The 444,750-nt window shown below is 44.0% G+C and overlaps 6 protein-coding genes across 10 annotated transcripts; 3 read left to right on the top strand and 3 right to left on the bottom strand.

Moving 5' to 3' along the window:
- The first annotated feature begins 2,340 nt into the window (after nucleotides 1–2,340).
- LOC132586318 (NADH-cytochrome b5 reductase 3) lies at nucleotides 2,341–43,621 on the top strand. The gene is made up of 9 exons (XM_060258343.1): nucleotides 2,341–2,437; nucleotides 13,463–13,594; nucleotides 16,163–16,235; nucleotides 22,646–22,752; nucleotides 24,498–24,627; nucleotides 25,914–25,997; nucleotides 26,092–26,177; nucleotides 34,077–34,176; nucleotides 41,249–43,621. The coding sequence occupies exons 1-9, from the start codon at nucleotides 2,417–2,419 to the stop codon at nucleotides 41,419–41,421; spliced, it is 906 nt and encodes a 301-aa protein (XP_060114326.1). The 5' UTR covers nucleotides 2,341–2,416; the 3' UTR covers nucleotides 41,422–43,621.
- Nucleotides 43,622–48,010: 4,389 nt separating this feature from the next.
- PPFIBP1 (PPFIA binding protein 1) lies at nucleotides 48,011–260,631 on the bottom strand. Its single transcript, XM_060258534.1, has 32 exons — nucleotides 260,459–260,631; nucleotides 211,946–212,043; nucleotides 209,365–209,570; nucleotides 185,004–185,090; nucleotides 171,892–172,005; nucleotides 169,087–169,218; nucleotides 165,750–165,842; nucleotides 154,777–154,869; nucleotides 153,076–153,190; nucleotides 128,561–128,622; nucleotides 124,407–124,491; nucleotides 120,863–121,014; nucleotides 115,114–115,244; nucleotides 111,252–111,456; nucleotides 110,321–110,457; nucleotides 107,126–107,145; nucleotides 106,949–107,011; nucleotides 102,551–102,787; nucleotides 101,132–101,154; nucleotides 89,140–89,296; nucleotides 87,505–87,537; nucleotides 81,537–81,669; nucleotides 79,738–79,866; nucleotides 73,645–73,795; nucleotides 71,353–71,464; nucleotides 67,969–68,057; nucleotides 62,401–62,523; nucleotides 59,416–59,541; nucleotides 56,237–56,425; nucleotides 54,703–54,882; nucleotides 53,610–53,675; nucleotides 48,011–50,787 (listed from the first exon to the last, which is right to left on the bottom strand). The coding sequence occupies exons 2-32, from the start codon at nucleotides 212,007–212,009 to the stop codon at nucleotides 50,701–50,703; spliced, it is 3,594 nt and encodes a 1,197-aa protein (XP_060114517.1). The 5' UTR covers nucleotides 212,010–212,043; nucleotides 260,459–260,631; the 3' UTR covers nucleotides 48,011–50,700.
- Nucleotides 260,632–274,846: 14,215 nt separating this feature from the next.
- MED21 (mediator complex subunit 21) lies at nucleotides 274,847–286,294 on the bottom strand. The gene is made up of 4 exons (XM_060257478.1): nucleotides 286,093–286,294; nucleotides 283,576–283,690; nucleotides 280,545–280,645; nucleotides 274,847–275,194 (listed from the first exon to the last, which is right to left on the bottom strand). Exons 1-4 carry the CDS (start codon nucleotides 286,132–286,134, stop codon nucleotides 275,021–275,023), a joined length of 432 nt encoding a protein of 143 aa, XP_060113461.1. The 5' UTR covers nucleotides 286,135–286,294; the 3' UTR covers nucleotides 274,847–275,020.
- A 7,006-nt stretch (nucleotides 286,295–293,300) lies between these two features.
- On the top strand, nucleotides 293,301–344,222 carry TM7SF3 (transmembrane 7 superfamily member 3). The gene is made up of 12 exons (XM_060258130.1): nucleotides 293,301–293,429; nucleotides 309,222–309,382; nucleotides 311,543–311,693; nucleotides 321,216–321,336; nucleotides 322,570–322,741; nucleotides 323,868–324,045; nucleotides 326,512–326,598; nucleotides 327,729–327,809; nucleotides 334,820–334,972; nucleotides 335,857–335,954; nucleotides 339,526–339,688; nucleotides 342,116–344,222. The coding sequence occupies exons 1-12, from the start codon at nucleotides 293,357–293,359 to the stop codon at nucleotides 342,376–342,378; spliced, it is 1,701 nt and encodes a 566-aa protein (XP_060114113.1). The 5' UTR covers nucleotides 293,301–293,356; the 3' UTR covers nucleotides 342,379–344,222.
- A 16,942-nt stretch (nucleotides 344,223–361,164) lies between these two features.
- Nucleotides 361,165–387,209, bottom strand: FGFR1OP2 (FGFR1 oncogene partner 2). Of its 3 annotated transcripts, none has more exons than XM_060258127.1 (6): nucleotides 386,938–387,209; nucleotides 374,237–374,373; nucleotides 368,845–368,962; nucleotides 367,714–367,856; nucleotides 362,812–362,925; nucleotides 361,165–361,469 (listed from the first exon to the last, which is right to left on the bottom strand). In XM_060258127.1, the coding sequence occupies exons 2-6, from the start codon at nucleotides 374,369–374,371 to the stop codon at nucleotides 361,332–361,334; spliced, it is 648 nt and encodes a 215-aa protein (XP_060114110.1). In that variant the 5' UTR covers nucleotides 374,372–374,373; nucleotides 386,938–387,209; the 3' UTR covers nucleotides 361,165–361,331. The 3 variants fall into 3 exon arrangements, with proteins under 3 accessions (XP_060114110.1, XP_060114109.1, XP_060114111.1); XM_060258126.1 differs by lacking the exon at nucleotides 386,938–387,209 and adding an exon at nucleotides 386,615–386,640; XM_060258128.1 differs by lacking the exon at nucleotides 386,938–387,209 and adding an exon at nucleotides 386,619–386,623.
- INTS13 (integrator complex subunit 13) lies at nucleotides 386,648–443,938 on the top strand. 3 transcript variants are annotated; one of them, XM_060258123.1, is made up of 16 exons: nucleotides 386,648–386,765; nucleotides 393,655–393,886; nucleotides 395,798–395,872; nucleotides 401,927–402,129; nucleotides 402,632–402,712; nucleotides 404,960–405,050; nucleotides 405,613–405,741; nucleotides 407,432–407,516; nucleotides 419,610–419,699; nucleotides 420,807–420,896; nucleotides 423,851–424,029; nucleotides 425,142–425,312; nucleotides 426,665–426,819; nucleotides 434,531–434,761; nucleotides 442,870–443,009; nucleotides 443,708–443,938. In XM_060258123.1, the coding sequence occupies exons 1-16, from the start codon at nucleotides 386,656–386,658 to the stop codon at nucleotides 443,872–443,874; spliced, it is 2,229 nt and encodes a 742-aa protein (XP_060114106.1). In that variant the 5' UTR covers nucleotides 386,648–386,655; the 3' UTR covers nucleotides 443,875–443,938. The 3 variants fall into 3 exon arrangements, with proteins under 3 accessions (XP_060114106.1, XP_060114107.1, XP_060114108.1); XM_060258124.1 differs by lacking the exon at nucleotides 386,648–386,765 and adding an exon at nucleotides 387,200–387,215; XM_060258125.1 differs by lacking the exon at nucleotides 386,648–386,765 and having other exon boundaries at nucleotides 393,688–393,858; nucleotides 443,708–443,935.
- Nucleotides 443,939–444,750: the final 812 nt, after the last annotated feature.

The raw sequence follows: 444,750 nt of genomic DNA, 5'->3' as shown, positions 1-444,750 counted from the left end.
GAAGAGAATCCAACACAGGAGGAGGGTTCCTGGAAAAATGTAACCCGAAGGAGAAAGAAAATCAGGTTTTGTGCCAGGGTTTTGGTCCATGGTGCTGTCACGAAGCCATGGATGCATGATTTCTGTGGTGCAAACTCTGCCCATGGAGATGATGGTGAGCTTAGATGGTGAGCTTAGGGGGATCCAAAGCAAAAATCATGAGGATCCATGAGGATCTGTGGTCCAAAACCAAGTTTTTGGTCCATGGTGCTGCCACGAAGCCGTGGATCTATGTTTTCCTTGGTGCAAGCTCTGCCCATTGTCATGATATGTGATTGGATGGTGATCTTGGGGTGGCCCAAAGCAAATATCTCGAGGATCCAAGAGGATCCGTGGTTCAAAACTACGTTTTTGGTCAATGGTCCTGCACGAAGCCTAGGATCCACGATTTCTGGGGTGCAAACTCTGCCCATGGACATGATATTTGATTGGATTGTGATTTTGGGGGGGGGGGGATGCAAAGCAAAGATCATGAGGATCCATTGTTCAAAACCAAGTTTTTGGTCCATGGTGCTGCCACGAAGCTGTGGCTCTATGATTTCTGGGGTGCAACCTCTGCTGATGGACACGATATGTGATTGGATGGTGGGCTTGGGGGGATCCAAAGCAAAAATCATGAGGATCCATGAGGATCCGTGGTTCAAAACCAGGTTTTTGGTCCATGGCACTGCCACGAAGCAGTTGATCCATGATTTCTGTGGTGCAAACTCTGCCCATGGACATGATATAAGAATTGATGGTGAGCTTGGGGGGGGGGATTCTAAGTAAATATCATGGGGATCCATGAGGATCTGTGGTTTGGAAACGTTTTTTTCCACTGTTGCGGTGCCACAGATTCACGGAGAATGGTTTTTTTCTGGTGCTGCCTATCGTCTAAGACAGGATCTACACCATGACGGTTGTTTGATTTCATTTCACCATTAAAAAATCATATGAATTCATGAGGAGCCATGCTTTGGAACTAGGGTTGCCAAGTCCAATTCAAGAAATATCTGGGGACTTTCGGGGTGGAGCCAGGAGACTTTGGGGGTGGAGCCAGGAGACATTAGGGGTGGAGCCAAGATCAAGGCTGTGACAAGCATAATTGAACTCCAAAGGGAGTTCTGGCCCTCACATTTAAAGGGACGGCACACCTTTTCAATTCCTTCCTTCCATAGGAAATAATGAAGGATAGGGGCACCTTCTTTTGAGGCTCATAGAATTGCACCCCCTGGTCCAATCGTTTTGAAACTTGGGGGGTATTTTGGGGAGAGGCACTAGATGCTGTACTGAAAATTTGGTGCCTCTACCCCAAAAAACAGCCCCCCAGAGCCCCAGATACCCAAGGATCAATTCTCCATGGTTTTCTGTGGGAATAAATCTCCATAGGGAATACTAGAGTTCCCAGAAGACATCCCCCCCCTCCCGCTTTCTGACGACCCCAAAGCGGAGGGAGGGACTCCAAACCGGGGGATCCCCTGCCCCCACCTAGGGTTGCCAATCCCGAGGTGGGGGCAGGGGATCCCCCGGTTTGGAGACCCTCCCCCCACTTCAGGGTTGTCAGAAAGCGGGGGGAGGGGAGGGAAATGTCTGCTGGGAACTCTGTTATTCCCTATGGAGATTTATTCCCATAGAAAATCATGGAGAATTGATCCATGGGTATCTGGGGCTCTGGAGGGGCTGTTATTTGGGGCAGAGGCACCAAATTTTCAGTATGGCATCTCGCGCCTCTCCCCAAAATACCCCCCAAGTTTCAAAAAGATTGGACCAGGGAGTCCAATTCTATGAGCCCCAAAAGAAGGTGCCCCTATCCTTCATTATTTGCTATGGAAGGAAGGCATTGAAAAGGTGTGCCGTCCCTTTCAATGTGATGGCCAGAACTCCCTTCGGAGTTCAATGATGCTCGTCACAGCCTTGATCTTGGCTCCACCCCCAATGTCTCCTGGCTCCACCCCCAAAGTCCCCATATATTTCTTGAATTGGACTTGGCAACCCTACCCCCACCTGGGGACTGGCAACCCCCTTTGGAAGCCTGTTTTTGCATTGGCGAGGCGCCACAAATGCGCGGAGGCGTTCTTGTTTGCGCTCCTGCCTGTAGTCTTAAGACAGGATCTACAGAATAGCATGACTCATGTAAAACTCCTATACATTCTTGCAGATCCGCGCAGATCCGCCTTTTCCCTTGCCGCCCTCGGAAACAAAGGCTCGCCGTCCTTTGGCAGCCAGGCGCCGAGACAGTCTCGCGCTTGGCCACCAGGGCGCACCAGCCGGTCGAGCCGTGCCAGAGACCCCGCCGGGGACTTCCCCGTTGGAGGCGGCGCTCGGGGCGAGGGCCAGGGGAGGAGGCGGGGAGGCGCCGCGCGGGTCGCCGCCTGGGGCTGGGGAACTCGAGCGAGCCATGGGGGCGCAGCTGAGCACCGTAAGTCCTGCCGGGGCGAGCGGGCGGGCGGGCGGCGGCGCAAAGAGGCTCGGCACGGCGGAGGGCTTGTTCCTGCGCTCGCAGCGACGCGGCCGCGCTCGGCATAACTTGGCCAAGGCCGCCCCGCAGGGCTGCGCTCGAGCCGCGAGCTGGAGAGGGCGTCTTCGGTTCGCCCAGGCTTGCAGGCGGGAAGCGGGGGAGGAGACGGCGGCGGGGGGGGGGGGGCGTTTGGGGCCGCGGCGCCCGGAGGGCTTCTGGCTAGGGGGGGTGCTGCGCCCGGCCCAGGCTGCCGTCTGCTCCGGGCAGGGAGGAGGGGAGCGGGGCGAGGCCTTCTCCAGGGCCGCGGGAAGGGGACCCGCCCTTGCAGGCGCCGCGCTGAGCTCGCCGGGCGCTTCTGAGCCGCTGCAGGCCTGAGCACAGGCAACGCCCCCCCCCCCCCCCGCCCACTGACATAAGGCAAAGCTCAGGTTGCCAAATCCCAGGTGGAGGCTGCAGTTCTTCTGAAATGGCATCTGCTCTCCAGCGAGAGAGATCAGTGTCGCTGGAGGAAATGGCTGCTTCGGCTGGCCGGCTCTGGTATTACGACCTACTGGGGTCTCTTCCTTCCCCAAACCCTTCGCTTTCTAAGGCTCCACTCCGCCTCAGTCTTCAGGAATGTCCCAACCCAGGTTTTTGGTCCGTGGCGCTGCCAAGCAGGGGATCCACGGTTTCTGTGGCGCAAACTCTGCCCATGGACATGATATAAAGATTGATGGTGAGCTTTGGGGTGCAGACTTGCCTTCGGCGTACTCCTAGAGAACTTTGGAATGTCGCTTCTTGTAACAAACGCCCGTGTTTCTCTAGAAATGCACTTTTGCCAGCGGAAGGCAGGATTCCTAATTGCCTTAAACACACACAGCATGTAAGGAGACGTAAATGTCCTTGGGAGGTCTGCGATGGCTCCTTGGCAACCCTAGTAAAGCTCGCTGCCATGGGTGGTGACGTAAAGTCCAGGGGCATTCATGTGCCTCCTTGCCAGCAGCCTTGAGCCAAGGATGACAGAGTGTCAGAGCTCCGCCTTGTGTCAGAGCTCCGCCTTGCTGCCCTGGACACTGTGGAGCCTGTGAATAAAGGTATAGGTTTGCCCTGCCCCTTCTTACTATGGGTATTGAGTCTGGGGATGGTAGAATGTAAAGGTAGTTCCTTGCTCGTTATATCACATCCTGGCTGGCAAGGCTAAGCCAGGCATTGCTGGGCTCGTCTTCTCTGGCTGCATGGTGAGAGGGCACCGTGAGTGAAGCAAATGGCCAGTCTGCAGGCAGATGCAACCTGAGAGACTTCTGTGTGGTACTTTCCCGGTCAGAGCCCATAGAGGCCTGCAGCAGGTGCCATTGTGGGCTTCCCTCTCAGAGACCTCTCAGCTGAACGTTACTACCGATGGTTCAGGAATAGTCCCACAACCACAGGGCCCTGTCATATTTTCCTTTGTGTATGAACGAGGCCTGAACATTTCAGCATTTGGGGTGCAAACTTGCCTTTGGCATACTCCTAGAGAACTTTGAAATTTTGCTTCTTGTAACAAACATCCATGTTTCCTCTAGAAATGCACTTTTGCCAGAGGGAGGCAGGATTCCTAATTGCCTTAAACACACACAGCATATAAGGAGACATAAATGTCCTTGGGAGGTCTGTAATGGCTCCTTGGCATCATGTAATGCTGCAGCCTGTAAGTGAGGAACAAGTACATGCAAACCTGTCTTAAGAGAGCTTAACAGGCAAGAGGCGGGGCTGAACTGCACAAACTCCAGGCATAACTATAGCATGTTATAGATAACCAAAACTGAACAGTTGTCAGATAAATAAGATAAACTTTATTTCCTGATATAGCAACAAGCTAAGTCAAAAAATATGATAAAAATGTTATATTGCATTTTTTTTTTAAAAGCTCTTTAAGCTTTTCCACCTCTCCTTGGTTGCAAGTCCTGATACATTCCTGCTTCTGGCCTTTGCATCTTCAAGCCTACCACCCTGTTTATCCACATGAATATGCTTTTAAATTAGTGTATGAAAGACTATGATAGGATAAACAAATGCAGGAAATAGAACAGAGCCTTCATCTATTTGCGTGTAGCAAAAGATACGGGACTGGTTCACAGGTCACTGGTGTGGGAATAAGGATATCCTATTGTAGTACCTGTTTTCATTTGTGAACCATTGGAAGATGTAGAAATCCGTACCCCAGTGCCAGCTGTGGGGACCATAACTTCTCAGGTTTCATGGCAGGCTTTGCCTTTCCCTGCATTTGAAATAATCCCTTGAGTGTACCTAATGGTGATGGAACATTTGTGCTCTAAGACTATGCTAAGTCCATAACTTTTCAGAAACCACTGTAATCCTCTAGGGAGGTTTATAACATCCACAGCCCTTGGGAATCGGTAAAAGCTGTCAGTTTCTACTGTGAGCCTGTACTGTAACATATTTGACATTGTAAGCTAAGTATCATTCTGGTGTAGCATTTATATGAACATATGAAGCTGCCTTATACTGAATCAGACCCTTGGTCCATCGAAGTCAGTATTGTCTTAAAATGAACGTTGTTGTCTGTACAGCATAGTCAGGAAAGAAAAACCACAGGGAAGAAGAACCGTTAAACAATTATTCACATATTCAAAATGTGTATACAAGCATTCATATATGTCTTTGTTATATTATTCACAAAGGCTTGCAGTGAGAGCCAGGCACAACATATACTAAAGCACAATGGCTTATTTAAAGGTGCATTACGTGCAAAACAACAAGAATCCCACGCTATCCAATTTTCAATAAGCCCCTGGAAGAAATTCACAAGCTGCACAAATCTCAACAAGCAGTTCACAAAACCGTTTTCCAAGTTAGCCAAAGGCACCAAACGGCAAAAATCCTTCTAATCATGCTGTAGGTCTTTCTGGTTGTCAAGTGCCCCCAGAAAAAGAGACGTGTGTCTGGATTTTAAATGCATTTTGCTTCCTTTATCAATCACTTCTTATGATTGGAACTGCAAAATAGAAATACAAACCAAAATACAGACATTCCAGTAGTCAAGATGTACAGAATCATGATTTGTATATACATAGACAGCCAGTCTTACCCTCAATTTTTTGAATTTTTCTGGGGACACTTGACAATCAGAAAACCTACTAGAAGGATTTTTGCATAGTTTGGCGTAGGTTTTGACTTACGTTTAGGAATGTTGACAGATCTCTCTCATCCAGAAAAGCCATTTTGAGAAGAATGAGTAATCGCCTCATATCCCTCATGCTGTTTTTAGATTTTGGCAAAGGTCTGTGTCTTTTGTTTTTGTTTCGCAGGATTTCCCTTCGTATTTTAGAGCAGCGTCCCCTCTTTTTGAGTTGTTTAGTCAGAATATTGGTTAGCACTTTCTACCTGGTTTTGCCCTTCTCCCTGCTTTTCCCTCATTCCAGAAGTTACCATACTTGGAATTCTCTAAACTGTGGTGGGTTACATTACCAAAACCACATTTTTGTGTGTGCAGAAACTGCAGTGATATTTCCCCCCAAGCAGGCCAATATTCTGACAAAACGACATGCAGGAAGCCCATGCCCCATCTCTGCTGCATGGCAGTGGTGCTCGCAATGCACTGGTTCTGTGCAGCAGTCCTTGCAGAGAGCCACCACCCCAATTTTGGAAAACAGAGATTCTCTAGTTTGATCTAATGTACTGTTTGTGCCAATGGCAGTAATAATAATAATAATAAATTTATTTTTGTATCCCGCCCTCCCCCGCCGAAGGCAGGCTCAGGGCGGCTAACACGACAGGGTATATACCATGATAGTAAAATACAATATTACAACAAACAATTAAACAATTAAAACAAATAAAATTACATTCATAAGTTAAGTTAAAATTAAATAGACAGTTAAACCATTGTGAATTATACATTTCAGTGCTACAGTTCAACTATATCTAGGAAGGCTAGATGTCATTTCCCGGGTTTCATCTTAATGCAAGCTGAAAGAGGGCAGTTTTACAGGCCCTGCGAAACTGATTTAGGTCTCGCAGAGCTCGCACCTCTTCTGGTAGTTGATTCCACCATTGGGGAGCCATTGTTGAGAAGGCTTGCTCCCTTGTTGATTTCAATCTAACCTCTCTTGGTCCAGGGACTTTTAAAAGGTTTTGAGAACTAGATCTCAGTGCTCTCTGAGAGGCATATGGGGAGAGGCGGTCCCTAAGGTAGGCAGGTCCTCGACCATATAGTGTGGTGGCATTGGTTCTGCTTGGGGACATGGCACTGCCTGTGGGGGAGAGGCCCACATGAAGACCTTACTGTTTCTTTTTTAATTCAGTGACTTCAATCTGTAATTGCAGAACAAGTAATTGTTATAGATTTCTAAATCTTTTGGCTCAAAGCAATAGGTGTCCTATTTACAGCACTTAAGAAGTTGGATGCAAATGTTATGTTGACTATGAAATCATTTGTCGGCCTTCTCTCTTTCTCTATTCCTGTTAGCAATATGACCATAATAGTACTGTTCTATCTTTATGGGATCATCGGCAGGAATTCTGAGAGAAAGTACGCGGAGAATTTTAATAGCCCAAGTATTTCTATCCCATTCTTGTCCTCTCCTTATAATAATATCTGATCTATAATTGCATAAAATGAGTATCTTTATATTTGAATCTGTTAATGATTAAATTAACAGAAGGTGAACCGCAACAAATACAGTTGGTGGGCAACAATGTGGTAAATGAAGTTCAGTATTGGTAAGTGTAAGTTGATGCACACGGGTACAAAAATTCCAGATATTCTAATGAGACAGAAAACTTGTTGAGACAGAGAGCTTCTGGGCCACCTCCTGCCCTGTCCTGGAATCTCCACTTCCTCCTTCTTCTGCTTCTGGGTAGAGGCTTGATTCAGTCTGTGTTCATTGAAGAGATGTTGCCTGTTGTACTTTGAACTGAAGCCTCACCAAGGAACATTTCATACGCTGAGTGAAGAGATAAAATTCAGTGTGTGACCATGGAAGAGCTGATGCCAGATTTATTATGAACTGAAGTTTCATTAGCATATATGGTTTACTTGGAGCGAAATCGAGTCGTGTGAAGTCGAGTGGAATTATCCTTGGTGAAGCAGAATATTGTTGTGGAACACGTCTGATACTGGGATAACTTAATGGTCAGGGCTTTTTTCTCCACCTTAGCATATTTCTCCTCCATCAGCTGTAGCTTGTCGCTAATGAAGAAGATGAATCATAGAATCATAGCGTTGGAAGGGCCCTTCAGGGTCATCTTGTCCAACCCCCTACACAACGCAGGAAATTTACAAATGCCTCTCCACACACCCCCATTAACACCTGCTCCACACCTTGAAGATGGCAAAAGAAAAGAAAAGAAAAAAGACCCTCCAGGATCCCTGGAAACTGGCCTGTAGAAAAATTGCTACTTGACTTCAAAGTGGTGAGCAGCATTTCCCTGGGCATGTAAGAACGGTCCATGAGAACTAAATACTTATGCAGCCCTTCCTGCCCTCCTTCTCATAATTTGCCTAAATCCACGGAATCAGTATTGTTGTCTCATGGCCACCTAGCCTCTCTTTAAAGACCTCCAAAGAAGGAGAGCCCAGCACCTCTTGAGAAAGCTTGTTCCACTGGGGAACCACTCTGTCATTTGAATCTGTTAATGATTTACAGAAGATGATCTCTGGCTATCCTCGACAAGAGCCAGAAACTTTTCAGTCCTGACCCCGATCTGGCGGAACTCTTCCAGAGAACATCAGGGCCCTGCAAGATCTTCTTCCATCCCCTGTTAAATGTGGATTATAAAATTTTTGCTGCAGTATTGACACAACATTTGAAGAGAGTTCTACAGTCTATAATACATTATGATCAAGCAGGGTTCCTTCCTAGAAGATATTATCTTTCAATGTCAGTACAGTTTGTAATATCTTGGATATTATGAAACTCATCCAGAGGAACAATTGGCTTTAATTTGTTTAGATGCTGAGAAGGCCTTTGATAATATTCATTGGCACTTTATGCTACAGCAACTGAAAGGCATGGAAATGTGGTGAAACTTCTTGAGAGCAGTAGAAGCAATACGCTCTTCACAAAATGCAAGGGTGACAGTGAACGGCGAACTAACAGATGTAATCAACATTCCAAAAAAGGTACAAGACAAGGCTGTCCATTGTCACCTCTACTTTTTATCTTATCTCTAGAGGTACTGAACAATCAAATAAGGGAAGATGCAAGTATAAAGGGAGCTGTGATAAAAGATGAACAATATAAACTCAGAGCCTTTGCAGATGATCTAGTTTTTATACTAGAACAACCGATGGATTCAATAGACTGTCTCATAAATAAGATTAAACAATTTGGTTACTGGGCAGGATTAAAGATTAATTACCATAAAACAAAATTTTTGACAAAGAATATGACGATGGAACCAATTCAATCCTTCCATCAAAAATCAGGGTTTTTGTATGAAAAAAGAATCAAATATCTAAGTGTTGTTATTTCAAATAAGTGTAGCAACTTAAAAACAGATAATTATGACAAACTACTTAAAGAAATTAAAAAAGATTTGGAAAAACGGCACAACTTGAATTTATCCTTAATAGGAAGAATAGGCTTAATAAAGATGAATATCCTCCCAAGGTTACTATTCCAATATTTTTAAATAGTGGATTCTTTCAAGAACTGAACAAGATGGTCTCCAAATATGTTTGGCAAGGCAAAAAACCTAGAATTGAATTAAAGACATTGCAAGATTCTAAATTAAGAACTGGTATGGGCCTTCCAGACTGGCAATTGTATTATAAAGCTTCTGTGCTTTTATGGGTAAGAGTTTGGATACTACTGAATGATAAGAGACAATTGTTGTTAGAAAGACATGATCTTACTATGGGGTGGCATGCATATTTATGGTATCAAAGACTTGAAGGCTACTCCTACTTTAAGAATCATTGGTTTCAAAAATCCTTGTATCATACGTGGTCATGGCTAAAGACCAGAATTTATCAAAAAATTCCAAGTTGGGTTTCTCCAGTAGAAGCATTTACTCATCCAAATCTCCTAAAATCAAATCAGAATTATAGGTATGATGAGCTGTTGGGAAAAGATAATCAATTGAAAACCAGAGAAGAGCTAGAAAATATGGATAGCAAAATGAACTGGTGGTTGAGAATGCAAGTTGAATCCAGATATGTCAAAGATAAGGCGACAGGTTTCAATACAGAACAATACTCATTTGACAAAAATTTTTTGGGTCCACAGGAAAAGCTAATCTCCAAATTATATGCACATCTACTTCAGATGAAGACACAAGACGAAGTTGTAAAAGATTGTTTGGTACAGTGGGCAAAAAAATTTGGTCATAATGTTACATTAGAAGAACGGGAGAGACTGTGGAAGCTCAACGTTAAATTAACTAGGTCAGCAACTTTTAAAGAAAATTTGTATAAGATGTTTTATAGATGGTACTTGACCCCACAGAAATTGTGTAAGATTTATACTAATATGTCTAACAAATGTTGGAAATGCACTAAACAGGTTGGTTCTTTTTATCATATGTGGTAGACATGTGAGACAGTGAAAGGTTATTGGAAAATGGTGCATGAAATATTACAGAAGATTATGAAGACACAGATCCAATTCAAACCAGAACTATTTTTATTGAATATATTTCCTGAGGACTATTCCAAAGAAATGAGACATTTGTTGGCACATTTTAACACAGCAGCCAGGATTCTCTTGGCGCAGAGGAGGAAATCTCAGGAAATTCCCGCGAAAATGGACTTGGTGGGAAAAATTCTGGAAACAGCAGAGCTGGACTTTCTATCCCAGCTGTTGTCTGGGAGATCTGAAGAAGAAGCAAGAAAATACTGGATGAAACTTTATGCCTGGTTAGACACTCAAGACTCTCTGGTGTGAATTTATTTCTCTTCCCCCCCCCCCCCCCGTATTTTATATTACAAAGTTGCTTTTACTGGAATTGTCAAAACTAATAGATAACTTTAACAAAAGATTTATACTATAAAATTTTAAAATGTTGATGATGTTTAGTATAGACATAATAATATGGGACAATTTATGTATAGAAAGTATTGTAGATGGAAGCTTGTATTTTTCAAAAGTATTTTTATGTAGAATAAGGCCAAATGTATTGTGCTTTCTGTTCCCCCTATCCCCTACCCTTATTCTTTTTGAAACCAATAAAACTCTTTAAAATTGGAAGAAGGGGGCTCAAGAATGGTGGGAGTTTCTTAAAAGCGAAATACTGAAAGCGCAATCACAGACGATTCCTATGAGAAGAAAGAAGCCTAAAGAAGCCAAGGTGGCTCCATAAACAGCTCTCCAAAGACTTCAGAAATAAAAAAGACCCTTTTAGGAATTGGAAAGAGGGCCTTATAACCAAGGATGAATATAAACAAAGTGACCAAAATAAAGACTCCAAAAGTCCATAGGAATCCTGTTGTAGGGGACTTAAATAACTAACATGGGGAGAGTGGAGCACAGGGGCCGGGCGCCCTAATATCCTCTTGACAGATCTTGCAGGTCTTACAAAACTCTTGTACATCCTGGACCACGATCGGCCAGAAGATCCATGCCAGTATCTGGAGTAGGGTATTCCATACCTCCCTGATGTTCTGCCCAAGGGTGTTCATGGGTGGCCATTAAAACTTCCTGTCAGTATTTTGTGGGCACTAGGAGTTGAAGCTGGATCCCCACCCTTTCCTGGGCCATCTGGAGCTATTCTCCCACCTCCTACACTACCCGGGGGAGCCATTGGCTTCCCTAGTCATCTATCACTAGTACTATCCCCTTCACTCATTGCCAGGCCTTTCAAAGGACCATTCTTTTTCTGTGGCTCTTGGAAGAGGGGGTCTTGCTTCCACAATTCTGTTGGGTCTGCCTCATCTGGCTCTGGTCTGGATCGGGTCTCAGGGCCCTTGCCAGCATTGTGTTTGAGTGAGGCAGTCTCCTAGGCCAGGGATCTCAGGTTATGTAAGGCCATTGCTAGGTTGGGGGCATCCTACCCCAAGAGCATTGGCTAGGGGAACCTCCTTCACTCACATCAGATTGACTGCCTGGACCAGCCTGATAAGTGGTAAACCTGGGCCCTTCTCATTGGGCATCATTCCATGTACCTGTGTGAGCTTGCAATGGCAGCTTCCCTGACCATGGGGAGGTTGGATAGGAGCAAATGAGACCAAATCATGGAAATAGAACTCCCACTATCTAGCATCACTGCCAGGTCTTTTCTCTGCCTGGGCTCCTGATCCAGACACAGCCAATATTATAATGCCCCTGTATAAATCTATGGTATGGCATTGTTTTGAACACTGTGTACAGTTTTGGTCACCATATCTCAAAAAGGACATCACAGAGCAGGAAAAGTACAGGAAAAGGCAATGAAGATGATTAGGGGGGGTGAAGTACAATCCTTATGTGGAAAGGCTGAAAAGTCTGGGATTTTTCAGTTTGGAAAAGAGATGGCTAAGATGGGATGTGGGATGTGGCAGAGATTTATAAAATTAGGGTTTGTAGAATCTTTCGGGCTCAAGTGCCGTGTTCTACTGGAGAAAGTTTTTCTTCCAGACGTTTCGTTCTCAGCTGTGGAGAACATCCTCAGAACCAGTTTGGTGTAGTGGTTAAGTGTCTGTTGTGGGGGAGGAAGGTAAAGGAGATTGTGAGCCGCTCTGAGACTCTTCGGAGTGGAGGGCGGGACATAAATCCAGTATCTTCATCTACCTCACAGGGTGTCTGTTGTGGGGGAGGAAGGTTAAGGAGATTGTGAGCCACTCTGAGACTCTTCGGAGTGGAGGGCGGGATATAAATCCAGTATCTTCTTCTTCTTCTGTGACGTTGCAGCTGGAGCAGGCACTCTGACCTTCTTGATTGCTGTGCATTGAGTCTCAATGCACAGCAGCCAAGAAGGTCAGAGCGCCTGCTCCGGCTGCAATGTCACTGAGGATGTTCTCCGCAGCTGAGAACGAAACGTCTGGAAGAAAAACTTTCTCCAGTAGAACAAGGCACTTGAGCCCGAAAGATTCTACAAACCCTAATGATGATGCCAGCCGTGAAAACCTGAAATCTTTGATTTATAAAATTACGCATGAGATAGAATTGACAAAAGGGAACTATTTCTCTTTCTCTCAGAATATTAGAACTTGAGGGAATCCAAGGAAACTGATGGGCAGTAGATTTGGGAGGGACAAAAGGAAATACTTTGTGCAGTGAGTGATTAACATGTGGAATTTGCTGACAGTAGATGTATTGATGGCCACAGCCATAGACAGCTTTAAAAGGGGATTAGGGCAGGTTCATCAATGATAGGTCTCTCAGTAGCTATTAGTTATGGTGACCCTCTAAATTCCAGCCTAGAAGTGATCAGGGGAAGGTCTCAGCCTGTTGTTGGACCACAAGGTAATTGGCCACTGTGTGAGACAGGATGCTGGACTAGATAGACCACTGGACTAGATAGACCACAATACAAGAACTCGTGGGCATTCGATGAAATTGCTGAGCAGACAGGTTAAGACGGATAAAAGGAAGTACTTCTTCACCCAAAGGGTGATTAACATGTGGAATTCACTGCCACAGGAGGTGGTGGCGGCCACAAGTATAGCCACCTTCAAGAGGGGTTTAGATAAAAATATGGAGCACAGGTCCATCAGTGGCTATTAGCCACAGTGTATGGAGCACAGGTCCATCAGTGGCTATTAGCCACAGTGTATGGAGCACAGGTCCATCAGTGGCTATTAGCCACAGTGTATGTGTGTATATAACATTTTTTGCCACTGTGTGACACAGAGTGTTGGACTTGATGGGCCGTTGGCCTGATCCAACATGGCTTCTCTTATGTTCTTATGTTCTTATGTCTGATACAGCAGGGCTCTTCTAACGTCCTTAAATATTTTAATGAGATGTTTGTTTCTGTTTGGAAATGTAATTTTTTTTTTTTTTTTGCTCATAGCTGTTCATTGCAGTTGGCTGCTTTGTGCTTATTGTACGAGTGATTGTTTAAATTTCTCTTTGTATGTTACAGTTAGGAAGAATTGTGGTCTATCCGGTATGGTTTGTATACAGTTTGATTGTCAGACTTTTCCGGAAGTCTCAGCCAGCCATTACCCTGGAGAATCCAGATGTGAAATACCCATTAAGGCTGATTGACAAGGAGGTAATAAAATTTATGTTTGTTTGATTTCTCCCATCCAATGGGAAGTAACTGCAAGAGTGTAGCAAACACAGAATGTCTCTCTCCTTCATGGAGTGGGCTATATTACTGAAGAGGTGGTCCAAAACGCTTGTGTCTCTTGAACCAATCTGTTTATTTAGAAACAGTGCATGGTATGTGCTTCAAGATGCAGGTGGTACAGTGGGCAAGGTTTGCTTATCTGAATTCTTTTCCTACTCCCCTTTAAACGAAACCTCTTTCCTATAAAAAAAACTGGTCACTTCTTCATGCCCATTATGACTGCATGCCAAGTGATATCTTGCATTAACCATACATGTGGATGGATTTGCATCCTCTTTGAATTCTGAATCACAATTTGAGAATTGTTTATAGTCATCGCCGGTGTAGATTCTTATTGCAAAATGAAAACTGATTTAGTTAGCCCCTTGCACCCTAAAGAATGCAAGTGGAAGCAGAAGAAAACTTCAGTAGAGATTACCATTTGCTGTATGGAATCATGGAGGATGCCATCTTTTTGAACAGCTACCTTTACACTGGCTCTACATGCATCTTCCCTTCAGGGTAACCTAGAAACATAACTCTGGTTGTTTCTGCTACCTCCTTTAGCAGATAGTGAAGCTGCATTGACTAAAAGTTAGATAGTTTCACCATCTGTATATGAATGGGGATACTAAAGAAGAAGATATTGGATTTATATCCCGCCCTCCACTCCAAAGAGTCTCAGAGCGGCTCACAATCTCCTTTACCTTCCTCCCCCACAACAAACACCCTGTGAGGTGGGTGGGGCTGGAGAGGGCTCTCACAGCTGCTGCCCTTTCAAGGACAACCTCTGCCAGAGCTATGGCTGACCCAAGGCCATTCCAGCAGGTGCAAGTGGAGGAGTGGGGAATCAAACCCGGTTCTCCCAGATAAGAGTCTGCACACTTAACCACTACACCAAACTGGCTCTAAACTGGCTAAAGAAGCACATAGAGGAGGCTGTCCTGCTGCATAATGGGTAACTGCTTCATAAGATCCTATGCTGGCTAAGTTGGTGAATATTTGCTATTGCTGGAACTTCAGGATACCTTGGTAGCCACTCAGGTACACCCAGTGTGGTCAGTGGTTCCTTTATCAGAACTCTTCTACCATCTCTTGGTAGTCTGCTTCAGCTTCGTATCTTTTTTAGTTATTTTATTATTAACTTCATTTGTATTTTGCCTTTCTTCTCAATGGAGACCACACTGAATAGTCAGTTAGGTTGTCTGATAATGGACAAGGTCTGCTGAAAATTTATGGTAGCATATTGTTTTTGGAGCAGACACATCTTTTCAGGGTGAAGGATGGTCCATAGGTAGCTAATGTTGTCTTAGCCTGAAAACATGGGTGGGAGGTCCTGCAGTGAAATCATCTCTATAACATGAAGCCCAAATATGCAACACTTAGTCCATGTGTCCTCAACTCGGCGGCCATTCTGGTGCTTCCTAAGACATAGAAGTTGTGGGGCATTGAACGTTTCCCACCTGTGGGGTTATGTCAGTAATTAGAATGGGTGGTTCGTTTTTATCTTTGTAATTATGTAGAACAGCCCCATATCACTTAAGATGGGCGGGGCTACCTGATTCAGACTAGGCCAAAAGAGAACCATTAGGAAAGACCATCAAAGCATAAACAATACTAGTAAACCAAAATTAATTCTAAAAGGTTTCCAATTTTGTTGTTGTTGTAGTAGAATAATTTCAAAATATAATCGATGGTCAAATGATCAAAACATGTAAAGCCTTTCAAGTCATTACGTTCCCCTTTTTCCTTGTCTATATTGTTTGGGAATATGATTCAGACTTGAGCAACCATTTTGGAGGTTTTAAGGACTGTATCAACTACCTGACTGGTTCTGGGACAAAGAGCAAGAATCCAGCAAGCTTCGCCTGTTACCTGGATAATAGAGCATGGCATTCTTCCTATGTTGGAAACTTCATGTTTGCTTCGACAGATGAAATCAGTAGGCTTTGACTGGAGTAACTCTGAATTCAATTGCACTGCCATTTTTGTTGAGATCATTTCCAGTGGCCCTGTTAGCCTCAGAAACCTAAAGTTAGGCACGTGGATCAAATTTCCAAGTGACCCAGAAGAGGACATAACCACTAAGATGGCATCCTGGCTTCTGTACAGCAAATGGTTTGTCTACCCAAGTATTTTTGTTGTTCTTTTTATGTTCTTTCTTCCTGGTCAAGTGGTTAATTAAATCGGTTGTTAATTTGCTTTAGGGGACAAGACTGGGAAAGACTAGACTGCTGTCCTAAGTATAGTTACCAGGGAGTGAACCCGTTGAACTCAGTGGAACTTAATTCTGAGTGAACAGACCTAAGGTTACACTGTTAATTTATCAGAATGTGGACCATATCTGGTTGGAACCCCATTTTTAGTGTTTTTTTCCCTCTAAGCTTTCCTGCTTATTTCCATGTGCACAGTGGGGGGGGGGGGGGAATCTAAGTTTAGAAAGAATACATGTAAAAACTTTGATTGCAGTTTTCAAAGACATTAACGAAAAGTTCATTCTCTGCTTTTCAGGAAATTAGCCATGATACAAGAAGATTTCGTTTTGCCCTTCCAAGTCCAGAGCACATTCTAGGCCTTCCGGTTGGTATGTTTTCCATGAAGAAAGGGAACACTTTCTCTTGTGCGTGCAGTTTGTGGAAGAGGTGAACAGATGCCAAGGTTGTGGGGGATGAATTAACCATAAGGGCGGGGACATCTGGGAGGATGAAGTCACAGCTGTGTCCGTATGTCTTATTATAGTGTCTCTGTCCACAGGAGGATGAGGTAGAGGACAGAAAAAAGGAAAGTTCTCCCAGTAGCCTTTTTATCATTGGTCTTCTTGGGTTACCTCAGCCAGAGGGAGAGTTGTCTCTGGCCACAGCACAGTGAAGAAAACGCAACAATAAAAAGTTGTAGGGGCCTGTTGATAAACTGGTTTCAAATCTGAATTATTCCTAGTAGGATTCATAGACCGTATTTAAAATGTCTTCCAACCAAGGTCAGACTTGTGTTGTTCTCTGTTACGGCTGCAATTGCCCGTGCAGTGCAGCAGCAACAGACCTTCCACATGCAGGGCCAGCCCATCTATTAGGCAGCCCTAGGCCCTACATCATTGGCGAGGAAATAGGCAAGCACTACTTCTGTGCCTCAGAGCGTGTGCGCCGCCCAGTTGCCGTCACTCAGCTCAGCTGCTGTTGCTTCTGGAGGCTTCTGGAAGCAATGGCAGCTGGGTTGAGCGACTGTGATCAGGTGGCACACTCTGAGGTGCAGGAGCTGTGCTGCCGCTGTGGCACCTGCCCTCGCTGGGGGTGAGGGTGCAGGAAGGAAGGCAGCGGGTGGGGGTCCTCGCCACGGGTACCCCGAAGCTAGCCCAGTCCACATGGTAGGTTATCCTGTAGTTTCCCCTCTCTCATTCCTTGACAGTGGCCATCCCACCTCCCTGCACTATTTGGACTTTTCCAGTGGGTTTTAAAAATTTGGTAAATGCATTATATCCTTATGACAATCCATGTATTGGCTTTTCTGACTTACAGGTTTCATTTTTTAAAAAGGCCTTTGTGTCTCCACAAAGAAAAAGGCTGGAGACTTTTAAAATAGAAGCTGGGAGTTCAGAGAACCTGGTACTGATGGTTGTATCATTATAGCAATACCCATTGCTGATAAAAAAAAAAAAAGATGTCGCCATGGCAGGAAAAGGAAATGGGCAAAGACAGGCAAAATGGCTGCTACGTGAGCAGGGTCAGGAAAGTCCAAAGTTCCTCACATGGACCGCTGCCACCCAGGCTTTGTCTTTCCGTGAGAGCCAAGTCATAGTGTGGTGAGATTTATCCTTGCAAAATATGAAGCTTAGATAAAACATACAACAAAATGAGATTGGGACTGCTCATTAGCTGCTGTCTGGAACCGAGATGAATTTGTAAAAGGTTGGTGTAATTCCAGCATTGGAACTGAAGGTAAAAGTGATTGGTTCACATCTTGAAAGATTTACCTGTTGAACTGTGCACGTTTGGATTACCTGCTCCAGGCTGGATTTGTTCCATGTATTTCAGAAAGACATTTGTCATTAATTGTATAGTCTGTACTTTGAAACTATTATAGTATTTTGATATAAGATTTTTCTTATATACAGTTTTTTCTTATATACAGTTTGATGTAGTGGTTAAGTGTGTGGCCTCTTATCTGGGAGAGCCAGGTTTGATTCCCCACTCCTCCACTCGCAGCTGCTAGAATGGCCTTGGGTCAGCCAGAGCTCTCTTATCTGGGAGAACCGGGTTTGATTCCCCCCTCCTCCACTTGCACCTGCTGGAATAGCCTTGGGTCAGCCATAGCTCTCTTATCTGGGAGAGCCAGGTTTGATTCCCCACTCCTCCACTCGCAGCTGCTGGAATGGCCTTGGGTCAGCCAGAGCTCTCTTATCTGGGAGAACCGGGTTTGATTCCCCCCTCCTCCACTTGCACCTGTTGGAATAGCCTTGGGTCAGCCATAGCTCTCTTATCTGGGAGAGCCAGGTTTGATTCCCCACTCCTCCACTCGCAGCTGCTGGAATGGCCTTGGGTCAGCCAGAGCTCTCTTATCTGGGAGAACCGGGTTTGATTCCCCCCTCCTCCACTTGCACCTGCTGGAATAGCCTTGGGTCAGCCAGAGCTCTCTTATCTGGGAGAGCCAGGTTTGATTCCCCACTCCTCCACTCGCAGCTGCTGGAATGGCCTTGGGTCAGCCATAGCTCTCTTATCTGGGAGAACCGGGTTTGATTCCCCCTCCTCCACTTGCAGCTGCTGGAATAGCCTTGGGTCAGCCATAGCTCTCTTATCTGGGAGATCTGGATTTGATTCCCCACTCCTCCACTTACAGCTGCTGGAATGGCCTTGGGTCAGCCAGAGCTCTCTTATCTGGGAGAACCGGGTTTGATTCCCCCTCCTCCACTTGCACCTGCTGAAATGGCCTTGGGTCTGCCATAGCTCTGGCAGAGGTTGTCCTTGAAAGGACAGCTGTTGTGAGAGTCTTCTCAGCTCCACCCACCTCACATGGTGTCTGTTGCGGGGGAGGAAGATAAAGGAGATTGTGAGCCTCTCTGAGACTCTGAGGCCCTTTCTGCTTTTGTGTTTACCACGGCTCTCACCTCTCACTTCTGTTGCTTTAAAAACCTGCTTCCATTTCCACTTGCGCACTCACCTCACCCTCCCATCGGATTTTAAAATTCCTTCCACATCCTTTTCCCAGCATTCTGCTGTCACTCCTCTGTATCTCCCTGGTTTTTTAGAGCAGTATTTCCCCCTCCCCCTTAATTCGCTTCCAGGCTTTTAAAAGCAGAAACATTTCGTCTGATTTTCTCCCTCCCCTTTCCTGGCAGGCTAATTGGTCTGTTCTTACTGGTCAGTTCACACTATGCATGTCTTTTGAAATAGGAGATTAGGAAAGTAAGTTAGCTTCGTTGGTTAAGATGCTGGGCTATTTTGTATTTGGGAAAAAAGTTTCCTTTTCATAGAATCATAGTGTTGGAAGAGACCTCCAGGGTCATGTAGTCATCTAGTTTTAAATTGACTCTGACCACAAACATTTCAAACATGAGAATGATGCTGTGGAAGCAGCCTTTTTTAGAAAAAAACCCTCTGGTCCATCGTTTTCCCCTTTTGTAATTTCTAAATAACAAGGGGGAGGGGAACCTCAGGCTGCAAAGCACTGACATCTCCACTTCCACCATCTCCAGCCAAGTGGTCAGCATTGACTCTCAACAAATTTTTTGAGCAGTGCCTAGCAGTGGTTTTTTTTTCCCTCCTCAAACTCCTTGACTACTGATAAGGGGGGGGGGAGACACTAATAGTGACCACACAGTAAATTCAGCTGGAAGAATCTCCTATTTCAAAAAGTGAAACTAACCAATCAGGAGAAACCAATCCCAGAACACTACCCAGGTTTTCTCATTGGTATGTAGAATATACACACTGCAATTCTCAATACAAATCAGAAAGAGAGAGAAAAAGATGTAGAATGCAGGCACCGCATTTGAAGTAAACCCCAACCAGCTCAACTTCAGTGAAAATCAGAAGTAATCTGTGTATGCAGAATGGACCTGAGATTCGGAGTGGAAGTCGGGATATTAATCCAATATCATTGCCGCCACCGCTGCCACCTCCTCCTTATATTGTTGAGACCACTTTGTACACAGAGGCTTGTGCCTGTTTACTCATTTGTGGCAGTGGCAGCTTCTCTACTCTGCACAGGGTGGGGGCAGCTGACTCACTTGTGGCAAGAGAGCCATCTTTTGCTCCTCCCTCCATTGCCCCCCCCCCCCTCACTACAGCACAGCTCTTGGCTGAGGAAGCTGTTCCAGCTCTTGAAAGGTATGGGATATTGCTGATTTACAGGCTGATTTACAGGCTTCTGGAAGTCCAATAGAATGGTATGATAAGTATTCCATGTATGTTTAATATGACATTGCTAGGCTCGGGGTGTGTGTGTGTAGTAACTGCAGTGAAGTAAGCACTGCCCACCAGCTATATGCCACACTGCACACTGTGCCTCCATTCCATCATCTGTCAAAGTGTGCATGCACACAAAAGCTTATATTCTGAATAAAACTTCGTTGGTCTTAAAGGTGCTACTGGACTCCAACTTTGTTCAGACCAACACAGCCGCCCACCTGGATCTATCTACAGTAGAAATATGTTACTGGTCGTACAAGAAAGAGACTGATGCATCATTTCTGATGCATCATTCCTGAGGAGGTGCGGGCCCTGCGGAACCTTGATCAGTTCCGCAGGGCCTGCAAGACTACCCTCTTTAAACAAGCATATATCGACTGCTGAATTGTTGTTAATCAAGGATCCGCCAACACGGTCCTGCCCAAGGACCTATGTCAACATGGAACTAATCAAATTGGCAGAAACTAGCGTCAGAATGCCACCATTGCTGCCAGATTAATTTAAACTATGAATTTTAAATACATTAACTGGTTTTTAAATGATGTTAAATTTAAGTTTTATTGTTAAATTTAAAGCTTTTATATTTATTATTGTATATGTATGAGATGTTGTTAGCCGCCCTGAGCCTGCTTAGGCGGGGAGGGCAGGATACAAATAAAATTTTACTTACATACTTTACTTACTTACTTACTTACTTACACTGTGATCGATTCCCCACTAGGCTTGTTCAGGCGTTGGAGCTCCCCCCTCCCCCCCGATGCTTTTGTCCAATTTTGCACAAGCTGTCCCGGGGCTGCAATTCGCCTCGCTTCTTTCCTGGGCAAGCAGAAACTGGTTTTCAGAGGATCTTGCTTGCCACGGGAAAGGGACAGAGTGAGTCGCAGCCCGGGAGCAGCTTGTGCGAAATTGGGTGGAAGTGTTGGGAGAGAAAAGAGCTCCAATGCCGGAACAAGCCTAGTGGGGAATAAGTCGGTGGCTCCGTCATTCCTCATCCTCTACAGTGCAAAGTGTTTGGAAGCTTTTTTGCTTCACAGTTGTTTCAGTCCCTCAGTATTTTAATCTATGATTTGAAAAACAAAAACTCCCAAGAGGAGGGCAGGGAGCTATTCCCGTTGGCAGCAGAAGAGAGAACTTGGAACAATGGGTTTAACTTAAGGGTGGGAAGGTATCAACTGGATATTAGAAAAAACTTTTTTACTGGAAGAGTTGTTGTGACAGTGGAATCAGCTACTGAGGGAAGAAGGAATAGCTCCCTGCCCTCTAAGTGACTTAAGCTCTTAAATCAGCCCATTTCACAGTTTAAACAGGCTTTGTAGGCAGAGGAAAGAGTTGCAGTTAATTGGAATAAAAGGAAATGCTTTTCCTCCAGTCCTAAATAATCCCCCTGCCAGGACAGTTTCAAAGTCAAGTCAAGTCAAGTTAAGTTAGCCTTTATTGGCATAAAATATATAGATGCATATATCAGAGCAAATTGGTTTTTAAAAAAAAGATAAAATGGAATGATTGCATACATATACATCAGGAAAAGCATAAACATAAACTATTTCTATGAGATCCTCTGACGTGCCTTTAAAACAGAATAAAGAAACTTAGCCACTTTCTCAGTGACACTAGATGAAGTATCGTTCAAAAGACTGTAGACCTTAAGTGCATCAGAACAATCAACCATGCTAACTAAAAGGGGATGTAAATACTTGTGATGAAGATCTGTATACAAATTTGTGACGAAGATCTGTATACAGTTTCAAAGTGGCCAAAGGTCTTAAAAGTCAGGCATCCTAGATTCGTGGCAAGAGGAGGATAATAATTTCCCACTTTCATTTTTCATTAATTGTTCAGTGGCTCGCAGCATTTGGTAGATGGCTGTGAACTGTCAGCTTGTATGCCTTGAAGTTTGCTTTATTGAAGTGTTTATTTACTTGCTTTATTGAAGTGTTTGTTTACTGTGAACTAACCCTGCAGATCCCTGCTTTACTAACCCCAATGTTACAGAAGAATGTGAAGGGTGGAAGGGAGGGGTGAAGAAGGTGCCAAGAGGGCTTTGAAATAAATAACATCTAGTCAGTTCCCAGGCATCTGGCTGGGACGAGCAAGGCCATAGTAGGGGAGGAGAGACAGGCTGTGTCTTTGGAGAGATAACAGATACGGGTCCCAGCAAAGGCCCCAGTTTTATTGTGGGAAATGATTTAAAGCCCCTTGCTTTGATGTGTACCAATAAATGCCTATGCTTGTACCCACCTCGCTATTAGTTTCAATAAACCTGCATAGTGAGTAGTATTGCTGTATTCAATAAATAGAAACTTTGTTTCAAAACAAAGCTAAGTCTATTCATCCTTGAAACTTCAATGCCTCGATGCTGACACAGTAGTCATCAGACTTCCATGTGGGTTTCCCCCCCCCCGCCTTTCTTGCTTGAGGAATTCCTCAGATTTGAAGAAGCTCTTCCTTCTGTGGGTACTTCCATTTAAGTGCCTTACTGATGGGCATGGGGCAATAACGTTTGTCCATAGGAGGAATTCTGGAAAGATTGTGGGCTCCTTTTGCCTTCTTCAAAGCATAAAAACATATTTTACCTGTTTTCTTTTACCTGCAGGGCAGCATATTTACCTTTCTGCAAGGATTGATGGGAATCTGGTAATCAGACCCTACACACCAGTCTCCAGTGATGATGACAAAGGTTATGTGGATCTTGTCGTAAAGGTAAAAGAACTCAGCTTTGGCAGCTGAGGATGGTCCTTCTAGGGTTCTGCCAGTTGAGCCTTACAGTGATCACTGTATAATACTCTGCACTCAGTATTTGGCAGTTCTTGAAGATGGTGATCATATCACCTTTCAGTCATCTCATCTCCAGGCTAAACATACCCGGCTCCTTCAACCTTTCCCCATAGGACTTGGTCTCCAGACCCCTCACCATCTTCATTGACCTCCTCTGGACACATTCCAGCTTGTCTATATCCTTTTAAAATTGTGGTGCCCAAAATTGAACACAATACTCCAGGTGAGGTCTAACCAGAGCAGAGTAAGTGATACCATCACTTCACGTGATCTGGACACTATGCTTCTGTTGATATAGCCCAAAATCACATTTGCCTTCATAGCTACTGCATCACACTGCTAACTCATGTTCAGTGTACAGTTCACTAAGACCCCTAGATCCTTTTTGTACATACTACTGCTAAGACAAGTCTCCCCTATTTTATAATTATACATTGGATTTTTCCAACCTAAATATGTCCTTCCAAACCTACTGAAATCTAATCTAGTTCGTAAGTATGGATCAAAAACTGGCTCTTGTGGATCAAAAACTGGCTGAGTAATAGGAAGCAGAGAGTGAGTATAAATGGGCAGTCTTCGCAGTGGAGGATGGTAAGCAGTGGGGTGCCGCAGGGCTCGGTACTGGGTCCCATGCTCTTTAACTTGTTCATAAATGATTTAGAGTTGGGAGTGAGCAGTGAAGTGGCCAAGTTTGCGGATGACACTAAATTGTTCAGGGTGGTGAGAACCAGAGAGGATTGTGAGGAACTCCAAAGGGATCTGTTGAGGCTGGGTGAGTGGGCGTCAACGTGGCAGATGCGGTTCAATGTGGCCAAGTGCAAAGTAATGCACATTGGGGCCAAGAATCCCAGCTACAAATACAAGTTGATGGGGTGTGAACTGGCAGAGACTGACCAAGAGAGAGATCTTGGGGTCGTGGTAGATAACTCACTGAAAATGTCAAGACAATGTGTGTTTGCAATAAAAAAGGCCAACGCCATGCTGGGAATTATTAGGAAGGGAATTGAAAACAAATCAGCCAGTATCATAATGCCCCTGTATAAATTGATGGTGCGGTCTCATTTGGAGTACTGTGTGCAGTTCTGGTCGCCGCACCTCAAAAAGGATATTATAGCATTGGAGAAAGTCCAGAAAAGGGCAACTAGAATGATTAAAGGGCTGGAACCCTTTCCCTATGAAGAAAGGTTGAAACACTTAGGGCTCTTTAGCTTGGAGAAACGTCGACTGCGGGGTGACATGATAGAGGTTTACAAGATAATGCATGGGATGGAGAAAGTAGAGAAAGAAGTACTTTTCTCCCTTTCTCACAATACAAGAACTCGTGGGCATTCAATGAAATTGCTGAGCAGCCGGGTTAAAACGGATAAAAGGAAGTACTTCTTCACCCAAAGGGTGATTAACATGTGGAATTCACTGCCACAGGAGGTGGTGGCGGCCACAAGCATAGCCACCTTCAAGAGGGGTTTAGATAAAAATATGGAGCAGAGGTCCATCAGTGGCTATTAGCCACAGTGTGTGTGTATGTATAAAATTTTTTGCCACTGTGTGACACAGAGTGTTGGACTGGATGGGCCATTGGCCTGATCCAACATGGCTTCTCTTATGTTCTTATGTTCTTAAGTATGAATCTAAAGCTATCATTTGTCTTGTCGTCTTTTTTTTAAAAACAGATTTATTTCAAAGGTGTTAACCCAAAATTCCCTGAAGGAGGGAAAATGTCCCAGTACTTGGAACACTTAAAGATGCAGGACACAATTGATTTCCGTGGGCCCAGTGGACTACTAAAGTACAAAGGAAAAGGCAAGCATAATTTTCATACAAATGATGGGTTATTTTTATGGACGGAAGAAGTGAGCTTCCCAACAAGAACAAGACTGCAGTCTAGGGGATGGAAAAAAGACTTTGTGTTCATAGCAGAATCATGTTAGATATCAAGGTTACTGTAGATAAGGTAGCCAGAGGCAGAGGAAGATATAAAAACAGAATCATAGAGTTCGAAGGGGTCATACAGGTCATCTAGTCCAACCCCCTGCTCAATGCAGGGTCAACATAGAGCATCCCTGACCAGAGTTCGTCCAGCTGCTGCTTAAAGATTGCCAAAGAGAGGGAGCTTGAAAGGGCAGCTGCTGTGAGAGCCCTCTCAGCCCCACCCACCTCACAGAGTGTTTGTTGTGGGGGAGGAAGGTAAAGGAGATTGTGAGCCGCTCTGAGACTCTTCAGAGTGGAGGGCAGGATATAAATCCACTATCTTCATCTACCTCACAGGGTGTCTGTGATGGGGGAGGAAGGGAAAGGAGATTGTGAGCCGCTCTGAGACTCTTCAGAGTGGAGGGCAGGATATAAATCCAATATCTTCATCTACCTCACAGGGTGTCTGTGGTGGGGGAGGAAGGGAAAGGAGATTGTGAGCCGCTCTGAGACTCTTCGGAGTGGAGGGTGGGATATAAATCCAATATCTTATTCATCTTCTTCTTATCTGGGAGAACCGGGTTTGATTCCCCACTCCTCCACTTGCACCTGCTAGCATGGCCTTGGGTCAGCCATAGCTCTGGCAGAAGTTGTCCTTGAAAGGGCAGCTGCTGTGAGAGCCCTCTCAGCCCCACCCACCTCACAGAGTGTTTGTTGTGGGGGAGGAAGGTAAAGGAGATTGTGAGCCGCTCTGAGACTCTTCGGAGTGGAGGGCAGGATATAAATCCACTATCTTCATCTACCTCACAGGGTGTCTGTGGTGGGGGAGGAAGGGAAAGGAGATTGTGAGCCGCTCTGAGACTCTTCGGAGTGGAGGGTGGGATATAAATCCAATATCTTATTCATCTTCTTCTTATCTGGGAGAACCGGGTTTGATTCCCCACTCCTCCACTTGCACCTGCTAGCATGGCCTTGGGTCAGCCATAGCTCTGGCAGAGGTTGTCCTTGAAAGGGCAGCTGCTGTGAGAGCCCTCTCCAGCCCCACCCACCTCACAGGGTGTCTGTTGTTGGGGAGGAAGGGAAAGGAGATTGTGAGCCGCTCTGAGACTCTTCGGAGTGGAGGGCAGGATATAAATCCAATATCTCACACACATTTCTGTTCCCTGTTACTTCTGCAGGAGTATTTGCCATTCAGCCAGACAAGAAGTCTGAACCAGTAATTAAATATGCAAAGCGTGTTGGGATGATTGCAGGTGGAACAGGTAGGTGAGACCTTTGGCTGTTTCTTCCTTTGTCACTTTTGCTTATGGTGTTGATGGTTCTTCTTTAACTTGGTCTGTTTTTGCCTTCATAAAGGAATTACACCAATGCTGCAATTCATTAGAGCTGTTGTGAAAGACAAAGATGATCCCACCATCTGTTACTTACTGTTTGCCAACCAGGTAAATGGCACTTAATTTCATTCCTAGTGGGGATGTTAAACCTGATGGATAAATATCTTTAAAAACAGGGAGTTTTAAAAGGTTGAAATGCATGTTGATTTATGTTTTTAATTGGATTGCATTTCCTTCTTTGATCTAAAAGCTCAGAGTTAGGTACTGACTGATCCAAGCTTAAAAGTGAACTGAAGCTATTGAAGCACCATTTGTAAAATGGCTGTTTTTGCATACTGCACTTCTGTTTGCTAGACCAGCCACCCATCTCCAGCACCTTCTTCTGAAGAGTAGTTGCCATTTGGTCCTCTGTGGGCAGGATTCAGGGAGAATCCCTCAGCAGTAGAAGTGTGCTGGATGCCTTCACACCCTGCTCTGGGGTCTGTACACTTTTTGAATGCTGCCTAACCACATCCTGTAATCTAGTCTTTGCTAGGATTCACTTGTACTGTTTGTACATACTGTGACGTTCTGCTAAGGCTAGTTTTTGGAAATTACTCATCAAGGATCTACAAGGATAATTAGCCTGATTTATGCAGATGTGTGAAAAGTCTTTTAGAAATAGTGAAACAACCTAAGGCAGGGGTGGCCAACGGTATCTCTCCAGATGTTTTTTTTGCCTACAACTCCCATCAGCCCCAACCATTGGCCATGCTGGCTGGGGCTGATGGGAATTGTAGGCAAAAAACATCTGGAGAGCTACCAAGGACATCTGACATTTAACAAACCTAAGCAGTCCTTCATGAGGAAGGGGCCTCCCGAAATTTTCCTTCAAATTGCTCATACCAGAACCAAAAAGAGCGTTCAAAATAACAAAGACTGGCCCCTAATAAAAGTTGCGGTTCCTTGTTTATTAATTCTTTGCTGATTTTTCTTAACGTGCTCCTTCAGAACTCCTGAGCTCACTTAATGATGTCCTCCTCATATGTGGTGTGCCTCAAGGGGTGGTTCTCTCCCTGATGTTGTTTAACATCTATATGCGCCCCATTGCCCAGGTTGTCTGGAGATATGGGCTAGGGTGCCATCAGTATGCAGATGACACCCAGCTCTATCTGTTGATGGTTAACCAGTCTGGCTGCGCCCTGGAAAATCTTGACCTGGCTCTGCAGGCCGCAGTGAAATGGCTCAGGCAGAATAGTCTGAAATTGAATCCAGCAAAGACAGAGGTCTGGGAGTCGTGATAGTCTGAGAGGAGACATACCCCTACCAGCCTTTGATGGGGCTCTTTTGGTGCAAGTGTCTAGGGGTCATTTTGTAGAAAAATAGGTGGTGGAGCTCATCCAGGGATTGTTATGCAGCTGCACCTACTATTCAATGGACAAGGTAGGTAGGTGGGGAGGAGGAGGGGGAACCGTCGGAAAGGTTCAGGAGCTCTGCTCCTGTGAGCTCCTGCTGAATTCAAGGCCTGCCAGCGTCTTAAGGTTAAGTTTCTAGGGGTCCTCCTGGAGCCTTCTCTGACAATGGAGGCCCAGATGATGGCTATCGCCAGATCAGTCTTTTATCACCAGAAGGCAGTAGGCTCCCTTCCTAGAGCGCAGCAAATTGGCGACTGTGATCCACCTCAAGGATAGACTACTGTAACACCCTCTACATGGGACTGCCCTTGTCTCAAATCCGGAAGCTGCAACTGGTGCAAAATGCAGCGGCCAGGTTGTCATTAGAACTACGTATATGGAAGCATATTTAACCTGCGCTGAAAACGCTGCGCTGGCTGCCTGTGGCATTCTGGATTCATTTCAAGGTGTTGGTGTCAACCTTTAAAGCCCCATATGGCCTGGGAGCTCTCTACCTTTGGGACCGCCTTTCCCAACATGTGCCCCAAAGAGCGCTGCATTCAAGATCTCAAAATCTTACAATCCCCAGGCCAAAGAAAGCCCGGCTGACTATCGCCAGGGCTTTCTCTGTGGCAGCTCCCACATAGTGGAATGCGCTACCACAAAACATCAGCCCTGCGGGATCTTTTACTGTTCCACAGGGCTTGTAAGATAGAACTATTCTGCCTTGCATTTAATGACTAATGGGAGGTAGCTGTCAAGTCACCACATTACTGACAGTCTTGGCCAACGTTACTATAACATCGTGACTGGAGAGCCAGTTTGGTGTAGTGGTTAAGTGTGCGGACTCTTATCTAGGAGAACCGGGTTTGATTCCCCACTCCTCCACTTGCACCTGCTAGCATGGCCTTGGGTCAGCCATAGCTCCGGCAGAGGTTGTCCTTGAAAGGGCAGCTGCTGTGAGAGCCCTCTCCAGCCCCACCCACCTCACAGGGTGTCTGTTGTGGGGGAGGAAGGTAAAGGAGATTGTGAGCCGCTCTGAGACTCTTTGGAGTGGAGGGCGGGATATAAATCCAATATCTTCATCTACCTCACAGGGTGTCTGTTGTGGGGGAGGAAGGTAAAGGAGATTGTGAGCCGCTCTGAGACTCTTTGGAGTGGAGGGCGGGATATAAATCCAGTATCTTCATCTACCTCACAGGGTGTCTGTTGTGGGGGGGAAGGTAAAGGAGATTGTGAGCCGCTCTGAGACTCTTCAGAGTGGAGGGCGGGATATAAATCCAATCTCTTCATCTACCTCACAGGGTGCCTGTTGTGGGGGAGGAAGATAAAGGAGATTGTGAGCCACTCTGAGATTCTTCGGAGTGGAGGGCAGGATATAAATCCAATATCTTCATCTACCTCACAGGGTGTCTGTTGTGGGGGAGGAAGGTAAAGGAGATTGTGAGCCGCTCTGAGACTCTTCGGAGTGGAGGGTGGATATAAATCCAATATCTTCAATATCTTCATCTTCTTCTATAAGATCCTTGTGTAATTTTAATTGCTTAATTTAATGATGCAGTGATTTCTTGATTGTTATATGTTTTATATCTTATGTTGTGTTCTTATGGATTGTTAGCTGCCCTGAGCCCATTATGGGGAGGGCAGGATATTAATCTAAATAAATAAACTTGCATAGCCTTCCATTGTACCCCACCTGCTTTGGGATAATCCCACCTAAAAATAGCTCTTTTGCAGCAGAGGCAGCTGCAGAAATTGGTGTCTTCTGGCAGCCGGATGCAGCAAATCCTGCTGCGAGCCTAAAAATAACCCTTTGTTTTGTGCCAGATTTCTTTGGGTAGGTCAGTGTTGCCTTCGTGTACATAGCCGTCAGTGTGGACTACACTTACTGGAATAATTTTGGTTGATGGACAAAAAAAATGCTTTCCTTGCATAGTTTTGCTCTTGTGTGCTTTGCCAGTACTCTACCAGCAAGTAGCTCTTGCACAAAAATGAAACTTCACAGCATAGCATAGCACAGCCTAACTCTGATCTGGTGTATGCAGAACCACTCTGTTGATCTGTGTGTGTAAAACAGAGAAAGCAAGCGTGAATGCTCAGGATCTCTTAAATGTAGCACAATTAATGTGCGTAGAGTCATGTGCGTAGAGTCATTGGAAGAAAATCTTCTTGCTTAATGATTTCGGTGCCTTACATTCTTAGTAAGGGTCCTAGCAGGTGCTACAGCGTCTACCAGAAATTGCCCTGGCTGCGTTGGTGAAAGGGACTTCACAGTGCCATGTTTTAGCTCTCTATAACGCCACAAAATTATTCAAACAGGTAAACTTCCCATGGTCTACTCTCCCTAAGACCCTTTAAAATAATCCGTTTCCTGCTGTCTATAAACATGTCCATCGGTTTACCAAATGAATTGATATTTTCTTTTTATCCTAAAAAGATCTATAAGGTTGGTTAAAACAACTTGTTTCCCCCATTAATATTCCTGGAGACACAAAGTGAAATACTTCTAGGGCAGTGCACTAAAATCACCTGCGAAGATAAAAGATGTCACAGGGTGAGGGTGTTGAACTCATTAGTTATGAGGGCCAGATCTGAGATACATGAGACTGAGCCATGTGTATCATAAAATATAATGCCAAGTAGCAGTGATATAAACTTTGTAAAGGACACAAACACAATTAAAAGATGTTTTTTTAAAACTGAGGGCTATTTGACACATTTTCCGGTCATTGGCTGGCATGGATTTGTTGGAAAGAATCATTACAAAATCTAGCTTGTCCAGTTGCAGGATTAGGTTTTTTTTAACAATTATTTTAAGCTCAAGTAGAATAGAAGGATTCTGTTTAGCACCAAAAAAGGCCACATCATCCATCCCAGAACCCTCAGATCCAGATAGAACATTTGTCGTAGCTTGACAACTCCGCATTTGCCTTCTTACCCACCACATCACACTGCTGACTCATTTCATTCTACAATAAACCCAAGCATGATCAGTCAAAATGCTTGGCACTAAACCCACGGAAATCAAGCTGTCCAATGAAGATATAGACATGAAAACATAATCAAAATGTGTGTAAATCTTATGAAGGGCCTAATAATATGAAAAATCCCTAGCTGTGGGATATAAATACTGCCAAGTATCAAAAAGGTCAAACTTAGATAACAAGTGTGCTAACTCAGTCAGTATCTTCCCTCGTCTTTATTTAAGTTCTGTCCAATTTATTATTAACTATATAGTTGAAGTCTCCTGCTATTATTAAATGACCTGTTTTAAACATAAAAAGATCATCCAAAGTCTTTTTAAAGAAAGTTGCCTGGGAAGAATTAGGAGCGTATATATTAGTCCATGTAACCTCCTGGTGGTTTATAGAGCCTTTTATAAAAATATATCTTCCCTTTTGTTGCTTGAATCATTAATCAGATATTTCATGAAACAGCTGTTCTGACTCCATGGGATTTAGAATTCCCAGACTCTACGAATAATTGTTGGCCATACACTTGCAGCTTAAATAACTTCTGAGTATTATTCTTAACATGTGTCTCCTGAACAAATAGAATCTCAAGGCTTTATTTCTTTGTTATAGCTGCAAAGTGAGTTTTTAAAATGTTATTATTCAGTCCCTTTATGTTAACTGATATCTGTAATTTGTCAGTCATATTCAAGTTATTATTCAAACTTTTCTTAAAAGTTTCCATACACTTATTTTTAAGAAGATTTTGATTAAGTCCGTAAACAAAGAGTTGTAGTAGTTATACTCGAGGAACAAAGACTATATGCTAATATATGCCAGTGAATTCCTATATTTTGAAACGCTTGGGGCTCTTTAGCTTGGAGAAACGTCGACTGCGGGGTGACATGATAGAGGTTTACAAGATAATGCATGGGATGGAGAAAGTAGAGAAAGAAGTACTTTTCTCCCTTTCTCACAATACAAGAACTCGTGGGCATTCGATGAAATTGCTGAGCAGACAGGTTAAAACGGATAAAAGGAAGTACTTCTTCACCCAAAGGGTGATTAACATGTGGAATTCACTGCCACAGGAGGTGGTGGCGGCCACAAGTATAGCCACCTTCAAGAAGGGTTTAGATAAAAATATGGAGCACAAGTCCATCAGTGGCTATTAGCCACAGTGTATGTGTGTATATAAAATTTTTTGCCACTGTGTGACACAGAGTGTTGGACTTGATGGGCCGTTGGCCTGATCCAACATGGCTTCTCTTATGTTCTTATGTTCTTATAAAGCAACTTCATAGAATCATAGAGTTGGAAGGGACCTCCAGGGTCATCTAGTCCAACCCCCTGCACAATGCAGGAAACTCACAAATACTTCCCCCTACAAATACTGCCCATCTATATTTTATTTCCATGTTCCAGAGAGCAGATACTCTCTTTGAGAAGCCTCTTTCGTTACAATGCCTCTGCTGAAGTATCAGAGAACATCAAAACCTTACAACTCTGCAAACTTAGTATTTTTTCCTTTTTTAGCCAAAGATAAGATTTGTCTCCTAAAGCTTTTATTGTTGAACCAGACTATTATGTTGCATGGCTCTCTCTGCTGCTGACTACCTTTTACTCCTTTTACTGCATCAGTGAACACAGGAGAATCTTCATCCAGCTAGAGCAAATCAGTGAACCATCTCAACAAAATTTGTGCTAGCTCTTCAGGGTGACAAATTTCTTCTGACACCCCAAGCAGTTTCAATCTATCTTGTTGTAGGTGGGTTTCCTTTTGAATAATCTTCTTGGTGATATTGGATGATATCTTGGTGCTGTGAGATAGTCTCTTGCAAAACAGCTATCTCCTCAGAGTTATGCTGTGGAAGTTCTTTCGCTTTCTTAGCGTTGTCTGCAGTTGTTTCCAGTTTAATGTTAATTTCTTGCAGTTGTGCAGTAATTGGAGCAATCATAGTAGCCACTTTTTCAGTCAGGCATTTCAAAGCATCTGTTATTAGAGTCTCAAACGTTGTTGAAAGCTCGTCTGGTTGTTTTGAATCAGGAGCAGACGCCATAACTCCTCCTACTCTTCTCTCTGCCTCAGCTGTCAATAAATTACTTTGTTGCTGGAAATACCAGTTCACAGTTTCTTGTGACTTTATATCCAGCTTAGAGGCTTTTCCTTTCTGAGGTTTTTTTAGCTTTCTGCATGCTGTAGTTAGCTGAAAATTTCAGGGTGGAGTTTTGGAGCTAATTACTCACGGCACTGCCATCTTCCAACATCCTCAGATTACTCATAGAGGACTCTTATGTTTCCCACTGGGATAAACTCTTTGAGCAACAACTTTAGTTCCTCAAACTTTCCTTGGGCTTTCTTTGTTCAGTTACCAGACAGAAAATCATAAGAATGATTAAGAAATATCTATGCAAGCATAATTATAACAGTAGAATCTGTAGAGCATGGAGTGTTTGTTCTACTCAATTTGTCGGTATTGTTCCACCTGGTGAACTCCGCAATAACTGTTCATATTTGACTGATCCTCTCTTATAGGTGTGGATTTGTGTTAGCATGGCTTAATGCCCTACCGTCTGGAGTTTTGCAAGGGAGTATCTTAAGATGATACCATACTCTGATAGAGTATGCGACTGTGGTGCAGGTTATGTAGACACTTTATATCACATAACCTTTGAATGCAATTATTTTTCTGAGCCTAGAAATCTTTATTTTGTTGCTCCAAAATTTAGATCCTATGAAGATATTGTCTCTTTTATTAGAAGATAATAGCAGACCTATTGTTCTTTTAGCTGCAAAAATTTGTGCAGCTGTTCAAATGGGGTCTGGGTTTTTCTATATTTTTTCTATATTCTATATATATTCTATATTTCTATATGTTCTATATTTGCTTAAAACTAGTTTGATGTTAAGAAGCAGTATGGGGGAGAGAGAGAGAGAGAGAGTTTTAGATCTCTTGAAATGGTATGATTTTTCTCGTCTTGTGCATCCTCCATGTGTTCTTGGATGGGAGCATTTGTCTCCCTGAAGAGGAAGCATGGTTTTTTCTTGACTTCCTGAGATCCCACTATATGTTTGACTCAGAAACTGGACTCTCCCTTTGCACAGTGGCATCAGCCATATGCTTGCAAGTCTTCTGACTTCTGTATGATGCCATGTCAAAAGTGGCATCACAGATGGCTGTGTGAACCGTTTCTGGCAGACACCTGGCGCTTGGACAAACCAGATAGCTTAACTGGATCCATTGCTAACAAGGGTTCCACAACACCAGGTTTAGCCAAATGGTCATGAACAGGGCTTTTTTTGTAGGAAAAGCCCAGCAGGAACTCATGTTCCTATTAGGCCACACACCCTGACATCACCATTGTTTTGCACAGGGCTTGGTTTGTTGAAACCTCCCAGTTTGTTGAAACTCATTTGTATATTAGGTCACACCCCCTGACACAAAGCCAGCTGGAATTTCGTTCCTGTGCGTTCATGCTCAAAAAAAAGTCCTGGTCATGAATAATAAGGAAAATGGATGGTTTTAAAAAAATGGGTGTTCAAACGGATGGTTTATATCAGAGTTTCTGGCATATTTTCTTCTATAGTGTGGGAAATTGCTAGGTAGTAGCTTAATACTTCCTCCTTAAGAGTTTAGACAAGAGGCCAATGAAAAGGACCACTGTTTTCTTTTTTTGCACAGACTGAGCAAGATATCTTGTTACGCCCAGAATTAGAAGAAATACAGGCTCAGAATTCAAGCCGCTTTAAGCTGTGGTACACTCTGGATAGAGCATCTGAAGGTAAGAATTTTCTTTGAGGACTATGTCTCATCATAACTTTTCGCTTCTTTGGAACACTGCCTATTTCTCCCCCCCCCACCTTTAGGTTAATGTTTCAAAACTTGTGGAATTGATTTGCTGGTGAAAGGAAATCTTAAGGTGATTTACTGTATGAAAGACGAGACCTATATGTGTTTGAAAATGTGATGTGCTGGAGAAGATTGTGGTACCTACCCCTACCCCTACCCTGAATGGATGAATTTTTCTATGAAGGGTTCTGTTAAGAGTTTGGGAGTCCTGCTGGAACTAGACAAGCAAAGTGGTCGCCCAAACCCTTTTCTTCTTCCCAGTTCTGCTTAGATTGGATGTTACGCCATGTGTAGGATCAGCCAGATCATTCCCATTTGTTTTCATTAACCAAACGAACAAAGGCTTTGGGGAGGTTCGTTTTTTTTCATTTCACCCCTAAGAGAAATGAACTGCCTTCCAGGCCACAGCAGGCGAGTAGATGGGAGGGAAAGCATCCTACTATAGGACAGCTTAAAATCTGAAGCAGAGAAGAATTTACAGACACCAATTCCTGATCATGATATAAACCAGAGGAGTCGAACCCATTTGTTATTAGGGCTGGATCTGACATAAATGTTGGGCGTGCATGCCATAAAATGTAACACAAGGTACTGGTGATATAAACTTTATAAAGGTGCTTTTAGGGGAGGGACAGTGGCTCAAGGGTAGAGCATCTGCTTGGGAAGCAGAAGGTCCCAGGTTCAATCCCCGGCATCTCCAAAAAAGGGTCCAGGCAAATAGGTGTGAAAAACCTCAGCTTGAGACCCTGGAGAGCCGCTGCCAGTCTGAGGAGACAATACTGACTTTGATGGACCAAGGGTCTGATTCAGTATAAGGCAGCTTCATATGTAGGAGGGATGGTGGCTCAGTGGCAGAGCATCTGCTTGGGAAGCAGAAGGTCCCAGGTTCAATCCCTGGCATCTCCAAAAAAGGGTCCAGGCAAACAGGTGTGAAAAACCTCAGCTTGAGACCCTGGAGAGCCGCTGCCAGTCTGAGTAGACAATACTGACTTTGATGGACCCAGGGTCTGATTCGGTATAAGGCAGCTTCATATGTTCATATGTAGATGTCAAATGGAAGTAGCAGGTGAATGACAATAGGCTTGATTGGACTAGGTGTGTTATGCATGGGGGTAGTACACATGGAGTTACCAGCGTTGGTAATGAGACAGGAAACCTAAATCTCAATTCGATCCAGAAGGATTCCGTCCAGGAAGATGTAAAGAATAAATGGACACAAGATTGACATTAGAAACCACAACATAGCGTCACCACAGAATGGTGGATGCACATTAAGTGAGCCCCCTTTCCTCTCTCTTATCACCTTTGACTCATTGCAGACTTCATAAAAAGAACTGGCGGAAAATGGGTAAATCTTTGGGACCAAAGAATAAACCAGCTCTGAAAACTTCAAATTCAGTCAAAGCCCTTTTCACACCTGCAGAAAGGCCCTAACTCTCAGACTCCAAAAGATCACAGTCGACACAGATATAAATGATGACAATGCTCTTCTTTTTAAAAAAAGGCTTAATAGAGCTGCATAAAGACATACATTGCTACTTTAAATCTTCAGTTGAGGAACTGCTACAACCTATTTGTGATCAAATGAATGAAATGGAATCGTCTAAATAGTGCACATGGTTTGGACCAAATGGTCTTCCAGTTTGTTTATTGCACTATTTTGTCATTTGATCCTGGTTTTGTATCACTTTACGCTCTTAACCTACCAGTTATGTGTATTTCTGCTCGCTGTGCCCCATTCCCTCATCTGAAGAAGTTTGCATGCACACAAAAGCTTGCATTCTGAATAAAACTGCTGGTCTTAGAGGCGCTACTTGACTCCTACTTTGTTCTACTGCTTCAGACCAACACGGCTGCCCGCCTGGATCCCTCTAAGCTGAGTTAGTGTGAGCCAGCTCAGAGTTTTTTAGCCTCCAGCTTACACATTTTTGTCTTAGCTCAGGAAGGATGGCCCCAGCACAGGCTTATTTATGCAGTGAGCCGAATCGCTCACTCACAACTTTAACGTCAGTCGCTCATGAAATAGAATTTTTGCTCACAAGACTCCACAGCTTAGACTACGTTGGCCACAACATAGTTTAAGCAGCTCAAGCCTAGTAACTGTTTAAAAATAGTCCAGTAGCGAGTTCCATAACGGCGTTAGTTTTATTTGACAGCAATTCACATAAAAATATTTCTTGTTCTTTAATGATACATTCTTATTTTTTTCCCCTTTGGTCCCTGTAAAATTACTAAGATCAATTCATATGCTCCTACTAATTAATTTCTATTCATAAGGTTTTAAAGTCATTCTGTTCTAATCCATTTCTTATAATCTATTTCCAATTAATTCTACAGAACTTTGTCTGGGCTAACAGATTCATATCCCAGATCCTAAGTCACATGTTGGACATGGACATATGAAGCTGCCTTATACTGAATCAGACCCTCGGTCCATCAAAGTCAGTATTGTCCTCTCAGACTGGCAGCGGCTCTCCAGGGTCTCAAGCTGAGGTTTTTCACACCTATATGTTCCTTCTGGCAGGCATGCTACATGTTGTTGCTTTGGCTGACTGCTGTAGGGCATCCAGCAAGGCATTCACCGTGTAAGCCGTCACCAGTTCCGTTTTTCTGAGAGTGTCCTTGACCTCTTTAGGCAGACCTCTGGTAGATGCCTCCAGGTCTGAAGCCCAGATGCAAGCTGCTCTGGAGAACATTGAAGTTCCTGTGGATTCTTATACAGAGCAGGCTGAGAAGTCGCTACAGAGGGCCTGCTCTATCCTTTCACGGCGGCATGCCCTGAGCATGCCATCCACCTCCATCAGAATCACCGATGTGGAAACCAGGCCGGTCACTGGGTTGTCTACCATGGGCAACTTGATCTTTTTTTGTGGTCTTTGACACAAATGAATAAAGTTTGGGAAACACATGATGATGTTTTTTGGACTGGTTGGGTGTTCCCACTCTGCCTTCATCAGGCTATAAAAAGCTATGGGGAGCAACAACTCCAAGCATCTAGTTTCCGGCTTAAGCATACGTCTTCCTGGTGCCACTGGAAACTCTGTCAGTCTCTTCTGTCTCCTTTGGCTTATAGGAGATCTCCAGAACCTGTGACACCTTCGGTAACAGCCTGGCAAAGACCTCTAGGGGAGAAAGCCTGGTCTGCATGGGTGGCACCACCTCCTCCTCCTCTTCCTCTGAAAGTTCCTTGTTTACCCTTTCAGAGGATGACCCCTCTGTGTCTGAGTCCCCTCCGTGGTCACTGAGGAATGGACTGTGCTCCCTCTGGTCTTTCTTCTCTCTGCCATTCTTTGGCCTTGTGGGGGATGTGGATGAACTTGGGGATGAGTCCCAAGTTTCCTTTGGTCTCTTGTGGGGTCTCCCCAGTGGTGGGAACAGGAGACCCATGCCAGACCCTTGGCATGACTCCTGCACCATTTCTCTGAGCTCTCTTCAGTTGTGTTTTAAGCCAGGACAAGAGGTTTTTCCATGAAGTCCCCCCTAACATTTCTAAGTCCTGGCCTTCTGGGGTGGAACCTTGGGTAGAAAGAGGATGTGGGAGCTCCAGACAGGGTCCCATCTCTGCCTGTGCTGGGTGAGTCCTGGGCAATGGCTAGGCCTGCTTTGGCTGCCATTTCCTTTCTCTGGTTTTGGTGAGATGGAGGGGGCTAAGGAAGAGGACCAGGGAGGTATATGGGCACCTTGATGGGAAAAAGCTCACGGCCTCCCTTTCCAGCTCTACCTTCTATTCTCCAATGGGGCCCTAATGTGCCAAGCTGCCCCGTTGGTCCCTTCCCCAGGGACGGTGGCTCAGTGGTAGAGCCTCTGCTTGGTAAGCAGAAGGTCCCAGGTTCAATCCCTGGCACCTCCAAAAAAGGGTCCAGGCAAAGAGGTGTGAAAAACCTCAGCTGGAGACCCTGGAGAGCCGCTGCCAGTCTGAGTAGACAGTACTGACTTTGATGGACCGAGGGTCTGATTCAGTATAAGGCAGCTTTGTATGTTCATAAGTTTGGGGAGGGATGGTGGCTCAGTGGTAGAGCATCTGCTTGGGAAGCAGAATGTCCCAGGTTCAATCCCCGGCATCTCCAACTAAAAGGGTCCAGGCAAATAGGTGTGAAAAGCCTCAGCTTGAGACCCTGGAGAGCCGCTGACAGTCTGAGTAGACAATACTGACTTTGATGGACCGAGGGTCTGATTCAGTATAAGGCAGCTTTATATGTTCATATGTTTGGGGAGGGACGGTGGCTCATTGGTAGAGCATCTGCTTGGTAAGCAGAAGGTCCCAGGTTCAATCCCCGGCATCTCCAACTAAAAGGGTCCAGGCAAATACGTGTGAAAAGCCTCAGCTTGAGACCCTGGAGAGCCGCTGCTAGTCTGAGTAGACAATACTGACTTTGATGGACCGAGGGTCTGATTCAGTATAAGGCAGCTACATATGTTCATATGTTCAGGATGAGTGCAGCAACGTAAGGCAAAGGAGTCCATCAGGGCCTCTAGCCAGTGCCCCCCCCTCTATGTTTTGCCCACCTTCCTGGCCTGGGGTATGGCTCCATCACAGGCCTCAGCCCTAGACCCCAACTGCCCTCCCCTGTCTCCTCTCACCAAGGGGCTTTTCCCAACTGAGATTCAAGTGGGAAGCCTCTGACAATCCCCATCCGGGAGGTTTCCGGTTCTTCAGCACCACCCTGAGCTTCATACAGCCTCTCCCGTGCTCCCTAAGACCCTCTGAGGGTAGGGCCCTTCTGCCAATGCAAGAGGGCCAGGCGGGAATCCATGGGTCTGCCTCAGTTGCTGGGGATCCTTCTCCGCCACGACTGCTGCTCAAATCCTGGCCCAGGTGGGCTGACTGCCTGGCTGGGGCCTGCCATTGCATAGATGGGTCCACTGCCTCTGTGCTGGCCAGGGGCCTTCTAGTGCCTGCCACGTCATGTGGGTTCCTCTTCGTGGCTTCAGCCTGCACCACCAGCTGCGGCTCTGCTAAAGCGCCATCACCAGCTTCTCCCTGCCAGCCAAATGCACTGCTGGCTTGCTCTCTGCCACTGGGTCTGCTGGCCTCTTTCTTTGCCAGCTGCATGTGCTGCTGAGCTTGTCCTCCACTGGGTCACTCTCTGTGCTGTGGCTGTCCAGACAAGAGAGGGTGGCAGAAGGGCCTGCAAGCAGACCTTCACCTCTGCCCTCCCTCCCTTTCCGTATCACTGTGCTTATACAGAGCACTGATGAGGTCGTCCTCCCTCTTCAGCAGGGCCAGTTAGACTGGGGAAGTCCACCAGGGACAGGCCTCTCCCTAGCTCGATTGATCAACAGACCAACCCCTGAGGAAGAGGAGGGCCATATCAGTTTTGGGAGTTTGGGATGTTAGCTATGGATAAGCTACCATCACAATTAGTACAAATAGAATGTTCACAATTAAGCAGTAATTTTGTTGAGAAGTGGTTCTGTTTTTTTTGACTATGTCAATAATCATTCCCCTGATCCCAACTCACTGCCAAGCAATAGTCCCTCTAAGCTGTGGAGTCTTGTGAGCAAAAATTCTATTTCATGAGCTCCTGGCATTAAAGTTGTGAGCGAGTAATTTGGCTACTGCATAAACTAATGTGCTCTGGGGCCGTCCTTCCTGAGCGAAGACAAAAATGTGTGAGCGGGAGGCTAAAAAACTGTGAGCTAGCTCACACTAACTCAGCTTAGATGGAACACTGCTGCCAAGTAAATATTCAGATTTTGTGTTCAATATACAAAAAATAATTGTATTATTGTATTTGAAGAATCACTTTTCCTTTAGTGTTGGCTTTATACTGAGTAATATGTTGTTGAAGGCTTCTTTTTTTTTAACTCAGAGAGAACTCCAGTTTTCTGGGTTACACCTCTGAGGATGCCAGTCACAGTTGCTGGCGAAACTGCAGGTCTCACAATGCCAAGACCCATGGGCACATAGCCTGGAAAATCTACAGCAACCAATTTATACTGAGTATTATCCTTTTTATGTGAAAAAAAAAATAAACCGTATTTTAAAAGAGAAAGCACAGCTTTCTATTGCAGACCTAAGAGTAGCAGTGCTCTTACAAAGGAATTTGGAATGGAGATTAGAAAGAGAGACTGCTGAATTGCAATTGATAATGAAGCTCAAGACAATGCATCCTCCCGGACAGAATTGAGACCTAGGTTTCCTGTCTCATTTCCAATGTGTGTTGTTATCATTTGGCATCTGAAATCACTCCACTCTTAAAGATATAAGGTCCAATCCAAGTGTTCTAATTCCGAATCAGGGTCTTTTTTGAAAGAAAATAATTCCAGAGGAACAGAGAAATCCTTTAAAAAACCCAAAAACCACACCAATGTTTCAGAATAAGCCAAAATAATTTCCTCAGAATACATTGTCATAAGAATCCATCCACCCACCCAAGATGAAGAAGTGTGCTTGCACACCAAAGACTATACCTGGAATAAAACATTGTTGGTCTTAAGCTACCATGATGGGACTCTAGTTTTGTTTTTTCTCTAACCCTTTCCTCCCCATAAGTGGAGGAGCAGCCCTGGAGAAGGAAGCATTGTATGTGAGTGAGAGAAAGAGACTTGTTTTTGTATCCAGCACAAAGCAGGAAGCAACCATGAAGCTGTGTGGGTGGTGGTGGGGGAAGTGGGGGGGGGAAGTGGGGGGAGGGAAGCAGGAAGCAAAGAGCCACTGAAGGGGCTGAGAGAAAGCAAGCTACAGTGTGGCTGCAGCAGCTGCCCTGAAAAAGGAAGCAGAAGAAGTAAGTTACTTGGGGGCCAGATTTGAGCCCTGCATGGGCTGTGTGTTTGACACCGTATTGTGAACAGAGGAACTGCAGACTAAGGAACATCGCTGAGTAAATGAGCCAACCCATTACTCAGCTTTGTAGACATCTAGAGAGGAGTATGCATATGTGAATCATTTCTGGTTTTCCCTCCCAAATCTAGTGAGTGTTCAGGAAAACTGCATTTATTTCTGTGATGTGTGTGGGTACCACAGAATACTGTTTTTCACAGATGACTTTTTCTGTTCTCAGATTGGAATTACAGCCAAGGGTTTGTGAACCACGAGATGATCAAGGACCACATGCCTCCTCCAGAAGACGACGTTCTCATCCTGATGTGTGGCCCTCCTCCAATGATCCAATACGCTTGTATGCCTAACCTAGAAAAACTGGGATATGCCAAGAAAGCAATATTTGCTTACTAAAATGGATTGTCGATAAGGTGAAGAGAAATGTGTTAAGTAGGAGAAAGGGGAAGGAAAAGCTTCGGATAATGGGGAGCAAAATTGGGCTGAGTATTAGTGCAAAGCTACCTTCAGAGGGCTTCTCAGTTATCTATGAGAGTTAAGTGTTTTATTCAGGTCATACCAAAAATCCTGTAGATGACTGTCTATGGTAGTTTGCTTTGCTTCATTTAACCAGTTTTTATAAAGACCACTGAATTACGTCCAACTCTTTCCTCATGGGGTTCAACTCAACGTAGCCAGGCTGCTGTATCACCAGAGAGTTTTTCTTAAGAGCACTTGTGTCTGATATCCAGGTGGAAAGCACATCTGTGCAGAAAGCATTTTGTTTGTTGTTGCTGTCTGATTGCTACAGTGGGGAAGTTGGAAAGAGCTATACTAAACACACGTGTCAGTCATGCAGCATTTTTGTATTGCCTTTTTTGCAATGACTGCAAACTACCTGATAGAATTTGTTAATGCATACAAAATACGCACAGGTTTTATATGTATTTGCTTTACATTAATATTTTCTGAGCATGCAGAGATGATTATTGCCTTGTTAGATATTTGTGTTTGAAGTTTGTTGTTTCGCAGATTCTTCCTTTACTACTTCATTCCCACTGCAAAGCACAGAGAGCATTTGGAAATGCTGGGCTTTGTACATGTGTATTCCTTGGGTGGGTGGGGGGATTGCTTTCAGTTGTATTTGGGTTCAGCATCACGTTCTACCCAAGATTCCTAATGTTAATGACGATGCCAAAAAACTTCATTGGTAAGAACTTCAGATATCATGTATGCTTTAAATTAGTCCTTCCCTATAGTAATAATTAACGGTGGGGTTCAACTTGTAAAGAAAACTTGCTTTGGCACACTTTTCCAAAATGATCTGTAATGATCCTATGAAAATGAACAGATATATGTTAGGGTCTTCCCAGGCTTCCTTATCTTTGTAATCAGGTTAGGACTACGTGAGCTGTGAAGGGCTCTGGGTCAGTCTGTATTGGAGAAAGGCTGGTCCAGATACTGGCAGGGCACTAGTGGAATTTCCCTTCATTCCAGTGTGGGTTGCACAGATGTTCTTGGTCAGAGTGAGCCAATTAATTATCGTTGGCATTTAGAGTGTATACTCTCTCTATTCAAATTAGTAATTAATAACAATAGCATGTGTACATGTATATTGTGCATGTATAAATGTGCTTAAATGGCTTTAATATGCTAAAATCCTTATATTAAAATCCTTTAATAAAAACTTTAATATAAGTTAAAATCCTTATATTAAAATCCTTTAATAAAAAGCTTTAATATAAGTTAAAATCCTTTTTTGTATTTGATCAGGCTGAATGCAGTTTCAACACACAGAAGTTCAGTTAACTCCCCCCTTCCCAAACCAGATTTCAAAATAACTTGTTTAAAAGAAATTTCAGGGGACCTCAGGTACTTCCCACAAGATCTTAGATAAACTTTTAGTTAAATTAAGAATCAGCAATTATTAATAGATGTCCAGCCCAAATCAGCACTGTTTTCCTTTCAGAGTTCCTCCTTAGCACTCATAAGTTTCTGGTAAGCCCCAAGTAAACCTCCCTCCTCCTCCCCAACCTCACAACATCCATCAGCTAAAGAATATATGAAAATCTATATTATATATACATTTACCCTCAAAATCCAGGCCACTCCTGCTAATAGGCAAAGCCATGTGATCTTTGCCAATGCCCTTTGACACTAATAACGCTCAGACAGTAATAAAACTTGTTTTTGACTTTCCATGAATTGGATACCAATCAGTCACCAATTTTATATCTTCAGCATTCTGTTAGATTTCTCCAAGGTCCCGTATCTGAAAATAAACTGATCTTATGACCAGCAGATGTTATGTTAGGCCTGCAGGTGGAAAGGGCCCACGGAGAGACAGCTGCGATCTGGTCTCCCTGAGCAATGCCGATATAGACCAACTGAAAAGGGATGAGTACTTGGAATGTGACCTTGATGGGAAGTCACACTGAGGCCTGAGAATGGACTTTATATTAATTCAAAAGACTTCTGGCGGATGCGGGAGAAAGGGGAACTGTTAATTTGCCTGATAACGTTTGATTCATTTAAGTCTAGCAAGACCTGGTCTTGCCAATGCATGCCATTAATGTCTGCTTCAAGCCCTCATCATTAAAAGCTTATTTTGAACCAACCTAAGGAGCGTCATGATTGAACTTGGGCAAAACAATCCTATAAGAAAATCAATGTCCTCCTTCTTCACCTTAGACATGTAGGAGAGTTCAAGGGTCTTCAAGATTTATAAAAACTGATTGTAAAGTTTCTGTGGGAACAACCTATTATGAGAGGCAAGGATCTTCTTCTGAGAGTTCGCCCTCTTCTGATTCCTCCTCTTGGTCACAAAAGAGGGAACTATGCCCCTCATGGGACGCGTGAACCTCCTTCCTCTTTTTATTTGAGGGGAGGGGGGTGCAAAGGGAATCTCCTATTGGTCTCTTCCATATCACACTTTGAATCTTTTCTTGGAGAGATTCAGAGCCTGTGGGATAGAGCTTTCACTCTGCGTGGCTCTAAGCTCCTTTCTCACCACCTATTGGATCCATGAAAACCAGTTTGCCTTGGCCTCCTCTCCAGAAAGCTCCACCAATTGGCTCTCAGAATGTGCAGCTTCTGCCGGGAGGGGGGGGCGGGGTGGGGGATGAATCAGACAATTCCAGATCGCAGGTTGCACTATGACCTTGGAATCAGGGAAGTCCAGATTCCAAGGTCAAAATGGCAAAAGGGGCTGCCATTTTTGAGCACCCAACTGAAAGCAGTGAAAAAAATGGGTAAAATGGCTGCCTTTCCCGCCCTGCAAGGAAGAACTGGTTCCAAATAAAAGGGAAAGCCTATGCCGTCCTCTGATCACTCTACCAGCCCTATCCGAGGCCCCAGTCCTAGATCACAAGGAAAAAAGGAGGCAAAGGTGGGGCAGAAATTTTCCTCTCCTCTGGCAGTGCACATCTCTTTCCCCAGGATAAAGCAACACCCTGCTGCACGCAGCCACCTTACCGTGGTTCAAAGAAGTGGCCATGACATCCAGGAGATGAGATGCTTCTGCTGCCACTTGCGCATGGAGGTGAGGTCCAGGGAGATTCAGGAGACTGCCACAATGATAAGAATGTCTCTCCTGGGTTGTTGCCAACTCGACCATTTCCCTCCTGGCTCCCTGCAAGGAATGCCTAGGATGAGGGTGCAGGAGTTGGTGTTGGGAGCCACGGCTACCTAAGGAGCACCTGGCGGCTGCACAGTGCATACATAGCCTGCTGCTTTAAACAGCTGCCGTTCTCTCACGTACCTTCCTCCCTGAATCTTTCTTGTATCTTCATTCTTCTTCATCTTCTGGGATCATTGAGTTGAACACATCCTGCTTTGGAGGTAGGGCTGGACAGAATGGGAATCCAGGGGACTATCCCTCTCCCCTCTGGGATCCAAGTTTCTGCCGGTCCTGCCTTCAGAGAGGAGAAGCTGTGTACCCAGGAGTCAAGGATTGACCCAGTTCTGGGCCCACTGCAGAAAGACAGGTTGCTTACCTGTAACTGTAGATCTTCGAGTGGTCCTCTGTGCATTCACACTCATGGGATATAGCGCCTGTGCCGATCCCCCGAATCAGTACCTAAAAAGCCCGGGATTTTTTCACGCTCGGCACCAGTGAGCATGCGCAGGCGTCCCAGTACGCATGCTCACTGGAGCCAGCGCAAGGATCCCACCAGTTCCGTCTTGACCGCTGGAAGCCCCTAACAAAGGAAGACCGTCAGCAGTGGGAAAGGAGGGCGGGTAGTGTGAATGCACAGAGGACCACTTGAAGATCTACAGTTACAGGTAAGCAACCTGTCTATCTTCTTCGTGGTCTCTGTGCTTCACACTCATGGGAGATTAGCAAGCAAGACATACCTGGAGGCGGGAAGACGGTCAACCAGAAGAGACAGCTTGCAGCACCGCAGCTCCCAGACGAGTCCTCTGCTGAGCATGCACGTCCAGAGCGTAGTGCTTCATGAAAGCATGCGGAGAGGACCAGGTGGTGGCCTTGCACACGTCCAACAGGGAAACGCCTTTCAGGAACGCCACCGACGTCGCCATCGCTCTAGTAGAGTGTCCACGAATGGGCCCAGGCAACGGCTTCTTTGCCAACAAGTAGCACAGTTTAATGAGCCACTTCGAAAGCTGCTGAGATGAAATTCTGGAGCCCAACTTAGGAGCAGCATAAGAAAGAAAAAGATGCTGGTCCTGACGAAAACTCTTAGAACGACTCAAATAAAACAATAACACACGCTTAATGTCCAAAGTGTGCCACCAACGTTCCTCATCTGAGGAAGGCGTGGGATAAAATGTGGGTAACCAAATGTCCAACTTAAGGTGAAACTGGGAAACCACCTTGGGAAGAAAAGAAACATCAGGAGCCAATGACACTCCAGACTCCTGAAAAACTAGATATGGGTAGTCGCAACGCATAGCCATGAGCTACACGGCGTGCCGATGTGATTGCTACCAAAAAAGCAGTCTTCCAGGACAGAAGCTGTCGAGAACATGTTGCCATTGGCTCAAAGGGACGTCGAGTCAACCTGTCCAGTACTAAAGTCAAGTCCCACAACTGTGGAGGTGATCTTGAGGGGGGATGCAATCTGAGCAGACCTTGGGGAAAATAAAGCTCCGAGGGGCAAAGTCCGACAACGACAGTCTTTTTCCCCCCCAAAACAACAACTACTAACTATAACTATTTAACTATTTACTACTAAGAAAACAACGAACAGGCTATATAACAACAAGAAAAATCCAAAGTTTTACAGTACTGACCGGAGCAATCGAAAGGAAATCCTCTCAGTGCGGCGGTCAAAAAGGAACTGGCGGGATCCTCATGCTGGCTCCGGTGAGCATGCGTACTGGGACGCCTGCACATGATCACTGGTGCCAAGCGTGAAAAAATCCCGGGCTTTTTAGGTACCGATTCAGGGGATCAGTGCAGGTGCTATGTCCCATGAGTGTGAATGCACAGATGACCACCTGAAGATCTACAGTTACAGGTAAGCAACCTGTCTTTCTCCAGTGGGCCCCGAACCACGAAGAAGATCAGGGTCCACAAGTTTCTTTTTGTACACTAGCTCCAGAACCATGTTCAGGGGTCAACTTCCTTTATACAGAAACAGAAATCTTACCATTCTCAAGGTAAGAAAAGCAGGTTTAAGGTGCGTGAGAGACCAGAAGGCCAAGGTGTCTAACAGTGGAGACCTATAACCTTACACAGTGATCAAGCCACATATTTTGGCTTCAACAGCAAAAAAATGAGGCCTCAAGATGCAGACTGAGTAACCCACTTTGTATATTTTGTACCACGCCATTCTACATTTTTGAAAGTGTAAGCACAGACACAAAGGATCAAAAGATCTGGCTCAGTAGCTTTTGCTCCTTCCTTTTCTCACAATGTGGGACTGTTGTGTATATGCCCAACAAAGCAACCATGCAGAGATTGTATAGCAGTACCACAGGACTGCCAGCTGCCACAGGATCTGGTTTAAGGGCAAGGTATTCAGAGGCTCATAGTGGCCTGCTAAATTGGTTGTCTTCAGGGGTTATCACTGATTTCCCACTGCTTCTCATCAAGGTGGTTTAGAACATTGGTAAATCATTGAAAGTGACCCCTAGATATTTTTTACCTTTTTTATTGAGGCTCCTATATGGGCACAACACAAGATAACCTCTGTGCTATCTGCTACTCCACAATATTTTAAGCCATCGCATAGCATTTGGTTTCTATTGCTTTTACTTTATAGACCTTTCTGTTAATACCTTGATCAGCAGATCTTTCTGTTAATACCTTGATCAGCAGATCTGGAGAGCCAGTTTGGTGTAGTGGTGAAGTGTGCAGACTCGTATCAGGGAGAACTGGGTTTGATTCCCCACTCCTCCACTTGCAGCTGCCAGAATGGCCTTGGGTCAGCCATAGCTCTTGCAGAGGTCGTCCTTGAAAGGGTGGTTGAAAGAGCCAGTTTGGTGTAGTGGTGAAGTGCGCAGACTCTTATCTGGGAGAACCGGGTTTGATTCCCCACTCCTCCACCTGCAGCTGCTGGAATGGCCTTGGGTCAGCCATAGCTCTCGCAGAGGTTGTCCTTGAAAGGGCAGTTTCTGTCAGAGCTCTCTCAGCCCCACCTACCTCACAGGGTGTCTGTTGTGGGGGGAGAAGATATAGGAGATTGTAAGCCGCTCTGAGTCTCTGATTCAGAGAGAAGGGTGGGGTATAAATCTGCAATTCTTCTTCTTCTTCTTTCATGGGTGCAGAACCTCTAAATGCAAGTATAACTAATTCCCTAGCAAAATATCCTCCACATATTTCATTTGAGATGACAGCTCCATGTGAGCATTTTGTTGAACAACTGCCAGACCAGTTGATACCCCTGAGCTTCCCATAAGCTCTGGACTGGAGAAAGCCTTCTAGAAAGTTATGCTGCGTAAAAGTCTAAAGGCTGATTATCACTCAAAAGGAAGAAAGGTTCTTTAAAAAAAAAAAAAACCTGCATCTTTTGCAAACAGGAAAAAACATCCAGAAGCATTTTACATTTCTGAGTAGGCATTTATTTATTTAACTTGGCAATACATATAAGTTCTCTGCAGACGTCTTTGTACGCACCGAACCAAATAAAATACCATGAAAATATTTCATGCATATGCATTCAAGTTAACTGTTTGGCTTAATTACGAGTGTTTTATATTAGTCTTCCCTTCCCCAGCCCCACAGAAACAATAAAAGACCAACTGAAAAGAAAGACTGGTATAACCAGAAAAATGATCACCCAAGTCTGAACTAACTTCCACTAATATCAGTTTTCAGAAACAATGAGAAGTCTGGTTGGTCATATGTGCAACATTATAACTACATGAAAAACATTCCTATCGATGTTTCCGCCTATGAATTTGTGTGCATTAGACCTCACACCTTTGATTCTCAACTTAAAATGTGTACCTCTTCTTTTACACGACCAGTGTTTGCAGTCCAACAAGGTTGACTTCCAAGAGTATGACATGTCTCGCTATGTGCAGTATTTTTTTAAAAAAATAAAATGATGCTGAATAGCCTTATGTGGCTGTTGGTAGACCCCAGGATGTATTCAGAGAAGCTGACCTTCATTCGTACACACATATTTAGTGCCAGCATAAGGCCTGCCCACTACTCACTGGCACTCCCTGCATTCTTTTAAAATAGTCCACAGAATGAGGTGCTCACCTAAATTCTGTGGGGACCTCTTTGAACAGCTGACCCTGAATACAGTTTTATTGGCAGGGCCCTCTGGAAAAAAAAAATGAAAGATACAGATGCTGGTGGCAGTCTTTGAGAGAACAGAGGATAAATTCATTTCAAGACAATTTATGACAAATGTAAAGCAATATGGGAAGCAGCAGATTTAAGGGCCAGTTTCAGCTTAGAAAGTCAGACGGAGGGCCAATCTAGGCATTTTGAACAGAGTTCCACTTCAGACTGGAAAAGATCACGTTTGCATGCTCATCGTGTAAAACGTCTTGCAAGCAGAAACCTAGCTTTTCTATGAGAAGGCTAGGCTCATTACTTCTCTTTGACGAACCAGATTTTTATGGGTAGAGTAATTTTTATGTGGGGAATAATTCCAACATTGAATCTTTGTCTACAGTTTGAAATGGTTTAGCTCCAGGAATTCTGTGCTCCAGGAATTCTGTGCCAATTCTGTGAATTCTGGGCTTGACGGGGGCAAGAATTACAAGCAGTATCCAAAGCACATGTCAAAAAAATTCTGACAAACGTTGAAAAATTCTTTCAATTTCCTTTCCAAGCACTGTTCAAACACCACTGTTCCGAAAGTTTGAACAGTTCCTGTCAAGCAGTATATTCCCACCATCTGCAACATCAGCATTTTAAGCAAGCAGCAAAACAGAACCGGTTTTCAGAGGGAGGAACGATGGAGTTTGCAGACGAAGAGGGCCTGGCAAACACCATTTTCACTAGCTAAACTGAATTTTACAAGTCTGGTCACTTAAAAAGCCAGAAAATGATGCACTTTTATTAAAAACAAGCACAAAAATCTGGCAGCGTGTTTCAGTATGGTTTATTTGAACCCCATGTTTGAATTTAATACTGGAAAAAAAAAAGCAGCTTGATCAATTATTCCTCTTGGCATAGATTTAAAAAACCTTACACTGCAGGATGTTTGGTGGCACTCTTTCACAAAGACCAAGGTATTTCCTCAGTCTGTTCTGTTTTAAATGGCAAAACTTTAAAATGTTATTAAAATCTAATTGTAATGCTAGAAAAAAAACCTTTTTGATTCTGCAAAAAGGAACCATCCTTTCTAACAACTTCATTCCTAATGTAAGAATGCACACATCACTGTGGGGAGGGGGGGAGGACTAATAGTTTCAAGGGCAGTCTGACCTCTTATTAATCAGCTGGTTTGCAAATTAGATATATTGTCTTTTTTTTTAAAAAAGTCATCCTAATTACCTTGCTTCACAATATAAAACTTTGTACGGTTGTATGTCCTCGATACATTTTTAATATTTTTAATAAAAATTGTATAAAAACAGGAATTTAGATTTCAGGGATTATGTACTTGATGGTAAAGCAACACTGAATACCAAATGCATAAATTGGCTATTTAACATTTGATCAATTCATACAAACCAGGAAAGCTACACATAGCAAGTTTGGTTTCTTATTGATAGACATTTGATGGATAATGGTTCCAGAGATCTATAGCTGATTATTTTTGTTTTGTACAACTTTTCAGAAAAAAAGAGATATCCAGATATATCTTATGGCAGGGGTGGCCAATGGTAGCTCTCCAGGTGTTTTTTGCCTACAACTCGCATCAGCTCCAGCCAGCATGGCCAATGGCTGGGGCTGATGGGAGTTGTAGGCAAAAAAACATCTGGAGAGCTACCGTTGGCCACCCCTGTCTTATGGCACAACTTTGTGTAGGGGCATTGTGACAACAGTGTAATTAAATACAGAGCTTTGAGATACGTCACAAATTTCTACACTAGAGAAAAATATGCATTTCACCCACTTGTAGAGGTCTAGGTTTATTGTTTTCGCTTATGGCAACTTCAGAACAAATAGGCACCTCTTTTCCTGTCACCCACCTGAAATATGTCACTTCTAAGAAACAGAAGCAAAAATGACTTTTAAGTTACATAACCTTCTGTCCTTGCCACAGATGAGAATTGTCAGCAGAGTGAGAATTATTATTCTGGTGTCCAACAATGCCACGATCACACATTAGAATCCTCATCTGTTATGCTGGCGCTAGGGGAACGAGTAGCGAAGTCTTTGAACATCTCATCTTCTTTCAACATGTGCTGTAAACAGAAAAAAGGGGAAAATCTGAAACACTTGCCAAGGAACAGGGATGAACCACCACACCTTTTGGGAGGCACAAGACAATGCCATTCTCCAAAGAGGGAGAACAGAGTCACAACTGGCCGTTGCCCAATTGCTTTTCTAGGTCGGATCAACCCCTTTATATTTTACCTACTAAAGCCAGAGCCAGTTTGGTGTAGTGGTTAAGTGTGCGGACTCTTATCTGGAAGAATCGGGTTTGATTCCCCACTCCTCCACTTGCACCTGCTAGCATGGCCTTGGGTCAGCCATAGCTCTGGCAGAGGTTGTCCTTGAAAGGGCAGCTGCTGTGAGAGCCCTCTCCAGCCCCACCCACCTCACAGGGTGTCTGTTGTGGGGGAGGAAGGTAAAGGAGATTGTGAGCCGCTTTGAGACTCTTCAGAGTGGAGGGCGGGATATAAATCCAATATCATCTTCTTCTTCTTCTAAAGACCAACAGAGCAACCTCACTGAAGCTAAAAACAGGTCTGCTCATGGTCTGGATCTAAGACCTCCAGGGAACCCTATGGAAGCCACCTCAAGTTTCAGGACATAAGAAATGCATGATGTAAATACTATACACACAGCCTGCATATATAAGTAAATAATAATAATATATAAGTAAATAAATAATATATATATATATATATATATATATATATATAGGGGTGACGGGGGGAGCAGGCACAAGGTACCTCAAGCACACTCAACAAAATGGACAGTATTGAACTTCTGATACACACGGGCACTTCTATATCACAAAACTAAACTTGTAAAGTTGTTTCCTATGGAATTCTGGGAAGTGTATTTGGAAGGAGAAAATGGAAGACAAAACATAGCTCCAGTTTATTCACAGCAAAAGCCAGCAAAAACAATACAGATAAAACCAATGTCGGTTACAATAACCCGTATAAATTGTGCCGAGAGGTAAAATTGCTACAGTCAATTATAAAACATACATACAGTTTATAATGGGATTAAACGTTTTAAAAACTACCAACTAAGAGGAAGAAAATGCCTAGCTATTTCCCTTCGGAGCTATGAGTGACTTTCTAGTTCTTGTGGCAAGGCAGCCAAATTTAGCTAATTTGAGTATAACCCTAGGGTTCCTATCATTCCAAAGATCCTTCAGTTGTTGCATTTTTTTATGAGCAATGAAGGAATGGTAAGTGAATGAGTGGTAGGCAAGATTGCAAGAAAAGGAAGGATTTCACGGTGAATGCTGTACACCTTGCAGTCATACAGGACATGCACTAAAGATTCTATCCCTTCATTACAGCAGGGGCATATACGATCTTCAAAAGGTATTTTGTTATATCTGCCCTCCAAGACTGCAGAAGGGAGGGTGTCTCACCTCTTGAGGGTAAAAATTCTCCTGTACTCATAATTTTCCAGCTGGTATAAGTTGGCATGGGTGCTATTCTATTAACTGGTTCTACAAGGGCATGTCATTTTTAAGTACTATTAAGATCATTCTGTCTGGCAATATCTGATATTCTCTATTTCACCAGCTCTCTGGCTTTATTGTATGTAAGAGAACTAAGATATTGTTTTGTAAGGCCCAAATAGGGACGTTTTTCCTCTGTGACCCTAAGCCGTGGTGGAACTGAGATATCTTGGAAGATTAAGCTTGTCGGCCTCTTAGGGGAAAATATTAATTTCAGCCAATACTGTATGGTCATGATCCAAAGCCTCGCCTCCACTAAGATCATACCAGTTTCTATCCAAATCAAGGCGTTCGGAGTGCCCTGAGGTATCTGAAGAATTGAATGCAAAAATTTAGATTGAACAATTTCCAAACTTTTGTGTTTTGCGGTGATATTAATTGGGGCACCATATATAAGTTGGTTAAGTACTTTGGTTTTAAATATCCTGTGGGCTGCTATTACACTTCTTGTAATATTACACACCCTTGTGGCAAAAAAAGTTTTGGATTGCTCCCATGCCCCTGTTAGCCTTTAAAATAGTTGCATCCATATTACATGATCTTGCACCATTTGCCTGGAAGTATACCCCCAAATATCTAAAACTTGAAATTTGCTCTATAGGCTTATCAGCTAATCAATGGTATACTCCGGGGGACCTTTTTGCAAAAACCATTACTTTAGTCTTAGAGTGGTTTACTTCTAAGTTGTTATTCTGGCAAAACTGAGTAAATCCTTTCAGTGCTTTCTTTAGGCCTATAGGTGTCCTTGAAAGATACTGTTGCATTGGAAGCGTATTTAGCGATTAATGGTCTAAAGGCATGCTATGGTCTATTACTGATCTGCCTTCTCTGGAACCTGCCTGTTCCTCGGCCAGACCAAAATCATTTTCTAGCCAGTTTCTAAATTTCCATAGTAGATGTCTTGAATAAAGTTTGCTCACTAAACTAAGCAAACTAATTGGTCTGTAATTATTGGGATCCTCCTTGTTACCCTTTTTATACAGAGGGATAATGACGGCTGTCCCCCAGTCCTTGGGTATCTTCCCAGATTGGTCAAGAAAACATAGTTTGTGGCACACCCCATGCTTTGAATGCAGCTGTTATCTCTGACATCTCCGGGTTGGTTGGTTTGTTTTTAAGATTATTACTACTACTGCTATTATTAATTGAATTTATAAATTGCCCAATCCCTGGTATTGCAATGTCCTAGGTGATATAAAACATAAGATATCTTAGAGAGAAGGAGAGGGAACTGGAGAGCTGATGTCAGTCAGAGCAGACCCTTATGGGCCAGATGGAGCCGTGGCATGCTTTGTGCGAATCAGCATTGTCAGCCTCAAACCGTGTCATCTATGACATGCATTCTTAAGGGCTTACAGTCAAGTTGTTGATGCCTTCAGAAAACGCTCCTATTTGTCTCACAGTTCCTTCAGAATCCTCCATCTGAAAGAAAAACATGTCAAGAAACAACTAATTCATACGGATATATGACGTAAATGAATACATAGATCCAATACACTGAGAGCGATTCTTAGGTTATAGACACTGAGGCATGAAATAATGAGCTCAAATGTTCATCGTAGAGTAAGAAAGTGAGGCTTTCAGGGAGTTGCAGAGGAGTGGAGGTAACCTGACTCTGCTTGGTTGCCTGACCCTACTCCACATGCCTGAATTTGAGCATCCAAAGATGTCAAAAACTTCCGGGCCTGATCTCATGACCTTTTCTCACTGGTGCTTCTCCATTGCTTCTCCATTGCAAGGAGAAGCACAAGTATGAACGATGACGATGATCACAGCCAGCTTAAAGAGTTGACCAAGCATTTCAACAACTCCATACAATAAATCCTTCACAAAATGCCTTTGAAAGTATGGACAGGCCAAGCAATGTGAGAGAAGCTCATAGTGATGGAAGGCTGAGTGTGGGGATATTTAGAGTTTGTAACTGGGGAGAGGAGAGGCCAAGATGGGCAATGAAGGAATGGTAAGTGAGTGAGTAGAGGAGACTGTTGGTGTGGTACAGTAAACTGTCAGACTTGGATTGGGGATGCTCAGGCTACACAGAGGCATCACTGGAGGGGAGCTCACTTTGTGGGTCACTCTCCCCTCAACCAACTCACTGCATTGTTTTGAAAAATAAAATGAAACAACTGCTTTAGAGGAAAGGTAGGCTGCAAAGAAGAGAGAGAAAGAACTTTCCAGTTATACCAACAATACTGAAATCATCTAGTTATTTGAAATTCCAGTTTCTCCTATGCAAATCTAGGTGCACAGCAATACCCTAGAGACATTAATCAAGATTCAGGTTTTATAACAGTGTATGTTACATGTCTGAAAATAAATTATAAACTAAGGCAGCCCTGAAAAATATTAGAGGGAGTGTGTGCATGTGCGTACACACACCCATGTGCACACTCAAGTGTTATTGTTCCAACTTAACATGAAACAACACCTGAATTGCAATGACTTTTACCTGCTCTAGTCTGTCCAGATCATCATCTTCATATGGCCTGATGTCTACACCTGGCCGAAACACTTTCTTTGATCCACTTCCTGGGGCTTGTCCTAAATCCATTGGGCACACATACTCTTCCCCATCATCCTGCTTCTTTTTCCGCAAATTTCCAAAACTACCAAAACCAAGTTTCTTTGGCTGAAAAGGAGAAAGACAAAAAGAGCTCATCAAGAAGTTAGCAGCCAGGCAATTTATGCACCCTTCTCCCACACTTCTGAACATTTAAAGTCTTGTATGTTTTCCACTAGGTAGATGAAGGCACCACAATAAGCAAAGGTAAAAAAAAAAAAAATCCCTATTTTCTGAAACATGCTGAAACAAAGGTAATAAAAATGTATCAAGATTTGCAGATTTTAAAAGAGGAGGTTAATTTTATGTCACTGATTACAGCTATCCATGTGCATTAATGCAGACATGCAAATCACCAGTCATTTAATTGCCTTGCGGCACATAAACCTGCCTCCGGGCTACTGCACAGGGAAGCTTTTTAAAATCTGGAAAATCTTTTACACTTTTGATATGCCACAAATGATTAATATTTTTGGAAAGCTGGCCACTAAAAAAATATTTTGCCGACTATTAACTTTTGTAGACTTATTTGTAAGGCTGTGTCAACTACGGTAGGTCTTGATCATTTCTTAATTGCTGAGTCTTAAGATGTAAATGCCACCTTGGCAGACATTTTAAAAATCTATTGTAAGGCAGCTTAGAATATAGGAGGTCTTCATTCAAGTACCATACATTTTCCCTTAAGAGATTCTATGCACAAATTGCTAGCTAGGTAAGCACAGTAAGGAAGAAAAGTGTAAAACAAACAAGATATGCAGAACTGACTTGGAAAATTTGCACAAGGTTTAGGGGAGGGATGGTGGCTCAATGGTAGAGCATCTGCTTGGTAAGCAGAAGGTCCCAGGTTCAATCCCTGGCATCTCCAAAAAAGGGTCCAGGCAAAATGGTGTGAAAAACCTCAGCTTGAGACCCTGGAGAGCCACTGCCAGTCTGAGAAGACAATACTGATTTTGATGGACCCAGAGTCTGATTCAGTATAAGGCAGCTTCATATGTTAAGGTTATGCAACAATGACACTGATAAGATACACTGATTGCTTTTTACTACTGATTACCAGGAAAACTGTAAATCCTGTTACTACTATTTTATCATTCAGTTAATGTTCTATTATCAAAGATTTCAGGTTTTCACGGCTGGCATCATCATTAGGGTTAGTAGAATCTTTCGGGCTCAAGTGCCGTGTTCTATTGGAGAAAGTTTTTCTTCCAGACGCTGAGAACGAAACGTTTGGAAGAAAAACTTTCTCCAGTAGAACACGGCACTTGAGCCCGAAAGATTCTACCAAACCCTAATGTTCTATTAGCCTTCTAGAAGAGTTAACAAAACAGCACCCTAAACCCCTGTAAGAGACACATTCAAGCCTAATAACAGAGGCAGTTAAATCAGGGACTGAGTAGTATCACTTCAAACACTCTTCACTTGCCTTCACTTTGGCTGTAGTTGTCAAGAGGATATAGTCTGGAGATTCCATAGCTTCACACTTTTGCTGCTTGGCCTCTTGACCAATTAGCAAATTGAAATGGGTTGCCAAGTGTCGCCTCAGTAGCGTCTTGTTGGGTGGGATGTTCAGCAGCTGTGCCATGGTCTCAACGTTGAAGCGAGGTTCCAGCACCTGTACTACCAAACAGAGCAGACCTCAGAATTGCTGGTAGCACATCTATTTTACCACACTGCTATCCGTGTGTGACCCGTAACCGAGAAACAAAGGAAGGGAAGCATCTGTGATGTTTATTAAAACAAATGCCTATAATGTAATTCCTTTGAGTCAGACAGATGCCTATATAGGAATAAATAAACAAATTGCTTACATGTAACATGACTGCTGAGTGGTCATCTGTGCAGTCACACCCTCTGCTGACCCCGATCAGTACATACCAAGCCTAAACCCCATGAGAAGCCCCATGGGGAGAAGCCCTGCCATGCACACTCACCAGTTCCTTCTGACTTTTGTATGATCCCCAAAAAGCATAGGACCGACAGCAGTGGGGAAGGAGGTGTGACTGCACAGATGACCACTCAAAGACCATCAGTTCCAGGGAAACAACCTGTTTATCTTCTTTGTGGTCTCTGTGCATCACACCCATGAAAGATTAGCAACCTTAGGCCTACCTGGAGGAGAGTGCTGGTGATCAGTCAGAAGTAACAGCCTGCAGGATTAGACACCCCATTCTCAACCTCTGGTGAAGATGTACATCCAGGGCATAGTGCTTCATAAAGTGAAGCCCAGGTAGCCGTATGCAGTGAAGCACCTTTAAGAAAGGCAGTCGATGTGGCCAAGGCTCTAGTAGAGTGACCACGTAAAGGTCCAGGTAAGGGCCTCTTAGCCAAGAGGTAACACAACTTGATAGCCTCAGTTAACTACTTAGACAGACTTTGGGAAGAAATCTTCATACCCAGTCTGGGAGAAGCATAAGAAATAAAGAAGTTAGAGTCTTTCCTATAAGCCGTAGTCCATTGCAAGAAAAAGAGAAGGGCCCTTTTAACATCAAAGGAATGCAAACATCTCTTCCACAGTCTTAGGTGATGGGAAGAAATCCAGTAGAGAAATGGCTGAGCATATATGAAACTTCAAGACAACCTTTGGGAGGAAGCTGATGCCTGGGGCCAGAGGGACACCATCCTCATGGAAGCACAAATAAGGAGGATCACAGCACAGAGCCATAAGCTCTCACACTCAGGGCTTTGTTTGTAGAAAAAGCCCAGCAGGAACTCATTTGCATATTAGGCCACACACCCCTGACGCCAAGGCAGCCAGAACTCTGTTCCTGCTGAAAAAAAGCCCTGCTCCCACCAATCAAGCAGACATAACAGCAACAAGGAATGCTGTCGTCTATGAGAAAAGGCAAAGTGAACAGGTGCCCATTGGTTCAAATGGGCATTCTGTCAGTTTATTCAGGACTAGAGGGAGATCCCAGGGAGGAGTGGGTTGTCTCATTGGAGGATGGAGATGCACCAGGCCCTTTAAGAAACGTTTGTTGTGGCTTCCAGGTCACGTTGGCTTCAGGGTTAGAAGCAGCTTGCCGAGTGCCTCCCGGCAGCTCTTCTGAACTGCGTGAACGGAGGGGCCCCTTCAAGGGGGGCTTCTACCGGAGACCCAGTAAGGATCTCTGGCACCAAGAGGCGTGATGGTGGCGCAGAATTCCAACAGGTGTGGGATTCATAGCACCTTCTTTGCCTCCGGCTCCATCACACAGTCGCCATTTTCACAATGGCACTAGAAGTAAACCGCTCGTTAGTCCAAGAGCAATGAAGATTAAATAGCAATATTCTACACTGAATCTACAAGTAAGTCACTGGAGTATTTCTCTTTTTGCAAGAAAGGAAACTCCATTAGCTGTTTTGAACCAGGAAAAAAAGTCAAGAAAAGGAGGGGAGGAGTGATGTCATTAATCCCCCTCAAACCTCCCCCTCCTTCTCAGTGTTAAAAGACTTAAAAATCTAAAACAGGGCTTGAGAGTGAAGAAAAATAAAAATCCTTTTTGGTGACTGGAGGAAAAATAAAGTGGAACATTGGATTTTGATTGGAGAATATAAAGTGGACTGATTTAAAGACTTAAACTGAAATAAAAGTGAAAAGTGGAAATATTGCAAAAGAGAATAATTGGCAGAAGGTTCTTGGATTGGTACAAACTTTCACAGCTCCTTTTCTTTATTGAATGGACATGAAGGGGTCGAAGGCAGAATTGGATTGGGATATAAATGTGGCTCTGGAAATTCTTCGAGACAATTTCATGAATGGGATGCAAGCTCTGCAAAAGTCTTTGCATGAATGCCTCAATCTGATACGTGACCCGACAGCTAGCGATACTACTGAGAGTATAAACGAGCCACAGGATGTCACAAACCAGATAATATCAGAAGACCAGGAGACGATGGGGGGGAAAGAAGAAGCCCATCCTCTTGCTAGTCTAAACTGCCCTGTGTTCCAGGAGAAATGAGATCTTTATTACGTTGCTAGGTGACCCAGGGCATTTAGTCACGCCTGGAATGTAGTTTCGATTCTGTTGCTAAGTCAAACCTCTAGAGAAAACCACTTTTAAAATGCACTATTTGTCTAAGCATTATACTCTATCTAGCGTCCTATCTATGTTCTTTCTGTTCCATTCACATGCATTGCTACCTATGATTTCATTTATACTGGCATCAGAGTGTCATAGCTGATTCACAGGTAGTGTCAGGGAATATCAAAATGTGCTGGATCTGTATCTCACTTTCCCTCCCGTCAAAGGTTGGTTCCCATAGCCTCTTCACAGGTGCATACATAATCAGTAGAAGACAAGGCTGTTGGCCTTGATTGTCTGAGACTAGGCTTAAGTGTGCTTCATTCTGTTACAGAAGAGATAGCAGTGCAGTGCAAAGCGAGGAAAAGGTAACTACAGGCCAAACAGCTAAACTTCAATCATGGCAAGAGACACTCTTGACACCTATCCCATGGGTGTGATGTGCAGAGACCACAAAGAAGATCAGCAAGTTACTAAAAAAATGCAGATGCACTCTTCCCTTTACATTCGAAATATATTTGTTTACTTTGCCCAGCACTGTTGTCTCAAAATACTGCATTTATATTATATGATAAAGAAATTTGAAATATCAAACGCTTACCATTAGACCACCATGAACGCCACTTCCCCTTAAATTAGGAGCATATTCTGCAAGATCAACGGACCGCAGCCACTCCATCACCCGGTGATTAGTCCACTGGGCAACCTCTGATGCCGTGATGTTATTCTGTAATAACCACATTTAATAAAAGGTAATATGCTAGTCTGCAACCACGAACCTTTTTCTGCAGCTGTTCCGCCCCCGTATTTCTAATGTGAGCAGCCCTCTTACCACCCTGACTCACTAAAGAGACAAGGTGCTCTTTTCAGTCCAACCTACCCAGCAGCCACTAAAGAACACTTCCAGAACTCATTCTGATCTTAAATAGAAGGAGATCAGATCAAGAAGCAAAATGCACCCTTTAAAAAAATCCTTTGGATGCAGAATGAGAAAAAAAAAAATCATGGCTTCATTTTCTCTCTACCGTGCACAATTACGTATATACAGGGAGCGGGATTTTTCAGTTATGAGGATGCATTCAGTCACTGCTTGCCTTCCATTGCCTACCAGGAATTTCAAAGTCCGGCAACAGATGCATCATATGACTGGACTAGGAGTAAGGCCCGTTGTGAAGAAAAATACAACGGACTCTAGAAGGAGGCTCTGGGAGAGTGCCCCACCCACCCTTGCTGTCTTCCCACCCACCCAAGTGAAGGCATTCACCCCCCCCACACACACACACACCACAGCCTAGAATCGGCACAGGAGTAGTACATAAACACCTAGTTTCTTTGAATGAAATGAAGTCCTCGGGGCCAGATAAACTGCATCCAAGGGTACTAAAATAACTTGAGGAGATAATTTCTGATCCTCTGTCCATTAATTTTGAGAATTTTAATTCTAAAATTGGAATTCAACTACTGTATGGGGTACCACTCTGGATTGATGCAATTGACAATTCAGTTGAACGTGTCCACTCTAACTTCTTGTGAAAGATCATGGGGGTACCTAGGTGTGTTCCATATGCTGCTTTATATTTGGAATGCAGTCAGAATTTGCTGACTACTTAAGGCATGGATTCACACCATTAAATTTTGGTTATGACTCCACTTCAACTCTGACCCTCTTAGCTAAATATATCAGCTACTATCTGAATCTGTCAATTCTAGCTGGTTATCTTATTTCTCCTTCGTGGCCCACTAAAATCCGGGGGTGGAGCCAGGAGACTTTGGGGGTGGAGCCGGGGGGGACAGGAATTATGTCATTTCCTGTGGTGTCACTTCCAGGTCAAGGGCCAAGTGATGTCACTTCTGGGGCACACCGAATCAAAACTCCACCTCTCCCTGTGATGTCACTTCCAGGGCACTCCCCCAAACCTGCCTCTTCATCGGAAATAACTTCATTTTCAGTAAAATCTCTCTGAAACTCATGCTGAGCCAAAAGGGGGGTGGAAAGTGGGCAGTCTGCGACTTTTTCATACATCCCCAAGGTCCTCTCTTTCCACCCCCGCACCTGATTGCATCTACCTGTTTGTGTGTTCCACTGCTAGAAAACACTGCTAGAAACTGGAAAACTTATTTGAATGCTCCCCACATAAAAAACAGCCTCCATGCACAGAGAAGATTAGCACATCGTGAAAATTTCTGAAGCAGGGGAGTCATCAAATATACCATGTCACACTTCACACTTGTGTGATCATACCAGGAAGAGCTGTACAATGTGGCTGCTTTAACACTGCATCAAAATGTTCATTAAATATTAGCAAACACATAGTTAGTAGGAGGCAGGGGCTGTGATATATTGACTGCAATGATAGATCACTGGCTTAGACATGGTGGATAAACTGATGAAGGTAGTGGGTACTTTGAAGTGACCCTGTTCTGCTAGAATTCCATTTGCTGTGGAGGCCAAGGAAGTTCATAGTCACACACGTATGTTACATTTCAGTAGGACAGATTGTATGCCCCCAAAAGTGTTCAAAGAACTTTCTAGAGACCTTGCAGACCTTTTGTCTATCATCTTCCAGGCCTCCTGAAGGATGGTAGACATACCACAAGAATTTCCTTGAGCGATGACCTTACTGAATTGAGGGAATGCTGTTGATGTTGTTTACCACGATTTCAGTAAAACTTCTTACATGGATTCCCCATGACATTCTGATGGGTAAACTAGAGCAGTGGTCCCCAACCTTTTGGCACCAGGGACTGCTGGGCCTGCCCACCACAGCACCAGGGCCGGCAGGGTGGGGGAACTGAATTTGGCCTCCTCCGCCCCGCGCAGTCTCGCCACCCCCCCGGGCGCCTCTTTCTCCCTCTGTTTTTACGATATTAAACCACGGAAAGTGCCTTCTGGTCTCTTTAAAAGCTCACCCCCCCACCGATCAGCTAATCCGTGGGGGAAACCACGGCAGCGAGTGACCCGCTGAACAAGCAGTGCTGCCCTTGCCTCCAGAGACAAGGGTAGCGCCGCTTGTTCAGCGGTTGCTCGCCGCTGCTGCTGTGGGGGTGTGAGCTTTTAAAGAGCCCAGAGGGCACTTTCGCCAGCTTAACATGGTAAAAATGGAGGGAGGAGGAGGCACCATAAGGGTGGCGGGGAGGCTGCAGGTCACCCGGGAGGGGCAAAGAGGCTGGTGGCCCAGTTGATGACGGGCCATGGACCGGTACCAGTCTGGGGCTCGGTGGTTGGAGACCCCTGAACTAGAGAGAGCATTGTGGACTGGACTCTATGATACTTAGGTGGATAAGGAACTAACTGGGGAACCACACTCAAAGAGTAGTTGGGAATGGCATTTCATCTGAATGCAGGGAGGTGTCCAGTGCAGTGTCTTCGTGACTTAGTCCAGATGCTATGACTTAGTTGCAGAGATATAAATTTAATAGGGAAATGTATCCATATTACTACATTGACAATAATTGAAAAGTGTAAGGTACCGTAACCAAAGGAATCTATCAAGATTTACAAGAATACTAAAGAGAACAAAGGCAAGCAAACCATAACTTTCATTTCAAAGAATCACTGTAATGTGTTGGTATTAAAAGTGGTTACCTCATCTGAAGGCCTCCTGCGCAGACAATTGGGTTCGAAGTTATTTATCCTGAGGACTTGAATGGCACGTTTGATACTGAGATGGTGGAGGACACTCACAACTTTCAAAGACAGTAAGTCATCCTGCAGGGAGTTAAGTATATGAATTAGAAAAATAACCAAGAGTGATAGGAATAGTTAGAGTGGAGGAGATTATGTTCCCACATGAAATTTAGCACAGGGACGCAAATAGAAGAAGAAGACTGCAGATGTATACCCCGCCCTTCTCTCTGAATCAGAGACTAAGAGCAGCTTACAATGTCCTATATCTTCCCCCCCCCCACAACACATACCCTGTGAGGTGGGTGGGGCTAAGAGGGCTCTCACAGCAGCTGCCCTTTCAAGGACAACTCCTGTGAAAGCTATGGCTGACCCAAGGCCATTCCAGCAGGTGCAAGTGGAGGAGTGGGGAATCAAACCCGGTACTCCCAGATAAGAGTCCCTGCACTTAATAGCAGCTTACCACTCTACACCACAGGGCTCCTCAAATTGGGTATATAATTGACTTTTTGTGGTTAAGTCAAAGCCTTGAGATTTTTGCAAAATTTGTTAATGTGTTTATAACTTCAGGGAGTGAATTTATGGGGTTAGAGATGAACAGCTCCATATCATCTGCATACAAAGATACTTTAAGTGAATTACCTTGAATCATAAAGCCTTGTATGTTTTGTGAGGCTCAAATGGATTGGGCCAACGATTCAATCCCTATAGCAAACAAGAGGGGAGAAAGTCCTTGCCTAGTACCTCTTTATAAGCTAAATTTTTCTGATCTTTGGTCATTAATCTGGAGAGAAGCAGTTGGATTAGGATAGATCTCACTGATAGCTGTCTTGAATTTATCCCCGAAGTTCATTTTTCTAATAGAATCTGTACATACTTGATCTCCAGACCACCAAAGGCTTTTTCAATAGCAATTGTCAGAAGTAATGATTCTCTTTTATAATGGCTACTGTGAAAAATTATAGAGGGTTCTCCTTTCTTATGTTGTAGTAATAGAGCTATGAGGGAGGAACCCTGTTTGATCTACATTTATATAATCTGTTACGATTTTGCAACGTATATTGGCAAGTATGCTAGCAAAATTTTTGGTGTTGACATTCAACAGAGTGATTGGTTGATACAACAAAGGGTCCATTAGATCTTTATTATCCTTAGGAATAGTAAGAATAGTTGATTCCGTCCATTACTGAGGCAACTTACCTCCGAAAGGATATGATTAGTTATGTGATTTAGATGATTACTGAGTGGTAATTTGAATATTTTAAAGAACTCTTTTTCTTGATACCCTGTGCCCTTCCTATTCTTATGAAAAATCAATAAAACTTTAAACAAGTAAAGAACTCAGGGCTGAGGCCCTCTGTTCCTGGACTTGTATTAGGTTTCATTTGTAGAATAGACCACTGAACTTCTTCTACCATTATGGGAGAGTCGTAACAATGTAGTTTGTTCAAAAGTAAATGATTTAATGTTATAATCAGAATCTAAAAGTTGTCTGATTAAGTTATCCGAGGGGGAGCAAGAGGTATATAACCTTTTATAGGAGCCTGTCATGACATTCACTGTATCTTCTGGCTTAGTTTTTTGAATGCCAGACACATCTTTAAGTGCTAGTACCCTTCTTACTAGTTTTTTTTTTCTTTTATTCGCCAGGAAAGGATCTTAAGGGACCTGTGGGGGGTTTGCCAGTATTGTTGTTTCAATATAAGTGACTTTTTTTTGTATAGTATCATTTTCCGCTGCTTCTAAAAGTCTCCATTCTGCTAGCAGTTTCTGGTATTTTTTGGTTACCTATTTTTTTTTTTAAAAAAAATTGTAAATGAAGTATAGTATCCATAGTTGTTTTTTTTTTAACTGTGGTTCTTTTTTCTTTTTTTCAGATGGGCAGTAATGCTCATTAAATAACCCCATAAATACGCTTTAAATGCATACCAGAGAACTGGAGGATCAACTTCTCTTGTATCGTTCTCTTTAAAGAAATTTTTAATGTCTTCCCTCAATAAAATGTAAGTAAGTAAAGTAAGTAAAGTAAAATTTTATTTATATCCCGCCCTCCCCCGCCGAAGCAGGCTCAGGGCGGCTAACAACACAATGACCAGTGGTACATTAATAAATAGAACAGTAATAAACAACACAATGACCAATGGTACATTAATAAAACAATTATATTAAAACATTAAAATTGAGCATTAATTTAACCTTAAAAACCAGTTAGAGCATTAATTAAAACAAACCATAACATTATCATTGACGCTATTCTAGTTAATACTGATGGCGGATTTTCCTTCGTTGTAGAATTATAATTCAGCTGTTCATAAAGGCTAATTTGAAGAGGGTGGTCTTGCAGGCCCTGCGGAACTGATCAAGGTTCCGCAGGGCCCTCACCTCCTCTGGGAGTTGGTTCCAAAGATATGGGGCCGCAGCCGAAAAGGCCCGTGTGCGAGTGCTCTGTAGTTTAATTTCTCTAGAAATTATCTATGGACCAGGAACTTATCTATGGACCAGGAAATTATCTATGGACCAGGAACTGTGTCTTATTTCCCCCCAAAGAGATCTTATCCTACAGTCTACTGGAACATGGTCTGACCAGAGGATTAGACCAATAGAAGAGTTCTCGATGAGACCAACTAAATATTTAGATATTTAGACCTGTGGGATGAATATGTATAATCCCTTTCATTTGGATGGAAAAGTCTCCATAAGTCTACTAAAGAGAATTTGTCTATGATGTCACACAATCTGGTTTTAGAGGATACTCTACCCACAAACTTCTTTGTATTAGATCTATCTAGTTTTTTATCCATAATAAAATTCAGGATCACCCCAATGATCAATGAGCCTTCCTAAAAATATTTGTTTAGCGTATCCTCTACAAAAGGGAGTTCTTCTGTATTGGGCGCATATAGGCAGGCTATCGTTATTGGTTTCAGGTCTAATGTGCCTTTAACAAATAGAAATCTCCCCTTTGGATCTTGCATAGCTTGCTGGCATACAAAATGAAGGAATTTAGAAATTAAAATGGCAACACCACGACTCTTAGAAGAAGCAGGGGCCTGAAACTGAAAGGGGAACCATGGTGTTTTAAGAACAGACTGATTATCTGTTCTTAGGTAAGTCTCCTGAAATAGTAGAATGTACAGCTTGAATTTCAATATTAGCGATTATATACGTTGCCTCTTCACATTGTTGTTAAGACCTCTCAGACATTCAGAGATCTTATACTATATTCCATACTGGACCTCTACACCACCAAATAATCTATTTTATTGTAATCTAGATTAGTCAAAAACTCCTATGATTTAATTTCAACCTGTTGGCTCTGGTCTGACCTTCTGGAGCAACAGAAAACAACTTTGCACCATCCTTTATATGACACCCCTTCAAGGACTTGAAGATGGTGACCGTATCACCTCTCTCCAGGCTAAATTTATGCAACTCCTTCAACCTTTCCTCATAGGATATGATCTTCAGATCCTCACTATCTTTGTTGCCTTCCTCTGGACATGTTCCAGCATGTGCAACTTTGGAGTAAACTCATGGCAGATACTAGAGGCCACTACATTGTGGGATTCACCAAAGGAAGTCAGACAATGCTTGTGATAATAAAACTATAATCTTTGTGCCACATTCACTGCATTTTTTAAAAAAGAAAATCAGATCATGATTAAATAGTAGTCCTTTTAAAAACAATACAGTGTTTACAAAGTAGAACAGAAGTGCACATTATGTATACTCATAAGAATAATACATAATACAGCAACATGTTCAAAAAACAAAATTCCAAGCACTCTAAATAAGAACTTTTTTTGTAGAAAAAGCCCAGCAGGAACTCATCTGCATATTAGGCCACACCCTCTGATGCCAAGGCAGCTGGAACTGCGTTCCTGTGCATTCCTGGTCAAAAAAAGTCCTGCTCCAAACTAATAATACAATCCAATGTCTCTCCATTTTAGGTACTTGCTGACTTTTAGGTACTCTGGACCTGGAGACTCTACTCCCCAAAATTGGAGTGCAGGAACCTTCAGCTCTTAGATTCCTACATCCCAATTTTTGGGAGAACATATGAAGCTGCCTTATACCGAATCAGACCTTTGGTCCATCAAAGTCAGTATTGTCTTCTCAGACTGGCAGCGGCTCTCCAGGGTCTCAAGCTGAGGTTTTTCACACCTCTTTCCCTGGACCCTTTTTTGGAGATGCCAGGGATTGAACTTGGGACCTTCTGCTTCCCAAGCAGATGCTCTGCCACTGAGCCACCGTCCGGCTCCAGAGAAGTCAGCAAGCACCTAAAATAGACATTGGACTGTGTTATTAGTTTGGAGTTCTTGGGATTTAGTATTTTGAGACTACTTCTCTTTACCTGTTGGGTGGTAAACATGTTGCTGTATTATTCTTACAAGTATGTACATCAAATGTACTATTCTAATTATAAACATTGTATTGTTTTAAGACGATTGCTATTCTGTCACTGCTATTCCGCTAGACTGGCTTTCTTATTGGCTTTGGGCTGTACAGACTGTGTTCCCTGTTTGTTGTGTCTCTCTTTTTTTTTTTTTAAAGAGCCATAGTGAAGAAAAAGGAACTATCCCACTAAACAACTGAAGTATAATTTTGACAAGCTAGAAGGCAGAGTTCCTTTCTCCACAGCAGCAATAAAGGACCTGAAGGAGGGAGCACTCCCCCCATCTCCATCACATGTTGGTTTGGCTGGGAAGACTCCAGTTCAAGTCAGATGGGAGGGAGGGTACTCCAAAACCTAGAATCCTTGAGAAACCTTCTCTGGGGCTGGCCTATTGCATGCATGGTCCCGTGTGGGACTGCACAGAAGCAAAGAAGATGAACAAAGGATAAATAAAAGCCAAGATTTAGATGTCACGGAAGATTAGACAAGTGCTTCATCGAAAAGGCAGGTTTTGAAAGGAGAACACATGTGCAAGTGGCACCTCATAGATGCTCTGGCACAAAACAGAAGCTCAGATAAACGGGAACTGCACTTGGAACATTCTATAACTTTAGCTCACTCTTTTATCTTCAAAGGGGCCCTGACTGTGTGTGCATGCCCTCAGCCATGGAGTGAACAACATTCTGCTCAATACTCTCCTAAGCACTGCTGTGAGCTACCTGAGACCCCAGAGGACCTCTGCAGTAAACCCAGAGAGTGGGTTGTGGAACTGCAGAGATGACCACTTGAAGATCACCTCTGACAGGAAAAGCAACACGTTTTCCTTCACTTTGTAGTTTCTATGCACACAGGAGACAAATGAACTACAAGAGGGTGGCTGATATCTGGAAGAGAACTCTGCATCATAAAACTCTCTGGTCAAATGGTGCATTTGCTCAGGGCAGAACTCAAGGCCCAGAATATTCTCCGTACAGGTGCAGATCCCATGTACAGGACAGCACAAAGACCATGAAAAACAACTTTGACCTACTAAAGTAGTGGAGTTGGAAGAGGAAAGGTCTCAGGGCAGAAAGACAAGAGGAGGAAGGAAAAGACCATGATAATCTTGAGTTTCAAAAGAGGCATTTGCTTACTGTAGTCATGTAATGAAGCATTCGACCATCCACCTTTCCTTCATCAAACTGTGTCTTGTATTGGGGTAGTCCGATATCATCCAGCCATCCTTAGAGAGAGAGAGAGTGTCAGTGACTACTCTGCAAAAACGATCCTATATTCTGTAACAGCAGCTCCATGGACAATTTGGCAAAAGCATAGAATAGGCACATCATGTGGTATTTTGTACAGAATAGGTTTCTGCTAAGGACACCCTTTTAAAAAACAAAGGTATGCTTGAAATGATGTAAACAATGGCTGTTGATATCTCAGAAGCAAGAGTGGAGGCTGAATAAGCAGCCAGTGGCCTTGGAGCCTCACTTTCTTGTCTCCCCTTGTGAAAATAAAACTGCAAGTATGGCTATTAGTAAAAACTGAAAAATAAAATATGCAAATCCAATCCAATGACTTTATCCGGAGATGGTGCGAGCCCTGCGGGACTTGAACCAATTCCGCAGGGCTTGCAAAACATGTCTCTTTCAGCTGGCCTTTGAGATGGAACCCGACTAATTTGATGAATGGACAACTAGTCATCTTGTGGATATCACGACTACAGCATTTAGCACCTATTTTATTATATATTTAACTTTTAAATAATTTTACTGTAACTGATATTTAAAATTGTTTATGTTGTTTTATGATTCATGGGATTCCCATGCCTGTCAGCCGCCCTGAGCCCGCCTCGGCGGGGAGGGCGGGATATAAAAATAAAATATTATTATTAATATTATTATTATTATTATTATCACCAGATGTTAATTTTTATAAGAATTGTGTGAGGATTACAGTTTAAAAGTCATCTGTGCTCACACAAACATGGCAATGGAAATGAAGACTAGGACTAATTTGTCAGTATACAACAAATTTTCACCACAAATTCTCTGAGGTGATTGGTGGCATTAATGAGTTGCTTTAGCCACTTTGGTATCTGTTGAAATGATCTAGCAGGCACAGATTTTTATACTGAATTGGCCAAAAGAGCACCTTAGCTAATGTCCAGACTAAAATATTTAGCTCTGTCATTTCTCCAATACAGAAATAAGTAGGATGCTCTAAAAGCAAATTTTAGGAAGTACTATAATCTATCTTTATTTCATTCATATGACCAGGAATCTCAAGCATATTTAAGCAAATTACATATACACAACAATCAACCAGTTATACATAAAATTTTCAGAAGTTTAAAACTATGAAACATTTCCAGTTGAGTTCCAAGTGGAATTTTAAAAGGAATTTGGATCAAAATTTAACAGTTGTGAATCTAGAAAATTAAATTATTCCTTTATAGCAATTATTTATGTTTTAATGCTATCATGCCAAGTATTTCACTACTGAGACATTAGTTTAAGGGGTGATATCTGACAGTAAGTAGGAGGTTACCCATGGCTCCAATGGAAGGTGGTATTTGGATAAGATCAGATATATCCATAAGACCTAAAAGCTAACCAATGAGGGCAAAACAAAAGAAGGTGAGTCAGAGGGCGTTTTCCCACAGAGCTTACCTCGGAGCGACGTCCCTCTTCACCGAGCAGCGTCTGCACGGATTTCCCACCAACTGCTCCGCATAACCTGGAAGTGCCGGACCTTTTGCGTCGCAGATGTAAACCGCTAAAAACTAGTTTATGTTAGCGACGCAAAAGCCGTGGCTCTTCCTGGTTATGCGGAGCAGTTGGTGGGAAATCCGCGCAGACGCTGTGCGGTGAAGAGGGACGTGGCTCCGAGGTAAGCTCTGTGGGAAAACGCCCAGAGTCTCTATCTCCTCAGATGTATAGGCACAAAGTCCGTCTGAATAGGGAATTTGTGCAAAATGTCCCATTAATTCCGCAGATGGCAGGGCGTTTAGTCTTGCAAGAGTAAAAGCAAACCTATGAGAAGGGATGGCAAGATAACTTAAATATGCAGGAAAAGTAAATGATGGAGGGATTCCAAGCACTAGAGGGGAGCATGCATACCTAGCACGTGTAGCTGTACTAGGGATGCCAATCCCCAGGTGGGGACAGGGGATCCCCGGGTTTGGAGGCCCTCCCCCCGCTTCAGGGTCATCAGAAAGCGGGGGGAGGGGAGGGAAATGTCTGCTGGAAACTCTTTTATTCCCTATGGAGATTTATTCCTAAAGAAAATAATGGAGAATTGATCTGCGGGTATCTGGGGCTCTGGGGGGGGGGTTGTTTTTTGAGGTAGAGGCACCAGATTTTCAGTACAGCATCTAGTGCCTCTCCCCCAAATACCCCCCAAGTTTCAAAACGATTGGACCAGGGGGTCCAATTCTATGAGCCCCAAAAGAAGGTGCCCCTATCCTTCATTATTTCCTATGGAAGGAAGGAATTGAAAAGGTGTATCGTCCCTTTAATATGATGGCCAGAACTCCCTTTGGAGTTCAATAATGCTTGTCACAGCCTTGATCTTGGCTCCACCGCTAATGTCTCCTGGCTCCACCCCCAAAGTCCACAGATATTTCTTGAATTGGACTTGGCAACCCTAAGCTGTACTGGCCCTGTCCCAATTGGACACCGTCAATCTAATCTGCCTCCCTGCCTCTTGTTGAGTTATACTAAGGGCGTTTTCGCACTCACGTTCAGCCGGCGCGACCCCCCTCTTCACCACGCAGGATCTGTGCGGATTTCGCACTAAATGCCGCGGAGCAGCCGGAAGAGCCGGAAACTCCCGTCGCAAAAGCCGTGCAAACGGAAACTGCTTTTTGGCGGTTTACGTTTGAGCGGCTTTTGCACCGGGAGTTTCCGGCGCAAAAGGCTGCTCCGCGGCATTTAGTGCAAAATCCGCGCAGATCCTGCGCGGTGAAGAGGGGGGTCGCGCCGGCTGAAGGTGAGTGCGAAAACGCCCAATGTGTTGAAAGAGGGAGGCCAAGGAGCTCCAGCTTATTATCTATCTGCCTTGACCAAGTATTTCTATACTTCTCCTCCTCCAGTAGATGTATCAGACTCCCAGATGATGGAGTAGAAAAGGAAACCTTCAACCTTCATTTAAAAGCAGCCAACCAAGCTCAAAATTAAAGGGACCATTGTACTAGTTCCCACCTATGTACAGCTCCTGCGATGCATTTAGGGACTCCCAAAATTTGACATAGGAATTGAGTCAGTATATTATCCAAAAATTTGGAAGTACTATAAATTAAGCAAGTATGCTTGAGTTTTGCCTAATGTATATAGACAGCAGCATTCAGCTTTTTTTCTAGCACGGAATTAATATTTGGATGCAGGATTTCCATTTTATTTTAGAACATCCAACCCACAGTCTATACACACTCCGTAGTTCACCACGTTTCCTCGTTGGGATACTCACTGAAGAACATAACAGAGTAAGCGAAAGCAAGAAAAAGCAAATAAAAGGGGGAGGGGGAGCGTTACTTGTAACCCAGTTGTAATCCAGCTTCCCGTGATTATTCTCCTCTTCTGATCCTAATGCCTGAAGCGAAAGCTGCAGCTTTTTCCGATGTAGTGGATGCTTGATTCCAAGTTCCTATGTTTGGAACGTAAAACATAATATTTTAAGACAAATACGAATTTTTACAAAGAGCGGGAAAGTCTCCTCCACAAGGTCCAGTAAGCTGAACAGGAGCACACTTCACGACGGGTGACGGAGGCATTCGGGATAATTCCAAGTGGATTAAGGATGCAACACTCCGGGCAGGAGTGGCGGCTCCAAAATACTAGGAAACCCTCCCCAAGAAGCTGGTCAGGTAACACTGCTTCTTTGCTTGAGCTGGCTCAGAAGTAAACAGGGCTGCACTTACCTGTAAGTGCTGCTCATCAAGCAGTTTTCTGTGCAGGCACACAAGGGACTAAGCTTTTGCAGGCCAGCCACAGGGAGAAGTCAGCAAGCTTCTTTAAATAACTTTCTAGACTTCCAAGAGTGCTTCCTCCCCTCACCACTCAGTGTGATTTCCCAAATAAAGTCACATGACGTGGGGAGGGATGAGCACTTTCCTCTCAGTTCTCCATTTGCCACCAAAAAAGAAGAGGAGGAGGAGGAGAAAGAGAAGTAGGTTGGATTAATACCCAGTGCCCGCTCTAGGGCATGTTGTACCCCAGGCAGGCTTCCTGCCCACCATCCCCCCACCACCGCCCTCCCTTCCTCTGCTGTGCTGCAATGCAGAGCTCCATCGCCCCCCTCATCAGAGCGTGCTGTGCCAAGGCTGGGCCCTACCAGCTTTGATGCAGCCAGCACTCCATCAAATCCTTTGAAGCATGCGTGGGAGAAGGCTCCCCCCCCCTTTCCTGGAACTGAAAGTGAGAGGGAACGAAGCCTTCTCCTGCGCGCACACCAAAGGATTAGATGCCGCACTGGGCGCATTGAAACTGGTAGGGCCCAGCCTCGGTGTGCTCCTCTGATCATGCTGTGGGAGGGTGGGGGGCAGGTGAAGTGTAAGGGAAGGGAGGGGTGGCAGCGGCAGGGGGGAGGCAGGCGGGCAGGCAAGCAAACTAGGCAGTTGTCGTGGGCACTGGGGGGCGGGGAGCCCAATTCGGCGCACCCCTCCTCCCGGTGCCCTAGGCAACTGCTTAGTTTGCCTAGTGGGCAAGCCGGTCCTGTTTATACCCCACCATTCACTCAGGGTGGCTTACATTCAGAGAACTGCTTTTGAGACTACTTGATGAACAACACTGACAGGTAAGTGCAACCCTGTTTTCATTGTCATGGTTTCTGCGGAGTCCCAAATGGGAGTGTAGCAAGATCACTTAACAATGAGGAGGATGTGAGCTGAGTCAGTGGAATACTGATTACAGCACAGTTTTTCCCACAGATGCCTCACTCCTGGAATGGACATCTATCAAATAGAAAGCTTGTTTAGTGTAGTGGTTAAGTGTGCAGACTTTTATTTGGGAGAACGAGGTTTGATTCCGCTCTCCTGCACAAGCACCTCCTTATGTGACCTTGGGTCAGCCACAAGTTCTATTGAAGTTGTTCTGCTTAAAAGCAGTTCTGGGAGAGTTTCTCAGCCCCATCTACCTCACGGGGTGTCTGTTTTGGGGACCATATTGGGGACCATATTCAATACCATATTGAATATAATTTAAACAGTTTGATAATGAATGTGAAAAATCTTTGAGGTAAAGTTATCTGAAGTCCATATTACCTCCCAATCTTTTCCCTCTATTCTATTACTACAATCCAAAGCCCACAATTTTTGATATTGATTTAAACTTTTAAAATCTAAAGATAGTAAAATATGGTATAATTTTGATGATGTTAGTCCAGTAGTACTTTTATCTGTTTTAATAAAAATTAATAATCAGATAATGGTTTTTCCAAGGATTCTTTAACTGATAGCGAATAATATAAATGGCAAAGTTGAAAGTATAAAAGCCAAGGGATCTCATGTCCTACTTTTCTTTCTAAAACAGATTCTTCCAAAGTATGAATGATATCATCAAATTCTCTTATTTTAGTTACTTGTGCTATGTTCCAATAACTGAAAATAAGATTTTTATTTCCTGTAGGGAACTATGATTGATTAATGATCCATGAAACAGGTGAGATTTTGGAGGGGGGGATAAATGTTTCTTTTTATCCCAAATATTTAGCATATTAATTAGCAGAATTTGTGATTTATTTATAGATGGTGTTTAGCATCCATCCAGCAAATCTCTGGTAAAGTATAAGGGTGAATATAGGCAATCAACATGTCTCAAGATCCTTACCTTCTCTAAATCTGTCTGAGAAGCTTGCAAGAGAGTCTGACCAGAGAGTATCCACTGCCTGCCATTATTTATGTAAGGGCCCAGGCCCTGGTCCTGAAGCCAGCTGCAAACTTGCTCCTTTGTCCATTTTGCAAATGGCATGTCCAAATCACTAAAATTAAAAGAGGGGAAAAATGACACTTTAAATGGAAACAAGACAAATATATCAAATGAACAGGAACCCAATTCATACATTACCACTGTCTACATACCCAACAATAGCCCCATCTCAGACTAGTATTCAAGAACTACCCTTATGGCCTGAAGTTACTACACAGGAAATCAAAAGCCTTATTGACAAAATGAAACTAGGGAAGGCTCCCGGTCCTGATTTTCTACCTTCAGATCTTATTTGTAGTAGGACCAATTGCTGGGCCCCTATATTAGCGAAAGTTTTTACTAAGATAAATGAGTCTGGCAAAATTCGACCTAGCTGGAAGCAGGCATTTATAATCCCAATCTACAAAAAAGGAGACAGATCATATCCAGGGAATTATCGCCCAGTCTCCTCTCAGTGGTGGGTAAGCTGTACGCCTCCTATTTGTTAAATAGGTTGACTAATTGGATGTGAGAAAAGTCTATACTGGCCCCTGAGCAAGTGGGCTTTCGGCCGGGATATTTTACCTTAGACTATTGTTTTGTCTTACTGCATCTTATAGAGAAGTATACATCTTTTCCCAATGACTCAATATACGTTGCCTTTATGGACCTAAAGATGGCGTTTGATTCAGTCCCTAGAAGCAGATTGTGACAGAAACTTATCAACTACGGTATAGATGCCCACTTACTTTGGCTAATTCGATCTTTATATGATGAATCTGAAGCACAAGTACGAACCAATAAGCAAGGACTGCTTTCAGATTCCTTCAAATTGCATAGGGGAGTCAGGCAGGGCTGTGTTTTGGCACCCTTCTTATTTACTCTTTTTATAAATGACCTTCCAGACGATCTTAGGCGTCATAATTCTCATGCACCCGTGCTAGCAAATCTTCCAATTGCCACACTTACGTATGCTGACAACACCCTGCTGATTGTCTGCTCTCTAGTGGGTATGCGTCATTTACTGTCAGTATTTGGAAACTACTGTAGTAGCGAGGGTTTAACCATCAACTATGATAAATCTAAGATAGTTATTTTTACCAACCCCCCCCCCTCAATTCATTCCACATGTGTGGTTCTTAAATGAGAGGAAGAGCCAACAAGTAACCAGTTATAATTATTTAGGTCTAAAATTTCAATCTACTCTTAATTGGAAGAATCACATGGACCTTATGAAAGAGAAAGCTCTGAAAATGATCAAGGGAATCCTGTATTTCTTTTTTTTCCAGAGGTGGGCAATATGTCCCCTCTGCAATCAAACTTTTTGATGCCAAAGTGGCTACTCAGTTTCTGTACAGAGCTTCCTTATGAGCTGACTCAGCAAATGAGCATTTAAATACTGTTTTGCACTATTTGCTTAGAAAACAGTTGGCTACCCCCTACTGTGTTGCAGGGATTGCCATTAGAGCCGAGTTGGGGACTCAATCCTTGGAAGTTGAAGCATAGGCTGCAATCTTTGGATACCGGTTAAAATCTCTTCTGGCCCTCCCTGCAGACAGTCTCTTATCTGTACTACAAAGAGACTCATTTGTTAACCCTTGGTTGAATTTGTAGATTCTAAACTTCAAACCTTGGGATTGGATAATGCTTTTTTGTCGACTTTGTCTTATTCCAAATCTCGATCTGTGATGGAAAAAATTTCTGTGTTGCCTGTCCGGAAGGGAACCATTTTTGATTAATGAATGATGCTAGTATAGAGATGTTTGGAGCTAATTTCATTTTCCTTCTATACCATATTTCCAAAAACGTGATTACAAAAATGTTTTAAGTGCTTTTTTGTTTATTAAATGTTGATTCCATAAGAAATCTGAGATTTTATTAGGCTGTAAGGCTCTGTATTCTATATATTCCCAGTCTAATTCTGTATTTCTTTTAATAGCTCTAACTATTGGTGTTAAGTTAGCAGCTTCATAATATAGGGCTAAATCATAGAGTTGGAAGGGACCTCAAGGGTCATCTAGTCCAACCCCCTGCACAATGCAGGAAACCCACAAATACCTACCCCAAATTCACAGGATTTTCATCAGGATAATCTATTTCTCCTCTTGTTGGTAAACGTCTTATTGTATTGTGTCTTATTCTAGGCTTTTTATATGCCCATAAAAATTTATTAACCTCTTGTTGCCATTTTCTTAGAACTTTTGAAGCTAACTTTATTGGGATTGAATGAAATAAAAAAAGGTATCTAGGGAGTATGAAATTCTTCACTAAGCGAAATCTATCAGGCCAAGTTAAGGTAAGTCTATTCCAGTCTCTTAATTGTTTAGTAACCTCTGGGGGTAGTTTAAAAAAAATTATGGTAAAATAATTGATTTAAATTTAGTGGAATTTGGATTCCCAGATATCGCATGGTTTTTGTAGTCCAAGTGAAATTCACTAACTTATTTGTCACTTAGTGTTGTCTTTAATATTAACTGGATAAATTTCTTGTGTGTAAACCAAATTTTATAATTGTTGCAATATATTGAAAAATATACTTCTTATTAAAACCCAAAGATAATCAGCCAATACGTTACAAATTTTCCTCCCCCCCCGCCTTACCTCTAATTGATGACCTCCGACGGTATTTAAAACACATTAAAAACATTCTAAAGGTAAAATTCACAATTATAGAATCTTCACTAAAAATTACCATTATCTTAACTCAAATATGGTTACTAAGCTTTATCCTCTACTTAATTCTTATTCATCTAACTTACATATTAAATCAAATATCAATAATCACAGTTCTTCTTTTCTCTTTAAAAGTTCAGTTAATATTATCAAAACCCACTAAATGTCTCTTCACTTTCCATTGTATCTCCACATAGTTTTGAAACTTCTCCCAATCTTCTTTGAATTTCTCCAAATTTCTCCAAATCTTTTAAGATTCTAGTAAGTTTGTCCATTTCACTCCAGTTTAGTACTTTTAAGACCCAGTTCCATTTTTCAGGTATTTTGTCTTGCTTCCACATTTGCGCATACAATGTTCTCACAGCTGAAAGCAAATACCACAACTATGTCCTATCTCGCTTCGGAAAGCTTTCCATTTGTAATCCCACCAGAAAAACATCCGGTGTTCTCTTAATATTATATCCCAAGATTTTCAAAACCTCTTGTTGAATCATAAGCCTAAATTGTTTCGCCTTTTCGCAAGTCCGCCACTATGGTAGAAGGAACCTTCATTTTTTTTACATTTCCAACACCTATCTGAAGCTTGATTGTTCATTTTTGCTAATTTTTTAGGTGTCATATACCACTTATACAGCATTTTAAAGCAGTTCTCTTTTATATTATAACACGTCGATATTTTCATAGAGTTCTTCCATAGGTGTTCTCACGCCTCCATTTGTATTTCCTTATTAAAGTTTATTGCCCATTTAATCATTTGAGGTTTCACCACCTCCTCTTCTGTAGACCATTTCAGTAACAACTTATAAGTCCTTGAAATCAGTTGTTCATTTTCACCCAACAGCATTTTTTCCATTTCTGTTTGTTCATATCTTATACCTGTACTCCTGATATCCTTCTCTACCAAGCTTTTAATTTGTTGCAATTGAAACCAGCTAAACTTATCCTGCAACTCTTCAGCCAATTTCATTTCTACTTTGCCTCCATGAATCTTTAGCAGTTGTTTATATGATGCACATTTTCCTTCCTGTGGACTTGAAGACAACTTTATAACTTCTGTTGGCACAATCCAAAGTGGTTTTCTCTCATCGCCATATTTACTACATTTTTTCCAAGTATTCAACAAGTTCCTTCTTATATAATGGTTTGAGAAAAATCCATCCATCTTCTCCTTCCCATAATACATATACGCATGCCAACCAAAAATATTTCCATGGCCTTCTAATGCCAATAATTTTCTGTTAAGCAAAGTTATCCAGTCCTTAATCCATACCAAACAAACTGCATCATGGTATAACATTAAATCAGGTAACTGGAAGCCACCTCTTTCTTTCGCATCCGTCAGAATTTTCATTTTCATTTTTGTTTTTTCTTTAGTTAGTTTCTTCTCACTTCCAGTTATTAAATCCTTCATTACCTTCACCATCTTGCATCCATAGCATCCAGTTGTTCTTGAACTTGTTTAGCCATTTTTCCTTCTGCCAGCGAGGCTGCTCTTAGACGTGTAACCCTTGGTCCCAACTTCTGATCAGACATCACTGTCCTCCCATTGCATATAATGGGTTCTTAAGTTGATCTCCCCCCAAACCACAATCTGATAGTTGCATTCAATAGATTAGAGCATGCCCTTTCCAACAAGCCCAAAATCGCCGTCCTCTGAGCTTCCTCCACAACCACTGGGCTTTGAAAATATTAATTTTTAAAGTTCCTAATTTTTCCAAAATGGCGGTTGCGATATTTCCAAGCCTTTTTAAAAAAAGTTTTCCTTTTCCCCCTAGGGCTTATTATTTATTTTCAAGCAAATAGTCCAAACTGTTTCACCTTTTGGGGATGATTTGTATTAGTTTTGAATATTTTAAAGTCCAATTTCAGTTTATTTTATGGAAAACCTTTGACCTTTCTGTAATGGCCGCCAAATTAGGATCTCAAACCAGCTTTGTTCTCAGTTTGGACTTAAGTTTATACAGAAAGCACATACCATCTTTTACCAAAATAGCTAAGTATTTAACCCCACAAAAAAGGAAGATGGAGTGTGAGTGTCTGAGAAGCTCCCAAGATCCCTCTCAACTAAGTTTGGCTTTATGTCTGAATCAAGCCTATAACGTCTGGAATTTATAATAACCACAGTTTTTATTAATACCCTTTCTACATTGCTTTTCTACTGGCAAACAAGGGGGGAGGCACTCTTGGGCCACCCCCCCCCCCAAAAAAGCTATGGCAGTGTTCATGAAATTGGCATGTACAAAAACCATGTAAGGTGGTGGCTGTTGCATGGGGGGAATTGGGTGATACTGCATGCAAAAGTTCACTGAATCCAGCCCATTATATTTTTCCATTATTGGTTCTCATGCTAGGAAAACTGGAATTTGAAATCTATAGCTTCTGTTGAAATTTTAGTATTTGTAAGGTGAAGCTAATACCCGCTAAACTCCTCCCCCCCTCAACATCAGCATGAGGAAACCTCTGGTAGACATGAAGACAAGTTAGAAGAAGAAGAAGAAGAAGAAGAAGAAGAAGAAGAAGATATTGGATTTATATCCTGCCCTCCACTCCGAAGAGTCTCAGAGCGGCTCACAATCTCCTTTACCTTCCTCCCCCACAACAGACACCCTGTGAGGTGGGTGGGGCTGGAGAGGGCTCTCCCAGCAGCTGCCCTTTCAAGGACAACCTCTGCCAGAGCTCTGGCTGACCCAAGGCCATTCCAGCAGGTGCAAGTGGAGGAGTGGGGAATCAAACCCGGTTCTCCCAGATAAGAGTCCGCACACTTACCCACTACACCAAACTGGCTCTCCAGTTAGATGTTAGATGGCAACATCCCATTTTTATATTGGAACAGTCTTCAAAATGTAAAAATGGTCAGGATCCAAGAGTCAAGTCCACTTTAGCTTTGGCTCCTCAACAACTTGATGCAGACAAAGATTTTTTGAATCTGTCATGGCTGCTTTCATACATCACTAGATAATACACTCTCAATGCACAATAGCAATTATTTGCAACTGGATTTTCCTGTGTGAAACTCAAGTTGGAAGCAATTGCTATAGTGCATCAGAAGTGCATTATCCAATGTTTGTCAAAGCACTTTAGTGAGGTTTTGCCGGAATTAATAGCCATACTTCTAAACAGGGCATAAGAGAAAGGCACACTCCGCATAAGCAAACAAAAGGACCTCACTCTAGAAGCATTTTCTAGAATTTGTTACCCTGAAACCAAGACTTCCTTATAGTCACTACCCAAATCACCACTTTGTTTTATGCACAACCCAATTTTTACAACTGCGTTATTCAACATGGAGAAGAAAAGCAAAGGAGATTCTTCTCCGTTGCATCTCAGTGCTGACTGTCTCACCTATTGGATTGCCCGAGATCTCTCGACCAGCCTAGTCTTGGCCCAGCAGTTGCTCTTATTCCTCCTCTTTTGAACTCAGTCTCTGGCATGTCTTCTGCATTAAATGTAGTAGACTGACTTCTTATGAGCCTGTGGAAAAGCCGGAAAAAGAGTTGAAAGAAGAAATGAAAAAGGAAGAGTGCATTTAGCAGAATCTTTAATATCTGTGCTTATACCCACGAAGTAAATTACCACAGAAGAATCTATTGATAAAATATATGTTTCCATTGCTTCCCAATAGCACAGTTTTATTAGCAACATTAAAAAGAAAAGATCTGTAGGTGCTCCGGACCGGCGCCAGGGGTTCTGGCACTCCAGGTTCCCCCCCTGCCCCCACCAGACCCGGGGGGGGCAAGAGCACACATGAGCCCCCCACGCCACTTTTACTTTCGGAAAGGCAAAAGTGGTGGTGCAACGCATTCGCTCTCCAGAGCCTGCCTTCCTTTGCCAGCAAAGGCAGGCTTCAAAGAGCACATGTGCACCCTCGCCGCTTTTGCCTTCGGGAAGGCGGAAGTGGCAGCATGGCAGCTGTGCTCTTTGGAGCCTGCTTTCTCCAAGGAAAGACAGGGTCTAAAGAGTGCATGTGTGCCCTGCCGCTTTTGCCTTCCCAGGTCTGTGCAGACCTGGAACACGAAGGTGGCGGGGCAGCACATGCGCTTAGCATGAGCACACTCTCAGGGGGAGGGGGCATCTGGCACCCCAGTAGGCCAGATGGTGCCCTAGGTAGACCTACCTAGGTAGAACTACCTAGCTGCCATGCTGCCACTTTTGCCTTCCTGAAGGCAAAAGCGGCAGGGGTGTACATGTGCTCTTTGAAGCCTGCCTTTGCTGGCAAAGGAAGGCAGGCTCTGAAGAGCAAATGCGCTGCACCACCACTTTTGCCTTTCCGAAAGTAAAAGTGGCATGGGGGGCTCATGTGTGCTCTTGCCACCACCCCCCCCGGGTCTGGTGGGGGCAGGGGTGGGACCTGGAGTGCCAGGACCCCTAGCGCCGGTCCGGAGCACCTACAAATCTTTTCTTTTTAATGTTGCTGATAAAATTGTGCTATTGGGAAGCAATGAAAACATATATTTTATCAATAGATTCTTCTGTGGTAATTTACTTACATGCCAGTCAGCAGAATTAGCAGGTTCTGCTAATCGGCAGCTGTGAGAGCTAGAATTAGCAGAAAGCACTCTATTACTAAAAATGTTGTGTAAATGATGCATAAATGTCCTAGTCCCAAAGCATATTGAGTAATAGCAGGAGAATTAACACTTCCATAAAGGACAAAATGTAATCCAACTAGTGACTAGTTGTCCTTGGCATCCAAGTTGGCTTGAACTGAGTACCAGAAAGCCAGGGCAGGTAGATGCTTGGGGAATCTCTTAAATGCAGCTGAAGGCAAAGGACAGGCCTGCCAAACTCAACAGAATATTAAAATCAGCACCAAGGTTTATCTTGAATCTACCCAGAGTTCCCTTTTGACCTGAGTTTGAAATTAGTAAGCAAACTTTGATTAAGAGGGAATCTGGTTAGCATTGACTGTGGTTAATACCACTGCTCATTTAGCACTTACTCCCAGCAAAGGGTGTGTTTGTGGCAGATTGGGGGGGGGGGCATGTTCTGAGAAACAGAACACATATTCCTGGAGCCACCTTCTGATACCTTAACTGTGATGAGGTGACTCTCAGTGCTACCTTGTCATTAGCCCTAAAGGGGGAGTCTGATCTGGCATACCTTATGGCAATTCTACCCATTCTGCCGTACAATCTGGTTACCTTCCAAACAGCTTTTTGATTCCTCTTGTTTTCTTTCTGGAGTCAGGAGATGGTGGAATCAGAAGCCCACCTTTTGGCTGGGGAGGCAAACTAGCCAGATCCAGGTGGTCTGAGGATTCTTTTTCTGTCTCAGCTATTAAACAAAAACAAACAACCAAATTAATGGAATTAACTAGTGGGTCTGTTTTTAGTTTGCACAAAATACACTGGGCAGGCCAGGTGAAGTCAAGCTAAGATGGATACGAGCAATTTTACTGGGCATGCCTTTCTAGACAATATCACAGACAGACAGATTCCTAGAACAAACAAAAATCATCAGCTCTCCATCCTAAAAGCCACCACCAGCAGCTGTATATTTATTCATTTGCACATTTACTCTTCCCTGACCTGGAAAGCCCCATCTAAGGAGCTAAGCAGGATTGGCCCTGGTTACTATTTGGATGGGAGACCACCAAGGAATACCAAGGTTGCTATGCAGTGGCAGGAAATGGCAAACCACCTCTGGATGTCTCTCTCGGCTTGACTTCGCAAACGAAGATTTAAGAAGGGTGCAGTAGTCCTCATCTGCTGCAGGCTCACTGGTGGCTGACAAGACCAATGAGGGACAGGCAGGTCCGGCCACAGTGGCTGCAGGGAAAAATCTGATTTGGGGTTGGTGCTGTAGCAGTGCGATTCTTCCTCAATCTCCTTTTGTCCTCAAGACCAGCTATGCGTGCGTTCTCAAAGGAAGAGACAGCCTGGTGGATGGTGTGCCTCCATGCTTTGTGATCTGAGGCTAGGTCAGACCACTGGTGATGGTTGATGCGACAGGTGCCAAGGGATTTCTTCAAGGAGTCCTTGTACCTCTTCTTTGGTGCCCCTCTATTTCGATGGCTGGTGGAAAGTTCGCCATACAGGGCAATCTTGGGAAGGCGGTGGTTTTCCATCCTGGAGATATGCCCTGCCCAGTGCAGCTGCGTCTTCAACAGCAGTGCCTCGATGCTTGTAACCTCCGCCCACTTGAGGACTTCAGTGTTGGTCACAAAGTCACTCCAGTGGATGTTGAGGATGGTGTGAAGCTATTACCTTGCAAACCCTACAGGGTTACCATAAGATGGCTACAATTCGACAGCAGAGAAAAAATCAGCTGGTGTGCTATTCATTGTTAGTTCATTGAGTGGTCTTCTGTGTAGGCACACATGGGGCTGTGCTTTTGCAAGCTTGTCACAAAGAGGAGCTAGCAAGCATTTTAACAAATTTTCTAGAATCCTAAGAGTTCTCCCCCTCCCTTCACCGAACAGCATGAGTTTCCTGCCCCAAAATCATGTGATATGGGAAGGGTGAGCACTCTTCCCTCAGTTCCTCATCCAGTGCCATGCAAAAAAGCAGATTAAATACAGACCACAGCAGGGAAGGAGGGGGGTGTTGTTATTTACTGCTTGTGCCTGGTGTGTGGACCTGAAAGAATGTGTGGGTAGAATTGAAAGCTAAGCCGCTGTGTCTTTTCCAAGATCAGGTCTCTGACCTGAGAATTTTCTTATCTATTGCTTGGGCTTTGTAGTAATGGTGAGTGGGAAACATGATCCAAATGTAGTTTGGATTGTTTGAACTGCTTGCGCGCCCAAAATGAGGTGTGCATTGAACTGCTTGAAGTGGACTATATAACCTTTGCCAAGTTAGTTTCAACACTGATCCAGTGTTGTGAGCACCTAGTATGACCTCCTATTAAAAGCTTATCTGAAACTATGGAGAGCCTCTTTATTTGAAGGAACTTAGGAACTTGACATAATGTTGAAACTCTCCATCGGAGACTAACCGAATAAAAGGGAAATTCCTGTGCTATGGGAGAGAAGACCCCGGATAATGGAAAAACTCCAGACATCCCAGATACGCCCAAACCATTGGGCAAAGGAACAGGAGCCGTCCTGATGCAGCCACCCTGGCACATCTTCGACCGGCGCAGACCAACAGGGAGGGGCTCCCTGCTGTACACCCAGCAGCTATACCTCATACCCTGTGTGTGGAATCCTCACTGATCTACCGAGATTATGGAGAAGATTGTCAGCTTCCTAGCAATTACAGACCTACTAGTTTCCTATCCACTATTGGAAAGCTGTATGCAAGGTATCTGGCAAACGAACTCAAGGTATGGGTATTAGAACAGCAAATATTAGGGCCAGAGCAAGTTGGATTCTGCCAGGGGAAGTCAAGGGGCCTTGCCATTAGTACAGAGGGGAACTCTGCACTGTTTTATCAAATGGCTTCATTTTCCCCTCTCGCATAATGAGTGGGGTTGGCAGCCAAGTCATCCACGCACCTCACCTGATTAAAAAATTTCATGCTAAATATCTGGACAAACCTGGAGAGCGGGCTTGAGGGGGGCAGTATGTAAAGGGGCCTTGCCGTTTTTCTATTTCTGTATGCCGGATGTCTTGGGAATGAGAGGGGGAGGGATGCACTATGCCTGGTTTGCCTTAGCTGCGCTCTGTCCATGGTAACAATCACATGTATTCATTTCTGCCCTGCAGAAGTGTCAAGCATCGATATTTCCCAACAATCCGTCTTTTGTTACTGAATCAAAAGTTGCTTTATTGTAGAAACTCCATAGCTTTGCCAAGGACAGAATCCTTGGAAGTAATGACATGTACAGAATCACATAGTTACTTCAAAGGATAGCATACAGATGCAATTTGAGTCACGAGTTCAAAGGTTACTACGAAGTATCTCTTTTATTACTAAGGAGTGTAAGTGAATGGAAATATCTCCCTTTCTCACACTTTCTCTGCTAGTGGATAAGACGTGTCTGTGTGAATCTGGGGGAGAGGCACATCGCGCTGTTACGAGCCAGGCTAATCTAAACATCCTTGAGCCAGATGGATTTATTATTGCCCTTAGGTTGTAAAAGAGGGGTGGGGGAGCAGGAGAGCTTGGTATCCTGTTCTTTGTCTGAGGAACCATAAGGGTACTCAGAAATATGCATGCTTGACAAGAAGGGAGTAAGCCCGTACCTCAAGGACGCTTTTATCTCTTCTCAGAGACAGCTCAGCTGCCATGTGTCTAATGAGAAAAAAGGTGTTGGTGGGAACCAATTTGTATTGCTTTATGCAGGCTTTTTGCACTACACCCACCTCTCCTCAACTAGGGCCAGGGCTTTTTCAGTCCTGGCCCCGACCTGGTGGAATCAGCTCCCTATAGAGATGCAGGCCCTACCTGGCTTACTGCGTTCCGTAGGGCCCCGTGGTGCAGAGTGGTAAAGCTGCAGTACAGCAGTCAGAGACCTCTGCTCACGACCTGAGTTCAATCCCATCGGAAGCTGGTTCAGGTAGCCCGGCTCCAGGTTGACTCAACCTTTCATCCTTCCGAGGTTGGTAAAATGAGTACCCAGTCTGCTGGGGATGACTAGGGAAGGCAATGGCAAACCACCCCGTAAAAAGTCTGCCGTGAAAATGTTATGAAAGCAACGTCACCCCAGAGTTGGAAACGACTGGTGATTGCACCTTTACCTTTACAGGGCCTTGGACCGGTTGTCCAACAGCAAATATAGCTGGATGTCATCTGCGTATTGATGACATCCCAGTCCAGAGCTCCATACCAGCTGGGCAAGGGGGCGCATATAGACATTAAATAACGTTGGGGAGAGGAGCGTCCCTTGTGGAACCCCACACAAAAGGGGATATCTAGTGGACACATCCTCACCTTGTGCTACCATCTGTCCCCAACTGTGCAGAAAGGAGGAAAGTCATTGCAAGGCCACCCCGAGTATTCCTACTTCGGCGAGGTGGTGAGTCAACAATGCATAATCAACTGTGTTGAACGCTGCTGTAAGGCCTAACAATAATAACAGTGCTGATCCACCTTGATCCAGCTGCTTATGAAGGTCATCTGTTAGAGCAACCAGGACAGTTTCAGTCCCACGGCCAGACTGGTATGAGTCTAGTGCCGATGTGTCCTCCAGAAAGCCCTGAAGCTGCTTGACCACCGCTCTCTCAATTACCTTGCCCAGAAATGGCATCTTTGAAACTGGGCGCTAATTGGTTGGAGCTAAAGGATCCATCGATGGCTTTTTTAAGAGTGGTAAGACCACTGCTTCCTTGAGGCCCTCTGGAAACACCCCTATTTCTAGGGACAGGTTGATGATTTCCTTCATAGGGCCCTGGATCCTCTCAGCACCAGCCTTAACCAGCCATGAGAGACACAGATCAAGAACGCAGGTGGTGAGCTTAACAGCACTCAGGACTCTGCCAACATCGGAAGAGGAAAGCAGATTGAAAGAATCAAAAACAACCCAAAGACGGCCAAGGGGCCGTCCAGTTCACTTACTGCATCAAGATTGGCAGGCAAGTCGCGACGGAGCGACAGGACTTTATCCGCGAAAAACCTCATAAACGCCTCTGAAACAATTTGAACCTCTTAGCATTAGGGATGTTAACGACCAAATTACCCTAAACAATCAAGCTTGGCATGAGTCTGCGGATGCGATGGAGGCTGAGTAGAATTCCCTCTTCATAGCCTTCACCGCAGCATATTTCATAAATACGTTCATGTGCGATTTAACAATGAATAAATAAAAGACACAAGAATAACAATACAAAATCCTTCTCAAGAGTCGACAGTGATGACCCACAACACAACACTGAAAAGATGGTGATGACTCACAACATGGCGAAGAAAGTTCTATCAGCTGTGGTTTTGGAGGTGGGGTTGTTTTTGAGCAGGGGTCCTCAAACTTTTTAAATAGGGGGCCAGTTCACTGTCCCTCAGACTGTTGGAGGGCTGGACTGCTGTTACTGTACAAGGCCGCGGGCCGTCAGTTCTCCGTCTTCTGCATCTCTCTCCCTTCCCCATACCACACACCTCGGCCTGGGAACTCACCTCACCTCGGTATCACCTCACACTCTGTCTCCGCCGCCTCAGCCCAGTGCCGAAGTGTGCATTGCTAACGCGAGTTTAGGTCGAACGTCACTTCCGGTCTGATTTTGCCATAACCCGGTGGGCCGCATAAACGTCCTCAGCGGGCCGCATCTGGCCCACAGGCTGTAGTTTGAGGACCCCTGTTTTAGAGTCTGTTCACTTAACTCAGAAATGTGACAGCTTTCAACGTCATACCAGATTCGTCATGTACACATCCCTTACTGCAGTGGAAAAATAACAACCCTATCCATCTAGCACACTGCTATCCCACTATTCCTCCAGGGACCTCAAGCAAATTAACTGGGCAGTACTGTGGTCCTGGATCTGGGAATATGTCCAAGCAGGACTTGCTTTTTGATACTATTCAGCAGCATATTGAAATGGGAAGCATGAAAGTAGTGCCTTCACTACCACCTTAAAGCAACTGCTTCAAAGTAAGGGCGGCCTGAGGAAGAAAGGAGTTTTAAGTCCTCTTTTTACATCAGTATTTACATCTGCCATTGCTTGCAACTTGTTATGTATGTGGACTCAAGGGAACACTTTGGGCGTTCCTGCCTGGCTCATTGGAGCCATATGGACTGAGCTTGGGGACTTGGGAACAATGGGCTGCAGGGTACAAATCTCTGCAGCCCTGGACCAATCACAAGCCCCGCCGGTTTGAATGACCCAATAACGTGCTTGCGCAGGAACCCAGGGATGTATATAAGTTTGGCCCCGTTGGCCTAGTCCTCAGTCTTGATTGGACAGCCATATACCATGCTGTACCAAATAAAGAGCTTGTTATCTCTTATCCTGTGACTCATCAATGTTTAGAACCCACTATACAATACAACTCTTGATGCTAAATGCATGCCTCTGGAATTTCATGGACTCTTGTTCATATGCAACGTTGTTAATACCAGTTATAGTAACCAAAAGGCAGCAGGCGATTATTAAGAGGCAAGAATTATAGGGCAAAGACACGGATTAAAACAACAGTCCCATCCAGAGGTTTTTGCTGTAGCATTTTGCACAGCCACAGCCCTAGGTTAGTGGTTTACACGGCATGGCGCTGATAAGGCATGCAGGTCTACTGTACCTAAGGTGGGCGCACTTGCACTTCGACTGCGATCTTCAGGCATCCCACACGCAGCACAAAAGGGAGGACAACAAGATAAGACATATCAAAATTTAACACTAGCAAGACAAGGCCGGATTAGAAACAGCCATGCCATTGATCTCCACCAATAACTGAGGTGTTTTGGACCAGCACAAATGGCAGGAAGGGACAACATGCAATAGATATTTCGATATTATACTTCGTATTTCATTCAGCTTTCATACAGCACTAGAGAGCGGTCCAAGTAACCAGATTTGTAACAACAGCCTTGCAATGCAGGTCAGGATCAATGTCCACATCACATCACATTAGGGCACTATCATTAGGGCAAGAGCCTTTTCAGTGGCGGCCCCTACCCACTGGAATGCTCTCCCTCTAAACATCAGGGCCCTGCGGGATTTGCCACAATTCTGCAGGGCCTGCAGGACAATACCGTTTAAGCAGGCCTTTAACACCTAAGGGAGGTGTCCAGTACTTCACCATTCCACAGCACCAATATCTATCCCAACCCTAGACATAAACATATGGCGCTTAATAACATCTAATGATATTACAGCAAACAGCGCTAACCAAGAATTAATAACAACGCCATCTAGGGACTGAAATTGCATATGTTAAGATGTTTTTTAATGATTTTAAAGATTTTACTGTAAAAATTAACTTTTATGTGTTTTAACTATTGTTAGCCATCCTGAACCAATAGGGGAGGGTAGGATAATAATAATAATAATAATAATAATAATAATAATAATAATAATAATAATAATAATAATAATACAATAATAACATATATGGGTGGGTTCAGAAAGCAGGACATTTGTGACACAGTTACAGTCATAGTGGAGATTTTCTGGTTTCCATGAATTGTTCAGACCGTGCTTTAATATTACATCCTAACCAATGAAACAAAACAAGCTTTTCACATCATTTATTAGTGAACGATTATTTATTAATTTCATATAGTCAGGTGGGGATTCCTGTAACCTTGGTTTACAGGCAGAATCGATGCCTTTTGAGCAAGATTCGCCTTTCAAAAAAGTTGGGAATAAAGGTCTCAACAAACCCTGGCACTGGGTTGGAAAGAACAGAGTTGGGTTGGAAAGAACACACTTTCCCCTTTGCAAATGATCTCTATCCAACATAAAAAATCCAATACTTTGGTTTCCCCCCACACTGCCCTTGGTAGCTCGACTGTCACTGATATCCTCATTATTCCTGGCTTTCCTCATTTTGGGTTGGCCGATACATCTTAAGGGTGCCCCAAGACCTGTGCATTGCCTACTCCGTTATACCAAGAACAGTTTGTAGTGACCTAAGGTCATTCCTGCTGATATGATTTGCCTCCCTGTTTTAAAAGCTGGGAGGCTGCACAGACAACATACACTGCAAAATGCACAGCGCAGACAGGCATGGAATCGCGTAACATATTCTGCTTGTGGCACAAACTGGACAGGTTATGCGGAAGTTGAGGAACAAACAGCGACTGAAGGTTTGCTTCACCTTCCAAAAGGTTTTTGGCTCAGACAGTGCCTGCTTCCGTTTGGTTTCTAATGACAAAACTAGCATCTTCTATTAAAAATGTATAGTGACACGGCTAGACCTCAGGCTACCTACCCAAATTAGGTGCACTTGCTGTCCTTTTATTACTTTTGATCTTGAAAAATCCTCGACCGAATGAAGATCGGGCTTTACGGGTCCCGAAGGCATCGCTGTCATCTGGGGATTTAGGAGGGAGAGTTCCGTATTTGCTGTACTCTGGAGGCATCTTGCTCTGTTTGAAAAGAAATATCAAAAAGCTTGATGTTGCTGTCATATGATGCTCACTACACTAAAGTATGGAGTTATGAAAGAGACAAGAGAGAAGTTAAGGCTTCATGCTCACAGTTGGAATACGAATGAATGAACACTGAATCTGCAGATGGATTAAGGAATAATACTTTCTGTTCAAGTGTTCTGCAGAACAAAAGACAATCCCTTTGCAAAAACGACACTCCATGAATGCAATCTAGTTAAATATTTGTAATGCAAGGTAACAGAAAAACCTGGTGAGACAATTGCAGGACAAACAAATCAAAAAATTATGAGAGCATGCTGCTGTGTTTCAGTACGTGCTTTTAAAGCCAGCATTCCAGTGCAGTGGACAGAATTATCTGGACCTTGAAAATACCAGGACGTTGAAAATACATTACCAGCTTAGATACTGAAGTTAATGAAGCTTAAATTCAAGGTTCTGGTGTTACCCTTCAAAGTCCTACGCAGCCACGGACCTGCGTATCTTTGGGACCACCTCTCCACATATGTGCTCAGCAGAACTTTACACTCTCGCTATCATAATCTTTTAGTTGCCCCAGACCCGGAGGGCATCGATTAGTCTTGGCCCCTGCCTCTGAAACAAGCTCCTACTTGAGATCAGGGCGCTTTGGGACCTATTACAATTCTGCAAGGCCTACAAAACAGAGCTGTCTCGCTGGGCTTTTGGTTGAGGCACCAGATGTCCAAATCCCTCTGCTGATAGTGCTGATTCTTTAAATCTGCAAGCTACCTAGCTGTGCCACTCTAAGATGTCTTCATCCGAGTCTGTTATCAAGGCAAGCTTGCTCTGGCATGTTCCATAATTGATTTTAATGTTAATTTTATTGTTAAATCTCTATTGTTATTTTAGCCGTGATTTCTGTGTGACTCTATAACCCATCTTGAGCCCGCTTATGGGGAGGACAGGATAGAAACTGAATAAATAAATATATAAAACACACCTGGCAGGGCAGTTCAAATTCCCAAGAAGAAGGATCCAAGGGCAAATGAGCCTTCCTTCACCTATTAAGACTTGTGGGTTAAATTCCCTCTATCTGAAAATCCTCAGTGACTCACCCTGGATTTATGAGTGAGGACATGAAAGTGCTTCTCCCCATATTTTATTGTCCCAAGCTGACTAATGAAGTGCTATGGTTTTTTAGCAGAAGAGTCGGAGAGGTCTTGTTTTATGTCCCATTCTAAAACCAGTGCTGGATTAGCATCTAGAACCTTGGACCCATTAGCAGGCAGCAGACACTCCAAGGTTCTCTGAACAATCAGTTATGGAACTGACAACCATAGTTGTCATAGACCGTTTTCGCACACAGCTTACCTCGCAGCCACAATCCTGTTCCCTCCGCAGCGTCCGGTCGGATTTCCCACCATCTGCGCCGAAGTTACAGGAAGTGCCGCAGTTTTTGCGTAGCAAACGTAAACTGCTAAAACCCAGTTTACGTTTGCTACGCGAAAGCTGTGGCACTTCCTGTAACTCCGGCGCAGATGGTGGGAAATCCGACAGACGCTGCGGAGGGAACAGGATTGTGACCGCGAGGTAAGCTGTGTGCGAAAACGGTAATAGTGTTAAGACTAGGAAGACCCAGGTTTGAATCCCCACTGTCATGGAAGTTTGCTGGATGACCCTGGGTCAGACACACACTCTCTACTGAACCTGTCTCATTGGATTGTTGTTGTGAAAATGTCAGAGGAGAATGACGTAAAGCACTATGGGTCTCCATTGGAGAGAAAAGCAGAGTATAAATGAAGCAAAAAAAAAATCCTGATAGTTGTTGCTAGATTAAAGGAGGACATAGACTAGAGTAAGCCGCCCTGAGCCACTCGTGGGAAGGGCGGAATATAAATAAATAAATAAATAAATAAATAAATAAATAAATAAATAAATAAATAAATAAATAAATAAATAAATAAATAAGAGGTCCAAACTTGACACATCTGAGAAACATTGCCTTAACAGAAATTTTGCTGATGTGGCACAATGTTATTTAGAACTGATCTCATTTAGTGTGGTCTCGGTAAATGTTTGTAAAAATGGTATTCTCTCTGCATTTTGCAAAGTAGAACAATGTGCAATAATAATGAAACAAGATGGATAGCAAACCTAGCGTGTAAGTAGCCTCAAAGTATGTCCACACTGAGTTGATCTGAGATATAAAAGCATAGCAAGGCTCCTTGATTCCTAACTGACAAAGATTATGAGGGCTAAACCAGAAGCATGGAAAGAACAATACAGAAGCCTCCCACCATCTTGAGAGAATTAATGGTCATTTCGTTTGCAAAATTAATTGCAAACCAAACAAAGACAAAGACTGGGAGGTTTAAAAGGGTCTTAAATACCTGTGGTATTACAAAATCTTCAACTCCATCTTCTCTGGCCAGTTTGCTAATTCTGATCAAATTGGTTTTGTTCAGTTGCTTCCGGGGAAACGGCGGCCTGAACAGGAGTCTTCCTAAAGGCACTAGACTTATCTTGCTGAGGACAGAGAGAATTTATTCCTCCATTCCCACTTCTTTCCCCACAGGAGAGATACAACTGACAGGTGAATGGGGGGGGGAGGGCTGATTTACTGAAGCTCCTTGTGGGTTCTGATACGATCAAGATCAATGGAGAAGACGTGAGCTCTTGCTGTCAAGGCTAACCTCCCCCCACTTCTACTTTTACTCACCACCAACCCCCCTGTTATAAATCTGTAGTTTTTTGACTAGTTTATTTTAAAAGATCGTTGCTTGGCTGTGCTTCCATGAAGCAAAAAAGAGAAACATATAGACTGTCATAGACTGTCAGATTTGTCAACTGCACGTCCCATTGGGAAGATGTGATTTATTTTCTTATGCCAGGTACTCCTTGACTCACCCCAGCATGCTAAAACAATGAGAAGGTTTTGGACTGCTCATATTTAGTTTACAGTCCACTAGTACCTCATGATCTCTTTTGCATACACTACTTCCCAAAAGTGATCTTCTGTGCATTCCCATCCTTGGGATCTATGGTGCCTGCACCAGTTTCAATTGCTGTTATGTAGTTCCACTACAGGGATTTTTGTGCCCCCGCCGCCAAGCATGCTCAGAGACTCCATCGTGCATGCTCAGGAGGCAGAGCATGAAGACCCCACCGGTTTCTTCTGACCGCTGTCCAACCAAGAATAGGACTACAAATGGACTGACAGCAAAGGGGAGGAAAAGTGGGTGGTGTGACTGCACAGAAGATCACTCAAAGATCATCAGTTAAAGGTAAGCAACCTGTTTATCTTCTTTGTGGTCTCTGTGCATTACACCCTTGGGAGAATAACAAGCTGTAGCCTACCTGGAGGAGAAAGCTGACAATCACAGTGTGTTGCAGTTTGTAGAACCAAATGCCTCAGAGCCATTCTCAAATGTTCATGAACATTTAGGCTCAACATTAGGAAGAACTTTCTGACTATTAGAGCGGTTCCTCAGTGGAATAGGCTTCCTCAGGAAATGGTGGGCTCTCCTCCCTTGGAGGTTTTTAAACAGAGGCTAGATGGCCATCTGACAGCAATGAAGATCCTGTGAATTTAGGGGGAGTGGTTTGTGAGTTTCCTGCATTGTGCAGTGAGTTGGACTACATGTCCCTGGAGGTCCCTTCCAACTCTATGATTTTATGATTCAGAGTGATTACAATGGTCTGGCAATGGTGCTTGGGGTTACCTATGAGGCTGCCCCTTTGAGGAAGGCCATCGTGGTGGCTAACGCCCTGGTAGAGTGGGCCCAAAGTCTCTCAGGTAAAGGTGTTTTCAACAATAGGTAACAGAGTTTTATAGCTTCTGTTATCTATTTTGAAAGTCTCTGCTGCAAAATCTTATCACCCTTGGAGAGGCCCAAGTAGGTGATAAAGAGCCGTTTAGAATGGTGAAAGTCTCTAGTCCTGTTCAGAACAGCAGGGCCCTTTTAACATCCAGTGAGTACAGAGCCCTCTCCTCTGGATTCTGAGGGTTCGGGAAGAAGGCAGGGAACATAGACTCAGAGTGATGGTGAAAATCTGAGACTACCTTTGGAAGAAAATGTCCACTGAAAGAGCTATACCTTGCTCATGGAATCGCAAATACGGAGGGTCTGGTCTGAGGACTGCAAACTCACTCACCTGGTTGACGTGATCGCCACAAGGAAGGCAGTCTTCCAGGAGAGCAGATGAAATGGGCAAGTAGCCACTGGCTCAAATGGTTTCCCTGTCAAGGGATCTGACCCTCCCCTGAAACAGAAGCTCTCTATTATTTTGAATTTTGATGCATGGTGGAAATGTCTATCTGGGGATACCCCACCTGTGGAATAGAGGGGCCAAGTAGTTTCAGTTTAGTTCCCATTCATGCAGGAGGGCACCCCCCCCCCCGCTGAGAAAGTCTGCTTGACAGTTCTGCTGGCCAGGGAGATGAGATGCAATCAGGAAGATCCTGTGGGTCTGGCACCAGAGCTAGAGGTCTATTGCCAATCTGCAAAGGTTCTTGGAGATCGTTCCTCCTTGCCTGTTTATGTAGATTAAGGCAGTGGTATTGTCCATCAAAACTGATACAGTTTTCCCTTGAAGAAGTGGGAGGATTAATTGTAGGGCAAACTGAATAGTCAAAAGCTCCAGGTAATTGATGTGATGCAAAGACTCAGAAGGGCTTCATAACTCTCCTGTGGAGAGATTTCCTAGGCGAGTGCCCCAGCCTAGCAGAGAGACATCCATGATGAGGGTTTCTGAAGGACAGGGTGTCTTGAAGAGAGGTTGGTGAGATCCTCCCACCACATCAGAGATTGAAGAACATCCTGTGGTAGTGTCAGGATCAATGAGGGAGGGTGGCGGGGTGGGGTGAAATGTCCATAGAAACCATAGCTGAAGTGGCCTTATCTTGAGCTTTGCCATGGTGATGACAGCTGTCTTGGTAGCCATGAGGCCGAGTAGTCTCTGTAAGAAATGGACAGATCCCTTGCATTGGGTCTTGATGGGAGCAATCACTGAGAGGATGGCCTGGGCCCTCTTCAAGGTGACGTAGGCTTTGCACACTAAAGTCTGTAAGGTTCGCAGGGTCTGGTCTATATGGAGAAGGAGACTGTCCCGAGAGTTGGCTACCAGCAACCATTTGTTAATGTAGGGGGAAACTACTATTCCCTGAAGTTGTAGGTGAGCAGCTATCACTACCATGGTCTTGGTAAACATTCTTGGTGCTATAGAGATCCCGAACGGGAGCAAGGTGTATTGGTAGTGGTAAAGAACAGGAATTGTCTGTGATAGTGCTGAATGGTTAGGTGGAAAAAGGCATCTTGCAAATCAGTCATGGCCATCCAGACTCCCTTGTTGAGTAGTGGGAGGATGTGGAAGAGTGTCGTCATCCTGAACTTCTGGTGGGTGATGTGTTTGTTCAAGGCTCTCAAGTCCATTATCAGGTGTAAGCCTCCATCCTTCTTGGGGACTGTGAAATAACAGGAGTAAAACCAAAGACCCCTGAAAACTGGACGGACTAGTTCGATGGCCCCTTTGTGGAGAAGGGACTGGACTTCCTCACAAAGGATCTGGGAGGATGGGGTGACGACAACCCTCAGAACTGATGGCATCTCTTGAACATCTCTTGGGCAACGAGAGCACACACTGATCTGATGTTATGCGCTCCCAAGCATGGTAAAAGAGGGAGAGCTAGATAGCCAAGGGTGAGAGATGTTGAAGGACTGGTTGTTGGAAGTTGACAGCTAGGGAGTCAAAGATTCTGCTTTCTGGAGCTTGCCTGTCTGGTATGAACCTGCCTTTGGTTTCCTAGAAATCTGGGCTTAGAATAGTAGGGTCTGGAACCCTGGCCTTGTGACTGCTGCGCCATGGCTGGTCTGGCGAGAACCTACTCTGGGATGATCATCGAGACCAAGACCTGCCATAAGATTTGCCCTTATAGGATTTAGAAGACAAAGTGATGCTAAGAGTCCTGGAAGTCTTTATGCTTTTATCCATGACTTGCAATGAGGTGTTGGTGCTAGCATGGAACAAGCTGACCCTGTTGAAGCTGAGGTTTTTGATGGCTGCTTTGGTGTCCTGGTTAAAGCTGGTGGACCTCAACCAGGAGTGGCCATGCAGGGTGATGACTGACACCAATGCCTTGGAAAAGGTACTGAGTTGTGTTTAGGGGAGTTGGCCTGCCACTTGGCCACAAACATGTCCTCCTTTTGAAGCCTGAATAAGTCACAGTGTTGGTCCTCGGGAAGGGACTAAAGAAAAGGCGTAAGCTGGTCCCACAAAACAAACTGGTATCATCCCAGGCAGGTGAGGTAGTTGGTGCTCTTGATCCCAAGAGCTGCCATTGAATAAAACTTGCACCCAAAGGAGTCTATTTTCTTACCCTCCTTACCAGGAGGAGAGGAATCAGAGTGTTTCCCTTTTGATGACGGGGTGACTACCATCGAATTCAGTTTAAGATGGGAAAAAAGAAACTCAGCATCTTTGTCTTGCACCTTGTACATATGATCAAGGTGTTTAATTGAAACAGCTGTGGAAGCCAGTTTGTCCCAAAGGACTTTAAAACTGCCTGTAAGATCACTTTAGTTAGTGGCAGAGCAACCGCTGTGCATGATGTTGAACATGAGGTCATTTACTTCTGGTTGCGGATGTTAGATTGAGAGACTGAGGGTGGAGGCCATCCGTTTAATCAAGTTACCATAGGATTTCTGAGTCTGTCTCATCTGTGCTATGGAGCTCCTTGAGATAAGAAGATTCCATCTCAGATGGAGGCCTTGGAGCTGATGTTGGAGTCAAAGCTTGCTTGGGTCTTGGTGGAGAGCAGACCAGAGCTGTTGGAGCCGAATGTTTCTGCCTGCATTTGGGGGGTACCTCCTACCGACAGGCACCAGGCAATCTGCAGGAGTACTGATCCCAATTGGATGGGTCCCGAGATGAGAGCCATGGCATCGGTGGATGGTAAGGTCCGTACAGATAGCTCAGTTGATTTTGGTCCTATGAAGCAGGGCTCGGGGGATACCAGTGTGCAAAGTGCTCTTTGTCATGTTGGTCCCGATAGTAAAGTCACATGGAGGAAGGCCAGGGTCCCTCAAAGGTGGAGAAGCACAGGAAGGGTCCCAATCTGATGATCGGCATCGAGGAGGAGTCACTCTGTGTGCTGAAGCAGAACCAGAGGAGTGGTGTGACTGCTGCATTAAGTCAATCTGCTCAATGTCCAAATTGGAAGGGGGAACAGACTGAGATGCTTGTGACATTGCAGCTCTGACCGGGGAGTCCACCTGATGCGGCAATGCCAGAATTTTAGCCGGAACCTTTCTTGAAGGCATCTGGTCCAGCAACGATGCAGTTAACATATCTCGAAAGCAATTCAAGGACTCTTCTGGCGGGGTCGGAGAGAGCTTCCACTTTGGGAGAGACTTGTGCTCTTTGGACTTTTGTGCCTTATCCTTCTTGCATTTAGCTGGTGAAACAGAGGATGATTTTGGAGTCGAGCTTGGCTTCAATTTTGGAGCTGAGGTCTCTGGTTCTAGCACTAATGCACTCCGTGTTGGTGGAGCAGTCGGTGATGCTGAAGCTGGTGATATGGCACCCCCCACAGTAGAGCCAGAGTCCATTTTGGGAGCTGTAAGAACCAAAGTCAGTAAGGCTGTTTGGAGATGAACGGCCTGTGTTTTTTTGTGTGTTCACCAAACTTTAGGCAGTGTACACAAGAATTGGCGCAGTGGGGTTCCCCAAGGCAAAGGAAGCACAGAGAGTGTCTGTCCAAAAGGACGAGTTTGTTGCTGCACCAAAATCACCATTTGAAGAACCGCCACATAGGAAGTTCGAGCACGGCAGGGGGGGGAGGGGGGTCCAAGACCTCTGAACAGGCAAAACTGACCTCTCACTCTCCTGCTTGCTTTTAAAAAAGTAATAATAATAATAGTCCAGCAAAGAAAGACTATGAGGGGAAGCGAAGCGAAAAGGATGAACAGTGTTAGAAACTAAAGAAAAAAAGGAAGAAATTGAAGGAGAAAAGTTCACTGACTGGAGAGCTAAGGATCTAAATCTTGTCTGCACAGTGGTCAGAAGAGAGCTGGCAGGATCCTCAGGCCTGACCTCCTGAGCATGTGTGATGGAGTCCCTGAGCATGCTCAGAGGCAGGAACACAAAAATCCCTCTTGTAGAGCTACATAAAAGTGATCGGAACTGATCTGTGTAATGCACAGAGACCCTGAAGATCCACTGTTGCCATTCTCCAGGTGAATGCTGGAGATCGCTCAGAATTACACTGCTCTCCAGATGGCAGAGATCAGCTCCTGTTGAAGGGGGGGGGGTAATGTCTTCACTTGGGTGGGTGGGAAAACAGCAGGGGGGGCACTCACCCAGAGCCTCTTTCTGGAGCTCGTTGTATTTTTCTTCACAATGTGCCTTATTCCTAGTTGATAACTATACGTAAGCCAACCTGTTCAATTTTTCAAACTATTTTACATTTACAAGTAAGCATTTGATGCAATTTGTTAATGAAAGAAACTTTTTTCTTTCTTTTCCAATTAATTTCCTTCTTAGTCCTACATTGAATAATTATTTGTATTACCTATTGCAATACTGAGCCTAAGTGTACTATTTATGCTTGACCACTGAAGAAAGCCTGTTAGGCCAAAATGCATTAGGTCGCATTAGTTCAATTTGTATAGAATATACGATTTTATCTCGTGTTGAGGCTATAGCTGGGCCCCTTTTTTAAAATTATCCTGTAATAAACGCATGTATTTTGATCATTTTGCATTATTTATGTGTTTATGTTCCATATTTATTGTTCTCACTAATTGGTCCTCAGATTTGTATGTATTTAACCTTCCAGATTGTGACTCAGAGCCGCTCTGAGACTCTTCGGAGTGGAGGGCGGGATATAAATCCAATATCTTCATCTTCTTCAGATTCTTAATTAAAGTATTTGAGTTAAGCTTTTTATTACCCTCCTTTCTTTCATTTCTGGATTAAGAAATCAACCAAAACAGTTATAACACCAGAAAGAAGCCATGTAATCAGAGATGGACTTTTGAGAATTTGGTTTACATGCCAGAATTTACTGAGCTCTTCAAACTCTCCACTTCTCAATAGAAACTTATACACGAGAGATTAAAACATAAGAACATAAGAGAAGTCCTACTGGATCAAGTCAATGGTCCATCCAGTCCAATACTCTGTGTCACAGTGGCCAAAAAAACCCACAAGAAAACCAGGTTCCAATATTTTAACTTATGGTAGGTAAATAATGTTTCAGGGAAAATCAAGGCAAGATATTGAAGATATTCAATGGTTGATATATTATCAATCAGTTTTAAGATTAAAGAAGATTATTAATATGGAAGGTAGAGAGTCAAGAGATGTGACTGAGTTTGAACAGTTGATTACAAAATGAAAAGATCATTTACTACGATGGATATGAAAGTTATCACTCCAGCTAGAAACAGAAGTGAAAAAATGTATGATCAAATGAATGCAGCATTTTAGAGAGGAGATATCTATGCTTTAATGGGAATGTTTATGCAGAAAAGAAATCAAATTTACAGCTGGCAAGCATTAAGAGAAAATTTTTAGATGGCATATCATCCCAAACAACAAAGAGAAACCAGACAAAAACTACAAAGGAAAATGATGGAAAGGCCAAGATACAGATCAAATCTTTTTTCATATGTGTTTGACTTCTAAAAAAGAAAAAGAGAAAAAAGGGAAGGCAATGCATGGGAAAATGCAGAACATATTAAAATTTAAATTCCCTATGAAAGCTAAGAATATGCTGCCAAATGAGGAGCCCTGTGGTGCAGAGTGGTAAGCTGCAGTACTGCAGTTCAAGCTCTGCTCATGACCGGAGTTCAATTCTGGTGTAAGCTGGGTTCAGGTAGCTGGCTCAAGGCTGACTCAGCCTTCCATCCTTCCAAGGTTGGTAAAATGAGAACCCAGCTTTTGGGGGGTAAAGTGTAGATGACCGAGGAAGGCAATGGCAAACCATCCCGTAAAAAGTCAAAAAAACGTCATGATGTGACATCACCCCCATGGGTCAGTAAGGCTTGGTGCTTGCACAGGGGACTACCTTTACCTTTTAATACTGTCTAACAAATCACCAACAATTCTGGAAGAGATATTCAAATACATGGTGACAGTGAGAAGAATTATTACACAACAAAATGAAAACTAGATCTATGTCCACACCGAGAAGAATGGGAAATAAACTTGTCAAATATGCAATAATGGCAAAATTAATTAATTTTGGTAGAAGCAGTGAAAATATGTAATACTGAATATGTAGTAAAGATGAAACAAACAATGTACATGTACATGTAAAACAGATTAGTTATAATGCAGATGTAAAACAGATTCGTTATGAAAAGCTGAATATAAATGTACCCCAACAGAAGTAAGTTCCAATGTATTTTATAGACAATAGGGTTGCCAAGTCCAATTCAAGAAATATCTGGGGACTTTGGGGGTGGAGCCAGGAGACATTAGGGGTGGAGCCAAGATCAAGGCTGTGACAAGCATAATTGAACTCCAAAGGGAGTTCTGGCCATCACATTTAAAGGGACGTCACATCTTTTCAATTCCTTCCTTCCATAGGAAATAATGAAGGATAGGGGCACCTTCTTTTGGGGCTCATAAAATTGGACCCCCTGGTCCAATCTTTTTGAAACTTGGGGGGTATTTTGGGGAGAGGCACTAGATGTTATACTGAAATTTTGGTGCCTCTACCCCAAAATACAGCCGCCCTAGAGTCCCAGATACCCGCGGATCAATTCTCCATGATTTTCTATGGGAATAAATCTCCATAGGGAATAATAGAGTTCCCAGCAAACATTCCCCTCCCCTCCCCCCCCGCTTTCTGATGACCCTGAAGCGGGGGGAGGGTCTCCAAATCAGGGGATCCCCTGCCCCCACCTGGGGATTGGCAGCCCTAATAGACAATGTTTTAAAAACTGTAATGGAGGTGTGTTTTAAGTATCTGTGGTATTAGAAACCTTTAGCTCCATCATGAAAAACGTTTAGTTGTATGTGCAGTTTACCCTTCTACCTAAAATTTTACGAGCTAGAAAACATTATAATTATTGCGGGAAGTTATTTTCAAGCCCTCTCTCGCACACAATAACAAACAAGGTCATTAAAATCTATAGAACCTTCTTCTAAATAGGATTAGATTGGAAGTTCCAATAAAATGCAATAAATGCCCAATTAAAAACAAAGAGTAGTGGGCACCCTGGGTAGTAATGAACATGTAATTTTGAAATTTAAGGCTATAGACAAGCTGGAGCATGTCCAGAGGAGGGCAATGAAGATGGTGAGCGATCTGGAGACTATTCCTATGAGGAAAGGCTGAAGGAGCTGGGTATGCTTAGCCTGAAGAGGAGATCACTGAGAGGTGATGTGATAATCATCTTCAAGGACTTGAAGAGCAGTCATATAGAGGATGGTTTGGAGTTGTTTTCTGTTGCCCCAAAAGGGTGAACCAGAACCAATGGGTTGAAATTAAATCAAAAGAGTTTTCAACTAAACATCAGGAATAACTTCCTAACAAAGTGGTTCCTCAGTGGAACAGGCTTCCTTTGGAGGTGGTGGGCTCTCCTTCTTTGAAGATTTTTAATTAGAGGCTAGATAGCCATTTGACAGCAATGCTGATTCTGTGAACTTAGAGAGAGGTATTTGTGAATTCCCTGCATTGTTCAGGGGGCTGGAATAGATGAACTTAGATATCCCTTCCAACTCTATAATTCTATGATTCTAATCAAGTGAACCTGACAGCTTCATGAGAACTAATAGCGTTTGGCTTTCTCCATATTGTACCCACAGTATCTTTGTTAACATATGCAAGTACAGACATGATACCTCTTCTGCCTTCTCTGCAGGCTCTCTCTCTCTTTTTTTTTTTTTTGGTGGGGGGAATAAGCATTCAGTATTGTAAGTAAACGGATGCCTTCATTCAACAGATACCCATTTCAATTAAAAATTATCTACATCAAGCCAACCCTAACACTTTACTGAATAGCTATTCAGAGTCTCACAGTTTAGTCTTTGAAGTATTTTCTATTAATGATTAGTCTGAAGGATTACAGACATTGCTGCCCTTATTTGTCAACACAACAAACAGGGTTGAGAAGTCCAATATGTATGACTTGCAGAGCAGAAGCCACGAAGATTTATAGAACAATATATTTGACGGAACACAAACTGTTCCCCATAACTGTCTCTTAACCATGATTTCAGATCAGGCAATAAGTAATTTTTTTCCCGATGCCACCATATTTGGCAGAATTTATCACCACGAGAAACAGTTTTTTAGGTGAAATCCCTTGCTTAATTTTTTTTCACTGAAATCACACTTGATCTGTTCTAGTGACCCCTGTATGTGAAACTGTATTGCCCCAGGCTTTTTCACCAGTAAGTTCACTGTGACTTAAAAATGTTTTAGATAATGTCTCCCAATTTTATTTAGGAGATTTGAATGTCACATCTCCATAGTCCTAGTTAAGACAGCTTGCAGTTACAAAAAGTTATGGTTTGAGGTAGTGGTGGTATTCAATTTATAATAACAAAATATTTTATAATAATTACAGTAATTTTTGTTGCCAATTTAAGTATTTCTGTCAAAAAACAGGATATAAATTTAAAATTAATCAAAACAGGGCAGCTTCTATGAGAGCTCTCTCAGCCCCACCCACCTCATATGGTGACTGTTGTGGGGGAAGAACATAAAGGAGATTGTAAGCTGCTCTGAGACTCTGATTCAGAGAGAAAGGCAGGGTATAAATCTATGGTCTTCTTCTTCCACATAATTCTTCTAACTGTCTTCTACTCTGGATTGTAAAGAAAATCATTTTTAAAGGTCAATTCTAATAATGGCTGCATTTCCCCAACTATGATCTGAAGAAGCTGCCAAGATTAATATCAGAGAATCAAGATTAATCAAGATTAATATCTTGATTATTAATCAAGATTAATATCAGATAATACCAGAGAATCCTCTACTGCTACTTCATCATTTGGTATTCCATCTCTTGATGTTCAGGTGGGATGTATGAAGTGCCTCCTTTGAAAAGCATTGTACCTGAAGTCCTCTCTGTGGTGTCTGACCCATCATGGTGGTTTCACACATGCAATTCATCTGTTGATATTTCAACCATCAAACAATATGTATGTATGAAAGCCTCAGGGATCAGAACTGAGGGAGATGGGAGACAAAGAGTCACCATTTTTAAAAAAAAAGTACATACACACCAAAAACCCTGTAAATAATTCAAACAGAACTACTCACTTCAGATGGCTCTTTCTTCAGGTTCCCCAGGCTGCTTGATTTTTGCAGAGCTGAAATTCTAGAGACAATCAAAGTAACAATGAAAATTAATAACTGAATCCTATAGCAAGGAAGGGAGATTCTTGGGAACACCTCTGCCAGCTGCCTAGTACCTAGGTGGAATTTCCAGTTTCCTATACACATATGAAAGTATTTAAGCTGCAGCATGGCCAGAGATACCAGCCAAAGGTCTCATGGCCTTGGATAATGACCCATGTCTCCAGCCTGTGGCCTGGAATCAGCAGGCACAGTGGGTACAAGACCATCCCAGATATAGTCTATTGTATTTTGGTACAAGACCATTTGGTACAGTGGGTACAAGACCATCCCAGATATAGCCTATTGTATTTTGGGTTTCCCTCTTTTTCTTCATACATATTCTGTCTTTGTAAGCCACATTGGGTTCCCAGTGAGGAGAAAACTGAGGTGAAAAATATCAAAATAAATATTGGGGAGGGACGGTGGCTCAGTGGTAGAGCATCTGCTTGGGAAGCAGAAGGTCCCAGGTTCAATCCCTGGCATTTCCAAAAAAGGGTCCAGGCAAATAGGTGTGAAAAACCTCAGCTTGAGACCCTGGAGAGCCGCTGCCAGTCTGAGAAGAATATACTGACTTTGATGGACCAAAGGTCTGATTCAGTATAAGGCAGCTTCATATGTTCAAATATTAAACATAAGTTGCAATACCATTTGCATAGGAGGAAGATGGAAGGTGAGGAAATGTAGAGTCTGAAATGATTTTTTTTCCTTTTAAATTCTATATTGCAATGAGGCAATAAGGTCTGCATGGATCTCACCCCGTTGCAAAGAAGGGTTTACTGGCTGAGCTAACAGACAGAGCAGCATTCCAAGAAGCCCTGCTTCCAAGTCAAGAAGTGGCTTCAGTCAAGTTGCAATCTCTTACCATCATCAATGTGGGAGAAAAAAAGGGCAGAAATAAACAGGGCTTGCAATCCAGTTTCCATCATAAAACAAGGCAGAGGTACACTTGAAGGAAATAACTGATGTATTCCTGCCAACTTCTCTCTGCAAATCTTCCTCCCCAGACTATGCTCCTGATGAATTTTAAAACTGGAAGAATGTGCAGATGAGAGGTGCTTAAGAATCTGGCAACTCTCCCCTGCAAGTACGTTTCTCACAACTCCCACACTATCTTAACAAATATGGTTTTGGTAATATAATGTGTGCCCACAGTGATGTTATTCAAATTTACAAAAAATATGGAAATTATTCACACTTTGAACACTCTGAAGAGCGTCATATATATTAAGTCTTATGATATTCTGGGTCAAAGGCACAGAAACTTGGGGAACTAACTATGATGGCCCCATTGACTTTCCTCCCTCAGAAGCAAGATTTTCCCTCAGTTATTTATACCTACTTTCATTTATTACTTCTGTTCACCCTGTATTTAAAAATGCCAGTATTTAGTTATAAATTTTAAATAAATGTTTTGTCTGTTTAAAAAGGTAGTCCCTCTGTACCACATAGTTTCCCCAACCGCCTTAGACCACGCTACTGCAAGAGGGGAGTCCAGGGAAGGGGGAAGGCATACAGTTGGCAAGGGGACTCTCAAAGAAGGACTTTGGTCTCTGTCACAACCAGGTGCTGGGTTGGCAGAGGACCTTGAGGCCAGGCCTCAGAACTGGCAGGAAGGGGGATTGGGAGTGACTTACAATCTCCTTTCCCCTCCCCTCCCCACAACAGACACTCTGTAAGGTAGATAGAACTGAGAACTCTGATGGAAATTGCTCTTTCCAGAACAGCCTTTGACAGAGTTATGACTGATCCAAAGTCACTCCAGCAGTTGCATGTGGAGGAGTGGGGAATCAAAACCGGTTCTCCCAGATAAGAATCTGTGCACTTAAACAGAGCAAGAGGTGTCTGGTTAAATTAATAAACAAAATATTGCAAGAGTGCTGATCTTTAAGCATGTTTTATTTTAATTTTTTTTTTAAAAAAAAAATTCTTTAATTGTGTTTGTCTGTGTCCTTTATAAAGTTTATATTTCTGATACCAAATTTTATGGTTCCTGAAAAATACAGATATACTATGAACATGGCCCAATATCTTAAAAATATAGAATACCTCCTTTATAGAAGGGCATTCCTTCCACTATAGCAGCTGATTTGCATTACTGCTGCAGGAGGGATAAGCATCGTCCACTCTTTAATTTTTTTTAACTAAAAAGCTCATACAGTAAATACAAAATCAAACACTGAAAATAAAAAAAAAATATTTCCTAAATTACATCATAAAACCCAGAATTATCAAAGCAAATTCCCAGCTGGTAGATATGATTTTTTTGATCATTTAAATAACATACCATAGGAGCCCAGATTTTTCCATACTCTCGAGGAGAGGAATTTAATTCATTCTAAAAAAAATTATTTGTAATTCTGCCCATAGTATAATAGTGCCAAAGTTTCTCCTGCCATAAAATAGAAGGGAGAAGTGATGATTTCCATCTAGCAGAACAGTTAATCTAACTGTAGCTACTAATACAGAAATAAAATTCTTCTGTTGTTTAGTAACAGCAGAAGAGGGCCAAAGGTCCAATAATAAGAATTCTGGGGTAAACGGTACCATGAAATTCAGTGCCCTTTCAATTTGCTTTGTAACCTTCCAAAATACTTGGGATTACAGGGCAAGACCACCAGGTATGTAGATAAGAACCTATTTGGCCACAAGTTTTTCCAGCAGAGAGGGTGATAAGTTTTTGTTATTTTATTGCATTGTACTGTGGAATAATACCAAAATGTAAACAATTTAAAAAATTGAAACCAAACATATATTTTAGATCTATTGGAGTGTGAATTCCATATCCTAGTCCATTTATCAGGGGGAAAAACTATCCAATTCGTTCTTCTACCTCTGTTGATATATACTGAAGCAGTACTGTGGTGATTGACACAATAAGGAGCAAACCCCTTTATGTTTCTGTTATGCAGAAGGAAGCAAGAGAGAGGGAGAAGGAAGCAGATGACGGCCAGTTGCTTGGGGGCCTGATAGGAGCCCTCCGAGGACCTGATTTAGCCCCTGGGCCGCATGTTTGATACCCCTGATCTATCATTTTGGCAGATCGCTTGTTCTATATGTTTTATTATTTTACTGTTTTAAATTGTCTAAATTGATGTATTTTAAAGCCAAACTTTATGTTAGATTTTATATGTTGTGAGCCGCCCTGAGCCGCTTCGGCAGGAAGGGCGGGATATAAATTGAAAAAAACTGAAACTGAACTAAAGTGATTGTATGCAAAATATACTTGGTTGAGTACAGGTTATATATATGTTAATGATTATACATAAGATGCATGAAGAATACACCATTATACTTGACTTGTATTTTAATCCACCAATCTAGTAGGGTTTTCAAATTCCCTTGCTTGTCCAGTAATGTTTCGTAGGTGCTGATTTCTTCCCACTTAATTAGATTGGGGTGCATAGATGCCTCTATAACCACTTCGGTGTGTGCTTATATATTTGTGGTTTGATCCAGGCCCAGGTTCTATAAATAGCTCTTATAATTTCATGTCTAAGAAAAAAGGTATCTTTTACAGGGGGTTGGGTACCACATGCATGAATGCCAACCTCTAGAGAGGTCAGTGCCTTCTAGGACCAGCAGTCTCTTATTTTTCAATAGTATCCAGTCTCTCGCCCATATTAAGGTACATGCCTTGTAATATAATTGCCAATCCGGTAATGCCAGCCCATGTCAAGCCCCGAGATTCCCAATAATGAAAAGGATTTTGTTTCAAGTAGGTTGGTTTATTTAGGAATTCAAAGGTGCCCCAAGGAACACGGTCCTTGGAAATACTGAGATACTAGAAATTATATGGTGCATATATAGGGTATCATAAAACATTACAAAAGGAGCTTCATTCAAATCTAAGGTTCAAAGGGTACAGCAGTGACTATCCATTTTACTACAAAAGCATTCTCACACCACAGCGCGAAGTGATAAGGAGCCTGTGAATTTTAGGGAGTGCATCTTTAGACACAGCATGCCTTCCCCAGTAACATAAACATTCTTTTACTAGATGGTAAGGCATACGTGTTTTCCGGGTTGTAAATAATGGAGGAGAACCAGAGTATTAGCCTGACATTTGTTCAGCCATCTTATAAAACAAACGGGCTTGACATACTGCCCTCCTTTAGGTCGGCCACCAGGGTTTGTGTAGGTGCTTGGTATAGAACTTTTTGACTAGTAATGGCGCGTTTACATCCGTCCTAGCCACCCACTAATCATGCGATTTTGGGAAATGTTTCCAGCAAATCAAAAAGTATAACACCCCTCTCTTTACTCTAATGTCTAAGATTTCTTCCACTTCATGATGATTCTGGTTCTCAACTGACATCGGGTCCGGCGCTGGGGGTCAAGGGTGCAAACGTGTTGCACCAGGGTCCCTTCGGAGTAAACTGGAATGGAAGACAGAGTGAACTTTATTAAACACCTTAGGCAGATCTAATTCTACAGTCACTTTATTTATAATCCATTTTATGCGCAAGGGTCCCAAAAATCTGTACGCCAACCTGTACGAAGGGGCAGATTCCTAGTGGATAAAAATACCATATTCCCCACTTTAAAAGTCAGAAATGGGGGAGTGGTTTTTGTCATAATGTTTTTGTAAGATTCCTTGTCAGCGTCCAGATATTCCTGGATGTTATTCCAGGCTTGCCCCAAATGAGTCCACCATTATTGAAAGAGGAGGGTGCCTCCAGTGATTCCCCTCCCGGTAACAGGGGAACGACTTTCCCTCGTACCCATTAACCACCAGGAACGGAGTAGTCTTTATGGAATTATGCACACTGTTGTTGTATCCATACTCCGCAAACAGGAGTAATTCTACCCAGTTCGACTGCTGGTGATTCACAAAACACCATAAATATTGTTCTAGCACTTCGTTTGTTTGTTCCATCTGCCTGCCCGTCTGGGGGTGGTAGGCTGAACTAAGCCCCAGCTTGATGTGAGTTAGTTTACAAAACTCCTGCCAGAAGTTGGCAATGAACTGAGACCCTCTGTTGCTAATTAACTTATCAGGAAATGAATGTAGTTTCACCACATGTTGGAAAAATGAATGCGCCAGTTTCTTGGCCGTCGGCATTTTAGAGCAGGGGATGAAATGCGCTTGCTTTGAGAAGGTATCCACTACTACCAGAATTATGGTTTTTCCCTGAGAGGGGGTAGTTCCACAATGAAGTCTAACGACACAATCGACCACTGTCGAGTGGCCGACTCTAATGGTTGTAGGAGTCCTGGGAGCTTCCCTCCCTGCCGTTTTGCCATGAGGTAGACTGGGCAGGAAGCCACATACTCGGAAATATCCCTTTTCATGAACAGCCACCAGAACTGCCGGATTCACCAAGTGCAGCGTTTTTACGTAACCAAAATGTCCGGCCGTCTTGTTGTCATGGCAGCCTTGTAGCACTTCCTTTCACAAACTCTCGGGCACATACAGTTTATTCTCTTTGTACCAAAAGCCCCCTCTCCCTTCTTAACCCCTTCCAGTTTGGCATCTCCCTCCTTCTCCACCTCAGCTTTCAAGCTAGCTCCCCACTGATCTTCGATTGCTTGGCGCAGCTTTTGTGAGCGGGTGGTTACTGCACCCCCCAAGTGTGAGGGTGAGATTAACGAGTCTATTACTTCCTCTTTTTGACTGTTGTGCTGAGGGAGCTAAGATAGGGCATCTGCTAGAAAGTTCTGGGAACCCAGGATGTGTTTTAATTTGAAATCAAATTTAGCAAAAAAACCCGCCCACTGAATCTGCTTCTCTGTTAGCTTTCGGCGGCCCGTTAGCGCTTCTAGATTTTTGTGATCCATCCAGATCTCAAATGGGACCCGGGCACCTTCTAACCAGGACCGCCAGGTCTCTAGGGCGAACTTGACAGCAAATACCTCCTTGTCCCATACAGACCAATCCTCTAGGAAAAACTTTTTGGAAATGTAAGCACAGGGTCTGAGCATTCCCCACTCATCAGGCTGCATTACAATTCACCCCACAGCCACATCACTTGTGTCACATTGAACCACGAATAATTTTAGTTCATTAGGGTGGATTAATATGGGCTCACTAGTGAATAGTCTCTTTAAGCTATCAAAAGCTTCCTGGCATTTGACAGTCCATGCTAACTTCGCTCCGGGCCATTTCGCTTCCGGCCCCTTGCCTTTCATTTTCAGTAGGTCTGTTAGTAGTAACATAATTTGGGCAAACCCCTGGATGAAACTACGGTAGAAATTCCAAAAACCGATGAAGGATTGTAACTGTTTCCGAGTTTTGGGTGCCTCCCAGTCTAAGACGGCTTGCCCTTTGGCTGGGTCCATCGCTAAACCCTTTCCCGAAACTCTATAGCCCAGGTAGTCGAGTTCCGTTTTGTGAAACTCGCATTTTGACAATTTGGCAAACCGTTTGTGTTCATACAATGTCTTTAGCACCTCTCTCACCAACTTTATGTGTGATTGGAGGTCCTCTGAATATATGATGATGTCATCAAGGTACACTACCACCCCTTGGTATAGGTACTTTCTCAGCACCTTGTTTATAAAGTTCATGAACACCCCAGAGCTCCTTGTAATCAAAACAGCATCACTAGGTATTCAAATTGTCCCATGGGGGTGTTGAATGCCATTTTCCACTTGTCCCCTTCTTTTATGTGAACTCTAAAGTACGCATCCCTCAAGTCCAATTTTGTAAAATATCTTCCCATGGGACACCATGCTGAGTAGATCTTTTATGAGGGGGATAGGGTAGGCGTTTGAAGCTGATATAGCATTTATCCCTCGGAAGTCTGTGCAAAGTCTTAGCCCCCCGTCCTTCTTTTTCTGGAATAGTACGGGGTCAGCATGGGGGGCGGTAGCCGGGTGGATAAACCCACGCACTAGATTTTTGTCTAGGAACTTACGTAGTTCAGTTTTTTCTGCCCACTCCATTGAGTAAATTTTTGCCTTGGGTAAGGTCTGACTGGGTATCAGCTCTATTGCACAATCAGTCTCTCTGTGGGGTGGGAGCTCATTGGCTTCTTCCTCGCTGAACACCCCTTTTAGGTCTCTGTATTCTCTGGGGATTGACTTCACCTCTTCTATGGTGAGGCAGTTTTTCATTTGGGGGGGGGGGGTGCTTCTGAGCCCCAACCCTTCCTCCATGTGTGATTCTTACACAGGATCTTGGAAGTCTATAATTTGGTCTTCCCATCTGACGTTGAGTTTGTGTTTTGCTAGCCACCCCACTCCCAAAACTATGTCAAATGAGGATGAGGGGGCTACCACAAAGATTTCCATGTCCCAGTGGTCATCTATCCCGACTGGCACTCCTTGCGCTTGCTCCATGCACGGCTCCCCTTTCATTATAGTTCCATCCATATGTTCAAACTGGATGGGGTGGTGCAATGGGCTCGTATGGAGTCCCGAAGTGTCTACCAATTTTGGAGTAATTATGTCTCTGGTGCAACCCAAGTCTAGCAATGCTCTGGCGTGTATGAACCACTTGAGACTAGGGTTCACTAAAGTCAAGGGGATGAAAAACAAAGTGTGCTTTGTGCATGGGGTTGGACTAGATGACCCTAGAGGTTCCTTCCAACTCTGTTCCGTTCCGTTCCGTTCTATTCTATTCTATTCTGCTCTGTTCTGTTCTATTCTTTGAAAGTTCCAGTTACTCTCAGCCTTAGTGGCGCCATTAGCTCTACGACCTGCTGCTTGGCGCCTCTCAGTGCAGGTCGCTCCCGTTTCCTAACGGCTCATCTTCCCAGGATTCTTCCTCCGATTCGGTCACTAGGCTGATCTTCTTCTCCCGAGGTGCTGGGGTAACAACGCTGCCTTTCACCAGTTCCCTCAGGCATCCCTCCAGCTTCTTGGTTTTGGGAGCGCTGGGCTTTGGAGTGAGGGGGGGGGGCCCTCAAGGTCTCTCTGGGCAGTTTGCAGCCAGGTGGTTCACATCTCTACATCGGAAGCACCTGTGGGGTTTTGGGGTTCCCTCTCTGCCAGTAGCTACTTTCTTCCCCTCTGGCTTCGCTCCAGACCGAGACTCATGTACCCCCTTTCCCCCTTGCTGCTGTTGGCGATAGAGAGCCACTCTCTTCATGTTGGTTTCTACTTCTCCAGCTAATTGGATCCATCCGACTAGTGTGGTAGGTTGGGCTTGCTGGAGGACTCGATCCAGTACACTCGCGTTCAGACCCCTCTGGAACAGTTCTATCTTCATTTGTTTGTTCCATCTGCATATTTTTGCAGCATTGGCCCGGAATTCTGCAGCATATTCTCTCACTGACCTGGGACCCTGTAGCATGTCACGGAGGGTAGTCAGGGTCCGGGTTTCTCGAAGTGGGTCTTCATACTGGATTAGTATTGTGCGTAGCAACACTGCTACTGAGTCCAGTTTGGGGCTGCGAGTTTCATATAAACTCACATACCACCATTTGGCAACCCCTTTCAGCTTGGAACCCAGGTAATCCACACGGCTGAATTTGTCGGGGAAGGTGTGCCCCCAATAATACATGAAGCTACGGTATTCACCTATACGGTGAAATACTCCACCTCTTTGGGGTTGCCATTGAAGGTTGTGGTTAGCTCTCAGCCCCGTCCATAGTCAGGCTGTGGCGGCGGTGGTGGTTGTGGTCCCCCCGCTGGCACTGGAGGGTTCAACACTTGGTAAATTTGCCTCCTCACCTCTTGGGTCATGAATGCACTACTTGCCCACATTTCCTCGCAGAAATTGCGAGCCATCTCCACCATCTCCAACCTCATAATTTGGAGAACGTCCCGTGGGTCGGGATTCTGATCCTCCTCCTCAGGAACTGGGTCGGTGCCTCGGTCTTCCTGGCCATCGCCTCCACTCGTTTCCAATGACACCGGGTCTCCTTCTTCCCCTAGTCTAGGGTGTAGGGGTGGAAGCTCCAAGATAGCTTCTCTGTGCTCAGGTCTCTTGTCCATCGGGGTAGTTGACTGGCATGGGCCCGTCTTTTGGGGTGATGAATAGGCGCTGTATGTGCAGCGGGGATCCTCTCCCAGCTTGCTGCTGTGCGTTGAGTACGTGCCACAGGGGTTGCCTTGGGACTGCTCTGGTCCTTGGATCCTCTCCCACTGGTGTTACCGGCTTGTTGGGAGCTTCTCCGTTGTCAAGGGCCTTTTCTGCCATAGTGTTAAAAAGCCCCTAAGGTGGGACTATTTCCAAAATATCAAGCCTCGAGATTCCCAATAATGAAAAGGATTTTGCTTCAAACAGACTGGTTTATTTAGGAATTCAAAGGTGCCCAAGGAACATGGTCCTTGGAAATACTGAGATACCAGAGGTTACATGGTGCATATATAGGGTATCACAAAAATGTTACAAAAGGTGCTTCATTCAAATCTAAGGTTCAAAGTGTAGAAAAGTGATTATCCATTTTATTACAAAAGCATTCTCACACCACAGCGCGAACTGATAAGGAGCCTTTGAATTTTAGGGAGTGGATCTTTCAGACGCAGCATGCCTTCCCCGGTAACATAAACATTCTTTTACCAGATGGTAAGGCATACGTGTTTTCTGGGTTGTAAATAATGGAGGAGAACCAGAGTATTAGCCTAACATTTGTTTAGCCACCTTATAAAACAACTGGGTTTGACAGTCCACCTCTTTGTTCCTTTTACCATATTTGGTGGCAATGCCCTAAAGTGAAAACATATTGGGGCCAGATTCCTAGCTGGCTCCAAAAGGTATTAAGAAGAAATATCAATCACCAACCCAAGATGTATTTATTAAACATATGTCAGAATGGTATTTCGAAACCGGTGAATAGATTTTTAGTACATGCAGTCATGGCGGCTAGAATAGCTTACGTGAGATATTAGAAAGTTAAGCAAACTCCTAGACAAGAAGTGCTCCTACAAAAATTGCTTGAAGTAGCAGAAATGGATTATTTATCAGTGAGACTAAAAGAAGAAAATGTGCAAATGTGTAAAGAAACATGGCAACCATTGTATGATTGGTTAAAAATGACAATAACGTTCTTAGAGATAGATTATAATAAGGGTAAAATATTTATGTGAAAATAAGTATATGATGGAAATAATAAGGGGAAAGTCCCTGCTGGACTTTTACTACAAAAAAGCCCTATGTGAAACAATGGTGATGTCAGGAGGTGTAGCCTGATATGCAGATGAGTTCCTGCTGGGCTTTTTCTACTAAAAAAGCCCTGCTTCTAGCCATAAGCCATAACATTCCAGCATATATTCCAACTTATAACAGTGTGCTCTCCACAACAGAAGGGTTAAGATATTTTTACATAGCAGGATAAAACTTTAAAAAGTTTAAAACTAAGATGGTAAGAAATAACGGCAAAAAAAAATTCATAAAATAACATGGAATTACAATTTAGGTAAAATTCTTGCAGAATTAGCAGATACTAATTAATTTCTTATATACAGGGGTTTTTTTAGCAGGAATGCACAGGAATGCAGTTCCGGCTGGCTTGGCATCAGGGGGTGTGGCCTAATATGCAAATGAGCTTCTGCCGGGCTTTTTCTGCAAAACAAATTGTAAGCTCTTGGAGGATTGGCTACATCAGGGGTGTGTAGCCTAATATGCAAAGGCGCTCCTGCTAGAATTCCACCCCTGCATCTGCCAATAAAAATTCATGCATACCTCATCTGAGCTGGAAATATTTACAAGAAACTGAATCAACATTTTTGTTCTGAATGGACTCGTAAGAGGAGCAACGTAGAATGCGGTGTGTAATATCTTCCACCTAATTAAAACCATAACGGCAGAGGCATTGTTCCACAGCTATTTTTTGAAATCTGTTCTGTAAATACTCAGAACCAGGCCTGTAGCCAGGATTTTTAAATTGGGGGGGAGGGGGCTTTTAAAAAGTCAGGGGGGGCACCCCCACACGCCCCAAGTGAGCATCCCACTCCTACCTTTCTATGCAACCAACCAGATGCCCTTTTGGCAAGGGATCCAAGGCTTCCAAGGCAGGAGACTGGTGAGCCCAGCTTCGTTGTCCACCTGCCATCACAGTCTCCCCCCCGCCCCCCCCTCCATTCCTGCCCCTGGTGGCTGCTGCTGCTGCTCCTCCAGCTGTGGCTGAATGGTGGGCAGGGAGAGCTGGAGCGGTGGAGGGGTGCATTCCTTCCACTAGCGCCCGCTTTATAAACTTTATAAAGGACACAGACAAACACACAGGTTTTTTTTAAAAAAAACTTAAAATAAAACATGCTTTAAAAATCAGCACTCTTGCAATATTTTGTTTATTTAATAGCCCATGATAACTGCCACCTCTTGCTCTGGTTAAGTGCGTGGACTCTCATCTGGAATAACCGGGTTTGAGTCCCCACTCCTCCACGTGCAGCTGCTGGAGTGACCTTGGGTCAGTCAAAACTCTATCCTAGGCTGTTCTGGAAAGAGCAATTTCTGTCAGAGCTCTCAGTCCCACTTACCTCACAGAGTGTCTGTTGTGGGGAGGGGAAGGGAAAGGAGATTGTAAGCCACTGAGATTCCTTCGGGTAGTAAAGGGTAGACATTGATCCAATCTCTCTTTCTTTTTCTAAATTATTGCATCAAAATTTGGAGACAATATCTGTGCTGTTGCAATCTTGAGTATGCTGTTCGGATGTTGTTCAGATGTGTATGTGTAAGCTGAAAACCTACTTTTGATTTATTGCCATTCATTACAGAAATCTCACACTTTGAACCTAAGACCCAGGGGAAAACATGAAATGGCTGGGCATTGCAAGCTTTTGTACACAAATTGCTTCATGCGCTGGTTACAAATATGTGAAGGCACCATGGCACAGACTGAGGGCTATGTGTTTGTCTTCAAAACTATGCTATTCCCCAAAGAAATAACTACAACTCCAGCAAGGCAGCGCACAAATGCAGAGACAGCAATGTATAGCAGTCAGTATCAGTCTACTTATCTGGGAAACCTAGATTAAAAATCCCCAGACTGCAAAGGAAATGTACTGGGTGAACTTGGTCTGGACACACAGTCTCAGCGTAATCCACCTCACTGGCTTCTTGTTATTCTTCATCTAAATAGTTTACATTGCTCTCCTACTGAGAAAGACTGGGTCATGAAGGCATGAACACAGTGAAAAGGGGAATGTCACAGATATTCCCACATTTTGACATATTACCGTTTTTTTTGCTTTCGCTTTCTCATGCAACTCAGGTCAAAGGTTTGCTCAAGTTGTTAATTTTACTATTCTGTCATTGGAGCTTAAATTTGTACCATTTTGCATTCTAAACCACTGCCTATCAGGTATATATAGCCCTACTCACTGTACCTGATTCCTCGTCTGATGAAGTGTGCTTGGAGCACACGAAAGCTTCCATTCTGAATAAAACTTTGTTGGTCTTACAGGTACACTTGACTCCTACTTTGTTCTACCGCTTCAGACCAACACGGCTGCCCACTTGGTTCTAGTTTCTTACTTAATTATTTTAACTGTAATCCACCTAGAGTCTCAGCAAAAAAAGTGAACTACAAAAGTAAAATCAAGACATCAAGTCATCTTTACTGTCCAACAAAAGCCATTCAAAATATCATACCTGATTTCACTTGCATCTGCCATCCTAGATTGGGCTTTCTCTTTTTCAGTCGATGCTTCTGAGCATCTGGAAGTTGGTGAGAAAGAAGGGATGGAAACTTGCAAGACACTGGTGTGGATCTGGAATGAATGCTACAGGAAAAAGACATATCATTCCCATTTGAAGGTGGCAAATTGTACATTAACTTGCTAAACCCAAGAGTACAATATAGTAAAGTTCAATAGCTTTAAGTCTAAAGCATAGTGCCTTCAGGTTAGATCAGTATGCTCATGTAACTTACACTTAATACTTATGGGAAGAATTTAGACAGTCTTTAACATTTAAGCCTTAGAATCTGCAATTTTCCTTACATGGCTTCTAGCCACGGAATTTATGCTATGGAGTTCTCCAAAACTCTGTCTTGTCCCACACATTATTCAACATCTACAAGTTGGGACCTCCAAGAAAATTGCAGCAAGTGTTTATCCCTCTTCCCTTTGCTTCCTTCCCTCTTCCCTCTTCTCTAACAATCCTCTCCCTCTTATCTGTCAAGCAAATCCAACCTCTTTTGCCCCATCCCTTTTCCATCAATCTACCCCTCTCCTTCTCTCTTAGCCTGCCTCCTATTTCCCCCCTTTCTCCCGTTTGCCTTATTGGTCATCGGATCATAGGGTTGAAAGGTACCTCTGGGGTCATCTAGTCCAACCCCCTGAACAATGCAGCAACTTCACAAATACCCTCCCCACACACATACATCCCCAGTGAACCCTGCACCACACCAAGAAGATGGCAAAAACCTCCAGGATCCCTTGCCAACTGGCCTGGAGAAAAACTGCTGACTGAAGGAGGGACGGTGGCTCAGTGGTAGAGCATCTGCTTGGGAAGCAGAAGGTCCCAGGTTCAATCCCTGGCATCTCCAAAAAAGGGTCCAGGCAAATAGGTGTGAAAAAACCTCAGCTTGAGACCCTGGAGAGCCGCTGCCAGTCTGAGAAGACAATACTGACTTTGATGGACCCAGGGCGTGATTCAGTATAAGGCAGCTTCATATGTAGGAGGGATGGTGGCTCAGTGGTAGAGCATCTGCTTGGGAAGCAGAAGGTCCCAGGTTCAATCCCTGGCATCTCCCAAAAAGGGTCCAGGCAAAGAGGTGTGAAAAACCTCAGCTTGAGACCCTGGAGAGCTGCTGCCAGTCTGAGAAGACAATACTGACTTTGATGGACCAAAGGTCTGATTCAGTATAAGGCAGCTTCATATGTTCATATTCCAGCATAAACTTTAACTTCGGGGAGGGACGGTGGCTCAGTGGTAGAGCATCTGCTTGGTAAGCAGAAGGTCCCAGGTTCAATCCCCGGCATCTCCAACTAAAAGGGTCCAGGCAAATAGGTGTGAAAAACCTCTGCTTGAGACCCTGGAGAGCCGCTGCCAGTCTGAGTAGACAATACTGACTTTAGGGAGGGACAGTGGCTCAGTGGTAGAGCATCTGCTTGGGAAGGTCCCAGGTTCAATCCCTGGCATCTCCAAAAAAGGGTCCAGGCAAATAGGTGTGAAAAAACCTCAGCTTGAGACCCTGGAGAGCCGCTGCCAGTCTGAGTAGACAATACTGACTTTAGGGAGGGACAGTGGCTCAGTGGTAGAGCATCTGCTTGGGAAGGTCCCAGGTTCAATCCCTGGCATCTCCAACTAAAAGGGTCCAGGCAAATAGGTGTGAAAAACCTCAGCCTGAGACCCTGGAGAGCCGCTGCCAGTCTGAGTAGACAATACTGACTTTGATGGACCCAGGGTCTGATTCAGTATAAGGCAGCTTCATATGTTCATATGAATGACAATGACATTTCCCTTCATCTCATTTGCCCCCCCCCCTCCACATCATTTCTCCATCAATCTACCCCACCCTTGCTGCTCTCCCCACCTACCACCCACCCTTGGCACTTCAACTCACCCCCATCTTTGTAGCTCTTTCTATCCACCCACCCTTAGCACTCTATTTATCCAGAACTGACAAACTCACGAGGGTCCTTTTTTGTTGTTTTGAAAGAGAAAGTCAAGGGAGCCGAAGAAGTTGGAAGAGATCGAAGAAAATTTTTGAAGAAGGTAAGGGGAAATTGATAAAACGCTGAGGTAAAAAGGAGCAGGAACACAACGAGGTCCAATCAGGGCAGTGGCGAAAGAGAAGCTGAGTGGAGGCAGGGCTTTCTCCTCAGCTCTAGGTATGCTCAGCGGCTGTCTGCTCCCCAGAGCTGAGGAAAAAGCTTGCCAAAAATGCTGACACTGCTCTTAAGAGTTCTCCAAGGTCACATCCGTGAAGGCCCAAAACCCAAGTGTGGGACTGCACAGGAACCATGAAGAAAATTCACAAGTACCTCCCCCCTACAAACACACAACGACACCTGCTCCATGCCTAGAAGATGGCCAAAAAAACCCTCTCCAGGATCCCTGGCTAAACTAGCCTGGAGAAAAATTTCTGCCTGAACCCAAAGGGCTGCCCTGTGAGGATCGGCCAGGTATCAACCAAATGACACTCACTTATGATAACATAGGTGGAGTTTATTGTAATGATACAGAAGTCAACCCTCTGCTTGAGAGTTGCCAGGAATGAGGTTACAAGATACAGACAGGTTAGATATACTCAAAAATGTGTGGCCAACTTTGGCTCTTCCCTTCTCCCAATTTCTCACACCAAACTGTATATCAGTCAGAGACAACACAGACCTTTGGTTCACACATACTCAAGGCATATTCCAAGCAAGGGAGGTGCCAAGTGCTAGATCTTCATTCTCATGACAACCACACTATCTTCTATATGACAGCTTTTCAAATACCTGAGGATGGTTATCATATCACCTCTCAATCTCCAGGCTAAACATCAAACTTTCTTTGTAGGACCTGGTCTCCCAGTCCTTCAGGCTTTTCTTCTAGGACCTGGTCTCCAGACCCCTAAACATCTTTGTTGCCCTCTTATGGACACATTCAAGCTTGTCTATATCCTTCTTAAATTGTGGTGCCCAAAACTGAACACAATATTCTACGTGAAGTCTAACCAGAGCAGAGCAAAGTGATACCATCCCTTTGCATGATCTGAACATTATACTTCTTTTGATATAACCCAAAATCACATTGGTCTTTTTAGCTACCACATCACACTGCTGACTCATGTTCACTAGATCCTTTTCAAACAAACTACTGCCAAGATGAGTCTCCCCCATCCTATAATTAAGCATTTGATTTTTCCTAATCAAATGCAGAACTTTATATTTATCCCCTTTAAATGCATTTTATTTGTGTTAGCCCAGTTTTCAAGCCTGTCAAGATCATCCTGTCTCCTGATTCTTTCTTCTACTGTATTTGCTACCTCTCTCAATTTAGTACAATCTGCAGATTTAATAAGCACTCCCTCATTTGTCCCCTTGGAGAAACTGGTTGCTTTGGAGAGCGGACTCTGCGGCACTGTACCATGCTGAAGCCTCTCCCTTCCTCAAATCCTGCACTCTTCAGTCTTCATCACAAAATCTCCAGGAATTTCCCAATCTGGAGCTGGTAACCCCAGCCAGGACTGGCCCCAGTGAGTTTTCTTCAAATATCAAAATAGGGTTGGAAAGGGCTGTGTCTTTTTATTGATAGAGTCAAACTTGGAATGCTATGGTTGCTTAACAAGAACCACTGATGCTTTAAAGCTACAGGCTTCTATCGTTTTCTGATTTTTTAAAGTTGCCTAGGATATTTTTTTTTATTTCACATTTTTCTGCAAACCTAGATTCCTTTTCAGGTTTGCAGTGTCCTAAACAGCTGCTTGACAGTGGTATTGGGCTGTATGAAAGCCAAATAAACTGAAACACAGTCCAAACAAGATGGTGGTGCTGTTGGGTGGTTCTATACAGAGTCAGGAACAGAAAGGCTGTGCTCCCTTTGGAAGGTTTGGAGTGTTACTGGTCCTGTTCTTACATGTGAAGGCTCAGATCCACTCTGTGGCACATCGGACCTTTCGGCCTGTTTCAGTTGGTCAGCCAGCTGCCACTTTTCCATTCCTTGACAAAGGTGATTTGGCCACAGCTATCAATGCTCTAATCATGTTCAAGGTAGACCAATACATGGGGCAGCCTTTGAAGACATGGTTTGGGACAAGGGTACTTGAAGAGCCAGTTTGGTGTAGTGGTTAAGTGTGCGGACTCTTATCTGGGAGAACCGGGTTTGATTCCCCACTCCTCCACTTGCACCTGCTGGCATGGCCTTGGGTCAGCCATAGCTCTGGCAGAGGTTGTCCTTGAAATGGCAGCTGCTGTGAGAGCCCTCTCCAGCCCCACCCACCTCACAGGGTGTCTGTTGTGGGGGAGGAAGGTAAAGGAGATTGTGAGCCGCTCTGAGACTCTTCGGAGTGGAGGGCAGGATATAAATCCAGTATCTTCTTCTTCAATATCTAATCACTGTGGTACTGTGGTCATCTCCTGAAACCCTATGCTGTACCCGACCACTGTCAGAAATAAGGTAGGATTTCATGTGATGCACGGTATTTCCTGCAGTGGCACCCTGTCTCTGTAACATCCTCTGCACAGATATTCTGCGCCAAGTTTCTGGAGCCAGTTAAGAACACACTTCTTCATCCCACTGTTGCTTATTTTTCTACTATTCGTTTTTTATTATTTATTTATTCAGTTTCTATCCTGCCCTCCCCACTGAAGTGAGCTCAGGGCGGGTTACAACAGAAGGGTTCACAAAGTAATCCGTACCTAACAATTTAAATATACAACAATTAAATTTACAATTTTACCAGTTTACGTTTGCTACGCAAAAGCTGCGGCACTTCCTGTAACTTCGGCGCAGATGGTGGGAAATCCAACCAGACGCTGCGGAGGGAACAGGATTGTGACTGCGAGGTGAGCTGTGTGCGAAAACGGTCAAATTCTGCAGGGCCCTGATCTCTATGGGGAGCTCACTCCACCGGGCCTGGTTGAGGCTAGATGGATGTCTTTTGGGTATGGGATTAACAGTAGAGGTTTATTGGCCAATTGCAAGGCCCTTTGGGATACATACGGGAAGAGGCAGTCCTGCAGATATGTTGTTCCTTGGCCACTCAGAGCCTCAAAAGGTTAAAACTCACAACTTGAAACAGATCCAGAACTATATCAGCAGCCAGGGCACAGTACCAGCAGAATGTGTGCCCACAAAGCAGTCACAGACACCAGGCGCACTGCCGCATTTAGCACTAGCTGCAGCTTCTAGATCAGGTACGAGGGTAAGCCCGCATACAGTGAGATGCAATAGTCCCATCTGGAAGGGATCGTTGCATGGATCACTATCGCCAAGTAGTGAAAGGAAAGATAAGGGATTAGTGGCCAAACCTGCTTGAAAATGAAAGGAGGCTAATTTGGCAACCATTGTGACCTGGTAGCGACCCGGTAACGACTGGATAGCGAGGCATCCAGAGTCCCCCCTAGACTCCAAACCCTAAGTGCGGGGTCAATTATGCTCCAGTCAGGGCCAAGAGCCAGATTCCCATATCTAAACCCCTGCAGCTCAGGTACAGGACCTCCGTCTTCAATGGATTCAACTTCAGTCAACTCTGTTGCAACCAACCAACCACAGCCTAAGGCCCCGGGTCGGGAAGGGTGCGGGGGGGGGGGGGCCTGTCTGTATTCATGAAAAAAAAATTAAGCTTCACACTGGACTGCTTCCCTCACTAACAAGTCTAATTTCCACCAACACAGCATTGACACTAATCAAACGGCATCAATATATGGGGTGGGGGGAAGGAAACAAACAAACAAAAAATATATACCTGTTCTGGAGATTTTGTTCTAAACTCTTCATGGTTTGGAGAGCCTGATGCCGGCATAGAAGACGGACATTTCTCCGATTCTGTTAGATTTTGTAAATCTGTTGCTGGAACAGATCCCAAGTTAGCAGACTCCTCGTATTCATCATCCTTGCCTACCAACACAGAAAGGTAAAGTAGTTCACCGCTTCTTCTCGTTATGAATATTGTCATGCTGAACAAATGCTGGTTCAAATATGACAATTTTGCTCAGAGTCAGTAAAAGAACTTCTTGATCTCTTAGTAAAGACCTCATACGTTAAAGTCAGATGACTGGGCAGTTGTGCTCTGCGGCTTTTGAATGGAAATTTTACATAAAATGTTGTGAATGAATAGTTTTACATTTCATATTTGTTGGGTTTTGACGGCTCCACATGTCCTATACCAGGGGTGTCAAACATGTGGCCCAAGGGCCATATCAGCCCCCCAAGCCTCTTGTCTGCTTCCTTCTCCCTCTCTCTTGCTTCCTTCTGCATCTCAACTTGCTTTGCAAGGCTTGCTCAATTGCACAGGAATAACAGGAAAGCAAAACCTCTGTTTTCTCCATTGGTAAAGCTTCCTCCCCCCTCCTGGTCCCTTGAGGAAGGAGGGAAAGAGCCAGATCTTCCTTTGGGGAGGGACAGTGGCTCAGTGGTAGAGCATCTGCTTGGGAAGCAGAAGGTCCCAGGTTCAATCCCTGGCATCTCAAAAAAAGGGTCCAGGCAAATAGGGGTGAAAAACCTTAGCTTGAGACCCTGGAGAGCCGCTGCCAGTCTGAGAAGACAATACTGACTTTGATGGACCAAGTGTCTGATTCAGTATAAGGCAGCTTCATATGTTCATATGCCCAGCTCCTTGGATCCCATAGGAGAAATACAAAGAAAGCACCTTGACCAACAAGTGCTAACGCTTTAAGCATGTTTTATTTTGGTTTAAAAAAAAAATCTTCACTCATGATTGTGTCCTTTAAAAAGTTTACATCTCTGCTAAAAGGGAAAGATAGTCCCCTGTGCAAGCACCAGTCATTTCTGACTCTGGAATGACACCGCATCACAATGTTTTCATGGCAGACTTTTTTACAGGATGGGTTGCCATTGCCTTCTCCAGTCATCTACAGTTTACACCAACGAGCTGGGTATTCGTTTTATTGACTTCGGAAGGATGGAAGGCTGAGTCAACCTTGGGCCAGCTACCTGAACCCAGCTTTCGCCGGGATCAAACTCAGGTCGTGAGCAGAGCTTAGGACTGCAGTACTGTAGCTTTACCACTCTGCGCCACGGGGCATCTCTGCTACCTAATCTTAAATAGGTACAGAAAAGGCCCAGCCCAGCCCAGCCTGACGATCTCTCATTTATGTCAGAGCCGGCCCTCATAACAAATGAGTTTGACACCCCTGTCCTATACTCTCTGAAGGCGTGTAGGTTAATTGTTCAAGTCCTACATCAACCAGGAAGGGGAAAGCGTGGTACTTCTGAAAATATGGGGTACAGTGGCGGAACACAGGTTCAATTCCCATCTTCTTCAAATAAAGGATCTCAGATATCAGGACTGAGCAAGACGTGTCTCTGCCTGAATCCTCGCAAGGGCTTTGCCAGTCAGAGAAGATAATGGATCAAAATTACTCATACACCACAAAGAAGAACGAAATAACTCCTGCTTATACAGGCCCACTGTCACTAATCTCTCTCTCTTATGCATGTAAACAAATCTACAAGGGATATTATACAGGCCTACTCAACCATGCAAACATGCTGCACATACACACAAAATGGCATTATTCTATCACGGTAAATGAACTTATTGTATTGTGTCAGCCACAAAGTGGCCAGGTAAATTAGTGTAACAAGAGATTCCACTCCTGACTCCAATTAGAGAACAACTAGATTAAAAAAACCGCTTAGTAGCAGAGTTATCCAGGATTTATCTGTTAAAGGATCAGCCTTAAGTCTGATAATACAAATAAACGAGGAATGAACAAACTAGATTGAAAACAGATAGAGAAGATAATCCTTTTTTGAAAAAAGAAACCATTCTCTTCATTATGCAAGACAGCAAGAAACACAAGCATGTAAAAATTAACCCGAACTCGTGGGCATTCGATGAAATTGCTGAGCAGACAGGTTAAAACGGATAAAAGGAAGTACTTCTTCACCCAAAGGGTGATTAACATGTGGAATTCACTGCCACAGGAGGTGGTGGCGGCCACAAGTATAGCCACCTTCAAGAAGGGTTTAGATAAAAATATGGAGCACAGGTCCATCAGTGGCTATTAGCCACAGTGTATGTGTGTATATAAAATTTTTTGCCACTGTGTGACACAGAGTGTTGGACTTGATGGGCCGTTGGCCTGATCCAACATGGCTTCTGTTATGTTCTTATGTTCTTAACCCTACAATTGTTGCACAAATAAATGCTAAAATTATCAAAGTTCCTACAGCACTGCTTAACCATATCACAGCAAGTAATAATTTGAAAAGCAAGCCAGATTTCACCTTTTTGTCTCAGTGCTCTTAGGGGTTATCATAAAGCCCAAGTCACACACCCAGAAATCTAACTTAGTCTTCTTCTGAGACTTCCCTCCAAAGAAATCTGATTTGCTCATCACGGTAGTGCATAATTATAAAAAAGATCAAGATTATCTTTTTTCTAAATCTGTTCTATCATAATCCATGTGATTTTTATCTAGTGAAGTCATTGATTCTTAACTAACATGAGATAATCAAAACAAGTGCAAATGATCCAGTCAGTGAGCGCATATGAATTACATCTCATATAGCAAAATATGCAGGATCTGTTGCCATTCTTCAGGGTTTTTGGTTGAGGCATCCAGGAAGACTGTAGCTCCGTCGATACTGCTGACAATGCTGATAATACTGAAATAGTATCTATTCTTGTATAAAGCCCAGTTTAGGAAGTTGGAGACCAATTGAGTCCAGTTGGAAACCCTGTGTTTCTAGGGAATTTATATTGTTTTTTATTGGATTGCTATTCAATGTGTTTTTTAAATGTTGTGATCCACCCTGAGCCCACTTGCAGGCAGGGCAGAATATAAATCTAAATAATAAATAAATAAATGATAAGACGGCCCAGGCCTCGGATTCAGTGGGAGCCCACAGGAGCACAGCTCTGGAACTGTTCTGAGAGTTCCACTTCACCCTGGAAGTTCCACCTCACCCTGAGAGTTCCACCTCCTTGCCCATTGAATGGTATGCGCAGCTGCATAACAGTCTCTGGATGAGCTCTGCTACCTAATCTTAAATGGGTACAGAAATAGCCCAGCCCAGCCCGACAAGGTCTCACCACCTATTTTTCTACAAAATGACCCCTGAGAAGGCCAATATCAACTATCAACCTCTATTAAAAAGCAATTAATCTAATATTTCTGAAATGGTTCAATTAACTGTCCGAGATTCAAGTAAGTTTGAACAGAGTTTGCTAACAGTTGGGAGTGCTTGAACTCTTGGTTAGCTTGCAAAATTAGCAGGAAAAAGTCAGTGATATAATAGCTACCGCTACATTCGTGTCATACCTTTTTTGACCTGAGCCAATATTACCATATCCTGCACTTTCTTATATCGAGTGAGAGACTGTTGAAGCTCTTCAATCTTCTGATCCTGTAAAAACAAAAGGAGGTGAGGAAGGAAAGCATGTTTACATGTATTATTTAGACTTTCCTGCTGCCTTCCCTTCCCTCAGACTTGGGATAACAGGAAAATTAGTAATGGTAGCAGGCCTCAGATTCAGTGGGAGCTTGGGAGTGCCGCCTCCTCCTTCTGAGAGTTCTACCTCCTTGTCCATTGACTAGTATGTGCAGCTGCATAACAACCCCTGGATGAGCTCCACCACCTATTTTTCTACAAAATGACTCCTGAATAGTAGTAAAAAATTAATGTTTAAATAGTCAAAGATAGAACTTGTGGCATCCAGGTAAATCTGTGACTAGTTGACAGATTGCACCCAAAGAGTGGTCGTTTTTAAAAAAAAAAAAATTAAAAGTTTAACATTCACATATATATTAGAAGAAAAATAAAGGACACAGCATCTCAAAATTGTTTAATGTTAACAGTGACAATATAGAATCAGCAGCATTATGAGTTCCCTGAATTCAAAGGGTGGAGAGAGCAAATAAGACTTTCTCATCTCCTATTTTGGAAATAATATGAACCCTCCCCCAGCTTCTCATTTTTTCCTACGGGAAGAGGCATGCATTTCTTAAGAACTACAAATCTAGATACAGAGCCTAGATGATTCCATGAGTGCTTGATAATGGTTTCTCATCCTCTTGGAGAAAAGTGACAAGTGGAGTGCCTTAAGGATCTGTCCTGGGACCTGTTTTGTTCAAATAAATGATTTGGATGAAGAAATAGGAAAGGAAAGGTCCCCTGTGCAAGCACCAGTCGTTTCCGACTATGGGGTGACGTTGCTTTCACAACGTTTTCACAGCAGACTTTTTTTTACAGGGTGATTTGCCATTGCCTTCGCCAGTCTTTTACACTTTCCCGCCAGCAAGCTGGGTACTCATTTTATTGACCTCGGAAGGATGGAAGGCTGAGTCAACCTTGGGCCGGGTACCTGAATCCAGCTTCCGCTGGAATCAAACTCAGGTCGTGAGCAGAGAGTTCAGACCACAGTACTGCAGTACTGCTGCTTTACCACTCTGTGCCACGGGGCCGCTTATGAAGAAATAGAGGGAATGCTCATTAAATTTGCAGATGATTCTAAATTAGGAGGAGTATTAAATATGATAGAAGACAGAGTCAGGATACAGGATGATCTTGACAGGTTAGAAGACTGGGCTAAAATGAATTTTAACTGGAATAAATGTGAAGTTCTACATTTAGGTGGGAACTGTATCAACTGTATAATTAAAGGAGGGAGGGAGACTTGTCTTGGCAGTAGTTTGCGCGAAAAGGATCTAGGGGTCTCAGTGGACCATACACTGAACATGAGTCAGCACTGTGATGCAATACCTAGAAAGGCCAATGTAATTTTGGGCTGTATCATAGACATGGAAGGGATCTCCAGGGTCATCTAGTCCAACCCTGCACAAAGTAGGAAATTCACAAATACCTTCCCAACACACATACATCCCCAGTGACCTCTGCTCCATGGCCAGAGGATGGCAAAACCTGCCAGGATCCTTTGCCAATCTGGCCTAGAGAAAATGTTTGAAGTGTCAATCAGCATTTCCTCAGGTGTATAAGAAGGGGTCCGTAGAACTAAGCACTGATGTAACCTTCCTGCCCTCCTTCTCATGATATGCCTAATTCACAGGATCAGCATTGCTATCAAAGGGCCATCTAGCCTCTGTTTAAAAACCGCTAAGGAAAGAGAGCCCACCATCGCCTAAGGAAGCTTGTCCCAGTGAGGAACCACTGTAACTGTCAGGAAGTTCTTCCTAATGGAAACCCACTGGTTCTGATCTGACCTTCTGGAGCAACAGAAAACAATTCTGCAACATCCTCTATATGACAGCCCTAAACATACCCAGCTCATTCAAGCTTTCCTCATAGGACTTGGTCTCCAGACCCCTCACCAGAAATATCAACAGAAGTATACTGTTATACAATCACAGAATCATACAGTTGGAAGGGACCTCCAGGATCATCTAGTCCAATCCCCTGCACAATGCAAGAAATTCACAAATACCACCCCCTATATTCACAGGATCTGCAATGCTGTCAGATGGCCATCTAGCCTGTTTAAAACCTCCAAGGAAGGAGAGCCCACCACCTCCCGAGGAAGCCTGTTCCACTGAGGAACCGCTCTGTCAGGAAGTTCTTCCTAATGTTGAGCTGGAAACTTTTTTTGATGTAATTTCAACCCATTGGTTCTGGTCCTACCTTCTGGGGCAACAGAAAACAATTCCACACCATTCTCTATATGACAGTCATTCAAGTACTTGAAGATGGTGATCATGGTTCTAGGGAAGAAACACAAAGGAAGAATGCCCAAAGAAAAAAACCCATGGACATAAATGCTCACAGGAAAAAAGCCCCCATGGAAACATGCCCACATGGAAATAAAGCCCTTACTGAAATAAGCCCACATGGAAAAAAGCTCACATGGAAAAATACGTAAAGCACCATAGATGTTTTTAATTATGGAATAGGGTTGCCAAGTCCAATTCAAGAAATATCTGAGAACTTTGGGGGTTGAGCCAGAAGCAAGGTTGTGACAAGCACAATTGAACTCCAAAGGGAGTTCTGGCCTCACATCTAAAAGGACCACGCTCCTTTTAAATGCCTTCCCTCCATAGGAAATAATGAAGAATAGGGGCACCTTCTTTTGGGGCTCTTAGAATTGGACCCCCTGGTCCAACCCTTTTGAAACCTGGAGGGGATTTTGGGGAGAGGCACTGGATGCTATGCTGCAAATTTGGTGTATCTACCTAAAATCCCAGCCCCCCCCCCCCCCCCAGAGCCTGAGATACCAGTGGATTAATTCTCTATTATTGATTTCTTCCTTCCAGATACTTGCCAGAGTCAGTCCTGCTGAGCTTCTTAGATCTATGAGGCCTTAATTACTTCTGCTATTTATGAAAAAGAAGCTATCACAGAGCAGGCAGTAATGCCTAACCCCAAACCCATACATTTTGACATTCCTGAAAAGTATAGGCAACTGATACTTCATTGCTCTTTTTCTTACTCTGAAAAAACCCTTTTTTGTTGATTTTAGCATCTTTGGCATCATGCAAACTAATGGTATTGCTTTACTCTGCTCTGGTTAGACCTCACCTAGAGTATTGTGTTCAGTTTTGGGCACCACATTTTAAGAAGGATACAGACAATGGAACAGGTCCAGAGGAGGGCAACAAAGATGGTAAATGGTCTGGAGACCAGGTCCTATGAGGAAAGGCTGAAGGAGCTGGATATGTTTAGCCTGGAGAGGTGACTGAGAGGTGATATGATAACCATCTTCGAGTACTTGAAAGGCTGTCATTTAGAGGATAATGTTGAGTTGATTTCTGTTGCCCCAGAAGGTTAGAACCAACGGATTGAGATTAAATCAAGCGTTTTTGGCTAAACATTAGGAAGAACTTCCTGAGAGTTAGAGCAGTTCCTCAATGGAACAGGTTTCCTCAGTAGATGGTGGGCTCTCCTTCTTTGGAGGTTTTTAAATGGAGGCTAGATGGCCATCTGACAGCAGTGCTGATTTTGTAAATTTAGGCAGATAATGAGAAGAAGGGAAACAAGAGTTGCTTAGTCCTTTTTTACATGTCCAGGGAAATGCTGTTTACCACTTAGGGGTCAGGAAGCAATTTTTCTCCAGTTTGGCCAGGGATCCTGGAGGATTTTTTTTTTTTTTTTGCCATCTTCTGGGCATGGAGCAGGGGTTACTGATGGTGTGGGGGCAAGGTACTTGTGAATTTCTTGCATTGTGCAAGGGGTAGGACTAGATGACCCTGTAGGTCCTTTCCAATTCTATGACTATGTATAAAAGTTGAACACTTCCTTCAGGTGCTTCACAGACGCTGGCATTAAGTAAATCAGATTCCTTTTTTTTTTCTTCTATTGCATCAAATTCTCCCCACCTCCAGTTTTCTTTTGTGTGAACCGGCACTGGAGTCTTTCTGTTCAATTTTGATAATGACTGCAACTGTTTGTGTCCCTGTCAAATTAAATTTTAAAAGTTGCAGCTTCACAGAAAAATCAGCGGCTCTGTAACACACATTGCCAGTACCTTCTCTTCATTTGCTGCCGTTAGAGATTCCACAGCCTTCTTCATTTTCTGGACCTCAATATCTAAAATGATAAATTAAGTGATAAAAGCCAAAAAGAATACCGCTTTGTGTGAACGCTAATGTTTACCACATAGCAGGAGACAAAATTTTAACCACTTCTTTTGCATTTTAGTATGCCCTAAAATAGTCAGAGAAGAAACAGAAGGAAGAAACACACTTCCTCAGGAACCAAAGTGTTTGAAATTGGCAAAACCTCATAAGACTAAGACTAATGATACCAATATTACATTTAGCACACTTGTAGTGCTTCTGAGTGCTTAAAGCACAAACATTATTCTCAGCAATACTTGCAACAACCTGGTAAGGAAGGTCAGTGTTATTTTTAACTTTATAATGAAGTATGTGTGTGTGGGGGGGGGTTTGCTTTGGCTAGACATAGTTGTTTATACAAGTCTGCCTAATAGTCAGAATCCATGCGCTGTCATAATTCTCATTCTAACTCTCAGTCTGCCATGTTCATCATTGTATATTGGATTCAGTATTGTATGATTGCATGTCTGTCCTTGGGAACAGTGAATGAAAGCTCTGCCATCGGAGGCTGAGAACACCATCTTGTGAATTACTCTCCCCCGCATACCATTTGGGGAAGGAGAGAGGCACCTTTCATGATATCACCTTGTGTTTTCTGTTCTGCCTTATTTATGTTAAAGACAGTAATGGCTTTCATCTGGTTAGGCTTGAGGGGCCTGGGGGGAGAGAGTGGCAGCTTGGGATTATTTAGGACTGCCTGTATTGATTACTTTCATTCCTAGTAATGGTTCTATAGGCAGTAGTATCTGCATTGAAACATTTCAATAAAGCTTCATCTATGTAGAGGGATACTATCTGTTACTGGCAAATCTCACACTAAGTTCCTGAGCAAGAAGAAATTTGAACTAGGAACTTTGAATTGCAGTCTAGTCTACTATACTGTACTGCAGAAATCCTGAGCAATGCTTGATCTGTATCTCTCCGTTAAACTCTTACATCTATAAGCAAGTCCTCCTAATTAAAAAGAATGTCAACACTATGCAGCAAAACAATCCATCATTAGACCAACAGCAAAACATTCCTGGAGATACCTCAGATTCATCTACTGAGAGCAATCATATTAGGCCAGTAATTATAGGAATGGTAAATGAAATGGATAGTAGAAGTAATTCTTAGCCATAACGAAGAATGAATGTAGCCATGGTTAGATGCTACATTTCTCTGTGGTGATAAGAAGTTCATGCTAATGAAGAAAACCTGCAGTACAATTATAAAAAAATGTTTAGAGCAGAGCTAGACCATAAACAGGACTTCTCCATCCAGTACAAGCTCTGCTTTGTCCTTAATCCTTATTTGCAGAAAATATCTGTAGCACTCAGAATTACAAATGTAACTCCATGATTGTAACAGGAACATTTCCTACTATATAGAACCAAGGGTTTTTCATATGACAATGATGATTAATTCAGTATTTGTTATGCCAATTCTCTCCACAACTTATACAAGTCATCTGAGGATTCTGAGGCTTTATGATATGCTGAACTCTGTCACCCAAGATGACTGTTCTGTTCATGCAAACGAACAACAAATTAGACACATACAAAATTCGACTTGTAGCAATGGAGATATATAATTTTTTCTCTTTCTCTAGTTCATAAGCCCTTTCTATAACCACAATTCCCAAACAATATGGCATTCCCATAGAATCAGTACGTGAGACTCAATGGCAAACTTTATAAACAAGAGATAATCTTTATTGTATTGCTAGTCTTCTCACAGAACAGCAGACTTATGCTATTAATAGGAAGGCAAGAACAGTTAGCAAAAAATTCACATTATACTTTCAGTTAAACTTTAGTACATCTTACACAGTTTGGTATAAGTAACAGGTAAATTCTTATACAATTAAATCTAGTTACTACAATTAAAATACTTTCCCAGTTACAGTAATTAGCAATTTCAGTAGTTAGACTTACTCTAAGTTTCTTAATTAATCAAACTTCTTATATAACCTTATACCCACTGTCTCTAAATTTGTTTCTAAATAAGCACTCAATATCTGTTAACGATCTTTAACTCAGCTTATGGTTGGCCTGATCAGAGATGTTAGTGGCTCTCTGATACAAGCAGCAAGATGGTGGCAAATCTGTGAGGTTTTCATAAGATTCAGGTCTGAGAATCTAACTCCTTATCTCAATATTCATCCTTTTCCTTGGGTCCTTTTAGCCTTTCCCACAAGCTGAAATCTGCAGATGGTCTGACTGATGTCCACCTTCTCTAAATCTGGAGACCTCAGACCATTCCTGTGAGAAAGTTCTTCCGTTTGCATTTTCTCAGCTCTTCTTACAAATATCTCATCAGCAGAATATCATCCTGAAATAACCTTCCGTCTGAGCTAATTCTCTCTCTGCAGCTAAAATCTAGAAGCTTCTAAGCATTAGTACTTCTCTAAATATTTAAACAGTATAAAAACATAAATTGTGAAGTAAGTGAACCAAATTTTAATTTCCCCTGACAAAATAATATGTGCTGCTATCATTGGAAAGTAATGCTGAACTTTCTCTCTGAGCAATGTTAAATGGTGAACAATTAGCAATAATATCGCATTTTAGTTCGCACTCAGTTTTGGGAAACGTTATCTGGCTGCTAAGTTTGCAACAGCTCTTGAAACCAACCCTTTTCGGAAGAGTTTTTTAGTAGTGACTGGGACTTGCCACTTCTTGTGTTTAAAACAATTTTATTGGTAACATATGGTAATAAATCTATATCTTACATCTTTTAAAAAAAAAAAGCTTCTTTTATCTACCCCATATATTACTTTCTACCCACCCCTCTCCCCGTTACTTGACCCCCGCCGGTGTTATTTACTTAAAATGCAAATATTTAAAGGTACCCTTAACTATTAAAACAAAAATTTATATTCTTCTTTTTAAAACTTAATCATTATCAAAGATTGTCCAATGTCCTTTTATTTTCCACTCTTTTTCTACATATCTTCTAAACTTTTTCCATTCAGTCTTAAAAACTTGTAAATCATAGTCTCTTAATATTCTTGTTAATTTGTCCATTTCACTCCATGTCATAACTTTTATAATCCAGTCCCATTTCTCTGGTATTTTTTCTTGCTTCCACAACTGCGCATACAATATCCTAGCAGCTGAGAGCAAGTACTAGATTAAAGTTCTATCTTCTTTTGGAAATTTTTCCATTTGTAGTCCCAACAGAAAAGTCTCTGCAACTTTGTGAAACTCATATCCCAAAATCTTAGAAATCTCTTGCTGAATCATCTGCCAAAACATTTTAGCTCTTTCACAAGTCCACCACATATGGTAGAAAGAGCCTTGATGCTTTTGACATTTCCAACATCTGTCTGGCATCTTATTATTCATCTTTGCCAATTTTTTAGGAGTTATATACCATCTATACATCATCTTAAAACTTGCCACTTCTTTCTGGCTTGGACCACTTTTATTTCATGGTTAATTGTATTTTGCGCTAATTTGATTGGTCCAGTACAAGGCCATACATTGATTTTATTCTTGTTTTTGTAATTTTATTTTCCCAGTAACAAGGCTGGGCTTTTTTGGTCTGCCTTTTTCTTCTACTGGTTATCAGTGTTTTTTTCCCTGCTCCTTTTATTGTTTCTGCTTTACAATTTCACATTGCTTCAACAGCTGTCTTGTAAGCTCTGGGTTCCCTATGCTGAAGGGCAGGGCAGTATATGCCCTTCCCATCCTATCTCTTCGAGAGATAGGGCAGCCTACTTCCTTCATAAAGGGGGGGGAAGCCCTTGATCCTCTCCTCTGGGGAACTGACATGATTTGTGAGGAAATTTCCAGGAACGTCCTGGGATTGCCTCCATGGGGGGAGGGGAGACCTATTTCTTGGAGAGAAAGGGCAGCCCACTTCCTCCAAAAAGTGGGGGGGAGCCCTCAGTCCTCTACCCTGGGAAACTGACCTGATCTGTGGGGAAATCTCCAGGAAAGACCAGGAGGACATATGAACATATGAAGCTGCCTTCTACTGAATCAGACCCTTGGTCCATCAAAGTCAGTATTGTCTTCTCAGACTGGCAGCAGCTCTCCAGGGTCTCAAGCTGAGGTTTTTCACGCCTATTTGCCTGGACCCTTTTTGGTTGGAGATGCCAGGGATTGAACCTGGGACCTTCTGCTTCCCAAGCAGATGCTCTGCCACTGAGCCACCGTCCCTCCCCAAACATATGAACATATGAAGCTGCCTTATACTGAATCAGACCCTCGGTCCATCAAAGTCAGTATTGTCTTCTCAGACTGGCAGCGGCTCTCCAGGGTCTCAAGCTGAGGTTTTTCACACCTATTTGCCTGGACCCTTTTTTGGAGATGCCAGGGATTGAACCTGGGACCTTCTGCTTCCCAAGCAGATGCTCTACCACTGAGCCACCGTCCCTCCCCTCTCAGCCTCCTTTGCTGAGAGAGAGAGGGGGTGGGGAAAGATATGGAACACCCCACCCCACCCCCAAACAGAAGACTCCCACCCAGTTGTCCAGGATGGCTGGGCCAAGACTTGAATGGCTTGGGAACTCTTATGCAGCCTCCCCCCTGCAATGGAGGCCAGAGATCACCCCCTTGCCGCTGCTCTTCCCCCAGCTGAGCCAAGCAAGGCAAGCCAGGGAGGGCCTGCAATGAAGGCCAGATATCACCCCCCCACACACACACACTGCTGCTCATGTGGACAAGGCACACTCCAGTCTCACTTGTCCTGCTGTGGCCCAATGCACTGGCCTTCAGTGGAGGAGCACTCCTCCACTGAAGGCCAAGTGCACTGAGCTGACCAGGGCAAGGCTTTCCTTGTAGTGTGGGCTGAAGTCCCCTCCCCCAGCCAAAGAAGTCCAGGACTCCCCCCCCCCACACACACACAAAAATTACCAAGCAGTAGCCAGTCCAGCAGCGTCGCCAGATAGTAATTCCAAGCAAGGCCTCAACCTCTCCCCTTGCAGGGTTGAGGGGGTGGGGCCAGATTGCAAAAGAGTCATTACTGCCTGTGAAAAGCCCATACTAGACTGTGACGCTCCAGCTGACTGCAAGAGAAGCAGAGACCGACACAGAACTTCACCACGTGTGGCTGTTTTATAAGGTAACAAATAAACAATTCATTTCTTCTCTCCCAGGACATTGTTCCTGCGTGTTTCCACTGGAAATGAGCCCTGGTTTTAGCATTAACTAAATACAAAAGTAACAGGACTGTTTTTAACACTTCTCTTTCTCTTTAATAAGCTCTCTCTTTCATTTTCTCCCCCTTTCTTCTTCTTCTCTAGTTCTTCAGTTCAGCGCAGTATAGCATGCCTCTAATTAAAAGACTAAAATCGCAGAGCTACTTCAGCAACAGGTTCAGCCGCCTATGCCCTAATGCAGTAGGGATGCTATCTACAAAGTGGTGGTGTGGAGAAGGGAGGGGGGAAGAGAGACTGCTGTCACAGCAACCCTTCAACAGAGAACTATTGAGATGTTGAGAATACTACACAGCCTATCAGACAGTGTTTATTTCCTTTCCTCACCTACGCCAGAAAAAGCAGAAGGGGGTGGTTGTGCTTGGTTTGCTAACTACCATTTTAGTCCTGTAAAGTTAATCTTGGTCTCATTTCTGAATCCTTCCCTCCAGAAATCAAAAGCTTGCCTATGACTGAAAATAATCTCAATACAGCAGTACTCATAAACCCTCTACGTCTGCTAAGATCAGAAGAACAGGACAGGAATCCAGATCATTTTTGGAAAGTTTGCATCAGATTGCAAGTTAATGCAACAGTTATTTATAGGGGACTTCTATTCCACGCCCCAGCATGAGATCTAACTTCTTGTTCCCTTCACCGTCCTGAAGTACTGAGTTGGGGGAAAGTCTACCTTAAAGGCATATACCGTTTTCGCACACAGCTCACCTTGCAGTCACAATCCTGTTCCCTCCGCAGCGTCCGGTCGGATTTCCCACCGTCTGCGCCAGAGTTACAGGAAGTGCCGCAGCTTTTGCGTAGCAAACGTAAACCACTAAAACCCAGTTTACGTTTGCTACGCAGAAGCTGCGGCACTTCCTGTAACTCCGGCGCAGACGGTGGGAAATCCGACCGGATGCTGCGGATTGAACAGGATTGTGACTGCGAGGTAAGCTGTGTGCAAAAACGGTTATTGTTTCCTTTATGACAGCTATGTTGATTTCAAGCACTTTGAAGAAGAGGGTGGGGAGCTGGCTAGGAGGAGGGACGATCAGTTGTTCGAGGGCATATGCCATGGGAATGAAAGAAAAGATCACAGCATTAAAAGAAAGACATTCTTGGTGCCTGTGCATTGGATGCATACCTCTCCCTGCTCAATAAGAAACCGCTCTGCTTTCCAAATAGTCAGCAAGCTCAGTGGGCATGGATGAAGGCAGGAATATGCTTAGGGATCTGGACCATACAAAGGCTCAACAGAAAAGGGCTCCTTTACATGGACCCAACATCTCTCTCCTTCCTTAACACAATTTACATTGCCGAGCGCTCCTCTCCAGGTGGCTCTGGATCTCAGCTTTCTCCAGCAGAGGCAGCTCCTCTCTGGGGGCCTGAGCTGAGCCAGGGTCTGGGCTGGGCAGTGACCTGGCAGCCCCTGCCACTGCTGCAACCCCCTCAACCACTGCTGCCGCCATCTTGAATGCATCTTAGCTCCCCCTTCCACACTCAAGCTGGTGTCATGGGAGGGTGGAGGAGGAGCCACGAGCTAGCAGGGTTACCACTTGGAAGCTGTGACTTCCTGGGCCATTTGCCACACGAGAGACCGGCCAACCTACAGACCCACCAGGGACACGGCAGCGCTCCTGCCGACCTCATGATGGGGCCTGCAGGGCAATGGCCGCTCAGGGCAGGGAGGGAGCTTCCAACTCCAACTGCTAAGAGTGCTGGCGGCTGTCCCCATGGCCCCGATCTGGAGGTGCCTGGACCAAATGCAGAGATCTTGCACATTTGACAAGGAAACCTCCTTCCAAACACATCCCCCTGACAAAAGGCATGTTAAGCCCCCCCCCCCATTTAAACTGCATTGCTTGTCCCAGGGCCAAGGCTTCTGGCACTGCAAGAGGGGAGAGTGAGAGCCCAGCCCGAGCAGGGAATAGCTGCATTCAGCAGCGTGCTGCAGTAGCAGTCCAGCTTCAGGCAAGCCCAGTCACCTCAAGGCTCAGACCCCAGAGGTGCCGGTGTCTGCCCCCCTCGGTGCCTTGAGAGGGAGAAAAAGAGCCAAGCAAGGCTCTATAGGCAGGGCAGCTGGGTTCAGAGGTTCATGCAGGCAGTCATCAGGGGCAGGTGAATTTGCCTGACCCGATCTGCTGCGTGACACAGTGACAGACTGCCGGTGACACACTAACGTGTCGCATCACACTGTTTGGAAAGCTCTGCCATAGCAACTACTCACGAAGCAACAATCTCAAACATTGCAGCTGAAATCCTTCCAACCAGAAAAACAGAGGGAAGCTATGGACAGTTTTTTGGTGAGACTGCAGAACCTGAACGACTTCGAGCACAAGAGGAGCAGGGTATGAATGGATGTGTCTACCGTGAGCTGAGAGGTGACCTAGAAAAAATTACAGAAGAAAAGTGACAACTACGGATCTTGTCATGGAATCTGGGGGAGGGGGGGGCGGTGGCAGAACAAACTTTTTGATTCTGAATTTCTTACAGCCCTAAGAAACTTTGATATTGTTTTTTTACAGGAAACCTGGATTAAGGACCCTACCTCTCTAACCCTCCTAGGTTATAGAGCATATGCTACACCAGCACTCAAGCTATGCTCTACAGGGAGGGGCAGTGGAGGGCTGGCTATATTAGTTAATGTCAACCTAAGTTGCTGAGCAGCCAGGTTAAAACGAATAAAAGGAAGTACTTCTTCACCCAAAGGGTGATTAACATGTGGAATTCACTGCCACAGGAGGTGGTGGCGGCCACAAGCATAGCCACCTTCAAGAGGGGTTTAGATAAAAATATGGAGCAGAAGTCCATCAGTGGCTATTAGCCACAGTGTGTGTGTATGTATAAAAAATTTTGCCACTGTGTGACACAGAGTGTTGGACTGGATGGGCCATTGGCCTGATCTAACATGGCTTCTCTTATGTTCTTATGTGACCCAGAGTGTTGGACTGGATGGGCCATTGGCCTGATCTAACATGGCTTCTCTTATGTTCTTATGTGACACAGAGTGTTGGACTGGAGGGGCCATTGGCCTGATCCAACATGGCTTCTCTTATGTTCTTATGTGACACAGAGTGTTGGACTGGAGGGGCCATTGGCCTGATCCAACATGGCTTCTCTTCTGTTCTTATGTTACACAGAGTGTTGGACTGGAGGGGCCATTGGCCTGATGCAACATGGCTTCTCTTACGTTCTTATGTGACACAGAGTGTTGTACTGGAGGGGCCATTGGCCTGATCCAACATGGCTTCTCTTCTGTTCTTATGTGACACAGAGTGTTGGACTGGAGGGGCCATTGGCCTGATCCAAGATGGCTTCTCTTATGTTCTTATGTTCTTAAGGGTAGAAATTCAAACTTTAGACTTGCCAAGTCCTAACTACATTCAAGTCTTACTAATTAAGGGCTTATATATAAATTTGACAGAATCTGAAGTGGAAAGTCTTATAACTACTCTGGCCCCTGAGAAATCTCCCGGGGAAGACCTGATTCCAACCGACCTCATTATGTCCTTTCCTGGATGGTGGACCTGAATATTGGTCAAACTATTCACTCAAATTAACAACTCAGGTATATTCCTTTCAGGGTGGAACCTTAGTATCGTGGTCCCCATTTATAAAAAGGGGGATAGGTCTAACCCCCAAAACTATCAACCCATAAGTCTCTTAGACACGGTGTTCAAACTATATTGGAAATACCTACTAAGGAAACTTGATGATTGGATACTCAAAAACAGTATCATCTATCCTCATCAAACAGGCTTCAGGAAAAATATAGGTACAATAAACCACTGTCACACTACCAACTGGCCAATTCTGCAATGTCTGGTCCTACTATTTATTTATTTTTATTTTATTTTATTTATATCCCGCCTTCTTCACCAAAGGCAGGCTCAGGGTGGCTCACAGGTTGGGGTCAAACAATGACCGAACAAAATAAAACAGCAATAAAACATAAAAACCATAACTAAAACATGAATATCAATAGGCGCTAGTACAGTAGTTCATACAGACAGTTAAGATTTCGATGGTAGCAATATAACTGGATGGTTGGTATTAGGTGTTCCAAAGGGACCTCAGATTGCCATAGCGTGGTAAGAAATCCAGAGTGATGTTTAAATTTCTGGTTTATGGGCCTAATCTGTTTCTGTAGAAGTTCCCATTATAGGAAAGCATGGTGGAAGAGTGCAGTTTTACAGGCCCTGCGGAACTGTGCAAGCTCTCGCAGGGCCCTAACCTCCTCCAGCAACTCATTCCACCAGCTAGAGGCAGCAACAGAAAAGGCCCTGGCTCTAGTTTACTAGGGCCTAACTTTCCTGACACTGGGGAGTGTCAATAGGTTTTGAGACCTGGACCCAAGTGCTCACTGGGGCATATACAGGGAAAGGCGGTCCCTAAGGTATGCAGGACACTGGACCCTGGCCATATGGGCTTTAAAGGCCCATATAGGGCTACTAAAGCCCTGTATGCAGTGTTTGTCGATTTGGCACTGGCCTTTGACTTGATAGACAGAGAGAGACTTTGGGCCAAGTGACTGAAGACAAACACAGATAAGAGGTTGCTGTATCTACTGAGAGAACTTCATCAAGACACCCTTGCAAGGATAAGAGTAGGTACATCGAGTTCTTTAACTAGCAAAATCCCCACAGGGAAAGGAGTAAAGCAGGGCTGTGTGCTAACTACTACGTTTTTAAATATCTATATAAATGACATAGTTTCTAAACTAAACAGCCCTGATTTTGTACCACCTACGTTGGGACAACAAAATATATCAGTATTGCTATATATGGATGATATGGTTTTGTTTTCCCTAACAAGAATTGGTCTGAAGAGACTTCTAGTTAGTTTGATAGATTACTGTAAGGAGGAGAGATTATCTATCAAAACCAAGGTAGTGGTCTTTCGGAAAAGACCTAAAAATATATATCTGGAACATCCATTGCATTCCAATAGAACAGTGCAAGATATATAAATACCTGGGTCTAATGTTTAGTGAAACATTGAACTGGAACACCTACGTAGCCTCCATTAAATCAAATGCAAATAAACTATCGGGAGTAATCCTGAGATTTTACCGAACTAAAGGGGGTTTCCGAATAGATCCTGCTGTTAAGCACTGTTAAGTCTCTCTCTGTCTATCAAGTCAAAGGCCAGTGCCATATCGACACTTAAGTAGTTCCTCATGTACTGTATGGGCTAGAACTCCAGAGGTGGAATAAACAAATATTGACCAGCTTGGAGACTGTGCAAAACTATCTTTTGAGGCAGCTACTGCTTTTGCCTAAAGGATCGCCTGTGGCCTTAATGAGAGCAGAATTCAATATACCATCACTTAGGGCTCAAGTTGACATAGCGATCTTGAAATCAAAGCTGAAATTTCAACAGCTTCCAAAAGAAACTCTTAGTAAAATAAGCTACTCTGTTTTATTAAACAATGACAAAACTTGTGCTGAATTTTATAACACCATCTCATGATACACTGTGCTGGACGATTTACTTAGATCCTCCCTGTACATCTGGGATTTGCGTTGATGGGTATATAATGAGGATACATTACTAGACAACACACTGATAACCCAGTCAAAATCTGCATCATGGTATCATAGGATAAAAAAAGGCCATTAAAGAACCTCTTACTTGTCAGATATTGCAGTTTATAGCCTAAGAGCAGCATTTACTGCACTCCATTTTCAGACCATTCCAAACTGCTGTTTGGAAGATACACCAAGAAACCACAGGAACAATGTGGAAGATCTCTACCACTACATAATGTTTTGCCCTTTATATTCAGACCTAAGAGACAGATTCCTATCTGGAATCTTAAGCCAAATACATAACTTTCCTGACAATGAAAAGTTGGTTTACCTACTGTCAGATGTGAATTCTCTGGTCTCATGTAGGGTAGCGCTCTTTGCACTTGCAGCTAGAAAAGTTAGATCCAAGGTGACTCCTAGTGATGCATCACACTAAGCTCTGTAGTTCAGCATAGTTAATGTTATTTAACTATTTTAAACGTATTCTTGAAATTTTAGAAGCACCATACAGTTTTAACCTGAAGACTTGGTTTTAAGCTTGTTATTTTGAATGTAAATTCTATATTGTGTTTTTCAAAATGTGCTTTTATATTGTAGCAGCCAATGATCATGTACAATAAACTATTCACCTGCTGATGTAATACAGAACACAACACCAATTTTCTTCTTACCTCTTGCCGAAATAAATTCTTCTCCCAAAGTTTTATATACTAAATACTTTGTCTTTTTCCCGATAAACCTCTCTTGTAAGCAAACAATGCCTTGTTTAACTTTTTCATATGATTTTTTTCTCTTGGGGGGGGGCATTTTCTCCACATTAGGCATTTATAATTCATAATTATATTCCAGATATATATTCCATGCTTGTATCCTCTGAGTCAGGATCCTCTTTTTCCATTTCCTGTTGGATATGTTTTGAGTCTTTAGTTTATTCTGAAGGCTGTTTCCTCCCACTGTTTTATGTCTTTCCAAAAAATCCCTTGACTTTTGAGCAGAATTCAGCCTATATCTCCATTGTAGAATTTTTTTGTCAGTAAGAAAAGTTCCTTTTGTTCAGGATCTTGATTGGAATTTCTTTCAAAACAATAATTTTTGCAGTATCGATCTTAAATTTAACTTCAGCGTGTTGTTGTAAAACATAAGCCCTTCCCTCCCCCCTAACAAAATGAACCAAGACATCTCTTGACACTTTTTAAATGTGGCATAATCTTGTATTAATCCTATAGACGGTTGATTTCAGAGTCCATATCATTTTATTGATCTCTAAAAACTCTGCCAACATTTCTATGATTTCCTCTCTAACGTTAACACCAGAGGCTTCGGGCAAAGCTCTAAATCTCAAACAGAAATCTTTCTGAATTCTAATAAAGCCAATGTATCTCTTTCCAGTTCTCTATTTAACACATCTGTTTTACACTCCAAAGTTTCTATTTTCTCATTGGTGTGTTGAACCTCCCCTGGAATTTGTTTAATATAATTTTCAAAATTCTTAAGCTCTTCTGTGACATCTGCTTCCAAATTCACAAATTTACCCTGCATTTTTTTTAAAAGATGCCTCCATTTTACTTCCAAATCGCACAAATAGATTCTGTAAACTTCCAGGAGTAATAGTCTTATCTGGAGTTTTTGTCAAATCTAAGGATTGAAAATGTTTTCTAGTTCTCACCGTGGTTAAATTATGGATTTATTGTGCAGAGGAAGGAGGGAAAGGGTTTTGTGCAATAATTTTGTTAGCGAGTAGATGTCACTTTTGCACCTAATGAGTTTGGATCTTTCCCAGATTCTTTCCCTTGTTTTCACAGAAATTATCTTTCTGCCAACTGCAGACTCTCTTTATAATAAACAAAACAGAGTTCCCACAGAGTTTGGTTTACATGGTTTTTTATTAAAAAACAAAAAGAGTGAAATAGCAACCATGGAAAAGCCTTGTCTGTTTTATTGTTCTTTTTTTTCTGTTTTAAAATTAGCTTTTGCAGGCAGTTCTTAAAAGAACAGAGTTAAGTTATTGTTTAATTTTGAAAAGCTTGAAACAAAGAACATCTCACTGTAAAAAATCTTTCAGTGTCTCTGCTGTCAAGAAATGTTCATTCTGTCTATAAATTTAGTGGTTTCTTCATGTAGTAAAAGGTCTGGGGGGGTGGAACTTTAAAGTTTCCTGCATGGGCACAGGCAAAAATGTAAAGACTCAATGTTTCACTAAACGTTAGACCCAGGTATCTCTATATCAAACCAGGAAAAGTACCAGGTCCAGATGGCCTCCCAGGATTGTATTATAAAAGTTCTGGAGATGAGCTTTTACAATGCTTTTACACTACAGATTACAATGAACTGTATTCTTCAGGCTGCTCAACACCAGCAAACTGCAAGGGCCTTCATCTAAGCAATTTACTCATGAGGAAATAGCCTAATGAAGAAGTGGCTAATACAACACCTCTCTTTGTTCCAGAGAGATATATCAGCTGAAGTCTTTCCCAGCTGATTTCTGCCTTCATAGTACTTCTCAGCTGACATCTTCTCGCCATGCTCCCCCCACTGGAAGCCAGAAGTGGTTTTCACAGATGAACAGGGTTTTTTTTACTGTGGGGACTGAAGTTATGTTATTGGGGCCAAGACTTTGGTGTTGGGAATTTATGCCCCCAATGATAATAAAGGGACATTCTACAGACAATTCACGGATTAATTTATACATTTTCTCATAGACAGTTGGTGCCTGATGATTGGAAAAGAGTGACTGGGAAAGAGTGACCTTGCCACAAATGGATAGACTATCTGAAAACTATTAAAATACACAAGGTAAACTTCCTAAAATACACAAGGTAAACTTATTTGATTTGACTGAGAATTTAGGTTTGGTAGATATCTGAAGACAGATGTTAACTCAAAGAGATTTACATATTTCTCAGAAAGACATAGATATTTTTCGAGGATTAGACATGTTTTGGATCTCCAGATATTTAGTTTCTAAAGTTGCCAAAACAGAGATTATGCCCAATACTTTTTCTGATCATGCCCAGTAAATTAGGTGTTCAAAAGAAAAACTAGCACCTTTATATGGAGATTAAATTAAGTTTTGTTGCAAAAGGAAGCTATCTCACACTCTGTTTCAACTGAAATTTGTACTGTTCATCAAAGTTCAAAAATGTAATCAATTTAAATTGGAAAAAAGGAAGCAATTGTGAAATACTGTATAATTAAAAGAATTTTTTGAAATCAATTAAAATAAAGGTAGTAATTTCAGAAAAGTCTGGGATACAACTAAAGCTTTTATGAGAGGCCATTTTATACAACATAATGTTGAATTTAAGAAAAAGAGCCAAGAGAAATTACAAAAGGTATTAGATGAAAATAAAAGGAAAGAGGATTAATTTAAAATTCCCCAGGAAACATTAACACCTTGTGCCAAATAAAATTTTTACAACTACTGCTGTTCATGTTAGCAGTAAGACAAATAGAAATAAAACTGAATTTTGTAAAGCAAAGAAATTTTGAGAATACAAATAAAGCAGGAAGATGGCTGGCATATAAACTGAGACAAGAAAGAAAAGAAAATTATATTGAAGTTACAAGGAAGTGATAGGGTAGTTATGGATAATGTGGCTATTCAAAAATAATTTATAATTATTATGCTACCTTATATAAAGGACATGATATAACTTTGGGAGGAGGAGGAGGATGCACGGGGGGGGGGGGGGGGACAAGAACAACTTGGGAGTTGGAGTGGTAAGTGGTGGGGCCAGGGCCCTTGCCCTGGAGTTTGCGGAGGGGCCAGGGCCTGGAGACCCTACCGTAGCTATGGGCCTGGCAAAAAAACATTAGGAATGGTTCTATAATGACATGAGAAGTGGTGGAAGCTATAAAGAAAATCAAACCAGGAAAAGCAGCAGGTCCAGATGGCCTCCCAGGATTGTATTATAAATGTTCTGGAGAAAAGCTTTTACAATGCTTTTACACTTCAGATTACAATGAACTGTATTCTACAAGGTGAAAAGATGCAATTATGATTAAAAACTATAGACCAATATCTTTATTGGGCCTGCCTTTGGCGGGGGAGGGCGGGATATAAAAATAAATGTATTATTATTATTATTAATTATTATTAATTATTATTATTATTATTATTATTATTATTATTATTATTATTAGACAAAGACAGGGGAATATCTCCAAAAACAGACGTTACCTAAGATAACAGAAGAACAAAGACTGGGGAAAGTGGTGGGAGCTGTGGGGCCCAAAAATGGCTTCACAAAAATATAAAAAGGAAAAGGGAAACCAGGTGGAAGGGAAAGGGAGTCCCCCCTGGAGAACAAGGGCCCCACCCGGGCTGCTCACACACCGTAGCTGGCCCTGATCAACAGGAGGGCACCAGGCCATGCTCACTGCTGGAGCCTTGCATGGCCTCACCTCACCCTCAGTGCGCACTGACTCCTGGTCCTCCCCAGCTGTCTCTTTGGAAGGCAGGTGAGAGGCTGTACTGTGAGGGCAGACTGGGTGAAGGTGAGGAGTCAGTGAGTGAGTGGTACTGGCCTGGCCTGGCCTGTGTCCTGGTTGTGCTTCAGCTGTCAGCTCAGCACGAAGCTGCCCAGGATAAGTGCTTGCGGGGCAACCCAGCCAGTCAACTAGGGATGTGAATGTGTTGCAGCCTGCAGTCACTCACTCCAGCCCCCAGCCCCAGTCGGGCACCGCTGCTGCTCCCAAGGATCATCCAAGCACAGCTGCCCACCTGTCTCTCCCCTGCAGCAGCACCCACCTGAAGCCACCCCGCCTAGTGGCTCCACCAGCCAGCCTGCAGGCACACACCCCACTGCCACTACCATGCCCGAAGAGGCAGTCCAGGAGGCCAAGGCGATCGGAGACAGTTGAGCAGCCACAGGAGGAGGAGGAGGAGAATGCACCAGGGGGAACAAGAACAACTTGGGAGATGGAGTGGTAAGTGGTGGGGCCAGGGCCCTTGCCCTGGAGTTTGCGGAGGGGCCAGGGCCTGGAGACCCCACCGTAGCTATGGACTGGCAAAGAAACATTAGGAATGGTTCTATAATGACATGAGAAGTGGTGGAAGCTATAAAGAAAATCAAACCAGGAAAAGTAGCAGGTCCAGATGGCCTCCCAGGATTGTATTATAAATGTAATTATATTATAAATGTAAATTTTACAATGCTTTTACACTTCAGATTACAATGAACTGCTTTTACACTACAAATTATAATGAACTGTATTCTACAAGGTGAAAAGATGCAATTATGATTAAAAACTATAGACCAATATCTTTATTGAATAGGGTTGCCAAGTCTGATTCAAGAAATATCTGGGGACTTTGAGGGGGGGAGCCAGGAGACATTGGGGGCAGAGCCAGGAGCAAGAGTGTGACAAGCATAACTGAACTCCAAGGGAGTTCTGGCCATCACATTTAAAGGGACAGCACACCTTTTAAAATGATTTTTAGATTGCCCAAAATGATTCTCCAGAAAGCCTTATTATCATTAGATTTTATCAAGTGGTAAAATTGGTCCCATTTATTCTGAAAGAAAACTTTCTTTTTCGATGTAATTAGCTCCAGATAGGCTGTCTTACAAGCAATGTAGGCTTTAATTTTTGTTGGGTCTTTGGAGTGACAGGCCTCTTTAAATTGTGCTCTCAGTTCTTGTTTCCAAGCTAAACAATCTGTATCGAACCAGCTAGAGAAACTAGACCTAGACAAGATCACAGGTTTAGCTTTAGCACTACAGTAATCAATTAATAATGAGAATCCTGAAAGGGTTGTATCATCTGAATTGGAATTTATGATTGAATCCCTTAATCTGCACAGGGCTTCAGAGGCAAAGAGGGAAGAAAACTCCCTTTCTAGGGTCGGGGACCACTTGATTTTTTTTAGAACATTCTCAGAGACCTTCACAGATTGGGAAGATGATACCATATTAACCTCCAGATCCAATCTTAAGGATTAGGGGCAAGTGGTCAATTTTCATTGCTTGAATCAATGTAAAAGTTATCGATAGATGACAGAAGGTTGGGTGAACCCAAACAAAAATCTATCACACTGCAACCCCGTGTGGAAAAAATAGTAAAATCAGTTGTGGCCGGAAATTTGGAGAGACTATTAAATATTATAGCATTGTGTGTTATGCAGAATTCAATTAATCTAAGACCCGCCTTATTGGTTAAAGTATCTTTAGAACAACGGGGCAAACATAATTGTAGTGGAAGGGATTCAGCCGCTTCAAAGCCAAAATGAGAGATCCATTTCTGATTATTACTGCCTATCCGAGCATTAAAATCACCAAAAATCATGAGCTGAGCGGCATGGAATTTCCTAGACAAATACATCACATAATCAGAAAATTTCTCCCAGACAGCATCAAACTCCAGCTCTCCATTAGAAGGGGCTAAATAAACATTGATCATGATTAGAGTCAGTGCTGTGGAGGACAGCAATAAAGCCTAGGAAAATGGCGGGCAAGGATCCAAGAGGACCACCTTAAATGGTAAGTTGGATATGGGAAATCCTTTCTAGCACCCTGGCGTCATCAGTGAAAATACAGCCATTATGTTGGGGTGCCCTTGAGCCAGTTAGAGAGGGATCCATAGTCAGATCAATTAAGTCAGCCGATGGGGGACAAGGGGACAGGGGGTTGCCTGCAAGATCCAGGTTGATTGAAGGAACCGATTTCCCCGGCTGTAAGGACCTTTGCAAATGCCGCTTAGTACATTCAAGTCTTATGAGCATCACCTGTTGAACTTTTGCTGGAAGACTCCCAAATGACTGCATCTTCTATTGAAACATTAAGGAGACTATGCATCACATCCATAGAGGGCTGCACTGATGACTCATTATCCAGCTCGGGGTTTGATTGGGATTGACCAGAACTGGATACCTTAAAACACATCGAAGCCTTATATTTTACTGCTGAAGATGATGCCTTCTTCAAAAGATGAGGATTACTTCGCGTACTGTCCCTTGCGGACAGGTTAGGCAGCAGAGCATAAGTTTGAGAATTAATAAAGGATCGCACAGTGAAAACCCCCTTCGACCATAAGTAATTCTTTCCCCTCAAAATTAGTGAAGGAACGTTGGGGAATTGAAAGGTAAGCAGAATCCTCTGCATTTGAGACTAATCATTAAGAGATTTGATGGTAAGTAATCAAGTCAATTTTGTGATAGTTCAGATGAAGAAGTTCACAGAGATGAGATTTAACTAAAAGTTTACTTCTCCAGCATGGGGTCTTCCTGCCATAAGGACAAACTGTGATGCATACCTTATTGGGCTGTAGAACCAATTGTTGCATGTTCCTTTTATGGCCCACGCTGACCTTAGACTCCGTAAAGGAGCTCCGGGGATCCACATCCTGTGTTGCAGACGGACACCGCTTTAAAGAGGCTAAAGCTCCAATAGAGATATCATCCAGCTGGGCTATTGGGGCGAGCTCGTCAGAAGACATGGATCTTTCTTCATTATCATGCTGAAGCAGATATCATTGCAGCAGAGACATTATCATTGTCTCTGCTGCACCTTTAAAGCCCCCACCCCAGACTGGAGTCTACGACATCTTCGTGGTCAGACTCATTAGTCAGTTCATTAGTCAGTTTCTCCTTTTCTGCTGGTTCTGCTTTACTCTGCTCTGGTAAGACCTCACCAGCAGTATTGTGTTCAGTTTTGGGCACCACATTTTAAGAAGGATATAGACAAGCTGGAACGGGTCCAGAGGAGGGTGACAAAGATGATGAGGGGTCTGGAGACCAAGTCCTATAAGGAAAGGTTGAAGGAGCTGGGGATGTTTAGCCTGCAGAGGAGGCGACTGAGAGGTGATATGATCACCATCTTCAAGTACTTGAAGGGCTGTCATATAGAGGATGGTGTGGAATTGTTTTCTGTGGCCCCAGAAGGTCGGACCAGAACCAATGGGTTGAAATTAAGTCAAAAGAGTTTCCAGCTCAACATTAGGAAGAACTTCCTGACCATTAGATTGATTCCTCAGTGGATCAGGCTTCCTCGGGAGGTGGTGGACTCTCCTTCCTTGGAGGTTTTTAAACAGAGGCTAGATGGACATCTGTCAGCAATGAAGATCCTGTGAATTTAGGGGGGTTGTTTGTGAGTTTCCTGCATTGTGCAGGGGGTTTGACTAGATGACCCTGGAGGTCCCTTCCAACTCTATGATTCTATGCTGCCAGTGGTGTGGCCACCACAACTGCTGCTACCAGCCCCACCGCCACTGCAACCACAGTGGCCCCGCCAGCACTTGCTCTCCCAGCGCCGCAGTCAGGAAGCCCACTGGCTCTTGGGGCCCCCAGCAAGCACCCCCACCAGGCCCTCTGGGTGCATGGCCTGCCCCAGCGGGGCCATTGCTGAGTGTCTGAGGCTCCACTGCACGCTTCAACAGAGACCCGGGGAAGCTGGAATTTTTCATCATCCAAGCAATGGGGGTGCATTGTTCCCTTCAGAACTGCATGTCGACATCATCAGCACACAATTGGAAGATCCAGCAGCTGGCCTTGGTTTGTCACACTCTACGAGACAAACGCACCAGAGTTGTATTCAACCCAAGAGTTCCTGCATTCTCTACTGAGGTAGTTCGAGGACCCCATGAAGGAAACCAACGCTATCGCCCAGCTGGAAGCGATCAAGCAAGGCAAACGGCCGGTGAGACAGTATGCCCATGAGTTTCTCATGCTCGAAGCCAATGTGCACAGCTGGGACGAGCAAATGAAGGTCACTGCTTACAAGGAGGTTATTTGCCAACTTACTGCAATAGGTGCTGGTACAGGATAACCCTGATACTCTTGTGGGGTAGGTACAACTGTCCTGTGAGGTTGACACCCAGCTGCGCCAAGTGCAACTGCAAGAGGAGCGGGAATGGAGTGCTTGGGACAGCCGCCTGAAGCCTCAGCCATTGGGGAAACGCACAGTACCCAGGAGAAATGAAGGGCTTTGTTTCCGGTGTGGATCACCTTCTCACTTGGCTTCCAACTGCCCGCCCAAGTGGGCCTGCTGCCAGCCCCCACATCTGGAGTGCATTCAAAAGTACCATTCTGATTCATTGCATTATAATTACAATTGCTATTCCAAATAAGAAATTCTTGGTGAGAATACAGATATAAGGATGGACTGAGTTTAGCATATGTAGTGAGATAAAAAAAAACAAAACCAGCAGCTAAAATCTACCAAATCTTTGTCTTATTTTACCTCTATCTTCTTTAAATCTTATTTTATGTTCCATTTAAGACACTGACACTCTCCTCCTAAGGATGAAAAAAACAAATATTGAAGAGTATATGGAAAACAACTACCGTATTTTTCGGTCCATAAGACACTCCAGACCATAGGATGCACCTTCCTCCTGGGGGGCGATCCGCTGCTTCCGCCTCTGATCCCGGCACTTCCCCCGTGCCTGCCTGCCTGGCTCCAGCTCTGCTTCCAGCAAGCGCTGGGATCACTCCACACTGCCCCCACCGCAAACCCAGCGCTTCGCGAGCACCGGCTGCGGAGGGGGCAGTGTGCTTCCTCCGTGCCTGTCTGCCTGGCTCCAGCTCTGATGCTTACAGCAAGCGCCGGGATCGGAGGGCGGAGGGAGCGATCTTGGCACTTGCTGTAAGCGTCAGAGCTGGAGCCAGGCAGACAGGCACGGAGGAAGCACACTGCCCCCTCCGCAGCCGGCGCTCGCGAAGCGCTGGGTTTGCGGTGGGGGCAGCGTGGAGCGATCCCAGCGCATGCTGGAAGCAGAGCTGGAGCCAGGCAGGCAGGCGCGGGGGAAGCGCCGGGATCGGAGGCGGAAGCAGCGGATCGCCCTCCCCCCGGAGGAATGTACATCCTATCGTCCCTTCGCTCCATAAGACGCACACACTTCCCCCCCACACTTTTTTTTTGGGGGGGGGGGAGTGCGTCTTATGGTCCGAAAAATTCGGTAAATAACTAGATAAAATAACTAAGTAGCTAGATAAACTATTTTAATTTAGAAATTCCGACACATTTTCTGCTTTCAACTAAAAACTTAGCCAAGCAGCTCCAGGGTTTCTTGGAGTACACATCAGCTGTTGATCCATTTCAATCCAGTTTTCACCCCAGCCATAGGACTGAGACAATCCTGGTCACCATCAGTGAATCCAGGTTGAATTGCAAAGTAGCACACAAGCATACAAGATACCAAAATGTTTTAACAGATGCAAACAGAAATAACAAGCTAAGTTCATAAGGTCATTTTAGTTTAGAATCAATTCCAGGAAAAAAAAAACAGGCAAATAAATGTCTCAGAGTGTTAAGTGTGATTATATGACCCTGCTGTCACATCTGGATTGAGGTGGATCAGCACTGTTGCTGCTGTTAGATTTGACAGCAGTGTTAAGATATGGTTGACTATGATCTGTTGGCCCACAACCTTACTGATGTAGGAGTCTGTGGAGTAGCCTTGAAGTGGCTTCCTTCATTCCTCCAGGGTCGGGGACAGAGAGTGGTGCTTGGAGAGAGGGTGTCACATCAACACCCAGTGGTGGTGTGTGGGGTTGCCCAAGGGGCCATCTTCCTATGTTGTTTAACATCAATATGTGACCTCTCACCTAGCTGGTGAGGAGTTTTTGGCTGGGTTGTCACCAGCACCCTGATGATACCCAGCTGAATTTGATGATAGAAGAAGATGAAGAAGATAGAAGAAGATACTGGATTTATATCCCGCCCTCCACTCCAAAGAGTCTCAGAGCGGCTCACAATCTCCTCTCCCTTCCTCCCCCACAACAGACACCCTGTGAGGTAGATGAAGATATTGGATTTATAACCCGCCCTCCACTCCGAAGAGTCTCAGAGCGGCTCACAATCTCCTTTCCCTTCCTCCCCCACAACAGACACCCTGTGAGGTAGATGAAGATATTGGATTTATATCCTGCCCTCCACTTCGATGAGTCTCAGAGCGGCTCACAATCTCCTTTACCTTCCTCCCCCACAACAGACACCCTGTGAGGTGGGTGGGGCTGGAGAGGGCTCTCACAGCAGCTGCCCTTTCAAGGACAACCTCTGCCAGAGCTATGGCTGACCCAAGGCCATTCCAGCAGGTGCAAGTGGAGGAGTGGGGAATCAAACCCGGTTCTCCCAGATAAGAGTCCGCACACTTAACCACTACACCAAACTGGCTCTGCTGATAGGCGGTCAGCAGGCCACTGCCCCACCTAATTCGGCTGCAGGACTGAAGGCAGTGTGTGGACGGTTGAAGCAGAGCCAACTGAGACTGAATCCATCAAAAGTTCTGTGGCTGGGGGGCTTGATCAGAGGTTGAGGTGCCAACTCCCAACTTGCGGCTCTGGACAGCATGCCACTAACACCAGCTCCAACTATCTATGGAAGCTCAGGTAGCGATTGTTGCCAGGCTGACATTTTCCCAACTGTGTCATTTCAGGCAACTAGCCCCCTTCCTCTCTAGCCATGACCCTGCCACAGTGACCCATGCAATGGTAACCCCAAGACTGGATTACTGCAGATCACTCTACGTAGGACTACCCTTGAAGCTGACCCACAAACTACCGCTTACCCAGAATGCAACAGCAAGGGTACTTATAGGTAATGTCAGCACACATTCAACCTGTGATTTGCCAGTTGCACTGGCTGCATGTTGAGTACCGGCGCCTCTTCAAGGTTTTGGTTCTGGCCTTTAAGGTCCTTGATGACCTGGGACCAGCATACCTATGGGACTGCCTCTCCTGGGGTGCGGTCAGACGTCCAAAAAACCCCGCTACAGGCATGAGTTGAGCCCGCATGTATGTCGGATTTTACCGGGACGTTCACACATGCACATCTGTGAAGCGTGCTTAGCCCGTGCCCGTCCCACGCTGATGCGCCTTGCTCGCGGATTAATTTGCCACTGCTTTTAATCCGGAACAAGACGTTTCCTGAGCGCTTCCTGGGCGCTCTGGAGCGTCTGGACGGGCAATCGTTGCTGAGTTGCAACAGCGCTTCCCGCTTCCAGCTTCCCGCCACAAGCAAATGCATATCACTGCGCCATCGAAGGAAGGGGGGGGCCTTCTGAAACGTGCAAGCCCGGCCTTTTTTTAAAAAAAATATTTTAGTTTATTGCGTAATAGCGATATATCGATATATCGAAATATGGAAGGGAGGAAGACGATTCTCTCGGAGCCCAAGGAAAGCGGGCAGCTTTGGCCGCTCCGAGGAGGAGATGGTTTCACTTTAAAAGCCGCCCTCGGGGAGGGCCGGGACTTCCCTGGGCTGGCGGCGACCACCCCGCGCTCCTGCCTCCGGCTGCAGAGTCTTCTCCAAAGGGGGACCGAGAGGCGCGGCGACCTTCCTTCACTTCTCCTCCTCCCTGTCATCGATGTTATGTTTCACGTGCGCTTTTCTAAACAGCAGTTTGCAACATCACGTCCCCCTCCTCCCTTCTAGCCGGGTGTGCGTGCGAGTCGCGTGTCCGGCCCGGGGAACGTGAGAACCTTTGGCCGCCACCATGGGGATGTGTTCCAGCCTCCGGCCCAGGCTGCTGGGGGGCGCCCACCCGCCGATCCCTCCCTACGTGCCGGGAGACGCGGAGGTGTCGGAGCGCGGCGGCGACCGGACGGCCACCAAGCAAGAGCTCAAAAATTCCATTTCGACACAACGATATATCGATATATCGATAGAGCAGCGGGGAAACAAAAAAAAAGAGGTTTAATAGCCAGAAACCCCGCAAACCCTCCTGTTAGCGCCCAGCACTGCGCCTGCGCTAATGCGGATTGCCGCCATCTGAAAGAAGTTCCGGGAGGGCGCTGTGTGATCGAGCAGGGGACGGGATCAACACGGCACGCCATCGGAACTCCATGCTGTCTGATCAGGAAACAGGATGCGGCGGATTATCTGACATACGAAATAACGGCGCTTTAAAGATGGGTTGCTGATGGATTTAATGTAAGTGTGACCGCACCCCTGGTATGTCCCCTGAAGAGCAAAACCTGCTGGTGATCCCTGGCCCAAAAGATATAGGAAGTACTTCTTCACCCAAAGGGTGATTAACATGTGGAATTCACTGCCACAGGAGGTGGTGGCGTCCACAAGCATAGCCACCTTCAAGAAGGGGTTAGATAAAAATATGGAGCAGAGGTCCATCAGTGGCTATTAGCCACAGTGTGTGTGTGTGTGTGTGTATATATATATATATATATATATATATATATATATATATATATATATATATATATATATATATATATATATTTGGCCGCTGTGTGACACAGAATGTTGGACTGGATGGGCCATTGGCCTGATCTAACATGGCTTCTCTTATGTTCTTATATCCAGCTGTCCTCAACTAGACCCAGATCCTTTTTAGCCCTGGCTCCAGCCTGGTGGAACTCTCTACCCGGTGACACCTGTGCTCAGGTAGATAAATACATTTTAAATAGATAAAACAAATAAAAACGACTTTTTAAAAGCTCTTTTGCAGAGCACAGCTACTACAACCTAACTACAACTCCACTCGACTCTCCAAGTCTTCTCGGTTATTAAAACCGTCACCTCTCCCCCCCACCCCCTAAAATGGAGAAGGGAGGGAGTTAGAAGCAAAATAAATATAAAACTGTTTAGACTAAAACAAAAGTAAACTAAAGTAAAACTAAACTCCCTCACGGCAGAGCACTGCCTACAAACATCTGATTCACTCCCATAATATTGTGCGTCATTTTGGTTGGCTCTAATAAAAGATATTATGTGGATTTCGTTTTTAACAGAAGAGCAGAGTCAGAAATCAGAGGCATGACTTTTTGGAAGCACATTATCTCCCATCTACAGTGGTTGTCATCTTCTCTTACCTGTGTCACTGAGGTCAACCTCTTCACCTTCCACCCGGTGAGCCAGTTTCTCCCGGAGCCGTTCTATTTCTGCTTCCTTCTGTTCCAGTTTTTCTTTTAAAGAGGCTAGCTCTTCCTATGCAAATACAATTTACATTGACAGCACAGCTTTAGGTTTCAAAGGCACAGTCCTAAACTGAAATTTTATCGTTCGAAATGATAAAATAAAATGAGACGATGGCTTTTAATTTAAACTTGATGTTTAAAATCTTAATACACTTCGGCAATTGTTAACAAAAGTTTCCCCCAATGGTCTGTGCCTAGAAATAACCACAGATGAGGGAACAGTACACCTTCTGATGATATCATCCATTACTTATATGTATAAGTATGCATACATGCATGAAACATTTTCACCCACATTAAGCAGTAAATGAACAACTCAATATCAAATTTATCAACATTTAATCTATTTTAACAGTGCAGTGAAATGCCTGTGCTTGTGCAGATGCATGCTCACAACTCTTGGTGGGTGGATCGAAAGTGGAATAGAAATTATTTTGACTTGTGTGAAAATGCCGAGATACTTTAAGTACAAACCCCATGCAATGCCCAGGTCATAAACAGTTTATCAACACACTCAGCTGGTAAACAAAAGGGGAAAATGCTGCAAGAGCATCACAAAATAGTCAGTTTGCAGTGACACAAATGCAATGTGAAGAAAACATGCATGCTTTAGCATCAAGACTAAGACAAACTGCACTTTTCAACTAAATCTCTAGCCTGGTTTGGGATAAAAGAAAGGATCCTACAATGATGGTGAAAAGGATGCCCTAGAACAGGGGTGGCCAACGGTAGCTCTCCAGATGTTTTTTGCCTACAACTCCCATCAGATGGGAGTTGTAGACAAAAAACATCTGGAGAGCTACCATTGGCCACCCCTGCCCTAGAATCATAGAATCACAGAGTTGGAAGGGACCTCCAGGATTATCTAGTCCAACCCCCTCACAACTCACAAACCCCTCCCCCTAAATTCACAGGATCCTCATTGCTGTCAGATGGCCATCTAGCCTCTGTTTAAAAACCCTTTCTATAAACTTATTTTCAAATATTATTTCCAGAACTACATGTTGCTGTTGCATATTGAAAAGGTCGCCTTACTGGGGTAACTTCATGTTGTAGTTTCATTACGGGAAGTCAGTCAGATGATCTAAGCAGCCCTCCCTAATCCAAATTTGCTCTAATTCAGCCATGAGATCTGAAATAAGGGCTGCCATCACTGAGCTCCCTTAACCTAGCAGCAGGTTGGGTTTTTTCAGCCCTTAATCTAGGTGTCAAGCCCTGATTGGATAAAAGTGCGACCTAGCCGTATTTAAGCCAGACAGGTTTGAAGCATTACTGGATGTGTTGCCTTTAGCAGCTTATTTAAGAAGTCAAATCTGCAATCTCATTTTTTCTCGTTGTAAGCTTCTACAGAGGCCTGTTGCTGTCAAACAAACACACTTGCAACTGAAATGCTACTTACATTCCAAAACAAAAAGCACAGAACTGCAGCTTGTTTCTAGGAGTTAAAAAAACAGACACACACACACACACACATACACACACAAATCAAATCCACAGGAGGTATTTTAAAAGTACAGACAGGGAACAAGATGGAAACAAGACCACACTATCTGTGACAAAAAAAAAATATTCAAAGCCCCAGCAATCTTACTACACCTTCAACATCTGGCTTTTTTGCTCCATCCGCTGCTTTTCATATTGCATCTGGCCCACTTTGATTTTCATGCTAGAAAGTTTGGCCATTAAAGACTGGTAACAGAGATAGAGGAATGAAAGAGAAGTAAAGGTAGGGAAAAAAAACCAGACTAAAGATGGCTTTCACTGGGGATCATGGATTAATCTGAAACACATTAAAGTAAAGCAAAACGGACAACTGGAGCCTGAGTGTGCTCAGCATCACACAGGAAGGTCTGTTTACTGTGTAACGAAGCCAATGGTATTGTGCTGTGAGGAGGGTGGGTGGAAAAACTCACACCCCCTCCTGCCTGATCTTTCCAGAATACCCATCACCAGAAGGATATTACAGACAACAGCAGTGCTTTCAAGACAGAACCAGCGCTTATAAGAAAAGAGCAAGAAAGTAGTCAGGTTCTTTATAACTCTTTCAAAAGACACACAGTCAGCAACTTCTATTTAGAACACAGTCATCCTCACCTAGAAGGAATTTCATGAAAAACAAAACACTGGATTTATCTGAAGGTTTCTTCTTGTCAGTGGGGTAAACTCATGCAGACTGGTTAGGTCATGCCTCCTTTTTGCTTCAGGCAGGGTTATACAATTTTTTGTATGACCCTCCTGGGGCAAAGCAAGGCTGCCTTCCAGTCATCAAACAGCCCAGCTCCAAATATATCATCCTTACTAATTTCTATGCGTGCATGTGTGTGTGTGTGTGTGTGTTGGGAAAAATGGATGACTTTGTCTCACAATGAGAAGAAACCTTCAGGAATGTCAAATGTTTCGTTCTCATTCAGTAGGGAAAGTCATCCAGACTAGTTATGTAAACAAACAAGGTAAGGATTGGGAGATCTAGAGCAGAATCCTCTCAGTTCACCATTTGTTGAAGACCTTTTCTTCCAAAGGAGGCCTCAACAGAGTTCAGTTGGTCAATTCTGTAATGTCTTTATGAACAGGAGTCATTTTGTAGGAAAAGAGGTGCCAGAGCTCATTAGCACAATTCACTTGCATAACTTTTTTGCATATGCCACACACTTCTGACATCACTGGAAGGTATACTAAATTATATCAGCTCAGCATCTACCTTAAAATGTTTATTGAATTATAATTATCACACTAAAACCTTACTCCCATCATACTTTTTACATTACTTCCTCCTATGTGGCTACAATGGCACAATGAAGATTTCCATCTGTCTGCTTTATATGTTTTGGTTATTTTCCCATTTTTGTGAGGAAAAGTATTAGAAAGTTTGTCAAATCTTAAAAGTTCAGCAAAATTCTCACAGGGGGTTTGAACAATGAAGCCCAGAAGCAAGTATTTGGGGGGAAGGGGTAAGAAACAAAGAGCACAATAAAATGTAGAGGTTTTGGAACTTCACTACTGTGAGCTCCTGCCAAAAATGAGGCCTGCTTACAAATACAGAGAATGATGACCAAGGAGCTGCCCTACAGATTTCATCTATTGGTGCTCTGGTAGAAAAAATGATGTTGCTGCAGTCCTGGTGGAATATGCGGTAATGTCAGACCCATAGACAGGATTTGAAGAATTGGGGGCCCCTGAAAGTGCCCTGTTGTTTCTGCTTGCTGAGGGGTCAGAGAATTCTTCCAGCCCCTAAGCAAGCAGAAGCAACAGGGAGCTTAAGTTTCAGTCCTGGGCTCCGAAAGTGCCCCATTGTTTCTGCTTGCTGAGGGGTCAGAGAATTCTTCCGGCCTCTAAGCAAGCAGAAGAAACTGAGTATGATCACGTCCCCTAAGCAAGCAGAAGCAATGGTGTATGATGATGGCAGAATGCAGCCGAGGCACTGGAGGCTGGTTAGGGGCCCCAAGTCAGGGGGCCCTGCCTAGCAGTCAGGGGGCTGTGCCCCCACAGGCCCCCTCGTAGCTACGGGCCTGGGTAATGTTCTAAGGCACCTGAGATCCAGGATTTAATATGCCTTACAAATGCAAAGTTTAACCCAAAGCACAATAGTTGATTTAGACAACTTTTTACCCGGGTTTATCATGCTGTGTGCCACAAAGAGCTCATCCGTTAGCCTGAAGGATGCAATTCTGTTTACAGGAGCAGTAGTCAAGTTTATTGTATGTGGCCATTAGCCATTACAAACTAGAACATACTAAAATTTCAAAATTCAGGTTCCTCCGCAGTCCATCGAATAGTTGTGATAATTTCATGCCAAGTAAAATTGTCCATAGTCATATTTTATGTTCCTAAAGTATATAAAGTAACAGAATGACTTTCAATCTGGAAAGAAAAAAAGAAGTGCTAATGTAGCATTTTTTTTAATTTTTCCAAAAATTTCAGTTTTTTTCTGGGGAAAAAATGGAAAAAAACCTCGGGTTTTTTCCAAGCTTCAACATTTCTGGAAATTTTACATCTCTACTAGTGCATCAGTGCTAGAAAGGCAGCCAGGGAGGGAGACATGTGGAACTATAAATGTATTTTTAAATTCTTAGTCATCCACTTCAAATAATTAAAGTATGGAATCCAATCCAAGTTTTCTAATTGTTAACCAGTCTTTTTTTTTTTTTTTTTACATTTCAAAATGTGAAATAAATGGAAATCTGAAATAAATACAAAATGGTTCTAGGAAAAAAGCACAAAGAAAAACACCCAAAGAAAAAATCCCATGGGCATAAATGCTCACAGGAAAAAAGCCCCCATGGAAAAATGCCAACATAGAAATAAACCCACGTGGAAAGAAGCCCACATGGGAAAAAGCCCCCACGGAAAAATATGTAAAGCACCACAGATTTTATAATTGTGGAATAGGGTTGCCATGGAATAGGGAATAAGGTTGCCAAGTCCAATTCAAGAAATATCTGGGAACTTTGGGAGTGGAGCCAGAAGCAAGGTTGTGATAAGCACAACTGAACTCCAAAGGGAGTTCTGGCCTCACATCTAAAGGGACCACGCTCCTTTTAAATGCCTTCCCTCCATAGGAAATAATGAAGGATAGGGGCACCTTCTTTTGGGGCTCATAGAATTGAACCCCCTAGTCCAATCTTTTTGAAACCTGGAGGGTCTTTTGGGGAGAGGCACTGGATGCTATGCAGCAAATTAGGTGCATCTACCTAAAGAAACAGCCCCCCCAGAGCCCGAGATACCAGTGGATTAATTCTCCATTATACCATTTTTTAAAATTAATTCCAACTATGTTTATTTATTTCTTCCTTCCAGATACTTGCCAGAGTCAGTCCTGCTTAGCTTCTTAGATCTATGAGGCCTTAACTACTTATTTAAGAAAGAGAAGCTATCACAAAGCAGGCAGTAATTTGCCTAACTCAAAACCCATACATTTTGACATTCCTGAAAAGTATAGGCAACTGATACTTCACGATTTTGGTGTGGAAAAATCCAGACAGAATTCTGGCTTTAGGTGACAGAGATCTTATGCTTGAATTAAACAAAGATGCCTTCTATGGAGATGGCACCTTTGATAAAGTGCCAAATATGTTTTACCAACTGTACACATGCCATGCCAAAGTGGGTAATTCATATCTATCATTTATTTACATTTTACTTCCAAAAAAGAAACATGGGCACCTATAATAGAATGTTTGAAATAATGAAGCTATTGATTCCAGATAAACCGTTGTGGAGGCACAATGCTCTTAATTCCTTGTTCCATTTCAGTCATCCCAGTGTGTGGTCTTTATTTGATGGACTGCGGAGGAACCTGGCTTGTCACAAACTAACATTGGCTCTTTAGGGTAGTTAGTCCCAATCTCTGTTTCCACCCTTCATGCAGAAAGATTACCACATCCTATGGGATCATTTGAGCAGATCTACCTACCTAGTAGTGGCCTATTTGTTTATTACAAAAGATCTGATTAAGCAGACGTTTCCTCTCAAAATATTCCAGCGGTGGTCCTGGTAGATTTGATTCTCTAAACTGCTGGTAGATTGCACGCAGCTGAGCTTTCATTTCGAGACAATCACTGTCAAACCACTCTAGAATACCTATCTCCCTGTGGACTTGCTGTTTCACGGGTTCTGTCCTTAGAGCCCCAACAAGCTGAGTTATAATTCTATCATCTAAGTAAATTAGCTTCGGCGTTTGAGGTGACTTCTTAGATAAGGCCATCATTTCAGTTAAAAAAATTCAAATTAAGAAAATCCTCAGCCTTACAAGTCATTTCTGATGACCAGTAAATTTTGGGAACTCTAGTTCTCTCTCTTTCTGGGAAACATGCTCTTCACAGGTTTGGCTCTTTGGGGCCAAAAATGACTAATACCAAAAATCAAAGGGAAGTGACCATTTTCTGCACATCCCTCTACTATAAAGGATATAACCTGACCCACAAAAGATGGAGGAACCAGGACATATTCAATCACACTATACCCACCTCTGGCAACATAAGTAGACTCCCCTCGGAAATCAAAACAAAGGGAGCCGTTCAATATTAACAAATTAGATTGGATGCACAACTTGATTAAACAGATCCCTGAAACATTAATGTGGGTGTCCTTGGAGCATCTACACATAGCCATGCAGGAAGGAAGAGCCTCATCAGGGTCCAATCCCAACCTACTAGCCATGGCTAATCCATTTTGCCCCACTCTGGCATTAAGGTCACCCACTATTACCACTCCCAGGACAGGAAATTCCTGTTCAAAATCCTCCAAGAATTCCAAAAATGAGTTATATTTAGCATCTAGGATTTTATATTTAGCATCTAAGAGGCACTTAATGTATTTGCAAATTGCCACTTGATGGATGGATTGGTTCCTTGATATGGTGGATATCATGCCAATAAAGGTTACTGATCGATAGTGGCCCATTTTTCAAAAGTAGACCAGGCATAGTGGGTCACTGGCTTCCTTGCCTGAACCATCATGTCCATTATTTCCTTAGAGAAACCAGAACTCTCCAAGTCCATCCACTCAATCTCCATGCAATTAGCTGTATCCAGCCTGAGCTCTGGTGCAGAATGGGGCCTTCAGTCCGGAAGTCCTTCTTTGGAGGTAGCTGCTACAGAGTGCCGACTAACATCTTCACTAGTTCTGAAAACCATGGACGTGGTGGCCAGAATGGAGCAATGAAAATCACCTCCACTCTTTGTATTTTGTTCAGCACCCCGCTGATTAGAGGAGTCAGAGGAAAGATATAGGCATATATGAAATACTCTCTGTTTTTATCTACATTCTGCACATTTTTTTTATTCTGTAGTTAGTGTGTACTTTGTAATAGATAGATTCATTTTGTTCTGTGTTTTAGCTGCTCAACCTTCTAGGTTCCTGATTTTCTGCAACTTTATCAAGAAGCTATATCTCTGCAGTAGCTGAACTGTGGTTCTGGTGTCACTGATTGTCGTTTCCAAATCCTTGGCCCTTATCAGGGTATCATCTAGATAAGGGTGAGTGTGAATCCCTTTTTGTTTCAGGAGAGCTATTACAGTCCCCATGACCTTGGTGAAGACCAGTGGAGAAGAAAAATGGATAATGACAAAGGGTAAAGCCTTGCATTGGTAATGTTGATCAATGAATGAGAAATGCAGGAACCATCTGGAGGACTGATGGAATGTGCAGGTAAGCCTCCTTGAGTTCCAAGGATGTCACTTAGCGGTCCTGCTGCAAAATTTGGAGTATAGGTCAAAATGACTCCATTAAAAAATTGCATATCTTTACCCACAGGTTGAGATTCCTCCGCTTGAGGATTGCTCTCCAGTCATCCAATTTCTCGGGAACAACCAATAGGATAACCTCCTTGTAAGTCTCGATGAGAGGGAACTGGTTTGATAGCTCTGATGGCAAAGAAGTGCTGGATTGCTTTCTACAGGCTGAGTCATTTTTGTTCTATAGTTTTCTGTAGTTCTATATTGTTCTGTAGTTTTCTGGGGAAAACTACAGTCTTCCCCAGAAAAATAACTACAACTCCTATGACGCAGAACAATAATACAAAGACAGCAATGTATAGTGGTCAGTATGAGCCTACTATTTAGAAGGCTTAATCCCAAGTCTATAAAATGAAATGTGCTGGGTGAACTTAGTCTGGACAAACACTGTCAGCCTAATGTCCACCTCAACTGGCTTGCTTAGCATACACACAAACGCTTGGTAGCAGGGCTAGGGGAAGGGTGAAAGGAGGGGGAGGACGACCCACCTGCACTTGGGAGAAGTGCAGCATAATGAGCCCAAAAGAACACACACACACACAGTAGAAAGGCACAGGAAAATTCATACCTTGAAGAAAACTTTGTTGGTCTTTAGGTACCACTGGACTCAAACTTAACTTTCCCCACACAGAGATACACAGGGGTGGGTGGAGGGAGGAAGGAAGAAGCAGACCCAGCTCATATCTTAAAGAAAACTTTGTTGGTCTTAAGGTCCTGCTGGACTCAAACTTGGGGTCGCACACACAAAAACCTGGGGGGAAGGGAGGGAAGGAGGAAGTAGACCCATCTCATAAAGAAAACTGTCAGTCTTAGGCTTCCCAATCCCCAGGTCCCAGCGGGGGATCCCCCGGTTTTACAGGCTTCCCCCCTCCCCCAGCCAGCTGGCCGGCGGGGGAAGCCCCTCCCCCACAGCCATTATGCACCTCCATGAACAATTCCCATAGGGAATGATGGGGAATTGATCTGCAGGTATCAGGGGCTCTGGGGGGGGTGTTTTTTGAGGTAGAGGTGCCAAATTTTCAGTATAGCATCTAGTGCCTCTCCCCAAAATACCCCCCAAGTTTCAAAAGGATTGGACCAGGGGGTCCAATTCTACGAGCCCCAAAAGAAGGTGCCCCTATCCTTCATTATTTTCTATGGAAGGAAGGCATTTTAAAAAGTGTGCTGTCCCTTTAAATGTGATGGCCAGAACTCCCTTGGAGTTCAATTCTGCTTATCACATCCTTGCTCCTAGCTCCGCCTCAATGTCTCCTGGCTCCACCCCCAAAGTCCCCAGATATTTCTTGAATTGGACTTGGCAACCCTAGTCAGTCTTAAGGTGCTGTTGGGATTCAAATTTGGCTTCATAGACACAGATGCGTGGGGAGGAGAAGGAGGAAGTCGAACCAGCTCATATATTCTGATAGTTCTGGGGAAGATGGCGGACATTCCTCCATGCCATTAAGGAGAGAAAAGTCCATTATTCTTTTTCTCTTTTTTTGCTCTCTTCTAACTGATATTTTCTATGACAAGTTTACTGGACTTGTGATGAGTGCTTCCCTTGTGATTTTCAAGGGAAAAGAAGAAGTTGCTGAATACAGCCAAAAGCGAAAGCCTGTCATGTGGAACTGCCGATCCAACTGCCAACCCCCATAGTAATTGGCAGTAAATATTTAACTGAGGGAGGGGGATCTCAGGGGGACACTTTATCCATGAGCCAGATTAAAGACTTTGGGGGGGTCAGTTGTGGCCTGTGGGGCATATGCTCTGCTCTATAGTACAGCCCTTCAAGTACTTGAAGATGGTTATCATATTACCTCCCAGCTGTCTGTCAAGTCCCGCATTCAGCCTCCTTTCCGTCTTGCTTATTTAGCCTCCCTTCCCCCTGCTCAGCTTCCTTTGTTATTTACAACCCTAGCAGTCCTGGCAGGATGGCAGTTTGGTTTGTTTATTGCTGTTTTCTACATTGTGTCTGCTGAAAGAATGTGAGGTGTGACATCTCCTGGTTCCCACCAGCCTTATAAGATGCTTTGCAATAAATTTACAATATTGTGGCAACCCTGTAACCCTAGCTTTGAATATTGCCTGCCATTTAGCATCCGTCTATAAAGCCCTGTTTTGCTTCATTGCTTTATTCTCTTCACTGAATTGTCAGTAGCCGCTTCACCTTAGCTCGAAATAAATGAATCTATCTGAAACAACAAAGAATCTCGTTATTTGTATTGGGGACTTGACATTGTGAAGAGAACCTCTTACAATGGTGCTTAACTGAAAACCAGTGACTTTTGACGCTATGGTGGAAAAGGCACCGGAGAACAGACAGGCACTGAGCTCTCCTGGCGCCTCGGCCCGGGAGGGGACCAGATCTGGGGCCACTCCCTGGCAACCTCCATGGCATGTGCTAGAAACACGGAGGCCAACAGGGAGAGGCTCTCCAATGCACATCCAGTGGCTCTTCATCACTCCTAAGGACTGGGGTTCTCGCAGATCCACCAGCCTGATGGACGCGGGCCCGGTGAGATGTGCTGGAATCCTGGGATTACCTTCCCCTCGCTCAGGGGGGAGGAGGAAGAAAGCCAGAAGCAGTCGGACGTGAGTGGTGGGAGCGATGAGGAGGAGAGAGGGTCCTGAAGGGGAACACACACCCCTGATCCAATCCCTGATGACAGGGAAAAGGAAGAAAGGGCACCCGACCTGAGGGATTTCCTCCAAACGATGCGGTTCAAGATGGTAGAGATGGCCCGGAACCCTCGGGCTGAGATGAGAGCCAACAATGCCCTCTTGGCTCACGAGCTGGGTCAGCAAATCACCCAGCCCCTGCACCCCCCCCCCCCGGTCCCACAAGTGTTGCAAAGGCCAGGAGGACTGAGGCAACAAAAGATGAGATGGCTGGACAGCATTACTGATGTAATTAACATGAACTTGAGCAGATTTCGGAGGATGGTGGAAGACAGGACGGCCTGGTGTGACTTGGTTCATGGGGTCGCAAAGAGTCAGACTTGACTGTGCGACTGAACAACAACAACAACATTACGAATGGGTCCATGCACATGAACTGAAAGGCCCCAAATTAATTTGAGACTTCCACAAACAGTTTCCGGGGAAACTGGAGGAATGTAATTTGGGGAGGAGGGGGCAGAATGTCAGGACTGTGTCTTGTCATGGGTTGTTTCTTTCCTGCATGTTTTGCTGTATCTCAACTGCCTGACTGTGATGCCTAGGAAAAGTGGGAGGGGGGGAGGGAAATGATACTCCTTGCTTTATATCATATGGAGCTTTGTATTATACGATTTGTATTATACGCAGTTTTGTATTATATGGTTTAGATCTGGTGCCTGAAATTCATAGCTTATCTAGTTGTCATTAGTAATGAGGACCTCACAGGTCTATGTTGTGAGTGCCTTTAACTTAGCAGCTTTTTGAGACACTTTTGTCTAGCATGTGTATTTTCCTCTGAGGAGGACAATCTGGGTGCATATGTAGAATCCCCATTCCTTTCCCACTGCCTGTTACATCCCCAGTAGTCAGGCTACCTTAGGGCCTTTCTGGAGCCATCCTCTGGAGAATCTGCTGCCCCAACAGCTGAAGCCCCTGCATGACTGCAGGAGGAAAAACTGTTTGGGGCAAGCCCATTCAAGATAATCTCCAGACCTATAGCATTCAGTCCACTGTGGCCTAAAAGGGTGGGTAAAAATGATGCACCCACCATGTTGGGGCTTCCCATGACTACAGAGTAGCTTGGAACAGCTGAGGGAACCTGCACAATGGGAAAGGTTCTGTCAAGCATAGAAGTTTCAAATAACTAAGCAGTTGGGGAATACAAAGTCTCAGTTTATTGATAATCCATTGTTGCTTCAAGATGGAACACCTTGAAAGTGATACAAAGTTACCCACAGTATGAAGCTTTAAGGGTTACATCAAAGAGTATAGAGAAGATAGCTTAATGACATAACAAATATGTGTGAACTATTACAAATATGCAAACTACTATCTTTGTGGTTGAAACTTCCCCGGGTCTCATGCATTCTTATTACTGTTGCTAAGTATTGACTGGGAGACCTTCTCGAGAGGCGCCTCCTTTTCTCTATCATCAAAGCAAGGCATTCCTACATTTGCTACTCAAAGGTGGGAAAAGGAAAAAGGGAGGTAAGAACTGAGAGGGGTTATTTAGCTTTGATATGCAGCCATGAGAACTGGAGTAATAAAGAAAGAACAGTGACTAAACTTAATAATGAATCAAAACAATCATGCTTGACAAGTTCCTGCAAAGGGGCTGCCTGATCTGCTGTCCGTCCAGGCAAAAACTCACCTTTGGGTCCCTTGGGAGGAGCTAAGCTCACGTCCAACAGCCATAGAAAGGCTCTCCAAGTACCTGGCAGCCTCCAAGACAGTGCAGTGGAGATCAGCAGTTGAAAGCTGCACACGGCTGGTAGGCATTAGCTAAGCCTTAGAGAGGCTTGTTTTGTCAGTGACAGAGGAGCTGGGAAGAGCTCCAAAGCCTCGGATCTGCCCACCTTGTTAAGAGCTGCAGTTGTGACATTTACAGTGAGGGCCTGCTTCTGTCCTGCGTCTGAAGCCTTGAATGAGGAAGGGCTTTACTTTTGATTAATTCTTTTTTTGTAGTAGATCCAAATCCCTTTTTGATTTGTTCTCATCCATGGTTCAATTGGATTTCACCAGAATGAGGAACTCAGTGAATCTTTTTAACTTTATTTTCATTATTCTTTGATAGTCACAGAAGTAGAGCTAGGCTTGAGGGTCCTGCTGGAGCTGCAGGGCTATCAAAACTGGAATGGTAGGCAGGCTCTGCCCCAGGAGAGTCAAACAAAAATTTGCATAGCCCTGCCTGGAGCAAGAGGAGGCGTGACCTAACTGGTCTGGATGACTTACCCATTGAAGGAGAACAGTTTTGCTTTTACTGCCACAGGATCATATCTGGGTTTGCCAGTAGGCTCATGCCTTCCTGGATTGCACAGAGATGCTATTTGTCTCAGTCAGCATCACATCCACACAAGAACAATGGATCCAGGCCTCCCTACCAGCACCCATGGCAGCAGCTCTAAAAAATCCTTGTCATCACAGGAATTGGGGCAGCCACACATGCAACTGCACGAATTCATACAAGTGCACCTATATGGAGGTGCGTGGAGGCAACCCTAACACGCCGCTCAGCTGATTTGCTACAGGCAGCCTCAAAGCATACAAATATTTAAATACAAAGCCAACAGGATACAAATCTATTAAAGATACAACTAAAATGATACCTCCAACATAAATATATATATATATATATATATCCAGAGGAGGATTACAATCTGATACCCAGCCCCTTCTTCATTTGCACTGAGGATTACTTACTTTGGTAGATTTAATTTTTTTTTCATACTGAAGTTTCTCACTATCCATCTCTCCTACTTTCAAGCGCAGTTCATGAATTTCCTGTACCAAACCCTGTGTAACAAGTGGATCAATAAGAAAACACAAATAATGGAATTAATAGTATAAAAGCAGGCAGAGCAAAGCAGATCAAACGATATCCCTTTTTAGGTTGTGTTAGAAGCATGTTATCAGCTTCAAACTTAACTTCAGTGAACATCCATATGTACCAATTATTAGCCATTTCCCCTATTATTAGCTCCCATTGCACTGTTTTAAGTGCAACATAAAACATAAGAACATAAAAGCTGTCAACTTCTTCTCCTCGAGATTTCCATGACGATGCTCAGTAACAACCATTCACCCAGCAATCACCTTACTGTAATACAGCTGTGATCCCCAGCAAGGTCCAGTTTTTTTTTCTGGGGCCCATTTTCTTCTTCAAAAAAGCATCCCTTCTCCAAAGCAAAGAATTAATCCTGGCTTTCTTCCACATAACTGGATCAGGAGGTAGTTCAGAAGAAGAGTCGGGCATCAGACTCCCAACCCTAGATGCTGCACCTCTTATGCCAGCTCAGAAGGTGAAGAGTCTGAGAGTGATACTGGATGCCTCATTTCCCATGAAGGCCCAGGTCACAGCAGTTGCTCGATCTGCCTTTTACTATCTCCGGCAGATCAGACAACTAGCGCCCTACCTATCCCCGCAGGACTAAGCTACAGTTATTTTTGTTTTTCTAAATAAAGTTCATTGATAACAAAATGGTCACTTTTATTTCCTGCATTTTCCCTCCCAAACCTTTACACTCAAGAGCATTAAAGCCCTCTTTTTTTATAGTAATGAATTAAGATACTAATAACATAGCAGCATTGTTATTTAATTATATTTGATAAAATCACAACACAAATTGTTGCATGTGAATGTGACATATTTCAATCCTAAAATAACAATATAAAATATAGGTAATACTTGTTCATTCTCATAAATGGAGATGAATGGTTATCCACGATTATAAATATCTATGGTGCTTTACGTGGTATTTTTCCATAGGAGCTTCTTTCAGTGCGGGCTTTTTTCTGTATCGGCTTTTCCCCATGTGGGCTTATGTTCATGTGGCAGTTTTTCCTTGTGGGCATTTTCCTTGTGCCACATTTTCATGTGGCAGTTTTTCCTTGTGGGCAACGCAGGTAGGGGGCCAGTTCCCTAACCTGGTGGAACTGGAAAAACATCATTCTGGCAAAAATTGTGATCTGGGCCTCCGCTGTTAAGGAGGCATCCAAAATCACACACAGGCTCTTGACAGCCAATGCCAGCATCAAGGGCAAACTGTCAAGAGCCAGGAGATGATACCTCAGCCCTGATTCCCCACTTCCCACCCACAGAACCTCTGTCTTCAACAGATTCAGTCTCAGTGTGCTCCACTTCCACCATCACACCACTGCCTCCAAAACCCTACCAGATATGCTGGGGTGGTATCTGACAACCTGCCCGTCAATAGATATATCTGGGTGTCATCAGTGTACTGGTGACAATCCACCCTGGAAGCTCCATACAAGCTGGGCAAGGAGGCACATATGAATGTGAAATAATATCAGAGAGAGGCTTGCCCCCTGAAGAATCCCACATTCTAATTTGACAACTTCTCTCCTAGTGCCACCCTCTGTCCTTGATCCCGAATAAATGAGGTAAACCACTTCAAGGCTACCCCACATACTCCTAAATCAGCAAGGTGGTGGGTCAAAAGACTGTGATAGACTGTGTCAAATGCTGCTGTAAGACCAAGCAGCAACAGCAATGCTGACCCAGCTTGATCCAGTGGTATATGCAGATTACCGTATTTTTCGGACCATAAGACGCACTCCCCCCCAAAAAAAAAGTGGGGGGGAAAGTGTGTGTGTCTTATGGAGCGAAGGGACGATAGGACGTACCTTCCTCAAGGGGGGGGGGGGCGATCCGCTGCCTCCGCCTCCGATCCCAGCGCTTCCCCCACCGCAAACCCAGCGCTTCGCGAGCGCCGGCTGCAGAGGGGACGGCGTGCTTCCTTCGTGCCTGTCTGCCTGGCTCCAGCTCTGATGCTTGCAGCAAGCGCCGGGATCGGAGTGAGCGATCCTGGCGCTTGCTGTAAGCGTCAGAGCTGGAGCCAGGCAGACAGGCATGGAGGAAGCACCCACCCCCTATGCAAAACCCAGGGCTTCACAAGCGCCGGCTGTGGAGGGGTGGCGTGCTTTCTCCGTGCCTGTCTGCCTGGCTCCAGCTCTGATGCTTAAAGCAAGCGCCGGGATCGGAGGGCGGAGGGAGCGATCCTGGCGCTTGCTGTAAGCGTCAGAGCTGGAGCCAGGCAGACAGGCATGGAGGAAGCACGCTGCCCCCTCCGCAGCCGGCGCTCGCGAAGCGCTGGGTTTGCGGTGGGGGCAGCGTGGAGCAATCCCAGCGCTTGCTGGAAGCAGAGCTGGAACCAGGCAGACAGGCGCGGGGGAAGCGCCGGGATTGGAGGCGGAGGCAGCGGATCGCCCCCCAGGAGGAAGGTGCGTCCTATGGTCCGGAGCGCCTTATGGACCGAAAAATACGGTATCTTTGAGGGCAACCAAAGCTATCTCCATCCTGTGGCAGGGGCAGAAGCCAGACTGGAATCAGTCCAGCACCAATGTGTTATCAAGGAATTTTTGGAGCTGTTCTACCTCCACTCTCTCAATTACCTTACCCAGAAATGAAAGATTCAAGACAGCAGTAATTGGAAGGATTCATAGGATCCAAAGCTGGCTTCTTCAACTGTGGTATCACCACAGCCTCTTTCAGTCCCTCTGGATAGACCACTGAACCCAGGGACAGGTTAATAATGTCTACCAGAAGAGCCTGTATTCCTTCATCAGCCATGAGAGACATGGGTCTAGATTCTACCAGGCATCAATATGTAGCTTGAACTCTCTGTGTCTTATGTTCTTATAGATAAAAATATGGAGCAGAGGTCCATCAGTGGCTATTAGCCACAGTGTGTGTGTGTGTGTGCATGTGTATGTATATATATAAAAAAAAATTTTTGCCACTGTGTGACACAGAGTGTTGGACTGCATGGGCCATTGGCCTGATCTAACATGGCTTCTCTTACGTTCTTATGTTCATGATTTTCAGTTATTACAGCCTAAGCAAAACTTGAATAAGCAAACTTATTTGTAAAAGGCTGACAGAAAGGCTGTGAGGCAAGAAAACACTGCAGCTCACCCCACCCCACCAAAACGGAGCAAAACGTATTTTATTTTATAGACAAAGAAATATAGAGACAAAGAAAGTTTCAGTCTTGGCCAATCTATTTTACACCCTCACCTCTGTGCCTCTGAATCTGTCTTCATATTCTATTCGGTCCTTCTCCACAGACGTCAGCTTGAGCTTTAAATTAGATATTTCTGCCATAAGGTCCAGCTTTTCAGTTTCAAGGGATGTTCTGTTTAAAAGCTCCTACAGTAAAGTAACAAAGAATGGTTTATTTATGTTTTTTTTTAAATCACAATAAATGTATTTATGTAGCATATTTTTTATCTTGCCCTTGATCCAAGCAGCTCACAACAGCAGATATTATCCCTCCATTTTATTCTTACAACTACCACCCTATAAGGTAAGATAAAGCAGAGTATGTGACTGGCCCAAGATTACTGACAAAACTCTCCGCTTACTGAGGGGGAGTTTCCATGCAAGCACCCTTCATTTAATAGCCACCAGAATCTCACGGGCAAGGCAGTTTGATCAAAATGAACACAAAATGGATGCAAGGCAGGCAGGCCTCGCACACTCCTCTGGACAGCAATTTTGGACGGTATAATGTCAAGGTGTCTGACCCCGTTGCAGCCTCCTCCCAACCCTAAGGTATGAATAAGCACACAACAATGGGATTCCAAAACCAGGCTACCTCATCCAACAACTACCCCAATACACCTTGACTTAATCTCGTTAATGTCAACAGCACACGAAATGCTATTGAGAGGGCAACAGGAGGATAAGGCATCTCAGAGAATGGAAGAGCACCCAACACAGGAGGAGGACACATGGGAAAAGGTAACCTGCAAAAGCAGGACAATCAGGAGATATTCCAAGCACTCTGTTGCTAAGCAATCAATTCCAGGATATCCCCACAGATATCAATTCTGGACCACTGGAACAAGGGCTACTTCCACAGCATCCACAAAACTTGAAGGAAATTTCTCAGGCCCCTGTGGATGAGAGGACTCAATCTTCTGTTCCCCAATGTTCTGTGTCTCCCAAAGTGGGGACACATTCAGCCGGGCCTTCGGACCCTGCACTGGCTTCCAGTGATGTACCGAGTCCGGTACAAGGTGCTGGTTATCACCTTTAAAGCCCTATATGGCTTGGGACCTGTCTACCTGAAGGACCATCTTTCCCCTCATGTTCCCCAGAGAGTACTGAGGTCGGGAACACAAAATCTCCTTACTGTCCCTGGGCCGAAAGAAGCCCGCTTGAAATCCACCAGAGAAAGGGCTTTCTCTGTTATGGCCCCTACATGGTGGAATCAGCTGCCGGAAGAGGTGAGGGCCCTGAGGGACCTTGTCCAGTTCCGCAGGGCCTGTAAGACGACCCTCTTCCGGCTAGCCTATACCTAGCTTGAGAATTTAATGCACTTGCCAGATCTCTTTTATATATATTTGGAATATTTATTAATCTTTAAGGTTTTATCTGTTTTAAATGTTTAATCCTTTATATGTTTAAATATTGTTTAATTTTTATGTCGGATCTATTATTGGAAGCCACCCTGAGCCACTCGTGGGAAGGGCGGGATATAAATTCTAAATAAATAAATAAATACAGGAGAAGGCCTGTGCTGGTGATTGGGGATCCCCTACTGAGAGGGGTAGAGACTAAAGTGTGCTGACTGGACTTGTCTTCTCAAGAGCTATGTGTCAAGAGTCACTCCATTCTTTTCCTCTTGCCATATGTATCCAATTTATACAATGCTAACATTTGTGCTTTGCTATGCTGACTTTGAAGCATCCTGCTACTTGCTGCTTATCTAGAGGGAGGGTGGCATGTCTGGGAACTGGCTAGTTACTACACAACCAAGGTCAGGGTTGCTGGGGGAGATGTAACCGAAAGACTGATAACAGCACCTGGGGTGATGAGAGAATAATAGGGAACCCGCGCAAAATCCCCGCTTTAGCTTGGTGCACTTGGCTTGAATTATAACGGTCAGTGCAAGGGTTTATAAAAACCAGGAACTGGCAGGAGAGTCAGTTCTGACAATGCCTGTATATGCCCATGATGCTGGAATAAAGATCTTAAACTATACTTGACTTTTCCTTGCCTCTGGGTCTGACATTATGCTGTCTACTGGGTGCATGCATCCAGGGCGTGACTGAAAGACTCATCGAGACCACGATTATCACTTCTTGCTGATTCATGTGGGAACAAATGATACTGCACAGCCCAGAATGAATTAAAAGAGACTATGTGGCTCTGGGTAAAAAGGTGAAGGACCTGGGAACACAGGTTATGTTTTTATCCATTCTTCCCTGCCATGGCTTAGGAAATAAAAGAATGGTGGAGAGCCGGTTTGGTGTAGTGGTTAAGTGTGCAGACTCTTATCTGGGAGAACAGGGTTTGATCCCCCACTCCTCCACTTGCACCTGTTAGCATGGCCTTGGGTCAGCCATAGCTCTGGCAGAGGTTGTCCTTGAAAGGGCAGCTGCTGTGAGAGCCCTCTCCAGCCCCACCCACCTCACAGGGTGTCTGTTGTGGGGGAGGAAGGTAGAGGAGATTGTGAGCCGCTCTGAGACTCTTCGGAGTGGAGGGCGGGATATAAATCCAATATCTTCTTCCGTCATACCCACTTTTCTATCAGACTACTAGTGTTTGAGGCCTCTCTTCACTTCCACATGGGTCACCTTATCTTAAAAAAGCAGGTTTAGCAACATGTAATTATAGATCAACCAATACCCAGGTCATTGTCATTTCCATGACAAACACTTTCAGTGGTTTCTAACAGGCAGCCAAATGTAGTAAAACTCCATTTTAGATGTATGTAATGGAGCTGAAAATAAGTAGGCATTATTAAATCATAGTAATAGCATTGTTATCATTCTAAGTTCACAAGAAAGTCGGATGGAACTTCTGTTGTAATACCTGTTGTAGCATTTCTTCTGTGGCATTCAGTTTTCCCCTGTGCTCTTCTAGACAGAATTCTAAATCTCTGATCTTTTCTCCTTGGGCCTCCACCTGGTCAGTAAGAACACTCACCTGTGCAATAAGAACAGATTATTGATCAAAGGATATCCTTAAGCACTTCACTTTTATGTAACATGTTTCATCAGAAAGTCCTCTATTACAAAAGGAAGGAAATTTAGGTTTCAGATTAATGACAGGTATTTGCAAAGCAGTTTCAGTAGTCATAAAGCCAACGGTGGTAAGAGGCAATCACTGCAGTGTAACATCAGGATGTTGTGAATTCCCTTTGTTAAATTTCATGAGTTTACCAAACTCCCTATATGTTCCAATGTTTCCTTCCAGACTTACATTAAGGTTATCAGAAAACCCACAGGCATAAAATGTGATTACTACAGACTTCTCATCAGACCAATGAAGCCCACTTACCCAATAGGCAGAGCAATACTGTGTTGTACTGCTGCTGCAGCAGCTCTCAGTGGTGCAGCTACAGCACTACTAGTCCATACCATACCAAACCTTTAATGGCATAAGAGAAGCCATGTTGGATCAGGCCAACGGCCCATCAAGTCCAACCCTCTGTGTCACACAGTGGCAAAAAATGTTATATACACACATACACTGTGGCTAATAGCCACTGATGGACCTGTGCTCCATATTTTTATCTAAACCCCTCTTGAAGGTGGCTATACTTGTGGCCGCCACCACCTCCTGTGGCAGCGAATTCCACATGTTAATCACCCTTTGGGTGAAGAAGTACTTCCTTTTATCCGTTTTAACCTGTCTGCTCAGCAATTTCATCGAATGCCCACGAGTTCTTGTATTGTGAGAAAGGGAGAAAAGTACTTCTTTCTCTACTTTCTCCATTCCATGCATTATCTTGTAAACCTCTATCATGTCACCCCGCAGTAGACGTTTCTCCAAGCTAAAGAGTCCCAAGCGTTTCAACCTTTCTTCATAGGGAAAGTGCTCCAGCCCTTTAATCATTCTAGTTGCCCTTCTCTGCACCTTCTCTAATGCTATAATATCCTTTTTGAGGTGCGATGACCAGAACTGCACACAGTACTCCAAATGAGACTGCACCATCGATTTATACAGGGGCATTATGATACTGGCTGATTTGTTTTCAATTCCCTTCCTAATAATTCCCAGCATGGCGTTGGCCTTTTTTATTGCAAACGCACACTGTCTTGACACTTTCAGTGAGTTATCTATCATGACCCCAAGATCTCTCTCTTGGTCAGTCTCTGCCAGTTCACACCCCATCAACTTGTATTTGTAGCTGGGATTCTTAGCCCCAATGTGCATTACTTTGCACTTGGCCACATTGAACCGCATCTGCCACGTTGACGCCCACTCACCCAGCCTCAACAGATCCCTTTGGAGTTCCTCACAATCCTCTCTGGTTCTCACCACCCTGAACAATTTAGTGTCATCCGCAAACTTGGCCACTTCACTGCTCACTCCCAACTCTAAATCATTTATGAACAAGTTAAAGAGCATGGGACCCAGTACCGAGCCCTGCGGCACCCCACTGCTTACCGTCTCCACTGCGAAGACTGCCCATTTATACTCACTCTCTGCTTCCTATTACTCAGCCAGTTTTTGATCCACAAGAGGACCTGTCCTTTTACTCCATGATTCTCAAGCTTTCTAAGGAGCCTTTGATGAGGAACTTTATCAAAAGCTTTCTGGAAGTCAAGGTAAACAACATCTATCGGGTCTCCTTTGTCCACATGTTTGTTCACCCCCTCAAAGAAATGCAACAGGTTAGTGAGGCAAGATCTTCCCTTGCAGAACCCATGCTGAGTCTTCCTCAATAACCCGTGTTCATCAATGTGCCTACTCATTCTGTCCTTGATAATGGTTTCTACCAACTTTCCCGGTATTGAAGTCAGACTGACTGGCCTGTAATTTCCCGGATCTCCTCTGGAACCTTTTTAAAAGATGGGGGTGACATTTGCTACCTTCCAGTCCTCAGGAACGGAGGCAGTTATGCAATGGCATAACAGTTGCAAATAAAAGTACACAGAATATAAAAATTTAAACATTGGAGATAAAATCAAAATGAAACCAAGCTTACAGATGCATTCAGACATGGTCAGATTTAAATTTAAGGATGTCAGCCAAGAATTTTGCCACAGCCTCGCTAACCTCCCCCCCGCAGTATCGTTCAATAAATAATAACAGGGTGGCAGTATAGACAAATCTGGGGAGAAAGAAAGCTTGCAAAATAAATCTTTACAGAGATGATAAAAGGAACAATCAAACAATATACCATATTTGCCGGCGTATAAGACGACCCCCCAACATTTCCATTCAAAATATAGAGTATCTTTTTGAATTCCCTGCCGGCAGGACCCAAACAGGGCGACGAGAGCAGCAGCTCCCCCGCCTGGCCGCAGGGGCAAAAGAAAGCAGCCATTGGCTTTGCGTGAGGCGCTGTCGCTAGGGAGGCAGCTCGGCGAGGCGGCTTCTGCTGGAGAAGAGCTCCAGTGGAAGCCGTCTCGCCGAGCTGCCTTCCTAGCGACAGCGCTTCACGCAAAGTCAATGGCTGCTTTCTTTTGCTCTTCTCTCACTGTAACCAAGGCGCAAGGGTCTGTTCCACAGAGGCACCGGGTTGCTTTCCCGACCTCTTCCCTCCATGCACCAGGCGTTCAGCCAGCCCGAGCACCCCCGTCTTGACCGCCACGGAGAGGCATAGGTCGGCGGCTTCCCGCCTTGCAGCCCGGGCTCTGCTCTAACGCGTGGGCGGGCTTCCACGTCTCCGAGTTAGAGCCATTCTTCGGACCTTCGGATTCCACTTCTTCGCTCCCTCCCTCCCTCAGTCTCCGCCCTGCCTGCCCCCATTCCCCCGTTTGCTGGGAAAGGGGCCACGCCGAAGAAGCCCGGCAACACCTGTCCCTGCCTCGCTCCGGCTGTTCATCTGATGGCGTCTCACCACGGATCCTAGACCTGGCTGCCGCTGCACCCGGCGTATAAGACAACCCCCCCCCACTTGGAGGCATGTTTTTCTGGGCAAAAAAGTCGTCTTATACGCCGGCAAATACGGTATGCTGAATTGAGTCGGGAATATTTGCTCCACAGGAACAGAGTCTGTCACCTAAAGGGACTCGATGATATCTCCCTTGTAAAACTTTGGAGGGAAACGCATTTAGTCTAGCCAACATAAATGCCCTGCGATGACTTGGAATGGTTAAGTCTGATAGATAATGGGGCATTTTGCCGCAGAAAGCATAAAGACCTAAGGAAGCTGGGGAGCAAATATAAGGCTCTGTTGGACGTAGTTTCGTTTCCTCCAACTCCCACAGTCTCAATTTAATACATCTGAAGATATATGACTCATCAGAAGTAAAGAAATCATCAACCTCCACCCCCAACTGGTTAAGTTTGGACATAAGAACTGCTGACCAGGATGAAATATATGGGTCTCTTTTCATACAATCAAGAAGGCTGTTAGAATCTGTTCTAAAGTGAATTTTGAGCCAGAATTTAAACACTGCAATCCAGGCTTTTGTCTCCACCAAAGATTGACCCACTTCAGAGCAGAGAGCAAAGTAGGACACACATTTTGGCAAACCAAGAATTTGTCTAAAGAATGAGGCTTGAATGCCCTCCACTTTCCTGGTAAATGCTGAGATCCATATAGGGATACCGTAGAGAAGTTGGGCTAGCGTTTTAGCTTTGAACACCTTAATTGCTGCCGGAACTAATTGGTTGCCCCTTGCAAAGAAAAATTGTTTAATTTGAGCAACCAAACATTTAGCCAAGTTGACGGTGTTGTTACGATGTGAAACCCAGCTTAATTTGTGATTAAAAGTGATCTCCAAGTATTTAAAAAATTTTGTTTGCTCAATTGTTGAGTTGCCAATAAACCATCTCTGTGGGTGCCAGCAATTTGCAAAGACAACTGCTTTAGATTTGGCATAATTGATAGAGAGTGAATTACAATTACAGTAGTCATAGAAGGCATTCAAATACCTTTGCAGGCCCACACTTGTGCAAGAGAGGATGGTAGTATCGTTAGCATAAAGTAATAAGGGGACTGCTCAGCCTGCTAGTTTAGGCGGATGACCATTAATAGGGTTCAAAAATTGTACCAGGTCAGTTAAAAATAAATTTAAAAGATGCAGGGCCAGCACGCAACCTTGTTTAACCCCCTTTAACACTGGGATTTTGCTAGTCAAGTCACCACTAGAAGAAAATTTTACTTGGCAAAAAATATTAGAATGAAGTTTCCTCAAGAGAAACAGCAGATGAGGGTCCATTCCCAGGTAATCTAGCTTAATCCGTAGTTGGGCTCTATCTATTGAATCAAAAGCGCCCTTCAAGTTGATGAAGGCAGCATATAATTTTTTGTCCCGGTATGCATATATTTTTCAGCAAGGAAGGCCAACGGTCCATAGCAGATTTGCCTTTGGAGAAGCCAATTTGTTCAGGACCTATGATGTTGCCTAGGCGCATCCAGTCAGTTAATCAGAGTTCTAAATGTTTGGCATACAATTTGCCCACTACAGATAACAAACTAATGGGGCGGAGATTTTCTGGTAACTCCAACCCCCCCCCCCCCCCCTTTTTGTAAATTGGGATAATTATAGACTCAAGCCAAGAGTCTGGGATGGAGCCATGTAGATCAATGAAAGAGAACAATTTTGCAAGGGGCAAGAGCTACCAATCGGCAAACTTTGTGAATACCTCAGCGGGAAGGCCATCAGGGCCTGGTGCTTTACCCACTTTTAAATCCTTCAATAAATCGCTGATTTCCTCTGGAGTTACTGGAGGCCAGACCGGCATATCAGTAACTGTGGGGTTTGCTAAGATAGGAGGGGATACACATGGAGCAGCAAAAATGCTAGAGAAGTAATCAACCCATCTTTGCGCAGAAATATTTGGGTCAGTAACAGAATTGTTTTTTAGATTACCCAAAATGATTCTCCAGAAAGCCTTATTATCATTAGATTTTATCGAGTGGTAAAGTTGGTCCCATTTATTCTGAAACAAAACTTTCTTTTTGGATGTAATGAGCTCCAGGAAGGCTGTCTTACCAGCAATATAGGCCTTAATTTTTGTTGGATCTTTGGAGTGACAGGCCTCTTTAAATAGCACTACTAGTCATCACATCCCTAAGGGGATAGTTATGTGATGGCTAAATGCGATAAAAGGAGTGCTAGACCTGTTGTTTGTGCTGCTCACCCCCACAGCTGCCAGGTTCAGGAGGAGGAGAAAGAGTGCCCAATGTGACTCGGTGCTGCCATGATAGGCTCAGGGGATGTATGGGAGTAAGGTACTGGAAGCTTTGCTTACCTGTTACCATGCAGCTGCCTCTTGAAATCCAGGCAGAGGGCCTGGTGTACCTGTGAGGGCTGAAATCTGAGAGAGGTCAGCCACGAAGTGTGGACTTTGCTCTTCCTCTGGTATATTCCCCCCAGGTGCTCGCTTTGTGGTGCTAGAGGCCCTGGCTGTGTTGTGTCCACCACCAGAGAGTACGTGTGTGCTGACTCTAAGTCCGCACAGCAGGGAGCTGACAGATAGCATTCCATGCCATGCATCCTACCCACAGAATTCTGGGTTGACCCGGAACCTGATGGGAACATTATGGGCAGCACACATTTGACCTGTGCTGCATCAGATGCACTGACTTTCCAGTGGAGTACCAGGTCAGGTTCAAGGTTTCGGTACTGACCTTCAAGGTCTTGAGTGGTCTGGGACCCACATACCTCCAGGACCACCTCCTCTTTATGTCCCCCAAAGAACAACTTGCTAGTACTCCCCAGCCTCAAAGACATCTCACTGTCCTCAACTAGGGTCAGGGCTTTTTTAGCCCTGGCTCCTGCCTGTCAGAAATGTCTGCCAAATAACAACCGTGCCCTACGGGACCTGGTGCAGTTGCACAGGGCTTGTATGGCAGAGATGTTCTCTGCCATTGGCAGAAGACTATGACAGGTACCATCTCAGCGGGCACTCCACCTCTCCCCTTTGTTTCCCCTTTCCAGCTACATTTCCCCTACTTACAGGAAACAATGACACCGTCATGAATCTGATTACATCATCTGTGAATTGTTTTATTTTAAATAGTCTATTGTTGGAACTGTTTTTATTGTGATGTATTGAGAGCTAGTTTGGTGTAGAGTTAAGTGCATGGACTCTTATCTGGGAGAACCAGGTTTGGTTCCCCACTCCTCTACATGCAACTTCTAGAGTGACATTGGGTCAATGTAAAGTTTTGTCGGTTGCTGACAAGAAGTCTCTAAGCACATATAAATACAGTCAAGGTTTATTGGAAATCAGGCACAAAACAATTACCTTCTGCCAAAGGGCCATTGCCAAGAATGGTTTGAATACAAACAATGGTGATTATTGTAGGAAACAAAAAATGTGCGCAAAAGTTAAGATCCTCCCCCAGCATCCGTAACAGTTATCAGGCATTGGTGTAAATATGAGACATCTTCCCTGGGTCTTCAAGGTTACAGTGCATTCCACCATCGCTATTCTAAGCCATTGCCATAACTACCAGATAAGCCAGCTCTCCGCAATAGCCACCCTCCTGCACAGCTTGGAAAAATATGGTTACAAGCAAGCAGGTAAGGCAGACACTACAACACCTGTTGGACAGATTTGTGAATACATAAAAAATATAACATATTAGGGTTTGTAGAATCTTTCGTGATCAAGTGCCGTGTTCTACTGGAGAAAGTTTTCCTTCCAGACGTTTCGTTCTCAGCTTCGGAGAACATCCTCAGTGGCGCTGCAGCCGGAGCAGGCGCTCAGATTGTTCCACAGAACAATCAGCACAGTCAACAACCATCTTCCTTATCTTCAAACCCCTTCCAACCCTCCCAGCAATTAACACGGAACAATGGTCACATTCAACAGCCAGTTTCCTTATCACTACCCTTCCAGGAGCCCCACCAAACGATGGGCACATCCACAAACCAATTGCCCTTTCATCACACCCCCTCCAGCCTAGAAATAGCAGCTCTCCAGCAGCCCTGGCCCCACTCAATGCACAGCAGCCAAGAAGGTCTGAGCGCCTGCTCCGGCTGCAACGCCACTGAGGATGTTCTCCGCAGCTGAGAATGAAACGTCTGGAAGGAAAACTTTCTCCAGTAGAACACGGCACTTGATCCCGAAAGATTCTACAAACCCTAATGATGTTACCAGCCGTGAAAACCTGAAATCTTTGATAATATAACATATTGTCAGGGAACCTGACAGTCAGTCCTAACTCTGTCAGAGGCTGTTCTGGAAAGAGCAATTTCCGTCAGAGCTCTCAGCCCCACCTACCTCACAGGATGTCTGTTGTGGGGAGGGGAAGGGAAAGGAGATTGTAAGCTGCTCTGAGACTCCTTTGGATACTGAAGGGAAGGGTATAAATCCAATCTCTTCCTCCTCCTCATCCTCCTCTTCCATTTTACCATTGTTGTTCATCACTCAGAGTCCAGAGTACAAACCAAAACTTTAAACAAACAAACCATCTGTAGGGCAAGGGTGGCTGTGATTGGGTCCTGAGGAGGGGCACAGCTGGAGGAAGGGAACGTGCTGACTGGGTATGCACTTAGTTGGTATCCTGACCTGTTTGGGGTCTTGTGAGAGTGGCCACACCTGCATAGGAGGCAGGGAATTTGAAGTTACCGTGGTTGTCAATGAGCTACGATGCAATTTTTGCCAGTGAAACTTTGCACCTGCTTATTCCCATGCTGAAAACTCCTTGAAAGCTGCCTAACTGCTACCACACCCTCTGGAATGCCCACCTCTATGCTGGAGGTGGGTTTCTGCTGTTGTTGTTGCTACACTGGCATGCAGCTATGGTGACCCTGTGCCAGTAGGACTCAGCAGCATAGCATAGCAGCATAGCACACTTGAGAGAACTCTGTGAGAGAGCGGATAAGAAGTGCTGTAAGGGTGAGGTTTGGCTTTCTAAACAGCTGGGGAAGTTGCTGAGAATTCTGAGTTGGTGTGGTTAGTGTGGTTGCTGGGGAACTGCTGTTTATTTGTTTTGAGTGGGCTGTAGGTGATAGTTGCTGATTGATTGGGAGTGGCTGTGTTCCTGGGGCAGACTGAGGCCCCACCTTCTTTGCATTATTAGGCTGCATCTTGCCAGAGGCGAGAGCTAAAGGGCTCTTGGCCTGTGGCTCTTTGCCTAGAGGCTCTGTAGGAAGCCCAGGAAGGACCAGAAACTCAGATCCCCATATTCCTTGTGCTCCCAATAAGGTAAGTAGACCCTCCAGAAGGAGAGCCACATAAACATAACAGGATTTAAAGGGGGACTGTATATTTCAAAAAGCTATCATGAAGGTAGAATGCCAGCAGGGGGGTGGGGGCTTTCCAATGTTTTGCACTGTGTCACATGTATGACTATCTGCCCACAGGACAGAAGTCTTGCTGGATGCAAGGAACTCCTGGTTCTCAGGGAACGAGTTCAGACCCTTGAGGCTGAGGTGGCTGACTTGGAGAAACAGACAGTTAGGCTCTTAGAGAAGACTCTTGGGGATGTGTTAGATGAGCCCCACTCTGAACATGGCAGCCCCATTGCTGCCAGGGAGCAAGAGGGTAGAGAGGGAACAGGGCACCATGCTGAAGATAAGGGGAATGTGCCCTCAGAAGGGACCTCTTCTTCAGTTGGTGAGCGGGTATCCTTTCGTGCCAAGGAACCATCCCTGGGCAGGGAGGGGAGTCTTGGAACTTGGTGATTCGATCCTTAGGCATGTAGACAATTGGGTGGCAAAACCATGTACTGACTGTATGGTGATTTGCCTGCCTGGTGCGAAGGTAGCGGATATTACGCGTATTGTAGATAGGCTGAGACACAGTGCTGGGGAGGAGCCAGTGGTCATGGAGCATGTTGGCGCCAACAATGTGGGGAAATGCAGTCGTGAGGTCCTGGAGGAAAAATTTAGGCTGCTAGGCAGGAGACTTAAGGCCAGGACCTTCGACCCTTCTCAGAAGTGCTACCTGTTCCAAATGCAGGGCTGGAGAGGCAGGCACAAATTAGAAGTCTCAATGTGTGGATGAGACAATGGTGTAGGGAGGAAGGGTTTAAGTTTGTTAGGCACTGGGATTCTTTCTGGAACAAGTGGAAGCTGTACAAAAGGGAATGCCTCCACTTGTCCCCAGAAGGAACCAGGCTGCTGGCACTTAAAATCAAAAAGGTGGCAGAGCAGTCTTTATACTAAATCTTGGGGGAAAGCTGACAGGAGATGAAATATGTCCAGTTCAGGAGGACTCATCTCAAAGAGATGAAGGGTTAACTGTTACTTTTCTACCGGGTAATGGATCAGAGTAGTCCAATGAGATGGTGACAAACAATATGGACTGTCTGCCAAAGTCTCGAGGTAGCAGGAGGAAGGTTGCGGGCCTAATTTGCCTGGGAAATTATAGATGTTTGTATACAAATGCTAGAAGTATTCAAAGTAAAATTGGGGAGTTGGAATGCTTGGTGTTGGGGGAAAACATAGACATTGTGGGAATTTCAGAAACTTGGTGGAATGAGGAGAATCAGTGGGACACGGTGATACCTGGATATAAATTATATCGGAAGGATAGGGAGGGAAGGGTTGGAGGTGGGGTGGCTCTGTATATCCGAGAGGGTATACAGTCCAGTAAGATTGAGGTCAGAGAATTAGATTCCCTTCTAGAAATGATTTGGGTTGAAATAGTGGGCCCAAAAGGAAATTTAACTATGTGAGTTTATCGCCCACCAAATCAAAAGATAGAGGACGATTATAATATGATGGAAGGATTAAAGATAGCAGCTAAACGTAAAAACGGTGTCATAATAGGTGATTTTAATTACCCGCAGATTGTTTGAGTCAATATGTGTTCTGGTCGGGAGAAAGAGATTGAGTTTCTAGACGCTCTCAATGACTGTGCTATGGAGCAGATGGTCATAGAACCTACCAGGGATGGGGCAATCCTGGATTTGGTCCTAAGTAATGCCCAAGACCTGGTGAGAGACGTAAAAGTGATTGTACTGCTTGGGAGCAGTGACCATAACATTACTGATTTCACCATTTGTTTAAATAGGGAGTTGCCCAAAAAGACCAGCACAACCACTTTTAACTTTAAAAGGGGTAAATTCTCTGAGATGAGGAGGCATGTGAAGAGGAAACTGAAAGGAAAGGTAAATAGACTCAAAACCCTTGGGGAAGCTTGGAGGCTATTTAAAACTACAATCCTAGAAGCTCAGATAAAATATATACCACAAGTTAGAAAAGGCACAAACAGGTATAAGAAAAGGCCTACATGATTAACAAACAAAGTAATGGAAGCTGTAAAAGGTAAGAAGGATTCCTTTAAGTGGTGGAAAACTAGTTCAAGTGGGATTAATAAAAGGGAACACAGGCAGTGGAAAATCAAATGCAAGACTGTGATCATGCAGGCAAAAAGGGACTATGAGGAGAATATTGCAAAAAACATAAAGACCAACAATAAAAATTTCTTCAAATATATTAGAAGCAGGAAACCATCTAGGGAGGCAGTGGAGCCCTTGGATGACGAAGGGGTAAAAGAATTACTGAAGGAGGATAGGGAAATGGCTGAGAAGCTGAATGCATTTTTTGCCTCTGTCTTCACTGTGGAAGATGAGAAGTGTTTGCCCGCTCCAGAACCACTAATTTTGGAAGAGGTGTTGAAAGACGTGAGTCAGATTGAGATGACAAGAGAGGAGGTCCTACAACTGATAGACAAATTAAAAACTAACAAGTCACCGGGTCCGGATGGCATACATCCAAGAGTTCTGAAAGAACTCAAAGTTGAACTTGTGGATCTCCTGACAAAAATATGTAATCTTTCATTGAAATCTGCCTACATTCCTGAGGACTGAAAGGTAGCAAATGTCACCCCCATCATTAAAAAGGGTTCCAGAGGAGATCTGGGAAATTACAGGCCAGTCAGTCTGACTTCAATACCGGGAAAGTTGGTAGAAACCATTATCAAAAAGAGAATGAGTAGGCACATTGATGAGCACAAGTTATTGAGAAAGACTCAGCATGGGTTCTGTAAGGGAATATCTTGCCTCACCAACCTGTTAGAGTTTTCTGAGGGGGTGAACAAACATGTGAACAAAGGGGACCCAATAGATGTTGTTTACCTTGACTTCCAAAAAGCTTTTGATAAAGTTCCTCATCAAAGGCTCCTTAGTCATGGAGTAAAAGGACAAGTCCTTTTGTGGATCAAAAACTGGTTAATTAATAGGAAACAGAGAGTGAGTATAAACGGGCAATCTTCACAGTGGAAGACAATAAGCAGTGGGGTGCCGCAGGGCTCAGTACTGGGTCCCATGCTCTTTAACTTGTTCATTAATGATTTGGAGTTGGGAGTAAGCAGTGAAGTGGCCAGGTTTGCAGATGACACTAAATTGTTCAGGGTGGTGAGAATCAGAGAGGATTGTGAGGCACTCCAAAGGGATCTGTTGAGTCTGGGTGAGTTGGCGTCAACGTGGCAGATGAGGTTCAATGTGGCCAAGAGCAAAGTAATGCATATTGGGGCCAAGAATCCCAGCTACAAATACAAGTTGATGGGATGTGAACTGGCAGAGACTGACCAAGAGAGAGATCTTGGAGTTGTGGTAGATAACTCACTGAAAATGTCAAGACAGTGTGCGATTGCAATAAAAAAAGGCCATCACCATGCTGGGAATTATTAGGAAGAGAACTGAAAACAAATCAGCCGGTATCATAATGCCCCTGTATAAATCAATGGTGTGGTCTCATTTGGAATACTGTGTACAATTCTGGTCACCGCACCTCAAAATGGATATTATAGCATTGGAAAAAGTCCAGAAAAGGGCAACTAGAATGATTAAAGGTTTGGAACACTTTCCCTATGAAGAAAGGTTAAAACGCTTGGGGCTCTTTAGCCTGGAGAAACGTTGACTGGGGGGGGTGGGGGGTGGGCATGATAGAGGTTTACAAGATAATGCATGGGATGGAGAAAGTAGAGAAAGAAGTACTTTTCTCCCTTTCTCACAATACAAGAACTCGTGGGCATTCAATGAAATTGCTGAGCAGTCGGGTTAGAATGGATAAAAGGAAGTACTTCTTCATCCAAAGGGTGATTAACATGTGGAACAGAAGTCCACCAGTGGCTATTAGCCACTGCGTATTGTTGGAAGTGTCTGGGGCAGTGATGCTCTGTATTCTTGGTGCTTGAGTGGGGGGCAAAGTGGAAGGGCTTCTAGCCCCAATTGTGAACCTCCTGATGGCACTTAGGGGTTTTTTTTTTTGCCACTGTGACACAGATTGTTGGACTGGATGGCCATTGACCTGATCCAACCTGGCTTCTCTTATGTTCTTACGTTCTAGTGCCCGGCATCAGCATAAACTGCCCTTATTCTGGCATCACTCCAAATTATACTGGCATAGGAGTCAATCAGGTCCCTATCCTGACCACCCCCACCCCCCAATTGCTCTGTAAATGTGAGTGTGGGTGAATGTGAGAAAAGAAGCATACACAGTAGTTGGAGATTAGCCTCAATTCAGAATGTATTTCCTAACTACTGTGTGGATATGGGAACAGGAAGCACAGCTATCCTGAGTCATATGAAAACATGCAGCTGCCTTGGTCCATGAAGAGCAGTGATGTCTACTCAGACTGGCACCAGCTCTCCTGGGTCTTAGACAGAGGTCTTTCACATCACTTACTACATTATCCTTTTCACAAGAGACACTGGGGATGGGAATTGAGACCTGCTGCATAACAAGTATTTGTGCTACTAGTAAGTCACCCCACCCTCCCTTCATTACATCTGAGCACAAGACTCATTTGCACTATCCCTGTAAACAGTGAGCTTTGGAAAATTAAGTCAATACCTGTTTCTTGTTTTCCTGCAAGATCTCTCTCTCTCTGTCTCTCCCTTTCTCCTCCCCTTCACTTGCAAATCCCTCCATTCTACCCTCCTAATAACATTAATGTACTCCAGAGGAAATTTACATCAGATAATGAACAGTTTAAGAGGGGGCTGGTAAGAGAATAAGAAATCTGCTGTTAAATAAAATTATAACAGCCTGCAGCAATATCGAAAGCTTTATGATTCCTGAAATAAACAATGAACCAACTAAGGAAAAAAGACTTACTTGCAGAACAAGAGATTCCTTGTCATTTTCCAAACGTGCAAGTCGCTCATGATATACATCTCCATTAGTCGATATATGCCCATTGATCTGGAAAACAAAATAGAGGAAAAGTGACCTGCTGCAACAGCGTTCCACAAATACGGAACAAAGTGAAATAAAGCTCCAAGCAAGACGAGAGAATTCAGGATGTGACTTCAAGACTACACAAAAATACACATTTTTTTCAGTTTGGTGTAGTGGTTAAGTGCGCAGACTCTTATCTGGGAGAACCGGGTTTGATTACCCACTCCTCCACTTTTATTTTTAGCTTGTTAAGGATAAAGATACTGGTTTCATATGTTTATTTTAATGGTGATATTGTTAAACTAACAAGTTAGTCTGTGCCTTCATGATATTTCATGTTTATTCTAATGATGATATTGTTAAACTAACAAGTTAGTCTGTGCTTTCAATACCAGCCAGCTCTGTGTTGAGACTGCTCTGTGGGGGTTTTTTACATCTATACGTGTTGAAGAAGAATTTTTTGGACTTGTATTTTATGTCATAGTTTAGTATAAAAGCTATAATGAAAGATAAAGTTGGTAAAATATGTTGGTAAAACTATGGGGAGAATTTTATACTTGCGGGTAGAAAGAATTGGGTATTTCACTTGGAGGTAGAACTGTAACTGATATACTTGTATTTTTCCTTGTTTCTGTTTTTCCCACTCTGTATTCACCCTTCCCCTTCTTTAATGTATCTTTGCTTGTGCTTTTCTTTGTAGTTAAAATCAATAAAACCCAAAAAAACTAGGAAACTGCAGCTGCTTTCAGTAAAAATTACTCATTGAACAAGGCATCTCTTGAAAACAAAATAGTGACCCTTAAAAATGACATTTTTCTCAAGACCCGTGCTGAGCAAGGATCGTTTTGGAAGCTAGTGCCTAGAGACAAATTTCCCAACTTGAGAAGATGCAGTGAAGCTCTACACTCCTGTTTCAGTTCAACTTATTTGTGTGAATCTGCGTTTTCCATCTGAAAATGACAAAGAGTACACAGCGTTCCAACATGACAGATGAACCTCTCCAGGATTCCCTGAGACTGGCCCTCACGCAATATTCACCCAACTTCAAAAAGCTGGTGGATGAAATGCAGGCTCAGACATCTCACTAATTAGCAAGAGTGAAGTTTTAAAGATTGGGCAAGATCAGCCTGGATCAATACTTGACCTACATTTAACACAAATTACTCAATAAAAGTTAAAGAAAGTTATTAAGACAGTTAAAGTTATAACAATAAAAAATTTAAGAAAAACTGTTCACAGTTATTTCTGGATCTTTGTCTCTGTTTTGTTTTTGCTTATTTTGCTTACCAGTAAATGACAGAAGGTGCATTGTAAATGTGTGTGTGGGAGGGGGGGGTGTGGTGGAACCCAACTTTGGTGGGTTAAAATCTAATTCGAAACTAAATTTTCATGGTGGTAGATTACCAGCACTTTTGTCCGGAAAAAATAGATCATGACCTGCTCGAAGTTGGACATGCCTGATATATATTTTTATTGAAATTTTAAAAGGGACAGGGTGAGGGAATACAGAATAGGGGAGGAGGAAATAAAGTAAAATAAATTCAACAACAAATACTCTGCATCATTAGATTACAAAAGGTACTTTTAGTCTTTAAAAGTTTAAAACCTAAAGATTATAACTAATGATTTGCTGATATAAATTTTATAATATCAAAATTGAAGAAATTACAAGGAAGTGTCACAGATCATATACAAAATTCATGTTTATGCATTAAGCCATTCATAAAAAAGATTCTACGGATTTTCTTCATCTCGTGTTACTTTGCCCTTAAGACGAAGTGCAAGGACATCTGTTTCAGCTATCTCTAGTATTTGATCGATCAAATCCTGCTTCTTCAGAGCTTCATGGTGTTTCCAGTTTTGTGCTATCAAAAGTCTTGCAGCAGTGATAATGTGTATCATCAAATGTTTATTCTGCCTCAAAAGGTCCATCAGTAGTATATTCAATAAAAATAATTCCAGTTTAAAATGGATATGAATTTTCAGTATTGGTTTCCTGCACAAAGTCTTTGTCCTTCAAAAGCAGAGTGTTTAAATTCCACATCCCTTTCCTTCTGGCTTCATTCAAGAAAATAATGAGCATACTATGATTTGATATTACTTTTGGATGGATGTCTGCCTGGTCCAAATCTCTCATCAGACCCGTTGACAGCCAACACATATCAATTCTGGACCAGAACTGATGTCTATGAGAAAAATAGGTATAGTCTCTTAATGTAGGAAATCTTGTTCTCCAAGTGTCTACAAGATTTAATTTATCTGCTAATTTTAGAAAGTGGATGGGTAGCATCATTCCTTTGGATTTTGGAAGCAGCCTTCCTGTCAAGATTTTTTGTTAAAGGTGGCGTTAAAATCACATATTACACAGTGTTCATCGTAATCCAAATCTAGCATCTTCTGATATAAACTTTGGTAAAAGTTTTCTTGATCATTGGGAGCATATATGTTAACCAACAAGACCTTTCTCCCTTCTAAGTTTAGTTTCAAAAATAGCATTCAGCCATCTTCTGAAGCAGATATGAGTTGAGGATTGAATTTGTCTTTAATTTCAAGTTTTTAATTAAGTTTAAGCAGAAGGGGAGGAGGGAAGAGGGAACAATACCAAAGAAAAATAAAATATACACGGTACAGTTATATCTACTACAGAAAAAGCTATAAGATTCTGTCAGGTTCTCCCTCTGTCAGAGCTTGGGAGGGGCTGGGCAACCGTTCCAGGACGGATTAAACCAGGAACCAGACACGCCTCAGACTGAGCGGGAGAGGTTGAAAGTTAAAGTCACCTAGGCACCTCCGACCGCTCTTGCTCTTATCGTTTGTTCCTCTCTCTCTCTCTCTGTTCCGTCCGAACCAACAACACCGAGCTCTTCCTCCCCAACATACTTGACTGGCTCCCTTTAAATCTCGTCCCTCGCAACCCCCGCCACCTCCCAGCTGAACTTCCCCACTTTTATTAAGCCCAGCTGTGTGCCAGATGGCGTCCGAGAGCTTTCCAGCCAGCCGCTGGAGACCTCGTCGATGCTGGACTCGTCGGCCCTCGGGCTGGAGGCTTGTGGAGCGTCTCTCAGTGACTCTCCCATCGACAGTGGCAGCCGGCAAGAGGCCAGAGGCTGGCCACGAGGCAAGCCCTCCGGACAGATTCATTATACCTGCAAGCTACCATATCTTAACCAAATATTACCATTAAATTCTACAAATGTTTTGACTTTTGTGATTTCTTACAGTCCTATTAAACAAATTATAGATCATATCCATTTGTCCTTAATACCTATAAGAAGAAAGCAGGAAACAAAAAGAAGGGAAAAATAACACGCAAAATAATTAAAAACAAGAAAATAGGAAAATGAAAAGGAGAAAGTGAGGAAAGATTTTTACAGTGCAATCCCAAAGAGAGTTGCTCCAGTCTAAGCCCATTCTTTTAAACTCTCTTTAATCAAGCGTTTGTACTTTAATCAAAACTTGTTTTATTGTAAAACTCCATCGTTTGCTCCAAGGACGGATTCCTTGGAAGTAATGGCATACATAGTATTGGATAGTATCTTATAGGCAAACTTCAAAAGGCAAGGTTACAGATAACTTCAAAAGAATAACATACAGATGTAAATTGAGTTGAGAGTTCAAAGGCTACTCACTAGTATCTCTTTTATAACTAAGGAATGTCAGCTAATGACCACATCTCCATTTCTCACACATTCTCTGTGAGCTGATAAGGCATGGCTGTGTGAATCTGGGGGAGAGGCATTCTACACCATTAATACAAGGGTACTCTAAAACATCCTGAATCCAGATGGATTTATTATATATTCAAAGGGGGGAAAGAGAAAACAGGGGAGAAGAAGAATGGAGAAACGACAAAGGTGACACTCTGCTTTAACTCTGGCCTGTAGGTACATATAAAACCAGTACTTAGAAATAGCATGCTTGACACTGCTAGTCTGTCACACAAGCTCATTACTACCAAAAAATAAGATTCTCAATACAACCATTTGACTGTATTGATGAGAATTCCAAGCAAAACGTGAAAAGCAGATCTCCAATGTTATACAGCATATCTATTCTTAAAGATACCATAAAATGATAACAGTGAAGCATACATTTAAAAAAGTTATTCAAAATTAAATATTCTTGGAGACAACATATGCCCAAATGCCATAATACTTACAGAAAGAGAGAAAAGAAGAAGTCTTAAGAAAGAGAGAATGCTTAGTTATGACATAACCTCCACTAAATTGCTTTAATCAAATTGAAACAAAAAAAATCACTAAAATAATTCTTTACATGGATAAAAGTTAGTCTAACTTAATATAAGCCAATAGAAATAAGACATATCTCTTGAATACTATTCAAATTAATTTAAATTATTAGGGACAATGTATACCCAATATTCAAACATATGTAAAAGCAGGAGAAGAGAGAAAAATGCATTCAAAAATGTCAAAACAAAGATGCTTCTAAATTGTGATCTTAACTTCCAATTTGCAAATTCACTGAGGATTTGGCTTCTAAAAATAAAATATAAAATATCCCTTTAGCTATTCAAAATATTTAATTTTCTATAGTTTGCTATTAGCTATTGTTTTATCCTTTTAATATTTTCTCCCCAGTGTGTTTTTATTATTTATTTAATAACAACATTTAATTTATACTCCATCCTTCCCGCCGAAGCAGGCTCAGGGCGGCTTTATTTATTTATTTCCGTAGATTTATAGGCCATCCTTTCCCATAGTGGGATCAGGGAGCCTTCCAACACAATAAAACAATCAAATCAATTTAAAACAATTAAAACAGTTGAAACAGTTTAAAATTAAGACAATTAAGCCACAGCTCACATTAGGTGGGGCAGCAAAGATGGTATTAAAAGATTGGTTCGGCTTGCTTGTCCCAACCTTTAACACTTATAAAACCTTCCCTGTATCTTTGATATCACCATTTCCTAGATTCCAGCCTATTTTCCCATTTAATTCCCTATTATTAATTTAGTGTCCATACAAACTTTTATTTATACCATCCAATTGAAAAATTTAAAAAATAAATGATAAAGCCTTAAAGATTCAAAATTCCATCTCAAAATAATACACCAATTCCATGAAGATATGCCAATGTTATCCAAATGAAGAGGCCAGAGCGCATAGTCTTTTCTTTTTAAAAGTTTTCCAAGTTTTAATTGTCCTAGAGATTTTTGTTGAATCTGCCAATTCTCCCCTTAAGTTGCTCTTCAGTACAACGAGAAGCACTGAAGCCAAAACAAAGTCACTCCCCTTTGCGTTAATCTTGATGAGTTGTAGTTTGGGTTTCTGCTGTGAAACTGCATATGTCACCTTCATTTTGAGTTCACACAAAACATCTTCAGATACTTGTTGGTTCACTTTTCCCAGCTCATTAGGAAAATCTTGATCGTCTTAGTCTATCTGCTCCTGTATAATTTCAGCCTCATTACATTTAACCAGAAATTTCTGCACCCGATCTGTTATCAACTCCTTTAAGAAACCAATTCCATTTTATAGAGGATATGGTAGCCATAAAGTCTTTTGTATCACCTGTTTTTACTTGCTGTGTCATCTTTCCACAAAATAATTCAGTTCAATAGTGAAAGCTGAATAATACCTCAAAATCCCAAATTAACAATCCTTCCAAATCTCCACTTAAAATCTCCACTTTTTCTCTTACATTCCAGTTTGACTCAGTTCAGTCCCAAGGGAGAGCCAGTTTGGTGTAATGGTTAAGTGTGCGGACGCTTATCTGGGAGAACTGGGTTTGATTCCCCACTCCTCCACTTGCACCTGCTAGAATGGCCTTGGATCAGCCATAGCTGGCAGAGGTTGTCCTTGAAAGGGCAGCTGCTGTGAGAGCCCTCTCCAGCCCCACCCACCTCACAGGGTGCCTGTTGTGGGGGAGGAAGGGAAAGGAGATTGTGAGCCGCTCTGAGACTCCTCGGAGTGGAGGGCGGGATATAAATCCAATATCATCTTCTTCTTCTTCTTTAATAAGTCCTCAAATGCACTTCTCCCTTTTAACATCAGTCAGCCTGTGTTCAAATTGTAATATGATGTGTTGTCTAGTTTTAAACCAAGTCAACCCAAATCTGTTCATTCTTTTCTTTTGGAAGCCTCTCTTATGGAGGAGGGGTTTCTCCTCCCCCTCTTTCAGAACAGTCCAAGTTGGTTTTGTAATAAGGATTTCAGTAATTGGTAAAGTTGTAGATCAGACTTACTTGCAAGGTGCCGTTTTGATAGTTGTAGTAGAAAAGGAGATGCTTTGAAAGATCGTTAGCATGAAAAAGAGAAGAAGCCGGCGGTCATCTCTGTTTCCATTCAAAAATGGTGATCAAAGCAGCGGGGCATCGCAGTGACAGCTGCTTAGGAAGTCGGTCACCACCGAACTCCAGAGCCTTGTCAATCTGCTTGCCGCCCAAGACCCTTCCTGAGACTTGGAGTCGAGTGTCCCTGCCAGAAGACCCCCCCAACTGCAAGATTTACAACCAGACACCAAGAGCGAGTCTGGGGCTGCTCCTCACACTGAGATGCCAGGACCGAAAGCCTGAATTTGTCTTTAATATAGCAGGCCACACCTCTTTTTTTCTGTTTGAGGTCTGAAGCAAAAAAAGGATATTCCCAATTTTTTATTTTGCAGTAAACGTTGATCTTTCTGAATTACATGCGTCTCTTGTAAACAAAGTATATCTGCTTTGAATTTAGATAAATAGGGAAAGGTTTTCCTTCTTTTAGTCGGGGAATTGAAACTATTTGCATTAAGAAAGAGTATTTTAATTTGTTGTTTGGCCATCTTATTTCTACCTTTTTATCCCTAAGCTTTTGTGACCTTGTTTTACAGCCAATTCGTTCCTGGCCTGGATCCTTTTCATCCTTTTCCCCCTTTATTTTTCTTCTCTTTTCCAGCATATTTTTCCAAAAAACATTCCGTTTTGTGGGTTGAAGTGTGCCTCTTTCCTTCATATGTGAAAATAAAACCTTGTGGAGTAAGCCAAATATAGGATACTTCATTTTCTCTTAGGAAGGAGCTCAAATCTTGATATTATCTTCTTTTTTACCCCATTGGCCAAGGAACTTCTTTCAGAACTCTTATGTCCACACCTTTTATCACTATTGGGGATTCTTTGCTCTGTTTGAGAACCAAATCTCTGATTTTTCTTCTGGTGAATCTAACATACACTTCCCTTGGTAGCATTTTTTTTGCATACAAATGCAGAGGAGACATGATAATCATGGTCTATTTCATATCTCATATCTAAATGTTCCTCTTGCAGCAGTTCAGTCAAAATCTCTGACATTATTTTAACAATATTTTCTGACTTGTCTCCTGGGATGTTTTGAAATCTCAGAAAATAGGCTGCCCTCTCCATTTCAAGTTGAAGGGTTCTGGCTTCCACCATATTTTGTTTTTTCTCTAGCTTTTCCACTTTGATATATGTCTTCACCACCTTTCTATCTAAAGTTTTCATCAACTCATTAGTTTCAGTTGTTTGCTTCTTACATTCTTCTACATCGCCTTTAACAATGCCCACTTTAAGCAAAGTACTAGATTCAACAATATTTACCCACCAATAGGATACAAGCCAATCAGCTACAAACCCAAACAGACCAACCACAAATATAACAGATATTAAAACCTACAGATCTTTTTAGGTAGTCCTAAAATTGGGGGGGAAACAAACAAGAGAGAGAGAGTTTTTTGTACCGACTACACAGAGAGATAGAACAGAAACCAGTCTCACCCACAGGATCTGCCTTTAAATGAGTTCAACTCCAATCGTAGAAAGAGTTTCCTCAGGGTGACAAAGGTATCTGTCCCCAAAATACTGAATTGTAGAAAATCAAAGTTCCGGAGTATCAACCAATAGGTATCCATGTCTGTATAGGCTGCACCAGAAGCCCTATTGCTTTTGTCTCAAATCCAGATTTTATAATCCTTGTAATCCTTAGATAGGGAAATGAATAAAACTATAATCCACTACAAAAAAGGCAGTGCTTCCAATAGAACAGCTCAGTAGAGAACGATGCAACTGACAGAGATTAACACAGCCAGCCAATAAGTGCAAAATACCCATCTTCAGCGAGGGAATAGCTGGGCATACCCTAAAAACTACTCCCTCATCACTTTTCTAATAATTCTTTAACCTCTTGAAGAGAGCACAGGAAACCAATATGGGGGAACTTCTTCAAGTTATATAAAGCCAGCACCGGATACGTTTGAAAGCCAGGAGAGTCGGGGAAGAGAGGAAGATGGAGACCCCTCCCTCTTCCCCTTTTTCTATGACTGTCTCAATTTCTCCCCCTTAACGAAGATTATCCTCTTTAAATTATAAATCCCATAAGCAAGATATAAGTTAGGAGGTTCAGTCTTATAAAAATGAGCAGTTTAGGCTGGAAAGACGCAGGTCAGCAAGTAGTAGAAAAGTTTGAAAGTAAGTCAGGAGTCACCTGTTGTCCAAGATGGCGATCTGAGTGATGGAGCTTCATGGCAGCTGGAGACCTAAGGACCGAACTGCCGTTCGATCCACTGTATCCTGTCCAGCCACCTTCTGGGGGGCCTTTGCCAAGGTCTCCCCTTTGGTTCCCTGGGCAGGAGGGCCATCCAATCGCCCGATTCAGGATCGCAAAGTATGGGGGGAAAGCAAGAGGATCTTGAAGCTTGAAGGAAATTTCTCAGGCCCCCATGGATGAAAGGAAAGGAAGGGGACCTAATACGCATTACTGAAACTTGGTGGGATTACACTCACAATTGAAATATTAGGAGAGGTACAACTTCTTTCAAACGGACAGACAAATAAGGAAGGGTGGAGAAACACTATATGTATAAAGGACGTATATATGTGTGATAGTTGATAGTCTCTAGGTAAAAATAAAAGGAGTAAGACATAGCAGTGATATCATGGTCGGGGGTCTGCTATAGACCACCAATTCAGGCAGAGATACCTGAATGAGATACATTGCAAAGAGAAGGGATACAATGGTCATGGAAGATTTCAATTACCCAGGCATTTTTTGGCAGTCCAACTCTGCTAAAAATAAAAGGTCAAATAAATTCTTTACTTGTCTTGCTGACGACTTCCTTTTCCAGAAAGTTGGGAGGGAAACAGGGAGATCTGCTACCTTAAACTTGATTCTCACCATCAGGGAAGAACTGGGTGATGAAGTGAAAGTAGTGGACACCCTGGGTAGTAGTGACCATGTGATTTTGGAATTTATAATCTTGGGGAAGGGAAAACCTGTACTTAGTCAGACATTTAAATTAGACTTCAGAATCCTGTGGCCAGAAAAATTTAAGGAGAAGGGAGTTGAAGAAGAGTGGCAGCTTCTTAAAAGCAAAATATTGAAGGCACAATCACGAACAATACCGATGAGAAGAAAAAATGGGAGGAACCTAAAGAACCCAAAGTGGCTCCATAAACAGTTCTGCAAAGACTTGAGAAATAAAAAAATAATTACTCATTTAGGAAATGGAAGGAGGGCCATATAACCACTGGTGAATATAAAGAAATAACCAGTGCTTGTAGGGTTCTTTTCTTATGTTCAAATTTTGCTGAAAAACCGTCAGGACCTGGTGCTTTGCCTAATCTCATTGAATTTATTGCTGCTTCAATTTCAACTTTTTCAATTGGTTCATTTAAAGTTTTTTCCATGCTTTCTGTTAAGGGCTTTACTTTTATTCTCTGCAAGTACGCTTCTACTTTCTTTTTGTCTACTTGTTGACCTTTAAATAGTTTAGCATAATATTTGTAAAATTCCCTTTTAATTCCAGCTTGATCCACAATTTCTTTACCTTCCGATAAAATTCTGTTTATAAATTTATTCTCCCTTTTTTTCTTCATTTGCCATGCCAAATATTTCCCAGGTTTATTAGCACCCTCAAAAGATTTCTGTTGCACTCTTTTTAAGTTCCATTCCACCTCATTCAATAAATGACTCAATTGACCCTGTAATATTGCAATTTCCCGCAAAATTTTATTTTCCCCCGGTCTTTTTTTCAGTTCTTTTTCTTTTTTACCTATTTCTTTTTGTAAGTCCACCATTTGTTTTTCTTTGTCTCTTTTATCTTTATTGTTCAATGTAATTAATATTTCTCTCATCACAGCTTTATATGCGTCCCATACGGTTTGAAATTGAACGCCCCGATTTTCGTTTATTTGGAAGCAAGTTTTAGTTTCATTTTCAAGAGATGCCACTACTTCCATTTTTTGCAATAAATCTTCATTTATTCTCCATCTCCTCACCTTTTTCCTATCTTTTGCCAACCACATTAATGGATTATGGTCTGTACCTATTTTCGGAAGAATCTCTATTTTATTTGTAATAAGTCCCAAGTCTTTAGGAAGCCATAACATGTCAATTCTTGAGAAGGAGTTATGCCTTGCTGAAAAGAAAGTATAATCACGCGTATTAGGATTGAACTTTCTTAATACATCTTCCAAACTTTCTTGTTTAATTAGTTCAAAAAATAACTTTGGCAATTTGCCATCTTTATTTTTTTTATCGAATCTGACCAAAGAATTGTTGATAGTTCCATTAAAATCTCCCATTATCATTATCTGATCATATGTCACTTGATCTAGTCGTTGTGTAACATCTTTTTAGAAAGCATCCTTTGCCCCATTTGGGGCACAGAGTCCCAATAACAATTTTTTTCTCATTCATCAACACCTCCACTGCAACATATCTACCCTCACAGTCTTTAAAAATCAACTTTTTAAATATAAAAAATCATTCCCTTTTTTTTCCTTATCCAATGAAAAAAATTCTTCACCCAAAGATTTATTCCATAAAAATTTATAATCCATTTGTTTGATATGTACTTATTGTAGACGAACTATATTACATTTTTGTTTTTTAATCCAATGAAACGTTGCTTTTCTTTTTTGTGGTGAATTTAGTCCATTTACATTCCAATAAATTAATTTGTAATCCATAGTGATTCTTCAATTATTCTGTGTCTCCAAATTCTCCGCAAAAAAACCTTTCCATGCCTTGAGTATCTATTATTGTAATTCTCACTCTTTTGTACTCAAAGCTAAGACCTTCAGGTAAAATCCATCTATATCTTATTCCCTTCTCTCTTAGCTTGTCAGTCAATTTCTTGTACTGCCTTCTGTCACTTATAACCTTCTTTGGCAGCTCCTTCATTATTCTTACTCTGCTTTCATCCACTACCATTGCCTTTTCAAATTGTTGACTTAACGCCCTTCCCACCATATCTCTTGTAGTAAATTTTATTACAACATCCCTTGGTAGCTTACGCTTTCTAGTAAATTCTAAGTTGACTCTGTAAACATAATTATACAAGTGTCTCATCTCCTCAGGGTCATCTCCCAAAAACTCAGCAATAATTGTTGAAATGTACTTCTTTAAGTCATCTTGTTCTTTTTCAGGCACACCTCTTAAACGAATCATGTTTTCCATTATCTTGCAATCTTGTAATATTGCATCTTCTTTATAGTGGCATCTTGATCTTTAACTTCTATCTCCTGTGTCTTCTGTGCTGTTGCTTGTGACTCTTTCCTGAGATCCTCAATCTCTTTTTTAATCTCTTTCTTGACTTCTTCAGCACTAGAATTTATTTCTTTAGTTAATTGTTTCTTACTATCAGTTATTAATTCTTTCATTACTTTCACCAATCTTGCCTCCATAGCATCCAGTTGTTCTTGAACTTGTTTGGCCATTTTTCCTTCCCCCAAAGAACTTGCTCTCAAACGTGTAAGCCTTGGTCCCAGCTTTTGGTCAGACATCACTGTCCTCCCATTGCACAAAATGGGCTCTGAAGTTGACTTCATCAATCAGCAAACCAATAACAGAATTCTATAAATCAGAGCATGCCCTTTTCAACAAGCCCAAAATTGCCGTCCTCTGAGCTTCCTAGTTAGAGATATTAATTTTTAAAGTTATTATTTCCAAAATGGCAGCCGTGACTTTTTCCAAGCCTTTAAAAAAAAGTTTTCCTTTTTCCAATAGCCCTTAAATTTTAATTTCAAACATATAGTCCAAAATACTTCACCTTTTTGGGATGATTCCTGCTGGTTTTATAAATTTTTAAAGTCCTGTTCTATTTTAAAAAGTTTAAAACCTTTGAGCCTTCTTTAATGGCCGCCGCTGTTTTTCTATGGTTTTTGGTTGTAGAGATGGCCAGGAGACTTAAAGACGACCCTTCTTTCAATATTCACTTCCTGACTTTCTGGCCGTGAAGTCTCGTTCCCAATGGTTGGTAATCCCACGATAGTTGTAAAACATATGAACATATGAAGCTGCCTTATACTGAATCAGACCCTTGGTCCATCAAAGTCAGTATTGTCTTCTCAGACTGGCAGCGGCTCTCCAAGGTCTCAAGCTGAGGTTTTTCACACCTATCTGCCTGGACCCTTTTTTGGAGATGCCAGGGATTGAACCTGGGACCTTCTGCTTCCCAAGCAGATGCTCTACCACTGAGCCGTCCCTCCCCATCACTTCCTGTGTCGTCTTGAAGATCAGCAACTCTGTTATGTTGGGGGGGGGGGGTTTCCAAAGCCACAGGTATTTCAAACATCAGTTATTTTTCTGCACTTTCCTGCTTAGCTTAATTTCCAAAAATTCCAAATTTACCCCCCTTCTTCTTCTTCTTCTTCTTAACTTTATGCTCTCACAGTTGGTTCCAGATCTTAAATCTTTTTATTTTAAAAGTTTTATTTTAGTCCCGGAGTGATAAAGATCTTTTACCTTAATGAAAATCTATTCTTCTGTACACTGTTTCGTTCACATTCAGATGTTATTGTAATCCATAGAAAGTTGGAATCTTGATGAATTTAAGCCAATTTAATGACCCCGGAGACCCTTTGTAGATGATGGAATGCAATTCTTCATCGGGAACTCTTCAAAGCCGGAAAGGAACCCCACTGGGATTCCTCAGCAGCCAAAGTAAATCCCCTCAAAATTCTTCAAGCATGTCTTAAACAGTTCCCTTTCTGGAAAATGTAGGCAGCAGGTGTTAGGATCGCCTTTTATGGATTATGGATTTTAAATTCTCAGGGATTTTATATAGATTGTTTATGATTTTATTATGATGCAATATGATATTATACTTTATTATGATATATGTATCAAGGTATTGATTAAGAATGGGTGAGATAGGGTTCTCGGGCTTATGGGAAGAGTTTGTCCCAGTTAGTCCCAATGGGTTTTTGGCCTTTTGGTTCAGTTAGGTTCAATGGCCATCTGGTATCAATTAGTATTTGGAAATGGATGCCTTCATTTGGGGGGTGGGAAGACAGCAAGGGTTGGGGGGGGCACTTACTCAGTGACTCTTTCTAGAGCGCATTGTATTTTTCTTCACAATGGACCTTATTCCTAGTCAACCATAAAAACCTCATCAGGTTCAACTTTCTCCCATATTTCTGAAATTTAGGCTAGGCTACATTTCAACTCTGAGACCTTATCACTAGCCTCAATACCTCCACTTCATGCAGAAAACAGTCCACCCAGATTTCTGAAGAGATTTTCTCTTCACTTTCAAGATTTTTCTGTTGCCTATTTAAATCATAAAGGGTTTACCAAAACAACTGAGAGTTATTTGACTGGGCACAGGAAAGCAATTTTATCTACATCAGTCTTCTGTGTCTGCTTTTTCACACTTATTTCTATAAACTCGTTTCTAATAAAGATAACCTAAGATACGATGCTAAGTTTACATTCTTGGATCGTTCCTCTTGAGTTTTGATTCAGCCTTCTGTCATTCACTATCATGCCATTCCATCTTTTCCACCCTTCTTACAGTTGCAACATGTTTCAGAAATAAGGTTTGAAATACCTCAATAATTAGTCAGTAACTGACTTAAGTTTTGCACTGTTCTGTGATTTATTTCTCTCTTGATGTCATTTATACTTTCTTGATTCATCAGCTTCCTAGATTTATCAGCAATATAAAGGTTCCGCTTGTTATACCTGTGATATAACGCCTTACCAGGGTTTTTTTGAGCTGGAACACACTGGAACACCATTCTGCCTGGCTCAGGCAACGCTCCAGCTACCTGAGCCAGTGTTCTGGCTCAGTCCCTGCAGCTTCCCTGGATCCTGGCTGGCCAGTCGGGGTCAAGATGCCCAGCCGTGCTTGTGCAGCATCCTCTGGGCTACCTGCTCGCCAGCCAGGCTCTAGGGGCCCAGTCGCACTTCCGTGTCATCATCCTGGCTCCCCACTCGCTGGCCGGGCTCTGGGGGGGTCGAGCAGTGTTGCGGGGCTGGCTGGCTGGCAGCATCCTCTGGGCTACCTGCTCGCCAGCCAGGCTCTAGGGGCCCAGTCGCACTTCCGCGTCATCGTCCTGGCTCCCCACTCGCTGGCCGGGCTCTGGGGGGGTCAAGCAGTGTTGCGGGGCTGGCTGGCAGCATCCTCTGGGCTACCTGCTCGCCAGCCAGGCTCTAGGGGCCCAGTCGCACTTCCGCGTCATTGTCCTGGCTCCCCCTCACTGGGGGGGGGCGACCAGTGTTGTGGGGCTGGCTGGCTGGCTCTCTCTCTCTCTCTTTCTCTGTCTATTTGCTTTATTTCCCACCCCCCATTCTTTCTTGCTTTCTGTCAGGATTTCTTTCTTTCAATCTTTCTTTCCCCATATTTGCTTTATTTCCCACTCCTCCCTCTTTCTGGCAGGCAGTCAGTCTTTCCCCCTATCTATTAGCCCTTCCTTCCTTCCCTTTTTCCCTATTAGCTTTATTTCCCACTCCCCCCTCTTTCTGTCAGTCAGTCTTTTCCCCTGTCTATTAGCTCCTTCCTCCCTTTCTTCCTTCCCTGAGTGGTGGGCATTGTCTTCTGAAGGACTGCTGCTGGGATATGTGGGTGCCTTAAAGGTCTGGTGGGAGCAGCTAGAGCTTCTGCAGGGAGGGAGGGAGGAGTGGCAGGTGGGGGGAGGGAGCGTACTACCACCAGTTCCACTTGATTATCCCAGCTGATGTGGTCTAATATGCTAATGAGTATGTGGCCTAATATGCTAATGAGTTAATATGCCAATGTTAGGGGGTGTGGTCTAATATGCTAATGAGATCCTACTGGGCTTTTCCTACAAAAAAAGCCCTGTGCCTTACCAATCTGGTAAGAATTGGAACACACTTTTAGTTCAAATGTTATGAGGAGATGATCACTACAAAAGATTTCTATCATGTTGAATTTATTCATGTTGAATTATTCTTGGAAATAATTCATCTGCTACAAGAATATATTTTAAAGTGTTAGCTCCTTGGGTGGAGATATAATTAAAGTCAGCCGTCTTACTGGATATTAACTCCTGGAGGCCATTTTAAAATTTCCAAGTTAAATTTTGAGGTAAAGTTCAGCAAATAGGTGCCAGTAACGCTGAAGCCCATGTCTAAAGATATTCTACTGTAACCTAGTTTAGAGAAGACCAAGCCTTTTTCAAACACAGATTTCAGAAAATCCATATTGCTAGCACTGAGTCTTGTATTTGTATCACCCATAAGAGTAATCTGTGCTGAAAACCCAATTTTAAACATATTTATCAAAAGCTAACCAAAAATGTTAAGAACTAAAGCTTTTAAGCAAAGAACATACACATTAATCATGTAAAAAAGTTTCACTACATATCTTAACAAAGAGAGTTTGGGCATGCCTTTGGGCATCCTCTATTAGACGCGCTACAAGTGGCTTTTAGATTAAAAACTTCAAAGCCACCTAGTTTAATTGGGGGTTTAGCCCAAGGCTCTTGTAAAAAAATGATGTGGAAATCCGTCAACATCTATCACCTCCCAATCCCCTTGTTTACTGTGACAGTTACTGCATGATTGTTCTATAAGGGGATGTGTTGTTCTTCACAAGTAATATTATTTGCATCTGGATGAGCAATGCAGCTATTTATTTATTTATTGTTTAGGCCACCCTTCCCTGCATTCAGGGCTCAGGGTGGCTTAAAACAAGATAAAACACTAACAACACGCAGTCTAAACCAGTATTAAATAACACTAAAAGCAGATTCTAATTAAAACAATTCAAATGTCACTACTCTCCCACTTCTGAGGGTAGGCAAAGAGGGGCATGGGAAACCTGAGAGTGCCAGATAGTTATTCTCTGTTCCAATAGGCCAGTCGAGGACAGTCAGATCTCTCTCAGGCCGGGGACCACCAGAAGATTTTTCATATCTGATCTTAATGATCTACTGGTGGCATATTGATAGAGACGGTCCTGAAGGTATGTGGGTCCTTGATCATGAATGGCCTTAAAGGTTAATACCAGCATCTTGAATCTGATTTGTTGCTCCACCAGTAACCAGTGCAGCTCACATAGCACAGGTTATATATATATATATATATATATATATATATATATATATATATATATATATATATATATATATATATATATATATATATATATATATATATATATATATATATGTCAGAACTTGTAACTACTGCTGAGGCTCAACTGTAATGTAACCAGTACCTGCTTTGTATTTTTAGTATTGCTCATGCTCAGATTGTAACTGAACCAAACTGACTCCATGTTGTAACCTCTTAATAACCCCGAGTGCCTATGTAGCAATTAACCTTGCCCTACTGGTATCCAAAATATTTAGGGCTGTAGATTGAATTATGGTGTGTCTCTGCACATTCTCACACTAGTGCCCTTTGAAGCCAAGCCGTGTGGCCTTCAGAACGAGGAGGCAACCTCCTTACTGATAGTGGATGGTGGGAAGACAGATGTGCTTGCAATGGTGTGAATTGTGGCTTTGTGATGTGTTTGCTTTAGTGTATAAAACTGTGCTAGTGGTGGCCCTTGCCATCACTGTTATCTCGTCTCTTCCAGTACTTAGTTCTCTCTAATAAAATCCTAGCTTTGAAACCAAGTATGGGATCCGTTTGAAGTTCTTAAGTTCTGACATTATAACAGTGATCCCATTGTTTCGTGGCTTATCTGAACTGGAAACCTGGTCCGATGGCGGCAAAAGTTCCAGACAGCGGAGAGCCCACCACCCCTACAGACGATCCGCCGCTCGACCCGAAGGTGACGGGGGTCCGGCGAAAAATTAAGGTCCCGGCGCCTTTCTCGGTCGACGCGTTCCCTGCCCCACGACTCTGGAGCCCGCGGAAGTCCACGGCCGCGATCGACGCCGCGGAGCAGCGCTACCGGAGCATGTTGGGCGAAGGAGGAACCGGAGACGACGACGAGGACCTGGGAGAAGGTCCCGGGGCGCGAGGTGGGGACGACCCGATCCGAACCCTCCGCAACGACTTATTCGACTGGGTGCGGGAAATTCACGACGACGTGCACAGGTCCCGCGTATCGATGGCGGAGGACATGCAGCAGAACCTGGGCGCGATCTACGACCAGCTTCGAACCCTACAAACTGCGGTCCTGGGGATCCCGCCGTTAGGAGGAGGTCTGCCGCTGGGGCTACCGCCCGCGGCTCCACCGGCCCCGCCAGCCCCAGCACCACCGGTGGCACCCGCCCCAGCTCCGCCGGCTCCGCCACCACCCGCACCGCCTGCCCCGGCGCCACCGGCACCACCCGTCCCGGTGCAACCGGCGCCACCCGCCCCGGTGCTGCCTGCCCCGCCAGGCCCGGTGCCGCCGCCGGCAGTACCCCAGGCCCCGCTCCCAGGGGGACCCCCGGCGATCCCTGGCCCTGCGGCTCCCGGGGGGGGCGACGGCAGGGGCAGGGAGTTGAAGATTACATTCGACGGGAATCCAGAGGACGTGGAGTATTTCACGATACAATGCGACACGTTCTTCACCCATTGGGGTGCCGACTACCCGACGGAGGCCAGCCGAGTAAACCATATTTCGTCCCGCCTGAGGGGCCCGGCCCGCAAGTGGTACGTGGGGCTCTACACGGGAAGGAAGCCCGAGCTGGCAACAGTCGCAGGTTTCCTGCACGCGATGCTCCGCCAGTACGGCGACCCCCTTCGAGAGGAGAAAGCCATCGCTGCCCTCCAGCGCATCGAGCAAGGCAACCGCACTACTCGCGAGTATGCTACTGAGTTCCTGGGATATTGTGCAGCGGCCCGGGGGTGGAACGAAGTCATGAAGTACACCGCGTTCCACAATGGTTTGAACCCGAACATCCTCGACCGCTGCTACAGCCAAGGGAGACCCGACACCCTGGTCGGATGGATCCAACTGGCCGGGGAGGTGGAAACCAACCTCCAACATGTGGGGATGCGCCGGCAGCAGTTAGGGAAGAAGGGAGCCAAACACACTCCGACTAAAGCGGAAGGGAGGAAGACCCCAGCGACCTCAACCCCCGCCGCCGCGCGCAAATGCTTTAGATGTGGAGACCCGGATCATCTCGCCACCAACTGCCCCGTTAAAGCAGGAGCAACACCACCCTCGGCGAAACCGGCCGCCTCGGGGCCGAAGAAGAAAAAGAGTAGCCGCTCGAAGGAGCCCAGTCGGGGCTCCGTCGCCACTTCCTTGGCGACTGACGAGGATTTTACCACCGACCTGACGGCCGTGGAAGAATCAACCGAAGAGTCGGACGAGACCGAGTCGGCGGGAAACGACAGCGACCTGCTTTAATGGGTGCCGCAAAGCAGGTCCAACAACAGCCGGCACTTCTCACTGTGAGAGCCACTGGGGGTTTATTGTTTATGGCAGTCACCCTCCTTAATCCAAACTTAAAGAGGTTCATGCACGCCCGAGCGTTAATCGACTCAGGGTGTAACAGAGACCTAATTACCCCCCGCTTAGTAGAGGCACTGGGATTAGCCACCTCGCCTCTACCGCAACCGATGCAATTTCAACAGATGGACGGGGGACCCATGAGGGGGGAACCGTGTACCCTTGAGACCCAAGCGGTCCCGGTAGGAACCGAAGAGCACTGGGGGATTGAAACTTTCGTAATCGCCCCCTCTTGCTCTTTCGACGTGGTGGTGGGCTCGGCTTGGCTCGCCCGCCACCAACCCGACATAAGGTGGGCGGAACAGATCGTCCGATTCCCCGATTGGAGGTGCGAACACCACCACTGGCGCCCCAAATGGGGGCCGCACGCTCCCCCCCAAAACGAACGGGCTTGCCTCACACTCGAGGAAGTCGCTTCGATTCCCAAGGAGTATCGGGACTTAAGACTAGCTTTTAGCGAGAAGGAAGCAGATGAGCTACCACCCCATCGCCCCACGGATTGCGCCATTGAATTGATCCCGGGGCAACAACTCCCCAAGGCGAAACTATACTCCATGGGTTGGGCGGAGAAAGCGGAACTCCGAAAATTTTTGGACAAAAACCTTAAGCGTGGGTTCATACGACCGGCCACAGCCCCCCACGCCGCCCCCGTCCTCTTCCGAAAGAAGAAGGACGGGACGCTTAGACTTTGCACAGATTTTCGTGCGATAAACGGGATTTCGATGTCCAACGCATACCCGATCCCGTTGATAAAAGACTTGTTGAACACTGTAGCGAAAGGAAAGATATTCACCAAACTTGACCTTCGGGACGCGTACTTCCGCGTCCGCATCAAGGAGGGGGATGAGTGGAAAACAGCTTTCAACACCCCTCTAGGACAATTCGAGTACCTAGTCATGCCCTTCGGACTACAGGGGGCCCCAGGGGTATTCATGAACTTTATCAATGAAGTGCTACGTGACTTCCTCTTTAAGGGGGTGGTGGTGTACCTTGATGACATCATTATCTATTCGCAAGATCTCAAATCGCATGTTCCGCTAGTCAGGAAAGTGTTAAGCACCCTTTGTAAACACAAATTGTACGCCAAGTTGGCAAAGTGTGAATTTCACAAAACTGAGCTTGACTATCTGGGTTTCCGAGTGTCGGGGGAAGGACTGTCAATGGACCCCGCAAAGGTCCAAGCGGTGCTGGACTGGGAACCCCCTAGAACCCGCAAACAGCTCCAAAGTTTTATCGGGTTCGCAAATTTCTACCGCGAGTTCATCAAAGGGTTCGCCACAGTCATGCTTCCCCTAACCGAACTCCTAAAAACCAAGGGCAAAAGTGAAGAGGCGAAAAAGCCAGGCGCACGCTTAACGTGGACGCCGGACTGCCAAAAGGCTTTTACCGAATTAAAACGCCTCTTCACCTCAGAACCCGTGTTAGCACATCCTGACGAGTTGAAACCCTTCGTGGTTCAATGCGACGCCTCCGACGCCGCAATCGGAGCCATATTGATGCAAAGGGGAGAAAACGGGGTGCTCCGTCCATGTGCCTACATTTCTAGAAAATTTTCTAACGAACAAAGAAATTGGTCTGTCTGGGACAAGGAAGCGTTTGCAGTATGTTTGCCCTTAAAACCTGGCGCTCCTGGCTTGAAGGAGCGAGGGTACCTTTTGAAATATGGACCGATCACAAAAACCTCGAAGCCCTCACCGGGCGCTGCAAAATGACTGCAAAACAAATCTGGTGGGCGGGCTTCTTTGCAAAATTTGACTTTGTGTTGAAACACATCCCAGGCTCAAAAAATTTTTTGGCAGACGCCCTCTCACGCATGCCCCAGCACGACAGCCTCCGAGAGGAGATTGTAGATTCACTCATTCCCCCGTCAGCCATTTCGGGCGGAGTCACCACCCGCTCGGGGAAACAGACCACCCCTCCAGACGGAGACCTCCTACCCCGGTTTCTTATTGAATCAAACCTAGAAACTGACCGCCCACCTAACCTAACTAAGAGTGAAAACGGTCTCTGGTTGCACAATGACAAAATCTATGTGCCCAGCCCCCTCAGAAAAGAAGTCCTCCAACGCTGCCATTCTAGTCGCCTAGCAGGCCATTTCGGCTATGTTAAAACGCTCAACTTACTCACCCGACAGTTTTGGTGGCCAAAAATCAAAAAAGACGTCTCCGAATTCGTTCTCGCCTGCCCCACTTGCCTCATGGCAAAACGAAGGGGGGGTAAACCCCCCGGCCACCTCGTCCCCCTCCCCACGGCCAACCGGCCTTGGTCAGTAGTCTCCATGGATTTCATTGTTGAGCTTCCTCCCTCACAGGGAAAAACGGTCATTCTCGTTGTAGTCGACACTTTTTCTAAACAAGCCCACTTCATCCCCTGTAAGCAACTCCCCACAGCAAAAAAGCTCGCTCAGCTCTTTTTCACTCACATTGTACGCCTACACTCGTTCCCCGACAAGGTCATTAGTGACCGCGGAACGCAGTTCGTTGCCAACTTCTGGCGGGAGTTCTGCAAACTTGCTGGCATTGAGCAGGGTCTCAGCTCCGCCTATCACCCCCAGTCGGACGGACAGACTGAGAGGGTTAATGGCCTTCTGGAACAATATCTCCGATGTTTTATTAATTTCCAACAGTCCAACTGGGTGGACCTCCTCCCCTTCGCTGAATATGGCTATAACAACAGCCTCCACAGCTCTACCAAAACCTCTCCCTTCCAAATCATTAACGGCTACGAGGGCAAGCCGTTTCCCACGCTCGCCCTCCCCGCCAGCCCGTCCGAGCCCACGTCTTGCCAACAATGGTGGGAGGGTCTTCGTGAAGGCTGGAAGGGTATTCAGGAAAATCTGGAGGAAGCGAAAAAAGCATACAAAAAGCAGTTCGACAAGAAACATTCCCCCGAGTGGGAATTGAGGGTGGGGGATACGGTCTTCTTATCTACAAAGAACCTCCCCCTCCCACAACCGTGCCGCAAGCTTGCTCTAAAGTTCCTGGGGCCCTTCAAAATCAAAAGGGTCATAAACAAGGTAACCGTAGAACTCGACCTGCCCAAGTCTCTAAGTAAGATCCATCCTGTTTTTCATTGCAGCCTTCTTCGGAAAGACCCTGGTGCTACGTCATTCCATCCCAGGGCCCCGCCGCCCCCTCCGACGACAGTGAGGGGTCAGAGTCACCATGAGGTCCAGGAAATTCTGGATTCCAGAGTAAAAAGGGGCCAGTTGTATTACTTGATCAGATGGAAACACTTCCCTCCGAGCTGTGACGAGTGGGTCAAGTCACAGGATGTATCCGCTCCGCAACTGCTGAAAAAGTTTCACGTACTATACCCACACAAGCCCAAGTTGGTTCCCCGTGGGGGGGGCGCTTAGGGGGGGCAGTATGTCAGAACTTGTAACTACTGCTGAGGCTCAACTGTAATGTAACCAGTACCTGCTTTGTATTTTTAGTATTGCTCATGCTCAGATTGTAACTGAACCAAACTGACTCCATGTTGTAACCTCTTAATAACCCCGAGTGCCTATGTAGCAATTAACCTTGCCCTACTGGTATCCAAAATATTTAGGGCTGTAGATTGAATTATGGTGTGTCTCTGCACATTCTCACACTAGTGCCCTTTGAAGCCAAGCCGTGTGGCCTTCAGAACGAGGAGGCAACCTCCTTACTGATAGTGGATGGTGGGAAGACAGATGTGCTTGCAATGGTGTGAATTGTGGCTTTGTGATGTGTTTGCTTTAGTGTATAAAACTGTGCTAGTGGTGGCCCTTGCCATCACTGTTATCTCGTCTCTTCCAGTACTTAGTTCTCTCTAATAAAATCCTAGCTTTGAAACCAAGTATGGGATCCGTTTGAAGTTCTTAAGTTCTGACAATATATATATATATATATATATATATATATATATATATATACACACACACACACACACAATCCTAGGGGTCCCTGTCAGGACCCATGTGGCTGCATTCTGGACCAGTTGGAGCTTCTGGGTCAGTCCCAAGGCAACACTGGATCCATGAACAGCAAGCTTAGGCAACGTAACATCTCCTTCTGAAAATAAGTGAGAACCAACTGACAATAACTTTCCCTCTCTTGGAGGCTTATGGGTTATTAGGGTCGATCCCTCTGTGATTGTAAATAGTTTTGGCCCAGGTGCAACATAGTTTGTTACTTCCCCCTTGTAGTTTTACTGTGTTTTGCAAGTGATCTCCAAGATCAGTCAGGTCCATGGTCTCAACCACCTCTTTTGATTCTGAGTTCAGAGCGATTGTGTTATGCCCCCCAGATGTAATAAGATCATATTCATCAGCTGAAATGCTAATAAGTTTTGCCTTTAACTTCAGATTTTATATACACATCTTTCTGTTCTTCTCCAGAAAAAAAAAAGGTCTAAAAGATTCACACAGCATTTCTTTGTCTGCATCTTCCTGAGTGGCTTGTAAATTAAAAGTTTCAAAGCCATCTATTTTAAGTGAGTTTTAGCAAAAGTCTCTTGTAAACAAATGTGGAAATCCTTCAACATTTATATCACCTCCCAGTCCACTTGTTTACTGTGCCAACCATGAATGCTCCATGACAGTAATTTAATTTCTTTGTCTGCATCTTCCTGAGGGATCTCCTAAGAACCAACAGGTAGATCATTAGAGTCTTGGGCTCACTGTCCTCTTGCTCAAAAACGTCTGCTGACCTTGCTTCCCTCATTCCCTCTTTTTTTCTAAAGATCAGGGGAATTATATTTTGATTCCTCAAAACCCCAGCAGGTAAACATTGAAGTCAGACAACATTAGAATCCTACGTATTAAAAGATTAGAAATCACTACACTTCTAAAGTTAAGCATAACACTCCAAGTTCTAAAAGTTTCTCTCAAAACAGACTAATTCTGTACACAGGTAACTATAGTAACTTAACCAGATGGGACTTAATCTGGTACCTAGATCCCCAGGCTGATTTCAAAATGGCAACCTGAGCAGATGCTTGATGTTAAGCTCCTCTTCCCTAGCTTTTGATAAGTTTTCTTTTTTTCCTTTGATGGTGAATAACTGTTCAAGTCCAGCTGTCAGATGGATGGCTGCTACCTCAGCTGAAAGCCTGGTGGAACAGCTCTACCTACAGGCCCTGCAGAACAATAAAAGTATTCATTCCATCTTATCCCAAATGTGAATCACTAATCACTCCCTACTAATCACTCTCTATAGAGGTATGCTTCCAATAAATCAGCAACTACAGACTGCACAGTATAGAACAACACAACATTTCCCTGCCTTTTGACAGCATTTGCAAAGAGAGGGGGAGAAACCACGACACAACTTTCAAGCTGTCAGAGAGGGTCATAAGCCATGCTACCCTTTGTTGACATGGACACAGACAGAAAATAAGAGTAGAAATTTTCAAAATAAAGTAGAAACAAGCAAGTCAAAACTAGAGCCAACTGGCTGAAGAATTTATGTTAACATTTCACATCTCTGAAGCAGAATGCGGGCCAAGATGCAAAGAGCAATTTCAAAACAAAATTAAAAATGCTTTCATTAAAATGCAAACATGAAATTAATGCTGAAAAAAAAGGTATTACACCTGTTTCTCGGGCAAATCAATATAAAAGAAATAGCAATCTGTGTAGATTCCTGCGAATAATTTTAGCAGTATATTAGCAACCCAGATAGAGCAATGGTCCACCCATATTTTTAAAATAAAGAAACCCCTTGTACTGTCTTACCATTTGACTCTGTAGCCATTCAATCAAAATCTCTGCTGTTGAATCTGGGATTTGACACCGCAATCCTTCTTTCTCATCTACTTCCATCATCTCCAATAAGCCTCGCAAATCCTCCACCAGATGCAGGGCTCGCAGGCTCCCCATGAATGGAGAAGTTGGGGACTGGCAATCAAATATGCCATTGGAATACTCCAAAGCCTTGGAGCCTAGAGGAACACAAGAGTCAAATGTAGCATTGGCTCATTTTTAAAAACATTATATACAGACTATCTATAAATGTACATACACATGTGTGGGGAGAATAGCATTTAGACTGACTTCCGGTTTCGGCGACGCGCGGCTGGAAGCGGCTCGGACCAACGCGTCCAGAGCCGCTTTCAAATCGGTCTGTAGAGGGGTCGCCGCCAAAGGACAACTCAACTCTAGGGCTCAGGAAGGGTCCCAGAAGGCAGGGGGCTTGAGCGGCAGAACAGCGGTGTCAGCAGAGGTGGCTGCTCCCTGATCCCGCTTGCCTCTAGCCTCATCGTTCCGATCGCCATTTTTAAATGGCAAGAGGATCAGCCCCTGGCTTCTTTTTCTTTTTTCCAGCACTCTACATTTTGGACCTTAAAATCTTCTAATATCAAGATACGTGACAACAATCTTCCTACTACTGTAAGTGTTCTTCTCCTTTTTTTTTTTTTTTGAATAGTAACATCTCTGACAAGCAGGAAAAAAGAAACAGGACTGAAGCAGATTTCAAGTGGTGCAAAAGACTGAGAAGTGTGTGGGGGGGGGGGACTCTCCCTCATTCTTTTTCAAGGCTTGCAAAAGTTTCTGCCTAACCTGATAACACTGAAAATCCCTGCGTGAGGAGACCACACCAACTTTTAGTTTTATAAGAGACTTGATGGCTGAATTTAACTGATCTGCTTTAAACCCTCTTTGGGGGAGAAAAATGTTTTGGATTTTGGGAAAGATGCTTGCTTGCTTGGATATGAAAGACAGCTGGCTTAAAAAACTCTCCTGCCAAAAGGAGGAAGACTTTTAGATATTTGACAAAAATGGAAATGGACATAATTTGCTTACAAGAAACTCATATTTTAACTAAAGAGCAACATTTTTTGAAAAATAAAAAACTTGGTACCGCTCCATAAGACGCACCTGAGCATAAGACGCACCTAGTTTTTAGAGCCGTTTGTGTGAATTTAGAGGCATTTGTGTGAATTTTTTGCAGTATTCACTCCTTAAGACGCACACACTTTTCCCTCCACTTTTTTTGGGGGGGAAAGTGAGTCTTATGGTGCAAAAAATACTGTAATTTATTTACAGCAGCAGACATGAATAAGAAGAAAAGGGGAATGGCAATATATACTAAAGATAAATTTAATCCACAATTGCAGTATGCTTCTGAAGATGGAAGAATTCCATTAGTGGAAATTAGAGTGGATAATAAAAAAAATTTACTTGCAAATATCTATGTCCCAAATGATCATCAAGAGAAATTTTTTCAAGATTTGCATCTTAAATTATCAAATTTGGAATATGTAGAATATTGTCTAATAGGAAATTTCAATGCAGTTTCTGATAGACAACTGGACAAAAAAAAGGCACAAATGGATGAAAAGTAAAAGTCTTCAGTTGCCAACAAGTTTTTGGAAACTAGCAGAAGAAATGGATTTGGTTGATGTATAAAGGACAAGATATCCCAACTCCAAAGATTTTACTTACTATTCCTCTAGCCACCAAATTTGGTCAAGAATCGATATGTGTTGGCTCTCTGCAAGTATGAAACGGAAGGTGGAGGTGCGCAAGGTCTCTAACATCCACCAGCTACATGACGTCGTCATGGAGGAGTGGAAGAGGACTCCAGTGGCAACCTGTGAAGCTCTGGTGAACTCTATGCCAAGAGGGTTAAGGCAGTGCTGGAAAATAATGGTGGCCACACAAAATATTGACACTTTGGGCCCATTTGGACATTATCACTTAGGGGTGTTCTCACTTTTGTTGCCAGCAGTTTAGACATTAATGGCTGTGTGTTGTGTAATGTTGAGGGGACAGCACATTTACACTGTTGTACAAGCTGTAGCCAAGTGTCATTTCTTCAGTGTTGTCACGTGAAAAGATATACTTAAATATTTACAAAATGTGAGGGGGTGTAATCACCTCTGTGACATACTGTATGCAGCAGTTTACATTCTCCCCAGGAAGCTAATAATAATGCAGTTCTTCCACCTGCCATTTGTGATAGATGGTTTCACCAGCTCCTCTATTCTGTGTTTGAACTGGGTCCAAAGCTACCCATCTTTACCATTCCCCTGTTAATAATCCTACATCAACCTGCAGTTTAATCTGGATTTGAAAAAATAAACACTTTGTTTCTACCATGCGTAGATTTTAACAGCAGAGCCAAATCACTCAATAGCTCTGAAAAACAGATGAGGTCTAAAAAAAGAGCTCCAAGCAGGCCAATGAATGTGTTAGCATGAATCTGTCTAGAGACGTCCTTCAACTGGATTCCTGCAAACCCAAGATAGTTTCACGTTGCCTTCTCAAGGTCACAGCCCAGTTCCTCCACTAACGATAACAAAAGAAGTTCCACCTGCAATAATGCCATCCATTTGTTCCAAAGCTGCAGCCAGCATCTCACTTGCATCGCTCATCATTTTCTTGTTTCTGCAGGGTGGCCACTGCGAACACCTAAAGCAATGAAGCGACATGGTTACACACGTTTTGCAAGATCACAAAAGCCACAAGGAGGGAATGAAAATCTGTAAAATTATAATTTAACTGTTGAACAGCAGAGCTTATCTGCACCACCGTCAACGTCCAGGCAAATGCACAACACCCAGGTTTCCCCCCCCCCCCCCCCCGCTGAGTTCCCTGGGAACCTTGGATTTACATTGGCATGTAAGCATATGATGCAGGCCTTTTCCCAGCACTGCATGCAGTTACAACTCCTCTAGTCTGCTCCCTTCTAAACATCTGCTCCCTTCTAAATCTGATAGATGTAAAATGTAGCTCACCAGGGCATTAAGGTCTTAAAACACCCTCAAGCCACATACTCCAGAGCTGTCCACTTACTGCCAGTGGAACTGCTGTGGAGGATAATAGAAATTTTAAGCTAAAAAGTCCATCAGGAAGGAAAGTTCTAGAAAGTGATAGAAATGAATCAAGCCACAGTGCCCATTTCAGGAATTTAAACTGATTTACATGTTAGGGTTTATAGAATCTTTCGGGCTCAAGTGCCGTGTTCTACTGGAGAAAGTTTTCCTTCCAGACGTTTCGTTCTCAGCTGCGGAGAACATCCTCAGTGGCGTTGCAGCCGGAGCAGGCGCTCTGACCTTCTTGGCTGCTGTGCATTGAGTGGGGCCAAGGCTGCTGGAGAGCTGCTATTTCTAGGCTGGAGAGGGTGTGATGAAAGGGCCTAGAAATAGCAGCTTTCCAGCAGCCTTGGCCCCACTCAATGCTCTGGCTGCAACGCCACTGAGGATGTTCTCCGCAGCTGAGAACGAAACGTCTGGAAGGAAAACTTTCTCCAGTAGAACACGGCACTTGAGCCCGAAAGATTCTACAAACCCTAATGATGTTACCAGCCGTGAAAACCTGAAATCTTTGATGATTTACATGTTCTAGAAAGTGATAGAAATGAATCAAGCCATAGTGACCATTTCAGGAATTTAAACTGATTTGCATGTTTAACATGAACCACAGCAACTTGGAAACCAGGGGGACATCATTTTCCCATATGAGCCTCCTCATATTTTAAGATATGCTAATGAAGGTTGCTTCAAACTATGATTTGTGCTGTGAGTGAATGTGGCGCCTGAATGGAAAGTAATCGTTTCAGCCATCGTTCCTTCTCTGCAGGCATCACAGAGATTTCAGTGGGCTTAACAAACACAAATGCTGAGAAGACGTAAAATAAAAGAGATAAGCAATTCCAAACTATCACATCCAAGCTATACTCTACTTTGCTCTGCTCTGGTATGACCGCACCTGGAGTACTGTGTTCAGTTTGGGGCACTATATTTTACGAAGGATATAGACAAGCTGGAATGGGTCCAGAGGAGGGCGACGAAGATGGTGAGGGGTCTGGAGACCAAGTCCTATGAGGAAAAGTTGAAGGAGCTGGGGATGTTTAGCTTGGAGAGGAGGCAGCTGAGAGGTGATATGATCACCATCAAGTACTTGAAGGGCTGTCATATAAAGGGTGGTGTGGAATTGTTTTCTGTGGCCCTGGAAGGTAAGACCAGAACCAGTGGGTTGAAATTAAATCAAAAGAGTTTCCGGCTCAACATTAGGAAGAACTTCCTGACAGTTAGAGCGATTCCTCAGTGGAACAGGCTTCCTCGGGAGGTGGTGGGCTCTCCTTCCTTGGAGGTTTTTAAACAGAGGCTAGATGGCCATCTGACAGCGATGAAGATCTTGAGAATTTGGGGTAGGTATTTGTGGATTTCCTGCACTGTTGGACTAGATGACCCTGGAGGTCCCTTCCAACTCTATGATTCTATGATTTGAAAGCTCAAATCATAATTTGGATATTCTAACCATAGTAATAATTCAATGCACATGAAACAGCCTTATATAGAAACCAACCTTCAGTCCATCAAGGCCAGTAATATCTACTCAGATTGACAGCGGCTTTCCAGGGCCTCAGGCAAAGGTCTTTCACATCACCTGATACTTCCTTCTGGAGATGCCAGGGATTGATCCTGAGACCCTATGCATACAAAGGTATTCTACAACTGAACCAGGATCCCTCCCACACTGTCTTGGCTTCCACCCATCTCTGCTGAGCCCCATTCTAGCTTCTTTCCAGAAGAAAACACATAAAGGCCATTCTAGGAAGGGAGGGTGCAAAACAACTACAAAATGTTCCCCAGAGCAATGGCAAACTCCTTATACTGTTCGTGCAGCACCTGTCATATCACAGGGCTACAGCCCAGTCTAAGCAAAGAAAGAAATGACACTCACTGTACCTTTTTTTCCTCTACTCCTTTTTCTCTCACTGCTAGCAACCTCTGCAACCAATAAATCATATTTACAATTTCCTTGATTGACACCCTCTCTTACCATTGCACTGGCTTATAAAATACCCAAGCGGGTAACATTCTAGTTTTCATTCAAGCAGGACTTTTTCAATAGAGAGCACTATTTTATATGTGGCATGTGTTAATAGCCGATTGTTATTTCATATCATATCAATTGATGAAGATGCATAAAACACTGGCCACACCTAGGAGCCACATCACCTCTGCAAATTTTGCATTGCCTTTCATGACTTTTCGACTGTTACTGACGATCAAACTGATTTATGGACTGGGATTACCCTTGTTAATCTCTGTGAGATTAAGTCATATATGTTCAAGTCATATGTTCTTATCACATTTAACAATGTATTTAACAATGTACCATTTAACAAGGCAAATACAATATTGGGCTGTATCAACAGAAGTATAGCGTCCAGATCACGTAAAGTGATGGTATCGCTTTACTCTGCTCTGGTAAGACCTCACCTGGAGTACTGTGTTCAGTTTTGGGCACCACATTTTAAGAAGGATACAGACAATGGAACAGGTCCAGAGGAGGGCAACAAAGATGGTGAGGGGTCTGGAGACCAAGTCCTAAGAAGGAAGGTTGAAGGAGCTGGACATGTTTAGCCTGGAGAGGAGGTGGCTGAGAGGTGATATGATCACCATCTTCAAGTACTTGAAGGGCTGTCATAAAGAGGATGGTGCAGAATTGTTTTCTGTGGCCTCAGAAGGCAGAACCAGAACCAACAGGTTGAAATTACATCAAAAGAGTTTCCAGCTCAACATTAGGAAGAACTTCCTGTGAGTTAGAGCAGTTCCTCAGTGGAACAGGCTTCGTCAGGAGATGGTCTCTTTTTCTCTGGAGGTTTTTAAACAGAGGCTAGATGGCCATCTGACAGCAATATGGATCCTGTAAATTTAGGGGGAGGGGTATTTATGAATTTCCTGCATTGTGCAGAGAGTTGGATTAGATGACCCTGGAGGTATCTTCCAACTCAATGATTTTATGATTTGCATGAGTTATACCAACTGAGTTATCACTTGCTTATGCCTGTACCACAGATCGTTCTGTTTTTGTTCTGTATACTATTTCTGTGGATGTAGCAGAGACAAAGGTGGAGCACAACACAGACTCCATTGAACTAGAATTCACGGCAAGGGTTGTCTCAGCAAACCCCTCGGGCACTCTCTCCTGTTGCTTCTGAAGATTAGCTATTAAACCATTTGGTATTTCCATCTGGATGCTATTTTTTGTCCCCTTCACCCCATTTCTCTTCTCCCCCTTGCTTGAACATTTGGAATCTCTCACACATCCTGGGAAAGCAATAACGCCAACAGGAATCATGCTCCAGTGTGAACAGTGAGATTTGGGAACTAATCACCTACTCATGCATTAGTTTCCCTTTAATCTAGAGGTCAGGGCAAGACTTCCTCGCTAACCCTTATTTCTTTGATATGTATTCTGTCTTAGCTGACAATGAAAGTACAGTTTTATCACCGTGGCTGGGGATGGGGAGAGAGTAGTTGAGGTATTTCAACGTGTCTTGTCATCAGTCAGGCATTCTTGACAAATGCCCAAATGGGGATCAGACTGCCTGAAATGAATCATAACAAAAGCTTCTTCTAAACCAGATAACTTTGTGTGAGCATTATTTGCAAGTCTTACTAGTTGCCAGGAATCTTCATTCCTGTCCTCGACCCAAGTACCTTAAGTACCCAGAGACTGGCACCATGCCTAGCCATGGCTAAGGGAGCAGAAAACTGGATGTAGACAGGGACCGAAAGAAGACTCCAGGAGCGCTGGTCAAACCAGATGAGGCCCCATCAAATGGCGTGGAGAACCAGAGGAGTTCCCAGGGAGATGAGCTGAAACCTGGGCCCTGAGTGCCATCTTCCACCGTCTCCAGTGGGATCTGGATCCCTTGAATTGGTACAGGCAAACTCCCAAGGTTTAGGAGTCCTGGATGATGTCAGCATGATGAGAAGCAGCCACGTGGGAAAGGGACCGACATCAAAACTAAGCTTTCCATGGCAGCCAAGTATGAAGCCTTCTGAGTTTTGGTGAGGGAGGAAACTATGCTAGCGGTCCCTGGGAGCAGCTGCCACCCCGGGGCAAGACTCCATGCTCCACACTGAGGGACTCCTCCAAGTAGGGATGACCCAGATGCAAGAAGAAATGGCAGAGTTTATGTGCAGCGTGTGAGATCTAATTGCCACTGCCGTCTGAAAGGCTCAAACACAAGCCCTGGCACCAGACCAGCCATGAGATGCTCCGGGGGGGGGGGGGAGTTCCAAGCCCAGATGGGCAGCCAACCAGACCCACACTGCTAGCGTTCCCTCCCCCCCTTCAGCTGCCCCTCCAGCTCCCACCCCTCTGAGCTTCAGCTGGGAGACACAAGCTGGAGGTGAAGTCCGATAGGAACTTAGAGAGCTTGGGGTAATTTATGCTGCAAGTGGCCAAATTCATGTGCAAGTGGGGCCCAACCTTCCCTGATGCCACTGACATGCTGAGTTACCTGGGGTCATGGCTGGAAGGGGCTGCCGCCAAATGGTTTGTATGAGACTGGGGCCCTGGAATTACAGAATGTAGCCCTCTTCATGCAGGCCCTCCAACCCCAGTTCAAAGACCCCCCTTGAAGAGGAGATGGAGCGCATGGCATTAAAGCAGATGTGCGATGGAAGAAAATTGGTGCATGAGTTCTCAACAGAGTTCTGAGCATATGCGACCAACATGAAGGAGTGGTGGATGCTTTAGGGATGGCTCCCGTCTCTTTTCCCGGACTCTTACGTGTCTCTTTGATTCGTGAATCAGGAACATTGCCATTATCTGGGGCCTTCTCTGCCATAGCAGTGAGAGTTCCGAAATTTGGTTACATCCTAAGGTGGTTTCAACACTATGTCAGGCCTGGCTCTATCTTCGATAATAACAACTCTCCATTATCAAGATTAGTGTTTATTGTAAGACAGACAACAGTGATACTGAACAGGTTCAGTCTCGAAACTGGTACACAGGTTTAGGTGGGTTAGTTATATACTATCATAGTGACCGTTACATGTGCGCCTTTTGCTTCAGGCACGAGATTAATTCAAAAGCATTTGTTACAATTCAGGCGTTTTCACACTACAAGCATTCTCACACTACAAAACATTCTGTGAATCATCCAGAGATAGCCAGGGCCTTGAGGAACAGGCTATTTCTCAGGAGGCATGTAACTTTCAGTTTCTCAGAGACAAAGCTAAGCATACATTTTCTTAGGCACATTAGAAACAAGAAGATAACAGCAAGGAACTTGACAGTCTGAGTTCTCATTTCAGCGCCCTGAGTTCTGCAGTGTACCAGCGGGACAATCTACCGTTAGAGCTCAGATGATGTCAGGGAGCAACCTCATCAATGGCTTCAGAGAGATGGAGATTCTAGTCCTCTATCAGCTCATCTAATGAGGCAGCAGAAGGCACTGGAACCCACAGAGTATTCTGGAATCCAACTGGATCCATTAGTCTCCATGGGTAAGCATAAATGATTAGATGAGCTCTCTGAAAACAACAACATTCATGATGATAATATTAAAATCTCTCTTCGTCGCTGGCTTCATAAGGCCTTAAATAAGGACATGGAGCTTTCACCTACCTAAAAGGAAGAGTGGAGGATGCTGGAAGGAACCATGGGAACAACAGTTGCCATTCTCCATGTGGGGCCTGGAGATCACCTGGAATTACAACTGATCTCCAAATGATAGAGATCAGTTCTCCTGGGGAAAATGGTTGCTCCGGAGGGTAGACTCCATGGTCTGTTGAAGTTGCTTTCCTCACCAAACCTTGCCTCCCAAGGCTCCACCCACAAATGTCCAGGAATTTTCCATCCTGGAGATGGCAAGCCTAAAGGGGGGGAGCAGAAAAAAGGCAGAGTATTGGGGCTTCCCTTTAGGTTGGTGAAAGCTCCATGCCCTTATTTTAAGGCGCTTATGAAGCCTGCAATGAGGGAAGAGAAAATGAGATGCCTCCCTCAAGTCTTTGTGGGTTCCGGCTTGTACATTCTAAGAGAAAATCAGCCAAATCTGACTGGAGCTGTGAATGGGTGACAGATCTTTCTACAAATCTGATAAATGATCCAGGATTACACATAAATGTGAAATCTTTTTTTAAAAAAAAAATGGATGGGGGGGTAAAAAGGGATCACCTGTTACTTCTGCGGATGTTGCTAGGGAACCACAGCATTCCAGGCTTAGTTCTACCGGTCAAAAAAAGAGGGAGGGGGCAGGGCCCTTGCCAGGACTGTTTTGGCCTTTGAGGAAAGACTCAATGGGGGCAGGTTTTCCATTTCCAGGTTGGGAAATTCCTGGAGATTTTGCAATGGAGTCTGCGGGGGGCAAGCTTGTAGAGAGGAGAGGCTTCAGCCATATCTAACGCCATACACTTTGGTGTAGAGAGCCAGTTTGGTGTAGTGGTTAAGTTTGCAGACTCTTATCTGGGAGAACCGGGTTTGATTCCCCACTCCTCCACTTGCACCTGCTGCCATGGCCTTGGGTCAGCCATAGCTCTAGCAGAGGTTGTCCTTGAAAGGGCAGCTGCTGTGAGAGCCCTCTCCAGCCCCACCCACCTCACAGGGTGTTTGTTGTGGGGGAGGAAGGTAAAGGAGATTGTGAGCCGCTCTGAGACTCTTTGGAGTGGAGGGCGGGATATAAATCCAATATCTTCTTCTTTTCTTTCCAAGGATTCTGGATTATAAAAATCTGGATATAAGACAAAAGTTACAGGGCTTCTGGGTTCCAGGAGCAGCTTCTACAAACGTGGATCCCTTTTGGTTAATGCAATTTGGATTTTTTTGCAGTTTGACACTTTGATACAACTACTATTGCCCTTTGGATTCTTGTAAACACTCTCTTTACAACTGGAGCTGAACCTGTTGGGAAGGCAGATCCCGTGGGTGAGACTGGTTTTTGCTCTGCCTTTCTGTGCAGCTGATATAAAGGACTTTGTTTTGTCTAGCACTTTTTCTCTGGCTACATAACAAGCTGTATGTTTCAATAAGATTTATGTATCATAACACTGGCTATATTTGTGGTTGGGTTGTTTGGGTTGGCGGCTTACTGATGTGTATCTCATCACTGGGAAAATATTGTTGAATTTAGTACCTGATCTGCTTATAACGGATATTGTGGACTGTCACAGTACACTGTATTTCATAACAAATTTTGGTTAAAGGTAAACATCCCTTCTGTATTGAGGGAATTCCTCTCAGTTAAAGGGGGGGGGGGAATCATCACAAACGTAAGATATTGTGTAGCTTTTAAAGCCCAGACTGCCTTATCAAGCCTTCTCTTGTGTATATTGAATTATTAAACTTTGCCACAATGATCAAAAAAGCTAACATACCATCTCCGAGCACCCAGACTGGCCCTGCCAAATTGATCACTCCTAATTTACTGGAAGAAATTAAAGATCTTCAGTTGACATTGACAAAGGCCATGTCAGACTTATCTTCCAAAGTAGCAACTTTAGGTGAACAAATGCAACAAGTTCAAGGAGATGTAAAGGAATGCAAAAACCAAACAACTGAAACCAGTAAGTTGATGAAGGTTCTAGATACAAAGGTGGTGAAGACAGATTTCAAAGCTGAACAACTAGAGAAAAAACAAAACATGGTAGAATCCAGAACCCTTCAACTTGAAATGGAGAGGGCAGCATATATGTTGAGATTTCAGAACATTCCAGAAGATAAATCAGAAGATATTGTCAAAACAATGTCAGAGGCCTTATCTGAAACGTTGCAAGAGGAACACTTGGATATGAGATAGACTATGTTTCCTGGGTTTCCTCTGCATTTGTTCAAAAAAGGGACTTCCTAGGGAAGCGCATGTCAGGTTTGCTAGGCGTAAAGTTAGGGACCTGGTTCTTAAACAGAGCAAAGAAATTCCAATATTGATAAAAGGTGTGGATATAAGAGTGCTGAAATAAGTTCCTTGGCCAATGAGACAAAAGAGAAGAGAATATCAAGAACTAAGCTCCTTCTTAAGAGAAAATGAAATACCTTACACCTGCCTTACCCCAGAAGGCCTGATCTTTACATATGAAGGGAAAAGACACTGAATCACTTCAATTCATAAAGCAAAATATTTTTTAGAGAAATACGCTGGCAAAGAGAAGGAAAAAAAAGGGAAAGGAGAAGAACATGATGAGGAGGAAGTCAACAGTCAGTCAGAACCAGAAGAAGAGAAGGAGCTGGATCAGGAGCGAACTCAAATTTAAAAAACCCCCAAAACACTGGGAGTTGAATCCCCCAAACACAGTGTTTTCCAGTGGTCTTGCAGCTGGCATGGCATTTTCTGCTGTGGTGGCTTCAGCATAGCATCTCATGAAACAGCTGCAGTTCTGTGAGAAGACACTACAGCAGCTCCCAGAGGCCCTGCTGTAGCTCTCATAGCTCTTGAAATAGGGGGAAAGAAGGGGAGGAAATTATCTGAGGGTAGGGAGAGAAAGAAGGGGGATTGTCTGAGAGAGGGAGTAAGAAATAGAGGGGAGTCAGAGAGAGAAGGAGAGGAGCAGAGTGAGAAGTGGTAGGGAAAGAGGGGGGGGCATTGTCTGAAAATGGCTAGGAGATATGGGGAAATAGACATACAAAGGATGAGGAGAGAAGTGGGTAAGAGAAGACTGTTAAGAACATAAGAACATAAGAGAAGCCATGTTAGATCAGGCCAATGGCCCATCCAGTCCAACATTCTGTGTCACACAGCGGCCAAATATATATATATATATATATATATATATATATATATATATATATATATATATATATATATATATATATACACACACACACACACACACTGTGGCTAATAGCCACTGATGGACCTCTGCTCCATATTTTTATCTAACCCCTTCTTGAAGGTGGCTATGCTTGTGGACGCCACCACCTCCTGTGGCAGTGAATTCCACATGTTAATCACCCTTTGGGTGAAGAAGCACTTCCTTTTATCCGTTTTAACCTGTCTGCTCAGCAATTTCATCGAATGCCCACGAGTTCTTGTATTGTGAGAAAGGGAGAAAAGTACTTCTTTCTCTACTTTCTCCATCCCATGCATTATCTTGTAAACTTCTATCATGTCACCCCTCAGTCGACGTTTCTCCAAGCTAAAGAGCCCTAAGCGTTTCAACCTTTCTTCATAGGGAAGGTGTTCCAGCCCTTTAATCATTTTAGTTGCCCTTTTCTGAACTTTCTCCAATGCTATAATATCCTTTTTGAGGTGCGGCGACCAGAACTGCACACAGTACTCCAAATGAGACCGCACCATCGATTTATACAGAGGCATTATGATACTGGCTGATTTGTTTTCAATTCCCTTCCTAATAATTCCCAGCATGGCGTTGGCCTTTTTTATTGCAAACGCACACTGTCTTGACATTTTCAGTGAATTATCTACCATGACCCCAAGATCTCTCTCTTGGTCTGTCTCTGCCGGTTCACACCCCATCAACTTGTATTTGTAGCTGGGATTCTTGGCCCCAATGTGCATTACTTTGCACTTGGCCACATTGAACCGCATCTGCCACGTTGACGCCCACTCACCCAGCCTCAACAGATCCCTTTGGAGTTCCTCACAATCCTCTCTGGTTCTCACCACCCTGAACAATTTAGTGTCATCCGCAAATTTGGCCACTTCACTGCTCACTCCCAACTCTAAATCATTTATGAACAAGTTAAAGAGCATGGGACCCAGTACCGAGCCCTGCGGCACCCCACTGCTTACCGTCCTCCACTGCGAAGACTGCCCATTTATACTCACTCTCTGCTTCCTATTACTCAGCCAGTTTTTGATCCACAAGAGGACCTGTCCTTTTACTCCATGACTCTCAAGCTTTCTAAGGAGCCTTTGATGAGGAACTTTATCAAAAGCTTTCTGGAAGTCAAGGTAAACAACATCTATCGGGTCTCCTTTGTCCACATGTTTGTTCACCCCCTCAAAGAAATGTAACAGGTTAGTGAGGCAAGATCTTCCCTTGCAGAACCCATGCTGAGTCTTCCTCAATAACCCGTGTTCATCAATGTGCCTACTCATTCTGTCCTTGATAATGGTTTCTACCAACTTTCCCGGTATTGAAGTCAGACTGACTGGCCTGTAATTTCCCGGATCTCCTCTGGAACCCTTTTTAAAGATGGGGGTGACATTTGCTACCTTCCAGTCCTCAGGAACGGAGGCAGATTTCAATGAAAGATTACAGATTTTTGTTAGAAGATCCACAAGTTCAACTTTGAGTTCTTTCAGAACTCTCGGATGTATGCCATCCGGACCCGGTGACTTATTAGTTTTTAATTTGTCTATCAGTTGTAGGACCTCCTCTTTTGTCACCTCAATCTGACTCAGGTCTTTCAACACCCCTTCCAATATTAGTGGTTCTGGGGCAGGCAAACACTTCTCATCTTCCACGGTGAAGACGGAGGCAAAAAATGCGTTCAGCTTCTCAGCCATTTCCCCATCCTCCTTCAGTAATCCTTTTACCCCATGGTCATCCAAGGGGATAGGGGGAAGAGAAAATGGGAAGACTAACATAAAAGGGGTGAGGGGATGGGGGGTTAGGAAACACTGATAAAGTGCGGGGCAGAGATAGAAAAAGGAACAACTTTGACAGAGAAGGGGGCAGAGGGAAGAAAACAAAGGTGAGGGAATGCCCCCTCCCCACAAGTTTCTTACAGGTCCCTACTTAACTTTGCTTGTTATCTATCCTTAAAAAACTCAGCCACCCATATGAAGAACCTAGACATTTCCTGACTTGCTCCTTTTGATATCCTTACTGAGGTGGCAGAACATCTCCACACAGGAACTTGCAGTCCTGCCTTCACATTTTGTCTCCAGTATTTCTTCCTGCCACCAACAAGCTTGAAACTTCCATAGCAGCTATCATTAACTGTGGGCCGATGACTCCTCCCTATAGCTACGTATGCAGGATGCAAGAAAAGGCACTGGGATTGTAAGCAGCCCCTGCATTACTTTGAAGAAGTGTCTGGTAGCCTCAGAACCCTCCTCCTGCTGAAGGAAGAATTTGGCACTTAGCAGGAGTAAGTCCTTTCATCTTAAATACGCTGAAAATTACACGTTCTTGTCAAAGGTCCTTGCCATAAGAACATAAGAGAAGCCATGTTAGATCAGGCCAATGGCCCATCCAGTCCAACATTCTGTGTCACACAGCGGCCAAATACACACACACACACACACACGCACACACACTGTGGCTAATAGCCACTGATGGACCTCTGCTCCATATTTTTATCTAACCCCCATTTTATATGTTCTGCTATTTTGTTATACATTTACGTAACCAGGCCTGCACTTAAGACTTTTCTGTGTAACACATAAGTATGCACTACACCCCAGGAATGGATACACAGCCTGGTACTTAAGGTCATCTTTATCTGTTCCTGGAGACAGCTTTGCTGCCCGTTGTCTGCAAAACAGAATGTATTGTGAAAACTAAATTGTATGTGCTTGGACGGGCTTCTGGTTTTAATTTTGAGCGGACAATGCAACAGCCCGAGATAAAGTATATATAGGTGCCTTTAGTTCTGACACTTTCATGTGAAGTATCTGTTCTATCTATCAATAAAGACAACTTTCTGAACATCCTGGAAGTCTTCCTTATTTGAGGATAGTCCCAGAGGTGACATTGAACATATGAACATATGAAGCTGCCTTATACTGAATCAGACCTTTGGTCCATCAAAGTCAGTATTGTCTTCTCAGACTGGCAGTGGCTCTCCAGGGTCTCAAGCTGAGGTTTTTCACACCTATTTGCCTGGACCCTTTTTTGGAGATGCCAGGGATTGAACGTGGGACCTTCTGCTTCCCAAGCAGATGCTCTACCACTGAGCCACCGTCTATCCCCTCACATTGTGTCAAATCTCCTGATAATGGAACGTACCTGCCAGCAGGCCACTAGGTGCCATAAATGACTAAGCTCTTGACACCGGGAATGACCCGAAAACTCCAGACAAGGAGGCAACCAAACCTCCCCTTGACGTAGGAGCTATACCAAGGGCTCCCTGGCAAGTTGTAGACCCCAGAAGAACCTACAGAAGAGGGACACCTCTGAAGGAAGAGCATCTGTTCATCACTCCTTGGGCTTGGCAGCCGAGAAAATCTACAGACATCACCGAAACTCAGCAAGCCAGATTGTTGGCACTACTAGGAAGTGACAGGGACCAATTATTGGCCGGAGCCATCAGGGGAAATCCAGTGGAAGAAGAAGATGGCACCAAGGCGTTAGGGATTTCTGTTTGAAATTCTATTTCTTTATCTCAAACAGTGCGATGGATCGCTGTATCAAATAATCATTGAGAGGCATTTAACATGAAAAAGGTGGGTAGTTACTCAAAAGTAGTTTCAAGTAGCAGTTGGTAGTGAAATTTAAAGAGAAGTGAAGATAAAGAAAATTTTGAAATGGATTGTAGCAGTATGGCTGGTGAGGGAGCAGAGGCAGTGACGTGTAAAGACTGTGGGATGTTTGTATTTCTACCTGAGAGTAGCACGAATTACACTTGCAGCAAGTGTTAGTGGCCCTGCTGGATAAGATCAGAAATCTTTTTGTAAATTGACCCAAATCGAGCAAGGACTCAGCTATCATCCACAAACCGATGGGGCGACGGAATGCCTTAATCAGCTGAATGAACAATATATTCAGTAATTTTCAGCAGGGCAATTGGGCAGAGTTACTGCCTTTTTTTTTTTTTTTTAAATGTCCAAAAACTTTTTTATTGAATTTAGTAAACATACAAATAAAGCAATCAATGACTGTATCTGCAATCATTCTTTGTGTATAAGCATAGCATACCAGCAGAAAACAGAATATATATATATATACACAAAATACAAACAAAACAACACATACATACATTCACACATACATACATACTTGGCAGCTGAATTAAAAAATAAGTACTCTGTCCATATGTTAATTACATCAAATTAATAATGTCATAATATCTACCAGGAATACATGTACGCATCTGATCTACAGGACTAAAAGAAAATTTAAGAAATGGAAGCCACTTGTACATCAGAGAATCGTTACCTTCTGAATTATTTATATTGCATAAACTATCTGCTATCTTGTCCATAGCATAGACCTCCCAGATTTTAGCATACCAGGCTTTAACTGGAGGAATATTGGGAGATTTCCAAAATTGGGCTAACACCATTTTAGCAGCAGCTAGTAAAAGGGATATCAGGGATTTATTGAGAGAAGTAATATAAATACCTTTCCAACAGTCAAGCAAAATGAGTTCCAATCTTAAGGGTAAACTATAGCCCGTGATATCCTTGATTTTTGCCACAATTACTGCCCAAAACGACTGCACCCTCGGGCAAGACCACCAGCAGTGTATAAATGTGCCCACCTCTCCACAGTTTTTCCAACATTTGGAGGATTGATTTATCGCCATATGGCTTAATCTCTGAGGTGTTAAATACCACCGGAACAAAATTTTTTGAGTTTGTAATTGTATATTCAATGATTTTGAAACAAACGAAGGGGATGACCAGATTTGTTGCCAGACATCCTCCTGAAAATTAATTGAACTATTCCTTTGCCAAATTTCTTGATAGGATAACAAATCAACAGCATCAATGTCTAGCAAACCCTTATAGATAAATGAAATCAGTCCCTTCCGCTTTAAAAAAGGAGATTGTAGCAAGGATTCAAAGAAAGTAAGAGGTCGATTGAAATTGTGTTTCTTTGAGAGTGATGTCACCAAGTTGTTAATTTGCAAGTATTCAAACCATGGGATTTTTGTCCCACCAGTTTTCTCTTCTAAAGATTTTTTGTCGAGCACTTTTCCATTGGACAAAATATCCACAAACCTATAAAGATTATATTTTTTCCAAATTGGAAAAGACTTGTAAAAAAACCCCGGTTGAAACCAAGAAACATCCATAAAATGAGATAGTGGAGACATAGGAGGGGCTAAAAAGAGGCGGCGTTTGTCCCAAATCTGAAAAATAGCTTTAAGGAAAAGGTTGGAGGAGATATTAGGAGGTCTCTTCTTTGGAAATTCCCATAATGTAGATTGAAACGATTTGTTATTTAGATAGGTATCTTCTAGGACCTTCCAGCCTGAATTTAAATCAGCATCATGGTATCTAATAAGGCCTCCTAAAATGGCAGCTTCATAAAATTTATGCAGATCCGGAAGAGCCAGACCACCTGAGGATTTAGAACGAATAAGAGTTGCATACCCTATTCTAGATAAGCCCTTGTTCCAAATGTATCTTAAGAATGAACGACGCCAACCCACAAATAAGTCCTCAGGAATAAGAATAGGAATGGCTTGAAATAAAAACAGAAATTTGGGAAAAATAAAAGATTTAATAATCTGAATTTTTTCATTCCAGGGAATGAGTGAAGAATTTTTATTCTTTTGCATAGTAAGAATGTCCTTAATCAATAAATGATGATTGACTTTGAAAATATCTCCCAATTTTAAAGGTATATTGATCCCCAAATATGTCCAATATCTATCCATTTTTTTGAAGTGATAATTTGAGTAGATGGAATCTTGGAGAGCATCTGAAATTGTGATGGGATAAAGAATGGTTTTAGATGGGTTTACTCGAAGACCCGATATAGAAGAAAATACAGATAATAAATCAAAGACAGCTGGTAAAGAAGTCTTAGGTTTTGTAACAAAAAGCACTAGGTCATCTGCAAACAAAGACACCTTAATTTGTTTCTTTCTAATAGGGATACCAGCAATAATATTGGTATTATGGATAGCATTAGCAAGAGGTTCAATTGCGATTGCAAAAAGCAGAGGAGACAAGGGGCAACCTTGCCTCGTCCCTCTGAAAAGATTAAATTCTTCAGAATCCAAATTATTAATAGAAAGAATAGCAGAAGGAGACTTATATAAAGAATGGATTATCTTCAGAAAATTCGGGCCAAAATTCATTTTCTGCAGTAAGGTTGTAAGATAAGGAACTTCAACGGAATCAAAGGCTTTTTCAAAATCAATAGACAAGATAAAAGAAGACTCAATATTAAATTTCCGGCAGTATTGAATAACATCAAGGACCATTCTAGTATTGTCCGTTAACTCACGGTGTGGGATAAAGCCCGATTGGTCAGGATGAATGTAGTTCCCTATAAAAGTATTAAGCCTAGCCACCAGGGCTGCTGTAAAAATCTTGTAATCACAATTAAGGAGCGATATCGGCCTGTATGAACTAGGGTCTAGCAAGTCTTTGTCTTTCTTTGGAAGAAGAATGATTTTTGCCTGTGACCAAGTAACTGGAAAAGAACCAGACTGTACAAACTGATTACAGGCGTCCGCCAAGATGGGAGCCAACAAAGTATTAAAAAATTTATAAAATTCTGGTATAAAGCCATCTCGGCCTGGAGATTTATTGGATTTCATAGACTTGATAGTCTCCTGTATTTCAAGTGCAGTAAAAGGTTTGTCCAAAAGGGATTTAACCTCAGGAGAAACAGGCTTAATAACTGAGTGAGTGTCTAAAAAAGATGAAATAAGGTCTGATGCTGGATGCTGGGAGGAATATAGAGATGAATAGTATTTTTTAAAAACTCCTACAATATCCTTAGTGGAATATTTCAAGGTACCGGATTTAGAACGAATGGAAGAAATAGCCATTGAGGATATTCTCTTTTTAACCTTCCATGATAGGAGTTTAAGGGATTGAGGAGTTCGAAACCAATATTTTTGTTTTATATAAGCCATTTGTTTTTGAATCTTGGAGACGTCAAAAGATTCTAATTTTTTCCTTTCTATAAGAAGTTTTGAATAAGTTTTTTTGCTACCAAATTTTTTAAATTTCTCTTCCAATTTGGTAATGTTGGCAACCAAATCAGATCTAATTTTGTCTTTTTCTTTTTTATACGAAGAGGCAATAGCCAAAAATCTGCCACGAATTACAGCTTTAAACGAGTCCCAAACTATATGCTGAGGTACTCCACACTCAGTATTGAATTGAAAAAATTCTTTAATGTCTTTTTCAATGGAATCTGTAACCGATTTCATAGACAGAAGTTTACTATCCAATCTCCAATTAAAAGAAAAAGATCTTTCAGTGATTCCTGACATATAACCTTCCAACCATGCATGATCAGACCAAATCATTGGGCCAATGTCTACTTTAAAAAAAAGGTTAGAAATAGAATCCGAAACTAAAAGAAAATCTATTCTGGAATAAGTTTGATGACGAGAAGAAAAGAAGGTATAGTCTCTTTCTTTTGGATGCCTGCTTCTCCAAATGTCTGACAGATTATAGGATTGAAAAATTTGAGCTAAATCATTTTGGCCATTCGAATCTTTTGATTGAGACCATTTATTGGCAGATAGAGGTAGCAGGCTTTTTTGAGATCTATCTAAAGAAGGATTGACAACATAGTTGAGATCTCCTCCCAAAATAATGGGCCCTTTATGAAAAGTTTGAAGTTGTGACAACGTATCTTTGATAAATGCAATTTGTCCATCATTTGGAGCATACACCGATGCCAGAGTATAAGGGCTACCATTAAAGACCCCATTGATAAAAATATACCGACCCCTAGGGTCAATTGAGGAATTTTCAAAAGTGAATTGGACTGATTTACCTATTAAGATGGCCACACCTCTTGCTTTGGAGGACCCGTAAGCTTGAAATTGATGAGCAAAAAATTTTGACTGGAAGACTTTGGGCTGGTTACCCTTAAGGTGAGTTTCTTGCAAAAAAACTATATCTGGTTTCTGATGAGAGATGGCAGAGGCAACCCGTTTTTTCTTAATTAAATTATTTAGCCCATTACAGTTTAGAGATAGAAATTTCAAGTGGCACTCTGCCATAATTGAAAGAGGAAATAACCAAGGTTATCAAAATTATTGCAATTCATAGCTTTGAACCCAGGTGCCACCAGGATAGCTAGAGGCGAATCCTGTAGATCAAATTTCAAAGGTATGAGGACAGATTTCAGATCAAAGGCTTTAAAAAACTTCCAACTAAATCCATAATACTTCAATACAGTTATGCTGCCTGTAACACAAACAAAAAACCATAACCAACACCAGTGGTCTAGCATTAACAGACGCTAGCCACTAACTCACCCTCCAACTCTGTTAACCCAAACTTGGGAAAACAACAACTATTTACTTAAAAGGATAAATTTGAAGTGGAAGTCTTCGTTACTGAAGACACCACACAACTAGCAACAACTACCAAATGGAGCTAATTAAAAAAAACTGAAGTTCTCCATTCTCCCTCTCTGCCAAAAATGCTTATATTTAACACTATCAACCCAGCAAAAATAAAATTTATAAACAGAATAACAGAGCCGAATGTATAGAAAGTTTATAATGAAAGGCCAAACAAAGCTGATCGAGTCAAGGCTAAAATGCCTAGAAAGCCACGTATAATAAAACCTGTGCCTTTTACCAACTCAGGTTAGTGAATTAAAGATAATTACAGGCAAACTAATATACCATGTGTAACAGCATCAGATCTCGATCACAAAGTTATTGTAAGACTTAAGACACTATGATAAAAATACAATGAAACTTTAAACAGAACTATGAACACTATTAAATACTGGTCTCCCCAAACACTCCCCACCAACTATCCTTCAGCCACTTATAAGCCTATGTAGGGAGATATGATGGTGAGGGAAACAAGTTTCCAAACCTTCATAGTAGCATAAGGCACAAACTGACACTCACATACATTCCCTACCCACCCTCTGTCTCACAGATTCATTTCCATTCAACAATTCACACAGGAAGGGAAAAGGTCCTGACAATTCATTAACTCATAGTAGAAAGAAATATATTGATATAAAACCCTAATCATACTATTCAAGTTTCTCACTCTGATCTACCCCCCCTCACTCTCTCTCTCTCCCTCCCTCACTCCCACTCCCTCACTCAACACCCAGCCTCCCCATTCCAGCTCCTACTCAAACCATATATTCCAAGTCACCCCATTCTTCCAATCATGCATACCCAATCAACCAAGAAGATTTCCTTTAATGAGTTGATTTGAATTAATAACTCCCTTACATTCATAACATTGTGTTCAAAAGATATAAATAACCAAAAAAGGGGGGGGGAACCCCCCAATTTCGTATATAAACATTGCTTCATAGGCACGAAACAATCATCAGCATATTTCTAAGCCGTGACAGAGTTACACGTAGGCAAAGCTTATAAGTCAGCAGTTCAGTAGGCAAAGCTTATATGTCAGGGGGGGGGGGGGGGAAAGGGACGTCAAGAATCCACACAAAAAAGGGAAGATTTCTGCATAGCAACAGTTCCAGCGTTTAGCTTCTAGGAGAAACAGGCCGATCAGGACGGTTCATAGGCACACGACGCCATCTAGTGTCTGAAGTTATTAAGTGAGCATGAGAGGCTGCTTCTATAAGGCCGGTGGGAACAGGAAGATTCAAATCTCTCAGCATGCTTAGGCCTGAGTCAAGGCCTCCAGCAATAAACGACCGATCCTGTACAGTAACTTGCAGCTTGTACGAAGCAACCCATCGATATCTGATGTTTTCCCTGTTCAGGATTTCAATAATTGGCTTCAAAATTTTCCGCCTTTGCAAGGTTTCAGAAGACAAATCCTGTAGAATTTGGATGTTGTAATCTCCTAGCAGAAGTGGATTTATAGCCCGGGCTTTTTGCAGCAGCTTGGATTTAACTGAGGCAGAAGAGAAACGGACTAAAATGTCCCTAGGCAACGAAGTTTTCTGTCTGTGCAAAGGGCCAATTCTATATGCAGCCTCCAGGGCACAAAGATCAGATTCAGAAAAACCCAGTGCCTTTGATAGCCAGGAGGCTATAAGAAATTTTAGGTCAGAGGGAGAGGCAGAGTTCTCGGGGAGCCCGCGAATTTTAACATTCCCCATTTTCAGTTGGTTCTCAAGTGCAATAATTTTATCAGTGGCCCACTCATCTCTTTTATAAAAATACTGAGTGTCCTCCTGCACAGCACATGCCATGTTAAAAGCAGAATCTGCAGTCTCTGCCACCTTCTCTAAGGACGTTTTGAAACCCTCCAACTGAGCAGAAAGGGGCTGGATCATGGCAGATATTTTGTCAGTCATATTTTTTTCCAGTTTTTGAAAAGCCTCCATTACCTCAGAACGAAATGAAGCTAGGTCTGCTGCTGTGTTTTCCCCTTCTCCCGACGCCATCTTGCTTGCAGGGCTGCTTGCTTTTCCTGAGGCCTTAGCCTTGGGCTTTTTGGGAAAATAGTCTTTAACAGAGTTCCTTGAGTTTCTTTTTGATCTGGATTTTTGACCATCTACTGTTCCCATACTAATTAAAGAAAAAAAGAAAACAAACAACAACGCTGGGCGCTTGCTTAAGTGGATTTGGCAGGGGTAAGTAAGGAGCTCTGTTTTCAGGCGTCCATTCCCTATGCGTGCGACGCCACGCCCCCCTAATCCGAGTTACTGCCTTTTGCGGAGTATGGATATGATAACAGCATACACAGCTCTACCCAGAGCAGCCTATTCCTGATTATAAATGGATATGAAGGAAAACCTTTCCCAGACTTGCCGGGGGGGGGGCATCCACCCTCCCTGTGGATTTTACAAAGTGGTGGACTGAACTAAATGAGTCTTGGAAAATCATCTAACAGAACTTAATACAAGCCAAAGAGGCTCACAAGGTGCATTTTGAAAAAAACATGTTCCGGTCTGGGAACTGAAAGTTGGGGAAACAGTTTTTATTTCCACTAAGAATCTCCCCTCGTATTAACCCTCCAAAAAGCTTGGATATAAATACCTGAGGCCTTTCAAAATTAAACGGGTTATAAATAATGTGACTGGGGAACTTGACCTCTCCAAAATCCTCCACAATGTACATCCTGCATTTCATTCCAGCCTGTTGAAACGAGACCATGGTAGGAACTGTTGGCACCTCCAACCAGAGGGCCCAGAAGCTACTATCAGAAGCTAGGGGAGGGACAGTGGCTCAGTGGTAGAGCATCTGCTTGGGAAGCAGAAGGTCCCAGGTTCAATCCCCGGCATCTCCAACTAGAAAGGGTTCAGGCAAATAGGTGTGAAAACCTCAGCTGGAGACCCTGGAGAGCCGCTGCCAGTCTGAGAAGACAATACTGACTTTGATGGACCAAGGGTCTGATTCAGTAGAAGGCAGCTTCATATATCATTGGAGGTCAGAGTCATCATAAAGTGGAAGAAATCTTAGATGCAAAAATAAAGCGGGGAAACCTGTACTATTTCATTAAGTGGTTACATCTTCCCCCCCTCTCACAATGAATGGGTACAAGATTGTTTTGTTCTGGCCTCAAAACTGATTAATAGGTTCTATGCTAAATACTCAGGAAAACCCAGAGGGCTGGCTTGAGGGGGGGCAGTATGTCAAGAGTTCTTACCATTCTGCTATTTTGTTATACATGGCACTTAGACGTTTCTGTGAAACGCGTAAGTATGCACACCCCAGGAGTGGATATACAGCCAGGCACTCATTATCTGCCCCTGGAGACAGCTTTGTTGCCCATTGTCTGCAAAACAGAATGTATTGTGAGAACTAAATTGTATGTGCTTTGACTGGCTTTTGGTTTTAATTTTGAGTGGGCAATGTAATGGCCCAAAATAAGATATATATATTCCTGGGATCCTCCCAGGTGCCTTTAGTTCTGACACTTTCGTGTGAATCACCTGTTCTATCTATCAATAAAGCCGACTTTCTGAGCATCCTGGAAGTCTTTTTTTATTTGAGGATAGTCCCAGAGCTGACAGTTCTGAGTACTGTCTGGTCTGTGACATAGTTTTGGTGTCGCACAAAATGGATGCTAGCAAACGCAGGCCAGAGACATGTCTGGTCATTGATTTTGTAAGTCGTAAAGTCAGGAATTTGTCCGCTAATGACCCCATCCCCACCTTAAGACATAAACAATGGCAATAATGGGTCTCCAGAAAAAGACATTTCCCCACCTGGCCTGATCTTTCCTTACATGTTTACCATAATTATTAAACCACTTAACACCTTTCAGCCTTCTCTCCTAGCTTCCCCTTTCAACAACAGCAAGTCACCAAGCAACCATTAGCTACATCCATGCACAAGTTGCTTCAGATCGTTGTCAGTTCCTTCAGTTCGTTGTCAGTTAGCTTTTCCCAATACATTGTTTTACTTCAGCTTATCCCATCAGAACATTGTTCTAAGGGTAATCGAGTTATTCAGGTAGCACTTTGCCCTATAATTGGATGTGCTCTGTCCCAAGCAGTTGTATGTTCCAGCTGCACACCCAAGATGCTGGATGTCTTTCTCTTCTCCCAGATCTTCCCTCTTCTGGATTGGTAACTATGATTCCCCTAAAACCCACCTGAATTCCTTTTCCTTCCTATATTGCTGTTAGCCTGCATACATTTATTTCTGTATGTGTGCATTATTTTATTATCTCCTCTTTCAATAAAAAGAATTTTCTGGTTAAACCACTGACTGGTTCATTTCTGAGAGTTTCTCTAAGGGAAAAACCCCATAAATGCTGGCACGAGGATCTCAATAGATTACCGCCCCCCTCCCAAAAGCTCTGTCTTTCTTGCTAATTCCCTCCAAAGACAGCCTTTTGGGGGGAAACACATAGCATTTGAGGCAACAAGTCACCACTTCCTGAACGTACTGTTGAATTCTCTAGCACTATCCTCATCACCTTTCCCAAATCTCTGCTCCACAAATATCATAGATTATATGTCAGTTGTTTATTATAGCCACTATAAAATATTAGCAAATACTCATCATGATGATGCATGGAGCCCTGATCTGGCCCAGACTAGCCCAATCCCGGAAGCTAAGCAGGTTCAGCTCTGGTTAGGATTTGGATGGGAGACCACCAAGAATGTCCATGGTTGAAACACGGAGGCAGGCAATGGCAAACCACCTCTGAATGCCTCTTGCCTTGAAAACCCTTTGGAACCACCATAAGTTGGTTGCAACTTGATAGCACTTTCCACTACCAGTGCAGGACCTGCACTGGCTGCCGATTGTGTACCGAGTTCGCTACAAGGTGCTGGTTATTACCTTTAAAGCCCTATATGGCCGAGGACCTGCCTACCTTAGGGACCGCCTCTCCCCATATGTTCCACAGAGAGCACTGAGATCTAGTTCTCAAAATCTTTTAAAAGTCCCTGGACCAAGGGAGGCTAGATTGAAAACAACGAGGAAGCAAGCCTTCTCAACAATGGCTCCCCAATGGTGGAATCAACTACCAGAAGAGGTGCGAGCCCTGCGAGACCTAAATCAGTTTCGCAGGGCTTGCAAAACTGCCCTCTTTCAGCTCGCTTTAAGATGAAACCCGGGAAATGACATCTAGCCATCCTACACATAGTCTGAACTGTAGCACCGAAATTTATAACTTATAATGGTTTAACTGTCTATCTAATTTTAACTTAATTTATGAATGTAATTTAACTATTTTAATTGTTTTATAGCAATGATTGTATTTTACCGTAATCATGGTGCATACCATGTCTTGTTAGCTGCCCTGAGCCTGCCTTTGGCGGAGGAGGGCGGGATATAAAAATAAATTTATTATTATTACCACCACATAATGTATAGCGGGAGTAAGGGGCATACGTATTCCAAGGATGTTGGGAAACATAGTATCAAAACATAGTGGGAAAGGGCCTGGCTCACCCGTGGTCAGATTTTGTCTCTCACTGCAACAGTATCCAAGTCAGTATTCCACGTTTCTATTCACTCCCTTGCAAAAAAAAAAAAAACTATTTGATTGCATGGTAAAATAAATGGGGTACAAATCCCTGCTTTGGAGAACAAAAGAGAGGGACAGAGAAACTGAAATACCACAGTGGCTACAGAGGATAGATGCTCTAGAATGAGGCTCCCCAATGTGGGGAGGGAGCCTATAGCAGGCAGGTCTGCACCAATCAGCAGTGTAGCAGGGAGAAGAGGGAACCACAGAGGGGGGGGGGGTCACTTATCAGCAGAGGGGACACTGTTTTAAACCCTGTCCAATATCACCCTCCCCAGCAGCAGCCAAGCACTTCTCTTCAAAACAAAGACTAAGGACAGAGAAGTACTTAACTTGCTTGTGCTCCACCCAGTTGGATGCTGGCAACAGAAAGGAGGGGAGAGATACTGAGGCAGAAAGTAAAACCCTGCCCTTCCTGTTCCAGCATTTATTCTGCCCTCCGGCAGCAAACTTAGTCTAGCACGAACATTTTTCTGTATTTCCTGCCCTGCCTTTGAGAAGAAGTGCTTGGCTTCTTTATGCTATGCCCCTCCCCATACACAAAGGGGAATAAATAAGACAAAAAAAGGCTGAACAGGGGATAACAGACACCATGGACAGCTTCTGCGTGTGTTTTATTTCTCCTTCCCAGCCTCCTAGGCTTCTTCTAAATATGTATTTTATTGTTATTTACATTTATGACCTACCGTTCTGTCTCATCAGGGCCACTACGGAGTCCAACAATGAAAACGACATAAAATACATCATAAACCTGATTAAAATGTATTCTGTAAAGTGTATCCTGTTCATAATTCATAATCTCTCCTTCCTGCTCGTGGGTGTGTCTGGCTCTGCCTCCTTTCTACAATTTCGTAACTGTTTCCATAGTCATGGTTCCGCCCCCTGCAGCAGCCATTTTGGGGAGGAACTTTCCACCTTCTCTCAAACTTCCAAAGGTACCCACAGGCTCAAAAATATTGGTGACACTTGCTCTAAGACTTCCAGTTCTCCTGTGGTTGACAAAAGGGATTAGGAGGACCAGCTGCATATTGCCTGAAGAGATACCAAAGGGAAGAGTCCAGTTGGAGATTGGGAGAAGGATGGGACTGTAGTTGGCTGGCATGCTCCTAGAGGCCTTCAGAATAGATTGTTGTTTTTTTAAAATATCTATACACCTGCCTTTCTCCAGGCATCCAAGGACCCAAGTTAAGTAACAACTATATAAAAATAATATAAAACAGTTTGATAAAAACAAGCAATAAGCCACACACTAAAAACAAGCTATGTTCTCCTGCCAGCAGGTATTCTCCCTTTGCCTCAGCTCAGACTGCCCCAAGACCTCTCCTTGAAAAGAAAAAAAGACTGACAGGCCTGGTCAGTGGATTGTTGGGGGCCTCATGTGCCCCCCCCCCCCAATCCAATCAACTCATGTACTGGTATGGATGGGCCTGCTTTAAATTGGGAGGGGGGAATCCCTCTGCCTCTGTTGAGAGGGTCATTTGCTTGCAGAGATGAGTGAAATGAAGGCAGAGACTGATTCAAGACTGAAATTTTGATATTTGCCCTAGAAACTGGCAATGCCAAAAACACAGTTCTGAGAGACACCATGATGGCTGCAATCTCTCCTGAAAGCATTTTCCTAGAATCAGAGTTGGAAGGGACCTCCAGGATCACCTAGTCCAACCCTCTGCACAATGCAGGAAACTCACAAATACCCCCCCCTAAAATCACAGGATCTTCATTGCTGACAGCCATCTAGCCTCTGTTTAAATACCTCCAAAGAAGGAGAGCCCACCACCTCCTGAGGAAGCCTGTTCCACTGAGGAATCGCTCTAATGGTCAGGAAGTTCTTCCTAATGTTGAGCTGGAAACTCTTTTGATTTAATTTCAACCCACTGGTTCTGGTCCTACCTTCTGGAGCCACAGAAAACAATTCCACACCATCCTCTATATCAGGGGTGGCCAACGGTAGCTCTCCAGATTTTTTTGCCTACAACTCCCATCAGCCCCAGCCAGCATGGCCAATGGCTGGGGCTAATGGGAGTTTTAGGCAAAAAAAATCTGGGGAGATACCGTTGGCCACCCCTGCAGTCTATATGACAGTCCTTCAAGTACTTGAAGATGGTGATCATATCTCCAGGCTAAACATCCCCAGATCCTTCAACCTTTCTTCATAGGACGGTCTCCAGACCCCTCACTATCTCTGTTGCCCTCCTCTGGACCCGTTCCTAATTACAAAGGATGCTTTCATATTAAAGGAAAGACTAGCACAGGAAAGAACTGAGTCCAAAATACTTCAGCTTCTTAAACTAAATGTTGTCGCTTCCAAAATATTTATTTATGTATTTATACACCCACCTTTCTCTCAAGCATCCCATGACTCAAGGTGGCTAACGAAATAAAATGATGTGAAACAATATGATAAAAAAAATAAACACTACAGCAAGAGAAATAAAATACTTTAAAACCAATCGAAAAACTCCTTATGCTTCCACTAGCCAGCCATTGCTCCTTCGCCCTGGGTCCAGCTACCTTGCAGTTTCTTTCACTGGAAATCCAAGAGAGTAGAAGCTCTCCTGACCAGGGTTCCCTCTAAGCTGAGTTAGTGTGAGCTAGCTCACAGTTTTTTTTAGCCTCCAGCTCACACATTTTTGTCTTAGCTCAGGAAAAATGGCCCCAGAGCAAACTAACTTATGCAGTAGCTCACAACTTTAATGCCAGTAGCTCATAAAGTAGAATTTTTGCTCACAGGATTGCACAGCTTAGAGGGACCTGCTCCTGACCTCTTCAGGAGCCAGTTTGGTGTAGTGGTTAAGTGAGCGGACTCTTATCTGGGAGAACCAGGTTTGATTCCCCACTCCTCCACTTGCACCTGCTGGCATGACCTTGGGTCAGCCATAGCTCTGGCAGAGGTTGTCCTTGAAAGGGCAGCTGCTGTGAGAGCCCTCTCCTGCCCCACCCACCTCACAGGGTGTCTGTTGTGGGGGAGGAAGGTAAAGGAGATTGTGAGCCGCTCTGAGACTCTTCAGAGTGGAGGGCGGGATATAAATCCAATGTCTTCTTCTTCTTCCAGGAGTGTGTTCCAGCAGCATGAGTAAGCCACTGAAAAAGCTTGAGTCCGGACCATTTTTTAATATTCCTCGAACAACTGGGGTGGGGGGAGGTAGTTACAGTAGACCTTGCTGGGAGAATCTGGGAGCAGAGGTGCATCTTTACATATACAGGTCTCAGATCATTTTATTTATTTTGGTTTTTTTACTTTAGATTTATATGCCGCCCATTCCGCAAGTGGACTCTGGGCAGCTAACGGTCATGATAAAAACAATTCAAATTACAATTTTAAAAGAACAAAAACATACATAAACAATTTTTAAAACTACGTTACTAGGTGCTATAAGATTCCATAACAAAGGCGGTTTCTCCGTATCTCAGTTCTGTTCTCTTTATTACTCTGTTAGCGACCTTACAGATGATATTGTTCAGCGACATAGCAGTGGCAGCCTCCTCCCACGTTAGTTGTTGTGGGCCTGTCAAAAAAGTTTGGTTTTGCAGGCCCTGCAGAATTGAGAGAGGTCCCGCAGGGCTCTCATGGCCGCTGGGAGAGCATTACATAACATCACTGCTGCCACCGAGAAGGCCCTAGTTTGTGTAGAGCTTAGTCTGGCCTCCCTTGGTCTGGGGATGGATAACAGATTTTGCCCTCCTGAACGCAGCACTCTCTGGGGTATGTATGGAGAAAGACAGTCCCTTAGATAGGCCGGTCCTCAACCATATAGGGCGTTGAAGTTCAATACCAACACTTTGAAATGGATTTGTTATATAATAGGCAGCCAATGCAGTTCTTTTAGCACCAGTTGAATGTGTTTCCATCAGGGGAGCCCCATTAACAACCGTGCTGCAGAATTCTGCACTAGCTGCAGTTTCCGAGTCAGAGTCAAAGGCAGTCCCATGTAGAGGGCATTACAGTAGTCTATTCTCAAGGTGACCATACCATGGATCACCATTGCTAAGTCGAGGTGCTCCAAGAAAGGGGCCAGCTGCCGTACCTGCTGTCAAATACCTTGCCATGAATGAGTTAAATCATTTTGCAAACTGTTTTGAACTGCTGCACATTGAGGTACCGTTATCTCCTCCTCCCCTTTCCATTCCCTCATTCCCACCGCTTGCTGCAATGCACACCTGCGTTTATTAGGTCTAGTGCACTTTTAGTAACAAACGTATCTAAGTTTGCAGCCTTGGGTCAGGAAACACCGGACCAAGACCGCTGGGAAAGTAGCTGTGCCTGGGAAGGGGGGGGGGGGTTGCTTCGCATTTCCTAAACCCTATATTACCCCCGGTCCCTCTGCCTAACTCTAGATCTGACTCAGAATGCCTGTTTGGTGTAGTGGTTAAGTGTGTGGACTCTTATCTGGGAGAACCGGGTTTGATTCCCCACTCCTCCCCTTGCACCTGCTGGAATGGCCTTGGGTCAGCCAGAGCTTTCTTATCTGGGAGAACCGGGTTTGATTCCCCACTCCTCCACTTGCAGCTGCTGGAATGGCCTTGGGTCAGCCAGAGCTCTCTTATCTGGGAGAACCGGGTTTGATTCCCCCCTCTTCCACTTGCACCTGCTGGAATGGCCTTGGGTCAGCCAGAGCTCTCTTATCTGGGAGAACCGGGTTTGATTCCCCACACCTCCACTTGCTCCTGCTGGAATGGCCTTGGGTCAGCCAGAGCTCTCTTATCTGGGAGAACTGGGTTTGATTCCCCACTCCTCCACTTGCACCTGCTGGAATGGCCTTGGGTCAGCCAGAGCTCTCTTGTCTGGGAGAACCGGGTTTGATTCCCCCCTCCTCCACTTGCACCTGCTGGAATGGCCTTGGGTCAGCCAGAGCTCTCTTATCTGGGAGAACCGGGTTTGATTCCCCCCTCCTCCACTTGCAGCTGCTGGAATGGCCTTGGATCAGCCAGAGCTCTCTTGTCTGGGAGAACCGGGTTTGATTCCCCCCTCCTCCACTTGCACCTGCTGGAATGGCCTTGGGTCAGCCAGAGCTCTCTTATCTGGGAGAACCGGGTTGGATTCCCCCCTCCTCCACTTGCACCTGCTGGAATGGCCTTGGGTCAGCCAGAGCTCTCTTATCTGGGAGAACCGGGTTGGATTCCCCCCTCCTCCACTTGCACCTGCTGGAATGGCCTTGGGTCAGCCAGAGCTCTCTTATCTGGGAGAACCGGGTTGGATTCCCCGCTCCTCCACTTGCAGCTGCTGGAATGGCCTTGGATCAGCCAGAGCTCTCTTATCTGGGAGAACCGGGTTTGATTCCCCGCTCCTCCACTTGCAGCTGCTGGAATGGCCTTGGGTCAGCCAGAGCTCTCTTATCTGGGAGAACCGGGTTTGATTCCCCACTCCTCCACTTGCACCTGCTAGCATGGCCTTGGGTCAGCCATAGCTCTCTTATCTGGGAGAACCAGGTTTGATTCCCCCTCCTCCACTTGCAGCTGCTGGAATGGCCTTGGGTCAGCCAGAGCTCTCTTATCTGGGAGAACCGGGTTTGATTCCCCACTCCTCCACTTGCAGCTGCTGGAATGGCCTTGGATCAGCCAAAGCTCTCTTATCTGGGAGAACCGGGTTTGATTCCCCCTCCTCCACTTGCAGCTGCTGGAATGGCCTTGGGTCAGCCAGAGCTCTCTTATCTGGGAGAACCGGGTTTGATTCCCCACTCCTCCACTTGCAGCTGCTGGAATGGCCTTGGATCAGCCAGAGCTCTCTTATCTGGGAGAACCAGGTTTGATTCCCCCTCCTCCACTTGCAGCTGCTGGAATGGCCTTGGGTCAGCCAGAGCTCTCTTATCTGGGAGAACCAGGTTTGATTCCCCCTCCTCCACTTGCACCTGCTGGAATGGCCTTGGGTCAGCCAGAGCTCTCTTATCTGGGAGAACCGGGTTTGATTCCCCACTCCTCCACTTGCACCTGCTAGCATGGCCTTGGGTCAGCCATAGCTCTGGCAGAGGTTGTCCTCGAAAGGGCAGCTGCTGTGAGAGCCCTCTCCGGCCCCACCCACCTCACAGGGTGACTGTTGTGGGGGGGGGAGAGGTAAAGGAGATTGTGAGCCGCTCTGAGACTCTTCGGAGTGGAGGGCGGGATATAAATCCAATATCTTCTTCTTCTTCTTCTGTCTGAGTGTACTTACCTGGATTCTATAATAAATGGAACTTTACAAGAACTTGAAGTCTATTTACTGAGTACCAGGGGGGGCCTGACATAGAGTCAGATCTCCCTTGGGCAGCATCCTCCTTCAATACACATCCCTCACACAGCATAAGTGAGGAACCAGGATCCGAGGAAGCAACGGGAGCTGCCCTCCCATCACAGGGCGCGACTAGTGAGAGTCGTCCCATAGATCTTGGGGCTATGCCAAAGATGATGTCCCTCCAAAAGCGAAAACAAGGGCTGGGGGAAAAGACCGAGGAGAGACTGTTTGTTACTTCCCACGCATGGCAACCACAGAGGTCCGGGACTGGGCTAGAACACCAAACCCATCGGCTGAATCTACTGGGAAAGGGTGACTGTCCCGAGCCCGAGGAGTATGAGGAAGAAGAGCCAGAACTGCTGGGTGGCCCAGGGGGAGACGGCGACCGGGCAAGAGCAGCGGATCAACAGTGGATCCGGCTCAAGTTAAAAGATGCGGTGGGGCAGATTCAAGATGAGCTCCGCTTTATGAGCAATTTCTTCCTGCACGAACTTCAGCTACATGCTCCGATGCTTCTGAGAGCTCCAGACCTGCGCTCCGCCTCACCGGCTGGGTCGCCAACAAGACCTGCTCCCCCGGGAGGGCAGCCAGCACCACCACCACAGCCACAGCTGCCGCCACCACCACCTCAGCCACTGCTACCAGCCACATTGTCACTGCAACCACCAGCAATGGTTCACAGGGACCCTCAGGGCATAGTGGTCTGACCAAGGCACTGCATCAGCAGCAATTTGGTCCACTAAGAACATAAGAACATAAGAGAAGCCATGTTGGATCAGGCCAATGGCCCATCCAGTCCAACACTCTGTGTCACACAGTGGCAAAAAAATTTTTATATACACACACACTGTGGCTAATAGCCACTGATGGACCTGTGCTCCATATTTTTATCTAAACCCCTCTTGAAGGTGGCTATACTTGTGGCCGCCACCACAACTACAGCACTACAACTCCCGCCACAAAGATCAAATCTAGAGTGTGCCCTGCTTGGTGTGTGGGAGTTGTTATATATTGGGAGAGTCCTAGTGCTGCCATGGATGACACTAGGTCTGCCACCCAACTAGAGACTTCGTCCTCAGCATGGACACTGAAGTCACCCAAGATTATCAGTCCAGGGTACTCCAAGGCCCAGCCTGCTACAGCCTCCATCAGGCACTGACCAGTGCATTAGGTGGACAGTACACCAGCCGTATTACCAAACTCTCCCTAACATCCCACGTCAAGTCGATAAATTCTATGCCAGTGATTTCTGTAGATGGAAGCGCCCGGAAGGAGTAAGTCTCCCGTATGAAAAAGGCCACCCCTCCTTCCCACCCACAAGTTCATGCTTGGTGAAGGATTGAGAACCCAGGTGGAGCAACTTGGGAGAGAGCTACCATCTCCCCCTCTTGCACCCAGGTCTCTGTCACGCAAGCCAGGTCCATATCCTGCCTAAGCAGGAAGTCCTGCAGGACTGAGGTCTTATTATTTATGGACCTGGCATTGCACAACACCAAGGACGGAGGCGAGTACTTCCACTCGGCCCCCTTACCTGCCATCTTTGGGATCATGAAGGGTTAAGCCAACATATTGAACTAGATCTAGAAACTAATTGTCAGTCAGCAGAGGGACTTCAGAATAGAACTCAATCACACCAGCTAGCACCCAATAAAAAATGAGATGCTGTATTTTGCACTAGCGGCAGTTTCCAGATTGTCTTTTGGAACCCACAATGTGAAGCATGTTACAGTAGTCTAGTCTTGAAATTACAGAAGCATGGGTCGCCATGGCTAGATCCAGTGTCTGTAAATAGAGAGCCAGTTTCTTAACTGGACATAACTGCAAAAAAAAAAAAGAAGTTTTGCTGTCATGGATACTTGTTTCTCCAACACGCAACCAGGATCCAACAAGATTCCCTAAGCTCTTAACAGAGTCTTTAAGCAAATGCTGCTCACCACTGGAAGAGCAACTCTGTTTAAAGCACAGGCCACCATCTTTATTTGGATCGAACTTAAATTTGCTCTCTCTCAGCAATTCATACACAGGGCCAGGAGGAAGACAACCACAGTTGGTGGCTTATTCAGAGTAACATACAGCTGGGTATTATCAGCATATTGATGACTATCTACTCACTTCCATCTGACAGACCGACAAAGCACTCAGTTCATCACTATTTTTCTTCTTAATACTGAAAAAAATCCGAAAAAGGATTTTTAGGAGGGCTTTTTTATGTTGCGTCAGATAGAAAAAGATGAAGATATTGGATTTATAGCCCGTCCTCCACTCCAAATCGCCTTTATCTTACTCCCCTATAACAGACACCCTGTGAGGTGGGTGGGGCTGGAGAGGGCTCTCACAGCAGCTGCCCTTTCAAGGACAACCTCTGCCAGAGCTCTGGCTGACCCAAGACCATCCCAGCAGGTGCAAGTGGAGGAGTGGGGAATCGAACCCAGTTCTCCCATGCACTTAACCACTACACCAAACTGGCTCTCTTTAGAAGAAGATATTGGATTTATATCCCGCCCTATACTCTGAATCTCAGAGTCTCAGAGCGGCCTACAATCTCCTTTCTCTTCCTCGCCCCACAACAGACACCCTGTGAGGTGGGTGGGGCTGAGAGGGCTCTCACAGCAGCTGCCCTTTCAAGGACAACCTCTGCCAGAGCTATGGCTGACCCAAGGCCATCCCAGCAGGTGCAAGTGGAGGAGTAGGGAATCGAACCCGGTTCTCCCAAATAAGAGTCTGCACACTTAACCACTACACCAAACTGGCTCTCTGTGATCGGATAGCAGCCAGTTATACTATATTTAGGCTCAAAGGATTAATACACCACAGAGAACATGTGCATGCAGAAACCTAGAAGTAATGGGAGGAAAAGGTAATAGGGAAGTGATAGGAGATGGCAAATTTAAATTTTGGTGGGAATGACATCACCAGAAGGGGAGCAAATGTGGTATCACAGAACATTCTACCCTCCTCAGCTAGAGTTGGCAACCCTAATATGTGTGTGGCACCTCATCCGCGTTTCCATTTCCTGGACACTGCCCAGGGCGGGGACCACACTTTAAAAATGCCTGTGGATACTTTTAGAATTTTGAGAAAATGCAGTGTGTGCCAACCCAAAACGACTGTCATGGGGCAGTGCCAATCACAAGATGACTGCCCTGTACTGGAATTGGTTCTTTGCTTTAGGAAACAGATGCTGCTTGGTGTCAGTTTCCAAAGAATGGGAAGGATTTGCTCCCTGCATAGCCAAGAGGGAAGCTACAACACCCAGAGTCATAAGGTAGTCTGAGTTATGTTCAAGTCAAAGGCACAAGGCTGCACAAGATAAGCACAGTCCTTTGCCAACCTGTCAACCAGAAGGGAGCAGCCTGACCCAACCCCACCTCCGTCGCTTGCCATACTATTCAGGTCCATTTAAATTTTATCCCAAGACTCAAGGTGCAAGTAGGCGCCAGGAAACACATCAGATAACACCATGGAACTCCTGGGTGTGTCCCCTGAGACAGCTGCAGTAAACTGACAGAAAACTGGGAACTAGCTTATTTATGGATGCAAATTTGCTTGCCTTTAGGTATTTGACTGTAGAGAATATCTGCATTTTGAGTATCTTCCCTGCTGGGTTATAGTTATTGAAATGCAGTCTGTGTTTGTGTGTCCTCAATGCTACTCGTGTTCCACAACCAATAGTTCACAGTGCATATTTGACTGTCAAAACCTTGAGTCAACCTAAAATAAAAGGAACTTCCAACGTTGGCTGACTCACAAGAATTTGTCCAGGGATTTTTAAAAAGGTGCAAATATGAATACGTAAGTCACTTCTTATAAATATGTTTAGAAATTCCTCTAGGCTATCCTTCACAATATGAAAAAAATATAAAAACATATGAAGAGCACTGCAAGCCACACAGTCACGCTGCAGCTTACTCAGCTCCTCAAAAAACAGGAAGTGATGTATTGGGTTACTGAAAAGGACGGTCTGCAATTGTAACTTGGTGGTTGGGAGGTACAACATTATTTAAGGTGGCCTGGTCCCTTTCTTTTTGAAGGTGGTTTGTGAAATAGAGTGCATTTATAGATTTTTAAGGAAACCTTTACTGAAAAGGGTGGTTGTCTCAAAAGCCAACAGAGAGGTGTAACTGTAAAGCTAATAACCAGTAAATATTTTTACTTAAATTGATCAGACAAAGATAGAATTTCTTTTTTCTTTTTTTCTTTTTTGGAAAATGGATCCAAAAGAGACTAAAATTAAAAGAGCTCCACAAAGCACATCACTTGGATTGCACAGATCAGTAGCAGCAGCAATTGACCAAGATGCGATAGGAAAACTACAAAAAGGGATGATGGAAGGCTTTAAACAGAATCAAGATGTCTTACAAAATATTAAAAGGGAACTTAAAAGATGAAATTAAAAAATTAAAAAAACTAATGAGAAATTGGATGAATTCCAAAAACAACTTTTGATTATAGCCAACAAACACAGAAAGTGACCGCTAAGGTTGAGGAAACAGAGAGGGAAGAGACAACTAGGCCTTCTCCACAATGGCCACAAGGGAGCAGGCCTTCTCCACAATGGCTCCCCAATGGTGGAATCAACTACCAGAGGAGGTGCGAGCCCTGCGAGACCTAAATCAGTTTCGCAGGGCTTGCAAAACCACCCTCTGTCAACTCGCATTTAAGATGGAACCCGGAAATGGCACCTAGCCATCTTATACATATACTGGACTGTGGCACTTTAATTTGTAGCTGTTAATAATTTTAATTGTTTATTTAATTTAATTGAATGTATTTAACTATTTTAATTGTCTTTTATTGTAATGATTGGATTTTAGTGTGATCATGGTGTAAACCATGTCATGTGAGCCGCCCTGAGCCCGCTTTGGCAGGGGAGGGCGGGATATAAGAATAAAATTATTATTATTATTATTATTATTATTATTATTATTATTATTATTATTATTATTATTATTATTATTATTATTATTATCTATGATCACTAATTTGCAAGAAGAGAAAAACAAGCTCAGGGAAATAGATGCTAGAACTTAAAATTGGAAATGGAGATGTCAGCTTATATCCTATGCTTTCAAAATATCCCAGAAGAAAAAGGAGAGGATATAAGTAAGGAAGTTAGTGAACTACTGAGCAAAATAATGGAATCCCCAGCAAAAGAGATTGAACAAGACATAGATTGGGCACAGAGAGTTGCTTCTTCACACACAAGGAAACATAAATTACTCAGGGGGATTCATATTAAGTTCATAAGGACCACAGTGCGAGATACCATCTTAAGATATACGAAAGAGGAAGATCTAAGGTGGAAAGACAGCAAAGCAAGAATTTTGAAAGAGGTTCCTTGGAGTATGAGACAAAAAAGAAGTGAATATAAGAAACTGACGGCATGGCTAAACAAAATGAATATACAATTTCATTGGCTGGTACCAGAAGGTGTATTTTTAATATACCAGGATAAAAGATTTAATATCACATCTATATTCAAAGCACAAGATTTTCTAGAAAGATATGCAGTTGAAGACCAAGAATCAGGAGGATCAGAGGAAGAGAAAGAAGAAAGAAGAGAAAAAAAAGAGTAGCAAAAACTCAGGAATTTGAAGGAGACAAAAAAGTCAAAACAAGAGCTCAAATGCAAAAAGAGCTGCAAGAGATACAAGGTAGTAAAGCTCAGAAAGAATGGGGGGAAACAAACTAAAATTGATCTCTATCAATGTAAATGGATTAAATGCCCCTGGAAAAAGAAGAAAATTTGCCCTGCAACTCAGAAAATTACAAGCAGATATAATTTGCTTGCAAGAGTAGAACGGAAATTGAAATGGGCAAGACAATTCTTTTTTGAAAACGCAAATAAAGTAAGTAGATGGTTGGCTTATAGACTGAAAAAAAGAAAGAGAGAAATAATAACAGTCTTGAAGGATGAAAACAACATAAAGCAATACAAAAGTAACCAAACTGAAAAAATTGTAAAAACTTTCTATGGAAACTTATACAAAAAGCATGAAAGTGCAGAGCCCCTGCAAGAAGAATGTATACATTAGGAAAAACAAGAGGAACTTTTGAAGGGACATCAAATGATATTGAATAATCCAATAACAGTCCAAGAGATTACTGGGGTAATTAAAGAACAGAAGAACAATAAAATACCGAGACCAGACAGCCTACCGGCAGAATTCTATAAAAGTTTTGAAGATGTTCTACTACTACCATATAAAATGCTTCTAGAAAAAATAACGTTGATGTTGGAAATACCAGCCTCATGGAAAGAGCAACAATATCTATTATACATAAAGAAGAAACAGACCCAAAAGATATTAGAAATTATAGACCCATCTCATTATTAAATGTGGTTTACAAAATTTTTACATCTATTTTGGCTTCAAGATTGAAGAAAGTTTTGATGAGTATAACAAATGAATATCAAATGGGATTTTTACCAAAGAGGCAGATGAGAAACAATATGAGAACAGTATTGAATGCATTGGAGTACTATCAGCAATATCCAGATAAGCAAGCAGTCTTCATTTTTCTGGATGCAGAAAAAGCCTTCGATAATGTAAATTGGACATTTATGATTACATGTTTGACGGTGATAGGCTATGGCAAACAATTTAAGCAATGGGTACAAGCTATCTATACAGAACAGAAGGCAAGAATTATCGTGAATGGAGCACTGACGGATCAAATTAAGATCGAAAAGGGAACAAGGCAGGGCTGTCCGCTGTCACCTTTACTCTTTATTTTGATGTTGGAATACTTAAATGAACAAATATGATCTGATAAAGAAATAAAAGGAATTAAAATAAGGGGAGAATCCTATAAACTTCAAGCATTTGGTGATGACTTGGTTTTTATATTGGAGGATCCAGTAACAGCCATTAAAAGTCTTAAAGAGAAATTGGAGAAATTTGGAGCAGTTTCAGGCTTTAAAGTGAATTATAAGAAAACTAAATGTTTAGCAAAAAATATGATGGAAACCAAGATCAACTAATGGATTCCTTTAAAGAATAAAAAGTTGTTAATTTTGGAAGGCTTTGACTTAACAAATGATCTCTAAGTTTATATGGCAGAATAAGAAACCCAGAATTAAACTAAAAGCATTGCAGGATGCTAAATGAAGTGGTTTTGCTTTACCAGATTGGCAGACTTATTATAAAGCATGTACACTACTGTGGGCCAAAATGTGTCAACGAAGAATGTATTTAATATTAATGAAATCAGAAGATCAATATACTTAACTTGGAAGCGGATAAAACCCCAAATATATAGACATATTCTGAAATGGATGTCACCTTTAGAAGCATTGTGTCAACCAAAGCTATTAAACTTTGAAGAAATTCTTACATATGAGAATGTACTGGATGAGACTGATACTTTAACAATAGATGAAAATAAAACGCTAGATTGGTGGACGAAAATACAATTAAAATCTAGATATATGAAAGATAAAGAAATGGGATGTTCAAAACGGAAAAATGAATTTGACCAAATTATAACAGGACCAGAGGAAAAAATGATTTTAAAAAATTATAATTCTCTATTAACTATGAAAATGCAGAATGAAATAGTAAAAGACAATATGGTGAAATGGGCACAAAATATCGGTTATAATATTGATTTAGCTACCTGGGAAAGAGTACGGAAAGAAAATATTAAGATTAAAAGATCAGTTGCTTTCAAAGAAAATTTCTACAAGATGTTTTATAGATGATATATTACACCAGACAAACTGGCAACAATGCACTCAAATGTTTCATATAAGTGCTGGAAGTATCAAAAATCAAAAGGATCATTTTATCACATGTGGTGGTACTGTGACTTAGCAAAAAATTATTGGAAACAAATTCAGTTGTCTACAGAAAATTTTAAAGACTAATTTGCTGCATAAACCTGAGATGTACTTGTTGAATATTTGCCAAGATTCGCTCCCCAAACCGATAACCAAATTCTTGATCCATGCAGTAACGGCAGCAAGAATAATATATGCAAAACAGTGGAAAACGCAAAAAATACCTAAACAAGATTTTGTTCAGAAACTTTTTAGAAACAACTGAAATGGACTTGCTTTCTGCAAAATTACGAGAAGGAAATGTACAAGACAATATGATTTTGCAACCACTGTATGACTTAGGCTTCCCAACCCCCCCCCCCCGCCCTGCCGGGGGACCCCTGAATTAGCAGCCTAATCCCCCGCACTCTAAAAATCTGGAAGCGGGGGTGGGGGGGGTGGTGGAACGGTGCCGTGTCTCTTTCCCTGCCTGGCTTCAGACTTCTCCCTTCCTCCGGGTCACAAAGACCCACCCACCGCCGGCCTGCTATTCACTCCAGTCCGGCCTCCCTTCGTGAGGTGCATGCTGGGACTCTTAGTGCGTTTCTACCTCCAGAGGCTTCAGTTGCTGATTGAAAGGCTTCCTCTTGGGATGGTGTGTCTGTGTTACTTTGAAGAAGTTGGCAGCAACTCGTGAGTAGAAAGGCCAATCCCCTTCAGAGTTGCCAGAAATGGGGGGGGGACACACGTCTGCTGAGCATTATTCTCTATGTGGAGATTGATTCTCATAGGGTATAATGGGGAATTGATCTGGAGGTTTCGGGGGCTCTGGGGGAGCTGTTTTTTGAGGTAGAGGCACCAAATTTTCAGTATAGTATCTAGTGACTCTCCCCAAAGTATCTCCCAAGTTTCAAAACGATTGGACCAGGGGGTCCCATTCTATGAGCCCCAAAAGAAGATGCCCCTATCCTTCATTATTTCCTATGGAAGGAAGAAATTTAAAAAGGTGTGCGGTTCCTTTAAATGTGATGGCCAGAACTCCCTTGGAGTTCAATTATGCTTGTCACACCCTTGTTCGTGGCTCCGCCCTGATGTCTCCTGGCTCCACCCCCAAAGGCTCCTGGCTCCACCCCCAAAGTCGCCAGATATTTCTTGAATTGGACTTGGCAACCCTAGTGTGACTGGTTAGGCACAGTATGGAAACTGAGACAACTAAGAAGTATATTTGTACATAAAGAATATATAAGATGAGGAGTATTGTATAATATACTGAAATAAGATGAAGCTGTGGAGAAATGCCATTTTACGCCATGGTTATCTGGGAGTTGGCAGGAAGATGACAGTTTGATTTGAGTCTTGGAGACTGGTGAGTCAGTTCTGGATGGTATGGTTGGGGCCAGTTGTATAGTAGGGAAAGGAGCGTTTTCCCCTAGTTTGATTTAGTTCTTCTGTTCACAATTTTATAATGCCTGTATATAGTTCTATAATGTAAATAAATGTTTTATTATAATCTGGAGTCCCTCTGTACCACATAGTTTCCCCAACTGCCTTAGACCACGCTACTGCTAGAGGGGAGTCCAGGGAAGGAGGAAGGCATACAGTTGGCAAGGGTGCCAATCCTCCAGGGGTCTCCCAAAGAAGGACTTTGGTCTCTGTCATAACCAGGGGCTGGGTTGGCAGAGGACCTTGAGGCCACAGAACTGGGAAGGGGGATTGGGAGTCCTGTTCCTCTCGGTCAGGAACCCCTAAATTGAGCAGGTGGTGGCAGCGTGCCCTAGTGGTGGGAAGAAGACAAGCTCCCTTCAGGAGTTGGCAACTCAAAAGGGAGTTGACGGGACTGGGTCTGAAGGCAGAATCGGGCCGGTTCTGCCACATTAGCAATTATAAGAAATGTGTATTTCTAAGCCAAAATAAAAATTGTAGAGAGATAGAAGTGTTATAAGAGACAAAATAGAAAATACTAATTGTAAACAATATATAGATGAAATGATGATTGAATCAGATGTATATGTAATTAAGAGAGGACCTGTCCTCTTCCTCCAACCCTGTGTTCCTATATTTCCCTGTAAAATCGTCCCTTTCTCCTTCCCTATAGCTGAAATTCAATAAAACTTTTAATGTGGGGGGAAAAAAACAGCTTTGGATTTCAAGCCCAAGCAAGAACCCATTTAAAGTATTACTTATTGTCGTATATGTTGCCTATTTCTTGAGAACACACTACCAAAAACAAATTTAAAAACTGTGGCACTTTCAAGACTAATGCATTGCAGTAGGTTTTAGTGACCTAGAACCCACTACCTCAGAGACATGAAGCTTACGCTGTAAGCAAAGAGATGCATTCACACAAAAGTGCAAACTGGTGGGGAAAAGGAAGATAGTTATTGCATAGAGAGCCCAGAAGGAGTTACAGTAGATTGCAAATAAGATCTACTGTGAGCTATTCAGAGTGGGTGTGGGAATCTAAATTGCGTACATATCTTTGCAAAGAGGAATAATTACTTTCTGTAGAAAGCAAAGCAAATAATCTCAATTCTTTACTGAGTACACACCTGAAAGTACCAAGAATTTCAAATTCAGCAGCTTCTTGCCACAGTATCCTTTTGAAACTCTTACCAAGTAAAGTAACCTTTAGGTTTTTTTATTTACTGTCCAGGAAGGAAAAAAAATGCCCCCCCATTCAACAGATGTGATTATATCAGGCTGTTAAAGAGGCCAGGAAAAAACCCCAAATTTTAAAGTAACCCTACCACGTAATTAACAAGCATCATCCTCAGATGTACAGCTACACATGAAATCATTCTAAGCCATCAAAGTGATCTGCACAATGAGGAATTACGTGACGACCATGATAAAACTCACCTTCCCAAATCCACCACAGAGCGACCTCATGGCCTGCAATCCTTGTTCGTACTGCTAAACAGGACGCAATGGCAGGCTGCAACTATTCCACTGCAAGCTGCTCTCTGACCCCATCAATGGTACCATTGTATCTGTACTTGCAAATTTAAGTGACCTGCGATGAGCAAGGGATTGCCGGTAACAGTTCAATCCCAAATAGAGTTATAACATTCTTAATCCACAGATGTAAACGGATTTGACAGGGTGCAACTCTGTTCGGGATTTTCCCTGGAGACTTCCAAGGTGGCGAGTTTTACACAGATAGGGTGGGGGAGACTGTTTCTTTTTTGGAACCCACGTTCTCAAACTTTAAGGCACAGGTCATCTAGATGGTGAACTGAGATGCTGTGACAAAACAAGCAGCAGACATCTTCCCTCTCCACAAATCCTGGATGGAAACTTGACCATCAAGAGGGGAAGGAAGGTGTCCTTTGGGCCAGCATTACGGGTGCACGTTTGGTACAAACTGAGAAAAAAAATACATGAAAAATTCCTTATTGGTATTTTCCTGGGTATTATTTAAGCCAAATATATATCAGAGAATCTGATCAGCTACCAGTATAGCTGAACCTGAATAATGCCAGATTTAATTCTCTCAGATTTAAATGTGGAAGGGGGGGAAGTGTTTTTCTGCTACTTTCTACAAGCACAAGTTTCCAGAGAGATCCTGGCACTGACTGTAAATTGTCTCCAGCAAATGTTAATGGACATATATGCACTGGCCAGGGTGCCAGCTTGCCCAATGGCATGTGGGCCCCCTTAAACATTAGACATATGAACATATGAAGCTGCCTTATACTGAATCAGACCTTTGGTCCATCAAAGTCAGTATTGCCTTCTCAGACTGGCAGCGGCTCTCCAGGGTCTCAAGCTGAGGTTTTTCACACCTATTTGCCTGGACCCTTTTTTGGAGATGCCGGGGATTGAACCTGGGACCTTCTGCTTACCAAGCAGATGCTCTACCACTAAGCCACCATCCCTCCCCTAACATATGAATATATGAAGCTGCCTTATACTGAATCAGACCTTTGGTCCATCAAAGTCAGTATTGTTTTCTCAGACTGGCAGCGGCTCTCCAGGGTCTCAAGCTGAGGTTATTCACACCTATTTGCCTGGACCCTTTTTTGGAGATGCCAGGGATTGAACCTGGGACCTTCTGCTTCCCAAGCAGATGCTCTGCCACTGAGCCACCGTCCCTCCCCAAACATATGAACATATGAAGCTGCCTTATACTGAATGAGACCCTTGGTCCATCAAAGTCAGTATTGTCTTCTCAGACTGGCAGCGGCTCTCCAGGGTCTCAAGCTGAGGTTTTTCACACCTATTTGCCTGGACCCTTTTAGCTGGAGATGCCGGGGATTGAACCTGGGACCTTCTGCTTCCCAAGCAGATGCTCTACCACTCAGCCACCGTCCCTCCCCTAATGAGAATATGTTAAAAATGTTAATGACCTTTTAGTAGCTTGAAAATATAATAGAAGTTTCAATATAATTACTTTAATGCAACTAACATTTACAAAGTAATACTATTTTAATGATTTTTTTAAAAAAAATAAAATCCTTTTTCAAAGATATTTATTATATTCTTAAATATAAAGTAACTCTGAAGAAATAATTCTGATTTGGGTTATGTGAGGCCAACGCATGTGTTATATAGGCTCAGATCTTTACTGTTGCGACTGCGTAATGAAGCTTAGCTGGGTGTTCCATCCTGGGACTGTAACGTTCAGTTAGGGTTGGCTGCCAATCCCCAGGTGGGGGCAGGGGATCCCCTGGTTTGGATGCCCTCCCCCCACTTCAGGGTTATCAGAAAACAGACGGGGGGAGGGAATGTCTGCTAGGCACTCTGTTATACCCTATGGATACTGATTCCCATGAAGTATAATGGAGAATAGATCTGTTGGTATCTAGGGCTCCAGAGGAGCTGTTTTTTGAAGTAGAGGCACCAAAATTCCAGCATAGCATCCAGTGCCTCTCCTCAAAACACTTTCAAAGTTTCAAAAAGATTGGACTGGGGGTCCAATTCTATAAGCCCCCAAAGGAGTAGTCTCTATCCTCCATTATTTCCTATGGAAGGAAAAGGTTTTAAAAGGCGGGTGGTCCCATTAAATGTGATTACCAGAACTTGTTTGGGAGTCAAAACATGCTTGTCACACCCTTGCTCCTGGTTCCATTCCCAAAGTCCCCAGATATTTCTTGAGTTGGACTTGGCAACCCTACATGCAGCCGGAGTCAACTTATGGAGCTACTGCAGACATTGCAAAGACAGAAAAGATTTTTCATTGCGTCCCCGCTCCTTTCCTTTTATTTTTCCTCTTAGATAGTGTGCGCGTTTTCCTCATGTGTTACGTATGTATGTTTTTACTCTTTGATCCCTGTAAAACATTGGTGAGATCTCCTAATTATCCCCCCCATCTCACCAGTCTCCAATTATGCTAATTTCCCCAATTAATTAGGAGAAATCCCATTGGGGTAAAATTTTATCCTTTCAAAAAATGCACCTCGGCTGGTTTCAGACAGGCAGTTTAAGGTGACCCAGAGACGCCTTGGAAACCAATCAGAAAGCACACCTAAATGCACATTTCTGCCACCCACCCCGGTCCCAAAGTGGTAGCAAATTTCTGAGTCACACGCTAGCTGCCTCTCTGGCGACTGGACGCAGAAATGCGCAAGTGAGGCGGATTGGTGGGTTCAATCCACCAATCTACTCTATGAGCTCACCAGTTTTGTTTTGTTTTAAGTGCATGAGACCATGTGCACAAATTTATTTTTATTAACCTTAAATTTCTATCCTGCCCTTTCTGCAAGCGGACTCCGGGCGGCTAACAGTCAATTTAGATATTTGCATTTACAATTTAAAAACCAATAAAATACAATTACAATTAAAACATTCTATGGTGCTGTCTTTAATATAGGCAGATTCTTTTCCTGATGGTAATCAGATAGTAATCATAGCTCTTTAGAGATGTGGGGTGGCAGTCTTCTCCCAGGTCAGATGTTAAATGCCTGTCAGAACAGTTCTGTCTTACAGGCCCTGCGGAAAGTAGAAAGATCTTGCAGGGTCCTTATAGCCTCTGGGAGGGCATTCCACATCCCTGGTGCTGCCACCAAGAAGGCTCTAGCCCTTGTGGAGCATAAACTGGTCTCTTTTGGTCCAGGGATGGACAGTAGATTTTGTGCCCCTGAATGCAGTGCTCGCTGGAGAACATGCAGAGAAAGGCGGTCCCGTAGATAGGCAGGCCCCCGACCATAAAGGGCTTTAAAGGTTAATACCAACACCTTGAAACGGACTCGGAACACAATAGGTAGCCAGTGCAGCTCTTTCAGCACTGGCTGAATGTGCTCCCAACGAGGGAGCCCCATTAACAGACCCGCCACAGCATTCTGCACTAGCTGTAGTTTCCGGGCCAGAGTCAAGGGTAGCCCCATGTAGAGAGCATTACAGTGATCTATTCTCAAGGTGACCGTAGCATGGATCACCATTGTTGGCATGCTCCAGGAAGGGGGCCAACTGCCATACCCGCCGAAGATGGAAAAAGGTGGATCTGGTAGTGGCTGCTACCTGGGCCTCCTGGGCCTCCATTGTGAGAGAGGACTCCAGGAGTACTCCCAAGCTCTTGACCTTAGGGGCCGGTATTAATGACACCCCATCAAGAGCCAGTAAAGGGATCTCCCTTCCCGGACCACCCTGACTCAGATAGAGAACCTCCATCTTCACTGGATTCAGCTTCAACCAACTCAGCCTGAGCCAAGATGCTACAGCTTGAAGAGCCAGGTCTAGATTTTCCAGGATACAGTCGGACTGGCCACCCATCAATAGATAGAGCTGGGTGATGTCTGCATATTGGTGACATCCCAGCCCATACCTCCTGATAATCTGGGCAAGGGGGCACATGTAGATGTTAAATAACATCGGAGACAGAACCGCACCCTGTGGCACACCACATATAAGTGGGTGCCTTTGGGATGATTCCTCCCCTATCACCACCCTTTGTCCCCAACCTTGGAGAAAAGAGGCCAGTTACCGCAAGGCAGACACCTGAATCCCCACGTCGACGAGGCAGCTAGACAGTAGCTGATGGTCAACCGTACCGAATGCGGCTGACAGGTCAAAGAGTAACAGCACTGCTGAGCCGCCCCGATCCAGATGTCATATGAGGTCATCTATGAGGGCGACCAGAACCGTCTCCGTCCCATGACCTGGTCAAAAGCCGGACTGGAATGGATTCAGTGTGGAAATGTCATCCAGGAATCACTGTAACTGAATCGCCACCGCCCGCTCTATAACCTTACCCAAAAAGGGAAGGTTCGACACCGGCCAATAATTTGCCAATATGGCCGGGTCTGCAGATGGTTTTTTCAAGAGGGGACGGACCACAGCCTCTTTAAGAGGTGTGGGAAAGATCCCTTCTAAGAGGGATCTGTTGGCAATAGCCTGCAGTGGCTCACATAGAGATGCCTGGCTGGCACGGGTCCAACCCACAGGTGGTAGGGCGCACAGCAAAAAGGATCCTGTCGACCTCCTCCAGGCTGAGTGAAGGAATCTAGAAATGGACCAGAAGACGTGCTCGGTGCCTCGAGTTCTTTCACTATATCAATTGTGGCGGGAAGGTCGCACCAAAGCGATGAGACCATATCTGCGAAAAAAAACTTGCAAAAGCCTCACAGCCAACTTCCAATTCTCTAACGTTTGGCTTACCTTGTGGTAAGGTTGTTAATGACCGAATTATGCTAAGTAGTTGTGCCGGACATGAGGTCGCAGACGCAATCCGGGATGCAAAGTAAATGTACGGGGGGGGGGGGGACGCAAACTGCACCAAGGCAATGGTGCGCTACAGCTGTCTGACTGCGCCAAGGTGCCCCCCAGCCGGGATAGGGGTGCCTTGGGCTGGAATATGTGGAGGAGATTTGGCTGTCCCAGGACTTTTTTCGTAGCAGGAACTCTTTTGCATAATAGGCCACGCACCCCTGATGCAGCCAATCCTTCTGGAGCTTACAGTAGGCCCTGTACTAAGAGCCCTGTAAGCTCTTGGAGAATTGGCTTCATCACGGGTATGTGGCCTAATATGCAAAGGAGTTCCTGCTACAAAAAAAAGCCCCGCGCTGCTCCTTTTGGAGCTGACTGGTTTCCAAATGCCTCCCAAGGGCCCCAAGGTGCCTGTCTGAAACCAGCCCTAGTCAATAAGGCTTTTGATAATCTCATCTGTAATAAATGGTGCATCTTCCTTCTTGGTCTCCATAAAGATCTCCTGTGCCCCTGAATTAGTTTGCAGGAAGGGTAGGGGTATAAATCAATGGGAACAAGCCAACAAATTATACAGAAAACAATATTTCTTCCTTTGGTGTCATGATCTGGAGCCTAGAGGGCAAGGAAAGGCCTGCCTAGTGAGGCCAACCTTTTCGGCACCAAGAACCAGTTTTGCGGAAGGCAATTCTTCCATGGACCAAGGAGGGAGGGGATGGTTTCGGGATGATACAGTTGTGCACTTTATTTTGCGGTGGTGGTGAAGTGCACGGACTCTTATCTGGGAGAACCAGGTTTGATTCCCCACTCCTCCACTTGCAGCTGCTGGAATGGCCTTGGGTCAGCCATAGCTCTCACAGAGACGTCCTTGAAAGGGCAGCTTCTGTGAGAGCTCTCAGCCCCACCCACCTGTTGTGGGGGAGAGGGAAGGTAAAGCCACTCTGAATCTCAGGAGGGCAGGTTATCAATCCAATGTCATCCTTGCCTTATTATTACATTGTAATATATAATGAAATAATTATACAACTAACAGGCTATGGACGGGGTACTAATTTATGCAGTAGCTCACAACTTTAATACTAGTAGCTCACAAAGTAGAATTTCTACTCACAAGACTCCACAGCTTAGAGGGAACATTGCCGCTGAGGACTATTTGATTTCTACCACCTGCACTGTTTTTCACCTTTCACCACCACACCAAAATTATTGTTTATAACCCATTATTTGTTTAAACACTATGAATAAAAATGTTGTTGGAACTACCTGAGTCCTCACATCTCTTTGGTCACAAAGAAAAGATTTTGCTGATAAAGAAGGCACAAGGGTTGGGTGAAAGACAGACCTTTTACAGAGTGGGGGCAGCCAGTGGGGGGAAAAAACCCCTCCCTGGTCCCTGCCAGGGCGTGACATGAGGTCACACAGAAGTCCAAAGGTCAAATGCCAAAACAACAGAGCTCTAGCCCAAATGATCATAACCTTGAGGGAGGCTGCCAGAGCAAAAGCGTCTATAAGGCTCAATGTCCAAGAGGCTACTTGTACAGGAGCAAACTGTAATAGCTAAAAAATATACATTTATTTTGCTAAAGTTTTAATTGTACCTTTTTTCCACTTATGCATTTTTTGAAAATTCTATTTATTGAATTTGAGATTTACAAACACCAGCACAATTTTAACAGAAAGGAAGAAGGCATTTTCATCCACCAGTCTTGGTACCCAGCTCTGCAAAACACCCTACAGACTATACACCCTACAGACTATAAATTGCAGAAAGTCTCAGAACAACCAGCAAATTCCACAGAACAATCAGCACAGTCAACAACCATCTTCCTTATCTTTAAACTCCTTCCAACCCTCCCAGCAATTAACACGGAACAATGGTCACATTCAACAGCCAGTTTCCTTATCACTACCCTTCCAGGAAGCCCCCACCAAACAATGGGCACATCCACAAACTAATTGCCCTTTCATCACACCCCCTCCAGCCTACAAATAGCAGCTCTCCAGCAGCCCTGGCCCACTCAATGCACAGCAGCCAAGGTCTGAGTGCCTGCTCCGGCTGCAACGCCACTGAGGATGTTCTCCCGCAGCGGAGAACGAAACGTCTGGAAGGAAAACTTTCTCCAGTAGAACACGGCGCTTGAGCCCGACAGATTCTACAAACCCTAATTCCTATTTATTTCTTATAAAAATTAAACAAAACCCTTATAGTTATGAGTGGGCCCCTTTGTCTCCTGGCAGCCAATATTTTTAGACCCAGCCCAGCCACTGCATACGTGAGTAATAATTTTCCGCCACTGCAGTTGGGGGTCACACCCACCAGCAAGCACGAGTTTCAAAGACCTCTTCGGTCTCTCTTTCCTTCATTCCAATGACTTCTCCGCTCACCACAAGAAGGCGGGCTTGTTTTGCCCCTGTGAATAAACAACTGCCCGGAGGACGTTTCTTACGCTTCCAGATTTAGGGAAAGTAATAAAGGACTCTGTATTCGCAGGAAGCCTTCCACACGCAGCAGGCAGCGGCGGCAAGGATTTGGCAGACCTAGAAAGCAGCAACAAATATTACTGTACTAAACAAGAAAGAGCCAGCCGGGGCGTACCACGGAAGAGAAAACCCCAGATTTGAAACAAAGGCCAGGAGGTCCTAGCGGTGATTTTCTCAGAAGTCAGCTCCACTGTGCATCAAAGCTGAACAAATCCCGCCCCGAGCTTTAAAAAAAAAAGGCAGCTCCAGAGCCAATCTACAAAGCTACGCTGCAAATCCACCACCATCATTTTGAAGAAGAAGAAGAAGAGAAGAAGAAGAAGAAGAAGAAGAAGAAGAAGAAGAAGAAGAAGAAGAAGAAGAAGAAGAAGAAGAAGAAGAAGAAGAAGAAGAAGAAGAAGAAGAAGAAGAAGAAGAAGAAGAAGAAGAAGAAGAAGAAGAAGAAGAAGAAGAAGAAGAAGAAGAAGAAGAAGAAGAAGAAGAGAAGAAGAAGAAGAATGAAGAAGAAGAAGAAGAAGAAGAAGAAGAAGAAGAAGAAGAAGAAGAAGAAGAGAAGAAGAAGAAGAAGAAGAAGAAGAAGAAGAAGAAGAAGAAGAAGAAGAAGAAGAAGAAGAAGAAGAAGATGATAACTCTAGCTGTGCCAGGTTTTGTTGCGCCTTGGGACCAGCAGCGTGCGTTCATTAACTTTCCCCCCCCCCCATTCCCTGATCGGCGGAGCAACAGATTGGGACGCATTCAAACTTGCAGCCCGAACTTCTTACCACCGGCACAGAGTTAGAATCCAACCGTTTTCCTCCGGGCTGCGAGCTTCCAGCGGCCGGCACACGTCGCCGACAGCATGCCCGGATTTTTTTCCACCCTCCCCGCTTGAGCCACAAAATCCATTCTCTCATTTCGCACGAAAACGTCGCTTGCACACACACACACCCCCACACCTGGCCGCGCTCCCCCCCCCCCCCTCTCTCTCTCTCTCGCATTTGGCCGCAGCCCTTCGGCGAGCGCAGCCCTTCCCAGCGGCCGCCTGTGCTTTCCACCCCCGGCAGGCTTTTGCAAAAGGCAGGCGCGACGGCTGGGAGGCATTGCCCGGGTCGGTTCCCACTCCGCCTGCGCCGGAGCCTCCTGCGACTGCAAGCCCCGGGCGCGCTCCCTCCCCCCCCCCCTCGCAGGGAAGGCAGGAAGCGGCCGGGCTGAGTCCCCACAACTTCCCCGGAGCGGGCGCCACAGTGTTGCCGAGCGTCTCGCTCGCCTTCGCCCCCTGCCCGGGGCGCACGAGGCCGCTTACCCAAGTCTCCAGCAGCTCGGGCGCCCCGCGGAGCTCCCGGCCCGCCTCGGCCCCGTCTCGGGCTCCCCCCCGCTCAGCTTCTCGGCAGCAGCCTCGCCCTTCGCCTCGCCTCTCGCCTCGCCTCCTCGCTTCCCTCCGTCGGGAGCAGCCCTGACGTCACGCCGGAGTTCCTCCCCCCCCCCCCGCCCAGGCTGCAGGAGAGCCAGCGAGGCCGTGCCGCCGCCTTACCTAGAGGAGGGCTGCCAACCCCCAGGTGGGGGCAGGGGATCCCCCGGTGTGGAGGCCCTCCCCCCCCCCCCAGGGTCGGCAGAAAGCGGGGGGGAGGGGAGGGAAATGTCTGCTGGGAACTCTGTTATTCCCTAGGGAGATTTAGTCCCATAGAAAATCATGGAGCGTTGATCTGCGTGTATCTGGGGCTCTGGGGGGGCTGTTTTTGGAGGTAGAGGCACCAAATTTTCCGCATAGCATCTAGTGCCTCTCCCCAAAATGCCTCCCAAGTTTCAAAAGGATTGGACCAGGGGGTCCAATTCTATGAGCCCCAAAAGAACGTGCCCCTATCCTTCATTATTTCCTATGGAAGGAAGGAATTGGAAAGGTGTGCCGCCCCTTTAAATGTGAGGGCCAGAACTCCCTTTGGAGTTCAATTATGCTTGTCACAGCCTTGTTCCTGGCTCCACCCCAATGTCTCCTGGCTCCACCCCCCAAAGTCTCCTGGATCCACCCCAAAGTCCCCAGATATTTCTTGAATTGGACTTGGCAACCCTAGGGCAGGGGATCCCCCGGTTTGGAGGCCCTCCCCCCCCTCAGGGTCGTCAGAAAGCGGGGGGGGGAGGGGAGGGGAGGGAAATGTCTGCTGGGAACTCTGTTATTCCCTAGGGAGGTTTATTCCCATAGAAAATCATGGAGAGTTGATCTGCGGGTATATCTGGGGCTCTGGGGGGGCTGTTTTTGGAGGTAGAGGCACCAAATTTTCAGCATAGCATCTAGTGCCTCTCCCCAAAACGCCCCCCAAGTTTCAAAAAGATCGGACCAGGGGGTCCAATTCTATGAGCCCCAAAAGAAGGTGCCCCTATCCTTCATTCTTTCCTATGGAGGGAAGGCATTGAAAAGGTGTGCCGTCCCTTTAAATGTGAGGGCCAGCACTCCCTTTGGAGTTCAATGATGCTCGTCACAGCCTTGATCTTGGCTCCACCCCTAATGTCTCTTGGCTCCACCCCCAAAGTCTCCTGGCTCCACCCCCAACGTCCCCAGATATTTCTTAAATTGGACTTGGCAACCCTAAGCTAGAGTAAGAGGGGGGGGGTAGCCGCTGCAGCTGGGGCGCCCACGTTTTGGGGAGGCGTGATTGCAAAAGGCGCGCAGGAACGCGGGGCTTTCTCACGCTTGCAAAACCTTGCACGGAAAAGGAGCGTCTCCCAAACCTTGGGCAGCCCGTAACCGTGCTTGGCTCGCCTGCCGGGGGCGCGTGTTAGCTGGCCTCCACGACGCCAGGAGGACCAGAAGGGAGCTGGCGCTGCAGCCGGCTTTCGGCGGGCTTTAGTCACGGCAGCCGCAGCGCCTTAACGGGAGTGGCCCCGCCACTCCCCTAACCAGAGGGGACGGCCGGAAAGGGTCACGGCGGCCAGGGGAGACCGGCCGAGAGGGGCGTTGCGCGGACGAAGGAGCCAACTTCCAGGCTGACGCTTCTTCCTTTTTGCCCTGCCGGAGCGGCGCCTATGGAAAAACCACCCCGTTAATGGTAACATGGAAGCCCAAAGAAACAGACCGGGATTGAATTGATCACTTAAATCCCGGCTGTTAGCCTTTTGCAACTTTTAACAGTTGGTTCAGTTGAAAGTCGCCACGTGTTGATTTGCTTCGTTTATAGGCAACTTTCGCCCCAGTGGGAACCTTCACTTGCTTCCTCTCCTCCACATAGGGTTGCCAATCTCCAGGTAGGGGCAGGGGATCCCCCGGTTTGGAGACCCTCCCCCCACTTCAGGGTCATCAGAAAGCAGGGGGAGGGGAGGGAAATGTCTGCTGGGAACTCTATTATTCCCTAGGGAGATTTATCCCCATAGAAAATCATGGAGAATTGATCCGTGTGTATATGGGGCTCTGGAGGGGCTGTTTTTTGGGGTAGAGGCACCAAATTTTCAATATAGCATCTAGTGCCTCTCCCCAAAATACCCCCCAAGTTTCAAAAAGATTGGACCAGGGGGTCCAATTCTATGAGCCCCAAAAGAAGGTGCCCCTATCCTTCATTATTTCCTACGAAAGGAAGGCATTGAAAAGGTGTGCCGTCCCTTTAAATGTGGTGGCCAGAACTCCCTTTGGAGTTCAATTATTCTTGTCACAGCCTTAATCTTGGCTCCACCCCCAAAGTCCCCAGATATTTCTTGAATTGGACTTGGCAACCCTACCTCCACATTTTATCCTCACAACCCTGGGAGGCAAGCTCAGCTGAGACCTTATGACTGGCCCAAGTTAGCCCAACAAGTGTAGGGATTTGAATCTGGGTCTCCCAAGATCCTAGTCTGACACTGTAACTGCCCTGTCTACAGGCATAAAAGAAACAGGGCAGCGTTTTCTTTGCATGGACTCCTCAGCTAGGGTTGCCAGCCTCCAGGTGGGAGCTGGAGAACTCTGACTAGAGATCAGTTCACCTGGAGAAAATGGCCATTTTGGAAAGTGGACTCATTGGCATTATACCTTGTTGAAGTCCCTCCCCTCTGCAAACCCCACCATTCTCAGGCTCCACCAAAGGTATTTCTCAGGTATTTCCCAAATGGCAGTTGGAAGCCCAATGCATTTCTGACTGTGATACAGGAACGTTTACTCCATAACTGCGTTAAATATATACACTGCAATTTATGCCTGTTAAATAAATTATATTTCAGTGTGGTAAACTGATTTATTTGCCAAACTGATTTATTCTTAACCTTTATCAACAACCTCTGCCATTGTTCCAACTTGTTTATATTTCTCTGCACATACTGCTCCCAGTCAACAGTACAAGGTGCTGAATGCAATTAATAGCCCAATGCACATTGCTAGACTGAAATGCTCACACAGACTTTAGTGGGGGAGTCACACTGGATGATACTTTGGCGTATGCATACCATCGCAGTACCTCATCTCGGTGCACACAGTTCTTAATCTATAGGTAGTATCTCTGGAACTGTGGCACTGCTGTAAGAAATATGGTTGCTTTTAATTCCGTATCAATGAACCACAAGAAAACTAAGACAGAAGCCTTTAAACAGGCAGGCTGTGGCCGCATGTTCTTGCTCACTTGAAAAGAAGTTGAAGCTGACAAAATATTTATGATCACTGCTGAAAATTCCTCCATCAAAAATAATATTTATGCAAGTTAAGTCAAGTCCCTAACAAGGATTTCAGTTTTATCTTTTGCTTCTTGAATACATTGCCACTTATTGTTGGAGACTAAGCAATTAGAACAAAGGATGTCAAACTCAACATTGTTCTCTCTCTGTCCCCCTCCCCCTTCATCCCCCAAAGCGGAGAAGCAGCCCTGGAGAAGCAAGAAGAAGGGGGGGGGGTGAGAGAGAGAGAGAGGAGCAGAGGCAAGCCTGTCTTTGTATCTCTCCCACATGAAGCAGCCACAGAACTCTCCATGTGCTTGTGTGTGAAAGAGAGGAAGACAGAGAGAGCAAAAGGGGAGAGAGAGGCAAGAAGCAGGAAACAGGAAGCAAAGAGCCACTAAGGGAGCTGAGGGAAAAGCAAGATACGGTATAGCTGCAATAGCAGCCCTGGAAAGAAAGCAGAAGGAGGTTGCTTCGGAGCCAGATTTGAGCCCTGCACGGGCCAGATGAGGCCTGAGGGCCATACATTTGACACCTTTGGGTTAGGATGGTTGCACCCCCAACAATCGAGCAATTAACAAAACAAGCTTCTATTTGGTCCCCCTAGACTATCTGGTGCCCACCCCTGCACTAGTAAGCAATTTTCAAAAACAAATGAATTGTGGGGAAAATGAAAAGCCCCAAACTTGAAATTGCTCCCTGACCTGGATAGCTCAGGTAAGCCTGATCTTGTCAGCTGAGCAGAGCCAACCCTGGCAAGTACTTGGATGGGAGACCTCCTTGAAATAACAAAATTGGGAGGGCAGGCTCTATTCAGTCCCCTCTCAATATCCTCCAGGCCCTCAGTAAAGGTCAGTCACCAGGGGCTGACATGACTTCCAGGTGCGTATACACACACACACACACACACACACAAAGAAGCCAACTTGAAACTGCCATTTTTAAAAATAATTGTGAGAAGTAATACTTCATTTTCAATCCTTTATTTTCTTTCTCAAACAGAAAATAATTTTAGCATACAAATCATTTTCAATAATCTGGCAGCTGAGAAGGTTAATCTTAATTCACCGAGAATCAGTTACGTCTTGTCTTGGTTCTCTCCCCAGGATTGAATAAATCACAAAATCTTGGCTAGTTTGTTATATTCTTGTCTCCACCCGTTAAAGGTTATAATTTGAGACTTAACATGCCTTCATTTGTGACCTAATAATTTTACCAGTCCATTCTTCCTCTTCCCAGACTGCACAGCAACTAAAAATTCAAGGGTGGTAACAAAATGCAGTAATATAAACAACACATTTTATCTAGCAGAAGATTCAGCATAAATAATAAACAGCCAGTGTGATGTGGCGTTAACATTAGAGAATCACACTAGGATCTCAGAGACCAATTTTACACTCAGCCATGTAAGCTTGCTGGGTGACTTTGGACCAGTCACATGCTCTCAGATAAACCTACCTCGCAAGGTTGTTGTGAGCATAAGATACAGCAGAGTAGAATGAATAAAATTGCTTTAAGTCCTCACTGGGGAGAAAAGTAGCATGCAAGACTTTTTTTGAGCAGGAACACACAGGAACGCCGTTCCGGCTGGCTTGGTGTCAGGGGCTGTGGTTTAATATGCAGATGAGTTCTTGATGGGTCTTTTCTCCAAAAAAGCCCTGCACAAAACAATGGTGATGTCAGGGGGTGTGGCCTAATATGCAAATGAGTTCCTGCTGGGCTTTTTCTACCCCAAAAGCCATGGTAGCATGTGAAGGAATAAACAAGCACCCAGAAATATTAAGAACCAAAACAATTAGCTCCAAGGGCACTGTTTAAAACAGGGGCATCTTACATAAATGGGACTTTGTCAGACCATGCCATGTGTGCCATAAAATGTAATGCCAGGTACTAAAGATAAAAACTTTATTAAGGACACAGAACCAGCCTGCTCTCATGATCAATGCTCTGAGCTTGGACTGAAATAAACTGAGTTCAGCCAGCTCTGAATCAACTAAGAATACTTTATTGCAAGAACACAAGGCAGCAGACTCGGAGAAAGGCAGACGCTTGTTACTTCACTCTTAAAAACGCAAAGCTGTTTTCAATCTTCTAACTTTTATCTTGCCTTGATAGAAGGAATTGTTTTTAAATAGTCTTATCTTATCATGGTACACTCCATGTCTATCATGGTACACTCCATGTCTTGTGAGCCGCCCTGAGCCTGCTTCGGCGGGGAGGGCGGGATATAAATAAAAGTTTATTATTATTATTATCACCTCACTTTTAATTTTTGGTGCAGCTGTTTCGTCTTTCTCAAGCTCTGGCTGTTTAATCAGTTTAATAAGCTTCTGCTTTCGCTTTCTGACTCAGAAGCTGCTGCAGCTAACGAACTACAGCTGATGTTTTATAAAGTTTTACAAAGTCTTACGTTGTCCCTCAAAGACAGGTTTTGTTAGAGTCTCTTAATTTGAACTGTGAATCTAACTGGTTGAAATTAAGTCAACTCCTGCGAAGCAACATGGCGGAGTGCAGTCAGCTACAGTGTTGGCTGACAAATTTGGCTTTTAAAGACATTTAATGATATTCTTATCAGATGTTGTGGCTTTTATCTGTAAGTTTTAAGACATTAGTTGTCTGGTATTTGTTTTGTTTATAATTTTTTTTATCAGAACAGTGCCAATTGCCATCCAACAGAACCCTCTTAATGGCATCAGGCAAGCGGCCAAGAGAAGTGGAAGAGGAATCTGCTTCTTTGCCAGTTTGCAAACGGTTTAGGATAGAGGACTTTTTTTATCTTAAACAACAAGTCCAAATCTGCTCTGCCGTCATTCGCTATTAAAACATCAAATCGCTTCTCCCCTCTAGAAGACGAGTTAGAGCCAGCAGAAAAGGAGGAACTGACGAATGAACTGACTAATGAGTCTGACCACGAAGATGTAGTAGACTCTCAACTCCAGTCTGGGGTGGGGGCTTTAAAGGTGCAGCAGAGACAGCATGAGTTACAAATATGCTGTGATAATGAAGAAAGATCCATGTTTTCTGATGAACTCGCTCCAATTACCCTGATTGCAAGCACAGTGGAATGTATCTTTAAAAAGTTAAAGGGATTAGAAGATCAAATTCTTGACCTTTCTTTGGAAATAAAGAGACTATCAGTGTCAATGGATAAAGTTCACTTAGCCCAGCTGGATGATACCTCTATTGGAGCTTTAGCCCCTTTAAAGTGGTGTCCGTCTGCAACACAGGATGTGAATCCCCAGAGCTCCTTTACGGAGTCTAAGGTCAGCGTGGGCCATGAAAGGAACGTGCAACAATTGGTTCTAAAGCCCAATAAGGTATGCATCACAGTTTGTCCTTATGGCAGGAAGACCCCATGCTGGAGAAGTAAACTTTTAGTTAAATTTAATCTCTGTGAACTTCTTCATCTGAACGGTCACAAAATTGACTTGATTACCATCGAATCTCTTAATGATCAGTCTCAAATGCAGAGGATTCTGCTTGCCTTTCAATCCTCCAACATTCCTCCACCAATTCTGAGGGGAAAGAATTACTTGTGGTCGAAGGGGGTTTTCCCTGTGCAATCTTTTATTAACTCTCAAACCAATGCTCTGCTGCCTAACCTGTCCGCAAGGGACAATACGCAAAGTAATCCTCATCTTTTGAAGAAGGCATCATCTTCAGCAGCAAAATAAGGCTTCGATGTGTTTTAAGGTATCCAAAGCATGCTCTAGTCAATCTCAATCAAACCCCGAGCTGGATAATGAGTCATCAGTGCAGCCCTCTATGGATGTGATGCATAGTCTCCTTAATGTTTCAATAGAAGATGACCTTCTGCAGTCATTTGGGAGTCTTCCAGCAAAAGATCAACAGGCGATGCTCGTAAGACCTGAATGTACTAAGTGGCAGCTGCAAAGGTCCTTAGAGCCAGGGAAATCAGTTCCTTCAATCAACCTGGATCCTGCAGGCAACCCCCTATCCCCTTGTCCCCCATCAGCTGACTTAATTGATCTGACTATGGATCCCTCTCTAACTGGCTCAAGGGCACCCCAACATAATGGCTGTATTTTCACTGATGACGCCAGGGTGCTAGAAAGGATTTCCCATATTGATTGACTACCAGCTAGGGAAGCCACGAGGCATATCCACATTGTCTCCTGGAACATAGCTGGGTGGAAGAGTAAAGTGAATGACTCAGATTGTTTGGACTTTTTGAAATCCTTGGATTGTGTCTTCCTTCAGGAAACAAGGGCGGAAGACAGTTTTAGGCTGACAGATTTTAAAGTTTTTAATCTCCCTGCTTATAGAACTCATTCTGAAGGTCGCAGTAAAGCAGGCCTGGCTGCTTTGGTGAAATCCAACTTACCATTTAAGGTGGTCCTCTTGGATCCTTGCCCGCCATTTGCCCAGGCTTTATTGCTGTCCTCTCCAGCACTGACTCTAAACATGATTAATGTTTATCTAGCCCCTTCTAATGGAGAGCTGGAGTTTGATGCTGTCTGGGAAAAATTTTCTGATTATGTGATGTCTTTGTCTAGGAAATTCCATACCGCTCAGCTCATGATTTTTGGTGATTTTAATGCTTGGATAGGCAGTAATAATCAGAAATGGATCTCTCATTTTGGCTTTGAAGCGGCTGAATCCCTTCCACTACAATTATGTTTGCCCCGTTGTTCTAAAGATACTTTAACCAATAAGGCGGGTCTTAGATTAATTGAATTCTGCATAGCACACAATGCTATAATATTTAATGGTCTCTCCAAATTTCCGGCTGCAACTGATTTTTTTTTTCCACACAGGGTGCAGTGTGATAGATTTTTGTTTGGGTTCACCCAACCTTCTGTCATCTATCGATAACTTTTACATTGATTTGTGCACGGAAAGTGACCACTTGCCCCTAATTCTATCTTTAAGATTGGATCTGGAGGTTAATATGGTATCACCTTCCCAATCTGTGAAGGCCTTTGAGAATGTTCTAAAAAAAAAATCAAGTGGTCCCCGACCCTAGAAAGGGAGTTTTCTTCCCTCTTTGGCTCTGAAGCACTGTGCAGATTAAGGGATTCAATCATAAATTCCAATTCAGATGATACAACCCTTTCAGGATTCTCATTAATTGATTACTGTAGTGCTAAAGCTAAACCTGTGATCTTGTCTAGGTCTAGTTTGTCTAGCTGGTTCGATACAGATTGTTTAGCTTGGAAACAAGAACTGAGAGCACAATTTAAAGAGGCCTGTCACTCCAAAGACCCAACAAAAATTAAGGCCTATATTTGCTTGTAAGAAAGCCTACCTGGAGCTTATTACCTCCAAAAAAAAAGTTTTCTTTCAGAATAAATGGAACCAACTTTACCACTCGATAAAATCTACTGATAATGTCTTTCTGGAGAATCATTTTGGGTAATCCAAAAAACAATTCTGTTACTGACCCAAATATTTCTACACAAACATGGGTTGATTACTTCTCTAACATTTTTGCCGCTCCATGTGTATCCCTCCCTATCTTAGCAAACCCCACAGTTACTGATATGCTGGTCTGACATCCAGTAACTCTAGAGAAAATCAGTGATTTATTGAAGGATTTAAAAGCATATGAACATATGAAGCTGCCTTATACTGATTCAGACCCTTGGTCCATCAAAGTCAGTATTGTCTTCTCAGACTGGCAGCGGCCCTCCAGGGTCTCAAGCTAAGGTTTTTCACACCTATTTGCCTGGATCCTTTTTTGGAGATGCCAGGGATTGAACCTGGGACCTTCTGCTTCCCAAGCAGATGCTCTACCACTGAGCTACCGTCCCTCCCCAAGTAAAGCAAGTAAAGCACCAGGCCCTGATGGCCTTCCCACTGAGGTATTCACAAAGTTTGCCGATTGGTGGCTCTTGCCCCTTGCAAAATTGTTCTTTCATTGATCTGCATGGCTCCATCTCAGACTCTTGGCTTGATTATATAATCATCCCAATTTACAAAAAGGGGGGGTTAGAGTTACCAGAAAATTTCTGCCCCATTAGTTTATTATCTGTAGTGGGCAAATTCTATGCCAACCATTTAGAACTCCGATTAACTGACTGGATGCGCCTAGGCAACATCATAGGTCTTGAATAAATTGGCTTCTCCAAAGGCAAATCTGCTGTGGACCATTGCTGCACTCTGGCCTTCCTTGCTGAAAAATATATGCATACCGGGACAAAAAAATTATATGCTGCCTTCATCGACTTGAAGGGCGCATTTGATTCAATAGATAGAGCCCAACTATGGATTAAGCTAGGTTACCTGCGAATGCATAAGAACATAAGAGAAGCCATGTTGGATCAGGCCAGTGGCCCATCCAGTCCAACACTCTGTGTCACACAGTGGCAAATATGTATATATATACACATATACATATACACACACACACTGTGGCTAATAGCCACTGATGGACCTCTGCTCCATATTTTTATCTAACCATATTTTTATCTTGAAGCTGGCTATTCTTGTAGCCGCTGCCACTTCCTGTGGCAGTGAATTCCACATGTTAATCACCCTTTGGGTGAAGAAGTACCTCCTTTTATCCGTTCTAACCCGACTGCTCAGCAATTTCATTGAATGCCCACGATTTCTTGTATTGTGAGAAAGTGAGAAAAGGACTTCGTTCTCTACTTTCTCCATGGGAGTCAGGTCACCTGGAAGCCTTCTTAAATGATGATAGTATGCTAAAAATGGATTTTTGGGGGGAAAATCACAGGCACACAAGGAAAATATAATAACACAGACCAAACAAATAAAGCAGGAATTATGGATAGAGAAACATGCAAGGCAGCATGCTGGCTGGGGCTGATGGGAGTTGTAGGCAAAAAAACATCTGGAGAGCTACCGTTGGCCACCCCTGATATAAGGGAAGACAAACAGGGTAACATTTCAATGATGGAAGGATGGTTCTCAGAGAAATGAGCAAAAATAAGGGGGGGGGGAGATCAAGAGATGACCAGCATCACCCGCAATACTGTACCCCAAACTGATCAGGATTTGGGGGTGGCCCTAACAGTAAGGGTGGGGCACCGTCATAGACACACTGAGCTGGCCAAAAACCAGCCTTTCTATAGCTAAATTTGTATCCTGGGGCAGTGTCATGGGGTACATGACATCAGCGTGGAGATGGCTCCCAGGATTTTAAGGAAAGGATTAATGGGTGATGATGGTTTTGCTGAGCACAAATCATCCTTAAAACAAATAAATTTGAGTGGGTAATCTAAAGCCAAATTGTTACCTGTTGTGACATCTTAGCTGGAACAATGAAAGAGATCTACATGACAGGACAAAGTAGTTGATAGGTGATCAACTTCCACGGTGATCTATTATGTAAGATGCTTGCCTTGATGGTGGGCAGAAAGAATCTTTTTTTGTTGTTGTTTAAAACAATTTATTGGGGGGGGGGCAGGTCGCTGGAGCATGGCGGACGCACTTTGATCGGGCTCCTGATCATTCCCCCTATAGCATCAAATTTATAGCCACCAGGCCTCATCGACAATCCTACTTTCGATGGGACAACAGAACAGAAATAAAAAGAAGACCGCTCAGTGGGGAAAAAAGTCAGTTGCAAATTTCTTCACAACAGATGTCTCGGGAGAGGTTAGTAGGCCTATAACTAGATCAGTACTAAATATGGCAGCCAATAACAACTCACCAAGCCCTAACATAGATGATGAGGACGCTCCAATTGGCAAGAGGGACCTTAATCTCCTAAAAGCAGACATTCATCGCTATTTTAATGAATCACTTGACTCCTTCCTTAAGCCCATCCAGTCCAAAGTGCAAGAGCTGTCAGAAGGCTTCCGTGGCTAGAACATGGTGAGCTGACCTGCTTCTTCCAGGAGGAGCAGACCAGAATCTTTGTTTTGGGCATAAAAGGCCTTCTTATGCCTGCTGCCTACATTTTCCAGAAAGGAATCTGTCTAAGACATGCTTGGAAAATTTTGAGGGGACTTAATTTGGCTGACTAGAGATCCGGGGGTGGGGTGGGGGGTTCTTTTTGGCTTTGAAGAATCCCCAATGAAGAATTGCATTCCATTGTCTACAAAGAATCTCCAGAGTCATTAAATTGACATAAACTCATCAAGATTCCAGCTTTCTATGGATTATAATAGCATCTGAGGGCAAAGTGGACAGTATAAAGAAGAATAGACTTCGTTAAGGTAAAAGATCTTTATCTATCACTCCGGGACTAAAATAAGACTGTTAAAATAAAAGATTTAAGATCTGGAACTATTTGCAAGAGCACAAAATCAAGGAGAAGTGGAAGGGGGTAAAAGTGGAGTTTTTGGACTTAAGAGCAAGCAGAAAAGTGCAGAAAAATAACTGATGTTTGAAATTCTTGTGGCTTTGAAAAAAAAAACCCAGCCATAACATAGCTGCAGACTCAGAACACAACACAGGAAGTGACATTTTATAACTATCGTGGGATCTACAACGAGACTTCACGGCCAGAGAGTCAGGAAGTAAACACTGAAAGAAGAGGAATCTTTAAGCATCCAGGTCTTCTCTAGAGCCGGAAACCATAGAGAAACATCGGTGGCCATTAAAGAAAGGTCAAAGGTTTTGCATAAGATAAATTGGAAATGGACTTTAAAAATTTATAAAACCGATACAAGTCATCCCCAAAAGGTAAAATAGCTTGGATTATTTGTTTGAAAGTAAAAAATAAGTCCTAGGGGAAAAAGGAAAACTTTTTTTAAAAGGGGCTTGGAAATATCACGGCTGCCATTTTGAAAAAATTAGGAACTTTAAAAATTTATTTATTTTGTTCGATTTATATAAATCGAACAAATAAATAAAAATATCTTGAGCTAGGAAGCTCAGAAGACGGCGATTTTGGGCTTGCTGGAAAGGGCAGGCTCTAATCTATTGAATTCTGCCATCAGACTGTGGATTAGTGAGGTCAATTTAAGAACCCATTTTATACAATGGGAGGACAGTGATGTCTGATCAGAAGCTGGGACCCAGGATTACACATCTGAGAGCAGCCTCGGTGGGGGAAGGAAAAATGGCTAAGCAAATTCAAGAACAATTGGATGCTATGGAAGCAAGACTGGTGAAGGTAATGAAAGACTTAATAACTGAAAGTGAGAAGAAATTAACTAAAGAAATAAACTCCAGTGCTGAGGAAGTCAAGAAAGAGATTAAAAAAGAGACTGATGATCTCAGAAGAGAGTCTCAAGCAACAGCACAGAAGACACAGGAAATAGGAGTTAAAATTAAGGATCAAGATGCGACTATTAAGAAGATGTAGGAGAAAGCAATATTACAAGACTGTAAATTAATGGAGAATATGATTCACCTAAGGGCGGGTGCCTGAAAAAGACCAAGAGGATCTAAAGAAGTACATTGCTACAATTATTGCTGAGTTTATGGGAGATGACCCTGAGGTGATGGGACATTTGTGTGACTATGTTTACAGGGTCAACTCAGAATTTGCCAGAAAGCGCAAGCTACCAAAGGATGTGGTAGTAACATTTACTACAAGAGATATGGTGGGAAGGATCTTAAGTCAACAATTTGAGAGCCAAATGGTTGTAGAGGAAAGCAGAGTAGGGATAATGAGGGAATTGCCAAGGAAGGTCATCAGTGACAGAAGACAGTTCAAGAAATTGACAAAGTTAAGAGAGAAGAGAGATCCGGTTAGTCTGACATGACTTGTTCTTGAGAAAACCATGCTGGCTCTTAGTAATCACATCCATTCTTTCTAAATGTTCCAGGACCGACTGTTTGATGACTTGTTCTAAAACTTTTCCAGGGATAGACGTCAAGCTGACGGGTCAGTAGTTACCCGGATCCTCTTTTTTCCCCTTCTTGAAGATGGGGACAACATTCGCCCGCCTCCAATCTTCCGGCACCTCTCCTGTTCTCCAAGAATTCTCAAAAATAGTAGCCAGAGGCTCAGAAATTACATCTGCAAGCTCTTTTAGAACCCTTGGAAATCTGGCCCTCATTTAAAGAAACTAGGTGTTTATATACTACCCCATGCTGATCCTAAAAACTATGCTGATCCTAAGGGATAAGCCTAAAAACTAAGATGAGTTAATGATACTTATTCACTTCAATTGTTTTAGTTCTGGCTTGAACCACTAGCAAAACTGCAATTGCAGCAAACTTTTCCTGCAGAAATTACAAGCTTAATTACGTCATCCAATTCAGTCAAAACTAAGTACCCTGTAAAATGGCATAAAAACCTCTGGTCCTCTTCCATTCTCTGCTCTACTCCCATTGAATCATCTAACAACAGTATAGTGATCAGAAGGATGTACGTATTTATCCTAAGGGTAGCTATGTATAGGCTGTGGTTGATTCAGAAGCTGCTGGGATACTCTTGTTGGGCTTTGCTCTTCCTTCTGTGCAGTCCAGTGCTGGATCTCCCAAAAGGAACAGAAACCAGGCTCTCATTGCAGCTCATTTTTACAGGGGGAAGCTACAGTTTTTCTTAGGCTTCTGGTTATCATTCTCCACCAATATCAGGAGCAGGTTAAAAGCCAGGGCTTAGTAACACCATATCCGTTGCCCAGATGGAAAACATTTCAATGCAATCCATGTGTGAACTGCCTGGTATGCTTAACACACACAAACATTTTGTCTTCCTAATTGTGACTATACAAGGCTGCCTGGATAAAACTGTACATTCCGATTCAAGTACAGAAGAAGCACACGCACCAAATCAGTAAAACAAGTCCTAATAATAAGGGGTTTGGTCAATTTTCAGACATGAGTCTTGGAATGCTTGACCCAACCTTACAGAGAATACATTTGGAGTGAGAAACTGTACTTTTATTTTGCTTTCAATATTCTGCATTTTCCTTTCCCAGTTCTCCTCATTTGTCTATTTCTGGGTATGCTTAAAGTACTTTTAAAAATTGGATCCTAGCCCTGAGAGACTTCGGCTAACCTTCCCCACAATGAGCTCCTGTGTTCACCCTTCTTAACCCGAGACACGGAACTAGTCAAGGATCCAAGAACCCAAAATGGCAAGAACAGATGATCTGGAGGGACTATGCCGGCCACCTGAAATGCATCCGCTTCACAGCACAGCATACACTGTCAGTGAGACATCATGGAAAATAAAAGGCTGAGCAACTCGCCGTTTGTAATGGCTTCTCCTTTTAATGACACAAAAGACAGACAAACATCAACACGGACCCCTTGAATCAGAAGCACCACAGCATCTGGGATCAAGGAGGGGCTTATCCCCTGTGCTTCCCACCAAACACATGCCAGAGAACTGAACTTTCCAGGGAAGTCCTGACACCCGCTGCTGTTAATCTGGACCAGGCTGGCTATGGCTGCTGCTTCTGGTCTTCAGCTGTGACTGGGCTATGTCAGCCAAGGCATTCTGTATCTTCTCTAGAAGCAGATCCCCACGATAAACCACCTCTTCCAGGCGTGCTGCCGCATCATGGTTCTCCTCCTCCAGGCGATACAGACTGGCGGCCTGGACAGTGAAAAGAACAGTGGACGTCATACATCCAAGTCATGCTTTCCACACTTGTGAATTCAGATACATTAGGCAATCTGAAGCACGCTGCACCATCGGAGACTGTTAGAACTATTTTCGCAAGAGCGTTAAAATGCAGAGGATCAGAGATGCAAGAGATGGGCTTCAACTTGGTGACTGACGACCGTTGCTTACCTCCCAGGGGAACAGCATGAATGATGAGCAGAGGTCCATCAGTGGCTATTAGCCACAGTGTGTGTGTGTATTTGGCCGCTGTGTGACACAGAATGTTGGACTGGATGGGCCACTGGCCTGATCCAACATGGCTTCTCGTATGTTCTTATGTGACACAGAGTGTCGGACTGGATGGGCCATTGGCCTGATCCAAGATGGCTTCTCTTCTGTTCTTATGTGACACAGAGTGTTGGCCTGGATGGCCCATTGGCCTGATCTAACATGGCTTCTCTTCTGTTCTTATGTGACACAGAGTGTTGGACTGGATGGGCCATTGGCCTGATCCAACATGGCTTCTCGTATGTTCTTATGTGACAGAGTGTTGGACTGGAGGGGCCATTGGCCTGATCCAACATGGCTTCTCTTATGTTCTTATGTGACACAGAGTGTTGGACTGGATGGGCCATTGGCCTGATCCAACATGGCTTCTCGTATGTTCTTATGTGACACAGAGTGTTGGACTGGAGGGGCCATTGGCCTGATCCAACATGGCTTCTCTTATGTTCTTATGTGACACAGAGTGTTGGACTGGATGGGCCATTGTCCTGATCCAACATGGCTTCTCATATGTTCTTATGTGACACAGAGTGTTGGACTGGATGGGCCATTGGCCTGATCCAGCAGGGCTTCTCATATGTTCTTATGTGACACAGAATGTTGGACTGGATGGGCCATTGGCCTGATCCAGCAGGGCTTCTCGTATGTTCTTATGTGACACAGAATGTTGGACTGGATGGGCCATTGGCCTGATCCAGCAGGGCTTCTCGTATGTTCTTATGTGACACAGAGTGTTGGACTGGATGGGCCATTGGCCTGATCCAACATGGCTTCTCATATGTTCTTATGTGACACAGAGTGTTGGACTGGAGGGGCCATTGGCCTGATCCAACATGGCTTCTCGTAAGTTCTTATGTGACACAGTGTTGGACTGGAGGAGCCATTGGCCTGATCCAACATGGCTTCTCTTATGTTCTTATGTGACACAGAGTGTTGGACTGGATGGGCCATTGGCCTGATCCAACATGGCTTCTCTTATGTGACTCAGAGTGTTGGACTGGATGGGCCATTGGCCTGATCCAACAGGGCTTCTCTTATGTGACACAGAGTGTTGGACTGAATGGGCCATTGGCCTGATCCAACATGGCTTCTTGTATGTTCTTATGTGACACAGAGTGTTGGACTGGAGGGGCCATTGGCCTGATCCAGCAGGGCTTCTCATATGTTCTTATGCGACACAGAGTGTTGGACTGGATGGGCCACTGGCATGATCCAACATGGCTTCTCGTATGTTCTTATGTGACACAGAGTGTTGGACTGGAGGGGCCATTGGCCTGATCCAACATGGCTTCTCGTATGTTCTTATGTGACACTGAGTGTTGGACTGGATGGGCCATTGGCCTGATCCAACATGGCTTCTCGTATGTTCTTATGTGACACAGAGTGTTGGACTGGATGGGCCATTGGCCTGATCCAACATGGCTTCTCTTATGTTCTTATGTGACACAGAATGTTGGACTGGATGGGCCATTGGCCTGATCTAACATGGCTTCTCTTATGTTCTTATGCTTTAAATCACAATCTGGGGTATGGAGACGTGGGCTATACCAGGTAACCTGATTAGAGAAAGGTTCCCTAAAGCTGGATTGGGAAAAGTTTCCTGCCAGAACAGGTACAAAGGTTGAAAAGGTGGAATCTTCCTTTGTTCAAATGCTTTGGCTACACACAGGGACCTAGTATGCTCTGCAAGGGAGCAGGGGGGGGAGCTGGGGTTGCATTTGCTCCATGACAACCAGGTAGGTCATCAGAGGCAATAGTCTTGTATTCACCTTAGTCTTAGGATTGTATTATTTACTAAGATCTGTAACCACGAGACATAACAGTTATTTTTCATGCATGTGCTCTAGCTTAATCCTTAGTAATAAAGTTTCTTTCTAAGAAAGCTGACTAATTCAAATCCTACTCACATGCCTCGATCACACACATGCTAACTTAATTTATTTATCAGATTTGTATCCCGCCCTCCCCCGACAGGCTCAGGGCGGCTAACAACAGTTTTAAAACATTAGTAATTTGCAAACATGTTAAAATTAAGTACATAAAAACATTTCCATGCATGTTAAAAATCCAAGATGGCAAGCTTCGGATTTCCATTATATTAGTTCAGGGAGATTGTTGGTGTTGAAGGTAAGAGCCCCCTCCCCCTAACCATTAAAGGCGAGCTTGAATAGTTTGGACTTAAAGGCCCTGCGGAACTGTAGCAAGGCCCGCAGCGCCCTGATGTTTTCAGGGAGGGCATTCCACAAAGTGGGGACTATTACTGAGAACGCTCTGGCTCTGGTCAATCGAGCTTCTTTTGGTCCAGGGATCTTAAGGAGATTTTGAGACCCTGAACGTGGTGCTCTCTGGGGTGCGTATGGGGAAAGGCGGTCCCGAAGGCAGACAGATCCCAGGCCATATAGGGCTTTAAAGGTTATAACCAGCACCTTGAAGCGAATCCGGAACACCACAGGCAACACGTGTAACGCTTTCAGCACAGGTTGAATGTGCTCCCGTACAGGTAGCTCCATTAACAACCTGGCTGCTGCGTTTTGCACCACTTGCCAGTCTCCGAAGTTGAGTCAAGGGCAGCCCCATGTAGAGGGCGTTACAGTAGTCTATTCTCGAGGTGACCACTGCATGGATCACTGTTGCCAAGTCATCGTGCTCCAGGTATGGAACCAGCTGCCTTATCCGCCTAAGATGGTAAAATGCAGATTTGGCAGTGGCTGCTACCTGGGCCTACATTGTCAGCTTTTACGTGCATGAAACAAGCAACACATAATGTAAGAATACACAGACCTAGGGCAGGTTTGTGACATTTACAGAGTCAGGGGTGGAAAGTCATGCTTTAGCCATCCTTCCTTTACGTCCACACACCTCTGATCCCTTGCAATGCCCTAACAATGCAGTGTGAGAGAGAAGCCTAGAGACACTTTCAAAGCAAACCCAATTTATTTTGCCAGAGCTCATGCTATTTTACATAAAGTAACCTTCCAGTTACTTTATGTAAAACTGAGCAGGATTTGTGGCAGAAGATAATACTGATGAAACCAACTGCTGGCATTTTATATTTTCAAGCGGAAGCTGCCATTTTTGCCTCCTTCCAAGAAGATTAAAGGCATACCTTGATCCCCAGTGCTAACCGGCGCCAATAATCTAGTCTAGTCTTCAGGGACTCCTACACAGGACCCGGAAAAAAAATGCCTTCAAACGGCATCCTGAAATTTAAAACCATATTGCACCCTACAGCAGAGAATGTTTTAAGCAGTTATTCCTGATTCCTAGATTTAAAGACAAAGAAACAGGAGTCCAGTCTGAATGTCATTTGGACCAAGAAGCTACCATAACCTTTGACAACCACTTATTCCAGAAAGTGGCAAGACAGTGGCGAAACACTTCCAGCTTGGCATTCCATTAAATGCCAGCTGAATGAGCACTCCGCTCACGTTTGCTCTAGACACAAGCAGCTATTTAATATACACCATTACAGACACTACTCTTTAGAACCTGTACACAGAAAGTCCACTTAACTGGGGGGTGGGGTGGGGAAGATATCTAAATGTACAACCCAAAGAATCTGGGGTTAGACTGTAGTAGGTGACAGCAAGAATGTATACCAAACAGTTGCACGCCAGACCAAGGACTGAGGTGATCCCCAGCAGGCTCCACCGCTGGCCCTGATGATTCTGCCACTGCTCCCCCAGCAACTGACACACGCAGAGGCCATTCTCCATTCATTGAGGCCTCCGCTACCTCTTCAAAGATATCAAGGTAATGCTGGGGAACAGCCAGGTTAGGATTGTAGCCAGCATGTACACTTCATCTAGGCACCCGACTGGCCACCCTCAGCCCCCTGCCCCCCTGTATTCACTAGCATACCCTCTTTATTCACTGGCACACAAGTATCTTCATGGGGGGGGGGGTTGATGAAAAAAGGTGATGTGCTTACTGCATATCTGTTTGCATCAGATATTATTGGAATTTCCAAGCATCCATTTGAATCACCTCTAAACTGCATGTTTACAGTTTGGTGTAGTGGTTAAGTGTACGGACTCTTATCTGGGAGAACCGGGTTTGATTCCCCACTCCTCCACTTGCACCTGCTGGAATGGCCTTGGGTCAGCCATAGCTCTGGCAGAGGTTGTCCTTGAAAGGGCAGCTGCTGTGAGAGCCCTCTCCAGCCCCGCCCACCTCACAGGGTGTCTGTTGTGGGGGAGGAAGGTAAAGGAGATTGTGAGCCGCTCTGAGACTCTTCGGAGTGGAGGGCGGGATATAAATCCAATATCTTCTTCTTCATCTTCTTTACTGGAGTACTGTGTGCAGTTCTGGTCACCGCACCTCAAAAAGGATATTATAGCATTGGAGAAAGTCCAGAAAAGGGCAACTAGAATGATTAAAGGGCTGGAACACTTTCCCTATGAAGAAAGGTTGAAACGCTTGGGGCTCTTTAGCTTGGAGAAACGTCGACTGCGGGGTGACATGATAGAGGTTTACAAGATTATGCATGGAATGGAGAAAGCAGAGAAAGAAGTCCTTTTCTCCCTTTCTCACAATACAAGAACTCGTGGGCATTCGATGAAATTGCTGAGCAGACAGGTTAAAACGGATAAAAGGAAGTACTTCTTCACCCAAAGGGTGATTAACATGTGGAATTCACTGCCACAGGAGGTGGTGGCGGCTACAGGCATAGCCAGCTTCAAGAGGGGGTTAGATAAAAATATGGAGCAGAGGTCCATCAGTGGCTATTAGTCACAGTGTGTGTGTGTGTATATATATATATATAAATTTTTTTGGCCACTGTGTGACACAGAGTGTTGGACTGGATGGGCCATTGGCCTGATCTAACATGGCTTCTCTTAAGTTCTTAAGTATTTGCATGAGTCACATGAACAACATTATAACGAGTTGTTTGGGAATGAGTCAGGTAGCTTGCCGGTTGTAAAGAATTTTATGCCAAACAGATACTAAAGCCAGATACTTTTAAAAGTGGTCAAGGCATTTTGATAAAACACTGCTTCATGCACTGAGATGAAAAGAAAGGAAACACAAAGCACATGAGAAAACCCTCTCTCACCTGTAATGTAGCTGTGGATTCTTCGCTAGGCAAGGAATCTATTAAAACATCAATATCCTTAGCAGTTCTGGCAATCAAGGCTGCAAACAGCTGGGCATATTCTGGAAAAGCAATAACATTTGTCATTAAAGAATATTAAACCAAGCTGAGTCTGTTCCAGTCACCATATTTTAAAAAGAAAGGCTTTTAAAAGACAATATATGTGAGAAAATTCAGCACAGCCGGTATTCTCAAAAAATGGGCAAAGTTAAGGGGCTGCGGCTTTGTAGCAGATCACCTGCTTTGCCCACAGAAGATCTCAGGTTCAACCGTCAGCATCTCCAGTTAAAGGACAAGTAACAGATAGAGGCAAAGATACCTTCCTCTGCCTGAGACTTTGGAGACTCACTGCCAGTCAGCAGAGACAACACCAAGCTAAGAGTACTACTATAAGGGAATGATGTCCGTTCATTATGGATTTATATAATACACAAAACCAACCATTTTAAACAGTCATTTGGAATAAATGAAATGGAGACTGAGCATGGAAAGTCTAAAATGGTAACACCACATTTAGGGTAAACTGCAGATGTTTAAAGTACACTGAGAAGCTCATTTATGAACAAAAAGTTACATTCTAAGAAGGAGCCCACTGATTCCCACAGAAAAGCAACAACAACAACAACAAAAAAGCTGCTTTTTTCTTAATGCTCTTAAAGGAATATACCATATTAGCTGTCACAGTCTGCAGGAAACCATCAGCTTGGGAGAACAATAATTAGCATGTACTCCCAAACATTTGGCATACTCTTGAACTAAAGTACCATCCAAATAATCTTGAGAATAAAAACTAAAATACAGTTTAGGAATGAAAAGCATATTTTCTAACAGACCTAATTAACCTAATTAATAACAAATTCTAAATCAGGGGAGTCAAATATATAGCCCACAGAACCGCCACAGGCTCAGATCTGGCCACAAACAACTTCTTTCTCCTGCTTCCTTTTCCAGGGCTGCTACTGCAGCCACACCATAGTTTGCTTTTTCCCCGGCTCCCTCAGTGGCTGTTTGCTTCCTGCCCCTTGCCTGCCTGCCTGCCTGCCTCCCTCCCTCTCTCTCTCTCACACACACAGCTCCCTTAGTTGCTGCTTCCTGCTTTGTGTAGGAGATACAAAGACAAGAGATAAAAAAAAAAAATCAAAGTCTGAGTCCCATGGCAGCTTTAAGACCAACAACATTTTATCAGGTATAAGCTTTTGAGTGCAAGAACACTTCTTCAGAGGAAGGGAGGGAGGGATTCTTCTGACAAGCACAATTTATACTGAGGAAATTATTTTGACTTATTCTGAAAAGTTTATTGGGAAAAAAAAGACTGGATTTCTCTGTTCCTGTCTGGATTTTATTTTCTTTCAAAAAGACCCTGATTTGGAATTAGAACACTTGGGACTGGTTCTTATACCTTGGAGAGTGGAGTGATTTCAGATGCCAAATGATAATAGCACACATTGGTAATGAGACCCTGGAGGTTCCTTCCAACTCTATGATTCTCTGAAAATTAGATCTCAAGTCAGTCCTGAAGGATGCACTGTCTTGAGCTTCATTATCAATTGCAATTCAGCAGTCTCTCCTTCTAATCTCCTTTTGAAAATCCTTTGTAAGAGCTCTGCTACTCTTAGGTCAGCAACTAAATGCCTTCGTTTCTAATGTCAAACTTATGTCTATCAATTCTTTACATCCGTCCTTGGGGAGGGACGGTGGCTCAGTGGTAGAGTATCTGCTTGGGAAGGTTCAATCCCTGGCATCTCTAAAAAAGGGTCCAGGCAAATAGGTGTGAAAAACCTCAGCTGGAAACCCTGAAGAGCAGGGGAGGGATGGTGGCTCAGTGGCAGAGCATCTGCTTGGGAAGCAGAAGGTCCCCGGTTCAATCCCTGGCATCTCCAAAAAAGGGTCCAGGCAAATAGGTGTGAAAAACCTCAGCTTGAGACCCTGGAGAGCAGGGGAGGGACGGTGGCTCAGTGGCAGAGCATCTGCTTGGGAAGCAGAAGGTCCCCGGTTCAATCCCCGGCATCTCCAAAAAAGGGTCCAGGCAAATAGGTGTGAAAAACCTCAGCTTGAGACCCTGGAGAGCCGCTGCCAGTCTGAGGAGACAGTACTGACTTTGATGGACCAAGGGTCTGATTCAGGAGAAGGCAGCTTCATATGTTCATGTTCCTGAACTGAATCTTCCTGGATGAAACTGAGATCTAGGTTTACTAATGCTGCTATCTCCATGCCTACTACCCCTCTGCACAACACACCTAATCCATTACACCATTTATTGGTGTAAGTGTGTGTGTGTGCGCACCTGGAAGTCGTGGTGACCTCTGGTGACTGACTCCTACTGAGGGCCTGGAGGATATTCAGAGAGGTGGCTGAATCAATCCTGCCCCCACCTCCTGACTTCTGGTATTCCAAGGAGATCTCCCATCCAAATACTTGCCAGAGTTGACCCCGCTTAGCTTTTGAGAGTGTGCTTGCCCAGGCTCTCCAAGTGTGCTATTGTCATTCACCTGCTATTGCCATTTAGCACCTGAAATTACCTTTATAAAGTTTGTATCTCCAGTACTTCATGTTACATTTTATGGCACGCATGGCTCGACCCAATAAAGTGACATTTATGTTAGATCCAGCCCTCATAACAAATGAGTTTGACATCTCTGTTCCAAACTGTTGTTTCCCAAGTTACATCCCAGTTTCCCAACTAATATTATCACCATGTGTGGCCAAGATAACAATGTTCTTGGAATGCGCTACTGATCGCTCTTATCAAAGGTGTACCTCAAACTGAGAGCAAACTTTGACTATAATAACTAAATGATTTTGTGTATTGATGCCAGGCTCCTACATTTTGTAAGCCTTTAAGAAAGCAAACAGAATCAGACAACAACAATTTAGAAAAGTCAAGTGAAGAACTCTGCAACAACGCTTGGCTTCACGTGTGGTCCTTGAGAGTGCAATAGTTCTCTCTCCCCATACTACAAATCAAGCAGACAGAAAAATGAAATTTACTTGCCTTCTGTAGGATTAGATTGCTGGTCTTTGTTTATTGCAGTTTGTATGTTGCTAAAAGATGCAGGTGGGGCACACTGCTGCAAGACTCCAATCGCATTACAAAACTGATCTGCAAGCTGCAGTTAAAATACAGAACGATTAATTTCCAAAATTATGCTATGTTATAATAACTAAATACCACATGACAACAGAATAGCATCTGTTAGTTAAATGGAAACACATCTGGACAGCAAATGTATCTGTCCTGCCAACTATACTAACATACATGTGATCCTTTGAAATGCAAGCAGAACTGATGAAATAGAATTCCAGATACAAACAGAATTCAACACACCCAGCTCTTCTTTGCCCATGACAATAGCCAACTAAGGAACCACTCCAGAGATCAATGGGATGTAATGCTAAAAGCAAACTACAATGCATGCAACAGCACAAGCACAGATGCTACCGGCCCCATATATTCTCAGCAGCCCTTGAACTGGATACATGATGGAAACAGAAATGTCCCATTTTTAACTCCAACTCTCCAAAGCTTTTGTGCTATGCTGCCCAATAATGTGTGAAATGCAGGGGAGAGACCTTCCCACCCTACTTCCAGGAGGCGTTTTGGATGGCCACTGCTGAACTTTTAGCCTGGCCTGAGAAGTTTATCAAATATTACAACAGAAAAAAAAAGGGGGGGGGGATCCTATCTATCATCTACCTAGTGCCTTTCTACCCTATGGTTCCTCCTGTAAATGAGGGCAGCACACAGGATTGTCCTCTTCTTCATTTCATCTGTACGAGTTAACTGAGGCTGTATGCATTTGCTAAACCCTCGCCCCCATTCAATCCTAAACCCTCCAGCTGTCAGAGGAAGGGCGGCTCAAGCTACCCAAACTCTTCAGGGAGCACCAAAAAGGGTTCAGAGGAAAAACTTCACAGCAGCAACAGTAAGCACTGAGCTAGCACTATTGGGTATCTGTATGAGTTAACTGAGGCTGTATGCATTTGTTAAACCCTCGCCCCCATTCAATCCTAAACCCCCCAGCTGCCAGAGGAAGGGCGGCTCAAGCTACCCAAACTCTTCAAGGAAGCACCAAAAAGGATTCAGAGGGAAAACTTTACAGTAGCAACAGTAAGCACTGAGCTAGCACTATTGGGGATCTGTATGAGTTAACTGAGGCTGTATGCATTTGTTAAACCCTCGCCCCCATTCAATCCTAAACCCCTCAGCTGCCAGAGGAAGGGCGGCTCAAGCTACCCAAACTCTTCAAGGAAGCACCAAAAAGGATTCAGAGGGAAAACTTTACAGTAGCAACAGTAAGCACTGAGCTAGCACTATTGGGGATCTGTATGAGTTAACTGAGGCTGTATGCATTTGTTAAACCCTCGCCCCCATTCAATCCTAAACCCCCCAGCTGCCAGAGGAAGGGCGGCTCAAGCTACCCAAACTCTTCAAGGAAGCACCAAAAAGGATTCAGAGGGAAAACTTCACAGCAGCAACAGTAAGCACTGAGCTAGCACTATTGGGGATCTGTATGAGTTAACTGAGGCTGTATGCATTTGTTAAACCCTCGCCCCCATTCAATCCTAAACCCCCCAGCTGCCAGAGGAAGGGTGGCTCAAGCTACCCAAACTCTTCAAGGAAGCACCAAAAAGGATTCAGAGGGAAAACTTCACAGCAGCAACAGTAAGCACTGAGCTAGCACTTTTGGGGATTATCCTCTCCTTCATTCCATCTGTGCGAGTTGACTGAGGCTGAATGCATTTGTTACACCCTCGCCCCCATTCAATCCTAAACCCCCCCGCTACCAGACGAAGGGCGGCTCAAGCTACCCAAACTCTTCAAGGAAGCACCAAAAAGGGTTCAGCGGGAAAAACTTCACAGCAGCAACAGTAAGCACTGAGCTAGCACTATTGGGGATTGAACATATGAAGCTGCCTTCTACTGAATCACACCCTTGGTCCATCAAAGTCAGTATTGTCTTCTCAGACTGGCAGCGGCTCTCCAGGGTCTCAAGCAGACGTTTTTTACACCTACTTGCCTGGACCCTTTTTTGGAGATGCCGGGGATTGAACCTGGGTCCTTCTGCTTCCCAAGCAGATGCTCTGCCACTGAGCCACCGTCCCTCCCCAAGGAGAGGGATTGTCCTCTCCTTCATTCCATCTGTGCGAGTTAACTGAGGCTGTATGCATTTGTGAAGCCATTCAATCCCAAACCCCCCAGCTGCCAGAGGAAAGGCGGCTCAAGCTACCCAAACTCTTCAGGGTGCACCAAAAAGGGTTCAGGGGGAAAACTTCGCAGCAGCAACAGTAAGCGCTGAGCCAGCACTACTGGGGACTAGATGCTCAGATTCTAATTCAGGGTGCCCTTTGCATCCAGGCACAAAGCCCGCCTGCTCAAATGCAAAGCAAACGTCGCGCTCTGAGGGTTCTGCCCCCTTCCAGCCACGCTCCCCGCTTCGGGGCCTCCGTTGCAGCCTTCCCGACCTCCTGCCCAGCCGCACTCCCGCATTCAGCGCCGGGCGCCCCTTACTGAATTCACGGCGTCCTGGAGCTGCGTTAAGCGATCGGCCATCGCTTCCAGGGGAGCCGCGGGAGCAGACAGGCGGAAGCGCCCTCGCCAGAGCAGCCAGCCAATCAGAAGACGCTGCGTCGTCCAGCGGAAACGGCTCTCGGAAGGGACACTCTGGCCGGGCGGCCCTCTATGGCATGGCGTGGGCGGGGCGAGCGAACTGCTTCTTGGCTGCCCCCTGCTGGCGGGGAGGGCGAGGTGGGAAGTCTGCCCTGTGGCTCCTCCGGCAACTGAGGGCAGCAGACGGGATGGTCCTCTCCTTCGCTCCATCTGTGCGAGTTAACTGAGGCTGTATGCATTCGTGGAGCCGTTCAGTCCTAAACCCCCCAGCTGCCAGAGGAAGGGCGGCTCTACCCAAACTCTTCAGGGTGCACCAAAAAGTATTCAGAGGGAAAACTTCATAGCAGTAACAGTAAGCACTGAGCTAGCACTATTGGGGTTTCTCCTCTCCTTCATTCCATCTGTGCGAGTTAACTGAGGCTGTATGCATTTGTGAAGCCATTCAATCCTAAACCCCCCAGCTGCCAGAGGAAGGGCCGCTCTACCCAAACTCTTCAGGGTGCACCAAAAAGGGTTCAGAGGGAAAACTTCGCAGCAGCAACAGTAAGCACTGAGCTAGCACTATTGGGGATTGAACATATATGAACATATGAAGCTGCCTTATATTGAATCAGACCTTTAGTCCTTCTCAGACTGGCAGAGGCTCTCCGGGGTCTCAAGCAGAGGTTTTTCACACCTACTTTCCTGGACCCTTTTTTAGAGATGCCAGGGATTGAACCTGGGACCTTCTGCTTCCCAAGCAGATGCTCTGCCACTGAGCCACCGTCCCTCCCCAAGGAGAGGGATTGTCCTCTCCTTCATTCCATCTGTGCGAGTTAACTGAAGCTGTATGCATTTGTGAAGCCATTCAATCCTAAACCCCCCAGCTGCCAGAGGAAGGGCGGCTCAAGCTACCCAAACTCTTCAGGGAGCACCAAAAAGGGTTCAGAGGGAAAACTTCACAGCAGCAACAGTAAGCACTGAGCTAGCACTATTGGGGGTTGTCCTCTTCTTCATTTCATCTGTACGAGTTAACTGAGGCTGTATGCATTTGTGAAGCCGTTCAATTCTATACCTCCCAGCTTTGTGGCGACAATACGCCTTTTCTTGGAACTTCGTTTTAACGCCATGCTGGGAATTGTTAGGAAGGGAACTGAAAACAAATCAGCCAGTATCATGATGCCCCTGTATAAATCGATGGTGCGGTCTCATTTGGAGTACTGTGTGCAGTTCTGGTCGCCGCACCTCAAAAAGGATATTATAGCATTGGAGAAAGTCCAGAAAAGGGCAACTAGAATGATTAAAGGGCTGGAACACTTTCCCTATGAAGAACGGTTGAAACGCTTGGGGCTCTTTAGCTTGGAGAAACGTCGACTGCAGGGTGACATGATAGAGGTTGACAAGATTATGCACGGGATGGAGAAAGAAGAAAAAGAGGGACTTTTTTTTAATGCAATAATTCAGAGCAAAAGGTGTCAGTTATCAGTGACTGGTAAACAAAATGTTGCAAGTGTGCTAATGTTTTAAGCATGTTTTATTTTAAGCAAAAAATATCTTTGTGTTTGTGCCCTTCATAAAGTTTATAGCTGTGCTACCTGGCATTACTTTTTTTGACACACATGGCCCAGCTGAATAAGGTCTCATTTATAGTCAAATCTGGCCCTCATAAAAATGAGTTCGACACCCCTGGTCTAGCCTTTCTCTTTTCCTTTCCTTGCACCCAGCTCAGCCAGATCTCGCAAAGCAGTAGTTAGGGTGTTGCAGCAAGATTAAACAACCATTCCCTCTCTTAATTTCTCTCCCTTATTTCCACCCACTTTTCTTTCATTTCTGTATCCATTCACCTAATTTTTCTGTGTCTCTTCCCCCCTCCCCCCACCCCGGTATTTTCAGTTCTTGGTCTCAAGTCCTTCTCATCTCCTGACAAAAATATGTAATCTTTAATTGAAATCTGCCTCCCTTCCTGAGGACTGGAAGGTAGCAAATGTCAACCCCATATTAAAAAGAGTTCCAGAGGAGATACAGGAAATTACAGGCCAGTCAGTCTGACTTCAATACTGGGAAAGTTGGTAGAAACCATTATCAAGGACAGAATGAGTAGGCACATTGATGAACACAAGTTATTGAGGAAGACTCAGCATGGGTTCTGTAAAGGAAGATCTTGCCTCACTAACCTGTTACAGTTCTTTGAGGGGGTGAACAAACATGTGGACAAAGGAGACCCAATAGATGTTGTTTACCTTGACTTCCAGAAAGCTTTTGATAAAGTTCCTCATCAGAGGCTCCTTAGTAAGCTCGAGAATCATGGAGTAAAAGGATAGGTCCTCTTGTGGATCAAAAACTGGCTAATTAATAGGAAGCAGAGAGTGAGTATAAATGGGCAGTCTTCGCAGTGGAGGACGATAAGCAGTGGCATGCCACAGGGCTCAGTATTGGGTCCCATGCTCTTTAACTTGTTCGTAAATGATTTGGAGTTGGAAGTAAGCAGTGAAGTGGCTAAGTTTGCAGATGACACTAAATTGTTCAGGGTGGTGAGACCCAGAGAGGATTGTGAGGCACTCCCAAGGGATCTGTTGAGGCTGGGTGAGTGGGCGTCAACGTGGCAGATGAGGTTTAATGTGGCCAAGTGCAAAGTAATGCACATTGGGGCCAAGAATCCCAGCTACAAATACAAGTTGATGGGGTGTGAACTGGCAGAGACTGACCAAGAGAGAGATCTTGGGGTTGTGGTAGATAACTCACTGAAAATGTCAAGACAGTGTGCGATTGCAATAAAAAAGGTCATCGCCATGCTGGGAATTATTAGGAAGGGAATTGAAAACAAATCAGCCAGTATCATAATGCCCCTGTATAAATTGGTGGTGCGGACTCATTTGGAATACTGTGTACAATTCTGGTCACCGCACCTAAAAAAGGATATTATAGCATTGGAAAAAGTGCAGAAAAGGGCAACTAGAATGATTAAAGGTTTGGAACACTTTCCCTATGAAGAAAGGTTAAAACGCTTGGGGCTCTTTAGCTTGGAGAAACGTCGACAGTGGGGTGAAATGGTAGAGGTTTACAAAATTATGCATGGGATGGAGAGAGTAGAGAGAGAAGTCCTTTTCTCCCTTTCTCACAATACAAGAACTTGTGGATATTCAATGAAATTGCTGAGCAGTCAGGTTAAAACGGATAAAAGGAAGTACTTCTTCACCCAAAGGGTGATTAACATGTGGAATTCACTGCCACAGGACGTGGCGGGGGCGGCTACAAGCATAGCCAGCTTCAAGAGGGGATTGGATAAAAATATGGAGCAGAGGTCCATCGGTGGCTATTAGCCACAGTGTGTGTGTGTGTGTATATATATATGTATATATGTGTATATGTATATATGTGTATATGTATATATGTGTATATGTATATATGTGTATATGTATATATATATATTGGCCTCTGTATGATACAGAGTGTTGGACTGGATGGGCCATTGGCCTGATCCAACATGGCTTCTCTTATGTTCTTATCTCTATCCTACTTAGTGACAGAGTGTATTTAAGAATAGTACCCTAGCAAACCTTTGTTAATGTTATGAACAGAAGGCACCGGGTTTGCTGGGCACTGTACATTGCGCTGGTTCTGCTGGGCTTCCAACCCCACCTGGCTTGAACTGTGATTCTGTGCTTGACATCAGTTGGCATTGTTGCAATGGCACTGGGTTTTGTTTAGCACTCTGTTACACTGGAATTGCTGGGTACTTGGTACATTGCACTGGTTCTGCTGGGCTTGCAAAAATGACCCCCACCTTTAGTTACTACTGTGGAGATTCTCTGGTTTGACTCTATCTCTTTGGAAACAATGGAGGGTGGGGGCACCTTCTTTTGGAGGTAGTGTGTTTCTTAACATCAGTCTGGTGAAACTTAAAATCATAGAATCATAGAGTTGGAAGGGACCTCCAGGGTCGTCTAGTCCAACCCCCTGCACAATGCAGGAAACTCACAAATACCTCTCCCTAAATTCACAGGATCTTCTTTGCCTCTGTTTAAAAACCTCCAAGGAAGGAGAGCCCACCACCTCCCAAGGAAGCCTGTTCCACTGAGGAATCGCTCTGTCAAGAAGTCTTAACTGTCACTATTTTGTGTTAGTAAGTTAGCGCAAAGGCAGAATCCTAGCTCTCAAAAATGCCTTGTAGATGTTTGGGATGGTCAGTTCTTGGGCTTTACAATGGAGTACAGAAGCTCTTCCATGTGCTTGCTCTGAACATGAGTGGTGTGATAGTTTGTTTGTTTTTTTGCTGTCAAGTCACAGCTGGCTTATGACCACCCCGTAGGGTTTTCAAGGCAAGAGATGTTCAGAGCTGGTTTGCCGTTGCCTGCCTCCACATCCGCCTGATGAGCTTCTGAGATCTTACAAAACCAGGCTGTCGCGCTATCCAGGTCAGAACTAGTCGGAGAGTAATGCGACTGGGCCAAGTCAGCCAGCAAGCTTCCGTGGTACGAGTGGGGATTCAAACCTGGATTTCCCAGATCCTAGTCCAACACTTTAAGCACTATACCATGCTGGCCCTCATGATGGAATAGTGTGTTGGAATCTGAATCTTTTTTTTACTAGCACGATTATTATATAAGAAGTTAGATAAAAGAACTTCACTGTCCGCATTTCTTTTCTGGCCATCGAAACGAAATCTGGGTCCAGTGGCACCTTTAAGACCACACTTGGTTCTGCTGCCTCAGACCGCCGTGCAAAAGAAGAATGGCAGCACAATATATGGAATACAAAAATATCAAAAATATTGTGCAAGACACACACGCTTGAATAGTTTATACAAAATTAAGTATATTGTCTTGTGTCATATAATGAACAGCCTACAAAAGTAGGCATACATTCATACAATCAGAAAATAAAGCCAAACAAGAGTCTCAAATACAGTATTTCAGGGAGGACCCCTCACAGTCTCTTAATTTTCCAAATAGAGTACTAAGACTCAATAATAAAGTTCCTCAGGAGTCCCTCCATAGCTTTTTGGCTTCTGAAGGAAAAATTCTTGCCTTCACGCAAGCTCCGGCTTGCGGAACGCAATCAAAGTGGAACACAATCAAAGCCGGAGTTTGTGTGAAGGCAAGAATTTTTCCTTCAGAAGCCAACAAGCAACGGAGGGACTCCTGTGGAACTTTATTATTGAGTCTTAGTACTCTATTTGGAAAATTAAGAGACTGTGAGGGGTCCTCCCTGAAATACTGTATTTGAGACTCTTGTTTGGCTTTAATTTCTGATTGTATGAATGTATGCCTACTTTTGTAGGCTGTTCATTATATGACACAATACAATATACTTAATTTTGTATAAACTATTCAAGAGTGTGTGTCTTGCACAATATTTTTGATATTTTTGCCTCAGATCGCCATAGCTACACACATTCATCTATTTTCTGTCCATTATTATTATCGGTTTTATTTCATGATTATTACTGAACATTTTTTGTATAGCGGAGGGGCCTTGACCTGGATAGCCCAAGCATAGCATGATGTTTTCAGATCTCAGAAGCTAAGCAGGAATAATACAGGCACAGGCAATGGTAAACCATCTCTGAACATATCCTGCCTTAAAAACTCTACAGGGTTGTCTTAAGAGCCAGTTTGGTGTGTGAGAGCCAGTTTGGTGTAGTGGGTAAGTTCGCAGACTCTTATCTGGGAGAACCAGGTTTGATTCCTCCACTTGCAGCTGCTGGAACAGCCTTGGGTCAGCCATAGCTCTCTTATCTGGGAGATCTGGGTTTGATTCCCCCTCCTCCACTTGCACCTGCTGGAATAGCCTTGGGTCAGCCATAGCTCTCTTATCTGGGAGATCTGGGTTTGATTCCCCACTCCTCCACTTACAGCTGCCGGAATGGCTTTGGGTCAGCCATAGAGGTGAAGTGTGCGGACTCTTATCTGGGAGAACCAGGTTTGATTCCTCCACTTGTAGCTGCTGGAATGGCCTTGGGTTTGGCATTATAGGAGTGGTCTGTGAAAGGGCAGCTTCTGGGAGAGCTCTCTCAGCCCCACCCACCTCACAGGGTGTTCGTTGTGGGGGAAAGAGATAGAGATTGTAAACTGCTCGGAGACTCTTGATTCAGAGAGAAGGGTGGGGTATAAATCTGCAGTCTTCTTCTTAAGCCAGCTGTGACTTGATGGCAGAAGGGAGGGAGAAGAGCTTTAAAAACAGTCCACTCCAGGGACCAAATAAGCTCCGTATGCCGCTGGTTCCATGTGTACGTCTTATGGGGAAGGGGGGGTGGGGCTGTAATCCACTAGTTTATGATTGTTCCCCAGAGAGCACTACGATCCAGCTCACAAAACCTTCTGGAAGTACCTGGGCCTGAAGAGGCCAAACTAAAAACAACTAGAGAACAGGCCTTCTCTATAAAAGCACCCCAATGGTGGAACCAGCTGCCGGAAGAGGTGCGGGCCCTACGGGATCTTGGCCAATTCCGTAGGGTGTGCAAAACCGCCCTCTTCCGGCTAGCCTTCTAAGATGGCGCTTGGAATAAACATCACGCCATCATTAATACAACTGAGACAGTAGCACTATTCGATTACATTTTTTAGACTGTTTTTAGATTATTTAAATACTTAATTGTTAACTTCATTGAATTGTATAATCTTGTTTTATTGTTTTAATATGGCTTCGCCGTGTTCTGTAAGCCGCCCTGAGCCTGCCTCGGCGGGGAGGGCGGGGTATAAATAAAAATTATTATTATTGTTATTATTATTATTATTATTATTATTATTATTATTATTATTGAAGACAGCCTAGAGGAGGAGCTGCCTTGACTTGGCTGTCTAACCTGATCTTGTGGGCTCTCAGCAACTAAGCAGGGCGGGTTCCAGAACTTGCAGCCATTGGTTGACTAGGAGAGACTGCCAGGCAAACCACTGGGCTATGCAAAGCCAAGCAGCGGCAAACCGCTGGAAAAGTCTCCTACCATAAAAAAGAAACCCCCTAGGAGTTCGCCACAAACCAGCTGCGGCTTGCTGGCCAGGGAAGCACCGCTGGCTTTGGCACAAGGCTCCCTTCAGCAGTCCCAGGCGGGGTGGGCGGAGAAAGGCCCGGAAATGGGCGGCTGCAGCTGTGCGGGACGGGGAGAGGCGGCGCTGGAGCAGGGAGCGGCTGTGCAGCTGCCCCGGGAACCGCCTCGCTTGCATCTGCCCGCCCGGAGCTGCGCGTGATGTGGCTGCCCGCCTTGGTGCTGCTGCTGGGCTCCTCGTGGAGGAAGGCGGCTGCCCACGACGGCGCTGCGGGTGAGAGCTGCGGGGCTTTCTGCGGGGAGACTCTTTGCAGGGGAGGCTCTATGGGGAAGCAGCCCCGCCGGCCCACGCCGTCTGGGTCGTTCCTGCAGGCGGGGAAGTGGCAGTGTCCGTGCAGCAAGCCCGTGCTGGGGGGCAGCTCAGCCGCAGGCCCCCGAATGCCCCTGCAACCCCACTAGGGTTGCCAATCCCCAGGTGGGGGCAGGGGTTCCCCCGGTTTGGAGGCCCTCCCGCAGCTTCAGGGTCGTCAGAAAGCGGGGGGAAGGGAGCGGAATGTCTGCTGGGGACTCTGTTCTTCCCTATGGAGATTTATTCCCATAGAAAATCATGGAGAATTGATCCGCGGGTATCTGGGACTCTGGGGGGGGGGCTGTTTTTTGGGGTAGAGGCACCAAATTTTCAGTTCAGCATCTAGTGCCTCTCCCCAAAATATCCCCCAAGTTTCAAAAAGATTGGACCAGGGGGTCCAATTCTATGAGCCCCAAAAGAAGGTGCCCCTATCCTTCATTATTTCCTATGGAAGGAAGGCATTGAAAAGGTGTGCGGTCCCTTTAAATGTGATGGCCAGCACTCCCTTTGGAGTTCAATGATGCTTCTCACAGCCTTGCTCTTGGCTCCACCCCCAAAGTCTCCTGGCTCCACCCCCAAAGTCCCCAGATATTTCTTGAATTGGACTTGGCAACCCTACTGCCCATAGAGATAACACACCTGCCCATAGGGAATAATGGGGACCATGGGGAAAAGGGAAGTTAAGCTTCGCCTAAGCACAGCGCCTCCCGATAGATTATACAGGCCTGCCCATAGAGAAAACACACCTGCCCATAGGGAATAATGGAGACCACATTTCACCACAGGGGAAAAGGTAAATTAAGCTTGGTCTAAGGACACCCCATGCCCATAGACTATACACTCCTGCCCATAGAGAAAGCACGCCTGCCCATAGGGAATAATGGAGAATACATTTCACCATAAGGAAAAAGGGAAATTAAGCTTGCCCTAAGGACACCCCTTGCCCATAGATTATACACACCTGCTATAGGTAATAGTAGGGACCACACTAGCCCCGAGGGGAAAAGGGAGAGTAAGCTTCGCCTAAGGACACCCCTTGCCCATAGACTATACACGCCTGCACACAGAGAAAGCACACCTGCCCATAGGTGACAATGGGGACCACATTTCACCATCAGGGAAAAAGGGAAATAAAGTTTGGCCTAAGGATACCCCTTGCTCATAGACTATACACGCCTGTCGGTAGAGAAAGGTCACCAGCCCATCGGGAATAATGGGGACCACACTAGCCCTTAGGGAAAAGGGAGATTAAGTTTGGCCTAAGGACATCCCTTGCCCATAGACTATACACACCTGAGATTCTAGGATTGTAGTTTTAAATAGCCTCCAAGCTTCCCCAAGGGCTTTGACTGTATTAACCTTTCCTTTCAGTTTCCTCTTCACATGCCTCCTCATCTCAGAGAATCTACCCCTTTTAAAGTTAAACGTGGTTGTGCTGGTCTTTTGGGCAACTCCCTATTTATACAAATGGTGAAATCAATAACGTTATGGTCACTGCTCCCAAGCGGTGCGATCACTTCTACCAAGTCTTCGGCATTACTTAGGACCAAATCCAGGATCGCCCCACCCCTGGTAGGTTCTGTGACCATCTGCTCCATAGCACTCCATTATTCCCTATGGGCAGGTGTGCTTTCTCTATGGGCAGGCATGTATAGTCTATGGGCAAGGGGTGTCCTTAGGCCAAACTTAATCTCCTTCTTCCCCTAAGGGCTAGTGTGCTCCCCATTATTCCTATGGGCAGGTGTTCCTTCTCGATGAGCAGGCGTGTATAGTCTATGGTGAGGCACTGTGCTTAGGCCAAGCTTAATTTCCCTTTTTCCTTATGGTGAAATGTAGACCCCCTTATTCCATATGGCAGATGTGCTTTCTCTATGGGCAGGCGTGTCTAGTCTACAAGCAGGCGCTGTGCTTAGGCCAAGCTTAACTTCCCTTTTTCCTATTGGTGAAATGTGGTCCCTATTATTTCCTTTGGGCAGGCGTGTATAGTCTATGGGCAAGGGGTGTCCTTAGACCAAGCTTAATTTCCCTTTTTCCCTATGGTGAAATGTGGTCTCCATTATTCCCTATGGGCAGATGTGCTTTCTCTGTGGGAGGTGGGTATAATGTATGGGGAGGCGCTGTGCTTAGGTGAAGCTTAATTTCCCTGTGGTGAAATGTGGTCTCCATTATTCCCTAAGGTCCGGTGTGCTTTCTCTATGGGCAGGCGTGTATTGTCTATGGGTAAGGGGTGTCCATAGGCCAAGCTTAATTTCCCTTTTCCCCAAGGGGCTAGTGTAGTCCCTATTATTCCCTATGGGCACGTGTGCTTTCTCTATGGGCAGGCACTGTGCTTAGACCAAGCTTAATTGTCCGTTTTCCCCTACAGGCTAGTGTGGTCCCCATTATTCCCTATGGGCAGGCATGCATTGTCTATGGGGAGGCGCTATGCTTAGGTGAAGCTTAATTTCCCCTTTTCCCTATGGTGAAATGTGGTCTCCATCATTCCCTAATGACATGTGTGCTTTCTCTATGGGCAGGCGTGTATAGTCTATGGGCAGGCACTGTGCTTAGGCCAAGCTTAATTTCCCTTTTTCCCTATAGTGAAATGTAGTCTGCATTATTCCCTAATGGCAGGTGTGCTTTCTCTATGGGCAGGCGCATATAGTCTATGGGCAGGAACTGGGCTTAGGCCAAGCTTAATTTCCCTTTTTCCCTATGGTTAAATGTAGTCCCCATTATTCCCTATGGGCAGGCATGCATAGTCTATGGGGAGGTGTGTATAGTGTATGGGCAGGCGCTATGCTTAGGTGAAGCTTAATTTCCCTTTTTCCCTATGGTGAAATGTGGTCTCCATCATTCCCTATAGCAGGTGTGCTTTCTCTGTGGGCTGGCGTGTATAGTCTGTGGGCAGGTGCTGTGCTTAGGCCAAGCTTAATCTCCCTTTTTCCCTATGGTGAAATGTAGCCCCCGTATTCCCTATAGGGCAAGTGTGCTTTCTCTATGGGCTGGCATGTATAGTCTATGGGCAGGTGCTGTGCTCAGGCGAAGCTTACTCTCCCTTTTCCCCTCGGGGCTAGTGTTTTCCTTATTATTACCTATTATTACACGTGTGCTTTCTTTATGGGCAGGCGTGTATAGGTCTGCTTTCTCTATGGAAAGATGTTATGCTTAGGCCAAGCTTAATTTCCGTTCTCCCCTATGGGCTAGTGTGGTCTCCATTATTAGCTATGGGCAGGCGTGCATAGTCTATGGGCAGGCGCTGTACTTCGGCAAAGCTTAATTTCCCTTTTTCACTATGGTGAAATGTGGTCCCCATTATTCCCGATGGGATGGTGACATTTCTCTACAGACAGGCGTGTATAGTCTATGAGCAAGGGGTATCCTTAGATCAAACTTAATTTCCCTTTTTCCTTATGGTGAAATGTATTCCCCATTATTCCCTATGGGCAGGCGTGCTTTCTCTATGGGCAGGCGTGTATAGTCTATGGGCAGGCACTGTGCTTAGGCGAAGCTTAATTTCCCCTTTTCCCTATGGTGAAATGTAGTCCCCATTATTCCCTATGGGCACGTGTGCTTTCTTTATGGGCAGGCGTGTATAGTCTATGGGTAAGGAGTATCCTTAGGCGAAGCTTACTCTCCCTTTTCCCCTCGGGGCTAGTGTGGTCCCTATTATTACCTATTATTACCTATGGGCAGGTCTGCTTTCTCTATGGGCAGACATTGTGCTTAGGCCAAGCTTAATTTCCATTTTCCCCTATGGGTTAGTGTGTTCTCCATTATTAGCTATGTGCAGGCGCTGTACTTCGGCGAAGCTTAATTTCCCTTTTTCCCTATGGTGAAATGTGGTACCCATTATTCCCTATGGGCTGGTGACCTTTCTCTATGGACAGGCGTGTATAGTCTATAGGCAGGTGCTGTGCTTAGACCAAGCTTAATTTTCCTTTTTCCTTATCGTGAAATGTGGTCTCCATTATTCCCTGTGGGCAGGTGTGTTTTCTCTATGTGCAGCCGTGTAGAGTCTATGGGCAAGGGGTGTCCTTAGGCCAAACTTAATTTTCCTTTTCCGCTAAGGGCTAGTGTGGTCCCTATTATTCCCTATGGGCAGGTGTGCTTTCTCTATTGGCAGGCGTGTATAGTCTATGGCGAGGCGCTGTGCTTAGGCCAAGTTTAATTTCCCTTTTCCCCTACGGGCTAGTGTGGTCTCCATTTTTCCCTATAGGCAGGCGTGTATAGTCTATGGGCAAGGGGTATCCTTAGGCCAATCTTAATTTCCCTTTTTCCCTATGGTGAAATGTCGTCCCAATTATTCCCTATGGGCAGGTGTGCTTTCTCTATGGGCAGATGTGAATAGTCTATGGGCAGGCACTGTGCTTAGACCAAGCTTAATTTCCTTTTTTCCCTATGGTGAAATGTGGTCTCCATTATTCCCTGTGGGCAGGTGTACTTTCTCTAAGTGCAGCCGTGTATAGTCTATGGGCAAGGGGTGTCCTTAGGCCAGACTTAATTTCCCTTTTCCGCTAAGGGCTAGTGTGGTCCCAATTATTCCCTATGGGCAGGTGTGCTTTCTCTATGGGCAGATGTGAATAGTCTATGGGCAGGCACTGTGCTTAGACCAAGCTTAATTTCCTTTTTTCCCTATGGTGAAATGTGGTCTCCATTATTCCCTGTGGGCAGGTGTACTTTCTCTAAGTGCAGCCGTGTATAGTCTATGGGCAAGGGGTGTCCTTAGGCCAGACTTAATTTCCCTTTTCCGCTAAGGGCTAGTGTGGTCCCAATTATTCCCTATGGGCAGGTGTGCTTTCTCTATGGGCAGGCGTATATAGTCTATGGCGAGGCGCTGTGCTTAGGCAAAGCTTAATTCCCCTTTTTCTCTATTGTGAAATTAAGTCCCCATTATCGCCTATGGGCAGGTGTGCTTTCTCTATGGGCAGATGTGTATAGTCTATGACTTATACAACAACAAAAAAACCTGTGGAAAATAAGGAATGAATAATGAAAATTACTTCAAAATGGGGAAGTACAGAAATCTAAAAAATTGTTAATACCTACGTTTAATTTAGCATTTAGGACAGTATGCTATTATATGGGTTAGAATCACATATAAGCAATATTTTTCGATGTGTATATTTTTTAGATGTGTTGCTAGATCGTTCTCTACTCCTAAAATCTAAAGTAGCCCCCTGGTTTAGACTAATCAAATCTGATCATCTGAGATTCCCATACCTGGTTGATACCTCCAGATTTAACATCAGAACATCCTTCACAGCTCTCTGCTTTCAGATTATACAAACAACTCTGTTAACTGGTCAATATTCCCACATCCCAACAGAACAATGTTTTTTGCATTTGTGGTTCACATATGATAGAGGACCTCCCCCATTATATTCTATCCTGTCCTCTCTACAATGCCCCCAGAATTAAATTTCTGTCTGGAGTACTAACCTCCTTAAAAGCGCCTTCAGAAACTGAAAAGATTATATTTTTGTTATCTGACAGTGATGCTCATGTGTCCTATACAGTCTCTTTGTTTGCCCTTGCAGCTAAGAAGATAAGAGCAAGAGTAATATCAAATGTTGTAACTTGAGGTTGGCCTTTCTGGGGAACTTTTAAGGTGTTAGTTGGAAACTTTGTGGTTTGGGTTCTGTTTTGTTTTGTAACGGCCAATGGCTATATGCAATATATTTTTGACTAACGCATATAAGCAGGCCTCATTTTGGGCAGGAGCTCACGGGAGCGGAGCCCAGAACCTCTAAATTTTAATGTGCTCTTTCTTTCTGTCCCCACCCCCCCATACTTGCTTTTGGGCTTCATTGTTCAAACCTCCAGTGAGAATGTTGCTGAACTTTGCTGAAATTTGACAAACTTTTAAATATTTTTTCCCCACAAAAAATGGGAAAATAACCAAAACATATAAAGCAGACATCAGGCCACTGTGGCCACATAGGAAACAGTAATTTAAAAAGTATGATGGGAGTAAGGTTTTATTATGACACTTATAATCCAAGAAGCATTTTAAAGCAGATGCTGAGCTGATGTAATGTAGTATACTTTCCAGCGATGTCAGAGGTGTGTGGCATATGGAAATGAGTTATGCAAATAAGTTGTGCTAATGAGCTTCAGCATCTCTTTTTCTACGAAATGACCCCTGCATATAAGTATTAAAAGTCTTCAAATGCCCGGCCTCAATAAATAAAGAGGGTATACAGGACCAGCTTATCATTGCATTCAGAATAGAGGTGATGAGTTAAACTGGGAAAGTTAAAAACCTATTATAATTATTGACAAATTAACCTACAGGGGAAAAAAAAATCAAACAATAATATCCCTAAATCAACAGAATCTTTAAAAATCAAATTGCTATAAAGACAAACGCACCCAGTGCAATAATATTAAAATTCAAATTAAATTTTTTCTTGGTCTTCTGCTGCTATCAGTGAAGCACTAAAAAACTCCTCCATCTGACTCTTCAGAGATTCCCACTTTATTGCCTTGACATGCTTGTCTGAAGGCAGTTTAGAGAGCTGTGGTGTGGTGTTAAGAAGCTTTAATTTTAGAGGTTCGAGTCTATGAGTGATCTGTGTCTGTTCTGGGACCAGTTTGGTGTAGTGGTTCACAGACTCTTATCTAGAACGAGGTTAGATTTCCCACTTCTCCACTTTCAACTGCTGTAATGGTCTTGAGTCAGCCATAGCTCTCGCAGAGTTGTCCTTGAAAAGGCAGCTTCTTGGAGAGCTTTCTCAGCCCCACCTACCTTGCAGGGTCTCTGTTGTAGGGGAAGAAGATAAAGAAGATTGTAAGCCGCTCTGAGACTCTGATTCAGAGAGAATGGCAGGGTATAAATTTGCCGCCTTCTTTCTCTTCCTCTTCTTCTTCCTCTTCCTCTCCCTCTCTTGGGAGAATTGCAAAGGAATTTAGTAAATTCTCATCTATGGAATTATTTAGGCAGAGATGATTCTTTTCTACCACAGCAGATGTAGGTGGTTTACGATCAAGAACCTCTTTAGGAAAGTTGTTTTCCACTGTTGGGGGACTCAAAGTCCCTCTTTGTGGAAACAAGGTTTTGGCTATCAGATCCTCAAAAATTCTTACAGGAAAAATCCCCTTTGTATGTAGAAATTCCTTCTCCCATAACAGTATACCTGGAATCCATGAACTGTCAAAGATAAGGACCACTCTCTGAATTTGGTTTGAATTGGTAAGAGATTTTATAGGAATAAGTTCATTAGACGCAAATCTCTCTTTAAAGAGAGCTCTTAGAGGTGAGATAACAAACCGTTTAGAATTCCAGGAAACTTAATTGGCCTCTGTACTTGCAGATGAGTATGCCAGCCTTACAGGGCTGCAGTCTTAATTGGGAATGACTTTGTTGCTTTTGTTGTTCCCAGCAGTGATCTTTTAAACTTTGTTCTTTCCCATAAATGGGTTCCAGTTTTGAGGAATCCGAATCAGTAGGACCCAGTCTTATATTCAATACCTTCTGTGAGCTTCAGTGGTGGTTGATCTAATTTAGTTTCAATTATATTGATATGCAGGGCTTTTTTTGTAGAAAAAGCCACGCAGGAACTCATTAGTATGCGAGGCCACACCTCTGACATCACCATCATTTGCATACTAGGCCACACCTCTGACATCACCATCATTTGTATACTAGACCACACCTCTGACATCACCAAAAGTGCTATAATATCTTTTTTGAGGTGTGGTAACCAGAATAGTGCTGTGTACAATTCTGGTCACCACACCTCAACAAAGTTATTCTAGCACTGGAAAAAGTCCAGAAATATATAGCTATATATTTATAGATAGATAGAGCCATAAATATATAGCCATCCCAGAAAAATAAATCAAATTCCAACACACTACTCAATCACATGGTGTAGTGCAGAAAGAAAGAAAGAAAGCAAATAGACAGGGGAAAAGACTGACTGACAGAGGGAGTGGGAAATAAGACAAACAGGGGGAAAGAGAGAAAGAAAGAGAGAAAGAAAGTGGGAGAGTGGAAAATAAAGTGAATAGACAGAGAAAAATAAAGACTGACAGAAAGAAAAATGAATGAATGAAAGGGGGAGAGTTGGAAAGAAAGAGAGAGAGAGTGGAAAATAAAGCAAATAGACAGGGAAAAAGAAAAAAAGAAAAGAAGGAAGGGGGAGAGCTGGAAACAAATAGAGAAAAAAGAAAGAGAAATGAAATAAGGAAAAGGGAGGGAAGAAGTGAAAGAAAGGAGGGGGAAAGGAAGAGAAAAGAACAGATGGGAAAGAATGAGAGAAAGGGGACTCACCTGTAAAACTGCAGACTCTTGCTGGCGCATGCAATGTTGGGAGACCCCGCGCAGGCGCGGATGGGCCCCCAGAGTCTCACCGGCCAGCGCATCGTTGGGAGGCTGCCCAACAAACGCTGCTTGGCCCCCTGAGCCCTGCCAGCCATCTGAGAAGCTCAGCCGAAACGCTGCCCAGGCCAGCTGGAACAGCATTCCAGTGCGTTCTGGCTCAAAAAAAATCCCTTTTGGTATGTTCCAGAAGAAGCTCAATGGTTTTAGCCGTGAGTGAATTCAAAAACATTTTCCATGGTTAAGTTGGAATTAGAAAGCTCAATCCCTCTTTTTTCTTGAGGCAACTAACAGTCCTTCTCCCTTAACTCTGTAAGAGTACTCTAAAAAAATGAATTACTTTGAGATGTTGGGCAGTTCAGTTTTGAAGGTGAATATGCTTTTAATTTTTGTCTCTTTGGGTGTTGGGGCTGATGAAATGTCCTCAATATCCCTGGCCCTTTTACTGGTACCCATTACAAGAATTTCAGAGACTACTCCTCACACAACTATGACAGCAATGATGATAAGTAATTAAAGCAGCTGTCTGCTTATCAAGAGTTACCAGCATACATATGCTCCAAATGGGATGTAAACCAATTTTTCTTACTATATCAATCCAAGTAATCCAATATGTCCCTCAAGGATATTTTTCCAAAACCCAAGGACACCAGTTAAAACTTCATAATATCTGTGGTGTTCCAGTAGACCTTCTCTGCTTTGTGCATTAACCAAAATATTCTCTGCTTTGTGCATTAACCAAAATATTCTCCTTTGGAACTGAAAAGAGACTTCTTTTTCCCCTTTGTTGGAGGCTTTCAGTCATCTGTTTTGTATACAAATGTATAATCAGTATAGAATTGCCAGGTCCCTCTCCCACTCAATGAAAATAAACAGTAAGGAGCACTTTAAATTGTCCAGAGAGATTAGCACTTTATCAAGACACTGAAGCTATTTAGATATAGTTCAAGGCTACCTATGCTCTGAGCATTTCGTGTGGAGGCATTAAATCATTTTCTTTGAGTTGTTACTACATTTTGTCTCTCTCTCTCTCTGAGCAAGTATCTTCTTTTCTAATAAGAAAAACCACACAACACATAGCCATCTAAAATACCAAGCAAAATGACATACATTAGTTTATGAGCACCTCAAGGTTCCTCTAACTTTTTATCAGGAGGTTTGTGAGGGGTGGGGGGAGAGAATATGGTAGGCTGTGATCTCAAGCTCTGCGCAAGACATTCTTAAACAGTTCAATGGTGCTGCATGGACTTACTGTTGGATTCCAACTTTGGTGTTTGGGCGTTTCCTGTGGGCCAGCAGGGGTGCCTGACATCTCTTTTATTTTCTAGGTCAGGGGTGGCCAACAGTAGCTCTCCAGATGTTTTTTGCCTAGAACTCCCATCAGCCCCAGCCATTGGCCATGCTGGCTGGGGCTGATGGGAGTTGTAGGCAAAAAACATCTGGAGAGCTACCGTTGGCCACCCCTGCTCTAGGTTATGCCAGTTCACTAACATTCCCATAGTGTTATACAGAAGCACATTTCTTCAAATCTGGGAGCTAAAATGAACGAGACAAGCAGCTGCAGCAAACTGAAATGCTGGCTGCTTGGCCAGCTAGATTAAACTTGGGTTACTATTTAGAGGCAAGTGTTAGTCCAAATATGGCAGAATAATGCCCAGTACCAAGAACTTGTTGATTGCTGTAGGAAACATCAGAAAAATGGCTGTCTTGTAGAATACTTGAATGTTTCTTGAAAACTTACAGCGGTGGCAATTCAGTGGCTTCAGGAGAGCTGCATTCACAAATGGCGTTCATCTAAAGAACCACTTCTTACTTCCACACAGTGTGAGGTGTGCACCTCAAGGAGGCTCACACCTTAACTGTTCCTCTGGCAGCAGCTGTTTCAACATGCCAACCACAGGCCACATTGGGCAAGGGCCTTGTCCGCTTTCCTGCAATATTTGGGACTGGTGCTTAGAAGAGCCCCAGGTAACATGACATAGAACCACACTGGCTCCCAAGCCACTATCAATTGGCCTGCAGGCCTCCATGCTTACCAGGGCCCAGTCAGGACAATGTGGCAAATGAGGTTCAGAGTGGCCAAGTGCAAAGTAATGCACATTGGGACCAAAAATCCTAACTATAGATACATGTTGATGAGGTTCGAACTGGCAGAGAATGACCAAGAGAGAGAAGCAGAATTATTCTGAAGGGAGCACTGTTATGCCAACTGACCAAAAAGAAAAGTTTAAAAGAAACTTGAGAGGCAACAGGTTATTTAAAAATTAACTAGATCTGAAAATTAACTAGATCTGCAGTGAAAGAAACTCTTTGTTCAACATCAACAAATGCAGACAGCAGTGTTAGTTTAAAAACAGAGAGAAGTATGGCTGAAATAATGTTGAAACTGTACAATGGGTATAAAACGACTGTAAGAACTGTGCAACTGAAAATTCTACAATGAAATCACATAGACAGATTGTAGGTAGATAAATAAAGAGGTTCTCAATTCCTGCTTTTCCTCGTCTGCTCTTGTGAGGAAGAAGGTGCTCAACATGACAAAAATAGAACACATGATCATAGAATCATAGAGTTGGAAGGGACCTCCAGGGTCATCTAGTCCAACCCCCTGCACAATGCAGGAAACACACAAATACCTCCCCCTAAATTCACAGGATGAGGGAAGGGAGTTGAGGCCTAGGATTGACATAGGGGTAGCATATAAACATCTAGGGTGCATTCACATGCACCTTCAGCTCCGTCTTACCCATTCGGTTCCCATTCGGATTTTATTAGCACGTCTAGACAACCACATCTGTCCTTCGAATGCAACTCGCCAGCATCCCGACTTGCCCCAGTTTGATGTTGGTGTTATTAGACACCAGAGAAAGTCCAGTCCTTTTCTGCAGAAGCAGCACACATTTGGGTTATTCCTGTTTGGACAACTCATGCGGGATACTGCCCCTTGGGATGTTTGGCATCCACCTTCCGCTCCTCCCACCTTTAAAAAAAAAAAAAAGCCCGAGGAGACACGCGTACGATCAGATCATCGGGAATCTGAGGGTGAGGCTTTTGCTTCTCCGATCAACACAGAATCCACGTGAGTGGAAGAACAAACAAAAAAAAAATGTTTTTTTCAATATGGAGGATTTCCAGATATCATCGTCACTGCCCATTTTCAGGAAGGTAGTTCCTGGCGGTCCCCTAGTTTGAATCGGCAACGTTAATTCCCGGAACTCCCCCCCCACCACCTTTGAAGCAACGTTTGATTCCCCACCTCCCAACATTTGGGTGCATGTTTAATGAAAACACCACACCCTGCCAGGAATCACCGTATGATCGCTCAGCGACTGAATGAGAGTGAGATGACTTTGAATCTGCTTGATTGGTTGTGCACATGCTCCAAAAAAAAGTGTGATAGCATTCAGCATGACTGAGCATCCAAAAACAGGACAATATTGGGGCGAGTCGCATTCTTAGATGCTCGTCTGATCGGCCCTGCGTCAAATCAATATCCAGCGGTTCAAATTGGAGCGAGGCACGCCCGCTTTTAATGTGACGTGTGACTGCACCCCTAGTTTTTTTTAAATGAAATGAAGTCCTTGGGGCCAGATGAAGTGCATCCAAGTGTACTAAACCGGCTTGCCAGTCCCCAGGTCCTGGAGGAGGCTCCACCAGTTTTGCAAGCTCCTCCTCACTGCCATCCAGCTGGCCAATGGAGGGATGCCCTGCCCCAATAGCCAGGATGTGCCTTTAGATCTCAGGCAGGTTCAGAAGCTTGCAACTGCTTCTGTTTTGGAAGGTGTGTGTGCCCCTTTAAATCTCAGTGAGACTGAAGCTGTGGGGCACTGAGCATGTGTGTGAGAAAGAGTGGAAGTGAGAGAGCCCAATCTCTGTGTGTTTTGCATTCCTTTCAGAATAAAAGGCATAGTAAAGGGTTAACTAGAACCTGAGTAAAGGGTTAATAATAAAAGGCATAGTAAAATGTTAACTAGAACCTGAGTATGGGATAGAGGAAAATTCCACCCCCTAGACCTCTCTCTGTAATTTGGTTGAAATACAGCAGATTGCTACATTCAGCAACTCTGGTGAGTAAAGCTATCCATACCATTGCCCCAGGAAGATCATAAAAGTTTGGGTATGCAAACTGTTTATCTTGCCTGCTGTGTGTGTGTGTGTGTGTGTGTGTGAGAGAGAGAGAGAGAGAGAGAGAGAGTGTTCACTTTCATTTTAGTGGCAGTACAGCTGCTGTGGAACCATTTGAATGCAAAAAAGAGGAGGAAATGAAGATGATATTCAGGGGAACTGTACTGCTGTATTTTTATTTATTTATTTTTAGGGAATGGAAAAGTCTCATGGCTCCACCCCCAAAGTCCCCAGATATTTCCAGAGTTGGGCCTGGCAACCCTAGTAATGAAGGAACTTGTGGACATAATTTCTGAGCCTCTAATCATTATCTTTGAGAATTCTTGGAGAACAGGTGAAGTGCCTGAAGATTAGAGGCAAGCAAATACTGTCCCCATCTCCAAGAGGGGGAAAAAAAGAGAATCTGGGTAACTACTGACATCTATAACAGATCATCTGTCAGTCAGTCCTTGGGCATTTAGAAAAGGTGGTTGTGATACTAAGAGCCAGCATGGGTTTATCAAGAACAAGTCCTGTCAGACTAACCTTATCTTTTTTTTGTGAGCAAGTTATCACCTTGCTGGATCAGGAGAATGCTGAGGACATGGCTTATATTGATTTCAGTAAAGCTTTTGATAAGGTTCCACATAATATACTTGCTGACAAGATGGTAAAATGTGATTTAGATCCTATAGCTGTTAGGTGGATCTGTAACTGTTGACAGATTGCATCCAAAGAATGCTTGTGAATGGTTCCTCATTCTCTTGGAAAGGAGTGACACCTGAAGTGCCTCAAGGATCTGTCCTGGGACCTGTTTTGTTCAACATCTTTATAAATGGATGAAGGAATAAAGGGAATGTTTATTAAATTTGCAGATGATACTGAATTGAGAGGTGTTGCAAATATAGTAGAAGACAGAACAGAATACAGGATGATCTTCACAGGCTGGAAAATTGAACTAAAACCAATGAAATGAATTTTAACAGGGATAAATATAAAGTTCTGCACTTAGGTAGGAAAAATCCAATGGATGATTATAGGATGGGAGAGACTTGTCTTGGCAGTAGTATGTGTGAAAAAGATCTAGGGATCTTAGTAGACCATACACTGAACATGAATCAGCAGTGTGATGCAGTAGCTAAAAAGACCAATGCAATTTTTGGGCTGTATCAACAGAAGTATATGGTCCAGGTTATGAGAAGTGATGGTATCACTTTTCTCTTCTCTGGTTAGATCTCACCCTAGAGTATTATGTTCAGTTTTGGGCACCACAATTTAAGAAGGACAATTTAAGAAGGAATGTGTCCAGAGGAGGGCAACAAAGATGGTGGTGGTGGTGGGGGGTCTTGAGACCAAGTGCTATAAGGAAAGGCTGAAGGAGTTGGGTATATTTAACCTGGAGAGGAGACAACTGAGAGGTCATACAATCGCCATCTTCAAGTACTTGAAGGGCTGTCATAGAAGATGGTACAGAATTGCCCCAGAAGGTCGGACCAGAACTAACAGGTTGAAATTAAATCAGCAGAGTTTTTGGCTAAATGTTAGGAAGAACTTCCTGACAGAGCAGTTCCTCAGTGAAACAGGCTTCTTTGGGAAGTGGTGGGCTTTCCTTCTTTGGATGTTTCTAAAAAAGAGGATAGCTGGCTATCTGACAGCAATGCTGATTCTGTGAACTTAGGCGGTTAATGAGAAGGAGGGCAGAAAGGGTTGTATTGGTGCTTAGTTCTCATGCCCTTTCTTACACACCCAGGGAAATGCTGTTTACCGCTTTTGGGGTCAGGCAGGAATTTTTCTCCAGGCCAGTTTTTCCAGGGATCCTAGAGGGCTGGGTTTGCTTGTTTGTTTTGCCATCTTCTGGGTGTGGAGCAGGTGTCACTCAGTCACTGGGGAGTGTGTGGGGTGGTGGTGGTAAGGTATTTGTATGTTTCCTGCATTGTGCAGGGGGTTGGACTTAATGACCCTTGGAAATCCCTTCCAACTCTATGATTCCAAGTAGGAATGTGCCAGCCTGGTGTGTAGAAGACAACAGGATAGACACCAGCTGAGTCTCCAGTTGGAGGACATTTGAGAGATGGGGTGCCACCATTGCAAAAAAACCTGTCCGTAGTCGCTGTATGCTTTATCACTTCAGACAGGCAGGGGCACAAAGTCAGGCTTGCGATTAGGATTTTAAGAGGGAAAAGGTTGACCAGTCCATCATTGTTCCAAATTAGCGTTTCGGGACAGATGATGGCATTTTATGATCTTGACTTTAGCAAGGCTGAGGAGCAGCATGGTCTTTACTACAAACAAAAATGCAACCAGATAAAATTATGAGTCGTTATTAAAAAAAAAAAGGTAAGCACTTTACAAAAGGATGCCTCTGGCATCCCAACACTACATCAATTGTAAGAAAAGTTACTACCTGCTGTGTTCTCACTGCAATAAAGTGTCCACATGGGGTGTATCTTTGCACCTATAATTCCCTTCTCCCATGAGCATGCTTTTAACCAGCTCCTTCTGTCAAGCGTGATATTTCTGAGTATTAATTTAGTATGCATTTTGTGTTCATACTTCCCCCCCCCCCTCCTTTCTATTATCCCTCTTTTCTGAATAAAGATCTCTTCCAAGTTCCACCACCTGTGGACTCTCAAGGATGCAGGATATGCAAGTAATCTTCCTATTGTAAAGTAGAAGTGCCTCTCCCCCGAGTTCCCATACATACCAATGAGTCAGGAATGTGTGGGAACTGAGAGATGTTATAGTATCCAAATGGGTAGTTGATAGTGTGCTTTGAACCTTCTATGCAATTCACATCTGTATGTTATGTTTTGAAGCAGTTAATGAGAAGGAGGGCAGGAAGGGTTGTATTGGTGCTTAGTTCTCATGCCCTTTCTTACATGATAGGATTTGGGTTTGCTGCCATGAAGTATGTTTTGTATTTGAAGTAGCCTTTAAGATTCCATGCTATGTAACATTCTGTATCACTTCCAAGGTATCGTTCCTTGGGCAAGTGTTGGATTATCAATAAAATGAGTCTTTGATTTAAACAATAGCTCGATTATTCAAAATACCGATGCTTGACACCTTCTTCAATCAAAAGAAGGCTTTCCTTTGTAGTATATAGTACTGATAGTTTTTTAAAAAGCTACACCCCCCCCCCTTGGGAATCCTGGGGTTAGGAGGTAGGGAAACAGCACCAGATCTGGCAAAAACTGTGTGTGGAAGCAACCAAATTTCCCCCCTACATGTAGCCAGTCTCATTTGTTTTTTCACTCACTACCAGCAACTTCTATGTAATGTTCTCTCTCTCTCCCTTTTAAACATAGATTTTCTCTCCCTCGAGCTTTCTTTGGGAAAATTTAAGACCATCTTGTTGAACAGGACCATTCCAACAGAAGCTGTGTTGAGAAATATTGTCAGCAATGTGACAGTCGTTATATTTCAGATCCATGCCCATCAGAAGAACGTAACCGTTTCCTTTGATAAGGTATTTGCAATATTTTTTATTTGACCTGAACTTAGCACCTGCAATGTCCACGGCACTGCATCAGACCCTGCTGACTGGCTTTGCAGCCGATTTCTTGTAACGCAGGCTTTGCTTCCACAGCTACTGTCTCCCTGCTACGAGAGGTGCTAGTCCTGAGCTTGTGCACATCCTTCTGCTCTTTTGTTGGTGGGAAAATAATATTTGAACAGGGCTGAGCAGGTTTGTCAGAGAAAGGATGTCCCTTACAGGGATCTCTCTGCCGACTGCCTTCAAACCTGGAGCAGCCAACTGCTTCCACTCCAGTTTTAGAGCTTTACTAAAGAGCGCCCAGAACACCCTCTGTGCTCCTAGGCAACTGCCTCTTTAGTCATGGCGTGCCCTGATTTATGGCCAAATTGCAAGCATGTAGAACCCAGGCAGAGTGAAGGAGAAATGGTTGAAATAGCGGTGCAGTAATGAAGATGATCAATGTCTATTGATGGATGCAGCCAATAATCCAAATTTGAGAAGACAAGGTCGTACTGGAACCCTTGTTTCGCCTGAGCTTCTTCCAGCTGCAAATAATCCTCTTGGAAAGTGCTCAAGTGCCTCTATTACAAGAATGAATTGGCGTTTTTTGCCCATGGCTTGAAGAAATTGCTAAAAGGATTATTTGCAGCTGGAAGAAGCTCAGGCGAAACAAAGGTTCCAGTACGACCTTGTCTTCTCAAATTTGGATTATTGGCTGCATCCATCAATAGACATTGATCATCTTCATTCCTGCAACGGTATTTCAAGGAATGAACTGAGCAATATGCTATGTAAATAGAGTGAACTCTTGGTGCACACGTCCCCTTTTCTACTAAGGACTAATTATTTTGTTTATGAGTTAATATATGATATAATTTCTGATGTTGTTGATTGAGTTTATTTAAAAACGGAAGCTGGCTGTCGCGGTAAGCTGTATGCTTTGTCTTTTCCATTCATTTTTGCCGTGATTCTCTTGGTATATTGTTCAGTCCCCAGGTGAGGGCAGGGGATCCCCTGATTTTTCAGGTTTCTCCTGAAAACAGCTAGCTGGCTGGCAGAGAGAAGCTCCACCCCAATAGTTATCTGTGACCCTGCTTGAAAAGAGCAGGCACCATGCACACCTGACCCAGAAGCTGCACGTTCGTGGTTTGTAGGGCTGACATGGACAGCGCCTGCTGTTTTCAAGCAGGGGCTGTACACACTCTTTTCAGGTGGGGACCGTGCCTGCCTGCCATGCAAGCAGCAAATTTGTGGCTTGCAGGGCAAGTGTGTGAGGTGCCCACTTCCTCCTCGCCAACCATTTAAAGGGATAGTACCCTTTGAATAGTTGGGGGAAAGTGAGGGTGTGTGCAGGTGGCACTGGGTCCCATTTGCGTGATGTCATCATTTTGCGGATGCCCCCTCCCCCTCCTGGAACACCCCCCCCCCAAAAAAAAAATCTTCCCTCCAGAAAGAAGATAGAATCTGGTAACCCTAGTTTTCTCGCTCACTGAGATCTACAGTGGGATTGGGAACAAACGAAACAAACACTGAATGAATTGCAGAGTTCCTTTGATAACAAAGTTAGGTTGGAAAGCTCTGTCTAGGAATTGTGGTGATGAAAAGATGACTGAAGATATAGGGAGGTGATAGGGTTGCCCGATGCCACCTGGCTGGAGAATAAGCCACAAAGCTCCGTGTCCAAACCCCCGCCCCCTCTAGTCCGTATTTGGCAAGTATATACTACTTTATAATAAAGTTTCCTATGATTAACAATACATTTGTGACTTCTTCCATATACAAATCCAGTTGCTTGCACACAGTACATTAGGGGCTGAATCACTAAGTGCAAAACCTGGAATTATTATTTGCAAGTGGCATAATGCAGGCATATGTATATTTACAATTGGGGAAGCTTCGTTTCTGGCTTCCCATCCCAAATTATCCCTGACAAGAAGGCCAAAGTTCCTGGTCTCTGTTCCTAGTTTAAAAAAGGAAAAAAGCGGCTGGTGGGGTATGGCTCTTGCAGTTCTGTTTGCTGGGGCCTCAGAGTGGCCACACAGATCTTTGCTTCCACAACCTACGATATTTCAGTTGCAACAGGCACGCATACTGATACATTGAAGAGATTGGCATGTCCCTTAATAAGCATTTCTTTCTTCTGCTTCTCAGAAACCTTCTGTGAACGGCTCTGGCACTGGAGTAGATCAAGGGCTGGTTTCTCTCCTTCGGCCTCAGCAGACTGTGTGTACCTGGTATTTGCTGGCAGTAGCTGCTCACCAGGTGCTGAGCACAGCTGTGTCTCTCTCATATACCGAAAAAGGTACAATTCCTTCATACCCTTGCATTTATATTTTGATGTTCTTTAATGCTGTCCTATCCCTTTGGTGTAAAATAGAAATTTCAGTTCTTCTGTTCTTAGTTCCACTAGTACCTAGGCTTTACTGGGAAGTCAAGTTGAGATATCGACATGCTTCATACCTGGAGTCAGACTGGAAGACCTGCAGGCTCTCTTCCTTCTCATCTTCCATCATGTTCAGCTTAAAGGCGTCTGCTTTTTGGGGGCAAACTTTTTGGGGAGGGATGGTGGCTCAGTGGTAGAGCATCTGCTTGGGAAGCAGAAGGTCCCAGGTTCAATCCCCGGCATCTCCAAAAAAGGGTCCAGGCAAATAGGTGTGAAAAACCTCAGCTTGAGACCCTGGAGAGCCGCTGCCAGTCTGAGAAGACAATACTGACTTTGATGGACCGAGGGTCTGATTCAGTATAAGGCAGCTTCATATGTTCATATGTTCAACTAGTTTTGTATTCTAAATTCTTCTTGTTTGTCAGTAAGAGAGAATTACCATAGTTTGTGGTGTGGGTCTAATGGCAAAATGTGGTTTGCAACAGAAGCAGATCTCCAAGTCATCGCAGGGCATTTATGTTGGCTAGACTAAACGCGTTTCCCTCCAAAGTTTTACAAGGGAGATATCAGCGAGTCCCTTTAGCCGACAGACTTGGCTCCTGTGGAGCAAATACCCCTGACTCAATCCAGCATATATTGCTTGATTGTTCTTTATACCATAACCTCCGTAAAGATTTATTTGGCAAGCATTCTTTTTCTCCAGATTTGTCTATTCTGCCACCCTGTTATTATTTATTGAGTGATGCTGGGGGGGTGGTTAGTGAGGCTGTGGCAAAATTTCTGGCTGACATCCTTAAATTTAATTCTGACCATGTTTGAATGCATCTGTAAGCTCGGTTTTATCTTGATTTTATCTCCAATGTTTAAATTTTTATATTCTGTGTATTTTTATCTGAATCTATTATGCCATTAAAGGTTTGGTATGGTATGGGATGGGATGAGCTGCACACCAGACAGGAGTGGTTTCTCAGCACATGGCTTTGTTAGGCTTGTTCCTGCATCCATAAAGAACGGCTTGTCTCATGGCATGTATTACCATTCCACCATGTTCCACTTGGTCTTACTTATCCTTCTATTCAAAGGCCTCAGGCAGCAGTTTTTTCCAGGCCAGTTTTGCCAGGGATCCTGGAGAGGTTCTCCGGTGGTCCTGGTAGTGGGTCAGCCCTTACTACTGGGAATGTCGCTCCTCCTCTTCGAGGACAGGCCCAGCTTAAACTTGATCCTGGAGGGGAGGGGCTTATCTCCTGGTTTCCCAGTCTTACCAGCCCTGCCCTTGAAACAGGACATATTGAACTTGAAGATCCTAATAAGAAGAAAGAAACTGAGGCGACCAGGAAACCAGACAGGAAGGTACCTAGGCACCCAAGCCTCTCTGGTATCCCATTCTCCACTGTGGCAGCCGCATGGCTCCTTTGACGCTGAAACCACAGGCTGGTCCCTCAGTGGTCTTGGAGCTTCACTGACTCCCACTTTTGCCTCTAGTATCCCTCCTGGCTGGTTCTTTCATGATCCTGCACTTGTGGGGACACAGAAGTGAGCGGTAGAGTCAGCAGCAGTCTCTGGAGCTGCGTCACCCAGGCATGCTAGCCCAGAAGGCTGAGACCTCATCTATCCTGGCTTAGATGATTTATTCAGAGCCGGTGGAGGTCCAAGCTGGCTGCAGCCTGCAAATAAGGTAGGGTTGTGCCCTGGGCATTGATCCATCATTTTCCCTTTTCCTCTGCCTGGGCCACAGTGTTACTCATTTGTAAAGGAAACCTGGTGGGCAAATGGCTAAGAAAATTTCCCCCCTCCCTTCCTTTCGGTGTGGTTGGGAGCCGGAGGTTTGTTTTTCCCCTGGGTAATAAGGTTCTTTGTTTCCCTCAGGCTTAGGGTTCCCAAGTCCAACCCCAGAAATATCTGGGGACTTTGGGGGTGGAGCCAGGAGACTTTGGGGGTGGAGCCAGGAGACACCGGGGTGGAGCTAGGGGGGAGGGGGGAAACGGCGCCGGGGAGCATGGCGAGCCGCCCCGCAGCTGCCGCCTCTTCTCCGCTCTCCGTGGCTGCTCCTCCGAGATGGGCTCAGGCTGAGCCCATCTCGGAGGAGCAGCCACGGTGAGCAGAGAAGAGGTGGCAGCGGCATGGCGGCCTCGCCCGCTCCGCCTCTGAGGTGGAAGTGGAGGGGGGAGTGGAGGCGGGCCGGGGGCATGGCGAGCCACAAGTCTGGGTCCTAGAAGGGCCCGGATTCGCGGCTCGCCATGCTCCTGGCCTGCCTCGCCCTCCCCTTCTCTGGTTTTGCCTGTGCTGCTCTTGGCTGCTCCTCCGAGATGGGCTCAGCCTGGGCCCATCTCGGAGGAGCAGCTGCGGTGGGCGGGGATGGGGCGGTGCGGCATGGCGCCCAGGATCGGGCGGCTCACCATGCTCCCCGGCGCTGTTTCCCCCCTCCCCCTGCTTCCGTTTTTTTGGGGAGCGGGGGAAGAGGGTGGAAACCCTGGGGTCCCCCGCCAGGGCGGGAGGGTTGGGAAGCCTACTCAGGCTGCAGGCCTTCAGGGAGAAAAAGAGAGGGAAATGTGACCATTTTAGAAGCTACCTTATACCGAATCAGCTCTTGGGTCCTAGAGGGATTAATGCTTCAGACTGAGGGACTGCTTTCACTTTCAGTTGCAGCCCAGGGATTCAACATGGAGGACTCAACATGTGAATTCTAACTGCCAAATTCCCCTTCATCCAATAATAACACGCAGTTTGAGAGTCAAACCATGGATATTTTAGGGGAAGGTGCCAAAGCCAGTCATCTTCATGACCTTTGGAAAGAGGCCTCAGAGACAGACTCTAAGCCCAAGAAATGGGGCAGAGATGAGGGTGTGCGTAAATTCTTTAATCCGTTTAAAAAAGAAAAGAGAAAAGAGTTGAACAAAACAAATTACAGGCCCCCCCAGGGATTACAGTCCTCTGTTTAGTGCCCGAAATAGATGTTCTGACTCCTCAGCCTTCTCTTCTGTTGAAGAAGTTGAATTATATGAGAAAGAGGCAGAGATTTAGCCAGTCTGCTTTCCCAAGAGTTCCCCAATATTAGACTCTCATTGAAGGTCTTGGCAACTCTGGACTTCTCTTATACCCCAAATGGGATAATAGAGGAGGATGCTCAATTTCCAAGGGCTCTGATAAAATCACTGCCAAAGTCAGGCAATAAATCCACCTGGGGTGCCTCTATCAGCTGGGGTTTTACTCAGTGATGAAGCCGAATGCGAACAGCCAGCAAAACCTAAAGCTAAATCTTCTTTTTGCTAAGTTTTATTCTCTTATATCAGGAGCTTCCAAGAAATTCAGACTTCCAGCAGTGGATGATCCTATCAGTTATTTTGCATCCTTCTCAGTGCTCCCCATGGGCACAGATGGCATGCCAAAGGACAGAATAGGTCCTTCAGAGGGTCCCTGGGAGACTTTGGACAATCTCTGTAGTGCCTCAGTCACATGTTCTTCTTTCACTAGAGCAACCATCTCCTGGACTTCTGACCTGGCCATTGTGAACAGCACCAGATACTGGGATGCAGTCCCAGCAACAAGAGCTAAAGTGGCAACAGTTTCTTTCAATGGTGCTAACAATTTTTTGTGGGGGTGTTTTTGAAGAAGACTGAAGATTTATACCCCGCCCTTCTCTCTGAATCAGAGACTCAGAGCAGTTTACAATCTCCTATATCTTCTCCCCCCCACCCACAACAGACACCCTGTGAGCTGGGTGGGGCTGAGAGGGGTCTCACAGAAGCTGCCCTTTCAAGGATAAGCTCTGCGAGAGCTATGGCTGACTCAAGGCCATTCCAGCAGCTGCAAGTGGAGGAGTGGGGAAACAAACCCAGTTCTACCAGATAAGAGTCCACTCACTTAACCACTACACCAAACTGGCTCTCAGACTTGATCCCAGGCCAGGCTACAACAAACCCTTTAAAGGGAAGTGGCAGCGCAAATCCAGAGAGAATAGGTCGTCTTCCTGCTCTAGCAAACAGGGTCAAGCTTCTAAGGGAACTCAGAAACAAATTCAGTGTGATTGCGCCACGAACCCGCATGGCATCAGAACTGGGGAGTCATTTACATAGGTTTCCTTTCCAGTGGCACAGGTCTGTCACCAACAAAGGAACCTGGTGGAGTGGAGTGGTAAGCAGCAGTACTGCAGTCCAAGCTCTGCTCATGACCTGAGCTCGATCCCAGCAGAAGCTGGGTTCAGGTAGCTAGCTCAAGGTCTATTCAGCCTTCCATCCTTTCGAGGTTGGTACAACGAGTACTCAGCTTGCTAAGGGCAAAGTGTACTTGCCATCATTTTCCTGGAAGTCCCCAAGAACTGATCTCTCGAACAAACACAATCCTCTCCAGCTGGTCTTTCTATATCAGCTGGACGTAGGAGCTGTAGAGCCTGTGGCTTTTCAGGAACAATGACAGTGTTCTTCAATGACAGGGATGGTAGGGTCATCCTGGATTTAACACGGATTAACAAAGTGTAGGCGCAAGGAAATTCAGAATGGAGACCCTGACGGCCATCGTGGCGGCTTTCCATCAGGGGGACTTCGTGGCCTCCATAGCTCTATCTGAGGCATATTTCAACATTCCTATAACTCTGGGCCATTGCAAATTTTTTCGATTTGCATATAACAGACTTCATTTTCAATATTGGACTTTGCCTTTGGTTCTGAAGTCCTCCCCTTGGGGTTTTTTTCACTAAGGTTCTAGCTTTCCCCTGATAGCTTTCTGTGGCTGCAGGCAGTTGAACCATTTTCCCTTTCCAGTCAACATCTTAGTTGAGGTGGTCTCCCGGGCAGGGCAGGTGCTAGGCCTTCTGGAGCCCTAGGTGAGGCTACCTACTTGTGCCCCCCAACCTCAACAGTCTGGTTGTCAAGTGCTCCTCAGTGCACCTGCCCTCCTCCCCCACCCTCACTGTCATATTGCTCAATTGAAAAAAATCAAAAGAATTGCATATAGTTTTATTCAGAACAAACAATTCCCACAGCCTATGAGACCATTGATCTAATAAAGGTGGAGAAGAGTTTACCCAGTTTGCAGCTATCATCATTCTAGCTGCTGCAATCAAAATATTAATTAATTCAGCAGTACCTTTGTTAAGCGCATGATCTTTCCAATTGTGTAAAAGACATGCATCAAGTTTTAGAGGGAGAAAGTAGCCTGTAATAAGTTTGATCTGAAATTGGATTTGTTTTCAAAATTTTGAAATATGCTTACACATCCACCATCCATGTATAAATGAAGCAACCTCACCACAATTTTTAATGCAACTAGGTGTAATAGAAGGGACAAATTTATGTAACCTAGCTGATCAATACCACCTCATAAGAATTTTTACAGATTGTAATTTAATATTACAAATATTAGATTTGTTACCATATGAGGACCAAATTCTGTTCCACTGAAAGCTATCGATATGTTTATTAATGTCTTTGACCCAACTAGCCTGATAGTTTAGAGGTTTAGTTTCAGATGTATTAAGCAGAACTTTGTATAATTTGGATAACATACCTTTAGAATGACCCTTCAAGTCCTTGAGCAAAGCCTCAAAAGCTGTTAAGGGGCGAGTACGCATTACTTGAATTTGAGGGGAGAAAAACATGTGCTTAATTTGCAGGTATTGAAACCAGTGAATTTTCAAACATATCTTCTTCTGCAAAAAATTGCTTGTCTAAAACCTCATTTTTGTGCAGCAAAATAAAACGGTTACAACCTAGGGAAAGGAGTATGATTTAGTTCTTCTGTTCACAATTTTATAATGCCTGTATATAGTTGTGTTTTAAATAAATATTTTGTCTGTTTAAAAAGGTAGTCCCTCTGTACCACATAGTTTCCCCAACCGCCGTAGATCCTGCTACTCAAGAGGGGAGTCCAGGGAAGGGGGAAGGCATACAGTTGGCAAGAGTGCCAATCCACCAGGGGTCTCCCAAAGAAGGACTTTGGTCTCTGTCATAACTAGGTGCTAGGTTGGCAGAGGACCTTGAGGCCACAGAACTGGGAAGGGGGATTGGGAGTCCTGTTCCTCTCGGTCAGGAACCCCTAAATTGAGCAGGTGGTGGCAGCGTGCCCTAGTGGTGGGAAGAAGACAAGCTGGCAACTCAAAAGGGAGTTGACGGGACTGGGTCTGAAGGCAGAATTGGGCCAGTTCTGTCACATACCTTATACAATAATTCAAAACATCGTATGATGCCAGAAACTGGGGATAAGAACATTAAAGATTTGCAGAGAGTGGCGCATACGCTAGGTAATGTTAACTTGCAGGTTTGTACGGAAACTTAAACCCTCGGGATGCATAAAACGTGGATTCCGATGTCTCTACACTAATGCACAGAGTATGGGAAACGAACAGGAGGAACTGGAAGTCCCAATAAAGGAAGGAGACTATGACATAATAGGCCATCTTGGTGGGATGACAGTCACAACTGGAATATTAGGATTCAGGGTTACAACTTATTTAAAAGGAGACAGGCAAAATGAGAAAGGGCGGAGGCGTAGCAGTATATGTGAAGGAGGTATATACTTGTGAGGAAATATGTGAATCTGAGCCTGGTAGTTTGCTTGAGAGTCCCTGGGTAAAAATAAAAGGAGTAAAAAATAACAGTGATTTTTATGTGGGGTTCTGCTATAGACCACCAAGCCAGGCAGAGGACTTGGATGAGATACTCCTACAACGGATTGCAAAGTTCTCCAAGAGAAGGGATACATGGGAGATCATGGGAGATTTCAGTTATCCAGACATCTATTGGAAGTCCAACTCTGCTAAAAAGGAAAAGTCAAATAGATTCCTGACTTGTCTTGCTGACAACTTCCTTTTCCAGAAGGTGAAGAAGGAAACAAGGGGATCTGCTATCTTGGATTTGATTCTCACCAACAAGAAAGAATTGATGGAAGAAGTGGAAATAGTGAGCACCCTGGGCAGTAGTGACCATGTGATTTTGGAATTTACAGTCTTAGGGAACAGAAAAGCTATATGCAGTCAGACGTATAGGTTGGACTTCAGAAAGGCAAACTTCGATAAACTTGGGTAAAATTCCATGGTCAGAAATACTTAGGAAGAAGGGGGTTCAGGAGGGGTGGGAGTTTCTTAAAAGCGAAATACTGAAAGCACAATCACAGACGATTCCTATGAGAAGACAAAATGGAAAAAGCCTAAAGAAGCTGAGATGGCTCCATAAACAGCTCTCTAAAGAGAAATAAAAGAGACTCCTTTAGGAATTGGAAGGAGGGCCTTATAACCAAGGATGAATATAAACAAATCACCAGTGCTTGTAGAGAAACAGTTAGGAAAGCTAAAGCTCAGTATGAGCTTAGGCTGGCCAAAGATGCTAAAAACAACAAAAAAGGGTTTTTATGTTCAGAGTAAGAAAAAGAGCAAGGACATGGTGGGCCAGTTGCGAGGGCAGGAAAGTGAAAGGTAGGACCCCGGAAGGTAGGACCAGAACCAATGGATTGAAATTAAATCAAAAGACTTTCCGGCTCAACATTATGAAGAACTTCCTGACAGAGCGATTCCTCAGTGGAACAGGCTTCCTCCTTGGGAGGTGGTGGGCTCTCCTTCCTTGGAGGTTTTTAAACAGAGGCTGGATGGCCATCTGACAGCAATAAAGATCCTGTTAATTTAAGGGGAGGGGTTTGTGAGTTTCCTGCATTGTGCAGGGGGTTGGACTAGATGACCCTGGAGGTTCCTTCCAACTCTATGATTCTATGTTTCTATTTGTGAGCTTTCCTAACTTGTGGTATATATTTTATCTGAGCTTATAGGATTGTAGTTTTAAATAGCCTCCAAGCTTCTCCAAGGGTTTTGACTCTCTTTACCTTTCCTTTCAGTTTCCTCTTCACATGCCTATTCATGTCAGAGAATTTTCCCCTTTTAAAGTTAAAAGTGGTTGTGTTGTTATTTTGGGGCTACTCCCTATTTATACAACTGGTGAAATCAATAACTTTATGGTCACTGTTGCCAAGCACTTTTACATCTCTCACCAGGTCCTGGGCATTACTTTGGACCAAATCTAGGATCGCCCCTTTGTGCAGGAAACCAAAAGAGAACTTCTTCTTTAAACAAAATATGAACCAGGAAGTAACCATGCAAACAGTGTGGGATACCAGTAAAGCCTTTTTTAGAGGACTAGCTATTAGGTATGCAGCCAAATTCAAGAAAGATAGATTAAACCAAACCCAAGATCTAAACTTGAAATTGTGTGAAGCGGAAGAAGATCTCAAACAAGCTTTCAGAACAGAATTCAATCTCACATTAAACTGAGCCCGCTAGGGGAGGGCGGGATATAAATTTGATGAAATAAATAAAATAACTCCTGCAACATCAACTCAACCTTTTATTGATGGAAGAAGTAAAAAAGAAACTAAAATTTGCCAAACATAATTATTTTGAAAATGCCAACAAACCAGGTAGATGGCTGGCATACAGACTGAGCCTACTTCGGTGGGGAGGGCGGGATATAAATCCAATAAATAAATAAATAAGAACGGGTGAAAAGAACTATCTTAGCTTTTAGAGGAAGCGATAATATAGAACAGAGGTTGCCAATGGTAGCTCTCCAGATGTTTAATTGCCTACAACTCTCATCAGCCCCAGCCAGCATGGCCAATGGCTGGGGCTAATGGGAGTTGTAGGCAAAAAAAACCACCTGGGGAGCTACCATTGGCCACCCCTGATATAGAAAGATTCTCAAATAAGGAAATGGCAAAGATTATCGAGAACTATTACAAAACCTACTCAGAGGATGCTGGGGAAGGGAAACACTACTCTTTCTCAGCTCTGAAGGATTAAGAAAGCTCCTCCGATCCCTCAGAGCCGAGAAAAACTGAGTGGGAGGCTCAGGGATGGCGTGAGCGGGAAGGGGGCACCTGCCCCCCACCCCTAAGAGTTGGCACCCTGGGCAATCACCTAGTTCTCCAGCTCCCACGCACCAGCCCTGAGTGAAACAAAGCTTCCATGCCCTCCAACTTCTGGGCTTGGAGCAAGGGCCACTGAATGTGTGCATAGGGAGAAGGTACTTGTTAATTTCCTGCATTGTGCACGTGGTTGGACTAGATGACCTTGGAGGTCCCTTCCAATTCTGTCATTCTATGATTCTATGGTCTTGGTCCCCCACCTTGCTTTTCTGCTTCTCATTATTTATTTACGGATGGCTTTTGTGTCTCTCAGCTCTACCACCATGCATTTTCCAGAAATCACCTGTGGATTTAAAGCTTTCTATATTTTTTGTACTGCTGGCCACCCATGCCTGAAATTTCCTGTGAGAACGATTTGTTTCTTCTTGGTTTTGATAGTCTCTGGGGGGCAAGCTCCGGTACCTGTGTCCCACCATTCCAGTAGATGATGGTTTACAAATCAAGAGCCAGTCTCATGAATTCACCTTCCTTTCCCCCCTCTGAAATGACTTCTCTTTCCTTTCCTGGCATTAACTGTTGTCTTTTGTTTCTACCTAGATCCAATCCCTGGTGGCTGTAATCTGGAGTTTGCTTTGGAAATTGATCCCAATATTTATTTAGAGTATAACATAGCTGAAACACACATTAAATTTGCCCCAGCAAATCTTGGATACCCCAGGTATTGCAGCTAGCTCTCATTTGCAAAGAAGCTCAGTTCTGGAGGACAAAATAAAAGTGTGGGGGAAGGGTCAACAACTATGGAAGCCCCTCAGTAAAATCCAACATCTGTAAAGGCTAGTGTCTGTAAAATCCAACATCTGTAAAGGCTAGTGTTTGTCCCCTGCCTACATGGCCAACCAAGGGGCAAAATGAAGATGTAGAGGATTATCATCTGTTGCAGGGAAGCATTATGGTGAGAAAGACTGGGACTTTAGCCTCTACTGAGGACTAGATTTTCAGATTTCCAGGATTTCTGTTCATCTTTTAGAAGTTCTGAAGCCTTGGGAAGGATGTTGAAATCTGAGAAAAACCGAAATATATGAAAACTTGCTTAACAGACCTAAGCTTATTTTTTTCTATCTTAAAAACATCACACGTTTAATATCGTTTTCCTATTTTTACAATGATATTATGAAAAATTGTTTTTATAAGTAAAATGGTGAATATTCCCTTATTAAAGAGAGCTGCAAACTACTGTACTTTGTGCTACCTTAGCACACATATCAAGAGTAGGAAAAATAATTCTTTTAAATTTTACATTTTATAGTAAAATAGGAATCTATTATTTGGACACAACCAGGCTCATACAGTCACATTAGGACTAAGCATATTTAGACATCAAATGTAACTTTAATAATTAAATTTATCAGTACTGTATTATCATGCAAAATGTTACAAATTAACTGTGGACAGAATTAGCCATGTTTAAACAAAATGGAAATGTGATTCTATAGCATATACAGCAATGATTATCTAATACTTTAGATTTTTACGTAAGTCGTCGTACTATGCACTTTGATTTAAAATCTAAAGCATTTTTCTCATTCCTTCAGAAAACATTTTGTCTTAACTAATTAACTTTTCGGGGGGGGGGGCGCAATGTTTTTGCCTAAATCCGTCAAGGCTTTTGGGCCTCTTTCCTTCACTTCGCGCAAGCAAAACTTTGGCAGAATGATTTACTTATGAGGAATTAAAATATCTGCAGCATCTGTCTGAGCCATCTAACTTCTTTAATATTATGTCATGACTTTCAAGATGTATTTACTGTGATTCCTTTGAGTGGTTTTCCAGTGGTATATGGCGGTGGGATTGAGGGAACAACAATAGCTAATGCTAAGCAGCTTCAGAAAATTGAATAAAAGTTTAAATATCAGGTTATTGCTTTTAAAATAAATATTCTGCAATCTTCCAGAGGTGCAAACCCACCTTCATGTGATTCTGGAACTGACCGAGACACGAGGTGGAGACTGTACTATGACATCTATCAGCATTTCCTACCAGAGAATGATATGTCTGAAGCTGCATTTGTGAGCCACATGAGGAAGATGTCTGCGGTACAAGACATTGTAGTAAATGGAATCAAAGTAAGTACCATGGTTTTGCCTTGTATAGAGGACACTGCAGTATCTGCTATCTAAAATCCCTTTACTTGGAGATGGTGAGGATTGTCACAATCAATAGAAAATTGAAAATAGAAGACATTCAAAAACCAGCAAGGAAACATTTTAACCTTCTAGGACATTCAGTTGCTGGCCTAAGAGTACAGTTCTCTTACAAAGGAATTTTGAAGGGAGATTAGAAAGAGAGATTGCTGAATTGCAAATGATAATGAAGCTCAAGACACTGCATCCTCCTGGACTGAATTGAGACCTAGGTTTCCTTTCTCATTACCACTGCTGATTTCTCCTCTCCTACTGCATATCACACCTAATCCAGTTGATCCTGCTATTGTCATTTGCCTGGGGTTGTCATACAGCATCTGAAATCACTTTTCAAGATATGACAAGTGGATTCACATTCTAGCTGTATCTAAAGAAGTAAGTGGTGACTCACGAAAGCTCATGCCCTCCCACAAATTTTGTTAGTCTTTAATGTGCTACTGGACTTTTGCTCTTTTCTACTGCTATAGTCATACTGTAAATTTGATATGACCTTGCGCGAGTCTCTTTCCTCAGCAGTATAAGCTTTCTTCGGTATAAGCTTCCCATGTATGCTTCCCATGTATGTATGAGAGCCAGTTTGGTGTAGTGGTTAAGTGTGCGGTCTCTTATCTGGGAGAACCGGATTTGATCCCCCACTCCTCCACTTGCACCTGCTGGCATGGCCTTGGGTCAGCCATAGCTCTGGCAGGGGTTGTCCTTGAAAGGGCAGCTGCTGTGAGAGCCCTCTCCAGCCACCAAGAAGGCTGCCTTATTTTGAGCAAAGCAAATGTAATCAAGAAAGCATGAGCCCTTTCCTGTCCTCCTTCTCCTCCTCCTCATTATTATTATTATTTCCTTGAAGGGCAGGATTCAAATGTGATGGTACGCAATAGTTTTGAAGTAGCTGACTTTTCCTGGATTCCCTTTCTTGTGTTCAGAAGAAACTCAAGAAAACGGATGCTTGTCTTCCAACTGGAATGTGTGGAAAGATGGAGGAGATTGGAAATGTTTGCTAAGAAATTTTTGCTAATAACTAATGGAACCATTTCTTTTCTCTTTTCCTCTTCAGATGATGACCTTAAGTAGTGAAGACAAAACGGACCTGTACTTCTCATCACTCCCTGGACAAGGAGTGATTTACAATGTCATAGTGAGGGATCCACTGTGGAACACGTCTGCCGCATATGTACCTGTACACACGTATGCCTGTAGCCTGAATACTGTGGTTGGTAACTGCTCCTCCTTTAGTAAGTCAACATAATGGATATAAGAGAACGCAGCTTCCGAGGTGATAGTTTTTGCCAAATCCTGTGGGAGGATGGATGACTCACCTGGAGCCACCTTGTACTGGTTCTTTATTAATGAGATTCTGACTTAATGGATTGGGAATCAAAGCTAGCTCTTGAAGTAAAGAAATTGGCATGGTTGCTGTCCTCCCCATTGCTAGACCAGAATGTTACCCAAATCACCAATACACATGCTGCCCCTAGAGCGAGCAAAAGCATCCTTCTGCTAGCAAAGACAAAATATGTATTGTGGGGTATCAATCAGTGAGACCATAACCTGTGTATGTGGGGGATGAGATGCAGACCACCTCTGAAATGAAGGGGGTTGACTTACAAACCAACTCTGAAATGAAGGGGAATAAGCTTCTTAAATAAATAAATTTATCAAGTTAACAAAAAGAGAGCCGTGTTACGTCAGGTACATAAAAATAGAGGCATTATACAAAGGAAATAGTTGCTCATGTGAAGTACAAATGCAGTTTAAACCCTTTCCCTAACAAACTATCTGCTACTAACGGAGGGAATAAAAGGGGAGAATCAAAGACATACAAGCCTGCTTCCTGAAGACAGCTGGGCAGTCCTGGAGCACAGGAGAACAGTATGGAAAAGTAGAGAAGCCAACCATACAGTTGGGGTAACAGACTGGAATCCAAAAGCCTGCTTGCGGGAGAGGGCGGGGTATAAATCGAAAAATTAAATTAAATTAAATTCCACACATCCTTCCCATTACCGTTGGTTCCTATCAGCGTTACCCAGGGAGACTAGATTAGAGTTGTCTCCCCGTGCTTCTCTTCCACCTGCAGGCCTGGAACATCCCACAATGCACAAAATACTAAATAGCTACAAAAATCATGGGGTTAGTATTCTTGGATACAATCACAGTATGGAGTTGCTACATTACATAAATACAGTGGTAACAACATGATAATAATGGATCATTAATAAGCAAAGATAATACCGGCAAAGTAGTGCCATCAGAAACTTGTTCCTGACGATAACCATTTTTGCTAAGATTGAGGAGCAAGAAGGCGTTGACATTGGAATGTGGGAGTGATAAAAAGTCCCCGATGAGCTAAAAGGAGATGAGCTAATTGGAAAAGGGTGTATTTTTGTACATTGTGGAAGGAAGTTGGTGGTCTTTGCATTACAGGTAAAAGTATCAAGGAGAAGTGTTCCTTTAGGGAGATTGAGAGTTTAGATAGGCAAGTAGATGGCTGAGTATTTTACATGATGGAGTATGGGGAGAAATCTCCCTATACAGCACTTAAGGTAAGGAGTAAAAGGCTGGGGCTGGCCCCTTGCTCAATGTCTTGATTATTTGGGTCATTATTAAGGTCAGATAATCTGGAAGGGAACCTATTAGGTCCTTGGGTCAAGGGCCTTTTGGTTGACTCCTACCAGATGTGGCTTTTGCATGATTAATGGCAGAATTACTTCATATTCCTTGCATGCCTTCAGCATGAATCATCGTCAGTTTGACATTAGTTTGATTCAGACTCCTATTTTTCATTGCTAGTCGCACACTAAAATGTGCAAGTCTTCAGGGATCCAAAATGTATTATTTATTATTATTTATTTTACAGATTTATAGGCCGCCCTTTCCCATAGTGGGCTCAGGGCGGCTTCCAAAATAATAAAACAATCAAACCAGTTTAAAACGATTAAAAGTTTAAACAGTTAAAACAATTTAAAATTAAAGCGATTAAGCCACCGCGTACATTAAGGTGGCATGTATGGACAGATCAGTGCAGTCAGTGCAGGGGGATGAGTTTAGATGGTATGGACGTCTGTCTGCCTCAGCTATAGGCCTGGTGGAACAGCTCCGTCTTACAGGACCTCCGGAATGATAACAAATCCGGGAGGACCCGAACCTCCGTAGGGAGCTGATTCCACCAGATCGGGGCCAGGGCTGAAAAAGCTCTGGCCCTGGTCGAGGCAAGCCAACGTCCCTTGGGCCAGGGATGGTCAGAAGATGGTGACTGGCCGATCTGTGTGACAGAGTGTTGGACTGGATGGGCCGTTGGCCTGATCCAACATGGCTTCTCTTATGTTCTTAAGCTTAGTGGTAATTTCTGATTTACATACTCATTGCTTGCACATGGTAATCAAAAGGTTTCAGTCTTTGCAGCAAACAGTTTGTGGCTCAGATGTTATGACTGATAATGTGGACACAGGGGAGGAGAGAGTGTGTGGGACGAGGGATCTCAAGAATCGCTTACCGAGTGGCAGATCATTGTTTCTGGTTACACACAAACAACGCCCTTTCATTTTGGAATTCTCCAATCATATGATTGTGTCTGGATTAAAGTGGTGGCTGGTTGGCCAAAGTTGGCTCTCAATCATTCCTTGGAAGAAAACGCTCTGAACATTGCTTAGTGCTTCACTGTGAGGAGCCTGAACTCAGCCCATCCTTCTTTCCTTCTGCAGGAAGACTCTCCACCAAATTGTTCTTTACCGTGCTTGCCATCCTCAGTCTCTTTGTCTGTTTCTTTGGACATCGTTTCTGGAAAACAGGTATTTACAAGAACAAGACTGTATTTCATAGGGGTTCTGTTCCCGCTATAGCTGAATTTGCCTAGTTGGAATCCTGTAGGGTCGCTTAGTTTGTGTCCTGAATTGTGAAACCTGACAACGTTCTGACAGAGGCGCTCTTTGTCCCTAAAATCAAATATTACACGCGCTTCATGCTTGCAATAGGAAGAGCCTGTTTTCAGTGTTTTCTAAGCTTCTGACAGACTTACTGACTTGGGCAAGCCTATGATTAGCATGAAGAAAACTCAGAGCAGGGACTTGCGTAGATACAAACAGAAATTTCTCGTGTTGGGTAATACTGATGTGTCCTTCCACTGAGAAGGGTTAAATGATCAGTCTCACCAACCCAGTGTAAGGATGGACCAGAATTAGTTTCTGCAACAATGTGGTTGATTATAAGGAGGTTTAGTGAAAGTAGAAGAAGATGAAGAAGAAGATATTGGATTTATATCCTGCCCTCCACTCCTAAGAGTCTCAGAGCGGCTCACAATCTCCTTTACCTTCCTCCCCAACAACAGACACCCTGTGAGGTGGGTGGGGCTGGAGAGGGCTCTCACAGCAGCTGCCCTTTCAAGGACAACCTCTGCCAGAGCTATGGCTGACCCAAGGCCATGCTAGCAGGTGCAAGTGGAGGAGTGGGGAATCAAACCCGGTTCTCGCAGATAAGAGTCCGCACACTTAACCACTACACCAAACTGGAAAGTAGCTTAACAGAGAGTGGGTGCCTCTACTAGTGGAATGAATTCATAGGCTGTGATTTTCCTTAGATCCTACATTCTGTCCCATGCGTATCTGAGGGACATGACAATACTGTTAGGGCTGCAAAAAAGTGAGACTTTGTCCAGTTTGTGCTTTATAATCTATTGAGTGCCCTTTCCCCACCCTTTCTTTAGCTCAACTTCTTGGTTCTCTTCTCTCTCCCATTTTATCTTTATCCTTTTTTCCTTTGAGGTAGGTTAGGCTGGGGATCTGTGAGGACCCCTGGTCACACGCTGGACTTCATGGCAGAGCAGGGATTTAAACGAAGGCCCTTCCTCCTCTTAAGTACTACATCTCACTGGCTCTCTTCCTGATGCACTGTTTTAATAAAGTCTTCTATCGTTTCCCCTTAGATCTGTTCTTCATGGGCTTCGTTTTCGTGGCATTCTTTTTCTTTATCGCAATTACCAGAACAACTGACCTTCATTATGATGGTAAGAGAAGATGCAAAGGTGGATCTGTCTGAAAATACTAAGTTTTCGTGCCTCCAGTTTGAAAATGTGTCTCCTTGGTAATAAGACCTGGCCAGTTTAAGGTTGTCTCTTGTGCCGTTGCATCTCCATCTTGGCTTATTGAACAACGATGATTAAGGAGATCTTCCTGGGCGGCACCTGTAGGCCTCAACAGGTTCATTGCGCAAACTCTGGGAGTGTCAGTGGTACAATGCGGCCAAGATTGGTGGTGGGAAGTGCCATCAAGTTGCCACTGACCTAGGGTGACCCCATAGGGTTTTCAAGGCAAGAGGTGTTCAGAGGTGGTTTGCAGTTGCCTACCTCTGTGTAGCGATGCTGGATTTCTTGGTGGTCTCCCATTCCAGTACTGATTAGGGTCAACCCTGAGATTTGACTGAGCTAGCCTAGGCCAATCAGGTCTAGACTTTATGTGCAAATGGCGTCCCTTTATTGATAAAGTCTCGAAGGACAGCAGGAATCCTAATGACTCATACCATGCTGTTTTGATGTCATGTCAACTAATGTTGCAATTAGCCTTTAATAGCTAACGTTGTATGTTTCCATTTCCCTATTTTATATTGGTACATGCTACACATCTGTTGATGTCTCATCACTATTGTACCTTGAACTTTATATTAATAAAGCTTTTCAAAATTTAAAAAAAAAGAAAGAAAAAAAAACAATCAGGTCAGGTCAAGATTAAAGGGTGCATTAAGATCTTCACTGGGTCTCTTCTTTTAGCACAAGCTGCTGTTGGTATTTTCACCAGAAGAAAATAAAATGAACACTAGGCTCTGAGAGCTGATGACTGCATTTAAATTAAAATTGGGAATTCTAGCTCTTTGTTCCTTGACCTCAGGGGCCCAGGATAGCCCAGATCTAAGAAACTAAGCAGAGTTTGGCCCTGGTTAGTATTTGGATGGGAGACTACCAATGTAGTCCAGGGTTGCCTATGCAGAGGCAGGCAGTGGTAAACCGCCTCTGAATGTCTCTTACCTTGGAAACTCTACAGCAGGGGTGTCAAATGTGTTGTCCGGGGACTGAATCAGGTCCCTGGAGGGTTCCTATCAGGCCTGTGAGCAAGTCTGTTTCCTTCTCCCTCTCTCTTCCTTCTGCATCACAGCTTGCTTTGCCAGGCTTGCTCAATTGCACAGGAGCTACAGAGCAAAAGCCTCTATCTTCTCCATTGACTGAGGCTCCTTTCTTGGGAAGGGAGGGAGGGAGGGAGAACTTGCTTTGCCAGGCTCTCCCAACTGAACAACAGAGCTACTTAGCTAAGCCTCTCTTCCTTCGATTGGCTTAGGCTCCTCCCCCTCTTCAACTCCTGGGCTTCCTTTGCGCAGTTCCCTCAATTGCATAGGAGAGTTACAAAGCACCTTTATAGTCAACAAAATTTTATTCAAGGTATGAACTTTTTGCCTTGCTGCAGAGAGAGAGAGTGTGCTTTTTGTTGGCTTGTTATGCCGATGCTCTCCTGGGTGCAAATGGGCAGGCCCCAAACTTACACCCACTTGAGGACTTTGTTTTGGAATACAGATGATTTAAAAATAGCTTATGAAAGGGATAGCTTCTGGCACATGTGGCTCCCATTACCTTTCCATTGAGCTTCAGGTAGTTCTGAAATACCTGCTTCCAGCTACATGCATTTCTACTGTGCCACATCAGTGTGGCTGTTTGCAAATGGATCCTTCATGGCTCTGTTTATTCAGTGTGTTCCCCAAGCATGAGTGGATCCAATCCTGCTGTAATGGTGGGTGCACTGTAGAGATGTATGTTTGTTTTTAGAGAATTGTGATTTCCTTGTTCAACTTCTAACAGTTATATTATACTATACTAATAGTAAAGCCTATTGTAGGATGAAATACAATGGGCCCTAGAAAAATATTCGGGATGGTAGTGATGAATGTGTAGGTGGCAGCATGGCTGGCGCGTAGGAGTAGGCCATGTAGGTGGCTGCCTGGGATGCTGCCCGGCCTGTGGGGCACTGCTAGGCGCCCCCTCCCCACACGCCACCCCATGCCTTGCTGCCCCTTCTGCCCACCTGTCTTGGACAGACGAAAGAGGCAGTGAGGCCTTGCTCTGAAGCTGCCTCCCCTGCGAGGAAAGGCAGCCTCAGAGCAAGGCAAAGCTGCCGTGCTGCCACTTTCACCCACCTGGGCCCCAGATGGATGAAAGAGGCGACATGACTTTGCTCCAAGACTGCCACCCCTACGAGGAAAGGCAGCCACAGAGCAAGTCAAAGGTGTCGTGCTGCCTCTTTCACCTGCCCATGACCGCATATGCCACCCTGTGCCTTGCTGCCCCCTCTGCCCGCATCTTGGATAGATGAAAGAGACAGCAAGGCCTCACTCTGAGGCTGCCTCCCCTGCGAGGCAAAAGCACCACACCACCTTTTTCGCCAACCCACGCTGGGCGGACAAAAAAGGCGGCACTGCAGCCACCAGTAGGGTTGCTAATAATAATAATAAACTTGAGGGCGGCTCACAAGACATGGAGTGTACCATGATTATAATAAATACAATTATACAATAAAATACAGTTAAAAGACATATAGATAAATAAATTAATTAAAACCACTACAAATTGAAGGTGCTACAGTACAATATATATATATCAAGATGGCTAGATGTCACTTCAGGATTCCATCTTATAAGCCAGTTGAAAAAGGACAGTTTTACAAGCCCTGTGGAACTGATTGTAGTCCCGCAGGGCTCGCACCTCCTCTGGTAGTTGATTCCACCAATGGGGAACCATTATTGAGAAGGCCTGCTCCCTCGTTGTTTTCAGTTTGGCCTCCCTTGGTCCAGGGATTTTTAGAAGATTTTGAGAACTAGATCTCAGTGCTCTCTGGGGGATATATAATCCCCAGTTGGGGGCAGGGGATCCCCCAGTTTGGAGGCCCTCCCCCCACTTCAGGGTCATCGGGGGCAGGGGGGGGAGAAATGTCTGCTGGGCACTCCGTTATTCCCTAGGGAGACTGGTATAATGCATTATAAGGTATAATGCAGAATTGATCTGTGAATATCTGAGGCTCTGTTTTTTGAGCTAGAGGCACCACATTTGCAGCATAGCATCCAGTGCCTCTCCTCAAGACATCCTCCAAGTTTCAAAAAGATTGGACCAGGGGGTCCAGTTCTGTGAGCCCTCAAAGAAGGTGTCCCATCCATTATTTCTAATGGAGGAAAGGTATTTAAAAGGTGTGCAGTCCCTTTAAATGTGATGGCCAGAACTCCCTTTGGAGTTCAATTCTGCTTGTCACAACCTTGCTCCTGACTCCACCTCAATGTCTCCCGGCTCTACCCCCAAAGTCTCCTGGCTCCACCCCCAGAGTCCCCAGATATTTCTTGAATTGGACCTGGCAGCCTCCTCACCATTTAAATACTTTAATTTAAATCTTTAAATGGGAGGGGGGAGGCAGATCAACTGCTTCTGTTGCTTCTCTGCATAGCAGGGAGGCATAAGAAGCAGCCCCGCCTCCCCTCATTTAAAGACCCCCCCGTAGGGGGCAGGGATGGTAGGCACGGGTGGGGCAGCGGCCTGGGGTGGCAAAAACCCCAGCACTGCCCCTGGGTGGCAGGAAGGAAGGAAGATAGACGAACAGAATGAAAGAAAAAATAAAGCAACAGAGAAAGAATGGTAGGAAAAAGATGGGGAGAAAAGAGTGAGGGAAAGGCCCTTTCTCCATTCAGCTTTGATCCAGATCTATTGAGCACTGAATCCGCCTGCTACAAACTTGCATCATTCAAATGCTTCTACATTTAAGAATTTGCTCCTCACCTTTTGCAGAGTTTTACTTCTATATTTGAAAAAGAAGGAAGCCCCAGGCAAGGACCCTCACCCCCCGCACAGCGGTGTGCACATTGCTGCACTGTGCCACCTCTTTTGCCTGCCCAGGACCCAGGCAGGTGAAGGGGGCAGTGGGGCAACTCTCCACCACTTTTGCCACCGCCTCTCTCACCTGCCCGGGACCCAGGTAGGCAGCTTCCGAGTGAAGCGTTTTCCATGCCCATTAAAAAAAAAATGAATATAGAAGGCAGAAGAAAATGCAAAGCAAGACAGAAGTGAGAGATATGCAATGCAGATGTTACTTTTTTAATATGCACAAAGACAGGATTTTCTGCCAAGTGTAGAAACAGCCAAAAAAAAAATATGGAAGGAAGGAAGGTAGACAGACAGAGGTTACAATCACACATGCTAAATAATGCAGTTTCAATTCAGTTTCAAAGCACTTTCCATCTGGATTTTGGCAGTCCACACAGTAAAATCCAGTTTGAAAGCGCATTGGAAGTGGATTAAAAGTAGGTTTGCCAGTCTCCAGGTGGGCAAACTGGAAACTGCAGTGTACTGACTAGCAAACACTAGAAATAAACCACTGCTTTTTTATGTTGCCAATAAATGCTTAAGTGATTTCTTTCATAATGATGTAATTATATTATTAACATCACAAACCAAAATTCATTAAATGTCCATAGAAAAATCAAAAAGTTATTTCACACCACTCTTGTAAGGTAGCACTTTACAGTCCACTGTCTCAGTTCTCCTTTGCTTGAAAGACGCAGACAGCACCACGCTTGTATATGATTCCTCCTATGGATAGTAGACCGAAGTCTGACAGGTGCTGCGGCTACACAGGTCCTAGGTTCAGTTCTGTGTTTCATTCACCTTCCACTGGCCGCTTTCTTTTAGCTTTGGAATCTGTGCTAAAGGCAATTGCTCACATATTACAATACAATGTTACTTTGCAGCTTGCACAAATGGTTGAGAACCATTGCTTGCTTTGCATGCAAGCTGCAAAGTAACATTATATTGTCATGTGTGAGCAATTGCCTTTAGCATGGGTTCCAAAGCTAAAAGAAAGCGGCCAGTAGAAGATGAATGAAACACAGAACTGCACCTAAGACCGGTGTAGCCGCCGCACCTGTCAGACTTCAGTCTGCTACCCATAGGATTATTCTATGGACATTTAATGAATTTTGGTTTGTGATGATAATAATATAATTACATCATTATGAAAGAAATTGCTTAAGCATTTATTTGCAACATACAAAAGCAGTGGTTTCTTTCTAGTGCTTGCTAATCCCCAGGCAGGGGATCCCCCAGTTTGGAGGCCCTCCTCCCCCCACTTCAGGGCCATCAGAAAGTGGGGGGGAGGGAAATGTCTGCTGGGCACTCTGTTATTCTTTATGGAAACCAGTCCCGATTGGGTATAATGGAGAATTGATCCATGGGTATCTGGGGTGCTAGGGAGTTGCTTTTTGAGGTAGAGGTGCCAAATTTGCAGCATAGCATCTTGTGCCTCTCCTCAAAACAACCTCCAAGTTTCAAAGAGATTGGACTAGGGGCTCCGAAAAGAAGGTGCCCCTATCCTTCATTATTTCCAATGGAGGGAAGGCATTTAAAAGGTGTACAGTCCCCTTAAATGGGAGCTCCCTTTGGAGTTCAATTATACTTGTCACAATCTTGCTCCTTGCTCCACCCTCAAAGTTCCCAGATATTTCTTGAATTGGACCTGTGAAGAGGGACCCCTTCAATAATTAATGAATTCAATAATTCAATAGGGCCCTGCTTGCTGAGCTTCCTTTGTGCTTAAAAGGACGGTCTGAAGATCGGGAGGGGGGTTCAGTATTTTTGGAGCATTGCTGCTCAGCTGGACCCTGCTAATGGTACCAATAGTAAATACTTGGTTTCATACCAGAAGTGTGCGGCTCCGTTATTTTCCTGCTACACCTGACAACCGTAATTGAAAGTGCATTATCTAGAGTGTGTGATCACAGCCAGTATGAAATAAACAGAAAGACAAATACAGAGAAAGAATGGAAGAAAGAACAGAAGGGAGGTAGAAGAAAAGGGGGGGAAAGGAGTGAAAGAAAGAAAAAAGAGGAGGAGGATTGAATGAAAAGACAGAGAGAGAGAGAAAATGAAGGAAATAAATGAAATGAGAGTTATGTAAAACGTTGTGAGAAAGGAATAAAATAAAGGGAAAGGAAGGAAGGAAGACAGGGAGACAGAGAAGTGACAGGAAGTGACAAGCAGGCAAGAAAGTTGGCAGCCATTAGAAGCCTACCTTTTACCCCCTCCCACTTGCAGGTGGGGGGAGGGAAAGAGAGCCTTCAAATGACTTCCTGCCTCATAAAGCAAGCACCCATTGTAGCCTAATTTGAATAGAAAGAGTGAAAGAGTATTTGCAGGTGGAAAGAGAGCTTGAGTATAGAGAGTCGGTTTCTCTGCTGCTGAACTGCCCCCTCCCCCCATTGTTTTCTGTCAGTTGAAGAGATTTAACTTTTCTGTCAGAGTTTGCTTCAGTGGATATAGTTATTAAACAATGCTCAATGTTACTTAAGCAATTGTGTGTGCCATGCGATATTAGTTCACACTGGATTAAGTACAGACTTTGCTGTAAATGAAGAGGTGGAATATTGCCCCATAAGGAGGATTTTCTGGCATATTTATAAATAGAGAGAGAGTATGTGTGTGTATAACATAAATATAACACACACACACACACACATATATATAAAACACACGCACATATATATAGGGGCGGGAGGTGTACTCAGCGAATGCAACTTTGGTGGGGAGTTAATTGGAGGCAGCAAAATGGTGACAGAGTTGGGCGTTTTGGGGGGGTGGGGTGGGGTGGGGATGGACTGAGGAGAGGCAGTAGTGATCAGTAAGGCTCCAGGAGAATCTCCCAGCAGAGAACTATCCCCGTCAGAGGTCAGCGACTGACTGATGGGGTCTGGCCTGACAGGGCTAGCAGTAGGCAGGTCACAGCAAGGCTACCCAATGACGGGGTGGGGGGGGGGTGACAGAGAGGGATGAGTCAAAGTGTTGGGCGTTTATTATATCTATGATAACGTTTATATTATACTAGTCTATAATCTTAAAAGAGGGCAAAGAGGGAGATGTGTTTGTTGCTGATATTTGTTGTTGCTGTTTGTAAACTGCCTATTTTCCTCTTGCTTCCCCCCTACCCCCCGCCCCTTTGCCAGTGAATCTTGGGCTTACAGCGCTCGCTGGAGTGGTTGGTGGTCTTCTCTTGGTAGGATACTGGTGGCGATTTGGCATTGTGTTCATCTGTATGTTGGTCGTAGGACTAGTATTGGGCTTCCTTGTTGCAGCAACCATGTTCTTCACTCCCTTGGGTAAGCCACACAGTATTGCTTTCTGTGATCTTTCTCTCATGGGAGGGACGGTGGCTCAGTGGTAGAGCATTTGCTTGGGAAGCAGAAGGTCCCAGGTTCAATCCCTGGCATCTCTAAAAAAGGGTCCAGGCAAATAGGTGTGAAAAACCTCAGCTTGAGACCCTGGAGAGCCGCTGCCAGTCTGAGAAGACAATACTGACTTTGATGGACCAAGGGTCTGATTCAGTATAAGGTAGCTTCATATCCCCCAGGGAAAAAAACTGAATATTTCATGAAGCTTAGTGGTTAGATATAACTCCTTTCCCAGTTTCTGACTTCCACAACCTAGGGCTGCCTTTGTTTATCTATTTAATTGAATTTATATCCTGCCCTCCCCTATTAACAAGGCTCATGAAATGCAAGACAGATAGTAATGAAACATGGAGTTGACAAATGAGCACACACAGCTTCTTTGCTGTGCCGCTGGGCTCCCCTTGTCCTCTCTAGCAGATGCTGTTGGGTAGAACCCTTCCAGGTTTGATGAAGTTTTAGGTCAGTTTTGCAAACTAAAGGAGCAAGGGCAATGCAAATACAGTGTCCCCATACCTGTTTTGACTTGTTGTGACACCGGAATGCAACCTACACTTCAAACTGCCAGTTTTCCATGAGTAAAACTACCGTAAAATGGAGGTTTGCAAATGACTCCATGTATAAAGTTAGCATTTAAGCAGAACTTTCTTTAAAAACTAAACTGTCCTTTAAGCGCAACTGAACTTCTGTAGAATAACTGGACTGTGGATATGGCCTAGAGGAATCCCTTGTAAGAAATCTCTTTTCAGAGGGCTTTAAAATGTCGGCTTTGCACAGACATGTTGCCTTTAGCTCATGTTCTGGTCCATTCCCAGGTGACCTCAAAGTGTTCCAGGATGATGCTGTATTCTGGTCGACATTCTGTTGCTTTGCCTTGATGGTTCTGGTGGTTTTTGTTGGCTGTCCCAGAGTTGTAAGTAGCATTTTTGTCTGAATGATTTTGCTTTCACTATTTGGGGAGATGGGAGCAGAACCTTAAATCTGAAAAACCTTTTATTGGGGCTCACCCTAGCAATTGCAAAAGAGCAGCTGCATTATTCTGTCCTGTAAAATAATATATGGGCAAGGAAGTAGAAGAAGAAGAAGAAGATATTGGATTTATATCCCATCCTCCACTCCAAAGAGTCTCAGAGCGGCTCACAATCTCCTTTCCCTTCCTCCCCCACAACAGACACCCTGTGAGGTAGATGAAGATATTGGATTTATATCCCGCCCTCCACTCCGAAGAGTCTCAAAGGGGCTCACAATCTCCTTTCCCTTCCTCCCCCACAACAGACACCCTGTGAGGTAGATGAAGATATTGGATTTATATCCCGCCCTCCACTCTGAAGAGTCTCAGAGCTGCTCACCATCTCCTTTCCCTTCCTCCCCCTCAACAGACACCCTGTGAGGTGGGTGGGGCTGGAAAGGGCTCTCACAGCAGCTGCCCTTTCAAGGGCAACCTCTGCCAGAGCTATGGCTGACCCAAGGCCATGCCAGCAGGTGCAAGTGGAGGAGTGGGGAATCAAACCCGGTTCTCCCAGATAAGAGTCCACACACTTCACCACTACACCAAACTGGCTCTCCAGTTGAGCTGTGAGACACAGTGAGCTGTGTCTCATGGAAACTCATATTGAAATTAATCTTGTTAGTCTCAAAGGTGCCACTGAATAGTTCTTCTATTTTCCCTTATCTATTTTCTGTCCCCAGCCTTGAGATAATCAGCAGGAAGCCTTGTTCGTGGTAATCTGGGGCCTGCAACCAAGGCCTTTTCCAGTTGTGGCATTACAATTAAGGAACATAGTATTCAGGGACGCCTGCTGGCCACTCTTCTTCCTCTCTTCATGTTAGATGGCAAATAATATTTTTGTCCCTTCTTTTAATGTGTGAATTCCAATTCCTCCACCCATTGCTATGTTTTGTTCTGGATTTTCATATGGCTGCATTGTGCAGTGCTCTATGTACCTTTTGGTAAGAAAGGGTGTATGTAAGAAATGCAACCTTAATCTGCTTAACTTTGGAATCAGCAATTGCTAGCTTTCTGTCTTGTTATGAATCTGGGCTGCAGTTGTTTGTGGGCGTTGCAGTCTACCAAGGAGCGTGCATATAAGAAGAGCCTTGCCAAGATCAGATCTGTGAGCCATTTCACAGATTGTGCTTCATGTGCACAAGTAATTCCTCTAATCTATTATGAATTTGCTGATCATCATCTTTGTTGGATGCCTTTGACTTCTAAGAGAAGGGGAGAAAGAGGAGTTCTATCCACTTTCTTTACTCTATGCATGATTTTTTTTATATCCTCTCCCTCATTTGTCTTTTATCTGAACTGGTCTCACTGGAAAGCCAGAGGGCTGTAGTGGTTAGAGTGTTGGACTAGGGTCCGGGAGACCCAGATATGAATTCCCACTGTGCCATGGAAGCTTGCTGGGTAACCTTGGTCTAGCCACAAAACTCAGCCTAATATACCTGGTTTTGAGGATAAAATGGAGGGCAGGAAAAGAATGTCAGCTATTTTATACAGGCAAGATATAAACAAAATTAGTAATCAACCCATAATGATTTTGTTTGCCCTTCCTAACTTTGCAGAATTCCTCTTGAGATACAGCAACCAGAACTGTACAGTCTTCCAAATCTGTATAAGATTTGCTGATGACTCAATTTTCAATCCCTGTCCCCCCAACAGACCTGGCCTTCCTTCCTTCCTTCCTTCCTTCCTTCCTTCCTTCCTTCCTTCCTTCCTTCCTTCCTTCCTTCCTTCCTTCCTTCCTTCCTTCCTTCCTTCCTTCCTTCCTTCCTTCCTTCCTTCCTCCCTCCCTCCCTCTCTCTCCCTTTCTCTCCCTTTCTCTCCCTTTCTCTCCCTTTTTCTCCCTTTCTCTCTCTCCTCCTTCCTTCCTTCCTCTTCATACTATCAACATTTTCATTGAGCTATCCACCAAAATCTCTTCTGGTTAGTTGTCTCTAGTTCAGATCAGTTTGTTATAGGTGCAGATTTTGAATGTCAATAACAAAAGCTCATCATCATGGCTTCTGTACAGTCCCACATGGGGGCAGCATAATTACAGGCCAGCCTCGGAGAGAAACGTCCAAGCTTTAAAGAACATTCCATACCCTAGGAGTATTCCTCCTTCACTCCATTGAGGCTTCCCTTTCCCACCCAAAGAGTCACGTGATGGTGGCAGAGCAAGCACTCTTACCTCAGTTTTCTTCTTCCTGCTTTGAACAGAGAACAAGTTTCCTTGAGCTTTGTTTTTCAGTTAGCTTTTTCAGGAGTTTTAGGGGGGTTTTCACTGAGAGGTGATCATTAGATATGGGTAGGATGGCCCTATTTAAAAAAATGTGAAGAATGTAGATCAAAGATGATGCAAAATGATGAGCACAAATTGTGCCTCTTATGTCTTCGTCTCCTTTCCCTGCTGTGGGCTACTTCTCAAATGACTATAGCTCCTCATGGTACTGAAGGGAACTGAGGACAGAGTGCTCTCTCTGCCTCGATCACATGAATCTTTGGATGGGAAAGGGAAACCTCTCATTGGGGTGTCAAACATGCAGCCCATGGGACAGAACCAGCCCATCCAGGGCTCTTTTCTGGCCCACAAGCAATTGATTACTTTTATTGCCAGATGATAGAGACTGTGCATTATGTCTCTGTCCCAGTGCTAATGTGTAACAGGCAGTGGAAGTGGGAGGATGGACCTCAGGGAGATACTGTGAGGAATACTGTAAGAGTGTTTATATATAAGCATGTTTGTATTTTGAGTAAAAAAATAACATTAATTGGGTTTGCTTGTATCCCTTATAAAGTTTATATCTCCTGTACCTAGCATTACATTTTCTAGCACACATGGCCCCACCCAACAAAGTGACATTAATGTCATGTCTGGCCTTTGTAACAAAAGAGTCTGACAGCTATGCTCTAGCTCAAGGATCCTCAAACTTTTTAAATAGAGGGCCAGTTCACTGTCCCTCACACTGTCGGAGGGCCGGACTGCTGTTACTGTACAAGGCCGTCAGTTCTCCGTCTTCTGCATCTCTCCCTTCCCCACACCACACACCCCAGCCTGGGAACTCACCTCACCTCGGTATCACCTCACACTCTGTCTCCGCCGCCTCAGCCCAGTGCCGGAAGTGTGCGTTGCTAACGCGAGTTTAGGTCGAATGTCACTTCCGGTCTGATTTTGCCATAACCCGGCGGGCCGCATAAACGTCGTCAGCGGGCCGCATCTGGCCCGCGGGCTGTAGTTTGAGGACCCCTGCTCTAGATAGACGGAAAGCGGAGCATTCCTAAGCTGTGGAACGTTCTTTAAAGCTTGGAAGCTCATCTCTGTGGTTGACCTACAATCATGCAGTCCCCATGGGTGCCTGCAGAGAAAACCACACAATGAAAACTGTTACAGGTAAGTGCAACCCCATTTTTTTTTTAGTTGCCACTGCATGGCTGAGGATTGCATTAAACGTCAGACACATGTTTTAAAGGTAAACTCCCATTATCTGATTTCTCTTTACAGCTGAACATCTTGGCATGTGGCATCGTTGGGTCTTACACCGTAATCTTGGCTGTTGCTTGCTACTTGTATACCAGCCTCTCTTATATTGGCATAGATCTGCTTCGGCGGATTCTCGATGATGACTTCAGAAGGGCTTACTCTAGTGTGCCTTTTCAGTCTAATGGTAAGTCTTGAAGTTATTTTTGATGGGAAGATCATTCTTTCCAGTATTTTCTTGGTGCTTCTGAATATTTTGAAAGGAAGCTTCGCTACACGATTGGTAGAATTTCATGGCTGAACTGTGCCTCTTCAGACAACTTTCAAAGGGTCACATGTTTTGAATGCCCCCTTACATTAAAAACTCACTGCTCGTAAAAGAACTGGTGTTTGAGAGGTAGTTACAGCAGAGAGTCTGGCCTACCTTCTACATGGTTGTAACATTCAGATTTGCTCTCCTGTCTGCATCCCAGAAAGAGCTGCATATTGTGGGTTGGCTATCCATGCAGCTCGGTTGTAAGTAGATTCTCAGCTGTAACAAATGAGGAAGAATAGTATGGTGGTAATGCTGCACAGCAAGGGCAGTGTGCTTCGGGTAAAACAAGAGTTCACATGTGAGGCTGGCAATACTACAGGAAGGAGCGAAAAGCCCTGAGTAATTCTCTCTTGCTCTGCGCTGCTCTGTTGTGAAGGCTAGGTTACAAAGACATAAGACATTGGGTAGCTGCTGCCAGCTGGGAAAGTCCCAAGATGACATGCACCTGTGCTCTGACTTGTCATAAGGTGGCCTCATATTGGAGATTTGGATGAATGCCCATTGATGGGCTCTTGCTTTTACTCAGACCATCTTAGCTCCATTGGTATATTAACCTTTCAGTAACCTTGGATGCTTAGGCTGTTTTCTTGAATTGCAGTGGAGGGCTTGCCCAGAAAGTTTGAGAACCTCTGGGGAGGCATATGTAACTTCATGTGCTTCTTAGACATGTGGGAGGGAAGGATTTGGCTTTATGACCAGTTTCAAATAAACCCCATTTAATAATAATACTTTTTATTTGTATCCCGCCCTCCCCGCAAGGGCAGGCTCAGTGCGGCTCACAACATACGAATATAATACAATAAAATCATACATACACTTATAAATATAAAATCATCATAAATCAGTTTACAAATTGTATTAAAATTAATTTTGGTGCTATAACTTAAATCTGTAATAAATTCAGCGGGACTTTCTTGGCTCGGTATTAGGTGAAGGCTATTTTGAAGAGGTAGGTCTTACAGGCCCTGCGGAATTGATCTAAGCATCGCAGGGCCCGTACCTCCTCCGGGAGTTGGTTCCATAGCAGTGGAGCTGCAATGGAGAAGGCCCTATTTGAGGCTGCCTTGGAAGAATTAATGATATTTCTTGCTTCCTTCCTTGACCAAAGCAGAAGGGGAGATGCTCACAGTGTCTACTAGAGAAAGATGTTGCCCCTTTCGAGATGATCTAGACCAGGGGTGTCAAATTCATCTGTTATGTGGACCGCATCTGACATAAATGGGACTTTGTGGGCCTGGGCCACATATGTCATAAAATGTAATGCCAGGTAGTGGATATATAAACTTTATAAAGGATACTGATAAGCACAATTAAATATTTTTTTTACTTAAAATACAAACATACTTAACACTTCTGTGATATTTTGTTTAAAATGGAAAGATGGTGGAATAGTGGGATTTGGCAACACAATTTTTAAAATAAAACATCAAGAAAAACACAAGGATCACAACAGAAATTAAAAATGTAAAATGCTCTGAGCCTAGGAAAACATGAAATGGTTGGCCATTGCAAGCTTCTCCCCCCTCTCCCCAGTCTATTCAGATTGGTAATGGCTCTGCAATGTAAATTGATTGTGAGTTCCCAGGTTAGAGTACTCACTAGGCACCAATTCTCAGGTTCATTCAGCAGAGATAAGCTGGCTCAAAGCATCAAACCTTTATTTGCAAGGATACAACTCCAGCAAGCAACAGCTTTAACTGGCCATACAAACACTGGAAAATGACATGAGCTGCACTCCATTGAAATACATTGCAACACAGACAAAGTTGCAAGGAAGATGTTGAATGGATTTTCTATTAAGGTCTCTGGGCAAGAGTATTCTATCTGGGCTCAGAGACCTAAATGGAAAATCCATTCTGCATTTTCTTTGCAGTTTTGCAAGCCCAGAGCTTCCTGCTGAAACAGGCAAAGACAAGGCAGCAGGTGCTGGGAACTTCAGCAGCCTTGGAGCTTCAAAGGATGAGAACAGGAGGGGGAGGAGGGGCGAGAAAAGAGCCAAAGGCCTGAGTAAAGCCCTGGGCAGGGCCCTGCAGGATGTTCTTTTGACACCCCTGATCTAGAGACTGAATGGGAAGGGAAGCAAACTTTCATATCCTCTTTCCTCTTGCTTGTGACATCAGAATGGCTCTTGGTTGCTGTTGATATATGAGAAATACTAGATATGGAGCTAGGTTTCAAATAAGAGAAGGGCATCAGGGGACAAGTTGACCTCAAACTCCCTATGGAAAATGAGTGAGGCAAGCAAATGGAGGCCTTGGAGTAGGGGACACTCCATTGAACCAGTTCTTCATCTTGCAGACTTCATCCTTTTGGCAGTCTGGGCCATGCTGGCAATTGGTGGAATAACTGTGCAGCTACGCCGTGAGAGTTCTGAAGCGCCTTTCCCACCACACCCTTATCAGCTATGGAAGCAGGAGAGAGAACGCAGAATAACGAACATCTTGGATCCAAGTCATCATGTCCCTCCCCTGAGAGAGAGGATCTTTAGCAAGCTCTCCCAGACTAACTACTTGTTCCACAAAGAACAGCTGCCAGGGGAAAGAACACCGCTGTTTATGTAGCCTGGTCAGCCTTTGGGAAGAGACTGCAGAAATGCGGATGAAGATTTTCAGGAGGCATCCAGTGGCACTGAAATCATGGGTTTTTTTCCTAGCTCAATGAAGCTAAAATGGACCAGACAAAGACTAACACTTGTACAGTCTGAGAAGTCCTGTATTCTGTGCACTGGAATTCAGTGGTGAAGTGTACGACTTTAAAATCTCAAATCCCTGACTTCAAGCTCTTCATTTCAAGCACATGCTCAGTTAATTCTTCCCTTCCCTTTGGACGCTATAACTACATAGAATGCCATCCTTGAGCACAGTTTGAGTTCTAAAAGTGAAAAGGTGACCAAAGGCAGATGATGTTGGCACTGTAATAGCTATTCAGTATGGGTACAAAACGAGTGTCATCTCCCCTGTCTGATAACCACTTTGTCAAGCTTTTACTTGTATTCACTTCCTGTGTGTGGGAGATGAGCAGTTATGAGTGAATAATTTTGGAAGGGGAGAAACTTTAATTCTCTAGCAGAGTGCTGATTGGGCCTTGTCAAGTATGGTTGATTAAGCTGGTCGATGTAAAGGCTAAGAAAAAATGGTTGTGTGTTCTGAAGTGGAAGTCCTTTGTTGGGAAGGAAGAATTTTGGAATATCAAGGAATGGATAGATCCGGTGGCTATCCTTGTGGATATTTTTACTGCAGTTCTATGTTGCTTAAGAGTATACTGTTCTCAGCCACAACGTTAATTGTCACTTTATTTCTTCTGCTTTTATACTTGAAAGATTAAATGTGTTTGCAGGCATCCAGGTCACTTGTTCGGAGGCCATATCAGATACCTTGGACAGGCTGATCTTCCTTGGCTAAGCTGCAAAGGAGAGAGACTGGCCACTGCCAGTCTCCAACACAGAGCATTCCCTAAGTGTCTGTATGTGTCCTTCTGACTTGCAGTAAGGTGAGCAGAAAGCAGATGCTGACTTTGTATGAATGTAGCAGCTTGTATACACTTGCTAAGAATCAGCGCAGGCTGCGTGGCGCCCCAGGCTGCCCCCGTCGCCCCCTCCCTCTCTTTGCGGCGCTGCTAGGCAGCACCGTGTTCTGTTGCCACCCCCAGGTGCACCATGCTGTACCGCGTTGCACCAAGCCTGGTCCTTACTGGCTTCGATGCGGCTGGCACGGCTTCTACTTCTTTGAAGAGCTCGCGACGCGATAGGAGACTTGGCTTCCGCTCCTTCCTGAAATCAAAAGTGAGGGGGGGGGGGCGAAGTCTCATATCGCATCGTGGGCTCTTCAAAGAAGTAGAAGCTGCGCCAGCCGCATCGAAGCCATTAAGGACAAGGCTCGGTGCAGCGCAGCATGGTGCAGAGGGGGGGCACTAAAGAGCCAGTTTGGAGGAGAACTGGGTTTGATTCCCCACTCCTCCACATGCTGGTGTGACCTTGAGTCAGTCACAAATTCTTTCAGAGCTGTTCTCTTAAGAGCAGTTTTCGAAGAGCTCTCTTAGATCCACCTATCTCACATGGTGTCTATTGTGGGGAGGGGAAGGAAAAGGAGATTGTAAACTGCTCTGAAACTCCCAAGTGAAGGGCAGGGCATAATCTCCTCCTCCTCCTCCTAGGAGGATTCCATAGTCCTTAGCAAATCGTTGGGAATCAAGGCCTTCATTTTGTAAAATGAAAGAAGTAGATGAAATATTGTCAGTGCTTGCTGTCTGGCTATGTCTTAGTACAGAGAAACTGCCATATCTGGTCAGAGCTGCAATTACTTTGGAGTGGGTAGGTGGTGTTTAGCTGGCATGATTCCAATGCAAAAAAAAAAAAAAATTAACCAACTTTCTATCTTTTTATAATAAATGTGTTTGAAATTTAAAACTGTTTTTGTGAGATACATGAGGTGGGGCCTGATCAGTGTTCATCCGTGGTAGTAGTAGGCTTTCCTTCTGGCTGTCCCCAGTGAAATGCAAAGCATGGTATAATAGTCTAGACTGCAAAGGAAGAGAGCACTGAATTACAGGTAAACAATGTAACAGCAGCAGAAGTACATAAGCATTAAAGTAGAAAATTGGCTGTTTCCTTTTGGAAACCTGTAGGGTTCTTCTGCTGAATGGCACTGAGGAGAGAGGTGATCAGGACCTCTTATTGGTCTGGAACCAAGCTGATTACATTTTGGAAATCAGTATTGTTTGGTGATAGTCGATAGCTTTTCAAAATGGGTTGAAGCCCTTCCTACTAAGGATAATACAGCAAAAACCACTGCCAAACAATTGTTTAACCATGTATTTACCAGATTTGGTATTCCTAAAGGGTTAAATTCTGATTTAGGATCTCACTTCATTGGTCAGGTAATGCAGGAATTATGCCAGTAATTGGGAATAAGACAAAGGTTTCATGTAGCCCATCACTCAGAGTCGTTCGGGTTAGCGAAAAGGACAAACAGGGTAATAAAAGAGGCATTGAAGAAGATGGTGAAGGCAGATGGAAAGGATTGGGATCAGAAATTACCTGTAATCCTTATGGCTCTTAGAGCATCTGCTGCCTCTCATGGATATGCACCCTTTGAGGCTGTGACGGGGAGATTAATGAATACCCCACAGCAATGGTGGTTAGATACAGAGATACCCGATGAATGGCAACCTAAAGTCCTTACGGATCAATGGATACAACAATTAAGTGAAAGATTGACTGAAATTCATAAAACCATAGCTGGTCAATTGGGTCTGAATATAAAGAGGATGGATAAATACTTAGGATGGGTAAAGAATCCTATAGAATGGTCTGTAGGAACTAAAGTGATGGTTAGGGACTTTTCTAAGAGAAAACATACTTTGACCCCAAATTGGAAAGGACCATGCTATGTAGTGGATAAAGCCTCACCTACAGCATATTTGGTAGAGATAGTGCAGGGGACCAGCCCAGATACAAAGAAGAAATGGTTCCATTCTTCCCAATTGAAGGTTTGGAAAGGGAAGTAGGGGTGAATTTTGTGTTGCTCTGGATATAATAAATATATCTTAAAGAAAATTGTACGTGTTTGTCAAATACAGTAGTGTATGTGTTTGTGTGTGTATATATATATAATTTAACGTTAGGAAATAGAGATTTTTGACGTCTGGTAACTGGAAGGACAAGTAGGAGAGATGGCTGACAATGGGATCCAGTTCAACAGTTCCTTGTTCTCTGAGGACTCTCTTTTGGCAGACATTGTGGATCAATGTTCAGTGTATTTTCCCACCTCCTCAGGGGGAGCCCAGGATTTGGAGGATCTGAGTTCGGTATATTCTCCTACCCATCCCACCTCAGAAGGGAGAGCTCAGGATCATCCAGGGGGACCTCAGGATGGTGAAGAGTGTAATATACCTGTGGATGGTATGCTTCCTAGTGATTTTGGAGCCTCATCTCAAACTCCACTCCACAGATTTAAATGCTCAGATGGGTTCAGAAATGTGAGGAGTGAAGGTGGAAAAGGTTCAGAAGGTATATTCGAGGAGATGGGTTCGGGACAGAAGTGGAAGCCTACACCTAAAAACATGATCAGTATGACTAGGACCACTGAAAGGAGATGGCAGAAGGAGAAACCATTCTTTTTGCCAGATACTTTTGGATATAATGGATATCGTTTTGGCAGTGACACTTATGTAAGCTTTGGGGAGTATATTATGAAAACATTTATTATGTGGGGAGATGTGCATATATAGCGGCATATCGAACAAATATGAGTATAAACGTATATATATATGAATATATATATATGCACCTATAACTAGTGCCAAATAGCATTTTACAATTTATTTTCAGGAGGTACCCGTGAAGTAACTAAACGTAATACCAGATGAGGGATAATGTGTCTGAAATGTGGATGCTGTGTATTTTGTTTTGTTATGGTGTTTGCCCTGTTTTTCTTCTTTTGGATAATACCTCCACCAGAGATTCAGGAGACAGCTCAAGTAATGAACCTAGTCTCTTGCTTGATTCGGATAATTATACCCAAGTGAATAATGGTTTTATTAGATTATATAAAGTCAGATGGTCCCAGATGCCAAGTACACGGCAGTGTGTTTGGAACATGGAAAGTGTTGGATTACACCTGAGACACATACGGGTAATGTAAACTATGGAACTACACCACGTGAACCATGGAAACTGCTGAAGGGTAAGGTAAAGGTAACTTTCCAGTATACAGGGGGATTTGCTCCATCAGAATGAAACAAAGAATCAAAGGTGTGTTGGTTATCCATTCTGGTAGGTGAAATGGAGTATATCTTTTGGGGGATTAAAGATTGAGATCCAATATTAAGGGGGGAAATATTATATGAATAAATGGCCTGTGAGTGGGAAAACTCATTAATGGAGTGTGCCCCAGGTGAGGTGGATGATGAGGGAGTAGAACTTTTGGATAAACAATCAGAACAGCAGCAGAACCCAACCAATGTGGAGGTTCCCTTACCAGAGGATCCTCCTAGCCCTCAGTTGGAGGAACCCCTAACTTTACTGAGAGAAGGGGGGAATTCCAAGGGTTAGGAGCTACTTCTGGAGGGCAACATTGGTGAGCCAGGGTGTATATGGCTGAACTGCCAAAGGGATGGTCATGTACATGGGATATGGGTGAAAGCTGATAGGTTTATTTGTACACAACCTAGGCCTCATTTTTCATTGGAGATGAAGTTCATTCTTGCCCTTAATAAAGTTTGCAAATTAACATTACAGTATAGCGGTGTGGAATGTCAGAGAGCAATGTTAAAGGATAAAACATCCCATGTTTTCTTGAATGGAGGGACAGATGGACCCTACTTAAGGGGCGTACAAATGGGAGAATCATTTTGTGCTTGGGACACAAATTTAATGAGATGTAGCAAAGAAATTCCTAGAGGAGACTTAACACAGAGGTTCGCAGGGGGAACACAGAATGTTCAGGAATTGGCCTCAACAGAAAAATGTCCTCCTAGTTTGGAAACTGTGTGGAGTTAGTTTGTTGTCTGAAACTTTTAGAAAATACCAGATTTCATGGATACCCACTAGACACTGAGCAATATTGACAGGTGAGACAGCGAAGCAGTGTCCCTATGAGGGACATGGATATACTACTCTGGAGGATCTGTTATTCAGGTCTGTTATTTAATGGTCTTACTTTTGGGTTAAACCACATAGATGATAGGTATATTTGTTTATGGACTGGGGGGAAAGGGTCCTGGAATGGATGTTCTCATACAGACCTTTGTTATGTAAGGATAATACAGGATGGACAAGTGGTGCAACATTGTGTGGGAAAAGAGGTTTTACGTCCACAATCTGATGTGTTAATTCCTCAGAAAAGAGTATCTGGACCTCCTTCTTCTGCGTCCATCAGGGGAGAGGTGAAAGAAGAAGAAGATTCGGTAGGAAAATCCCTGCATCCTCCTCTTCCAGGGGATGCTAGTCCAGATATGATTGATTTGGATGATTTTGCAGAACAAGAAGTTGCTTTGGTGGACACACTTCCAGGGGTGTCCCTAGAGTCAGTCTCAAATTCTAGTTCCGAATCAGAAGAGGGGAAACCCGATGTGGAGGAGGAAGCAGGTGTCCCTCCTATGGAAACTCCGCATGGGCAAGAGTTTCCAGGGGGGGAGGACTCTAGTTTCTTTCCAGGGAAAGAAAATATCCATTGATTGGACCACATGTGGTGAAATTGGATCATAAGGAGCAGGTGATGTTAACTTTGGTTCGATTGTTGAACGAAGTTAGACTGGACTTAACAGGTTTAAATATGTCACAAGCTGTGCCTGCATGTGCTCCTTACGTTATTACTAGCCATGAAGAATGGAGGAGATGGCTAGACATATGGTATACAGCTCAAGCAACAAGAGGCAGGAGTGCTAGAAGTTTAGATACCATGCTAGCTGCATCGGGATTGGCTACGGGTTTCCTGGATTCAATGAGTATTGTGGTATTGGCAAATAAAATTGGGTATACAACTTCCGATATTCGGAAGATGGGGACTCCAATTGCTTCATCTTTAGCACAAAAGATGGTGGTTGGTATCCTGCTTTTTGGCAGGAAACCGAACAAAAGGATGAAGAGGATTTAGTAGAGGGGATAGCCGTGTTACAGGCTAGTAGTGCTTTGGCTTTGGCCTGTACGCAAGCCCAGGACATTGGTCAGCAAATCGTGATGCAGATTATTTGGGAAGGATTGTTGGGAAATTTATCTGTGGAGATTAAACAGTTCGTTTGGAATAATGTGACTCCAGAGGAACGGGAATTGGTTCAATGGTGGAAGATGGTCTCTCCCCATACGAACCCCAGAGAGCACTGAGGTCAGCGAAAAAGAACCAGCTGAATATCCCTGAGCCGAGGGAGGCCAAATTGAAGAACACAAGGGAACGGGCCTTCTCTATTGCAGCTCCACACCTGTGGAATCAACTTCGGGATGAAGTGTGGGCCCTGCGGAGTCTTGACCAATTCCGCAGGGCCTGCAAGACTACTCTTTTTAAGATGGCCTTTGCTGAATGCTGAGCAAATGATAGATTTGCTGCTGTTGTATTCTGCCATCAATTTATTAAAATCCTGTAATTTAGCACCATAACTGTTAATTTTTAATTGGAATGTCGATTTCAAACAACTTAAGGAGAGAGAGGTCTAGGGGGTGGAGTTTTCCTCTATCCCATAATCAGGCTCTCATTAGCTTACTACTATCTCTTTACTATCCTGAACAGCTTCTGAAAGGAATGCAAAAGGAACAGAGGGACTAGGCTCTCTCCTTCCTCTTTCACACAGCTCTGCCTCCTGGCCCTGCCCCCCTGCAGCTTCAGTCTCACTGAGATTTAAAGGCACACACACACCCCTTCCAAAACAGAAGCAGAGTGGCCTGCAAAACCAGAGAACCCCCTGCCTGGACCTGGGGACGGTCATGTCAAGAGTCCTATCTTGCCATGAATGTATGACTAACGCTTTGCTTTGCATCTATTACTCCAGTTCTGTTTTGACTGTAACTTAAAAGTAACCATTCCACCCTGGGCAATAAGCAGGCGTCTCAGACAGAGCAAATTCCTCCCTTTCTTGAAGGTCAAGCATTGTCTGCTATACCACTGCTTCCCAAGTTCTGTTTTTAGCATATTGCTCTGGGAGCAGGGCTTCTTTCTCCTTCTGGGATAAGTGTTTTGAATCTTCGTTCCTGCTTTGCAATCCTGCCAGATTTTGCTTACATAGAAACGGTTAAGATAACAGTATAATTGTATGAACTGAACCTTGGAGGGCAGTTTTTCCCAAAAGTGCCCTGGCTGTAACATCTCTCAGTAAACAAGCCTTATTTGATTCACATCATAAGAGGTGGTGCTACTGAGAACTGTGCAGAACTTGTTATGGCAAACCTAATGGAACCACTTCCGAGGACTGCTTTGTGCTGGATTCCTAACTTGTAGATAATCTTTGAAAAGATGCTTGTAAAGAGGGTGCAGGTATTTCAAGCTGTATTTAAATTGGGACATAGGTAAGAGAAGCAATCTTGGATTTAATGCCTCAGACTATGGCTGCCTTTCAATAGTACCAGGAGCAGGTCTCTTGCTTAGACACAGATTTGTTTTCACTACAGGATTAAGGTACAGGATTCAATTCTTCAGCTGCAGCAGCTTGCCCACCACAATGACAAGGCAAGACATCTCTGACTTGTCTCAAATGCCCACTTGTTTCTGGCAGCAATGTGAGGAAGTGGTGGAGAGCAAGAAGGAAGCAGATAGGCTGGGGCCTATAGGAGGACCGGGTCAAGGAAATGAGTAGAGCAGAGGTAGGAGAGCAGCACAGAGAAAAGAAGAGGAAATGTGGGGAGGAAAGTAAGCCACCACACCAGTGAAAGTGGAACAGGACACAGAAGTGGTACAGGACACCTTGGGAGGTGGTGGGCTCTCCTTCCTTGGAGGTTCTTAAACAGAGCTTGGATGGCCATCTGACAGCAATGTGGATCCTGTGAATTTAGGGAGGGCAGTATTTGTGAATTTCCTGCATTGTGCAGGGGGTTGCATAAGATAACCCTGGAAGTCCCTTCCAACTCTCTGATTCTATGATTTTAAGGGGAGGGGACTTCCCCAGTAGCTTTTCACATGATCCCAAAAGGCTTACAAATAGGTAATATGGGCCCAAATCACCCAAACCCCTCAACACTACTATTGAAATGCTTACTACCTCTGGAGATTTCAATCAGTCATTATGGCTAATGGCATTTAATGGAATGATCCTCATGCATTTATCTAACTCACTCTTAAAGAAAACTAGTGGCTATCTGCACTATTCAGGGTAGTGAATCCTACAACTTAATTTCCTGAGTTGAAGAAATATTTCCTTTTGTCTGCACTGGATCCATCCCATATAAATTATCATCTATTCCACCTCAATCACCTCTGTTCTAGCAGGAACGAAGATTCAAAACACTTATCCCAGAAGGAGAAAGAAGCCCTGCTCCCAGAGCAATGTGCTAAAAACAGAACTTGAGAAGCAGTGGTATAGCAGACAATGCATGACCTTCAAGAAAGGGAGGAATTTGCTCTGTCTGAGATGCCTGCTTATTGCCCAGGGTGGAATGGTTTTATAATGTAGTATTTGTTGAATTATATGATTTTATTGTATTGTATTGAACTAATATGTTGTGAGCCGCCCTGAGCCTGCTTCAGCGGGGAGGGCGGGATATAAATAAAAAGTATTATTATTATTATTGTTACATTCAGCAACTCTGGTGAGTAAAGCTATCTACACCATTGCTCCAGGGAGATCACAAAAGTGTGGACATGCAAACTATTTATTTTGGCTGCTGTGTGAGTGTTCAATTCCGTTTGGCAACTATTGGGGAACAAAAAAGAGGAGGACATGAAGACTGTATTCAGGAGAACTGCACTGCTGTATTTTTATTTTTATTTTTTTTAAGGGAAAGTCTCCCGGCTCCACCCTCAACGTCCTCAGATATTTCTTGAGTTGGGCCTGACAGCCCTAAGGTTGCCTGTTCCATGAGGCTACTGCTGCGTTACAGGTGCTCTTGCACTATATTGTCAAGCAGAATGCAAACAAAGGTGTGATGAGTTTATAAATTGCTGCCCTAGCACAATTATTTGCTCGAATTTATACAGTCAGACATTGTGGCGGTACTTAACAAGGAGACAACATGGGATGTGAAAACCAAGGAAATTACAACCAGATGGAAGACCTACCTAGAATGGACAGCGATAGAAGGAAGGACGGACATTCAGTGGAAGACCAAGACTTTGTGCCCATGGCTGGGGGGAAGAGACTAGGAGTAAAGGGGGGGGGGGAAGGGAGGAAGGGCGGGTTGGAAATAAAAATATTTGTTGTAATGGACTAAATAGAATAACAAATAAAGACACAGCAGCCAAGAAGGTCAGAGCGCCTGCTCCGGCTGCAACGCCACTGAGGATGTTCTCCGCAGCTGAGAACGAAACGTCTGGAAGGAAAACTTTCTCCAGTAGAACACGGCACTTGAGCCCGAAAGATTCTACAAACCCTAATGATGATGCCAGCCGTGAAAACCTGAAATCTTTGGTAACAAATAAAGACTTTATTAAAAAAAAATAAATTGCTGCCCTAGCATAACCTGGTGCTATTTCCTAATTAATCTTAAAATAAATATTATTGAGAGCTCAGATATGTGCTGTGATTTAAAAAAAAACACCTTAATTCTACAGCTCTCTTTAAAAAGAACAAGCTTCTAGTCAGTATGGCTACAAGACATTTAACAAGTGAAATGAGTAAGAGCAAAATAAGCAAGAGCCAATTTGCGTACAGTTCCTCTGAGTTCTAATTAGAGAACAAAAAAAACCTCCTGAGAATTTTTATCTGCCACTCGGGAAACCCTGTTGTTGTTTCCCTAATGCCCCGCTTGTTCTTTGTAGTGATTTTAACACTAGGATTGGTCCTGCCTCCTGCGACTTGCCAGCTGGTGTAGAACAAGCTTGTTTTCTTGACCATTCTTCACAAGATTCGGTCATTAACAAGTCTGGCCTATGTTTCTGGAGTTGCTTTCTCTTTTTAATCTGCGTATTTTGCATGGCACCGTATTTGTTATCTCTGCTAGTACCTTTACAGGCCTGTCCCCATATTGGACCAGTGCAATCAATTGCATAGCCACCTCTCCCACTCTATTATATCTCGTGGATTGCTTCCAAGTAGGCAGTAGAGTTGAGAGTGATAATTGTCCCTTAAGACTTCTCCTTAACTTCAAGCAGGACGTTTATTTAAGCCCTGCCCCAGATCTTTCAGCTGATATCTTCCCTGGGGCCGGGAGGATCAAGTGAGTCGAACAATTATTTACAGTCTTGGCTCAGATTTTGACAAGTGACTGTCGTGGAAATTACATGAGGAGATAAGTGGTGAGCCATACAGCCCTTCTCCTTGTGAATGGCAGTCCTAGGACAGCAGAGGGTTAAATCCTACACAGCATTGTAAATGAAGAACACCTGGGATGGTAGAGCTGTGTAGATAAGAAGTTGACAACCTTGGAGAGAGGGCAGCGGGGGGCGGGCTTCAAGGGCAGCTTTGGAAGATGGTGGCTTCGGATGCAGAGGGAGAACAGCTCCAAGCACAGAAGACAGCTTGGGAGTGAAGAGCCCGGACAAACTTCTACGCTGTGTGCAAGCTGTAGAGAAAGTTTCCTGGGCAGACTGCTAGCCTTGTGAAGTAGACTTTTTCCTGATTGGTGGTCAGCAGTGAATGAAACTGATCTCTTTCTCCCTGGGTGGAAACTGAGCGTTGTAGTGATAAGGCAGACCCCCAAAATTATCACCTTCTAGGCCTGCTGAATATAGCTGCAAAACTATATAAGAGTTGATCCACATGGCTGTCTCATGGACCCCATTCCTTTGAGAAAGGGGGTCAAACAAGGATGTTTATTAGCCCCATTTTTGTTTAATTTCCATATTAAAGATCTTGTTCAGGCTATGAATTCCAAGGACTTTTCCCTCCCTCACTAGTTGGCAGGAAAATCCCTGCTCTGCTATATGCAGATGGGAAAGGAAAGGTACCCTGTCCAAGCACCTGTCGTTTCCGACTCCGAGGTGATGTTGCTTTCACGACATTTTCACGGCAGACTTTTTACGGGGTGGTTGGCCATTGCCTTCCCCAGTCATCTACACTTTCCCCCTAGCAAGCGGGGTACTCATTTTACCAACCTTGGAAGGATGGAAGGCTGAGTCAACCTTGAGCCGGCTACCTGAAAACCCAGCTTCCACTGGGGATGGAACTCAGGTTGTGAGCAGAGCTTAGGACTGCAGTACTGCAGCTTTAACAATTATGTCATCCACCCAGGACTTAGAAGGAAGTTAGTTAGGCTGCTGGATTACTGTGACAGAGAGAAAATTAATTACAGTGAAACAAAAATTGTAGTTTTTGGTAATAACAGCCCAAAACACAGTCGGAGCATTAACGGCCATGAAATAGAGCAATGCTCCTTTTAAAAATATCTAGGCCAGGGGTGGCCAAGCTGTGGCTCAGGAGCCACATGTGGCTCTTTCGCACATATTGTATGGCTCTCAAAGTGCCCACTACTATCTAATGTTCCACTCAGTGGAACAGGCTTCCTCCTTGGGAGGTGGTGGGCTCTCCTTCCTTGGAGGTTTTTCAACAGAGGCTAGACGGCCATCTGACAGCAATGAAGGTCCTGTGAATTTAGGGGGAGGTGTTTGTGAGTTTCCTGCCTTGTGCAGGGGGTTGGACTAGATGACCCTGGAGGTCCCTTCCATCCCTAGGATTCTATGACTGTTAAGAGCGGTTCCTCAGCGGAACAGGCTTCCTCCTCTGGAGGTGGTGGGCTCTCCTTCCTTGGAGGTTTTTCAACAGAGGCTAGATGGCTGTCTGATAGCAATGAAGGTCCTGTGAATTTAGGGGGAGGGATTTGTGAGTTTCCTGCCTTGTGCAGGGGGTTGGACTAGATGACCCTGGAGGTCCCTTCCATCTCTAGGATTCTATGACTGTTAAGAGCGGTTTCTCAGTGGAACAGGCTTCCTCCTCTGGAGGTGGTGGGCTCTCCTTCCTTGGAGGTTTTTAAACAGAGGCTGGATGGCCCTCTGACAGCAATGAGGATCCTGTGAATTCAGGGGGAGGTATTTGTGCAGAGGGTTGGACTCCAGACTAATCTAAAGAGTTAATGTTAGATCTTCTTACTTGGTAAATATTTCATCTCAAAACCGCAGAAAGGCATTCACTTCTCTCTGTTTTCAGACAATGATGACAGCTTTGCTCATGGGAAGTTACTCTCAAATACTGATGGCATGTGTTTGTATATGTGGTACTTCAGTTCCAAAGGATATATTTCGTTACAATTTATTTTGTCCTATGTATGCAGAACTAAATTCCTTGAAAATCTGTTAAAGGGACAAAAATTTTCCTCTGATCTCAATGAACTGGGGTGGGTGGGTTATTTGATACTGACTCATTTGTTACTTATAGGGCTTTGTCACACAGTATGTTGAGTCCCTATTAAGCTAACCTGGTTTTGTCCCGAATATCTTTGTTCTGGTTATTATTGATCAGACTGCCACACTGCACTACGCAATGAAATCGTCCTCTGCCATCCACCCCACGGCACCATGCAGGGTTTTTTTTTGTTTCTCCCGCTATTATGTGCATAAGCGCATTATGCACATAGATCAGCAAACATTTTATATGTGGTTATGCAGTTATGAGCATATCACTAAGTAGTAAAAAAATGGTTACCGTAAACCAGATGTCCGAGGCTCCTTTTGCTCCGGGACAGCCTTCAGACATCCGGAAGGTGGTTGAGAACTATCCAGATGGAGAAAACTACAAGTTGAAACTGGACAACTAAAAAAAACCACCGCAAAGGAGCAGGTAAGAAAATAATCCTGATCAGAGGTTTGTGGAGGGGGGCACAACGATTGATTACTGGGAGGCAGATGTTGCTGTCTAATCAGTCACTTTTAACCTGGTAGGAAACAGCAGCAACAACTGATTAAACTGTGCATCTGAACAGGGTCATAGAGTGTCGCTTTTCAACCCTGGCTGAAAAAAATATTAGGGCCAAAACGGAAGTCTCAGTTAATAAATTTTGTCTAACTGGTTTCATTTAAACCAAGTTTTATTAAGAAGGTAAGCTTTCGTATACACGCATGCCCTGTCCCCTCATCTGAAGAAGTCTGCATGCATAAGAAAGCTTAAATTCGGAATAAAACTTTGTTGGTCTTAAAGGTGCTACTTGACTCTTACTTTGTTCTACTGCTTCAGACCAACACGGCTGCCCGCCTGGATCTGGTTTCATTTTAGGTGTCCATAACTTTATTGTATACCAATGTTTGTAACTAATTCGGTCTATTATGGTTGAGTCCAATGTTTTCTCTACGCTGCAGAGTCTTGTGAGCAAAAATTCTACTTTATGAACTACTGGCATTAAAGTTATGAGCTGCTGGCATTAAAACTGTGAGCGACTGCGTAAATTATTGTGCTTTGGAGTCATCCTTCCTGAGCTAAGACAAAAATGTGTGAGCTGGAGGCTAAAAATCTGTGAGCTAGCTCACACTAACTCTGCTTAGAGCAGGGGTGGCCAACGGTAGCTCTCCAGATGTTTTTTTTGCCTACAACTCCCATCAACCCCAGCCATTGGCCATGCTGGCTGGGGCTGATGGGAGTTGTAGGCAAAAAAAACATCTGGAGAGCTACCGTTGGCCACCTCTGGCTTAGAGGGAACACTGGTTGAGTCTAATGGTAATGGTATTTCTGTAATTCAATATTACTCGCTTCTGTATTTTATAACAGATTTTGGGATGATGCTTTTAGTTTTGTTTGACCTTTTTATTATTATGTTAATTTTCCATTATGATGGTTTTTGGCTATGTACAATAAATATTTCTGCTCTGCTCTACAAGACATTTAGAAAGGAGTGGGCAATAGCCAGGGCGAGGGGGTAACCAGCTCCTTGCTTCTTCACCTCATACAGTCAGCAATATGGAAGTACAAATTCCGTTTTCATAATGGATCAATTGTGGTTTTCAGTTGCTTTTGGTAGAAGATCCAGTTTGCTCGGGTGTAGCCTTACCTCTTTATCACAGTCTACACCATGCATTCCAATACCCAGCTGCTTAAACAAATTTCAAAGCCAAATGTTAAGCTAACAGAAACTGCCAGCCTCACTAATTCCCACTAGTTCACACATAACAAGTTTAGTAGGTCAAAACCAATAGGAAGGTTGCTTCCATTATACCAATCTAAATACTGAAATGTAGGGGGGGGGGAGTCAGTTTGGTGTAGTGGTCAAGTGCACGGACTCTTATCTGGGAGAACCGGGTTTGATTCCCCACTCCTCCACTTGCACCTGCTGGAATGGCCTTGGGTCAGCCAGAGCTTTCACAGAGTTGTCCTTGAAAGCTGCTGTAAAAAGCTCTCTCAGCCCCACCTATCTTACAGGGTGTCTGTTGGCGGGGGGGAGGCGAAGGAGATTGTGACCGTTCTGAGACTCTGAATATAGGGTGGGATAAAAAGCCAATATCTTCCAAATCCAATAAAAACCTAAGCGTGGTAATTAAAGTAAGGTGTTTGCTGTATATCGCTTCAAAGCAAATTCAGCAAAGACTATGAAGATGCTATAGACCACATAGTCAGCATCTATTTTGTGGAACTGAGCAAACTGGATTTGTTGCAGAAACTCCCATTCTTGCCCAACAAATACTAAGGAAAAATAAGTTTACTGCACAAGCTGCATTCCCACACAAGTTCATTTCAGCCATCTGCATTACAAAACGGAGACACAGAACGTTGTCAAGTCACACACAGGGAAAGCAACTTAAAATCTTAGTGTCTGAGCATGTATCAAGACACTGCTCTTTCAAACATCTAAAGATTTGAGCTAGAGAGACACAATTCACAGTTACAAATCATTACGAGTTATTATTACTCAAGCATTTGTTTTCAAAAAGAGTTATGGCAAGTTAACAACTTCATCCACTACATAACCCCTTGGGATTTTCCACATTTACAAAACAACATACTGCATTTAGACAATGCTGTATCAAATGTAAGAGGATAGCAACTACTTTACAATCCAAAGATAAACAAAATAAGTCTTAGTGGTTGCATTATTATTTACAAAAATACTTTCAATTACAAAAGGGATAGGTATAGCTTCCAGAAATCCTGCCCAGCTTGACAAAATGGGAAAGTTCTATAAAAATCTTGTGCTTAGGCTAATATTTCTTTTACCTAGAATGTTTCTGGGAAGGTCACAGGGTTAGACCCTACCAACCTTTCCAGCAGGGGAAGGCAAGAATGGATGAGCATCCTCTCCTCACTACAACCTCCATGACTTTTTGTTCAACAGAATCTCATGCTTTCCCAAGTAGCCCTCTTCTTGCACTTCTATACTGGCTGGGAAAATCCAACTCACATTACACGCAATTTCTAAGCACATCAAACCACAGTGAAGCACATATTCAATTCAGTCATAAGTAGTAAGTGGATCTGTATCTCAGTTCTGATGACACTGTTTGGAATGCTCAAGAATTATCTGTCCTATTTAAGGTTCCAAAAAAGATTTTTTTAAAAAAATTGGAGACCGTTAATTCAAAGGAAGTTAAAATAATGCAAATTAGCTACACATTTAGCAGATTTGTTTTTAAACTCTTACCATTTCTGTGTTGAGATGAAATAATGCAAATGTTTAGAACTGAAATGATATTTAAATTATTACATTTTTCATGCATATTCTTTGGTGGAGGTGTTTGTATCAGCTGATACAAATTGTACCGGTTGTGAATGCACAAGCATGCTGAAGTATGTCTCTGTCAAGCTGTAACTGAGAATTATTGCCATTTTCTGTATAAAAGTTCTGTTTGCATATAGGCCTCCAGAGGACAGACAGGCTTTATTCTACATTGTACGGCCTCAAGGATTTACAGTTCTCCTGCTTATTTTGGAGTGCTACGAAAAGTCTTCCCCTAGTAAAGGAAAGTATTTGAAACTGAAAGCGGGGAACTTTCATCCAGACCGAATTGTTTAAGTGTTATTTGATTCTCTCAATTTTGAGATTGGAGACAAGATGTAGAAAAAGAATTCTTCAGTGCCTTTTTTGGGAAAAAAATTCTTACGCATAAGAAACTTTTCCTTTAGCTTTGAGACAAAATGTTCTATGCATAAGCAGGTGGTTCTTCTGTATCTTTTGTTGGGAACAGCCTATCATGATGCTTTGCACTTTGTTATGGAGGATCCCTCAGCAGGCGGGCAGCACACTCAGGTTTTGAGAGCTAAGGGGTATCTGGTTTTTGGCGGAACAAGTGTTTCATATTATGTAAGTAGCTGAGTTATTCTGTTATCTCCAGAATCTTTTGCATTAAGGATGTGTCTTTGCACGCTGTACTTACATCACGAAACTCAGCATCTAAACCCATAATACATTCAATTACTTCCTTGTTTACAGGAAGGTTTGTGATTGGGTTTTCTGCTGCAAGCCTCCTGCTATCATATGTGACCTATATATATATATATATATCCACTATATTCAATATCAAATCCAAATCTCAATAACAAATATTGAAATAAATAAGCTATGAGAGACCCTACAAATACTACTCCATCCGGAAAGCACTCTTATTCCTACTGTCTCTTAAATTATCAATGTCCTCATCAATTTGTAGTCATAAATGCAGTCCGACGATTATAATGACCAGTCCTTAAATGGTTTCGAGTCTCAAAACTCTTCTTCTCGGGACTGTCTTCTCCCAGTGTGTCGTGCGATAGGTCAGTGGTGCCTGGAAACTACTAATACATCTCACTGTATCTTCTTCATTTTTGCCTTACTATTGCAATTCATAATGCATTATGCGGAAACATTTCTGTAAATTACTTTCACGTCTGCTCTCCAAACTGCTAGGATGGAGTAGTTTTTGTATGGTCTCTTGTAACTTGCAGGTCCTCCGTGGTCTTGGGTAGTTCGTCACATCATATAATGTGAAATTAATCTTATTTCATGGACTTAAAACAGCTTTATGCCACCAAGAAGGCTGACAAAAGGTCTGATAATAAAGGGTTACATATGATAAATTAATACAAATAGCAAAAACATGTCATTAAAATGAAATGTGTTTCAGCCACAAGGCCCTCCTCAGTGGTACGAACTGTTAAAATGCGCATCATTTCAAAAACGATCTTATGTAATAACTTTGTTTTAAAATCAATACCTTGATTTTAAAACATAAGACAGCAAACAGAACCATTTAAATAAAGCAAAATTACCTTGTGGGGATTCCCTTACCTCCCACCACATTTTTGAATTAATATATATTTTACTCATTATGTCTTAGATATTTGGACCGTGAACAATAATCTGAAAAATGATTTTTGGCGTTTCCCCATTAATGAAGAGGATTAATCATCTGGTTAATGAACTGGCGCTGCTCCTTGTGCGTGGGTAACATACTTTAACAATTTTGGGAATTACATTTTTAAATTTTAGAAATGGCTCACAGAATATTTTAATTTTTGCCTTCTCCCTGTTTATTCTTTTATTCATGTTTTAAAGTTTAGGCCACCGTGACCTGGAGAGCCCAGACAAGCCGGATCTCATCGGATCCTGGAAGCTAAAGAGGGCTGACTTTGGAAAGTACTTGGGAGACCTCTAAGGAATACCAGGGCTGGGATGCAGAGGCAAGCAATAGCAAGCCACCTCTCTGAATGTCGAAGCCCCACTAGGGATCGCCAGAAGTTAGCCATGACTTCTAGGCATGCCCCCCCCCCCTTAAGAAGTTGTATTTTAACCATTTGTACCACTGAGGAATGCCTTGTGGCTAAAATGTATTTGGCTTTAAGGGATTAACCATTTGTATTGTATTAAAGCTTGGTTCATTTATCAGTATAACTTATTAGGCCTTATGTCAACTTTCTTGGTTACCTGGTTTTTCTGTGTTGAAGCTTTTTCTTCCCCTTTGTGTTTTGGTTTTGCTTAAAACAGCTCATTCCAATGTCCAGCGTAAGCAGCTGGGCCCAAACTCTTGGGCACAGAGCTGTGAGGTGTACTAGAAATACAAACACGGCTGGCGAGATCCATCATGGCCCCCACAGATAAGCCTCCCTGTCCCACTACAGAGACCCAACCCAAACAGCTTGCCTAAGTGCATGGGCTCCTAAAGGGGCCAGGGACCCTGAAATTTTACTCTCTGATCTCCCCTTTGGTAGCCCTATATGCAGATCCTGTTGACCGCTGTTGGACTGATCCTCGCTCTTAAATGGCATAAAATCTCCCGAGCTCTGTACCTGTCAACACCAATCACGCAGATTTTCCTGACCTCTAAGGAAGACTCTTCCTGCAACTGCTGATGCTCCAGGTGTTGCAGCGCACACACCTGATCTTGCAGTTGGCTATACACAGTGTTGACTAGGAGACACTATAGTTCATATGTTCGCTCTACAGGGCGTTCAGTGTTTGGTGAGTACTCTTCTAGAAACTTGTGCCCTTGTCATACTTTTTTCAGCAAGGTGCCGTAGGTTTAATGCATTAAAAAAATTCTTTAGAAAAGGAACACTCCATTTTTAAAACTACTTCAGGGGAGAAAGAAAGACTAACACGATCATCTTATCAGCACTGCACAGCCAGCCACCAAACAGCGCTGTGCAAGCAAAACCTGCAGATCTCATTTCCTTCAAGGATGTGCATCAATATGTTCCAACTACGCAGCTTTTATTCTATATGCACATATGCTCCAGGACCAATATTTTGAACTTTCTAGATACGTGTCTCACCTGTGAACTTGTTTCACTAGCTTTATTAAAAAATTCATAGCCATCCTTAGCCCATTTCCTACTGATGTTGAATCTGTCTTTCAGCTAATATTGGACACTAACAATGAGTTTAAACAAGTCATTTTAATATACTATACGTGGTATAAAAGTCAAATTGTTATCCAGTCTAGATGCATTGGATGCCTCATTGGAAAACGTGTGTGTGACAAATCAACCCTGATACTTTCAGTTGTTGGGTTGGCAGCAGTCATTTAGAGCCTCCGCAGGATTCTCAGCTCTTCCTAAGGCTCAAGTCACTGTTTGTTACTAATACTGACAGAGAGGTACTTTCTGATGCATCTTCTTTCTTGAGATTCAGGAATGACTCTCTTGTTATCTGCAGGATTTCTCTCAGTCCTTTGTTTTCTTGCTGTAACCAATGAAAGACTGCTTTAAGTAATATGGCCAAACAGGAAAAAAATACTGGAAAAAGTGGAAAAAAGGAAAATTAGTACACTATTTTATGTTCCTAAAGGAAATAATTTGGGGAAAGCTGTAACTCTAGACACAGGCGATCTTAAACAGACACATTTTTTATGCAAATGTTCTCCCATAAAAGCAAGAATTTTTATTTGCTGTAAAGGAATCAAATTTTCAGCACACAGGAAAATAGGAATGACTTGTCACTGTTACACATGAAACAAAAATGTACCAAAATTGTTTTTACATACTCCCTCTTTAGCAGACTATATTAAATCACAAAGGATCCCAGGGAGGCTCCAAATACAAAAAGTTTCTTTTGTGATCCCCAATTTAAAGCAATAATGAATAAGTGCTCCCAGGACCTTCTGTTATTTCTCATTGAAAAATTTAATGAAGAAATTGAAAAACTAAAAAATTAAAGAGGCAGAAACAAAACTTAAGTCTTCTACTAGAATTTTTGATGAGAAAATGGGAGAATTAGGCCTCCATTAAACAATGAGACACCAAAATCCAAGAGCATGAAGTTTGTGAGAGACTTTAAGGACTATTCATTAAGTAGGGTCTACAAATGGAACACCAGCTCAAATGTGACTAAACATGCGGCTTAGGCAGACTCCACATATTCTACCTCTGAAGAAGAGACAGACGACAGGGAAGATTCAGACTGGACATCAGGAGAAGGATGGAATAAGAGATCATATTTACCAAGATCATCTAAGAACAAATAGCAGATTTGCTCTTTTTTTTTTTGGAGGAATGGCCATACAAGAAGCAGAAACATTTTAAATTTATCAAACGTTTGGGGCTCTTTTTGTATATTAATGTAAAGGAATCAAAAGCAGCCTGACAGTATGCATTGCTTCCTCTTTGCTGAATGAAGTTTCCATAAGTTTGCCTGACAGGCTAGCAACAATACTTGCCTTTATTCCCACAACAGGCCACGGACAGCAAATTGCACCCCATCTGCCAAAGGACTAAGCATTAGCAACAGCATCACAACTTGTGCCACTGCATTTAAAACTAGTCGACACAATTGGTGAACTAAACTTTAGTTTCACGTTGCATACTGCTTCTTATACAACTGGCTTTCGGATCTATTGTAGTAATCAGATTCTTAAATTCATGATGCAAATATACCACACTTTAAAATTCCCTTCACTGATGGTGCCTAATTTTCCCATGCAAAAGGAATCCCAAAGCATTCAGAATTTGTTTTGATGTCCATTATGCTTTTTTGCAATTTTAAACAATCATTACTTTGCACAATTTCAATGTGACTTATTACTTACTTCTAGTTGGAAAATTCGTTCTTGTTCTTTGCAGCCCTGTTGGTCATCAATTTCAATCGCTTTCCGCATCACTGCTGCCATTTCTGTAATTTGATCCACATGGACTTGTAGCTCCTATGCCAAAAAAGGAGGAACGCTTCTTGTACTTGTATACAATTATGACAATAATCAATTAGAATTTAAGAAAACACACACATTTATTTATTTTTGTTGCTTTATATTCTGCTCTCCCTGCAAGTGGGCTCAGGGCAGATTTCAACACATAAAATTACATAGTTAGCTAATACATATATAAATTAGAACAGTTAAAGTAAGAACTAAAACAGACAATTGTCAGCCAAGAATACACTGAGTCGGAGACTGCAGCTGCAAAGTAACAGGAACTTCTAAAGAACTGGATCCATACTGAGAAGACTGTGGCCGGGAGACCAACTTAATGGGTTGCCCGTCACCTCAACTGGAGACCTGGTGGAACAGCTCCATTTTGTAGGCCCTACAGAATGGTAAAAGGTCCAGCAAGGTGCTGATCTCAAGGGGAAGCATGTTCTACCAGGCCAGACCCAGGGCAGAAAATGCCCTGGCCTTGGTAAGGCTAATCGGACATCATTCAGGCTGGGGACAACCAGCAGGTGTTGATTGGCTGAGCGTAAAGCTCTTTGCAGCACATACAGGGAGAGGCAGTCCCTCAGATATGTTGGTCCCAAGCTGTGCAAGGCTTTGAATGTCAATACCAACACCTTGAAATGGATCTGGTACTCAACTGGTAGCCAGTGCAGCTGGCGAAGTGCAGGCAATGCAGTCAGCAAACGTGGTGCTGCATTCTGCACCAACTGGAGTTTCCAAATCAGTCCCAAGGGCAAGCCCACACAGAGCAAAGTTACAGCAGTCAAGCCTGGAAGTGGCCACTGTAGCTAGGTCCTAGGGGGACAGATAGGGTACCAGCTGCCTGATCTGCTAGAGAAAAAGGAAATTTGCACAGCTTTCCTATGTAATTTGGAAAACGTATGTAACACTGATTTCCTCCAATAATGATTCGAGACTTAATAACTTAGCTCCAATAACTTGTTGCTCTAGTGTTCACTGAGGCTGTTTTTATGGGCACACATTTGATCAACTTCTCCAGGAAAAAGGGGTCGGTGGTCCAACACTAGGGGGCTGGATCCTACAAGTCATAAACAGAAGGTCCTTGTGGGTATTTCCTATTGTTTTTCTTCAGTAGCTCATGCTGGAGAATGGGAGAACCCTATGAATACTGATCACCCCCACCTTCTTCCTGCACCACCAGTAAAGGGAAGTTGAGGGAATACTGCTCCCTCTTTAGTGAAGCTCTCCATACCCCTGTAGAATCCTTCCCATGAACTCCGCCCCCCCCGCTCCCTCCAGCCGCAGCTTTCCAGGAATTGCTTGGGCAAGCTGGATCAGTGACAAGATACAGTTTGAGTGAAGCAGCCAGAAAACTCTGCTTTTCTTCCCACCACACAGTCGTGCCCTGTTTTGGGAATCAATCCAATCTCATCCAGCAGTAAACACAGAAGATACAAACTCAGTCTTCAGGAAATAATCACAGTGCTTTAAAAAACTAGAGAAAGAAATCTGTTAATTTGTTTCAGCCTCTTGGGATATCAGTGCTCAAGGAAAACTCCGTTCTTTGGACAGAAAGGATGAAGTTCTGTTCTTATAGATATTGACATGTTTATGACACACTTCAACTTAGTTCTATCAAAAGTGCAACACGAGCCAACATACTGTAAACATTCAAGCCTCTTAAGAACATAAGAACGTAAGAGAAGCCATGTTAGATCAGGCCAATGGCCCATCCAGTCCAACACTCGGTGTCACACAGTGGCCAAAAAAATTTATATATATACACACTGTGGCTAATAGCCACTGATGGACCTCTGCTCCATATTTTTCATATTTTTTTTGGACCTCTGCTCCATCTTCTTTTAACCACAGCCTTGCTGTTATGAAGTAACACCCCGCAACACCTAACATCGTATGCCTGAATTTATGCATCTTTGAAATTTATCAGCAGCAGCATGATGTAAAAGACTGCATCTATGTTTAACTGCTGCATATTAACTAGCCTATTTATTAATCTGTTTCACATGTAATTTCCCAACCAAAACTGCCTTTCCACAGTACTTTGGGGACTTAGTTAACAGCAGGGCTTTTCTTGAGCAGGAATGCACAGGAACACAGTTCCGGCTGGCTTGACAGCAGGGTGTGTGGCCTAATATGCAAATGAGTTCCTGCTAGGCTTATTCTACAAAAAAAGCCCTGTGAAACAATGGTGACATCGGGGGGGGGGCTAATATGCAAATCAGTTCCTGATGGGCTTTTTCTACAAAAAAGCCCTGGTCAACTGAATTATTTCAGTATCGTGAGCTCTCAACAAACACTTTCATAGTACATAATAGTAGTTTTACAGCAATTAATTGCTTAGATAAAAGTTAACAAAATCAAATAAGTAAAATGCCCTTTAAAAAAAAACAGTACATACAAGACTGCAAATGAAAAGTGCCATCTTAGGAGAGCCATTCCTATATTCTCCCCCATAAAAGAGAATTCCAAGAGTTTGCTAACTACAGCACAATTTGGTGTAGTGATTAAGTGCGTAGACTCTTATCTGGGAGAACTGGGTTTGATTCCCCACTCCTCCACTTGCACCTGCTGGAATGGCCTTGGGTCAGCCATAGCTCTGGCAGAGGTTGTCCTTGAAAGGGCAGCTGCTGTGAGAGCCCTCTCAGCCCCACCCACCTCACAGGGTGTCTGTTGTGGGGGGAGAAGATATAGGAGATTGTGAACCACTCTGAGTCTCTGATTCAGAGAGAAGGGCGGGGTAAGAACATAAGAACATAAGAGAAGCCATGTTGGATCAGGCCAACGGCCCATCAAGTCCAACACTGTGTCACACAGTGGCAAAAAATTTTATATACACACATACACTGTGGCTAATAGCCACTGATGGACCTGTGCTCCATATTTTTATCTAAACCCCTCTTGAAGGTGGCTATACTTGTGGCCGCCACCACCTCCTGTGGCAGTGAATTCCACATGTTAATCACCCTTTGGGTGAAGAAGTACTTCCTTTTATCCGTTTTAACCTTTCTGCTCAGCAATTTCATCGAATGCCCACGAGTTCTTGTATTGTGAGAAAGGGAGAAAAGTACTTCTTTCTCTACTTTCTCCATCCCATGCATTATCTTGTAAACCTCTATCATGTCACCCCGCAGTCAACGTTTCTCCAAGCTAAAGAGTCCCAAGCGTTTCAACCTTTCTTCATAGGGAAAGTGCTCCAGCCCTTTAATCATTCTAGTTGCCCTTCTCTGGACTTTCTCCAATGCTATAATATCCTTTTTGAGGTGCGCAACCAGAACTGCACACAGTACTCCAAATGAGACCGCACCATTGATTTATACAGGGGCATTATGATACTGGCTGATTTGTTTTCAATTCCCTTCCTAATAATTCCCAGCATGGTGTTGGCCTTTTTTATTGCAGATGCACACTGTCTTGACATTTTCAGTGAGTTATCTACCACGACCCCAAGATCTCTCTCTTGGTCAGTCTCTGCCAGTTCACACCCCATCAACTTGTATTTGTAGCTGGGATTCTTGGCCCCAATGTGCATTACTTTGCACTTGGCCACATTGAACCGCATCTGCCATGTTGACGCCCACTCACCCAGCCTCAACAGATCCCTTTGGAGTTCCTCACAATCCTCTCTGGTTCTCACCACCCTGAACAATAGTGTCATCCGCAAACTTGGCCACTTCACTGCTCACTCCCAACTCTAAATCATTTATGAACAAGTTAAAGAGCATGGAACCCAGTACCGAACCCTGCGGCACCCCACTGCTTACCGTCCTCCACTGCGAAGACTGCCCATTTATACTCACTCTCTGCTTCCTATTACTAAGCCAGTTTTTGATCCACAAGAGGACCTGTCCTTTTACTCCATGACTCTCAAGTTTTCTAAGGAGCCTTTGATGAGGAACTTTATCAAAAGCTTTCTGGAAGTCAAGGTAAACAACATCTATCGGGTCTCCTTTGTCCACATGTTTGTTCACCCCCTCAAAGAAATGTAACAGGTTAGTGAGGCAAGATCTTCCCTTGCAGAACCCATGCTGAGTCTTCCTCAATAACCCATGTTCATCAATGTGCCTACTCATTCTGTCCTTGATAATGGTTTCTACCAACTTTCCTGGTATTGAAGTCAGACTGACTGGCCTGTAATTTCCCGGATCTCCTCTGGAACCTTTTTTAAAGATGGGGGTGACATTTGCTACCTTCCAGTCCTCAGGAACGGAGGCAGATTTCAATGAAAGATTACAGATTTTTGTTAGAAGGTATAAATCTGCAATTCTTCTTCAGCACAAGTTTGAGCATATTTTTTGCTTTAGAATGAATGGTTTGTATACAAATTTGAATGATTGCTCAATCCTCTATAATTTATGGATTAAATCCAAACTGGAATTGTATTTAAATTATTCTTCTGTGCATAAAAGAGCACATTTGGATTGAACCTTGTTGACCAAAGATACTTTTTAACTGACTGAAAGCACCACCACTCGCTGGACTTTTTAATTTAGACATATGGAATGATGTCAACTCAAATAATTAAACACAATTCTGAAATAAGAGGCTGGTGAAAAGCAGTACGTTAAGAGACTCTCTTCTCCCCCTTCTTCCGGTCATTCCTACTTCCTTGTCTATCACGCCTTCAGTGCCAATGTGCAGAGCAGCAGCAGTGGGGATTTAGAAATGATACCTAACGTGTAGCTCCGGCCTCCAAACCAACTAAAACTGGAAAGAATGTTGCAGCATCCAATACAATCAGAAATCTCAACAACACACTCTAAGTGCAACAGGTTTATGGGATTTTTAAAGGCTTACTACCTTTGAGTGCTGCTCCTTTAACTTCATTATAATACCTGGATCATCTTTTTTGCCGGCCGTGAGCAGTCTAAACATCTGCTCTCTGTATTTGCTCATTATTAGCTCCAGTGCAGACTGATGTTCTTCAAGAGATGTGCGTAATTCTGTAAAAATAAAAAGTAAATGAAAATACGTGCATAGTGAACAGTAAGCTCAGTCTCAATATAAGAGAAGGTTCACCTTTAAGAATAGCAGCTACAATAAAACCATCCATCTAATTACAGTTACACAGCATGGGAAGCTGGCATTCTTGAACATGTCAAATCAACCCAAATTTTGGCTACCACAATAAAAATAAGCATGCAAAAATGACTCTTTTAGTCCCCCTTATAACTATACTAAAGGAAACATTTTAATGGAACTTAAAATCTGCATTTACCTTTACTTAGAAAAAACCAATTTATTGGCAACAACAATACACTGCTCAACCAGTTAATCACTATCAGTTCCTAAACACTCTTATGGGGATGCAAGTTCTACTGAATCTAAGCAAACTTACATCTGACTACGTCAAAAGAATACTCTTTTTAGAAAACAAGAGTCCAATGGCACTGTAAAGACTAGCTTCTTTGGAATACTTAATACTAAGTTCCCAAAAGTTTAGGTTATGTTAAATTTTTCTTATAAAATTTTTCAAAATAACATAAAACACAATAAAGACATATAATGCTGAATACTCCAACTACAGAAAGAAAAAGCAGGCATTAAAGACTTTTTCTTAACCTTCTATTTAAAAAACCCCAAAAAACTAACACTCAATAAATTTATCTGAACATTGCCTGTTATTTCTCTGCCCAACAGGTAACTTAGTTAAGACAGCACTCCACTTGCTAAAGAACCATTCATCTCTGAGAGAGGTTCGAACTTTTTTTTGTTTTGTTGCTATTGCAGTAAGTAGTCTCGATAACAAAATGAATTACCACTTTCTAAAAGGGTTATATTTTTGAACATGCACAAAAAATGTTTAAAACTCCCCACAGAGGAATCACACTGTCAACACTGAACCTGCATATTTCTATTAGTACAGGCTAATCTATGCAGTGGGATACCACTGAAACATTTTCTTTAAAACTCAAAGATCAGTTTAGATACCTTTATTTTCTTGTTGCAGTTCCCTGATCTGCCTGTTTTCCTGCTGGATACTCAAAACCAATGAAGAGCGAGGCCTGTGTCTTGCTACCTCATTCAATTCTTGAATTTCTTCCTGGTACTAAAATCAATTTTAAAACACAAAAAAAAGGCATCCAGATGTCAGATCTTTGTTATTAATTACTAAACTGATCAGAACTACTGGCTGTGATCTAAAAAACGATGCAGCTAATTCTGCACGCTCAAAAGTACTTCGGGCTTCTGTTTCTCAAAGAACAGTCCTTCCGCATGTCTGTGTTTCAACCTGAGATGATTTTCAAAAGCAGAGGAACATGATTTGGGTTTCCAATTTATTCATTTTTTTTAGTTCAAAACCCCACTAGGCACATCTTAGCTGTTGGGCATACATGGCCTCTAGAAGAGGGAACAATTTACAAAACTGGATGTAGATAGCAAATAGCCCCTCCTTCTCTGACAGCAAGGGTGAATTGAGTAGCACCCCCCCCCCAAGTTTTTGCCTGGTCAGAATTAACTAAACAGAAAGTTAAATCTTTCCTGTGACCTCAGTCTTATCGAAATTTTCATTTCAGTTTCTCCCCAATCAACTTGGCCATGGCATCCAGGCACTGATGAAGATATTGGATTTGGAAGATGATATTGGATTTATATCCCGCCCTCCACTCCAAAGAGTCTCAGAGCAGCTCACAATCTCCTTTCCCTTCCTCCCCCACAACAGACACCCTGTGAGGTGGGTGGGGCTGAAGAGGGCTCTCACAGCAGCTGCCCTTTCAAGGACAACCTCTGCCAGAGCTATGGCTGACCCAAGGCCATTCCAGCAGCTGTAAGTGGAGGAGCGGGGAATCAAACCCGGTTCTCCAGATAAGTGTCCGCACACTTAACCACTACACCAAACTGGCTCTCCACAGTTGATCAGGCTAAACTCCAGTTGATCTCTCACTGGCATACTGTAGATGCTGAAGAGCATTAGCAATAAAACAGAACCTCAAGCAGCTCCTCAAAATAGGTCCCAGGAAATGATTCATTTTCCTCCGTGCACAGAAAAGAGTGGAGAGAACAGTATCTGAAATTTCCGCTATACACTTCAAATGATTAACTAATACTGTATGACTGAAAGCAACAAGGGAGATGGTTTGCACCTTATGAAGGTCGGAAAAAGGGTGTTTAGTAACAGCCATGCTAACCTAATAAGGAGGGCTTTAAACTAAATTGTGTGCGGGAGCAAGACAATAATCGAAAGCCGCATATGAATCCAGTAACTGGGGATAAGAGCACTAAAACTCTGCAGAGTGGCACACACACTAGGTAACATTAGCTTGCAGGTATGTACAGAAACTAAACCGTCAGGATCCATAAAACATGGATTTCGATGTCTCTACACTAATGCACAGAGTATGCAAAACAAACAGGAGGAACTGGAAGTCCTAATACAGCAAGGAGACTATGACTTAATAGGCCTTACTGAAACTTGAGTGGGATGACACCCACAATTGGAATATTAGGATTCAGGGGTACAACGTATTTAAAACGGACAGACAAATAAGAAAGGGTGGAGGCACAGCATTATCTGTGAAGAAGGTATGTACTTGTGAGGATATGAATCTGAGCATGGCAGCTCAGTTGAGAGTCTCTGGGTAAAAATAAAAGGAGTAAGAAATAACAGTGATATCATGGTGGGGGTCTGCTATAGACCACCAAGCCAGGCAGAGGACTTGGATGAGATACTCCTACAACAGATTGCAAAGTTCTCCAAGAGAAGGGACACAGTGATCATGGGAGATTTCAACTACCCAGAAATCTGTTGGAAGTCCAACTCTGCTAAAAAGGAAAGGTCAAATAAATTCTTGACTTGCTGACAACTTCCTTTTCCAGAAAGTGGAGAAAGAAACAAGGGGATCTGCTATTTTGGACTTGATTCTCACGAACAAGGAATAACTGGTTGATGAGGTAGAAATTGGGGGCACCCTAGACAGTAGTGGCAATGTGATTTTGGAATTTACAGTCTTAGCAAAGGGAAAGGCTGTACGTTATCAGATGTATAGGTTGGACTTCAAAAAAGGCAAACTTTGACAAACTTAGAACTATGCTAGGCAAAATCCCATGTTCAGAAATACTTAAGAAGTAGGGCATTCATGAGGGGTGGGAGTTTCTTAAAAATGAAATATTGAAAGCACAACCACAGAGGATTCCTATGAGAAGAAAAAATGGGAGGAGCCTAAAGAAGCCAAGGTGGCTCCATAAACAGCTCTCTAAAGACTTGAGAAATAAAAACGACTCCTTTAGGAAATGGAAGGAGGGACTTATGACCAAGGACGAATATAAACGAATAACCGACGCTTGCAAAGAAAGAGTTAGAAAAGCTAAAGCTCAGTATGAACTTAGGCTAGCCAAAGATGCTAAAATCAACAAAAAAGGGATTCTTTTCTTATGTTCAGAGTAAGAAAAAGAGCAAGGAAATGGTAGGCCCACTGCAAGGGCAGGAAAGTGAAATCGTAACAGGTGATGAAGAGAGGGCAGAACTGCTCAATTCCTACTTTCCTCAGTCTTCTCTTCTGAGGGAAAAAGTGTTCAACATAGCAAAAGCAGAACATATAATGAGAGAAGGGAGTTGCAACTTAACATCAGCATAGGGATAGTCCATAAACACCCGGTTTATTTAAATGAAACAAAGTCCTCAGGGCCAGGTGAACTGCATCCAAAGGTACTAAAAGAGCTTATGGATGTAATTTCTGAGCCTCTGGCTACTATTTTTTAGAATTCTTGGAGAACAGAAGTGCCAGAAGACTGGAGATGGGCAAATGTTCCCATCTTCAACCGGGGAAAAGGAGGATCTGGGTAATTACCGACCTATCAGCTTGATGTCAATACCTGGAAAAGTTTTAGAAGAAATCATCAAGCAGTCAGTCCTGGAACATTTAGAAAGGATGGCTGAGATTACTAATAGACAGAATGGGTTTCTCAAGAACAAGGCATGTCAGACTAACCTGATCTCTTCTTTTTTGAGCAAGTGACTACCTTGCTGGATCAGGGGAATGCTGTAAACATTGTTTATCTTGATTTCAGTAAGGCTTTTGATAAGGTTGACAAGTTGGTAAAATGTGGTTTGGTGGATCTATAACTGGCTGACAGATTGCACCCAAAGAGTGCTTGTGAATGGTTCCTCATTCTTTTGGAGAGGAGTGACAAGTGAAGTGCCTCAAGGATCTTCCTGGGGTCCATTTTGTTCAACATCTTTATAAATTATTTAGATGAAGGAATAGAGAGAATGCTTATTAAATTTGCAGATACTGGATTGGGAGTTGTTGCTAACACAGTAGAAGAAAGAAAAAAGGATGACCTTGACAGGCTGGAAAACTGGGCTGAAACCAATAAAATGAATTTTAGCAAGGAGAAATGTAAAGTTCTGCATTTAGGTAGGAAAAATCCAATGCATGGTTATAGGATGGGGGAGTCTTGTCTTAGCAGTAGTATGTATGAAAAGGATCTAGGGGTCTTAGTGGATTACACGCTGAACATGAGTCAACAGTGTGATTCCAATGGCTAAAAAGGCAAATGCAACAGAAGTATAGTGTCCAGATCACATGTCATGATGGTATCACTTTACTCTGCTCTGATAAGACCTCACCTGGAGTACTGTGTTCAGTTTTGGGCACTACATTTTAAGAAACATACAGACAAGCTGGAACAGGTCCAGATGAGGATGACAAAGATGGTGATGGGCCTGGAGACCAAGTCCTATGACAAAAGGTTGAAGGAGCTGGGCATGTTTAGCCTGGAGAGAAAGCATGAGAGGTGATATGATCGCAATCTTCAAGTATTTGAAAGGTTGTCATATAGAGGATGGTACATAATTGTTTTCTGTGGCCTCGGAACCAACGCTGCCTCCATCTGGTCAGCAAGTTAATTGTGTCGCAATTAACTTGCTGACCAGATGGAGGCAGCAGTGTCCTGCTTATGCAAGAATTTGTGAAAGAACTGAACATTGTGAATATTTTCTACACATATACGGCATGTTTTGCAAGACACTCCCTGGAGGAAGGACCTAGCGGTCCAAAATGGGCTTTACTCTGCTAGCAGTCCATTGGAGCTCTTTTCTGGACTGATGTTTTGGACTATTTGCACAATGGTGTATATATGTGCACGAATATGCACATGTGGTATGTAAAATCAATGAACACTGACAACCTCACTAGTGTGATTAAAGCTATCTGACTGTAATCAGTAAATTATTTAAAACTGTCTTAGGCTGCTCTGCTGTGGAACATATAGAGTTGGAGGCAGTTCCTATCTAGCCAAGGTCTTCCCATCTAGATATGGTTTTTCAGAAATTGTTTAAGCAGTGCCTTCAGGAGTCTGAAGAAAGCTATGTTGTACTAAAGCAGCGGTGGCCCAACTTTCTTAACACAAGAGCCACATAGAATAAATGTCAGATGTTTGAGAGCTGCAAGGAAGGAAGGAAGGAAAACATAGGGAAGGAGAGGTTGAGAGAGAGCAACTTTAACTTTAAATGCATTCTCCAAGCCACTGGCTTGGCTTGGAGAAGTGATTTAGAGAGACATGCTCTCTTCAAGCTGGCCAACGGGGGTGCTGTGAGCTTAAAGAGCAACACAATATGTGTGAAAGAGCCACACGTGGCTCCCAAGTTGCAGTTTGGCCACCTGTGTACTAAAGTGTGCTTTATATTATCCTGGGTAAATGCAGTCTCAGTTCACCCTATAAAGTGCTGTCGAGTTTCAAGGCAAGAGACAGAGATGGCTTGCCATAGCCTGCCTCTGTGCAGCAACCCTGGACTTCCAAAGTGGTCTCCCATTCAAGTACTAACCAGGCTCAACCCTGCATAGCTTCCAAGATCTGATGAGATCAGGCTAGTCAGGGCCTGCCATTTCCTCTAGCAAGATATGAGTCAGGTTGGGTCATGACCTAGGTTACAGTCAGGAAGAGCAACCCAAAAGAGGTGAAGCTTCTGCAACCTGTGAGTACTTCTAGTGCTTCTGCTATTTAATCCGCTGTTAAGCCTGTCTCAATGACTTTTGCAGCAAAAAGATTAGCAAATGCATTGCATTATACTACCACTGTCCCATGAATGTAGGAGACAGGGGACCTTAAGCCACCGAACACACACAGGTAGACAGGAAGCTGTGAAAACATTTATCTGGAAACAGATCTTACTGATTCAATTCAGCTTCTCTTTAAGCATAATTAAGAATTACAACTGCATGGTTATTTTTAACAAAGTAGATTATACTTTATAAAAATAAAAAATGTGTCAGAATAAGGACAAGGAAACTTATGTTACTTAGTTTTATTTATAGACACATTGGTACAAAAAGCCCAAGTTCTTTTCTCATTGTCATTTTCTAAATAGGAACAGAACAACCTGCTTCATTGCTTCCACTCGTTTGTTGAGAGCCGTTGTCTGTTCGATCAGGGCTTCTGCTGCACTGTCGTGCTCTCTCAGTTGCTCCACAAGTGCTTTGGCGTCTGCTAGGGCCTTCTCAATTGTGCAACTCATTTCTATAAACAAGACAACAACAAAAAATACAAGCTTCATTTTTTCACTCAATACGTCAAGTGACTTTTCCTGTACTCTGAAACATTCTGGCATAATTGTCTTCCTTCTCAATGCTAGGACAGCTTTAAAATGCCTGGACTCTCTTATTTAAGTATAATAATATACTTCTTGTACAACTCCGGTTCTGCTGTTGCTGGAGAAATCAATCTCCATGAAACTAACAGTCAGCGGTGGTGGCAGAGCAGACGAGAAGTTTACTATTTAGAAACCCAAATTCAGCACACTGAACAAGGAGACTTGAGTGCTGCTTCCTAGCATCATGTAGGAGTGCTGTTTATTTGATACAGGAGCCCCGTAGTCAAGCATATACGTGGCTGTGATCACAAAGTGATCACAACTAGCTGCTACCTCATGTGCAAACTAGTAGATAAATACACAACTAAGGTAACCCAGCAATACAGTGCTAAGCAAGAATCAGAGTCAAATTTCTCATACTCAAATCCACAGAATTCCTGTGATGGGACAGATTACTCCGAATGCTAACAAATGACAACATTTTTGTTACTGTTTTAATGATACTCTAAAAATTATATAAACATTCTATCTAAAATGGTTTCTCTGAAGCCACATTACAAAACTTAACATTTTGAAATTGCAGTAATAATCCAGTTAGCAATTAGAATACAAGTCATCTGCTTTTAAAGAATGAAGATTTAAGATATAAAACTTTCACTTCTACAGTTTTCTCTTTTTATTTAGTAACTTTTAGTTTCTCATCAATTGTTTCCTCTTCCATTTTGGCTTTTTCTCTCAGTCTTTTTTTTTTTTTAGCATTTTCAAGATGTTTAATTTGTCCCTCAAGTTTTTCTTCTTTCTTCTTGTTGCTTATGGTGTTTAGCCTTCAAGTGCTTTGTGTAGTGTGCATGAGCATGCCTGACTGACTGCAACAGATTCCTATAAATTACAACAGATTCAAGTCCTCCACAGTTCAATAAACCTGATGTTGAAAGACAACAGTTTCTTCATGCAAGTTCTCAATTAACATTGACATTAACTGAAAATCCACTTTCAACAGAAGCGTTACCATGAGACAGGATAAGGTACATTTTGACAACAGTCCACAGGTCTGAGAAACTTTTGTTGGACATCAAAATACCTCTGTAAAGCTTCCAACTTCATCATTGTGTTTTGCAACATATGCTTGAAATTGAGCCTTGAACTCATTGTGGGTGGCTGTGGTTAAAGTAGTATATTGTTGCTTTGATTTTTCCGCTACTGTATCATTGATCTGATTTACTTCAAGAACAGCCCCCATTCTGGTGAGTCCAAGATTTGGCTTGTATAAAATGATAGTAGGATCTAATGCTGATAGCACCATCTTGAACTTCAAAGGACTTCTCTCAATCAACTTTTCCACAACAGCTACTACCATGTTTCAACACCCTAGGCAAAACTCAGCCACTTGACAGTCATTCAATTTAGTTTTTTTCAACAGCTTCTCTACTGCAAAGCCAATGCTTCTGTCAAGCAAGTTCTCAGACGATTTCATGTCAATTGTTAACAACTGGGAACCAGAAGACATGTCTTGCAGCATTTCCAGTTTTATGAAATGACTCATTAGCTTCTTGATTAGCTTACAAAGTTCTTCATAAAAAAAACTGCCAGTGGTTTTTGGTTTTGAAACCTTTGTAGAAATGGCTCCTGATCTCCAGCAATCATTTTCATTCAAGTAATTTTGCACTTCATGAATAGATCTTTCATTGCAACTTTTATACAAATTGCAGGTTTACTGTGGGGGAATTTTGCTTCTTCCACATACTTCTTGATGTTGTCAAAAACAGTCATAGCTTTATTAAGGCACTTAACATTCTCAACCACCTAGTGGAGCAAAACTTCAGGGGAAATAGTGTGCTTCCAGTCAGCAGGTGGCGGCGGCTACAAGCATGACAGCTTCAAGAGATAAAAATATGGAGCAGAGGTCCATCAGTGGCTATTAGCCACAGTGTGTAAATATGTGTGTGTGTGTATATATATATAATTTTTTGGCCACTGTGTGACACAGAGTGTTGGACTGGATGGGCCATTGGCCTGATCCAGCATGGCTTCTCTTATGTTCGTATGATGCCCTCCTAGCTGGGGAATCTTTGAACAGATAATACATGTTGCACAAGATGGGATTCAGGTCCCATTTCACTGCTTCCAATCCTGTTTTTAGAAACCCATGTACAACATGAAGGCTACAAGTTCCAAAGTCAATCAATTTTTTCCTTCTTTCCAGTCCAGGTTGGTTTTAATTTCTTCTTTTAGTTTTCTCAGAAAAAAAGGTGATTTACATTTGGCCCATCCATAGGATACTTGCAGGGCTTTTTTTGGTAGCAAAAGCCCAGCAGGAACTCATTTGCATATCAGGCCACACCCCCTATTGTTTCACCTCCTGTTTTGTTTGGTAGAAAAGGCCTGGCAGGAGCTGATTTGCATATTAAGCCACACCTCCTGATACCCAGCCAGCCAGAACTGCGTTCCTGCTCAAAAAAAGCCCTGGATACTTGTAATAATTTTGCAACTGATAAAGAAGGCATGCCTTCTTGAAACTTCTGAAGGTCTTTAGCAGTCTAAAGAAAAACACTGGTTAGATACAGTGTAGAAACTTTATGACAGTAATCATCCCAAAAATGAACCACTAAATCCATCTGTCCCTTTTGAACCACCTTATTCAAAGCTTCATCAGAACAGATTACTAATTTGGCATTGCTTCAGCTGTTTCAGTAAAAGATCAGAGAAATACGGTGCCAAACCAAAAGCGACAACATACATTGCTTTTGTTTTTCCAAGATGAAACTGTTGAGCTATCTGAGAACATTTGCTTGGAATAACTCACTGATGTTGTACAAGAGTTAAATGACATCTTCTTCATCACCAGTTGCAAAGAACCACAGCCACTCTGCTGTCTTGACACAGTCCTTGAAATCCAGCCACTGCATATTAAAAACTGTCGTCGTCGTAGAAGCCGTCTTCAAAATGCGGCTTCATAGACAGCCACACACAGAACCACCTGCCTGACACCAAGAAGGTAGCAGATTTGTTTCTGGCAAGTAGGAACTTTCCAAAGCTGGGAAGTTGAGCAGATCAGCAGCAAGAAAGGAGGTGGAGTTTCTGCAATCTAGAGAAGTATCCAAGTAAACAGTGTTCTCTGGCCAATCACAGAGCAGTGGTATTTTTTTGAAACTGCTCTGTGTAGGGCCAGAGAACCTTTTTAAGGAGTCTGCCTGGCTGGACTCCATTCCATTGCTGCTGTGTTGGTGTGAGAGAGAGATTGTGCTGTGCTGGCCCTTGGTCTCAGCTGCTGCTGCTCTCTCTCAGCCTTGCCTGACCTGCCTGGAGAACAGAAGACATCTAAGGTAAGACAGTCTTCGGGTTCTTGTTTTTATTTTAGTTAGGATAAAAGTAAAAGAAGTTTTTAAGACTCTGAGTCCCTTTACTTATCCAGATTTGGGTTGGTAGCTTATTTGAGGTTAGGCGGTTCTGCTGGGGGTGGGGGCCTGGGGTGGGGGGTTTGCCAATTTGCCTATATCTTACTTTAGTGAGAAGACTTTTAAAAGTGCAGTGTCCTTTTACTTTTCCTGATTTGGGTGGCTTGGATTTCTTGGGGTTAGGGTGAAGGTTTTTTTGGGGGAGGGGTTGGTTAAGTTCCTGTATTGTTAAAAGTCAAGATTTTTACTGTTTTAAAAGGGTTCTGTCTTTGATTTGTTGTTACTGTGTTATGCTGCTGTTGTTCCTTTTCTCTTCTGGTTCTTCGGGGGGTGGGGCTGTTTGGCCTAATTTTTATTGTTAAAAAGTTCAGTTTTTTAACAGTTGAGTTTGTTGGCCCTTTCTCAGTTGGATTTGTTTGGATCTGTTGTTGTTGGTTTTGCACCCTGTCCTGTTGTCCCTTTTCCTGGTTCTGGGGTTTGTTTGTTTGTTTGTTTTTGGGGGGCGTGTTGACTGATTTGGCCTGAGGTTTTTTATTGTTAAAAAGTTCAGTTTTCTAACAGATGAGTTTGTTGGCCTTTTCTCAGTTGGATTTGTTTGGATCTGTTGTTGTTGATTTTGCATCCTGTCCTGTTGTCCCTGTTCCTGGTTCTGGTTTTTTTTGGGTGTGTGTGTGTGTTAAAAGTTGTTTCTTTCTGTCACATTTTGGTTTTTCTTAATTACCTCTGGTTGGTTTGAGAGGGTTGGTGTGTGGGGTGGATCACTCATAGAGCTATTTTTGGAGTCTGAGGGTGTTTTCGGTTTGCCTAGAGCCACTAAATAGGCTGCCCCACTAATAAGGGTGTTTTTAGGGATTTTGTTTTTGAAATTTAAAAAAAAATAATCCAGTTTAGGGCTTTATCTTCTTTCAAAATTCAACTAGGCCAGATAGGGGCAATTTTAAAAGATTTTAGGCAGTCTCTCCTCCAGCTGATGTCGCTCAGCGTCAGCAGAATGATGTGGAGCTAGGTGTGGTCCACCGCCTCTCTTGTTTGAGAGTTGTGTTGAGGCAGGGCTGGAGAGCTGGCATCTGTAGATTGCGTGTTCTGTGGCAAGGAAGCTGGCATCTGGGTGAGAGACCCAGAACTAGCATGCTTGTTGTGCTTGGCCAGCTCTCCCCACGTTGTTTGGGGCAGGGCCGGAGAGCTGGCATCTGGGTTTGCTGCAGCCAGGTCTGCAGAGCAAACTTTGAGCAGATTGCGTTTTGTGTGGCAGTGACATTGGTGCTGGCAACTGGATTTATATCGGTTCCAGGCCAGCAGAGTACATAGAGTACATAGATGGATGTAGTGCATTTAGGTCCTATAGAGATTCTCTGGTGTGAAGTTAGGTTTGGCTTTGGGTGCCCCTGGAACTGGACCCCCCGGTCCAATTTTTTTTTTTGGCCTTGTGGGTTTTGTGCGGGACAGTGCCCTGAAGCTGCACAGCAGTTTGGGGGGCTTTCCTCAAAACCCCCTGCTCCACACAGCCACTTTTTCATGATAATTACAGTGGGGGAAGTGGCTCTAATAGGTTTTTTTTCTCACCATTGGGAACAGTGTTCCTTTTGGGGTGCCCACAGATGGGTTCAGTTTTTTCAGCCAGGGGGGTTGCATGTGGGAGAGTCCCCTGAAGCTGCCCTGCAGTTTTGGGGCCTCTCCCTCAACCCCACCCCCTGGCCAGAGCCACTTTTCCCAATGCAATTATAGTGGAGGAAGTGGCTAATTGGGTTTTCCCCAGCATTGGTGGCAATGGGCCTTTTGGGGAGCCCAAAGACAGGGATTCCCTGGCCCAATCGTTTTGGGACTTGGGAGTTTTGTAGGGGAGAGTCCCCTGTGTATTCCATGGAGTTTTGGGGGCTCTCCCTCAAACTGTCTGCCCCCAGTAGCCTCTGATTATGCCCTATGTTGTCATTGAGTTCAATGGCCCATAGGGTATAATGGTCGGATAGGGGCACCGTCTTTGGGTTCCCCTGGAATGGGAATCCCTGCCCCAACTTTTGGGGGACTTGGGGGGTTCATAGGGGATAGTCCCCTGCAGGTCTCCTGCAAATTTGGGGGCTCTCACTCAAACCCCCTTCCCTCCAGATGGCTTCCAATATACCCTATTTTGCCATTGATTTCAATGGCCCACAGGGTATAATGGGGCCATATATATTAAAATAGCTGTATCCCTCCAGTATTCCAAATATTTTGGCCCCCTATATTTCCGAATCCAATTAATTCCAAATTATTTTTTTTGTGCACCCCTAGTGCAGAGTAGAAAGTGCTAGTTGTCTGTGAAATCCAACAGTGGCAAAACTCATCTGCGACTCTGTGCTGGGTTTAGGCGGAGACAAAAGGTCATTCCATACACAAGCATGACCCAAAAACATGCTTATCTTTATATGTAAGTTAAATGCAGTACTAGCAGGTATGGATGAAAACTGTTTGATGTTTAAAGTCTGTATATTGCTAAACATTTAAACTAGCCTTGCTTTACAAATGCTACAGGCAGACTTTGAAAATCATGCAGGGACAGAGCTCAACAAACACATTAGGCTGGTTGCTGGGGGTGGAGCTGGGAAAGGGCATCATTACATTTTACTTGTATTCTGTTGCTTCTCTATTTCAGTTGGCATGAGAACCAATCATGCTCTTGCAGCAGCGGGTAAAAAATCCACTGCTTGAATATATTTTAATCACAATTTCCCTGACTTTAGACCAATTTTTCTTACTTTCCTGGCCAATTTCCATTTTCCTGACTTTCCAGAAAGTGGCAATAAAAGGTTGGGAAGCCCTGGGTTAGGGGTTCTGCCTCTCTCTAAGAGCAGCCAATGGGATTGCTTTTAAGGAGAGGCAGAACCTAACCCAGGTCTTCCCAACCTTTTTTTTAGCTTCTGGGCACATTTAGAATTCTGACACAGCATGATGAATACAGCAACAAAATGGCTGCGGCAAGAGCCAGCTGCAAAACAATTGCTACAGTAATACAATGCAGGGGTGGCCAACGGTAGCTCTCCAGATGTTTTTTTGCTTACAACTCCCATCAGCCCCAGCCACTGGCCATGCTGGCTGGGGCTGATGGGAGTTGTAGGCAAAAAACATCTGGAGAGCTACTGTTGGCCACCCCTGCAATATAGACTCAGCAATACAATATAGACCCTTGTGCTGTAGTGACAGTTACTGCCAAAGCAACATTTAAAAAATCTGCACATCCAATCAGAAGTCTTGCTTGGCAAAAGCCTTACCTGCCCCCACCTTCCTACAGGCACCATGGTGCCTAGACTTCTGACCTAATCTGTCAATCACAGGGATTTTACTGATTTAGGCATGGAATATTTGATTTTTCCTGGCTCAACATGTCACATGGCCACTACTGTGGACTGTAGTCTACAGAATACCGACGTTTGACTGCTTTATATTTAATATAATCTATTATTTTAATGTTTCATTGAATTTTTGATGATACTGTAATTTTGATTACATTTTAACGTAACTATTTAATGTAGCGCTATTAACGTTGGAAGCTGCCCTGAGCCGATTGCAGGAGGGATGGGGTATAAATTAACAGAAATAAATAAGATTGTGTTGAAAAAACAGCCATTAGGTTCAGCTGGGAGTCAATCTGGAAAAGGTCAAATTGTAACACCATACCAAACCTTGAATGGCATAACAGTTGCAAATAAAAACACACAGAATATAAAAATTTAAACATTGAAGATAAAATCAAAATGAAACCGAGCTTACAGATGCATCCATACACGGTCAGATTTAAATTTAAGGATGTCAGCCAAGAATTTTGCCACAGCCTCGCTAACCTCCCTCTCAGAAACACAGAAATCCAAATGCTTGGATAGGGGAACAGTTCAAAAACTGAACTGAAAAGAAACTTTGTAACCTCTACTATATTTACTCTGAAGATACATTAAAAAAAAATAAAAGTTAACTTCTTGTTTATTTAACTCCATGAGCTGGATATTTATGGTCGCAGGGAACAAAGCACACACATGAGCTATGATGTCTGCCTATATATAAATATATAACAGGATACGAATAAATGGTGGCAAGTGTGTGAATGAAACTGCAGTTGAGTCCCAGTCTGCCAACTCTGTGCAATCTCTGAATAAGGAACTGTTCAGTAATTGTCTCTGTCAGTGAGAGAGAAGACCTCATGGCTCTCTAGATTATTTTAAAAGAGGCAAGACAGAAGAAGAAGATATTGGATTTATATCCCGCCCATCACTCCGAAGAGTCTCAGAGCGGCTCACAATCTCCTTTCCCTTCCTCCCCCACAACAGTCACCCTGTGAGGTGGGTGGGGCTGGAGAGGCTCTCACAGTAGCTGCCCTTTCAAGGACAACCTCTGCCAGAGCTATGGCTGACCCAGGGCCATTCCAGCAGGTGCAAGTGGAGGAGTGGGGAATCAAACCCGGTTCTCCCAGATAAGAGTCCGCACACTTAACCACTACACCAAACTGGCTCTCCAGGTGGTGAACTGTGACTGACTGACTTACGTCTAACACTGAACCCGGTGGACAGAAGGTGTGGAGGGTGGTAGGTGAGTAAAACGGCCGAGACAATTCCCTCCACTGACTAACTAGATTTTTGTACTGTAAAGGATGCTGCTAAAAGTAGTCTTTGGATGTTGTTCTGCAATAAGAAACAGTCACTTCATGGAAGGTAAATGGATACATAAATTTTCTATCCAGTGATTTTATTCTAAGAAGAAATTTAACACTGCTTGTATTTGAAAGAAAGTTGCCCTTAGTTAAGTATTGCCTATATCAGATAATTTTATTACTACTTTGATGGTTGTACATAGTTATTATATTGTTATGTGATATTTTAGCTTGGTGTTGTGTTGTTGTTGTACTGTTATCGATGTGTTGTGTTGTTGTTGTTGATTGGCCTAGTGCCGTATTAAACTGACTGACTGACTATTCTAAGAAGCAAATTATATAGCACATTTTTAGTAGGCAGATGTCAAGTTCTGTGCAGCATTCATTAACTCCACCTTTCTGAGGTAAATCAAATTAGGCTTCATTTAATGATGAGTATATTCACAACAAGGACTGATCTTGCTAGAACTGACTTCCACAGGTCAGACTATACTTTTATACTTTGCCGTGACCGGAAATTACACAGACATTAAGGCGTGCAAGCCTCTGGCATGAAATTAGGAGGCGCCAATAATTCAAAGATAGACACTCTTCAACTCCGCCCCCTCACACTGTTCAGACAGTTTTCTCCAGAATCAAAAGTTAACAATCTCTAGCTAGACAGATGATGGATGATTTTCACTGCTCCTGAGAGGGAATGCTTGGTGCTAGCCAGGGCAGAAAAGATTACTTATAAGAGTGTTACAAAGCCAAAGCAAATGCGTGAAAATGCAGGTTACATGATCTCATGGCAAGACCCAGATCTTGACAGCAGATACCAATCTGTCATGCATCTGCATACATATATAAAAGAATGTATCATGCAAATCAATGCACATGTGCACTTACAATTACTTCTGGAAATTTAGATATGTTAGAATGTAAGCTACATAATCAAATGCTTCTTCATATGTTAAATGTATTTGATTCCCACATCTGGTACATAGCACATATAAACGGGCGCTTGGATGTGTAAAACAATAAAAGTAGTCATATGATGGGATGAACCAAAGCCCTTAAAAATGCCACTGCAAATCTAGTTACATAAACACCTGTTTTACAGTGGGCTACAAAGTTATACTGTCATCAACACTTGACCTGCAAAATACCAGAACTGTAAACACATACCAGTAATGCATTCACAGTGGCAATACATAGCTGCTTGAGAAGTACTGCTGGCCATTAAGCTCCAAAAAAATGAAAAGGCAACAATTTACTCCACAATTGCTTCGTAATGTATTTCCTGACAAAGCTATAACTAGTGCAGCTTACATCCACCAACCGACAACATGGATTCTTTAATCTAATTAAGTTATTAAATTCAAATCTGAGGAATATTTTCAAATCATGAAACAGGGCAACTCCAAGTTTAAAAAACAAAAGCATCCGCTAACAGCGCCATACATTCTTAAGAACTATTCCAGCAATACCAAATGCAGAGCACAGCTCTGCTTTCTTCCATCACTAGACATACAGAAAAAAAAACCCCTTCTGTTTTCAGCAACATTGCAATGTAGCCCAAATTTCCACGTGAAAGCAGTGGGAAAAATAAAACTGTGTACCAAGCATTCAAACAATACGGGTCATAAACTCCCTATACAGCAATTCCATGTGTTTTCTCCTGCATGACATCATAATGCAGACATTAAAAAGAAATGTAAATAACACTAATAGTTAAGTAAAAAATAACAGAAAAGAGACTGAAGAAATGACAATAAACAAGAGAAGGGGAAAGTGTTCCAAAGTCGACAAGTTGGAATGTTTCTGAGCAAATCTTAGGCCAGTTTTTAGTTATTACAAACAGGACATTAATGCTGAGCGATATCAATGTACAAAAAATTGTGCCAAAATAACTCTTTCCTCAACTGCAGGGGCAAGTAAAAGGTTATTGGTTCTTATAACTGCCAAAAACCTTTCGGAACTGCAGTCAGAATAAAAATCAAGCCTGAGGGAAAAAAAAACTGGCAGCATCTTAGGCAGCTCAGCTGAGAATTGCCACAGTGGCAGTGAACCTGAGTAGATTCAGAAAGTAGCTGTATTGGTCTGCATTAGAAAAGCTGGATTTGAGTCTCGTAGCACCTGAGACCAGTGTTCCCTCTAAGCTGAGTTAGTGTGAGCTAGCTCATAGTTTTTTAGCCTCCTGTCTTGGCTCAGGAAAAATGGCCCCAGAGCAAACTAATTTATACAGCAGCTCACAGCTTTAATGCCAGCACCTCAGGAAGTAGAATTTTTGCTCACAAAAAGCCACAGCTTAGAGGGAGTATTGGCCAAGACCAGCAAAATTTTAAGACTACAAGCTTGTATTTGACAGGAGCCTTGAATATAAAATCTTGTTGGTCTCTAAGGTGCTACCTGAATCTGAGCAGGGAGACAGTGTCAGGTCTGAGACACCTGATATCCATTTGTCTTCAAAGGAATAATGAGTAATAAGCAGGGCCGGCTCGCCCACTAGGCGGTTGCCTAGGGCGCCGGCAGGGCGGGGGTGCTGAATTTGGCCTTCCACCCTTTCCCTTAGGCAAATGCCTAGTTTGCCTACTCCTCAGCCTCCTTTTCCCTCCCTTCCCCACCCCAGGTCTATCTCAAAGCTCAGAAGGCCAGTGGAGCCTCGCTCCCGTGCGATCTAAAGGTGCCCCCCCACACCGATCAGCAGATCAGCGGGTAAAATAGCACAGCACTCACCTTCTGTGAGTGCCAGGGCAGGCCAGCAGCAGTGCCAAGGAACCGTGTCCTGAAAGGGCGTGGCTGCCGCTCCCACCTCCCCACTTCCTTCCCATCCAGGAAATGGGGAACAGCAGCGGTGCACTTTCAGGACACGGTTCCTTCACACTGCTGCTGGCCTTCCCCGGCACTCAGACAGTGAGCGCCATGCTGTTTTACCTGCCAATCAGCAGGGGGGTGCCTTTAGGTCGCCCCAGGGGCACAGCTCCACTGCCCTTCTGGGCTTTGAATAGACCTGGGGTAGGGAAGGGAGGGTGGAGGATGCACAGTGGGAAGGGGTGTAGAAGAAGATATTGGATTTATATCCTGCCCTCCACTCCGAAGAGTCTCAGAGCGGCTCACAATCTCCTTTCCCTTCCTCCCCCACAACAGACACCCTGTGAGGTGGGTGGGGCTGGAGAGGGTTCTCACAGCAGCTGCCCTTACAAGGACAACCTCTGCCAGAGCTATGGCTGACACAAGGCCATGCTAGCAGATGCAAGTGGAGGAGTGGGGAATCAAACCCGGTTCTCCCAGATAAGAGAGCTATGGCTGACCCACGGCCATTCCAGCAGGTGCAAGTGGAGGAGAGGGAAACAAACCTGGTTCTCCCAGATAAGAGAGGTATGGCTGACCCAAGGCCATTCCAGCAGGTGCAAGTGGAGGAGTGGGGAAACAAACCCGGTTCTTCCAAATAAGAGAGCTCTGGCTGACCCAAGGCCATTCCAGCAGCTGCAAGTGGAGGAGTGGGGAATCAAGCCCGGTTCTCCCAGATAAGAGAGCTCTGGCTGACCCAAAGCCGTTTCAGCAGGTGCAAGTGGAGGAGTGGGAAATCAAACCCGGTTCTACCAGATAAGAGAGCCCTGGCTGACCCAAGGCCATTCCAGCAGCTGCAAGTGGAGGAGTGGGGAATCAAACCCGGTTCTCCCAGATAAGAGAGCTCTGGCTGACCCAAGGCCATTCCAGCAGGTGCAAGTGGAAGAGTGGGGAATCAAACCCGGTTCTCCCAGATAAGAGTCCGCACACTTAGCCACTACACCAACTGTAGGTGGTGGGGTGCAGCGCCACGGGACGAGACGGGGGCACTGTGGAGAGGGGCAGTGGGCTGGCAGGCCGCCTAGGGCTCCCATCGCCCCCGGGGCCATTGCTCGTAACACTCCGCCTGTGCCGAGTTAGCACTGTGGAACGCTAGGTTCAGAAGACCCTAATGTCTTCAATGCACGGTCCCATATCTGGATTCGGATCCCTGCTGCGCCGTGGAAGTCTGCTGAGTGACCTCGGACCATGCACGAACTCTAAGCTTAGCCTGCCTCGCCACGCCGAGATGACCAGGGAAGCGAGCCTGGCTCCTCCGCGGCACCCCCAGCGCCGGATGCCGCTTCCAGCTCGCCGGGAGCCAATCAGAGCGCGGCAGCCCCTCACCCACCGATGGTCACCGTTCATTCCTCCCTCGTCAGGCGGCGATGCGGAGAGGCGCCCGCCCGGCTCCCGTCGCCCTCTCAATCGGCGGCGGCCCGAGGAGAAGGCGAAGGAAGCTCCGGCCCGCCGAGCAGCGCCATGAAGAGACGGCCAGGTAGGCGGGCAGCCGGGGGGGGCCGACGGGAAGAAGGCGCCGCCTCTGCGGGCGACAACCGCCTCGACGCTCCCCGGCTGGGAAAGGGACGGCGGTCTGAAGCTCGCGCTGCCGCCTATCGCGAGACTTGGCGAGCGGCCTCTGCTTAGGTATTTAAGCCTCGCGAGACTACCTTCCAAGGGCTGGAGGAGCGGCCTTCCGAAACATCGCGAGATTTCAATTTCCCGTTCCGTCCTTTCTTTGCTTCCAAGGAGGGCAGCGGCGCCACGCCCCCTTTTCTTGACTTCATGCAGTCGGGTTTTTTTTTTGCCGCGAGAGACTTCACTTGTTTCTCTCGCGGCGTCTTCCCGCCCGCTCTCGCGATACTTGCGGGAACAGTGCCCTGCGTGAGGCGATGGCTGGAAGCCCCGGATGAGAGAGCCGTTTCTGCAGCTCTCCCTCACGTAAAGGGTGGGTGAAGGGAGGCGAACGCCGTGGAGGGGAGCGGGAGAGAGGATCGCGCCGCTGCTTTGGGCTCTGCGCAGCTGGGCCCGGGAGTGTCGGCGAAAGAGCCGCAGGAGAGAAGCATCCCTGTTCTAAGCCCCGTGGAGGCCCCTTGCAAGCTGCTGTGCCTGGGCCGAGGGGAGCGCTCCTGCCGAACTCCTGAATTCCCTATGAAGGAAGGCTGAAGCGCTTGGGGCTCTTTAGCTTGGAGAAGCGTCGACTGCGGGGTGACATGATAGAGGTTTACAAGATAATGCATGGGATGGAGATAGTAGAGAAAGAAGTCCTTTTCTCCCTTTCTCACAATACAAGAACTGGTGGGCATTCGATGAAATTGCTGAGCAGACAGGTTAAAACAGATAAAAGGAAGTACTTCTTCACCCAAAGGGTGATTAACATGTGGAATTCACTGCCACAGGAGGTGGTGGCGGCCACAAGCATGGCCACCTTCAAGAGGGGTTTAGATAAAAATATGGAGCACAGGTCCATCAGTGGCTATTAGCCACAGTGTGTGTGTATATATAATTTTTTTTTGCCACTGTGTGACACAGAGTGTTGGACTGGATGGGCCGTTGGCCTGATCCAACAGGGCTTCTCTTATGTTCTTATGTTACACAGAGTGTTGGACTGGATGGGCCACTGGCCTGATCCAACATGGCTTCTCTTATGTTCTTATGTGACACAGTGCGTTGGACTGGATGGGCCATTGGCCTGATCCAACATGGCTTCTCTGATGTTCTTATGTGACACAGAGTGTTGGACTGGAGGGGCCATTGGCCTGATCCAGCATGGCTTCTCTTATGTTCTTATGTGATACAGAGTGTTGGACTGAATGGGCCACTGGCCTGATCCAACAGGGCTTCTCTTATGTTCTTCTGTGACACAGAGTTTTGGACTGGAGGGGCCATTGGCCTGATCCAACAGGGCTTCTCTTATGTGACACAGAATGTTGGGCTGGATGGGCCACTGGCCTGATCCAACAGGGCTTCTCTTATGTTCTTATGTTACACAGAGTGTTGGACTGGATGGGCCACTGGCCTGATCCAACATGGCTTCTCTTATGTTCTTATGTGACACAGTGCGTTGGACTGGATGGGCCATTGGCCTGATCCAACATGGCTTCTCTGATGTTCTTATGTGACACAGAGTGTTGGACTGGAGGGGCCATTGGCCTGATCCAGCATGGCTTCTCTTATGTTCTTATGTGATACAGAGTGTTGGACTGAATGGGCCACTGGCCTGATCCAACAGGGCTTCTCTTATGTTCTTCTGTGACACAGAGTTTTGGACTGGAGGGGCCATTGGCCTGATCCAACAGGGCTTCTCTTATGTGACACAGAATGTTGGGCTGGATGGGCCACTGGCCTGATCCAACAGGGCTTCTCTTATGTTACACAGAGTGTTGGAATGGATGGGCCACTGGCCTGATCCAACATGGCTTCTCTTATGTTCTTATGTGACACAGAGCGTTGGACTGGATGGGCCATTGGCCTGATCCAACATGGCTTCTCTGATGTTCTTATGTGACACAGAGTGTTGGACTGGAGGGGCCATTGGCCTGATCCAGCATGGCTTCTCTTATGTTCTTATGTGACACAGAGTGTTGGACTGGAGGGGCCGTTGGCCTGATCCAGCATGGCTTCTCTTATGTTCTTATGTGACACAGAGTGTTGGACTGGAGGGACCATTGGCCTGATCCAGCAGGGCTTCTCTTATGTTCTTATGTGATACAGAGTGTTGGACTGAATGGGCCACTGGCCTGATCCAACATGGCTTCTCTTATGTTCTTATGTTACACAGAGTGTTGGACTGGATGGACCACTGGCCTGATCCAGCATGGCTTCTCTGATGTTCTTATGTGACACAGAGTGTTGGACTGGAGGGGCCATTGGCCTGATCCAACATGGCTTCTCTGATGTTCTTATGTGACACAGAGTGTTGGACTGGAGGGGCCATTGGCCTGATCCAGCATGGCTTCTCTGATGTTCTTATGTGATACAGAGTGTTGGACTGGATGGGCCATTGGCCTCATCCAACAGGGCTTCTCTTATGTTCTTATGTGACGCAGAGTGTTGGACTGGATGGGCCACTGGCCTGATCCAACAGGGCTTCTCTTATGTTCTTATGTGACACAGAGCGTTGGACTGGATGGGCCATTGGCCTGATCCAACCTGGCTTCCATTATGTTCTTATGTGACGCAGAGTGTTGGACTTGATGGGCCACTGGCCTGATCCAGCATGGCTTCTCTTATGTGACACAGAGTGTTGGACTGGATGGGCCGCTGGCCTGATCCAACAGGGCTTCTCTTATGTGACACAGAGTGTTGGACTGGATGGGCCGCTGGCCTGATCCAACAGGGCTTCTCTTATGTTCTTATGTGACACAGAGCGTTGGACTGGATGGGCCATTGGCCTGATCCAACCTGGCTTCCATTATGTTCTTATGTGACGCAGAGTGTTGGACTTGATGGGCCACTGGCCTCTTATGTTCTTATGTGACACAGAGTGTTGGCCTGGAGGGTCCACTGGCCTGATCCAGCATGGCTTCTCTTATGTGACACAGAGTGTTGGACTGGATGGGCCGCCGGCCTGATGCAACAGGGCTTCTCTTATGTTCTTATGTGACACAGAGCGTTGGACTGGATGGGCCATTGGCCTGATCCAACCTGGCTTCCATTATGTTCTTATGTGACGCAGAGTGTTGGACTTGATGGGCCACTGGCCTGATCCAACATGGCTTCTCTTATGTTCTTATGTGACACAGAGTGTTGGACTGGAGGGGCCACTGGCCTGATCCAACATGGCTTCTCTTATGTTCTTACGTGACACAGAGTGTTGGACTGGAGGGGCCACTGGCCTGATCCAACAGGGCTTCTCTTCTGTTCTTATGTGCCACAGAGTGTTGGGCTGGATGGGCCATTGGCCTGATCCAACATGGTTTCTCTTATGTTATTGGAGCCTTCCCTAACGATGGAGGCTCATATAGCAGCCGCTGCCAAGTCCGCGTTTTTTCACCTTAGGCTGGCAAGGCAGTTGGCCCCCTTCCTGGAGCGCGACGACCTAGCAACAGTGATCCATGCTACGGTCACCTCGAGGTTGGACTACTGTAATGCCCTCTACATGGGGCTGCCCCTGTCCCCAACTCGGAAATTACAGCTGGTGCGGAATGCCGCGGCCCGGCTGTTACTGGGTCTCCCAAAGTGGGGACACATTCAGCTGGGCCTTCGGACCCTGCACTGGCTTCCAGTGATGTACCGAGTCCGGTACAAGGTACTGGTTATCATCTTTAAAGCCCTATATGGCTTGGGACCTGTCTACCTGAAGGACCGTCTTTCCCCGCATGTTCCCCAGAGAGTACTGAGGTCGGGAACACAAAATCTCCTTACTGTCCCTGGGCGGAAAGAAGCCCGCTTGAAATCCACCAGAGAAAGGGCTTTCTCTGTTATGGCCCCTACATGGTGGAATCAGCTGCTGGAAGAGGTGAGGGCCCTGCGGGACCTTGTCCAGTTCCGCAGGGCCTGTAAGACGACCCTCTTCCGGCTAGCCTATACCTAGCTTGAGAACTTAACGTACTTGCCAGATCTCTTTTATATACATATGGATTATTTATTAATTTTAAGGTTTTATCTGTTTTATTTGTTTTAAATGTTTAACCCTTTACATGTCTAAATATTGTTTAATTTTTATGTTGGATTCATTATTGGAAGCCGCCCTGAGCCATTCGTGGGAAGGGCGGGATATAAATTCTAAATAAATAAATAAATAAATAAATAAAATGTTCTTATGTGACACAGAGTGTTGGACTGGATAGGCCACTGGCCTGATCCAACATGGCTTCTCTTATGTTCTTATGTGACACAGAGTGTTGGATTGGATGGGCCACTGGCCTGATCCAACATGGCTTCTCTTATGTTCTTATGTGACACAGAGTGTTGGACTGGAGGGGCCACTGGCCTGATCCAACAGGGCTTCTCTTATGTTCTTATGTGACACAGAGTGTTGGACTGGATGGGCCATTGGCCTGATCCAACATGGCTTCTCTTCTGTTCTTATGTGCCACAGAGTGTTGGACTGGATGGGCCACTGGCCTGATCCAACAGGGCTTTTCTTATGTAACACAGTGTTGGACTGGATGGGCCACTGGCCTGATCCAACATGGCTTCTCTTATGTTCTTATGTGACACAGAGCGTTGGACTGGATGGGCCATTGGCCTGATCCAACATGGCTTCTCTGATGTTCTTATGTGACACAGAGTGTTGGACTGGAGGGGCCGTTGGCCTGATCCAGCATGGCTTCTCTTATGTTCTTATGTGACACAGAGTGTTGGACTGGAGGGACCATTGGCCTGATCCAGCAGGGCTTCTCTTATGTTCTTATGTGACACAGAGTGTTGGACTGGAGGGGCCATTGGCCTGATCCAACATGGCTTCTCTGATGTTCTTATGTGACACAGAGTGTTGGACTGGAGGGGCCATTGGCCTGATCCAACATGGCTTCTCTTATGTTCTTATGAAGTTCTTGGCGCAGTTCCGTATCTTTCAGTATCTTCATGATTAAACAGAGATGCGGACGATAGGTAGAGAAACCTCACGTTGTGGATTCGCAAATGCACAGATGTTGGCCCTATTAAACCACAAGGGAAATACGCATTGTAGAAAACGTGTACCTTCCCGCTGGCTCCACAGAACAGGCAGTGTTTTCCACCACAGCCAAGGGTGTATCTCCTTGGCATTCAGAAGGCTACAGGTTCAATCTCTGGCATTTCCGATTAAAAGAATCGGATACATGTGAAAGATCTCTACATAAGATCCCGTAGAGCTACTGATAGTTAGACTAGACGGGAGTAATGGACCTTGATGGGCCTATTATCTGCTTCGTGTGAGTGTTCCATGTGCTTGCAAGAGCCACAAAGCAGCCATGCATGTCATTTAAGATGCATATGTTGTGTGACTCAAAAGCTAGCATCAGTAATAGAGGAAATGAGAAACCCAAGTATCCTGTTAACCTCTTTCACATTCTTTGTTCGCAGCAGGTGTGTCTTCTACTTTGGGTGAGAGAATGCATGAGCTATAAACAACAGTGTTTATAGGGAGAGATCTTCATAGAACTGAGTACTCTAAACAATTTAGTGATGGTTTTTGAATAGGGATGAAGAAGAATACATTTTAAAGGTGGTTTTAACTGTTGGTGCTTTTTGATTCAAAACTGCTAATGGAGAGACATCTTTACTTTGGCAGAATATCTTGGAAGTACCGTATTTTTCGGACCATAAGACACACTCCCCCCCCCCCCCCAAAATATCTTTCGATATTAGACTTCTCAGATCAGCCTTCCTTCCTTCCTTCCTTCCTTCCTTCCTTCCTTCCTTCCTTCCTTCCTTCCTTCCTTCCTTCCTTCCTTCCTTCCTTCCTTCCTTCCTTCCTTCCTCCATTGGGAACAATGGGGGTGCCTTTTTGGGGGAGTGGGAGCTGTGACTCAGACCCGATGAATCCAATTCTCACCAAACTTGGAGGGCAGGTAGAGCAGAGTCAGCCAAAGATCTGCTGTGAGTTTGTTGTCTCTATCATGCTAAGGAGGGGGTGGTCTACTGTGTTATGAACCAATTTTGTTTAGCATCAGAAAGTTCATGATGGTCTATGGTTTACAAACCACACATACCGTGAACTGAGCCACATTTTCCTGGTCCATGCTCATCCCTATCTGCAGTATCTTCTTTAGCTGTCAATTCAAAATGCTGCCATTGACCTTTAAAGACCAGATGGTCTCAGTCCAGAGTACTTCAAGGCCTGCATTCTCTAATATAAGCCTCTCTGTAGTTCGAGATCCTCTTTTGAGCTCTGTTCCATGTGTCTCTGCTATCTAAAGCATGCATGATGATAGGGCCTTCTCAGCAGTGGCATCAAAACCTTCTCCACAGAAGTTCACTTGGTTTCTTATTTATTGTTTTGGGATGACTTCTTTAAAATTCCAGAGCATTTGGCATTTTTTAAATCTGCTTTCAGGGATTAGATTTGTGTTTGCTCTTCTGTTTCTCTTTTGTTTAGTTTTATTGTTTTTGTTTTTAATTTACTAGACTTTGTGATTATTATAGTGAAATGTAAGCCACTTTGGAAGCATACTGCAAGAGGCAGAACATGTTTTAGTTAAAAATACAATCAGCTAAGTACACAATGCTTTGAAAATTTAAAATATTGCATACAATTTGTCGTTTCTTTTGCTATTTTATACATCTGCTTTTACTGAGTGAAAATGTTTTAGATCTTGGATATTTTCAAACTGTTATGTAAAAAATCTTAAATATGTGACCACTCTTGTAAATTGCTTGATTGTTGTGTAATTCATTTAGTAGTATTCAATTTTTAATTTGCATAATAGTTTCCTAATTCTGGCATTTATTTATTTTAGAAAGAAAATGAAACTTTTCTCAGAGTCTCACAAAACTGTATTCGTGGTGGATCACTGCCCATATATGGCAGAATCTTGCAAACAGCATGTTGAATTTGATATGCTAATCAAGAATCGAACACAAGGAATCATCCCTCTTGCACCTATATCAAGATCACTATGGACCTGTTCAGTGGAGTCATCCATGGAATATTGTAGAATAATGTATGATATATTTCCTTTTAAAAAACTAGTAAGTTGCTGTTAATCGTATTTTGTAGTTATGGGAAAGATGTGTTTTCCGGTTTACAGCCACAGTCTTGTCTAGATGTACAGCTAGTTGTTGTTTTTATTTACTGTGCCATCCTAAGCTGGTCTATTCCAGTTTGGTGTAGTGGTTAAGTGTGCGGACTCTTATCTGGGAGAACCGGGTTTGATTCCCCACTCCTCCACTTGCACCTGCTGGAATGGCCTTGGGTCAGCCATAGCTCTGGCAGAGGTTGTCCTTGAAAGGGCAGCTGCTGTGAGAGCCCTCTCCAGCCCCACCCACCTCACAGGGTGCCTGTTGTGGGGGAGGAAGGTAAAGGAGATTATAGGCCGCTCTTTGGAGTGAAGGGTGGGATATAAATCCAATATCTTCTTCTATTCAGGAGATATAGGTGAGGTGGACAATAGGCTATAAGGCCCCACAGCGAAGAAATCGTAGTTACTCTGAACTGAGTGGTCAGATGGATGCCTCTTGGAATTGTTTTTCTCAAATTTGATTTAGAAGAAATTTTCAACAGGCTTTCGTGTTTTTTAAATAACAGTATGTATTAGAAAAGATATTGGATTGGATCCCATATATTTGCATTGGAAGATGACACCTTCTGGCTTTTTTGCTAGCCAATGAGCTTCTTGTGCAAGGGAATGGTGCCACCATTAATTAAACAGATCAGTGTGATCCAACGCTGCTTTTAGGACGTTCAAAAACTGCTGATGTGCAATTAACAGTTCAGTCCTAGTAGAGTTAGTGAAATCAGAGGGGAGAGGCCTTGGTTCAATGGTAGAAAATCAGAGGGGAGAGGCCTTGGTTCAATGGCAGAAAATCTGCTTGGTATGCAGAAGGTCAGGGTTCAGTTCCAGGCACCTACAGTTAAAAAGATCATCTTCATGTAGCGCATGGTTTGAAAGACACCTGAGAGCCTGGAGAGCCACTGCCAGTCTGAGTGGACAATACTGACTTTGATGTATTAATCATCAGACACTGAACAGCAATCTTATTTCTGTACTTTGGCCAAGTGGATATCTTCTGAACCAGGGTAATTGGTTCTTGTTTGCCTGTGGCCATAAACCTGGAAGGGATGTGGTGCATACAAGTACAATTACCACTGATATTAACTGGGCTGCATCCTGTTATGTTTTTCATTGTGTACGCAAGCTTTCATATATTTTACCTATTCTGAGTCACATGCTACCTGAAAGAGTGACTCAGATTCTCTTACACTTTTATGACATGAGAAATTCTAACTTGCATCTACCAGTGTTGCAAAATCATGTCCCAAATGTTCTAATATAAATATCTCTAATTCATTCTCCTTTGTGTTCTAATCCACCCTCTGAAACCAAATAAAAGCAGTCAAGGGGACTGAAGCTGAGTTGGTGGCTGTAGGGGAAGCACAGAAACTGAGGTGTTTATGAATTCAGATCAAGTAGAGATCTGGAAGATAAAGTGGGGAATTAAAATGGCTAAGTTGGCGAAAGAGAAAGATGTTAAGATTAAGACAACTCCCAAAATGGGAATGGAATTGAGAAAGAAAGAAACAAAAAGAGAGTTACAGTTGATGAGAATTGCACAAGAGAGGGAAGAGAGAATTGCCCAAAGGCAGTATGAAATCAAATTAAATTAAAAATGGAAGAACTAGGAAAAATAAGGCTAGATTGTAAAGCCTATTACCTTGATGGAAAAAAAAAAATCCAGAATTTCAGAAAGGAGAAATATTGGTTAGCTTTGAAAGAGCTTATAAAGATTTTCAAGTAGCTGTTTCACCTCTCAGGGCAGGACAGCCTCCTGTCCTTCACAGTTGCATTTTCAAAACCCCATGAAACTGTACATCTGCTGTTACTGTATCAAAATTTCTAAATATGTAAAGTGTTCCTTAAACTATCTTTTGTAAACTTTCAGGTGAACTTCATTGTAAGCGATTCTGTACCTCAAGTTTTGAACTCCTGGAACCAAGAAGATCAAAATTTGCAGGAGGTACAATTTAAAAAAAAAAATTAATTTATACAGCTAACATTTGTACTACAGTGGGAAAAACCAGTTTTCTAATGTTGACAGAAAGTGAGACTTAACAAGTACAGTGCCTTGGTGCTTCATGAAATGATCTGTTGTTAAAACAAAGTTAGGTTTTGGGAGCCAAAGTATTCAAAATTTGGAAAAGACCTCACAGTGATTCAAGTTGTGTCTTTATGTTGCTGCTTTCAGTTCTTTCTGTAAACCATGTATGGTTTAGGAAGCATAGCTACATTCCCAAGCATATTTACTAGGGATTTGAGGTCACTAGAAGTTCTAAATCAGAGGTGAAAAAAATGCGTCTCAGAAGCCTCATGTGGCTCTTTCACACATCGTATGGCTCCCAGAGGTCAAGGAGGAACTTAATGAAGGCTTACTCTCAGGTAAGCATTCTTAGCATTCTGCTGCCAAGAAAAATCTTTCTCATCCTATAATTATCCATTGAATTTTTCCTGTCTAAATGCAGAACTTTACATTTATCCCTGTTAAAATTCATTTTATTGGTTTCAGACCAGTTTTGCAGCCTGTCAAGGTCATCCTATATACTGACTCTGTCTTCTGCTGTTTGCTAACCCTCCCATTTTAATATCATCTGCAAATTTAATGAGGATTCCACTTAATCCTTCATCCAAATCATTTATAAAGATGTTGAACAAAACAGGTCCCAGGACAGATCCTTGAGGCACTCCACTTGTCACTCCTCTCCAAGAGAATGAAGAACCATTCACAGGTACTCCTCGGATGCAATCTGTGAACCAGTTACAGATTCACCTAACAGTAACAGGATTGAAAACACATTTTACCAACTTGTCATCAAGAGCAGTATGTGCAACCTTATCAAAAGTCTTACTGAAATCAAGATAAACTATGGCTGCAGCATTCCCCTGATCTAGCAAGGTAGTAACTTGTGCAAAAAAGAGATAAGGTTAGTCAAACAATTCTTATTCTCGAGAAACTCATGCTGACTCTTGGTAATCACAGCTGTCCTTGCTAAATGCTCAAGGACTGACTGACTGATGATTTGTTCTAAAACTTTTCTAGGTACATACTCCAAGCTGACAGGTTGGTAGTTATTCAGATCCTCCTTTTCTGCCCTTCTCGAAGATGGGGACAACATTTGCCCACCTCCCTTCCAGCACCTCACCTGTTCTCCAAGAATTCTCAACAGCAGTGGCCAGAGGCTCAGAAATTATGTCTGCAAGTTCCTTTAGTATTCTTGGATACTGTTCATCTGGCCCCGAAGACTTCATTTCATTTAAACAGACTACGTGTTTATGTACTAACCCCTATGCCAATCTTCAGCTGCAACTCCCTTCCCTCATCATGTATTTAGTTTTTGCCATGTTGAGCACCATTTCTCTCAGAAAAGAAGACTGAGGATAAGTAGGAATTGAGCACTTCTGCCCTCTCTTCATCACCTGTTACAATTATACTTTCCTGTCCCTTCAAGGGGCTTACCATGTTCTTGCTCTTTTTCTTACTTTGAACATAAGAAAATAAACCTTTTTTTGTTTTTTTTAGCGTCTCTTATTAGCCTAAGCTTGTTTTGAGCTTTAGTTTCCTAACCTTCTCTCTATAAGCGCTGGTTATTTGTTATATTCATCCTTGGTTATAAGGCCCTTCTTCAATTTCCTTTTTTTTTCCTTCCTGGTTTCATATATTTTATTATTTCCTAAATGAGTTTTTTTCTCAAGTCCTTAGAAAGTTGTTTATGGAGATTCCCCCCCCCCCAAGTCCTTAGAAAATTGTTTATGGAGCCACCTTGAATTCTTTAGGTTCCTCCCATTTTTCCTTCACATAGGAATCATTTGTGATTGTGCCTTCAGTATTTCGCTTTTAAGAAACTCTCACCCCTCTTCAGCTCCCTACTCCTTAAGTATTTCTGACCATGGGATTGTACCCAGAATAACTTTAAAGTTTGTTGAAATTTACTTTCCCGAAGTCCAACCTATATGTCTGACTATGTACAGCTTTTCGCTTCCCCAAGACTATAAATCCCGAAATTACATGATCACTACTACCCAGAGTGCCCACTACCTTTACCTCATCAACCAGTTCCTTCCTGCTAGTGAGAATCAAGTACAAGACAGCAGATCACCTTGTTTCCCTCTCCACTGTCTGGAAAAGGAAGTTGTCAGCAAGACAAGTCAGGAAACTATTTGACCATTTGTTTTTAGCAGAGTTCGACTGCCAACAGATGTCCGGGTAATTGAAATCTCCCATGAGCACCGTGTCCTATATCTTTGAGTAATTTGTGATCTGTTCTAGGAGTGTCTCATCCAAGTCATCTGCCTGGTTTGGTAGTCCATATCACTATTATTTCTTACTCCTTTTATTTGTATCCAGAGACTCTCAACTGAACTTCCATGCTATGATTCCTATAATTCCTCACAAGTATATACCTCCTTTACATATAATGCTACTCCACTGCCGTTCCTTATTTGTCTGTCCCTTTTAAATAAGTTGTATCCCTCAGTCCTAATACTGCAATTGTGAGTGACATCCCACCAAGTTTCAGTGATGCCTATTAGGTCATAGTCCCCTTCCTGTATTAGGACTACCAGTTCCTCCTGCTTGTTTCCCATACTCTACAAATTAGCGTAGAGACATCAGAACCCATGTTTTATGCTACCTGAGGTTTTGCCTCTGTACTTACCTGCCAGTTAATGTTACCTAGCATGTGTGCAACTCTCCTTAAAACTTTGTCATTGTTATTTTCTGTTATTGGCATCATACTGGCTTTGAATTTTTGCCTTGCTCCCCCCATAGGATTTAGTTTAAAGCCCTGCGTATTAGGTTTGCAAGGCTCTTGCCAAAAACCTTTTTTTCCTATCCTCATGAGGTGCAAGCCATCTCCTGATCAAAGAGCTTCATTGTGAAAGTGTAATCCATGGTCCAAAAGTCCAAAACTTTCCTGATGACACCATCTACGTAGCCAGTCATTTATTTGCAGTATCTCCCTTCCTAAGCCACGGTCTTTGACAGGAAGAATTGACAGAAAGACAATCTGCCCTCTCAGGTCCATCACCCTTGTATCCAGAGCCATGTAGTCTCTTTTCATATATGTTTGGAGTGTGCTAGGCAGTATTGTCGGTTCCCACATGGACCAGCAAGAATGGATAAATCAAGTTTATCTTGATTTCAGTAAGACTTTTGATTAGGTTCCACTTCATAGTCTTGTAGACAAGTTGGTGAAATGTGGTTTGGATCCTATTACTGGTAGATGGATCAGTAACTGTAAGGGCTGTCATATAGAGGATAGTGTGTTGCCCCAGAAGGATGGACCAGAACCAACGGGTTGAAATTAAATGAAAAGAGTTTTCATCTAAACATTAGGAAGAACTTCCCGACTGAGCGGTTCTTCACTGCAACAGACTTCCTCGGGAGGTGATGGACTCTCCTCCTTTGAAGGTTTTTAAAGAGAGACTAGATGGCTATCTGACAGCAATGCTGATTCTGTGAGCTTGGCAGATCATGAGAAGGAGGGCAGGAAGAGTTGCATCAGTGCTTGTTGCCCTTTTTTTTCCACATGCCTGAGGAAATGCTGATCACCTCTTTGGGGTCACAAAGCACTTTTCTCCAGGCCCGTTTGGCAGGGATCCTGGAGGTTGTTATTGTTGTTTTGCCATCTTCTGGGGATGGAGCAGGAGTCGCTACCACTGGTGGGGTGTGAGGTGGAGATATTTGGAGGCCTCTTCCAACTCTATAATTCTCTGACATGGGTAAGTTGCTGGACTTTGACGCAAGAGCCTTGAATCTGACATACAAGAGAGAAATTCTTAGTGCTTCATAGTCAAAGTTCTCAATCTCAGTGGCCTTCCCAGTGCTCAGAGGTTTCCTGGATCTTGTGCAATCTATTTGGAAGACACCCTCCACCACTCTCTTACCTCCAGAAAATTGTCATGGATTAGATCAGATAAGAGAATTGTCCCTCCTTGTTTCTTCACCCTGCACTCTATTCTTTTATCACTGCGGAAGCTCAGACTAGGTCACACCAAGGCCCTTATTCTGTACCAGCTGACAAAGGTCATAGACGTGATGCTATGGATTGCCATTTGGACTCCTTAGCATTTAATATATGAATAGCGGATCATCAGGCCATAATATCCACAATACAATTATTTTATCAGCTTGCATGCTCATTTATCTGGATGTACTCCTGGAGGACAAGAAATCTTTGCATAAGCTGTTGCAGGTAGAGACCGTTAAACTCTCCAAACAACAAATCGGTGCTGGCAATCATGCAGCTAACTGTTCTGCATGGGTGTCAAAGACCCAAGCCTGAGTCCCCCTTTAAAGGGAGGGCCAATTACAGATACCTGCAATCTGGAGCAGGCCTGCTAATATTCACATTAACCCTGAGGGGGAGGGTCAGAATGGTCTGTGGCCTCAGCAGTTATACTGCTCATACTTGTGCCACACCTGCTCTACCAGCTGAGACTAGGGCCAGAGTTGAATGATAGAGTCTGAAGGGGCGATAAAAAAAGGATATAGCCCATCTAATTCAACCCCCTGTTCAATACAGGATCAGTTTAGACCATCCCTGACATGTGCTTGATTAGCTGCTGCTTAAAGACTGCCAGTGACGGGAAGTTCAATACCTCCCTAGGTAGCTGACTCCACTGTTGAACAACTCTTACTGTAAAAAAAAGTTTTTCCCAATATCCAGCTGGTACCTTCCCACCCTTAATTTAAACCCATTACTGCGAGTCCTCTCCTCTTCTGCCAACAGGTGTTATCTGAAAGTTTAATGAATAGCCCCTCCATACCTTCATCCAGATCATTTATAAAAATGTTGAAAATTACCAAAATTACTGCACCCCACTGGACACCTCCTTCCATTCAGACGAAGTGTCATTGACAACTACTGTTTGAGTGCGATTCTCCAAACAGTTCCCTATCCACCCAAGTATCCTAAAGCCCAGGGCCGGCTCGCCCACTAGGCAAACTAGGCAGTTGCCTAGGGCACCGAGAGATGGGGCGGCAAACTGGGCTCTCGCGTCCCCCCTGGTGCCCCGGGGAGGCGCTGGAACACGGCGTTAGAGCTGGTTCCAGCATTGCAATTGACACGGGAGGGGAGGGGGTGCGGAGCCGCAGGGGGGAGCTGTGGGGGGCGCTTTGGGGGGGGAGTGCCAGGCAGCCTAGGGTCTGCCTAGGGTGCCCCAGGGCATCGGGCCGGACCTGCTAGAGCCAAGTCCACAGTCTGTGTTTCTATGATTCCACAGTCCTTTAGTTCGCCCAGCAGAACATCCTGGGAAACCCTGTCAGAAGCTGTACTGAAATCCAGGTAAACAACATCAACAGCATTTCATCAATCCAGTAAGCTTGTCACTCAAAGAAACGAGGTTGGTCTGGCAGGACCAGTTGGCAGCAAATCCATTCTGACTTCCCCAGATCACTCCATTGGTTATCAGGTTCTGTTCAAAGTTCTAGCTATGACCTAGAAAACCTTTCATAGTGTTGGACATCCACAGACTATAAATGAAGAAGACGATGATGTCAGAACATTTTATTTAGTTAGTTCATTTCTACCTTGCATTTCTCCCCCATGGAGACCCAAAGTGGCTTACATTGTTTTCCTCTCTGCCGTTTTATCATCATCACCACCCTGTGAGGTAGGCCAGGCTGAAAGTGTGGGACTGGCCCAAGATCACCTGCCATGCTTCCATAGCAGAACAGGGTTTCAAACCTGAGTCTCCCAAATCCTGGTCCAGCACTCTAACCCGCTGGTTCCCATCGTGGTGCCCACCAACCCTTTTCTTGTGCTCCTCAAGCATTTTTAGAAAATGGGTGAGGGTCTTGTCCAGCAGGATTTCTGGATGGCTCTTGATCAGAAGATTGATCAGCTGTGCCAATTAAAGTAACTTTGTTTTAGCTACAGCTTCCACCACAGTGATATGTGACATCTTGCAATTTCCCTTTTGTACATGGAATCATTTCTGCAAGAAATTTGCTTCTCTGATAAAAAGTCAGAACCAGGTGTGCAGCTTAATAGGGCATCTTCGTTTTTTTCACCAGCTGATGGCAGCGTTAGCAGCCGTTGGACCTCCCAATCCTCGGGCAGACCCTGAATGCTGCAGTATACTTCACGGCTTAGGTGCTGCGGTACAAGCTCTCTGCAAAATTACTGAATACCAACATGAGGCTAGAACTGTGTTAATGGAGAACGCTGACCGTGTTGGCAACAGAGGACGAATAATCTGTATTACTAACGCAAAGAGGTATTTGGTACACTGGCATTATTCATATACTGATTTTATAACTGAGTACAATCGTTTCCTGTAGGGTTTTCTATAGTAGTGGAACATTACTGGCACTTGTGCAGAGCGTAGGCATTCATGTTTTGTTGCGTGTCTCCCAAGGTGAGGAAAGTTCCATTGAGTTAAATGCGTGGCAGACAGCATGTTCCCAGTGCCCTTTGCAAATGCATGTGCTGCTCCTCCTCTTGCAGCCGTTCTCCTATGACAGGGAAATGCAGTTTCATTCCGTATCATTCTGCGGCTTGACAGTCGAGGTATACGAAAAGGATTATAGACTGCGAGCTGCATCTGAAGCATTCAGTCCTTATTTTGAGCCACAACTGAATCAAGGACTTCTTGCATGCTTCTGCAGGGTCCTTCTCATGTCTTAGAGTTACCACAGATAGTGGGAAAGTTAAGAGTGTAAGAATTTTAATATTAAGAAAATACTTATTTTTATATATGATTCCCCCCCCCTTTCCAGTGATAGCCATGTGCGAATGCTTGAGGAGTGTGTCCAGGAAACAATTCATGAACATAACAAGCTAGCAGCTAATTCAGATCAGTAAGTGTGTGCCTCAGTTGCACTGTGGCTGTTTCCTTCTATATCTTTGTCATTTTTATGAAATGCAAGAGGGGGAGGTATGCAAGGATTTGCAGGGGAGGGGAAATCTCATCCCCCACAATGGCTCCCCTCCTCTCCCCTTCGTCACCTCTCAGTCCACTTGTTGCTTCCTCCGGAACCCCGACTCTTCCATCATCACCAGTGCTACCACTGCCTCCCCTCCACTCCTGTTGCCACTGACATCTCCATTCCCACCTGTTTTCTCTCTTATCCCGTAGCCGCTCCTTAGTCTTTCGTGTTTTTTTAAAATGCCTTGATGTATGCAAGTTGCTGAGCAGCCCCACTATGTAAAATGTGGTCTCATAATCTTAGTTGTCATTTCCCCACTCCTCCACTTGCACCTGCTAGCATGGCCTTGGGTCAGCCATAGCTCTGGCAGAGGTTGTCCTTGAAAGGGCAGCTGCTGTGAGAGCCCTCTCCAGCCCCACCGACCTCACAGGGTGTCTGTTGTGGGGCAGGAAGGTAAAGGAGATTGTGAGCCGCTCTGAGACTCTTCGGAGTGGAGGGCGGGATATAAATCCAATATCTTCTTCTTCTTCAAAGTTCAACATGGAGGGGGAGTGAATTACGCAATTTTTGGGATCTATACTCTGAATCAGCTCCACGATACTCTTGTGTTGTTAAAGTGTGATAGGAGAGGATCAGAGATGGACTTGTGATCATTCTAGGCTTTTTCATTTAGCAACATTTATTCTCACATTTATTAATTTATTACATTTTTATTCTGCCCTTCCTCTAAGGAGCTCAGGGGCATTATTGTAGTTCTCTTCTCCTCTGCTTTATCTCCACTACAACCATGTGAAGTAGATTAGGCTACATGTGTGTGGTTGGCTCAAGTTTCTATGGCAGAGTGTGGTTTTGAATCCAGGGTCCCAGATCCTTGTCTAACACTCATGAGCCTGACTCATGTCCTTAGGTTACCTCCTGCACTACTACTTGGTTGGTGAACCATAGCTTGTGTGGAAACCAGTTTTGTGGAGTACAGTTTGGTCAACTTTAGCTGTCAAATAGGATGCACAGGAGGGAATCCCCCTCCTCTTTTTCAGACTCCCTTCTGTCAATCTTCCCTGTCCCTTTTTTGCTCCCACTCTTCTCCATCAATCTACCATAATCCTTATCTGTCAGCCTCCCATCTCTTGTGCCCTCTCACTCTTTCTGCATCAATCTCCCCCTTCCCTTATCTGTCAACCCATCTCTTTTGCCTCCTCACTGTTCTCTATCAATCTACCCCTTGTTTTATCTGTCAACCTTCCCCATCATCTCTTTTGCCCCTCAGTCTTCTCTATCAAGCTACCCCCTCTATCTGTCAACCTACCCCCATCTCTTTTGCCCCACCCTTCTCCATCACTCTACCTCTTCCCTTATCTACCAACCTATTCCTGTCTCTTTGTTCCCCCTCATCCCTTCGCCATCAGTCTCCTCCTCCTGTTATCTGTCAGTCTACCCCCCTCTCTTTTGCCTATTCACGCCTTCTCCATCAATCTACCCACCATTTCTTTTGGCCCCCCCTTATCTGTCAGACCTACCCATTTCCCCCCTTTCTCCCTTCCCCTTTTCTGTCAACCTACCCATCCCTCCCTTTTGCCCCCCACCCTTCTCCATCAATCTACCCCTAGCTTTCCCTGTCAACATACCCCCTATTTCCCTCCCACTCCCCATCCCCGAATGTTTCAACCTATTGATCTGTTAGTCTCTCTTTCTTCTTCCTCATTACTTTACCAGAAATGGCAGCTGCAGGGCTGGAAAGCTTCTCCTGTTGCCAAGCCAGGCACAGCTCTAGGCCCAGCCTTGGCAGCATCTGGGAGCTGCTCTGGTCCCAGAATAGCTCCTGGATGCTAATGAAGCCAGGCCCAGGGAGTCTCCTGGGTGCCAGCACAGCCAGGCTCAGAGGGACTTCCAGGTACCAATGCTGACATTGCCAAGCCTGGGGAGATTCCCAGGTGCTAATGATGATACAGTTGAGCTCAGAGAGGCTCCAGGACACTGGCCAGTGTCTGCTGCCAGCAGGTAGAAGAAAAATGGGATTTTTTTTTGGGGGGGGGGGGGGAGTAAATGCCACAATCTGCCAATCTAGATATCTGCAGATAGGGGGCACACTTAGGAAATAGTATATAGATCATTAATTATATAATTTTTTGTTCTGTGATTGCTGTTCTATATCTGGCTTTGTAACTTTTTTCTTTTTAGCCTAATGCAGATCCAGAAATGTGAACTTGTCTTAATTCATACTTTCCCTGTTGGTGAAGACAATCTTGTTTCAGAATGTCTTAAAAAAGAGGTGAAGTTGTTAAGTTTTTGTGTAGTCTAACATTGTGGCCAGAATATTTTATAAGTATTTATACCGTATATCTGAGAACTCGAGAACTGTACCGTGAGAAAATGCTATTGTCACAATGGAATACAGAGAATTACCTCCAGTATTATGAGACGTTCGATCGAATCCAACTAATTTTTCTCCTAATGTACAAGGGAGGGGAGAACCCTCTATGGCAGCTGAAAAGTCTGTGCTGGGTATCATGGGACAAAGCCTTGTGGGACAGAAGCTGTAGTAAGGTGGGAAATAAATTGAGACTGGGTGAGCATGTACAGGATGAAATCAGCAGAACAGATTTATATCACTTATATCTCTTGATATATGCACACTGGAAGGAGAAATGAGTGCACAGAGGATATAGCAGGAAAGAAATATTGTCCACAAATTACTACCTCAATAACAGTGCTTTCAAGGATGACTTAGATATTCTTGCTGTTATACCATAATTACTACTACTGAGCATTCTGTTTGTGGTCATGTGTTTCTTCTTCCTCTAAGCTCTCTCTGTGTTTCCTTTTCTTTTAAGCTCTCTCCTGTCTTAACCAGCGAAGTGCACAGTGTTCGAGCTGGAAGGCACCTGGCCACTAGGCTAAATCTTTTAGTACAACAACATTTTGATCTTGCTTCAACCACCATTACTAACATCCCTATGAAGGTACGGTTGCATCAAAAGCTCAGTGTTGATGTACTTAACGCTGTTTATTTTAAATTAGTTGAATGGTTTTAATATTTACTTTAATGGATTTTTTTACATTTCCCCTCTCCCCATGTCATATTTCTTTTCTGTTTTATTAGCCCACATTCAGTGTCTGTGACCAGGTTAGTAAATTTTATGAAGGATTGGAAAGGATCACAGAACAAATGGCCATGTGGAGCAATTTGGAGTCAATTATGAAAGCAGTATTTATTTTCCTTGTAAATATAACCTTGCTTATTCCAATTATTTTGTCTGTGATTCTTTTGTTTTTATACTTGTGTTAGAAATTTCTGTCCCCTTGTGTATTTTTAGTGGCTTAGTAAGCTTTTCATTCCTCTGTCATTCCCATGCTCTCCCAACATAAAAGGTGTTTGTAACAAGTAAAAACTAGTGTGTGGGAAAGAAGTAAAACTGATTTTTTCAAGGGTTTTAGGAAGAGGAATACACTTCTGTTGAGAAATATCAGATGCTGCTTTAACTAGCAGTCTATTCACACACACTCCCTCTCTTTCCACCAACAGTGGTTTTTCCCTTCATGTATCACTCTGATGGCTTGCAAAGAAACCAGACATCATTATTCTTAAGCTTCAGTGAATGAAGCTTTCATTAGAATGAAAAAAGAGCATTATTATTGTCTACTGCAGGGGTAGCGAACCTTTTTTCTGCCAAGGGCCATTTGGATATTTACAACATCATTCGCGGGCCATACAAAACTATCAACTTAAAAACCATGCTCCGCCAAGGGAGAATGATTCATGCTGGTGAAATTAATGCAAGTAATTGTTTTTCTATTTGAAGTCATGTGGGAGAGCCTAATTCAGCACACACATACACCCCAGCCCGCCGCCCTAGGCAAATGACTAGGTCCAGGCATATTAGACCACATTCCCTAATATTAGCATATTAGGTCATAGAATCATAGAGTTGAAAGGGACCTCTAGGGTCATCTAGTCCAACCCCCTGCACAGTGCAGGAAACTCACAAACACCTCCCCCTAAATTCACAGGATCTTCATTGCTGTCAGATGGCCATCTAGCCTCTGTTTAAAAACCTCCAAGGAATCGCTCTAACGGTCAGGAAGTTCTTTCTAATGTTGAGCCGGAAACTCTTTTGATTTAATTTCAACCCATTGGTCCTACCTTCTGGGGCCACAGAAAACAATTCCACACCATCCTCTATATGACAGCCCTTCACGTACTTGAAGATGGTTTCCAGCTCAACATTATCTAATGGATAACTTGCTTAGGAAATGACAGGGCTTCTCTAATGGATAGCTTGTCTCTGAATGGAAGTAGATGCTGGTTCTCTTCTTGCATCACAGCTAATTTGTACATATAGAAATGAGAAAAGGCAAGACTAGAGTTTTTTTTTTTAAATGAAGCTGACTTTATAAGGCCTGATGCCTACCTACACTTAACACTGGGAGTAAGCCCTGTTGATCTCAGTAGGATTTAGTAGTGCACATGGGTATACATTACTGCATCTCTAATTAGGTCAGTAAGCAAAAAAGTTTCCTCGGCATCCCAACCTATTGATGTTGTCTGACCTTGGAGCACTTTTTTCTCTTCACTTCTTTATTGAAAGGTTTAATGAAGAATCATTCTCTTTGTTACACATTTGTTCATATGCTGCGCTTTTTCTTTAAAAGGAAGAACAGCACGCCAACACATCTGCCAATTACGATGTGGAACTGCTTCATCACAAGGAAGCGCATGTAGACTTCTTAAAAAGTGGTAAGAGAATCGTAAAGCTCCTTCTGAGGTGTAATCACAAAATAGCTTACGGTAGTACGATGGTTGCGGATGTCATAATGATTGTATGGAATCATTATTGGGTGTGCATGAAGTGCTTTCAAGTTGCTTCTGACTTACGGCAATCCTATGAATTAATGACCTCCAAAATGTCTTGTCGTTAATAGTCTTCCTCAGTTCTTGGAAACTGAGAACCAGGGCTTTCTGTATAGAGTCAACCCGTCTCGTGCTGGGTCTTCCTCTTTTTCTGCTGCTTACTACTTTTCCTAGGGGTTTTTTTGTGTGTGTGTTCTCATGTTGTGACCGAAGTACAATAGCCTCAATTTGGTCCTTTTAGCTTCTAGGGGAGAGTTCAGGCTTGATTTTGTCTAGAGCCCATTTATTTGTCTTTTTGGCAGTCCATAGTATCCCTAAAACTCTTCAACATCACATATCACATATGTTTACAAAGCGGTTGTGATGACAACCCTCATCTACGGCTCCGAATCGTGGGTTTTATACCGTCATCACCTGCGACTCCTTGAGCGCTTTCATCAGCGCTGCCTTCGCACCATCCTCAACATCCACTGGAGTGACTTTGTGACCAACACCGAAGTCCTCAAGAGGGCGGAGGTTACAAGCATCGAGGCACTGCTGTTGAAGACGCAGCTGCGCTGGGCAGGGCATATTTCTAGGATGGAAAACCACCGCCTTCCCAAGATTGCTCTGTATGGCGAACTTTCCACCGGCCATCGAAATAGAGGGGCACCAAAGAAGAGGTACAAGGACTCCTTGAAGAAATCCCTTGGCACCTGTTGCATCAACCATCACCAGTGGTCTGACCTAGCCTCAGATCGCAAAGCATGGAGGCACACCATCCACCAGGCTGTCTCTTCCTTTGAGAACGCACGCATAGCTGGTCTCGAGGACAAAAGGAGATTGAGGAAGAATCGCACTGCTACAGCACCAACCCCAAATCAGACTTTTCCCTGCAGCCACTGTGGCAGGATCTGCCTGTCGCGCATTGGTCTTGTCAGCCACCAGCGAGCCTGCAGCAGACGTGGACTACTGCATCCTTCTTAAATCTTCGTTCGCGAAGTCAAGCCGAGAGTATCCCTAAAACTCTTCAACATCACATATCAAAGAAATATGCTTTCTTCCTGTCAGCTTTCTTCATTGTCTAACTTTCACACCAGTCCATAGCAAAGGGGGATACCATGTTAAGAATTACCTTGTTCTTTACTGCCAGCAACACTTCCTTGCACTAAAGATCTTTTCTAGCTCCTTCTGGCTGTCCTTCTCAGTTTCAGTTTCTTTCTGATTTCTTGGTTGCCGTTTCCCTTTTGGTTGATGATTGAGCCGAGGTCAGTCTTAAAGTGTGTAATTCCTCAGTAGTCATTACTTTACCCCTCTTGGATGCACACGTTAATGTGATGAGGGAGTTTATGTGTGTCAGCAAAGCTGAGAGCAATAACATAAGGTGCCTAAACTCCTGGCAGTCATTCAAGGTGGATGGTCACAGCTGCAATACCAAAGATACACCCAATCCTCTTTGGGGATCAATGGCCACATCAGCAGAAGAGAGCAGAAAGTTCCAGTGGTGATGGGAGTGGAGGAATACTCAAAGAGTAGCTACTGGGTGGTAGTAGTAGTGGAATGCGGCGCTGATGGGACAATCTCTCAGACAACAGCAGTGACACTGCAGCTAATAGCAGCATTCGACACAGTCGGTCATCATTTGTTGACTCATCACCTTGCAGACGTTGGGATCCATGAGGTAGCCTTACTGTGGCTTACTGCAGAAGAAGCTGAGCCTGCAGAAGGAACTGTGCCCCTGCCACCTGCACCAGTGCCCCCGCCTCCTGCTGGAGAAGATCCAAGCCCCCCTGCCTCGCCCTCTCGGGTGGCTCGGGTGCGTGACTGCCTTCGTCAGGACCTCAGGGATCGGAGGAGGGCAGCACGCTCACGAGCAAAACGCTCCCTGAGCCCTGAGTTCTAAAAGGATCCTGGCCCCTCTAGGAGTGAGGATGCCTGAGTCTCAGCAGGATCCTGGCCGCCCTCTGAGTCAGCAATTAGCCCAAATGGGCAACAGACAGCAGAGGGCTATATAGCTGTGGGCTTTGGGAGGAGGCTTTGTGGAAGCAACTAGTCACTTACCTGACGTTCTAGCATCCACTTCGGCTTCTGGACCCCTTGACGTTGGCTTTGACTTCTGGACCCCCTGACTTCGGCTTCTGAACCTCTGACCTGCGATACCTGGACTGTGATTTGGTTTTGGTGCTTTGGACCCTCTTTGCTCACCAGCTACAGATCTTGGACTGCCCCTGGATTTCGCCTGGCCTGGCCCCAGCTCGTGACAGCTTACCTCATTCCTTCATAGTCAGGGACAGAGGGTGGCACTGGGGGGGGGAAGGTGTCTTTTAGCCGCTTTAGCAGGGTTCCCCAGGGGGCACTTCTCTCCCTGATGTTGTTTTAACAGCTACATGCACCCCCTCACCCAGCTATTCTGGAGTTCTGGACTTGGGTGCCATCAATATGGCAGTGACACCCAGCTATTTCTGTTGATGGGCAGGCGGCCTGATGCCTTTCCTGTGAATTTAGCTGAAGGTCTGGAGGCTATGGATGGCTGGTTAAAGCAGAGCTGGTTGAAACTGGATCTGGCTAAGATGGAAGTTCTGTGGCTGAGGGTGGGGAGAGCTAAGGTTGGGTTGCTGTCTCCCAGCTCTTCTTGGAATGCCCTTATCACCAGCCCCAACCATCAAGGGCTTGGGTGTGATCCTGGATGCCACCTGGATGCCACTGGACCTATGGAGGCCCAGTTTGCAAAGGTTGCCAAGCAGACGTTTCTCCAACTGTACCAGTTTAGGCAACTGGCTCCCTACTTGTCTTGCTCCAGCTAAGCTGCAGTAATCTATGCAACAGTCACCTTCAGGATACATTACCGCAATTCGCTCTACGTGGGCCTTGTGCCTGACATGGAAGCTCCAGTTAAGAACATAAGAGAAACCATGTTGGATCAGGCCAGTGGCCCATCCAGTCCAACACTCTGTATCACACAGTGGCCAATACACACAAACACACACACACACTGTGGCTAATAGCCACTGATGGACCTCTACTCCATATTTTTATCCAATCCCCTCTTGAAGCTGGCTATGCTTGTAGCTGCCACCACCTCCTGTGACAGTGAGTTCCACATGTTAATCACCCTTTGGGTGAAGAAGTACTTCCTTTTATCCGTTTTAACCTGACTGCTCAGCAATTCCATTGAATGCCTACGAGTTCTTGTGTTGTGAGAAAGGGAGAAAAGTACTTCTTTCTCTACTTTCTCCATCCCATGCATAATCTTAAGAACATAAGAGAAGCCATGTTGGATCAGGCCAATGGCCCATCCAGTCCAACACTCTGTGTCACACAGTGGCAAAAAATTTTATACATACACACACACTGTGGCTAATAGCCACTGATGGACTTCTGCTCCATATTTTTTATCTAAACCCCTCTTGAAGGTGGCTATGCTTGTGGCCGCCACCATCTCCTGTGGCAGTGAATTCCACATGTTAATCACCCTTATAAGAACTTGTAGCTGCCACCTATGGCACCTATCTTGTAAACCTCTATCATGTCACCCTGCAGTCGACGTTTCGCCAAGCTAAAGAGCCCCAAGCGTTTTAACCTTTCTTCATAGGGAAAGTGTTCCAACCCTTTAATCATTCTAGTTGCCCTTTTCTGCACTTTTTCCAATGCTATAATATCCTTTTTGAGGTGTGGTGACCAGAATTGCACACAGTACTCCAAATGAGACTGCGCCATCGATTTATACAGGGGCATTATGATACTGGCTGATTTGTTTTCAGTTCCCTTCCTAATAATTCCCAGCATGGCGTTGGCCTTTTTGCAATCGCAGTGTGTGCAATCGCACACTGTCTTGACATTTTCAGTGAGTTATCTACCATGACCCCAAGATCTCTCTCTTGGTCAGTCTCTGTCAGTTCACAACCCATCAACTTGTATTTGTAACTGGGATTCTTGGCCCCAATGTGCATTACTTTGCACTTGGCCACATTGAACCTCATCTGCCACGTTGACACCCACTCACCCAGCCTCAACAGATCCCTTGGGAGTGCCTTACAATCTTCTCTGGTTCTCACCACCCTGAGCAATTTAGTGTCATCTGCAAACTTGGCCACTTCACTGCTCACTCCCAACTCCAGATCATTAATGAACAAGTTAAAGAGCATGGGACCCAGTACTGAGCCCTGCGGCACCCCACTGCTTACCATCCTCCAATGCAAAGACTGCCCATTTATACTCACTCTTTGCTCCCATTAACTAGCCAGTTTTTGATCCACAAGAGGATCTGTCCTTTTACTCCTTGATTCTCAAGCTTACTAAGGAGCCTTTGATGAGGAACTTTATCAAAAGCTTTCTGAAAGTCAAAGTAAACAACATCTATTGGGTTCCCTTTGTCCATATGCTTGTTCACCCCCTCAAAGAACTGTAACAGGTTAGTGAGGCAAGATCTTCCCTTACAGAACCCATGCTGAGTCTTCCTCAATAACTTGTGTTCATCAATGTGCCAACTCATTCTGTCCTTGATAATGGTTTCTACCAACTTTCCCGGTATTGAAGTCAGACTGACTGGCCTGTGATTTCCCGGATCTCCTCTGGAACCCTTTTTAAAGATGGGGGTGACATTTGCTACCTTCCAGTCCTCAGGAAGAGAGGCAGATTTCAATGAAAGATTACATATTTTTGTCAGGAGATCCACAAGTTCAACTTTGAGTTCTTTCAGAACTCTTGGATGTATGCTATCCGGACCTGGTGACTTATTAGTTTTTAATTTGTCTATCAGTTTTAGGACCTCCTCTCTTGTCACCTGGAGTATTGTGTTCGGTTTTGGGCACCACATTTTAAGAAGGATATATACAAGCTGGAATGGGTCCAGAGGAGGGCGATGAAAATGGTGAGGAGTCTGGAGACCAAGTCCTATGAAGAAAGGTTGAAGGAGCGGGGGATGTTTAACCTGGAGAGGAGGCAGCTAAGAGGTGATATGATCACCCTCTTGAAGTACTTGAAGGGCTGTCATAGAGAGGATGGTGTGGAATTGTTTTCTGTGGCCCCAGAAGGTAGGAGCGGAACCAGTGGGTTGAAATTAAATCAGAAGAGCTTCCGGCTCAACATCAGGAAGAATTTCCTGACCGTTAGAGCAGTTCCTCAGTGAAACAGGCTTTCTCAGGAGGTATTTGTGAGTTTCCTGCATTGTGCAGTGGGTTGGACCCTGGAGGTCCCAACTCTATGATTCTATTATAATAACCAGCGTAAAGAAACAGAACAATAAAAAAGGAGGAATGAGATCCATTTCACAAGATCTAAGAAATCAAAGAGAAATTGAAATTATAGTTAGGAATGCTGAGAAATCAACACAAAAATACATTAACTGAACAAGACAAAATAAAGAAAAGCTGGGGCCAATACACTGAACTATACCAAGGATGTCAAACATGTGGCCTGGGGGCTAAATCAGGCTCCGAGAGAGATCCTATGAAGCCCCTGAGCAACTGGCTGTCATCTGCTTCCTTCTCCTTCTCGCTTTCTACTGCATCACAGTTTGCTTTGCTAGGCTTGCTCAGTTGCACAGGAACTACAGAGCAAAGCCTCTGTTTTCTCCATTGGCTGAGGCTCCTCCCTCGGGGAGGAAGGGGGGAGGGAAAGCTTGCTTTGCTAGGCTCTCTCAATCACACTGCTGAACTATTGAGCCAAGCCTCTCTTCCTTCTTTTGGTTGAGGCTCCTCCCTCTCCTGGTTCCCTGGGGAAGGAAGGAAAAAGCCAGAGCTTCCTTTGCTCAGTTCCTTAAATCACACAGGAGAGATACAAAGAAAGCACATTTAAGGCCAATGAGTGCTACTGTTTTAAGCATTGTTTAATGTTTTTTTTAAAAAAAAAACATAAATCTTTAATTGTGTTTGTCTGAGTCCTTTATAGAGTCTATATCTCTGCTACCTGGCATTACATTTATGACACACACGGCCCGGCCCAACAAGGTCTCATGTCAGATCCGGCCCTCATAGCAAATGAGTTTGACACTCCTGAATGATACAAAATAGATGAAAGGGTGACAGATCCCTTCCAAGAGGAATCTTTTGAAGAAGAACTAGTTTTTGAAAATGAAGTGAGAGTTGCATCGAGAGCAATTGGGCAAAACAAACCTCCAGGAGTAGTTGGAATATAAACAGAACTATTTCAAGCCATAGAAACCGAGTCCTTCAGAATCTTAACAAGAATATGCCAACAAGTATGGAAAAGAAAACAATGGCCACAGATTGGAAACATTGTCTTTAAATTACAGTTCTGAACAAAAGGAGATACCAAAGACTGCAGCAACTATTGGACCATCGCATTAATTTCTCCTACAAGTAAAATGATGCTCAAGTTTTTACAACAAAGAGTGTTACCATATATGAAACGAGAAATGCCAGCTGTTCAAGCTAAGTTCAGAAAAGGAAGACGCACTAGAGATCATATTGCAAATTTACACTGGTTACTGGAGCATACAAGAGAATTTCAGAAGAAAATCGTCTTATGTTTAAGGGAAATGTTTGTGCCACAGCATGTGCTTGTTTTTAAGTGCAATCTATACTCTGGACAAGAGGCCGGTGTTAGGACAGAATATGGAGAAACAGAATGGTTTTCAATTGGCAAAAGTGTCAGAGAAGAAGGCATTTTCGCTATCTAATCTTCAATATGTTTGCAGAACATATAAAGAAAGCTGGTTTAGATTTAAGCAAGTGAGCACCCACAACAGAATGTTGTGTAAGATGTTGTAGTTTAAGTTGTAATTGCATTTTTTGAAACTTCAGTATAGGAGTTATAGTTACTAAATGTGTATACTCCTTATCATGAGACCCAGTGGGGACCAAGGTGGGGTATAAATAAATAAAGTATCCTGCCCTCCACTCTGAGTCTCAGAGCGGCTCACAATTTCCTTTATCTTCTTCTCCTCAACAGACACCCTGTGAGGTGGGTGGGCTGAGAGGACTCTCACAGCAGCTGCCCTTTCAAGGACAACCTCTGCCAGAGCTCTGGCTGACCCAAGGCCATTCCAGCAGGTACAAGTGGAGGAATGGGGAATCAAACCCGGTTCTCCCAGATAAGAGTCCGTACACTTAACCACTACACCAAACTGGCTCTCTGCAGAGTGAATGCAAGCAAAAAAATACTGTTACAAACAGTACCGCTGAAAACAACAACAATAATAATACATATGCTTCAATCCTTATATAATTTAAACCAGTATATACAATGTCATCATAACCTCTCTCCAAAGAAATTACAATTCATTACAAATCAATTGCTTCCACAGTTTCCGATAGAGGGATTAGTAGTCTTCAACAGTTCCTTCTTTCAATAAATAAAGTTCATAATACAGTCCATAAAAAGTTCTGAAATTCTTTCAAGTAGGAAGGACCAGGAAATCCTTACAGCCGTCATAAGACGTCCCCTCTAGATTTCAAGACATTTCAATACTGGTCTTTTTAAGTTATCAGGCTGTCAAACTGGAACCCAATTCCAGTGACTTCTAACACAGACTCAGGGTTCATAGCTTACAAGTTCTTACAGGTTACAAGGTTCATGGCTTATTGGAGACTGGAAGCAATTGATTTGTAATGAATTGTAATTGTCATTTCTTTGGAGGGAAGGTATGAGGACATTGTATACACTGGTTTAAATTATATAAGGATTGAAGCATATGTGTTATTGTTGTTTTTTCCAGCAGTACTGTTTGTAGCAGTATTTTCTTGCTTCACCGCATTTTGCACCAGCTGGAGTTTCTGGTTCAGCCACAAGATCAAGCCCACATAGAGCAAGTTACAGCAGTCAAGCCTGGAAGTGACCATTGTATTAGTCACTGTAGCCAAGTCCTGGAGGGAGAGGTATGGGACCAGTCACCTGACCTGCCAAAGATGATAAAAGGCAAACCTGGCAACTGTAGTACATGATCTGGGCCTCTATGGAAAGGAAGACATCCAGGAGCACCCCCAGGCTCCTCACCTGCTGGACTGGCACAAGCAATGCACCATCCAAGGAGGGAAGCCTGATTCCTGACTGAACTTCCATGCCACAACTCAGGTACAGGATTTGCATCTTTGTTGGATTAAGTTTCAACTGACTCTGCTGTAGCCATCCAGCCATAGCCCCTAATGCCCTGGTCAGATTTTCTGGGGTGGAATCCAGGCAGCTGACCATCAACAGATAAAGCTGGGTGTCATCTGGAGGGCCAGTTTGGTGTAGTGGTTAAGTGTGCAGACTCTTATCTGGGAGAACCGGGTTTGATTCCCCACTCCTCCACTTGTGGCTGCTCGAATGGCCTTGGGTCAGCCAGAGCTATCGCAGGAGTTGTCCTTGAAAGAACAGCTGCTGTGAGAGCTCTCACAGCCCCACCCACCTCACAGGGTGTCTGTTGTGGGGAAAGAAGGGAAAGGAGATTGTGGGCTGTTCTGAGACTCTTCGGAGTGGAGGGCAGGATATAAATGCAATATCTTCATCTATCTCACAGGGTGTCTGTTGTGGGGGGGAAGGTAAAGGAGATTGTGAGCCGCTCTGAGACTCTTCGGAGTGGAGGGCGGGATATAAATCCAATCTCTTCATCTACCTCACAGGGTGCCTGTTGTGGGGGAGGAAGATAAAGGAGATTGTGAGCCACTCTGAGACTCTTCGGAGTGGAGGGCAGGATATAAATCCAATATCTTCATCTACCTCACAGGGTGTCTGTTGTGGGGGAGGAAGGTAAAGGAGATTGTGAGCCACTCTGAGACTCTTCGGAGTGGAGGGCGGGATATAAATCCAATATCTTCATCTACCTCACAGGGTGCCTGTTGTGGGGGAGGAAGGTAAAGGAGATTGTGAGGCGCTCTGAGACTCTTCGGAGTGGAGGGCAGGATATAAATCCAATATCTTCATCTACCTCACAGGGTGCCTGTTGTGGGGGAGGAAGGTAAAGGAGATTGTGAGGCGCTCTGAGACTCTTCGGAGTGGAGGGCAGGATATAAATCCAATATCTTCATCTACCTCACAGGGTGTCTGTTGTGGGGGAGGAAGGTAAAGGAGATTGTGAGCCGCTCTGAGACTCTTCGGAGTGGAGGGCGGGTTATAAATCCAATATCTTCATCTACCTCACAGGGTGCCTGTTGTGGGGGGGGGGGGGGAAGGTAAAGGAGATTGTGAGCCGCTCTGAGACTCTTCGGAGTGGAGGGCGGGTTATAAATCCAATATCTTCATCTACCTCACAGGGTGCCTGTTGTGGGGGGGGGGAGGTAAAGGAGATTGTGAGACGCTCTGAGACTCTTCGGAGTGGAGGGCGGGATATAAATCCAATATCTTCATCTACCTCACAGGGTGCCTGTTGTGGGGGAGGAAGGTAAAGGAGATTGTGAGCCGCTCTGAGACTCTTCGGAGTGGAGGGCGGGATTTATATCCAATATCTTCATCTACCTCACAGGGTGTCTGTTGTGGGGGAGGAAGGTAAAGGAGATTGTGAGGCGCTCTGAGACTCTTCGGAGTGGAGGGCAGGATATAAATCCAATATCTTCATCTACCTCACAGGGTGCCTGTTGTGTGTGGGGGGGGGGAAGGTAAAGGAGAATGTGAGCCGCTCTGAGACTCTCCGGAGTGGAGGGCGGGATATAAATCCAATATCTTCATCTACCTCACAGGGTGCCTGTTGTGGGGGGGGGGAAGGTAAAGGAGATTGTGAGCCCCTCTGAGACTCTTCGGAGTGGAGGGCGGGATATAAATCCAATATCTTCATCTACCTCACAGGGTGCCTGTTGTGGGGGGGGAAGGTAAAGGAGATTGTGAGCCGCTCTGAGACTCTTCGAAGTGGAGGGCGGGATATAAATCCAATATCTTCATCTACCTCACAGGGTGCCTGTTGTGGGGGGGGGGGAAGGTAAAGGAGATTGTGAGCCGCTCTGAGACTCTTCGGAGTGGAGGGCGGGATATAAATCCAATATCTTTATCTACCTCACAGGGTGCCTGTTGTGGGCGGGGGGAAGGTAAAGGAGATTGTGAGCCCCTTTGAGACTCTTCGGAGTGGAGGGCGGGATATAAATCCAATATCTTCTTCTTCATCATCTGCATATCGGTGACAACCCAGCCCAACCCCCTGGACCAGCCTGGCAAGGGGGTGCATATAGGTGTTAAATAACATTGGTGAGATAATTGCCCCCCTGCGGCACTCCACTTTCAAGGATGGATGTGTCCTCCAGGCAATTTTGGAGTTGTTCAGTTGCTGCTCTCACAACTACCTTATCCAGAAACAGCAACTGTGAAACTGGGTGGTAGCTGGCCAGGACTGCGGGGTCCAGTGCTGGTTTCTTTAAAAACGGACAAACCACTGCCACCTTCAGTCCGGCTGGGAAGGTCCCGGAATGGGGGAGGGGATTGATTAATTCTCCCCGGGGGACCTAAATGCCCTCCCTGCAGGCTTAACCCCCCCCCCCCAATCCTCCATAAACAAAGCACATGGGTTCAAAAAAAATGTTATAGTGTGGGTGGGTGGAGAGAGAGATTCCAAATTGTTCTTTTACTTACCGCATACACATACACAACACACAAGTTCCTCATGACTTACAGTTGAACGGGACAGCTGCATTGGTCTGTTGAGGGGAATGGCGAAGCAGGACTGGCTAACTGGCCCTTCCTTACCTGTTAGTGCCCAGTTGCCCCTTCAGATCAAGCCTCCAGAGAGGGGGTGCCTCTTAGGGTTCTGCATTAGCCACACAGTATGGACTTTTGGGTTTTGTGCTAGGTTCTCTCCTTGCAGTGCCCACTCTGCTTTTCCTGCCGCCAAAGTACCACCCTGTTCCCTCTAAGTCCACTCAGCAGCAAGCCCTGCAACACAGCCCTGTGCCGCACACCCTACTTAATAAGTTATAGAGAGTCCTGGCCTGGGTATTTGTTGGACTGGGGAGGGAATGAATGGGTGCTAGAGAGGAGGGCTTGGTTGCCACAGGGGAGGGAGGTGATTGTCACTGTAGCCACCATCGTGTGCACCTCTGGGCATTTTAGGTGAGTGGCACTAGAGTTTTGGATTTGCCTGGCTGCCTATGTGCTGTTTTGTGTGTTTTTTTTGTTGGTGTAACTTTCCACCATTCATAGGGTACATTGCCAGGCTGAAACAGCTTAGGGAGCCTACTATCCCACCATACTCCTTACCCCACCCACTTCCACACCAGCCCAGAGGCCTACGCCAATTCCCACCAACAGGCAGCAGCTACAGTGATGGCCAGAAGTGGCAGAGCTGTGCCGGGGCCCTTACACTTACATATCTTTGAGATATTGCAGCATGACTAGTGAGCTCCTTGAACACTCCCAGCCCCCACAGATTGCATTGTTAATTTAGTTTACATCAAACACTTTGGAGAACACAAACTGTTGGAGAGCTTCCTTTCTTGGTGCCTTGGCTTCCTTAATATTCTGATATTAAAATTGACTGATTCCTACTACATTATTTCGTTGTGTTACAATGGTTCTAATAACGGTAATATTGATAAATAAGTGGATTAATTTTGACTCCTGCTAAAAAGTCCAGTGCAGGCAGAGCTTTTTGTAGCAGAATAAGATTCTACTGAGATGCCCTTTGTAAATTCAGATGCAAGTGGGAGAGGGGGAGAAGGACAAGAGGCAAGGGGTGACATTTGTTGTGTGTCTTCAAAATTTCTTGTACAGAAGATGTGTAGTTTCAGGATTTTTAAAGGTGAGTAATATGACCCTACTTGTAATGTAGAGGGAAACTGTTTATTTCAGCTTGAGTTGTTAAAATGACCGGGAACTGGAAACAACATATTTGGAGAGCAGCAGGTAACAACTGTGAAACATATGAAGAAGGAAATGGGTTGACCTGAAGATGACAAGTAGGACTTCATTGGCTAGAATGGAGACAGCATTTTTGAAAATGTTTGTTTCCAAAATAACCTTTTCTTGATGAGAGGCCTTGTTATTGGTGATATTGGCAGTAGTGGTCCGTCATGGTATAGTGATTTGCTTTTCATTGTTTCATGGTTTTTCTGTTTTTTTGCTAACTTTGTGTTTCAGGTGACAGCCATATGAGTAGCAGTAGCAAAGAGAGCACAAATAAGGAAACGGTAACTTTGAAATGGTGCACCCCAAGAACAAACAGTGTTGGTAAGTACCTGTTTTGAAGCTGTTTGAAGCTGTTGTATAATGATCACTACTATGTGGTGCAATTTCCTTGTTCTCCTGTCCCCCCCCCCCCCAAGGTTACCATACTTCATAGAATGTACCTTTCAAACAGCTAGGAGAATTCTGCAGCATGCATTTGTTTCCAGTCTAATTATCTGATTGCTTTGTTTCATAACTTTGAGCACCTTGTATAATGTGTATATGCTTCCTGAGTTTTTCTGAAGTATTTTCTACTGCATCTTCAAGATTGGCGTAATACCCTGGTTAAATCTGTTGGCATGCTTAAAGGTTCAAATCACCTTTAAACATTCAAATAGAGTCTAATAAAATCTGTAAATTTTCAAACATTTCCAACTAAAATTATTGTTCAGACAGTTTTCCAAAAAAGGTACACCTCTTTTTCCTGCATGTTAATTGCTGGGGATATATAAAAAACATAAATGCAAAAACCATACCATTATCACCCTCCATTTAGAAGTGAAAGCAATTTTCGGTGTTTTTGAGGACTTTGAATTTTAAAATACAAAGATTTGGTTTCTGCGTATTGGAACCTTTCGGAGAAGATGATTTTGCCCACTTTTCTTCAAAAATGCCTTAGAACCATATTTATCAACTGTATCAAACTGACAAGGCTATTTATTGACATCAGATTTTGTCCCAGGGAGCTTCGCAACGTATATATAATAAACATCTTTGTAACAGCTCAATGTAATGTGGACTGAGTGGAGAATGGGCATGTTTTCATGATAGCAAGCAGAACATGAATAAGGGACAGAGCACAATGACCACATCAGTATATGAATGATACAAGAGAATGTGTAAAAATTGTCAGTGTAAATATATTGGAATTGGTCTTGGTCTCTTTCTAGTTAAACTAAAGAGACTGGAGGTGGGATATATATATACAAGCATGCAAATAAGTGATATAATCCTAGAAGAGTTTAAACATATTTTCCACTCAAATCAGAAACCTTTATGATTCTTATTTCATTTAGAATGGTTAATACGATGTTTGTATTAAAATCAGGATGATATTTCTATCCTGTAACCATTTCCCTCTCCTCCCCCTCCCCCCCCCTTTTTTTCCAGAGCTACATTATTGTACTGGTGCATACAGGATATCTCCTGTAGATGTAAATAGCCGACCTTCCTCCTGCCTTACTAACTTCCTTCTTAACGGTAAATGTATTTTGGGGGTCAATGCTTTTAATTGGATTTTAGTTATTAGGAACTCTAGAACATTAACTGGGGAACTATAATGCCTAAAGCTAGGGTTTAACTTAATGAACATCTTCGCAGGAGAGCAGGTGCTTATGCCCCAAGCTGGTTTTAGATGCAGAATGGACTAAGGGTGGGCAATATTGGCCCTGCAGTTGGCAGGTTTAGTGAAATCTCTGGATTGGCCTGGTTTCTAAATACCTAGAGCGAAGCCTTCTGCCTTGGCCTACTCGCTGCACATTATGAGCTCTGACAACACTTCCAAGAATGGTGGCAGTACATGCCACCAGTAGAATATAACTCTTTTCTCTTACCTCCCCCACTTTCAGGTACTCTCCATCCCCCCTGCCATTTGCCCCATCTCATTGGACAGACAGCAGGCTACTTTGAAACCTTATGTTACAGCAGTACTCAAAATGAGTGTTGATTTTTTAAAAAATAAATATGTTTTGGAGGTGATCCTGGAACCATAGGCCAGTGAACCACACTTCTTATATTAAGGAAACAGAAACTATTGCTTTAGGGCACAGGTCACAACCAGTGTTCCCTCTAAGCTGAGTTAGCATGAGCTAGCTCACAGTTTTTTAGCCTCCAGATCATGTTCCTGTCTTAGTTCAGGAAAAATGGCCCCAGAGAAAACTAATTTATGCAGTAGCTCACAAGTTTAATGCCAGTAGATAACAAAGTAAAATTTTTGCCCACAAAACTCCACAGTTTAGAGGGAATATTGGTCACAACTGATCCAAACATTTTTTTATGTTAGTGAAGGGATTAGATATACCTTAGCTATCTTATGAAGCCCTTGTTACTTACTTTTTCAAAAAAGTAGAGTATTTCTGTTTGCCCTCGTAAGACTTTTTTTAAGCCTTAAGCAGCAGATATCTAATATAACTTTGTTCTAACGCCCTCTCTGAGGATAGTGGGAAGAATTACTCTTCCACTTGAAGCTTCAATCATTAATTCCAGTAAGCCAAGTCTAAAATAATTTCTGAAGAACGTGATCTAATAACATTTGCGGACGACTGACAAAGCATTGTTAGATTAATATAGTTAGCTGGAATATACCTGGGACTCATACTGGAATTTGTAGTACAGAAACTAAGATCTTCCTTTTCTCCTTCGAGATCAAATGTTTGTAGGAAACCTGGCTTACAGATGATCTTTTCTTTCCTGGGTTTACTGCTTTTTCCCAGAAGGCCTTTGTGGGTTCATACGGAGGAAGACCAAGGGTGGCCTTGCCTGTTTTGTGTCTAGTTCATTAAATATCATGAATATCACTTTGTTCTAAAAATTAATTTATGCATATATGACTTGCTTCCTGGGCGAGAGGAAGCTAGTATCAAGGCTCTACTGTATTGGTTCTGTTTAATGTGGAATTGGAATCTAGAAGGCGGATCTTCAGATTCTAACTCTGCTGCAGAAGTTGCTGTCTGACCTTGGACTAATAATACTCTCAACCTAACCTACCTCACAGAACTGTTGCGAAGGTAAAATGGAGATGATGAGAACGATTATACTAAACTGAGAGGGGTTGCAAATACAATAGAAGAAAGAAACAGGATACAGGATGACCTTGACAGGCTGGAAAACTGGGCTAAAACCAATAAAATGAATTTTAACAGGGATAAATGTGAAGTTCTGCATTTAGGTAGGAAAAATCCAATACATGGTTATAGAATGGGGGAGACTTGTCTTAGTATGTGCAAAAAAGATCTCGGGGTCTTAGTGGATCATACACTGAACATGAGTCAACCGTGTGATGTGGTGGCTAAAAAGGCAAATGCAATTTTGGGCTGTATCAACAGAAGTCTAGTGTCCAGATCATGTGAAGTGATGGTATCGCTTTACTCTGCTCCGGTAAGACCTCACCTGGAGTCTTGTGTTCAGTTTTGGGCACCACATTTTAAGAAGGATGTAGACAAGCTGGAACGGGTCCAGAGGAGGGCGATGAAGATGGTGAGGAGTCTGGAGACCCAGGTCCTATGAAGAAAGGCTGAAGGAGCTGGAGATGTTTAGCCTGGAGAGGAAGCAGCTGAGAGGTGATACAATCACCATCTTCAAGTACTTGAAGGGCTGTCATATAGAGGATGGTGTGGAATTGTTTTCTGTGGCCCCAGAAGGTAGGACCAGAACCAGTGGGTTGAAATGAAATCTAAAGAGTTTCCGGCTCAACATTAGGAAGAACTTCCTGACAGTTAGAGCGGTTCCTCAGTGGAACAGGCTTCCTCAGGAGGTGGTGAGCTCCAAGGAGTGTTTCCTTCTAAGTTTTTGTACCTCTGTGGCCCTAATAATTTCTAATGATGCTCCTGTTCAGCAGCAGCCCCCCTATGACAGCCAGTGTGACTTAGCAGTTTGCCATCTCCAGGGTGGGAAATTCCTGGAGATTCGAGGGGTGGAGACTGGAGAGGACAGGGTTTGAGAAGGAGTGGGACCTCAGACAGGTGCAATGCTATAGACGACACCCTTCAAATCAACCATTTCCTCCCGGGGAACCAATTGCCTATCTCCAGATGAGTGCTGGAGATCACTCAGAATTACAACTGCTTTCCAGATGGCAGGGATCAACTCCTCCTGAAGTGGGTGGGGGAGAGTGAATGCCTTCGCTTGGATGGGTGGGAAAATAGCAAGGGTGGGAGGGCATTCGCCCAGAGCCTCCTTCTAGAGCCTGTTGTATTTTTTCTTCAGAATGGGCCTTATTCCTAACAACTACAGTGCCATCATAAGCAGTCTACGTTGAATCTTACTCAGGTGTATGTGGCTTTCTCCCAGGAAAATTTCACTGGTGGTCTCATATTTTGAGTTCAGTTAATTCAACATTTGATTATTTTGAATTAGGAATTGGGGAGACGATATAAGTGCTGTTATGTAGAATTGTGATGCCGAGTAACTAATGAAGTGTCTTTCTCTTCTGATAGGCCGCTCTGTGCTTTTGGAACAACCACGGAAGTCTGGCTCTAAAGTAATTAGTCATATGCTTAGTAGCCATGGAGGAGAGATTTTTCTGCATGTATTAAGCAGTTCTAGATCAACTCTGGAAGATCCTCCTTCAATTAGTGAAGGTTGTGGTGGTAGAGTCACAGACTACAGGATTACTGTAAGATTCCTAAGGTTAATTAAAGAAAACACCTTGATATGCATTCAGCCACTTTGGACTTAGTAAATATGCTTTATTTGGCCTTTTATGGCAGCCTTCTTAGTTTGAATGAGGAAATTTGTAATTGGCCAACACGTTTTGGTGAATCCTTGGTAACTATAACTTGAGTGTTAGAATTGATTATGCATATTGGAGTCAGTGAGATGTAAGCTGGCTTTGAGTCAAAAATTAAACTTTTGTGCTATAAGATTCAAGCACTAAATCAAAAGAGTTTCCAGATCAACATTAGGAAGAACTTCCTAACTGTTAGAGCAGTTAGAGCAGTTCCTCAGTGGAACAGGCTTCCTCAAGAGGTGGTAGGCTCTCCTTCCTTGGAGATTTTTAAACAGAGGCTAGATGGCCATCTGACAGCAATGAAGATCCTGTGAACTTTGGGGAGCTATTTGTGAGTTGGACTAGATGACCCTGGAGGTTGCTTCCAACTCTATGATTCAATGATCTTCTTGAAAATTAAACAGCCCTCTGTTGGAAAAATGCAATGGTTTCATTTTAAGGAAATTGTCAGTTTCAGTAAAATATTGGTTTCTGTGAACACTATGAAAATCTAGAGCAAAATAGGAGTCAATTGCACCTTTAAGACCAACTTATTTTTATTCAGAACGTAAGCTTTCGTGTGCATGCACACTTCCTCAGACGAGGAATGAGGTACAGTAAGCAGAGCCACATATAGCTGGTGGGGCTTGGAATGCCAAGTGGTACAAAGTTAAAAACCAATAGCAGAATAGTAAAATTAACAAATTTAGAAAACCTTTGTTCTGGGTTGCATTAGCGTGGGAAATCATAAAACAGTAACATGTCAGAATGTGAGAATGCCTGTTAATTATTCTATTGCTAATAAACCTGGGTCAAAAAGAAGGCATTTCTTTGACCCTGGTTTATTAGCGATAGAATAACAGAATAATAAAATCTGTTTTCAATGAATTGCATACAGTATTATTAAAAATATTACAGTATTATTAAAAATATTACTCCTTTAAGGGATATATAGTTGAACCATATCATGAAATATCACTTAAAGGAAAACTTCTAATTTTATCTTATTTGGTTATCAGGATTTTGGTGAATTTATGAGGGAAAACAGACTAACTCCCTTTCTAGAACCCAGATATAAGAATGATGGAAGTCTTGAGATTCCTTTGGAACGAGCAAAAGATCAGCTCGAGAAGCATACTCGCTATTGGCCCATGATTATTTCACAGACAACCATATTCAACATGCAAGCTGTAAGTGGCCACCTGTTACTTTAAGATCCCTGTCCTAACCATATTTATTTGGAAACAAGAAAGTATATTTTCAGTGTCAAGATGCTGCAAATTGCACTGTGAACACGGTAAGCGGTTGAGTAGCAATCAGATGGGAGCCAATCACTTGGTTTGTCCTATTTGTGCTGTACAGGCATGAATGCCTGCGAAACCAGTTTTTGTGGGCTTTCTCCAAAACTGAGTTTGCGCAAGAAGACTACTGATTCAAACTGATTGGCAGCCATTTGCATCACTGATGAGTACATAGCCAAACACCAAAGGGCAGAATTTTATTAGGGAAAAAAGTATTTATTGATGACTGATATATATGATCTGAAATCGCTTACATTAGGTTTTCCCAAAACAGTGCATATGCAAAGACACCACTGATTAAGGACTACCTAGATGAACACATAGCATTTATTGAGTGATTTATATGATTTGTGGGTGATTTAATTAAGCAGTTTCTTGCTGAGCAAAGCAGTTATGTAGCAAGAATGGGGAGTTAATAGATCTCAGTTGGGCTGTTTGAGAACTTGCATACAGTGTACTGCACAGGTAGTAAGGAATACAGCGAAACAACTTGTTATCTAAGAACTGTTGAATGGATCTTCGAAAAGTCATGTCTGTTCACAGCTGGCAAACAGGGCACAAGTGGGACTGGTGGGTTTTCTTGCATCGCTGCTTTAGTGTGCATTTCAAGTAAGTAGGATTGCAGTGGTATTGACTTATATTACTCTTTTAAGTTTTTGTAAATATTTTCGCTTAAATAAATCAGATGTTTGGCTCCTTTTTTCAGAGAATAAGCTAGAAATACGTCTTGATCATCTTTGGATTCAGTTGCATATGTTATACGAAATAATGCTAAACCAAGTATAATATGAAGCCCTGGTTAAAACAGCATAATACAGAAATTACTGTTGCATACATCAGCATATTTTAATTCATGACTGGATAGTCTGCACCTGAGTCTGCCTGAAGCGGCTTACAAAATAAATACATTAAAAGTTATTAATTAAAACCCAGCATTAAAAAATTTAATTAGTTAAACGTTTATTTCTTTATTTAACTGCAGCATTAAAAACATAGACTACTGAGCAGTTTAGAATAAGTGTCCATACTGAAAACACACTAAAAGATCAACCCCTGCTGTAAAAGCCTAGATGAACAGAAACGATTTGGCCAGGTGCCTGAAAGAGAGCAATACAGGCCCCTCAAGGAGGAGGCGTTACATTAAGCGTGGGGCTGCTTCTGAAAAAAAATCCTATTTCTGGTTTCCAATTCTCTTCTGAAGAATTTATGAAGATGGTTGATTTTTTAAAAATGTCTTGCAGGTGGTGCCATTAGCCAGTGTTATTGTGAAAGGAGCACTGACTGATGAAGATGTGTTGAATTGTCAGAAAACAATTTACAATTTAGTAGACATGGAAAGGAAAAATGATCCACTGCCAATATCATCCGTTGGGACAAGAGGAAAGGGCCCTAAAAGGTAAATTTTACCTTTCAGTTTTCACAATTTTCAGAAGCATGGGTGTCACCATCATCACTTTTTAAAGAAACTCATTTTACTATGCAGTGTGTTAATTAAAACACACTACAGTTGTAGAACAAAGTAGGAGTCAAGTGGCACCTTTAAGGCCAACAAAGTTTTATTCAGAATGTAAGCTTTCGTATGCATGCAGACTTCTTCAGACGAGGAGATGGGGTACAGAGGTGAAATACAGATAGTTGGTGAGTTAAGAGTGTAAACTGATACAAAGTTAGGATCAAATGGCAAAAGAGTGTAATAAATTGAAAGAACTTTTGGTCTGGATAGCAATAAAAAATAATAAAAGTTGCCTGTTAATTGCTTTTGCTACAAGTCTAGGTAAAACAAAAGAACATGTATTTCCTAGTGATGTTTTTGTCCACCTAATTTACCAAGAACATCACTAGGAAATACATGTCCTTTTGTTTTACATAGTCAAAGGAAATTCTTGGTATGCCAAAATGTGTGCCCTACTTTGCTCTCTGCTCTGAAGTGGGTCAGTCTTTGGTGGAGACAAAAGCCTGGATTGCAGTATTTAAATTCTGGCTCAAAATTCACTTTAGAACAGATTCTAACAGCCTTCTTGATTGTAGGAAAAGAGACCCATATATTTCATCCTGGATAGCAGTTCTTATGTCCAAACTTAACCAGTTGGGGATAGAGGTTGATGTTTTTTTTACATCTGATGAGTCATATAGCTTCAGATGTATTAAATTGAGATTGTTGGAGTTGGAGGAAATGAAATTATGCCCAGCAGACCCTTATATTTGCTCTCCAGCATCCTTAGATCTTTATGTTTTCTGTGGCAAAATGCCCCATTATCTATCAGGCTTAACCACTCCAAGTCATCGCAGGGCATTTATGTTGGCTAGACTGAATGCGTTTCCCTCCAAAGTTCTACAAGTGAGATATCATCGAGTCCCTTTAGGCAACAAACTGTTCCTGTGGAGCGAATATTCCTGACTCAATTCAGCATATATTACTTGATTGTTCCATTTAGCATAACCTCCATAAAGATTTATCTTGGGTGCTCTTGTGTTTTCCCACCGTCCAATCAGGGAGGCAGGAATAAAAAAACTTCCTCTTCCTGTGGCTGTGGGGAACCACCCATCTCCAGTTCCTTTCCTGCCTCGACAGGGAGAGCATGTGCTTAGGATAGGTTCTATCCCTTTAAGTGCTTTCTTTAAAAAAAAAAAACCTTTCTTCCTCTTTCGCTCCTGCCTCTTTCTTTACCTAGCTACTTCCAACCCCACTCCTTTCAGCCTCTCGGCTGCTCTAACCTCGTTCCCCTTCTGTGGATTCTCGCTTCCTCCCCACCCCCCCCTTTGAAGAGGAGTGGCGCGCCGGCAGCTCGGGCTGTGTTTACAAGCCGCGGCGCGAAGTACAGCGAGATGGCGCGCAGGGCGAAGGACGCCTGCCCCAATGAGGACTCGGCTGCCTGTGCATCGCGCGGGGCCGAGAGGCCGCTTCCCGGAGCCGGCATGACCACGGGGCTTGCCTCGGCTGCCGGCAACGTGCCCTGTAGGGGCAGAACAATGAGGAGATCAGACGAGGATCGGAGATCTGAACGGAAGCGGCGCTGGTCATCCTCGGCAGTGGAGGAGGCTTCCTCCTCAGAGCGCCGGCCTGGCCACGAGGGCCATTTTGAAAAGCACAAACGGGCGCGAAAGGACGGGGACCAGCAGCCTAGCAGCCTCCAGGGGCGGGGACCCCCGCATGCCAACCTCCAGGCGGGAGACTTCGACGCCTTCGAAGTACAGCCACAGCAGGAGGCCGCGCAGACCCTCCAGCCCCAGACGGGCTGGGGTAATGTACCCATGATGGGACCTTCTTTATTTACTGAATTTCTAGAGTCAATCAGACAGACTGTAGGGGCTGCAGTTGAAGCGGCCACCCTCAAGAGGCCCAGGCCCTCTAGCCCATCCCCTCCCCCCAGGTCACCTTCACCCAAAAGGTCTAGGGAACAGGGCTCCCACGCCAGGGCCACTAGAGGCTCCCTAGTCAGTGACTTCCTGGAGGGCGAGAGATCCCGGTATGGGGATCAGTCAGAAGAGTCAGAAGAGGGGGAAAGGGAGGAGGGCGAATTCCTCTCAGATGAGGAGATAGAGGGTACGTCTGTACCAGAACCCTCCTCACGCTTCTTCAGGGCAGAGGAGTTCCAATCCCTCTTGCCCAAGGTGCTGGCCGCACTGGTCCTCCAAGTGTCTCCCGAGGACCAGGAGGTTGCCAACCCCCTGGCTAACCCCAAGAACAAACCCAAGGGAAACTCAGAGTTCTTTGAGCGCCAGCTAAGAGCTGAATGGGCAAAACCAAGTACCAGCAGACAGGTCCCCAACTCTATTAAGAAGCTGTATGAGCTACCTGCCTTTGCTAATGACATGCTGCAGGTTCCCTTAGTAGATGCACCTGTGGCAGCCCTACAGTCCCATGGCCTACTAGCAGAAGATGGCCAAGGGTCGATTAGGGACAACTGGGACAGGAAGATTGACCTGGCCCTGAAGAGGAGCCATGAGGCTACGGCCCTGGCCATCAAAGCTGCTGCCGCCAACTCTATAGTCTCTAGGGCGGCGATAGTGTGGATCAGACGTCTATCTCAGCTCTTGCTGGATGCAGATAGAAGGACCATGGAGGGCACCAGCAGACTCATGCGGGCGGCGGAGTTCTCAGCGGATGCCTCCTTAGACGCTCTTACCTTCTCTGCCAGGGCGATGGCAGCTAACGCGGTAGCCAGAAGGGGGCTTTGGCTTAGAGCCTGGCCAGCTGACGTCCATTCCAAGTCGATCGTCTCAGGATATCCCTTTCAGGGTGAGAAGTTATTCGGTGACACACTGGAAAAGATCCTCGTGGAGACGCGAGATAAGAAGAAGGCCCTGCCCAAGTTTCTGAGGCGCACCGACAGGCGAGGGTTTGGCTCCAATTCCTTTCGGACCTCCTCCAACTTCCACAAACCGAAGCAAGAGTACAAGAAATCACCCTGGAGCCAACCCAAGCAGGGTTTCCATAAGAACCCCTCCAACAACCGATTTCAGAGGAACCAGCCCGATAGATCGGGCAAATTCCAGAAGGGCCCCAAGCCCAACCAGGCATGACTGGGACCACATCCCAGTAGGGGGCCGCCTGCTGCACTTTCATCAGGCTTGGGTGGAATCGCAGGCGGACTCTTGCACTCTAGAGATTGTCTCCCGGGGTTACCCGATAGAGTTCAGGCGTACACCCCCAGATCGTTTCATTATTTCCCCACTCCGGAGCGGAGGGACATCACCCTCAAGGCAATACGCCACCTTCTGGATTCAGCGGCAATAGAACAAGTCCCTCCGAAGCAGAAATATCAAGGTGTCTATTCCATCTTCTTCACAGTTCCCAAGAGGAACGGGGACTGGAGAGCAATTTTGGACTTAAAATTCCTGAACAGAAACATCAAACTACGACACTTCAGAATGGAGTCCATCAAGTCCATAACAGAGGCCCTGAACCACAGGGACTACATGTCATCGCTGGATCTGACAGAGGCTTACCTACATATTCCAATCCTACCCTCACACCGCAAATTCCTACGTTTCTGCATAAATGACTCTCATTACCAATTCAGAGCCCTACCTTTCAGACTTGCAACAGCTCCACGGGTGTTCACCAAGGTGTTGGTGAATCTGATTGCACACCTCAGACAGAGGGGCATACACGTGCACCCGTATCTCGACGACCTGTTGATAAGGTCATCGTCAAGGGAGCAAGCAGAACAGGACATACAGAGCACAGTCAGCTGCCTCCAAAGACACGGCTTCCTGATCAATACAGCCAAGAGTCACCTACAACCGACTCAGAGACTAGAACACCTGGGCATGATAGTCGACACAAACCTCAAAGCCATCTTTCTCCCAGAGGACAAGATCCTAAAGACAATGACGTTGGCACAACAGGTGATCCAGGCGTCATCATCAACACTCCTGACTCTAGCAAGGCTCATGGGCCTCCTCATCTCAAACCTGGAAGCACTACAGTGGGGCCGACACCACACCAGACAACTCCAGATGTTCCTTCGTCCCCATCAACTACAGATCATGGAGAGACGCTCCATATCCCTAACACTGCCCCCGACGGTGAAGGAGAGCCTCGGGTGGTGGATCAAGGCCAGCAACTTACGTCAGGGGAGAGTCTTTCTCATAGAGGGGGAGTTGCAGCTGTTTTCGGACGCCAGCCTCTCCAGTTGGGGGGCAACCCTCAACGAGACGGTCAGGGAATCGAACCTCCCAATCAACCTCCTAGAGCTTCGGGCAGTTCGCCTAGCTCTCCTGCACTTCCAGGACCAAGTCTCAGACCAACACGTCCTAGTGCGAACGGACAACATAGCAGCGAAGGCCTACCTAAACAATCAAGGGGGGTCCAGGTCCAGCTCCCTCTACAGGGAGGCCGGAAAACTGTTCGGCTGGGCAGAACTTCACCTGAAGTCAATAAGAGCAGAACACATCAAAGGGGCGCACAACGTGCAGGCGGACTGGCTCAGTCGGGAGAGCATCCAGGCGGGGGAGTGGTCTCTCAACAGAGCTATATTTCTAAAGATAGTGGATCACTTTGGCCCACCAACCTTGGATCTCTTCGCATCTCACCAGAATCACCAGCTGCCCCGGTTCTTCACAAGGTACTCTCACAGTCAGGCGGAGGCCACAGACGCCCTAACATCCCCGTGGCCGCAAGGACTCCTGTATGCCTTCCCTCCAATCCCGGTCATCCCGAGATTACTCAGAAAGATCAGGACGCTGGGGGCAGAGGTCATCCTGGTTGCACCTTGGTGGCCTCGGCATCCCTGGTTCTCTTCAATCCAGCAGATGTCGGCGGAGGAACCCCTTTACCTACCAACCTGGCCGGACATGCTGCTGCAGGGACCAGTGCGGCACCCCCACCCAGAATGGCTGAGATTGACCGCGTGGAGGTTGAGAGGAGATCGTTACTAGGCCTAGGGTACACCAGCGAAGTGACAAATACCATCTTGGCATCCAGAAAAGAATCCACTACGTGGATCTACAATATGTCTTGGAAAGCCTTCCACAGGTGGTGCCGGAGAAAGAGCGTGGATCCATTACATCGTACTGTCCCCAGAGTTCTACAATTCCTTCAGGACGGCCTGCAGTCCGGCCTGAAGCCAGCCACACTCAAACGCCAGATCGCGGCACTGTCGTCAGTACTTCAGCAGGTGGATGGCGTATCCTTGTCATCTCACCCACACATCCGCCGGTTCCTTAGAGGGGCTTCCTTAAGCTCTCCACCACAGACTCATCGTTCCCGACCTGGAGGCTGAACCCAGTGCTTTCCGCCCTAACAGGTCCACCCTTCGAACCGCTCATGCACGTGCCCTTAAAGATGCTCCGCATGAAGACGATATTCCTGGTAGCAATAACATTGGCCAGAAGGGTCTCCGAGATCGGAGCCCTATCGGCTAGGAAGGAGCTATGCGTGTTCCACAAGGACAAAGTGGTCCTCTACCCGGATCCTACCTTCCAACCAAAGGTGTCATCCAGATTCCACCAAAATCAAGAGATCAACCTACCATCCTTTTGCCCAGATCCCAGGCACCCCAAGGAATGAACCTGGCACACCCTGGACATGCGCAGGGCGATCAAAATCTACCTGATTAGAACAGAGCCGCTGCGGAAGTCAGATTCCATGTTCATCAATATTTCTGCACCCAGAATGGGGCAAAAGATGTCCAAGTCGGCCATCAGTTATGCCATCAAGCAGTGCATAGCAGAGGCGTACAAGGCCTTGCACCTCGAGGTTCCACCAGGGATCACGGCACACTCGACCAGAAGCGCAGCTGCTAACGCAGCCTTCAGCAAGAACGCCTCAGTCGAGGAAGTGTGCAAGGCAGCTACGTGGTCGTCAATCTCCACCTTTGTGCGACACTACAAGCTGAACTCTTACGCGTCTGCGGACGCGGCCTTCGGTAGACGAATCTTACAGCATGTACTACCTGAGTAGGGCGATCCCCCCCTAAGTAACCTACTGCTCTGGGAGCACCCAAGATGTCCTCCGCCTCCTAGGGAGAACGACCCTTGGCACTTACCGTGAGGGATCCTTCTCCTAGGAGGAAAGGAGGACATCTTGCCCTCCCATCTATCGCCCTACCTTGGGCAGCTTATCTCTCCATTGTCGTCTACCAACACCTCTACCAATATCTGGTTGCCTACGGGCCTGTCTTTAGTTCTTATCTATAAGGTTTATTCTCTCGTCGGTCGTCCACCTTCTTTATGGATACCGACGGACTAATAGTTGTTTTTTCTTGTTAGAAGTTTTTTGTTTTCATAGATACAGTTATTGTTTATACTGCTGCTCGGAGTCACCCGAACTGAAGATGGGTGGTTCCCCACAGCCACAGGAAGAGGAAGTTTTTTGATTCCTGCCTCCCTGATTGGACGGTGGGAAAACACAAGAGCACCCAAGATGTCCTCCTTTCCTCCTAGGAGAAGGACCCCTCACGGTAAGTGCCAAGGGTCGTTCTCCCCAGATTTGTCTATTCTGCCACCCTGTTATTATTTATTGAATGATACTGAGGGGGAGGTTAGCGAGGCTGTGGCAAAATTCTTGGCTGACATCCTTAAATTTAAATCTGACCATGTACGAATGCATCTGTAAGCTCGGTTTGGTTTTGATTTTATCTCCAATGTTTAAATTTTATATTCTGTGTATTTTTATTTGCAACTGTTATGCCGTTAAAGGTTTGGTATGGTACGGTACTATAGTTGATTTCATAAAATAATTTTAGAATGTCAAGCTTCAAAGCGTCTTCTTTACAACATCTTTGTTTACTCTGTGTGCAAATATGTCACTGCATCTTTTAGTCCACTTCTTGAAGGTAGATTTCCAGGGGGGGCGCTGCGTAACTTTTTTCTGAAAAGGGGACGTTAGACCAAATAAGTTTGCCCCATCCCCTCATCTGAAGTCTGCATGCATACGAAAGCTTACATTCTCTCCCGACATGTTCCCCAGAGAGTGCTGAGATCGAGTTCTCAAAACCTGCTTGCAATCACCGGGCCAAAGGAGGCCCAACTTAAGTCGACCAGAAATAGGGCCTTTTCAGTCACAGCCCCTTGCTGGTGGAACCAGCTACCGGAAGAGGTGAGGGCCCTGCGAGACCTTGGGCAGTTCCGCAGGGCCTGTAAGACAGTCCTCTTCCGGTTGGCATACAACTGATGGGTGCTTGAAAATTTTGAATAGAAGGCTGTGATATGGTACTTTGGTAAATGGCTTTGTTTTACTGTTTTTACTGGTTTATTGTTTAAATGTTGTAAATTGATGTATTTTAAAATTTAATCCTATGTTAGAACTTCTGTGTTGTGAGCTGCCCTGAGCCGCTTTGGTGGGAAGGGCAGGATATAAACTAAATAAAATGAAATGAAATTCTGAATAGAACTTTGTTGGTCTTAAAGGTGAAATTTGACTCCTACTTTGTTCTGCTGCTTCAGACCAACCCGACTGCCCCCTTGGATCACACTGCACTTGTCGTAAACTACTTTTGGAAGCTAGCTTTGCATTAATTCCACTTCAAAACCAAATCCCATTGGTCCCCAAACCGTGTTGAGATGAAACTAAACATTTTAAAAAGAAGCGAAGGAACTGGGTATTTTAGGCTTCTTCCGTTCTTATTAATCAGGGCATCTGTATGCATGCTTTCCTGTAGAGATGAACAGTACAGGATTATGTGGAATGAACTGGAAACCCTTGTGAGAGCTCATGTAGTCAACTCTGATAAACACCAGCGAGTCCTGGAGTGCCTTCTAGCTTGCAGGAGCAAGCCTCCAGAAGAAGAGGAGCGCAAGAAACGCGGAAGGAAGAGGGAGGAGAAAGAAGATAAATCTGAGAAAGCAGGAAAAGACTATGAGCCAGAAAAATCCTGGCAGGAATCAGAAAGGTGATTGGCAGAACTTTATTCCAGTATTTATGTAACAGCATGAATGTAGCATGGCGTTTGACTCCTGAAAGATTCACATACAAACCCAGAAGTGTTATTCTGTGTCTTAGGCTAATGGTCAAAACCTGAATCTGCTATTGATGTGTTTTCCACATGTTGAGGTTACCCTCATTTATTTATTTACTTCATTTATGTATTCATTTATGTAAGGGAAGATCTTGCCTCACTAACCTGTTACATTTCTTTGAGGGGGTGAACAAACATAGATGTTGTTTACCTTGACTTCCAGAAAGCTTTTGATAAAGTTCCTCATCAAAGGCTCCTTAGAAAGCTTGAGAGTCATGGAGTAAAAGGACAGGTCCTCTTGTGGATCAAAAACTGGCTGAGTAATAGGAAGCAGAGAGTGAGTATAAATAGGCAGTCTTCGCAGTGGAGGACGGTAAGCAGTGGGGTGCCGCAGGGCTCGGTACTGGGTCCCATGCTCTTTAACTTGTTCATAAATGATTTAGAGTTGGGAGTGAGCAGTGAAGTGGCCAAATTTGCGGATGACACTAAATTGTTCAGGGTGGTGAGAACCAGAGAGGATTGTGAGGAACTCCAAAGGGATCTGTTGAGGCTGGGTGAGTGGGCGTCAACGTGGCAGATGCGGTTCAATGTGGCCAAGTGCAAAGTAATGCACATTGGGGCCAAGAATCCCAGCTACAAATACAAGTTGTTGGGGTGTGAACTGGCAGAGACTGACCAAGAGAGAGATCTTGGGGTCGTGGTAGATAATTCACTGAAAATGTCAAGGCAGTGTGCGTTTGCAATAAAAAAGGCCAACGCCATGCTGGGAATTATTAGGAAGGGAATTGAAAACAAATCAGCCAGTATCATAATGCCCCTGTATAAATCGATGGTGCGGTCTCATTTGGAGTACTGTGTGCAGTTCTGGTCGCCGCACCTCAAAAAGGATATTATAGCATTGGAGAAAGTTCAGAAAAGGGCAACTAGAATGATTAAAGGGCTGGAACACCTTCCCTATAAAGAAAGGTTGAAACGCTTAGGGCTCTTTAGCTTGGAGAAACGTCGACTGAGGGGTGACATGATAGAGGTTTACAAGATAATGCATGGTATGGAGAAAGTAGAGAAAGAAGTACTTTTCTCCCTTTCTCACAATACGAGAACTCGTGGGCATTCGATGAAATTGCTGAGCAGACAGGTTAAAACGGATAAAAGGGTGATTAACATGTGGAATTCACTGCCACAGGAGGTGGTGGCGGCCACAAGCATGGCCACCTTCAAGAGGGGGTTAGATAAAAATATGGAGCAGAGGTCCATCAGTGGCTATTAGCCACAGTGTGTATGTGTGTGTGTGTATATATATATATATATATATATATATATTTGGCCGCTGTGTGACACAGAATGTTGGACTGGATGGGCCATTGGCCTGATCTAACATGGCTTCTCTTATGTTCTTATGTTCTTACTGCTACCAAGATGGCTTACATAATTCTTCCATTATATCCTCACAGCAACAACCTTGTGAGGTAGGTTAGCACATGACTAGCCCAGCATCACCCAGCAACCTTCCATGACAAAGTGGGAATTTGAACCTGGTTCTTCCAGATCCTAATCTGACAGTCTAACAACTACAGTTCGGGGGCCGAATCAAGCCCCAGAAGGGCTTCTATCTGGCCCCCAAGCAACTGGCTGTCATTTGCTTCCTTCTCCCTCTTTCTTGCTTCCTTCTGCATCACAGCTTGCTTTGCCAGGCTTGCTCCATTGCACAGGAGCTACAGAGCAAAACCTCTATTTTCTTCATTGGCTGAGACTCCTCCCTTGGAAAGAAAGGGGGGAGGAATAGCTCACTTTGCCAAGCTCTCTCAATTGCACAGCAGAGCTACTGAGCCAAGCCTCTCCTCCTTTTATAGGCTGAGGCTCCCCCCCCCCCCCACTTCCCTGGGGAAGGAAAGAAAGAGCCAGAGCTTCCTTTGCCCAGTTCCCTGGATCCCATGGGAGAAATGCAAAGAAAGCATCTTTAAGACCAATTAGTGCTAATGTTTTAAGTTTAAAAAAAAAAAAAATATATATATATATATATATATATTTGTGTTTGTGTTCTTTATAAAATGTATATTTCTGCTACCTAATCTTAAATAGGTACACATGTGGCCTGTTCCGACATGGCCCGGCCCAGCAAGGTCTCATTTATGTCAGATCCGGCCCTCATAACAAATGAGTTCGATACCCCTGCACCAACTCGGTGGGCGGTTTTATATGTGTGGAATAGTCCACTTTAAGTGCACTTTAAATGCACTGTAGCTATTATTTGCAAGCGGATTTTGACATTTCACGTAGCAAAATCCAGTTGCGAAGTGCAATGAAGGTGTATTGAAAGTGTATTATTCAATGTGTGTGAAAACACCCTTGGAGCATGACTAGCCCAAGGTCACCCAGTGAGTTTCAGGGTGTGAGGATTTCAACCTGGATCTCTCTGGTCCTAGTCCAACAATCTAAACACTGTACAATGCACATATATTCTTATTATTGCTATTTTTAAAATCTGCCAGTGTATTGAAAAGAAAAAGATCATGCTGGGGCTGAATGAGGAGGCCATTCCTTCTTCCCCAGAGGACTGGTTCTTTTTCTGCCTCTGATCTGATACGTTGCAAGACAACTCTAGTATGTACTCCAAAGTAATGGAGTGGGAGATCTCCAGGGGCCCTAACATTGTCAGAAGAGGAGCCAAACTGTATTTATCTTTTCTCTTCATCTGAGGCTCATGCTGCCTCTGAGAATTGAAACGTAGTTGGAGTATGTATAACGTGGTTACTCGTTAGTGTGCTTATCTTCTTTTTCACAAAGGAGGGGATGGCTTTAGAACTGCTGGTGTTGGAAAATGCTGTCACTTACGGCAATCCCACAGGATTTTCAAGGTTTTCAGAGGTGGTTCGTTATTTCCTGCCTCTGCACCATGACCCTGGGTTTCCTTAGTGGTCTCGCTTCCAAATACTAACCAGGGCTGATCCTGCTTACGAAATCTTGCTAGCCTGGGCCATCCAAATCAAGGCAACTTTAGAACTAGAACAGCTAATTTTTTAAGTAGCTTATAGTTACCCCAAGCAATACTCCTGAAATACCAGTAATCTGTTACATTTGAGAAGTGACAACTGAAATGATTACTGACTAATTCTAATCCTATTTATATAAAAGTCTAGCCATATTGGGGACGACTCACCTACTCTCCCTTTGGCTGAGCCTCATATCACTCAAAGAGCAACCCCACTTTCCAGCCCCAGAACAGACAAAGATTGGACCACTGGAGAAGCCGATAGGCAGTGGCTGTTGCTAGGCAACTAAACTTGGTTCTGTCAGTAAAAGGTGTGGGGAGGAGGCCCTTTCCAGGGCTCTTTTGGCCTTTGAGGGAGAACTCATTGGGGCCAGTCATGACTAGGGTTGCAGTTCTGGGTTGGTGGGAAATTCCTGGAGTTTTTGTGGTGAAATCTACAGAAGCCAGAGTTTGGGGAGGGGAAAGGCCTCAACTGACTATAATATCATAGAGTCCACCCTTCAAAGCAGTTATTTTCTCCAGGCAGAGAGAGATCTATTGTCTGGAGTTTAGTTGTGATGCCAGAAGATTTTCAGGATCCACCTGGAGGTTGGCTACCCTAGTCTGGGAAGCACCCTCTGGGTGACTGGCATGTCTTAACTAGGCCTGGCTGCTTGCTTCTGTTCACCAGCAGCCCCCCATGACAGCTAGTGTGATGTAGTAGTTAGCACTTCAGAGTAGAGTCTGCCGGACCCAGGTTCTTGCTGTGGAAGCTGACTGGGTGATTTTGGCCCAGTCACAGACTTTTCAGCCTAACCTCCTGTAGAGTTCCAGGCTTTGGATTCTCTCGAAATACTCAGCTCCAAGGTCCACACATGAGTCCACCAAATCAGGCAAAGTTCCTTTATTATTAAAGAGAGGGCAAGGTGCCCTCAGATAACAATAATTACTCATGCAAACGGTTAAACAAACTACAGCAAAATAAATAAAATCAGTCAGCTTACTCAGACCTCAAAGGTAGGGGAGTGTCCTGCCTCAAAAGATGCACAATAAAAAAATCCCGCCCCCCAAGCTTGGCTTTATCCTGAAAGAAACCTATTAACACACTGCCCCTCCCTCCATCCCGTCCAGCTGTCAATTAAGATGACTTAGTTATGCAACTCTAGTAAGGTGAAAACTGGACAGTTCCTGCAACAACTTGCAAGGTCAGTCCTCCCCCTTTATGCATCCTTTAGTTTTTCAGAGTTGCTGTTTTGGGCCCAAGCCAGTCTCTTCCTTATACCCTCCCATGCAGAAAGAGAGTGAACATCCATCTCACTTTCTGCAAGAAAAAAAACAAACAAAGAAGATGCAGTTTCAAAACAATTCCTTGTTGTTGCCCAATTGCTGACCCAATTTTTTTTTTGGGGGGGGGGGGGGGCTCCTGACTCATCCACCAAACATCGTCTGTCCTAGACGGTGTCAACCAATATGTTTTCTTTTCCTTTAATATGTCTGACCTCAAATGACAAATCTTATAGGGATAGTGTCCATCTCAGAATTCTGTCTTTCAACGTATGGATGAAAACCAACATGCTATGGTCTGTCTCTAGCTGAAAGTGTACACCCCTCAAATATGCCTTAAGTCTATTTAGCCCCCATACTACTCCCAGGGTTTCCTGCTTGATGTCACTATATTTCTGCTCTCTGGGCAATAGCTTACAGCTCAGATATACTACCAGATGATCATCTTGCCCGCTCTGCAGTAGAACTACACCTGAGCCGTAATGGCTAGCATCGATACACACGATGAACCTTTGAGAATAATCTGGCAGTTTGAGAAGCGGGGTCTCTTTGAGCCTGTTCTTTAGCATATCGCATGCTCCTTGATGCTTGACTGACCAGGACACTCTCCCACCTATCCTTTCCTTACATAAATTGGTAAGTGATGCAGCACGATGTGAAAAGTTAAGAATGCATTCTAATAGAATCCACATGTTCCTAGGAAACTCAGCACCTGTCTCTTGGTTGGCCACTTAATAATTGCATCTAACTTCACCGCGTGTGGCTTGATCTTGCCTCTCCCTATTTGATGTCCCGAATACACGACTGAGCTATTGGCGATTTGGCATTTTGCAGGCTTACTAGTTAATCCTTCCTCCTGAATTCTCTGTAACGCAGTTCTTAGGTAGTCTAAATGCTATGGCCAAGGCGAACTGATTGCTGTGATGTCATCCTGACAGCTCCCTGCAAAATCTAATCCCTGCAACACCTTGTCCATTAATCTCTGCAACACTTTACTAGCAGAATTTATTCCAAAAGGGAGCACATTGAAACAGAATTGCCCTGTGAAGCATGAAAAACTTGTGCTATCTCTAGCTCTTTCTGTTAATGGGAATTACCAGATGTGAGGTCCAAGGTGGCAATGTGTTCAGCATTCACAGTCCTTTCCAGGACCTCCTCTGGGTATTGATCAGTTTTACACAATTGATTTAATCTTCTGTCGTCCACACACAGGTGGTATTCTGGGGAGTCTCCTTCCGGCAGCTTCTTTTTAGGGACTATTACAAGATTACTACTCCATTTGGAAGTGCTGAGTTCTGTAACTCCCATCTCAGGCCTTTTCTGTATCTCCTGCCTCACTACCTCCCTCATCAACCCTCTAATGGGATATGGATTACGCTTGATCAGTGGGTGTTCCCCTGCATCTAAATCATGGATGATCAGATCAGTTCTCCCTGGGTGATTTGTAAACAGGGCTGCAAAGTTCTGCAGCATCTTCTTCAATTGTTTGATTTTACTGTTGTAAGCCGACCTGAGCTCCCTTGCGGGATAGGGTGAGATACAAATCCAAAAATTAAATTCAATTAAATGCAACCATGCCAGGCCAAAAAAACCTAGATTGCACCACAAGCTCATGCTGATGCTAAATGCCACAAGGCTGAATATGACAGGGAAAGGTGGCAACAATGCACTGCAAACAAAAGGAATGCTGAGCTTCATAGTGTGTGTGAGACGGTCGTCATGTTCCCCCTCCACACACCCCATAATTATTCTTTCTTATCTCCATTCTGGGCCTGTTTCAGGGCTCTGAGTCACCACAGACACAGGGAAAAACGGAGTGTGAAGGCCAAGGGTTGGTGGGTGGGTGGGAAGATAGCAAGGGAGGAAAGTCAATGTCACAGGTGGGGGAAGTAGTAGAGTGCCAAGGGTGCAAGGGGTAGTTGAGAGGAAGAGGTGGCTGGGGTGGGTAGTAGTTGAAGGGGATAGGGGTAGGAAGACACCAAGGGTGGGGTGACTGGATGCCTTCTCTTTGATGGGTGGATGGAGGACAGCAGGGGGGGGGGCACTTGCCCATAGCCTCTTTCTAGAGTCCATTCTATTTTTCTCCACAACAGGCCTTATTCCTAGTCTTATTATAATAGTTTGCTACGTTAATGGTCTCATTCCCCCTGATCTTGTCAGTATTATATTAAAAACAAGCAGGAGCCCACAAAGACTTGGAGGAGGGGATGTCATTTTCCCCTCCTCCCTTTTCCCCGCTTTCTTCTCTCTTTCCCACCAAACAGCCAACCTTAGCTTTATCTGTCCCTCTGTCTTCAGCTTTCCTTCTCCTGCCCTGAGAAGTCTCTGCCACCTCTGTGGGGCCAGGCCCACTTGGGAAATAGGGAACCCTCAGGAACTTGTGGGGAGGAGCATTGCTTTCCCCTGTATTCCCCTCTCGACATTATTTCCCCTAGGTCTATAGGTGAGTTGTACATTTTGGTGGTATTGAATTGCCCAGTGGTTGCTACCCAGTCTGACCCAATGAGTCCTTCCACAAAGGCCAAAACAACCCTGGAAGGGACCTCTTTCCTGCCTTCTGCTGGCAGAAATGGAGCCTGGATGCCGTGGTTGCCTTACAAAGGCCTTTGAGTCCTTCTGTTTCTTAAAGTTACAGGCATTCCTTTTATCATTTGGGGTGTTTCAAACTCCCCATGTATTTTTTTAGATTTCAGATTTTTCTGAGGTGTTTTTCACATTTGTAGAAGGATTTATTTTGTCAATTCACAGCTCCAGTCTCTGGATTTAAGTATCAGATTTAGTGGACTGGGCTATTAGTATATACAAGTGGGAACTCTCGAGAAGCTTGTGAGGGCATTCCCCCACCTTTCCTTCCTTCACTCTCTCCCCGTCTTTGTCAGTATTTCCCCATCTCTCTTTCTGCCCCATCCCTTATCTGTCAATCTTTCCTCACCCCGTTTCTGTCTTCCCCGCTTTCTTTCCTCATCCTTTCTCTAGCAATCTTCTCTTGCCTGCTTTCTTTCCCCACCCCTTCTATGTCAGTCACTCCCCCTACCTTCCCCCCACCCTTTCTCGATGTTCCTCTCTTTTTCTCTCCCCACTCCCAGGGCAATACCCCCTTCTTTTGCTCCCTCTCCCTCAGACAATCCCTCTTCTTCTTCTTTCTCTCCCTCAGACAATCTCCCAATCTCTTTTTAACTCCTCCCAGACAATCCCCCTTCTTCTTTTTCCCTCCTTAAAAATCTAGAGTGGCTCTGGGACAGCTCCCCAGGAGCTGCAGTGGCCCTGGGAGGTCCCCAGGAGCCGCCGCAGCTGTGGCGTGCTTATCGGGAGACATGGCAGCTGCGTCAGGAGACACCACGCTGACCACAGACCCTAGGTGCCACTGTGGTTGTAGCCTCATCAGGAGCCATCGCAGCTGCATCAGGAGACTCCAAGCAGGGCTTCCAAAGTTGAACTGGGGTAGGAAATGCTGCACTGACCACAGGGCCCCAGACCCCTGGAATATTGCTGCAACAGAGCCCTGGGGAATGCCACATCAGCTATAGAGCCTGCAGGGGATGCTGCACTTGTACAGGGAACTTTTTTGTTTTGAGGGTGATATAACTCCCACCCCCAAGTTTGGAGAAGAATCTCACTAATCTCAGTGTGGGCCCAGTCTGCAGATTTAGATATCTGCAGATATGTCCACACTTGACAAAGATATATATGGATGATAGTGATTTTCTGGGGATATCACAGCTTCCGGAGTTTTAGTGTGATATGTTAAAAATCAGAAGTGCAATAGTAATCTCTCTCTTTATCTCCGAAGGATAAAAGGTTTATTGGATCGTGAAAAAGAGGAATTGGGAGAAGCAGAAGTAATAAAAGATTCGCCTGATTCTCCTGAACCACCAAACAAAAAACCACTCATTACAATGGGTGAAATAACCCCCATTGAAAAAAACAAAGGTAAATTTACAATAGTTACTATATATTTGAAAATTGCAAAGTAAGAATTGAACTGATTTCCGTTATCAGTGATGTGTAAGTCCTGTAAAATATTTATTATTAGAACGTTTGCCTGACTAATGGGGTTCTGGTTTAGGAACTCTGCCTCTAGGCTGAGTGAAGGGTATGCTTGAAAACATGGGAAGAACAGGGAGGCAACAGTATTTATTTATTTATTTATTTATTTATTTATTACTTTGCATTTATATCCCGCCCTCTCCGCAAGCGGACTCAGGGCGGCTTACAGTATCAGAAGTGGGAGGGCTTCTAGTGTCCTTACAGAAGTGGGAGGGCTTCTAGTGTCCTGGCCCCACTGGTGGACCTCTTGATGGTACCTGGGTTTTTTTGGCCACTGTGTGACACAGTGATGGACTGGATGGGCCATTGGCCTGATCCAACATGGCTTCTGTTATGTTCTCTTATGCTAGAGCTTAGTTTTATATTTTTAAATGTAAGTGAAAAAGTCGAGCAGTTACAGCACATTTCCTCAGCTGCTCTCAATAGAGGTGTTGGTTATTTTGAATGCTTTTAGAGATTGAGTCGATTTGTAGTTGAGTATAAATATAATATACATGATTAATCTTGAATGTGTATACTTACTATTCGTGCATAGAAACTAATTAGTGTGTTTTAATTTTGTTATAAAACCTTTTTTTTAGGGCCCACATCTCTATTATCTTTATGGAGCAACAGAATTAACACTGCAAATTCTAGGAAACATCAAGAATTTATTGGTCGTTTGAACTCTGTAAACAACAAAGCAGAATTGTATCAACACCTTAAAGAGGAAAATGGGTTTGTATTTCTAAATATCAAGGGTTGGTAGCCAGTGGGCTGTACAAACATAATGTTCAGAAGCACAGAAATATGTCCTTTCATGTGGTAGCAGATGTTTATTTGAGAAGATGTTGTCTTCCCTCGGCTTTGATCCTCTGCAGTCTCACCAAAATGATGATGCTCCAAGGCCTTGTTACAAAAGAGGTTCTCTCGGGATCTTTCGTGTACTTTATTTTACACCAAAAACAAGGGTTTCATTTAGCTTTCATGAGAATCTTAAGTCTCAGTCACATCAAGAGATCTTTCTTGCCATTGTGGAAGCAAATGGGGGGGGGGGGTGTGGGTCTGTTCTTTTCTAGTTAACTGTAACACCAAGGGACTTTGGATTAACATGTGTGTGGATTGATATATACATGTCATGTGCTTGACAATATAAGAGGGAGAATATTAAAGATGTGCTACAATTGGATAAAAGCCCCCAATGTATTTTTTTAGTGAGGCCCCCATTGTGCAGAAATATCTCTTTTCCCTCCCTGTGCCCCTAATCCACGGATTTATATATCTGCACAGAGGGCCAAGTTGGGAATTCCCTTATAATATAAAAGCCCAGGTGTACTGGTCACGACACTGCATCAGCCTTTGACCTGTCAACCGCCACTCAAGTTCTGTTGTGTTCCATTGGTTGAGTCCACTTCTCTCTCCCGCCTGCTGTCGTCTGCCCACTTTCTGTGGCATTCAGAAGAGAAAGTAGGCAGTGGTGGCTGGGAGAAACATTGAAGAGAGAGGAAATTAAGGTGGGGCTGCTGCGGCTTCTCCTCAAAATCAACTAAGTGGCAAGGCCTGGCCCTGCTGGGAGCCAGAGGCTATGGCAGCCGCCTGTCACTCACTCTATCCCTTTTCCCTTCAGCCTCACCCCAGGACAAAT

The sequence above is a fragment of the Heteronotia binoei genome, chromosome 17, assembly GCF_032191835.1.
Source record: "Heteronotia binoei isolate CCM8104 ecotype False Entrance Well chromosome 17, APGP_CSIRO_Hbin_v1, whole genome shotgun sequence".
Lineage (NCBI taxonomy): Eukaryota > Metazoa > Chordata > Lepidosauria > Squamata > Gekkonidae > Heteronotia > Heteronotia binoei.
The sequence above is the reverse complement of the archived record's forward strand: the minus strand, read 5'-3'. Positions and strand labels throughout refer to the sequence as shown.

Excerpts from the sequence above, each read along its gene's own strand:
- LOC132586318 (XM_060258343.1), top strand. The coding sequence starts at position 2,417 with ATGGGGGCGCAGCTGAGCACC. Across the intron at positions 16,236-22,645 it reads CATTCTAGGCCTTCCGGTTG|GGCAGCATATTTACCTTTCT; the intron begins GTATGTTTTCCA and ends TTTTACCTGCAG. Across the intron at positions 25,998-26,091 it reads GATGATTGCAGGTGGAACAG|GAATTACACCAATGCTGCAA; the intron begins GTAGGTGAGACC and ends GCCTTCATAAAG.
- PPFIBP1 (XM_060258534.1), bottom strand. The coding sequence starts at position 212,009 with ATGATGAGCGATGCAAGTGAGATGCTGGCTGCAGCTTTGGAACAAATG. Across the intron at positions 107,146-110,320 it reads GAATCCTGGGAAGATGAGCC|GAATCTGCCCCTTCGTACAG; the intron begins GTTAGGAAACGG and ends TTTATCCACTAG. Across the intron at positions 56,426-59,415 it reads GCGTTCATGGTGGTCTAATG|GTGCTGGAACCTCGCTTCAA; the intron begins GTAAGCGTTTGA and ends TTGGTAGTACAG.
- MED21 (XM_060257478.1), bottom strand. The coding sequence starts at position 286,134 with ATGGCCGATCGCTTAACGCAGCTCCAGGACGCCGTGAATTCA. Across the intron at positions 283,691-286,092 it reads TCCAGGACGCCGTGAATTCA|CTTGCAGATCAGTTTTGTAA; the intron begins GTAAGGGGCGCC and ends TTTTAACTGCAG. Across the intron at positions 280,646-283,575 it reads GCAATCTAATCCTACAGAAG|AATATGCCCAGCTGTTTGCA; the intron begins GCAAGTAAATTT and ends TTGCTTTTCCAG.
- TM7SF3 (XM_060258130.1), top strand. The coding sequence starts at position 293,357 with ATGTGGCTGCCCGCCTTGGTGCTGCTGCTGGGCTCCTCGTGGAGGAAG. Across the intron at positions 309,383-311,542 it reads TAACCGTTTCCTTTGATAAG|AAACCTTCTGTGAACGGCTC; the intron begins GTATTTGCAATA and ends TCTGCTTCTCAG. Across the intron at positions 322,742-323,867 it reads TTGTAGTAAATGGAATCAAA|ATGATGACCTTAAGTAGTGA; the intron begins GTAAGTACCATG and ends TTTCCTCTTCAG.
- FGFR1OP2 (XM_060258127.1), bottom strand. The coding sequence starts at position 374,371 with ATGAGTTGCACAATTGAGAAGGCCCTAGCAGACGCCAAAGCACTTGTG. Across the intron at positions 368,963-374,236 it reads GAGTGGAAGCAATGAAGCAG|TACCAGGAAGAAATTCAAGA; the intron begins GTTGTTCTGTTC and ends AATTGATTTTAG. Across the intron at positions 362,926-367,713 it reads TAAAGGAGCAGCACTCAAAG|GAGCTACAAGTCCATGTGGA; the intron begins GTAGTAAGCCTT and ends TTTTTGGCATAG.
- INTS13 (XM_060258123.1), top strand. The coding sequence starts at position 386,656 with ATGCGGAGAGGCGCCCGCCCGGCTCCCGTCGCCCTCTCAATCGGCGGC. Across the intron at positions 407,517-419,609 it reads TGTAGACTTCTTAAAAAGTG|GTGACAGCCATATGAGTAGC; the intron begins GTAAGAGAATCG and ends TTTGTGTTTCAG. Across the intron at positions 443,010-443,707 it reads CCCCATTGAAAAAAACAAAG|GGCCCACATCTCTATTATCT; the intron begins GTAAATTTACAA and ends CCTTTTTTTTAG.